The 507,034-nt window shown below is 39.0% G+C and overlaps 4 protein-coding genes, 1 non-coding gene and 1 pseudogene across 12 annotated transcripts; 4 read left to right on the plus strand and 2 right to left on the minus strand.

The window, feature by feature from the left end:
* Positions 1-10,273: 10,273 nt before the first annotated feature.
* Positions 10,274-93,056, plus strand: ASZ1 (ankyrin repeat, SAM and basic leucine zipper domain containing 1). The gene is made up of 13 exons (XM_007195127.2): positions 10,274-10,378; positions 10,741-10,840; positions 14,464-14,586; positions 16,608-16,719; positions 74,917-75,028; positions 75,571-75,705; positions 77,025-77,149; positions 78,580-78,655; positions 79,623-79,679; positions 81,830-81,939; positions 87,991-88,096; positions 88,927-89,040; positions 92,718-93,056. The coding sequence occupies exons 1-13, from the start codon at positions 10,274-10,276 to the stop codon at positions 92,868-92,870; spliced, it is 1,428 nt and encodes a 475-aa protein (XP_007195189.2). The 3' UTR covers positions 92,871-93,056.
* A 26,074-nt stretch (positions 93,057-119,130) lies between these two features.
* LOC114235629 (ASNSD1 upstream open reading frame protein-like) lies at positions 119,131-119,365 on the plus strand. Its single transcript, XM_028162060.2, has 2 exons — positions 119,131-119,270; positions 119,314-119,365. The coding sequence occupies exons 1-2, from the start codon at positions 119,131-119,133 to the stop codon at positions 119,363-119,365; spliced, it is 192 nt and encodes a 63-aa protein (XP_028017861.2).
* Positions 119,366-119,438: 73 nt separating this feature from the next.
* On the plus strand, positions 119,439-121,357 carry LOC103004021 (asparagine synthetase domain-containing protein 1-like; annotated as a pseudogene).
* Positions 121,358-133,112: 11,755 nt separating this feature from the next.
* WNT2 (Wnt family member 2) lies at positions 133,113-180,410 on the plus strand. The gene is made up of 5 exons (XM_007195126.2): positions 133,113-134,440; positions 136,538-136,764; positions 142,058-142,335; positions 159,271-159,535; positions 175,769-180,410. Exons 1-5 carry the CDS (start codon positions 134,358-134,360, stop codon positions 175,996-175,998), a joined length of 1,083 nt encoding a protein of 360 aa, XP_007195188.1. The 5' UTR covers positions 133,113-134,357; the 3' UTR covers positions 175,999-180,410.
* Positions 180,411-221,999: 41,589 nt separating this feature from the next.
* Positions 222,000-483,268, minus strand: ST7 (suppression of tumorigenicity 7). Of its 8 annotated transcripts, none has more exons than XM_057550032.1 (16): positions 483,118-483,268; positions 350,898-350,980; positions 340,639-340,798; positions 324,682-324,736; positions 323,937-324,052; positions 322,541-322,616; positions 320,350-320,418; positions 318,295-318,449; positions 315,986-316,083; positions 283,953-284,067; positions 260,193-260,265; positions 258,620-258,722; positions 242,454-242,604; positions 232,614-232,706; positions 229,981-230,120; positions 222,000-222,348 (listed from the first exon to the last, which is right to left on the minus strand). In XM_057550032.1, exons 1-16 carry the CDS (start codon positions 483,266-483,268, stop codon positions 222,253-222,255), a joined length of 1,734 nt encoding a protein of 577 aa, XP_057406015.1. In that variant the 3' UTR covers positions 222,000-222,252. The 8 variants fall into 8 exon arrangements, with proteins under 8 accessions (XP_057406015.1, XP_057406018.1, XP_057406019.1 ...); XM_057550036.1 differs by lacking the exons at positions 222,000-222,348; positions 483,118-483,268 and adding exons at positions 226,425-229,139; positions 430,305-430,644; XM_057550030.1 differs by lacking the exon at positions 222,000-222,348 and adding an exon at positions 226,542-229,139.
* On the minus strand, positions 245,314-245,420 carry LOC114235634 (U6 spliceosomal RNA). Its single transcript, XR_003621759.1, has one exon. It is a non-coding gene; the product is annotated as a U6 spliceosomal RNA (small nuclear RNA).
* Positions 483,269-507,034: the final 23,766 nt, after the last annotated feature.

Below are 507,034 nucleotides of genomic sequence, written 5' to 3' on the forward strand. Positions count from 1 at the left end.
GGAGATTGGGATTGACATATATACACTAATATGTATAAAATGGATAACTAATAAGAACCTGCTGTATAAAAAAATAAATAAAATAAAATTCAAAAATTCAAAAAAAATTATACATGTAATCCACATTTCCTATTTAGTAGTCTATGGATTTTCAAATTTGAAAAAGAATAAAGCACCTAACACTTTGTAGTTGTATAAAGTTTTCTTTGTAAACATAAAATGTCACTGTATCCTACTCAGAGGGAAAGAAACAAGGACCAGAAAGAAAGAAACTTTTAAGTCAAAAAAAAAAAAAAAAAGTCTACAAATAACAAATGGTGGGGAGGATGTGGGAAAAAAGGGAACCCTAGTACACTGCTGGTGGGAATGTAAATTGTTGTTGCCACTATGGAAAACAGTAGGGAAGGGCCTCAAAACACTAAACACAGAACTACCACATGATCCAGCAATTCCACTTCTAGGTATATATCTGAAGAAAATAAAAACCAAATTCAAAAAGAATTCAAAAAGATACATGCACCCCAATGTTCATAGCAGCTTTATTTATAATAGCCAAGATAAGGAAGCAACCTAAATGCCCATCAACAGATGAATGGATAAAGAATTAATGATATATATATATATACACACACACACACACACACACACATATATAATGTGATATATATATATATTATATATATAATGGAGTATTACTCAGACATAAAAAGAATGAAATTCTGCCATTTGCAATATTATGGATGGACCTAGAGAATATTATACTTAGCAAAATAAGTCAGACAGAGAAAGACGAATACTCTCTGCTCTATATTATCACTTATGTGTGAAATTTAAAAAAATAAAACAAATGAATGTATATAACAAAACAGAAACAGACTCACAGATATAGAGAACAAACTAGTGGTTACCAGTGGGGAGAGGGGAGGCGGGAAGGGAGAGGTAGGAGTATGGGATTAAGAGGTACAAACTACTATGTATAAAATAAATAAGCAACAAGGATACATTGCACAGCACAGGGAAATAGAGCCAACATTTTGTAATAACTTTAAATGGAATATAATCTATTAAAATATTGAATCACTGTTATACACCTGAAACGAATAAAGTATTGTAAATCAACCATACTTCAATTAAAAAATTGTGGAAATTTAAAAATCCGTGTTGCCTATTAGAACATGAAAAAAATTAGTAAGGAAGAAAACGATTTAATTTGATTAAAAGAAACAAAATAAAAGATTAGTTCCAATAGAAAAAATACTTGATATAAATGACAGTGAGATTTTAGTTTCTTCCAAATAATAGCAAAGTGTACAATTTATTTCCTGCATAGAGTATACAATTACTCAGGGTAATACAGTTTATAAAATAGAGCCAAAAAACGTGTCAAAATTTCAAGTAACCAATGGAAATAACTTTCATAAAATATGGTACCTCCAAGTCCATTGTTAAGAAAATAAATTAAGATATATTAAAATGCTCGGTTTTAAAGTTTTAAACCTTTGCCTAGGTGGGAAAATTTGTAATGTAATACTGGTTTTGATTCTTCTGTAAATTTAATTAAAATTTATCCTTAAGTAAAAACATCTATATTTGCTGGTGCCTAAAGAAGTAAGAATGACTTTGCTGTATACCTGAAACTAACACAACATTATAAATCAACTATACTGTAATAAAAATTAAAAAAAAAAAAAAAGGAGTAAGAATAGACAGACCATGTAAATCTGAGTTTAGGTCTCAGATCTCTTTGACACAACCTGGATCTAGTACTCCGAACTGTCATGCAAATGATCATATTTACCTTTGCCTATTTTGCACAGGATTTATGAACAAATCACAGGTATGAAAACACTTAGAATTCTTTGAAATGACTTGACAAATTCAAATTAACTATTTATTATTAGTAGTTAAATAAGAAAATATAATATCAATAGCAAACATTTATTTGATTTTTAGGTAATACTTTGCCTATTATGATAAACAATGTGTCATCATGAGAATGTTAGGAAGTTATATGAAAGATCACTCTTACAAGAAGGCAGAATGTGAAACCTGTCTAAGGTTTAGTTTCCATATTGTAGTGGAGTGGCTGAGAAGAGGGTGAACTCTGAGGACTGACCACCTGAGTTTACTCCTGATTCTGTTATCTTTTAGTTGTTTGACCTTGGTCAAGTTTTGTAACTTCTCTGTCTGAGTTCCTTATTTGCAAAATGCGGATAAACAACAGTACGAATTTGGTAGGGTTTTCATAAGGATGACACGGATTTGCAGCAGTCATTCTTGACTGTCTAACGCAACACCCATTCTCAACCTTCTTTTCTCTTCTCCTGCTCCACTATAAAGTCTGAAAAAGTGTAAAACTTGATTTCCCAATCTCCCTTGCAAATTGGGGTGCTAGGTGACAGTGCAAGCAAAGGAGACAAAAGCAGAATACTGTTGGAGCTTCTAGGAAAGCTTTGCCTTCCCTGATAAAAGGAGACAGATTTAGCTGGGATAAAAGGGGAGAGATGTAGCTGAGACCATCCTTTCCTTCTTTCTTTTTTCCTTCAACACAAACATGCTGCTTGGTGTTGGGAGAGACATCTTACAAATAGGAGAACAAGGTCAAGGGAATGGGATGCTGTCAGAAACCACTATGTCACTGAACCAATGCCAGTTGCCAGAAGCCTTTTAATATGAAAAAGTGAACTGTAATTTTTTAACTGACTGATACTGAATATTTTTACTTGCAGCTATAACTATTCCTAACTGATTCAGAGTTAATACATGTGGAATGCTTGGAATAGTTCTTAGCCATGATTAATGCTTAATAAATTTTAGCTATAAGTATTATTTTCTAGTTGATCATGTGTTGTATGTCATCAATTTTATATTCATTAATGTGTGATATGTATTTTTGTGGTTTATGTATCTTGTCTGATAGTTTCAACATAGAGTTGTAATATTATTTAAATATTATTTAAAATTCACAGTAGTTTAAATACATGATAAATGTGGTCATTTCTTGGAGCAATTAATCTGTCTAAATGCCCATTTTTTTGCTATCTTCTTTAATTCAAGAGCCCATTATATCTGTTGAGCTTTTCTTGTTATTCATTAATATGTCACTAATTTTAAAGTTTTGGAAAAGATGCTCTGGAATTTCATCATTTGCTACCTTTTATCCATTGTTTTAGAACTTCTATTTTTTTGCAACATTTTCAACATAAAAATGTTGAGGCACTATGAGCTTCTACTATTTCCTAGCAGTATACAACTATAATGTTCTGTTGGAAGTAAGGGCTAACTACTCTTAAGGCACTTTCTTCCACCATGCCTATCTGAAATGCAGTAGATTTATGGATATACATTAAAAATCTAGAAAGAAAAAATTAAATTAAATTAAGAGGGCAATAAAAAAACTACAAGTTCTAAAATTTACTTTACAAGTTAAGTAAATGATTGAGTAAATTTCCTAGCTAATGCAAACAAAAAACAGATATCAAGTCAAAGAAACTAATCATTTCCAGGAAACTAATCATTCAATTGTGAACCTGTATCCAACTCTATGTAACAGCCCATTTTAGAGTTTATTAGCACTCCTTATATTATGAAGAATAAACCAACACTCTTGATTTCAATACCCAGCCCCCAAACACACATCCACATCCACACATACATCCCTGCTTTTCCACACATTTTCTTTCACTGGAGTGAATTCAACCACCATTTACCCAATTTTTCAGGCTTAAAACTTGAATGTCATCCCTGACCCCCTCTTTCCTTCTCATCTCACTTCCCACCTATTAGCAGTTTTTATCTGCTATCTCTAAAAAACATATATACCCTGACTCTGGCATCTAGCCACCTCCAAAGATAACTGCTCTTGACCTATCCTTCTATGATCATTTTCAAACCTGGGCTACGTGTTAGAATATTTGAAGAAATAAACATGACACAAACAAACATTTTCATTAACCATTACTTCCTTGTATTATATTGGTTAATGCTTCTTTTAACACCCATTTTCATCATTTCCTGATGATTGTTTTCCTCTTTGTTTAATTGGTTGGATTGGTTTAGTTCTCTGATCTAACCATGCTCCTTAAGGAAGAAAACAAATCCACATAAGAATCCACTCCTGTTTTAATAATTTAAGCTCATCATTTTGGATTTTTACATTCTCCCACTGGATGTAGAGAACTGCCCTAGATCCAGCCCCACGTCTTTCTTCTACAACCTTATCCAACCCTGGCTACACATTAAAATCACCATAGGAGCCTTGAGAAATATCAACTCCAGGGCCCTACTCCCAGAGATTTTGATATAATTGCTTTAGACTGGGGCTGGCTAGAATCAACTCCAGAGGATACTAATATGCAGGTGGGGTTGAGAAACTAGACTATTGTAGTAGATTCTTAATTGGCATTCCTGCTTCTACTCTTGCTCCCCCTGCATACAGTGTTTTCCCCCTTTAGCCAGAATGACCTTTTAAAATGGGAAATCAAACCCTAGGAACTCCCTATAACACTAAGAACAACACTTCAGAGAGGCCTTCTCTGAAATCCCTATTTCAAATTCCCATTTGCCTCCACTAATCTCTATTCCCTTTACCTAGTTAATTTTTCTTTATAGAACTTATTATTACCTTATATTTGATTATATATTTGTTTCTTTTTCTTACTAGACTATAAACACTCTGAGGTCAAGAATCTTGCCTTTCTTACAACTCCATCCTCCATGCCTATGTATAGTAGGAGCACAGAACATATTGTGGAATCAATTAATGTTATTTTTTTTAATGCTTATCTCTCCCCTTGACTGTCTTGAGCATATAAATTTTAATAATTGAAAAAAACCATTTTCAATTACCATTTTTATGCTTCCAAAATTATCTCTAAAAGAAGCAGTTACCCCAACTGGATCCCAGACAGGATTAAGTATTAAGGATCTCAATGGAATTTTTTTAAATGAATGAAAATGAGACCACATATATTACTCTAGAAAATAAGCAAGAATTATAACTGCATGATAACATTAACTTTAAAACAAGTTCCCCACAAATACAGCATCATCAGAGGTACTGGTAAAATAAACTGTATTAGCTAATCATTACTAATCTCTGAGTCAAAGCTTAAAAGTTAAAACAAAGCAAAACAAAACAAAAAAAAAAAACACCCAGGAACTAAGGAAAGTCTAAATTTGAGTAATATTTATTTCCCAGATACTGCTGTTTTCTTGCCCTCTTTGTTTTACCAGTCTCCTATCATCAGTTAACTAAGCAGAACACTGCAGTCATTAACAAAGACGATAGGTGGCTTTCTGACCCACTCCAGGAAGTCACCCTGGGGGAATTTCCAAATCTTTTCCGACAAAACCAAATTACCCATTTCTTATCTGTCCAGGAATGAAGCTTGTGATTAACCTGTAAATGAATCAACGTTTATTCTGAGTCTGGTTTACTGGTCAGAAGATGAAATCTGCTTTGGAAAAGAGTGCTTTAGAGACAGGGCTACAGTGTGACGTGAAACACTTGTTAGAAACAAGGATCCCTCTTGTGCTTTTGTGTGCTTTTGTGTGCTTTTGAGTGCTTTTGTGGGCATCACACTTCCCTGAGTTAAACCGGAGCCCCATCCTGGAGCCAGAGAGTCTGCTGTGTATTCTGACCATCCCACCTAGCAGCTGTATAATCTTGGGCTATTTACCTAACCTTTCTGTACTTCAGTTTCTTCACCTGTAAAATAGAGATAATAATAGCACTTACCTCAAAAAATTATAGTGAGGATTACATGAATTAATGGATGTAAGGTGCTTAGAAAAGTGTCAGGGCACAGGAAAGTTCTACATAAGTGTTAAAAAGTGATGACTAAAAGCATGGATTTCAGAGCCGACTGTTTTCTGCATTTGAATTCCATCCCTGCCAAGGTAGATGACCTTGGGCAGGTGACTTTACCTTTCTGTGTCTCCATTTCCCCTTCTGTAAAACTGAGATCATATTTACCTCAACAGGGTTGTGTAAGTATTGACTTAATATAGGTAAAGTCCTGAGAACTGTGACTGGAATATAGGAAATACTATAAAATGAATTTAGTATCATTATTATTGCTGTTGTTATTATCTGAGGTTATAATTCAGTGCAAGATTTTTGAGACATTGATCTCTTCCAAGTCTTCTGCTTCTTTGATCATTATTTCTAAAAGAACAGTCATTCCACAAGGATGTATTTCTGGCCCACTGATCTCTTCATCCTATCCATTCTCCCTCAGCAATATCGTTGCTTTAATGTATTCATTATCACCTCTTAGGAAGATGGTTTCTAAAGCTGAATTGATAGCCCAGCCCTCTCTGGGAGCTCTACACCTTATCTGAACATGGATGTTCCTCAGACATTTCAGACTGTCTCTGTGCAAAACAAAATTAATCTCCATTTTCATTTTCCTCTTCTAATGTCCTTGTCATATTAGCTTTGACTTCTCTGTCCCCTTGTCCTTCATATAATCACCATTGTGATTCTAATTCACAATAAATTTTGAATGCATCCTCTTCTCTTCATGTTTCCTGCCACTTCTCCAGCTCACAATTATAGCAGTCTTTTAATGGGTCCTGCCACCTCCTGAAATCACCTTTTGAAATCAGTACCACACCTTATTCAGCATAAAAGGGAATGAAGTACAGATATATGTTACAATGTGGATCTTGAAAACATTATGCTAAGTGATATATATGGTATATTGGGTTGAACTGTGACCCCCTAAAATTCATGTCCACCCAAAACCTATGAATGTGACCACGTTTGGAAACAAGGTCTTTGCACATATAATCAAGTTAAGATGAGGTCACAGTGAATTAGGGTGAGTCCTAAATCCAATATGACTGATATCCTTACAAGGAGAGGGGAATTTAGATACACAGGCCCTCAGAGACACAGACACACAGAAAAGAATACCTTGTAAATAAAGAGGCAGAGATTAAAGTGATGCATCTACAAGCCAAGGAATGTCAAGGATTGCTAGCAACCACCAGAAGCTATGAGAAGGCAAGGAAGGAGCCCCCTCTAGAGCCTTCTGAGGGAACATGGTGCTGCTGACACTTTGATTTCAGACTAACCTCCAGATTGGTCAGAGAATAAATTTCTGTTGTTATAAGCCACTCAATTTGTAGTAATTTTTTATGGTAGTCCTAGGAAACTAATATATATAGTATGGATATACCACATTTTGTTTATCCATTCATCAGTTGAAGGACATTTGGGTTGTTTCCAATTTTTGGCTAATAGGAATAATGCTGCTATGAACATTTGTGTACATCTGTGATCCATTTTGAGTTAATTTTTAAAAAGAAGTGAGGTTTTCAAAATTAAGTCCACTTTTTTTACCTATGGATATTCAGTTGATCCAGCATCATCTGTTGAAGACCATCCTTCCTCCACTGAACTGGTCTTTCACCTTTGTCAAAAACCATTTGGTCTTACTTACATGGGTCTATTTCCAGGTTCTCTGTTCTGTTCTGTTCCTTCTCCAATACAGCATAGTCCTGATTACTGTAGCTAGCTACATGATAAGTCTTAAAATCAAGTAGGATAATTCCTCCTACTTTATTCATCTTTCTCAGAATGTTTAAGCTGTCTAGTTCCTTTGCCTTTCCACATAAGTTTTAGATTAATCTTATCTATTGTTATAGTCTGTTCAGGCTGCTATAACAGAATACCATAGATTGGGTGGTTTAAAACAACAGAAATTTATTTCTCACAGTTCTGGAAGCTGAGAAGTCCAAGACCAAGGCACTGGCAGATTCAGTGCCTGGTGAGAGCTTACTACCTCTTTCATAGGGCACCTTCTTCTTGTGTCCTCACATGGTAGGACAAGAGAGTTCTCTGGGGTCTCTTTCATGGCACTAATCCCATTCGTGAGGGCTCCACCCTCATGACCTAATTACCTCCCAAAGGTCCCACCTCCAAATACTATCATTTGGGGGATCAGGTTTCAACGTATGAATTTTGTGGGGCCGGCGGGGGGGGGGGGGGGAGGCGGGGCTGGGGGACACAAACGTTTAGTCTACAGCATCTATATTTACAAAAACTCTTGCTGGATAAATTCCCAAAGTTTGAAAAACCAATTATGTGTAGATAACTCCAAAATTTATATCTCCAAGATCAGCCTTTCTCCTGAGCTCCATAGTTGAACACCCAACTACCCACCTGACAGCTACATTTGAGTGTTTGATATTGAATATGTTAATTTGGGGATGCTCATTCCATCTTCACATTTATCCTATGATCTTCCCCCATCTTAGTAAATGGCACCACTGTTTAGCCAGATGCTCAAACCAAAAACCTTCTCTACAAAAGAATTTGAGTATCTTTAAATAGACACATATATACATACACACACACCAGAACATGACTTTTATCAGTTTAAAAATATTTCAGTGTCCAATTGCTCTTACAGTAAAATCTAAAAATCCTTGCTTAAGGCCAACAGGTCCTCTCATCACATACCCCTTCCTTCAGCGAAGCTCCAGCCTCAGGCCTTTCTGGTCCAAGCAGGGCAGGGACAAGGTAAAGTAAATGAGACACCTAGAGTGCAAAACAGAAGAACTTACAGGCTCTTAAGAGTGTCTCTTAAATTTTTCTCCCTAGGGTCTTCACTTGCCCCACCCTAGTCCCAGGCCTTGGTCCAAGGTTTTTTCCTGCCTTAGGGCCTTGGTACTAGCCATCTCCTCCACCAAGAAAGCTCTGCTCTCTCACTTTTTATGGCCGGCTCCTTCTTGTCATTCATGACTCTGCTCAGGTCAACTACCCTATTTAAAATAATAATAACAGTACTAGCTAAGATTTATTTACCTCTTACACTGAGACTGGCTCTATTCCAAGCCCACTACTTTATTTAATCTTCCAAACAACTCTATATGATGGGTACCATCATAATCTCCATTTTACAGATAAGGGAACTGATGAAGAAAGATGCTAAGTACATTGCCCAACAGCACACAGCTCCTGATAGTTAAGTGATTTGGCTGGGAAACACCTTAAGTGATGCGATTCCAGAAACTGAGCACTTGTTTATTTCCTTGGGTCACTTACAATCTGCAATAATTCTGTTTGTTTACTTGCTTACTGCCTTTATTCGTTAAAATGTTAGTTCCATGAGGCAGCTTGGTTTGTCTTTGATGTTTTCTCCCCTAACTTAGTTATGCCTGGCTGTGCTCAGTGATCCATAACATTTATGGAATGAATGCATTTAGAAAGACAGACCTTGCCCCCAAATAACCACACTACTTAAAAATACTTCTCCGTGAAAATCTCTGAAGTAAATAATTTCAAAATCTTACACCAAAGACCTCTTAAGGGGAAAAAAATATTGTAAAACTTTCTAAGAATGGTGCATGGCTACATTCTTTTAAAATTATCTTTAGGTACATACATGTGCCCTACTCGTTGATGGGTCTACTTTTCTCTGGTGGCAAAGATAATCACTGTGTTACCAATATTTCATCTAGAAGCTGGAATAGACGCAGAAAAGTGAGTTTGGGCCGCTTTCACCTGGAGTTGTTTGCGTTTACTTCCCGAAAGTTTAAATCATTTCTTCTTCCCAGCTGTTTTGATGCACTCTCTTCCCCACTCCTCCCCTTCCTCGATTATTTCCTTTAAGGCATCTACATTACCCATCTGGGAGAGTGTTTGATGTTCCGAAGTTTCTAAATCTACGATGAGATCTGAGATCACATGAAATTTAAAGAATTCTCCTGGTTCCTTTGTCGGCTCCCATTTATCTGCCGGCTCCTTGAACGTATGGGTGATGCTTCTCAGGGAGGTATATTCTGGCCAACAGCATTGGCCAGGGGATGCATGTTTGACAGTGGATTTGGCAGGGGGACAGGTAAAGGGAATGGAAGCGAAAGCCTAGTCTTACGCGTCATTTAAATCCCCATTCTGCTCCTGCCACAAGTGGGGCATTCCCTAAAGAGCAAGAATTTCATTAAGCAAATACCCTAAACAGAATGTAGGGTAAGACCCCCGAAAGGAATTGGAAGCGCTGGCCAGGAGGTCAGCTCCGCTCACCCCGCCACACGGGCCACTTTTCCTCTCCCAAGGGCTTACGACTGGCGGGAACGAACCCGGGGCACTGCGCGCGCTCACGCGCCTGCGCCCGAGGGCCCAAGGCCCCAACGCTAGCGCGTCGCGCTTGCCCGCACAGCCTTCCCGCGCAGCCTTACGCGCTCCCCGGTGCGCAGGCGCAGAGGGAGCGGGCGTGTGGGCGGGCGTGCGGCCGATTCTGTAGGGACCTGGCCGGCGGGCATGGCTGCAGGCCCCTTCCGCGGTCTGGCAGTGGCCGGTGGAGGCGAGAGTAGCGAGAGCGAGGATGACGGCTGGGAGATTGGGTATCTCGACCGGCCAGCTCAGGTAGCAAAGGAGGACTTGTCTTGGCCGCACCTGGATCGGCCTTCCCTGGCCATGAAACCTCTTACTTCCTCGCCTGTGTTTCCCTAACTTTTTTTCCAGTGTAAATACAGGCTTTTGGACTGCAAACCAATTCGCGTTTCCCTAAAATGCGCTTCTTTAGGTTGTCGATGTAGCTCTTTACTTAGGTTTGGACCCATCATAACCCAAAGATAATTTTAGTTATGAGTTAGTCACAAACTTTGGATGTTGCCTCCCCCCCCCTCAAAAAAAGATGTACCAAAACCCGATCATTATTGTTTCCGGATGCAGTGGAAATGAAAGTATGTGTAACAGGAAAATTTTTTAACTTTCTGCTTTTTTAGAAATTAAAAGGACCGTTACCCATTGAAGAAAAGCATGAAACATTTAAGAAAGCTTTGACCACAGGAGATGTTTCATTGGTCGAGGAGCTCCTGGATTCTGGTGAGAATTAAGGGACAGTTTCAACCTAACACAGTTGTCTCAGTTCACAAGGATTCCTTATTTTAAAAGGTTTGAGTTGTTTTTCTAATGGAAGCACAGTGAATGTTAGTATCTCAAGTGTCCTACATGTCTTACTTGACTCAGTTCTCTCTGCCTTATTTTCTTCCTCTAACGCAAATTTGGAATGCCACACTGACACCGTCCATCAGTTGTTCCACCTCCTTCAAAAGGTCTAGTCAGACTAATCCTACCCCACTTTGATAATCCTTACTTACTTTGCTCAGCATTTACTTGTCTATAATTATTATTATGTGTTTCTCAAGAATTGTTTCTAGTTATGTACATTTTAGTTAACGTTCTTTGCCTGTGTTGGTTGTGTCAGTGTGTGAATGAGAATGAAGTAGGAATCTATCTGGATACCTCTTCCAGCCTATCGCCTACTCAGTGTGCTTCCTTGGGAAAGTCATTTGAACTTCCAGAGCATCTATTTCTTTATAAAAACATTATAATTCTGTCTTGGGTCCCATGACATTTTTCTGTGTATTAAATTAAATATTATTTTTTTTAATTACCTTGACATGGAAATGTGAGTTGTTGATAATGACTGAAATTATCAAAGGAGTAACAAGCATCTACTGTCTACCTGTAAATACAAAACATTCACACACAAAATTGTATATAGCAAAATGTTTTCCTTCTATGCTAAAGATGCATGGTTTATTGGAAAGTAAATCATTTTGGAAACAGTACAGTTCTGGGTTTCATTATTAGCCCTGCCACTTGATGGCTCTGTAATCTTGACCAAGTTAGGAAACTTCCTAAACTTCAATTACCCCCTTTTAAAAACCAGGATGCACTGTATCAAAGGGTTTTTTTTTGGGGGGGGGGATTAAAATGAGAGACTATATACAGGTCTTAGAACATATAGGCATTTTATAAATAATAGCTGTTGTAACAAGTAAGAAGGATCCTGTGACTTTGTGGACAATGGAACTTGAATTTATAATTAAAAAATTAAATTGAATCAAATTGGAATAATTGAAAGAGGCCTAATACTAGGATATGAACACATGCAGGAGTGTGCATAGTGTTGGATGGGATGGAATAAGCAGAAATTTGTTTTAGAAAAGCGAGTTTGCCTTCGGAGTAGTGGTAGTAGGTGCAATGAAGTGTCGGAGGCTCTTGAAAGGACTTGAAAAGAGCCTACTGGTAAAGTATTTCGTCAGCCTTTTAAAATTTGTCTTTAATTACAAAAAAATTTTAACTTCCTTTTAAAAAAACAATAACAAATAGGTATAAGTAGAGAAACACCTTTGTCCCCACTTTCACCCGTATTACCCCTGAAGTCTCATTTTCACACGTAACTCTTGTTTTAGTATTTCCTGATTTCCTTCCACATGTCATTATTTAACACTTTAAAAAATATTTTTACTTGTTTGCCTTTTAAAGCCATACATATTCCTGCACCAGTTGGAAGTTTAATAAAAAAAATGAAACTTCCTTTTGAGTCAGCCATTTTTAGCAGTCTTTGGTTTTTGTTCTTCTGCTATGCACTAACATTTTCAGTTCTCTTTAAATTATTAAATATTTTAGACCTTCAAAAAATGTATGGCGACTTATCTTTTTCCCCCTGGAGATTACCACTCTCCTATAGTTGGTATTTATTATTCCTATGTACGTCTTTATACTTTTACTATATGTATATACCCCCAAACAATTTAGTGTTATTTTGAATGTTTTTGAGCTATAAAAATATATTGTGTCAATCCTTTTAAACTTATCTTTTTTGCATTATGCTTAGAACATAATATGTGCTTAATAATTTACTTTTTTGAGCTTAGAGGTGATGATTATTAAGAATTTTTATACTAAAATGCCACATTTGCTTAGCTTTATCATCACATCTTTTCCTTTTTACTTTTGCTGTCACAGTTTGAGCAGTAATGTCAATACGGAAAGAATAATGAGAAAACAAAATGATCTTTTCTCTGATCTCATTCATATGCTTTCAGTTGCAGCAATTTAAAGAGGAAAATTTGTTAGAGAAGACAAGTTGGGCCAGCAGTATATATATATATGTACTAAGATAGTTTTCTGTTGTTTTCTCCTAGGAATTATCATGCACCTTATATCAATTAAAGTTAGACAATTGGGAATTTGACAAATATAGTCTTTCAGTAACTTAGTGTTCCTACAGAAAAAAAGTGAGTTCTCCCTAACAAGTTTGCATTCCTTCAGTGATATGACCTTCATCTTTGCAGATGGAACACTTTAGAGCCAGAGACTACAACCTGTAAATTATAAGGTATTAAAGGAAGCCTATATTCAGTGGTTTTCACATACAAGTTTTCCTTCTTTGAAACAGAAAAACGTTCTGTTTTTTTTTCTTTTCTTAAGATTAGCAGATATTTCTTAGGTTGAAGAGAGTTTGCCACTTATATCTTGATCTCTTTATAGCAAAGGCTTTACATAAATTTAATGGGTTATGTTCGCTGCCTTTTTATAATCTTGTCCTTGTATCATATCTTCTATGCTCCTTCCCAGTCTTAGATCCAAATCTAGATTAGTTCAACCATTTTTTTTTTCTTTTTTATGTGAGTAAACCAATCAGTGCTATCGGTGGCGGGGCGGGGGGGGGGGCTGTGTGGAAATCAGATGACTTCAGGGATTTGTACCGTTAATGATTGATTTGAGGATTTTAAGGTCAGCTGGCTCTCATCGTTTCTTAACAGTTACTATCCAACCCTTCCTGTCTGATTCTGGATGGTGGCTATTTAAAACTTTATCCTGCTCCTCAGGCCTGATATCTCTTTTGTGCCTCTCATTCTAGCTCACTGTTTCATTCATTTGTCCAAAGCAGAACTTGAAAGTTATTTTCTATTTGTTCTTTTCCAACACTCCTCTTCCTCAAAGTAATTTTAAATTCCAATAACCCTGCCTTTGAAATGTCCTTTTGGATTTCTTCTTCTTTTTCTCTGCTGCCCTTGCTCTGACTTTTGCATGGACTTCCAGCCTCATAACCGGTTCTCCCTGCCTCCTATCCCAGTCTCAGCAGTGGTACCTACATTTTCTTTATAATACGAATATAATTATGTAAATCCCTGGATCACAAACTATAGTCTACATTTCTTAGCCCTAACCTACCTTTTTAACCTTATGTTTGGCCAGTAACCCATGGTTAAATTTTGCGTTGGGAAGGAAGGTAAAAGAGTTTTAATAAGGAATATATTTGGTATTTGCCACCATAGAGATGTATGATAATATTCTAACTAAAAAGACAGTTTATATCTGTGAAACTTTTTCCAACTTCCCTAGAGAGAAAAAGGCAGCATGTAAAAACCTGTTCTAATATAAATATATATTATATGAAAAAACATTTGACAGATTCAATCTCTTGGAAAATAGTGAACCTGAAGTGAACTGTAGTGAAACTGAAGTTAGCTTTTTTTTATCAAAGTTCATATAATTTTCTATTTTTCTGAAGCCCATTATTACCAAGAAATTCCCTTCCATTATAAAGTACACAGTGTATGTCACTATGTGAAGTACTTTAAACATATTAAGGTTACAGTGATTTTTTTTTTGGTGGGGGAGGTTTTAAAACCTTGTCTTTATATTGACAGGCATCAGTGTAGAGTTCAGCTTTCGCTATGGGTGGACTCCCCTTATGTATGCTGCCAGTGTTTCCAATGTAGCGCTGCTTCGGGTCCTTTTGGACAGAGGTGCTAATGCAAGCTTTGATAAGGGTAAGATGTTTTAAATATTTAAATATGTGAAAATGTCCTTTGTATATTTTTCTGTTTAGAAGCCTAATTATATTCTGTTTGGGGGTGGTGATATATACTTTCCAGGCTCTGTTTTCATATATTCACTTTAAAATAAACCTTTGCTCTTGAAAAAAATCGAAATAAGGTTAAGATATTTGAGGTAACTTAACTGATTATCTTTACTGTGATTTTCTTGATTCCCAAGCAGCTATTATACAAAGTGAAAAAAATTAGTTTTTTAAAAAAATCTTCTATAAACAACATAAAATACCAAATTAGAAACCATAGATATTTTGAAAAACCTTCTATCCAAAGAGATATATTCCATTTATATTATTGTTATAAATGGTTGTGTTCTTACTATATACCTTTAACTTCTATGCTAGAGAGTTTTGGTTATTTTTAAGGTAAAATGCATTGAAAGAAAACACTGAAAAGCTGATAATTTAGTGGAAAATTGCTTGAAAACCAGTCTTTGGAATTTACAACTCAACTCTGAATTATATCACTTAAAGTTGTTTCAAAGATAATTTATTAAATCCATTTGTTTCTGTCTTTGTCAGTAGTGCTTTGACTGCTTTTGAAGAATAAGAGTATATGTGCAAATGCTATTTAATTATTATATTGAATTACTGATTATTTTTTACATGTTTCCAATAGACAGTTCATTTCATAATTCAGGTATAGGTTTCATTTTAGAATTAATTTTCATATTAATTTTGTACTACATTAGATATTTGTAAAATCATTTCTATTTTTTTCTCATTTATATATTTTATATAAATTCTTGTCTTATTGACAATTTTATGTTTAATCTGCTGCTGTGGTAGGTTTTTCTTATTGTGTCATTTAAAAATATCACCCAGGGGAAAAAAAGAAAAATATCACCCAGGGACTTCCCTGGTGGTCCAGTGGTTAAGACTCCTCTCCCAATGCAGGGGGCACAGGGTCAATCCCCGGTTGGGGAACTAAGATCCCACATGCCACATGGCGTGGCCTAAAAAGAAAAAAAAAAAAAATCTCCCAATGAAAGCTATACTTAGAAATGAGATTTTTGAAAGTGTATAAAATGTTGTGCTCAAAAAACTGATTAATAGTTTTCTTTCTCTGCTTCTTGTAATAAGAGGAATACCTTTCAGTTATAAAACACTTTATATTTTGCCCAGCATGTTCACATAAATTATTTTATGTATCCCACAGGCCCCCTCAGGTAGAGGGCAGACTTTAGCTTCTTATATGTAAGTTAGGTCTACTAAGATATCACTGGAATCACAGTTTATCAGTGACAGAACTGGGACCAGAATCTATATTTCTATATTTGGTCAATATTGAACCACAAATGTAAACCGTGGCTGGCATGACCTATTTTTAATTCCCCAATTCTTACTTGAGAATTGTTTTTTGTTTTGTTTTGGTTTTTAATTTACCCTGATCTCCACTGATGCCATAGGAGCCAAGGGAAGAAGAGTTTTAGGAAATGGGATGGGCTAAGAGAGATCAAGTACAAAAGGACTAAAAAGAAACCAATACATGTAGCAGTTAGGACATCTTCAGTAGGATAGTTTGGGCATAAGCCAGATTTCAGTGAGTGGTCAAATCAGTGAGAGCTAAAGAAGTGAAATCAGAGAATATCAATCATTGTTTTTTAACCATGTGTTCAAGGCATACTTTAATCAATCAAAAACTATTCAACTCCAGGCAGTAAATCTGCACAGAGCCCATACTCTGAACCACTTTCCTATTCTCTTGAAGAAATGAGAATAGGGAAAGGAAATTAGTAAATGAATTGTAGATATACTTTGGAAATTGATAGTTCATCCCTGAGCTCATTTTTTGGTGAAGGAATACAAAGTTATCTGCTAAGAACAAGAGATTTGGAAATAGGTTATAGAATTTTAAGAATGCAATAAATATTTAGAATCTTTTCAATGGTAAAAGAAGTTAATTAGATACACTCTCTGATGTGTATGGGGTTTTCCTCACCTTTCCTTTCACTATAGATAAGCAAACTATTTTGATAACTGCATGTTCTGCTCGTGGCTCAGAGGAACAGATCTTGAAGTGTGTAGAGCTACTACTTTCAAGAAATGCTGATCCAAATGTTGCTTGTAGGTAAGAACCTTACTATTTGTTCAAAAATGATGAAGATACTTTTCTTTGATTATCAGCCTTTTGTTTGATTATGTTAAACACTTGACAGCATGATTTTTTAAACATCATGAGCAGTGTGTGTTTACTTGGCCATAAAGCTGATGAATGAAAATAAGTCATAAGGTCATGGTTCCAATTGTATAAGAGTATCAAAGGAAGAGCATGTCATCAAAGTAGTCTTTCTATTTTTAATATTTAGAGGAATGTCCTAAGAAGTTGAATGAGAGGGAAAGTATGACAATAAACTGTATCATTTTCCTTTGAATTACATACTCAAAAGAATATGATAATTGAGCTATAATAGTAAAGCCTCTTAGTATTCTCTCTATAAAACACAGACCCACTAAACAAGTTACACAGATACTATGAATTCCAAAATAATATATCAAAATGTTTCCATTTTCCTAAGACTTTTCCAGTTAACTATATTGTATATGTAATAGCGCCTAGATGCATAGAAGATATGCAGTGAATGTATCTTGCATCTGTTAAAATGTCAATAATAAAAAAAAATGAATCAGATTGTTTCAAATTCCTATCACTGACTTCCTTCTTGTCTGGCTCCAATTTCCTATTAAAGCTCTTTCTGTTTTATTTAATCTTCAAAATGAAGCAAGTGGGAAGTAGCCCATCCCATAGAAAATGTCTAGTGTGAAAAGAATTATAATGCCTGATATATAGAAGTAACTAGGCTTTACTCTAGAAGTTTTTTTCTAATTTAGCTTAGTTTCTGTGACCTGTATAGCAGCTTTGGAAAGTACTGTACAGCTGTAGATAATTCCCAGATCTTTTCTGAGAGGCAGAGATTTTGATTTAGTAGAGCGGTTCAAGCAAGGTCTATTTGGTCTTCCAGTGGATTTTTGGCAACGCCTACAGACTTTTTTTTTTTTTGGCTGCATTGGGTCTTCGTTGCTGCACGCAGGCTTTCTGTAGTTTTGGCAAATGGGGGCTACTCTTCGTGGAGGGGACGCAGGCTTCTCATTGCGGTGGCTTCTCTTGTTGCAGAGCATGGGCTCTACACACACGGGCTTCAGTAGTTGCAGCACGCAGGCTCAGTAGTTCCAGCACGCGGGCTCTAGAGCGCAGGTTCAGTAGCTGTGGCACACAGGCTTAGCTGCTCCTTGGCATGTGGGATCTTCCCTTACCAGGGCTCAAACCCGTGTCCCCTGCATTGGCAGGCAGATTCTTAACCACTGTGCCACGAGGGAAGTCCCTGGAGACATTTTTGATTGTCAAATCTGGGAGACGCTACTGGCATCTAATGGATAGAGGCCAGGGATGCTACTAAACATCCTACAATGTGTAGGACAGCCCCTTAAAACAAAGAATTGCCCATCCCAAAACGTCAAAAGTGCCAAGGTTGAAAAATCTAGTGTGAGAAAAGTCAAAGCTTATGGAGTGGATAATCAGTATTTAACAAATAAAGATTTAAAAAGAACTGGGAAAGAAACTACCTGCGAATTCTTAGCAAATCAACTCACAGGAACTTTTATTCTGTCATTTACAGTATAATCCCTAGTTAGGTATACCTTTTGAATCTGATTATACCTTGAAATTAGGAGCTCCAGGATACCTTACTGAAGTAAACTTCAACAGGTGCTGTAATTTTTTTTTGAATTTTATTTATTTTTTCATACAGCAGGATCTTATTAGTCATTGATTTTATACACATCAGTGTATACATGTCAATCCCAATGGCCCAATTCAGCACACCACCATCCCCACCCCCCCGTGGCTTTCCCCCCTTGGTGTCCATACATTTGTTCTCTACATCTGTGTCTCAACTTCTGCCCTGCAAACCGGTTCATCTGTACCATTTTTCTAGGTTCCAAATACATGCGTTAATATATGATATTTGTTTTTCTCTTTCTGACTTACTTCACTCTGTATGACAGTCTCTAGATCCATCCACGTCTTAACAAATGACTCAATTTCGTTCCTTTTTATGGCTGAGTAATATTCCATTGTATATATGTACCACATCTTCTTTATCCATTCGTCTGTCGATGGGCATTTAGGTTGCTTCCATGACCTGGCTATTGTAAATAGTGCTGCAGTGGACATTGGGGTGCATGTGTCTTTTGGAATTACGGTTTTCTCTGGGTATATGCCCAGGAGTGGGATTGCTGGGTCATGGTAATGGTAATTCTATTTTTCGTTTTTTAAGGAACCTCCATACTGTTCTCCATAGTGGCTGCATCAATTTACATTCCCACCAACAGTGCAAGAGGGTTCCCTTTTCTCCACACCCTCTCCAGCATTTGTTGTTTGTAGATTTTCTGATGATGGCCATTCTGACTGGTGTGAGGTGATACCTCATTGTGGTTTTGATTTGCATTTCTCTAATGATTAGTGATGTTGAGCAGCTTTTCATGTGCTTCTTGGCCATCTGTATGTCTTCTTTGGAGAAATGTCTATTTAGGTCTTCTGCCCATTTTTGGATTGGGTTGTTGGTTTTTTTAATATTGAGCTGCATGAGCTGTTTATATATTTTGGAGATTAATCCTTTGTCCGTTGATTCATTTGTAAATATTTTCTTCCATTCTGAGGGTTGTCTTTTCGTCTTGTTTATGGTTTCCTTTGCTGTGCAAAAGCTTTGAAGTTTCATTAGGTCTCATTTGTTTATTTTTGTTTTTATTTCCATTACTCTAGGAGGTGGATCAAAAAAGAGCTTGCTGTGATTTATGTCAAAGAGTGTTCTTCCTATGTTTTCCTCTCAGCGTTTTATAGTGTCCGGTCTTACATTTAGGTCTTGATTCCATTTTGAGTTTATTTTTGTGTATGGTGTTAGGGAGTGTTCTGATTTCATTCTTTTACATGTAACTGTCCAGTTTTCCCAGCACCACTTATTGAAGAGGCTGTCTTTTCTCCATTGTATATCCTTGCTTCCTTTGTCATAGATTAGTTGACCATAGGTGCGTGGGTTTATCTCTGGGCTTTCTATCTTGTTCCATTGATCTATATTTCTGTTTTGGGGCCACCATATTGTCTTGATTACTGTAGCTTTGTAGTATAGTCTAAAGTCAGGGAGTCTGATTCCTCCAGCTCCATTTCTTTCCCTCAAGACTGCTTTGGCTATTTGGGGTCTTTTATGTCTCCATACAAATTTTAAGATGTTTTGTTCTAGTTCTGTAAAAAATGCCGTTGGTAATTTGATAGGGATTGCATTGAATCTGTAGATTGCTTTGGGTAGTATAGTCATTTTCACAATGTTGATTCTTCCAATCCAAGAACATGGTATATCTCTCCATCTGTTGGTATCATCTTTAATTTCTTTCATCAGTGTCTTATAGTTTTCTGCATACAGGTCTTTTGTCTCCCTAGGTAGGTTTATTCCTAGGTATTTTATTCTTTTTGTTGCAGTGGTAAGTGGGAGTGTTTCCTTAATTTCTCTTTCAGGTTTCTCATCATTAGTGTATAGGAATGCAACAGATTTCTGTGCATTAATTTTGTATCCTGCAACTTTACCATATTGATTGATTAGCTCTAGTAGTTTTCTGGTGGCATCTTTAGGATTCTCTAGGTATAGTATCATGTCATCTGCAAACAGTGACAGTTTTACCTTTCTTTTCCAATATGTATTCCTTTTATCTCTTTTTCTTCTCTGATTGCTGTGGCTAGGACTTCCAAAACTATGTTGAATAATAGTGGTGAGAGTGGATATCCTTGTCTCATTCCTGATCTTAGAGGAAATGCTTTCAGTTTTTTACCATTGAGAATGATGTTTGCTGTGGGTTTGTCATATATGGCCTTTATTATGTTGAGGTAGGTTCCCTCTATGCCCACTTTCTGGAGAGTTTTTATCATAAATGGGTGTTGAATTTTGTCAAAAGCTTTTTCTGCATCTATTGAGATGATCATATGGTTTTTATTCTTCAATTTGTTAATATGGTGTATCACATTGATTGATTTGCATATATTGAAGAATCCTTGCATCCCTGGGATAAATCCCACTTGATTATGGTGTATGATCCTTTTAATATATTGTTGGATTCTGTTTGCTAGTATTTTGTTGAGGATTTTTGCATCTATATTCATCAGTGATATTAGTCTGTAATTTCCTTTTTTTGTAGTATCTTTGTCTGGTTTTGGTATCAGGGTGATGATGGCCTCATAGAAAGTGTTTGGGAGTGTTCCTTCCTCTGCAATTTTTTGGAAGAGTTTGAGAAGGATGGGTGTTAGCTCTTCTCTAAATGTTTGATAGAATTCACCTGTGAAGCCATCTGGTGCTGGACTTTTGTTTGTTGGAAGATTTTTAATCACAGTTTCAATTTCATTACTTGTGTCTGGTCTGTTCATATTTTCTGTTTCTCCCTGGTTCAGTCTTGGAAGGTTATACCTTTCTAAGAATTTGTCCATTTCTTCCAGGTTGTCCATTTTATTGGCACAGAGTTGCTTGTAGTAGTCTCTTAGGATGCTTTCTATATCTGCAGTGTCTGTTGTAACTTCTCCATTTTCATTTCTAATTTTATTGATTTGAGTCCTCTCCCTCTTTTTCTTGATGAGTCTGGCTAATGGTTTATCTTCTCAAAGAACCAGCTTTTAGTTTTATTGATCTTTGCTATGGTTTTCTTTGTTTCTTTTTCATTTATTTCTGCTCTGGTCTTTATGATTTCTCTCCTTCTGCTAACTTTGGGTTTTGTTTGTTCTTCTTTCTCTAGTTCCTTTAGGTGTAAGGTTAGATTGTTTATTTGAGATTTTTCTTGTTTCTTGAGTTAGGCTTGTATAGCTATAAACTTCCGTCTTAGAACTGCTTTTGCTGCATCCCATAGGTTTTGGATGGTTGTGTTTTTATTGTCATTTGTCTCTAGGTATTTTTTGAATTCCTCTTTGATTTCTTCAGTGATCTCTTGGTTATTTAGTAACGTATTGTTTAGCCTCCATGTGTTTGTGGTTTTTACGTTTTTTTTCCCTGTAATTCATTTCTAATCTCATACCATTGTGGTCAGAAAAGATGCTTGATATGATTTCAGTTTTCTTAGATTTACTGAGGCTTGATTTGTGACCCAAGATGTGATCTATCCTGGAGAATGTTCCGTGCGCACTTGAGAAGAAAGTAGAATCTGCTGTTTTGGATGGAATGTCCTATAAATTTCAATTACATCTATCTGGTCTATTGTGTCATTTAAAGCTTCTGTTTCCTTATTTATTTTCTGTTTGGATGATGTGTCCATTGGTGTAAGTGAGGTGTTAAAGTCCCCCACTATTATTGTGTTACTGTCGATTTCCTCTTTTATAGCTGTTAGCAGTTGCCTTAAGTATTGAGGTGCTCCTATGTTGGGTGCATATATATTTATAATTGTTGTATCTTCTTCTTGGATTGATCCCTTGATCATTATGTAGTGTCCTTCCTTGTCTCTTGTAACATTCTTTATTTTAAAGTCTATTTTATCTGATATGAGTACTGCTACTCCACCTTTCTTTTGATTTCCACTTGTGTGGAATATCTTTTCCATCCCCTCACTTTCAGTCTGTATGTGTCCCTAGGTCTGAAGTGGGTCTCTTGTAGACAGCATATATATGGGTCTTGTTTTTGTATCCATTCAGGAAGCCTGTGTCTTTTGGTTGGAGCATTTAATCCATTCACATTTAAGGTAATTATCAATATGTATGTTCCTGTGACCATTTTCTTAATTGTTTTGGGTTTGTTTTTGTAGGTCCTTTTCTTCTCTTGTGTTTCCCACTTAGAGAAGTTCCTTTAGCATTTGTTGTAGAGCTGGTTTGGTGGTGCTGAATTCTCTTAGCTTTTGCTTGTCTGTAAAGCTTTTGATTTCTCCATCGAATCTGAATGAGATCCTTGCCGGGTAGAGTAATCTTGGTTGTAGGTTCTTCTCTTTCATTACTTTAAGTATATCACGCCACTCCCTTCTGGCTTGTAGAGTTTCTGCTGAGAAATCAGCTGTTAACCTTATGGGAATTCCCTTGTATGTTATTTGTCGTTTTTCCCTTGCTGCTTTCAATAATTTTTCTTTGTCTTTAATTTTTGCCACTTTGATTACTATGTGTCTCGGTGTGTTTCTCCTTGGGTTTATCCTGTATGGGACTCTCTGCACTTCTTGGACTTGGGTGGCTATTTCCTTTCCCATGTTAGGGAAGTTTTCAACTACAATCTCTTCAAATATTTTCTCTGGTCCTTTCTCTCTCTCTTCTCCTTCTGGAACCCCTATAATGCGAATGTTGTTGCATTTAATGTTGTCCCAGAGGTCTCTTAGGCTGTCTTCATTTCTTTTCATTCTTTTTTCTTTAGAGTGTTCCGCAGCAGTGAATTCCAGCATTTTGTCTTCCAGGTCACTTATCCGTTCTTCTGCCTCAGTTATTCTGATATTGATTCCTTCTAGTGTAGTTTTCATTTCAGTTATTGTATTGTTCATCTCTGTTTGTTCCTTAATTCATCTAGGTCTTTGTTAAACATTTCTTGCATCTTCTCGATCTTTGCCTCCATTCTATTTCCGAAGTCCTGGATCATCTTCACTATCATTATTCTGAATTCTTTTTCTGGAAGGTTGCCTATCTCCACTTCATTTAGTTGTTTTTCTGGGGTTTTATCTTGTTCCTGGATCTGGTACATAGCTCTCTGCCTTTTCATCTTGTCTATCTTTCTGTGAATGTGGTTTTTGTTCCACAGGCTGCAGGATTGTAGTTCTTCTTGCTTTTGCTGTCTGCCCTCTGAGGTGCTGTAATTTTGATTTGTACTTTTAGCAATGGCTTATGATAAGACTTGTCTCTCTGGATTCATTGGAAAATTGTTTTTTGTTGGCGCTCTTCAATTTTTGTTCCTACTTCTGCAAGATACTATAGATATTGAAGTCTTTAACCCTCCCAGTCACTTACCATCTTGTAAACACATTGAAGGAGAAGTCAAGCAAATCAGTGTCAGACTGTTCTATTTCCTTAAGAACTAGAAGGTGTCTTCTAGATACATAGGGAATATTTGGAAAAAACATATTTTATTTGAATTAAAATAACACAAGGTTAGAATCTGAAGGTAAAACTATAAGGCAACCACACAATTTCAAAACTCAAACTCTGGAGAATTTGCTGAATTTGAAAGAGTATAAGATTTAGATTGGTATGTGCTCAACTAAAATAAATAGAGAATTCTACAGCATGGCTGAAGAAAAGAGCAGTCTGCATCTAATTAACAACTGTGAGAAATACCTGAAAAAACAAACTATTCAACTGCTTTTATTTTAATGCTCAAATAAAGCAATAAAATGATTAAATTGTGTTTTCTTGCAGAAAAAGGATCTTGATAGAGCTAAAAAGAGAATAAGTCATGGCAAATAGTGCTTTTAGGCTGCAGATTTTATATGGATAGCATTAGTGGACCTAAAGGGATAGCATGCTGGCAGTGTAAAAGAAAAAAATCTCAGGACACAGAAGAGTGCAGTGAGATTTGGGGGAATTTTATAGGTAATTTTATAGGTAATTCATAGCAGTGGCAAAAATTGAAACCTATTAGAAGATTGCAAGTTTTAGTCTCATGTACAAAATGCCAGAAAATATAAGGGATATGTGAGGGAACTCCTGTTCAGTTTAAACATGTTTAGGTGAATTTACTTTCAAGCTGTTGACATAGCCTGTTTTGTTGAACTGACAGAAATTACCTCTCAAGAAAAAGAGGGGGAAGAGTCAGCCATAAAACATAAATGGATCGTTTTTGTGAAAGCTTGATGGTCATATACTTACTTGCCAGTTGCAAAGGAAGTTGACCTGTAACTACTTTTTTTTTTTAACTAAAATGAGATCAGTAGTCTTGTTTCATGAAGTTAAAGTAACAGAAAAATCTTAGAGATCAGCCTCTAATCTATAAGACAGAAGTCTCATTTTCGATATATAAAGTAGCATGGAAGCCCTTCTGTATTCTATGGATATAACATAAAAGACAGTCTTAGTTTGCATAGAATATGGAAAAAAGAAAAGGAGGGTTTTACCAGTATTAGAAGCAGGAAAATAATTCTAGATCTTATAATGGAAGTGAATCACTTAAATCAAATATACCACTTGGTTCTGTTTGCACTAAAAGTGAATAGAAGAATAAAATTTAAGAAGAAACTGTTGAATTCCCTATACTTAATTAATTAGAGGTCTTGCTGAATGGTACTGAGGAAATTCTATAGTAAAGTTTTTTATTGTATGTAATTTACATACAGTGAAATATTCAGATTTTCAGTACACAGTTGGATCAGTTTTGACAAACACACATTTGTGTAACTCACACCCCAACATGGAACATTTCTATCATCCCAGAAAGTTCCTTCATGCCCCTTCACAGTGCTCTGGACCTTACTTCTTTTTTATATTTTGCTGCGTTGGGTCTTAGTTGCGGCAGGTGGGCTCTTCGTTGAGGCATGCGGGCTCTTTGTTGCAGAGCGAGCTTCTCTCTACTTGTGGCATGCGGGTTTTCTCTCTCTACTTGTGGTGCTCAGGCTCCAGGGCGCATGGGATCTGTAGTTTGCTGCATGTGGGCTCTCTTGCTGAGGTGCCTGAGCTCAGCAGTTGTGGCACGTGGGCTTAGTTGCCCGACCAGTGATTAAACCCACGTCCCCTGCATTGGAAGGCGGATTCTTTACCACTGGACCACCAGGGAAGTCCCTGGAACTTACGTCTATCACTATAAATTATTTTTTGCTATTCTAAAATGTTACATAAATATAATTATACAGAATATTTTCACTCAGGATAATGTTTTAAAGATTCATCCATGTTGTGTGTATCAGAAATTTGTTCCTTTTTGAACCCTCTTGCACTGTTGGTGGGAATGTAAACTGATACAGCCACTATGGAGAACAGTATGGATGTTCCTTTAAAAACTAAAAATAGAACTACCATACGACCCAGCAATCCCACTACTGGGCATATACCATGCAAAAACCATAATTCGAAAAGAAGCATGTACCACAATGTTCATTGTAGCACTATTTACAATAGCCAGGACATGGAAGCAACCTAAGTGACCATTGACAGATGAATGGATAAAGAAGATGTGGCACATATATACAATGGAATATTAGCCATAAAAAGAAACGAAATTGAGTTATTTGTAGTGAGGTGGATGGACCTAGAGTCTGTCATACAGAGTGAAGTAAGTCAGGAAGAGAAAAACAAATACCGTATGCTAACACATATATATGGAATCTAAAAAAAAAAAGGTTCTGATGAACCTAGGGGCAGGACAGGAATAAAGACACAGATGTAGAGAATGGACTTGAGGACACAGGGAGGGGGAAGGGTAGGCTGGGATGAAGTGAGAGAGTAGCATTAACATATATACACTACCAAATGTAAAATAGATAGCTAGTGGGAAGCAGCTGGGAGATCAGGAAGATCAGCTGGGTGCTTTGTGACCACCTAGAGGGGTGGGATAAGGAGGGTGGGAGGGAGATGTAAGAGGGAGGGGATATAGGGATATATGTATACATATAGTTGATTCACTTTGTTATTGTAACATTGTAACATTCCTTTTTATTGCTGAGTTTCCACTGTATGGAAATTCTGTACTAATTTAAAGAGATGTGATGAAGTCTTTATGGCCTGACAAAAATAGCTGACTCAATCAGGCAGAAAATTGATTGGCTTGGAATTGAAAGAAAAGACGGAATAGTATATTTAAAAGACTGTGAAATTGTTAAAATACTTCAGTAGGCAGTATTGAAAGCATATTATGGCTTGCTCTGTGCTAAGGCAGCATGAGTGCAGACAACATAGTGCATGATTCTGTATCCCTAGCAGCTCCTGGTATTAGGTCCAAGCACCTGTAGCCAGTCCCTTAGCTTGTCTTTCCACAGTGTTTTTTGATCTCACTCCTTTCTTCAACTATCCCCATATTCCTGTGTCTTTTCCTCTAAAGTTTAAAATATTGAGTCCTACCTATCGCCTTTTCTTTTTTTTTTTAATTTTTAAAATTGTGGTAAAATATTTATAACATGAAATTTGCCATTTTAACCATTTTTAAGTGTACAGTTTAGTGTATTTTTTGACTAAACGTTGCCCCAGTTATTTGAAGCTTTGCAGTCTTTTTGAGCGATGCCCGCTTTTCTAGATTGAGTTGTGAGTTAAACTAAATAGAGACGAGCATCTTGTCAGTTCTTCAGATAGCTGTGACTGTCTGCTTCTTTGTTTTACCTGCTGAATGCTTATTGGTGTTCATTGTTTGATTTGGTTCAGCAAGCCATTTGTGTATATGTGCTGAATGTCAATATCACTAATTGCTCTTATATCATTTTCAGCGTTTCTTTTATTTCCTTAGCCATTCTAGTTCATTGTTATGGTGAACATTTAATAATATTCAAATTTATTAGATAAAGGTTATTTAAAAGAGCAACTCTCATCTACTTTGAAGTTTTATGTTGTTCCCAAATTTTGTATGCAGAGTAGACTTTCAAATCTGCTAGTACATTTGATTCCTAGGTGTCCATGTATTTTGGCAAATTTTTCCTAGTTTCTTCTAACATTTCTCTGTTTCATCTTGAAAATGGCTAATGAACAAAACACCAATTTAATGTGGTAGGTATTATTAAGGTATCTCCATCTGCCACTTCAAGCATTATTATGACAAGCTTCTAAATGTGGGGTTGGTGCCTCAGTTCTGGAGAAGTCTCATCCATTATCTCTTTAAATATTACCTCTGCCCTGTTCTTTTCTCTCTTTCTGGGTCTCTGATTGTATATCTGTTAGACCTTCTCACTGTATCCTCAATGTCTGTCTTCTTTATTCTCCATCTTTTTTTTCACTGTGCCACATTCTGGGTGATAGCTTCTAATCTGCCTTGTAGGTCATTGAATCTCATTTCACTTGCTTCTAATTTATTGTTAAACTCATCAGTTGAGTTCATAATTTCAGTTACTTTTTTTATTTCTAGAAATTCTATTTGATTCTTTTTAAAATTGGCAGTGTTATAAAGAAGTTATAAAGTATTATTAAGTGTTATAAAGAAGTTTATAGCTTCTTGTTCCCTGATAATATTTTCAGGCTCTAAATAAAACTTCTTTAATATGGTAAACATATAGTCTAGGTGTAACAGTTACAGTATTTGGGATCTTTGTGGGTTTGTCTCTGTTAGCAGTAGTTTCTTATGCTTCTCACTCATGACTAGGTGCTAGTCATTAGATTTTAAAACTTACTTGTTGGAATAATATGAGGCCTCGGATGATCCATCAGAGAGGATTTTGTATATTTCTTACAGGTGCCTAGGGCACTATCAGTCCAGGACTCATGTAATCTAAGTTCAGGGGTTGAAGTTCCCTGGACCATTTTGGTGATGTAAATTAAACCTAAACAGCTGGTTTATTTCTGGTTCATCCTTACCCTAAAGGTACTTAGAGTCCCAGATTAATGTGTCTTGAGTATGGTTTAGTAAACTCTCTACTTTGTATAAGCCCAGTGCTTTGAATTTTGTTTATCTTGAAGTTTGAAGCCACCAAAGCCACAGCTCAATTTCTCATTGGGTTCTTATGCACTGCCAGATGCCCTCAAGGCAAAAGCAACTGTTTATTTACCTCTTTGGGTTTTTGCCACTTCAGTTAGTAGTTCTTTGATATCTTATTCAGTCTCTAAGAAATTTAAAAAAAAATTTTATCTAGCTATTTTAAAAGCCTTCACAATTTTGATCCAAATTTAGCTTGCCATTACTGGAAGTAGAAATCAGCACCTTCTAAATTTTTTAATTGTTTTATTTATATGTCTTCTGTTATCTCTTTAATTCTTTGTATTCCTTGCAGACTTTTAAAAATCTTGTTGAAAACAGCATTGATTTATTATTTAATGATCAGTTAAGTGTGAGTACATATAGATCTACCTTGTTCTTTTATTAGTTTTTCTTAATTTTAAAAATTCTTTTTATTTTCCTTCTTGTAGGACTAATGGGAAAAAACCTGACAACTTGAAAGCCATTTTTAAATTAACACAAATCATGTTTTATGTTTCTCTTGGATCTTACCACTGACAATACTTAGTGTACGGTGTCTAGCAAATACAACAATTTAATACTGATTTATTTATTTTAGCTTTAGAATTTCTGGGGTTTCTGGGGTTAGGTTTTTTATTTTGTTTTTTTTTTTGTTTTTTTTTTAAATTAATAGCTACTTTATTTATTTATTTATTTATTTATTTATTTATTTATTTTTGGCTGTGTTGGGTCTTCGTTTCTGTGCGAGGGCTCTCTCCAGTTGCGGCAAGCGGGGGCTACTCTTCATCGCGGTGCGCGGGCCTCTCACTATCGCGGCCCCTCCCGTTGCGGGGCACAGGCTCCAGACGTGCAGGCTCAGTAGTTGTGGCTCACAGGCCCATTTGCTCCGCGGCATGTGGGATCTTCCCAGACCAGGGCTCGAACCCGTGTCCCCTGCACCAGCAGGCAGACTCTCAACCACTGCGCCACCAGCGAAGCCCTATTTTGTTTTTTAATGAAACATTTATTCAATGTTTCCTGTGTACCAGGCACTGTGTTAATTGCTCTTAAATATGTTGTCTAATATAATCCTTACTGCTCAGTGGTAGATGGTATGTTATTTTTACAGAACAGAAAGTTGGCAATCAAGTGTTTAAGCCTTTGAATGTAGCAAAGGTTTGGTAAGGGAATTCACAAGTTTGATGTGAATAGGATCCACCATTGGGGATGTATTTATATTCCCCGTCTTGTCTAGGTTGAGGATTTTTCAAGACAACCAGTTTAAACAGCATGTCTTTTCTAATTGTTGCAAAACACGTCTTAAATTTGCCTTGTATCTTTGGGTTTTTCCTCTCTTTCCCTAAATTATTGTTGGTACTTGAATGTTCTTACTTGAGAAGTCCACAGATTGCAAAGGGAAGTATGTGAACAGAAAAATATTATCACCTTAATTCAGCATAATTGTATGTAGCTCTGAAAACAAGGTGGCCTGTGACTAAACTGATTGGAACTTGGCAGCTGTGCCATAGTATGGATTTTATCATTCTTTATTTTTTTATATTGATAATGCAGTAACAGATGATACTGTAAATTATTAAAGTCTAAAAGGTCTATATTAGACTATTGGATACATGATAAAATTTGAAACCCTCTTCAATCTAGCCTTAAATTTGCAGTTGGTATTTTTATTGTTTGAGTAATAATAAGCCTTTAAAAATTACATATAATTAACATTTCTGTTTTTAGGACTTGTGTGTTTTTCCCCCAGTTTGCTAAAACATTTTCTTATATTAAAAAATATATTTTTTCTTTACATTTAGTAGGCAATTTTTCTGGCAGGGGAGTTTGTTATATTCACATCGCTTAGTCATGAGATAAGGTTTTGTAAAATGATGTGACATTTTATTTTCAATAGATGTTTTATTACCATTGATAAGACAGCACACATTAACTAATGTCCAAGGTTTTGACGTAATCATTGTGTGATTGTTAACTTGTTCAGTGTTATTGCCTATACAGAAAATACTCTGGGAAAAATGTTGCTTTCTTTATCACAATATAAATTTAGTTGTAAATGTCACTGGAACAGTTTGGTAGATTGAGGTGTAATTTTCAATTAAAATATTAACTTGTGTTCTAGTTGTAAGTAATGATATGACATATCTTTGTTCTGAAAACATAGGCCGAAGTCACAAGAATATTTTCAGAAAAAAATTTTTTAAATAACTTATTTAGAAAATATTACTAGAAATTGTTATTTTGTGATTTTCTTTCTTTTTTTTTTATAAATTGCCTGTCCATATCCTATACTCATCTTTTCATTTACCTGTCTTTTCTTTATCTGCATATAGGAGCTGATCTTATCTTTGTCATCAGTTTCCCATGTATGCAAAAGGTGACAAATATCTTAGTGTTACCTTGCATATACAGGGCATAGGATTAATATTGCTATTCATATACGTGGAAATCTGCTTGGTCCTTTTGAAAGCACAGAATGGAGAGGATAGAGGTGAGAAAAGATAGCTAATGAAAGCACTTGACGCTCATCTCTCAAAACACATACACAGAAACCAAGACTGAAAAAAAACAGGAACAAAACCCTTTCAAATTCTGACTTGACTTTGTCTTACTTGTGTCTGGCACCAATGGTATATTGTGTGCTGGCTACTAAAGCTTCCACCTGGAAGAAACCCATGCCATTTCTTCTATTTAAGTATGGTCACATGGTCATATCTAACTTCAAGGGAGTAAGGAAGTGTTCACAGAAGGAGAATCAGCAATATTGGGTGGACGGCCCTCATGATTTACCATGTCACCCTAAATGTATTTTCTTCATGGCCATAATAATTGTATTTCCTTTTTACCGTATGCTTAAAGCAATAGTTAATTTTGAATTTTGGACATAAATTTATACCAAGAAAAACTGATATTTATCTCAGACTTTGCCATTCACTTTTATGTATAATTTATCTTTCTTTGTAATATCTCTTAGAGTTATTGCAGTTTTTATATTTATCATCCCACCTTAGGGGCAACTTTAGTAGCCTCCTAATTGATATTTCTAACTGCACTATTTCTGTACTTTAGTCAGTCCTATATGCTGTTACCTGTAGAACACACTTCCTGTTGTCTATTAGGTGAAATCCAAAACTCTCCATAGTTTGATCCCACCTATTTCTGCTACTCCCTAATATCTAACTTTATTTTATTTATACAATTTCAGCAATGTTCCTCAGATACGTAATCATTCCTGCCTCTGTGTTTTTGCTTTTGTTATTCTTCAGTTTGGAATGTCCTCTCCTCCCCTCATTGTGCATTCACATTATGCCTTCGAGGGCCAGATTAATAGTCTGTTAAATTTCCCTATGTTATTACAACCCACAAGAGTGCTTTTTGTTCATAAGCTATGATTTTGGGTGGGTGATTATCTTGTTTAGCACATTTTTATACATGTCATGTGCTGTTCTCTTTGTTTTCTCATTGTTTAATATATGAAAGTCTTGATTTTACTGTAAGCCACTTGATTACCATGGCACCATATGTATTTTTCGGCTCCTTCACAATTCTTTCATGTGGTATTTGTCAAGTTTTTTTGTTTTTGTTTTTTTTAGGATTAGTTTTTTTTTTTGAATTTTTGAACTTTATTTTATTTATTTTTTTATGCAGCAGGTTCTTATTAGTCATCAATTTTATACACATCAGTGTATACATGTCAATCCCAATCGCCCAATTCATCATGTCAAGTTTTTTATTGAATTTAATATATTTGATATAGAATGATCATTTATCTATTTATAAAACTTAACTGAAACAAAACTTAACTGAAACATAAAACTTAACTGAAACTGAAACAAATGATATGTTTCACATGATATGTTATGTGAAGTAATTAATATATTAATCCATTTATACCACAGAAAGTATGAAGCATGACTTAGAGCCTGAAAGTCTGGGTCCAAATACTATCTCGATGACTTATCCAAGCTAATATGACTATTAAGTCTTTTTGAAATCTTTGAGGCTCAGTTTCTTCTCTCATTGAGAGATATGATATCTGGCTAACTAGCAGGATGACTATGAGAATTAAAACAAGATAATGAATATGAAAGTACTTAACATGCTGCCATTTGATAGTTCTGGTGCTTACCAAATGTTACATTTACTTAAATTGGGAATGCTTCCTGTGCTGTGTTATGAGCGCCATAATTTCTAAAATGTTTCTGATTGCTTTATAAAACTAAATAAGTATAGGTACTATTTTTCTTTAAACATTTGTTATCATTTTAATAAAATGCACATAAATGCATGAGTATGTTAATTCTTATCTGTTATGACTGAACATTAAAATGATTATGTATTTCAATAGGAAAAAAATCTGGATTATTATTGTGGTGGGTCAGGAATAAATGAGAGTTGGGGATGTGGAAAGAATGTATATAAACTACCTTTCTTGTAGCTTAGCAAGAAAGAGAGAAGAGATATAGGATGCTGTCTAAATGGGAATGTCAAGTACATTACTGACTCTAACAGTTAGTCTTTTAACTGTGTTCTGTTAAAAGAATGATTTTTTTAAAGTTAATCTGGAGTTTGCCTAACACTTCTCAAAAAGATTACCCAGGTAGTGAATATAATTATTTCAAATGCTTTGTGATTAGAAATTATAATCCATCCTCTTCAGAAGTCTCTCTTTGAACTTTGGAATTGATTATGTTTAGATCACCAGATACATTTTCACAAAATAATTAATTTGAAATAAAACCCAACCATATTTCATGTTTTATGATACATATTTTTTCACATATTAGCATCTCTGAAATTAGTATGCTTCCTAAAATTGATATCTTAGATCCAATGAAATATAGTAATTTGTTACTTACATATTTTAGTAGTTTTATCTTAGTTTGTACTTTCTGTATTCAGGAATGTCCAGTGATATTAGAAGTCCTGGGAAAAGTGAATAGTGTAAAAATAACATTAAACATTTTCTCTCATGATTTCATAGCTTTCAAAAATTAAAATTTTTTTCTTACTTAAATATACTCTATTTCAGCATTTTCCCACCAGAATAAGTTACTTTCTATATATTAATGGTCTGTGCTAAAGAATTTTAGGAGAAGGATGATTGCTGATGCAAGTGAAGCATCAGATATAAAGAATTAATATATTTTTTCATTATACCACCTTGTATACAAATATAGATGATGTTTTCATTAATAGGAAGCATAGTGCTACAATTATATTTCCTTTTGGACAATTTTCCCACATTCCAGTTTTATAGCAGTAACTTCATGAATATATAGAAGTGAATCCATTCTTGCTGGGAAAGCTAAATATCTCCTCTTAATATGTCTCTGTGGAACTGTGCAATTATAAGGACCTTTATTTAGTCAAAAATTTACTGGATCTTGGAACCTTTTTCCTGAAGATCCCAGTAGGCTGAAGACTTGGAGAGGGAGAGCTTGAGGTGGATCGGGTGCAACGTTAGAGGGAAGCAATTAGCTCCTGTGTTGTTGCCTCTTAGGAGTCCAACCCCTCTGGGAAAACCTGCCCCAGGCCGCCTCCAGAGATCTTTAAGATGGCAGAGGAGTAAGATGTGGAGATCACCTTGCTTCCCACAAATACATCAGAAATGCATCTACATGTGGAACAACTCCTACAGAACACCTACTGAATGCTGGCAGAAGACCTCAGAATTCCCAAAAGTGTGGCTGACAGGGTCTTGGTGCACTGGCCGGGTGTCAGGCCTGTGCCTCTGAGGTGAGAGAGCCGAGTTCAGGATATTGGTCCACCAGAGACCTCCCGGCTCCACGTAATATCAAATGGCGAAAGCTCTCCCAGAGATCTCCATCTCAAAGCTAAGACCCAGCTCCACACAACGACCAGCAAGCTACAGTGCTGGAAACCCTATGTGAAACAACTAGCAAGACAGGAACACAACCCCACCCATTAGCAGAGAGGATGCCTAAAATCATAATAAGGTCACAGATACCCCAAAACACACCACCAGACGTGGTCCTGCCCACCACAAAGACAAGATCCAGCCTCATCCACCAGAACACAGGCACTAGTCCCCTCCACCAGGAAGCCTACACAACCCACTGAACCAACCTTACCCACTGGGGGCAGACACCAAAAACAACGGGAAATAAGAACCTGCAGCCTGTGAGCAGGAGACCCCAAACACAGTAAGTTAAGCAAAATGAGAAGACAGAGGAACACACAGCAGATGAAGGAGCAAGGTAAAAACCCACCAGACCAAACAAATCTAGGAAATAGGCAGTCTACCTGAAAAAGAATTCAGAGTAATGATAGTAAACATGATCCAAAATCTTGGAAATAGAATGGAGAAAATACAGGAAATGTTTAACAAGGACCTAGAAGAACTAAAGAGCAAACAAACATTGATGAACAACACAATAAATGAAATTAAAAATTCTCTCCTCTGTATTTAACTTATATGTTTAACCTGGCCTGCTCTATCGCACTTTTTCCTTTGGTGCAAAAACTGCATCACAGTGCATCTAACTCTAAAACTACATCTACCTTGAAGCATGTTTCTTTTCCTCTTGTTATATCAGCTAATGATGCCACAGTCTAGCACAAAACAGACACCTGAGTGCCATCCTTGACTCCTCTAATCCTTTACTTTCTACTCTAACCACCCACCCAAATCCTGTCTATTCTTACTAAACATTTCTCAAGTTCACTCTACATCATATTTTTATCCTTAGTGCTCTTGTCTTGATTCAGATCCTTATTGTTTCTTGTCAGGATCATTGCACTGAGCTACTCATTTTACTCCTGGCTTCCAGTTTTGCCTAGCATAAAGCAAGAGAACTCTTGCTTCCATATTGCTACAGAATGATCTATCCAAAATGCAGCCCAATCATGTTATTCCCCTGCTCAAAAAAATCCTTAAACATCCTTAAATAGCTTACCATCATCTCCAGAGTAAGTTTAAATTTTTTAACATGATGTACACGCCTTATCTCTCACTGCTCCCTCACACCCAGACATTAGCTCCAACCAATCTAATTTATTGCAGTTTCTTTCTTTTTTTAACATCTTTATTGGACTATAATTGCTTTACAATAATGTGTTAGTTTCTGCTTTATAACAAAGTGAATCAGCTATACATACACATATATCCCCATATCTCCTCCCTCTTGCGTCTCCATCCCACCCTCCCTATCACACCCCTCTAGGTGGTCACAAAGCACCGAGCTGATCTCCCTGTGCTATGTGGCTGCTTCCCACTAGCTATCTGTTTTACATTTGGTAGTGCATATATGTCAGTGCCACTCTCTCACTTTGTCCCAGCTTACCCTTCCCCCTCCCCATGTCCTCAAGTCCATTCTCTACATCTGCGTCTTTACTCCTGTCCTGCCCCAGGTTCTTCCAAACCTTTTTCTTTTTTTTTTTTTAGATTCCATATATATGCATTCCATTTATCCATTCATCTGTTGATGGACACTTAGGTTGCTTCCAATCCTGGCTATTGTAAATAGAGCTGCAATGAACACTGTGGTACATGACTCTTTGAAGTATGGTTTTCTCAGGGTATATGCCCAGTAGTGGGATTGCTGGGTCGTATGGTAGTTCTATTTTTAGGACACATATTAATCAAACTATCAAAATTTAAATTCAAAGAAAAATATTAAAAGCAGCAAGGGAAAAACAACAAATAATATACAAGGGAATCCCCATAAGGTTAACAGCTGAGCTTTCAGCAGAAACTCTGCAAGCCAGAAGGGAGTGGCAGGACATACTTAAAGTGATGAAAGGGAAAAACCTACAACCAAGATTATCCTATCCATCAAGGATCTCATTCATTTTCGACGGAGAAATTAAAACCTTTACAGACAAGCAAAAGCTAAGAGAATTCAGCACCATCAAACCAGCTTTACAACAAATGCTAAAGGCACTTCTCTAGGCAGGAAACACAAGAGAAGGAAAAGACCTACAATAACAAACCCAAAACAATTAAGAAAATGGTAATAGGAACATACATATCAATAATTACCTTAAATGTAAATGGATTAAATGCTCCCACCAAAAGACACAGACTGGCTGAATGGATATAAAAACATGACCCATATATATGCTGTCTACAAGATACCCACTTCAGACCTAGGGACACATACAGACTGAAAGTGAGGGGATGGAAAAAGATATTCCATGCAAATGGAAATCAAAAGAAAGCTGGAGTAGCAATTCTCATATCAGAAAAAATAGACTTTAAAATGAAGACTATTACAAGAGACAAAGAAAGACACTACATAATGATCAAGAGATCAATCCAAGAAGAAGATATAACAATTGTAAATATTTATGCACCCAACATAGGAGCACCTCAATACAGAACGCAAATGCTAACAGCCATAAATGGGGAAATCGACAGTAACACAGTCATAGTAGGGGACTTTAACACCCCACTTTCACCAATGGACAGATCATCCAAAATGAAAATAAGGAAACATAAGCTTTAAATGATACATTAAACAAGATGGACTTAATTGATATTTATAGGACATTCCATCCAAAAACAACAGAATACACTTTCTTCTCAAGTGCTCACGGAACATTCTCCAGGATAGATCATACCTTAGGTCACAAATCAAGCCTTGGTAATTTTAAGAAAACTGAAATCGTATCAAGTATCTTTTCCAACTACAACCCTATGAGACTAGATATCAATTACAGGAAAAAATCTGTAAAAAATACAAACATGTGGAGGCTAAACAATACACTACTTAATAACCAAGAGATCACTGAAGAAATCAAACAGGAACTCAAAAAATACTTAGAAACAAATGACAATGAAAACACGATGACCCCAGACCTATGGGATGCAGCAAAAGGAGTTCTAAGAGGGAAGTTTATAGCAATACAATCCTACCTCAAGAAACAAGAAACATCTCAAATAAACAACCTAACCTAACACCTAAAGCAATCAGAGAAAGAAAAACAAAAAACCCCCAAAGTTAGCAGAAGGAAAGAAATCATAAAGATCAGATCAGAAATAAAGGAAAAAGAAATGAGGGAAACAGTAGTAAATATCAATAAAACTAAGAGCTGGTTCTTTGAGAAGATAAACAAAATTGATAAACCTTTAACCAGACTCACCAAGAGAAAAAGGGAGAAGACTCAAATCAATAGAATTAGAAATGAAAAAGGAGAAGTAACAACTGACACTGCAGAAATACAAAGGATCATGAGAGATTACTATAAGCACCTATATGCCAATAAAATGGACAACCTGGAAGAAATGGACAAATTCTTAGAAAAGCACAAACTTCTGAGACTGAACCAGGAAGAAATAGAAAATATAAACAGACCAATCACAAGCACTGAAATTGAAACTGTGATTAAAAATCTTCCAAGAAACAAAAGCCCAGGACCAGATGGCTTCACAGGAGAATTCTATCAAACATTTAGAGAAGAGCTAACACCTATCCTTCTCAAACTCTTCCAAAATATAGCAGAGGGAGGAACACTCCCAAACTCATTCTATGAGGCCACCATCACCCTGACATCAAAACCAGACAAAGATGTCACAAAGAAAGAAGACTACAGGCCTATATCACTGGTGAACATAGATGCAAAACTCCTCAACAAAATACTATCAAACAGAATCCAACAGCACATGAAAAGGATCATACACCATGATCAAGTGGGGTTTATCCCAGGAATGCAAGGATTCTTCAATATACACAAATCAAACAATATGGTACACCATATTAACAAATTGAAAGAGAAAAACCATATGATCATCTCAATAGATGCAGAGAAAGCTTTTGACAAAATTCAACACCCATTTATGATAAAAACCCTCCAGAAAGTAGGCACAGGGGGAACTTACCTCAACATAATAAAGGCCATATATGACAAACCCACAGTCAACATGGTTCTCAATGGTGAAAAACTGAAAGCATTTCCACTAAGATCAGGAACAAGACAAGGTTGCCCACTCTCACCACTATTATTCAACATAGTTTTGGAAGTTTTAGTCACAGCAATCAGAGAAGAAAAAGAAAGAAAAGGAATCCAAATCGGAAAAGAAGTAAAACTGTCACTGTTTGCAGATGACATGATACTATACATAGAGAATCCTAAAGATGCTACCAGAAAACTACTAGAGCTAATCAATGAATTTGGTAAAGTAGCAGGATACAAAATTAATGCACAGAAATCTCTTACAGTCCTGTACACTAATGATGAAAAATCTGAAAGAGAAATTAAGGAAACACTCCCATTTATCACTTCAACAAATAGAATAAAATACCTAGGAATCAACCTACCTAAGGAGACAAAAGACCTGTATGCAGAAAACTATAAGACACTGATGAAAGAAATTAAAGATGATACCAACAGATGGAGAGATATACTATGTTCTTGGATTGGAAGAATCAACATTGTGAAAATGACTATACTACCCAAAGCAATCTACAGATTCAGTGCAATCCCTATCAAACTACCAATGCCATTTTTCACAGAAGTAGAACAAAAAATTTTATAATTTGTATGGAAACACAGAAGACCCCGAATAGCCAAAGCAATCTTGAGAAAGAAAAATGGAGCTGGAGGAATCAGGCTCCCTGACTTCAGGCTATACTACAAAGCTACAGTCATCAAGACAGTATGGTACTGGCACAAAAACAGAAATATAGATCAATGGAACAGGATAGAAAGCCCAGAGATATACCCACACACATGGTCACGTTATTTTTGTTAAAGGAGGCAAGAATATACAATGGAGAAAAGACAGCCTTTTCAATAAGTGGTGCTGGGAAAACTGGACAGCTACACATAGAAGAATGAAATTAGAACACTCCCTAACACCATACACATATGCTCTGTATGTCTAGTAATTCTTCTTTATTATAATATACTCTGTCTAATATTAATGTGGTTATATCAGCTTTCTTTTAGTTAGTGTTTATATATCTTTTTCCATCCTTTTGCTTTCAACCTTTCTATGTATTTTTATGTAAAGTAAGCAACATATAGTTCTTTTTTGATCCAGATTCATTAATAATAGTTTCCTTTTAACTGGAATATTTAATCCATTTGCATTTAGGGTATGTACTGATATATCTGTTCCATTTAATTAGTGCTCTTTTCCAATATTGTTTTTAGATTAATCTTTTTATTATTCAGTTTCCTATCTTGCTAGTTACTCATTTTTCTATTATTCTTTGAATGGCTACTCTAGAGATTATAACATGTAGTGTCTGCTTCCTAGAGTCTATTATAAATTAGTACTTTTTCCAATTCCTGGACAGCGGCAAGAATCTTAGAATATTTTAACTCCATTTGCCCATGCCACCCCTGCCTTTGTGCTATTGTTGTCATACATTCCTAACCTATATGTATCTTAAACCTGACAATACATTATTATCATCATTTTATTGTCATCAATTATGTTGTTATTATTATCTACTTTTATTTAGTTTTACTCCTATATTCATCCTTTCAGGTGCTCTTCATCTCATCCTATATTTTCATGTTTCAATCAGGAGTCATTTTTCTTCTGAAAACCTTTCTTTAGTGTATTTGCTGGTGACCAAGTCTTCTTGTTTGAAACCTTTTTATTTTACTTTAATTTTGAAAGTTATTTTCATTGAGCATAGATTTCTAGGTTAGGAGTTAACTTCCTTTTGGTATGTTAAATCTATTATGGTTATCTCCTGGCCTCCATTGTTTCTATTGAAAAGCCAGCTGTTAGTCTTAATTGATCTTTTGAAGGTGTTGATTTTATCCTGTGACAGTTTTTTGAGATTTTCTATTTGTCTCTTGTTTTGGGCAACTTTGCTATGATAACCCTAGGTTTGGTTTTCTTTAAATATGTTCAGCTTGGGGTTCATAGAACTTGAATCTGTTGTTTGATATATTTCATCGTATTTCTAGTATTTCTTCAGATACTGCTTTTGCCTCATCCTCCGTCTTCTCTTTTGCTGGGATTTAGGCCATTACACCCATATCACATATGTCAACATTCTTTTCTTTATTTTCCATCCTTTTTCCTTTCCCTTTATTACAGTAGTTCCCTGAGTATTTTCTCCTGGCCTAGCTTCCAGGTGACTAATCCTCTTCTGCTATAGCTAACCTGCTGTTAAACCCATCTATTACCTTCTTAATTTCAGTAATCCTAATTTTCCGTCCAGAATTTCTGCTTGCTTCTGTTTTTTCCTTAAAATTCAGGTCTCTAATTAAATTTTCACTTGCTTTCTATTTTCTGGAGCATATTAATCACACTTATTTTTAAAGTGTGTTTCTGATAATATCTATAGATCTGTTTTTATTATTTCTTTCTCTTTTCTTTTGGTCACTTGGTTCTGTCTCCTAAAATGCCTAGTAATTTTTGATTGAATAATGGATATTATATATGAACATTTGTATAGGTCTGTTTGCTTCCAGAAATATTTAATTTTCTTCTGACTGGCAGTTAGAACCTTGATCTAATCAGGGATTACAGTGGTTCAAGTCTGGGTGTTGGGTTTAGTCTATTTCCCTTATAGCCCTTCAGTGGTCGCAACTGAAACTTGGGTGTTTACTTGAGCCACTCTTCCTTTGAGGGTCATGAATGCCAAATTTTGTCTCCTCAGTTTTATAGGAATGCTAAAAGCCCCTCTTAGCTTTTCAGCCTTTTAGCAGCTAATTTGTAGACTTCCTTACTCCCTCCCCGTGCATATTTTGTGTATTTTAGGAATATGCAAATGCCTTGAAGGGAAAAGCCCAGCAGAAGATCCCTTCTCTGCAGGGCTGCTTTTCTGCTATTCCCTTTTTTCCAGACTATTAGTCCTTGAAGTTCTTGGTTGGTAGCCCCTAACTTCAATTTTTGTGTCTCTAGCAAAAAAAAAAAAAAAAAAAAAAGGCCTAGAGGTTCTGCTTTCTACTTGTGCCACCCAGGAATTGGCAAACGTCTCAAGGGAAAACGTGTCAGAGAATGTAGGACTCAATTCAACAGATGCTTCTTTTCTCCCCAGGATCTTGACTTCTCATGTTTTAGCTGCCTTGGTCTACTACAATGCCTTCAAACATATTTTGCATTTTATCAGCTTTTATAGCCTTTGTTAGTGGAAGGGTTGATCTAATAAAACTACTGTAATAACTAGAAATGGATATTCAATTCACAGCCTTTTATCATTTTCAAAATCTCCTTTATCATAGTTATTTCATTAATCTCCTAGCTAAAAGCTAATTGTTTAAAGCACACTAAAAACAGTAAATAATACTGACCTGTACAGTAAAAATGTGACAGGAAGGCAAACTAGCCATCTTCCCCTTGGTACAGAGAAGTAATAAATCACTAAGAAGGTACATTTATTTTTTTCCCCGGTCAGACTGAGTTTTGGTTCTATCAATACTTTTCCTTGTATGCCCTCTAGTGGAAGTTTTATTGAAATGAAGTATTTAGAAAGTGAGATGAATAAAAGGCTCTCTATCATCCAGAGAAAAAAACTTGTACATAAACTTTATTCTTGTTAACCAACTCTTGATCGTTAACAATTTTGAGAAGGTTTGGTAGATGAATTAAAAAGCCGACTTAATATCACTAGTAAATTCAACTGGGTGTTGTTAACAATATATGCTAAGTACTAGGAGACACAAGATAAAAGACCCAGTCCCTGCCTCTATTATATTTGATAGTATGGTAGAAGAGATTATAATACTATAGGCATTTTACAAGATTGTAAGATTATAGATAGTAGAGTGTGTCTCTAGGAATATAAATTAGAATTTAACTGAGATGAAGATGACAAGTGAAAGCTTCCCAGAGGTTTATCTTTTGAACTGAGGTTTGAAGAATGAATCAGATTTAGCCAACTGAAGATGGCAGTAAAGAATATTCAGTGTAGAGGATGGTACGTGTGTAGGCCGAGAAGGATAAGAAAGCACATTTCATTCAGCCAATTATAAGTTATGTAAGCAGATCATATGATATTAGAGTAGAAAATGAATCAGAATTCAGCAGTGGCTAGATAATAACCTATGTAATCCATGCTAAAATATATGAATTTCATCCTGAAAGCTATTGAACAACTTTAAGACTGAACATATTAGTATTTTATAAAGGTTATTCTGTCAGCAGTTGAGGATGAATTGGAGGCAAGATGTCCAGCTAAAAGGCTTGCTCTTGCCAAAGCCAGGGACTATGTATTCAAAATTAACATTAGCAAGTAATTTTGCCTGAATTTGAAGAACACTAGTTCCAGTATACCTAAAGATAGATTTCAAATTTTATTTTTATTTAAAATTTTGGTCATAAAAGGTTCCTATCAAATTTTTTAAACAATATTTGACTTAGGAAGTGAGAAGTCTTCTGTTTTCCCTATAATATAGTTGGTTATTATGTATTCTTACAGAACTTCTTACACGTGTTAGCATTTTTCTTTTGTTTTCCTTTGTTTTCTGTTTTTTAACATCTTTATTGGAATATAATTGCTTTACAATGGTGTGTTAGTTTCTGCTGTATAACAAAGTGAATCAACTATACATATACATATATCCCCATATCCCCTCCCTCTTGCATCTCCCTCCTTCCCTCCCTATCCCGCCCCTCTAGGTGGTCACAAAGCACCGAGCTGATCTCCCTGTGCTATGTGGCTGCTTCCCACTAGCTATCTGTTTTACATTTGGTAGTGTATATATGTCCATGCCACTCTCTTACTTCGTCCCAGCTTACCCTTCCCACTCCCCGTGTCCTCAAGTCCATTCTCTACGTCTGCATCTTTATCACTGTCCTACCCCTAGGTTGTTCAGAACCTTTTTTTTTTTTTTTAAAGATTCCATGTATATGCGTTAGCATACGGTACTTGTTTTTCTTCCTGACTTACTTCACTCTGTATGACGGTCTCTAGGTTCATCCACCTCACTAAAAATAACTCAATTTCGTTTCTTTTATGGCTGAGTAATATTCCATTTTATATACGTACCACATCTTCTTTATCCATGCATCTGTCAATGGACATTTAGGTTGCTTCCATGTCCTGGCTGTTCTAAATAGAGCTGCAATGAACATTGTGGTACATGACTCTTTTTGAATTATAGTTTTCTCAGGGTATATGTCCAGTAGTGGGATTGCTGGGTCGTATGGTAGTTCTATTTTTAGTTTTTTAAGGAACCTCCATACTGTTGTCCATAGTGGCTGTATCAATTTACATTCCCACCAACAGTGCAAGAGGGTTCCCTTTTCTCCACACCCTCTCCAGCATTTATTGTTTGTGCATTTTTTGATGATGGCTGTTCTGACTGGTGTGAGGTGATACCTCATTGTAGTTTTGATTTTCATTTCTCTAATGATTAGTGATGTTGAGCATCCTTTCATGTGTTTGTTGGCAATCTGTATATCTTCTTTGGAGAAATGTCTATTTAGGTCTTCTGCCTGTTTTTTTTAAAATTAATTAATGTATTTATTTATTTCATTTTTGGCTGCACTGGGTCTCCATTACTGTGCGTGGGCTTTTCTCTAGTTGCCGCGAGCGGGGGCTAGTCTTCGTTGCAGTGCACAGGCTTCTCATTGCAGTGGCTTCTCTTGTTGTGGAGCAAGGGCTCTAGGCACATGGGCTTCAGTAGTTGTGGCACGTGAGCTCAGTAGTTGTGGCACGTGAGCTCTAGAGTGCAGGCTCAGTAGTTGTGGCACACGGGCTTACTTGCTCTGCAGCATGTGGGATCTCCCTGGGCCAGGGCTCGAACCCGTGTCCCCTGCATTGGCAGGCAGATTCTTAACCACTGCGTCACCAGGGAAGCCCCTTCTGCCCATTTTTGGATTGGGTTGTTTGTTTTTTTGATACTGAGTTGCATGACCTGCTTGTATATTTTGGATATTAATCCTTTGTCAGTTGCTTTGTTTGCAAATATTTTCTCCCACTCTGAGGGTTGTCTTTTCGTCTTTTTTATGGTTTCCTTTTCTGTGCAAAAGCTTTTAAGTTTCATTAGGTCCCATTTGTTTCTTTTTGTTTTTATTTCCATTTCTCTAGGAGGTGGATCAAAAAGGATTATTTCATAGAGTGTTCTGCCTATGTTTTCCTCTAAGAGTTTGATAGTGTCTGCCCTTACACTTAGGTCTTTAATCCATTTTGAGTTTATTTTTGTGCATGGTGTCAGGGAGTGTTCTAATTTCATACTTTTACATGTTCCTGTCCAATTTTCCCAGCACCACTTATTGAAGAGGCTGTCTTTTCTCCACTGTATATGCTTGCCTCCTTTATCAAAGATAAGTTGACCATATGTGTGTGGGTTTATCTCTGGGCTTTCTATCCTGTTCCATTGATCTATATTTCTGTTTTTGTGCCAGTACCAAACTGTCTTGATTACTGAAGCTTTGTAATATAGTCTGAAGTCAGGGAGCCTGATTCCCCCAGCTCCATTTTTCGTTCTCAAGATTGCTTTGGCTATTCGGGGTCTTTTGTGTTTCCATACAAATTGTGAAATTTTTTGTTCTAGTTCTGTGAAAAATGCCAGTGGTAGTTTGATAGGGATTGCATTGAATCTGTAGATTGCTTTGGGAAGTAGAGTCATTTTCACAATGTTGATTCTTCCAATCCAGGAACATGGTATATCTCTCCATCTATTTGTATCATCTTTAATTTCTTTCATCAGTGTCTTATAATTTTCTGCATACAGGTCTTTTGTCTCCTTAGGTAGGTTTATTCCTAGATATTTTATTCTTTTTGTTGCAATGGTAAATGGGAGTGTTTTCTTAATTTCACTTTCAGATTTTTCGTCATTAGTGTATAGAAATGCAAGAGATTTCTGTGCATTAATTTTGTATCCTGCTACTTTACCAAATTCATTGATTAGCTCTAGGAGTTTTCTGGTAGCATCTTTAGGATTCTCTATGTATAGTATCATGTCATCTGCAAATAGTGACAGCTTTACTTCTTCTTTTCCGATTTGGATTCCTTTTATTTCTTTGTCTTCTCTGATTGCTGTGGCTAACACTTCCAAAACTATGTTGAATAATAGTGGTGAGAGTGGGCATCCTTGTCTTGTTCCTGATCTTAGTGGAAATGGTTTCAGTTTTTCACCATTGAGGACAATGTTGGCTGTGGGTTTGTCATATATGGCCTTTATTATGTTGAGGAAAGTTCCCTCTATGCCTACTTTCTGCAGGGCTTTTATCATAAATGGGTGTTGAATTTTGTCAAAAGCTTTCTCTGCATCTATTGAGATGATCATATGGTTTTTCTCCTTCAATTTATTAATATGGTGTATCACATTGATTGATTTGCGTATATTGAAGAATCCTTGCATTCCTGGGATAAACCCCACTTGATCATGGTGTATGATCCTTTTCATGTGCTGTTGGATTCTGTTTGCTAGTATTTTGTTGAGGATTTTTGCATCTATGTTCATCAGTGATATTGGCCTGTAGTTTTCATTTTTGTGACATCTTTGTCTGGTTTTGGTATCAGGGTGATGGTGGCCTCGTAGAATGAGTTTGGGAGTGTTCCTCCCTCTGCAATATTTTGGAAGAGTTTGAGAAGGATAGGTGTTAGCTCTTCTCTAAATGTTTGATAGAATTCGCCTGTGAAGCCATCTGGTCCTGGGCTTTTGTTTGTTGGAAGGTTTTTAATCACAGTTTCAATTTCAGTGCTTGTGATTGGTGTGTTCATATTTTCTATTTCTTCCTGGTTCAGTCTCGGCAGTTTGTGCATTTCTAAGAATCTGTCCATTTCTTCCAGGTTGTCCATTTTATTGGCATATAGTTGCTTGTAGTAATCTCTCATGATCTTTTGTATTTCTGCAGTGTCAGTGGTTACTTCTCCTTTTTCATTTCTAATTCTATTGATCTGAGTCTTCTCCCTTTTTCTCTTGATGAGTCTGGCTAATGGTTTATCAATTTTGTTTATCTTCTCAAAGAACCAGCTTTTAGTTTCATTGATTTTTGCTATTGTTTCCTTCATTTCTTTTTCATTTATTTCTGACCTGATCTTTATAATTTCTTTCCTTCTGCTGGCTTTGGGGTTTTTTTGTTCTTCTTTCTCTAATTGCTTTAGGTTCAAGGTTAGGTTGTTTATTCGAGATGTTTCCTGTTTCTTGAGGTAGGCTTGTATTGCTATAAACTTCCCTCTTAGCACTGCTTTTGCTGCGTCCCATAGGTTTTGGGTCGTCGTGTCTCCATTGTCATTTGTTTCTAGGTATTTTTTGATTTCCCCTTTGATTTCTTCCGTAATCACTTCGTTATTAAGTAATGTATTGTGTAGCCTCCATGTGTTTGTATTTTTTACAGATCTTTTCCTGTAATTGATATCTAGTCTCATAGCGTTGTGGTCAGAAAAGATACTTGATACAATTTCAATTTTCTTAAATTGACCTAGGCTTGATTTGTGACCCAAGATATGATCTATCCTGGAGAATGTTCCATGAGCACTTGAGAAAAATGTGTATTCTGTTGTTTTTGGGTGGAATGTCCTATAAATATCAATTAAGTCCATATTGTTTAATGTATCATTTAAAGCTTGTGTTTCCTTATTTATTTTCATTTTGGATGATCTGTCCATTGGTGAAAGTGGGGTGTTAAAGTCCCCTACTATGATTGTGTTGCTGTCAATTTCCCCTTTTATGGCTGTTAGTATTTGCCTTGTGTATTGAGGTGCTCCTATGTTGGGTGCATAAATATTTACAATTGTTATACCTTCCTCTTGGATCGATCCCTTGATCATTATATAGTGTCCTTCTTTGTCTCTTGTAATAGTGTTTATTTTAAAGTCTATTTTGTCTGATATGAGAATTGCTACTCCAGCTTTCTTTTGATTTCCATTTGCATGGAATATCTTTTTCCATCCCCTCACTTTCAGTCTGTATGTGTCTCTAGGTCTGAAGTGGGTCTCTTGTAGACAGCATATACACAGGTCTTGTTTTTGTATCCATTCAGCCAGCCTGTGTCTTTTGGTGGGAGCATTTAATCCATTTACATTCAAGGTAATTATCGATATGTATGTTCCTATTCCCATTTTCTTAAATGTATTGGGTTTGTTATTGTAGGTGTTTTCCTTCTCTTGTGTTTCTTGCCTAGAGAAGTTCCTTTAGCATTTGTTGTAAAGCTGGTTTGGTGGTGCTGAACTCTCTCAGCTTTTGCTTGTCTGTAAAGGTTTTAATTTCTCCATCGAATCTGAATGAGATCCTTGCTGGGTAGAGTAATCTTGGTTGTAGGTTTTTCTCCTTCATCACTTTAAGTATATCCTGCCACTCCCTTCTGGCTTGCAGAGTTTCTGCTGATAGATCAGATGTTAACCTTATGGGGATTCCCTTGTGTGTTATTTGTTGTTTTTCCCTTGCTGCCTTTAATATGTTTTCCTTATATTTAATTTTTGACAGTTTGATTAATATGTGTCTTGGCGTGTTCCTCCTTGGGTTTATCCTGTATGGGACTCTCTGTGCTTCCAGGACTTGATTAACTATTTCCTTTCCCATATTAGGGAAGTTTTCAACTATAATCTCTTCAAAAATTTTCTCAGTCCCTTTCTTTTTCTCTTCTTCTTCTGGTACCCCTATAATTCGAATGTTGGCACGTTTAATGTTGTCCCAGAGGTCCCTGAGACTGTCCTCAGTTCTTTTCATTCTTTTTTCTTTATCCTGCTCTGTAGTAGTTATTTCCACCATTTTATCTTCCAGGTCACTTATCCTTTCTTCTGCCTCAGTTATTCTACTATTGATCCCATCTAGAGTATTTTTAATTTCATTTATTGTGTTCTTCATCATTGCTTGGTTCCTCTTTAGTTCTTCTACATCCTTGTTAAATGTTTCTTGCATTTTGTCTATTCTATTTCCAAGATTTTGGATCATCCTTACTATCATTATTCTGAATTCTTTTTCAGGTAGACTATCTATTTCCTCTTCATTTGTTAAGTCCAGTGTGTTTTGAGCCTGCTCCTTCATCTGCTGTGTGTTTTTCTGTCGTCTCATTTTGCCTATCTTACTGTGTTTGGGGTCTCCTTTTCACAGGCTGCAGGTTCGTAGTTCCCGTTGTTTTTGGTATCTGTCCCCAGTGGCTAAGGTTGGTTCAGTGGTTTGTGTAGGCTTCCTGGTGGAGGGAACTAGTGCCTGAGTTCTGGTGGATGAGGCTAGATCTTGTCTTTCTGGTGGGCACGTCCACGTCTGGTGGTGTATTTTGGGGTGTCTGTGGCCTTATTATGATTTTAGGCAGCCTCTCTGCTAATGGATGGGGTTGTGTTCCTGTCTAGCTAGTTGTTTGGCATAGGGTGTCCAGCACTGTAGCTTGCTGGTTGTTGAGTGAAGCTGGGTCTTGATGTTGAGATGGAGATCTCTGGGAGATTTTTGCCGTTTGGTATTACGTGGAGCTGGGAGGTCTCTTGTGGACCAGTGTCCTGAAGTTGGCTCTCCCCCCTCAGAGGCACGGCCCTGATGCCTGGCTGGAGCACCAAGAGCCTTTCGTCCACACGGCTCAGCGTAAAAGGGAGAAAAAATAGAAAGAAAGAAAGGAAGAGGCTATAATATAGTGAAGTAAAATAAAGCTATTGTAAAGCAAAGCTATACAGACAAAATCTCACCCAGAAGCATATACATATACACTCACAAAAAAAAGGAAAAGGGGAAAAAATTAATATCTCCTGCTCCCAGAGTCCCCCTCCTGAATTTGGGCTGATTCGTTGTCTATTCAGGTATTCAGCAGATGCAGGCACATCAAGTTGTTTGTGGAGTTTTAATCCGCTGCTCCTGAGGCTGCTGGGAGAGATTTCCCCTTCTCTTCCCTGTTCGCACAGCTCCTGGGGTTCAGCTTTGGATTTGGACCTGCCTCTGCGTGTAGGTCGCCTGAGTGCATCTGTTCCCCGCCCAGACAGGACGGGGTTAAAGGAGCAGCTGCTTCGGGGGCTCTGGCTCACCCAGGCCGCGGGGAGGGAGGGGTACAGAGGAGGCGGGGCGAGCCTGCGGCGGCCGAGGCCGGCGTGACGTTGTACCAGCCCGAGGCGCGCAGTGCGTTCTCCCAGGGATGTTGTCCCCGGATCCCGGGACCCTGGCAGTGGCGGGCTGCACAGGCTACCGGGAGGGGCGGTGTGGAGAGTGACCTGTGCTCACACACAGGCTTTTTGGAGGCGGCAGCAGCAGCCCCAGCGTCTCACGCCCGTCTCTGGGGTCCGCGCTGATCGCCGCGGCTCGCGCCCTTCTCTGGAGTTCGTTTAGGTGGCGCTCTGAATCCCCTCTCCTTGCGCGCAGCGAAACAAAGAGGCAAGAAAAAGTCTCTTGCCTCTTCGGCAGCTGCAGACTTTTTCCCGGACTCCCTCCAGGCTAGCTGTGGTGCGCTAACCCTTCAGGCTGTGTTCACGCTGCCAACCCCAGTCCTCTCCCTGCGATCCGACTGAAGCCGAGCCTCAGCTCCCAGCCCCGCCCGCCCTGGCGGGTGAGCAGACAAGCCTCTCGGGCTGCTGAGTGCTACTCGGCGCCGAGCCTCTGTGCGGGAATCTCTGTTTTTCCCTCTGCGCCCCTGTTGCTGTGGGGTCCGCGCTGATAGCTGCGGCTCGCGCCAGTCTCTGGAGTTCGTTTAGGCGGCGCTCTGAATCCCCTCTCCTTGCGCACCAGGAAACACAGAGGGAAGAAAAAGTCTCTTGCCTCTTCGGCAGCTGCAGACTTTTTCCCCGGACTCCCTCCCGGCTAGCTGTGGTGCGCTAACCCCTTCAGGCTGTGTTCACGCCGCCAGCCCCAGTCCTCTCCCTGCGATCCGACCGAAGCCGAGCCTCAGCTCCCAGCCCCGCCCGCCCTGGCGGGGGAGCAGACAAGCCTCTCGGGCTGGTGAGTGCTGGTCGGCACTGCTCCTCCGTGCGGGAACCTCTCCGCTTTGCCCTCCGCACCTCTGTGGCTGCGCTCTCCTCCGTGGCTCCAAAGCTTCCCCCCTCCGCCACCCGCAGTCTCTGCCCGCGAAGGGGCTTCCTAGTGCGTGGAAACCTTTCCTCCTTCACAGCTCCCTCCCACTGGTGCAGGTGCCGTCCCTATTCTTTTGTCTCTGTTATTTCTTTTTTCTTTTGCCCTACCCAAGTACGGGGGGAGTTTCTTGCCTTTTTGGAGGTCGGACGTTTTCTGCCAGCATTCAGTGGGTGTTCTGTAGGAGCAGTTCCACGTGTAGATGTATTTCTACTGTATCTGTGGGAAGGAAGGTGATCTCCGCGTCTTACTCTTCCGCCATCTTCTCGCCACCTCCCTGTTGGAAGATTTTTAATCACAGTCTCAATTTCAGTGCTTGTGATTGGTCTGTTTATATTTTCTATTTCTTCCTGGTTCAGTCTCAGAAGGTTGTGCTTTTCTACGAGTTTGTCCATTTCTTCCAGGTTGTCCATTTTATTGGCATACAGTTGCTTGTAGTAATCTCTCATGATCCTTTGTATTTCTGCAGTGTCAGTTGTTACTTCTCCTTTTTCATTTCCAATGCTATTGATTTGAATCTTCTCCCTTTTTTTCTTGATGAGTCATGGCTAAAGGTTTATCAATTTTGTTTATCTTCTCAAAAAGAACCAGCTTTTAGTTTTATTGATATTTACTATTGTTTCCTTCATTTCTTTTTCATTTCTTTCTTTTTTTTTTTTTAATGGCTGTGTTGGGTCTTAGTTCTTGTGCTAGGGGCTTCTCCAGTTGCGGCAAGCGGGGGCCACTCTTCATCGCGGTGCGCGGGCCTCTCACTATCGCGGCCTCTCTTGTTGCGGAGCACAAGCTCCAGACGCGCAGGCTCAGTAATTGTGGCTCAACGGGCCTAGTTGCTCTGCGGCATGTGGGATCTTCCCAGACCAGGGCTCGAACCCGTGTCCCCTGCATTAGCAGGCAGATTCTCAACCACTGCACCACCAGGGAAGCCCTTCCATTTATTTCTTATCTGATTTTTATGATTTCTTTCCTCCTGCTGACTTTGGGGGGTTTTTTTGTTCTCTTTCTCTGATTGCTTTAGGTGTAAGGTTAGGTTGTTTATTTGAGATGTTTCTTGTTTCTTGAGGTAGGATGGTATTGCTATAAACTTCCCTATTAGAACTGCTTTTGCTGCATCCCATAGGTTTTGGGTCGTTGTGTTTTCATTGTCACTTGTTTCTAGGTATTTTTGATTTCCTCTTTGATTTCTTCAGTGATCTCTTGGTTATTTAGTAGTGTATTGTTTAGCCTCCATGTGTTTGTGTTTTTTACAGAGTTTTTCCTGTCATTGATAATCTAGTCTCGTAGCATTGTGGTTGGAAAAGATACTTGATATGATTTCAATTTTCTTAAATTTACCAAGGCTTGATTTGTGACCCAAGATATGATCTATCCTGGAGGATGTTCCATGAGCACTTGAGAAGAAAGTGTATTCTGTTGTTTTTGGATAGAATGTCCTATAAATATCAATTAAGTCCATCTTGTTTAATGTATCATTTAAAGCTTATGTTTCCTTATTTTCATTTTGGATGATCTGTCCATTGGTGAAAATGGGGTGTTAAAGTCCCTTACTATGATTGTGTTACTGTCGATTTCCCCTTTTATGGCTGTTAGTATTTGCCTTATGTATTGAGGTGCTCCTGTGTTGGGTGTATAAATATTTACAATTGTCATATCTTCTTGGATTGATCCCTTGATCATTATGTAGTGTCCTTCTTTGTCTCTTGTAATAGTCTTCATTTGAAAGTCTATTTTTTCTGATATGAGAATTGCTACTCCAGCTTTCTTTTGATTTCCATTTGCATGGAATATCCTTTTCCATCCCCTCACTTTCAGTCTGTATGTGTCCCTAGGTCTGAAGTGGGTCTCTTGTAGACAGCATATATATGGGTCTTGTTTTTGTATCCATTCAGCCAGTCTGTGTCTTTTGGTGGGAGCATTTAATCCATTTACATTTAAGGTAATTATTGATATGTATGTTCCTATTACCATTTTCTTAATTGTTTTGGGTTTGTTATTGTAGGTCTTTTCCTTCTCTTGTGTTTCCTGCCTAGAGAAGTTCCTTTAGCATTTGTTGTAAAGCTGGTTTGGTGGTGCTGAATTCTCTTAGCATTTGCTTGTCTGTAAAGGATTTAATTTCTCCGTCGAAAATGAATGAGATCCTTGCCGGGTAGAGTAATCTTGGTTGTAGGTTTTTCTTTTTCATCACTTTAAATATGTCCTGCCATTCCCTTCTGGCTTGCAGAGTTTCTGCTGAAAGATCTGCTGTTAACCTTATGGGGAACCCTTGTATGTTATTTGTTGTTTTTCCTTTGCTGGTTTTAATATTTTTTCTTTGTATATAATTTTTGATAGTTTGATTAATATGTGTCTTGGCGTGTTTGTCCTTGGATTTATCCTGTATGGGACTCTCTATGATTACTGGACTTGATTGACTATTTCCTTTCCCATATTAGGGAAGTTTTCATCTGTAATGTCTTCAAATATTTTCTCAGTCCATTTCTTTTCCTCTTCTTCTTCTGCGAACCCTATAATTTGAATGTTGGTGCATTTAGTGTTATCCCAGAGGTCTCTGAGACTGTCCTCAATTCTTTTCATTCTTTTTTCTTTATTCTGCTCTGTGGTAGTTATTTCCACTATTTTATCTTCCAGGTCACTTATCTGTTCTTCTGCCTGTTATTCTGTTACTGATTCCTTCTAGAGAATTTTAAATTTCATTTATTGTGTTGTTTATCATTGTTTGCTCTTTAATTCTTCTAAGTCCTGGGTAAATGTTTGTTTCTTGTATTTTCTCCATTATATTTCCAAGATTTTGGATCATCTTTACTGTCATTACTCTGAATTCTTTTTCAGATAGACTGTCTATTTCCTCTTCATTTGTTTCGTCTGGTGGGTTTTTACCTTGCTCCTTCCTCTACTGTGTATTTCTCTGTCTTCTCATTTTGCTTAACTTACTGTGTTTGGGGTCTCCTTTTTGCAGGCTGCAGATTCGTAGTTCCCATTGTTTTTGGTGTCTGCCTCCAGTGGGTAAGGTTGGTTCCGTGGGTTGTGTAGGCTTCCTGGTGGAGGGGACTGGTGCCTGTGTTCTGGTGGATGAGGCTGAATCTTGTCTTTCTGTTGGGCAGGGCCACGTCCAGTGGTGGGTTTTGGGTTGTCTGTGACCTTATTATGATTTTAGGCAGCCTCTCTGCTAATGGGTGGAGTTGTGTTCCTGTCTTGCTAGTTGTTTCACATAGGGTTTCCAGCACTGGAGCTTGCTGGTCGTTGAGTGGAGCTGGGTCTTAGCGTTGAGACGGAGATCTCTGGGAATGCTCTCACTGATTAATATTACATGGGATCAGGAGGTCTTTGGTGGTCCAGTATCCTGAACTCAGCTCTCTAACCTCAGAGGCACAGGCCTGACACCCGCCAGAACACCAAGATCCCCTCAGCCACACGGCTCAGAAGAAAAGGGAGAAAAAAAAGAAAGAAAAAGAAAAAGAAATAAAGTTATTAAAATTAAATAAATAAAAAAGTAATAATAAAAAGAAAAGAAGAGAGCAACCAAGCCAATAAACAAATCCACCAGTGATAGCAAGCGCTAAAAGCTATACTTAAAAAACAAAGAAACAAACAAAAAAAAACGGACAGACAGAACCCTAGAACAAATTGTAAAAGCAAACCTATAGAGACAGAAGTCACGCAAAGAAGCATGCATATACACATTCACAAAAAGGGAAAAAAGAAAAACAATATATATATATATATATATATATATATATATATATATATATATATATATATATATATATATATATATATAAAAAGGAAGAGAGCAACCAAATCAATAAACAAATCTACCAGTGATAATAGGATCTAAATACTAAACTGAGATAAACATAAAACCAGAAACAAATTAGATCAGAAAGGAAACCCCAAGTCTACAGTTGCTCCCAAAGTCCACCACCTCAATTTTGGGATGATTAGTTGTCTATTCAGGTATTCCGCACATGCAGGGTACATCAAGTTGATTGTGGAGATTTAATCCGCTGCTCCTGAGGCTGCCAGGAGAAATTTCCCTTTCTCTTCTTTGTTTGCACAGCTCCCAGGTTTCAGCTTTGGATTTGGCCCCGCCTCTGCATGTAGGTCACCCTCTGGCGTCTGTTCTTCGCCCAGACAGGATGGGGTTAAAGTAGCAGCTGATTAGGGAGCTCTGGCTCACTCAGGCTGCGGGGGAGGTAGGGGTACGGAATGCGGGGCGAGCCTGTGGCAGCAGAGGCCGGCGCGACGTTGCACTGGCTTGAGGCACGCCGTGTGTTCTCCCGGGGAAGTTGTCCCTGGATCACCGGACCCTGGCAGTGGCGGGCTGCACAGGCTCCTGGGAGGGGCGGTGTGGATAGTGACCTGTGCTTGCACACAGGCTTTTGGTGGCTGCTGCAGCAGCCTTAGCGTCTCATGCCCGTCTCTGGGGTCCGCGCTGATTGCCGTGACTCATGCCGGTCTCTGGAGCTCCTTTAAGCGGCGCTCTTAATCCCCTCTCCTCATGCACCAGGAAACAGAGAGGCAAGAAAAAGTCTCTTGCCTCTTCGGCAGCTCCAGACCTTTTCCCGGACTCCCTCCCAGCTAGCTCTGTTGCACTAGTCCCCTTCAGGCTGTGTTCACGCAGCCAACCCCAGTCCTCTCCCTGGGATCTGACCTCCGAAGCCCGAGCCTCAGCTCTCAACCCCCACCTGCCCCGGCAGGTGAGCAGATAAGCCTCTCAGGCTGGTGAGTGCTGGTCGGCACTGATCCTCTGTGCGGGAATCTCTCTGCTTTGCCCTCTGCACCCCTGTTGCTGCACTCTCCTCTGTGGCTCCGAAGTTTCCCCCCCGCCACCCCCAGTCTCCGCCAGTGAAGGGGCTTCCTAGTGTGTGGAAACTTTTCCTCCTTCACAGTTCCTTTCCAGAGGTGCAGGTCCCATCCCTATTCTTTTGTCTCTCTTTTTTCTTTTTTCTTTTGTCCTACCCAGGTACGTGGGGAGTTTCTTGCCTTTTGGGAAGTCTGAGGTCTTCTGCCAGCATTCAGTAGGTGTTCTGTAGGAGTCGTTCCACATGTAGATGTATTTTTGATGTATTTGTGGGGAGGAAGGTGATCTCCACATCTTGCTCCTCTGCCATCTTGAAGGTCCCCTCCCCCCTTTGTTTCTAAATGGGATTTTGTGCTATATGCTGTATTGCAATTGGCTTATTTAACTGGACAGTGTTTCATGGACACTATATCTGCCAGTATGTATAGATATAGTTCTCTGTTTATAATGGCTGCATAATATTCCACTCTATGGATATGGTATCATTAATTAACCTAATATTTTATTGAAGAACGTTTGGATTGTTTTCAGTTTTTTAATATTACAAAAAGTGCTACAGTGAACATCTCTGGCAACTTGGGTAGGTTTTCTATAGAATACATTTGTAAAGTGGAGTTTCTGACTCATATATGTATATTTAGAATTGTGATAGATGCTGCCAAATTGTTTTCTGAAAAAGTGGAATCACTCTAGATTACCTCCCACAGTATTTGAAAGAACCCACACAGTGATATCACCAGATATTTGGTGTTCTGAATTTTCTAATCTGATTTGTAAATAATACTTCATTTTAGTTTTCATGCTCTTCAATAATACTTAATTGATTAGTCTTCCACATTTTTGTTAGTGGCTTATATGTATTTCTGTTAATTGCGTTTGACCTTTTTTGACCAGTTTTCTATTTGGTGGTCTACATGTGTCTTACTGATTTATAAGACCTTTTTGTATATTGGATCTCTTAGATTTTTATTGTTACATGTGTTGAAGATGCTATTTCTAGTTTGTTTTTTTAAATTTATGCTGTTTTTGGTTGTTGTTTTTCTTAATTTTTATGTTGTGATTTTTATCTGTCTTTTGAGAAAAATTGTCATAAAGCCAACTTCCAAAAAAAGTCCTGGACTCAGAGAGTTTAAAGGTCATTTCTTTTAAACTTCCAAGGAATAGATTACACTAATACAATTTGAGGAGTTCCAGAGTATAAAAAAAGGGAGAGAGAGAAGCCTTTCAGTTCTTTTTTATAAAGCAAACATAATTCTAATTTTGAAAGTGAGTAAAAAAAATTATCCAGTCCAACAAACTTTATAAATCAATCTCAGTTATGACTATAAATACAAAAATCCCTTAGTGAAGTATCAGCGGGGTGAATGTTATCTGCAAAATAAATGAGTAATATACAATAATCAAATGGGATTCATGTCAGAATTTCTATTTCATAGGAAAATAGTTCAATGTTAGGGAAATAGATTTTATAAATATGTCAAGAGCTTTTTTAAAAGGAGGTTATCATTATAATAGATGCCAGAAGGGTGTTTTTATAGAAGTTAAACTCTTATTCTGATTTTTGTAACCTTAGTAAAATTTGATTAGGTGAATAGTTCTTAATTTCATACACATATATCTGAACCCAAAACAAGTCATATCCTTATCAGAGAAACACTAACAGCATTTGCATTAATGTCAAGAACAAAATAAGGATGCTTACTATAAGCTCTTTTTTGTCTTACATTGTTTTGGGAACTGTAAGGCAATTTAGTTATGTAAGAGAAGAAAACAAGAGACACAATAATAATAAAAACAGCTAATAATGACAGAGCATTTATTTTATGCCTAGTACTATTCTAGTTATTGAACATTATTATTTCTTTACCACATATTATGGTAATATCACAAATAGGTGCCACAAATGCAGAAACTATTATTATGCCCATATAAAGTTGTGGAAACTGAGGCAATGAGAGTTTAACAAACTTACCTAAGGTTACATGGCCAATAAATACTGAAGACTAGATTTTAACTTAGGCAGACTGACTGACTTACACTTATAAGTATACTTCTTATATTCTAAGCTAGGATTTTTGCAAACCTTTAAAGTGTGATTGGAACAGAGCCATGCTCATTCCTTTATGTATTGTCTATGGCTACTGTGTGCTACAGTAGCAGAGTTGAGTGGTTATGACACAGCCGTGTATGCCCCATTAAGCCTAAAATATTTATTTTCTTGCCCTTTACAGAAAAAAACCAGCCAATCACTGTTCTAAACCACTGAACTATGTTACCTTTGATCAAACTATTAGGCCTTTTTTATTAAGAAAGAGGGGACAAATTTATATTTCAGATTATATGAATATATGCTTGGTAAACCCAAGCATGAACTGAGAAACTGTTAGAAATAGTAATCATAAAGTGAGATAGCTTTCTTTTAACTAATATGCAAAATTCAGTTGGTTTCCAATTTACAAATAATAGCCAGCTTGAGAATACAATTAGGTAATAGAGCCCAGTCTCAAGAGCAAAAACCCATAAATATCCAAGGTAAATGTAAAAGAAATGTGAAGGATCCAAATGAAGAGAAGTTTAAAACTATACTGACTAAAACAAAAGATTGAATAAATAGACATGTCATGTTCTTGGCTGGGATGACTCAGCATTAAAAAAAGACATTTGTTTTTTATCTAAATTAGTTTGTAAAATTAAACATCTTATTTAGAGTGCCAAGGGAATTGTTTTAATTTGATGAGATGGTTCTAAAAATTCTGAAAGAAAAACATGACCCAGAAAAGACCAGGAATTTTCTGAAAAATAGGTTTATGACTTCAAGATGTTAAACTGAACATATGCTAAAGTTTTGCCCTTCCACAGCAAACTTTAGACATCCTTAAAGTTTTAATAAACTTCTATTTGAAACAGGAAAGGGAATTATTTCTGGAATGGAAAAGGAGTAAAGAAAGAAACAAATGGGAACGCTCTCTGGCAATCCCTAAGAACTGCATTACTGATAGTCCAGGCCAGGGTTGCTGGCTTGAGTTTTCCATGCTTGAGGGGTCTTTATAGGCCAGAAAATGGGTGCATAACCACAGATCACCAAAACCTAGAGAACGTAAGGATCACAAAACAAGGGCAACAAATCCAACAAAAGGTGTCTTAGATTAGATAAAGTAGAAAAAACAGAAGAATCTAAAAAGGAGTGTATTCCTCTAAGCAATAAAAGAAGGATTTGCTTCCACAGCATAACAAACAGGAATTATGAAACAAGTAGAGTGCATTATGAAAAAAGAAACTATTATTGAATATTAAACCTAAGTACATGTAAAGAATAGCAGATGGGTCTCAACTGAAGAGCTAATGAGTGGACTGGAAGATAGATGTGAGGAAATCTCCTGGAATGTACAACACAAAGAGTTACAAAGGAAAAGGTAAGAGACATGGAGAACCTCGCCAGAAGTTATAACATTTGTCTAATAAGAGTTCCAGAAGGAGAAAATGGAAGATAGACTGTATTTGAAGCAGTAATGTCCAAGAATGTTCCTAAACTGAACACACAAATCCTTAGGATTGAAAGATCTACCAAGTGCAAAATAAAATTTATACATACAAAGTGATAAAGATATATAACATATATTTTAATTTAAAATTAAAATATAGGGACACATCACAATAACCTTCAAAATATCAAGAATAAAGGCAAAATTCCTAAAAGTTACCTATAGAAAAGACAATTCATCAAGACAATTCCTATCAAGAAATGACCTTCTGACATTAGACTTCTTAATAACAACTGTATATGGAAGAAGACAAATGGTCTGAGGAATAAACTTTGAACTGTACTTCTTTGTTTAGCCATTCTGTCATTCAAGAGTGAAGGCAAAATAAAGACATTTTCATATATACAAGAACTTAAAGTTATCATCTTCAGCATAGGTACAACTGACGTTTTGAGTGAGATTGTACTGTGTATTGCAAGATATTTAGCAACCCTCGCCCTCACCCATTAAATGCCACAAGCTCTGTGCAGTCATTTTGATAAACTAAAATACCTCCCACATATTTCATAGAAAAGTGTTCCCAGTCAAGAACTGCTATTCAACTGACTTAAAAATAACATCTAAAAAGTTTGCTACAAAAAGAAAAATAAACCCAGAGGCAATGGGATGCAAGATATAATGTTGAACAAAGAAATTAGTAAGCATATTGGTAAATCTAAATAATTACTGGCTGTAAAAAAAAAAGCGTATGTGGTTATAAGACAATGTTATACTAAATTTCCATGATACCAAGTTTGGAATTTGGGTGGCTGAGGAGAGAATGAAGCAAAATAAAAGTAAACTTCTCTCTTCAGATGAGATCAAAGTTATTGATTAACTTTAGTTTTTGTTGAATGGTAAGGTGAAGGGTGTTAGGAAGGTGGTGAAAAGGATTTAAAAGTAAGCACAGTAGTTTCCCCTCCTTATCTGCTGTTTTGCTTTCTGTGGTTTCACTTACCCACAGTCAACTGCAGTCTGAAAATATTAAATGGAAAATTCCAGAAGTAAACAATTCATAAGTTTTAAATTGCATGCCATTCTGTGTAATGTTATTAAATCTCTTGCTGTCTCACCCAGGACATGAATCATCCCTTTGTCCTGCATATCCACACTGTTTATGCTACCTGTTTTTTCTGTAAGTATAGGAAAAAACATAGTATATATAGGGTTTGGTACTGTCTACGGTTCAGGCATCCACTGGGGGTTTTGGAACATATCCCCTGTGGATAAGGAGGGACTGTTGTCCTAGAAGAAAAGAAGGACGTTACAAGCTTTTAGATAAAGGAGCAGGGTTGGGGGAGGTAGAGGGTGGATAGAACAAATAGAACTTGATCAGTCTAACAAGACTAAAAAGGAGATGTAAATGCATATATTTACCATGGAAGCGTGATAAAAACTGCAAAAATATAATGTCAGAAATAAGTCTAACCATATTAATAAAAAAGAAAACTAATTGGGAAAGCTCACTGATTAAAATATAGTAACTCACATATGGCTAAAACCAAAATCCAATAAAATCACAACTAAAATACAATAATAATGGTTGAAAATAAAATGATAAGAAAATGTTGTTCATTTAGAAAGTACTTATACCTGGTAGATACCAAGACAAAACAAAACGAAACAAAAAACCCTCTGGGGTAATAAATTATTTAAGGAAACAAAGAGGAAGTGTTCATTTTGATAAAAGCAAAAATTTAAGAAGATAATTTTAATATAAATGGCTTTAAAATATATAAAATGAAAATTATAGAACTGAAATAGAAATGGAAAATCTATAATTATATTTGAAGACTTTAGTATAAATGTATTAGACAAAAATTAAAGGTATAGGAGATTCAAATAACACTTAAAAAGTGTATCTAATTGATATTTATTTAGAATTCTGACGCTAACATAATTTATATATATAAATTCTTTTCAACTGTACATGGATTGTTTTTAAAATACGGTTATGTTCTAGGCCATAAAGGAAGCTTTAATAAATTCCTTTTTAAAAAGTGATGTCTTGTAGAACACTTTCACTAACTACAATGTAATGAATTTAGAATTTAACAACCAAAAGCCTCCTCAATGCATAAAATTGGGTATTTAAATTATACATTTTAGTAACTTCTGGATTAAAGAGGAGCTGAAAAGAAAAGTGGTAAAACTTAGAATTGAACAACAATTAAAGCCTTGGTATCAAAACCTGTGTGATTCACACAAAGTAATATTCAAAGGGAACTTAAAGAGTTTTCAATTTATTTATTGGCAAGACATTACATAAATAGCATGATATTATTTATATTTTAAAATGTCTTCTTTTTCTGCACACATATGTTTATATATGTAAAATTTGCTCTTTTTGTTTGCTAAGATCTGGAACGATACCCAACTCTTATCAGCGATTATCAGTAGTATTCTAAGGGAAAAGTATTAATACATATGTGTGAATTAAGTAATTTTAAAAAATCAATACATCTTTTTTAAAAGAAGAGTAATGATATATATTTTGCCTTATGTCAAAATTAAATCACCCTAAGTGTCCATTGGCAGATGAATGGATAAAGAAGATGTGGCACATATATACAATGGAATATTACTCAGCCATAAAAAGAAACGAAATTGAGTTATTTGTAGTGAGGTGGATGGACCTAGAGTCTGTCATACAGTGAAGTAAGTCAGAGAGAGGAAAACAAATACCGTATGCTAACACATATATATGGAATCTAAAAAAATAAAAAAGGTTATGAAGAACCTAGGGGCAAGACAGGAATAAAGGTGCAGAACTACTAGAGAATGGACTTGAGGACATGGGGAGGGGGAGGGGGAAGGGTAAGCTGGGACAAAGTGAGAGAGTGGCATGGACATATGTACACTACCAAATGTAAAATAGCTAGTGGGAAGCAGCCGCATAGCACAGGGCGATCAGCTCAGTGCTTTGTGACCACCTAGAGGAGTGGGATAGGGAGGGTGGGAGGGAGACACAAGAGGGAGGAGATATGGGGATATATGTATACATATAGCTGATTCACTTTGTTATACAGCAGAAACTAACAACATTGTAAAGCAATTATACTTCAATAAAGATGTTAAAAAATAAATAAATCACAGTAATTAAACTGTGTGGTATTGGTGGAAAGCTCTCAATTGCTGATTGCTAAAAGTAAAAGAGAAAAGAAAATCTAGGATGAAATCCAAGAATAAATGAAATTATTATATATGATTAATGTGGCATTTCAAACTAGCAGGCAGAAAATGGATCATCATTTTAGTGCTGGGGATTTGGATAGCTATTTGAAGGAGTAAAAAATGCTGGGTTCCCCACAGCCAATATAACACTCAATGGTGAAAAGCTGAAAGCCTTCCCACTAAAATCTGGAACAAGATAAGGATGCCCACTCTCACTTCTTCTATTCAACATAGTATTGGAAGTCCTAGTCACAGCAATCAGACAAGAAAAAGAAATAAAAGATACCCACATTGGAAGGGAAGAGGTAAAATTGTCATTATATGCAGATGTTATGATACTCTATATCGGAAACCCTAAAGACCACACAAAAACTACTAGAACTGATAAACATATTCAGCAAGGTAGCAGGATGCAAGATTAACATACAGAAATCGCTTGCATTTCTTTATACCAACAATGAAATACCAGAAAGGGAATGTAAAAAAAAAAAAAACCTTTTAAAGTTGTACCCCCCAAAATAAAACACTTAGGAATAAACCTGATCAAGAAGGTGAAAGACTTATATGCTGAGAACTATAAAACAGTAAAGGAAACTGAAGATGATTCAAAGAAATGGAAAAATAGCCCATACTCTTGGATTGGAAGACTTAATACTGTTAAAATGACCATACTACCCAAAGCAATCTGCAGATTTAATGTGATCTCTATCAAATTACCTATGACATTTTTCACAGAACTAGAACAAATAATCCTAAAATTTATATGGAACCATAAAAGATCCAGAATTGCCAAAGCAATCCTGAGGAAAAAGAAGAAAGCAGGAGACATAACCATCCCAGACTTCAGACAGTACTACAAAGCTAAAGTAATCAAAACAGCGTGGTATTGGCACAAAAACAGACATATGGATCAGTAGAACAGAACAGAGAGCCCAGAAATAAACCCATACACCTATGGTCAATTAATCTCTGACAAAGAAGGCAAGAATACACAATGGGAAAAAGACAGTCTCTTCAGCAAGTTGTGTTGGGAAAGTTGGACACCTGCATGTAAATCAACGAAGTTAGGACACACCCTCACACCATACACAAAAACTCAAAATGGCTTAAAGACTTAAACATATGACATAACACCATAAAACTCCCAGAAGAGATCATAGGCATAACATTCTCTGACATAACTTGTACCAATGTTTTCTTAGGTCAGTTTCCCAAGGCAATAGAAATAAAAACAAAAATAAACAAATGGGACCTAATCAAACTTACAAGCTTTTGCACAGCAAAGGAAACCATAAACAAAACAAAAGGACAACCTACAGAAGGGGAGAAAATATTTGCAAACGATGCAACTGACAAGGGCTTAATTTCCAAAATATACAAACAGCTTATACAACTCAACAACAAAAAAAACCAAACAACCCAATTGAAAAACAGGCAGGAGACTTAGATACATTTCTCCAAATGGCACATGAAAAAATGCTCAACATTGCTAATTATTAGAGAAATTTGTCAAAACTACAGTGAGGTACCACCTCACGCTGGTCAGAATGGCCATCATTAAAAAGTCTACAAATAACAAATGCTGTAGAGGATGTGGAGAAAAGGGAACCCTCCTACACTGTTGGTGGGAATGTAAGTTGGTGCAGCCACTGTGAAAAACAGAAAGGAGGTTCCTCAGAAAACTAAAAATACAATTACCATAAGATCCAGCAATCCCACTCCTGGGCATATATCCAGACAAAACTCTAATCCAGAAAGATACATGTACCCCTATGTTCATAGCAGCACTATTCATAACAGCCAAGACATGGAAACAACCTAGATGTCCATCAACAGATGAATGGATAAAGAAGATGTGGAACATATATACAATGGAATACCACACAGCCATAAAAAAAGAATGAAATAATGCCATTTGCAGCAACATGGGTGGTCCTAGAGATTATCATACTAAGTGAAGTAAGTCAGAAAGAGAAAGACAAATACTGTATGATATCATTTGTATGTGGAATCTAAAATATGATACAAATGAACCTATCTGTGAAACAGAAACAGAATCACGAACATAGAGAATGGATTGGTGGTTGCCAAGGGGGAGGGGTTGGGAGAGGGATAAAAAAAATGCTGAGTTCCAACCTCACACAAAAGTTATTTCATATGCCTCAAAATATTTAAATATTAAAAAAGTCACACAGCTGCTTAATAAAAAATTACAAGATAAAAATGTGGATGAATATATGTTGGATTGGCAATGGCCCTTATAAACATGACACAGCATATCTGGGAACTTGGCTACCAGAACATCATTCTCATCCTGTGTGTTCTCAACTCCAAGCTATGCCTTTCCCAAGCCTTGGGCTGCTGAGACCTTAAGGGAGCTGGGTGTTGATAAGGATTCAGGCTTGTGTTCCTATCCCTGCAAAACAGACAAACTCCTTTCCCCAAGGGTAGGAAATTATCAGGTGTAAGCCTAGATGGAGAGCAGCTGATCCCGCAAAAGTTTGACATTAGGAGATCTGTGGACCTGGGGTAAAGCTGACCCGGCATGAATGCCTTAGGTTTCCAGACTCTTGAAGACTTGGAGCTAAACAAATGGGCTGAGTTGTCTCTGTCCATGAGGTTGGGCAAATTCAGGAAGATAGGAAAGCTGAGAGAATTCTCAAGGTACTTCTGGGGGGAGCTAACAGCCTGCCCTTAAACTATAGACCCACTGCATAAGCAACTTCTTTGATTTTCAAAATCTGTAAGGATTTCTGCCATTAAGAATATTACAAGTACGGGACCTGAGCCCTAAAGACGCAATAGGAAATAAAAACTTCCCAGCAGGTAGAGAAAAGATTGACAACTAAAATACTTGCCTAGTACAATAAAATTGCTGACAGAGAAAGGCAAAAACCTGGACTAAAAATTAAGAGCACATGAGATCTAAATGCAGCATGAAGAAAGATCTCTTGGAACTTAAAAAAATGTGGTGTTTGAATCCAGAATTCAGGGAAGAAAAAGGAACATGGAAGATTGGTAATAATAAACACATTCTAGAAAAAAGAAATGGTTCCTAAGCTGAAAAACTCTATCAAGACTGAATGTCAAAAAAAAAAAAAAAGACTGCATTTGGGAAAAGTTCCTGAACTTTAGTTTGGACTGATGAGGGGGAAAAAAAAAAAAAAGACACTCCTAGGCATAAATTCTGGTTAAAATGTGTAAACTCTAAAAACAAAGAGGAAATTTTTACAAGTTTCCAGGCAGAAAGAATTAAGTGTTTAACAAAGGAAAGTAAAAAGATTAGAGTGACATCAGTTTTCCCATGTGCACAGCTGAAACTAGAAAAGAATGAAATTATATTTTCATTTAGACAAAGGCCTGCAACCTAAAGATCTTATTCTCAACCAAGCTAAGCCTGTCAGGGTGAAAGAAAGATGGTCAAGGATATGCAGGAACTCAGAAAATACATTACCCAAGCACCCCAGCTGAGGAAAGACTAACCAAACCAAAAAGAATCAGAGATCTCATGAAGGAGGAGGGTGAAGAGAAAGCAGTGAAGAGGGATGAACTTAGATAAACGTGTATTTAATGGATTATATTAGACTGGGAATGTGAAATATGAGTGCTAAATAAGGATTCTGGAAACAGACAAGACAAAATGCAAGTAAAAGTCTAATAAATACTAAATTATGCCAACAAAATCTAAGAGCTATAGTTTGCAGAGAGTTGGGGGACACCTAAGAGAAGAAAGGGAACTAAAGAGTATTCAAAAGGTCTTATCCTATTTGAGTGTAAACAGGGAGAAGGTGGCATGGTGGAGGCGGAAACCATAGTCTCATTAGGAGAAATAGGTCTTACTTTGCTTACCTATAGGAGAGTCATATGTGTTTTACTAAGAGCAGAGAAACAGGGTAATGTTTAATGGCATTGTTTTTTAAAAAAAGGCAAATCAGAATCATCAGATTTTCAAGGGGAAAAATGTAGTGAACGGCAGTTTTGTTGCACCAACAAAAACAAAAGAGAAGAAATATTGTCAATTATATCAGTCATTATGCTAAATGAGAATGGACTGAATTTTTCAACTGAGATACTGACTTAAAAAACAAAAGACAGCTAAACGCTATTACAAGAAAATTTGGAGAAAAAGGAGTATGAAAAATCCCTTTACAGGGACTTCCCTGGTGGCACAGTGGTTAAGAATCCGCCTGCCAAGGCAGGGAACACAGATTCGAGCCCTGGTCTGGGAAGATCCCACATGCCGCAGAACAGCTAAGCCTGTGCACCACAACTACTGAGCCTGCACTCTAGAGCCCGTGAGCCACAACTGCTGAAGCCCGCGCACCCTAGAGCCCATGCTCCGCAACAAGAGAGGCCACCACAATGAGAAGCCCGCGCACTGAAAGGAAGAGTAGCCCCCACTCGCCGCAACTAGAGAAAGCCTGCGCATAGCAATGAAGACCCAATGCAGCCAAAAATAAATAAATAAAATTTTTTTAAAAATCCCTTTACAGGTAAAGGTAAACCCATAGAAATTAGGATTATCAATATCAGATATTACTACTATTAAATGCAATACACAGAATAAAGAACTTTATACTATGAAAAAAGGCAAAATCAATGAAAATATAACAAGCACAAACCTGTACACACTAAACTACATGGCTAATAAATCCATAAATCGAAACCTATTAAAATTCTGGGAGAAGTAGATCAAAATACAATTATAGCAGGAAATTTCAACATGTATCCCTCATTAGGCAAATCTAAGGATATAGAGTAAGGGTATAGATGCATTGACTAACACAATCAATAGACATGTGATGATGTAATAGATAAGGAGAAAACCCTGCCTGTGTTAAATGTACGCATGACACAAAACACAGAAGTAGAGCATTATACTAGTCACCGCATGGGTTGTTGGGGGTGGATATAGAGGCAGGTCAGGATCATTATCCTCAAAGAACTGATAATCTGGCTGAGAACCTAGATGAATTGAACAAATACGTTTTGGCCTGAAAGGTGAACTGATAAAAATAAGTACAGAGTGCTATGAGAACATAGAGGAGAGGGGGATTGCTACCTAAGATGAGATAGGGCATCAAAAAATTGGGGGACATGTTGGCTTCTAAGATAAAACCCCAGAGGTAGATTATGAATACATGTGTTGAAGAGAAAAGTGAAAAGACATTTCAACCAGAAAGTACTCTGAAAAGAGGACATCCAAAGGAGAGAGGCGAATTCATACCTGCAGATATGACTGAAGTTTCTTAATAGGATGGAGTAGGATTGCAGGTGCTAAAATGGTAGAGAGGTAGACAGAGGACTTATCATGAAGATTCTCATAGGTGTAACCTTGAAAACTTTAAACAGTGAATTGATTTGATGAGATTTACAGATGTGGAGGAAAGACTGGAGACAAGGAGGCTAGTTATGCTGTTGCATGCAGTAATCCATGTAAGAAGTGATTAGGACTTGAACACAAGGAAGAAGGAGGAGAGTGTAAAGTACAGATGCAAATGATGGGAAGGAGGTAACACTGGCAGGAGTGCTGGCTTAGACATGAAGGCACAAGGAGTCATGGATAAATTCCAGGTTTCTGGGTTGGGCCGTGCTTGGACTCTGATGCTGTTCACAGAGATAGGTAATAACAGAGAGTATTGTGTGTTGGCAGGAAGATGGTGACTTAAGATTTGGGTATGTGTTGATTTTGAGTTTTGTTGGGGTACCCAGGTAGAAGTGACAGTTATGATCCGGAGCTCAGGAGCAAGCCCTGGGCTAGAGATAGACTCAGCAGCCACCAGTGTGTTAACAATAGTCATGAGAGTAGGTGAGATCATACAGGTATGGTGTTTATGTAGTGAAAAGGGAAGAGTATTGAGGACAGAAGCCTCTGAAATACATACCTTTAAGTGCTAGAAAAATAAAAGGAGTCCAAGTAACTCCTGACCTTTGCCAAAGCAGTTGTGTGTTAGAAGGAGCAGGCAGAACAAAATTGCAGTGATTTAAAGAGAGAATGGGAAGTAATTCTTTATATTAAATCTCAGGAAATAAATAAGATGGAAATTAATATTGAAAGTAAAGTTATCAGTAGCACAGAGTTACCATGTCACTTGAGTAAACCAGTTATTTTAAAGTTTTATAACTTCCCTGAAAAGTTTATAAAATTGTTTATAAGAGTTTATAAGATTGAAGAGTTAGATTTCATTAATCTATAACAGGCAGGAAACAACAGATATTACAAGTTTCTGTAGATATAAAACCACTGGAAGAATTGTTCTCTCCGCTCTCAGAATTGTCATGCAACACTATTCATGGTATCAGTAACTTTAATAACTTTTAGAAGCTGAGTAATATACCGTCTAGGTAATCTAGACACTTTTATAGGAGTTTGCTGTTCCACTTTTCTTAGAAGTTAGGAGCCAATGCAACATTTTTAATAACACATTTTCCAGTAGTGATCTGAAGCTTCTTAGTCAGCAAACTATACTAGTCTAGTAGTTTTATTATCTAGGATGAAGTAAGCATCTCTAAGAAGACATTTTATGTCCATGTAAATTTACATACTGAAAATTATATCCCTGCTGGTTTCTGAGATTCTAAGAGAAACTGATACTTAGAAGAACCTCAATTTTCAGTACAACTTGAGAACAGATTTCAGTACAAATTCAGAAAATGTCACTTATGATTTTCAGTAATAAGTTTCTAGCAAATGGGACACTCACACTTTCATGTTACCTTTTCTGATTAAGATGAAGGAGTGCACAATATGAAGGTCTAGGGAAAGGTGGAGGGAATAGCACTTGCACAGTCTCGGCAAGGGGAAGAACTTGGCATTTCCAAAAAGAATAAACTGTAAGTGGCCAGAGTAGAAGCATGGAGAGCAGTTATGAGGCTATTGCAAAAATATAAATCAGAGAAATATAATGATGGTTTGAACTGCTTACAGTGGCTAACAAGGTTGTGAGAAGTGGTTAGATTCAAAATATGAGGGACTTCCCTGGAGGTCCAGTGGTTGAGATCTCACCTTCCAATGCAGGGGGTGTGGGTTCGATCCCTGGTCAGGGAGCTAGGATCCCACATGCCTCGTGGCCAAAAAACGAAGGCATAAAACAGAAGCAATATATAACAAATTCAATAAAGACTTTAAAAATGCCCCACATCAAAAAAAAATCTTTAAAAAAATACGATGAAAATAGAGCCAGGTTGTTTTGCCTGAGGCAACCCAACACTGGAGCCTACCTGGGCTCTTTGGTGTGGCTAATGACAGACTCTGGGAGGGCTCACGCCAAAGAGTACTTCCCAGAACTTCTGCTGCCAGTGTCCTTGTCCCCATAGTGAAACAGTGCCACCCCCTGCCTCTGCAGGAGACCTTCCAACACTAGCAGCCATGTGGATGAAAGGCTCTTGGTGCTCCAGCCAGGCATCAGGGCTGTGCCTCTGAGGTGGGAGAGCCAACTTCAGGACACTGGTCCACAAGAGACCTCCCAGCTCCACGTAATACCAAATGACGAAAATCTCCCAGAGATCTCCATCTCAACACCAAGACCCAGCTTCACTCAACGACCAGCAAGCTATAGTGCTGGACACCCTATGCCAAACAACTACCAAGACAGGAACACAGCCCCATCCATTAGCAAGGAGGCTACCTAAAATCATAATAAGGCCACAGACACCCCAAAACACACCACCAGACGTGGACCTGCCCACCAGAAAGACAAGATCCAGCCTCATCCACCAGAACACAGGCACTAGTCCCCTCCACCAGGAAGCCTACACAACCCACTGAACCAACCTTAGCCACTGGGGACAGATACCAAAAACAACAGGAACTACGAACCTGCAGCCTGCAAAAAGGAGACCCCAAACACAGTAAGATAAGCAAAATGAGAAGACAGAAAAACACACAGCAGATGAAGGAGCAAGGTAAAAACACACCAGACCTAACAAATGAAGAGGAAATAGGCAGTCTACCTGAAAAAGAATTCAGAATAATTATAGTAAAGATGTTCCAAAATCTTGGAAATAGAATAGATAAAATGCAAGAAACATTGAACAAGGACCTAGAAGAACTAAAGAGGAACCAAGCAACGATGAACAACACAATAAATGAAATTAAAAATACTCTAGAAGGGATCAATAGCAGAATAACTGAGGCAGAAGAACGGATAAGTGACCTGGAAGATAAAATAGTGGAAATAACTACTGCAGAGCAGAATAAAGAAAAAAGAATGAAAAGAACTGAGGACAATCTCAGAGACCTCTGGGACAACATTAAACGCACCAACATTCGAATTATAGGGGTCCCAGAAGAAGAAGAGAAAAAGAAAGGGACTGAGAAAATATTTGAAGAGATTATAGTTGAAAAATTCCCTAATATGGGAAAGGAAATACTCAGTCAGGTCCAGGAAGCGCAGAGAGTCCCATACAGGATAAATCCAAGGAGAAACACGCCAAGACACATATTAATCAAACTATCAAAAATTAAATATAAAGAAAACATATTAAAAGCAGCAAGGGAAAAACAACAAATAACACACAAGGGAATCCCCATAAGGTTAACAGCTGATCTTTCAGCAGAAACTCTGCAAGCCAGAAGGGAGTGGCAGGACATATTTAAAGTGATCAAGGAGAAAAACCTACAACCAAGATTACTCTATCCAGCAAGGATCTCATTCAGATTTGATGGAGAAATTAAAACATTTACAGACAAGCAAAGGCTGAGAGAGTTCAGCACCACCAAACCAGCTTTACAACAAATGCTAAAGGAACTTCTCTAGGCAAGAAACACAAGAGAAGGAATACACCTACAATAACAAACTCAAAACATTTAAGAAAATGGGAATAGGAACATACATATCGATAATTACCTTAAATGTAAATGGATTAAATGCTCCCACCAAAAGACACAGACTGACTGAATGGATACAAAAACAAGACCTGTGTATATGCTGTCTACAAGAGACCCACTTCAGACCTAGGAACACATACAGACTGAAAGTGAGGGGATGGAAAAAGATATTCCATGCAAATGGAAATCAAAAGAAAGCTGGAGTAGCAATTCTCATATCAGACAAAATAGACTTTAAAATAAACACTATTACAAGAGACAAAGAAGGACACTATATAATGATCAAGGGATCGATCCAAGAGGAAGGTATAACAATTGTAAATATTTATGCACCCAATATAGGAGCACCTCGATACATAAGGCAAATACTAACAGCCATAAAAGGGGAAATCGACAGTAACACAATCATAGTAGGGGAATTTAACACCCCACTTTCACCAATGGACAGATCATCCAAAATGAAAATAAATAAGGAAACACAAGCTTTAAATGATACATTAAACAAGATGGACTTAATTGATATTTATAGGACATTCCACCCAAAAACAACAGAATACACATTTTTCTCAAGTGCTCATGGAACATTCTCCAAGATAGAGCATATCTTGGGTCACAAATCAAGCCTTGGTAAATTTAATAAAATTGAAATCGTATGAAGTATCTATTCCGACCACAATGCTATGAGATTAGAAATGAATTACAGGGAAAAAAACGTAAGAAATGAAAACAGATGGAGGCTAAATAGTATGTTACTAAATAACCAAGAGATCACTGAAGAAATCAAAGAGGAAATCAAAAAATACATAGAGACAAATGACAATGAAAACACGATGATCCAAAACCTATGGGATGCAGCAAAAGCAGTTCTAAGAGGAAACTTTATAGCTATACAAGCCTACCTCAAGGAACAAGAAAAATCTCAAACAATCTAACCTTACACCTAAAGAAACTAGAGAAAGAAGAACAAACAAAACCCAAGTTAGCAGAAGGAAGGAAATCATAAAGATCAGAGCAGAAAAAAATGAAATAGAAACAAAGAAAACGATAGCAAAGATCAGTAAAACTAAAAGCTGGTTCTTTGAGAAGATAAACAAAATTGACAAACCATTAGCCAGACTCATCAAGAAAAAGAGGGAGAGGACTCAAATCAATAAAATTAGAAATGAAAAAGGAGAAGTTACAACAGACACTGAAGAAATACAAAGCATCCTAAGAGACTACTACAAGCAACTCTATGCCAGTAAAATGGACAACCTGGAAGAAATGGACAAATTCTTAGAAAGGTATAACCTTCCAAGACTGAACCAGGAAGAAATAGAAAATATGAACAGACCAGACACAAGTAATGAAATTGAAACTGTGATTAAAAATCTTCCAACAAACAAAAGTCCAGGACCAGATGGCTTCACAGGTGAATTCTATCAAACATTTAGAGAAGAGCTAACACCCATCCTTCTCAAACTCTTCCAAAAAATTGTGGAGGAAGGAACACTCCCAAACTCATTCTGTGAGGCCACCATCACCCTGATACCAAAACCAGACAAAGATACTACAAAAAAAGAAAATTACAGACCAATATCACTGATGAATATAGATGCAAAAATCCTCAACAAAATACTAGCAAACAGAATCCAACAACACATTAAAAGGATCATACACCATGATCAAGTGGGATTTATCCCAGGGATGCAAGGATGCTTCAAGATACGCAAATCAATCAATGTGATACACCATGTTAACAAACTGAAGAATAAAAACTGTATGATCATCTCAATAGATGCAGAAAAAGCTTTTGACAACATTCAACACCTATTTATGACAAAAACTCTCCAGAAAGTGGGCATAGAGGGAACCTACCTCAACGTAATAAAGGCCATATATGACAAAGCCACAGCAAACATCATTCTCAATGGTGAATAACTGAAAGCATTTCCTCTAAAATCAGGAACAAGACAAGGATGTCCACTCTTGCCACTATTATTCAACATAGTTTTGGAAGTCCTAGCCACAGCAATCAGAGAAGAAAAAAATAAAAGGAATACAAATTGGAAAAGAAAAGGTAAAACTGTCATTGTTTGCAGATGACATGATACTATACATAGAGAATCCTAAAGATGCCACCAGAAAACTACTAGAGCTAAACAATGAATTTGGTAAAGTTGCAGGATACAAAATTAATGCACAGAAATCCCTTGCATTCCTATACACTAATGATGAAATACCTGAAAGAGAAATTAAGGAAACACTCCCATTTACCATTGCAACAAAAAGAATAAAATACCTAGGAATAAACCTACCCAGGGAGACAAAAGACCTGTATGCAGAAAACTATAAGACACTGATGAAAGAAATTAAAGATGATACCAACAGATGGAGAGATATACCATGTTCTTGGATTGGAAGAATCAATATTGTGAAAATGACTATACTACCCAAAGCAATCTACAGATTCAATGCAATTCCTATCAAATTACCAATGGCATTTTTTACAGAACTAGAACAAAAAATCTTAAAATTTGTATGGAGACACAAAAGACCCCAAATAGCCAATGCAGTCTTGAGGGCAAAGAACGGAGCTGGAGGAATCAGACTCCCTAACTTCAGACTATACTACAAAGCTACAGTAATCAAGACAATATGGTACTGGCACAAAAACAGAAACATAGATCAATGGAACAAGATAGAAAGCCCAAAGATAAACCCACGCACCTATGGTCAACTAATCTATGACAAAGGAGGCAAGGATATACAATGGAGAAAAGACAGCCTCTTCAATAAGTGGTGCTGGGAAAACTGTACAGCTACATGTAAAAGAAAGAAATTAGAACATTCCCTAACACCATACACAAAAATAAACTCAAAATGGATTAGAGACCTAAATGCAAGACCAGACACTATAAAACTCTTAGAGGAAAACATAGGAACAACACTCCTTGACATAAATCACAGCAAGATCTTTTTTGATCCACCTCCTAGAGTAATGGAAATAAAAACAAAAATAAACAAATGGGACCTAATGAAAGTTCAAAGCTTTTGCACAGCAAAGGAAACCATAAACAAGACAAAAAGACAACCCTCAGAATGGGAGAAAATAGTTGCAAACGAATCAATGGACAAAGGATTAATCTCCAAAATATATAAACAGCTCATGCAGCTCAATATTAAAAAAACAAACAACCCAATCCAAAAATGGGCAAGACCTAAATAGACATTTCTCCAAAGAAGACATACAGATGGCCAAGAAGCACATGAAAAGCTGCTCAACATCACTAATTATTAGAGAAATGCAAATCAAAACTACAATGAGGTATCACCTCACACCAGTAAGAATGGGCAGCATCAGAAAATCTACAAACAACAAACGCTGGAGAGGGTGTGGAGAAAAGGGAACCCTCTTGCACTGTTGGTGGGAATGTAAATTGATGCAGCCACTATGGACAACAGTATGGAGGTTTCTTAAAAAACTAAAAATAGGGCTTCCCTGGTGGCGCAGTGGTTGAGAATCTGCCTACCAATGCAGGGAACACGGGTTTGAGCCCTGGTCTGGGAAGATCCCACATGCCGCGGAGCAACTGGGCCCATGAGCCACAATTACTGAGCCTGCGTGTCTGGAGTCTGTGCTCTGCAACAGGAGAGGCCGCGATGGTGAGAGGCCCACGCACCGCGATGAAGAGTGGCCCCCGCTTGCCACAACTGGAGAGAGCCCTCGCACAGAAACGAAGACCCAACACAGCCATAATTAATTAATTAATTAATTAATTAATTAATTAATTTTTTAAAAAAAACTAAAAATAGAACTACCATGTGACCCAGTAATCCCACTACTGGGCATATACCCAGAGAAAACCATAATTCCAAAAGACACATGCACCCCAATGTTCATTGCAGCACTATTTACAATAGCCAGGTCATGGAAGCAACCTAAATGCCCATCAACAGGCAAATCGATAAAGAAGTGTGGTACATATATACAATGGAATATTACTCAGCCATAAAAAGGAACGAAATTGGGTCATTTGTTGAGACGTGGATGGATCTAGAGACTGTCATACAGAGTGAAGTAAGTCAGAAAGAGAAAAAAATATCATATATTAACGCATATATGTGGAACCTAGAAAAATGGTACAGATGAACCAGTTTGCAGAGCAGAAATTGAGGCACAGATGTAGAGAACAAACATATGGACACCAAGTGGGGAAAGCGGCGGTGAGGTGGTGGTGGTGGTGGTATGAATTGAGAGATTGGGATTGACATGTATACACTGATGTGTATAAAATTGATGACTAATAAGAATCTGCTGTATAAAAATTGAAGAATTAAAAAAAACCCACATTTCTTCACTAGAGGGTGCTGTGTAAGCATTCAATACTTTTAAGAGTGTAATCTCCCTTATATTTATTTATTTGCTGGAAAATTGGATTTTCAGATCCCCTGATTTATGAAAAGCTTTCATGTTTCTTTACTTTCAAAACAACACTGATGGTATTGTGTATGGTAAAGTTCATGGCTTTGAAGAACTGTTAAGGGCAGCATTGACACAGTTTCTTTTCTTCCTCCTCTGTAGGAGACTTATGACTCCCATCATGTATGCTGCACGGAATGGTCACCCTCAGGTTGTTGCTCTCCTTGTTGCTCATGGAGCAGAAGTTAATACCCAGGATGAGAATGGCTATACTGTGAGAACTGATTGTACAGTGTTCCTTTTTATCTCTAGGACATTGATATCTTATTATCAGTAGTCCACAAGGAAGGTTTTTTAATAAGTAAAATTATAGAAGGGCTGGGATGTAATTGCTGTTCAGTGAAGAAAAGCAACAGCTTAAATGGGAAAAAAGAAATTATCTGCTTCTCTTGGTCCTCACCCTTGACACAAGAAATTGTAACACACAACAAAGCCTGGATTCTGGAATACAAATAGAATTCTTTTTTGTAGAAAACAGTTCTGTGATTGGCAGATAAATCGTTTTATTCTATAACATCACTTGTCTGTGTAAAACATTATTTGGTCTTACAAAATCAGTGAACACTGGCAGTCTGCTTTGCAATTACAACTTTGGAAATAGGTTTACATTATACTGTGAAATGATGAGATTGCATCATTCCATTAATTAACCATGTTCACTTTTTTATTGTGCCATAAATACTGTTGAAAAGTTTTCCCCTCTGTGTCATATACACTCCCTCTCTTTAAACAGTCTTCTTTTTCCCCCACTTACAGGCTTTAACATGGGCAGCATGTCAGGGTCATAAAAATGTAGTTTTGAAGTTGCTTGAACTTGGAGCTAATAAAATGATACAAACCAAAGATGGAAAGACACCAAGTGAGATTGCAAAAAGAAATAAACATCTAGAGGTATCCTGTTATTAAACTAATTTTTCTTAGTCTACATTATTGTTTGTAAAACTTTTGTTTTGTTAGAACTCACTACTAAAATAATAGTATATCTGGCTATTATTAAATGTTTCAATGTGTAATTTTCTTCCAGCCAGGTAATGAAAACTTTATTTTACTAGAGTATTTATCTTTCACTAAATAAGAGGCATTTATAATATGGTAATTTAAAAACTATATAAAGGGATAATAAAGTCTTATCTAGCCCTAGAAATGAAATTGTAATAGACTGTTTAAACATTTCCAACTGGTTCAGATTTTCAAAAATTAATTAATGTATTGACATAGCTAGTAAAATTTCAAAATTTGCACATGTAATTAAACTATTGTTTTTAAATTTTAATTAATACACATTAAACAATTTAAAAATTAAATCCTTTAAGCTACATTTACCTCTGTACATTTGACAAGGTATGTAATAAATTGATAACATGCTTGGGTATATGATTTACTATCATTCAGATGTTAAAGTCAATAATAAATATTTGCCATACATTAAATTATTTTATTGATATAAACTTTTGGTCTGAATATTAAAGCTTTCAGCCAAAGGTGTGTAATTTCTAAGCAAGGATCAAATATAGTACAACTGTAAATCTAAGTTATATAGTTCAAGATCTTCTAAAACTGAGTTTCTGAATTTGAAATCTTGTAACATTCCGAAGGTTCCATCATATAATACTCAGACCATGCCATTTCTGTTGCATGTAAAATAACTTCCTCTATTTTTAAGCAGCCTATAAACATGCCTATCATTTTATAACTCAGATCTACATTTCCAAAAGTATTCTAGTGTAAATGCTAATCCCTGAAGCCCTGTGAAACTTTAAAAAGAAATTAACAGTTTTTCTCCTAAGCTTTGGAAATTTGAAAACTTTTAATTAATATACTGCATCATTAAATTTAGGGTAGATGACAGTGAATTTGACATACTAAGAAATTTATGAACATCAAAGATTATTTTGAGTCATAAATTGTTTCTTGAAGTGAGATTTGATTTTGTATCTTGGCTGATTATATGACTTAAACTTGGCTTGCTAAAAAGTTAGAACTAAGAAGTTTGAAAACTAAGAAATTTCATATCTCTTTAAGGTGTACAGTTGAGATTTGTATACCTTAGTCATGCTTCTTACTCTTTCTCTATTTAAAAATGTATTTAAAATACTAACTTAGTTTTTCTGATTCACTTACCAAAATGGAATTTTTAGTTTTGTTTTATATCTTGTTGAAAATATTATTAATTACTATCTTGCTTTAATTTTTACTGTAACTTTTTTCAGATCTTCAACTTTCTTTCCTTGACTTTAAATCCTTGGGGAGGAAAGCTTCAACAGTTAACTAAAGAAGAGACTATTTGTAAACTACTGAGAACAGATTCTGATCAAGAAAAAGATCACATATTTAGGTAACATAGCATGTTTCTGTTCAACACAATACCTATAAATGAGTAAAAATTGTGCATGTTTTTTATTACTTATAGTAAATGTGATGACTTATTTAAAATATATATTTTAAACTTTTACGAGCATTTAAAAATATTACTTAGAAATGTCTGAATTTTAAGTGCTTTGTTCTCCAGAATTTTAGAAAAATTTGATATACATGTACTAACAGTAATGAGAATAATTTTTTACTTTAAATAAAATATCAACAATACAGTTTATTTCTAAAAGGTTCTAAGATTATATTTTTGTTAGTGTTCAAACTAGATTGCATCTTGCTCTCTAATTCTTTATAGCAGATTTCTGATTTTATAAGCTAAAAATAAAAATACATTTCTTCCCCTGAACACAGTTGTTCAGTACATGACCACAACATTATCCTCTACTTACCTACATTTAAAATAGTTAGTAAATTTTTACTTCCTGCAATTAAAGAGATGTTCACGTACAGACCTCTCACAAGGAATACAGTTGACCCTTGAACAATTCCGGGGGTTAGGGGCGCTGACCCTGCCCTTGGAAAATCTCTGTCCAAGGTTCCTCCATCTCTGCTGTTCCACATCTGTGGATTCAACTAACCACGACTGTGTAGTACTATAGTATTTACTATTGAAAAAAATCCATGTGTAAGTGGACCTGCACAGTTCAAACTGGGTTGTTCAGGGGTCAGTTGTATAAATATTGGCAAATATTTTCCTTCTTAGGAAAAATGAGCTTCATTTTACTATCACCATTTTCTCTGTTTATTTAAATCTTCACTCAGGAAACCTTTCTTATTCCTTTGTATAACATAGGTCTAGTGGGTAAATTTGCAAATATAGGCATACCTCAGAGATATTGGTGTTCAGTTCCAGACCACCACAATAAAGCAAATATCACAATAAAGTGAGTTATGCAAATTTAAAAGTTATGTTTACACCATACTGTAGTCTATTAAGTGTGCAATAGCATTCTGTCTACAAAAACAATGTACATATATTAACTAAAAAATACTTTATTGCTAAAAAATGGTAACCATCATCTGAGCCTTCAGCAAGTTGTAATAGCAACATCAAGAATCACCATAACAAATATAATAATGAGAAAGTTTGAAATATTTCAAGAATTACCAAAGTGTGACACAGAGACACAAAGTGAGCAGATACCGTTGGAGAAATGACACCAATAGACTTGGTTGACATAGGGTTGTCACAAACCTTCAATTTGTAAAAAACAATGTCTGCAGATAAAGCAATAAAGCAAAGCACAGTAAAATGATGTATGCCTGTATGTTCTACATAGACTCATTCTTACTCATTCTTATTCTCATTCTCTCTCTGCATCATAAATATATATTTATTATTTGTGCACTGATAGTCTGTTCTGAAATTGACATTGCTATAAATATGTATAGTTCATATACAGCATTTGGAGATCTGGAAATATTTTTACGTGGTCTTGGACTTGAACATATGACAGATTTACTGAAGGTAAGCTTTTGTTTAAGCTATGGTGAGTTATGTATGCATGTTTATTTGTTGGTTAACGTAACATTAAATATTAACTCATAAGCATGCTTATGAAGGGGTGACAGATGCACTTTTCTCCATAATTTGTAGTATTGATATATTCCATTTTAAAATTACAAGCATTTTGAAAATTTATTATTATAGAAATTTACATAAATTAGAATCTGGCTTTTACCCACTGCCCAAAACATCACAGAACTCCTTGTACATCTAAGCCCTTAGTGTGTTTTTGCAGTTGCTGATCTTCCTGTATAGAATATTAGGAGAAGCATGATTTTAAACCAAACAAACCAGGTATCAGATTCTTGCTCTAATGATTATTAACTGAAATATGTCACTTAAATCTCCTTTTTTTTCATGAGGATGGTAATACCTAGTGTAGGATTGTCATAAATATTAAATTAGATCATATGTGAAGCACTGTTGTAGGTATTTTAGGCATGCATTATGGGATTCGAGCAGATGACAGTTATCAGCCATTTAGCTGATACTGCAGCGGTAAAGCACTATTTAAGACAGGCTCTCCTTAGGAACATGCACATTCGTTTAGGCAGTTTGGAATTGGGTTTCATTGTACAATCGTGAAACTTCCTATTTGAGAAATATTCAGTAAAACCAAATGTTATTAATATTATACAATTATAAATTTTAAAAATTCATAAAACAATTTCTGTCAAATTTTATAGAGCTGTTTTCTTTTTATGTAAGCAAATATAAGTTGTAATACTTTTCTTTGAATCTGGGAAACTAGCTATGTGTATATTTTTTTAGGTAATTATACATATTATTATACTCATTACTATCTACCCAGTAGTTGAAAGTTTTTAGGAGGGTAGCATATAACTGACTAACTTATATGTACAGTTGCCTCCTTCCGCTTCTACTATTTCATTTATATTGAAAGGTGGCATTTTTTTCTTTTCTACAGGAAAGGGATATAACTTTAAGACATCTTTTGACCATGAGGAAAGATGAGTTTACAAAGGTTAGTATCAGTTTCAAAAACTCCAGACATTATCTTTCATATTTTTAATATTTTGAATCCTTTTATTTTCTATTTTAAAATTCCTACAGCTATAGACTGTGAGTGATCTTTTGCTAGGTTCCTCATTAGATATGATTATGGATAACCATATCTGAAATCTTCCATTACAATATTAAGTTGCCTTAAGAATATTTAAAGACTTACTTAAAAGCTTTTGCACAGCAAAGGAAACCATAAACAAGATGAAAAGACACCCCTCAGAATGGGAGAAAATATTTGCAAATGAAGCAACTGACCAAGGATTAATCTCCAAAATTTACAAGCAGCTCATGCAGCTCAATATCAAAAAAACAAACAACCCAATCCAAAAATGGGCAGAAGACCTAAATAGACATTTCTCCAAAGAAGATGTACAGATTGCCAACAAACACATGAAAGAATGCTCAACATCATTAATCATTAGAGAAATGCAAATCAAAACTACAATGACGTACCAGCTCACACCAGTCAGAATGGCCATCATCAAAAAATCTACAGACAATAAATGCTGGAGAGGGTGTGGAGAAAAGGGAACCCTCTTGCACTGGTGGTGGGAATGTAAATTGATACAGCCACTATGGACAACAGTATGGAGGTTCCTTAAAAAACTAAAAATAGAACTACCATATGACCCAGCAATCCCACTACTGGGCATAGACCCTGAGAAAACCATAATTCAAAAAGAGTCATGTACCACAATGTTCATTGCAGCTCTATTTACAATAGCCAGGACATGGAAGCAACCTAAGTGTCCATCGACAGATGAATGGATAAAAAAGATGTGGCACATATATACAATGGAATATTACTCAGCCATAAAAAGAAACGAAATTGAGTTATTTGTAGTGAGGTGGATGGACCTAGAGTCTGTCATTCAGAGTGAAGTAAGTCAGAAAGAGAAAAACAAATACCATATGCTAACACATATATATGGAATCTAAAAAAAAAAATTGGTTATGAAGAACCTAGGGGCAGGATGGGAATAAAGACACAGACCTACTAGAGAATGGACTTGAGGACACGGGGAGGGGGAAGGGTAAGCTGGGACGAAGCAAGAGAGTGGCATGGACATATATACACTACCAAATGTAAAATAGATAGCTAGTGGGAAGCAGCCACATAGCACAGGGAGATCAGCTCAGTGCTTTGTGACCACCTAGAGGGGTGGGATAAGGAGTGTGGGAGGGAGGGAGACCCAAGAGGGAGGAGATATGGGGATATGTGTATATGTATAGCTGATTCACTTTGTTATAAAGCAGAAACTAACACACCATTGTAAAGCAGTTATACTCCAGTAAAGATGTTAAAAAAAAAAAAAAGAATACTTAAAGACTTAGAGTTGGTTTTTTTTCCTTCAGATTAGTTATGACATCTCAACTAAAACTGGTGGTTCATTTCTAAATATGAAATAGATTTGTAAAACAGTATAAAACAGGTTACTTAGAAATAAGTGGTGGTTTTTTGTACATGTGGGTATAAACGTGTTCTTCAAATATTGCCTTTTGCTAGGTTCTCAAAATGACCAAGACTTATTACTTTGCTAATGAGTATTATTAAGTAACAATTTGAAAATAGCTGTGGGAAATATCAGAGATACTTTAATAAGTAGGATACATAAAAAGGAATGATCTTCCTGTATGAGCACATTGGAAACTTGAAATCTTTAGCATCACTGAAAATCAAACCATACTACTACTTAGCTAAATCCAGGATACAAAATTTAGTTAATACTAAAGGTAGAACATAGACAAAAAGAAGACTTAATTCTCACTTAATCAGTGATAACATTTTAAATAATATTTTGAAGGAAAAATTGTTTTACTCTGGTTTTCTGGAAAGATTATATATTAAAATCTAGTAATTTGTTTTTAGAATCCATCACAATTGTTATATAATGAAAACTGACTATAGTCACTATATATGTAAATATTTTAGTGATGTAACCTTGTCAGTCCAGTTACAAGCAAACTTGTATATTTTTCAGTATGGTTTTTTTCCAATACGTATCTATTTTTTTCAAGATGTGAATTAATCAAGTAGAAAACTTCAGTAATTTTGAATATTATTCAAGTATGACTACCTTATTGTACTTTAAAATCATTTCTACTTAGAATGGAATTACCAGTAGAGATCAGCAGAAAATTATGGCTGCTCTTAAAGAACTAGAGGTAGAAGAGATAAAATTTGGAGAATTACCTGAAGTGTCAAAGTTGGAAATCAGGTAAAATTAACTTACTGGTTTACATTAATACTGTTTAGAACCAACTTTCTTTTTTAGTTGAATTTTGATAATGTCCAAGTTATTTTACTTAATACCATCATTTTGCCAGGGATATAGATAGTTCATTTTGCGATATACTGTGTTCTGAAATAGAAAGTACTTTATAAAGTCAGTTTTTACCAAGAAGCAAAACAATGCATCTTCTTAACTCACATAGAAATATTTTTGTTTTATTTTTTCATTGCATTTTGTTAAATGAGTTAATTAAAAGATCCCATGCTTTTCATAGTGTAGCTCTTACTCTCTTTAAATCATATAAATGTCAGATTGAAGATTCAAAGGGTAATATTTTTGCTTAGGGCAATAAGAAAGCATTTCTCATGTAGCTCAGCTCTATTTTCAGCCTTATTCTTTACGAAATTATGTTATCAATATATAAAGTTCATTTTCAATATTATAAACTTGTCAAACACTGATTAGTAGCAATATTAGTAATCTAAAATTTATTTTGAAAATAATGGTATTGATTTTTTAAACATATTGTGGAACAGTAAATGATTTTTTTAACTTTTTATTTGAAATAATTTTAGATTCACAAGAAATTGCAGAGACGTACAGAAAGGTTCTATGTACCCTTCACCCAGTGTCACCCAGTGTACCCAGTTATCTTGCGTAACTATAGTACAATATCAAAACCAGAAAACTGACATTTTTCTGGTTTGTATTTGTATTTCATCAGTTATACACATGCTCATTTGTCTGTGTGTGTATAGCTCTATGCAATTTTGTCATGTGTGTAGCTTCTCATAACCACTGCCATAATCAATATACTTAACATACCATCACCACAATGCTACCACATACTACCCCTTCATAGCTCCCACCACCCCTCCCCCATCCCTAAAACTAGCAATCGATAATTTGTTATCCATCTTTATAATGTTATTTCATGAATGTTACATAAATGCAGTCGTACAGTATGTATCCATTTTTGATTGGCTTTTTTCAGTCAGCCTAATTTCCTTGAAGTTCATCCAAGTTATAGTCTATAAAATATAATACTTACAAGTGCAGTAGTATAGTGTAGCCTGCCTAACACTAACATTGCAACTATGAGAAACATTAATTAAACATAGGAATAATAAGTTTCCACACCATTTTAAAATTTAGATAAGTCTTCTAGGGGATAATTTAGATGATCCAGATTTCTTTAAAAATGTTATTGCAAAATTATTACCCTTTCTCTAACTATATCTCCTTTTAACAAGATGATCTATATTCAAAATAATGCCTCATCATTGTTTCAAAATAACATTGCATCTCTTAAATATTTAAGTACATTGTAAAGGATTTCAGTTGTGAGGACTTAAATCAGCAAACTTTGAGTCTATTTGTTCATTTTCTTTACTTTTCTAATTTATTGCTTCTATGAAGGAATATTCTGAGTTCTACATGACTGAATTGCAAATTAAATTTTTTAATATAACTTATTTGTATGATGTCAGAGTTGCCTCTATGAATTTTCATTGTTGAGATTTAATAGACTTAAAGAATGTACAGAATCCTCAATGGTTCACTTATTAAAACTGCTGAATTTTTTTAAAAATAAAACTGGCAGACATATATTTCAGGAATTTGACCTTGTTATTAAATCACAGACTTTGTTTACATGCTGTTATGGAAAAGGTTTTACTTCCCATTTGTTCAAAGTCATTCTTTAAAGAAGAAATTAGTCATTAAGTCATAAGAAAACTAACAGCAGGAAAAGTTGAACTGATTGATTATAATCTTCTGGTAATGTGACTTCAAAAATTTCGCTACTGATTTATTTTAAGATACTTTTCTTCTATGTGTTCAGTTTTATAAAGTAGTCTGTTACAGGAACACACATGCACAGTACATTTACTTTTTTCTACAGTTAGCCTTAGTATGTTTTCAGAATTAGAGAATGCAATCTAAAAATACTAATAACCATTTCATTACTACTTTGAGATATTTTGAACACAAATATTAAGTTTCACCCATGTCTTGACATTTTCAGCAGTTTCTGCCCAGACCTTTTCTCTGAGCCTCTCTGATATCTACTTAAATGTATCAAAAGCATCTCAAAATTATGTCTACTTAGGAAGTGATTTCTCCTCCAAAAAAAATCTGTATAGATGCAAATTTTCACATAAAAAATACATTGTTCACATCTACTATTTATAAATATTCTAAACTTGGAAACTCTGAATATTTAACTTAAGGTGAATGGTTGGATTATATTACATCAGTATAATTATTTTATTCTGTCGTTTAAATTATTTTGAGACTTAATGTCATGGAAAAATACTCATAATAATATAAAAGGCAAATATAAAACAGAGTGTGAGGTATAATGCCAGTTGTATATATGCATATGAAAAATACTAGAAGAAAATGTGTACTATAAGAAAATATTCTGTAAGAAAATAGTACCAGTCATTATCTTTGGGTGATAAAAGTATTGGTAATTTTAGTTTTTCCAGATAGTCTACAGTGAGCACATAGTACTTCTGTTTGGAGTACCTTTATTTAAAGTATAAATTTTATCCTAATACTTAACTTCACATTTTTAAAATATGGCCTGTTGTTTCAGTCAACTTACACTTTGTTGTGCTGCAGTAACAAATAACTTCTAAATCTACATGACTTACAGAAACAAAGTTTATTTCTTGATCGCCTATATCATGGATCAGCTGCAGTGAATCTCCTCCTTATTATTCTGAAAACAGGCTGGAGAAATAGCCCCACCTCGGACTGTTCAAAAGTTACATAGTCACTTCCAGTCATATTTTATTTGCCAAAGCAAGTCGTGTGGCCAAGCCTCTTGTCTTTGGGGCATGAAGTGTAATCCTCTGGCAGAGAGAGGCCTGGTAGTATTTGGCTCAGTAGAAAAGACATGACAATTTGATCAAATAATATAGTCTACCATACCTATGCCATATTTGCTTATTTTGAAATCCTTAAATAAGTACAAAATTATCAGGGCTGCCATGTAAAGGTATGTAGGTTGTACAGCTCTGAGGTGGGGGCTGGGCAGCCAGTCACACAGTGTATGATGAAAGGCACACTTCTGAGTTGTGTTTTTTATAACTTGCCTATCCATATTCAGTGGCCCTGAAAATTATACATCACAAGAAAGGTATATATTTTCCTTTCATCCATTAAGACTAGTTAATTTTGTTAATAATAGTATTTGCTTAATCGAACTGAGTTGTTAACTTAGTCTTCCTTGAGAATAAGAGCTTATAAGTTTATATTCCACATATATATGTGTGCTTTGACTATCTAGAATAATATACCTGCTGTCATTTTGAATGACAGTTCTCAATGGATCTTAATTTCCTTAAGAATCATTACATTAAAAATATATAGGGCATTAATGAATTACTCATTCAAGTACTTATTCTTTCATTGATAATAAATAAAATTTGAGTAAAGAGCACTAAAATATAAGTTTTAAGTATACCTTATATAAACACTACATGGAAACAGAAAAATTAATACAAGTAATGACTGCTGTTGTTTCGACAGAAAAATATGTTCAAGTTCTGTTCTTTCTTGAGCAAAGAGCAGAAAGAAAATGTAATAAAGAAGAATTATATTTATTTGGAAATGTTTTTATACATACCACTTTTGCTAGATAGAACAAGAGCTTATCTAAATTTTTTTATTTCAATTTGCTTTTATAAAGCAGTCATCAGATACTTTTCATAGTTGGTGACTTGATTATATATATTATATTTGTAAAGTTTCAAGTCTTTATTTTGTATAAACTTTATTTTTCAATTTAATAGCTAAGAAAAAAGATTTCTTTTAAATTAAAATACTATATAAAAGTCATGTCTTAGAGAAAAGTTTGCTATTAAGTTTCATTAGAGGTTGTTTTTGCTTGCTTTTTATAACCTTTCCTCCTAGAAACAGCATGAAAGAAACTTTGTACAGTGTATAGTCAAAACTTCTACCTATAAGAATTTCATTTGGACTCAGAAGTAGCTTTTGGTCCCATTGTATTAGTTTTTGTGTGAATTTTTATTATAATAGATACTGCTAAATAACTCTCCAGAAAGGTCATCTCACAAATTGGTCAATTCTTGATACTAATGATCTACCTAATTTTTGTCATTCTACTAGAATATAACGTCTTATTTTAATCCCATGTTTATTATCCATTTAAAATTTTCTTTTTTCTTTTCCTCTGAGTTATCTATTCTTATCCTTGGTCCCCTTTTCTATTTGGCTGTGTTAGTTTCTTTGTAGCTTTCACAGTAAATTGGCTTCTGTCTTTGAAACTAATCTAGTCATCAGTATCTCTTCATTGTCCGAATCACTGGACTAATCCTAATTATTTAACATGCTTGACTTTTTTCCTCCATCTTGAATCTATTCCCTTCATTACCTTTCATAACAGACCTTAACTCCTGATTTTCTTTTTCTCAGGCTACTTTTCCTTTGATAGCTTTTTTCTTCTACCCCTATCAACTCTCCCCTCTTCACAATATGTATCTTTTTTCTTTGTGGTCCTCTCCATGACCATTGTTTTGATTTCTACTGGTGACCAAAATTATAAACATTTCTAATACTTCTGTGGTTTGTGCCTATATTCACAATTGAAGGAAAGACTGAAATTCTGTTAGAGGTTAGTGAAAATAAAGATGTAATTTTTCCCCATGTAAGTTCACCAACTCCCCGAATTCTGTGTAGCCTCATGAGGCTGTGGACACCAGGATAAGTACCTACAAGACTGACATTTTCTACTACTTACTGGTCATTGCCACCTACATGTCTCATATCATTGCCATCATCATCATTATTAAGTTTGTTTAAATGCCATATATGTACTAGACAAAATGCTAGGTGCTTTTCATATGTTATCTCCTTCAGTCCTCCTGACACTCCTGTTACCTCAGTTCTAGAGATACGGAAATATTTGGCTGAAGATTAGGTTTGCCCAAGATCATAAAGCTGTGGAAGCTGAATTCAGACTCAGGTCTTCCTGACACTAGAGTCTGTGTTCTTAATTATTATGCTATATTGCTTTCCCTTCACCCCACTTCTTTCTCCACCACCCACCCCCAAATTCACTTCCCTGCCTGGTAGTGCCATCTTCCACTGAAACCAAAGAACTCAGAATAACCCTAGACCTTTCCTTTTCTTTTACGTACAATCCATCACCAACTTTTTCAGTTTATTCTCCTAAACATTTCTTAAACTAGTCTCCTAATTATTCTATTTCCACTTTTTGTTTTCCTTTAATCCACACCACTCCCCAAATAAACTTTCTCATACGAAAATCTGATTTCCTACTTTCCTGTTTAAAATTCTTTAGTAACTGTACATTATCCAAAAGATAATATTCCATTCCTTAGCATGTCACAAAAGTTCCTTAAACAAGTGATCCCATACAGCCTCTTTTCTTACGACTTTCCCATAATTGTGCTTTAGTTATACCTTGGAGACCTCCTACCCCTGTTCTTTCGCACCTGCTGTTCTCTCCGTCCAGAATCTCTTTTCTTCCTTACCTACTTGACAAACTTATTTTTAAGCTCCAGACTCAGTTCAAGTATGAACTCTATGAAGCATAACTAAATCCCTTTTCCCATTATACTAGGTTCATTATGTCTGAGTTTTAGATGTCTCAACTATAAACTACTGTTAATAACATCTACCTTACAGGAGTTGTTGGGAAGAATTTAAAAAATAATAAATGTAAAATAACTAGTGCAGTGCCTTCGCATAATAGACATTCAAATATTGGCACTTTTATGTTCCTTCTTCATATGTCTCTGTGAATAACAATGTTATAATTCTATGTCTGCTTCTCATCCTGAACTTGGAGATCCTCAAGATTGGACGCTTGGTTTTCTTTGTATGCTCAAAGTCTATTTCACTTGCTAATACAAATTAACTATTCTACAAATATTTTTTTAAAGAATCTAATAAATGTTATGACTAGACATTGAATAACTAGCCAAGTAAAATGGAGTAAATTGTTCATATTAGTGATTCCTTTTTATTTCCTCTCTTTAGTGGTGATGAGTTCCTCAGCTTTCTTCTGAAATTAAACAAACAGTGTGGCCATTTAATAACAGCTGTACAGAACATTATTACTGAGTTGCCTGTAAATTCTCAGAAGGTATTCTACAAAAGTTATTAAATGAAGAAAAGTATGAATGCTGGAGAACATTCCAGATAAGTTAATGATAACTCAATAAACTGTAATGATCCGGTAAAACTATATCTTCTGTAAAATCACCTAAGATCTAAATAAGTCAACGTATTTAATATTACTTTTTTATACTAATTAATTGAAAAACTTTGTGTTCTAGCCCTCAAGAAAAGGAAAATGAGTCAGACCAAAAGTTAAACTGATCTGTGTATTGAACTTACCATTTGTTCTTAAAGGGAATTTAATTGTTTAAAATATAAAGTGACAGGAGAACCAAGTGAAAGCTGAAACAAAACAGTGTGTTGAGTGTTATTAAAAACCATATCAATATAAGGATTTTTTTAATGAAGGAAATTTTAAATAGAGAAAGTGTAAGTGACCTGTAAAAGCAGACTTGTTTTGTAAAGTTTTTCATGTGATTTGGTTTTAGCTATTTGTATACAGTGAAAAATATTTAATGCACTTGTTTTCCTATGATTTTTATATAACACTAATATGGGAATCATGCCATTCTTAAAACCTTCATGACTTTATTCACCATAAATATTTTTATTACTAATATTAGTCTCCATAGTGATATATATGTATATTTAATAAATGCATTCAGGAAACTGATTTGACTATTTATATAAAAATACTGAGTTCTTTTGGTGTCAGGATTTATCCTGAATAAAAAAATGCTTTTCAGTTATATAATTTAATTTAATGTTTGATAATGTTGTATACTTTTTGTGGATATAAAGTTGTGAAAAGTTGCTTTCCATTCTTTAAAATGTAACTTTTGAAAATATTAACAGATAGTACTAGAATGGGCTTCTCCCCGGAATTTTACTTCAGTTTGTGAAGAACTGGTTAGTAATGTTGAAGACTTGAATGAAGAGGTCTGCAAACTAAAAGACTTAATTCAGAAGGTATTTAAATATTTAAAATTAAAAAGGGGGAAGATTATTTACAGCATAATATGTTAGACAATGAAGCAGTTCTGACAAGAGCAACTTAAGCTCCCACTAGACAGGTGGAGAAAGGACAGTTTCCAAAGGAAGAAATATACATAGGAAACAAACTTTGTTGGTCATTAATGAAATGCATACTGAAAGAACAGTGATGTATCATTTTCATCCTATAAATTAGCAGGGAGTGTATTAGCCTACCCATCACTGGTTATATTCACCAAACTAGTATTTTCATGTGAGAGTGATGTCTAAACCACTTTCAAAAACAGTTTGGCAAGGACCATAAAAATATCTGTATCTTTAATAGTACTAGTTTAATGATTCCAAAATTATATGTACATAAATGTCCTATACAAGAATGATTTAATAAATTATGGTATAACCATTTCGTATAATGATATGCAGCCAGTTGAAAAATATAATGAAAAGTATATATCAACTTGTTAAAGATAAGAAGTTCTATTTCTAATTTTTATTTACATATATAAATGTGAATATAAAAAAACTACCAAAAATGAAATGTGATTAGCTCTGTTAATGAGGTAGGGTTGTGGATAAAATATTCCTTCTATCTTCTAGACTTTTTTTTTTTTTTTTTTTTTGGCTGCATTGGGTCTTCGTTGGGGCACACGGGCTTTCTTTAATTGCGACGAGCAGGGGCTACTCTTCGTTGTGGTGCGCGGGCTTCTCATTGTGGTGGCTTCTCTTGTTGCAGAGCACGGGCTCTAGGTGCGTGGGCTTCAATAGTTGTGGCACACGGATTTAGTTGCTCTGCGTCATGTGGGATCTTCCCAGACCAGGGCTCGAACCTGTGTCCCCTGCATTGGCAGGTGGATTCTTAACCAATGCGCCACCAAGGAAGCCCCTTCTAGACTTTTTATAGTATCTTTTATAATTTAACTTTTTAAAAGAGTATGGGCTTTTTTGGTTCTTGTTCCTATACTCATATAGAAGTATGTATTTGGTTTAAGGACAGGTGATTTTTTCTCCCTTCAAGAAAACTGGCTATAACAAAATCTAAGCTGCTAAAATAGAGAACTCTGTTGAAGGTAGATAATAAAGGGCAACACTTTCACTTGACTAAAGAACTCATTTATGAGTCTCCACGTCTAATAAATATATTTGATATCGATAAAGTTTTTGTGAAATATCTGATGTGAACATTAGATTAGGCGTTAAATTTTTATAGCATCAACCCATATGTCATTTAATATTTTCATTAGTATTTTATCAAAAAAGTTATTTTCTTCAAAATAAACTTTATACATGTTCCAGGTAATTTGTCATTCTAGCTATTAACATATGTTCAGTCAAAAGGAGTCTTTTTTAAAAATGAGCAGAAAATTGTGAAGCAAATTCTACAAAATTATAGGGGGATAAAGACATTTAAAATAGGGCAAATGAGCAATATATTTAACATTTTTTGTAGACGATAACTCCTTTCCAGAGAAAGGCATCTTAGAAGTTGTATTATCTCTGACATTTATTCATTCAACAAACCTAAGAGTGCCTCCTGTATGTCAGGCAACTGTGCTACACATTAGTTTCCTAACTATTCTCTCTACTTCCACTTTGTGCTCCTTTAATACACACCACTCCCCAAATGAACTTTCTCATGCAAAAATATGATTTTATACTTTCTGAACTTGCTGACAACATGAAAATTATAGCACCATTCATCTTCACTATATCCATCATCTAGAAGAATTGAAGGGAAATGGTATTGATTTTACTTATTAGCATGGTGTTTTTCATGGGGATGCAAGAGAAATTTGGAAGGATTTGTGTAAAGATACTTCCTGCAAAGCATCAACCTTTAATGTTTAGTGTAAGAAATTCCCTAAGACATCTTTGTCCCAGGATTGGTAATTATTTGTTTTCTCCAAGATGAACTAAAAACATTTGGGGAGGTGGGGTGGAGGATTAAGATGAAATTAGAGAGAACACCCATATTTTTCTTAAAGGGATGAAATTAAGAAACACTGCTTTCAGAGTGTAACTTTGACTCGAAAACATGAACAATTCAATCAGGTACCATAATATTTATTTTAGTAAAGTATACCTATAGAGAAAAATTTCAGCTTTCTTTAGCTAAATGGAAGGTTGTTTTTCTTTGGTCTTTTCTACCTTGAATCTATATATTTCTATGTAAAGACTGGCCTTGAAAACATATTTATTGGTTCATAATAACAGCAGATATAGTTCTTTGGGCAGGAACGTCTTAATTTTGCAGCAAGCCTGTGCATTGGGTTTTCTTTGGATTAGTCTTAAACAAGTAATAATCACCAAATAAGATTTTATTTAGAGAACTATGAGGCTTCCAGATTTGGGAGTATGGTATCATGCCTCTTAAGCTTATGATATTTTAGAGTTTACCAATAATAACAGAAGGGATTTTTTAAAAGAAACATATGAGCTATCATAGATAAGTATATGGAGGTAACAAAGAGAGAGGGTGGGAGAGGTCAAGGCCAGACTCTAACACCACATCATTCTCTTTCAAACCAACACACTGACAGGCTCCTGTCAGAAAGGGTCATTCTAAGTAATTGGTTAATAAAAGGAATGACTGTCTCAGGATTCAGTAAATGGAGCATCAGTGTCAAAAAGGAATCTGTTGCTGAATGAAGCCATTTGGAAGTTAGACCAAGAATACAGTATTAATGAGATTGGCATTGAAGTCCATCTTCTACTATAAATTTGAAATTAATTTTGCAGGGTTTTTTAATTAAATATTTACACTGTAGATTTGAGAAGTAGTTATTTTTGCTAATGTTGAAAGTATGTCACCACTCCAGCACAGGATGTTTCTAGTAAATATCACTCTGTAAATGTGCCTGATTCTTTTTATCTTTCAAGGATCTTTTGGTTTCTGCTGGTTCTCCCTCTCTGCCTCTCCCCAGCAACTATCTCCTCCCTCTCCCTCCCTCCTCCCCCTCTCCCTCTCTCTCTCTCTCTCTCTCTCTCTCTCTCACACACACACACACACACACACACACACACACACACACACACGAGTTGAGAGGCCTTCTTTAGCAAGAAAGTTCTATGTATAGGAATTTAGAAACTGACTGGGTCATGTACTTTCATTGTTGAGAAGTGCAAAAAGAACCACTGAAATTTTTGTTAACATTTGTTCCTGCAAATATATTTAAATAAAGGATTATACTTCTAGTGTTAGCATCGAATCTTCTAGTTTTTGTTGAATTTCATGTACTGTAGGTATGCCATAACAATACTTTTTTTTATAAGGTTCACTTTTTTTGTAAGAAATCAGTTGATATTTAATACAAAGGAAACGACTCTCGTTCCTTATAGGTAGAAATAGAAACTTTAACATTAAAGGAACTTTATCTCCTGACATAAAAACATGTTTTTAAAATGTAATAATCTATAGAAGCATTTATTTTTAATGTAAAACTAATAATCTACTACAGTGGGATCCTGGTTGAAAGAAAGACTGTCTTTTAAGATTTTGAATCTTTACTTTAAATCTTCCATGGGAATCTTGCATTTAGGCTACATCTAAATCAAGTGATTAACATGGATATTTTGATATTTTTTAAAATCAAAGATATTTTTATTTTCACTGTACTGCACATTAACTTTTTCCTTTTTCCCATACTAAACATTAGTTGCAAAATGAACGAGAAAATGATCCAACTCGTATACCGTTAATGGAAGAAGTATCTACATGGAATAGTAGAATTTTGAAGAGGACGGCTATTACAGTATGCGGATTTGGGTTTCTTCTTTTCATTTGCAAGCTAACTTTTCAGAGGAAATAACCCTAATATTTGTTTTGAGTAATTATGTATATCTTACTCAAATTACCTAAAAATGTTGCTTTTAACTGTTTGTGGCACAGTATAACTACATTCTTTGCCAACACTCCATAGGAAAAATTATGATAGCTTACTGCAGAATGTTTTTCTTTAGAAAGTGTTTTGTCAGTTTGAGTTGACAATATAATTTGTTATATTTTTATGTTAACTTTGATCAAGCAGTAAATTATAAGTGATTCTTAAGTTTCATCCTATCCTATGACTCTAATAAATCACATTTAAAATAAATAAAAGTTTTATCTAATATTCTCTGACATTTATAAAAGTGTGTTCATTTGTCACAGTGAATCTTACACTATCTGTAAAGTGTTCATAAATCAGTAGCTTTCTTTTTTTTTTTTTTTTTTTTAAAGGATTTTCTTATTTATTTATTTATTTATTTTTGGCTGTGTTGGGTCCTCGGTTCATGCGAGGGCTTTCTCCAGTTGCGGCAAGCGGGGGCCACTCTTCATCGCGGTGCGGGGACCGCTCTTCATCGCGGTGCGCGGGCCTTTCTCTATCGCGGCCCCTCCCGTCGCAGGGCACAGGCTCCAGACGCGCAGGCTCAGCAATTGTGGCTCACGGGCCCAGCTGCTCCGTGGCATGTGGGATCTTCCCAGACCAGGGCTCGAACCCGTGTCCCCTGCATTAGCAGGCAGATTCTCAACCACTGCGCCACCAGGGAAGCCCAGTAGCTTTCTTTTAGTTCTTATTTTTCCCTTCCATTATTATGTAATAAGGAATTTGTTATTTAGTTTTTATAGTTATATATCATTATAAGGAAATTATTAACATGAGAGTAGTTTAGAGAATGCAAAGTATAAAGATAAAATGTAAAATTTTGGGGCTTCCCTGGTGGCGCAGTGGTTGAGAATCTACCTGCTAATGCAGGGGACACGGGTTCGAGCCCTGGTCTGGGAAGATCCCACATGCCGTGGAGCAACTGGGCCCGTGGGCCACAACTACTGAGCCTGCGCGTCTGGAGCCTGTGCTCTGCAACAAGAGAGGCCACGATAGTGAGAGGCCCGCGCACCGCAATGAAGAGTGGCCCTCGCTTGTCACAACTAGCAGAAGCCCTCGCACAGAAACGAAGACCCAACACAGCCAAATAAATAAATAAATAAATAAATAATAATTAAAGGTGCTAATAATTTTTTTTAAAAAGTAAAATTTTTGAATTATGGATTAAAACCTAGGAAAAATATTTTAAATGTAAATTTTTAAAAGCAGAAAATTCAGAGAGTAGTGTGGAAAGCCTAAAGCACATTAGAATTTTTTATGTAATATACTTTTGGGAACATATGACATGTAGTATGTGTAACATTCTTGAGGATGGTATGAAAGTGAATGGCATTTGGCGTATAATTTCTTACACCAATCTAAAGAAGTAATGCACGATTTCTTTGTGGGTTTTTTTTTTCAAAATCAAAATAATGATATTCAGATTTTAAAAGTGCGGGTAATAAAAAGGCAGGCCGAATTTAGCAGGCAATATAGTAGTTAAATCTTGCTTGACTTAGTACCATACTTAGAACAGATGCAGTTGATCTAAAACTGGGATAACAGTGGTTTTAGCAGTGCTCTTTTTTTTTTTTTTTTTTTTTTAATTTTATTTATTATTTATTTATTTATTTATTTTTGGCTGTGCTGGGTCTTCGGTTCGTGCGAGGGCTTTCTCTAGTTGCGGCAAGTGGGGGCCACTCTTCATCGCGGTGCGGGGACCGCTCTTCATCGCGGTGCGGGGACCGCTCTTCATCGCGGTGCGCGGGCCTTTCACTATCGCGGCCCCTCCCGTTGCGGGGCACAGGCTCCAGACGCGCAGGCTCAGCAGCTGTGGCTCACGGGCCCAGCTGCTCCGTGGCATGTGGGATCTTCCGAGACCAGGGCTCGAACCCGTGTCTCCTGCATTAGCAGGCAGATTCTCAACCACTGCGCCACCAGGGAAGCCCAGCAGTGCTCTTTTTGACTGTCTCTTTCTAATCTCTCCCATAGGCTGTCTGCCTCATTTGGTATTACACCCAACCCTTAGGCGCCACTAATTACTGGTTGATTGCTCTACTGTTTTGACCTGCCCTGGGGCATGAATTGCTCAGCAGTCTGATAGAATTAAATTTGGACAGGGGTAATTTTTGAGGCCAGCTTTTGAGGCTTATTCTGATCAGGGAAGGGTCCTTCTCAGCTGTCTCTTGCCCTGGTTCTCTCTGGTGAACTAGCTGGCCTACAGTTTAGCTTCTTGCTCCTAATTAAGAGGAGCTGTTGTCTTCAGGAGTGCCCTTAGGCTTGATTTTCTCCACATTTTCTTTCAAATGAAGTCAGTTCCTTTGGGGAGAACTTTGAAACTCTCTTTCTTATGGACTGCTTCTCCCCCCTGGACAAAATCTCTGAGCCACTCCTCTGAGTGCTGGGTGGGGCAGTAGCCTCTGGTCTTCTGCGTTTGCTTCTTACACTTCTGCCCTATAAGTGAGCTGGCAAAAGGAAGATGGCAGCCTTAGTGTTCTGGCCTGCCATTCCTGGGGTAGAGTTCTCATCCTGTGAGGCTCGACGGAAGGAGAGAGCCCTCTACCTCTCAGCTACACTCATCAGAATTTAGCTGCTCAAGCCTGGAGTTGGAGGGCATTAGAAAAGCTGGAGGATTGCCCTTCAGATGAGGTATGGTAACTCTTATTTGGGAGCTGAGGGGAGAGGGAGCCCCATCTTCTTGGCCACATCCACCCAGAGTGGAGCTTTTGCTAAGCTGAGATGACTTGGGGTTGCCGGGAGGCAGGTGGTAAGGGAGAGATTGGATCAGTGGCTCAGTGTTCTTACTGAGTTTTAGTAGGTTTTCTTGAATAAATGTTTTTTCACTTGTTCTGAGCCCTTAGGACTCTGCAAAGACTTTAAATAAAGGTTGTATGTTTATAGCTTTCTAGTCTAACTTTGCTTGTTTCTTTGGGGTGTATGTCCATGCTGCTCTTCATACTTCCATCCTGGCAGTGAAACTCCTAAACCGGTATTTCTAGGGTATCTGCCAAGTCCTTTAATATAGCAGATACCCTAGGAATATGGCCCAGAACAGTATGAAAGAATTTTTTTTTAAGCCAGAAACATTAGCTAAATACTTCTCATGTAAGCTTTACCTAGCCCTAGGGTAATATCATAGGATGCTGAAAATTCTAAGGGCACCTAAAGAGCACTTCTGTTGGAAGCAAAAGGGAAAGACCACCTTGGTTTGACCAGGATACATTAGGACTAGATAAATGATGGGCAGAGCAAGACTACACTCTCAATTTTGAAATTAAAAATTGAAATTAAAAATTAAAAACCCTGGGGCTTCCCTGGTGGCGTAGTGGTTGACAGTCTGCTTGCCAATGCACGGGACACGGGTTCGAGCCCTGGTCTGGGAAGATCCCACATGCCGCGGAGCAACTAGGCCCGTGAGCCACAATTACTGAGCCTGCACGTCTGGAGCCTGTGCTCCGCAACAAGAGAGGCCGCGATAGTGAGAGGCCCGCGCACCGCGATGAGGAGTGGCCCCCGCTTGCCGCAACTAGAGAAAGCCCTAGCACAGAAACGAAGACCCAACATAGCAATCACTCAATCAATCAATCTTTAAAAAAAAAAAAGACTTAAAAATCCTGCGGAAGGTATTTAAGCTAATACCTAATCTAAAGTAATTATATGTATTAAATATGGGAAACAGGATATGTAAAAGTATAAAGAAACCAGGGGTCTTCCCCGGTGGCACAGTGGTTGAGAATCTGCCTGCTAATGCAGGGGACACGGGTTCGAGCCCTGGTCTGGGAAGATCCCACATGCTGCAGAGCAACTAGGCCCGTGAGCCACAACTACTGAGCCTGCGCGTCTGGAGCCTGTGCTCCGCAACGAAAGGCCACGATAGTGGGGCCCGCACACCGCGATGAAGAGTGGCCCCCACTTGCCGCAGCTAGAGGAAGCCCTCGCACAGAAACGAAGACCCAACACAGCCAAAATTAAATAATAATTAAAAAAAGAAAAAAACTTAAAAAAAAAAAAAAGAAAGAAACCAGGTACAATTGCAAGCCCCAGAATTGAAACTGAGTTGATTTTTTAATGGGACTTTTTACACTGCCAGCCTTTTTTGATCTTAACATTATGCAGAAGTTAATCTTTAAGAACACAGGTTACCACAATGACTTCTGTTTTGTACTCCAGGTCACTCTGTCACTGCTTCATAAATAATCGTTTGTAGCTCTGGGGGGTGGACATAGGGTGGGGTTCTTTCTGGCACTTCAACTAGTGAGTAATACGTTTATTTCAAGTGCCAATAAAAACGTTATACTGGACGTACGTGACACATTTGTTCGTTATTAGAGGAACTAATTCAAAACTATTTGAGCGACGTTCTATTATATTCCTCTATCTGTAAATTCAGATTATCTTATCAATATTCTAAACAAAATGAGCAAATTTTTATACTGCGTAACAATCTTGGAGAGAGAGTAAATAAAATGACATTTTCAGAAGTGTCACCATCTCTGGACTTATCTCTGTAAGGCAGTATTATTCACGTTTCTCTTCCCAACTGATCTTTCATAACTGTTTCGATGAATTTTCTTCCTTCCTGGAATCTTTCTAACACTTTAATCTTCTGTATTTTCTTTCCTTTTGAAGTCCATGTCTACTGTGACGTGCTCCCTCTTCCCTCTCAACCCCTAACCTTCACTTTTCTGTTGACAGATAAAGCAGAAGGTAGCCCAGGTTCCTAGCCCTGTCACATTATCTAGTACATTCTCCGAGTCTTGGTTTCCTCATCTGTAAAATAGATTCTAAAGACTAAATGAATCAGAACAATGCCTCCTTGTTAATAGGTCCAATGTGGAGTTCTGAAATTAGAACTAAATCTTAGGGGCTTTATGTAAGAGAAACAATGCTTCCTAGACTAAGTGAACCCCTCATAAGTGGTTTTGCTTTTTGAGCTCACATCCAGGGATCTGATATGAGAATTGATCTTAGCATTTGGTTGTTGCCAATATTTTATAATATTTTGGGGAAAATTACTAGTAATTACATTTCAATTCATTATATAATTACTGAGTGCTTAGTATGTGTAAAACAATACACCCATACATTACATATTTATATGAGATCAGAAAACCTAAATATGTTTGCTATTATTAAGAGAGACATTGAGGTTACTGTTTGTTTTTTTGGTTTTTTTTTAAATGAATATTATGATTGTGCAACTCAGTTAAATGATCTGCTGACCAATGTTTTGGGGTTTTTTTGGTTTTTTTTAAATTAATTTATTTTATTTTTGGCTGTGTTGGGTCTTCGTTTCTGTGCAAGGGCTTTCTCTAGTTGTGGCAAGCGGGGGCCACTCTTCATCGCGGTGCGCGGGCCTCTCACTATCGCGGCCTCTCCTGTTGCGGAGCACAGGCTCCAGACGCACAGGCTCAGTAGTTGTGGCTCACGGGCCTAGTTGCTCCGCGGCATGTGGGATCTTCCCAGACCAGGGCTCGAACCCGTGTCCCCTGCATTAGCAGGCAGATTCTCAACAACTGCGCCACTAGGGAAGCCCCGTTACTGCTGTTTTATGGATGTTTTACAAACCCACTTTGTAAAACTGTTTCATAGGAAAGGGTGTGGTTGAGCGTTTTGTTTTGTTTTAAATTTCCACAGTTGAGAATGTGGTGTGATAGACTTATCTTTCCTTATGGGAGAAGGGCTCAACCTCAATCAATGCCTTCCTACAAAAAAAGAGCTACAGAGGGAAAATTGGTGAAGTCCCAGCGTGTGAAATCTTTTAGAAGAGATTTAGACGACATTTAAAGTAAGTTTCTATTCATTGTGGATTCAAGGTACCTTAGTGCTAAACCACTTTTTGGAGTTGCATATGTACAATTTCCCCTGCCCTCAGTGTAAGGTATTAAAATAAGACACCTAGAATCTTCAGTAGTAATACTACTAACTGTCCAGTTCGTGGTAATATAACAATTAACTGTAGTTAGTGGTAGAACTAAAATAGTGGCAATATTACATTAACACTGTGGTTACCTGTGGCGAATGAAAATTGAACTTAAAATGTAGAAACGAAAGATTAGAGTTATTATGCAAAGTTCTTCAGTTTCTAGATAAAATAGGAATAGCATCATAGAATGAAAGAAAAATTGTGGATTTTGTTCTTAATAAGGTTTGGTTTCCTGAAGTATATGCTGTTATGTGGCTCCCAGATCTCCCTTTAGGAATAAAGAACTTATTCCCACAGCTGCTGGGAATGTAGCTAGCAGAAAGGACTCTTTAGGAGTTTTCTCTGCTAAAGAAAGATGCATTCCCAAAAGCATGTCCTAGTCCCAGGAATGACTAATCAACATAGGGGTTTAAAGGCCCCAATTTCAAGGGCCCTCATCCCAAATCAAGATAACTCTGAAGGACCATCCCACTTTCAGAGCTCCTGGTGGGGCTGGCCAAGGCTTTCATTAAGAGCGTATCACAGCCCATCTTCTCCCTCTGTCCCGTGCTGCTTCTTTCCCTTCCCTTGCACAGGTGTTGCTCTTCAGAGCCCTTCCTAATAAATGTCCTGTATGCTAATCTTGACCTCAGTGTTCACTTTCCAGGGAACCCAATTTTGTCACTGACCAGCAGAGCCTTGCATAAGTCATGAAATATATGGTCATTATTAATAATTATCTTCTCCAGAACTTAGTTTCCTAATCTGAAAAATAAAGATCATCCTGAACTAGGGTTGTTGTTGGAGTGTTAAATGGAGTAACATACAAGTGGTTGTAGAGTTTTATAACTAATGCAGACTTGTGGCCAAACAGACATGAGTTCCAATTTCAGCTCTGCCTCTTACTAGCCATGCAACTTTTAGAACACTACCAAAGATCTCCAAGTCTCTGGCTATAACATGCATGTAACAGTAATAATCAGACTTAAAATATTGCATTAATTCAGCATTTATTCTCATCTATAACATGAGAATAACAGTAATAATCAGACTTAAAATCATTGCTTTAATTCGGCATTTACTATATGCCAGTCATTCAGCTAATTTTTAAAAACCTATATTTTAATAAATGTATTTAATTAAACCTATAAGGTTGTTGTAAGGATTAAGTGAACTAAGGCAATAGAGAGTTTTCTCCAATGCGTGCGTTTATAGCATACATAAATAAATGGTAGCCAGTATAATTTCTACTGTTATAATTCATCATAAAGCATTTATTACAGTGACTTGTACCAAAAATCAGATTTTTATAATTGCCAGGACCATATTTTTGTTTGAGAGAAATATTTTCTATCATGTAGTGACATAGAATTAAAAATACTTAAATCGTCTAAGCTAACACAGATATATTCACAATCCACAAGACAACAGTTAATAGGCCAAGCAGATAATAAATTATCTGAGAAGACTCCCTCTATTTCCCCTCTCCCTTTTTAACAGGTGGTACTGTATTCAAAAGCAGAGACCATCTGTCTATAAAACCAAGTTTATTAAACCCTCTTGTGATGATGGCGAGAGCTAGAATCTGCATTCTTATCGTTCCATAGCTGAGGACTGGTGGTGGTGTGAGAAGGTGTGTAATTCAATCCCGGTCAGACCGTCAGCTTGATAATGACACCCTAATACACTTTCACCTCCTCAAGCCACAGAGAGGACCTCTTCTCCCTGAAGTGTTTTGTACACCATGAGGGCACCAGTTTATCCACCTGAGAGGTACACATTTTCTCAGCTTTTTATTCACTTCGCTTGATTTTTAAAATATTTACCCACTTTATGTCTACTTGAAAACGAATACTAAAGACATGGTAAAATCTGGGCTAACTGCATTGATAAATAACATTAAATGATTCCATTTTAAGCACAGATGTGGGGCTATTACCAAATACCTGAAAGCCATAAGGTGGAGCCCCACACTAAGAACGGTGCAAGAACTCTCCCTGTATAGACCCTGGAGCAGGTGCACCAGCTCTGGATGTGAGAAAAAGAAACCCATCTTTTATTAAACCACTGTGTGGGTTTTCTGTTAATGGTGCCAAAGGCATTCCCAAATAATACAGGGTTATGCCTGTGTTGCCTCATTCTGCAATTTGCTTTTTCCATCAACATTTCATTTCAGATGCATCCATGTTAAAAAGTGAAGATGTAATTCATTCCTTTAAACTGCTCTATAGTATTCCATCATATGTCCATCCCACATTTTCTACTTGTTCCCCTACTGATAAAATTTTGAGTTATATCTAACTTATTCTTCTCAACAGTACTGTACTGTACGTACTTGTACATGTGTCCCTGTGTAAATACGACAAAGTTTCTTTAACTACATTTAGCAGTGGAATAGCTAGTTGTAGGGCACAAATATTTTCAATTTCTATTTCATTAACTATTGATGTTGCCAGGTATTTCTGTTTGCCCCTCACAATCCTCCCTCTACTCCACCCTACCCTGGGAAGCTGAGTCTATCAATACAAAATACATCAAAGGACCTTTCAACTCCTGATGGGGCTTTTCCAATGGCAGAATATCTGAGGGAGGGTAAATCTAGATATTCATCCACCTGGCTGTACTCCCTGTGAGATTGCTACCTTTGCCCCTCAACTGAAGGCTTCCTCTCAAGACAGCCTCTACAAGATTCACTCCTTCTGGGTTCCTGGAACCTTGACTCCCTCCCACATCCCTTCTGGTCTGGGGGCTGGTAACAGCTCCTCTGCCCACACCTTCAAAAATAGTCTCTTTGTAAAGCAAATCTCAAATCATTCTGCCATCTGTTTCCAGGTGAGAACATGACTGCATCCCTCCTGTACTGCTCTTCAAGGAGCCCGTGTTAATTTACAGACCTACCAGCAGTGCAGGAGAGTGTTCGTTACCCCACAGCCACACCGACACTTAATATTAACTGATTTACGTTTTCTCCTATCTTATGGATTCAATAAAGTTGATTGTTTTTGTTTTATTTTGTGCTTCTCTGATTACTAGTGAAATTGAGCATCTCTTTAGGTTTATAGGCCATTTTTCTCCCTATAAATTACTTTCTACTATCATTTGCCTATCTGTCTACTGGACTGTTTCTTGTTGGCTTTTAATCCTTTAAATATTTGAAATATTAATCCTTTATCTGTAACATGTGCTGGACTTTCTTCTATCTACTGTTTATCTCTTGCTTATGATGTTCTTTGTTGCCCAAACATTTTAAAAATCTGCCTGTATTTTCTTCTGTCTTAAAGTTTTACTTTTCATGTTTCGGACTTTAACATAGCTGAAAATTATTTTTGTGCACAGTGTGAAATAGAAATCTAATAACATTTCTTTCCTCATAGTGAGCCAGTTTTCACACCACCATTATTAAATAATCTGTCTTTTCCTCCTTGATTTGAAATGGTGCCTACTTCCATGCCTAATTTTTAATGACTTACGGGTCTGAATTTTATGTTTTATTCCATTCATCTATTTGCTGCCAATACCACACTGTTATAAGAATTGATACTAAGGCTTTTATAATATGTCTTAACATCTAGTAGCACAACAGTAATTTACTACTACATTTAAATTGTTTATTGCTAGCTGAGAAATGTAAGTTACTTCTGTATTTGATCTTGAATCCAGAACAAGAATCTGAACTGTCTTATTCATCCTAATAGTTTTGTCCATTGATTGTTTTAGGTTTTCTATGTAGATCTGCAAATAATGAAAGTTTTACCTCTTTCTTTCTATTTCTTGTACTTCTTATTTCTTTATCTTACCAGAACATTTTAGGACCTCAGTCCCATAGTTAATAATAGTGGTGATAATGGATGTTCTTGTTACTTTGGGGACTATTTCTAATATTTATTCCTTGCATCCATGCCCTTGCAATATGTGGAGTCTCTTTCCTAACCCCCAGTATCCATATTGGCCATTTGACTTTTTTCGGCCAATGGGACATTAGCAAAAGGGATGGAAGCAAAGGCTTGAATGGTGCTTGTGCATTAGGGTTTTCACTCTCACTGCTTTTCTGATCTTCCATTACATTAACAAGTTCAGGATAACTTAATATAATGAGATAATCACGGCCCAGTTATCCTTCACTCTAGCAAACTCATAGACATGTGAGTGAGGCCAACAAACACATGTGACCCCAGTTGAGACCAGCAGAAATATTGCCCAGCTGAACACTGTTTAAATTTCTGATCCACAAAATAGCTAATACATGGCTGTTATTTTAAGTGTCGAAATTTTGGTGGTGGTTTTAAGCTATGTGTTATGTGGCAAAAGCAAATTGATATAGTCAATTGAGAGAGATGGGTTAAAATCTCTTGCTAAGATTTTCAGTTTAACCTAGTATTTCTGTTAATTTTTGCTATGAAGATTTGAGACTGTAATGTTAGATGAATTTAACCTTAAAATTATTGTTGTTTTACAGGTGGATTGTATCTTTTATCATTATGCGATTAACCTTTTTTATCCCTAACTACTGTTTCTGCCTTAAAATATAATTTGTCTGATACTAATAGAGGTATACTTTTTAAAAAAAGATTATTTTCCTGGTATGCCCTTTACCATTCTTATGCTTTCATTCTTTCTGTGTCCTAAAAGGAAATAAATCTGCCAATCCTGTCCTTAAAAAGAGATGGAAAGTTTAGCTAATTTACATCTATTGTGATTATTGGTGTACTTGTATTTGTATTTATTTCCACTGTCCCTTCGGCTTTTATTAAGCTTTTCTCCTTCCTACTTCACACTGATTTATGAAGTTTTTTTAACCCCCCTCTTTTTCCAACCATACTGTAAATTATATATTCTTTTTTATTCCTTTTAGCAATTATCCTTAAATTTTTAACTTAACAACAGATGGAAAGTCTAAGGAGAACCAGTAACTCTCCCTTCCCCTTAAAATTATAAACCAGAAAACTTTAACTCTGATCATTCTCCTTTTGTTTTACTTGGCCTTATTCATATACTTGTTAGACGTCTGGATATCTTCTTTGTGAAATGACTATTCAAGTTTTTAGCCCATTTTATAATTGAATTGTCTACCTTTTTCTTTTTGACTGGTAGGAATTCTTTTAATATTCAGAAGAAAAGTCCTTTATTAGATATATGTATTGCAAATATCTTCTCTCAGTCTGGGGTTTGCTTTTCAATCTTTCTTAATGGCATATTTTGATGAACAGAAGTTCTTAATTTTAATTAAGTTCAACATCTTTCTCTTTTCCCTCACACTGCTTTTTATGTTCTGTTTAAGAAATCTGTGCTTATACAAAAGTCATTAAGGTGTCCTGTGTTTTATTCTTGAAGCTTGATTGTTTTTAGCTTTCAGATTGAGATTTATGATCCATATCAATATTTTTTGTATTATAGGAGGTAGGGCTAAAGATTAATTTTGTTCATTCAGCAATCCATTTCCTCTATTACCAAATATTTAAAGAAGCTTTCTTCCGCATTAAATTGCTTTGCACCTTTGCTGAAAAACAAGTTGGTTCTATATGTAGGGCCCTATTTTGGGGCTCTATTATTTTTAATTTGTCTACTTGACTATTCTTGCACTATATCACCTTGCCCTAATTATTATAGCTTTATATTAAGTAAGCTTGATAGCCCATAGTATAAATCTTTCAACTTGGCTCTTCTTCAAAATAATCATGACTGTTCTAAGCCTGCTGCATTTTCATATACATTTTAGAATCATTACCTGAGGAGACTTATCTATACTAGAACTAATTTAGATAACAAGGTCCTAGACTTCAAGCCAATACCATATTGGAATAAGACAAGTGTGGGAGAGAGTGAAGGTTTTGTGCATGCAGAAGGAATGTGAGTTGTTGTGTCCAGAGGGAAGACTGTGGAAGATTATATTTTCCAGAGATGGCCACAACTATATCTCCTATGTTACATGTTTTTCTGCATTACCTTGTTACCCTCAAGATGAGCCCCCAAAACATCTAGCTTTGAAAGCCAACAGGGCTTGCATCCATGAGATCTACAAGACTATAGTGAATGAAGAGACGGTTCTTAAAGGGCTCACTCAGACTCACTGTGGCTACCCCTCAGAGCACAGAGCAGAGGCAGTAGACTGAAACACCCATTCTTTCACTAAAAGAGGCTTATTTGCTTATTTTAAAACCTTCAGCCTGAGGGATAGGCTTCTAATTCATCCAGTTAGAGGAACATAAAGAAAAAAACAAAAAGAGTGGAGATAGCTCAAAGGACCTGTGGGACAACATCAAGAGGACCAATGTTCACATTATAGGAATCTGAGAAGGAGAAATGAAAGAGAAAGGGGCAGAACACTTTTTGAAGAAATATTTACTGAAAACTTGCCTAACCTGGGGAAGGAGACAGACATCCAGATCGAGGAAGACTAGAATGTTTCAAATAAGAGGAATCCCGAAAGACCCACACCAAGACATATTATAACTAAATTGTCAAAAGTTAAAGACAAGGAGAGATTCTAAAATGCAGCAAGAGAGGGACACTGCCAATACAACAGAGTAGAAAGACCCTGAGCTCACCTCCTCTCATGGGCACACCCAAATTACAAGTATTTACAGAACTGCTATCAATGAAAAAGACCAAAGCTTCCAGAAAAGACTTTGTACAACTAAAGATATAAAGAAGGAACTACAAAAAGAGATGGGTTGGAGGCTCAGAATCACAGTATAGTTAAGACCTACACCCCCAGGTGGGTGACACACAATTGAGAGATTAATTACAATTGCAGAGGTTCTCCCCAAGGAATGAGGGGTCTGAGCCCCACATTGGGATCCTCAGCTTGGAAGTCCCATGCCAGGAAGACAAGCCCCCAGAATGTTTGGCTTTGAGGGCCAGTGGGGTTTACTTCCAGGAGACCCAGAGGGCTGTGGGAAATAGAGACTCCACTCTTAAACAGTGCACACAAAATTTCACATGCTCTGGGACCCAGGGCAGAAGCACTAATTTGAAAGGAGCCTAGGTGAGACCTACCTGCCGATCTTAGAGAGTCTTCCAAAGAGGCAGGAGGAAACTGCAGCTCACGCTGGGGACATAGACACTGGCAGCAGCCATTTTGGGGAGTTCATTCTACTACGTGGACAGTGGTGCTGGCACGCACCATTTTTGAATCCTTCCTCTAGTTTATTAGCCTCAGGACCAAGTCCTGCCACAGACCACCAGCCTGTAGGCACCAGTGCTGGGATACCTCAGGCCACACAATTAACTGGGGGGGACACAGCCCCATCCATCAGCAGATAGGCTGCCTTAAGATCACCTGAGCCCACAGCTGCCCCTGGACATGGCCCTGGCCCCACTCACCAATGCACACACACTAGACCCAAGACCCCCAGGACCATGCAGCCAGACCCCAGGACCCAGCTATGCCTGCCAGTGAGGTGGCACTAGCCCCAGGACCTAGCTTCACCTACTGGTGGGCGGGAACCAGCCCCATGATATCCTGGACCCCGACTCCACCCACCAGTGAACCAGGCACCAGTGGTTCTGTAGCCAGCCACCTCGTGACCTGGCCCTGCCACCAGTGGCCAGTAGCCTCTACACAAGGCATGGCCTGACAACAACCAGACTGGGGGCCAGCCATGCCTACCACACTGCCCACAGTACTCAGCTCACCACAACAGAAGGACCCACAAAGCCCACAAAGGGGCACCCCTAGAGCATATAACTCTGGTCACACACACACACACACACCTCATGGTAACCACAAATTAAAAATCTCTAATAGATACACATATGAAAAAGAAAAAGGAATCCAAACATACCACTAAAGATACCAATCAAATCACCAAGGAAGAGAACAAAAGAAGAACAAAACAGAACTATAAAAACAACCCAACAAGCAATTAACAAAATACATATCAATAAATACCCTAAATGTAAATGAACTAAATGTTCCAATCAAAAGACAGAGAGTGGCTAAATGAATAAAAAAAAGAAAAAGAACTGTATATATGCTATATACAAGAGACTCATTTAAGATCTAAAGACATACAGACTAAAAATGAGAGGATAGAAAAAGGTATTCCATGCAAATAGAAATCAAAAGAAAGCTGAGGTAGCAATACTTATATCAGACAAAAATAGACTTTAAAACAAAGACTGTTACAAGAAACAAAGAAGGATATTACATAATGATCAAGGGATAAATCCAAGAAAAAGATATAACAATTATAAATATATATGCACCCAACATAGTACTACCTAAATACATAAAGCAAATATTAACATGCATAAAGAAAGAAATTGACAGCACAATAAAATCAGAAGTGAAAAAGAAGAATTACAACCAGCACCACAGAAACACAATGATTTCTATGAATAATTATATACCAATAAAATGGACAACCTAGAAGAAATGGACAAATTCTTAGAAAGGTACAATTTCTCAAGACTGAAGCAGGAAGAAATAAAAAATATGAACAGACCAAGTACCAGTGATGAAATTGAATCAGTAATAAAAAACTCCCAACAAACAAAAGTTCAGGACCAGATGGCTTCACAGGTGAATTCTATGAAGCATTTAGAGAAGAGTTAACACCTATCCTTCTCAAACTATTCCAAAAAATTGCAGAAGGAATACTTCCAAACTGATTCTATGAGGCCAGCATCACCCTTCTACCAAAACCAGACAAAGATATCACAGAAGAAGAAAATTACAGGCCAATATCACTAATGAACAAAGATGCAAAAATCCTCGACAAAATATTAGCAAACTAAATCCAACCATACATTAAAAGGATCATACACCGTAATCAAGTGGGATTTATCCCAGGGATACAAGGATGGTTCAATATCCACGAATCAATCAATGCCATACACCAAACTGAAGAATAAAAATCAAATGATCATTTCAATAGCTGCAAAAAAAAAAAAAAAAAAAAAAGCTTCAGACAAAATTTAACAACCATTTATGATAAAAACTCTCCAGAAAGTGGGTATAGAGGGAATATACCTCAACACAATAAAGGCCATACATGTTAAGTCCAGAGCTAACATCATACTCAATGGTGAAAAGCTGAAAGCATTTCCTCTAAGACCAGGAACAAGACAAGGATGCCTACTCTCACCACTTTTACTGAACATAGTATTGGAAGTCCTATCCATAGCAATCAGACAAGAAAAGAATTAAAAGTAATTCAAATTGGAAAGGAAAAAGTAAAACTGTTACTATTTGCAGATGACATGATTACTATACATAGAAAATCCTAAAGATGCCAATAAAAATATACTAGAGTTCATCAATGAATTCAGTAAAGTTGCAGGACACAAAATTAATAAACAGTCTGTTGCATTTCTATATTCTAAGGAAGAACTCTCAGAAAGAGAAATTAAGGAAACAATTCCATTCACAATTGCATCAAAAAGAATAAAATACCTAAAAATTAACCTGCCTAAGGAGGTAAAAGACCTGTACTACGACAACTATAGGATGCTGATGAAAGAAACTAAAGATGACATCAACAGATGGAAGGATACATTGTGTTCATGAATTGGAGGAATTCATATTGTTAAAATGACCAATGGCATTTTTCACAGAACTAGAACAAATAATTTTAAAATTTGTATGGAAACATAAAAGACCCTGAAAAACAAAAATAATCTTGAGAATGAAAAACATAGCTGGAGGTATCATGCTCCCCAACTTCAGATGATACTACAAAGCTACAGTTATCAAAACAGTATCATACTAGCACAAAAACAGACACATATATTAATGGAACAGAATAGAGAGCCCAGAAATAAACCCACACATTTATGGTCAATTAATCTATGACAAAGGAGGCAAGAATATACAATCGAGAAAAGACAGTCTCTTCAATAAGTGGTGCTGGGAAAACTGTACAGTTACATGTAAAAGAACGATATTAGAACATTTTCTTACATACAACAATAAACTCAAAATGGATTAAAGACCTAAATGTAAGACGAAACCATAAAACTCCTAGAAGAATACATAGGTGGAACACTCTTTGACATAAATTGTAGCAATATTTTTTTGGATCTGTCTCCTAAGGCAAAGGAAACAAAAGCAAAAATAAACAAATGGGACCTAACTAACCTTAAAGCTTTTGAACAGTACAGGAAACCATCAACAAAATGAAAAGGCAACCTGCTGAATGGGAGAAAATATTTGCAAATGATATGACCAAGGAGTTAATATCCAAAAAATATAAACAGTTCATACAACTCAATGTGAAAAAATCCAATTAAAAAATGGGCAGGATACATGAATAGATATTTTTCCAAAGAAGATATACAGATGGCCAACAGGCACATGAAAAGATGCTCCACATCACTACATCCGGGAAATACAAATAAAACCACAATGAGGTATCACCACACACCTGTCAGAATGGGTATCATCAGAAAGACAACAAATAATAAATGTTGGTGAGTATGTGGAGATAAGGGAAACCTAGGTCCCTATTGGTGGAAAGGTAAGTTGGTGTAGCCACTCTGGAAGACGGTATGGGTGTTCCTCAAAAAACTAAAAATAGAATTACTGTATGATCCAGCAATTCCAGTCCATACATCTGAAGAAAACGAAAACACTAAGTTGAAAAGATTCATGAACCCCAATGTTCATAGCAGCATTATTTACAATAGCCAAGATGTGGAAGCAACCTATGTGTCCATCAACAGTTGAATGGATAAATAAGATGTGGCATACACACCCACACACACACACACACACACACACACACACACACATATATATCCACACACAATGGAATACTACTCAGCCATAAAAATGAATGAAATTTTGCCATTTTGCAGCAACACGGATGGACCTGGAGGGTATTATGCTTAGTGAAATAAGTCAGACAGAAAAATACAAGAACTGTATATTATCACTTACATGTGGAATCTAAACAATAAAACAAACTAGTGAATACAACAAAAAGAAACAGACTTACAGATATAGAGCACAAACTAGTGGTTACCAATGGGGAGAGGGGAGGAGTGTGTAGAAAGATAGGAGAAGGGAATTAAGAGGTACAGACTACTACGTATAAAATAAATAAGCTACAGGGGTATATTGTATACCACAGGCAATATAGCCAGTATTTTATAATAACTATAAATGGTCTATAACCTATAAAACTTTTTTTTAATTTTTATTTTTTGTTTTTTATTTTTATTTTTTTTCCACATATTTATTGAAGTATAATTGCTTTACAATGGTGTGTTAGTTTCTGCTTTATAACAAAGTGAATCAGTTATACATATACATATGTTCCCACATCTCTTCCCTCTTGCATCTCCCTCCCTCCCACCCTCCCCGTCCCACTCCTCTAGGTGGTCACAAAGCACCGAGCTGATCTCCCTGTGCTATGCGGCTGCTTCCCACTAGCTATCTAGTTTACATTTGGTAGTGTATATATGTCCATGACACTCTCTCACCCTGTCACATCTCACCCCTCCCCCTCCCCATATCCTCAAGTCCATTCTCTAGTAGGTCTGTGTCTTTATTCCCATCTTGCCACTAGGTTCTTCATGGTCTTTTTTTTTTTTTCCTTAGATTCCATATATATGTGTTAGCATACTGTATTTGTTTTTCTCTTTCTGACTTACTTCATTCTGTATGACAGACTCTAACTCCATCCACCTCACTACAAATACCTCCATTTCATTTCTTTTTATGGCTGAGTAATACTCCATTGTATATATGTGCCACATCTTCTTTATCCATTCATCCGATGATGGACACTTAGGTTGCTTCCATGTCCTGGCTATTGTAAATAGAGCTGCAATGAACATTTTGGTACATGACTCTTTTTGAACTATGGTTTTCTCAGGTTAAATGCCCAGTAGTGGTATTGCTGGGGCGTATGGTAGTTCTATTTTTAGTTTTTTAAGGAACCTCCATACTGTTCTCCATAGTGGCTGTATCAATTTACATTCCCACCAACAGTGCAAGAGTATTCCCTTTCCTCCACACCCTCTCCAGCATTTATTGTTTCTAGATTTTTTGATGATGGCCATTCTGACCAGTGTGAGATGATATCTCATTGTAGTTCTGATTTGCATTTCTCTAATGATTAATGATGTTGAGCATTCTTTCATGTGTCTGTTGGCAATCTGTATATCTTCTTTGGAGAAATGTCTATTTAGGTCTTCTGCCCATTTTTGGATTGGGTTGTTTGTTTTTTTGTTATTGAGCTGCATGAGCTGCTTGTAAATCTTGGAGATTAATCCTTTGTCAGTTGCTTCATTTGCAAATATTTTCTCCCATTCTGAGGGTTGTCTTTTGGTCTTGTTTATGGTTTCCTTTGCTGTGCAAAAGCTTTTAAGTTTCATTAGGTCCCATTTGTTTATTTGTGTTTTTATTTCCATTTCTCTAGGAGCTGGGTCAAAAAGAATCTTGCTGCAATTTATGTCATAGAGTGTTCTGCCTGTGTTTTCCTCTAAGAGTTTGATAGTGTCTGGCCTTACACTTAGGTCTTTAATCCATTTTGAGTTTATTTTTGTGTATGGTGTCAAGGAGTGTTCTAATTTCATACTTTTACATGTATCTGTCCAATTTTCCCAGCACCACTTATTGAAGAGGCTGTCTTTCCTCCACTGTATATGCTTGCCTCCTTTATCAAAGATAAGGTGACCATATGTGTGTGGGTTTATCTCTGGGCTTTCTATCCTGTTCCATTGATCTATATTTCTGTTTTTGTGCCAGTACCAACCTGTCTTGATTACTTTAGCTTTGTAATATAGTCTGAAGTCAGGGAGCCTGATTCCCCCAGCTCCATTTTTCGTTCTCAAGATTGCTTTGGCTATTCGGGGTCTTTTGTGTTTCCAAACAAATTGTGAAATTTTTTGTTCTAGTTCTGTGAAAAATGCCAGTGGTAGTTTGATAGGGATTGAATTGAATCTGTAGATTGCTTTGGGTAGTAGAGTCATTTTCACAATGCTGATTCTTCCAATCCAAGAACATAGTATATCTCTCCATCTATTTGTATCATCTTTAATTTCTTTCATCAGGGTCTTATAATTTTCTGCATACAGGTCTTTTGTCTCCTTAGGTAGGTTTATTCCTAGATATTTTATTCTTTTTGTTGCAATGGTAAACGGGAGTGTTTTCTTAATTTCACTTTCAGATTTTTCATCATTAGTGTATAGAAATGCAAGAGATTTCTGTGCATTAATTTTGTATCCTGCTACTTTACCAAATTCATTGATTAGCTCTAGTAGTTTTCTGGTAGCATCTTTAGGATTCTCTATGTATAGTATCATGTCATCTGCAAACAGTGACAGCTTTACTTCTTCTTTCCGATTTGGATTCCTTTTATTTCTTTTTCTTCTCTGATTGCTGTGGCTAACACTTCCAAAACTATGTTGAATAATAGTGGTGAGAGTGGGCAACCTTGTCTTGTTCCTGATCTTAGTAGAAATGGTTTCAATTTTTCACCATTGAGGACAATGTTGGCTGTGGGTTTGTCATACATGGCCTTTATTATTGAGGAAAGTTCCCTCTATGCCTAGTTTCTTCAGGGCTTTTATCATAAATGGGTGTTGAATTTTGTCGAAAGCCTTCTCTGCATCTATTGAGATGATCATATGGTTTTTCTCCTTCAATTTGTTAATATGGTGTATCACGTTGATTGATTTGCGTATATTGAAGAATCCTTGCATTCCTGGGATAAACCCCACTTGATCATGGTGTATGATCCTTTTCATGTGCTGTTGGATTCTGTTTGCTAGTATTTTGTTGAGGATCTTTGCATCTATGTTCATCAGTGATATTGGCCTGTAGTTTTCTTTCTTTGTGACATCTTTGTCTGGTTTTGGTATCAGGATGATGGTGGCCTCGTAGAATGAGTTTGGGAGTGTTCCTCCCTCTGCAATATTGTGGAAGAGTTTGAAAAGGATAGGTATTAGCTCTTCTCTAAATGTTTGATAGAATTCGCCTGTGAAGCCATCTGGTCCTGGGCTTTTGTTTGTTGGAAGATTTTTAATCACAGTTTCAATTTCAGTGCTTGTGATTGGTGTGTTCATATTTTCTATTTCTTCCTGGTTCAGTCTCGGCAGTTTGTGCATTTCTAAGAATCTGTCCATTTCTTCCAGGTTGTCCATTTTATTGGCATAGAGTTGCTTGTAGTAATCTCTCATGATCGTTTGTATTTCTGCAGTGTCAGTGGTTACTTCTCCTTTTTCATTTCTAATTCTATTGACTTGAGTCTTCTCCCTTTTTCTCTTGATGAGTCTGGCTAATGGCTTATCAATTTTGTTTATCTTCTCAAAGAACCAGCTTTTAGTTTCATTGATCTTTGCTATTGTTTCCTTCATTTCTTTTTCATTTATTTCTGATCTGATCTTTATGATTTCTTTCCTTCTGCTAGCTTTGGGGTTTTTTTGTTCTTCTTTCTCTAATTGCTTCAGGTGCAAGTTAGGTTGTTTATTCGAGATGTTTCCTGTTTCTTGAGGTAGGCATGTATTGCTATAAACTTCCCTCTTAGCACTGCTTTTGCTGCGTCCCATAGGTTTTGGGTCATCGTGTCTCCATTGTCATTTGTTTCTAGGTATTTTTTGATTTCCCCTTTGATTTCTTCAGTGATCACTTCGTTATTAAGTAGTATATTGTGTAGCCTCCATGTGTTTGTATTTTTTACAAATCTTTTCCTGTAATTGATATCTAGTCTCATAGCGTTGTGGTCGGAAAAGATACTTGATACGATTTCAATTTTCTTAAATTTACCAAGGCTTGATTTGTGACCCAAGATATGATCTATCCTGGAGAATGTTCCATGAGCACTTGAGAAAAATGTGTATTCTGTTGTTTTGGGGTGGAATGTCCTATAAATATCAATTAAGTCCATCTTGTTTAATGTATCATTTAAAGCTTGTGTTTCCTTATTTATTTTCATTTTGGATGATCTGTCTATTGGTGAAAGTGGGGTGTTAAAGTCCCCTACTATGATTGTGTTGCTGTCGATTTCCCCTTTTATGGCTGTTAGTATTTGCCTTATTATAACCTATAAAACTTTTGAATCATTATGTTTTACACCTGAAACTAATATAATATTTTAAATCAACTATACATGAATAAAAAGTATATTTATCAAACTAATAATAAATAAGTATTTTTTATAACTAATAATAAATAAATAAATAGCAGCAAGAAAGAAATAATGCGTTACATACAAGGTAGCCCTTAGAGGACTATCAGCAGATTTTTCAGCAGACACTTTACAGGCCAGAAGGGAGTACAATATATTCAAAATGCTGAAAGATAAACATGGCCAACCAAAATTATCTCCCCAGCAAAGTTGTCCTTCACAATTGGAGGAGAGAATGTTTCCCAGACAAGCAAATCTGAACGAGTTCTGTACCACTAGACTGGCCTTACCAGAAATGTTAAAGGGACTTCTTGAAGCTGAAATGAAAGGGTGCTAATTAGTAACAGGAAAACATAAAAGTATAAATATCACAGGTAAAGGTTAGTATACAGTTAAATTTAGAATAATGTAATATTGGTGGGTTAATTAGGTATAAATCTAGTATGAAGGTTAAAGCAAAGTAGTAAAAAAAACTATACCTACAATAATTTTTTAATGAGTACAGAAGATAAAAAGATGTAAATCATGATATCAGAAACATAAAATGGAGAGGGGAGAGTAAAAATGTAGAGCTTTAGAATGCATTTCTACTTAAGTTGGTATCAACTAAAAATAGACTGTTAAAAATATAAGAGGTATTATGTACACTTCATGGTAACCACAAAGCAAAAACCTATAGTAGATACACAAAAAAAGAAAGAGAAAGGAATCTAAGCATGTAACTTCAGAAAATCATTAAGTCACAAAGGAAGAGAGCAAGAGAAGAAAAAACAAAAAAATTTAAAAACAGCCAGAAAACAATTAACAAAATGGCAATAAATATATATCTATCAATAATTACTTTTAATGTAAATGGGTTAAATTCTCCAATCAAAAGAAACAGAGTGGCTGAATGGATTTAAAGAAAAAGACCCAACTACACCCATTTATGATAAAAAAAACTCTCCAGAAAGTGGGTATAGAGGGAACCTACCTCAAGATAATAAAGACCATATACGACAAACCCACAGCAAACATCATTCTCAATGGTGAAAAACTGAAAGCATTTCTTCTAAGATTAAGAACAAGATAAAAGTGTCCACTCTCATCACTATTATTCAACATAGTTTTGGAAGTCCTAGCCATGGCAATCAGAGAAGAAAAAGAAATAAAAGGAATCCAAATCAGAAAATAAGAAGTAAAGCTGTCACTGTTTGCAGATGACATGATACTACACATAGAAAATCCTAAAGATGCCATCAGAAAACTACTAAAGCTAATCAATGAATTTAGTAAAGTTGCAGGATACAAAATTTATACACAGAAATTTCTTGCATTCCTATACACAAACAACAAAAGAACAGAAAGAGAAGTTAAGGAAAAAATCCCATTTACCATTGCAATAAAAAGATTAAAATACCTAGGAATAAATCTACCTAAGGAGGCAAAAGACCTGTATGCAGAAAACTGTAAGATACTGATGAAAGAAATAAAAGATGACACAAACAGATAGAGAGATGTTCCAATCCATGTTCTTGGATTGCAAGAATCAATATTGTGAAAATTACTATACTACCCAAAGCAATCTACAGATTCAATGCAATCCCTATCAAATTACCAATGGCATTTTTCAAAGAATTAGAATAAAAAATTTTACAATTTGTACAGAAACACAAAAGACCTCGAATAGCCAAAGCAATTTTGAGAAAGAAAAATGGAGCTGGAAGAATGAGGCTCCCTGGCATCACACTATACTACAAAGCTACAGTAATCAAGACAGTAAGGTACTGATACAAAAACAGAAATATAGATCAATAAACCAGGATAGAAAGCCCAGAGATAAACCCATATACCTATGGTCACCTAATCAATGACAAAGGAGGCAAGAATATACAATGGAGAAAAGACAGTCTCTTCAATAAGTGGTGCTGGGAGAACTGGACAGTTACATGTAAAAGAATTAAATTAGAACACTCCCTAACACCATACACAAAAATAAACTCAAAATGGCTTAAAGACCTAAATGTAAGGCCAGATACTATAAAACTCTTAGAGGAAAACACAGGCAGAACACTCTATGACATAAAGCACAGCAACATCTTTTTTGACCCACCTCCTAGAGTAATGAAAATTAAAACAAAAATAAACAAATGGGACCTAATGAAACTTCAAAGCTTTTGCACAGCAAAGGAAACCAGAAACAAGACAAAAAGACAACCCCCAAAGTGGGAGAAAATATTTGCAAACGAAGCACCTGACAAAGGATTAATCTCCAAAATATACAAACAGCTCATGCAGCTCAATATCAAAAAAAAACCCCCAAACAACCCAATCAAAAAATGGGCAGAAGACCTAAATAGACATTTCTCCAAAGAAGACATACAGATGGCCAACAAATACATGAAAAGATGCTCAACATCATTAATCATTAGAGAAATGCAAATCAAAACTACAATGAGGTATCAGCTCACACCAGTCAGAATGGCCATCATCAAAAAATCTACAAACAATAAATGCTGGAGAGGGTGTGGAGAAAAGGGAACCCTCTTTCACTGTTGGTGGGGATGTAAATTGATACAGCCACTATGGAGAACAGTATGGAGGTTCCTTAAAAAACTAAAAATAGAACTACCATACGACCAGCAATCCCTCTACTGGGCATATACCCTGAGAAAACCATAATTCAAATAGAGACATGTACCACAATGTTCACTGCAGCACTATTTACAATAGCCCGGACATAGAAGCAACCTAAGTGCTCATCGACAGATGAATGAATAAAGAAGATGTGGCACATATATACAATGGAATATTACTCAGCAATAAAAAGAAACGAAATTGAGTTATTTGTAGTGAGGTGGATGGACCTAGAGTCTGTCATACAGAGTGAAGTAAGTCAGAAAGAGAAAAACAAATATTGTATATTAACACATATATGTGGAACCTAGAAAAATGGTATAGATGATCTTACTTGCAAAGCAGAAATACAGACACAGACGTAGAGAACAAAAGTATGGATACCCAGGGGGAAAGGGGGAGTGGGATGAATTAGGAGATTGGGATTGATGTATATACACTACTGATGCTATGTATAAAATAGATACCTAATGAGAACATACTGTATAGCACAGGGAACTCTACTCAGTGCTTTGTGGTGACCTAATTGGGAAGAAAATCCCAAAAAGAGGGGATATATGTATATGTATAGCTGATTCACTCTGCTGTACAGCAGAAACTAACACAACATTGTAAAGCAACTATACACCAATAAAAATTAATTTAAAAAAGAAAAGAAAAAGAAAAAGACCCAACTATATGCTGCTTAGAAAAAATTCACTTCATGCTTAAGAACACACAAAGACTGCAAATGAAGGAATGGATGCAATGCAAACCAAAAAAAAAATGCTGGGGTACCTATAGTTACATCAGACAAAATAGACTTTAAGACAAGACTGCAATAAGAGACAAAGAAGGTCACTGTATAATGATAAAAGGGTCAATCCAACAGGGTATAACATCTGTAAATATTTATTCACCCCCAATATGAGCACTTAAATATATAAAGTAGATATTAACAAACTTAAAGGGAGAAATAGACAGCAAAACAATAATAGTAGGAGATTTCAATACCACACTTTCATCAGTAGATAGAGCATTCAGACAGAAAATTGATGAGAAAACACTGGATTTAAATAACATGTTAGACCGGATGGACTTAATAGACATTTCCAGAACATTCCATCCAAAAGCAGTATAATACACATTCTTCTCCAACACACATGGAACATTCTCCAGGATAGATCATATGTTAGCCACAAAACAAATCTTGATAAATATAAGAAGTTTGAAATATGAAATCATATCAAGCATCTTTTCCAGCCACAATGGTATAAAAGTAGAGATTAATTACAATAAGAAAACTTGAAAATACACAAATATATGGATATTAAACATCATCTTACTGAAAAACTGATGGGTCAAAGAAGAAATTAAAAGCAAAGTAAATATCTTGAGATAAATGAAAATGGAAATACAATATATCAAAACTTATGGGATGCAGCAAAAACAGTTCTGAGACAAGTTCATGGTGATAAATGCCTACATTAAGAAACAAGAAAAACCTCAAATAAACAACATAACTTTATACCTCAAGAAACCAGAAAAAGAACAAATAAAATCCAAAGTTAGTAGAAAGAAAGAAATAACAAAGATTACAATGGAAATAAATGATTGGAGACTAAAAAGACAATAGAAAAGATCAATGAAACTAAGAGTTGGTTCTTTGAAAAGATAAACAAAATTGACAAACCTGTAGCTGGACTCACCAAGAATAAAAGAGAGAGGACTCAAACAAAATCAGAAATGAAAGAGGAGACATGGTAACTTATACAGCAGAAATACAAAGGATCTGGGCTTCCCTTGTGGTCCAGTGGTAAAGAATCCGCCTTACAGTGCAGGGGACATGGGTTCCATCCCTGGTCAGGGAACTGAGATGCTGCGGGGCAACTAAGCCTCCATGCCACAACTACTGAGCTTGCGTGCCTCAACTAGAGCCCACATGCTGCAAACTACAGAGCCCACGTGCTCTGGATCTCACGCACCACAACTACAGAGCCTATGCGCCCTGGAGCCTGCACACCACAACTAGAGAAGAGAAAACCCACATGCCACAACTAGAGAGAAGCCTGCGCACCACAACAAAGAGCCCGCATGCCACAACGAAAGATCCCGCATGCCTCAACAAAGATCCCGTGTGCCGCAACTAAGATCTGACACAGCCAAAAATAAATTAATAAGTAAATCTTTAAAAAAAAAAAAAAGAAATACAAAGGATCATAAGAGACTACTATGAACAATTATACACCAAAAAATTGGACAACTTAGAAGAAATGTATAAATTTCTAGAAACATACAACCTACCAAGACTGAATCATGAAGAAATAGAAAATCTGAGTAGATCTATTACTAGGAAGGAGGTGGAATTAGTAATAAAAAAATCTCCCAACAAACAAAAGTCAGGAACAGATGGCTTCACTGGTGAATTCTACCAAACATTTAAAGAAGAATTAATAACAATCCATCTCAAATTCTTCCAAAAAATATAGAAGAGGAGGGAACACTTCCAAACTCATTTTACAAGGCCAGCATTACTCTGATATCAAACCTAGACAGGAACACAACAAGAAAAGAAATTACAGGCCAATATTCTTGATAAACATAGAGGCAAAAATCCTCAACACTGCATATTTGATGCTCTGTGGAGATGCCCAGCCAGGGTGTACAACCCAAGGACGGTGAGGGGCTGGTCCTTACCAACAACTCGGCTGTGCACAAGGAAGACCTCAGCAGCAAGATTACAGAACAAAAAATTGTTGTGGATGAAATTTCTAACCTGCAGAAAACAGGAAAGTATATAGGCAGCAACAGAACAGCAACATATTTTCTTGCATATTGAACAGAAATGCTTTCTGAAAGCAAAAATATATTGGATGAGCTGAGGAAAGAATACCAAGAAATAGTAAACTCAGAGAAGACCAAATCAAGAAATAGTAAACTTAATTTTGCATAGAAATGTGTGGCATTTGTTGTGCAGTAAGCTTTTCTGTTGAGCATTTCAGCAACGATTTGAAAGTGGATTTACTGTGTAATCTTAAACGGTGGGGACCCAATAGTAGTAAACAGTTGTTAAAGTCTAATGTTAATTACCAGTGTTTATTTTCTGGTCATGTCCTTCACTTAAGAGGTGTGTTGACCACCCAGCCTGTGAAAGATGAAAGAGGCAATGTATTCCTGTGGAATGGAGAAGTCTTTAGTGGAATAAAGGTTGAAGCTGAAGAGAATGATACTCAAATAATGTTTAATTATCTTTCCTCTTGTAAGAATGAATCTGATATTTTGTCACTCTTCTCAAAAGTCAAAGGTCCTTGGTCTTTTATATATTATCAAGCATCTAGTCATTCTTTATGGTTTGGTAGGGATTTTTTTTTGGTCGTTCTAGCTTCCTTTGGCATTTTAGTAATTTGGGCAAGAATTCCTGTCTCTCTTCAGTTGGCAGCCAAACATCTGGAGTGGCCAATCAGTGGCAAGAAGTTCCAGTATCTGGAATTTTCAGAATTGATCTCAAGAATACTTCCATTTCCAAATCTGTTGTTTTAAATTTGTATCCTTGGAAATAACTCTAGGGAGGATGCTATCAAAGAATGTGTTAATAGCCTGACTCAAATTTCAGCAGACTTGTCAACATTTGTATCAGTGGTAGCAAATGAAGCCAAACTGTATCTTAAAGAACCTGTTGTCCCTTTAAATATGACGTTGCCACAAGCTGCATTTGAGATCCATTGCGGTAGAATTTCCAGCGTCCCACTGACAAGAGAGACCCTTCAGGTCTTTCTTATTGACGGACACATGAAGGAAGTAGTTCAGCAGTTCATCGATGTCCTGAGTGTTGCAGTCAACAGACGTGTCTTGTGTTTACCTTGGGATGAAAACCTGACATCAAACAAAGTTTTGAAAACTAGTAATAGAAAAGCAAATGTTGCAATCCTATTTTCTGGGGGGATTGAGTCCATGGTTATTGCAGCCCTTGCTGACCATCACATTCCCTTAGATGAACCAACTGATCTTTTTAATGTGGCTTTCATGACTAAAGAAAAGACCATACCAGCTAGTTTTAACAAAAAAGGGAGAGAACAGAAAATCATTGTGAAATACCCTCTGAAGTATCCTCTAAAAATGTCATTGCTGCTGCTACTCCTGGTGAACAATTCAACATACCAGATCGAATCACAGGAAGAACAGGACTAAAGGAACTACAAGCTGCCAACCATTTTCGGATGTGGAATTTTGTTGAAATTAATGTTTCTCTAGAAGAACTGCAAAGATTAAGAAGAACTCGAATATCCCACTTCATTCAGCCTTTGGATACAGTGTTGGATGATAGCATTGGCTGTGCAGTCTGGTTTGCTTCTGGAGGATTTGGTTGGTTAGTGACCCAGGATGAAGCAAAACCATATTAGAGCAGTGCAAAGGTAGTTCTTACTGGAATCGGTGCAGATAAGCAGCTTGCAGGTTATTCTCGTCATCGTGCCTACTTCAAGACACACGGGCCAGAGGAATGAATAAGGAAATTGAGATGGAACTGGGTTGAATTTCTTCTAGAAATCTTGGTCGTGATGACAGTTATTGGTGACCATGGAAAAGAAGGAAGATTTCCTTTCCCGCATGAAAATGTCTCCTTTCTAAATTTCCTACCAGTTTGGGAAAGGGCAAATTTGACTTTATCCCATAGAATTGGTGAAAAACTAATTTTGCATCTTGCAGCAGTGGAACTCAGTCTTACAACCTCTGCTCTTCTGCCAAAATGGGGCATGCAATTTGGATCCAGAATTGCAAAAATGGAAAAGAATAATGAAAAGACATCTGATAAATGTGGAAGGCTCCAAGTCATTTCTTTAGAAAACCTTTCTATTGAAAAAGAGATTAAAATGTAATATTTCATAGTGTAACAACATTTACTGAATGATGATTTTAAAAAAATAAAATACTCTGCTGCTTTAAAAACAAACAAAAACTCCTCAACAAATATTAGCTAACCAAATTCAACAATACATGATTAAGTATACTGTTATCATAAACTTATACCATGATCAAGTATGATTTATTCCAGGCATGTAATGATGGTTCAATGCCTTCAAATCAATCAATGTGTGATACACCACATTAACAAAATGAAGGATAAAATCATATGATCGTCTCAATAGATGCAGAAAAAGCACTTGACAAAATTTAACATCTATCCCTGATAAAAATGCTCAACAAACTGAGTATAAAGGGAATGTACCTGAACACAATAAAGGCCATATATTACAAGCCCACAGCAAACACTGTACTCAATGGTTTAAAAAAAGAAAGAAAGAAAGAAAGAAAGCTTTGCTTCTAAGATCAGGAACAAGACAAAGATGCCAACTCTTGCCACTTTTACTCAACAGTGAAAGCGCTAGCCAGAGTAATAGTCAAGAAAAAAAGAAAAAGGCATCCAAATTGAAAAGGAACATGACATTTGCATCTATTTGCAGGTGACATGATATTATATATAGAAAACCCTAAAAACTCCACCCAAAAAAAAAAAAAACTGTTAGAACTAATAAATGAGTTCAGTAAACTTGAAGGATATAAAATCAATATACAAAAGTTAGTTGCATTTCTATACACTAATAATGAACTATCAGAAAGAGAAATTAAGAAAACAGTCACATTTACAATTGCAAAAGAATAAAATACCTAGAAATAAATTTAACCAAGGAGGTGAAATACATACACACTGAAAACTGTAAGACATTGATGAAAGAATTTGAAGACACAAATAAATGGAAAGATATCCCATGCTCATTAATTGGAAGAATTAACATTGTTAAAATGTCTCTACTACCCAAAGCAATTGATAGATTCAATGTAACCCCTATCATAATTTCAATGGCATTTTTCACAAAAATAGAACATACAATCCTAAAATTTGTATGGAACCACAAAGGCACTGAACAGCCAAGGCAATCTTGAGAAAGAAAGAAAAAGCTGGAGGCGTCACACTTCCTGATTTCAAACTATACTACAAAGCTATACTAATCAAAACAGTATAGTACTGTCATAAAAACAGACACACAGACCAATGGAACAGAATAGATAGCCCAGAAATAAGCCCATGCACATATGGTCAATTACTTTGCCACAAAGGAGCCAAGAATATAAAATGGGGAAAGGATAGTCTCTTCAATAATGGTGTTGGGAATACTAGACAGCCACATGCAAAAGAATGAAACTGAACCACTATCTTACTCCATTCACAAAATCAATTCAAAATGGATTAAAGACATGAATGTATGACCTGAAACCATAAAACCCCTAGAAGAAAACACAGGTGGTGAGTTCCTGGACATCAGTCATGGCAATCAGTTTTTGGATTTGACACCAAAAGGAAAAGCAACAAAAGCAAAAATAAAAAAGTGGGACTACATCAAACTAAAAAGATTGTCTATATCAAAAGAAACAATTAACAAAGTGAAAAGACAACTTATGGAATACGAGAAAATATTTACAAGTCATTTATCTGATAAAGGGTTAATATCCATAATACATAACGAACTACTACAACTCAATAGAAAAAACAAATTAATTAATATATGGGAAAAGTATCTGAATAGACATCCTCACAAAGACACACAAAGGGCCAACAGGTACAGGGAAAGGTGTTCAACATCACTAATCAGTGAAATGCAAATCAAAACCACAATAAGATGTCCCCTCACACCTGTTAGAATAGCTATTATCAAAAAGACAAGAAATAACAAGTATTGGTGAGGATGTGGAGAAAAGGGAACCCTTGTGCACTGTTGGTAGGAATGTTAACTGGTGCAGCCACTATGGAAAACAATATGGAGGTTCCTCAAAACTTAAAAACAGAACTACCATATGATCCAGCAATTCCACTTCTGGACATTTATCTGAAGGAAATGAAATCACTAACTCAAAAAGATATCTGCACCCCTGTGTTTATTAAAGCACTATTCACAATAGCCAAGACATGGAGACACCCTAAATGTTCATTAACACATGAATGGGTAAAAAAAAATGTGGTGTGTGTGTGTGTGTGTGTGTGTGTATATACATATATATATATGTATATATATATATATATACACATGCAATGAAATACTATTCAGCCATAAAAAAGGAAATTCTATTTTTTGTAGCATCATGTACGGACCTTGAGGGCATCATGCTAAGTGAAATAAGTCAGACAGAGAAAGACAAATACTGTATGATCACTTCTGTTTAGAATCTTAAAAACAAAAAACTAAAAACACCAAACTCATAGATGCAGAGAACAGATTGGTGGTTGCCAGGAGTGGGGAGTGGGGAGTGGTTGAAATGGGTAACGGTGTTTTAAAAGGTACAAACTTTCACTTATAAATAAGTCCTAGGGATGTAATATACAGCATAGTATCTTTAGCTAACCATACTGTATTATATATTTGAAAGTTGCTAATACAGTAAATCTTAAAAGTCCTCATCACAAGAAAGAAAAAAATTGTAACTATATGTGGTGATGAATGTTAACTAAACTTATTGTGGTAAACTAAACTTATTGTGGTAATCACTTCACAATACATACATATATCAAATCATTATATTATACACCTAGAACCATTTGTATGTCAATTATATCTCAATTTTTAAAAAGTAGTAATTTGAGGGTAGTTTTTTATGCAGCAATAGATAACTGGAAAATTATTTATTGTATTATTTCTTTAGTGGTTAACAGAGAGAGCACAATATGTATTCTTGACTTAGAGTACATATTAAATATGGTTTCATAATAATGCATTTTTATTTAGTTCAAAATACAGTTGACCCTTGAACAACACAAATTTGAACTGCATGGGTCCAGTTATGTGCAAATTTTTTCCAGTAAATATATACTGCAATACTACACAATCCGCGGTTGGTTGAATCCATGGATTCCTGGATCCAGAGGGTCAACGTAAAGTTATACATGGATTTTTTGACTGTGCAGGGATTGGTACCCCTAACTCCCGTGTTGTTCAAGCATCAACTGTATTTTCCTTGAAACTTTTTACTTGACCCAGAGATTATTTAGACACATGCTGTTTAACTTCCAAGAGTTTGGAGATTTTCTTGATTTCTTTCTCTTACTGATTTTCCACTTAATTCCATTATGATCAGGGAACACATTTTGTATGATTTCAATTTTTTAAAAATTTTAAGGTTTGTTTTATTACCCAGAATATGGTCTGTCTTAGCAAATGTTTCATGTTCATTTGAAAAGAATGTATATTCTGCTGTTGTAGAGTGACATTCTATAAATGTGGACTAAATCCAGTTGGTTGATGGTGTTGTTGAGTTCTATATCTTGCTGGTTTTCTTTATCTTTTTCTTTTTTTAGGTCTTGCTGATTTTCTATTTGTTCTATGAACTACTGAGAGTGGAGTGCAGACATCTCTAATTGTATATTTGTCTGTTTGGTTTTTTTTTCAGTTCTGTCAATTTTTGCTTTATATATTTTGAAAATCTATTGTTTGGTGCATACACATTTAGGACCGTATTTCCTCTTGGTGAATTGACCCTCTTGTCATTATGTTATATCCCTCATCCCAAGTAAATGTTTTTGCTCAGATACCTACTTTGATATTGATATATCTACTCCAGTTTTATTTTAATTAGTGTTTGCATGATTTATCTTTTTCTATCCTTCTCCTTTTGAACCTACCTGTATTATATTTGAAATGAGATACTTGTGTTTTTATTCATTCAGACAATCTTTGTTTTTAAATTTTTGTTTTGGGAACACATATATCTTATATAATAGTTGATTTTTAAAAATTTATGTCTACTATTTGTTTCTTGTTTATTCTGTTTTTCATTCCTCTGGTTACCCTTTCTTGCCTTTTTTTGAATTATTTAAATTTTTAATATGTTTTTTTTCTACATTTCTCTGTATAGTTTTTTTAGTGGTTGCTATCAAGATAATGTTAGTTATACATCACTTTTTGCAGTATACAGAATCAACATTTTACAACTTTCAAAGTTAGCACCATAGAGTCAATTTACCCTCCCTAGTTGATATTGTAGTTTTTTAATATAAGGTATTACCTCTACATACAGTGAAACCACTATCACACACTGTTGCTATTTTTGCCCTCAACCATCAAACATATTTTAAAGAACTGGAGAGAAGCAGAAGTTTATAATATATACCCAGCTATCTACCATGTTTCTTGAATTTTTTTCATTCCACATTTTCCAAGTTTCCTTCTTGGATCATTTCCCTTTTGTCTTAAAAACTACCTTTAGCATTTCTTTTAAAATAGGTCTGCTGACAATGAATTCTCTTTGTTTTCATTTGAGAGTGTCTTTATTTCACTTTCATTCATGAAGGTATTTTCACTGGATATAGAATTCTGGGCTGAGGGTTCTTTTCCTTCAGAGCTTTAAAAAATACTGTTTCATTCCCTTCTTCTTTCACAATTCCTCATGAAAAATCTACAGTCATTCAAATCATCATTTTCCTTTGTTCCCCATAAGTAATGCATCATCTGTCTTTGTCATCATATAAGATTTTGTCTTTGTCTTTAGGTTTCAGCAGTTTTATTATTAAGTGTCTTGGCATGGATTTCTTTTTTTTTTTAACTTTTAATTTTATACAGTTGATTAACAATGTTGTGTTAGTTTCACGTGTACAGCAAAGTGATTCAGTTATACATATACATGTATCTATTCTTTTTCAAATTATTTTCCCATCTAGGTTGTTACATAATATTGAGCAGAGTTCCCTGTGCTATAAGTAGGCCCTTGTTGGTTATCCATTTTAAATACAGCAGTGTGTACATGTCAATCCCAAACTCCCTAACTGTCCCTTCCCCCCACCCTTCCCCCCTGGTAACCATAAGTTTGTTCTCTAAGTCTGTGAGTCTGTTTCTGTTTTGTAAATAAGTTCATTTGTATAATTTTTTTTAGATTCTGCATATAAGCGATATTATACAATATTTCACTTTCTCTGTCTGACTTACTTCACTCAGTATGACAATCTATAGGTCCATCCATGTCGCTGCAAATGGCATTATTTCATTCTTTTTAATGGCTGAGTAATATTCCATTGTATATATGTACCACAACTTCTTTATCCATTCCTCTGTTGATGGACATTTAGGTTGCTTCTATGTCTTGACTACTGTAAACAGTGCTGCAATGAACATTGGGGTGCATGTATCCTTTCAGACCATGTTTTGCCCTGGATATATGCCCAGGAGTGGGATTGCTATAACATATGGTACCTCTATTTTTAGGTTTTTAAGGAACCTCCATACTGTTCTCCGTAGTGGCTGTACCAATTTACATTCTCATCCACAGTGTAGGAGAGTTCCCTTCTCTCCACACCCACTCCAACATTTATTGTTTGTGGATTTTTTGATGATAGCTATTCTGACTGGTGTAGGGTGATATCTCAATGTAATTTTGATTTGCATTCCTCTAATAATTAGCGATGTTGAATATCTTTTCATGTGCCTCTTGCCCATCTGTATGTCTTCTTTGGAGAAATGTCTATTTAGGTCTTCTGACCATTTTTTGATTGGGTTCGTTGTTTTGATGATATTAAGCTGCATGAGCTATTTGTAAATTTTGGAGACTAATCCCTTGTCAGTCACATCATTTGCAAATATTTTCTCCCATTCTGTGTGTTGTCTTTCCATTTTGTTTATGGTTTCCTTTGCTGTGCAAAAGCTTTTGAGTTGAGTTAGGTCCCATTTGTTTATTTTTATTTTTATTTTTATTTTTAATTTCCATTACCCTAGGAGACAGATTGAAAAAGATATTGCTGCAGTTTATGTCAGAGAGTGTTCTGCCTGTTTTCCTCTAAGAGTTTCATAGTGTCAGGTCTCACATTTAGGTCTTTAAACCATTTTGAGGTTATTTTTGTGTATGGTGTTAAAGAATGTTCTAATTTCATTTTTTTTTTTACATGTAGCTAGCTGTCCAATTTTCCCAGCATCTGGCACGGATTTCTTTGGGTTTATCCTGTTTGGGGTTTTCAAATCACTGAGCTTTTCAAATCTGTATGCCTTTGACAAAATTTAGGAAATTTTTAGCCATTAGTTTTGCAAATATTTTTTGTTGCAATAGACTGTTTATCATCTCCTTCTAGGAGTCATGACACATTACACCTTTTGGAATTGTTTCAGAGATTCCTGAAGCTTTGTTCATTTCTTTTCACTCTTTTTTGTTTTTTCCTTCTTTTGTTAGGACTAGATAACTTCTACTGATATATCTTCAAGTTCACTCACACATTTTTCTGCCATCTCAATATTGCCCTTATTCAGTGAAATATTTCACCCTCTCACTGTGGAAGATAGTACATATATTTTTCCGTTCTAAAACTTCTGTGTGGTTCCTTTTTCCATTTTGTTTCTTTGCTGATATTTTCTATTGTCCATTTGTTTCCAAAGTATTCATCCTTACTTCTTGGAGCATTTTCATCATAGCTGCTTTAGAAGTCTTTGTCTGATAATTTCAACATCTCCGTCATCTCGGAATTAGTGTCTGTAGATTGTCTTTTCTATTTGAATTGGAACGTTACAGGTTTTTGTATGCCAAGTAATTTTGATTGCATCCTGGCCATTTTGAATAGAATGTTAAGAGACTCTAGGTCTTGCTTAAATCCTATGAAAAATGTTGATATTCTTGTTTTAGCACACAATCAACCCAGTTGGGTTCAGGCCAAAAATTCTGACTGCCTTTCTATGTCTAATGTCTAATGGTCTGTTAGACATTCTTATGCTATATCTTATTTTATGTTCTATATTTTATACCCTTTTAATTCTCTCTGTGCATTAATCTGGATACTTTTTATTCACCTCTTCTGGTTTACTAGTCCACTGTTCTGCTGATTCTAGATAGTTCCTCAATCCATCTATCTAATTCTCAATTTCAGTCTTAACTTCCCTCCTCCCCTCAGGTCTAGGATTTTTATGGAAGTCTTCTGTGTGGGTTCCAGCTCTCTGTTAAAATTACTTGTTATTTTTTGAACTTTTATTTTATTTTTTTAAATTAATTTATTTTAATTAATTAATTAATTAATTAATTTTTTAAAGCCCCCTGCGCGGGGGCTTTTCTCTGGTTGTGGTGAGCGGGGGCTACTCTTCATTGCAGTGCATGGGCTTCTCACTGTGGTGGCTTCTCTTGTTGTGGAGCACGGGCTCTAGGCATGCAGGCTTCAGTAGTTGTGGCACACGGGCTCAGTGGTTGTGGCTCGCGGGCTCTAGAATGCAGGCTCAGTAGTTGTGGCACATGGGCTTAGTTGCTCAGTGACAAGTGGGATCTTCCCGGACCAGGGCTCGAACCCATGTCCCCTGCAATGGCAGGCGGATTGTTAACCACTGTGCCACCAGGGAAGCCCTGAACTTTTAAATTTCAGTTATTTTGCAGTCCTCAGATAAATCAAAACTCTAAATTACTTGTGGGTCTATTTCTATTTCCTGTTGATTTGCTTACTGGGTTTTTGTTTGTTTGTTTGTTTTGTAGCTTTTAGATTTGATGCTAGATATAATAGATGAAAATTTGTAGAGACCCTGAATGAAATTATGTTCCTCCAAGGAGGGTCGAGTTTTCTTTTGGCTTGCAAATAGAGTACCTATGACTCACTTTGATCCTGTCAAGAGTTGGTTTTAGACTACTGGGGCTGCCCTGTTTCAGTTTTGCCCTAGCTCATGGAGTGTAGTCCTTATTCCCAAGGTAAGGGGAAGAAGAACAAAAGAAGAGCTCCTCTTTCAATTGTGAAGGATATTTTCACTGATTGTAGAATTCAGTGTGAACCATTTTTTCTTTTCAGCATTTTAAAGATGCTGCTTCACTGTCTTCTGGCTTCCATTATTGCTAGTGAAAAGTCAGTTGTAATGCATATTCTTGTTCCTCTACATTTAATGTATCTTTTCCCTCTGGCTGCTTTAGAGATTTTTCTCCCCCTTTTTGATTTTAAACTGTTGAATCATGATGTATATAGGTGTGATATGCTTTGTATTTATTTTGCTTGGCGTTTTTTGATCATCTTGGGTCTGTAAGTTCATGTGTTCTATCATATTGGACAAATTTGGTGCAATATATCTTCAAATATTTTTGTCACATTTTTCTGTCCTTTCTTTCTGGAACTTCACTTGCACATGTATTTAAACTGCTTGGTCTTGTCCTGCAGATACCTAATGTTACATTTCTTTAATTGTCAATATCTTTTCTTTCTGTTTTTCAGATTATATAACTTCTATCTTTAAGTTTATTGTCCCTTTCTCCTGCCAATTCCATTCCATTGTTATGCCCATTCAGGGAATTTTTCATTTCAGATATTGTACTTTTGGTTCTAGATTTTCATTTGTTTCTAATGGCTTTCATTTCTCCACTGAGATTCTCCATTTAGTTGTTCATTGTGACCTTTAAATACTTGAACATAGTTATAAGAGTTACGCTAAAATTTATTTCCTGGTAGTTCTTCCAAATGAGCCATCTCAAAGTCATTTTCTTTTGACTGCTTTCTCTTAAGTATGGATCACATTTTTTCTGGTTTTTCACTTGCCTATTAATTTTTTATTGTATGCTTGACATTGTAAATGATACAACATTATCTTCCTTCAATGGGTGTTGGTTTTACCCTTGTAAATTCCCCTTGGCCTGTATGATTTGTTTTTATTCTTTGTTACTGCATGTGATATGAGGAAACAAAATTTTGAATTTTAAATTTTGTTCTAAGACACGCTTTTTATACTAAGGTATGACCCTTAAAGGATGCCTTTCTGGCATCTCAAGTGAATGCCTGAAGTGTTTAATGAGGTCTCTCTACCCCACTGAGCTGGAACTCCAATGTCTCTCAACACTGCATGACATGCAGAAAGCAATTTCTGCTAGGCGTTACAGAGTCTTCTCATGGCTATATTCAGCCCAGCTCTTGACCAAGGACACATGGTGAATCACCATGTAGACTTTTGGGACCCTCTCTTTCACAGCTACCTATTTTCAGATATTCTACCCTGCCAATTTCAGCTGCTTCAGCAGCCCAGCCTTCTGATCCCTCTATCCTTAACTAAGACTACTGCTCTGTTTCCACTTTCTTGCACCCCCAAAAAAGTGCCCTTCAGCAGAAAAATCAGGACAGTTATGGGATAGTTGTGGAGCACACCTCAGGTGTTTTCCATCTGTCAAAGATTATAGCTGTGTGCTGCCTATTACCCAATGCCTGAAAAGATTTGCCTTATCATTTTGTCCAGTCTTATATTTTTTTTTCAGTAGAACAAGTCACGTACCTATTACTTTCTCATGGCTGGAAGCAAGTCTTTGGTGCACATTAATTTAAATGCACACTGAGATTTAAATCATTGATATTAGAACTTTTTATAAAATCAATTTTTGACAAAGATTAGCTAAGAATGTGCTTAATAAAAATTGTAGGAGTGACTAAAGGGGAAAGGGGGCAATGCCTTTAAGGGCATTGAAAACACACTTCAAATTTCAAACAATCCATATTGTTATGTATATGATACTCTTAGTTGGATAGACTTAGCAAGTAAAAAAGTTTTAATGATATATATTGTTTTTATTTGATATATTACCTATGTTATATATATGATACTACTAGATTTAGAAAGTTATATATATATTTTTTTTCTTTCCCACTGTTGACCTTTTGTTAATACACAATGTTCTTTCTTAAGGTCATTGATTCTAAGTTGGAAATACTAGACCTTTGAATCACTGGTTAGTGAGTAGCTAAATTAGGAGTCACTGCGTTAGGAAGAAGCCAGCTCAGACTGAAACACAAATGACTATTTGGTTGAAGAAGTAACTGTCCATTTGTAAAGGGTGGAGATGGTTTGGTAGTAAATTAGTTCTCTCTCTGCCCTGGGAGATTAGACAAACAATGGATCTAACTAAGAAAATAGACTGACTCATTTGGCTACAATGCTATACTAAAGTTACAAGCAAACTAACATTAATATCCAGAAAGAGAATTGGGTTCCGTATGCTGTAAATGAATTTTACAGTCAATTCAATGAGAATTCTCATTGAAGAAACCAAAAATCAGATATTAAATTCGTAGATCTAAAGGCACTCTGAACCCTGTCTTTCCTAATTCATCATCTGCTATAGCAAGGCTATAGTCATGTGCAATTTACTTAAATATTTATCAACTCTTCCTTAGGATGGTAGTTTTTATTGGAAGAGAAGTGAGGTTTGTAATAACTTTCTTTCCACTTAATTTTCTTGAGCATTTCCCAACTTCTTCTAGTAGTGAACACTCTATCTTCAAAGTGCACAGGTACAGATGAGGAGGGAGGAAAGTCAGACCTGTTGGGCAGGAGGCGAAGCTGTACAGGGCTAATAGTGGGTCATAAGTGAATAGGGGTGGAGAATGTGAGAGAAATGGAATCACAGATCTGGACGGGACAAGTCACGTGTTCCAGACTGCCTCTAGACAGGTCGGGAAGGAGTGTTTGGGTGGACCTTTTTCACATCTGGATTTAGTTTCTCTTGAACTTTTTCAGCAGTTGCCATTCACCAAGGCTGATTTCTTGTCTGCAAGTCATGAGGTACTTCTCCTGCCCCAGGATAAAGTACTTTGGAGTGGATTTAATTAGTTTTGGGGATGGTCCTGTTCTTATTCCAGGAGGTCTGTTTCAGGTTTAGGTCATTCCATTGGCCTCATCAACAACTGAAGGGCAGATCTCCTGGCCACTCAATAATCCCCTGGGCGGAGAGGAAAGGCCTCTAAGCTGATAGTCATACTCCATGTATTTCTAACTCCCCTCAGCTGGGAGAACATGATGTGCTGAGGTGGGTGGAGCTTGGAGTTGAGGAGCTTTTTAGGTAGTTTCAGGTCTCATTGTCCATGAGAGAAGCATATAGCTGCCTACCTTTCCCAACATACACATCCACATCCCTACTTTATTCACTGGTAGAAGTGGAGAGACTGTGGACGAAGGGGGATGGAAATGAATTTTAACTTACTCTTCTGCTTCACCCAGGGAGGAGGTTTATGAGCGTAAGCACAGAGGTTAATGAGATATTTCTTGCTCTTTGATGCCCATCACATCACTCGCCCCGTCTCCTCCTAACCTCCTATCCCCCCCCCCCCCCACACACACACAAACACGAGCCTGTGCACGCACTGTGAGCAGAAACACAACCCCCACCTCCCCTGCCCCTCCCTCCCTCCCGGCACAGACTGATCAGAACTTCCCCTGGGTCGCGGCCCAGCGATATGGAGCGGCCCTGGCGCGGAGCCCTGCTCTTCCCGAGTCGTGGGTGGCGCGGTACTTGTTTCCCTCCCCTCCCTTTCCGGACCCAAACGGGGATGTATCTGGGTCAGCCTGGGAGGGGCCGGACCTGCCAGGGACCAGCGGCGGCGGGGGGGGGGGGGGGGAGGGAAGGGGGTGGCGATGACAGCATTTTTCAGGTTTTGGGCGTTTCTGAGATTCGCCCCGTCCAGCTTCTCACCGCGCTCGCGCCTAGCGAGGGCAGATGCTCCGGCCAGTCTCGGCTCTAGGAGGGGGTGGGGTGAGAGCCGGTCTTTCCTATCTGGACGGCCACCCCTTCACGCCCTGCGAACAATGCAGCGCCCACCCCACCCCCAACACGCACACACATTCCCCATTCCCCAAGGCACGCTCCGCGGGCGGGCGGCGGGTTCCTCCGCCCCAGGAAAAGAGCAATGGAACAGTTCACGGCCGCCGCGAGTTCCTGGTCTTCCTTCCTTTCCGGTGATAAACGGCGGGGCTACAAGCCAGTTGCTGCTCAAGATGCTCCACCCGCGGGCTCAAGCCTGTCTCTCTTGGCCCTGCGGGGGCCCAGATCAGGACCGATAGTCCCTTGACCTCCGCAAGGCGCAAAAGCTGAGCGCCAGGACGGCAAGAGGTGCGACCGGTGCTGGGGCGCAGACCCTCGGCGGGCTCCTGCTGCCTCAGTTCCTCCCTGCATGATCTTTTGCGCTCTACAGCGCCGTGGAGGAGCTGGGTGTGCGTAAACACCGCATCTTCCCCAGACGTTTTGGCCGAGGACGCCTGGGTGAGGTCCGGAGGGTCAGGGACCTTCCCGTTTCCCCTCCCTTGGAGCTCTGTATATAAGCCCAGCACCGAGGAATCAAGGCCACAGGTCTTCACTTCCCTGAGGCCTGAACCCTCCCTCCCCAACCTTGCCCTGCTTAGCTCCAGATTTACGAGGGCTTGCTCTTCCTTTCGGTATTAGGAATAGAAGCGGAGGGATGAGTTGAAAATCATCCTTGGATTCTTGCCTCCTGTACACAGCTGTATCCCTATCCTCTCCCTCCTTTCCCCACATTGCCCGCTCGGGGACTTATGTTTGCCGGAGGGTAGCCTCGCCTATCCGGAGCGCTCGGTCCTGTGGCGGGGCACCCACTGATGCTCTTTGGCCCGGAGCTTCCCGAAAGGTGCCTGCCTCCGCGGGTGCTCGAGGCCACGCAGAGGTGCTTCTCCCTCCCCGCATCACCTCACCCACAGACCTCTCTTGCCATCATTTCATCCACCCTTATATAAAACCGCGCGACCCCCCCCCCAACCCCCGCCATCCTACCCGGCGCAGCGCCCCCTCCCTTGGCTGCGCCTGGGCGGGCGGGCGGGGAGCTGAAGGGACCGGAGCGCGCGGGAGGCGCGCAGAGCTCTCCGGCAGCCCGCGCTCGCCGCGCCTGGGGAATTGGCTGTGGGCGAGGCGGCCCCGGCTGGCCTTTATCGCTCGCCCCGCTGGTCGCTTGAAACTTTATCAGCGAGTCTCGCCACTCGCCGCAGACGCGAGCGGGGGGCGGGGGCGCGGCAAGGCGCCGGCGGCCGTGACGAGGCGCTCCCGGCGCTGAGCGCTTCTGCTCCGGGCACGCATGGCGCCCGCACACGGAGTCTGACCTGATGCGGACGCAAGGGGGTTAATATGAACGCCTGTCTCGGTGGAATCTGGCTCTGGCTCCCTCTGCTCTTGACCTGGCTCAGCCCTGAGGTCAGCTCTTCATGGTGGTAAGTGCACGCGCACGGGCGCCGGGGTATTTTGGGGATGGGAGTGGAGACCGCAGTGGCCACATAGACCCTTCCCGGCGGCGCTTCCCCGCGGCCGCGGCAGTCACGGCTTCCGACCCGAACCCCAGCTGCTGCCCTCTCCTATCGCCCCTTCGATTTTCCTCGGAAGCCCATTCCAGCTTCGACAACTTCAACACCCCCCCCCCGCCCCCCCCTCCATTCCCCCTCAACTGCGAGCTCTGATGGTCGGTGTATTTGGATACAGCTGAGCGACAGCAAAATCGGGATCTTTGAGACAAGCGCTAGCCGGGTCTCTCGCTCTACTAGCACAGACGTGTGCGCGCGCGCGCGCGCGTGTATGGGGGAGGGTGAACTTACCTCCAAAACTACTATCGTCCCCCCATGCTCCCCCTCCCCCCCAAAAACCCTCAAGATAAAAACCGACGGGCCAATTCAGGCGGGCAGGAGCGGTAGAACCCAAAGCGTGTGATTTTGCCTTCTTTCCCGTCCTTCCACATTCCTAGTGGTTCACCCCAGTGGGGCTGAAGAACATTTTGCTGCCTCCAGGTAGAGACTACCGCCTTAATGCGAAGTTCCAGAGGCCGGGGGCTCTAAGATGTCAGTTCGAAACCACAGTCACCCCAAAGAGTAACTTTGCTGCTGTCCTTTATACGTGGATCTTCGATTTATTCTGCATAGTGAAGGAACGTTGAAACGTTAACAGGTCTTAGCATCCTTAAAAGTTCCAAAAGAAGAGGCTCTCCCCACCCAGAAACTCATCTCCATCTCCTTCATCTTGAGAAGAGATAGAGTTGAGAGCTCTTTAACGTTCTCGCACCTAAAAACTTCCGAACTGATACTTAAAACACTGATTCAGAAAGACCTGTTATCTGTTATGATGTGCTGTTTTTTAAAAGAATCTGGCAAAAGTAAGGCGTCTCAGCCAAATGAGACACTGGAGCAGGGAACTTTAGGAAGACACGAGCTCTTCAAAGGAGCAAGGCAAAGAAAGCATTGATGGGAAAAGAGGTTCAATTCCTTCCTAAGCCACTTTGAACAGAAAGGCGTTTAGCCTTGACATTGCTGACATAGATCAAAGATTGATTTATCAGAGTGACCGTTTTTCAATAAAATGACTATTTCTGTTTCCATGGGTGTATAAACATTATTTATTGCCCAGGCTTTTTGTCACATTGTCTCTCAGCTGTCACTTAAATATATTTTTGGGGAGTCACAGCTGTAATGATTTTATGATCATATAAAATAATGAAAATACAAGAAAAAGACATTCTCCTTGTTTGATTGCTTCAAAAGACACCTATGGCAGCTTGGGTTATATAAAAGGTACCTTTCTAAACATTTCACAACTAATAGAGAACATCTGGGTAGAGATGATGATGTAATTTTTTGTTAAAGTTTCTTCTCAAAAGTACTTTATGGAGCTATAACACTGTTTGATTCTTCCAAACATTTAGTGTCCTTAATAACAATAGAAAGATTTTTTTCCAAAGGTTCCCTATAAAAGCCAAAAAGAGCTGGAAAATGGAAATATTTAACGGATTCTTTAGTAGGAAAAGAATGGCATGCCTGTGCAGAGAGTATAACATCAGATAACGGCAGGTGTTGATTAGACAGATACAGACAGTTTAAGACACTTAAACATTAGATCAAATAAATGGGAGTGAGGAGCTTCTAAAGGTCAGCTTCCTCCAAAGCCAAGTCCAGACACGCTGTGTGTTGAAATCAGAGTCTTCTTGGAAGACGTCTTCCAAAAACATGTTGCCCCTTCCCCCCTCATCCCATTCCCCAACTGCAGACCTTGCCTCTCCCACCCTGCCCAGAGCATCATCTGGTGGCCTCGGCTTCACGTCCAAGAAACAGTCAGCACTCCGTTTTGGGGTGGCTTCTACCGGATCACTCACCATGCCTGCTGTGCCGCTTCTCCAGTGAACTAAAGTTAAATAACCTTTGCCTTCTAATATCCCCCAAAGGATAGGAATTCGTATTTGAAACGCTGCTTTGAGCTCTTCCCTCTCCCGGGAAACACCGTGTGAGGCCTCGCTGTTCTGTGCTCTCCCCCGTGTTGGTCCTTCCCAGGTACATGAGAGCTACAGGTGGCTCCTCCAGGGTGATGTGTGACAATGTGCCAGGCCTGGTGAGCCGCCAGCGGCAGCTGTGCCACCGACACCCGGACGTGATGCGTGCCATCGGCCTGGGCGTGGCCGAGTGGACAGCAGAGTGCCAGCACCAGTTCCGCCAGCACCGCTGGAACTGCAACACCCTGGACAGGGATCACGGCCTCTTCGGCAGGGTCCTGCTTCGAAGTAAGTCTCCCGCCTTCACGCAGCTCATGGGCTCTACCCTCACATACACACACCCTTATTTGGTCTTCAAAGTCCCTGCTCATCTTGTCTTGCATGCTATTCAGTCAGGAGCTTGTTCTGTTGGGTGGCATTTGTCCCGTTTTACAGACAAGGACTCGAGAAATCAAGAAACTTGTCTAAAGTTTTGGAGGAGGATGTAGTGCCCCAGGCTGGTGTCTTTTTATTCTTGGCTCTGTCCATCCATGTCATGTCACAACGCTGCCTGTCCCTCCAGGTTCAGATTTTGTCTCTAGAAGAAAGGACGCAGCAGCCACAGAGCGCTTTTGACTTTTTAACTCTTCTTTCTGGGACTTGAAACTTCCAGAAGGAAAAGAGCAGAAGATTGGGATAGAATGCCCAAATCTTTTATTGGCCATAGATGGTCATTATTACAATAACAAGTCAGTGTTATTAAGAAGCAGAGACAAATCTCTGCTCACCACCTTTGACCTCCCATTCGGCTACTCAGCTTCGGGTCACTCTGTTTCTAAATTAAACATTTTTTTCAGTAAACTGTAAATTCTGTAAGGCAGGAACTCATCTGCTTTCCCTGCACCTTACTTGGTACCTTGTGTGTTGTAGGCATCACTCATTCATTGAATGGTTGAATGAATGGATGGATGAACTTGTAGTGAGTGCCTGTTCTCCAGGTACATTTTAAGCAGAAGGATATTTATGGAGGGTAGGGGTGGGAACCATGAATACACAGAGGTAGACCTTGGAGATATTGCAGGTTTGGTTCCAGATCACCACAATAAAGCAAGTCACACGAATTTTTTTGGTTTCCCAATGCATATAAAAGTTATGTTTATACTATGCTGTAGTCTATTAACTGTTGAAAAAACAATGTACATACCTTAATTTAAAAATACTTTATTGCTAAAAAATGGTAACCATCATTTGACAATGCAGGTTGCTACAAAGCTTCAGTTTGTAAAAAACAATATCTGTGAAGCACAATAAAGTGCAATAAAATGGGGTATGCCTGTGGTTTCTTCCTTTTCTTTTTTTTTAGAAAGCACATTGAACATTATCTAATTACATAATAAACTTCTTAAAAGTTCTGAATGTGGAAAGTAGCTTACTAACTTGTACACAATCAGAGAAAATTAACTGAAAATCAGATCTTATTTTCAAAACATCCCCATCCCTTAACCTGGTCCTAGCAGCATTCTCCAAGAAGTAGCACATCCCATTTGCTACTGGGAAATCTTACTGAAAACACAACAGTTTATGTGCGAACCCCAGAAACAGGAAACTTTCCACTTGTTTTTGCCCCCCTCCCCCTCCCAATCCTAAGAAAATCATTCGGGCTGTGCACTTGGTAATGCTTAACAGAGGGTGTTTCTATCAGGTAATCATCACAGCCCTAGGGTTTTATGAGTCCAAATGCATAGCTGAATGTCTTCCTCAAGGGCGTAGTACTCTCACTCTTAGTGTATCCCTAAAATTAATTTACTGCTATATTCTGCAATTTTATTCTCTGGTTTAAGAACTATATTCTTCCGCATTCCTTTTGGAGTTTTGATATGACAGCACAAAATTTTTGAAAGGATAATAATAAATTTCAGCTACATGGAATTTTAAGACTTCACCTAGATTAACTCACCAGTGAATCAATTAAAGTGCTGGACCTTATCAAAGAGAGTTTGCAAATATCTGGCACAATAAATCTTTGCATATATTAGGTACAGGCTCTTGGTGTTAAAGATGTATCAGGATTTTTCCTTTTCAAAGGTCTCACAACCATTTTCCAATGATTACAAATTAAGTGTACTTCTCATTTATAAAATGATCACCTATAGAGTCTGTCTATGAAAATCCATTAAGATGTCTCCATATTGAAAAAAAAAACCCTTTTGATAACAAATCAAAGGAGGCAAGTTTGACCACTGATTCTAGAGAGTGTATCTGCCAAAGCTGGAGATTCATTCAACTTAATCTTGGCAATGTTTGTTTCTTCAGAGCTGTAGAATGGCTGAGAGGGAAAAGGTTATAAATAGAGAAAGCAGAACAAGTTTGACTTAGTCTAAGGCTTCAGGTAAATTAGAGATTATAACTGTACTCCCTTCAGATTTCTTTCAGATGAAGCTGAATGCTTTGCCAAAGTACTCAAAACTTAAAACACTCATGCTACACAGTTTCTTTCCAATCTTCACAGAAGGCCAGATTTCTTCCTGGACATTTACGTAAACTCCTGTGACTGTCAGTGATGATTTTGTGTTGGTTATGGGGAGGCTGAATTTGGCCTAAGGTAGCTTATCCTGGAAATAATCATGAAATTCCAATGAAGCTATCCAAAGAGTTTTACAATTAATTGCTTGGAGGGAAATTCACATCTTAGAGTTGTAAAGAACTCCTCCTTCGGAAACCTTAATGTCCTCATAGATAAATAGGAAAGCCAAAGGGCAGTACCACATATAAGGAGAACATAAAAGTTACTAACATATCCTGTGGTCATAGAGAAATGGAGAACATCTGCCTCTTTTGCTTCAGAGAGCAAGAGTAAGGCAGAACGATTTTTAGGAACTTTCGTAATTTGCTCATTCAACCGACTATCACCAGACACGGGCAGAGAAATGTAAAGACAGAACTAGTAAACTCAAAAATAATCCTGCAAGAATTTGCATATACTTCCAGAATTCTAGAATAAGCCTTAAACAAAAAGGTGATTAGGTTTCATCCTTGTTAAGAAAAAAAAAAAAAAAGGCAAGCATTTTAAGAAAAAGAGTTGAACAACCCATAACCTTCCAGAAAGCCTAGCTTCTACTGTTTTGCCTTCCCAGCTGCCTGTCCCAGCCTATACACTTAGTAAACATTGCTTGACTTATCTCAAGCCAAAAATTAGAGAAACTTCAATAGTAACACATCAGGAAGTCTAAATATCACCATTTAGATTTGGATTTTGTTTCATATTGCAATGGCTTTAAAAAGAATCAGTTTTTTTAAGAAGAGGCCCGAGATCAAAATTTGTTTTGTTACAAAGCCAACTCTTGAAATGTGCTACTATTTTGCACATAGCATTTTAGTGATTCATCTAAGACACTTAACTGAAAACATCTTAAGGCCGTATCTACATGATATACCAAAACATCTGGAGGTAAAATGAAAAGATATTCCATGTGCTAATTTTTTATTTAAATAAACAAATATCTAGCTATTTAGTAATGCATTTGAATAATAAATGACAAATATTTAGAAAGGTGATGGTTTTGCTTTGGAAATTATTTCTGAAATGTAGCAGATTTTTTAAGTGATTTTTTTTTTTTCTTTCAGCCAACAAGTCAATGTAGTTGTTTGCAAGTTAGGCCAGGATGCATTCTGTGCCTAGACAATTTATTCCTCTACTAACCTTCAAAATACTGTCTGGTCACTGACATTCTATCATCTGCATCTTCCATAGCTTTCCCCTAAAAGACCACCTCATAAAGTTTCTCTCCTTTCTCCTTAAGAAATAAGACTAATGCAAAATATATTATGCATTCAGGAATTTTCCCCCATATGATATCTCTAAATGTGGGCACTGAACTCCAAATCCAAAACCAGGCTTTAGCAGATCAATGGGATGACTATGGACAAGGTATTTTCCTACATGGTAAAATGGGTAAAATAAAAATTTTATTTATCTGAAAGCCACTAGCAGAGATTAAGCCACATTTGCATCTATTAGTCACCATCTTTTACAAAACATGTCAATTCCTCTTAGAAAATCATCTGTGATCCTTATAACATAATCTGGAATTCTAAAACAGCTCCCACAACCGTCACATTTCTCTCTGGAGAGCACTACCTGCTACCTATGGCAAATATTCATATAACTGATTTTACCTAACTTCAAGGCATGAGTGATTCCTTTTTTCTGGATGGTTACAGGTTTCGGGGGAGATATTTTTTGAAGGCTGAGGCAAATGCCATTTAATATGGTGTAGATACGTTTTCCTGATTTTTAATAATGAGACTAGCAGAGCAAATATTGCAAGGGATGTATAATAAATTTTAGCACTGAATGACAAACGGAAACAAGCAGGGCTTCGATGCGAAAAGGTGGTTTGTTCTCCCAGCTGTGTGGTTCAAAAAGTCACACTCGTCTTGACATGGTGAATCACCAAATGGCTCTCCATTTGCTGCCTTGCATTGGTATTAGCTTGTTCGGCTTCTATTGTGATGGTGAATATATTTGCTGCAGCAGCCATTAGTAAAAAGGCATGCTAATAACAGTGAAATACAGCTCCACTTGAAAAATGAGGTGCACACAGACCCTAAAGAGCCTTATATCTCTCACTATGCCACAACACCGTGTTATGAGTTACTACAGATTATTAAAATAATTTAATGTAGTTATCGCACTGAAATATGTACCCTTCAGCCTGGAAGTGAATGTAGCCTGTGCTCTAATAAAGAACAATTCTAAGAAAGCACTCCAAAGAGTTCTTGCCCAGGTCTAATTATAGGCGGTAAATTTGCTTCCTTCCAGAAAAAAACAAAGAAAAGCTTTTCACTGTCTTTTACCCAATACCAGTGATTAGTGCAGGTGTCCCAGAAGAAAGTAAATTCACCTTAATAGTTAGACGTAGTATGTAACTCAAGGATATTGCATATTGCCTTCAATAATCTCTCCGTTACTTGTGAAAGCTGATGCCAAGCCAAAGCTCTCCAGGGTTAACCAGAGGTGCTGGTTACTGCTGTGAACTGTCTTCCCACCTCAGCCCCTAGATTACTTTGAATTCAGTATTTCAGTAGCAATCATTTACACACATACAAGTGTCCGCAATAATGCCTGGAGGTCTGGAAGGTTTTTTCAGGGAGAGCTGTAGTAGCACGAATACCAAAATCTGTTATGGAATGATAGAATTGCAGAATTCAGACTGTATGCTGCAGAGGAGGAAACTAAGGTCTAGAGATGCCCTGCTCCTCTCTTCTGGGACATGTGGGATTCTAGGTTAAAGCAAGAACATGTATGAGACTAATATGAAGCCAGGAACTGGGCAGGGCAGGCTTTTGCTGCATTTTCTTTTATACTTTCTTTACTTTAAGGATAGTTGTCCTACAGTTATCCAGATTGATAAAAGCTTGTATTAAGCGCGATGATTCATATTCAAGAGCGAGCCTTGGCTCTAGGAAAGAATTCTTCAAGGATACTTTGTCTAGTGGCAAAGTATGTCAGAGGCAGAACAAGTATTAAACAGCCATCGTGTGAAAGTTATTCAGAACGAGCAATGCCAGACTGCTTTTAAGAAAAGCATTTTTGTTACAGGTAGCCGGGAATCTGCCTTTGTTTACGCCATCTCTTCAGCTGGAGTTGTATTTGCCATCACCAGGGCCTGTAGCCAAGGAGAATTAAAATCCTGTTCCTGTGACCCAAAGAAGAAGGGAACCGCCAAGGACAGCAAGGGCACTTTCGACTGGGGTGGCTGCAGTGATAACATTGACTATGGGATCAAGTTTGCCCGAGCCTTTGTGGACGCCAAGGAAAGGAAAGGAAAGGATGCCAGAGCCCTGATGAATCTTCACAACAACAGAGCCGGCAGGAAGGTATGGACTGCAGCGGTGCTCGTTTTGTAGACTGCATGGCCTTATAAATCACTTAAGGCAAGCTTATCTTAAGCCTTCCTAGAGTGCTAAAATGCTATCATCACAACTTCCCACTGTCCCCCAGCCCAGAGCTGTTTGTTCTAAAGAGTACCACCAACTGGGTTGAAATATCCCCATCTGCACTCTACCTTCCCTCCCACAGCTAAGCTGAAGGAGTCCAACCACTGCTTTTGGCATTGGGTACAGTCAAGTGCCTATGGTCTCTCTGGATACTGTATCATCTAGTCAGAGGATAGCATCTGTGGTTGAGGGTAGGGCTGCATCCCACATACCAGTGGGACGCTGAATGCTTGTATCTAAGGGGTATCAAGTCCCAGAACATCTTCTCTCAAACTTATCATGAAAGCAACTCACCAGGCATGGCTTGTTGGCTTCTTCTAGATTCAGGGAAGCTCTTTTCAGAACCAGAAGCTGCTTTCACTCTTAAAAGCCCCACCTTGGGCTTTTAAGGGGTTTCTGGTACTGGATGAGTAAGTGGACTAGGGGAAGACATGCCCCAAAGAGGCACACTGGCCCCTTAACCTCTAGACCTGACTAACCTCTTGGGCTGTGGGTACCTGGTCAATATTCATTCCCTAACTCCCATTTGTTAGATGAGGAAATAGACCCTCCAGTGCTCCAGGTCACATGGAGAATCAGAAGAAAAGCCAGGACTAGAATTCAGGTTTCAACTCCCAGCCCCGAGGTGGTTTGGCCTAGGATTAAACCATTTCAATGCCAGTGTTCAGATCCACCGATGAGCCATGTCTTTGGGCATGGTGGCTTGACCAGAAGAACTAGAGAATCAGAATGCTGCACATTAGGCCTTTGTGTAAGAAGCATAAACTGGTTGGCTAATCAAACATTCAGTCAGAACCATTCTAAAATAATCTAACTGCCAATGAGAAGAGATAACTATAATTTGTCCTTTATCAACACAAAATAAATATGTGCTTGACATTAATATATAAAGAAAGATCAGCATAAAATTGAAAAGTCCCCAGGGGGGCTTTAATAGGAAAAAAGAATAGAAAAGAATGTAGATCTGTTTGGATGAAAACCCTTTTATTAGGCTCACAGAGGGAACAGATCTCATCTAAAGGAATTTGGAAGGAAAGGAGTCTTGCTTAGCACACGGAATAAGATGAGTGTGACCTGAGCAGTTTACAAATAGTACCTTTCTTGAACTTGGAAAATCAACATTCCTAATTTTCACAAATTTATGAACTTATAGTGACTACTGCCAAGAATATAGACTACGGTTGTGCAATCCTACAACTGTGGTAATTACTGTTTGTGCAATGGTTTAGATAAGGAAAAATTTACATTGACCTTTGTTTTGACATTGATACCATATGTATAGGTTATAAAGTGTGGTGTCTTTGATAGGAGAATGCTGCTTAATTATTCAAGCACAGTATATAGTTGGATCTCTCAGACTATTTGTACAGATAAGAGCATATGGTCATACACTGCATCCAAAATAACGTTGACTCATCAAAACAAATGTTAATTTTGCTGAATAGGTCATTAGATATTGAATGTTTCTACTCTTCAAGACAATAGATCTTAGCTATTATATTGTAGGCTCTGAATAAACATGACTTTTCATGTAAATTACATGATTCCTCACTGTGTAGAGGTGAACAGCTGTCAAGCCTCAGATATTCTCCTGCCTACTCTGCAAAACTTAGGAGGCTACTTTTGATTGGAATAAAAGTGCACACACTGACTTTTTTAAATGTGGCTTTAATTAATGGTGGGTGGGCAGACTGTTTCAAGGAGATGCATGATGTCAGTGAATATGAACTTTAATGAGAGTAAATGTATTGAGATAAACATGCGTCTCTAATTCTCTTCTTGCGGTCATTAGACCCCCAGTCTCTACTCCCCCTTCGTACCAGCAGAAGGTCTGTGGAATCAAAATGAGAACAGGCTGGGCTTGAGTTTGAAGGCAGGCCTCCTGAGCTAAGCCTCCGACTGGCCTAGCTCTAGAAAACCCCAGCCTCCAAGGCTGATAGCCACATCAGTTCATTTTTTTTTTCTTCTTTGTGCTTTTCAGTGTTTCCCAAATTGTCCACTATGAACATCTACTTTTTAAAATGGGGGGATGGGGTGGGGTGGGGAGCAAGGGGCAGGGCCAATACATTTTAAAAGAAAAGCCATCTATTCCAAGATTGTTCTGCTTAGCCAACGCTACAAATCAGAATTCAACACTGCCATTCACAACAGGCCTTAACTTTCCCCTAACATTTGAGCAGTTTAATTCCTTTATTATAGCAGCTGGTTAGAGCACCCTCATGTGTCTCTGTACTGTAATATCATTTTAGATCTTCTATGCTGTTATATCACTTTATTTTAATGACAGCTTCAACAGAATTTGTAATGATGCTTCTTTCCTTCATGTTTTCTTGAAACTCATCTTGAGCCTCGTTTTCTGCCTCCAAATAGGACTATTAATAAGTCTTGAAAAGATAAATCTACCTTGTTCAAAACAAACACTTTATCGAAAAAGACAGTCCATAACTTCTCTTAGCAGTTCTTTTTAGATCTAAAGAAGCCATGCTATGAAAACTTCTAAATTATATTTTAAGGTAGGTTAAGGTAAATTTCAGGTGAAAGTTACTTGGTCGATAGCCACCATTTGTTTCCTTTCAGGATCTTGAAAACAGCTTTAAATTAGTCCACTCTTTCTACATGAAATGATCACAACTTCTTTTACCTTTCCTAAGAGAATCCGTCTCAAAATATTCCATGTACCCAATCAAATACTGCCCTTCAATCACTGGACATTTCCATAATAAGAATAAGGGGAATTCCATAAAAATACTTTTCCCCAAAAGTATTTCTTACCATACTGAAGATGGAACAAGGGATGTGAAGCGAGACCTACCTTCGTTTTAACCCTGCAATACCGGTGGCTTAGATCACTGAATTCAGGCTCTTTCAGGTGTAAAGGGGATTACGTAGTGCTATGGAAAGACAAGGGTAAAGTGAATAGCACAGAACCTGGCAAGTAGTAGGTGCTCAGTAAAAGCTAGTCCCCCCCTCCCCCCTTTAGTGACGTGAAGGTTATCTGTAACTCAGGGTAGAGTCAGGCACAAATCCAGTTTGAACTAGTACTTAGGATTCAATCTGATCTCTCCACGTACCCATAGACTCATCTTCGGTACAGTCTAACATACTAATGAAAAATAGGCATACGGCATTAGCTAATGTACAAAAGACCTTCAAAATCCTTTGTAATTTGATCTTCTAAAAAACCTCTATTGGAATAAAGAGCAGTATTAGTATTTATTTTTCAGATGACAAAACTGGGCCTCAGAGGGATCAAGTGACTAACACATAGGGTCATACAATCGTGAAGTGCTGGGCTTGGGGGCTCAAACCCATTGCTTTCATCTTTTTGTCCTTATCTACCTTTCCATGTTGTCTCTGTTGAGAATTTCTGAGAAAGATAAACACACAGCATTTCTGTACTGAAAAAAACAAAACAAAACAAAAAACAGCAGCAGCAGCAGTCCTTGGAAGGTAGTTTACTGGTGATATTTTTTTCCCCTTTGTGTGTGTCTTTAATTTTACAAGTTTTCTAAACTGAATATGTATTATTTCTTAATAAAAGGGAAAACCTTGTTTAAATACCAAAAACATAACTTCTAGTCACCATGAGAATGCCCAAAGCTTATTTGGTGGATTTCCAAAATTTCAACTCAAGGCACTGCAAGTTCTAGAGCACTGTTCCTATGTGCTGTTGGACTAAATTTGGGAAAAGCACTGTTTCTGGTATGTAGAAAAGAATAAGACAAAATCCTGACCACAAGAAACTAAATTTTAATCAGGAAGACAAGTGAAATACAGTCGCGAGGCAAGCTCTATGCTAGATGGTATAATAGAAAAATCACCCAAAGGGCCAGTTAGTTGAGGAAAGAAAGGTTGTGTCATAAAAGAGCTGGGTGTTGAAGCTGGAGATAAAGGTTTCCTATGGCTGAGATAGGGAAAACGCTTTCCAGGATGAAGGGACTCCAGACAAAGAAAGATATGAGAGTAGAAAGAACATCAAAGTTGAAGAATGACAAGGGTACTAGGGTAGAGCTCATGACTGAGAATTAATAGGAGCTGAGGCTGCAAATTTGAGTCTCGGCCAGATCTGGAGAACCTCAAATGCCATGCTGAGATATTTGGGTGCTGCTGTGAAGCAATGGGAAGGTATTGAACAATGCAGGAGATGTTAAATACTTAAGTTCCAGTTTTATGTACTGTTAATTTCTCTAGAGTCCACTTTAAAAGAATGATAGATTTCAAACTTCAAATCTTCTGCAATAGGTTTGAATGAATGACTAAAAAATAGACTCACTAGGAAACTTATGAGAAATTTCTACCTCCCTGAATTTTATTTTCAGCTTTACCTATACATATAAGGACTGATACAGACAGTAAGCTTCCTGATGGATAGTAATAAAAAATTAGCATATGGCAACTGTGCTGCTATTTATATTTTTAACATAGTGTTTACATTGTTATTGGCTCATTAGAGGTTCTTAGCTATTGACATCATGTTGACTGAGGCAACATGGAGGCTGGGGCTCTGGACACTGGTTCTAATACTTGAGCATGACCTTGGACAAGTTATCTAACAAGGATTGCTACGGAAAATAAAATATATACACATATGCACCAGGTTTTAAGCAAGCCTAGGAGGTAGGTACCATTACTATCCATATTTTCCATATGAAGAGACTAAAGTCTATATAATAGGGTGGCCGGAGTTAGGAAACAAGTTGAATTTATTTCCTAGCTGAAATTCAAACTTAGCCTCCTGTATTTTACATTTATATATATTTAGATATCCTGTATTTTATATGTGAGAAGTTTGGAGGGCAAAGGATCCAGAGTTTCTAGTTCTGTGCTCTGCCCAATCCAGCACCCCTCAAGGTCAGTGCTGTGGAGCGCCGGGCCTGCCCCTGAGCTCGGCCCACTGGGGCACCAGCACAAAGCAGATACTTCCAAGTTCTGACTACAGGAAATACCTCCAAAGTCAACACAAATGGATATTGTACAAGATGTAAGCATAGCCTTACAGGCAAGTAAATCTTGGGCCTAATAAAGACTTCCAAGAATAGATCCTATAATGCCACTTAAGATAAATAATACATAATGGGTCTGAACCAAGAGAACTGGGTGTGATGAAAAAGAAATCACTCTCGAAAAGTAAGAAATATCAACAGAAAAGAAAGTGATAAAACTGAACTGAATTACAGAGCCAGACTGCTTTAACCTCCTGTATATCCTCATCAACGTTGAGCATCTTTTTGAAGCACAACTTTCACTTAGTACAGATTTATGTTCTGACTGGCCATCTCTGTTCATAAAATGAAATGCATTCTGAAAAATTAGATCAGTTCTGCCAGCCTCACCTCTCTCTTGTTGGACCCAAAGATAGAATGTTTTTGATACTGTCAATCTTTTACCATGCATGAATCAAAAACTAACCATAATTAAAGTCCCAAAGCAGAGAAAACTGTTAACAAAATTGTTACAGTTCCAGGTAAAGTTCTATTATTCATAGAAAATGTTTTTTAGACTGGCCTCATTAGTCAATAAGAATTATTATATATATGGTTAGTCAACGGTAATGTTCTTGAATTCCACAAATAAGTTCCACACCTTATATTTCCTAGCTAAGCCCACCCAGTCACTGTTTTTAAACAATAACAGTGCTCAAGAAATCACAATGTCTTATTTAAGTTAATAAATGATTGCATAAGCAAATCAACTGCACAGTTTGCTAATAAATATTCCTTGTTTTCCTAGTTCCAGAGCATGTATGTTTGAAAGATTTGTTGGTCTGGTTTTCAGTAACTCTTAGAGATGTGGACCTGTCAAAGGGATTTAATTGTTAATAAATATACTTGGCTTTAAGCCAGCATCTGAAAATTAAATAATATGTTTTTAATGTGTGTTTCCCTCAGGAAAACTGATATCGGACCAGAAATATGGTAGTTGCTTTGTGGCATACACCCAACTAAAAAGTGAAGTACTAACACTTCTTCAAATGCTCAAGTTAAACTAAATACTTTAGTTGAAACATAGCATATAAAGACCTAAAATAAATTCTAAGCAGGATTTCTAAGGCAAGGTCAGTAGTTAAGTTTGCATAGATTTCACATGGTATAAGGTGGATTGCTCTTTTTCTTTTTTTTTAAATTTTATTTATTTATTTATTTATGGCTGTGTTGGGTCTTCGTTTCTGTGCGAGGGCTTTCTCCAACTGCGGCAAGCGGGGGCCACTCTTCATCGTGGAGCACGGGCCTCTCACTATCGCGGCCTCTCTTGTTGCAGAGCACAGGCTCCAGACACGCAGGCTCAGTAATCGTGGCTCACGGGCCTAGTTGCTCCGCGGCATGTGGGATCTTCCCAGACCAGGGCTTGAACCCGTGTTCCCTGCATTGGCAGGCAGATTCTCAACCACTGTGCCACCAGGGAAGCCCTGCCCTTTTTCTGATAGGGAGAGAATCAGTATAGCAGGACACAGGGGTCATAAACTTAGCAAAATGCAGGTACTTACAAAAAAAATTCTCATGATCTGCAAAGAAGTCTTATAAAGACACCCTGGCGTTGCTTGGGCTCAGTCTCCAAAAAGCCTGAGTTAAGAGACTAAAATTTCACTCTCCTTGGGAGAAGTTCATCTTATTAAAACTGTCAAAATAATTCTTTGTGGACTAATTTGATGTGCAAACACTAAATGTAAAAACTTTTGTAGAACCCATCCACTGAAACCAGAGACCATGAACCCCCCAGAAGTTCATGAGAAAGGCTGGCAGAGTGATTTAAGGTGTCAACCTGGTGTCAGACAGGTTTGGGGTACATCCTGCCTCAGCTACATTGCCTGTGAGACCTAGGGCAAGGTCCTCAGGGTCTAGGTATCTCAATATCCTCATCTGTAAAATGGGGATGAAAATAGTATATGCCTTATATGCTTGTGTGGATTAAATAAAAGTGCTTAAATCAAGTGCTCAGCATGGCTTAACATATGGTAAGATCCTAATGAATGCTATGCCTTGTTATTATGCTCTGACCTTTAGTTGGGATAAATATAAAATAGAATTGTTCTAGCTTGCACAATGCATGTATTTCCTTCTTCCATGCCCCCCCCTTTTATTTTTTAAAACAGTCAGACTTTTGTTTCTGTGGTATAGAATATTAATATTTATAAGTTTCTTAAATTCTAAGAGTAGAAAATAGCCTCTGCAGATCTGAAGGCTTAAAGTGCTCAAAATCAAAGATTTAAGGGCCATCAAAAATCTACTAAGATTTTAGCACTGACAGAACAATGAGCTTACTGAAGATTTTTTATTGAGAAAAGTTTTATATTAAGCTAAAAATGGTTTCTCTGAGGCTAAATGCCAAAAGAATACTCCTGTCCTTAGCAGTCACATTCATTCATCTTTTTAAAAGTAGTGAACTTCCCTGGTGGCACAGTGGTTAAGAATCCATCTGCCAATGCAGGGAACCTGGGTTCAACCCCTGGTCCAGAAAGATCCCACATGCCGTGGAGCAACTAAGCCCGTGCACCACAACTACTGAGCCTGTGCTCTAGAGCCCGTGCTCCACAACAAGAGAAGCCACTGCAATGAGAAGCCTGCATATACTGCAACAAAGAGTAGCTCTCGCTCGCCGCAACTAGAGAAAGCCCGTGCGCAGCAACGAAGACCCAACACCGCCAAAAATAAATTAAATAAATAATTTAAAAAATAAAAAAATAAAAGTAGTCATGTCAAGTGAGCAAAGGTTTAGTGATGAGATGCCACAGAGTAAACACTGGTGGGATTAAGCAAATAGTGAGGGGAGGTGGTTGATGAGGAATTGCGCTGGGTGCCTGGGGGATATAAAAAGCCATGAGGGCTGTGAGAATTTACAAAGAGGGGCCTAAGAAGTAGGTTGAAAATGGAACCTTGACAGCAGTCCGCATCAAGAATCAAAGAAGGAAGTGGTACCAGAGAGCCTTTAGAAAAGATTTGAGACCAAGTGGGAAACGGGACCTAAATGTGTCATGGGCTGAGGCCTGTTTCTGGAAGAAGCTTTCAGCATCACACATTGGAGAGAGACAGCAAGTCACTGTAATCGATTCTTTTTTGAGTTCTTTCTGTTATAAAAACAATACTCACACAAACAAAAGTAACAAACTGAGCAGTGCAGAAGTGTGTCTCATAAAATGAGAACATTTCCTCCCCTCACAATCCTTGTCTCCTTCCAGAACATTTCAAAGTGCAATCGGACTCAAGGCTGTGGACAGAACATATACTATTTCACCTCTTCCTTCCTCCCTCAGACCTCATTAAAATTATAGTAATGGAATATAAATGGCTTAAATCAACAATAAAGAGAATAGTCAAAGAAATGAGAGAACTCAACACATTTCTGGAAAGTGGAAAGGGAATGAAGAAATCGTAACATAAAGCAGGATGGAGAAGCCTCAGCCTAGAAGAATAAAAGCAGATGGGGGGGGGGAACAAAAGCAGATGAGGAATGTGGAAACCAAGATACCCTGAGAAAATTTCAGATACAAATGAGCACTGGAGAGAAGCACAGGGCTGAAAATTGAGATTAACTGAAAAACCCATTGGTGGCATAAAGAACCCCATCCCCTCCCCTTCACCCCGAAGCAGAACTCCTGGAAGTCTAGTGTCAAACCTTCTAGGCTTTCTGCAGTTAGAGTCTCCAGAACAGCCAGTGTCCTACCTACTCATTAGAAAGCAAACCTCTGGTCCACAAGCCCCATCATATAACCAGAGTTCCTAAATACTTTTTTATGACTTCACTCTTAAATATGAAGAGACTGTCCAAGAATTAACATATATTTGATTAAATTCAGAAGCGTAAAAGAAAGCAAACAAACAAAAAAGCAGTAAGTCAGGCAGGGATGAGAAGAAAATTTTTTAAAAGCCAAGAAGATCCAAGAAGATATTTATATCCATGAACAACAAGAATGGATGCTTTGAAAAAGTGACAATTAGAGAACAAGAGAGAACTTGGAAGAGAAAGCCAAAGAGAAGGAACCCAGGCACATAAGCCCTGCTCCTTCTTCTAAACTCACCAGTTGGATAAGTCAGTTGTCCTACCCTGGGGAGAAATGAGTAAGGGGATGGAGAGAGCCAGGAGTGTTAGTCTAATGGAATTTATTCCTCAAGAAGCCAGGAAGAAAGTATTAAAACTATAAAAGAGAAAATATGAGACATGGAGGATTGAGTCAGGAGGTTCAGCAACTTGACTAATTAGAATGCCATAAAGAGACTGAAAAAGTGTGTGTGTGTGGGGGGGAGGGTGGAATATTAAGAGAAAACTCTCAGTGCTGAAGTTTCTAGATCAAAAGGGCCCACTGAGGGCTGAGCAGGACTAATTTTTTAAAAATCCTAAATATATCATTGTGGTATTTCAGAACACCAAGGATAAGGGAAGGTTTCTAGAACCTTTCATGTAGGGGGTGGGGGTGGGAAAGTGAAATGAAAACAATAATCAGTTGCCAGAGAATCAGCCAGACATCAGATTTCCCATCTGTAACACTAGAGGCCAAAGCCTGTGAAGCAATAACTTCAGTTTTGAGGGAAAATTATTTTCAACCCAGAATTTTATAACCAGCCAAACTATTAGCCAAGTGTGAAGGCTCAGTAAAGACATCTTAACACACAAGATTCAGAAAATGCATCCCCCATGCGCCTTGAAGGAGTTACTCAAGAAGGGGCTGCAGCAAAGAGAAGGAATGAACCAAAAAAAGAGAAAACATGGCATCTGGCAGAGCAGAGTGTCCACCTAGGAGGGCATGATCCCAGCTGCGTCCAGATGGGACTAAGAAGATGCAGGACCATGGAACCCCCAGGAAACGAGGGGAAGTAATGGAACAGGTGGAATGAGCCTGAGAGTGGAAGACGTTAGGTCACAGTAAACGCACTTGGTAGCAAGTAAAGTGAGAAAAAGCCAAACTTCACTCCAGCAACATTCTTCTTCAGCACAGAGGCTATGCTATTGGATCAGAGATTATAAAATGCAGTCCTTGGTTATGCAGTTAACTGTTTGACATCCATATTTACTGTTTTGAGTTTTTAGATTCAACATCTAGACATACCATGAAAGACTTAACTATTGTTACAGAATTTTAATGCTCTCGTGTTTGTCACCACAAAAGGACAGGCCCTGTACTTAATAAATGAATGAATGAATGAATAAAATCAATGTCATGAAAGACAAAGAAAGGCTGAGGAGCTGTTCCAGACTATGAGAGACATGACAACTAAGTGCAACACGTGATCCTGGGCTGGATCCTGGACCAGAGAAAACAATAGCTCTTAGAAGAAGGAGGAGGAGGAGGAGAGGAAGGATGAGAAAGAAGGGGAGGAGAAGGAGCGAGCTTGCCGGGGGGTGGGGGGGTGGGGGGGCGCGGGAGCAGACATTATTGGGACAACTGGCAAAATTTGAAGAAGGTATGTAGATTATAGTATTGTACCAAAGATGTTAAATTTCCTGATTTTGATAATAGTATTGTGGTTAAGAGATGCCATGTCTACAATTTACTCTCACACATAAGATAAGAAATTTATGTATCTAGACTATTTTCTCTCTGTGCATGTGTGTGTGTGTGCGTGTGTGGAAAATGACAAACCAAATAGGGCAAAATACTTAGTAATTGGCAAATCTGAGTGAAGAGTTCATTGTACTATTCTTGCAACATTTCTGTAAGTTTGAAATCATTTCAAAACGAAAAGTAAAAACAGCAAAATCTATTAGTAATCCTAAAAAAGAAAGAAAGAAAGAAAAGGACAGGCCCTGCTGACGGAGACTGGGGAGAAGAAGGGGGGGAGGAAGGAGGGGCTGCAAATATCCTCGTCTCATAAGAAAGAGCACCAGTAACTTTTGGAAGTAGAAGAGGTATAAGGGTGCTCCTCGAAGTTGGAGAGATCGTCAGAACCAACCGTTACAGAACCATGCTGGGAGCTGAGGTGAGGGAAATGAGGTGTGAATTACGTTCTCACCCCCCATAAGAAGAAGTCTATCAGGAACTATCTAATGTTGACCGATACGTAAACAGAGCGACTGGCAGAGGTGCCGGACTCAGCTGTGCCGACCGTGCGTGGCGCCCCTCTCCAGAGGGCTCCGTTCACTGCGCTGTCACTGCAGATTTGTTTAGTTATGAAGAGAATTTTCTGGTGGATGTCCGTACAGTATCTGGAGGATGGCATGTCTTCCTCTGTTTCTCACAAAGCTGGCGGTCAGCTAGCACAGAACTGCTCGTATAGACATTTGGGGAACCACCACAAGGGCAGAAGGCATTAAAAGTCACCGCTCTGGGGCCGTGCCGTGCAGACCGGGAGGGGAGATAAGAGGAGAGGGTACAGCACAGGGCTATTGCTTTTCACTCTCTTTTCTGGACTATTTGATTTTTTCAAATCATGCGCACACAGTTCTTTAATTTTAAAATTTGAAAGTAATAATTAAAAACAAACACAAAAAAGCCCCAGACTGGCAGCGCCTGGGATGTATGTCTTCAGGTCCCCCCCCCACCCCCACGACCGCTTCGTTCGCTCATTTCCTTTAAGGTGCAAATAAAAGGTCTGCGGCCTGCGGCGGAAGCCCACCAGCCCCTCAGCCAGCGCCTCCCGAGACCCCGGGGGAGCGGCCCTCCGGGCAGGACCCTCCACTACAACCTGTCTGAGAGCGCTTGGCTTTTACTCCACTGGTCGCCATCTTTCGTGCCCTCCAAAGCAGCACTAGCGCAAACTGCTGCTTGTGGGAAATTTTCCCTGGAGGTCAGAACATTTTGGAGACATAGGGTAGGACACAACTTCTAATTCAGTCATCAGATATCCCAGCTCCTAGGACCTAAGTCCTAAGACCGACCCCTCCACGGGAATTTCTCACCTGCTCCGGCCCTCCGTGGGCCCCGGACTCTGGCCGTGGTGCGCAGGCTCTTTCCTTCCTCCGCTGCTTTCCCGGGTGTGGACTTGATTCTCAGCCTGGCTGCGTATTAGAAGCACCTGAGACCGGAAGTACCATCAAGGCTGGGCCCCACCCCCAGGGCAGGTTCTGGTATATTCAGCTCCGGGAGAGGCCAGGGTCTCTGTGACGGAAAGGGTCCCCAGGTGATTTTAATGTGTATCCAGAAGGAGAACCCCTGCTCTTCTCTCTCTAGGTGCCAGAGAACAATCCCCAAATTCCTGGGGGTTTTTTTGTTTTTTTTAACTCTTTCCAGATCAAGCAGCCCCTCAAACGGCAGCCAGATTGTAAATGAACATTCTTTCCCTTCCTTCTTCTCTGTGTATGCACACATACGCAGGCCTTTAAAAAGTGGATCATACCACATATACTGTTCTGCATTTTGCTTTTCATCTGACATCCTTTTATATTGTAAGAATGATCTACATCATTAATCAAAGACCACGTCATATTCCTTTATTAAGCACATACCATAATTTGCTTAACCCTTGTCCTGTTGATGTCATTTGGTTTTTTCCTAATATTTTGCTATTGCTAATTATGCTGCAGCGAACATCCATGTGGGTATGCATCCTTCAAAACTTGTGCAGATATTTCCAGAGTGTAATCACAAGGTCAGAGGCTACCGTACATTCTCACCAACAGTTTGTTATAGCACCTCCTTTCCATACTCTTACCAACACCAAATATTATCAAATTATCAAGCTTTTTACTATTTGCTAACCTGCTAGGCAAAGGAAAAAAAGGTGTTACATTGCTTCAGTTTGCGTTTCTCTGACTACTAGTGAAGTTGAACATCTTTTTGTCTCTTTGTTAGTACTTTGTATTTCTCCTGTGAATGGCCTGTTTCATAGATTTTTGATGACAATTAGTTTGGAAGATGCAATGTAATTCCTCCCCATATCTCTCTCTACTTCTTTTCTGTCCCATTATAATAGGTCTCTAATATTATTCATTTAATTCTTGATTTATTCAAAAGGATAGAGGGAAGCAGAGTATGCACAATTCAAAAGCTGAGAAAAACACAGTGCAATTTATATAAAGATTTTAAATGTGTTTTTAGAAAGAGCATGGATCTGGGAGTGAGACATATCTGATTCACATCCTAGTCTGCCTCTGTCTAGCTGGGTGACTCTGGGGAATTTTACTTTCCTCACTGATCCCGGGTTTCGTGGGAAAAATAACCCGCTGTGCCTAATCATGGTAATTAGGTAAGATAATGGGCGGAGCCTGGCACATAGTGCAGTACTCAATATGTGGTACGTATTATGATAATGTTATTACAACATTTGAATATTGGAATTCTTCCAGACTAGGCAACCTTATTGTGAGCTTCTCCATCCCACTTCTTACTCTTACCTCAACTACTGTCTAAGTCAGGCCGCCTAGGCTTAGGTCCCTTCCCTCTGCTTCGCTGATGCAGTGGGGTATTGCCCTCTTCAAGGTTAAGGGTTTGAATTTCAAGTCTGTAAACCTGCGACATAGAAGAGGTGGAGGTAGCACCCAGGTGTGATTGAGCACTTCCCAGACTGTGTGTTAGGAATGGGGCCTGGAGATGCAAGCAAACCCAGTACCAGAGAAGGTGTCTCACTTTCCCCCTTGGTTAATTGTCAAGCCCGTGATTAATCCACAATCAAGAACTGACCTAGAGTCTGTCGTACAGAGTGAAGTAAGTCAGAAAGAGAAAAACAAATACTGTATGCTAACACATATATATGGAATCTAAAACAAGCAAACAAAATGGTTCTGAAGAACCTAGGGGCAGGACAGGAATAAAGATGCAGACGTAGAGAATGGACTTGAGGACACGGGGAGGGGGAAGGGTAAGCTGGGACAAAGTGAGAGAGTGGCATGGACTAATATATACACTACCAAATGTAAAATAGATAGCTAGTGGGAAGCAGCCGCACAGCACAGGGAGATCAGCTCAGTACTTTGCGACCACCAAGAGGGGTGGGATAGGGAGGGTGGGAGGGAGATGCAAGAGGGAGGGTATATGGGGATATATGTATACATATAGCTGATTCACTTTGTTATAAAGCAGAAACTAACACACCATTGTAAAGCAATTATACTCCAATAAAGATGTTTAAAAAAAAACAAAAAAAAGAACTGACCATGGTTCCAGTGGAAATACTTTCGGTTATAAGTAACAGACCCCGGGGACACTAAATAATGAGGAAAACTTAATATCTTGGATGACGAGAAGTCTGGAGGCAGGGCAGGGCCACAGTGGGTTCATTCAAGCAGTTCAGCAACACCCTCCAGAACCCAGTTCTTCTGTCCTTCCAGACTGCCGTCTGCAGCTTGTTGCTTGTCCTGCATTGGCTGCCTCGTGTCCCAAGGGGGCTGCTGCAGAAAGCTGCATCCAGAGACAGGGAAAAGGACTGTCTCCCCTTTTAAAGAGTGAAGAAACCTTTCTTACAAGCCTCCCAACAGATTATTCCTAACATCATATTGGCCCAAATTGAATCACCACATGCCCTCTGCCAAAAAAAATCAGTGGCAATTAGTATTATTGATTTGAGCTGCTCCGGGTCAGAGAGAAGATGGGCCACTCCTGAAGCACGTGGCTGCCCAACACCTGAACAGAAGTTAGCGAGGAAGAGGGAAGCGGCTGCTGCCACTCGACAGTCAATGATGATGATGATCAACAGGGTGTACCACGGCCACTGCCGTGTGTATTTATAAGGACTCACAAGGTGTATTTTAAATTAATATGCAAACCCTTCAGTTAATCAAATAATTAATATGCAAACCCTTCCATTTGCATATTTTAAATTAATATGCAAACCCTTCAGTTACCAAGTTCGAACTTTGCAACCTGGAAACTTAGTATTACAAAGAAAGGGAAGTAATATTTCCTGTTATTTTTAAATCTAGGGGTATTACTTATGAGCAAATAACCCAGCTTTTAAAGGAATAAGCTTTGAAGAATGAGCATTCATAGTCAATTCCCAAGTGCTTGGCATGGAGTGAGTTCTGCGTAGCTCCATCGAGATCTTAGGACAGAGGGCTCCCGGACAGGTGACCCAAATGGGGCAGACTGGGGGAGCCAAGACGGCCCTCCTAGGGGTGTTTCTCTGGCAGAGGCCTGCTGTCCAAGTCACCCGGTGAGCCTCATACCAAACACCTGGAATATAAAGATAGGGAGGCAGGGTGGGGGCCGTATGGGGAGTGTAGTTCCAGAAAAGGAGTTCATTCTAAGAAATCCTTTGAAGATGCCCAGATCCCTGGGACCTGGGAGACCAAACTAATGCCGTTTCTCCCTCTTCCTTCTCTGTCCTTCCCTCCAAAGCTGGCTCATCCTGAAGAGGACAGATTTCAAATGTAACAGGGCACAGTCCTCCATGAGGGGCAAAGCGGGAAACGTGTGGTGCCAAGGCCCGAGCTGGGACGGGGATGAGTGAAGGCACAACTGCGGAGCTGCCATGCTGTCTTGGCTCCTTTTAGAATGCTTTTGTGGGTCTGACCTTCTGGAGTGATGAACATTTCTGCACCCGTAGTCCTATTGATACTACAGCCTTGTTCAGAGACTGAGTCTGTGGAAGAGGACAAACCAGGGCAGAGTTACCTGGGGTGAGGCCCCACGGAGGGAGAGGCAGCCTGGAACACTGGTTTCTGTGGAGTGGGGTGGGGGGTGAGCTAGGGCGCTGCAGGGAGCGCCACCTGGGCTGCGTTCTGGAGCCATCCGCCCGTACCCCATACCTAGACCAATTATACCAGGACCTTAGGGAGTGGGCTGAGCAGGGTTCAAACGACCACCTCCAAGTTCTTAGAAATAGGTCTCTCAATGCGTTACCCTAAGAATTTTGTTCCTAGTACCACCTTGAATAATGTCATCAAGGGGTTTCATTCCCCTTCTGCCTGTGCCCCCGCACCCTAGATACCCTCTGTCTTGGACATGCAAATGGAGAAGATGGGGACCCTCAAAAGGCAGGTTTCTCCTCCTCTGCTCCATGACTGAGCTGAGGACCAAAGGCTCAGACTTGAGATCTCCAAGGCCCGTCTCTCCCACTGCCTTTCTGAGTGTCACTGTGCTTTTGGTATCTGATGAGGGAGCCCCTAATCATCCCACTTGCCTCTGCTTCCTCTCTACGAAAGAACAGAGCGAGCCCAGCCCTGTCTGCTAAGCTGAATAACTTGGCCAAAGTTGAGTGATAATCTCCCAAATTTAATGTCACCCTGAGGGTCACCAACTGACTTGCCAGTGTACCCTGACTCTGTCCTATACCAGCTGTGTAACCTTGGACGAGTGCTTTAACCTCTGTAAGTCTTGTTCCTCAATCACTGCAAAATAAATACTGTAGCACAGGATTGTTGTGAAGATCAGGGTCATCAAGATAGAGTCCAGAAAGCATTATCACAATGCCCAGAACATGGAAAGCACCTCAGAAATAGGAACAATCACTATTATTGTTTTATTGAAAGAAAACGGGCTTAGCGATTACTTTGTTAATTTGAGTAACAGTATACATTTCCAATATATTGATAGTAAAGCTATATTTTTTTTTAGAAAATACTCTAATTCATTCCCTCATTCTTCAAGCTGGCCTCATACCCCAGTAAATTCAAATTAGTGGGGCTTTTGTTATCCCCCTAGGGAAGCTCGTTCGCAGTCAGGCGCTGCCCCCAGCCACCTGCTGCAGTGTGGTATGGCTGAAGAGACCAGCAAATGACCCCAACATCTCCCAGTCCTGAGCCCCAGGCTCCTGGGTCTTTGGTCACTTCTTTTTTTTCCCTTTTAAAAAAAATTTATTTGATTGAAGTATAGTTGATTTGCAATGTTGTGTTAATTTCTACTGTGCAGCAAAGTGATTCAGTTATACATATATATACATTCTTTTTCACATCCTTCACGTGTACGTGCTGGAGTCTGCCTCCACTGAACTTGCCCGTCTTCTCCCACAGGCTGTAAAGCGGTTCTTGAAACAGGAGTGCAAGTGTCATGGCGTGAGCGGCTCATGTACCTTGAGGACCTGCTGGCTGGCCATGGCTGACTTCAGAAAAACGGGCGACTATCTCTGGAGGAAGTACAACGGAGCCATCCAAGTTGTAATGAACCAGGATGGCACTGGTTTCACTGTGGCTAACAAGAGGTTTAAAAAGCCGACGAAAAATGACCTCGTGTATTTTGAGAATTCTCCAGACTACTGTATCCGGGACCGAGATGCAGGTAAGTTCAAAACACTTTATTCACAGCACCTAATTCTTCCAACAATCAGCACTCTGCAATTTAAGTGCAGAGTTAAAATTTAAATGCAAAGTTCTGTATTTTCCGCCTGCCAATCCTATAAGCGCAGTCTGCTGCCTTCAGGTTCAATGCTCAGGTTCTTTATAATTCATATTTAAAGTGCACAGAGAGCTCTCCTAAGCACCTGGAGAAACCAGTTGATAATGTGCAGATTCTGGAGAAATGGGAACCCAACAAGAATGCACATGGCAAAAAGTCAACGTATGCAGATTAGCAAAATTCTTCAGCCTGGACAGAACTCTAATTCGTGGGTTAATGTCCATATGTAGAGAAACACAGCATCTTTCCTGTGATCCTGAGGCTGAGAGGAGGACAGCTTTGCGGTCTATCTGCTGCCCCTTTAAATCCCACCTCTGTGACTGTGGAGAGGGTCCCAGGGATTTACAGTTAGCCTGTTCTGAAATCCTCCATACTTCACACTCCCTTGCTCCTTCCACAATGCTCAGAAGTTGCCAAATACTTGAAAGCAAGAATTCATCCCCACTGGCTCAGCTGTCGGTGAGCAGTGGAAGAGGGCTGCGTAAGAGGCAGTTCATTTATTAAAGCCACACCCTTCCCTTGACGACGGCACCTTCTCTGTCCTGAACTCACTCAACGAGCAGCTCCGTCAGCCTTAGCACAGCTGTTGCCACCTGTGGGTTTTATACACGTGCTTTCCTCCACCTCTTGCCCCTCCCGGTCAGCACTGAACTCCTTGCTTAGTACCGTCTATGCAAAGACTCTGGTACAAAATAAGAATGAGTACAAGTCTCAGTGGAGAGGAGGTGATGGAGAGCCCACAGCCAACTTGGCTGAAGCCAACTTTTCAGACTTAGTAGAAAGCAAGGGAATTTATTACCAGGAAAAACATCCTCGAATTCAAGTTCTGAGTTTGTTTTTCATTCCAAAGTAATTGCAAAGGAAACAGTAAAACAGTGCAGACGTCAGCAGCTCCTATCACAGGTCTGACCAAGAGGCATGATTACCAGGGAATGTCACAAGAAGTCCAAAGCCTCTTCTTTGTCCCCGAGTGGTTGAATTTCCTTCATGGTTTGATGAGCTGATTCTTTGCAGCACTGGAGCAAGTTTGTACATGCAGCCTCTGGATTAATAACTGCTGAGCGAAAGGGCCAGATGCTGTGCCCTGCTGCATTCCTCACATGCTTTGCGACCTCTAACAAGTCATCCTACCTGTCAGGCCAAAGTTTCGCCGAGTCCCCAAGAAACCTGTGCGTTGGTACAGGAGGGTCCCGGAGGTCTGGGTCCCTCTCTGCCATTAACTAGCTGCTTAACCTCAGGCTACTCAGACGGGCATGGGGCTGATGACATCAGGATCATTTTAGGAACTATGCACTGACTCCTGTGTGCCAGGTACTGGGTTGAGACCATTGCACACATGGTCTTATTTAATCCTTAGCGCCTCCCTATGACATCAGTGCATTGGAACTGATTACTGAAAAAAAAAAAAAAAAGACTAAGAAGAGGGTGGCTCCTGGTTGATCAACACCAACCAAGAACCAAATTCACATCTTATTTTTTGAGATCAGATAAGCACCCTGGATATCATCATCCCTATTGTACAGATGAGAAAAGTGAATGACCAGCTCAAGATCTCATTGGTCTTGGAGGGGACGGGTGTCCAGCTGTCTGACCCCACAGTCTGTGCTCCTAACCTTAACACTGCAAATTGTCCTTACCTTTCTCCCAGGGCATGTATTATGTGAAAGGCCTGGTGAAGCAGAAACCTCATTTTAAACATAAGAGGACCTGCTTCCTCGGGACACCTTGTCTGGTTTTTTGGATTGAAGCAGTTTGCACAGTGAAGCAAATGGTTATGCTTGATGAACATTTAACTGCTTCATAGATGGTCATTGAAATAAAGACCTTACTTTCTCTTCCCCACAAAGGAGATTTGGAATCAAACCCCTGCTGCCTCTTCAGGATACTAAGTTATTCCTGCACACTTTGCTTTTTCTACTGCCTGTATTAGAACACAATTCTGTTTCTCGATCCTAAAATAGCAGACATATCTGCAGCACCTGCCACGTGTTAGGGCTTGATCTACATTCTCTCACTGAGTAAGGTGGGTATGTTATTATCCCACTTCCTGGGAGGGGCAACTGAGGCTCTGACAGGCAGGCTATGGATTTTGCCCAAGGGCTCTTGATGGGCACGAGGCAGAGCAGGGACTTGAGCCCGAGTCTCCGCACGCTTGTAACCATTTTACTCTGCCTCCCAATGCACCAGCCACTGGGCACACTGCTGCAGGTGCAGGCTTTCTGAGGGAGGCTATATAATTTACCCCCTCTCCTAATTTATTTCTGCTCTATTTTAGGCTTATTTTAGCTTCTCTGATTTAAAAAGATGTGAATTGGGCTCTGGGTTGGTGTTGATTAACCAGGAGCCACCTTATTATTTTTTAAGTAGCCAGTTCCATTGTTTTAGATCAGATTTCCAATAAGATGCCTAGGTTAGTCATAAATTGTCTGAACTACACTTAATGCCTTTTTTTTTCTGCCTAGAAAAATGCCAGAGTCATCCATGAAAACTTGCAATATTTCTTTTGAATTCTCTTGACCATTGGATGATTATTTTAGTGAAAATATGATTCAGGGCATTTGATATCATGTAGAGAAAAGTTTGGATTGCTGACAGTATTTTTTTCATTGTTCATATTTGGACAAATAACACATACAAATAGCACACGTATGAGATGCAGATTTTCCCTGAGACAGCCTCCTTCAGCTCGCATAGCTGCCAAGGGCCTTGTGCTGGTCTGTGTAAAGACGAGGCTTTCTCCTGGCCACTTTCTACTGGAAATTTCTGTAGTATGCAGTCTAGCAAGTCAGTCAGAGTGTGTGGTTCGGAATCTTCCTGGAGTAGCTCATAACTTCTGATTGTAGAGGCAGGGAGATGTGACAGAGTCTGGGACCTGTGAGAAGGGGAGATTCCTGAGCCCAACTCAGTGGCATTCCTTCTCCGGGCTCTGCACCCTTGTTTGGGTCAGTGCTAACATCCTCTGGTGTATGTTAAAGAAGCACTCACAGTTAATGAGTCAGGACATCACTGAGGGTCTCTCCCCTCACTAGGATGACACAACATCAGGAAGGACCTGTTTTCTGGTAAATGGAATACGTTCAAGATGGTTTACCATCAGAGGTATCCCAGGCTCTAAGATAAGTCAGAAGTTTGCAGTAAAATTTAAATCAAATAACATATATATATATTCACTTGCTCTATTAAAATCGATATTAACTTTTCCCTAGATTACACCTCAAACTACCCACTCTGCTGTGTTGTGGTTATTTTGTTTTAATCTTGCTTTTTTTAATAAAAAAATATCATGACATTTAATATTCAACTGATTGGGCACCTTCTCCTTGTCAGCACTTGGAAAAGCAGTGGTGGTAAGCAGGTTGAATATTGTCAAGTAATAGATATTTGGAATTGGCAGACTTTAGTCTTGCTGGTCAGCACCTGCTGCCTGTTCAAATTCGCTCATAATCTGACTGAAGTAAGACGGCTTGTTTGTCATTTCCATTTGTGGAGTGGATAAAGTCTGCAGGTCTAGTCCACTATTTTCCAAAGTGGGGGCCTCTTCAGAGACCTATTGAATCAGAATCTCAGGAAAACCCCTGAGATTCTGTATGCTTTTCAAACTCAAGCACATCAAAATTTGAAAAATCCATCATTTAGGTAGGCCATGGTTCCTGATCTTCCCATAAGTATTAGGTAAGAAGAAATCCAGAGAGATTTTTTTTTAAATACCTGATCTCTTACAAAGGAAAGAAAGCTTTTTTATTTGAGGAGCTCTAAATAAATGTCATTCAAAAATATCCCTGCCCTGACTTACCCAGTATAAGAGGGTGTCCTTTCACATTAAGGCCCTGCATTTTCTGGAACCCTCTTTTACTGGGAATAGCACACTGAAATGATCTCGGCCATCAAAGCTTCCATTGGAATTAGCTTGACAGAGATCAGCAAGTCAGCCCTTTAGTGAAGTCCTGAAATAGTGATACCAGGACTAGTGAATTTTGGTGAGAATTACAGAAGGGTGAGTCAAGACCCTAGGGTATTCCTGGGTGACGACAGACCCAGACCTCAGGTGAGGAAAGGTGATGGGAATTTTGGGTGAATTCCTACTGAGAATCAGGCCGTGGGCTACAAGCTTTATGTGTATTTTCTCTGAATCTTCACAGCTGTTACCTCCATTTACAGAGAAGGAAACTGAGCCTCTGAAAAGTTAACTTGCCCAAGATTTCATGGCCTGTAAGTGGTAAACAAAACAAAATAAATAAAGTCAAAACCAAAATCTATACTTTTCTCACCTTACTTCCTGAAATTTGATCGTAGTGACTGGGGGGCTGTGTAATAAAGAGGCAGCACGAGGACACAGAACATAATGGGATGAGGTGCCCACAAAGCAGGGAGGTGGGAGGTGGGGAGACTTCACCAATGTCCAGCTCAGGTTGCCTGGAAGCCCCTTTCAATGACAAGCCCTTCCAGAGTGTTAATGTCTTCAGTTGCTCCTAAGAAATGATAAGCTCAAAACCTGATTAAGGAAGATTTTCTTATGGCAACAATAATAACAAAAGACATTTTCCCCCAGTCTTCAACTGAAGAAGGTGAGCGCTCTGATGTTCAACTATAAATACTCCCCAGAGATTCGGAGAGTAGGTACAGCCATGTGATGCTGTGCATGTGACATTTTGCAGGCCAAACGAGAGGGCAGATCTAGGAACTGGGCTTTCTGGGAAGGGTGGTTCTGTGGTTATCTCCTCTGGTTATTGCCCCAGGCATCTGTAAATCAAAGAAACCCTTAAGTTAGAGATAGGTGCATCGCTAACTAAGGAATGCTGCTGTCCTCTCCGGGGAAGCGTCTGCACCTAATCACAGGTCACTTTCACTGGTTATTTTGTAAAAACCCTGACCTGGGCCAGGGGTCACCCTGAGGTCTCTTCTCCCACTGTAGAAAACAAGCAACCCTCCGCCTCTTGTCCAGTCAAGTACAAAAAGCAAATGGAGTTCAACAGTTGTTTAACTTGTTGCTGAAAACCCGATACAGGTTTCCCTCACTGTCTGGAAGTAGAGCCTTCCCATGGAACCTTTCGTAAGCTGAAATGGCAGAAAGCGAATAAGCAATTACCTTAGGACACATCTTGCTAATAGACGCACAAGATAAATTGAGATAAAGCACAAATCCTCACAGACTCCTTTCAAAGTGATGGCACCTTGATGCTGAGACGCTGTGTGGGTCCTGGGGAGCTTGATGGGGGTGGGGGGTCACCCCTGCTGCTCAGGTGTGTGCTGCCTCTCTAACAGCTTGCTGCAAAAACAAATGCTGAGCGCTCTTTTCACTTTTCGACTTTTTTTGTAAAAGCGAAAATTCTCTTGGGATTTCTTCCAGTGAACAACAACAACAACAAAACAGGTACCAGTGTAGGTCTTTCGTAAAAGTGAAATGCTCGAAGTGAACTTTCTCACCATCGGGGGTTACCTGTACCTGGCTGAGAGCTGCAGGCTGTGAATGATGTAAGACCTCCCTCGGGTATCATCACAGTTTTTTCCACATTAATCATCTTTAGCAAACAGCTCAGTACCCATGGGAACACACAACTCCAAGCACGGCTTACAGAGTTTGGTGTTCTAGACCTGCCCTGTGGTGTGGTCTGGTTTGCAGAACCTCTGACTGCTGTGCTTGTGACCTGATGAAAAACAAGGGAACACCATGTCAGCCAATAGCAGTGGGTGGACCTTGTTTTGATACTAAATGTACAATTCGCACCAGGACACCTGAGCTCCCTCATCTCGTCATGGAACAAATATTCATTAAGCCTCTTCTATATGCCAGAAACTACGATAAGCCCCAGGAATGCAAAAATGAGGTAGACAGACTTGGTCCTTGCCCTCGTGGTTTCATAGGCTTCCTCGTCCTTGTGGACGAGCCAGCTGGGTGGCAGGCAAGGAGACTCAGGCTAGGTGCTGGGGAACCCTGCCTGGACAGGAATGTGATTTTCTTAGGTTTCAGTCCTCACTCCATTGCACTATTACAAGGTCTTACCTTACATTTGTCACTTTGAAAAGTAAAGAATCAGTTATTCATTCCTTTCTGTGTTGAGCTTTATTGTAGAAATTTCATGAACGATACCTCAAAAGTGCTAGAACAGGAGAGAATGATATGAAAAATGTATTGGTGAAGCTTCTAAGTCACCATTTTTCCTGTCTGTCCCACTGGATTCTGATTCCATGATGGCAGGAACTATATGTCTGTTCACCACTGAATCCCTGGCATCTAGTACATAAACATGTGTTGAATTGAATTAAATGGCAAGCTATAAACAACATAAAATATGTTCATCATATTAGGTGGATTCTTATATTGGTGCAGTGTCATAGCTTAAAGATAACTTTACTTTCCTTTGACAGGTAATTACTAAGCACGTCTTCACTCATCACTGATTACTTTATAATACACAGCCTGTGAAAATTCCCATTTAAGCTTATGTGTTAAATGGAATTTTTCCTCATATTCAGCTGCATTAGTGGGGCATTTACAGAGCTTAAGATGCTGCTGGCTGCCCATTTCCTTGGATGAGATAAAAGGTCTCAAATAAATGCAGCAGCAGACTGTTGCTTTTAGCTGCCACCACATACTCAGTTCTTTTACTCATTGGGGGGGCCTTTTTCATTTACTGTTATCAGTGGGGTTACTGGGTAGTTCATCTGATTTCCTCGTTAACATAGCAAAATACTTTTTACCTCCAGTGCTATTTTATGTTATAGGCATGATCTATAAATCTGCATTACCTTTTGGAATATAGATTTGCTAGAATTACTATACTTTTAGGATACACTAAAAAGTGCCCTAATTTGAATTAGTTGAAAGTAACAATCAGATTGAATTTGTGAAAATTTTTTTAAAAAGGGAATTTTTTTCTTTCAAAAGAAAGAAAATTGCAGAAAAAAAAAATTTTATTTTCTTATTTTGAAATCTTTGACATAATTTAACTACTAACAACAAAGGATTTACCAAATAGACATCCTTTACTTGTTTTGGAAATAGAAAAAAATTCTCTCTAATTACCATATTAATGTGTTGCAAGCAAAAGAATGTTTAAGTACTTTAAAATAATGTATTTGCTTACTTCCTTTAAGCTTTCCCCCTGAAACCTATTTTGTGCTAGTGTGGTAAATCTCCTTTTTAAAATATGCAAATTTCATATTCCTAGGGAAAGAGCCCTGTATTATAGACTAGGAGACTTTGGTGCTACCTATTATTATTTCTACTGATTACTAATTGGGTAGTCTTGGGCAAATTAACTTCTCTGGGTCTCTTAAGATATGTATTTCACCTAGAAATTCCTAAGGTTCCCATGATTCAATTATGAATGAATGAATTGTTCATTAATCTTACTCTAAGTTTGCAATAACACAACCTGAACTTGATGCCACAGACTCTCTTAAGTTGTCATTTTGAATTTCTGTCATTTAAAAATGTGCCACATTTCTTGTATATATTCTCTGTGTATCAAGTGAGATAATTTGAGTAAAAACCTGGCTTTTAGCTAGTCTATTCTCCCATAGTGCCTGGGGACTGGGTAACCCCTCCCTGGAGAAGTGTGCCTTCCTTTGGCAAGGGAAGGCTGATCTTAATTTTTAAGGAATTGATTTTAATATTGAATAAATCAGGAAGTATATGTTGACCACCTGAGCACTATGCAGTATATAGAAGAAATATAAGGCCTAATGCTGTCCTTGGGAAGCAAGATGCATGAGAAATCATCAAACACTTCAAAATAGTGATGAGCTCTACTGGCTGACGTGCTAACGTTACAGGACTCAGGAAGGTGGTCCAGGTGGGCTTGGAGCAGCCAGGGAGCGCTCTATGAAAGGTGCTGAAGAAGGCCTGAATCTTGAAGGATGGGAAGACTTTCAATCTAAAGGAGTTCGAGGAAAGTCCAGTGCAGCAGATGAGAGTAACTCTTAAGAGCAAACAGTCTACATGGCTGTGACATCAGAAAGTCTCTTCAGGAGACGGCCTGATTAGAGGACACGGGTGGAGGGCAGTGGGAAATGAACTTGGGTAGGCTAGCTAGTGCCAGATATGGAAAACCTTGACACGTCTAACCTCAACAACTTTAATTCCACGATAGGATTTGCTAATTTAATGGGACATGCTTTCCTGTGCCAGTCAAACCTGTCCTAGTTATTATAAAAATGTTGAGTAAAACCCTCTGAGATAAGTGGAGAGACATTGTCCTTCCCCGCTTTAGCTTTGCAATCACTGATGCGAGGAAGGGGGAAGCCTTCCAAGTAGATGAATGTGCGGTCTCTAACATTTGCTCTTTAACATTCTTTTCTTCCCTCAATAAATCTGTGCTGTGAATGACAACGTGTAAGTCAGCCAGAGGAGAAACAGCCTATTGGATGACGGGCTTAAGTGAATCTTGCCTTATGCCCTAACGGTCAACATATGGGCTTCTGTCAGCCTGGAGTGGCAGGAATTTCCAAAGATACAGGCCCATCCAGAGAGAGAGAGAGAGAGCGAGCAAGAGAGAGAGAGAGAGAGAGAGAGAGAGAGAGAGAGAGAGAGCGCAAGAGGGAGTGCCCTTTCTCCAGGTCCCTGAGGTGTGGGTCTGGGAACTATTAGCAAAAGCCCTCCATCCTCCTCTGCTGTCAAGAAGATGCATGTCAGGGGAGACAGAAGTGTTTTTGCGCTGGGAACCCCGACTCCACCATTAATTTTATAGCTCTGGGGATGGGATGCTTGATTCTGTAAAGTTCCCTCAGCACTGCTTCACCAAAGGGGCATTATGTGGTCCCAAACTTACGTGATTTAGAAACTCTGATTCTTCATCTTTTTCCCATGCATATGTGAGCTCTTGTGTGAATCAGGGTGAGGAAAACACCTGTGGGAGGAGAGAGGTTCATCTGGATGGAACCCGTACCTTCCCATGGTTACAGACTGCCCGGATTTTACGGGCACTGACTCTAGGCCGATGATCTGATGACAGCGCGGTATGAAGATGATAGATGAAGGTTTGGGTCCACTGAGCCTGAGTCTGCACCACTGTGTCTGGGGATTGGGATCTGTACCCAGGCAGGTCACACATCTGGGCACACTTCACAAACCTAAAGCAAAGGGAAGTCAGGGAGAAGAGCTTCCAACTTGTCACTTCTCTTAAGTGAACTGAGTAAATCAAAGTGTAGTAAGAAATAACATTATAAAGGAATATAAATGATCTTTTAAATAAACATGTTAAATCTGAAGCATCTAAATATCTGTTTATCCATTTAACCTATCAATTGGGGAGACTAATATTAGGGCCATTACTCAAAAATATTTTTAAAATTTCTCCTTTGAAGTATTTTTAAAGCCAGCCACACAGGCTTTGTAGATATTGTATGATGCAAATATTTGACCCATAAAGATCAATTAGGCATTTGGAAATGGCGCAGAGAATCTTAGAATGAAGTCTGAGAAGAGTTAGGTAAGTGATCGAGCTATGCCATTTCATTTTTGGTGAGATGCACGTTGGTGCTATAGGCTTTCCTGAACCAGAGAGTTCTGTTTAGGGACGGTTCCTCCCAGAGTCTTCAGTCGCGGCCACATCAGCGACATATATTAGAACCAACTTGGAAGCACGTGTATTTTGGAGATGTGCATTCTGGTATTGCAAAGTATTTAGTCTGTCTCATTCCTCAAAAAGGTGACAGGAATCCAACAGGAATATCGGTACAGGAAAAATGCAGTGTAAGCTACAAATACCATGTTAACAAGACTTGTTCACTTTCTCACAAAACTTCGGGTGTCCTAATTGTCTATGGCATATCATGCATTGGAGGAAAAGGTCCCCTCCAAAAGAGTTATATGTCAGGACCTTTGTGAGTTCTTCAGTTAATAAAATAATGAAGGGAGAGAACAGGAAATCTGCTAAAGCACTGATCACATACTGTTACACATGAGCCTGCTTTCTGGGGCCTGGCGGGACACGAGGCCAAATCACAAGGTCAAGAGCTCCATCTCTGGAGTCAGACAAGGCTTCTCCAAATCCTGACCCTGCCACCTGCTTGCTGTGTGATCTCGGGCAAGTCACTTAACCCCTCTGACCTTCTGTTTCCTCATTTCCAAAACAGTGATGATAATAGTACCTACTTTATAAGCACTTAAGAGAATTAAATGAGATGATGCAGGCAAAGGCTTATCACAGGGCCTGGCCTGTGTAAGTGCTCCACAAATATTGGCCCCAGTTATGAACAAAAAGGAGAGAAAGAGGATAAAAAAGAAGGTAGAGGGAGAAAAAGAAAGAAGAGGGGAAAAAAGAGAAGAAAAGAAAGGATAGAAGAACTTCAGCTCTATCTGGCTTTGAAAATGTGAAAACTGGCTCTTCTGGTAGGTGTAGCTGGCTTTATTTCCCCAGGGCTCTTGTTATGGCCTAGGTGGGATCATCAGATCATCTAATGAGTGACTCATTACTTAATTAGCTGGTATATTATTTAGAAAAAGAGATCTAAAAGTATATGTTGCAAATATTCAGAACTAAACAAGGAGCCAGGTCATAAAACTCAGTGGCTCCTTTTCATAAAGCACATGTGAGTGCTCTCTCTCTCTTTCTGTCTCTCACATACACATATATGTGTATAATCTTGTATATATATATATATATATATATATATATATATATATATATATATATATATATATATATAGTCTTGATTCTTTTTATTTCAAGAATAATGGTGATGGTGATGTTTTCTGTCTTGCAAAGGCTAATGGGAAGTCCCTAAGACAGTAGAGCCCTATTGCTATCAATAATAATGAGTCCTTATTATAATTTCAATACAGGAAGCAAAACCAACAAGTTTTGTGTAGCTTCTGCACTCTGGCAAACTCTCTTTTCAGGGTTTTGATGAAATGGCTCTATATTCTGCTCAAATGGCAGCAAGTGTCAAAACTGCCCTTCCTCCCTGCAGTCTGTCATCAGATCTAATGAGATCCAAACCCCAAAGCAGGGCCAGTTTGTAGTCCTTCACTAGGCAGCCTCGTCCTCCCCTCGGCTGGCCCATCCTGGTGCCGCTGACCCCTCAGAGGGGCCATTGCTGCTCCAGGCTGCCACCCCACAGCCTTCTCACATCAGTGGCTCTCAACCTTCAAAAACCCGTCTCACATTTTCTTCTGGGCCTTCATTATGCCCTGTCTGGGCAGCCAGTGGAGAGTGGTAGGTTCAGATTCATCGTGAATTCCAGCATTGTGTAGCTGAACACTGAACTGCGGAGAGAGCTCAGTGCCAGAGTCTTTGTCTCCTTTTCTGAAACCACTTCCTAGTTAAGCTCTTGCCAGCGGCCATCGCTTTGCTCCCCTCAGAGTTTGGATGGGGTTGAGGCCACTTCACTGGACAACCTTCTGTTCAGTTGGAGTCTAGTTCAGTTTGCTGCATTTGGGGGACAAAACCCACCAGGACCATTAGTCCAGGCTGAGTTAGACCACAAGATTCGACCTCCTTAGGTTTGCAAGCCGCCGGGGAAAGACCACGGAGTTCGATGTCAGTAAAAGGCCCCCAGCCTGATTCAGGAATGAGACATTTGGCCTCCCTGTCCTGGCCCCTGGGCCCCATAGCCCCAAATGGGATAAAGAATTCTAATTGCATGGTTATGTATTTATATTCTGATAAATGCATATCAGTGGAAGTGAGGAATGCTTATTGATGTGCAGGGCTTATGAACAAAACACATAAAAGGTCAAAACTCAGTTACCTCTGAGATGGCAGGTGAGAGCACTTTTCACACCCCCTAGGGGTCTCATTCACACCCAAGGCTTCAGTTGCCACCTCTGCCAAAGATTTCCCAATCGGCGTCTCCATCCTGACCTCTCTCCTGAGTCCCAGAGAGGATTTCAGTGACCATTCCTACCTGTGCGGCACACAGTCACAGCCAACTCAACATGCTGAAAACTAAGCTCGTTATCTTCCCCCAGAGCCTGCCTCGCCCAGGTGTCCCCCGCCTCAGGGAATGTCCCCCTCGTAAACCCCGGCACTCCCGCCAAAGCCTGGGGGCGCTTCTCCACTCCCCTCATCCTCTCAGCCACTTGTCCAGTCAATCACCACGTCCTGAGGTGCAGCCGCCTCAGCTTCCCTCGAGCCCGTTAACCTCTCCCATTCCCACTACCACTATCTCCATCCAGGCCACATCGTGTCCTGCCCAGAGTGCTTTATTGGTTTCTAACTTGTCTCCTGGCCTTCACACTGGCCCCCTTCAATCCAGTCACCCATAGTGATTCTTCTGAAATACAAGTCAAATCACGTCTCCCTTTTGTGTAATAACTCTCAATAGCATTCCTCTGCCCTTGGTTAAAACGTAAACCCCTTGACCTGTGACACACGGCCTTTCACAGGCAGCTTCTGCCCACGTCACTGGCTCATCTCCTGCCACTGTCCCCTTTGAGCACTGCCCTCCAGCTGTAGCCAACACTCTTCCAAGTCTTTGTGGCCTTAGCTGCTGCTTCCTGCTCTTCTCCCTCCTTCCCCTCCCCCTTCTCTTCTTGTTATTGAAATATAAAATGCATCCAGCAAAGTGCGTGTACCACATGTGTACAGCTAAGTGAAGTGTCTCAAATGAGCACCCCCAGGTAACATGTGCCCAGATCAGGAACCTGAAGAGAACAGTATTCCAGAAGCCTCCTTCAGGCCCCTTTTCACCACCTCCCCAAGAGATATCACTACCCTGACTTCTAATAGCACAGACTAGTTTTCCCCACTTTTGTACTTTATATAAATGAAAACCTACACAATGTATCAGGTAACTCCTGCTGCATAGCAAACCACCAATCAACGTAATGGCCTGAAATCACCTTAAAGTTCCACCTTCAGCTTCATCACTCCTTGCAGCTCTGCTCTTCTGTCCACTTCATCACCAAGCTTCTTGCAAACTGCCCACACTCTATCATCACCTGGCCTCTCCTCCTGTTCACTCTTCAATCCACTGCACCCATCCGTATTGCTCCACTGAAGCTGCTCTCGTCAAAAGGCACGAGTTACCTCCTTATTGTTGAACCAGATGAACAGTTTTCAGTCTTTTCCTACTTGACACTCCCCACCATCCAACTCACCCTTTAATTCAGTGAGTCACCAAGACCTAGTGATTCTTCCTCTTCAACCCATCCTGTATTTGTCCTACTTCTGTCTCCACTCATTATCTCTTGCCTGGACTAATCCAACAGCCTCAGGATACCTCCCTGCCCCAAGCCACTCTTCCAGATTTATCATTTCAACATATTTTTCCCTGAATAGAAATCTGGACTGGCTCACCACCCACCATGGAATAAAATCCAAATTGCAGCAAGGCAGGAAGACTCTTTGACCTGTTGCTCCAACCTCTCTTTCCGTGCTTTTTGCCTAACACACACCCTCTGCCTCGGCCACGTTGAATCTGCACAGTCTCTTGTGTCCTTGACCTCTGAATTTCTGCTGGGAGGTTCTCTTGCCAGAAATGCCTGTCACCCCATTCTCCCCTTCAAATCTTCTATCCATCCTTCACGTCATATCTGTAATGCCACCTCCTCTACAAAACCACTAAGAGCTCCTTTTCTGATCCTGTTTTCTACTATTATTACTAATAACTATCATTATTCTAATATACTTGGCTTACCCCCCCTAGAACATAAACTCCTCGAGGCAGGCAGGATCTTTGCTTTGTTCACTGATACAGCAGCCCAAGCTCCCAGAACTGTGCCTAGCACATAGTAGGCACTCTTCTTAAACACTTAAGTGAATGAATTGTTAACATTTATTGAGCACTTATTATGCCAGGTGCTTCCAGGCAGAATCTCATTCAATCCCCACCACAGCCCTATGAGGAAGGAACTATTTTTATCCCAGTTTTGCATAGGAGGAAACTGAATCTTAATGAGATTAAGTAACGGGCCCAAGGTCACACAGTTGATACATGGTAAAGCTGAGATTTGAACCCTGATTTGTCCAAGCCCTAAATAACCTCTCTCTACTGTCTTGAGCTTTGCAGTGGTGTTTTCACAAAACTCTACCATTGGCTACAGTAGGTCTTCAGCAAATGGAGCAGTTATCTTGAAGTAGTGGATATAACTCTTTACATTTTTATCTCTTCATTATATCATGAGTTCCCTGAGAATAGGAAGTGAATCCTAATTCTTTTATTTCCTCATGGCCACCGCCAGGAACCCCAGGTAGCCGCACAGTGTCTCACCCATGTTTGCGTTCGCTAAACGTTTGCTGAATTGAGTAAAGGGGTCTGCTGTTAAGAAAGGCAGCGTGTAGCAGCCAGTCCTTTTTGCACAGTCAGGAATTCTGAGTACTGTCCCGATGGTTGCCCCGAATCCAGGCCCAGCTGCTGTCTCTTCCAACGCTTTGCTTCTTCAGCACGATGGAGGCTCAGGGCCATCCCTGGCTGACCCACCCGCCACCCTGACTCCGGCCCTTCGCCGTCCTTCCTGCCCTTATGAAATTGCCCTGCCTGTCTTCCTGATGTCAGTGGTCTGATCACGCAGAGCAAGTCCTGCCCCTCCTACTCCTCTTCTTGACCCCATGCCCTGCTTGAACCTGGCTGCTTCCTTGGTCATTCTTGACAGGCAGGGCAACATGACATTTATATAGATAATTGGAACACAGGGCGGAATGTGATAAGCACAGAGTCACGAGGCACTGCAGGAGTTATGAAGGGGGAAAAATTCCTAGTTAACTGATGGAGGAATGGAAAATGAAGCCACTGTCTTTTTCATCCCGATAAAAGGTGGTTTTTTTTTTGTTTTGTTTTGTTTTTAATAAAGAGTTTAGCTTCTTTAGGTTTGCTGGTTATTTAGGATTGTCAATTGCAAGTAATAGAAACTTGAGTGCTTTAAGCTGAAAGGTAAAATTCATTATAAGGAAACAGTCTCTCGAGGTATCCAAAGGTTGGAATGCAGCCAGACCTCAGAGAGAAATGTCCAGAAAATAGTCCAGGGTCTGGCAGCATTCTCTTTCCATGTCTTATCCTTACTGTCTCTGTACATCTGCCTCGTTCTCGTCTCTCTGTGATGTCTTCTCGTCCACAGACCTCATCGTGGTACATGGCTGCCAATGGCTGCTGTGTTTATACTTGGAATTTGTACTGTCCCCATCAGAACCACAAATCCTCAGGGAAATCTACCTCATTGGCCCAGCTCGAGTCCGGTGCTCACCCCTGGCCCAGTCACCTGCTGCCAACAGAGCAGGGTCACGTTGTTCACCATGGCTGCCAGGCGCCCTGCTCTGTGCAGAAAGGATCATTGTAAGCTGAGCAGACTCTCTAAAAGTGTCCATTACACTTGGTTCTGTTACCAGATAAGGCTCTTGTAAAAGGACTCTGGGTGCCTCCCCAAGAAAAGAACAATTAAGAGGCTTCCTAGCTTTGAGATTCTTTGAGAAACAAATACATAAATATGAATTGCCAAACAGCAAGCATCATCCTAATTAACTAAGACAATGTCCACTAGTCATTTCTAACAGGCTTTTAATACCAGTTTTGTTTATCAAAGACCTAGAATCCTGGCTTCAACCAGGTGTCTCACATACATCTAGATGACCCACTAGACCAAAGCACGGAAGATAAACCCGGCTGGGCATTGCTCCCTCCTCAAGGCCTTACACAAATGATGCCCACACCTGCCCTTCAGCAACCAGAGTTCTCTTGTCTTTCTAATAAGCCAGTGTAATCAGATCCAGGGAGACAAAATCCCCACCATTGGAGGGTTCCATACCCCAACAAATTCCAGCAGAGCTAACTTTGGCCACTGCTTCCTTAATGTGATTTAAGGCTGGGAGAGAGAGGACTAGTACGGCTCCTTCTTTCATCCTGATCTGACCTTGCCCATTCAGTGACCCATCAATCTAAGGCTGGGTAAGGATAATCTGAAAAACTTATCCAACTTAGAAGTGGGAATGCTGGAGTCAGGATGTCCAAGGCAGCTCCAAAGCTTCACGTCCATTCTTCCTGGACGTGGCGCTCACTGCTGTTGCCCCCAGGGTTGACACATGCTCCGTGGGTCCACAGACTTGGTGGCACAGCCCCAGGATGTGGTGAGGTGGCATCAGGGCCCCGTCCTGGAGGATGACGCCGTACCTCTTCCTCTCGAAGCATACTGTGTTCCACCCACACCATTTCAGTGACACCCCCTGGCTTGTCTTCCAGGCTCCCCGGGTACAGCAGGCCGTGTGTGCAACCTGACTTCCCGAGGCATGGACAGCTGCGAAGTCATGTGCTGTGGGAGAGGCTATGACACCTCCCACGTCACCCGGATGACCAAGTGCGAGTGTAAGTTCCACTGGTGCTGTGCTGTGCGCTGCCAGGACTGCCTGGAAGCCCTGGATGTGCACACGTGCAAGGCCCCGAAGAGCCCCGACTGGGCGGCTCCCACATGACCCCAGCGGAGGTCACCATCTACCTTCCCTCCCACAAGGACTCCATTGGATCTGCAAGGATGCTGGGCTCTTGGGTTCCTTCTGGGAGATGTTTCCTTAGGCACGTGGCCTTTGTCTCTACGGAAGCCTCTTCCTGCTCCCTGGGGGCCCAGGACGGGGCCCACACGCTGCACATTAAGCATGCCCTATTTTCTCCGACTTCCGGCACCCTGAGGCACGTCTCTTCCTGGTCGTGACAGGCTGTTGGCGGGGGGAGGGGTGGTGGGCCCAGACCACTGTCTCTACCCACCTAGACATTTCCTCTTCTAGAACAGTTGGCCAGAGGGAAAAAGAGTGTCTCAAAGGAGCTTCCTCTGTGTTTTCCAACAAATGTTCACAGTTAAGAAATTCCATACTTCTGTCCAGAGGGTAAAGTGTAGAAAGCAGGATAAACCCCTACTGAATTAACTTTAATTCTTGAAAAGACCAAGCAAGGCTATTGCCTGATCAAGTGATTTTCACAGCCACCACCTCTGGGGTGATTGGTAATTGGCTGGAGAAAAATGGCTTTCAATAAAGTTTAGGTTTCAAATGCTCGCATTTCAAGGCATTTGTTGTCATGTTAAAATCTGACGTGACAAGGTGGGTCTGTTGTCCTTTGGTACAGTTTGGAGTCTGTGCAATAGCAAAAGCCTCAGAAAGTGATTGCTTTGTATTACTGTCCACTCAATATAAAGAACTTTTTAGGGAATGAGATCACTTAGAATCTGAAGGGAATTTAAAAGAAAACTGATGATCTGGCAGTATTCTGTAACTGTTGAGTGAAGATGGAGGAAAGTAACCTAGTGAGTGGAATGTCAGAAAACACGTCTGTACAGATAAGGGGGAAGGGGGGGAATGAAATTCCTACCTGGTGTGATGCTTGTGGCCCATGGAATTCTGTAACTGAAATGGATTTAAGAATGAAAACTTTGGGGATGACAAGACCAGGGAACCAAAATGCTGACAGAGAGGTTTCCAGAGCGAGGTCACGCCTGGACAGCCCCTACCATAAGTGGACGACTAAAAGAACTCGGCCGTGTGCGCAAAGGGGCATCAACTAGTTCCTGTCACCCTTCAAGCACATTGTAAAGACCTGTCATATTTAATTGTGTTCATCTGACGCTTACAAGATGACAAGATACCATAGCCTCAAGCAAATAACACATAGCCTTGCTTATAAAGTTGGTAACCCTAGTGTATTATATTGCAAACAAATCGTAACTTGGAGACTATATTTAAGGGACTCAGCTGTAATTATGGGAACATCAATATGCAAATTGTGGCCAGCTTCTGCCCTAAACCGGAAGATGACATCCAAGGAAAATGGAGAGGCTGTCTGCCCCATTTTATCAGATGAAAGATGTATCCGATGAAAGAAGGGTGAAATACACGAAGAAGGTACTCCTCATCACCCCCCTCCAGTCAGGTTCTAGTTCTAACTGTGATGTCTTCACAGAGCTACATTAACTAACAGGATGATTCATTACAGGCATCTGGTGTCAAATTACTGATGCTTGCTTACCCTTTGATACTTTGGCCTTCAGGTTCTCTATCCTTGATTTAGAACAGGACATTTACACCAAGCCTCTTGGAAATCAACCCTCTGGAGTGCTTTGTCATAATGATATTTGCCTCCTAGCCTTCTTAAAAATGACAGAATTCATCTCTTTTCACTCACTCCCAAACCCTAAAATTAATTGTCTAATTTTTCCAAAGTGGCTCTTCCTTCTTTTTATTCTATGGATTCAGAGGGTGGGAGGAATGGAGCATGGTGGTAGCTGCTCTGAGCCCAGTGTGGGTCTGGGGGCGGGGAGGGGGGCGGTGAGTGGGACGCCGAACAGGTGAGCTCAGTCTTAGTTACACTGAAGCTTGCTGTGGGAGGATGGAGGGACTTTCTTGGGGGTCCCAAAGCCATCAGCCCCCCTTCCTGCTGGATGAACTGTGAAGTCATAAATCCATGGATATATTTAGACATGGAAAGGATCTTAGAGGACATCTTAGCTCCCCTCAGCCTGTATCTGGGGAAACTGAGACCAAGAGAAGTGAAGGGATCTGTACAAATACCAGCCATTACCCCGACACTCCCATAAACAGGACCACACTCTAAGAGTCTTCAAGAAAGTTAAGCACTTTATCTATTAAATGAAACTAGTTTGTCTCAGAATTAACTTGGTGGATTCTAAGCAATTTTAGCATCTTGAGGGGATGTTCATTGTTTGTTTGTTTATCCCTGGCATGCTTAGATCTGACTTTCTTCTTATGTTGAAATGCATCCTTCCTGATAAGGAGCAAGGGGACAAGGCACGTCCGTGTCCCCTTGTTCATAAACTGCCTCTTGCTGCATAAATTGTCCTATTTTGTAAGAGAGACTATGGCGGCCATCTCCAGCGGCAGTAGATGAAGCCACTGTGGAGAGTAAAATAAGAGAGTGAAATATTTTTATCTGCTTTTACTTCTGAAAGAGAAAATCTCCAAATTTTTAAAAAGGTGAAGATAATTTCAAACTTATTTTCTTTAGGGCTTGGTACAGGATCAATATTTCATGACTCTAAAAGATACTAAACTCTTGATTATCCAGGCTTTTAAGGGAATGTATGGCATGAATTACCCAAAATAAAATAATGAGGGAATCCATTCAGGTCAAATCCCCTTACAAATTCCCTCCCAGTAAATATCTTATTATAAGTGGAAGTTTTCTAAGCTCAAGATGATGCCTATTGATTTTTCTGCCATTTCTGAAAACGTTCCACACAGTAGGAGATCTTCACTAGTTCACTGGAGTTTTCTTAAATAAAGATATACTTGCACATGATTCTCAGACTTAGCAAATGGGTTTTTTTCTTCAATAGATTTGCCTCTCTCAATTGGTCTGTGGTGCCGACTGATCTTGGTATTCGGCGAACACGCTTTTCAATGTGTATTCTAGTTACAGCGTCCTGGACAGTCCCTCATGCTCTGAAAGCATTAACACCCTGCCTTAAGAGACCAGTTTATCCCCTCAAATGGTTTAAACGCAAGCACAAATGCCCCCAGTGCCATGACCACACTTGGCTCTGGCTCTGTGCCCCTCAAGGATGGGGGTCCTGGCCTGTTAATGGACCACAGTTACTTCAGGATGGGAGTGGGAGAGGCATAGGGCAACCCCAGGCATAGAACACCGCCTATCCGCTCTGCCTTTTATGGGTGTCACTAGATTGAAATGAGCATCCCAGAAGGATCCACCAAATGGCAATTTAATCTGCACGTGGCCTGATCATGGGAGGGGGAGTGAGAGGGAACGAGCCAGGTAGCTGTTGCCAAGAGACCAGCTGAGTCTGGTGATGGTGGAGAGTGGCTTTTTCAGCTCTAGTGGGTAACCTCCACCCTTCCTTCTGTTGTTGCTTCCTTGTCCCCTCCCAGCACCTACTTCCAAGGCATCTGGAGGCCCCTGAGCCTTAGGGCCTCGGGCCATTGCTCAGCTGTCCATACCTGTTGTCTAGCTGTGCTCCAGGCTGCCAAGGTTAATTTCAAGAGATGTTTTCAATTGTCACAACGATTTGCCTTTTTATCGGAGTTATTACGAAGTTTGAGAACATCAGGTATCACGTTTCTTTTTCAAAGAAAGGTAGCTTTAAAGTCAGAAAATGCAACTTCACATTGGCACTTCTCGGCCTTATTAACTTATTAAAGAATCTTACATTGACTCTCTGAGACCTACAGCAGGCCTCTCTCACAGAGGCAGCCAACATGACTGTGCATGCGCTTGGGCTTGACAGTATTTTCAGGCCAGGATATTGTTATTACTTCTCATTTATTAAAGGCTGGCCTGGGGCCGGTGTTGTCTCGCTCAGCTGAAGAACATTTATCTCCCCTCTTGCCCACTCTCAAAATAAAGGCTCAGAGAGGTGTCCAATGGACCAGAACCATTCTTTTGTCTATTTACTGTACTTCAACCTGAGTTCCTTATCTTAAGAGCAAGAGTTGTACTCTCAACAAATAGACCTCCCAGTTCCAAAGCTGGTAAATTGCTTTTGTCAGGTCTGTGCTGACCTGCAAAGCAGTCCGCTGGTGTAAGCTGACAGCTAAGGCGTGCTGATTTTGACCTTCTCCTTACCTAGGCAGAGAAAATTTTCACTCATCCATGAGAATGTTCTTTACATTTTTCTGGGGATCAGCAAGGTGACAGGTGGTTTGCAAAGCCCAACATGATCGTTATTTTTCTAAATTATAGTTGTTCCAGCTCTAGTTTTTTTTTTTTTCCTGATATTCACATGGATTTCTTGTTTAACCAAACCTCCCACTTCCACAAGCTAATAAAAGTGTCACACAGATTGTTACAAAGAACTATTGTTATTTACAAGTCTACATTTTCTGTGAAATCAAAATATAATAAAGCGAATTTTCGGTGTTGACTTTGTTATTCTAAACTCGCAATAGTCTTGCCAAACCCTCTGGTGAAAAGAAATCCCTGCAGGTTATGGAAACCGTCTTTTCTCAGGACCACACTTAACACAACTTGATTAAGAGGTGTCTTTCAAGTTTGTAAAGATTTTCAGGGAAGGCAATTGACTTACCTCACTGATAACTACAATTCACAGGTAAGACATATTCTAGATTGAACAATTATTCCAGGTTTTCACCTGTGTTCTCCTGTGGTTGCCACCTAAGTGCTTGCCCCCTCTTGGCACCAGCATGCTTTGGCAGCGTTTATAAATTCAGTGTCTCTCCACAGCAGCTAGACCCATCCCCATCAACTTCTCCATATTATTGTTTTCCATATAAGTGCTTGCTCTCAGCTGAATGTTTCTTTTCTCAGCTTGATTAAAAACATACAAGATCCCTCACCCTTTTATTGAGATCTGTGCATCCTGTGTGTGCCACTTACATACAAGCAGCAAAAGCTCAGAAAATGGAAATAAACTCTCCCCCAGCAAGGGAAATCCACTCCTCCCCCCCCATTTTCTCTTCCTTGATGAGCTATATTTTGGGGTGACCTGACTAAACAAGGTGCTGACTGTACGTCAAGCACCCCAAGGTGACCAGCCCCCTAGTCAGGCTGCTCCTGGTCCCTCTAGGATTCATTCCTAGAAACTCCCACACTTGCACGATTTGAAGAAGAGGTGGTGACACAACACATGTGTCTGTGTATGTTTTTCAAAGGGCATTTCCCCGAAATATTTTTTACCCAGACACTGTCAATGAAATTCCCTTTTTATCTAAGCCTTTGTGTGAGAGGGCTGTCCTGCACATTGTAGGATCTTTAGAAGCAACCCTCGTCTCTAATCACTGGATGCCAGGACCCCTGCTCCCCAGTGTGACAACCAGAAGTGTCTCCAGACATTGCCAGATGTCCCAGGTGGGGTGGGGGGAGCGACGGGTGATAGTGAAACCGTTCCCGGTTGAGAACCGAAGATCTAATACTTCAAGTCCTCTTAGTAAAATGCAGTGTGTTTTCAGAAGTTGGAGGCTGAATTCTTCTTAGGAACTCCTCAGTTTCACAACACTCAGGGACAAAAAGCCCAAGATGTGGCCGGAAGCGGGAGGAGTGAGAACGTTCTAGCTCTGCCTAAAATAGTTGAGTGATTTTGAGTTTTTCAGGACAGAAGAGGGGTAATAGTCAAGAGGGGTCATTGCAAAATGGAGAAAGTCTGAGTTTCAAGCAGATATAGTGAGACTTTCCAGTGGAGAGCCTGGGTGGGTTATCAGCTACAGGTTGTTCACTGCACACACACACACACACACACACACACACACACTGCCTAGACTCGTGTGGGTGGCATTTTAGTGGAGTGAAGGAATTCAGAGAGTTGTCCAACATGTGCCAGCGAAGGTGGGGAAGGGCCAGCATGTGCTGGATGCAAGGTGGGGTAGAGTGGAGGAAGAAAGATGCTGGGTGATAGACAAAATGAAGGGTCACCTCAGCGGGCTGGAGAACTTGGGGCAGATGACAACTGGCTAAAGGAAGGAAACAGAAAGCCTGTCTTCTTTTACTTGACAATTTTTCATGGGCCAAACTGGATTTCTATTTAGGCTACCCAAAGAAGTAAAGAGCAGATGAGAACCACTTGGATGAACAAAAGAACTCTTCATCTGTTCCTTCATGCTAGGATCCAGTTCTAGATAATACAGCATGAGTAAAATCTGACCAACAAGATCAATTTACCATTTAGACTATTTTTGGACTCAAGTTGATTTTGTAATTTCCGAGTACTGACTAACCCTGTGAAAGCCCCTGTAATTGAATCACAGGCTCTGGATTTCCCCAGGTAGTGCACACAATCCTATCTTAATAGCATCGCTGGCTTTCCTAAGTTCCACACATGAGAGGAATCACATTACTGCCTGTAAACCCAACTCAAATACTTCAGTGATGAAGATGCATCCAGTATCCACTCAGCCGGCTTGCTCACACTGGTTACTTGGGCAGAGGCTAGGGAGTTTGGCAAACCCATCTGTAAATGTTTAGGGGCTTCATGTTACAGGTGGAGGTTGCACACCAGCCGAACAAATAGCAGGAAATACAGAAAATGAAATCTGAACTGGAGTCTCCAAATGTCTACCCGCCCACATAAATTGGCATCTGCCCCTTGATCATTATTCTCCAATAGTAATGAAGACTTCATGAAAGGCCTTGAACTCTGAGTTGTCATTGTGGAATTGTGCTTAATCAAGACAAATATTCCCAGCCTAAGAGTATGACTAGAAGAAGAAAGGAGTAAGGGTTTAATTTTCTTATATATTGTTATAACTATAAACAATGCCTTATCTTCTCAACAACTCTCGTGAAATAATAAGCACTTGTGTTTTTTAAAGTATTTACACCAGTCCTTGGAGATTTTATTAGAATCATGATTCACAGATGAGAAACTGTCCTCCTCTACAGTGTTTAGTAACACTGTATGTCTCTGGCTATTAACCATTCATTCATTGGTGATTTTCCTTTGTTTTTTCTGAACTGGCTGATTGGCTCAAGAGGATCCCTCTGGTTTGGATATTATAGACATATAATTAAACAGTTTCTGAAAATTATGTTGTTCTGTCATATGGATATGGGACTTCAAGAGAGCAGTGAGAATCCCTCCAGGATTCATGGAATCACAGAATGTCACATTTGGAAGGAACAACGCACATAATTTATTCCCACCTCTGCATTTTATTCATGGGAAAACAAAAGAAATGTCATGGCTTGGACTGTGATGTAAGCAAGACACTCTGAATCATCCTCAGGCAAGAACAGTTATTTTTCATTCCATCAATGTGTACTGAGCATCTCCTGTGAGTCAACTGCTGTGCTACATACTGGAAATGCAGCAGTAACTAAGACAGACATGCCCTTTCCCAGACCCTTCTGGGGGGCTACACGGGATGTGTGTATTTTACTTTTTACTTTACAAGCACTTTCACATGCAGGGTTGGATCTAGTCCTTAGGACCACCCTTAGATATAGATTATGATTATCCTCTTTTTTTAGATGAGGTAAGTTTCAGAGAGATTTAGTAATTTGCCCAAGATCATAAAAAGGCTTAAAGGAGGGAGAGCCTGGACTCAAATATTTGTTTTCTAAGTCTCACTCCAGTGATCTCTCCAGTACACCAGAGCTCTCTCTGATTAAAACTCAAGGAGAAGTATTCTGTCCAATGGACTAGTGAAAACTGCTTAGTTGGTTCCATGACCATATTTTCTAGCAGACGTGTGGACTGCCAAAGGACTTCTGACTTCATTTATGTGCAATCCAGACAGCAAATCATATGTAGAGTCACATGTAAAAAAGCTCTACCAGAAAGTGACTTGTACTTATACATTTAACAGGGCACTTATATTTAAAATAAAGTAGTTTTGAGATTCTTCTAGAAAATCTAAGATTTCTGGTCATAAGAAGTCTATTTACTCTGTCATGTGGAGATTGACTCCACAACTGAAGAGGGTTCAAGAATATTATGTATCAATTCAAACATGGTATGAATTATGATTTATTCAAGAGTACTTTCCGGGCTTCCCTGGTGGTGCAGTGGTTAAGAATCCGCCTGCCAATGTAGGGGACATGGGTTCAAGCCCTCGTCCAAGAAGATCCCACATGCCGTGAGCAACTAAGCCTGTGTGCCACAGCTACTGAGCCTGCACTCTAGAGCCCACGAGCCACAACTACTGAGCCTGCATGCCACAACTACTGAAGCCTGCGTGCCTAAAGCCCGCACTCTGCAACAAAAGAAGCCACCACCATAAGAAGCCACGCACCGCAACAAAGAGTAGCCTCCACTCTCCACAACTAGAGAAAGCCCGCGTGCAGCAACGAAGACCCAATGCAGCCAAAAATACATAAACAAATAAATAAGTAAATAAATTTATATATAAAAAAAGAGTATTTGCCAAATTCCTATCTAATAACTGATTACTCAGGTTGAGTAACATGTCAATAATTTTTTAAAATATTTTTCATAATAGTCTTGCCCTTTTACCCTAAAGAAGGGAGACAGGTAAAAGTTTCTTAGCAACAATGCTCAAGAAAAAAAATTTCAGAATTGTATTCAAATGTAAGAATGTATTTCAAAATATTTTGAAGGCACAAAGTGCTTATAAACATGATATTAGCATCTATTAGCAATAATAATATTTTACCTTGTTTAACATGAAGTATGGATGGTCTTTCTCTCCATAAAGCAAACTGGGAAGATTTGTATAATCCTAGATTATTAGATAATGTTTCTAGGAACAACAGGTGATCTCTGCTCTACCTTCCAGTCTAGAAACAGTCCAGCAGGGCTGGAGTAGTACATATTGTTGGCACTGACCTCCAATTGATTTCTAATCTACAACTCATTTAGTCCAGCCTTGTGGTTGGGATTGCTTCTGATGGTGGTCAAATCAGCAAAAGGAAATTCTCTTTAGAATGTAAAGGAATAAGGATAAGTCCTTACATGAATATCTGAGGAGTGCAGGAGAGCAAGAGAGAATCTTGGTCTAGATAGAATGTTAAACAATGGGCTAGGGGAGAGGGTGGAGAATTTTTATTACAATTATTCTAAAAGTGTATGGAATAGATTTACACTCATGTTTATTCATGATGAAAAAAAAACCTGCCCCCAGATATGCATTTTAATTTGTGAGAAAACTGCTAAGCAACGTGAGATCATGGAGAAGGTGGTCCTTAAAATAAATAAGTAAATAAAATCTAGGGAATGTAATCCTGCCTAGAATGTGATTCATTCTTTTGGAGCAATAAGTGAAATGATGTCCAAAAGCAATTTTCATATTTCTTGGACATGTAAGCATTTTTCCTTGTACAACTATAGCAGAATCAGATCCCTAGGTAGATTATATAGACAACCATGAGGGGAACAACTCACCCCGAAATGTCATTTTTCTTTCATTGTTCCAGAATGGGGCTTAAAAGTCTCACCCTTACCAATGCTGCCTGGGGATGAAGAAACTATGTTAGGAACTTTTCTTTTAAAATGCATGAACTGGGGGGACCTTCAAGATGGCGGAGGAGTAAGACATGGAGATCACCTTCCTCCCCACAAATACATCAAAAATACATCTACATGTGGAACAACTCCTACAGAACACCTAATGAATGCTGCCAGAAAACCTCAGACTTCCCAAAAGGCAAGAAAATCCCCACGTACCTGGGTAGGGCAAAAGAAAAAAGAAAAAACAGAGACAAAACAACAGGGACAGGACCTGCATCTGTGGGAGGAGCTGTGAAGGAGGAAAAGTTTCCACACACTAGGAAGCCCCTGCACTGGTGGAGACAGGGGGTGAGCGGGGGGAAAGCTTCAGAGCCAAGGAGGAGAGCGCAGCCACAGGGGTGTGGAGGGCAAAGCGGAGACATTCCCACACAGAGGATCAGTGCCGACCAGCACTCACCAGCCCGAGAGGCTTGTCTGCTCACCCGCCAGGGCGGGCGGGGGCTGAGAGCTGAGGCTCAGGCTTTGGAGGTCAGATCCCAGGGAGAGGACTGGGGTTGGCTGTGTGAACACAGCCTGAAGGGGGCAAGTGTGCCACAGCTAGCCAGGAGGGAGTCCGGGAAAAATTCTGGAACTGCCTAAGAGGCAAGAGACCATTGTTTCGGGGTGCGTGAGGAGAGGGGATTCCTTCCCCGTGTGCCCACAGAAGGCAGAGCACCACCTAATTGAGCTCCAGAGAGAGGCGTGAGCCATAGCTATCAGCTTGGACCCCAGAGACGAGCATGAAATGCTAAGGCTGCTGCCGCTGCCACCAAGAAGCCTGTGTGCAAGCACTGGTCACTACCCACACCTCACCTCCCGGGAGCCTGTACAGCACGTCACTGCCAGGGTCGTGAGATCCAGGGACAACTTCCCTGGGAGAATACACAGCACGCCTCAGGCTGTTGCAACGTCATGCTGGCTTCTGCCGCCACAGGCTCACCCCGCATTCCAGTTATGACTACCGTACCCCTCCCTCTTCCTGGCCTGAGAGAGCAAAATAGCCCTAATCAGCCTCTGCTTTAACCCCCTCCTGTCTGGGCAGGGAAAAGATGCTTGAGGGCAACCTACATGCAGAGGTGGGGCCAAAAGAACCCCAGGAGTTGTGCAAGCAAAGAAGAGAAAGGGAAATTTATCCATGCAGCCTCAGGAGCAGCAGATTAAATCCCCACAATCAACTTGAGGTACCCTGCATCTGTGGAATACCTGAATAGACAACAAATGCTCCCAAAATTGAGGCAGTGGACTTTGGGAGCAACTACAGACTTGGGCTTTGCTGTCTGTGATTGATTGGTTTCTGATTTTTATGTTTATCTTAGTTTAGTTTTAGTGCTTGTTATAATTGGTGGATTTGTTTATTGGTTTGGTTGCTCTTTTCCTTTTTTTTATTTTTAAATTTTATTATTTTTAATTTTATTATTTTATTATTATTTATTATTATTTTATTTTATTTTTTAGTTTATTTTATCTTTTCTTTTTTTCTCTTCCTTTTCTTCTGAGCCATGTGGCTGACAGAGTCTTGGTGCTCCGGCCGGGTGTCAGGCCTTAGCCTCCAAGGTGGGAGAGCCGTGTCCAGGACATTGGACCACCAGAGACTTCCTGGCCCTTCGTAATAACCATCAGCGAGAGCTCTCCCAGAGATCTCCATCTCAAGGCTGAGATGCAGCTCCACCAAATGGCCAGCAAGCTCCAATGCTGGATGCCCCATGCCAAACAACTAGCAAGACAGGAATACAACCCCACCCATTAGCAGAGAAGCTGCCTGAAATCATACTAAGACAAAGAAACCCCAAAACACACCACCGGACACAGGCCTGCCCACCAGAACACAGGCACCAGTTCCTTCCACCAAGACCCTACACAAGCCACTGAACTAACCTCACCCACTGGGGGCAGACACCAAAAACAACGGGAACTATGAACCAGCAGCCCATGAAAAGGAGACCCCAAACACAGCAAGTTAAACAAAATGAAAAGACAGAGAAATATGCAGCAGATGAAGGAGCAAGGTAAAAACCCACAAGACCAAACAAATGAAGAGGAAATAGGCACTCTACCTGAAAAACAATTCAGAATAATGATAGTAAATATGATCCAAAATCTTGGAAACAGAATGGAGAAAATACAAGAAACGTTTAACAAGGACCTAGAAAAACTAAAGAGCAAACAAACACAATAAATGAACAACACAATAAATGAAATTAAAAATTCTCTAGAAGGAATCAATAGCAGAATAACTGAGGCAGAAGAATGGATAAGTGACCTGGAAGGTAAAATAGTGGAAATAACTACCACAGAGCAGAGTAAAGAAAAAAGAATGAAAAGAATTGAGGACAGTCTCAGACACCTCTGGGACAACATTAAACACACCAACATTCGAATAATAGGGGGTCCCATAAGAAGAAGAGAAAAAGAAAGGGTCTGAGAAAATATTTGAAGAGATTATAGTTGAAAACTTCCCTAACATGGGAAAGGAAATAGTCAATCAAGTCCAGGAAGCGCAGAGAGTCCCATACAGGATAAATCCAAGGAGAAACATGCCAAGACACATATTAATCAAACTATCAAAAATTAAATACAAAGAAAAAATATTAAAAGCAGCAAGGGAAAAGGAACAAATAACATACAAGGGAATCCCCATAAGGTTAACAGCACATCTTTCAGCAGAAACTCTGCAAGCCAGAAAGGAGTGGCAGGACATATTTAAGGTGATGAAAGGGAAAGACGTACAACCAATGTTACTCTACCTAGCAAGGATCTCACTCATCAACAGAGAAACTAAAACCTCTACAGACAAGCAAGAGCTAAGAGAATTCAGCACCACCAAATCAGCTCTACAACAAATGCTAAAGAAACTTCTCTAGGCAGGAAACACAAGAGAAGGAAAAGACCTACAATAACAAACCAAAAACAATTAAGAAAATGGTAATAGGAACATACATATCAATAATCACCTTAAATATAAATGGATTAAATGCTCCAACCAAAAGATATAGACTGGCTGAATGGATACAAAAACAAGACCCATATATATGCTGTCTACAAGAGACCCACTTCAGACCTAGGGACACATACAGACTGAAAGTGAGGGGATGGAAAAAGATATTCCATGCAAATGGAAATCAAACGGAAGCTGGAGTAGCAATTCTCATAGCAGACAAAATAGACTTTAAAATAAAGACTATTATAAGAGACAAAGAAGGACACTACATAATGATAAGGGATCAATCCAAGAAGATATAACAATTATAAATATTTATGCACCCAACATAGGAGCACCACAATACATAAGGCAAATGCTAACAGCCATAAAAGGGGAAATTGACAGTAACACAATCATAGTAGGGGGCTTTAACACCCCACTTTCACCAATGGACAGATCATCCAAAATGAAAATAAATAAGGAAACACAAGTTTAAAATGACACGTTAGACAAGATGGACTTAACTGATATATATATAGGACATTCCATCCAAAAACAACAGAATACACTTTCTTCTCAAATGCTCATGGAGCATTCTCCAAGATAGATCATATCTTGGGTCACAAATCAAGCCTCAGTAAATTTAAGAAAATTGAAATCGTATCGAGTATCCTTTCCAACCACAACACTATGAGACTAGAAATGAACTACAGGAAAAAAATCTGTAAAAAATACAAACACATAGAGGCTAAACAATACGCTACAAAATAACCAAGAGATCACTGAAGAAATCAAAGAGGAAATCAAAAAACACCTAGAAACAAATGACAATGAAAACACAGTGACCCAAAACCTATCAAAAGCAGTTCTAAGAGGGAAGTTTGCAGCAATACAATCCTACCTCAAGAAACAAGAAAAATCTCAAATAAACAACCTAACCTTACACCTAAAGCAATTAGAGAAAGAACAAAAAAACACCCAAAGTCAGCAGAAGGAAAGAAATCATAAAGCTCAGATAGAAATAAATGAAAAAGAAATGAAGGAAACAATAGCAAAGTTCAATAAAACTAAAAGCTGGTTCTTTGAGAAGATAAACAAAATTGATAAACCATTGGCCAGACTCACCAAGAAAGAAAGGGAGAAGACTCAAATCAACAGATTTAGAAATGAAAAAGGAGAAGTAACAACTGACACTGCAGAAATACAAAGGTTCATGAGAGATTACTACTAGCAACTATATGCCAATAAAATGGACAACCTGGAAGAAATGGACAAATTCTTAGAAAAGCATAATCTTCCAGGACTGAACCAGGAAGAAATAGAAAATATGAACAGATGAATCACAAGCACTGAAATTGAAACTGTGATTTAAAATCTTCCAACAAACAAAAGCCCAGGAGCAGATGACTTCACAGGTGAATTCTATCAAACATTTAGAGAAGAGCTAACACCTACCCTTCTCAAACTCTTCCAAAATATAGCAGAGGGAGGAACACTCCCAAACTCATTCTATGAGGCCATCATCACCAAAACCAGACAAAGATGTCACAAAAAAGAAAGCTACAGGCCAATATCATTGGTGAACATAGATGCAAATATCCTCAACAAAATACTAGGAAACAGAATCCAACAGCACATTAAAAGGATCATACACCATGATCAAGTGGGGTTTATCTCAGGAATGCAAGGATTCTTCAATATACGAAAATCAATCAATGTGATATGCCATATTAACAAATTGAAGGATAAAAACCATATGATAATCTCAATAGGTGCAGAAAAAGTTCTCAACAAAATTCAACACCCATTTATGATAAAAAATCTCCAGAAAGTAGGCAGAGAAAGAACCTACCTCAACATAATAAAGGCCATATATGACAAACCCACAGCCAACATCATTCTCAATGGTGAAAAACTGAAACCATTTCCTCTATGATCAGGAACAAGACAAGGTTGCCCACTCTCACAGCTATTATTCAACATTGTTTTGGAAGTTTTAGCCACAGCAATCAGAGAAGAAAATGAAATAAAAGGAATCTAAATCAGAAAAGAGGAAGTAAAACTGTCACTGTTTGCAGATGACATGATACTATACGTAGAGAATCCTAAAGATGTTACCAGGAAACTACTAATCAGTGAATCTGTTAAAGTTTCAGGATACAAAATTAATGCATAGAAATCTCTTGCATTCCTATACACTAACGAAGAAAAATCTGAAAGACAAATTAAGGAAACACTCCCATTTACCACTGCAACAAAAAGAATAAAATACCTAGGAATTAACCTACATAAGGAGACAAAAGATCTGTATGCAGAAAACTATAAGACACTGATGAGTGCATTTAAAGACAATACAAACAGATGGAGAGATATACTATGTTCTTGGATTGGAAGAATCAACATTGTGAAAATGACTATACTACCCAAAGCAATTTACAGATTCAACGCAAGCCCTATCAAACTACTAATGGCATTTTTCAGAGAACTAGAACAAAAAATTTCACAGTTTGTATGGAAACACAAAAGATTCCGAATAGTCAATGCAATCTTGAGAAAGAAAAACGGAGCTGGAGGAATCAGGCTCCCTGACTTCACACTATACTACAAAGCTACAGTAATCAAGACAGTATGGTACTGGCAAAAAAACAGAAATACAGATCAATGGAACAGGATAGAAAGCCCAGAGATAAACCCATGCACATATGGTCACCTTATCTGCACTAAAGGTGGCAAGAATATACAATGGAGAAGAGAAAGCCTCTTCAATAAGTGTTGCTGGGACAACTGGACAGCTACATGTAAAAGAATGAAATTAGAACACTCCCTAACACCATACACAAAAATAAACTCAAAATGGATTAAAGACCTAAATGTAAGGCCGGACACTATAAAACTCTTAGAAGAAAACATAGGCAGAACACTCTATGCCATAGATCACAGCAAGATCCTTTTGGACCCACCTCCTAGAGAAATGGAAATAAAAACAAAAATAAACAAATGGGACCTAATGAAACTTAAAAGCTTTTGCACAGCAAAGGAAGCCATAAACAAGACAAAAAGACAACCCTCAGAATGGGAGAAAATATTTGCAAATGAAGCAACTGACAAAGAATTAATCTCCAAAATAATACAAGCAGCTCATGCAGCTCAATATCAAAAAACCAAACAACCCAATCCAAAAATGGACAGAAGACCTAAATAGACATTTCTCCAAAGAAGATATACAGATTGCCAACAAACACATGAAAGAATGCTCAACATCACTAATCATTAGAGAAATACAAATCAAAACTACAATTGGTATCACCTCACACTGGTCAAAATGGCCATCATCAAAAAATCTACAAACAATAAATGCCGGAGAGGGTGTGGAGAAAAGGGAACCCTCTTGCACTGTTGGTGGGGATGTAAATTGATACAGTCACTATGGAGAACAGTATGGAGGTTCCTTAAAAAACTAAAAATAGAACTACCATACGACCCAGCAATCCCACCTCTGGGCATATACCCTGAGAAAACCATAATTCAAAAAGAGACATGTACCACAATGTTCACTGTAGCTCTATTTACAATAGCCAGGACATGGAAGCAACCTAAGTGTCCATCAACAGATGAATGGATAAAGAAGATGTGGCACATATATACAATGGAATATTACTCAGCCATAAAAAGAAACGAAATTGAGTTATTTGTAGTGAGGTGGATGAACATAGAGTCTGTCATACAGAGTGAAGTAAGTCAGAAAGAGAAAAACAATACCATATGCTAATATATATATGGAATCTAAAAAAAGAAAAAAAAAATGGTTCTGATGAACCTAGAAGCAGGACAGGTATAAAGACGCAGAGGTAGAGAATGGACTTGAGGACACAGGGAAGGGGAAGTGTAAGCTCGGGCGAAGTGAAAGAGTAGCATTGACGTATATACACTACCAAATGTAAAATAGATAGCTAGTGGAAAGCAGCTGCAGGGCACAGGGAGATCAGCTCAGTGCTTTGTGACCACCTAGAGGGGTGGGATAGGGAGGGTGGGAGGGAGGCGCAAGAGGGAGGGGGTATGGGGATATATGTAGACATATAAGTGATTCACTTTGTTATACAGCAGAAACTAACACAACATTGTAAAGCAATTATAGTCCAAAAAAGATGTTAAAAAATAAGTAAATAACAAATAAAATGCGTGAATGTTATTGAGCTTTATTCCTTAAGTCAACAATTACTTATTCAACAAAATCTGGCACAATTTACCATCTACCAAATGGTATTTTCCCCAGTGTTTGGGAAACAGCATTGAAAAGGTAGATGATATAAATCAGAATTCTCTTTCTGGTAATATAGCAGTCGAAATATCCCCCAAAGAAGCCTTTTGCTGCAAAATGTCTAGATATTCAACAGAAGGTAAAATAAGCATCCTTTGAAATGTGTAAGTGAATTCTTCCCACCCGGACACTCAAATACAGGAAAGCTCCAAAGGCCAAAAATAAAGAGCAAACTGAAAACTCAAGTTTTGGTGCCCAAGTGGAAGTTTACTAATCTCCATCTCTAGAAGATTGGCCATGTCAGTGCAGGAAACAAGGTTTGGGGCCTTCCTGAAGTGAGGAATTGGAATTAGGACACAACATCCAATCCTTTCCCGTGTAAAGTCAGAACCTTCAAAGGGCTCAATCAGTAAAGGAAAAATCTGACCACTAGGCACAGGGAATCAACTGGGAACTTTGTTTGCTATGAAATGAGATTAGGGTAGGGAAATATAAATTAGTTAATGAATTAATTAAATTTATAGCTCTGACCATTTACAACTACCAGTCTCTCCTCATCTTGGTTTGAAGTTAGAACTTATATAACTTGTTCCAGGAATTGCCTACCCAAGAAATTAACCTAAAAAAAATTCTAGATTGAGGTGCCCAGCAGATTCAAGAACAAAACCTTTCAGCGGGTCACACTTTCAACCAGGCTTGTAGAGGATTCTCCTAGGTAAAACTTCACCAAACCTGAATTTATAATCTAAAATTACAAAACATGCCACAGAATAAGACTACAAGATTGAGAGTAACAGAAAAAACAAACCACAGACTTACTCAAGAATAATAGATAATAAAATTATTATATACAGACTATAAAACAAATCTGTTTAAGAATGATAAAAGAAAATTCAAAATGAATAATAATAAAATAATAATAATACTTAAAGAAAAAGATTAAGTTAAAAGATAATTGAAAAGAATTAAAAAGAACATCTAGAAATTAAAAATATAATCACTGATAGTACAAACTAAGTGATTTTCTACCTGTGGCCACAGCTGAGGGAGTACTGTTAAAGGCTTCCTCCTGCTGCCATCATGTCTAATTCAGTCTCCCAAAGAGCCCAAAGAGCCCCATAAGCCCTCTGTTAAAGGTTTGAACTTAAAAAAAAAAAAAACAGTGAGAGACTGAGGAGCCATGGGGAACACCCACAGATTGTGTGGTAATGGAAGATCCAAACACTAAGCACTTCACAAGCTTTGGGTTTTGACATGTGCCACTGTGGTGCAAGCAGATGCATCATGAATGCAAGGCCACACAGGTGGATGGAAGAGCTGTGAACCAAAGAAGTCTGTCTCAAGAGAAGATTTTCAAAGACTAGGTGCCCAGTTACCTATGAAAAAGACCTTTGTCAGTAGCAATGAAGACAACATCGAAGAACACCATGCAGGAGATTAATCTGAGCAGTATACGAAGAATGAAATGACTGAAATCATTACAGACTAGGGAAGTGACAAGAAGAGAGCCTTTGCTTTTAAAACTTTAGATGACCATAACTCCATGGATAAGACTGTCATTCAGAAATGCCATCTTGTGAATAGCCATTACGGTGAAGTAAGGAGAGAGCCCTGGATAAGCAAGAGATGGATAGTGCCTCATCCAATTCAAAATGGTTCTAAAAATTTTGGCAGGAGGTTGTTTTAGAGGGAATGGCAACTTTGGTCATGGAGGAAACTTCAGTGTTGTGATAGCTTTGCTGGCAGCCATGTTGGTGATGAATTTGATGGCAATAGTGGATTTGGTAATAATGCAAGTAGTTTTGGAAATGATGGAAGCTACAATGACTTTGACAGTTACAACAATTAACCTTCAAATTCTGGACCCATAAAGGAAGGAAACTTTGGAGGCAGAAGTTCTGGTCCTTATGGTGGTGAAGGCCAATACTTTGCCAAACCACAAAACTAAGATGGTTATGGGTCTTCCAGCAACACAGGTAGTTATGGAAGTGTAGAAGATTTTAATTACAGTCAAGAAAAAAAAAAAAAAAACCTTAGCAGAAAAGGAAAGCCAGAGAAGGGACAAAAAGCTATAGGTTACAACAGGTGTGTAAACTCAGCCAATTATAGTGGCAGACCCTAACTGTTACAAGAAAAAAAAAAAAAAAAAAGGACCGTATTTGTGACTAACTGTATAACAAGTATTTTAGTTGTTTTTTAAAATTTTTAAAAACATCTTTATTGGAGTATAATTGCTTTACAATGTTGTGTTAATTTCTACTGTATAACAAAGTGAATCAGTTATATGTATACAAATATCCCCATATCCCCTCCCTCTTGCACTTCCCTCCCACCCTCCCTATCCCACCCCTCTAGGTGGTCACAAAGCACCGAGCTGATCTCCCTGTGCTATGCAGCTGCTTCCCACTAGCTATCTATTTTACATTTGGTAGTGTATATATGTCCATGCCACTCTCTCACTTCGTCCCAGCTTACCCTTCCCCCTCCCCGTGTCCTCAAGTCCATTCTCAACCTCTGCATCTTTATTCCTGTCCTACCCCTAGGTTCATCAGAACCATTTTTTGTTTGTTTGTTTTAGGTTCCATATATATGTGTTAGTATACGGTATTTGTTTTTCTCTTTCTGACTTACTTCATTCTGTATGACAGTCTCTAGGTGCACCCACCTCACTACAAATAACTCAATTTCATTTCTTTTTTGGATATATATTTTAAAAAATGAGTAATTACTAATTTCTGGTAACAAAACAAAGTGAAATAAAATATTGGTAACAATATCAAGATGGAAGGGGAGTGATTAAATATAAGCATTTTAAGTTTTTTTAATATTGATAAGTTAGAAATATTAATAAACTTTAGACACTGTTAAGTAAGCATGTTAAAATTTTAAAGATAACCATTAAAACAAAAAGTGCATAATTTCCTATCTAGTAAAGAGATAAAAATAATTTTTAAAACTGTTTAGTCAATCTAAAAGAAGAATAGATTTGTAGGTGTTGATGTGGAGAGGACTTAGACTGAAAGCAGGGAAGCTGGTTAGGATTCTATTGCTCATAATAAGCAATAAAAATACCTAGGTATAAAAATAATGACTGTAGAGAACTATAAGGAAAAAATCTACAAATCTTTAGTAATGGAAATAAGAGACACTTTGAATGCATGGAGAGATTACCATAGAAAGACGTAATATTGTAAAATGTCAACTGTTTACTAAAATTCATCTACAAAGGTACAACTCTAACACAAGGCCAGCCAAGGATGATTATGATTGTTTCCTTTAGGCAGGCTTTCTCCCTCCTTTGCTTTCCTTGTACCAGTTTCCGTTCTCACTTCTCACTCATGATTCCACTATAGAACACCAGGCATTCAGCAGATATGCAACAAATAAGTATTCTTTTAAAATAAAGGAATGAACAAATGAATGATTTAACTGTTCTGCAAGCAATTTCTGATTTATATTCTCAAAAATTTCCATCAAGCATGGTACACAATACATATCAAGATAATACCCAGGCTTCCCTGGTGGCGCAGTGGTTAAGAACCTGCCTGTCAATGCAGGGGACACGGGTTCGAGCTCTGGTCTGGGAAGATCCCACATGGCCTTGGAGCAACTAAGCCCGTACACCACAACTACTGAGCCTGCGCTCTAGAGCCCACGAGCCACAACTACTGAGCCCACGTGCCACAACTACTGAAGCCCGCATGCCCTAGAGCCCGTGCTCCGCAACAAGAGAAGCCACCGCAATGAGAAGCCTGCGCACCACAAGGAAGAGTAGCCCCCGCCCCCCACAACTAGAGAAAGCCTGCGCTCAGCAACAAAGACCCAATGCAGCCATAAATAAATAAATAAATTTATTTATTTATTTTTTAAAAAAAGATAATACCCAACTTTGAATCTCTGCATAGGTATGCACAGCAACCTCTTGAGCAGGACATTTTGTGGGTTGATTACAATTGGAAAATTACTGAAGACGTCTTCCTGCGAGACACGGATAGATGACAATATTGACTTCTTAGTATTAATCTGATGAAAAATAACCCACACTAATTATAACAGAAAATCATTAAATACTTTCTAAATGCTTCTTAAAGTCAACAAAGCTCTGATTTCATATAGTAATCTCTATAGCTTCCTATTTATTTTGTAGCTCAGGAGGTGTCTTCAAGTAAATCTTTAGGTGTATAAATATAGTGACCTACTCATGAAAGCATCAGAAATTCACACTCTGATTAATTTCCTGAAGATGATCAAAAAGACCCCAAATGCATAATAGTCCCTGAGAGCTCGCTGTCTTGAAACACAAAAATATTAACATATTACTAAGAATTGTATTCCCCTATACTCTTTATCCCTACTCGCATTACGAATGAATAACTGGAGCTTGAAAGCTAGTATTACTCATATAACCCTCTTTACCAGCTTTACACACTGTTCCCTAATTTACTGCTTATTCATCTATGTATCCTAATTAGCAGAAATTCAGGCTCTCTCTCGGGGTTCCAACTTCAAATTGTCCAAGAATCCCAGGGACTCACTAAGCCCATATTGGTCAGTACTTCTAAAACGGCATAACTGGAAGTCTCTCCAGTCTAGGCATCATTGTTTCTGTGACTTTTTTAGGTAAGGTGCCATCGCTGAACACTAATCCTGTGGAGCTGCAAGGACTCTAACTCAAGGATCAGGAGACACCCTTGCTGGGCCAGATCCCTGTACAACCGAAAGCTCACACTTGGCTATCAAGGGTATAGCTCTTTTCATTTTCATTCACATATTCATCCACTGTCCTCAAAGAGTGACAACACATCGTGGTGTCTAGGTCCAGAGGTTCTTCAGCCTCACCTACATGTTTTGCTGGAACCCTGCTTTGAGCCTGCATCACCTCATAAGGAATTCCCCTTGGGGCTCTTGGAGTCTTCTCATGCCAGCAGATGCCACACTCTTAAAAACAGATTTCTCTAATTTCAACTCTCAGAACGAAGAGCATGGGGTCTGGCATTCCTTCCCTACCACAAGCCTCTAGGGCTCTTTTTGCAAACTGATAAGCCACAGGAATTTTTAAAAGATTGTTACATCCTCCCTCTAGGGCGAGAAGAGTCTAGTGCCTTCACGTTAGCTTAACTAAGACTGGGTACACAAATGATTCTTCCCATAATGAAATTCTTCTCCAAACTGATTTGTGTCTTCATTTCTATACCTAGTAGTTACAGTACCCAGATACATGAGCTTAAAAAGCTAATCTGGTAATCCCGAACTACTATATATAAAAGAGATAATCAACAGGGCCTACTGTATAGCACAGGGAACTCTACTCAATACTCTGTAATAACCTATATGGGAAAAAAACCTGAAAAAGAATAGATATATGTATATGTATAACTAAATCACTTTGCTGTACGCCTGAAACACAATGTTGTAAATCCACTATACTTCAATATAAAGTAAAAATTAAAAAAAAATAACACAATGAAACAACAACAAAAAGTTAATCCGTGCCCTCTGCTTTCAGGTAAGGTACAGAGGGCTGGAGCAGGCCACACCTCCTACTGTGACAACTCTGAAAACTTCCTTCACTAGCCTCCTTGCCTCCAGGCCACAGCCTCTCTCAACTTGAACTCCTCAGCCCTCTAAGTGGGAATCTTTTATTAAAGTTACAGTTTTTAGGTACAAATGGCAACCATCCCTTCAAGGGCTCAGGGAAGAGGCAGCAATCTGTTTCAACACTAGAGGAGAAGCTGTGTTGAACTGTGTGAGCAGAGCTCCACCATCTTCATACATTTATAAGTGTATTTCAAGGGTAGTTTTGATTATACGGCGGTACCTACCCTCTGGGTGAACTGGGGCTCTACTGGGCTTGGACCACTTAAATGGAATATGCTGCCCTTCTAAGAATAGCCGTCATACATAGAACCTATCCCTCTCAGAGAGCCCCATGGTACCCACATAAAACTAGCAAGATAGAGTGGCAAGTTCTTGCTCTTCTAATCTAAGCCCAATGGAAATTTTAAATATGTTTTCATTGGTTGAGGCTATGAAAATCCAAAATGCCTACTGAGCTGTGTCTCTACTGTCAAGCAGAGATCTTTTCCTTTCTGACTCTTTATCTTGCAAGGTACACACCACCTTCCTTAATGGGGCAAACCAGTTCCAGGTGAGTTTTCTTGTGCTGACAACACTTGAGCCTGAGGTTTGAATTAGTGAAACACTCTGGGGTCAATAGAGAATGCACGTGAGAGAGCATTCAAATAGGAGATAACCACAGATGCTGACTTTTAAAAAAGTACCAGGTCCTGGCCACACCCTCCACTTCACCCCACCTCACCACCCGGACCTCCACCTCTTACGGGCCCCACCCCATACAGTTCCCACCCTCGGCAAAAAAAAATAATATCAGGTCCTTTCTCAGATTAATTAAATCAGACAGCTTAAAATGGGTCCAGGTGCTGGTATTTTTAAAAGCTCCCCAAGTGATTATAATGTGAATACTGAAGTCAGAGAACCACTGCTATCCATTATCCCAATAAATCCTCCCAGCCACAGTGAGATAACTCCGCTAAAGTAAAATGCATAGCAAATAGCGGCAGATTGAGAGTTAATCCAGTTCCTCATCTCTAGTCTGTTCCCTGACTACACAGTGTGTAGTTACCGCTAATCTAAATTATCACCTTCACTGATGATAAACAGGGTGAGACAGCAGAGCACTGGGAATCCCCTGCTCTCCGTCCTATCATGGTGTGTTGGAGGAGTGGGAGGAGTGCCGGGGGGTGGGCAGAGGCCATATTCTAGAAAGAAAAACATTCCAGAACTCACAGCATTTCTATTTCTGAAAGCAGTGTTACTCTTCTGCTAGTTTTCTAGACCCCAAAACTTAAGGATTTTGAGTCCTACTTTTCAAACAATATCTATGTACAGCCATTCCTGTTCATTCTTCCAAAAAATCTCTCCTCTCCCTTTTCTTTCTCGCTGCTGCCACCCAAACCAAAATTATCGTAATTAATTCATAATGAGGCTCCCTGGCACCAGACTCTTCTCTCTTCCACCAATCTTACTCACTCTTTCCAAAGAAATCTCTCTAAAGCATGTTTCCACCATTTCACTGACATTTTCCAAAATTTTCATCAGTTCCATTGCCTAAAAGGCCCAAATCCCTTACCCCTCCACAAATGAGGTAAAACTCACCTTTCCAAATGTATCCACCATGCAGTTTTTCACCAAACTTTGCATCCTGTGAAGGGAAGAGCCTTGCAATCAGACAGTCCTGTGTCCAGGTCCCCATTCTGCGCCTCAGGCACAGGGTAAGCGTGGGGAGGTTATTTAACCTGACTGCAGCTCTTCCTTTGCCATAGGTGAATAACAATACTGACGTCATAAGGTTGTTGAGAGGATTAATTACTGAATGGGTAAAATGATACAGAGTGGATGCTTGGACATGGTAGATATTATTACTATTTTGCATCAACTATATCCCTTACTTGAGCTGTCCCTCCAGGGCTGGTTATTAGACTGCTATTTCTCCGCTCCAAACCCACCCTCCTGGCTGGGGTGCATGGCTGAGGCTGCAAAGTACATTTCTGCTTTCCAGCTGCTCTTTGGTAAGCTCTTTCAGAAGGAGGTGCTACAGGGAGACTGCTCCTGTCTGTTGCATGGTCCCTGTGGGTGTGATTCCAGCCAAAGTTCTTCCTGTAGCAGCAGCTACTTCCAGTTTGCAGGTTTTCCCACACTCTGGAACCAGCCTTGTTGTGGCTCTAAGAGACACCAGCCCCATCTGGGCAGGACCCCTGCTTCAGCTCCAGGACCTCTTCTCCAAGTTTCTAATAATCCCACCTTTTCCCTTCGTTCCTCTACCCCTATGGCTGGTAGCTGCTTCCTGCACTTCCTGTCTCTGTAATACCTCAGAATTTCCCTTATGTTCTCCAGAACCCACTTAGGAACTCTCTATATTAAATTGCCTGTTAATACAACTGGTGTGGTGTGTGTTTCCTGACTGGTGTGGCTGATATCCTTCCCATTTCCCCTCTTCCAAGTTGAATATACACCTCACTGCCAGAAGCCTCCATGGCCAGCCCATCCTATGAACTCTTACAGACCCTGAGACTCACCATAGATGAAGAGCTGGGATGACCTTGGAGATAAATTTCTGATATGACTTTCTTGTCTTGCAATCGAAGACACTCAGGTTCAAAAGTTAAAGGTAGGACCTCTACCTGATTCTCTCTCGCGTGCCTTCCACAACAAGCTGCCCCCCTGGACGGCTCACTTCACACTCAGTCACAGGAGGTCCTGCAGCATCTCCTTCATTACCGCCTTAGTACGTCATTTAACTGAGACCGTTTAACTTAGCTTTAGGCGTCCTTATAAAAGAACACTCCTGTGTGAGTCACCGGGCACCAAATAGTACTTGGCCCTGTATTACAGACACCGTGCATGTGTGGACACCTAGGGAGAACTCCAAATAAAGTTTGGTGAATGAATCATGTAATTAATCCAGAACTTTGAGCACATAGAAAGGACGGCCATACCTCTCATATGTTCTAGATTATAGCTAGCAATGACCAACATCTGAACCCAATAACATCTGAGAAGCGTAGTTTTATGGCCTTCACAGATGCTGAAATGTCTTCTGAGTTGTCTGCTCCTTAGATGTGGCAAAACAGAAGCTTTAATAGAATTTTATAAGAATGCATATCCTACTCATTAGAAAGTTCATGCAAATTCACAGCACAGTTGGTGGTGTTTCCTCACTGATGGAATTTAATACTAAAAGTTATACATAAAGTCTTAAATGGGACAAATAATTTAAACAGGTAGTCTAGTTTTCAAATTTCCTTCCATAAATTTGGCTGTAATAAAATAACCTCAAATCATCAAAAGGGGAAAGTAAATGCAGCATGAGGAGTGAGTGACCCAGTGAGATTTTTTTCTGGCAACTTCTGGTACAGTGCATGGCCATAACAGCCTGCCATGGGAACACCGTCAAGGACTCAGGGAGTGTGACCTGATTGTTGCCATAGTCCGCACCTACTATGCATGCTTCCCCTGCAGAGCCTCAACTTTTCTTCCTACAAAGGTAGGCTCTGCCTTGGGATCAGTCTGTAGAAACAAGTCATGTCAACATGCGGCTAGCTGTTGGAGTGATGAAAAAGAGGAGGGGCTGGAGGATGCCAAGGAGGCAGGCATCTCTCATCAGAAAAGGCAACTGAGGATCAATTTGTGAAAACTTAACTTTGGCCTGTGCTTCCTAACCTCTTTATATTGATTTGGGAAATTTCATTGGAAATGAATTTGGGGCTCACATTGACCAGATAATTAATTTCTTTCTCTGCTTGTTTTTGCTTTTGAATATTTGCCAACCTTAGAATTTAGAGATAAAGTGTCCAGTGGACCAGAAAAGCATTTGGAGACAAGATTCAGTGCAAACATGTATTAAACACACTATGTGCTAGATGCTGGGGGGAGCACTGAATAGCCAGTCGTTCCCAAACGATGCTGTACATTAGAATCACCTGGGCAGGGAATTCCCTGGCAGTCCAGTGGCTAAGACTCTGAGCTCCCAATGCAGGGGGCCCAAGTTCGATCCCTGGTCAGGGAACTAGATCCCACATGCCGCAACTAAAGATCCTGCACGCCACAACAAAGATCCCACAAGCCGCAACTAAGACCCAACACAGCTAAATAAATAGATAAATATTAAAAAAAAAAAAAAAAAAAGAATCCCCTGGGTAACTTAACAGATAAATCAACACAACCCAAGGCCTGGGTTACACACCACATCAGCTCAATCAGAATGTCCGGGTGGACATCAATAACTTTTAAAGATTCCCCAAGGTGATTTCCATGTGCAGTGAAGACTGGGAACAACTGGTCTGGGGGAAAGAGACTGAGCTTTGGAGTAAACCAGACCCACATTCACGTTCTGGTTCTTCCCCTCGCCAGCTGTGTGACCTTAAGAAGAAATGTAACCTCTTTGAGCCTCAGTTTTCCTCCTTGGCAAAGGGAGATTCCCATACCACTTTGATGAGCTGAGGTAAATATCAAATGAGGTGATAAGAACAAAGAGCACATGTTACTCAGTAAAGAACTGTTAGGAAAGTACTTGTAGCAGAAATAAAAATAACCAGTCATAATTCAAGACAGAGTCAACTAAGTGCTAAAAGTAATGCACGAAGGGAGACAACAGGAGCAAATGCCAGTCTGTGCAGAGGCTTCACAGAAAAGATGGCCATTGATCTGAGTTTTGACCTATGGGACCATTTGGGTTGGCAGAATGAAGGTAAATATCTTCTTAAACAAAGGAATAGCAAGTGGAGGCATGAGGTAAAGAACAGCAGGTTCAGGGATCATCAAGGAGATACATGGCAGGAGCGAGGGGCACAGAGAGTGTGGTAGGAGGCATGCCAGGGATGCCCAGCCAGGGAGTCTGAGCCTTTCTCTGCACACAAGGAGGAATCAGTGCTCTCTCTGAGGTGGAAATGGTCTGATTAAACCTGTGTTGAGAAGAGAGAACTTTGGAGGCAAACAAACCAGGCAGAAGGTAATTGCAATTGATTGAGGGTGGAGGCTTAGGCCCGGAATTGCAGAACGGACACAAAACCGTACGGCCACCTGGCAGTATGAGCTACTGATTAACTGTGGGAATTCATCCGCCAGGGTTTCCATGTGCGTGGCTCGTTGGTGGTGTCATTTATACAAGATGGGGGATTTTAAGGGTAAAGACGCTGAGTTCAGTTTGAGATATGCCAAGTTTGAAGTGAGATGTCCCACTGGCAGTTAGAAGTGTAGGTCAGGAGCTCAGAAGAGATGGGGTGGAGTCGTGGTGGGTGGGGAGAGTGGCCAGCACATGGGTGAAACTGTGCGAGAGAATGAGATGGCCCTAGGAGAGAAGCAAAGCAAGAAGGCCCTCCAGGACAAGATGAGAACTTTGGGAGAGGCCTGCATTTACACAGTGGAAAGGGAAAACAGATCAGAGAGCTTCACGAAGAATCTGGAGAAAAAAGCGTCTTGAAGGCCCGAGGAGGAGAGTTCCCAGGCTCTGTGGTCATATCGGAATTAGGAATTGGGCCGTCATTGTTCCCCTTTGAAAGAGCAGATTCTGTAAGAACAGGATTTGGAGGGTTGAAGAAGAAATGTGTGAAGGGAAACCAGGGACAGAGTGCTGAGTATAAACTCTAAAGAAGGGATGGGAAGATACTGAATGGCAGCTTCAGGGAGAAGCAAGATTGAAGAGGCATTGGTTTCTATAAAAATATTTGACCATTCATTTAGGTCAATGAAAAGGAGACCTGAAACAGAGACAGTAGAGAAAGAGAGGAAAATTGACATGGCAATATTCTGGGGGTGAGTCAGAGAGCAGGTGAGAAGGAGAACTTAGACTGGGGAGAAGAAAACAGAGGTCAGGAGTTAATGAAGAATTAATAAAATATTATTAAATGGTATTGAGGGCCCACCTGGGATGAGAGAGAGAGAAAATGAAAGAGACAGAGGGAGAGAGAGACAGAGAGAGAGAGAGAGAGAATGATACGCCTGCATGATGAGAGCTTGAGCCACAAGAGCAGGTGTTGTGATAAGCAGGATGGACAAGGTGAGCGCAGTGGAGATGGAGGGATGAGGGACGCTGTGGTGCTGCCCGTGCAGGTTTCCGTGGCCAAGCATGGGGTGGGATGCCGGCTGAATTGGGGAGGAAACCTGAAGGGAGCTGGGAGCCTATGAGATTAGTAAGGGTAAAGACAAAGGGTCTTGATGCATCCTAAGGGCAGGCTTACTGGGAGAAACCAAGGGGAAAAACAAATAACAGCCTAAGAAACTTTCTTCATGGAAGGAAAATTAAGACACCCAGGTTTTGGAAATGAGCCAGTTATAAGAGGATGAGTTTATGATTTGGCTTTGCGAGTGGAGTTCAAAAATCAAAACAAAGTGAGATTATGACTGGGAAAATATTTCCTAAGCTATAAAATACGAATCACTTTTTATCTATTGTTTTCATTATTCTTGGAGTGGATAGGGCGAGGAACTGCAGAGCTGACCTGGTGCATGAATTGTCCGTGTGGATACTCAGGTTGCCCAGGCTGATGTCAAGGAAAAGGAAGGAGAGGGGAACTTCCTATCTACATTTATTAGGGAACATGGAAAAGTGTCCAGATATCAATGAATGATAGGAAAGAGGATGGTACATCCTTGTCTGGACATGGACCTAAAAGGAAGAATGGTTTGTTTAACAAGGTGTCGCAGAAACATCTGTGAAATGGCACTGTGGGGTAAGAGGAATAGAACCCTTCTCACAGGGTTGATATTACAGATATTAATAGATCTTGACTTGATAGATCTAGCTCCACTGGATAGATCTTGAAGGCAATGCCGTCATCAAGAATGTTCAAGAAAGGCTCTTTTGGTGGCAAGAAATAAAAATCCACTCAAAATAGCACACACATAAAGGGGCAGCTTATTGTAAGATTATAAAGATCTGACAGAATCCTTGAATGGGAAGCAAAGTGCAGTTGGGCTTTGAATGAACTGACATTTGTTTCTAGAGAGATGTTGGAGACCAATGTAACTACTCTGCACTTTTCATTCAAGCTAACGGCCCCTCTGCTTCTCTCTGTGGCTCAGCTTCCTCTTCCTCTTTCTTAGTCTCTTCCTTCACTTGTTTAAATTTCACACCATCCAGCATGACAGCTGGCTCCAGCTCTTCATTCCACCTCATGCTTCCCACACCCTGTCTCTCCTTCTCTCTTCCCTAGTTCAGTGAAAGAAAGAAACTAAGCCCTCTCAGCAGGCATGTCAAGGGCCTCTTGTTGGCCTTGGATTGGTTGCCCAGACGTCAGTGTCTCCCCACCTGGGCAGCTTCACAGGGTTCAAATCCACTCAGGAGATGCTGGAGTGGAGGATGGAAATGTTGGGCACGTGCAGCTACAGGGGAAAGTCAAGACTTCATTAACTCCAGGGATGGAGGGGGTATGGGAAGACATGCTGGAGAGGGCTTCAGTGCAGAAGACCTAAGGGAAGGTTGGCAGAGGACAGAGAGGCCAAGGAGGAGAATAAAAGTATCTGGATGTTGGGGGCTACATCTTGGGTTGTTGTGGCTGAGCCAGGAGGTGGGAGTTGGGATACAGGCTGGAAGGACTAGGCAAACCGTGCGTGAGCACCGTGTGGGCACCGCTAGCCCATGGGAGCCCCGGGGCTCCCTTCACAGTCCTGAGGAAACCAGCTGGCCCTACCGCATGCCATAGTCTGGGTGAAAGTTCTCGAGCTGAGCAGAAGCAAGGATGGCTGGGTTAGTTAGACATTTCAATTTTTCCTTCTTAAAGGGGAAAGGATGCCAGGTAGGGAAGACCAGGCAACAACACTCAAAATTCAAAGAGTCTGGAGAATCAATCCCAGGAAAAGCTGAACTAAGATAAGAAATCAGTTGTTCTCACAGCGTGAAATGGCAAATCAGCCACTGGTCCGATCCTCGCTTGTGCTTGGGAACGCCTCACCCATACTCAGATGCTGAAGCTCGTGGAGCTACCTGCCTAGAAGTCCTCCAGTCGAGTTTCGCTAAGCGGGGCCAGTCAGTTGCCCAGCACGCCTGCCGGCAATAGGCCAGCCTTTCCCAGGCACGGGGTTGCTATCGTACGGCTGCTGGCTTCACAGAGTTAGGGCTTCCAAGTATCAACATAGAGACAGAATGGCCTATGTGGGGGCAGAGCTGGGGAGGAAGGGAGGGGACGGCATGCTGGTGGTAAAAACACAGCATGTGGAAGGAATGAAGAGAGAAGCAGCAGAGAGAAACTGTCACAACAACAGTCTGGAAAACGCACAAGAGCAAACATGTTTCTCGAAACACTGTTCATTTTCCGCTGAAAGGAACCAGAGCTCCTTTTAGGGGCAAAGAAATTACAAAATAAGCTTAGAATATCTGATCTTGTGCCAGAAAGCAAGGAAGTGATCACAGAATGATGGGGACATGTCAAAAATACACAGAGCCAGACTAAGTGGCTCCTTCTAGCCAAACGTGGCACAATCTGAGCATCAAAATAAACAATAATCATAACAGATTAAAACCTGTTGAATAAAATAGGAATTACAAGTCCTTTCAGATACAAATTAATACACTAATAAATTGAAAGTTGGGAATAGGTTATTTACTTAGTGCCAAAGTCTTCCCCACAAAATACTTTTAATTATAAGGGGAGATGGGAAGAGTTGCCAGGCAGATACACCTTAATCAAACGATCAAAATCTTCATTGCCGGTAATCGTACGAATTGAAAACATTTGTTATTCAGTAGGATGCAATGAGAACACAGCATTAATTTTGGAGTAGTCCTGAGAAAGATATGTATCCTGAATCTAATCATGAGGACATGTCAGTCCAAACTGATGGACATTTTACAAAATAACTGACCTTCAATCTTCAAAAGTGTTAAGGATTTGAAACTCAAAAAAAAAAAAAAAGACTAAGGATCTGTTTCAGAGTGAAGAAAACTGAAGGGACAGGATAACTAAATGCTATGTGTGATTCTGAAGCAGATCCTTTGGCTACAAAATCAGTATTAGGACAATTGGAGGAACTTGGATGGGATCGTTGACAGGGAGGAGTGAAGTTGTTCTGTGTCAGCGTCAGTTTCCTGGTTTTGACAGTCGCACTGTGGTTACACGGAGGAACGTCCTTGTTTATAGGAAATGCACACTGAAGTATTTGGGGGCGATGGGGCATCATGTCAGCAACTAAATCTCAAAAGAAGGTTTATGTACTACACTTCCAACTTCTCTGTAAATTTTTGTTTGTTTCAAATGTCTAAAAAAATAAAGTACAAAAAAGTCAGTCTCTGTGTTTAAAACAATTTAGCTTTGTTTTAGAGTATGTAATGGGTTGATAGGGGGCCCCCAACAAAGGATACCCACATCCCAGAACCTGTTAATGTGACCTTATTTAGAAAAAGGGTCTTTGCAGATGTGATTTAGCTAAGGGTCTTGAGATGGGAGTGTCCTGAATTATCCTGGTGGGTCCTAAATCCAACGACAAGTGTCCTTACAAGAGACACACAGGGGAGAGACACACGGAGGGGAAGGCCACGAGAAGATGGAGGCACAGGTTGGAGTGATGCAGCTACAAGCCAAGGAATGCCCGGAGCCACCAGAAACAGGAAAAGACAAGAAAGGATTCTCCCCTGGAACCTCTGGAGAGAGCACGGCCCTGCCAACACTGTGATTTAGAACTTCTGGCCTCCAGAATTGAGAGAGAATAAATTTTTGTTGTTTTAAGCCACCCAGTTTGTGGTCATTTGTTACGGCAGCCCTAGGAAACTAATACAGAGTACTTTTCTTCTTTCATTTGGTTGGAGACAGAAAACTAGGTAAAGACTGAAAGCAAGATGTGCTTTGGATGTCTTCACCAATTTAGGCTGCATAAGCCAGTAGGGGGACACTCACCCTCTCAGTGGGGCACACTGCAGTCCTGAGAAAAATGACTTTTCTAGGACACGACCCCACCAAATACTGCATCCGACCTTCACCATTGACACCTTGGGTGCAAAGCTCTAGGCTTGCTGGGATTCTTCCTAAAGCGGTGGTTCTCATCCAGGAGTGATTTTGGCCCCCAGGGGACATTTAACAATTTCTGGACACATTTTTGGTCGTCATAACTGTGAGATGAAGGTTGCTACTGGCATCTAGTGGGTAGAGGCTGGGGATGCTGCTAAATGTTTTATAATGTACAGGACAATCCCTCACCACAAAGAATCATCTGGCCTAAAATTTCGGTAGCAATGAGGTTGAGAAGCCCTTCCTTTTTTGTTCTACAAGCAATACCCACACTTCTCTGTCAGGGTAGGAACAGGAGAAGGAAGGAGGAGGCATTCTACACACGCTTCTGGACTGATTTTTTTCATTGTGGTAAGAACAGATAACATGAAATCTCCCCTCTTGACAAAGCTTTTGGCGTACAGTACAGTATGGTTAACTGCAAGCACAGCGTTGTACAGCAGCTCTCTAGACTATATCTATCTTGCATGACTAAACTCTATACCCATGGAACAGCAACTCCCCATTCTACCTCCCCCATCCCCTGACAACCACCATTCTACTTCCTGCTTCTATGAGTTTGAGTACTTTAGATTCTTCATATAATAGAATCATGCTATGACCAGCTTATTTCACTTAGCATAAGGGCCTCAAGGTTCATTCACATTGTCACATAGGACAGGATTTCTTTCTTGTTTATGGTTGAATATTATGCCATTGTATATCTATACCACATTTTCTTTATCCATTTATTCACTGATGGACAACTTAGGTTATTTCTACCTCTTGGTTATAATGCTACAATGAACATGAGAGTGCAGATATCTCTTCAAAATCCTGCTTTCAATTCTTTGGGATAAATATTCAGAGTTGGGATTGCTGGATCATATGGTAGTACTATTTTTGATTTTTTGAGGAACTTCTGTACTGTTTTCTATAGCAGCTGTACCATTTTACATTTCCACCGAGAGTGTACAAGGGTTTCAATTTCTCTGTATCCTCTCCTACAATTGTTACCTTTTGTTTGTTTGTTTGTTTGTTTGTTTTTGATAATGGCCATCCTAACAGGTGTGAGATGATATCTTGTTGTGGGGTTTTTATTTTGTTTTTTATTCCATTGGTTTTGAAGTGCATTTACCTGATGCTGAACATCTTTCCATACACTTGTTGGCCATTTGTATGTCTTCTTTAAAGAAATGTCTATTCAAGTCCTTTGCCTATTTTTAAGTCAAGTTATTAGTTTTTTTGCTATTGAGTTGTATGAGTTCCTTATATATTTTGGATATTAACCCCATTATTGGTTATATAGTTTGCAAATATTTTCTCCCATTTCATAGGGTTGCCTTTCACTTTGTTGATTGTTTCCTTTGCAGAGCAGAAACTTTTCAGTTTGTATAGTCGCACTTGTCTATTTTTGCTTTTGTTGCTTATGGTTTTGGTGTCATATCCAAGAAATCATTGCCAAGACCAACGTCATGAAGTTTTACCCTGTGTTTTCTGCTAGGAGTTTTGCTGTTTGAAGTTTTACTTTTAAGTCTTTAATCCATCTTGAGTTGATTATTGTGTATGGTGTGAGACAAGTGTCCAATTTAATTCTTTTGCATTGGATATCCAGTTTTCGCAACACCATTTGTTGAAGAGACTATCTTTTCCCCATTGTGTATTCTTGGCAAACCTGTAGATAATCAGTGGACTGTATATGCATGGGTTGATTTCTGGGCTTTTTATTCAGTTCATTTGGTCTATATGTCTTTCTTTATGCCAGTATGATACTATTCTAATTACTATAGCTTTGTGGTATATTTTGATATCAGGATGTGTGATGCCTCCAGCTTTGTTCTTCTTCCTCAAGAATGTTTTTGCTATTTAGGGTCCTTCATAGTTACATATGAATTTTAGGATTGTTTTTTCTCTTTCTGTAAAAATGCCATTGGGATTTTGATAGGGATGCACTGAATCTGCAGATCACTTTGGGTAGTATGCACACTTTAACAATATTAAATCTTCCAATTCATGAATATGGGATGTCTTTCTATTTATTTGTGTCTCCTTTAAATTTTTTTGTAGTTTGCAGTCACGTCTTTAATCTCCCTGGTTAAGTTTATTCCTAAATATTTTATTATGGTAAATGGGATTGCTCTCTTAATTTCTTTTTTGGATAGTTCAGTTTAGCCTTCCAGACTCCTTATATGTCTTCCAGTTCCAGAAGTCTGTGGTTTACAGTAGGATATGGGCTATGGATGAGATGTGGGGAGCAAGCAGAGGATATGGGATTTCTTAGGAGTCCCAACCTCACACCTTTCTTTAGGCTGGTCTTGCACTTTACTACTCACACATGAAGAGAGTGACTACTCTACAGGTGACTACTGTAAATTGGTTCTGAACACACCTGACAAAATATCTCTATTCCAACTACCATTGTACAATGGGTGCCAGTGCCCAAGCCATGAATCCTGGGATCTTAAGTTCTCACATGGTACAGCTTGGGAAGAAAACACTTCTAGGATTCTAACCACCACCCCCTTTCCTGCCTCCTTCCTTCTGCTCAGCATTTATTGACCAGTACCAATGCAAACACTCTGATAAACACTGGGAATACAAAGATGAATAAGTTAATAATCTGACAGGAGGATAGAGAGAGACATTAAAATATGAAGTTCTGAATGTAGTCATAATGGTGTCAATAGAGGGAAATTTTTTGAAAAAGCTTCCTATACATGACAGGCAAATCAAGTCAGGATTCAGATATCTCATAGGAGAGATGAAGAAAGCATTCTGGAGAGACAAAATTGAAACTAATCTCTCAAAGCTTGGTTCAGGCCTTTCTGTGGCAGAAAACTGGCTATGGGATGTGAGCGCTCCTAATTTTTGAAAATCCAAATGTGCTTTTCAAGTGTCTGGTGAGACCTTTCTGAACTAAAACACATGTAGAGATATTTTTGAAGGCAAATATACACAAGTGCTGAAAATTCACACGTATGAAAACGTTTCTTACTGAGACCCAAAAGGAGCTTGTTCGTGCTGCCGTGGATGCCATGGGGCCCCTCGGGTGTGAGGCTGCGTCCGTGGATATAATCGCAGTGGAGCAAGACAGAGAAATGAGGGCCTGGGGCAGCTGTCATGACTCATATTCTCTGTTTTTATTTGGATCATGTTGGAAAAGCAGGTGGATTAACTGAATGACCCTTCAAGGCATGTCTGTGGCTGTGGTGGCCAGTGATCGTTGGGCAATCTCACTTGACATTTTGATTAAAGGAGGCGATTAAAACACCTACTTACCTACAGCTTGGCTATTTTTAGACTCTAACATTTTCTGGAGTCCAAGGCCCTGTGCAAATATGGGCAAAGATGCTCAAGGGAGTTGAGGAGAAAGGAAGGGGCCCTTCATAGTCCTTAGGTATGAAACTTCAGGAGCAATGCCACTGATCCCCCTCCTGGTGACAGCTGCAGGCACATCAGAGCCGAGCCAGGGACTGCTCAGCTAACTGAAGTGCCCTGTAGGTTCTCTTTGCCCTCAAGAACCTTTCTGATAAATAGCTCTTGACCAGCTCCTTATATGGCTACAGACAGCCCCAAGAGGTTGAGATGTATTTTGGACACAATTGGATTCTCATTTCTCAAGGGTCTCAGGCCTTCGCCTTTGCAGCTGAGGGAGACGGCAGTGGCCTCCAGAGGCTCTCGTGCCTTGGCCCCGGGGCAGTCACTTTTCCTCTGAAGGTTCCCCTTATCTTGAAGAAGAGAGCTGCCTGGCGCTCATCACACTGTGTTGGGCAGCGGCTAAGATAGTTTGAAAGAAGGCATGTGGGGAAATCAGAACTGGCAAAGTTTCACAGGAGAAAAGTGGCTCTTGACTTGTTCACCTTTTGAGAGCCTTTGGGGCCCACTGAGAATAGTCTCATAAGCCCCCTTGGGTACGACATGCTGGCTGTCCAATTGTGTTTGTTTACTCCTCAGAAGAGCCACACCCAAGAGGAGGGTTACTGATGTTGCCTGGCATCAGGTGCCACGTGAGAACCCCAACCCAGAGACTGCACGTGAGGACTTTTTCCCCAGAGGACTGTGGCCCTCGCCACAGTCACAAGCTCACAAGCATGAGCACAATGGATTTTTCTTGTTCATCGATGGAGCTCAAGGCATAATATAGGTTGAAGAAATGGATGAATGGAGCAAAGAAAGAAGCCGGCAGCTCATTAGAACTTTGTGCTTGGATAAAAATATGCTGTCATTGTGGATTTATTGAAGTGATTAAAGATTACATGCTGTGAAATCCCAAAAACACTATTAACGATGCTACAACACAATGCTTAAGAGCATGCTAGCCACAGAAGACAAAACCTTGGTGGCTGTAGAGAACAAAAACTCATTGACATTAATGCTGCAGAAGGAAAGATACTGTGGCTTTTTGCCAGTGGTCTTGATGGATTCTGGTACAGCCACCTCCTGCGTCTCTGATCAGTGCAGCAAACCATCCACAGAAGGCCACAAGCTCCCAAACAGCTGTCACTGTCTAACCTCCTCTCCGGAAAGCTCTAGAGAAAAATACTTTCCACCTTCTCCAGGTAGACTTTTCTTACTGGAAGGCACATCTTCCCTGAGGAGTATAAAAGTGGAGAAGAAAACTTCCAGGAAAAATAAGGAGCCAGGAATAAACAGACAACGCCCTCAGGCTCCACTCAGGACAGCCCATATTTAATGTAGACCTGTAACTGCGGAGTGAGAGCTACTCAGAAATTTATACCCAGGAGTGTAACGAGCTGTAATATATGAACTGATTTTGGATCACATGTAATATGCTTAACATAACACTGCAACCAGGGGAGCCATTTTTTAGGAATAAAACAACGAGGGAGAATAAATACCATTAATTCAGAATGAGTGACCTGGGAGTTCCCAGTGAATGGGGGATTTTCTTGCTCTGACATCAGATTCTAATTGCGGAGGGATGATCTTAGTTGTCACTAACCAACTTTTGAAACAAATAATGTAAAATATAATTTGTTAGATATAAGACCTTAGGCCTTGGGGTTGGTGAACACCCCACTTGCTGGGAACCCCAGGAGAGTGACAGTTACTGACTGGCCAACACGGCCAAAAAACCAGTTCTTAACAGGCTCTCTCAGGGTTTTTCTTGGATAACTGGAGAGAAAACAGAGCACATGAATTACGACAGCTGCCCCAATCCTTAATCTCTCCCCTCTGTTTAGCTGTGTCGATATCGATAGACAGTTAAAAGGCCCCAGGATCCTCCTGGGGGTCCATGGCCAACATTCATGGCCAGCACCAAGGGGACTCAGGAGGGGACACGGAGCACCTGATGCCAGTTAGGGAGCATGGCAGGGGTTCACAGCTGCACCAGCCTGCATTCCCCCCGAATTCTGTCCAGTGGGTCCCAACCTGGTCAGTATGGATGGAATTGCCCAGACGACCACATGCCTTGTTTGTGGGATCCTCCTTCTGATTCAGGACTGATCTTGTCCAGTGTTTTCCAAAATGAATATCGTGAGATGTGTAGAAGTATTCTTCATGAAAGAAGATGGTGACCTATGATCTCATGAGGAGAAGTGCTGGGTTAAACAGATTTCTTTTTCAGGGACTTCTCAAGGCTTATGACATAGTGAGTTTCCAAGAGAACGGTAACTGTCGTGATGTGTTCCAAAAAAGCATTTCACCAGACTTAAGGCTTCTCAAAACCCACTGTGGGAAACAGTGGTCTGTGCTTGCTACAGGGTTCCTCTTCCTGTTTCAAGTCCACACACAGTATTCTGCTTGTTTTTAGGCTCATATCATCCACTCTGGGAACATTTGTTCCCTGACTCCCATCACACCACACATGGCTGGAATGTGAAGAAAAACATGAAGCCCACCTTGTCTTTGGAGATCTGCTCAGCGTCTGCTTCTTTCCGGCGTGTTTGAGAGGCAGTGTTCCCCAGTGCACTTTTCCCTGGGCCTAAAGGTCAGCTGACGAGTACTCTGCCTCGAGCTGGAGAGACCAGGTGGCAGGCAGTCAGAGGCAGGTGAGCAAGCACCCTGTGGCCACACAGCACCAAGGCCAGCGGCCCAGTGTTCAGGCTCAAACCCAGCTCCTCGATTCAGCAGCTGCTCAGTGGGAGGACACTGGCACCCACCTCACACAGTGGCTTGGAGAACCCAAAGAGGCCCTGCACATCAAGGACCCGGCGTGGTATCTGACATACCATAAACACGAACAATGATCATTCAGGGAACATGGGGTGAGAAGAGAGAACACATCCCAAAGAAAATGATAAGTGGGCAAAGTTTTTGCAAAAGCTCCTCATTACGCTGCTGTTCTAAAAATGGAATAAATACATTTTATTTCATTTCATTTTTTCCTGGAGTTCTATAAAAGGAGGCTCACGTCTTATTTAGCGTCACTCTCTCCTCTACCCTGTCTGTCCTACCTTCCTGCCAACATTTATTGAGCTTTATATTCTAGAATATAGAATAGCCAGTTCCAGATCCTGAGGGTGTGAAGACAAACGCCATAATGTAGAACTTGAGTTCCCTGTGGTCCAGTGGGTGAGACAGGCAAGTAAATGTACAAATAATGCCGTGTGATAAATGCTGCAGTTCAAGGTGCAGTGGGGAGAGCGTGATTCTGTCCCCAGCAACAGTAGGTCCTCAATACATTTTAACTACTTAAAGGACTGAGACAACAAATGAATCTAATTTATACTGGATGTGAAGGTTGTCTTTGATTTGAGGGGCAGACTATCTTTCAGATGTTAATTCATATTTTCTCCCTGCATTCTCCCTTCTGTCATTTCAAGCAGGAGTCCAGGTTTTGTAGTTCTTTGCCCCAGAAAACTATCAGGAAACCAGCTGAAACTGCCCTGTGTTTGGCAGGACGTGCTGCCCCTGCAGAGACTGTTCTGGGTGACCTGAGGGACAGTGGAGAAGCTCAGAGGCACCAAGCGGTGGCCTGTGGGCCTGCACGCAGCACCCAGACCTCAGAAAGGGGGCAGTGAGGCTCGTGTGGGGAGCCTGAAGTGGGGAGGGGCGTCAGGTCCTACAGCCCGTGTGCATGGAAGCTGAGAGCCACCAGTCTTCAGGGACATACTTCCCTCTGAAATTGTAACCTACTGCCCCTTCCCTGGACAAACACAGACCCACTTTGAAGTTTGCTTGCCTTTTGATGATGGTCAATTGAGGTGTTCGACTCCAGAGTTTTTCTTCCTAAGTTTTTCTCCCAAGTGTTTCTTCCTCAGCTTCAAGGCTGAGGATCCAAGGGACTATGAAATGGGCTGGAGCTGGATGTAATAGGAGACAAGCTGGAGAAAGAGGGGAAGAGAACCTGCTTCCCTTCTGCTCTCTGCTCCTGCTGGAGAATCATAGCTATTACTCCGAAGGAGACACATTTATCAGCTGCAGGTCTTCCGTCCCCTGTGCTCTCCAGAGCACGCCTGATGGAGGGCCAGCCCACCTCTGCTTGGACATTCCCATTTCAGTCGATGCCTGTTTGGCCTCAGCCATTCTTTTTTTTTTTTTTTAAGAGGTAGTTAATCAATATACAGTAGAATTCAGAGCTCCTAACCCCATTCTATCATGCCCTTTCCCATATATCATGTTGTCATGCTGTTGTTGTTGTTTTTTTTTAATTAATTTATTTATTTTTGGCTGTGTTGGGTCTTCGTTTCTGTGCGAGGGCTTTCTCTAGTTGTGGCAAGCGGGGGCCACTCTTCATCGTGGTGCGTGGGCCTCTCACTATCATGGCCTCTCTTGTTGCGGAGCACAGGCTCCAGACGCACAGGCTCAGTAGTTGTGGCTCACGGGCCTAGTTGCTCCGTGGCATGTGGGATCTTCCCAGACCAGGGCTCGAACCCGTGTCCCCTGCATTGGCAGGCAGATTCTCAACCACTGCACCACCAGGGAGGCCCCCTCAGCCATTCTTTACCCTCAAAAGCCAGAACTTCAAGACTAGCTCCTTCAAGCCCCTGTCTAGCCCCTGTCACCTCCTTTTACATTTCAATTCCTGATACAGCCCGAGCTGTCACCATAGCAGAGCAGAAGCCAAATATGTGATGTGAACTTGTCTTTGCTTGGTGAAGAGCATGGCCATGGGGAGGGGAGAATAAGAACAATAGGTACAGTGGAAGCGACATAAACATGGTTTAGACATTTTAACGTCACCCTGAAGATTCACACTGAAGAAAGATGTAATTTTTTGAAAAAATGTTGGAAACAGGAATCAAAAGTTTACTTAGAAGTAGTACATGGGTGTGAGGTGTCAGGGTTTACTGTATTTGGGGGTAGGTGGTTGAACATCCTTGATGTTTTCATTAGATATTGCAGAGTAACATTAAAAATAAATCCCTTGAAGGCAGCAATGGAGAACCAATTATTAGAAAATGCCCCCAAAGTGATCCCTCCTGGATAAAAAGAAAATAAAACATAAATTTCTAGAAAAGAGTGGAGAACGCTTAATAGCAAAATCTATGGAAAAAGAAAGCTACTTGTAGAGGAAAATTTATAGCCTTAAATACCTCCTTCTTAAAATAATATAAAAATGTACCAAGTACTCATCTAAGGGAATTAGGAAAATTATAGTTCTTATAAACAAGAGAAACCAGGAAGAAATAATAAAATACAAAACAAAAAGAATGCATCAGTAAATCCAAAACTTTAAGGTAAACTTTGTGAAGCTGATTAAAGAGGGAAAAACCAGAGAAAGATAGCAAAAATATACAAAATTAGGAATGAGAAAAGGGAAATTACCACAAATACAGGAGACATTGAATATATAATATAAATGATATACCCAGGTAACTTTGTGGTAACACATTTGATGCCTAGAGAAAGCAGTGATTTCCTAGAAAACGTGCAATCAGCTAAACATAAGAAGTAGAGTATCTGCACAGACCAGTCACCATTGCAGATAGTAAAAAGGGGATCAGAGACCTACCATTAACAAAGCACTAAAATCAGATGTTTCATGTCTGAGTTTTATCTAATCCTTGAAAAGCAGGTAATGTCAGTGTTTAATTATTCTGGGCCATATAAAAATATGGAAAGCTCCCCAATTCTTTTATAAAGAGAATGACTTTGCTACTGAAGTACTGACAAAAGAAGTTTAAAAAAAAATCAACCTTCCCATTTGGTCACATTGTGTTTTCTTGTATACACTGCTAGATCCAATCTGCTAGCATTTAATTTAGAATGTTTACATTTGTATTCCAACAAACACATGCAAGGTGAGGCTATGTGACACTTATGGTCCGGCTGGGAAGAAGTGTCTTTATAGAGGAAAGCCCATCAGAATGGATTTCGATGTCCCCTTATATAGAAAGAAAAGCAGAAGGCAGAAATGCAACTTGGATTCCAGTTGCCATCTTATTAAGTCAGGAACTGTGGACCTTAGGCAAGAAATGTAAGAACTGTGTAAAATCGATCACCTTAAAAATTGCTCTTATGTACTAGTTGCTCTCGTTCTGCCTCTCCACAGATTTGCATAAAACCCTTAAAAAGACCTGAATGCTTGTCCTCAGGGGCAGCAAAGCAAGGCAGGTGCTGGGAAGACAGCACCCTCCCTGGCATCCCGGCCCAGGGAGGTCGGAATGGCAAGAGTGAGTCATGGTTGCTCTCAGAGTTGAGCATAGCAGCTGAAGGGAGAGGTGGAAGAAAGGGATTAGCTCACGATTAGCTCCTCTCCTGGACCGTGGACTCATTCCCTCCAACAGCCCCTTATCCCCCCTTGTGTCTTCATTCTGTCACCACCTTTTCTCCAACTTTGCGGCTCCCATTCACTCCCTGTACCCGTCAAAGCCTAACTTCTGCCTCCCCTCTCCACAGAAATGCTCTAGTCCTCACTGTTAAATTCACAAGGTGCTTTTAAATCCTTGTGTTACATTTCTTTGCTGCATTTCCTGCAACTGGGGTTTCCAACAACAACTCATGCTGGGCCAGTTCCACTTAGCATTGCCTATGGGCTCTCGAACCTTTCATTTAAGACTTATTGCAATCTAGTCCAAACTCAGGTCGAAATCTTTTTCGACTTTGGTTTCCCCATCTGTTAAATCAAATAATTGTATTAAATAATTACTACTTTTTCTTCCATCTCCAAATTACAATTCTAAGGCTTCCCTGGTCCTTTTCTGCTGGAACCAATCTCTCTACTCTGAACATGAATAAAAGTTTATTTGTACCTATCACATACTGCATCGATTTGCTCAACAGATCATTTGAGCATCCACTCCAGGTCAAGAGTTGTGTTGGGGGACGAAGAGGTAAAGAGGCAAACAAAGCAGACGCAGCCCCTGCTCCCAAGAGCAGCACCACTAGATGTGGATATAGGGGTTCAACCTCTTCTGAGATAGTTTACTAAGAGCAGCAGCCAACTGCATATGCCCCCATGGCTTTGCACGAAGGAGGTAGAGAGAAAAGTTTGCCCAAAGCACGAAAAGCCCTTGTGCACCTCAACCTTACCTGCCTGCTTGACTCCACTCTTGGATGAAGACCAGGAGGTGGCAGGAAGTCCAGCTGCGAAGGGGACGTGGTGTGGTGCTTTCCCGAATGCTGCCTATTGCAACGCTCATTGGGAAAGATTCAGGATTCTAAACAAAAGGGAAAATAAACCATGTAAAGGACAGTCCTTTTTTTTTAAAGCACTAGATTGAGATTTTGAATAGAGGTACTTTTCACTTCAGATAGAGGAGTCAACGTGATTTATCTTTTTCTTTTGCTTAAATAAAAAGAGATGCTTGATCATGCACCATGATCAAGTGGGGTTTATCCCAGGAATGCAAGGATTCTTCAATATATGCAAATCAATCAATGTGATAAACCATATTAACAAAAAGAAGGATAAAAACCATATGATCATCTCAACAGATGCAGAAAAAGCTTTCGACAAAATTCAACACCCATTTATGACAAAAACCCTCCAGAAAGTAGGCACAGATGGAACTTACCTCAACATAATAAAGGCCATATATGACAAACCCACAGCCAACATGGTTCTCAATGGTGAAAAACTGAAACCATTTCCATTAAGATCAGGAACAACACAAGGTTGTCCACTTTCACCACTATTATTCAACATAGTTTTGGAAGTTTTAGCCACAGCAATCAGAGAAGAAAAGAAATAAAAGGAATCCAAATCGGAAAAGAAGAAGCTGTCACTGTTTGCAGATGACATGATACTATAGAGAATCCTAAATATGCTACCAGAAAACTACTAGAGATAATCAATGAATTTGGTAAAGCAGCAGCATACAAAATTAATGCACAGAAATCTCTTGCATTCCTATACACTAATGGTGAAAAATCTGAAAGAGAAATTAAGGAAACACTCCCATTTACCATTGCAACATAAAGAATGAAATACCTAGGAATAAACCTACCTAAGGAGACAAAAGACCTGTATGCAGAAAACTATAAGACACTGATGAAAGAAATTAAAGATGATACAAACAGATGGAGAGATATACCATGTTCTTGGATTGGAAGAATAAACATTGTGAAAATGACTATACTACCCAAAGCAATCTACAGATTCAGTGCAATCCTTATCAAACTACCAATGGCATTTTTCACAGAATTAGAACAAAAAATTTCACAAGTTGTATGGAAACACAAAAGACCCCGAATAGCCAAAGCAATCTTGAGAAAGAAAAACAGAGCTGGAGGAATCAGGCTCCCAGACTTCAGACTATACTACAAAGCTACAGTAATCAAGACAGTATGGTACTGGCACAAAAACAGAAATATAGATCAATGAAACAGGATAGAAAGCCCAGAGATAAACCCATGCACATATGGTCACCTTATTTTTTATAAAGGAGGCAAGATTATACAATGGAGAAAAGACAGCCTCTTCAGTAAGTGGTGCTGGGAAAACTGGACAGCTACATGTAAAAGAAGGAAATTAGAACACTCCCTAACACCATACACAAAAATAAACTCAAAATGGATTAAAGACCTAAATGTAAGGCCAGACACTATCAAACTCTTAGAGGAAAACATAGGCAGAACACTCTATGACATAAATCACAGCAAGATCCTTTTGGACCCACCTCCTAAATGGAAATAAAAACAAAAATAAACAAATGGGACCTAATGAAATTTAAAAGCTTTTGCACAGTAAAAGAAACCATAACTAGACAAAAAGACAACCCTCAGAATGGGAGAAAATATTTGCAAATGAAGCAACTGACAAAGAATTAATCTCCAAAATTTACAAGCAGCTCATGCAGCTCAATATCAAAAGAACAAACAACCCAATCCAAAAATGGGCAGAAGACCTAAACAGACATTTCTCCAAAGAAGATATACAGATTGCCAACAAACACATGAAAGAATGCTCAACATCACTAATCATTAGAGAAATGCAAATCAAAACTACAATGAGGTATCACCTCACACCAGTCAGAATGGCCATCATCAAAAAATCTACACACAATAAATGCTGGAGAGGATGTGGAGAAAAGGGAACCTTCTTGCACTATTGGTGGGAATGTAAACTGATACAGCCACTATGGAGAACAGTATGGAGGTTCCTTAAAAAAGTAAAAATAGAACTACCATACGACCCAAGAATCCCATTACTGGGCACTGACCCTGAGAAAACCATAATTCAAAAAGAGTCATGTACCACAATGTTCACTGCAGCTCTATTTACAATAGCCAGGACATGGAAGCAACCTAAGTGTCCATCGACAGATGAATGGATAAAGAAGATGTGGCACACATATACAGTGGAATATTACTCAACCATAAAAAGAAACGAAATTGGGTTATTTGTAGTGAGATGGATGGACCTACAGTCTGTCATACAGAGTGAAGTACATCAGAAAGAGAAAAACAAATACTGTATGCTAACACATAATATATGGAATCTAAAAACAAAACAAAACAAAGCAAAATGGTTATGAAAGAACCTAGGGACAGGACAGGAATAAAGACGCAGATGTAGAGAATGGACTTGAGGACACGGAGTGGGAAGAAGGGTAAGCTGGGACGAAGTGAGAGAGTGGCATGGACATATATACACTACCAAATGTAAAATAGATAGCTAGTGGGAAGCAGCCGCATAACACAGGGAGATCAGCTTGGTGTTTTGTGACCACCTAGAGGGGTGGGATAGGGAGGGTGGGAGGGAGACGCAGGAGGGAGGAGATATGGGGCTATATGTATATGTATAGCTGATTCACTTTGTTATAAAGCAGAAACTAACACACCATTGTGAAGCAATTATACTCCAATAAAGATGTTAAAGAAAAAAAAAAAAGAGATGCTTGGCAGGTGTGACTCATGTAGAAGGCTTTCGAAGATGGTGAAGACAAACGACCACTTTGGTTCAGATCATGGAAACACTCAAAGAATGCTCACATGCAAGCATCAAGAATGCAAACATGATTAAAAAAAAATGACCCTTATGAGAAAACATTTAAAAAATGGTAATGTTGAAAGTGGTCAGGTCCTACGATAGACTATTGGCTCTGTAGCTCTCATCAGAACTTTTCTTCTCACAACAAGTTTTCAGAAAGGAGAAGTAAAATGATTCCTAGAACCACAGTGCTGAGTTCTATTCCATGAGTAGAGTCTCTGAATTGGAACCACCTGGGATGGCACATACATTTCATTTCATTCATGCTTCCTGTCATTCATGCTGGAAATTTCTTTTGTGCATTTAGCCTATGAGGACATACCGTTTGGGGCTGAAAAAGATGGTACTTTTTAGCCAAAGAGAGTCTGTTTCCTAAGCCACCAACCGTAGGGGTGCCAAGGGCCTGGTAAAAGGAGTTCTACTAGCATAGAAAACCATCGTGTGGCACTGAGCAGATCTGGGGCCTCAGTAAATTACATGTAACCTGTAGGTGTATTTGGACACCAACAATTTTAGGGTTGGAAGACACAACTGGTTGCTGCAATACACAAAAGTTTATTTTTGACTTTTTTCTTTTCTGAAAGCAAAATATAATAGAACCGAACATCAATGAATTTTGTACAACAAAAACAGCTTTTAAGATGGAACAGACAGTCCATGAAGGTTTTAACATCTCGGAACGGCTTCCCTTTTTCAAAGTCATGCTTTCTTGCAGTCCACGAGGAGTTGGCACGAAGAGATGGTGGCAGCCCGCTGGGTGAGGTGCGTGGAAGAACGGGTGGGCTTCCCTAGATCCGCGTCAGCTGGTGCCATAGACTGGATGGGAGGATGCTTTCCACTTTCTCCATGACAAAGTTTAAGGGGGCAAACAAAGTGCTGAGGAACTGCGAACAAACCAGAAAAGCACAGAAGTCAGGAGAAATCTTGTTCAAGACGACAAAATGAACCTCTCCAACTCATGCTTGCATCTCAAGTCTCTGCATTATAAAAAGTTTCCAAAGGCTACGATTTCATGTTTATGTTTGTAGGAAACATTGGTTGACGAACAAACCTACTTTCCAGCTTCTGCACCCGCCCCCCCTGGCTCTGATGGATGAGGGGGTGAAGTGTTGGCTGACAGGCCCTTCACTCCTCTGACAGCTGCCCACAGTTCTGAGGCCTTCCAACCAGCCTTCAGGATCTGAGGGCTGCCCATGGAGATGACCAGTGCCATCAAAAGGGACTGACAGATGGGTGGCGAGTGAGCAGAAGAGTTAAAAAAATGGTGACAACTTCTCCACCTGCTTGCCTAGTTATAGAACTTTAAGTGGAAAAGGCAACAACAACAACAACAAAAAAGTCCAGTTTGTTGTATGGTTGTGAATTGCTTTGGGATCCTATTGTCTCCCAAACACCTGCAGCCCATGTTCTTTTCTCAACTACCTGCTTAGTGGTGAGCATCATGGGAGCCTTGGGGAGGGCAGCAAGCTGGCCAGTCCATGGACGACACATCCTTGTGGAAAAGGTGCTGCTCTGAGGACAGCTTTGGGATCTCTTTCATTTGGTTACTGAATTCCTTTCTGTTTTTCATGTAGACAATAATGCTTATTATCTGTGCCTTTTATGAAAGTCAGGCGCCTTGCCTGAGACTCATTTAACGTAATCTCAAATCTGTTCTGATTATGTTCTCGTGAAGGATCAGCCTCCCTCCACAAGCCATCCAGCATCTGGCAGAAGAGTTGCCCTAACCCAACCAGGCACAAGAGGGGTGTTTGGATGGGTTTCCTTGCTCTCTGTTCAGAACCAAGGTATCGTCTCACTAGGGTTCAATGTCTGGTTCTTGTACTGTGGAGTCCTTTGTCCCAATCCCTTGCCCATAGCACAGCACAGTCTACACCACCAAGAATTTCCCACAGAAGCGTGCTGTTGGACGTGAGTACATACGCAGAGGGGGAACATGGTCTGAGGCCAGACAAGTTAGTAGACCTGCATGTAGTGAAGTTAAGACAGTCTCCTCTACTGTCATATGTTCTATGGATTGCAGGTCCTCAAGAAGGGGTGTGGTAGGCAAGTTTCCCAAATTTACTTGACCTGAGAATCTTTCCTTCTTCTTCTTCTTCTTCTTTTTTTTTAAAGAACCAGTAGAATGCAAACTGGGAAGGTCTGTACCACATTATGGCAGGACCATCAAGTGTGAGATTTGTGTAACAAAAACTCAAGAGAGTATAAGGTTCGGAACTCTTCTCTGTACTGCATCTTCTACATCAATTGAATATATTTACTCAGTAAGGCACTTAAGTACTGGGTGAGATATAAAAGCGTCTAGGACAAAAGTCCCACTGTCAGGAAGCTCAAAGCCTAGGGGGTGGGGGAAGGGAGCCACTAAGACCTGTACCCAGCAAAGTAACAATGCCAGGTAGACCACGATAGAGTAGAAGATAGACGCACAAACAAAGCACCAGGAAGGTTCGGGCAAGGGAGAGAATCCATTTTGTCGAAAGGAACAGGAAAAACTGAAAATGAGGTGACTGAAATAGTCCCCAGTGGATGGCTGGGGTATGAAAAGACAGAGATGGGGTAAGAATGGTAAGGAAAGAAATGTGAGCAGATGGGCCTTCCAGGCTCAATAAACAGCTGGAACAGAAAGGGGAAAGCAGCTGGTATGACTAGAAGGGATGGAGGTAGAGTTCAAAAGCAACTAGAATAACTCTGGGGAGGGCCTTGAGTGCCAGGCTGTTAAGGAACTTGCAGTTAAGAAAAAGGCAGCCACGTTAGTACTGGAGTGAAGGTAGGATGGCTCTTCCCGCAAGTGGGTGTTAGATGTAGGGCAACGCCTGGCAACCTTCTGAAATCATCCTTTGTTGGGTGCACAGTACCACATGGGATGCTCACCCTACTTAACGGACGGCCTGTCCTTTTCAGTCTAGAGCTGGATGCAGCTGGAAGGCATTGTGGGAGATACTAGGCCCAGGAATGAGTAATTACTGCCCGAGCTGCCTCTGCAAGAGTTTGTAAAATCCTAGTTCTAAGAGGATGACACGGAACAAGTCTACTGATTGTATCAGACCGACATGGTAACACTGTAGAATTAAAAATATTTATACATAACATTTATTCATTTGTTTGTAATCAGAGATTGTCAAGGCTCCCTAACACACAGCATTTGCCTATAATACTCAGCTCCATAAAAAGTAGTCTGGATGAACCGAGGATCCTGACATCCTGACAGTGGCTGGAAGATGAGGCCCAGTGAACAAGGTGATTTTGCTGGTGAAGTTATCATATCCTGCAAACCTAATCCAAAACAGATTTATAACCACCAAAGTTGTGACTGAGGTGGGGACAAGTGATGCATTAGCGTGAGCCAGTGTGGTTAGATGATAGGAATCGCTCGAAGTCTACGCTCTGGGCGACTTCATACACTAAACGGGGGGACACCAGGGAACCTCAGCTTGGGTAGCAGAATGAATGGAGATGTTGTTACAAACCTGGTTCAAAATAAAGGCCTGTCTGTTTGCTTAGTTTTGGTCACTGACCTGACTTGGATAAAAAGCATAAAAGGGAGTCCTCTGGAAAGTAAGTGGCAGGCCTCGCCCAGTTTGTGGTCTGTAAATGCCCCTCTTTCCACCCTGCGCAGCAAGATGCAGTGAGCCCTGCCCCCCTGGACACACCTGTGCTTCTCGACCAGGTTCCACAAGATAATTAAATCCTAATACCTCCCATGTATGTGATCATTTACTGCTCTCCCTCATATCTAGAATGTTCTATCCTTGGGACAATCGAGAAAAGAATGCCTTGAACCCTTTCCTAGAGAGCCTAATTCTCTCGCAGCACCCCAGTTGCGATGTGCACCCTTTGTTACTAGGTTACCTTCCTCCTTAGCAGCCCTCTCCGAGTCCCCCTCCCCATCGCTCACCCACAAGGAAGAAGCAGCAATGTAATGGGGTGCCTGAAACCGTTAAGCCTTTTCATTTAGTAACCAGACAAAGATCAGTGGCTTTCATCAGGAGGTATTAAACAAAAAAAGTTTGGTGGAACATGCTTTGCTTACTTAGGATGCTCACTGGTACTTCTTTGCACGTTTGAAAATCAGTCAACACTTTTTGGCCAAAGACTCAACCAATGCACATAGAGAAACAACAGTTTCACTTAGGGACCTGGGAAATTTTATTGCCTGAAAAGTTAAGTCTGAATGAGCAACACCAGGCAACCCTGGAAAAGCTCATCTATCTCAATGTCCAAAACTTCTGTCCTGGGGGCAGACATACACGGTCCAAAATGCACCATAATTCAATCAGTGTCTTATGGTGAGAAAAAGCAACTGAACTAATAAAAAAGAGAGAGCGACACTTCAATGGCCTGATCCTCCTTTTCCCGAAACACCATTATTTAGAAGAAGGTCATGGCTCGCAACATGCTTCGTTAACATTTGAAACGCCTCTGCTTATCTGAATAAGTTCCAGGTGCCCTACTGCAATCAGACAATTGACATTTCACTGTAATCAATATCGTACTTCAAAGAGGTCAGGGCCTGTAAGTTGAAGACAAGAGTCAGAAGTCAGGGGGCTGGATCTCAGGGAAGGAGAGAGACCAGAGGAGGAAAGACAGGGCCCTTCAAACAGAAGAGGTCAGAATGCTGACCTTCCCACATTCTGTGAGGGGCTGGGTTTGGAATGATCACTTATTTATATGAGCAACCTTATCTTGGTAACCAAACATTCTAGGAAGAGTTAGTCCTAAGTCATTGAGGTAGATTAGATTAGGCGGGGAGAGTTGAAGCCTCTCATTTTACTATTTTCCAGTGGCTCACACTTGGCTGCGGGCTTCCTTACTGGCCGCATATCAACATGTAAACACACTGGAGAGTTCCCAAGCTGCACGCAGCCTGGCGGGTGGCAGTGCAATCTCTCTCCATCTACTGAGTCATTATCCCAGGGACATTATCTCAGGCGAGGTCTGAGAAAATCATTTTCACAAGCTGCAAATGGTTGCAGGCAGCCTATAGGGCGGCTGTGATAACCTGTGGGGGGCTTCACAAGGGGCCTGATGAAGTGACAAGAGTGAAAATGTAGAGAAGACTCTGGAGCAGTGGGGGGGGGGGATGGAGGAGGGAGATGGGGCTTGTCTCCTTCAGGTCATCCATCTTCCTTCCCCATGAAATCTCTCCAGACGTTTTAGTACTGCTAAACCTTAATGAAGGGCAAGATGAATGTGATCCTCCAGACAGAGGTTTAAAAGCAAATTTATCTAAACTACTTTTGAAAACTATGAGTAGCTGACCAAACTACCACACCTTGGTAGAGTATAAAATATGAGGACCATAAAGGCAAATTTATATTTTATTTAATCATTTGGTCCTTGACTCAAAAGCAAAGCTTTGGAAACATTAAATGAGGAGAGTGGCCCTTGGTCTAATATCCATAACGAGCACATCTCTGTGATATTCTGGAGGCCACACAGCCTTACCCAGAGAACACCCAGTCGTATTCTATGTACTACCCTCCATTCCTCCCAGCCCTCTCCCCGGGTGACGCAGTTTCAGGCAGTTACTTTATTCAGTACAGAGGCTCTCAGCCCTGGCTGCACACCCAAATCACTAGGGGGGCATCTGAAAACTCAGATGCCCAGGCTGCATCCCAGACCAACTAAGTCAGAGTCCCCAGGATTGGGAGATCAGGCACCTGTCATTTTTAAGCTCCCTAGATGATTTCAAGGAGCAGCCGGGGTGAAACTGCTGGTTCCTAGAAACCTGTCACCTCAACAGCTCTGACGTCGCACCACGCACCTGCCAACGGCTGCTCAAAGGCTGGCTTTTTTGAGACCGGTGTTCTTTGAAGGAAATGGTCCTCAACCCCCATCCTTAGAATCGGTGGGGGGCGGGGCTTGTTTAAAAATGCAGATTCCTGGGTGCTAACACTCAAGGCTCTGAACTTCCGGTGGTAGGGCCAGGTGAATTTCGTGCACACTAGGGGCTGAGAATCACTGTCCTGATCCTAAATTCCCACCAAGAGCTGCTTGTTAGTTCAATGAAGAATGACATTGTCTAATGTTGTAAATGTATTCTTATTTTAAATTTTACTACATGACACTCTAATCTACTCGGACTTTTGGTAACTGCTTTAACTAAGAGGTTGGCTTGGGAATAGAAGCAAATAATGAATAGCATAGGCCCATAAACTAGGGAGGATCCAAGGAGGCAGCTTGGGTGATACTGGGTTCAGGAATCATATCATGTACAGAAGACTTAAGGAAATTGAAGACATTCTGCCTGAAGAAAAGAGAAGGTAGAAAGTTAGAGGTGAGAGGTGGCCATGAATATATTAGCTGCCTCAAGAAATTGCAAGAGGAAGTAGAGTTGTTCACTATAGTTTTGGAGAGTAGAATAGGAAATAAGTGGAAATTAAAGGAAGGCAGATTTTATCAGTATCAAGAAGAGTTCTGAGTGATCCAGTACTGAAATGGGTTTCCATGTTGAACAGGTGAACACTCCATCGTTAAAAGTATTCCAGATGAGTCTAAATGACCTTCATCAAGTTACTGTTGAAGGCAATTTAAGGTCCCTTTCAACTCTGTCTGTGATCATAATTATAAAAGAAGAGAAGAAACGCTAAGCTGTATCTAATTTTTTACACTGATTCTTTCTGCAGAAACCACTACCATTTATTTATTTAATAATCATTTATTGAAAACCTACTATGTGCAAGGCACTGTGCAAAGCTTTGGGGATACAGAGATGAGGAAGACACAGTCCTGCTCGCAAAGAGCTCACATTCTACAAGGGGGTCAGACAAGTTTTTAACAATTATAATACAGTACAATAAACGTAATATAGGTATTCATAGAATACTGTGGGAGCTGAGAGGAGAAACATCTAACTCAGCTTAGGAGAAACTTAGAAAGGAAGCTGAGTATAAGAGAATGAAGAGGCGTTAGTAGACTGGACAAATGCTGATGGTAATGGGGAAGGGCATTCCATGCAGAGCGAACAGTACGTGCAAAGGCACCGAGGCACACAAAAGCATCTGGGAATGGTGAGTAATTCACTGTGGCCCAAGAGCAGTGTCTGTGCAAGAGTTGGGAGAGAGATGAGGCTGAAGAGGCAAGCAAGGGCCAGATCATAAAGGACCTTGTATGCCATGCTAAAGATCTGGGACTTTATCCTGATGCTGGTGGGAAACTACTAGAGAAATTCAAGCAGGGAAGTGACATGCTCAGACTTGCAATTTAGAAAGATCATTCTTGTGTCAGTATGAAAGAAATACTGGCAGAGGATAAGACTGGAAGCAAGGAGACCAGTTAAGACTCTTGCAGGTGTCCAGGCAAGAAACCACAAAGATCCAAACTAAGAGACAGCCATGGGAGAAGAAGGAAGGGAAGAAGAGGTGAATTACATTTACTGAATGCCTAGTGGCTCAGGAGGTTAGAGCCGACAGACTGTGAAAGCCAAGACAGACAGGATATAAGAAGTGAGAGAGGGAAGAGTTTGGGAGGGCTGCTGAGTTTCTGGCTTGAGTAACTGGGTGGATGTCAGTGCCACTGGCGGAGATCAGGAATACAGGAGGAGGAGCAGTTTTGGTGGTGGGGGAAGAAGGGTGATGAGTTCAGTTTTGAAAATGATGAGATTGAGGTGCCGGTGGGATTTCCAGTTCATCTTCAACACGCATGAAAATACTCTTGCAATTCCAGTCCCTGAACTCTGTCGAGCAGAAAATGTCAATCATCTGGAAAGGGATTAAATCAACCCAGCCAAGTTAGAAATCATCCTTTCTGACTCCACTCGCCTTGAAATCAGAAAGGAGTTCCAGGGAAACAATTGATACTCTTTTCCTTATTCCTTCTGTGTGAAACTCTTTTGTGGCAAAATCAGTAAACTTATCCTCACTGCATGTGCAGGCTGAAATGGTCAGTTTTCATCAAGGAAACAATGGTTCTTGGTTGTCAATGCAGATGGCTTTTCTTATTAAAGCTCTTCTCCATAACCCTCTTTAAAGACCCTTAATGGATTTCCATACTTCTAAATATCATATCTGTATACTTCTTAATACTACACACCCTTCACACCCTCTCAGTTCATTCCCCAAACAAGCCATTTAATTTGTAGACATTAAAACTTTTTAAATTTAAATCATCTTTGAAAATGTAAATTCTATCCTTCTTGAAGGAAAGACCTACAATATCTAAAGATTAGAACTGATGTCATTCAATTTATACAAAACTGAATAATCTCCCAAGTATTTTTCATTTGCTAGGATTCCCTTAGTTCTTTAATTCTTTTAGACCTCATGCATTTTTTTAGGGGAACTGCTGAGAATTTTTGTTTCTGTGAAATAGGCAAGGCATGCAGTAACAAACAAGCTACACGTTCTCATTCTGACCCTCAACCCTTGATCTCACTGATGATAATGAAAATTAAACAGTATGCAAAGGATCAATACAAGCACATCCACTTCTACACAACACTCCGCTGTTTCTCTTATGCCGCTTCTCTTGACTTTCCCTGCCCCCTGCCTGCGGCCTCCCCCTTGGCAAATACTCACAGCTTTTGCAAAGACCCCCATAAGTTCCGGGAACTGATGTGTCAGGAGGGCCAGCATGGCTGTGAAGGAACACAATCCAGCAGTAAAGAGAATAAAGAAGGGAAGCTCCTTTTTTGGGTAAACTGAGACTTCATGGAAAGCTGTGGAGAAGATCAAAAGGGAAGTGTTAGGGCTGCAGTAAAATGCATTCTCAGGGAATTTCTATAGGTGGGACTGACTCTTCAGGGCTTTGGCTGAAGCCTGCTGGAAATGAAGAAGGTAGGGCCCTGGAACGAACAAGAGCCAACATTTCAGCCAGCCTTTGGTGGCCTATCTGCTTCTCCCAAGTCCATGTTCAACCTTCAGAACTCTATCTAGGTCATGATAGGGCTAATTTGGGGATGTCACACACTCATGGGCAGGGACAGTAACACTATCTATGCCTAATATACAGTATTTCTTTCGCAAAAGCAAACACAAATAAAACAAAACTTTATTCAAATTATAAAACACATGTTCATTGAACAAAACCTGGAAAATCCAAAGTCAAGTATAGTGAAAAAAAAATCCTCTCTCTAGGTTTTCACTTTCCTGTAATTTTTAAATCATTGTGATAGGGTGATATTAGTGTATCTTGTATTTTTTCCTGGTACAATCTAACTATGTCAGTGGAGGGTGCCACCCTGATAGAGAGACATTCAGCGAGGACCATCCATCCATCAATAATGGGAGATTTTAGAGCCTTTCATAACTTTTAAATTTCGAGTGGCCTGCACAGGGAGAAAAGCAACTAAGGCTGGCCCAGTGGCAGGGAGCCGTGAGGCTGTGTGTGAGCAATACTGCCACTCAAACCAAAAGGTTCGAGGGGCTCCATCTTCCTCAGGAAATCCAAGGTCTCAAGCCTTTCCTCGACCTTCCAGCTCTAAGCAGTAATCCACTCTGCTGAAACTGAGGGTGTAGAGGGCCAAAGAGGGACAAAGCACAAATGAGCACATGCACCTGAATCCAGGGATGTCAACCTGCTAGGATCCTTCCCGGGTGGACGTGTGCTCAGGACCACCGTGGACACTACACCACTAACGTGCAGCACGCAGGTAACATGTAAAACCACCCACCCGCATCCCATCCTCACCCTCAGCACCCAACGATTTTGAGGGGAGAGCAGACTTGAACCACTGCATTCAATTAAATAAACGTGAGCCATAATTTTCTATTCCAGGACTGTAAAGTTTATTCCTAGACAGTTTCTTTTAGGAACTGTAATCTTGTTCTAATAGTGGATCTAACCCCATGGAAACATGATTGGACTCAATTAAAACATTTTAAAACAGTGTACTTTTCAGAAAACTGCCTTTCTTACCAGAAACCGTAAAGGTTAACAAGGATCTCCCTGAAGGGGGAGTCAAAAGGTAAAGTATGGGCCCACCACAGGGACTTCTGAAATCAAATCTAATGCAGAGTGAGGCACCCGACCCTTTTCCACAATAAACTCAGATGGTGAGGAACCGCACCCCGCTGAGGTCTCCCAGCTCCCGAGGTAACGCGTCTCCCAGTGGGTCTGTCCTGCAAAGCAATGAGAGAGCTGCCTCCTGCTCTTTCAACCTGAGACGGCAGCCTTGTTTTGCACCCACTATGTTGGAGATTTACGACCAGCTCAAAAACGTGGGCATTAGACAATCTGCCAGCACCCAGGGCTCCACAGTTATCCTGGCCCTCCTGGCAAAGCATTTAAATATGTTCCAGCTATGAGATGTGACGGAGCTGGGGCTGGTGCAGGGTGGGTGTGGCAGAAGAGAGGACGGGGAAGAGAGAGCAGCCAAGATTTGGAGCGTATTATCTGAGGGAGGGAAGTACGTCCTAAGTCAGGGCCACATGAACAGCCTGGACACGCTGTTCATACACAGTATAATTTGATAATCACTATTTAGCCGGAATTGTCAAAACAATGTTGCATTACAGTAAACCAAATCATACTTTCCACGTGCGGTATGGGCCCTCCGACTGCTAGCTTGTAAGGCCCTCGAGGGCAGGGTTTGCCCGCCGCCTGCTGTAGACAGTGTTGAGGCCGCACGTGTGCCCTGCACACGTTACACCAGCTCACTGCATGCCATCCGTGAGACGCTCACGGGAAATCCCGCCGGCCAAGAGCACCGCATCACCGCAGAGGGCAGGCCCACCCTGCCCACGACTCCGCCTCTGGCCACAATGCCAGCGTCCCGGTGCCACCCTCCCACCCGTGGCTCATCTGCAGCTCCCTCTGAAGCCAGTGCTTCCCCTCTAGACCCCGGTCTGTGCAGACTGCCTCTGACCAGAGGGAGAGCCCAGGCCGAGCCCAGCAAGGGGCATCTGCCCCAAACTAGGGGTCTCTGGGCTCAGACCAAACCAGTACATGATGGCTCTTCATCGACATTTCAGTCCTGGGGGGGGGGGTCTTTCCCTTTGATGAATCTGGAGAGATGTGGAGGAGCAGGAAGCCAAACCTACACACATAACTCACTTTAATGCTTATGCTATCACATGAGGACGGGGTTTGGGAGAAGAGTAATAAAAGACAAGGAACATCATAAACATTTATCATTTCCACCTCTTCCCATCCCAGTCTTTAGCACACCACCCTCACCAGCCAAAGAGAGGAATATGGAGGGGAGACTCACACGGAAGCAGCTCACGATCTGCTGTTTCTGTACAGATGGGGTAAGGATAAAATAGATGCCCCTTTTCCAAGGGATAAGGGATCATCCGAAAAGCTGCAAAGGAGAGACAATACGTTAGAGGTACAATATTTGTCTCATAACTTCTCAACCTCAAAAAGAGACTTTTGAGCATTTTCATAATGGTGAACACTTCTACAAATAGCTCCCAGAAAGGAGGCAAGACTTACCCAAACTCTGAGTCATGTGCCAGATAAGCTGTCAGAGATGCATTATGATGTATGCCTCACACATTAACCTCACACTATATATTCTGCGCGAACCTCACAAAACTGGGTGGGGAATGGGGGTGCAGAGGAGTAGGGAAAGCCATCAATTCCAATGCCCGGGGTTTCCTCATCTACAAAATATTATGAAAACGTCGTAAGCACTAATTCAATATAGCTCACCTGATGGTAATAACGCAAACCTGCACTGAAATGCTTCCCCAAGAAGCAAACGTGGACTGACTTGTTGGATCGTGTCACAGATGCACAAATATGAAAGGCATTCTAGCATGTCTATTTTAAAAATATGTCTAGGTGGATTAGAATTCCAACCAAGATGGATGAAAACAAGAACCTAAAAATGCATGACTTGGGAGGTATTTCTAAACTTTATGAAACTTTTAAATCTTCAACATCATGTGGGGGAAAAATGGATCTGGAGAGATTGATTATCTGTATTTTGATGATATCAGGCCGCGTAAGTTCTGGTCTTGTGGCATCAGATAACATGAGGTCTCACGCTGAATTATGACTTTCCAATCAATCCATCTCTTCCCGTTATCACGTGTGTTACTCTCCCTGTTACGAGGTCATCGGCACGTTAGTCTCACTGTTTCTGTGAACAGTACTCGAGGTAATTTTTCTTCAACAGATGTCCGGTAACTGCAGCATGCTGTAGCTATAAAGTATAAAAACTAAACCCTACATTGGGAATGTCAGATTACAGTCCTTGCCTTCATGTGTGTCAGAAAGGGGTGGTGGCAACACAGCAGGCTTTTCAGTCTTAAATGCTACATTTCAAGGACTCCTAGCTACATCCTCAGCTGTGTAATTACCTGAGCCTTCTCAAAATGCTGTCAAGGTACATATTTATCTTTTGCATACTTATTTCAAACAGAAATCAGAAACAAAGAATGTTCTCCCTCACAAGAAATGACAAGGTTCCATTGTAAGCAGCATCAGTGCACATATGGTATTTATTCTGGTGTCTGAATATTATTTAAAAGTAAAAACATTATGTATGTGATTCCAGCATTTGGAATGCAGTCAATCTACACCACAGTGGTATCACTCTGAGGTTACAGCACATTGCCACGGAGAATATAAATCACTATAAACGTGGGATTAGAGCAGAGCCAGTTTGCTGGCAGTTGGCTGAGGTAAAAATGTTATCAATTTTCCTCTCATAACAGAAACCTCTTAAACAGAGATTAAAACATTAAAAACACCCCAGACTTTAACTCTTCTTAAAATGAAAGGCTCACCCTAGTTCAATCAGACCTTTTCTTTCATGCAAACCAAGATGACTTTTGCCCATTACGTCGAGCAAGAGAGGAGTTCCCTGTACAGGTTGTTAACACACAAAGATTACTCAAAGGCACCAGCAGCTCTCTCAGTAGAATTAGGCTTGCAAGAGAAGGGAAAAAATTACAAAACCAAAAAAATCCATTTAGTGTCTTTACAGGATACACTAAACTCTCTACTGGGAAGCAGTGCATTTAAATTTAAACTGCAATATGGCAGGATTTTAATACTATTTCCCATGAATGATGGCTGCTATGAAAGCATCCCAAAAATGTAGAAAAACCTATGTGGAAGTTTTTTTTTTTTTTGAAATCCAGATTCTCCATGTGCACTAGGGCTGCTGTAATTAAGAATCTGTTCAGGTTCATATGATATAAATAAACCCTCCGTTTTCAAAGTGGCTATAAATTTGAATGCTAAATTTTGTTCAAAACTGAAGTCAGTTTGCACTTCGGGGAGCAATTTTTTAAATGAAATATAGGAGTGCAAGATCTTGAGAGTGTTCAACCATAGACATCAAATGGTTGCTTGGTGTCTCTTCAGTCAGATGCCAAATATTTTTTACTCCAGTATTTGGCATGCATACAAATTTTGTGCATCAAGTTAGTCTTTTCCTTCTTCTAATCAGTTCTGGTGTTTTTGGAGAGGGTGAAGGCACTGATTATATACGACTCAAAAAAGAATACACACACAAACACACACACACACTTTTTGTACTGTCCTCTGCCCCCAACCCCTGGGATTGTAAAGATGCTTATGTGCTCTTAAAATTTCTCATTCTCATGTCAGTTGTCATTTACATCAAGTTCATAAAATAATATTAAGACTTTTGGCTTCACTAAACAAAAGCAAGCACAATTTCTGTTTGCAATTCTATCCTTGGTCCACCCTGCTGTGCGGGGCCCAGCAAAGTGTGCGATAAGCAGCGGAGGTCTGCAAAGAACGGGAGGAGGCACTGCATGAGCCGGGCCAGCTGCACCTCCCACCTCCTGGTCCCTTTCACTGCAAAGACACGTAACTGCTCCACAAGAACCTCGTGGCTTTAGCCGAATGTCCAGAACTTTTGCAAGTGCAAGTAGTAACACACTGATTTAGCAGGGCAAGTAAGAATGGAAAAAAGGTCATTTGAACTATTTTATGAATTTGATCTACTTCATGAGTGACTAAAAACCTCCTGAAAAATCTCCATCTGAAAAAACATACACTTCAGAGGAATTAAAAATGTACATGTATTTGGTTAAAAATGAAACAAAACAAAAAACCTGGACCACTCAGAGTAATACATGGGACACAAGTGGCATTGTTGCATTTTCCTTTTGTGCCATCCCCTCCCCTACCTTGGTTTCTATTGTGCCTTTGTGGGAGAGGCAAAATGAAACTGGGAACTACTTGATGAACACAGCAGGCTCTCCACAATGACATGTGAGGCATTACACAGCTGCCTTCCACCCCTGCCCAGACACGTTTTCTAGGCACCAAGCCTATCAGTGCTGTGCCGATCAGAGACTCGACCAATACTGGAGAAAGAATCAACAGAACCAAAGAATGAACAGAAGGATGGATACATGAACAAATTAATTCCTGATTTTCCCAGTGACTTCTAATGAGCTCTCATCCTGTCCACAACGTAGACAAGGATAGAAGGTGATGTCTGATACTTTGTCTATGTTGCCTTTTCAAAGAGGATCTCAGAGAACAGACCCCTTGCAATAGCAAGAACTGAGTTCGAATCCCAGCTCTACATGGTCAAAATGTTGAGTGCCTTCCTCGTGCAGCAGTGATAGAAAGGTAGCCAAGTACGCACTGTCCCTGCACTGATGGAGCTGACCACTCAGGGTGGTAAACAGATGAGCCAATAATCATGAAAACAAGCGTGAAAGTACCCCTGTGATACCTAATGGGGGAGTGGTGGAGGTTACAGCTCAGGATGAGTCAAACTTGACCAGGCTGACAACTGCATGACTTTGAGTGGGTCATTAATCTGCGTCCAGTCTCTTCGGCCGTAAAAATGAGAACACCAAGGACCTCGAGAGGCTGTTAAAGGGACTAAGTGTGACAGCGGAGGTCAACACATAGTGCCTGACTGCTCAATGAAAGTTAGTTTTCTCTTTACCGTGCCTTTCCACTAACCCCAAGTCCTTACTTTCTCTAACAGGTCATACTCTAGCTTATAAGTAAAAATGCTGGGCTTCCCTGGTGGCGCAGTGGTTGAGAATCTGCCTGCCAATGCAGGGGACACGGGTTCGAGCCCTGGTCTGGGAGGATCCCACATGCCGTGGAGCAACTGGGCCCGTGAGCCACAACTACTGAGCCTGCGCGTCTGGAGCCGTGCTCCGCAACAAGAGAGGCCGCGATAGTGAGAGGCCCGCGCACCGCGATGAAGAGAGGCTCCCGCTTGCCACAACTAGAGAAAGCCCTCACACAGAAATGAAGACCCAACACAGCCATAAATAAATAAATAAAATTTTTTTTAAAATGCTGCTTGTTTGTGAACAATTAGAAGTGCAAATGATAGAACAGAAAACGTTCATCAAAATACACATTTTATGTTCTCACTTTTGACCGTAATGCAGGCAACTGGCCATAAAGGCTCTTTGTCTTTTGTGAGGCTTTGGGCACAGTAAGGAAAATTCAAAAGTCAAAAGCCTGGGTTCTGATCCACGTTTTTTCACTATCTACTTATATGGCCTTGGGAAGACCACTTTCCTTTGGTTAGATTACATGATGTTCCATTCCAATTCTGAAGAAAACTTCTAGAGGTTTATAGCAGATTCACTAATTTGTTAGTGACCTGCAACACTCTATAACACTCTGTTCCTGCTTCCACGATAGCACTGCTTGTATCCACACTATATATTATATATGTGTGTGTATGTACATGTGAGAATATGTGTATACACACACACACAGACACACACACACACATTAATGTTTCTCTCAAAGCGTTTCAGAGTCTGACTCATCTTGGTATCCCCAAAAGAATGCCTGGCACAAAGGAGGGACTCAATAAATGTTAACTGAATAAAGGAATGAATAAGTTAATGCACAGTAGGGCAGAGACAGAATTTTTCCCTTTAAAAACCCCAGTGGATCCAAATTACGGTCAGCTGCTCAAAACTGAATAACTGAAAGGAGCAAGCTGGTTCTACAGGGCAGTAGGTGGGGAAGCGTTGAATAATATTTGGAGTCCGGCTACTAGTGTTAAGTTGGCTATGGCCAGGGACTTTAGCTGGCCATTGTTTTCTCCTAAATTATAAAATTTAGCCTTAGATCTATGGGGTGAGGGGTGGAAGAATTTCTCTTCAGCAGTCCCAAAGGTGCCAGGCTTTTGGAGGAAAGGTTTGGTTAGAGGAAATGCCCTAAGGACCACATCTTACAGCAAGTAGCATTTACCATCAGGTTCAAAGAGAATAAATTAGAATCAGAATCTCATCCTTTGCTTCAACAATGGACCATTTTCTCCCCTCAAAGGAAATACTTTGCCTAGTCCCCCTAAAAAGCACCACCTTCAAATCTTATACATTATTTAGTGAATTCTTTGGAAAAAAAATCTCCAAAAAGAAAATAAAGAGTCTTACTTGATCAAGTGGAAAAAATGGAAACAAAGAAAAGCTAAGTGATTTACCCCATGGCATTCTAGCCTTCTGATATATAGGACCTGAAAATTAAATCTTAAAGTTCATAGTTGCGGTCAGCAGACTATTCTGCTTTATAAAATAAATACAGCCAAAACAGAGCCCTGAAAAGATCAAGGTAGAAGGGAGATAAGGCCACATCAGTATTTAATACAGGTAAAATAGAAGACTTTAAAATAGGGCCCCATAAGGCACAATACCACTGTAAATAAGACACAATTCAAACGAGATCCCTCATTCATGTATGTTTTTTACATTCAACACATACTTGCAGTCGTGTGCGTGCACGTGTGTGAGCGTAACCAGAACCTACAGTGCTTAAAATAAATATAATTCAGATAATGTGGCAGCTGTGTAATGAACTAAGAAACATGTTTTTAAATCTTATAAATTAAAACTTTCCCCATTTCTTCATTATCTTGACTTTGAGGAACATATTGTGTAATTTCAGGGGCTGGGACAGTGATGAATCAAATATTTTACAAACCTTTGAAATGCTGATGTATTTGTGGTTGAGGACTCCGTTTTTTTTGTGTGTGTGTGTTTTTTTTTAAACCACCATATGTTTCAAACCCAAACAATCTCTGCCATGCATCAGCTGGACTTTGGGGTTTTAACAAAAATGTGAGTTATTTCAGCCTGATTGGTAGGAAACTCACTTAATTCCACAAGATGACTAATGCTCCAACATAATAAACTCATTAAAAAGCAAAGAAAAATATACCTCATCCCTACCCCTAACTAACACTTTTGACATAAGTCAGGCTTTTAAAATTTTTTCTAAAAGATAAACTGACTTTTTAAAAGAATACTCACTTTTAACATGGAACCTGGTGAAATGAGGCACTGTTACCTTCCTCCCTGAATCATCTTTCTAATGAAAGGGGGAAACTGGAAGGGAGTTGGGGAATGGCCTTAAATTTCAGAATGAAGAAAAAAATGATTTAAAGGCGAAAACCTAGACCCTGAGGCTGGAGATGTCAAAATGCGGCACCCAGTGGTGAACTGGAGGAAGTGCAGCCTCCTGCGCTCAGGCACAGGCCGTCTAGGGGAGCCCCACTGACCTCAGAGAGGGAGAGGGAGCGGTTCTGGTACTGTAGCCGCCCTGAGGGCAACTGCCCTGAAGCCCAATAATCTGGGATGGGGTGATGGCATTCAGTATCTTCAGCGCTTCACAGTTTTCAAAAAATGGGTAAGTTAATTACCAGTTAATAGGTAGCTAAGTCAGAATTCTAATCCAAGTCCTTTTGATTTAAAATCCAGAGCCCTGATGCCTCCATTTAACTTAGAATGGACACAGATCTAGAAGGTTTGTCAACCAATTACACACAATTATCTAAAGTTGGAGTGGTAATTCTTTCTTCTAAATTGCAAGACAGATTTATAGCTTTGTTTTTGAAAAAAGACCAAAACTGTTTGTAATGAAAGATTATTTTTCTAAATACATGCATATACATATATACACACACACACATATATACACATGCATATTTATGCTTGTAGAAAATATATATGCTTGTTGTAGAAAGTTTGAAAAATACAAATAGGAAAAAAAAAATCACTTAAAATCTACTTAAAGATGTATTTATTTCCAGTCTCTTACACCTTTGTTTATATATAGAATGTATTTTTTTATAGAATTGGGCTCATTCTATAGTTAAAATGTTTATGTCAATATTTAACAACAAAAATATCATTTTATATAGAATGATTAACTTTCATAACACTAGAAAGGGCATAGGTATACCCCAGTCTGTAAGCAGTGGTGTAAATTGAGGGCTTCTAAACAAATGTTTCAGAGATGGCTGATCCTCTTAACCTTAATCTATTCAGGAAAGGCCTAAATAGCTGGTATTATAGAAAAGAGCAGTGAAGAAAAAGTGAACCTGGCTCTACCAACAGTGCTGGCAGGACGTTCAACAAGTTACTCACCTCAATGAACCTGTGCCTCTCTTGATCAACTAAGATGGCCACCTCTGTCCTGCCTAACTCAGAAATTTATCAGGAGTCCATAAAATGATGGAAATACAAACCCTCTGTGAATTACACTGTTACACAAACACTCTTCAAGGTTCTTGGGATCCTCCAAGGTAATTAGCACCTGGTAAGCACTCTCATGGTTCTCTTTTCTTTCTAAAACTGAATGGTATGGCTCTCTTTATGAAAACTGAACAGCAGCGTAACTTCCTGGTTCTTAATTATCTATAAGGATCAGATGCTGAATTTGTCTTTCCTATAGGCCCCTGACTACCTTGCCACACTGTTTTATGTCTAAAAACTCACCCCTACCTACTAGAGAACGGACTTGAGGATACGGGGAGGGGGAAGGGTAAGCTGGGACAAAGTGAGAGAGTGGCATGGACATATATACGCTACCAAATGTAAAATAGATAGCTAGTGGGAAGCAGCCACATAGCACAGGGAGATCAGCTCGGTGCTTTGTGACCACCTAGAGGGGTGGGACAGGGAGGGTGGGAGGGAGGGAGATGCAAGAGGGAAGAGATGGGACATATGTATACGTATAGCTGATTCACTTTGTTATAAAGCAGAAACGACATACCACTGTAAAGCAATTATACTCTAATAAAGATGTTAAACAAACAAAGAAACAAAAAAACCAAAACAAAAAACTCACCCCTTCTTTTTATTCTAATAAAGTGTTCCACCCGTCTAATTTGAGGTAATTACATCCCCCCAGAGGTACTACACTGCTTGATGTGGGGTTCACTATGTGACTTCACATTTCTCACGATCTCACTGTCCTTCCCAGTTGTTCCAGAGCATCTCCCTATTGTTATATGATTATATGGGTAACTAATTTCCAAACAGAATTTCCACATGGTTTTTTTTTAATAGTTATGCCATTCCTAACACTGTGTCTTCATCACTTCTGCCCACCCGCTTTTGACCTTTTCTATAGGAGTGGTAACTTTTTTATCAATTAGATCCAATCAATAAGCTTCTATTACTATGTTTCCAAGGTACCACGATCTATAAATACGTTATTTGGTTAAGTCGGTGTGTCCATTTAATTTTACCATGACTAACACTAGGTGAGGCCTCTTATGTTCAATCTTGCTGGGCTTTTTCTGTCCCTTTCTCACGTTTAAATAAAAATTCCTTTTGTCTCATCTGGATAGAACACTTTAAATGCAACAAGAAGCCCAAGCCAGAGGGGACTGCATACATGTCCACACACACCCTGAGCAGAGTGTGCTGCCTTAACATATCCAAATAGCAGGGCCAGGACACCGGGAGTATGTTACCACACTTACAGAGCAGGGGTAGAAACATCGGTCAAGTCGATGGCCCTCAAGTTATAAATAGTAAATGATTTAACTTCACCCGCTATCAATTCTCTAAAGAAATATTTTCAAAACAACTACACAAAAAACTTTCAATCAACCTGAGTCTCTGTCAAGTTACTTTTACTCCATCTCATTTGGCTGCTCCCCTCCCTTCCTGCACCAGTTTAGATTCCTGCTGGGTTAGGGAAGGGCAGGAAAAGGGAAGAGCAGAAGATTAGCAAAATGAAAATGGAAGGAGCAAAGATAAACAGTGAAAGGGATTAAAAAGACATTCATTCGTGAGGCTGATCAGAGTAGGAGTGAACTAAGGAAAAATTATCAGAAGACTCTAATATTTCTTTTCCCCATGAGAGGGGGGAAAAAAAACCCCATGCTACATGTTGTGTTTGTTTTGCTTAAATTAATGATAACAGAGTGTTAATATCTATGTGGTCCAATAATCCACAATCTTGAGCCTTTTTCCTTAATTTTCATTCTCCCCAACAGCCCCACCGCTTAGCATTTGTTCACAGTGTCCTTGCTTATAATACTGTCCCAGTTCTTCAAGGCTTGGTTCAAATCTCATATGACCCATAAGGTTAACCATGACTGCTCCCCCCCACAGGCCTCTCCTTTCTGAAAAGTCACTGGGCAGCTGCTCCATGCTGCTGATTACCCCTCCCAACTGGAGGAAATGCTTCTCCAGGGCAGGGAGCACGTCTCACCCACCATTAGAGCCACTTCTCCTTACACGGAATGACGGTGCCCAGCTCGTGCTCAGATCAGTTTATCCCCACATCCATCTAACAGGCATTTATCCCTTAACGCACAATGCTACACCTGCCACCGTACTGGAGGCCAGAGGCCACTGCTCTTGTTCTGAAGCATAACCGCTGCTCGTTTGTGTTTGGCTAACCCAGCTCTCCTGGAGGATGACTGTGGCTCTTCAGCCAACCCTCCCAGAAAGGCCATCCAGAAGCGGTCATCAGAGCCCAGCACGAGGCCTGACCCCACGCCAAAGGTTCCCATGGTGCCGAGGGGCTGTCCAGGTCTCCAAAGAGGGTTTTCCAGCTGTAAAATGCTCCTCTGCCAGGACAGCCCAGACTCACCCCATCCACTGTATAAACTTGCCTTTTTGAGCTGCAGAGATGGGATCACCACAGTAACACCTGCCACCACTGGGAAACTAGAGAGCCTGAGTAATTAACCATCTCTGGGTGATGGAATATCACAGAGAAGGAGAGCTATAGATATGCAAATCTTCATCATTCATCGTGAACACTCAGGGTAAAAACAGTTTTAGCATCTTTTCATGCTTTAAAAACATTTGAAAGAAAGAAAATTACTTACTGCCTTCCCACGTACAATGCAGAAGATTCAAAGCCCCTTCTACCCTCTTCCAGTGTGCCAGATGAAAGAACGCATATGCTATTGCTTCACTGTCCCCTCTCTTCAGGATATGTTCTGGGGGCAGGATTAAGCTTTTCATTTCTAGTAGGTACTGAAATAAAAAAAGGCAGGAGACAGATGTGTTAATACACAGTAATTTGGAATTCAATATTGAAAATGGAGAGGTTGATTTCTCTAAAGCCGCCGCTCGTAAGCATTTCATCAAACCTGCAACCTCATTACTACATTTGAAGGCAATTACTGAAACATCCAGCAATCCAAAGTTTGCTGACAGATAATTAGCCTTGTACTAGTTTCCTACAGTGAAGATCAGAGGCTTTCAGGCTAAGATATTCTAATCAAAGAAATATATATATATATATACACATATACAGACTCAAACAGCAAAAAGGAAAATTTAGAAGACACAGTAATTTGGTATAATTTTGTAACCAGAATGAAAATACATAAAACAAACACATGAAGGTTAAGAAGTCATATGACTAAACCAACCACACTGGAGAGACTTGAGGATGACCAGCACTGCCCATTAGTTTCTCCTCACAGATCTATCAAGGAGAAGGCTCTAGTCCTGCGGAAAGGGTCACCCATAGCTGCTCAGGTGCTGGAGGAGGAAGGGTGGCAGCCTGGGCGCAGGAAGACCCAAGGGAGGGGAGCAGTACAGACCCCAAACCACATTGCTCTTTCGGCTCCTTTCCGAAACACTTCAGGGGTCTCAGGAGCGCAGGGCAAGAATGGATATTCTTCCTGGGGGCTCACAGAAGACTAAGTCTCCGTTTGTATTCTTTTGTGTTTACTATAGAATAGAAAGGGAAGCAGATTCAGGCCGGTATTTTATATTTGCAGATGCTCACTTGTCTTTGCCAGCTGGCGTTCCCCGTGCTCCACTCCTCACCAACTCCCCTCCGGATTCGTCCCCAACACACACACACACACACACACACACACACACACACACACACACACACACACCCCACCAACCACCGTCACAACAACCCAGTCATCTCCTATAAAATGGAGATTAGCAGACCACAGAGGTATGTGTTTCATGAAAACAGCACAAATACAGCGAAAGGAGGTGCTATGAGAAGAGATGTCCAACAAATTTAATGTCAGAAACAACTGTGGATTCATCTGTCGGAGGAAATTTATGAAAGAGGGTGAAGAGTGGAAGAATCCGGATCCACAGAATGGAGGTTACAAGACACCCATCAATGTTTCGCTCTCATCTTGCTGTGGGTTCACACACTGGGCACGTGGGGCGCAGCGGCCTTTAAGCTTCCTCTCCTGTTGGCATGCTTGGCGTCGAGGCGCACCGCCCAGCAGGAGCCGGGTGGACACATCCTGGCCTCTTGGTTCAGCAAATGAAACTTTCCTTGCGCTGGGTCTGGTATCTGAAGAAAGCTCCAAGCCTTAGGCCTCAAAGCAGGAAGAGCGGGAAGCAAGAGCCCACCCCGAGAGCAGCGGAGAGCAGCCCTCACACTTGCGGAGCAAGTGGGCTTGAAGGCCCTCCCTGACAGGAAGATGTCTTCCCAGGCTGGTCCATGAAAGGTGTTCATTATTTTGATGCGAGGTCCTCAAGCATGAGTTCATGCGCTTTTTTGAATTCTACATGTTACTGCCTTCTTCCTTCATCTTGTTTTAAAACAGTGAACGACAAAAATCTTTTGGGAAAAATAACGATTTTGAATTACCTAGTAATCCAACTAGCACTGTATCTATTGATATAATAAATATATAAATATAAAGGAGAATTTTATGTTCAGAGATATATCGTCTCGTGATTTTACCTTAATAGAAGCCATTATGTCATAGGCTGCTACTGCCCATGATGATTTTACAAGGCCCCAAGAGTCATAACTTGTAAAATGCTATGAACTCTATTAATTTTTTTTAATAATCATCAGGAGAACAAAGGAAAGGGAAAATTTCTTGCTTAATGAGTGCCCTAGAATAAGATTTTGACTTCTGAGTTTCTAATAATTATTTATAGCCTACCAAATAGTCAACTTTTTTTTTATACATCTTTATTGGAGTATAATTGCTTTACAATGTTGTGTTAGTTTCTGCTATACAACAAAGTGAATCAGCTATATGTATACATATATCCCCATATCCCCGCCCTCTTGCGGCTCCCTCCCACCTTCTCTATCCCACCCTTCTAGGCCATCACAAAGCACCGAGCTGATCTCCCTGTGCTATGGGGCTGCTTCCCACTAGCCATCCATTTTACATTTGGTAGTGTATATATGTCAATGCCACTCTCTCACTTCGTCCTAGCTTCCCCTTCCTCTCGCTGTGTCCTCAAGTCCGTTCTCTTCACCTGTGTCTTCATTCCTGCCCTGCCACTAGGTTCATCAGTACCGTTTTTCTTAGATTCCATATATGTGCATTAGCATACAGTATTTGTTTTTCTCTTTCTGACTTACTTCACTCTGTATGACAGACTCTAGGTCCATCTACCTCATTACAAATAACTCAGTTTCGCTACTTTTTATGGCTGAGTACTATTCCATTGTATACATGTGCCACATCTTCTTTATCCATTCATCTGTTGATGGACACTTAGGTTGCTTCCATGTCCTGGCTATTGTAAATAGAGCTGCAGTGAACACTGTGGTACATGACTCTTTTTGAATTATGGTTTTCTCAGGGTTTATGCCCCATAGTGCGATTGCTGGGTCTTATGGTAGTTCTATTTTTAGCTTTTTAAGGAACTTGCATACTGTTCTCCATAGTGGCTGTATCAATTTACATTCCCACCAACGGCGCAGGAGGGTTCCCTTTTCTTCACGCCCTCAAAAATATGGAACGGTCCACGAATTTGCATTTCATCCTTGTGCAGGGCCCATGATAATCTTCTCTGTATCATTCCAATTTTAGTATATGTGCTGCCGAAGCGAGCACACCATTCCTTTTCATTTCTATGATTAGGAAAGGCTTTCAAAGTCACATCTGTGAGAGAACTCTTCTCTTGGGCTAAGGAACCTTCAGGAATAGGAGCACCTGAGAAGAAGTAGGCCTGGCAGCCACCCACATGTGGGTAGAAGTCTAAACAAACTAGGAAGGGGTGTGGCAGAGGAAACTTGGGGAAAGAGGGAGGATTTTTAGAAAATTATCTACAAAGGGATATGTTAGATCTGTGTTGTCCAATATGGTAGCCTCTATTTAATAGCTACTTTATTTATTTATTTATTTATTTATGGCTGTGTTGGGTCTTCGGTTCGTGCGAGGGCTTTCTCTGGTTACGGCAAGCGGGGGCCACTCTTCATCGCGGTGCGGGGACCGCTCTTCATCGCGGTGCGCGGGCCTTTCACTATCGCGGCCCCTCCCGTTGCGGGGCACAGGCTCCAGATGCGCAGGCTCAGTAGTTGTGGCTCACGGGCCCAGCTGCTCCGTGGCATGTGGGATCTTCCCAGACCAGGGCTCGAACCCGTGTCCCCTGCATTAGCAGGCAGATTCTCAACCACTGCGCCACCAGGGAAGCCCGGTAGCCTCTATTTAATGTGTGTCTATTTAAATTTAAATCAATTAAAATCAAATAAAATTAAAAATTCAGTTCCTCAGTCCCACTAGTCATATTTCAAGTCCTCGAGTGCTATATGGAGTTAATGACTACCCTACTGGACAATGTAGAGACATTTCCGTGATCACAGAAAGTCCTAGTGGACAGCACTGCTTCAGACAATGGAAGTTTCTAATCCTGAAGTAACGGAAACAATTTTTAACATGAAAAAATTTCACAGATGCCCATGATAGAAACTGTAAGTGTGGAATCTATTGATCAAAAATACACAGTATGGCAAATAGTTACAATAAATAGTAATGATACAAGAATTCATTTAAAACTACTGTTGGCCACCAGGGCATCTACATAACATTTGGAAAGCAATAGTGCACGTGTGTGTGAGACAGATGGTTTACTCAGCCTGCAGACTGAACGTGGTGCATATGGCTTCAAGGACGTCGCCCATAGCCACCCAATGTGAGCCGTGAGGTAATGCTCTCTTTCTCCCCTAAGCTCCCTCTGATCTTTGTATATGTGCACTTTTCACAAACCACCTTAGATTAGTTATCCGTGTGTCCTTCTCCTCAGCTCAATTATAAGTCCTCAAGAACATGAATCTCATTTCCCAAGAAGTCTCTCAAAATGAGCATCCCTGGCCTCAACAGCCTCGTGAGACTAACTAGAGCAACTCACCAAGGAAACTCAGCTGCCTTCTCATCGCATCTACTTTATGGCAGAAATAGGTTATGTCTATAAAGGAGATTTATACTGCAGCATAGTTCCAAACAAAATGTTGGCTCTAACCAAATAATGAAGGTTAATAACAACAATGTGTTATGTTTCTGGCCAGGCTTAAAATGGCTGGCAAGATCGGTTCTCAACATGTGCAACATTTAAATTAGAAAGGCATGGAGCAACATTTCACATCTTACTTGTTGAGAGAAAAATAAATGGAAGAGGGCAGATCCCTATCCACAAGTATGCAGAAATCAATTAGAATAACTGTAGCTTGCAAATCAGAGAACACTCCCTGCCTGGCTGCAATAGTTACTTGGCTTCTATTAGCTAAGCCAGCATCCTGCACTATCTTGCTTGCCATCCTGCCTCTAACTTCCTTCCCAGATTCTCAAATCACATTGATCTTGAAGCAAGGCTTCTAAAGGTTTCGGAAGGAACTTTTCAAAATCTATTTGTGTCAGAATCTAGTTCCTATGCCCAAGATAGGAACATACAACGTTAGAACAGGCAAAGAGGAGCTGAGTAGTGCCTACTTATGGAGGTCTGTGAGCAGAGGCCGTCTCTCCTGTCAGGAGAGATGTGTCCTGTCACAGGCTACCACACGTGACTGCTCAGGTCTCTTTTGTTAAGCTCTTAAAAGTCTATAATAATTAGAGTGAACATGATCCCATGATTACCCTTCACACAGACATTAATGCCAAAAAATCCATACCCCCTTTTAGGATTTCAATACCGACAACAGCAGATGTCATATGAAAATCACTGGCAAAAATACAGGAATAAACAAAACGAGAAAGAACAGATTAATTAAACAACAGTACATTTAGATGATGGCTATCAAATTGCTCCCCAAAGTCAGGTAGTAGAAGAATATTTACTAGCAGGAGGAAATGTTCATGACATATCATGAAGGAAAAGACCAAGTGTACCATACAGATTATGATTTTGGTAATACAAATGTACCTGTAGGCATTAAAAGCATTGGAAGGTCACAGATTGAATGTTAATGGTGGCAAAATATTTGATTTTATGGAAGATTAATTTCTTTTGTGCTTTTTCTATGCTTTCCAAGTTTTCTATAATAAGCATTTTAATATTTTTTCTGTCTCTATATATATGTGCATGTGTGTGTGTGTATATATATATATATATAATACAAAACTATTTTCTAGACTTGCATCAAGAACATAAACAGCAAACCACACAAACAAACAAGATAACCAGAGAGAGCAATTTTTCATATGTGTACAGTGCTTTGGTGCAACTGGCTCTGAAAGAGGCTGTGATCCCAGAAAAAAATGTTTTTAAAAAATCAGTAAAGGGTTCAGAGAACACTGCTAGTGCTACTTGGAAGACATGCTACATATTCTGAGTTTCAATACTGTCCACACCCTGGACTCAGTAAGATGCACGCTGGAATAGGACAAAAATGACGCAGGAACCTCGGCTCGCTCAGGCCACGCTGCGATGAAGTCTGAGGTGCGCAGTTCCCCGGCCCCAGCCCCCTCCCCTCATCTGCCCTCTGTCCCTTTGCATCACTGTTTGAATCCTGTCTCTACTATTCCGCTAAGAGACCGTGGACAAGTTCTTTAATTTCTTTCAATCTCAGGTTGTCCATCTGTTAAAACAGAATAATAAAAATATCCATCTTGCTGTTTTAACTTTTGAATATTACATAGGATAATATTTGTAAAGCATTCACACAGTTCCTGGCACATAAGTATTCACTAAATAGTAGCTATTTTTGTTAACAAACAAACAAGAAAATGAAGTATTTAAATTACCGTGGAGGTTATATTTCTTCTGTATGTGGGTCCCACAGATGATTGAGTCTGTTTCTAGGTAAAATACTTCAGCAATTTTATAGTAGTAGCAGTTCGGCTGAAGAGAACTGGCTGCCAGGGGTCACCAACTGACCAGTATGGAGACAAACACAAAGCAAAGCTGAAATGCCAAATTCAACCTGGTGATCTGTAGTACCACTCAGGGGTCCTCTTCTCAAGGTAACTGCTTCTTGCTGGTTCACTTATCTATTCATCAGTTACTTTGCTTCATTCAAAAAATATGGGTGTGTTCACAGTATATCCCAAAGAAAGACATGGGAGTGCCGTAGTGTCCCCCAAGGGCACAGATACAGCAGTGGTCACAGTGCCCCCTAACGATCATCTGTGGGAGCACGCACAGTCTACCCCAAGGGCACAGATACGGCGCATCCACAATTCACCTCAAGGGCATGGACATGATCAGGTCAGGTCACTACCTTGCTAATCCCTAATCTTTGTAGGAGTGTGTGTGTGTGCACGCGCACGTGTACAAAGAAACGATAAAATTCAACATGATGACTGCCTTAGTAAGAGGTCTATACTTAGTACTCAGGAAGCAAATGGGGAGCATTGTCTCTGGGACAGCTTCACAGAAAAAGGAAAATATGAGTCAGTCTCACTAAATAAACAAAGGTTTACCTGTAAAGATGAGGGGAGGCAGAAGCCACTGCAAGGCTGGGCACCAAAGCATCAGAGGACACACTGGGCTTGCAACCTTGAGGTGCTTGAGTACTAACATGACAGGAATTGCCAACACTGATGAAGCACTAACGTGCGTCAAGCTTCTTATCTCAGGAACTCCTTACAACTCTGTGAGGGAGCTGATAGTATTATCCCTATTTTACGGGTGGAAAAATGGATGCTTTGGGAAGTTAAATAGCTCATCCTGGGTTGCATAAGTTGTATGTGATGGAACCTGCGCCGGAACTCAGGTGTTATGCTACTCTCTGAGGGAGTGAAGCAGGAAAAGTGGTTGTAAAAGGCCTTGCATGATATGCTCCAGGGTGTGACCTTCACCCTGAGTTATTCCGTGGTTTTCAAACTTTGAGACACCGAAAAATTTGTTCAAAGGAAAAAAAGAAATATCAAACAGAATGTGCAAGTGACGTAAAACAAAACTGTGGGGATCCTGGGGGAGGGACCCACAAGAAGACTGAAGACCCTTATGGCTCCTAGGGAGACAGTTTGAAAATCTCTGCAGTAGGCAACTGAGAAGTCAGTTGGTACAGTTTGTGGTTCTGAAAGAAATGGGCAAGTCACGTGTAGGAGCACCCGACAGGGAAGAGATTAAAGTTAGCGAAGTCAAAAAGTTCCTGTCATGGTCTGAGTGAGGGGTGATGAAACCGAGGAGGGGGGCTTCCCCTGGACGTGGTGACTGGCTGAATCTGAGGGCAAGAGAAGGAATCAAAGGTCACTGTGACATTTCTAGTTTAGGAAACTAGAATAATGTGAGATCATTAGCTAAGATGAAGACACCAGAGGAGGAAAAGGCTTAGCAGTGGGAAGGTAACAGAAACAGCTGTCGTGCCTGCCAAACTTCTCTGCCTGCAGTGAGGAGTGAAGGTGTGCAGGTCTGGAGCCTGGGAGAGCAGCTGGAGACAGGGGTCTGGGTGTGCAGGGAGAGGCTGAGGCAGCGGGAGCACATGAGGTCTCCCGGGAGGGCTGCAAGCAGGAAAGGAGAACCAACCTGAGGGTGAGCAGGGAGCAAGCGCTGCAGGCAAAGAGTGCTCAGAGAGGCGGGAGTGGCACAGGAGAAGGTGGCGAGGAGCCTAGATGACCTCAGACAGAAAAAGTGGTCAGTGGGACCAAATGCCCAGGAGACATGAGAGAGGATGAGCTGGGGAGGCCGTGGCGGGAGTGACCTTGGTGGGAGCAGCTACAGTGGTTTTCGTTAAAGAGGGAGACCTCTTAGAAACTTTCTATTCCTGACATACATTGCTAAAAACTGGTTCTGCTCATTTTTCTCTGGGTCATATTTCCACAATACATTCTCCTTACTCTAATGCAAAAAAGCTTTGGAACAAAACATGACTCAATTCAAAAAAACTTATATTGAAATAATATTTCTGAAATATACCATTGATATACAATATCACAGACAATCTGCCAGGGTATTCTGAGTTTCTGCTTCCACGCTTCAAGCATTTTTAAATGTTAAAACCCACTACACATTTTGTTTCCTAAATTGGATTAAAAAGCAATTTTATACTCTGTCAATCAGCTTTACCAAGATATAAAGGGAGGCCTGCATTAGCGTTTGCAAGAAATAGAATTTCCATCATTATAACAAGGTCCTGTGGATACTCCACTGGCATATACATTTACCAGGATGTTTTCCCCCACGAGCCTTTCGAAATCCCCGTGAAATTTTAGATTAACATGATATGAGCTTTTTTTTAAAAAAATGCAAATTTTTAATGGGAATGCATTTCTGTCATAACATTCTTCATTCTTTGCTCTCCATTTTTCTCACGAATTTCTTTCTATACTCCGATATAACTTAAAAACTAGATCTTCACCTCAATATTCTGTCAAGCCTAGGCTGCTGTGTTGGTAAATAAGCTTTAGGAGCATGGTGAGCTCCCTTCCGCCAGCACCCTCAGGGTGCCAACTGCACCCCCTGCCAGTCCCTAGGTGGGCCCAGTAAGACGAGCCCGAGGTTTAATAGTGCCGGGATTTTAGGCAAGATGAAGAAGCAAGCTTTCCCCCATCAGTGCTGGTGATTTTTCTCCCTCGATAGCTCCACCCACAACACCCAAGCATCCCAAGCAGCTGGGGCCCAGCATGGGTGTAGGGCCTCCTGTTCTATGCGTGGGACCTCACAAGCTGGGGGTTTTCCTGTGGTGGTGATGAGGGCTCACAGGCTTCTGCTATTTTTTAAACTGTATGCAGAGGTGCCTTGGGGTTGCAGGGCTACCAGCCTTCTCATTCCAGTTTCATCACAGTGGTTCTACTTTTAATTACTTTGTTCATTGAGGTTTCACATAAGATTGCGTTAGGAGGGAAAAACTGTTTATTGCTTTAAAAATAATAAATCGTTATTAATTAGTTTGTCGTTCCTGTTTTGTTTGGGGTTTTTTTTTGGTGGCGGAAGCAGGAATGGCTATGCTAGAACAAGAATACAAGGCAGAGGTCAGAAGTGGGTACCTCTTAATCAGCAGAGGACTTAGCCAGCAGTTACAAACTGGAAATCCCTGAAGACAACAGCTGCAGCCAGAACGTGCTAGCGCCTCCTCTCAAATCTGGAGGCCTGAGGAGAACCTGTGGGTACTCCAGGTCGGGGCACTGTAGCGCCACTGTTACACTCTCTGGTTATCCTTCTTCAGACTAGGGTGGTCCAAGAAGTACCATTAATGCATGTTTCTAGGCAGCCTCTACTTCCACCCAGCATGCAAGTGCAGAAATAGAGCTGAAGGTACAAGGGAAGCGGCGATGAAAGGGCCAGCACATATCGCGCACCTACTATGCACTGAACGAGTTACACAGTGTGATTCCACTTACTTTTCAACAGCCTTATGAAGACTTCACTCTTATCCCCATTTTATCAAAATGGAAACAGGCAGGGAGCTCATTAACTCCTCCTTCCCATACTTCCCTCTGGTCCCATGGACAGGAAGTGGGTATCCTTGTTTTGAACACTTTTGAACTCTTTCAATAATACTTGATAGGTCTGCCTACCTTTATGTTGGTACCCTTTGCACCATCATTGTAATTAATGTTTTCTCAGTAATAATAGGAACTCTACATACTTGGCCTGACAATTCAGACACGCACATGGCTGAAAATGTTCCACGTTACTAGTAGTGGCAAAGGAATGCAAACTAAAAGAACAGAATTCCATCTGTACTTAATAAAATCATCACTTTTTTTTTTCCTTCTCTCACTCTCTCTGTTTTGTTTTTGTTTTTAGACAAACTGCTAAATGCTGGCGAAGGTGTGATGAAATGGAAAAGTAGGCGTCACCAGCTGATGGGAATGTAAACTGCTACAATTTTTTTGGTAAGCAACTTGGCAGTAAATATCAAGAACCCTGGAGTGCTTCTACATGTTACTCAGTCACTCTCATTCTGTAAATTTACCCTAAGAAAATAATCTTAAAGACCAAAAAATCTTTATGCCCAAAGAGGTTCACTATTGGAGTTGACCACAACTTGATGTCTACAATTAGAGGATGCAAGAACCAAATCATTCTCTTCAACAAATGTTGCTGGAAAAACTGGGTATCCACATGCAAAAGAATAAAACTGGACCCATATCTTACCCCACAGGCAAAAATCAACTCAAAATGCATTAAGAGTTAAACATAGTGGAAAAAAATTCCTAACACTGGTCTTGGCAATGATTGCTTGGATATGATACCAAAAGCACTGGCAATAAAAGCAAAAGTAGACAAGTGGGACTACATCGAAATAAAAAGCTTCTGCACAGTGAAGGAAACAATCAACAGAGTGACAAGGCAACCTATGAAATGGGAGAAAATATCTGTAAACCGTAGCTGAAAAGGAGTTAATATCCAAATAAATAAGGAACTCTTACAACTCAATGTTTAAAAATAACCTGATTTAAGAGTGAGCAAAGGACTTGAAATGTCATTTCTCCAAAGAAGACATACAATGATCAACAGGTACATGAAAAGGTAACATCACAGATCATCAGGGAAATGTAAATCAAAACCACAATAAGATATCACCTCACACATGTTAGGATGGCCACTATCAAAAAAACAGAATATGACAAGTGTTAGCAAGGAAGTGGAGAAACTAGAACTCCTGTGCACAGTTGGGGGAATGTAAAATGGTGCAGCTGATATGAAGACCCCTCAAAAAATTAAAAACATGATCCAGCAATCACACTTTTGGGGATTCATCTAAAAGAACTGAAAACAGAATCCTGAAGAGATATTTACACTTCCATGTTCACCGCAGCATTATTCACAATAGCCAAGAAGTGGAAACAACCTAAATTTTCATCAACGAATGCACGAATAAAGAAAATGTGATATATATATATACACACACACACACACACACACACACACACACACACACACACAATGGAATATTATTTAGTCTTAAAAAAGAAAGAAATCCTGCCTTATGCTACAATGTGGATGAATTTGGAGGACATCATGCTAAGTGAAATAAGCCAGTAACAGAAGGACAAATACTGCATGATTCCACCTATATGAGGGAGCGAAGGTAGTAAAATGCATAGAAGCAGAAAGTAGAATGGTGGCTACCAGGGCCTGGGAGGAGGGAGAAATGCAGAGTTGCTGTTCGACTGGTATAAAGTGTCCGTCACGAAGATGAAAAGGTTCTAGAGATCTGCTGTACAATGATGGGCTTACAGTTAACAATGCTGTGCTGTATACTTAAAAATTTGTTAAGAGGGTAGATTTTATGTTATGTGCTTTTTATAACAAAAAAAGGAAGTAAATCATCCAGAGAATATTTTAAAATGTTTGAAGGCACATGGCTAAAAGACTTGCACTTTACTGTTAAGTTAGAGGATAACCATTTTAAGGTCAAAGAACTCTGAAAATCTGATGATCCTCCCCCAGAAGGAATAAATTCACCCCCAATTCCCAACCATAAAGTTCAACTGAAGTGTCCCATGTTACTTTTTAAAAATATGAATATGCTATGTGATTATGATTCCTAAGTGTTAAAAATGCATAGAAAAAAGGCTAGAAAAAATAGTCTTAAATATGACTAGATACGACGGGATTATGAATTCTTTTCTCAAATATAAAAAAAATTATTATTATAATACCACTACAGAGGGAAAAACCATATCTAATACTGCTTGTAACAAACCAATAATTTAGTCTTTTTTTGGAAATTTGTCAAAATGAAATTTATCTTTAGCACCCTGAAGGAGTGAATGTAACATCCTGCAAACCAAAAATGTGTCTCTTCACAGGGAGAGCCTTGCGATGGAGGTGGAGCATACTAAGAGCACATAAGCACTAATTAACTTAGATCTGTGTAAAGTAACGGATCACTGATAGAAATGTGCCCCCTCCCACGTAAACCTTGTCCAGCTGAGCAAGAGCAGGGCAGGTGAGGAAGCACATTTTCCGGGAAAGTGGAAGAAAAAAACTGAAGCTAAAAATCCATTAAACAGTATATAGCAATACAACATAACAATACGTAGATAAAGATATAGAACAGAGCTGAACTTACCCTTCATTTGTCCAGCATTACATGAGTGAAATTTTCTTTAAAAAAAATGGAGAAACTCTCTTTAAACTCAAAACTCCTATTTTAATCACATTAAATGGGAAAGTCCTCTAATGGTTTAAAGATTTGTCTTCTTCAACTGTGTACCCAGTTCTTGAAAATCACCAGCATGATTAAGATCCTAATACCCCTAGTCATTCTCAAAAAGAGGTGAACAGCAAGCACATAATCAATGCACTGTAGTGAGAGACCAGAGGGGGAAGACTGATTCTGGGACAAGGAGAGTACAGGCTTCCTGGTGGTGATTTGTAATGGTGGGGGTGAAGGATGAGGAGGACTGCCTCCGAAGAAGCAAAGAGGGAAGAGGAGAAGAATGTTTCTGGAACAGTAAGTGGACTGTTGGAAGGATCTAGAAAAAAATGAAAAACAAGTTGGGTTAGATCATGAGGGGTCCTGAAGAACTATCCAAGGAGTTGGTACCTTCCATAGGGTTGGGGACACTGCTGCACTTCCTTGGGAGGGGAGTAACACAATTCGATTTGTAGTATGAGCCTATGGGCTGCTTCCTCCTTATAATCTGCTGCAATCTAAAGCTTCAGAAGTCCTCATGTTTAGAATCTAACGGCTTCAGAGGCTCTCCTTCAGAACACAGATCCATGGCTTTTTACTACTGTTATTTATTTCCCAGTCCTGTGATGTGGTTAGGAGCAATACTCCCTACTCCTCATGTTTGCAGGGAAAGAGAGTTCCTAAGAATAACCCTCCTGGGGTAAATAACTAATATTTATCATTGGATGTTGAAATATTAACTATGCTTACTGGGATACCAGTTGGAACTAAGATGAAAATTTATGGAAGGCAGTTCACAGTTATCATATTTGGTATTTTTTTCTCCTTCCAAGCAGACTATAATTGGGTAAAACAGCGTGTATATACTGAAAATTCCTGTGGTGGGCCACTGACAACTTCCTGTGAAAGAGGAAAAGAAGCTATGGCAGTGTTTAAGACATGATAATATCCTGAAGAAATCTGAATTGTCTACAGGGAATTGAGTGCCTTGGGAAGGGATGTGGCCGCCATAATTTGAAGGTTCAAGCCTAGGCTGGTCTGCCACCTGGTGGGATGTGGGGGTCAGTGGAGGGAGATGTTTAAGAGCTGGATAACCCAGAACCAGTTCAGGCTCTGTCATTTACTTACTGTGTGACCAAGAGCAGATTACTTAACTTCTCCAAACCTGCAGTGCCCTCATCTATGTAGCAGGGATAATAATATGATACACCTCACAATGTTGTTATGAAAAATAAATGAGATGGCATATGTAGTTCAGTTAGCACTGTGTTTGCCACATAGTAAACATTAATAGAAACCAAAAATAAACATAATTATCATAGTATCATTATGAGGAGAGATTTAAGCTTAAAATGGGAAGGTGTCCTACATGGCATTTAAGATCCCTTCTTACAACAAGAATCTATGTGTTTATATCCTTCACTGATGTTTCATTAGAATTAAGGCTATCCTCTGCCTGAAAAGTCATATACGTATATATACACACACACATACACGCGCGTGCACGTGTATGTGCATTCATGGTTGCGCGGATGTGTGCATGTATGCACATGTGTGTGCATGTCTACTAAAGTATTAGCAAGCAGTCCAACAAACAGAACACATATAAAAGATGTTTATAGCAGCCTGCATATGGTAAACGAGTACCAGAGGTTTGTGATTAATTCTGAACATATGAGGTCAGTGGCTCACAGGACCTTTTCCCCACAGAAATGTCAATAATGAGGAGGATCTGGAAACAAGTTTCCCCCTCAGCACAGTCACCAACAAAGCAAAGTGTTGGAGAATCAGTTTACTTACATGCCCTACCTTCTCTCAGCTTAATGATTAGAAGGTAAAGTGAAATCAAATTATTTCAACTTTTTCAAACTATTTCCGCTTTTATAAGACTCCTATTTTGCAAGTAGAATGCAGTTGACTGGGGTTAAATTCTTCCATGGCAGCTTTAAACTATTTCTTAGGGCTTTTACTACTCTTCTGGAGGCTCAACCATTTAAGACCATTATCTAGAATTAAACGACAGCCTCAATTAAAATATCTAACCAACAAGTATTGTTCCAGTTTTCTATCTTGTGTCCCAGGATTACAAGGCTCAGGTTGGTATAACTGGAAAAATTAAGATTCAGGTCCCATACTTGAGGAGCTGCCAACAAGCCAAATATTAATAATTTTAATAATTTCCAAACATATAGTTTTTTCAAAGAACTTCGAACATATTATCTCACTTGATCTTTATCACAGAAGATAGGTGAGGCTTATATTTTTATCTTCATTTGGAAGATGAGGGAAAACTTTGAGTTCAGAGATGCTAAACCCAAGATCCCATGGCTAATAAATGACAGAGCCAGATTTGGAACCCAAGTTTTTGCCTCAGAATCTAGGACTCTATTGCCCAATACTACTTTTAAAAGAGCCTTATTTATTTTAAGGCTATTTTATGAGCTACAGAGCTCATAAAATAGCTCTGTAGTTAGAGAATGGTATTCAATAAATATTAATTGATGACCTAAGTTTACTGTAATTCAGGACAATATTTTCATGATTAGTTTTACATTTTAATCAAATTTGAATAAACATTTTTTAACTTAGCTGAAAAATATTAAATAGATATATTTTATACCACCCTATATACAATACCTAAGTCTACAAATACTCTGTTGGTCATTATCCACTGAAACCAGAGTGAATAAATACATCCTTCTGCAAATATGGCACTGTGCACCACTCTTCAATTTCCTGTTTTGTGAAAAGATGACCGTGACCTGAGTAAAACCTCAGGAATGATATTAGATCACTTATCTTTGTCACTCTGGATATCAACAAATTAAAGTAGGCAACTCCATAAATCATCACACAGGCACACAGACACGCACCCAACCCCACCCTTTTGCTACAGTACTGCAACAGAACAAGAAAACAGCCTTCCTTTGTCATTTTTCACCAGTGAAAGTCTTCATCAGACATTTTGCCAAGGAAACTGTCTTGTAGTACCTGATGTGAACTGCAGGAGGTTTCCTAGAGGTCAAAATGTGCTTTATAATATCAAGAAACTGAAAATGGCCCTCAGCAATGTGCCTATCACGTAGCAGGCACTCAAATACAGGTAAGTCATGAACACACACCCCTCTTCTGAATAAAAGATTACAGAAATATCCTCTGCCATGATTTGACTCCCTTAAAATCAAATTCTTAAAAAAATATATGGGAAATATTGCATATTTATAAATAGGTCAGTCATGTGCTTAACAAGACAAATATTTCCTACTATATATATACCTATTAAAATGGCACTCACAAGTCAAAAGAAAACTACTTCTTCATACTTTGAGGTTTTCCTCATTATTTGCTGGCCAATACTGATTAACTATCATTTACTTATGGAGATACAGAATGGCAGATTAGTATTTTTTACCACTTTTATTCACAACAAGGTTCATTTCTCGAGTTGGTTCTAAGTAAGACTATAACTGGCGTGCAATTCCTATCAAATGCATCAATACCCTTGGGATCTTCATATTTTGCCACTTTCAGGCTTCCTGACCTGGCCTGCCTAAGCTAGGTCTATCAATTCACCCTTACTGTATGAAGCCCGAAAATGGGCCCCAAAGCCTCTTGAATGCAGCTTTTACTTAAAAACAAGGCTAATAAGCATAGGCTCTACAGGGCCTCAACATTCATTGGTTGCAATTCATTTTTTTATAACTGGTGCATTCGAGACATGACATTGTGGTCACTGAACACTCTCTGCTATCATAACGAGTTCCTATGGGGATTCCACAGACTCACTTTTGGCACATGAGGATTGAATTCCACGGCTCTATGAATGGCCTCTACTGCATTCATCTCTGCTGTGCTCAGCCCCCGCCGAGATGCAGCCTCGGGAGAGAATCTGAAAAGCAGAAAGACAAACACCATCCAGTTGGGACCACTGCTTGGGCATTAACCTGGAAAGGCATCTACACATCAAGGGCCCAGAAAACCACAGCGAGCCAAAGGCATGAGCTCTCCAAACCTCCACTACACGGAACCTCTGAGTGACCCCTCAGACAGAGGCCAACAAAAACCCCAGCAGAAGCAGAAAGCGTGCTTGCATCTAATCGCGGCAGGAATTAAATTCAGCTGTCAAGTCTCTCTGTCTAAATAGCTAATCTAAGTTTTCTAGGAGGTACCTGCTTAGGTCAGGGCAGGGGGTAGGACTGACAAGGGCAGACAGTGTAGGAAAAAGAGAAAACTAGGTTACAGAAGAGCGCACTTGGTTAAAAACAGAACTGGGGAGAATTTTAAAGGAGGCTCCCAACCCAATGTCAGTGCTGCGATGGAGGGTTAAGTCTTGCAGCTTCAGCAGCAGGCAAGCCTGCTTGGGGCTGTTCCGGCAGGGGGAGTGTGCATGCCCAAACTGCGGGCGAGACACCTGCCCAAGTGAATGAAAAAAACCAGACCATGCAATCTCTTTCTCACCTCACACCCAGGGCTAACTCCAGAGCTGTGCTTGGCAGGCAGACACCACAGGGGAAGCTGTGACAACCCTGGCCCTGCCCTCCCAAGCTGGAGTCGCTGTGTAGGGAGAAAAGATGTTGCAGTAGGTACTGGCGATCTACAGGATAAAAAAGAATGAAAGAAAATTACTTCGGTCTTGAAGTGCACACACACTTAACAGCAAACCTGTCTGACACAGCAGAGGCTGTTTTCTTTTCCTGTTATCTGCTTTTCAGTGCTACCGAGGGAGTGTATCGGGAAGTGTAAGCGTTTATGAACTCAAAACCAGTTAAGCCATCTATTCTCTTTCACCTGCCAGTCATCTTGGGTGTTTATGGAAATTCTCTATACCATAGTCACCTGCCTGAACAAAACGGGCAAATGTCCCACTGTGATGGTGACTCAAGGTAAACGGATCCTGGGTGGGGAGTTACTTTGGAATTGATGAGGTAAGGAAAGGGAGATGACCATCCCCTTTTGCCATATTAATATGTTTGTTATGACTACTACCCCGTCCTGGACTGCTGGAGGAAGAGGAATATGCAAAAAAATGAATCAAAGAAGGCATTTTGTGTAAGTCCCAAGCAGGCCTTTTGGTATCTACTGTCCGGCAAAAAAAAAAAAAAAAAAAAAAAAGTCACCTCAGAGGCATGGAGTTTCATACAAATCCCTCTTTAGGAACCCACACACCATTACAAGACCTGGCGATATACATTCCCTCCTTCTAGTAGTGAAAGAAAAGAAAATGCAGGTTTTGGAAAATGCATGCTCATAAGCAGGGGTCTCATGGACTAAGAAAACCTTGCAGAGAAAGCCCTCAGAGACAATACATCTCCTTTGGTCCAGACCGGCATCTGTACTGCACAGGCTACTATCCACTTACTTGTCAGAGACAGCCCTTGCTTTGAGCAAGGCCGCTGTGTAGCATATTGTTGCCGACTTTGGTAAGCTTATATCTGTTAGAGAGAAAAAAAGTAGGAACTGTTATAAGTCTGTACAAACAATGAGCAATGATTTTTTTAATACACTAGCATTTTAATCATGTAAGCCTAAGGAGCATAAATTAAGAATATTTTAACTGTTCCTTATGTATCCAAGTGGTACGTGAAACTAAGGGTAATTCGTATTTTTGTGAATAATTCAAATTTCAAATCCACCACACTGTTCAGCAATCATCTTTTATTTAAAATATGGATTTTTCATATGTTGAGTTTATTTAAGCAGAGAATAGCTATAAATACATAAATTTAAATATTACATGAATAGCCTTGATATCAAGAAAGGCAAATAGGACTTCTCTGTTAACTTATAAAATTTCTCAAGAGGCATATGAAATATTAAAGTGAAAAAAATATTACCTGGATTTTTTTAAAAATATTAAGGTTTTTTAGTGATAAATAAATTTATTGAAAAATTATTCTTTAGTGGTCAGATTTAAACCAGATTTCATGAAATTTATATTCAGTTTTTTTGTTAAAATTGGAAAGAGAAATCTTTATGAGGCTATATATGAAATCTTTATAAAACTATACAATTTTTGTTCATTCAAACCCATGATAAAGCCCCTTTCATATGAAGCCTAATTTGTTGCCCAGAAAAACAGTTCCTTTCAGTTTGTATAGAAAATTTCAGATGGAGGGGTGGCAACGGGTACCAGATTCAGATAGAGTTTACAGGCAAATAAAAGCACAGAGTACAACTAAGAGGAGATAAATGCAAAGAGGGTAGTCCCTCTGGGCGCAGGGGGTGGGACTTATTTTTAAATTATGATCCTATTTCGCACCAGAACTGTCTTTCTTTAACACTCAAGACTAGGTAAAAATATGCCATTCCCAGGTGCTACAAAATTCACCCTAGGTTAGAAGAACTCTTAACACCTGGAACGCCCTCCAAGTTTCTTTCGGGCTGTTTTCAACTTTAGAAGAATTACATTACGGTAGGGATGAAAAGGAAAGTCCATAACTAGACAAAAGACAACAGCAGAAGAAAATAATTTCATAAAAGAAAAACAATCTTTCATTCAATAATGAGTATTTACCACCAATTCCAGCATGAGGAATTTCTCTGAGGGAAATTTCAATGACATTGATAAAATACAAATGATCAGAGAAAATACCAACACAGAATTGAAAGGGAGAGAGGTCTTTGTGACCCTGATCTCATAAATTATATTCAAACAAAATTTCAGCACCATATGCATACTGTAAAATGGTGTGCTTATGACTAAGAAGGAAAAAAAAATGTCAGACACTCATGGATTTGTCTTGTTGCTTCTCCAACATCTAAGCATTTAACCACTTCCCAGTATGTGAAATCAATCCAGGAATCAATTATTTTGTTTGCTAGGGTCCACTTATTGATTGTTACTGGAAGATAATAAAAAAAATTGCAGATAATACACATTCTACTTAAAAGTTCAGACCTTTTTTTTTTTTTTTTAAACTTCAGACCTTTCATTTAAAAATTATCCAAGCCCTGCTTCCACCCTTCCTGGTGTGATCTGTGTTCCTTCTGCGACAATCTAGCACCTTTCTATGAAGTGGGAACAAAGGATTAGTCCTAGAAAGGAGTTGAAACTGAAAATAATGGTCAAAATTATTCGAAGGTGGCAGCACAGATGGAACCTCACTTGATAAACTAAAGAAAACCTGTTGTTAAGGATTTAGCTTCTCAATGAGAACGATCATGTTGTTTTGAAGGTTACCTAATAAAGCAAATGAACACATTGACCCAGTTGGAAATGCAGAAAGAGATACGATTGATGTGTTCCAGCAGAATATTAGAGATGCCTAATCAAAGGTGATCTTTAACCCCCTCACACCCATAGACAGGACATTCACAACTCTGCAACGTTACAACTACTATGGTACATTTTCCCCATTTAAAAAAATTTTACCCTTACTCCTTCATTGTATGTAAAGATACTGGTATATGTGCACAGTCATAATGCTTAAAAAAATAAAGAAAAAAATATTTTAATCAATATCAAATGGGGAAAGGAAGAAATATAAATACCCCATTCCCCACTAGTGGCAAGTTCATTCCATTTGTTATCTCTTTAGTATATTATTTTGCTTTCACTATTAAACAAAAATTAAAAACAGCAAACAATTCTTGCATAACTTATTTATATATTTTCAATATTTTTCTTTTAATTCTGTCAAAGCAATACATCTATTTGGTAATGGCAATTTGTCTCTAAGGAGGGATGAATCATTAAAAAGAAACTGATCCTTAATCTCCCTTCAGGTAAAGCATCTTGTTCAAATAAGGTTTTTGTGTACAACACTTTTTTTTTAAATGTGGCAATATAAATCAAATGCTTTAACATTTTGCCTACCCAGCAATTCTACTTCTGAGACTTTATCCTAAGGGAAATCATCACAACTGTGCATGAAGATTTAGCTTTAAGGATGTTGATCAAGACATTGTTTCTAATGGTAGAAAACTGGAAACAGCCCAAATGTCAATCATAGGAGAATGGCTAAGGTGCTGCACATCCACAGGGTGTAATTCGATGCCGTCGTTAAATCACGTGGTGGAAAGTATTTAACGACCTGGGGAAATGTTGCATTGTTGTGTACACATCAATAAGTAAAACAAGTTTACAAAAATTATGATTTCACATATTTTTAAAAAAGCATTTTTATGCACAGAGATAAAAAGGCTGGCACTATATATACCAAATATCAACAGTTTTTATTTCTGGGTGCTGGGATTATAGACAATTTTTTTCTATGTTTACCTGCGTTTCCAAAGCTTCCTGCGACGTACACGTAATAAGTGAATTTTTAAAAGATAACAATGATGCTAAGTGGAAGAATTCTTTCTACAAATTGTCTGAAGCAAGTTCATGGGCAAATATGATACACTGGTGGAGCCAGACACAGACAGCATAAACAGACAAAGGCAGAACTTACACGAAGTGCTGTTAGCCCGCAGATGTAGAAAATTATTTATATACCTTCATGAAAGTTAGTGTATTCCTTTTGTGGTGTGTAATTGTTAACCGCATTTTAATCTAATAAATGCCTAATATCTAAATCAGAGGCAGGACCTGCATGTTTTGGCTCACTTTTAAGAAAAAACCATATACACTACCTTCAGGAGAAAGCTAATTATTATGGGCTGCTTGCCCCATGAGCCTTTTTCATTTCTTTTTTTTTTTCATTTCTTTTTCTAGGGGAAAAAAAAATAGGCTGAGACTCGGTTGTTGTTGCCTATTATAATTATGAAACTTATTATTTTGAAATAATTATGGGGTCATAGGAAGTTGTGAATATAGTACACAGAGTTCTGTGAAGCTTCCTTCAGTTTCCCTCAAATGGTGACAACTCACATAACTGCATTATAACATAAAAAAAACCAAGAAATTGACACTGGTACAGTACTATTAAGTCAATTACAGACCTTATTCAGTTTTCACCATTTTTTACATGCATTCCTGTGTGTGTGGTTCTATGCAATTTTATCCCAAGGCTAGATTCATGTAACCACCACTACCATCAAAATACACAACTTTTCCAAAGGAACTCTCTCACGCTACCCCTTTATTTGTACCCTCCCCACCCATACCTGTCCCCCAGTGACCACTAATCTGTTCTCTATCTCCATAGACTTGTCTGCCTACTGTGATTTTATGCTTTTGCCACCAGGGAAATGGATAAAATGGTAAGGAGAACAGGGTGACTAACCGTACTGATGAAAATGGTAGTATCAGAAGTTTTAAGCAGGAAATAACAACAAATAAGCTGCTTTCCAATATTGCTTGTAATTTATTCAGAAATTTTATTTTGAGGAAGAAACTCAAAATCATTCTAAGTCCAATTTTGTATGAGCAGACTCTGTGCAGTGCTTTTCTGTCTTTTGTAAGTGGTATGTAGCTACCATTATTGCCAGAAGTCCCCTTAAGAATTAGAATCCAAGGAGGAAATGAAAGTAAATGAGACATCACATACTCATTGTAGAAACAAGGAATGCTGAATAAATGTTTCTCACTTCGGCAAAGCTGAACTGTTGGTGTTAGTTTAATTTTCCTTCCATTTCTTTGCCATCTTGTGTTTCATACAGATCCTTTTATGAAAGAAGAACTTTCTCCAAGCATCTTAGGCGTACAAAATCAAATTGTCGTGAAAGTCTTTCCTTAAAATCTACAATCTTGAATTTCATACAACTGGAATCATAGCACGTGTACTTTTGTGTCTGGCTTCTCTCTCTCCAAGTAATGCTTCTGAGGTTCATCCATGTTGTAGCATGTATCAGTACTTCGTTCCTTTTTATTGCCAAGTAGTATTTCATTGTGTCGATATACAATATGTTTATTCTCTTGCTAATGGCTATTTGGATTGTTCTCCAGTTTTGGACTACTATGAAGAAAGCTGTTGTGACTATTCTTGTGTACTTTTTGGTTAAAAAAAAACCCTCATTTTTTCTTGGATATGTAACTGGAAATGGAATTGAGTCAGAAGGTAGATGAATGTTTAAACTGGTAGGTAGACAGTGCTCCAAAGTGGTTGTATGAAGTTTGCAAAGCTAATATATGGTGAGAGAGGTCAGAAAAAGGGTTACTTCTGGGTTAGAGGGGCAATTTTCTGAGATGATGGAAAGTTCTATGATTCTGGGTGGTGATCACAGAGGTATATACATAGGTGAAAAGTCATCCAGCTCTACATTTAAGATTTGTGCATGTTACAATATGTAATTTATACCACAATAAAAAAGATGAAAAAAAAAAAGCCAAACCTACAATCCTGTGTCACCTGAAGCTGCCTTCTCTTACTTGCCTTTCGTCATTCTGGCCCCTCCATTCTCTCTATGCATCCTTATCTAAAAATTACTTCCTAGTTTAATAAACAGAATCCGATTATTTTTCAGGTTGGCCTTTCAAATACTAAGATGGTTAAGTTATCTCCTCTAAACCTAATCTTTTCCAGAATAAATACTTCTAGCCCCTCAACTGACACAGTCTTCAGAACTTCTCACTTATTTTTGTTACGGAGCCATGGGTGATTTCAAAGTATGAGAATTAGAAGTGGAAACAATCATCTGAATCCCTGAAACCTGACGGTACAGAGCTCAGGGGAAGCGTGCAGCCTGAGAAGCCATGGCCACTACCATTCTCTGAGTTCCCAGCTGGGATGGCCCTGACGCTGAGCAGCTGGAGCAGTTTGTTCCCATGGTCGTGTGGTCAACAAAACCCTGCTGATTCCATTCAAACCAATTTCAGCCAAAGCCAGGTCTTTTCTCTTTTACTTCAGCCATGAGAATTTTTGAACCTATGAGCAGGATTTCACATTTGACTCCATTAAATTTTAAATCTTAAAATAAAATCTAGGACTTCCCTGGTGGCACAGTGGTTAAGAATCCACCTGCCAATGCAGGGGACACGATCCCTGGTCCGGGAAGATCCCACATGCCTCAGAGCAACTAAGCCCGTGCACTGCAACTACTGAGCCTGTGCTCTAGAGCCTGCAAGCCACAACTACTGAGCCCACGTGCCACAACTACTGAAGCCCATGCGCCTAGAGCCCGTGCTCCGCAACAAGAGAAGCCACCGCACGCTGCAACTACAGAAAGCCCGCGCCGCATGCAGCAACAAAGACCCAATGCAGCCAAAAATAAAATAAATAAATTTATAAAAAAATAAAATCTAAACCATTAAATATTAATGGTTTCAGCATGTTAGTCCAGGCTATCAGTCATTGTTGTAACTCAACCTACCACTCACAGCTTTGTTCCATATACCTTGTAAGTACACCTTCCTCCCCATATGATTATTATCATCATCAAAATTATTGCTAACATTTATCAAGGGCTTATTAAGTACCAGGCACTGGTGTTAATCACTTACACACATTAATCCTCAGAGCAACCCTATGAGATAGGACCTACTGCTAGCCCTGTTTTATAGATGGGGAAAGTGAGGCATAGAACAGTTAAGAAATATGCCAACATCACACACTTAGAACAAATATGAGCTTCCCCCAGAACACACGCTTTTTAACTGTGCTATGCTGTTGACAAGGTCTGATTTAAAAACATACTGACCATGGCAATACCAAGGAGAGAATCCAAAAATGGTATTCTAGAGATCACCCTAAATTTGCAACGGTCTGCAATGATCTACGTGCAACCATTTATTAATAGTTATGATAGGTATTATATTATACCATTAAATTATACCATTTATTAATGGTGTAATAGGTATCATGACCACATTGCTCCATGTTACCTAAAAAGACAGCATTAAAAACATTATCAAAATTCACTTTGTTATAGAGCAGAAACTAACACATAATTGTAAAGCAATTATACTCCAATAAAGATGTTAAAAAAAATTATCAAATATTTTATTTAAATAAAGATACAAATATTTCCATGGCATTTCTCTAATTCAGAAATATAAAGAAAAATGGCCTTAATAAGAAACATTTAAATATTATTGTATAGACTACAAATATTTTCACATGTACTATCTCATCTGTTTTTATGTCACACAACTTCCTCAGTAAATCCATGCTAGATCTTCAATCACCTCTTTCCTAAGTGTTCATAAACCACATATTTCTCTCCTCTAGAATTTTGCTGGGATTGATTTATTTGTTGAAATTCTTAAAAAAAAAAAAAAGGAATCAAAAGTATTGAGGGGAAATAGAAAATAGGAGTGAATAGTTGTATATTTTTATTAACTTATTAACACATTACTTTCTTATCCAGATAGTAGTACTACAAGATAAATCAAAGAATTGGACAACAGCACACGACTGTGAAGGTCAGCCCTCAAAAATCTTTCATTTTACAGATAAAAAATACAGGCCCAGGGAAGCTAAATGATAACTTAAGAGCTGCCTAACTAATTAGTGACAGAGATGGTCTTGCAATAGCATGTCTTTGTCACCATCCCATACTGCCAATGTGGTACTTGCTTTTATTTTCCTTAACATCATTCTCTTACGCTTTATCATTTTCCTTGGAAAATGGCTTCACAATTAAAGTCTTGAGACTTTTGCCTCCTCTGAACTTTAGCCACCCAGAACACCTGCTGACAGGTTTCTACCTCACTTGTATATACTTATTTAGCTATTTGTCATTCTGATATTTTCATAAACTTTAATCATTTGTGTTTAATTTTACATTTTTTTCCCAGTGGGAATAACTATAATCTCATCTTTTAGAATCTCTCATCCTTCTTGAACCAATTTCCACTTTAAAAATCTCTGTATCTCCTATGCCACATAGTGTCTGCACAAAGTATTTATTGAATCTCCATTTATGGGTTTATATTTATCTTTCCTTTGAATTAAAAAAGGGTGTGACTTCTCATTGTTGTTATTAGAAGCTATACGATAACATGCTCTCCTTTAAGGTGCTTCCTTTTTGGTAAGAATTAAATCCAAGGTATTAACTACTCTCAGGCTTTGTCTACTTTGGTTGTAATTAAAGTGTCAGTAAGACAAGACCTTGTCAGATGTTTTGCTTTTAGCAAATGAGACTTGTAGATTGACAGGTGCAGGCCTTCACATCGCCTGCTCCAAATTCACAACCTCTAAAGACTAGGGGGACATGCCACCTGTTCCCCACATTCCACTTTTTTTTCCCGCCTCATGTCGTTGTTATGACTCAGCAGAAGTAGGCAGGTGTTGGTGGGCTACATGAATCCTGGCAGGCTCTTGATAACATCTTAGTTACATGCCCCCGAAAGACAGATTATCTAAGGGTTATACTGGGTCTACATAGTTAAGAAAGAGATCCCCAGAGAGCAAATGAAATGAAGTAGTTATAGTTTAAAACAGAAAGTTTTGATCACCCAGGAAATAAAAAAAGTTTCTGCACTGGGATTCCCATTTGTTGTATAAAGAAGAAAAACCAAACTCTAAAAACTCTTTTATACTTATTGGTTGAAAAACCCTGCATATGTCTCCCCGAAGGATAGAATTCTGCTTCTTCGCAGAGTCTGAAATCACCTCCCCAGTCCTCTCCAGTGGCATTCTACTCCTTCACATCTTAGGGCTTTCCCAGTGTTCATCTCTCAACCACCTCAAGTCAAAAAAGGGCAGAGTGTGAACCCACTGTGCCACTCCCTTCACTCTGGGGGCAGGCTGAAGCCCTTCCTCTGCTGACATTGCCTCCAAGTCTCTCCATGGTCTCCAGAACAAAATCCAAACTAGACCCAAAGCTCTTTGAGGCCTGGCCCCTGCTTAACTCACCCAGTGCAAGTTCAGCCCTTTACTACAGCCTCTGCCTTCCCTCTGCTCTGTGGGAAACAGTTCTCCTCACAAGCTGTGTCAATCCTGCCCTGAACCTCTGGACATATTCTCTTTGCCTCCAGCACCTGTGCTGTCTGGCTCAGCACAGATCCCACCTCCACTGGGGTGGCTTCCCTCATTACCCTGGATGAGGTGTCCCTTCCATCTTGGGTTAAACTCTATCAGTCTTTACACTTTACAGCGATTGTCCATTCTCTTATTTCCCTCTCCTACTTACGTGGTGTGCTTTAGGGGTAAAAGCGGTGTTTCTTCATCACTTTGTACCCACAACACAAAGCAATGTTTGAAACATAGTTGGTGGTCAGTGTTTGCTGAATAAAATCCTAAGTTAATGTACTAACATATCAAATCACTTGATATGACCTTCCTTCAACATGCAAACATTTACTTCTAATTTAGCTTCTGGGAGCCAAAAGTGATCAGTGTTGATGGGTGCTTTAAGAGGGAGTCATAAACTTGTTATTTCTCAACACGTATACTTCCTGTATCTTTGCTTACAGCATTCCGGCAGAAGGCATGACATTGGACTGTGCTCTAAATCTAGATGTCTATTTGAAAAAGCAGTGGAATGAAAAAGTGGGGCAGGAAGAAAGAAAGAGTAAAAGCTGAAACAAGGTTGAAGAAAAGTAGAATTTTTGTCCAGAAACAAGGAAGGCAAACCACACATCTTCTGGCTCCCAAGGACCCTTTACGAGAATGATGCTGCTGAAAAAAACAAAAAAAGTCATCTCAGGGAGGATGACTCTTAAGTTTACAAAAGTCATAAATGGCTCATAAGATCAAACCTGAGATTCAATGAAATAACCTTAGGACAAATTTATGTAATTATGAGTAAAACTGTCAATTTGATGTGTCTCAGAAAACCCAAGGGGCAAAACTTTAGATAGGACAGAATTTTTCCAGTGATAATCTTTTCACCTAATTTCCTTTTGTTCATCTGCAATAATAATAACAATCAAGATGTAATTTTAAAAGGATCATTACTTTCCCTGTGCATGAGATTAGTCAATTGAGGGTCAATTTTACATCTATACTTCTAAAAGAATGTTTTCAATAGCAACATTCAGCAGATAAGTGAGTAGCAAACCAGCAGATAAGTAAGTCCCAAAGCACCTCACGAGTAAGGACACTATGTCATAGTGCATCTCCATGTAACAAGTTGTTCGTTCACCATAGATGCTCTGAACATCTACTGTAGTACATAAGTGTCCAAGAAGAAGAGGACACAGGGCTTGCTCTCAAAGAGTTTCTTTCTCTGTACTTCCCACAGCATGTTTCAAACTGATTCACTGAGCACAGATTCATCCCACCTCGACTCACCATGGGTTGTTTTTTGTTTTTAACATCTTTCTTCAATAGACGGAAAGCTTCTTGGCGACACAGAGTAAATCATATTCATCTCTGAATGTGGAAGCACCTAAAAGTTAGTATCTTCAACATAAAGGTTTGATAGATCCTTGCTGAATTAATTTGAAAAAATTAACCTAATTACTCTCTGTAATCATTTAAGATTACATAGTATCAAGCATCACTTTTCTTGGTTGCCCAGCAAATTGATATACTTGAAGTTTGTGTAGCCTTGACAGATGCTTTTGGAGCCACGAACTGACTAACCAAACAAACAAAATTGAAAAACAAACTAATGAAAATGCAGCCCAGGAGATTAACCAAGATGGCGGAGTAGAAGGACGTGCTCTCACTCCCTCTTGCGAGAGCACCAGAATCACAACTGGCTGCTGGACAATCATTGACAGGAAGACCCTGGACTTCACCAAGGAGGACACCCCACGTCCAAGGACAGAGGAGAAGCCACAGTGAGACGGTAGGAGGGGCGCAATCAGAGTAAAATCAAATCCCATAACTGCTGGGTGGGTGACTCACAGACTGGCGAACACTTATACCACAGAAGTCCACCCACTGGAGTGAAGGTTCTGAGCCCCACGTCAGGCTTCCCAACCTGGGGGTCCGGCAAAGGGAGGAGGAATTCCTAGAGAATCAGACTTTGAAGTCTAGTGGGAATTGATTGCAGGACTGTGACAGGACTGGGGGAAACAGAGACCCCACTCTTGGAGGGCACACACAAAGTAATGTGTGCATCGGGACCCAGGGGAAGGAGCAGTGACCCTGGGGGAGACTGAACCAGACGTACCTGCTGGTGTTGGGGGGTCTCCTGCAGAGGCGAGTGGTGGCTCTGTTTCACCGTGGGGATAAGGACACTGGCAGCAGAGGTCCTGGGAAGTTCTCCTTGGCGTGAGCCCTCCCAGAGTCTGCCATTAACCCCACCAAAGAGCACGGGTAGGCTCCAGTGTTGGGTTGCCTCAGGCAAAACAACCAACAGGGAGGGAACCCAGCCCCACCCATCAACAGTCAAGTGGATTAAGGTTTTACTGAGCTCTGACCGCCACAGCAACAGTCAGCTCTACCCACCACCAGAGCCTCCCATCAAGCCTCTTAGATAGCCTCAACCACCAGAGGGCAGACAACAGAAGCAAGAAAAACTACAATCCTGCAGCCTGTGGACCAAAAACCACAGTTACAGAAAGACAGAGAAGATGAAAAGGCAGAGGGCTATGTACCAGATGAAGGAACAAGAAAAAACCCCAGAAAAACAACTAAATGAAGTGGAGATAGGCAACCTTCCAGAAAAAGAATTCAGAATAATGATAGTGAAGATGATCCAGGACCTCGGAATAAGAATGGAGGCAAAGATTGAGAAGATGCAAGAAATGATTAACAAAGACCTAGAAGAATTAAAGAACAAACAAACAGAGATGACCAATACAATAACTGAAATGAAAACTACACTAGAAGGAATCAATAGCAGAATAACTGAGGCAGAAGAACGGATAAGTGACCTGGAAGACAGAATGGTGGAATTCACTGCTGCGGAACAGACTAAAGAAAAAAGAATGAAAAGAAATGAAGACAGCCTAAGAGACCTCTGGGACAACATTAAACGCAACAACATTCGCATTATAGGGGTCCCAGAAGGAGAAGAGAGAGAGAAAGGACCAGAGAAAATATTTGAAGAGATTATAATCGAAAACTTCCCTAACATGGGAAAGGAAATAGCCACCCAAGTCCAGGAAGCGCAGAGAGTCCCATACAGAATAAACCCAAGGAGAAACACGCCGAGACACATAGTAATCAAAGTGGCAAAAATTAAAGACAAAGAAAAATTATTGAAAGCAGCAAGGGAAAAACGACAAATAACATACAAGGGAACCCCCATAAGGTTAACAGCTGATTTCTCAGCAGAAACTCTGCAAGCCAGAAGGGAGTGGCATGAAATACTTAAAGTGATGAAAGGGAAGAACCTACAACCAAGATTACTCTACCCAGCAAGGATCTCATTTAGATTTGATGGAGAAATCAAAAGCTTTACAGACAAGCAAAAGCTAAGAGAATTCAGCACCACCAAACCAGCTCTACAACAAATGCTAAAGGAACTTCTCTAAGTGGGAAACACAAGAGAAGAAAAGGACCTACAAAAACAAACCCAAAACAATTAAGAAAATGGTCATAGGAACATACATATCGATAATTACCTTAAACGTGAATGGATTAAATGCCCCAACCAAAAGACATAGACTGGCTGAATGGATACAAAAACAAGACCCATATATATGCTGTCTACAAGAGACCCACTTCAGACCTAGGGACACATACAGACTGAAAGTGAGGGGATGGAAAAAGATATTCCATGCAAATGGAAATCAAAAGAAAGCTGGAGTAGCTATACTCATATCAGATAAAATAGACTTTAAAATAAAGAATGTTACAAGAGACAAGGAAGGACACTACATAATGATCCAGGGATCAATCCAAGAAGAAGATATAACAATTATAAATATATATGCACCCAACATAGGAGCACCTCAATACATAAGGCAACTGCTAACAGCTATAAAAGAGGAAATCGACAGTAACACAATAATAGTGGGGGACTTTAACACCTCACTTACACCAATGGACAGATCATCCAAAATGAAAATAAATAAGGAAACAGAAGCTTTAAATGACACAATAGACCAGATAGATTTAATTGATATATATAGGACATTCCATCCAAAAACGGCAGATTACACGTTCTTCTCAAGTGCACACGGAACATTCTCCAGGATAGATCACATCTTGGGTCACAAATCAAGCCTCAGTAAATTTAAGAAAATTGAAATCATATCAAGCATCTTTTCTGACCACAACGCTATGAGATTAGAAATGAATTACAGGGAAAAAAACGTAAAAAAGACAAACACATGGAGGCTAAACAATACGTTACTAAATAACCAAGAGATCACTGAAGAAATCAAACAGGAAATAAAAAAATACCTAGAGACAAATGACAATGAAAACACGACGACCCAAAACCTATGGGATGCAGCAAAAGCGGTTCTAAGAGGGAAGTTTATAGCTATACAAGCCTACCTAAAGAAACAAGAAAAATCTCAAGTAAACAATCTAACTTTACACCTAAAGAAACTAGAGAAAGAAGAACAAACAAAACCCAAAGTTAGCAGAAGGAAAGAAATCATAAAGATCAGAGCAGAAATAAATGAAATAGAAACAAAGAAAACAATAGCAAAGATCAATAAAACTAAAAGTTGGTTCTTTGAGAAGATAAACAAAATTGATAAGCCATTAGCCAGACTCATCAAGAAAAAGAGGGAGAGGACTCAAATCAATAAAATCAGAAATGAAAAAGGAGAAGTTACAACAGACACCGCAGAAATACAAAACATCCTAAGAGACTACTACAAGCAACTTTATGCCAATAAAATGGACAACCTGGAAGAAATGGACAAATTCTTAGAAAGGTATAACCTTCCAAGACTGAACCAGGAAGAAACAGAAAATATCAACAGACCAATCACAAGTAATGAAATTGAAACTGTGATTAAAAATCTTCCAACAAACAAAAGTCCAGGACCAGATGGCTTCACAGGTGAATTCTATCAAACATTTAGAGAAGAGCTAACACCCATCCTTCTCAAACTCTTCCAAAAAATTGCAGAGGAAGGAACTCTCCCAAACTCATTCTATGAGGCCACCATCACCCTGATACCAAAACCAGACAAAGACACTACAAAAAAAGAAAATTACAGACCAATATCACTGATGAATATAGATGCAAAAATCCTCAACAAAATACTAGCAAACAGAATCCAACAACACATTAAAAGGATCATACACCACGATCAAGTGGGATTTATCCCAGGGATGCAAGGATTCTTCAATATACGCAAATCAATCAATGTGATACACCATATTAACAAATTGAAGAAGAAAAACCATATGATCATCTCAATAGATGCAGAAAAAGCTTTTGACAAAATTCAACACCCATTTATGATAAAAACTCTCCAGAAAGTGGGCATAGAGGGAACCTACCTCAACATAATAAAGGCCATATATGACAAACCCACAGCAAACATCATTCTCAATGGTGAAAAACTGAAAGCATTTCCTCTAAGATCAGGAACGAGACAAGGATGTCCACTCTCACCACTATTATTCAACATAGTTCTGGAAGTCCTAGCCACGGCAATCAGAGAAGAAAAAGAAATAAAAGGAATACAAATTGGAAAAGAAGAAGTAAAACTGTCACTGTTTGCGGATGACATGATACTATACATAGAGAATCCTAAAACTGCCACCAGAAAACTGCTAGAGCTAATTAATGAATATGGTAAAGTTGCAGGTTACAAAATTAATGCACAGAAATCTCTTGCATTCCTATACACTAATGATGAAAAATCTGAAAGAGAAATTATGGAAACACTCCCATTTACCATTGCAACAAAAAGAATAAAATACCTAGGAATAAACCTACCTAGGGAGACAAAAGACCTGTATGCAGAAAACTATAAGACACTGATGAAAGAAATTAAAGATGATACCAACAGATGGAGAGATATACCATGTTCTTGGATTGGAAGAATCAACATTGTGAAAATGAGTATACTCCCCAAAGCAATCTACAGATTCAATGCAATCCCTATCAAATTACCAATGGCATTTTTTACGGAGCTAGAACAAATCATCTTAAAATTTGTATGGAGACACAAAAGACCCCGAATAGCCAAAGCAGTCTTGAGGCAAAAAAATGGAGCTGGAGGAATCAGACTCCCTGACTTCAGACTATACTACAAAGCTACAGTAATCAAGACAATATGGTACTGGCACAAAAACAGAAACATAGATCAATGGAACAAGATAGAAAGCCCAGAGATTAACCCACGCACCTATGGTCAACTAATCTATGACAAAGGAGGCAAAGATATACAATGGAGAAAAGACAGTCTCTTCAATAAGTGGTGCTGGGAAAACTGGACAGCCACATGTAAAAGAATGAAATTAGAATACTCCCTAACACCATACACAAAAATAAACTCAAAATGGATTAGAGACCTAAATATAAGACTGGACACTATAAAACTCTTAGAGGAAAACATAGGAAGAACACTCTTTGACATAAATCACAGCAAGATCTTTTTCGATCCACCTCCTAGAGTAATGGAAATAAAAACAAAAATAAACAAGTGGGACCTAATGAAACTTCAAAGCTTTTGCACAGCAAAGGAAACCATAAACAAGACGAAAAGACAACCCTCAGAATGGGAGAAAATATTTGCAAATGAATCAACGGACAAAGGATTAATCTCCAAAATATATAAACAGCTCATTCAGCTCAATATCAAAGAAACAAACACCCCAATCCAAAAATGGGCAGAAGACCTAAATAGACATTTCTCCAAAGAAGACATACAGACGGCCACGAAGCACATGAAAAGATGCTCAACATCACTAATTATTAGAGAAATGCAAATCAAAACTACAATGAGGTATCACCTCACTCCTGTTAGAATGGGCATCATCAGAAAATCTACAAACAACAAATGCTGGAGAGGGTGTGGAGAAAAGGGAACCCTCTTGCACTGTTGGTGGGAATGTAAATTGATACAGCCACTATGGAGAACAATATGGAGGTTCCTTAAAAAACTAAAAATAGAATTACCATATGACCCAGCAATCCCACTACTGGGCATATACCCAGAGAAAACCGTAATTCAAAAAGACACGTGCACCCGAATGTTCATTGCAGCACTATTTACAATAGCCAGGTCATGGAAGCAACCTAAATGCCCATCAACAGACGAATGGATAAAGAAGTTGTGGTACATATATACGATGGAATATTATTCAGCCATAAAAAGGAACGAAATTGAGTCATTTGTTGAGAAGTGGATGGATCTAGAGACTGTCATACAGAGTGAAGTAAGTCAGAAAGAGAAAAACAAATATCGTATGTTAATGCATGTATGTGGAACGTAGAAAAATGGTACAGATGAGCCAGTTTGCAGGGCAGAAGTTGAGACACAGATGTAGAGAATGGACATATGGACACCAAGGGGGGAAAACTGCGATGAGGTGGGGATGGTGATGTGCTGAATTGGGCGATTGGGATTGACATGTATACACTGATGTGTATAAAACTGATGCCTAATAAGAACCTGCAGTATAAAAAAACAAACAAAACAACTAATACTAAACTTTCATTGGGTTATTTGTATGGAAATATGTTAATATAAATGTTTCAGACATTACATGAAATTTCTAAAAATCTTATATTTGTATTTGTATGGAAATATGTATGGAAATATGTTAATATAAATGTTTCAGACAGTACATGAAATTTCTAAAAATCTTATATTTGTATTTGTATGGAAATATGTATGGAAATATGTTAATATAAATGTTTCAGACATTACATGAAATTTCTAAAAATCTTATATTTGTATTTGTATGGAAATATGTATGGAAATATGTTAATATAAATGTTTCAGACAAAAAAAAAAAAAAAAAAAAAAAAGAAAATGCAGCCCACTTCTCCTTCCTGTTTGAGGACTGTAATGTCTTATTACTGTACCATTATGTGATGCTGTCCTCCGTGTGACTGTCTTCAATAAAATTTCTCAGTTTACTCCTGTTCATGATATGATGCAATGAAAACAATACATATGTAAAATTCTGTCCTTAGATTTTTTTTTTTTTTGGTTCCAGACAGTATGAAGTCTTTTTGTCCCACCTTCAAAAAGCCAATCTAAGGTCCCCTTTCAACCAAAGGTGAAAACTTCACTGAAGAAATAAAAAGGACTGATATACTAGAACCTCAAAATGAGGTGCCACCTGGGATGGGGAAATTCTACATGATCTTGGTAATCTGGAGCAGGGGGAGAGGCAAGCAACACGGATTCAACTATCATGCTACAAAGCCAAACAACAGATCTTATCTGCAACTTTTGAATTGGATTACCCCAAAAGGTCTGTGTCAGGAGGCCCTTCTGTGGCTGGTGCCCTGGAGCCAAATATGGCAGTTTATGTGATGGCGATGGCCAGCTAAGGAGGGATGTTACCTTGGTAAATTATGATAACTGGGCAGTAAGGATTACTAAAGCCAGCATAAATTTAGACGGTTTGTTCATGTGCCAACTCTGTGAATTACAGATGTATGCATTCATAAAATGTCTTCCATCATCAGAGATTGTAGAAGTTTTTCACGCATACAGTCTTCACTGAAATAGCATCTGTTACCAGAACTCCCGCTCATTGCATGTATAGTATGACAGCCAATCACTTTGTAACCTCAAAGGCCTAGTCCTCTTGACAGATATACCTCTTAGGTTCCAAGTCAGCAGGGCACCCACTGCAAAGCTATCACAGGGCCATCACTTCTCAGTCACTCGTGCTTACCAGCCTGAGGCCATAGCCCATGGTGTCAGTGCTGATAATTATTTTCTTCTTTGAAGCAGCAATGGGATTATTTGCCTATCTTTTACACAAAGATTCTCTTCAGCATTTGCCGGGTATCCTTGATCTTTTCCATAAGAGCCAGGCCAGGGAAGGGAGCTGGACGAGGCTTCGAGTCTGTCACTAGGGACTGATGGCACTTCAAACCCTCTTTCTTGAATGCAGCCTCCTTTTGTAGTGGATATGTCTCAGAAGCTGCCTGTGCCTATGGCATCAGAACTCACATCTATACATACACTTGACCGAAAAGCACCATTTTGGAGGTCTGGACAGCCTGACGCTGACTGCTTCAATACAGATTTTTATTTTTTTAATATTTATTTATTTTATTTGGTTGTGCCAGGTCTTAGTTGCGGCTCGAGGGCTCCTTAGTTGTGGCATGTGAACTCTTAGTTGTGGCATGCATGTGGGATCCAGTTCCCTGACCAGGGATCGAACCCGGGCCCCCTGCACTGGGAGTGTGGAGTCTTAACCACTGCGCCACCAGGGAAGTCCCGTCAATAGAGATTTTATTCACTGGTCCTTCTGGCATCTCAAATCCCTCTTATTCCACAAACATAAATGGAAAACAGCCTAACCAAAAGACAGGGTATCCAGTGACCATTTCAGAGGAATGGAGATGATAGTTGAGTAAACTTGTACTAGTTATAAGGCCCTGGGCAATGAACAAAGTGTACAAAATTTTTACTTATAACTACATGCTGACTCTGCAAACCAATGATTAGCAAAAAGCTTATTCTCTGAATAGTCTCAACATAGGGTGATGCCCTCATGCTTTCTTTAGAATTTCTGTTTTCAATCTACTGAGATGAAAGTATTTCCCCCAATGTTACAAACATGTCTTGTTCTTGAAAGTATACCCTTTGCACATTGCCAGATGGTAGATAATAATGCTAATTTAGGACGGGCTTGATGGCACCAGTAAAAATGGTCTTGATATAGTTGTTGCATTTATATAGTATTCGTGATTATAAAAAAGACCAGGGCTTCCCTGGTGGTGCAGTGGTTGAGAATCTGCCTGCCAATGCAGGGCACACGGGTTCGAGCCCTGGTCTGGGAAGATCCCACATGCCACGGAGCAACTAGGCCCGTGAGCCACGATTACTGAGCCTGCGCGTCTGGAGCCTGTGCTCCGCAACGAGAGGCCGCGATAATGAGAGGCCCGCGCACCGCGATGAAGAGTGGCCTCCGCTTGCCGCAACTAGAGAAAGCCCTCGCACAGAAACGAAGACCCAACACAGCCATAAATAAATAAATAAATAAATAAATAAATAAACCCAAAGTTAAAAAAAAAAAGTTGGTGTGTTAAGGTGCTCAGTTACGAATAATTATTAAAAAAAAAAAAAAAAAAAGACCAGCTGTCCCTCACGGGGAAGTTCCTGCCCCCAAATTTAGGGCAATCACTAAATGACCTAATGGAGTAAATATCGAAAAGAGCTTGGATTTGTATTTCTATTGGGACAAATTGCCCCAAGGCTGAAACAATTTGTCTTTTGATCAAGAGTGAAAATGTTGGGCATTTTTTATTTTTCAGCTTTCCAAATGTTAGAGTTGTTTATAGATAAAACTAAGCATTTCCATTCTTATCAAATATCTACACATATGTCCTATGAGATCTAAAATTAATTTTAATAACAGGCCATAACACTTTTGCGGGGGGGGCAAAAGACTGGGCTTTTATGCTCTCATTTTAACTGACATTTTATATATGGTTTTCCATTTGAACAAAATGGATTAAGAACAGAGGTGAAGTTCAGGAGTGGTCACCTTAGCTCTTTATAATGGTTAATAGTTACTGAATTCTTACTGTGTGGCCCACACTGTTCTAAACATTTACCATCGATTAACTGCTTTAATCCTCACAACAAATTCCCAGCTGTGTGATCCTGGGCAAGTTACTTAGGCTTTCTAAGCCTAGATTCCATTTCCAGAGAAAGAAATGGAAGCTTCGAAGGTTGAGTGATTTGCTGAAGTTCACTCAGCCAGTGGAAGGCAGAGCTGGGACTTGACCTCAGCAGGCTGGCACCAGGGCTAGTCCTCTTCCCCACCAACAGGACTGCCTTTGGCATCCTCAGGGATCACTAACTAGAGACAGAACTAGACACTCCCAAAGGAAATGCTCACAAAATTAGCACTCACGTTCCTATTCACTTGCTCTGTGAGGTTCTTCTAAAATTGAAATGGGCAAATGATAATGAATAAGAAACACATGAATTCTTTTCCCCATTCCCACCCTGATCTTTGAGACTTAAGCTTTCAACCTAGGTGGCCTATAAACTTCTTCGAAAGGCAATCCAAAGCTTGTAACAACTTTCTCAATGGCTTTGAAAAGAAGGTTCTGATGACTTAATGATCTTAAAAAACATTTCTGTCTTTATAGGTAATGTATGACTGAAAAAAAAAAAGAAGATAAATCTCAAATTAAATGACCACCATACATCAAATCCCCTTTGTGACTAAAGAAATCAGGTACACGTTGAAGATGGAAAGCTATATTTTGAAGATGGTTTCAGAAAGATAAGCAAATATAGATATGCCCAGTTCTTAAGGAATAATTTTAAAAGAATCTTAAAAGACAATTTGGCATAACTGAAATTCTGCACCACGGCTCCAGCCCGCCTAATTCATGCCTTTGTTAGAGGAGTGAGAGAGGGAGAGAAAGTCACTTCAGCAAGGCTTAGGTTTATGAAAAACACATGGGCTTTTAAAGCTAGCTAAACCTGAATTTGCATCTCAGTTCTACAGTTTTCAAGGAATGTGGTCTTGAAAGTTACTTAAATTCACAAGCCTCAGTTTCTGCATCTGCTAAAATGGAATAACTACCTCCTTGCAAAGACACTGTAAGGGTTATAGGTAATGTGTGCAATGTGCTTGGCACATGGTAGGTTCTCAGCAAACTGTAGCTGATAATAACAACGAGAACAGTGTTAATAAAAACAATAAAAAATACTGCCAACAGCAGAGACCATTGGAAGTATGATGATGGTTAAGCGCATGGGCCAGGGGTCAGACCACCTCAGCTTTTATCCTGGCTTTCCTTTCCTTATAGAATTCACATCTTATTGAACAAAGACTGTTCTCAGTTTATCTCTTTGCTCTCATACCATAACATCTCCATAGCTTTACTTGATATCTTAGACTCTTCACTTCAGCAAATTACTTAACTCTTCTCTGTACCAGTTACAACAGCTGTAAAATGGGGCTAATAATACTATCTACCTCATATGCTTGTGGTGAGAATAAATGAGTCCATCCACATAGAGCTTAGAATCACGTCTGACCCTGACACATTATAAGAACTCAATGCTAGCTGTTGCTGCTGCTGTTTTTTTAGTTATTGTGTGAAGGACACTCCAAAACCAACACCAACCACCTGGATAAAAACTGCCCACCCATAATGTTGGTTAACAAATTGAAACTAGAAGCGCATGAAAACTCCTGAGGCTGGCAAGACAGCATTTCAGACTAATGGCTGGAATAATATAAGATCAGGGAAAAAATCAAAATTAGACTGCAGTTTACAAGGAGGTGTGGTCAGTTAACTGGTAATCCTGCTAAGAATCCAGGGTTGCCAAAGGGCTTCACTGTAAAAGGACTTTGTAAATGTCACTTTTAAAAGTCAAAGCAAATAAAAAAGTGGAGGAGAATAAGAATGAGGCAAAGGGAATACAGGATGCCTTCCTCCTTTCCTCAGAACATGTTGTGTTTTTTCCCCCATGCTTTACCATATTTCTAAATCCTTTTTGCAAAGGTCAGAAAAGCAGCACTAATCCCATTGTGTCACTTTCCAACATACTACTTAAAAAAATTCAGCTACCTAGCAAATGTAATAAAGAAGGATTGCTGTACCCATAAAACATCCAAGAAACAGCTACCAAACCAGAGCATTCCGATTTGCAAAGATAACATATAATCCTGCTGCTTTGGGTGTGGCTTGATGGCGAGGGATGGTGAGGCTGGGATTCAAAGTGCTGTCTCCAGCATCTCATGGATTAGGATGATGACATCTGAATCAGGGTGAAGAACAGGGCACCCCCATTGCTGTCTGTACTCCAAGCCCTCTGAAGCACCCACTTCCTAACACAGGGGCAGAAAATGGGACAAGAACTGGGTCAAGGTCCTTTGGGTCTCCAGAAAAAGCAGCAGGGATGAACTGGAAAGAGCCCATTTTATGGTACGGGGTGAGGAAGAAGAGGCATGTTTTTAATAGTCTTGTGTGGTTACAGCTCACTCCTCAAGCAACAGTAACCAGCAGCCACTTCATTCTATTTCTACTGTAAATGACACTGGCCTAAGCCAAGTCTGTACCAAAACACCCTCCAGAATTCAGCTGGGGTTAGGTCATCTGCAGTCTATTGACAACTGCTGAACTCAAAACCCCTAACGAGGCATCTCAGCAACAGTATGTGTCCTGCCACTAATGAGGCTCTTTTTCCATGAATAATGAATAAGAACATCATCTCTGTTGCCAGGTACAAACATAAACAAAGCTCAACACAAGGGCCTTGGTATGGTGAGTTTGTCCATTTGCAACAAAGGAATTTTGCAAAGTGAGAGCCAAGTTTTAGTGGAGGGTGGGACAAGCTCTTGTAACGAACAATGTGAACATATGTTATCAGAATCTAATAAATCAGCTTTTGGTTGTTGTGGAACTGAGGCTGTGCAATGGAATAGAGAGAGACAACAGAAAGCTCCAAATGAGTTCATTTCTTTATTTTACACTCAGTCTTGTAACACAAAGCTGATGATTTCTGTAATGAGCCAAAATCTTCATGAAAGGAGCCTTAGGAGATTTGAGATCCCAAAGGCTCTATTGGTTAAATCTTTTCTTAAGCCTGATGTATCAGGCTGAGGGCAGGTCGGCGCTGGGGATGAGAAAACTGGAACCTTGCTATGACACTGATGGCTACGGGGTGGCATGTGGAAAAGTGCATGGCCAGTTGAACCCATGTGCTGGTTTCTGCTGGTACTAAAAGGCCTGTAGTGTATGAGCATTTTGCCTCTAAGGTAGTTTCCTGGCTTAGACTCCCAAGGTCATCCCAACAGAGATTCCACATATAAACAGAGAACAAAAGTGAGCTGACATGAAGGCCAAACAGTCTTTATTTTGTTTACTATAAAGTGCGCCACAAATACTTTTTTCTCTTGCTAAAATCAGTTCCATACTAGGTAGCATATATCTTGTTACACAGGGTGCTCATGTTTGCACAGGCCAAATGATGCCATCACTGGCTGACGGTTTTTAGTTTCCATCAGTTTGAGCAAGAATTAACAATAAAACAAAACCAAAACGGTCTCACGATGCCTCAGTTCCTCCAACTGCAGGGGGTAACAACTCTAACTTATTTCAGAGATTCCTTATGAGGAACTGTATGTCAAAAATAAGACTCAAATAGTATAGTTTGCCCTATATGTTTGATGAATATTTTGACCTGAATAATTCTTTTTTTATTTTTATAAATTAATTTTATTTATTTATTTTTGGCTGCGTTGGGTCTTCGTTGCTGCGCGCGTGCTTTCTCTACTTGAGGCGAGCAGGGGCTACTCTTTGTTGCGGTGCGCGGACTTCTCATTGCCGTGGCTTCTCTTGTTGCGGAGCACGGGCTCTAGGCATGCGGGCTTCAGTAGTTGTGGCTCGCGGTCTCTAGAGCACAGGCTCAGTAGTTGTGGCACACGGGCTTAGTGACTCCGCGGCATGTGGGATCTTCCCGGACCAGGGCTCAAACCCGTGTCCCCTGCATTGGCAGGCGGATTCTTAACCACTGCGCCACCACGGAAGTCCCCCTGAATAATTCTTTAAATGCACTAAAGATGCTTACTTAAGAAAGAATATTTTATAGAGTAAACAATGATCATAAGTAATATCACTCCCTAATATCCATTTTATAAGCAAATATATTTATTTTCGGGAGACAGTTAATGAAATATGGCAGAATAGTATGAAATTCTGCAGAGATTCCAGAAGCTAAGTCATGGCAGGTAATTATGCAGAAATTTTTTGTACAATTAATCAAATAGTAAATTCACAGACAATGGCAATATGAGCAGAAGATTTTTCAAATATCTAGGAGATGTCAGCTTATTTTTCTGGTTTACTAAGGAGAGGTAAAATGTTATTCTGTGCTCATGGGTGAGTAACCAGAATGGCAAAGGGACCGCAACGCCTCTCATATGAAGAAATGGGGGTTATTCTGCTAATGAGGAGAAGACCTGGGATGAAAGGGCCACGACCTTATCTTCAAATATTAATGAACTGTCACAAGGTTTGTAGCAAGAGCTACCAGCTGTTCTATTGCTTCGAAGGATCAACAAAACCAACAGGTAGTGGTCACAGTCAGCCGATGAGGGGTCACAGCAGGAGCTCAAACAGTCAGTGCTGTTCCAACAAGGTACATGCCGCCTGCAGAGGTTCTGAGTGATTCCTGACCACGGAAATCAGGTGGAAATTCTCTAAGAGGATAGTTATCAAAGTGCTGTGCTATAAAAATGATCCTTCTGATCTAATCATTAAAATACATCAAGAATAGAGGAAATACTCAAGTAGATAAAAGTACCCAAGGACTTACCATCATACTTTGCTAAGACTGCCTGAACATCAGCATATGCTTGTAGTTCCAGAAGGGCTTCTAAAAGGTTTTCATGGATGTTGAACATGCTCAGGAGAGGGAACTCCTTCATTAACTAGGAAAGAAGAAACCAAGGAATAATTAATATATGTTTCTTATCTTTTTAAAGTATAACTAATACTGTTATATTTATACATTATATACAAAAGTATAATGTAATTTTTAGAAGTATAATTAATACTGAATGATAAGCATTCATATCAATTATTATGTTGTAAAGCATTAAATGCTTAAGTTTTTCCCTGCTATTTTGGAAAAATGGCAACTTTGAATTTGTGAGAAAGTAAGGTGGGAGAAATTCCAAAAGTGAGGAGTTTTTATGAACACTGAGAAACATGCTGAGAGGTAGTACTGAATAATGTTAAAATGCCTTAAAGGCCAAATAAAGTGAAGGCTGAAAACTATCTCATAGGTGTTAACAGCTAGCAGTTTTGGATGGAAGCCAGAGGGCAGAAGGAGAAACAAAAGGCGCTACTCTGTTGAGCAGCCTGGTGACCAAGTTAAGGAGAAAAAGTAGGAAAATAACTAGAAGGTGATATGTGTTGAGAAAATTTGTAGGTAGTGACAGGGAATGGTGGTAAAAGAAGAGGATGTTCAGGAGTTCCTGCCTGGCGGTCTCAATAAAACAGAAGTCAAGATTATTTTCTGAGACTGAGGGAACAGGTGGCAGGGAGGAAATAGGAAGACAGTGGTGAAAGTGTAGAACAATCAAGGATTGCAGAGGCCGTCTTGGGGCCCTAACAGACTGGAGACCATGAATTTACAGAGGCTATAATTGGCACTGTTGTCAGGTTTCAGCTAACAGTGCTCAGCAGCCCAGGTATGGTGGCAAAGATGTCAAATGATGAGGTTGAGCCTGGGAAGACTGAATTAGATTCAATGAAAAGTCAAGAAGAGAACTGGCTAGAATGGTGAAAGAATGATTAAAGGAATGGCCTCAGGTTCTGGACAGCATGGGGAGAAAGAGAGGTCCAAAGAGAGTTAAAAGATATAATAATGAATTTCACTGGAAAACAAAGAGAAAGAAGACAGGACCAAGAATTTCAGAGTAAAATCTTATCTTCAAGAAAAATAAATCTCACCTTAAGAAAAAGAAAACCAGGTTCTTTATAAAGCAAAGACGCACACACACACACGCCTATTTATATATATGTGTGTGTGTATGTATTGATGTATACGTATATATCCTCTATTTAATCTCCTAAATGGATAACTGTTTTCTATTATAACACAATGACCTCTAAAATAGTGATACCTCTTTTTTTGATGTCAACATATTTAAAGCAATTGTGCTGAGAGAAATAATACTCAAAAATAGGCTAATTTACTGTTAAGCAAGAAACCAGTGGATACATTGCATTGACTATCCACTTCTTCCAAGTTATAAAATCTTTGCCATATTGTTTTGCTTTTTTAAAGCCAAGAACATTTAGCATATCTCTAAAAATAAGTAACTTTCTGCAGCTACAAAGCATCATATTACCAACGAATAACACCTATCAAAATGATTATGTCTTCAATAAGCCTGTCTGAACCCCCTAGAGACAGCCTGCAGTATTTTCATTGCTAGTAAAGTAAGTGAATAAGGCTGTATCACACATTGTTGATGTTCTGTAACCAATAAAAGTATTTCTTGTTCTGGTTCACTTTGATTCTGGCTGACATCACCTTTTGATTTTTTTTCCCTTTATAATTAGTGCTTGTTAGAATTAAATCTCTCTGTCATTCAGCATTTGGCAACACAATAAAGACATTCTCTAACCTGCAACATTTAAACATTTACCATTTTCAACCAATTCTTCAGGTAAAGGTCAGACTTCAAGGACACAAGTCATATTCTGTAATTTAAAAACTGCAACTCCAAATATTAGTATGCTGAAGCTTAAAAACTGAGAGGGGAGTCTAATTAAAATCCAATGAGACTATGAGCAAACATGGAGGTCTTGGCTTGTTTAAACAGAACTTGAAGTAAGATGCTAGGAGTTTGGGCAGCAATGCTTTTGCTGGAAGCTTGGACAGAGTATACCATGTCCAAAAAAATAATCACCAATAAAAGGATTTTAAACATGGCAAATAGCAAATGTTGGAGAGGTAATCAAAGTCATACGACAATTTGGAAATCTAGCTTTGCTTCTTGAATATAAACAAGAAGAAAAAGTGAACCTTCTGCTGCCCCATCTCACTCCAGCTCTCACCTGGCCCTCTCCAGCCCTTCACAACAAGCTCTCTTAGAAAAAAGCCATGAATGTTCTACCCCCGCAGCTCCCTTCAGTCCTCACTGCAAGCTACAATCTGGCTTCCAGCCCCACAATTCCTCTGAATCTGTTCATTCCACATTTCCAGGTGACTTAAATTGCTCCTGTGGACGCCCTCCAGTCCTTTTCTTGCTTGACCTCTGCAACATTTGACAGTTTGATGACTTTTTCCTTGAAACTCTTGTCTCTCTTGGCTTCCTCAACACCATTCTCTTCTGGTTTTCTTCGTACTTATCTTCTAGCTCCTTCTCTAGTTTCCCCCTTGTCTGCTACTTAGGAGTAGGTTGTCTCCCTGGTTATGCCCCAGGTACCCTTCACATAAACACCCTCATCTCTAGGGTACTTTCATGTCCAGGGTCTCAATACCACCACCTTTGTGGGGATGGCTCCCACATCCTCACATCCTCACATCCTGCTCTGACCTCTCTCCTAAGCCATTACATCAACTTATAAACTATCCCCCTGACAGTTTTACCCAATTCATCTAATACTGGGCTCATAAATTTCTCCTCCCCACACCAACCCTTCAAACCTGTTTTTCCCCCATAGTACTTCCTATTTCGGAAAAGAACCATTAAGCCCCACTAACCTCTTCGCCCTACCCACAATAGCCACCTTAGAGGTCCCTAAACCCCTGAATTCATATGTAAAAAATGCTGGTAGTTTTCATCAGGTTCGAAGAAAGCTCTGTCATGCAAACAAATACATAAACATAAAACAAGCAGACACTTTAAGAATCACTATCATTTCCTCTTTTCTCTGACCTTGCTGCCAATAACTTAGTTTATGCCCTTACACTTGGCCTAAATTGCTCAAATAGCATCTTTCCTCTGCTTGCTTCTAGATCACCTTTTCCAATCCACCCTTCACATTACTGTCATAACGGCTTTTCAAATAAACACACTTGAGTCCATCTCAAGCCTGCTTAAAAGGCAACCACTGACGTGGCTGGACGTATCCTAAGGAAATAGGCAGATGTGACTATAAATTTAAAAACAAGATTGTCTTTCACGACATTATTTATAGTAGTGAAAAATGCAAGCAACTTAAAACTTTATCTATTATGAGACATTTATGTAAAATAAGATATAGTCATCTATTGGGCTATGATATACAGTCATTACTAGCTAAATTCTCAAATAATTATTAATGGCATGGCCTTGGAAATGCAGACACATGACATTACATTAGAAAAAGTAAGATACAAACCAAATAACACAATAAGATCAAGCTTTTCTTTTGTATCTATGCATAGAAACATACTTGGTTAGAAACAACAAAATGTTTACTAGTAGTTATTTCAGGTTAGTGAGATTAAAGGTGATTTTTATTTCTTCCTTCATATTTACCATACGTTGTAATATTTTTAAAAGGAGTATGTGTACATTCTATAAATGGGGGTGTTTTTGAGAATATTGACTTCTCTGAGAACTATGAAACATTGATAAAGGAAATTGAAGATGATTCAAAGAAATGGAAAGCTATCCCATGCTCTTGGATTGAAAGAATTCATACTGTTAAAATGGGCATACTACCCAAAGCAATCACAGTTTTAACGTGATCCTTATCAAATAACCCATGACATTCTTCACAGAACTAGAACAAATAATCCTAAAATTTATATGGAACCACAAAAGACCCGGAATTGCCAAAGCAATCCTGAGGAAAAAGAACAAAGCTGGAGGCATAACCTTCCCAGACTTCAGACAATACTACAGAGCTACAGTAATCAAAATAGCATGGTACTGGCACAAAAACAGACATATTGATCAATGGAACAGAACAGAGAGTCCAGAAATAAACCCACACACCTATGATCAATTAATCTTTGACAAAGGAGGCAAGAATACACAATGGGGAAAAGACAGTCTCTTCAGCAAGTGGTGTTGGGAAAGCTGGACAGCCACATGTAAATCAATGAAGTTAGAACACACCCTCACACCATACACAAAAATGAACTCAAAATGGCTTAAAGACTTGAATATAAGACATGATACCATAAAACTCCTAAAAGAGAACATAGGCAAAATCTTCTCTGACATAAATTGTAGTAATGTTTTCTTAGGTCAGTCTCCCAAGGGAATAGAAATAAAAGCAAAAATTTAAAAATGGGACCTAATTAAACTTAAAAGCTTTTGCACAGCAAAGGAAACCATCAAGAAAACAAAAAGACAACCTATGGAATGGGAGAAAATATTTGCAAATGGTGCAACTGACAAGGGCTTAATTTCCAAAATATACAAACAGCTCATATAGCTCAATATCAAAAAAACCCAAACAACCCAATCAAAAAATGGGCCGAAGGCCTAAACAGACATTTCTCCAAAGAAGACATACAGATGGCCAACAGGCACATGAAAAAATGCTCAACACTGCTAATTATGAGAGAAATGCAAATCAAAACTACAATAAGGTATCACCTCACACCACTCAGAATGGCCATCATCAAAAAGTCTACAAATAATAAATGCTGGAGAGGGTGTGGAGAAAAGGGAACCCTCCTACAGTGTTGGTGAGAATGTAAATTGGTGCAGCCACTATGGAGAACAGTATGGAGCTTCCTTCAAAAACTAAAAATAGGGTTACTGATATGATCCAGCAATCCCACTCCTGGGCATATATCTGGAAAAGATGAAAACTCGAATTCAAAAAAACACATGCACCCCAATGTTCACAGCAGCACTATTTACAATGGCCAAGACATGCAAGCAACTTAAGTGTCCATTGGCAAATGAGTGGATAAAGAAGATGTGGTATATATGCAATGGAATATTACTCAGCCATAAAAAAGAATGAAATAATATCATTTGCAGCAACATGGACAGACCTAGAGATTATCATACTAAGTGAAGTAAGTCAAACAGAGAAAGACAAATATCACATGATATCACTTATATGTGGAACCTAAAAAAAATGATAGAAATGAAGTTATTTATCAAACAGACTCATAGAAAACAAACTTATGGTTATCAAACGGGAAAAGGGGGAGTAGGGATAAATTAGGAGTTTGGGACTAACAGATACACACTACTATATATGAAACAGATAAACAAGGACCTACTGTATAGCACAGGGTACTATATTCAATATCTTGTAATAACCTATAATGGAAAAGAATCTGAAAAAGAATATATATATGTGTGTGTGTATATATATATATATATATATATATATATATATATATATGTATCTGTATTAACTAAATCACTTTGCTGTACACCTGAAACTAACACAATATTATAAATCAACTATACTTCAATAAAAAGGGAGAAAAAAGAACAAAAAAGAATACTGGCTTCTCATCAAATTTAGGATATAAAGTCCTTAGCATGGCAAACACAGCCCCTTGTGACCAGTCCCTGTCTACCAGCCAGCCTCACTTCTAGCCATTTACTAGACACACACCACGTCTCGCCATAGAATGGCTTTCAGTTCTTTAAACAAGCCACATTCACTCATATTTCTACCTGTGTGCTCCCTCTCCCTGGGTGCTCTTCCTGCGGCCTCCTGGGTCAATCTGGCCAGGTCCTCAACTTCCAGGAACCCTTACCTGCCCACCCCTGACTCCTGACCTCTTATCCTCCATCTGCCAGGTTAGGTACTCCTGCCCCAAGCTCCCAGAGTCCTTGTCACAACGGTCTGCTGGTCCATCTTCCCCATGAGCCTGGGAAGAGTGTGAGAGCAGGAACTCTGTCTTATCACTAGGTTCTTGGTCACTGACTGACCCATTATCGGTGCTCAACACATATTTGATGAATGGAAGGCTTTTTAAAGGCTTTTAACAGTACTCTTCCTTTGGGGTACATGTCATATGTGTGCTCTCACTGGCCTGCTTCAGGCCCTGGGGTCACATATCCCTGAACATGTTCCTCTACCATTTAAAATCTTCCAATGACTTTCAGTATCTGTACCTTAGAAAAGGTATAGCTAGAACCCATAAGCTTTGACTCAATGTAAGGAAGAATTTTCTTATACTTAGAGCTGTCTGAAAATGAATAGATGGTCTACAAAGTCTCCATCAATGGAACTTCATAGAGAGAGAGGACGGTCACTGGACAGGGACGCTCAAGAAAAGACAGAGGACCTTTTATAAGATTTTTTTTTTTAATTTTTATTTTATTTATTTATTTATGGCTGTGCTGGGTCCTCGTTTCTGTGCGAGGGCCTTCTCTAGTTGCGGCAAGTGGGGGCCACTCTTCATCGCGGTGCGCGGGCCTCTCACTATTGCGGCCTCTCTTGTTGTGGAGCACAGGCTCCAGACGCGCAGGCTCAGCAATTGTGGCTCACGGGCCCAGTCGCTCCGCGGCATGTGGGATCTTCCCAGACCAGGGCTCGAACCCGTGTCCCCTGCATTGGCAGGCAGACTCTCAACCACTGCGCCACCAGGGAAGCCCACAGAGGACCTTTTAAATCCTCTAATTCCAAGGAAAAGCATCCCAGCTCCTAAGCATAACTTTCAGGCCCTCAGCTCAGTGCCAGATGCCTCTTGCCTCCTCCCCATCTTCTACAGATTAAACTCTAGCCTAGTCGGATCAGACTATTATACACCATCCCCGGAATTCTTTCTACAGTTCCTAGACACTGTGTTTTTGCTCAAACTGTTCTTACCACCTGGAATACCTTTTCGCTTCATTTACAAGGCAGACTGTCAAAATCACCCCACCCTCCAAAGCCCAGATCAAATGCCACCTCCTAAAGTCACAGCATCATAGAAAGTGAGAGCCAGAAGAGCTCGTGGAGATCATCCAAACAACCTCCTCAGTTTACAGACAGCTCCCTCCCACCCCCGCCCCACCAAACAACAATGAAGGCTGCAAATTTAAGTCATTCAGCCAAGTTAGTGCCGGGATTATGATTCAAATCAGTACTGATTCCAAATTTCAACACATCAGAACACTGTCTCTGGCCTGCCAAGTCTAGGAGAACTAAACCATTTTGCTTATGCTTCTCTGCTATAACACTTACCTATCTGCTTGGTATTGTGTTTGCATGAATACATGAAGACAGCTATATTACAGAGCAAAGGGCCCTCTATATCTGGAGTTATTCATGAGTTTAAATCTCACTTCTACCACTTACTACCTGTGTGACTTTGTACACATTACATAACCTCTCTGAGCCTTGGTTTTTGTATCTCCTGGGTCTCAGCCCATATGGCATCTTCCCAGACTCTCTCTACCACCTATCTGATGTCATCACTGCACTCACATCACCATTTTCCATTGCTTCTATCACATTCTGAAATCGTCTTATTTATTTACTTATGTAGCTGAATATTAGATAATTTAAAAAGCAAAACAGTAAACGGAGTGACAGTAGGTAATACTATAATTTCACAGGTCAGCAAATTTTTTCTGTATAGAGCCAGAGAGCAAATACTTTGGGCTTTGCGAGCCATATGGTCTCTGTTGTGACTACTCAGTTTTGACATTACAGCATGAAAGCAGCCATGGACAGTACATAAATGAATGAGTGAGGCTAGGTTCCAACAAAACTTAACTTACAAAAACAGGCAGGAGACCAGATTCGGCTGCAGGCCTTAAATTGCCAATCCCTGGTTAACTGGAATAAGTTTCAAAAAACAAAAGGTCTTCATAAAATGAGTTTTATAGTGGTATTACATTTGAAAAACATAGCATCTCACACACACAGCTGGTTCGGCAGACTGTAGTAAAATGGAAAAAGGCCTACTCTACAACCCAATACTTCCTCTTCCAGCTCTGTTTCCTAGAGCCCGTTCATACATATTTCTGAGGATTCGCATACTGGGATATTCACACAGGATGAGGAGCACTGTCATAAATAGTAGAATGGATAGATCAAATGAGGTTTACTCATGACAAAATGCTATTCAGCAGGCAAAAGGAATGAATTAAGCTTAATATATCTTAATGTAGACAAACATCAAGCAGTTTTGAGTTCTCTAGAAATACTCTAGAGAAACAGACTGGAGAACATAACATTTAATTAAATTTTTTAAGGCGCACAAAACAATTCTACATATTGTTTATGGGTATATTTTATGGAAATATATGAAAGCAAACTGAAAAAACAAAGTTGCTGGTACCTAAGGGGAGGTGAATGGTGTGAGTGGTAGTCACATGGGGTCTATAGCTTTATATTGTTTTATGATAAAAACCGTTAATTATTAATTTACTACTATTTATTATTATTTATAATTAATTCTGGGTAGTGAGGCTGCTTTTTCATATATTAAATTTTTATACATTTTTAAAGTTGCTTCCTCAAACATAGGAAGCTCATTAGATGTACTTTTCATTTGTAATTCCTCAAGTCATGAAGACTTCGATTTTTATCATTTAGACTTTAATTTGTTTTCCTATTTTCTAATTGCCCTTTGAAGCAAAATTACTTCTTCCTGTTGGGGGTTTGACTCTGTAGCTCCTTAAAATATTGCTAGCAATGTCTGATTAGACAACATTTAGAGAATTTCCTCCAAAATTAATGTGAGTTCATAGATTTTAATACACTGCACTTGAATTTGATAATGATGACAAGATAATAATAGCTAATCCCAGATGAACCACATCTTAAGAGTCCCAATTTTCCTCCATTTGAGTTCCAGAGAGTAGGGCCGCTGACAGACGTGGTGTGAAGAGCTATAAGAATTATTATCTTACCTTGAAGGATGCTTCAGAGTTAAATTGCCTCTAAGTCCCTCCCTCTCTAATCCTTATAGCTGGGATTGGGGTTGACGTTGGAGCTAGGGTTAAGGGTTAGGCTTAGCTGAGACCACCTAACAGGAAAACTCTTCTGTCATAAAATTCCTTCTTGCTTCCTCTCCAGAACCACAGAGATTCCCATGACATATTGTTTTCAAAATAAAAGAGAAGGCACCGCACCTATCAGTGGGGCTGCTGGAAAGGGTTCAACATGGGGGAGGTGGTATACAAAAGTCAAGAGCACCACTGCCTTTGGAATCAGATAGATCGGGTTCCCATTCAGGGACAGTGGAGTTTCTTGGCACCAGGTGAGCTGATTTTTCTCATCTGCAAGATGAGGATAATACCTATAGCTCACAGTGCACCCAGACACAATCCGGGGCTTGATAAATGTCAGTCATTATCCTTGCATGTTAACACCAGATACACTGCATTTTCAAAGCGCTATTTGTTGGTTTCGCTGTGTGCGACTAAGTTTCCTTCAGGGGTTTAACTGCGCCGTATAACATATCCCAATTCATTTATTTATTTCGAAATAATGTACAAAAAATAGCTTGGTGACATAATTAGCCTTTCTACTAAGAAACTCGAATGAAGGCATATGATAAACATAAAGGCCTGTTTTCTATAAGCTAAGTCATTCTAAATAAATCTTTAAGGTCCTATCTAGCATAGTTCTGTTTATTTATTGCCAGCTATCTTCTCTGCGCTGGTAATTGCTTTCTCCTGGCAGTAAGAAATTTATATGCCCTGTTTTGCCCAAATATTACAGTTCACATACAATGAAAACACTAACTCTCCTATGATTCCTCTAATACCTAGGGGGAAGAACATGGGATGGGCCAAGGATAGAATTTCAGTTTCAATTTTACATCATCTGGCTATTGTCAGTTCAACTTTATTTCAATGGAAGAATTTGAGGCACTTCTGAGGTTAACATTTATGAGCTCAAATAGGAAAAAAAAGGAGAGTTAATTTACTGGATTTGAAATACTCTATGGACATAATTTAGAACTACAATCTGTATGCTTTTTCTCAGCTGACTTACAGGATGAAAACAACAGTTTAAACTTTTCAAGTTTGATTTGTATCTATTTAAACATTTTATTAGTTTAGCTATCCATGCATTGTTCTTTGAGTGAGAAAAGCAATGTGAAAATTCTTACATATTTTAAGGCAGAGGTAATTAAAAGAGATCCTCAGCCAGATTCCTACTGAGCTCAATGCAAGCTTGGCCTAATTAAAGTTTATAGAATTTGGCCTGTATTATATTCAAACAGCAGATACTATTTTCTTATAGTTGCAAGTTTGACATCATTTAATTACAGTTTCAAATAAAGGCATAAACAGAAAATAGAAAAGACACTCTGTATTGCATGCTTATTATTTTGTCATTGATTTTTACTGACACTAAGAGCCATGAAAGGGAAAAATGAATTGTTTACCAGTGTCCTCAGAGGCCCATGAGAGTTCCAGCTACACAGACCACTCTAAAATGCAGTCCTGAGAAGCTTAAACATACATTAATAAGAAAACATCATTTTCAGATCTAATCTAAAGGAAAATATTAAGCTGCATCTATTGCAAAGTAACATGACCAATACATGATATGCATGAACAGTTAGTTAAATCACCAGTTAACTAGTTCTTCACTGAACTGAGCACATGATGTAAATACATTCATCACTGAGAACTGGAGAGGAAAGTAACAGTTGTCAGCATGACAGTGAATCATCCAATGACAGCTCGGTATGACCCCAAAACTCAAAGGGCTGGAAGGTTACCTAAATAATTATCTACTTTTCTTGTCAAAAGTATGCTCAGTTCATTACAGAGAAGGAAATTTTCCTTAAAAATTTCTAGACGAGCTTTGCATTTATACAGATCCTAACAAAAATATTTTCAGTATAAAACTTCCTCTTGCATTTGTTACTCAATCCGTTAAAGATAAAACAAGGACAGCCCTGGTCATACCTTAGGAATCTTCAAAGATTCTCTTCTTCAACCTCTACCTTTCTCAGTGACATTTTTTTTTTTTACCTCGCTTTAAGACATCTAAGAACATTTCTTTCCAAAAGCAAGGATCTGATAGCACCACTGTCTGATCTATGTTATTGTACATTTGTAAAACTTCCTTACTCTAAACTCTATGGTAAACTGCAGTTTCAAGAACCCTGAGGGTGAAGCTGGAGAAGAGGGCAGGGAAGAAGTCAGCCTCATCCTGTCTTGGGGAAAAGAATGATTTATAACGTTCCTCAAAACTGACAGGTAACACGTTGAGTAAAACATTTTCTTTATCATCTTCAACTGCTTCAAACAGGGCTGTGCCCTAGCCCTGAAATCATGAACAAATCTGAACAATTTGATGCATATTTGAAATGGCTTGGAAGAAGGCCCGGTAACGGAAAACAGGACGATAAGCATCCTTCCCTCTGTGATGACATGGCATTGCTCTCCTGTTCCAGGAGTGGCCTCAAGGAGCAGCTAAATATACTGGCCAACAATTACTGTCAGAAAGGACTTTTTATGCCAAAACCACAATAACTGTGTTTGGCAGACACCCTTCCACATTCACATGGGTAATGGTAAATAACTCTAGTCAGAAGATTAACTCATTTGGTTATCTAGGGCACAGTTATTAACAAATACTCTCCCTGGCAGGCATCTCACAACAGGGTCATGCTGAAAGTTTACAATTATGAAAGATTCTTTTATAGCAACAGGCAGAAGGTCAGTACTTCAACCTCTGACATTCATCCCCACACTGCTCTGTAATCACTTTGCCTTCCAGGGTTCTCTTTCCTCCCCAAGTCTTTCCACTCTATCCTCTTGAAACCTGAGTCCATGATATACAAATTCCCCAACACATCCATAAGCTATTTACAGAACATGAGCCTGAGTTCACTGCTTCTGTTAATTCCCCCCACAAAACTTATGTGTACCAGCAGGATGTAGGGCTGGCTTCTCCTAGTTCCCCAAAGCACATCTAGACCATTACTGCTCAGCCCTGGGGCAGCAGTTTCTGGTCCTCTGAAGCTCACGCCATAATGCTCCAGCACCGGCCACCATCCTTCGATCGTGTGTTCTACCAGATAACAGATCCTCATACACTAAAGATTTTGGCACCTGTCTCCATATTCTCACTCTGAACCTCAAGTCCTACCCTCAGTGTAGATGATAACAGTCCATGTAAACATCCCACCTAGTATCCAAGATTCTCAACTGTTTTACTGTCTCTAAGGAAAAGACTGTCCCTCTACTGCAATTAAGTAACCCAAGGTCATAGCCAAACTCCAGACCTTGACATCTAGTGTGTCCCATCTATGCAACTCTCTGACCAGAATGTACCAATCTCTAGTTATCTTACACAATTACTCACACTAAACTTCCTCTCTAATTTCACTAAGACCACCAGTCCCTTATCCTGTCCACTTTTTTTGGTCCTTATCTCTCTCAGGCCATTCCCATTACTCTTAGTTTTTTTCTTCTCCTAGCTTCCATGGTATCACACTTTCCTGGTTTTCCTCCTATATTTCCAGGTGCTCCTTCTCAGAAGCCACTGGATGCTTCTCCCCTACCCAGCCTGTCAATGTTGGAGACCACAGGGCTCACCTCTTAACCTTCTTTCATCTCTATCTACATCTGTACACACATGATCTCACTCAGTACCATGGCTTTCACTCCCACATATGTTGATAACTCCCAAATTCCTCACCCCTGAATTCCAGACACATACCCAATTGTCTTCCTGATATCTCTACCTGGAGGTAAAATAGGCCATTTCAAATTTAACATGGCCAAAGCAGAATCCCTGCTTTACCCTGAAAATCTGTTCCTCTCCTATTTCTCCTCCTCTCCACAAATGCTATGACCATCACGAAGCTGCTCAGACAAAAAACCTGTGGACTCCTAGGTTTTCCTTGACAATATAATTTCTTTCTTTCTACATTCAATCCATTCAGTGGTTAATTTTTTCAACTGGTTATTGAGAGGCTACTAAGTGCCAGGCACTGCTCTACTGGGAAACAGTAGTAAACAGATTAAAAAAAAAAAAAATCCCTGCCTTCCTGAAAGTGACATTTTAGTGAAGGGAGATAGAAAATATGCAGATAAGTATAAAGAGAGACTCTCAAGTGGTGACACATTCTAAAGAGAATGAATAAAGCCAGGAATGAATAAAGTTAGGGAATGCTGGCATGGCAGGCAGATGCCGTTTTAAATAGAGCAGTCGGTGAAGGCAGCACAGGGAAGGTGGGATTGCGAAGGTGGGAAGGTGGGATTGAGAAGGTAGCATTTAAGCAGAAACTAAAGCGGGTGAAGGAGCTAGTCATGAGACTGGAAGAGGAGAATTCCAGGGAAGGGTTCCACAAGTAAAGATCCTGAGGTGGCAGTGAGTCTGGCGTGTTCAACAAACAGGAAGAAGGCCAGTGTGGCTAGACCACAGTGAACACAGAGCAGAAATGAGGGTTGGACTGTGTAGAGTCTTCTAGGCTACTTGTAGGGTTTAAATTCAGAATGAAGGTTTTAAGCCAAAGAATGACATGGTCTAACATGTTTCAAATGGTTCATCCTAGCTGCTGTGTGGAGAGTAGATGCAAGGGTACAAGAGTGCAGGCAGAAAGACCAGTTGGAAGGCTCTTATAATCCAATGTAGGATAATGATGGTTGAGATCAAGGGGGTGGCTGTAGATATAGTAAGGTGTCGGGTTCTAAATCTATTTTAAAGGTAGAGCCAATAGAATTTGCCAATAGTCAAATCATATTGATTCTATGTCCAAATATATCTCAAATCCATCCACTCCTCCATTGCCACCCCCAATTCCAAACCTTCATCAGCTCTTGTCTGCACTACTACTGTAACTGCTCACCTGGACTCCCTGCCTCCATTCTCAACAATGTACCCAGCAATCTTATAAAATCATCAGTAAGATCACATCCCTCCTTTGTTTTACACACGTTTAAGTTTTACATACTGTATATTTACAGTGAAAACTAAACGCCTTACTATTTCCTGCACAGCCCTGGATGACACAGCTCCTGCCTGCCTTTTCACATTCACCTGGTTCCAACCTTTCTTTCACTCACCTGGCCTCCTTTTCATTCTTGCCAAACTCTTTCCAGCCTCAAGGTCTCTGCTTTAGCTCTTCCTCTGTAACGTCTTTCCCCAGATCTTTACATGGCTGGCTCTCTCTCACCTTTCAGGCCTCAGAAATAAAGTTACCTCCTGTGGACACCTTCCTTGAGCAATTATCTGAATTAGCCCCTCTCCAGGTACCCTTTATCACAGCAGCGTTTCTACTTCCTTCATAGCATTCACCACAATCTGTAACTGCCTTTATCATCATGCCTCCTCTCCTCATCATAACTGCTCCATTAGAGCTGTAACTGTTATCTGTCTTGTTGTCCACTCTGTACTTCGTGCCTAGAACTGGGGCTGGCACCTTGTAGGCACTCAAAAGACACCTGTCTCTAGAAAAGACTGAGTCCATCATCCCTTCTTCCTTCCCTCCCTCCCTCCCCTCCCCGACCTAGAGCCCATAGTTCATCTCCTTACCACTTCCTTGACAATCCCTGAAGTTCCCGACTTGTCTTTCTATCGCACTCACCCAACAACACCTGACCTCTGATCCACCCAGATGTCTATCAATTCTGCCCCAACATTCAGGCTAAAGGCCACAAGTGTAAGGTTTGGAGGAACAACTAAAATATAATGATCTCCAACCTCTGCTGGGCCGATGCTGCCCAGTAACCCTCAGTATTTCCCTGGTGACTTCCCTCCCCCACTCCACCACTCTCTTCATACTTTTAACCCAGCTCCTCCCAGTGAACTCTTAGCAGAAGATCTTGTCAACTATTAGTCAAGAAAACAAGTCAACAGGCAGGACCCCCTTCAATTCTTCAGCCCTACCCCTCCACTACAAATCCCATCTGCATCCAGATACACCTGCGTATTTTTATCAGCCACACATGGGGTCCCTCCTTTAGTCAATCCTTCCCTTCTGCGCTCTGGAATTCATCACTATGCACTCCTCAGGACCTTATTCTAGCAACGATCCCTCTCTTTCAAATATATGTTCAACTTTTGCCTTTCTTCTCAGTCTTTTTCCACCATCATTTGAACATGCTCAAGTCTTCTACTGCTTATGTGTTCCCTTCTAGGTATCATCACCTCTCTTCCCCTTTTATATACAAGCTTATTGAAAGTGTTGTCGTCAGAAGACACATTACCTCACATTCAGCGGACTATGCAATGCAATCTATTTTATACCCTCTACATCCCACTGATCTTGCTTTTGCCAAATTACCAACCACCTCTTCGGAGTAAAATGTGACAAATATTGTCTCCATAATAAATATTTACCAGATACTTAATGTGTGACAAGTACTGCACTAAGAACTGTCTAGATCTCATATTCATGTTCCTTTCTTGCTATGGTTTTCACAGCACAACATGCTCCTAGATTTTCTTCCTATTTCACCGGTCACTTCTTCTCAAGTCTTCTTTGATCAAACTATTCTGCACTCTCCTCCAAACCTCTTTTAAAATATTCACTCTTCCATATATGATCCCATCATTGCTCATGGTTTTAATCATCTTCCATGCTGATCATTGCCAGAACTTCCGCCAACCCAGGTCTCTCTCCTGAGCTCAAGGTCTGTATGTCCTAAAGTCTACTAGACATTTCCATTTGGATGACCCACAGGTACTGCAAAACAGCATATCTATAATTGAAATAATTCCATCTATCCTCCCCACCCACTCCCAAAACCAGCTACTAATACTACAATCTCAATCTCCATGATGGCACCGTTGTCTCCCCAGCTTCCCAAAAAAGAAATCAAGAAATCATCCATGACCTCTTCTTGTTCTCTCCCTCATACACCACTCAATGTCCTGAAAGTTAAAAAAAAAAAAAAAAAAAAAAAAAAAAGACCAAAAAAACCCTTATCTAACCAGTCTTCAACTTCTCTCAACTCTACCTCTGAAATCTCTCAAACTGGGCCAAGGAGTTGGGGTTGTTCTACCAGGACCTGTTAAATTAAAGCCAGAGCATTCAGATGTGTCTCCCCATCCCTGTAGGATAGAAGGCAAAGTTTAAAAAAGAAACTATATAAGACAGGAGTGACATTTCTCTCTTTCTGAAAGGAACATATGCTCAGATGCAGCAGTGTAAAATGAACTCTTACTTTTTAGAGAAAGGTCTAAATAAATTTCCCTGTCTGAAATCAGGGATGTATGAGAGCACTAGGCAGACTTATTTATTAATAAATAAACTCCAAGTCTACTCCAGAAACTGTTACGTATCTCACATCACTACAGTAAAAAAACTCAGGCAAAGGACTTACAGATTGAGACGGAAGACTGAACAAGCATGTCTACCTACTCTCCTTCCCACAAACCTACTGAAATGATGGGAAAGTGGTACAAAAGGAGACAAACCAATACCTGTGATGAAAACAGAGAAGGGGGTGGGAGGAATGGCTGGCAGTCACTGAACAAGAGGCTTTAACAAACTTCTCCAAGACAAATTACAAATGGGCATTGATTAAACTACAGCAGAGGAAGCAGAGGAAGCCTCAGCTGTTCTTCTGAGAAAAGACACAGAGAAGCTCCAAATTTGGAGCTGGCAGAGACAGAGAGCAGGAGTGGGTTGTCGAGCAGTAACCATACATGACTAAACACCTGACCACAGAACAGCTGGGCTAAACAGCCCTTCTCATCTCCCTGAGTTTAATGGAAATGAAATGACTGCCTAATCTCTCATCAGATGTGTGCTCACTAAAGAAACTGAAGATCTGTTCAGGGTGGAAAAGAGCTTGCAATGTGGTCCTAAGATCTCAGTCAAGTCCTCTTGTTTGTGCATTTGGTGGGATGTGGTTAGGAAGTGATCCTGTCTACTCCCCACCCAGGCATCCATTCACCTATCCATCCATTCAACAAAAATTAACTGAGTAGCCATCATGTGCCAGGGAACAAGATGAAGTTCCTGCCCTTGTAGAGTGACCTTCTAGTGGAGATGCGGGACACAGACAATGAATAAGTAAGTAAGTAAGTTAGTAAATAAATAAATAAATAAATAAATGAGATAATTTCAAAAGTGAAAGGGCAATAAAAAATAAGACAGTAATATGACAGAATGATAGGGTGTGTGAGTGTGTATGTGTGTGTTCGTGAGTATGCGTGTATACTGCTCCTTCAGCTGGGTATCATGGAAAGCCTTTTAAATGTAACATTTCGGTTGGACTTAAATGACCAGCCAAGTGAGGATCTGGAACAGAGTATTCCATGCAAAAAGAAATATGTGCACAAAGCCCCTAAGGAAGGAACAAGCAAGCTTGGCATACTCAAAAAGAAGCCCAATGTGGCTTTAGTCTAGCAAGTGAGGAAAACAGTAGCATAAGCTGAGTTTGGAAGAGTAAGCAGGGAGCAGATCATGTAGGGCCTTGCAGGCCATGGAAAGCATTTGTATTTTATTCTAAATGTAATGGCAAATCATTGAAGGCTGTTAAGCAGGAAAGTAACAAGTTCTGATCTGAGTTTTTAAAAGTTACTTGGGGGACTTCCCTGGTGGCTCAGTGGTTAAGAATGCACCTGCCAATGCAGGGGACACAGGTTTGAGCCCTGGTCTGGAAAGATCTCACACGCCTCAGAGCAACTAAGCCTGTGCACCACACTACTGAGCCTGTGCTCTAGAGCCCACAAGCACAACTACTAAGCCTGCGTGCTACAACTACTGAAGCCTGCGTGCCTAGAACCCATGCTCTGCAACAAGAGAAGCCAATGCAATGAGAAGCCCGCACACCTCAACAAAGAGTAGCCCCCGTTCGCCGCAACTAGAGAAGCCCACACGCAGCAACAAAGACCCAACGCAGCCCCCCAAAATAAATAAAATAAATAAATAAAAATAAAAGTTACTTGATTACGTTCTGTGGAAGGGACTCTAGAAGGAGAGCAGCATTAGCCTGGAGACCACCTGCACAGTACGGATGAAAGATAATGGTGACCTGAATGAGGATCACAGCAGTGCAGTTGAAAAGAGGCGAATATGGCAGTAGAGCTAACAAGACTTATGCACATTAACTGAAAGTGGAAGGTGAAGCAAAGAGAGGAGTCCAAGGTGTTTGGGAGTAGAAAAAGAAGTGGTAACTACCTTTACTCTACCTAAGCAATAAAAATTTTCCTAATGGGAGAGTATAGCAAGATGCTCTACTAGAGACTATGCTTGCATTCAGAGGGCTCAATGAGACTCAGGTCTCAGAAAGTAGCCTTGTGCACCAGTGGACTCTTGAGTCACAAAGGCAATATGTCTAAGCCCATGGAGAGGGAGAAGGCAATGGGGGTATCTGCTCTTAACAAGTAGGACAGACAACTATCCAGGAAAGAAATATATTCAATGTTTTTGTATTGATTATTTAAAAAGGAAACCCAAGAGACCCAACTCATTGGCCTCCCTTGTTATCACATGCACTGCTGGCTTTGCCTGCTTTACGGTTTCTGTTCCTTCTGGCCCAGGTCAGCCAAAACGTCTGTTTTGAATAATCACGTCTCTGTTCACCCTAGAAGTCAACAGCTTCACTGGCTCCTGGTCACAGAAGCAGCCCAGCCAACCAGTAGAGACTCAGACATCAGTGCTCCCTGCACATCTCACAGAAGGAAAAGCTGCTTACAAATTTCCCTGGTTGCTGCATGAGCTAGAGAGGGTACAGGCACAGGCTAAGTTAACTGTACCATTTGGGAAAAAGATATAGACATTGACAAGATTAATAGCTGATCAAGAAACATAATGGACATATATACACTACCAAATGTAAAACAGATAGCTAGTGGGAACCAGCCACATAGCACAGGGAGATTCGCTCGATGCTTTGTGACCACCTAGAGGGGTGGGATAGGCAGGCTGGGAGGGAGATGCAAGAGGGAGGAGATATGGGGATATATGTATATGTATAGCTGATTCACTTTGTTATGAAGCAGAAACTAACACACTATTGTAAAGCAATTATACTCCAATAAAAATGTTAAAAAAAAAAAGAAACATAAATATAAGTATGGATCCTAGTTAGTAGGGACCACAAGAATAATAAAACAGAATTTTAAAATATTGAACTGGCAGATCTATTCAATGGAAGAGAAGAAAGGAAGAGGGAAAGTATGATGGATACAAAACATGAAAGAAAAAATGACTCTAAACAGAATAATAATGACGATAAACACAAATGGGAAAACATACCAACCAAAATACAAAACTGTCAGATTTTGAATAAAGACAAAAATAAAGACAATATTCAGCAAAAATTTTACAGATACATATGGTCCATCAAAAAGTTACAGAAAACTTGATTATAAAATATGGAAATAAATATACCAGGCAAATCCAAATCCAAATAAGCTAGAGCAGCCCATCTTAATACAAGTTAAAAAGAAAATCAAGGCAGAAAAGACTAAGGGACAAAGGAGGGGCATTATATACTCAATAATCAGTAAGACAAAATAATTATCAACTTAAATGCATTTAACAATATAGCCTCAATATATATAAAGCAACAACTAACTGAACATGGAAAACAGCAGGTAAGTAAACAATTAGAAATGAATACTCTTATCATATCCCTCTCAGAAACTGATACAGCAAACAGACGTTTTTGCTAAGACAGAAGATTTGAATAACGTGGTTATTAATAAGCTCAAACTAGTAAATACATATAGACTTTTGTAACCAACAGAAGCATACTCCTTTCAAACAGATATAAAATTTATGAAAACTGACCATGTAACTAGGCCTCAGAGGAGGCCTCCATTAAATTTTCCCCAAATCAATATCATATGATCTATGTTCAACAAATATAGTGTAAAAAAAAATTATAAATCAGTGATAAGGGGCTAAAAACACACTATGTGGAACAAGACGAAATTATAAGGAAATAAAGAGATACTCAGAATCAAATGGAGCTACGTGTTTAACTTAAGAAACTGATAAAAAGGCAACAAACAGAGAATGGGGGAGGGGAGAAAGAAGAGAAGGAGAAAGGAATAGTACCAATATGGACAGTAAAACTGGAATAAAGACAAAAAAGTTGAGTAAATAAATAGAACCAAATCCTAGTTCTTTTGAAAAGTTTAATAAAAAAGACATGAAGCAACTGACAAAGGATTAATCTCCAAAATATACAAACAGCTCATGCAGCTCAATATCAAAAAAACATAGAACCCAATCCAAAAATGGGCAGAAGACCTAAATAGACATTTCTCCGAAGAAGATATACAGATTGCCAACAAACACATGAAAGGATGCTCAACATCACTAATCATTAGAGAAATGCAAATCACAACCACAATGAGGTATCACCTCACACCGGTCAGAATGGCCACCATCAAAAAATCTAGAAACAGTAAATGCTGGAAAGGGTGTGGAGAAAAGGGAACTGTCTTGCACTGTTGGTGGGAATGTACATTGATACAGCCACTATGGAGAACAGTATGGAGGTTCCTTAAAAAACTAAAAATAGAACTACCATATGACCCAGCAATCCAACTACTGGGCATATACCCTAAGAAAACCATAATTCAAATAGAGACATGTACCACAATGTTCATTGCAGCTCTATTTACAATAGCCAGGACATGGAAGCAACCTAAGTGTCCATCAACAGATGAATGGATAAAGAAGATGTGGCACACATATACAATGCAGTATTGCTCAGCCATAAAAAGAAACGAAATTGAGTTATTTGTAGTGAGGTGGATGGACCTAGAGTCTGTCATACAGAGTGAAGTAAGTCAGAAAGAGAAAAACAAATACCGTATGCTAACACGTATGTATGGAATCTAAAAAAAAAAATGGTTCTGATGAAACTAGGGGCAGGACAGGAATAAAGACGCAGACGTAGAGAATGGACTTGAGGACACGGGGAGGGGGAAGGGTAAGCTGGGATGAAGTGAGAGAGTGGCATGGACATATATACACTACCAAATGTAAAATAGATAACTAGTGGGAAGCAGCCGCATAGCACGGAGAGATCAGCTCGGTGCTTTGTGTCCCCCTAGAGGGGTGGGATAGGGAGGGTGGGAGGGAGATGCAAGAGGGAGGGGATATGAGGATATATGTATACATATAGCTGATTCACTTTGTTATACAGCAGAAACTAACACAACAATGTAAAGCAATTATAGTTCAATAAAGATGTTAAAAAAAAAAAGACACACCCCTGTCAAGACTAATCAGCAAAAATAAAAGTAAAAAGAGGCAAATAAAGAGAATACAAAATGAAAAGGGGGGAAAAACTACAGACATAATTTTTTTAAAATTAGTTTCTGCTTTATAACAAAGTGAATCAGTTATACATATACATATGTTCCTATATCTCTTCCCTCTTGCATCTCCCTCCCTCCCACCCTCCCTATCCCACCCTTCTAGGTGATCACAAAGCCCCGAGCTGATCTCCCTGTGCTATGCGGCTGCTTCCCAGTAGCTATCTATTTTACGTTTGGTAGTGTATATATGTCCATTATGTTTCTTGATCAGCTATGAAGCTTATCAGTGTCTGTCATACAGAGTGAAGTAAGTCAGAAAGAGAAAAACAAATACAGTATGCTAACACATATACATGGAATCTAAGGGGAAAAAAAAAAAAAGGTCATGAAGAACCTAGTGGTAAGACGGGAATAAAGACACAGACCTACTAGAGAATGGACTTGAGGATATGGGGAGGGGGAAGGGTAAGCTGGGACAAAGTGAGAGAGTGGCATGGACATATATACACTACCAGACATAATATTTTTTAAATTATGAAATAACATGATAAAAAGCAATATGCAATGAATTTGAAATATATATAACATATATATAGTGTTTAAAACAGGCCTAGTACTGAGATAAATGGGCGTAGTCATGTACTGCTGATGAGAATTTAAACAATCACAGGCAGCCATTCTGGGAAGTGTACTGGCAGGACATGCTGAAATCCACATTCATATGCCTAATATCCAGCAATCCACTCCTGGGCATACACCCCAGGGAAGGCTTCTCGCATGTCTATCAGGGTGTTGATAATGGGAAGCTGGAGGCAATATGGGGGCCCTCACTAGAGGAAAGGTTAAGTAAAACAGAGTAAGAGTATAATACGGAATAGGACACAGAAGTTAGAAATTGCAAACATATACCAGAGGTACAAGAAGTAAACATGGACAGACCTGAAAAATAAGTGTTGAGTGAAAACGGTAAGAAAAAGAAAATCTATAGATATTAAGTTAAACACATACTGCATTACATATTTTGCAAGATTGTGACAGTCCTGGTCTCTCTAAAATCAATTAGGTTTTGCCTTCCTGGGATTTCTTAAATGAATGGTACTATAATGGGAGTTCCTCATCATCTATATTTTAGAAGAGATTCCATCAAACCCAGAGGTCCCATTATCTTTCCTCTATTTAATGGTTTCCTCACCTCAACAAAGCGAAAATTTGTTTTGATTCACAAAAAGATTAAGAAGCCATTATTTATGATAAAAATGAGTAATGTGCTCTCTCAAATATAGCATGTTCAAAACTGAACTCAACCTTTCCCAAAAAACCTGCAGATTTCCACATCTTAGCTGATAGGAACTCCTCTCCTTCCATTGCAAAGTCCTTAGAAATATCCTTGACTTCTTTCTTTTATTCACACGGCACATTGATAGATTAGCAAATCCTGCTGGTTCTATTTTTGAAATATATGTAGAATCTGATCACTTCTCACCACCTCCTCTGCTACCACTCAGGCCTGAGCCACCACTGTCTTTCACCAAGATTAATATAAGAGCCTTCCGATTGACCTCTTTGCTTCCCCCTTGCCACACAGCAGGCTGTAAAAATTAAGAGTGGTCATGTCACTCTTCTGCTCAAAACCTTTCATGGCCCCCATTTCACCCAGGGCAAAAGCTGAAGCCCTTACTATGGTCCAAAAACCCTACATCATCTGTAATCTCCACCCCTCCCCTGGGATTACTCTGTTCCACCCAGAACTCTTTTGCTATTACTTGAGTGCACAAGTATACTCCTGCTTCAGGGCCTTTGGTAAAATGTCACCTTCTACATCACACATAGCCGATCATTTTATTAAAACTGTGATTTCCACGGCCTCCACTCTCTGCCCACTGCCTTTCCTTATTTTCCTTATCCTTCTCTATTTCATTGTTTTTCCACAGCATTTATCAATTTCTAATATGCAATGAAAATACATGCTTATTATGTTTATTTTTGTCTCTTTTCTCTGCTAGAATGTAAAGCGTGTAAGGTCAGTGGTCTTTGTTTTGTTTATTGATTATACCTATCACCTAGAACAGGGACTGGCATGAAATGGAGGTTCAATCCTTTTTCGCTGAATAAATGAATAGATGAATAACTGGATAGTTTAGTGCAACATGGGTAGAGGAAGACCAGAATCAGGGCTGCAGTGTAGAAAGGGAGAGAGATGATGTGGAACTAGATAAACAGTGGGCATGACTGGAACCACTGAATGAAACCAGGATTGAGTCCTGGGAAGGTGAACTACAGAACAGCAGGAATCCAAGAGAAGAACTGGTTGTAGACATAGTGGAGAAGCAGAAGCCAAAGATGAACACATGGAAAGGGAGGTCAAAAACAGTTGATTGGAGGAGGGAAGCTAAATCAAACTCCCAGATGACAGGCATCTATCTAGAATTGCTCATAGGCCAGCCATATACATTGAAAGCTCTACTCAGTAGTGGATACTACTCACCACATGGAAAAATGGGGGCCCAGAATATGAAAAACCCTGATAGTGACAGCTAGCTTATCAGCCATGAATTTATTATGCCACAAATAAGACTTTCATGTAAATGACAACACCTAAGGTAAATAAAATAATACTCTCATCTGTCTCAGGGATTATTTGCCACCAGCCCTTCGCTCTGAATAGTGAATACAGAGTACAATGTTGATGAAACTGCTTCATCATTACTGATGCAACAAGGTAAGTCAATAATCAATAAATCTATTATTTGCTCTTATTAGTTAAATAATTTTCCTTTCCTTTCTATATAAATTACTAATTGCCAATAATTTATTGAATAAGTCAACTTAATCTATCAGGCAAATCCAGAAAAGCAAATCATGATAAAAAAAAAAGCAAAGGTCTATAAAGTTTTCAAAGTCATAGCCTTTGAAGATCAGTGAGTTACTACTGATAGCATTTGCTTTCAAGATTCACTTTTTCTTTATTTGTGAGTATAGCAAAGATAGAATCTAGAAAACATGCCAACAAACACTTCAGGAACACTTACTAGGAATTAACATATTTCGCTGCACACTTTGTCTTTAGTTTAATGATATATCTGGTTGTCTTAAAAGCTTGAAAGTAACTATGTTCAAGTGATACTTGGTCGCCTGAACATATTAAAATGCTACTCTTCCCGTGCCTCACGCCTACATAATGGTACTTGACTTCTTTCAACAATCTACTTAACATCTTCTAAAACAATCCATCAACCAAGTTATTCATCATAATCCAAGACAGTTTTAAGGAAAAAAAGGAAATATTGAGAAAAGGGAAATGTGACCTGTGGAATGGAAAGGTGGAGGGAAGAAAGGAATGAAACTAGAGGATTTAAGAATAAGGAAAAAGAGATAAAAGGGAATAGAAATTAACTTCCAATATATCCAGCTAGAATTTTCCTCCTAAAAAGATCTTCCTACCTATGCAATAAAAACAGAATTTCCGTTACAGAATATTCTCTAAAATTTTTTTAACAATTTGGGAAGGGCACACTAGTTCTTTTTATAAATCATTAATTTTATGAAGATTTTTCTTCATGAACATAAGCAGACAAAAACGCAAATTAATAGTCCTTAATGTTCCAAAGAGTTTGATTAGTCCCAGAGGTTTATATTTTCTAAAGTGTGCTTTCATTAGAAGTGCTCCACTTCGCAAATCATTTAAAGCGCATCCTCTCGCTATTAATACCAATACTATTAAATTAATTCCCAAAGGTCAATTGCTTACACCCTAGGATACTTCTAATGACCTAAAAGGGATGATATAAAATGAACATCTACAATACTATTCTAAACAGAACTTGCTTTAATTTACATTAGTTTAAAAATAAATGTTACCACTTCTAAGGAAGGTAGAAAATCAGTAGAATTAAACCAGTAACAAAGAGGTGTCTTAACAAAGGCTGGGAAACAAAAGTCACAGGTGCAAAGTGCTAACTGGGAATTTGTATGCCACAGCTCTGATTCACCAACTCAAATATTTTCTTTTTTTTTTTTCTTTTTTTTTTTCAAACATCTTTATTGAAGTATAATTGCCTTACAATAGTGTGTTAGCATCTGCTTTATAACAAAGTGAATCTGTTATACATATACAATATGTTCCCATTTCTCTTCCCTCCTGCATCTCCCTCCCTCCCACCCTCCCCATCCCACCCCTCTAGGTGGTCACAAAGCACCGAGCTGATCTCCCTGTGCTATGCGGCTGCTTCCCACTAGCTATCTATTTTACATTTGGTAGTGTATATATGTCCATGACACTCTCTTACCCTGTCACATCTCACCCCACCCCCTCCCCATATCCTCAAGTCCATTCTCTAGTAGGTCTGTGTCTTTATTCCCGTCTTGCCACTAGGTTCTTCATGGCCTTTTTTTTTTTTTTTTCCCTTAGATTCCATATATATGTGTTAGCATACTGTATTTGTTTTTCTCTTTCTGACTTACTTCACTCTGTATGACAGACTCTAACTCCATCCACCTCATTACAAATACCTCCATTTCATTTCTTTTTATGGCTGAGTAATATTCCATTGTATATATGTGCCCAAATATTTTCTTGACTGTCTATCTACAAGATACTGTGCAGTGTGCTGAGAGGGACACACAAGAAAACTAAATACCACACCAGCACTCAAGACGCTCAAAATCTAATGAGCTTCACTTATCCTTTCGTATGCTTTTAAAATTTGGCTCAAAAACCCTGTCTCTCTCTGTTCATTGGTCCTAATCTCTCCTGAATGAAGGGATCACCTGAATAAGTGATTTGAGATAAAAATTGAAAACAGTGAAAAACAGGGATAATATAATTGTGAAAAAGAGATCAGGAGAAATGGCACTATATTATCTCAAAGCCTGTATGTCTTCTTTAAGAGGGAGTCCCCATGGAAGAAGCTCGGAAAGTGAGCATCCCCATGAAGGGTTAATTCTCATGTAGAAACTTGGTTAAGATACAAATCAACTCTGCTCAAAACCCTTACATGATCAGATACGTATTTATAGGAGCAAAGAAAAGGGGGTGGAAAGATGTACACTGAATCACGAGTGTTGGTGACCTCAGTGAGATGGCACTGCAGGAGTGGAGGAGAGATCATAACTTCCTTATTCTTTGACTTGTTACAGTGAGTACAAATTATTCTTCCAACTTAATAGGACACCTATGGTGTGTGAGTTAAATGAGATGGTATATGTAAACTTCTTAGCAAAATGTCTGGTACATAGTAATACTCAATATGTAACTTACATGACAAAAACTGAAAACGCTCCAGTTCTCAACTGGGAATCATGGAAATGATGCTGAAAATGCAGGAAGGATACAAGCCCAGAGCTGAGGTAACTGCAGTTTTCCTCTCACTATTTTTTATAAAGAGCCCCGACTAAGAAGAAAAGAAGGGTGTTTAGCAGTTATAACCTTTACCGGCTAGACTGAGAAAGGGTTTAACATGGTCTAAAGAATATAAAACATGCCTTCAGCTAATCTGATATAGGTAGTGAAATTTAGAAAGAATAAAAGTATTGACAAAGAGTCTGTATTTTGCTTTTATATATAACCTGGTGTTGTGGGTTGAATTGTGTCCTCCAAAAAATATATTGAAATCCTAACCCTTGGTACCTATGAAAGTGACCTTATTTGGAGACAGGGTCTTTGTGGATGTAATTTAGTTTTAGTTTTAGTTTCAAAAATGGTAAATATCAATAGATAAACCCACACAAACAAACGTTTTGGGGTCCTTAGTAATTTTAAAGGGGTTCTGAGACCAAAAAGTTTGAGAACCACTGGTTGATATTAGCATCTATTTTTAATTGAAAAAAAATGGAATCAAACTATACCTAATATTTACACCTTTCCTTATCACTTAACAATATATCTTAGACAGTAATGATAAGAATAGCCACTAACTGAGTACTTATTCGTGAAGTCCTGTGCCGAGTGCCTTGTATGGATTATTCCATTTAATTCCTACACTAATCCTGTGAAGCAGGTACTCAACTAGCACCCTGGATATTTCTGGTGCAGGTGATTGGATTGGAAGATCACATTCTCAGAAATACTCATTAGCTATGTAACCTTGAACAAGCACCTATGTCAAGGGCTGTTATGAGAATTAAGTAATTTATATTTGTAAAGCACTTAAAATAACGCCTAGAACATAATAAACACTACAGAAATGTTCATCAGCATTTAGATGGTATTTAAAACTCTGAGTCTAAATGTCGTCATCCAGAGTTGTAGATGGAAATAGAAAGGAAGGCTTAGGACAGGCCAGGGGACACTTCAAATTTGGGAAGTTATGAAGATGAGGAGAATCTAGCCAGGAAGACTGCGATTTCAGGAGAACTTAGAGAGCATGGTTTCCTAAAATAAACTGTTTTAAGAAGGTTGTGATGACCTGTGTCAAATGAGAGGCCAGGATAGTGAAAGAGGTAGTGTTGCAGAGAGAGCGGGTGAAACAGGAATCAGGGAGAATGACTCAGAGGTCTGCAGAAAACTACCAAAAGGAGGCAAAACAGGTGGTAAAGTCTGAGAGCTTATGGTCAACTTTCAAAGGAGCTTTAGATGTTAGGGAAGAGAGGCAGACGATGATCTGGAAGCATGGACAAGGACCAAGGAAGACTGCTACCCCATATCAGGCCTTTATATTTGCCTCTATTTCTTTCTTATCCCTCCAACTAGGACACCGCCAAAATCTTTAAGTTCATTTACTCTTCATACCCCAGGATACCTATTCAGGGAATCCCATATGAGACAAAATAGCTCCTCAAACCAGCCTGGTCCCAGGTCAAGGGTTCTAGTAGGAGCTAATCAATTCTAGGGATGCTTTAGAGGTTTGTACCCACCATAGGGGAAACTCAGACTACCAACAAGCAGAGTGAATAAAAATCTGACGTCTGCCCTAAAACATATCTACTCGCTGTAGGATTCTCCAGATCAGTGGTTCTTAATGGGTAATGATTTTGCACAGCCCCTCCCCTAGGGGACAAATGTCTAAAGACTAGCAGTGTCTAGAGACATTTTTGGTTGTCACACTGGGGAACAACAAGGGGGTGGGCTGCTACTGCACCTAGTGGGTAGAGGCCAGCAATACTGCTGAACAGCCTACAATACAGGACACCCACAACAAAGACATGTGGCCCAAAATGTCAATAGTGCCAAGACTAGGAAATCATACCCTAGACCAAATGACCTGGGGCAAGAGGAGCTTTAAGAGGGTCCTCTTATCTGGGCACACAATCCCACCCATACCAGTTTACACCAATTCTGACTGAGTATGGCTAAGGGGCCAGACCAGTCAGCCTTATGAATTCTATTTCCAATCTACTCAAATAGGGCCAGGGAAAGACAGAGGGAAAATTTGAGGTTAGCTAAATGGTAAAAGTTAAAAAGAGAAAAATTGTGTCATATATCAAATGTTAATAAAAGAGGCGGGGAAGAACAAAAACAACAACAAAAATAAAATTAAATTAAATTTTAAAAATTAAAAAAATAAAAGAGGCGAAATTCCCCCAAATGAGAACAAGCAAATAGACTTTCTTTAAATTTGAAAAAGAAAGACTTTCTTTAAATGTAACTCTTTTCATTTTGAATAATAAGTTAACACCTTACAGTGAAGTTCAAAAGCCACCATGCTCTCTTATTAGCTCTATTCACTGCCAAACACTCCTTCAGTAAGGAAGGTGCTTTTGTATTCTTGACTGCAAAAGGAAGCTAATTAAAGTGAGTTTTTGAGAAAACATCCTGGGAATTCAAAATAATTAATGTGTTGCTTTCAAAACGAGAAACCATGAACCTTGACATTAAGGAGCCTATGTTTTCTTACCTCATCAATATTTCACTTACAGGATCAATATTTTGATCCATAACCATCGACAGCTGGCCTTCCCAGAATTCCCATTCATTCTCTTTCAGGATAAATCACCAATGAACAGTTTTTAACAGTCTTCCCTTTCTTAAGGGATTGCCAGAGAAATGTTTTAAAGAGTCTACTTTCTACAGGGAAGGCATTCTGACTCTGCCATTTCTATGTCCACTTTAAAATCTGCACTAGGAAAGTTCCGACTGATGCATATGGGGTAGGATAGCTGTGTCTTAATGAAAACTTAAGATCCTCCTGCCCTAATGCTTTATCAGCAGGCTGCCTGGAACCCAGCGTGCTGTTTTATCAGAGGAAGCTTCCCAGCAAGATGGTTCGTGGGCACGCTGTTGAAGGAGTGGCCCCTCAGGGAAGTCCCTGTCTACGCATGACCCGTGACCTGAGAGGAGCCAGGCTGGCCCAACTGCCTGCTGCAGGGCGGGGACCAGCTTCGGCTTTAACAGAGGGAGGGGCCTCAACCTCCCCTCCTCCGTTTAGGGTTCCAGCAGTTTCGGAAGGAAAGAGCACTTTGGATATTTCTCTTCAAAACAAATCTCCACCATGTCTGACAGTGTCCTTCACTGGACGGTTACAACACTAGGGCCCATATCCACTGGATGCTCCGTAAACCCAGTCAAAAGGCAACATGTATTGGTAGTCTAATAATATGACAGATTTTTTTTTAGGAAAGTAACCCAAGAAATATATACATAGGATTATAGATATATACATGTATAAGGATGTGTGTGTATACACATATGAAAAGAGAAGGAGAGAGACTAATTGATTCATTCAAGAAAAAGAAATCATAAATATCCCAAAATGCCCATCAGGGTAGAATAGTTCAGCAAATTAAGACATAATTATGTAATGGGTAAAAAGTAGGGAAAAAAGGTAAGCACGTCTACTATATGCCAGGTGTTTTCACATTATCTCATTTCATTGTCCCCATGACTCCCTCAGTTACGCTTTTAGGTAAGAATCATTATCCCCAATTTACAGAAGACAAATGAAAAGCCCATGAAAGGGAAGGAAGTTTCCCTGAGTCACAAAGCCAGTGAAGAGCAAAGCTGAGAGTTACTTGCAGGTTTTCTTACTCCCTGCCCAGCATTTATTACACTGGATCCCAAATTTTCCCCCAAGATCTATTTGTAGACTAAGTCAATAAATGGGATTGTAAATATAAAATAAGGTTAAACAAAAATCAAACCATAGTATAGACATATTGGTTTTAATCATGTGAAATTTTATATGTACATACTAAAAATGATGACAATCAGCATGAGACTGATTGAAAAAACCTGGAATTAAAATCATCTGAGTTTGTTTTTCCTATGAAATTGCTTAAGCATATAATAAAGAAAATCACCAAAATCTGTTCCTCCATGCATGCCTGTCCCAGGCTAATTAAGGTTAAGAAAAGGCAATAAATATAAAATACCTTGTTAAAGGTTGAATGTGGCTGGGCCACTTTAAGATAGAGAAATACCCCATCCTTCATAAAATTCTCAGCTCTTTCAGGGACTGGTAGAGTTTCTGCACTATATCAAAAGCTGGAATTTCTGCAAGTTAAAAAGCTTTGCGAGCAAGTCTTGTTTCTACAGAAATCTCCTTTTCTAGAAGTTAGCACTTATACTATATAACATTCTTTAAATTCTTCCTTCGACCAAAAGAATTTAATCCTGGGAGATCCCCCTTGCAGTGGCTTTGCCTAAGAAGCATCTATCACCTTCAGTCAAGTTAGAATTATCTTGGAGTCTCCCTCCTCTGTTCCTCTCCTCACGTCTGGTGGCTGTTTAATGGAGTAGCCAGAACCCGAGCCAGAAGTATGGGCCTCACTTGGGCCTTCACATTATACGGTAACTTGCAGAAATAACCAGGGGTGAGCCTGGAGTGCAGGTCCCCACCACCAAAGAGTAACTGGGAATTTACATCAATTACTGCCCTTCCAGAGACAAACTGAGGAAAGGCTCACTGGGTTTACACAGTCCTGTTCTCAAACCCAAAAGCTGAGAATTGGGCAGGATGCCACTTTTATCTTACCCCTCGTTTCTTTTATTTTTATAATGGGCAGTTACCTGTCTCCTAATTCAGGAAGACAGTAGAACAAAACGTTGACAAAGGCTTTCTGAGATTGTTTTTAAAAAGAAAATGGTTTATAAATACAATTCCCACTGGTGTCCATTTCTTTATGAAAAGTATTTCTTACTATAAAAAAAACATGTAGAAGTAAAAGTTCCTCAACTGGTTTCCCTTAAAACCACTGTTTTTATTTAAAGTTACATAATAATAACCTCCTTCGGTTCTCTTTTGTTTTAAAACTCTCACCTACTTTCTCTCTTATTATGTTGACTACCACTAATAAAATATCCTGATTCAAGAACCTAGGAAAATGCTTGAAGTGACTATAATAAGATTAGATCATAGTGTTATTAAATTTGAGAGTAGCAATTTGAGCCATAGTTTATTCAAATCTTCCTAACAACTAAACACAAAAATGTCAGTTAGCTAAAATGGCTGATCTCATTCTTGGCTTCTGGCTACAGTCCCAAAGGTCTAAGAATAAGGATATCTACTGAGATTTCTTTAATAGGCCAGTCACTCTATTAAAAGCTTTGCATGTATTATCTCATTTAATCTTCACAACACTCCTAAGTAGTAATCATTATTATTAGTGTATTGTTATTGCTAAAGTTACTGTTATCCCCATTTTACAGATGAGGAAACAGGGCACAAACAAGTTGAGTAACTTGTCCAAGATTACTCATCTACTAAGTTTGGAGCTAGAACAGAACCCCAGCCCTTATGGGACCACCACACCACCAGTGGTACTATCTGCTGTGACCCCATTCAGTGGGTTCCTCCTTCTGTAAGTCAGATGCATTGTCACTGTTCCCAAACATGAACTCAAACTCACATCTCTCATCATTTTCACTGCTTCTCTGGTCCTCCCGAGTCTTCTGGCACACATTGCTAGCCTTCTTTTGATGTAGACCAAGACATTGGTGTCTCGTCCTGAAGAGGGAGACATAAAACACCAAAACTTAAAAAAAAAAAAAAACAAGAGCTTTCAGCTCAGCAGCAAGAAAAAATACAGAGGCATATGTTTCATGCCCTTAAAGGAAAACCTCAGAGAGAAGAGTCTGCTCCTTTGACTTTTCCTTACTGCTAGGAGCACTGACAACTTTGCTAATAGCAGAACGCAAACAGAGTAAAGTCAAAGTACTTAGACTTCCAAAGGTCAAATCATGTGACTATTAAGTCATGCTTTTGAGTTAGGATGTTGAATATTCGATAAATAAAATCATCTGCCACAAAGTGCTGGGAAAATGAACATACCCACATTGCATGAGGTTTACAAGCAAGAATTCCACATTCTTCTAGCGTGCATGCTTTTGGTGAAGATGCAAAGAGGTGAATCTCAGGTTGCATTCTGATGAACTATTTTTTTTTCCTTCTTGACATTAAGTCTGGAGAAGCCTCATCTTGAAGTTCTGTTTTACATTATTCTTTCCCTAACACTAGTGACATCATAATCATCTCCAGGTCCCCAAAGCAGTCAATTTTAAATGGCAACATAACACATTCCAGATATGACAATAGACCATGCAACAAAATGAAAAACTACCCTAGTGTTAGAGAAAGTATTGACAAGCTAAATAGTTGTAATAATAGTCACTAAAATGACTCTTAAAAAGTACATTAACAACTTCTCATCTTAATCTCTTATTTAATTATGTGTATTTCTGGATATGTTTCCAGACCAGTGAGAACATGTATGTACTTAATCCTCAATAAAATTACCATGTTTTAGAAAAATATGACACACCTGTTATAGATTAAGTATATGTATAATATGCAGCTATTAAAAGATGTTAAGACCAAAGTCCTAACATTTCAAGTTTTAAACAATGAGAACAAGATGTGTGCTGAAAATCTGCCAAGTGCCTACAAATTACTTTAAAGATGTGATTATATTTTTTTGGATAGATTTAGGCAACAGGTTGAAGGGATTAATTTACAGAAGAAAAGAAATAAAGAAAATTTCTCAAGTTATAATACAGATTATGTAATTTTATGTATTAATCCTCATTTAATTCACAAAACAGACATTTACTATATATGTCTTCAAAATTCACTGTGTTATACATAATTTTTTTAAAAAAGCAAGATATAGGTGGTGATTAGAGACTTGATTAACATATATACTACTAAGAATAATAATTAAAACCTGTGTATTGAGGGGTTATGTGGACAGACTTATATACACAGGCCACAATGCAAAGATCTCACTGTACCTTAGTCATAGGGACTAATACATTCAGTTTCTGCACCAAATCCAGGCTTAACACTAAAACTTAATTTTATAATCTCAAATATGAAGGAGATACACTCCTACTCTCCAAGACGCAGGAGAGAGAAATGAGAGAAATTCCATTTTAAAGAAACAACCCAAAGTTTGGTTAGACAATGAAAACACTCCCTCTCACAAGGATCACTAAATTTCTGCTTAAACAACCAACAAATTGACAAGTCGAGGAGCTCAAGAAATTCCAGAAATGATTTTGTTGTCTTGTTTTTATACCATTCCCCCAAAATAACACTGACTCTCAGTTTAGTGTACTACAATGAAAGGTCTCATTTTAAAGTTATGTTAAATAAAAGAAACCATTATTTTAAATAATTTAAATATAAAAAAGATACATAATTAGGAATTCATGGCTCTTTCTCTCTAGGAGCCAACAGCAGTGCTTCCTAAATAAGAGCTAAATACTGAGACAATCACCAGTAGCTGTTATATTCTTAGCTGTCCTATTGCAACCCATGCTGTAGAAGACCCATAAGACAAAACCTCTGATAGCATTAACGCTAATTTAAGTCCTGTTTCCCAATTAGGATTTAAAATTATGGGGCAGAGAAGCAACTGATAAACAGAAATATGTAAGAATTCTGAGGAGAAAAAGGGTCACGATTAAAGGTTATTACCTTTATTTCTAGAGTTAAAAATCTATGGGCCGGCATGAAAACATGAACAGTAATGAAGCTATAAGTTAATTATGTGCTGTGCTCTTGTGGGGAAGAAAAATTAATAAAAACAAAGAAAGGCAGAAAACAATATTTATTCTAATCTGGGAGAGATGTCTTTTGAACTGGACTGAAAATTTGCTCTGATTAATCATGTTACAATTCTGATCCCCCAACACGTCAACCTGGAGGAAACCTTACTATGTTGGGCTTCATACTGGGATCCATGATGCTGTAGCTGCTGAGAACGCCGGTAACAGCCGTCTCCAGCTTTCAGGGCCTGCTTAAACAGCTTTTCTGCTTCAGCAATGGTTGTTGCTTCTTCTTCAGCCAAGAGAATATAAGCAGTTGCACACCTGTCCATTCAGATAACAGCCGCCATCAATTACAAATCCAAGGACATTGTAATAGCTGTAGGAGTGCATGCAGAAGGGCAGGAGTTATGCCAAAACATGCAGAGTGGCCAACTGGTTCATGCACCCCTGTTTGTAGTTGTTGACACAAAATAATGGTACAAAAGAAATGTCTGTGTTTCAGCTTGAGAGGTAGGATGAGTAGTGTTAGGAGCATATGGACGCTGCCCCTTATTAGTGTGTCACTTTGGGCAAGTTATTACTCTGCCTCCCTGATGGAGAACAACATGGAATCCACGTGTTCACAGCGTTGTTGTGAAGGTTAAGTAAGGTGATGCATGAGAAGTGCTCAGTACAGTAGTAGCCGGCATGTGGTACATGCTCAACAATGTCAACTAACGATGGCAATGATAATAGCTGTTATTAAACATCTCCTTCTGACACTCAAAGTTAGAGATACCATAAAGTTTACTTTTATTTACTAAAAACAGATTCTCTTTAGTCTAAGGATTTATTCAGAATGAGAAATTCATTAAATCAAGTAAGTTATTCATTTAACAAGCAGTGCTGCAACATTTCATTACAGTTAGCACTGGTTTTCTATGTCAGAGAAGAGTACTGGAAGAACCTACAGGTAGAGTTATTTCAGAAGAGCTCAAAATTAGATTCAGCCTCAGTAGCAAACAAGGGTTAAATCTCACACCTTTAACAATAATAGCTACCACCTGTTGCTTAATTTATACTAAGCACTGTACCAGGCACTTAACATATATCGTCTCATTTAATCCTTTCAACAACCTCTAACATAGGAAGTCAGAAAGGATAAACACTCAACTAACAAACAAGGGGAACTCTTGAAAATTTAAACCTTCCAAATCATAGAACAACAACCCAAATGCCAAAGAAAGGGAATGTAATAAGGAAATGGTGAGGCCAGAGCAGACCACACAGGTCCTGATCTGCACATATCCCTTGGCTTTCTCCACTGCCTCTCTTGTGGTCATTTCCCTACTTATCAGAACCTCCATCAGACCACAAGAGAGAAAATAAACAGAAAGTGAAACCAAATGTTACTTCTACTATTCATAAACTACAACAGCCAGGTAGGAAAAGGAGGCTGAATTTATGGCTTATGTGAGATTTGGGGTTACTAGTTAATCTTAGCCTTGAGGAGGGGTCTTGTAAGTTCTTTAGCCAGTCCCTCTAATTTCAGGCAGGACTGATCAATAGGGCTTTAAACTGAATGTGGGGCGGTAGGGAGAAAAAAATGCCCAGAAAAAAAGCTGTAAAACCAATTACTGTGGAGGGCAGCAGATATGACTTGGAGAGAACAATTACGATGCTAAAACTGCCCAGTGATTCATTGGAGAAATAAATGGGTTGGGCATTGGGAAGCAACACTTCAGGCTTCAGATGCCGACACATAAATATAGGTCCAGGGTAATGAAGTGAAAATTGAGATTATAATACTGAGTGGTGGACACAGTATCAGAGGAATTAGCTATAAGATTATAGTTGGTGGGCTGGGAACTCAAGACAGGTTGGGGCTAGCTTGCTTGCTTTGTTTGTTTATATTGCAAATAGCACTCTTAGGAGGAGAGGCAGAGTAGCACTACTGGCCAAGAAAACATACATCTATGTAGAAACTCATGAGTCTGGGGTAGAAACATGCTAAGAGCTTATGAGTGAAGGAGAAAGGAAAGAGCAGTAGAAGTGCTAATGGTTGGGGAGTACAGAACAGACTGCCCAGCTCAATGGAAGATAGAGATGATGCATCCTGTCACAACACAATACACATACAGAAGCAAGAAAGTATGGTGATGGGGGTGTCAACCATCCAGATATCTGCTAGAAGAAGTCTCATTTGGTTAGAAGTAGGGCACTCAACAGGTTCTTGACTTACTTTGGTAATAATTTTATCTCCCAGATGGTAGAGGAAGCAATTAGGGGAACTTCAACTCTGGACCTAATTCTGACCAAGAAGAAAAAAATAGTTGGTGAAATGAAAATTGATAGGAACATTCAGAGAGAGTTACTATGTCATTTCGGACTTAGGATAATCAGAGAAGGTAAGGTGGACTTCAAAAAATTCAAAGAAAAGAGTCGTGATTCAATGGCATGAGACGCAGAAGGAAAAATGGTTTAAGAGGATTAAGCAGCTTCCAAATGTCTAATCGAAACTGCAATCACAAATGATCCTCTCAGGAAGAAAAGAGGGGTGACAAGTAACCACTATGGCTGCACAGAGATCTCTCACAAGGTCATATTTCTAAAGGACATGTAAAAAAAGATGGAAAGAGGGCATGTAATGAAGGGCTACAAGAGAAATGAGCTTTTCAGAATAATGTCAGGAGAGCTACAACTCCACGTTAGCTGAAGCTTGCAAAACAAAATAAAGGCAAAACAAAAAATGCTAAAGACAACCATCTATTCCCTGTTTTTAAATTATGTTTAAGGCCCTATCACCACCCCCACTTCTCCAAAACCATGACAAATATAAATAAGCAAAAAAGACAAACAACACAACAACAACATCAAAACAAGGTAAGTTTATAGTTAGTAGCAGCAGATAATAAAGAGAAAACAAAACTCTCTAACTCCTATTTTGTTCCTGGTTTCTCCATCAGGGAGAATGATTGTCAGACTGACAAAGGGAGAAGAAATTAAACCCTAAAATGAATAAAAAGATGTAAGATAGCAAGTAACTGATCTATTGTAAATGAATTATTGTACTGGGATAGGCAAATCCCAGGAAGCCAACAGATCTTGTAGGCAGCCCACGGAATTGCTCTCTGTGTATTGTTAAGGAATCACAAAGAATGGAGAGGTTCTAGAAGATGAGATGACTAATGTAGTAAAAATGTTCAAAAAGGGGAAGAAGGCAGACTTCCCAGACTACAGAACAGTGATTTGGAAAGATATTCTAATGGATTATTAAAGGGATAGTTTCTAAGCATTTTTAAAAGAAAGTAGTGAATGCTGGAAGCTAGCTTAAATTCACTAAGAATAAATAAATCAGGTTGTGCTAGCTTAATGTACTCTAAGGGATTTACTGTACATTAAAGATCCATAGCTACAACTGGCATTTTTAAGATCAAAATGCAGAAATATGGGTTGAATCACAGTGTAACTGGGTTGCTTAGTAATTGGTTGTACAATAAATACCAAAGGGTGATGATCCATGAAGACATGAACCTGGAGGGTGGTTTCTATTATGTCATGTCACAGGGTTCTATCCCTGGTCCTGATACTTTTATTAGAAACACGGATGACACATAGAAGGCAGGCATATCAAATTTGTAGATGACAAGAAACTGGAAAATAAATATGTTGCATGACAGAATCCGAAACCAAATAGATCAACAGGTTACACTGGCAGGATTTCCAACTCTCAAGTGAATCTTTTCACTAAGACCTCTGAAGATTCTGTAACCTTCTTCAGAAAACTCATAAAATAGTTTAACAATGACCACTTGGCAGGGAGAGTGTCGAGGTGATTCAAGCACCAGATGGGTGTTTGAGCTACAAGACCTTCAAGGTCTCTGCCAACCCTGAGCTTTTATGACTCCAACTTTAAGAATCTTTCTCATTTCCTGACATCTACAGACGAGACTTCCCAGCCTTCCTTGGTGACCCACAGAATGTTTAACAGCACTAAAGATAGCATTTCCTCTTATCTTTGTCTTCATCTTGAAATACTTTTAAAGTATAATTTCTTCACTTTATGTTTTTACTATGTTTTCCCTACTAGCAGAAGTTCTACCTAGAAAATGTGATGGCAGAGATGAGCATTCTACATCTGGAAAAATGTCCCTGTCACAATGTTTTAGATATGTAAAGCACAGTATTTATTTTATGTCCACACATTATTCCATGGCTAGCCCCTGAAGGATTTAATTTAGGGTCATAGCAAAGCCACTAAATTGTTCTCTAAAATGACTAAAACTACCTTCACATGGATGTCCTTTATAAAAAAAATATTTTTAATAAATTAATACCACCCCCAGAATAATCCTCAAGTTCAAATGCATAGTTTAAGTATCCCATGAATGGCAACTGAATACATTCAGCAAGCAAGATTTCCCCCCACTTACTCATTTATCTCTAAGGCTTCATGGGCTGCAGAAATCCTGGCTTGGGGGTTTCTCTCTCTCCAGGCTTTCTGCATTACTATTTTAGAAAAAGAGAGAAAAGCATGTCAATAAATACTTTAAAAGACTCAGTACAGGGCAATAGCTAAATTAATAGCTTTCAGCTTGAATTACAAGAGAACAGTTCACTTACCAAGTGGGTTAGCCCAAAACTCCAAAGTCACACAAATACATTCTAATTTGCTATTCCATTGTCCTTCAATTGCTGATATCAAATCTTTCTTATGCTCACAAAACTAGAGATCTAAAATCTTATAGACTAACCCATAGTCTATAATCATAGAGACTTAATCTTGATTAAGATTTCTTAATCAAGAAAAGGCATTCTAACAGATATTTAATATTTCTTTTGCTCATTAATATCATTTGTTGTTAGAGAACATATATTATTTTACACATTTTGGGATGAGATTGCTACTAATCTCTTACTTCTGTTTAGACACAACACAATTTTTATTGGTCATTTTCCCAAACACTTGCTACAGGATCTGGATATTAGAACATTCTAAAACCACTGGAAGAATTATGAGTTGGATCAGAAAAAAGTGCTTTAGGATTTTGCTTAACATGCGTACCTGTTCCCAAAGTTTGCTGCAAACCCAGTTTTTATATAGCAGAGCAGTTTGTGAATATATTGTGGGAAGCTTAATGCTTGGAATTTTCATTGTACTATGTATCCACCATGGCAAGGGTACCTTTTGAAAAAGGGTAACAATCTCCTTACCTAATTTGTTTTATAAATTTGTATCTTCTAAGTTAGTTTCTTAGGTGCATGTACATATTCCTTTTTTTTAAAGGTTTTTTTTTTCACCTATTTACTTTAAGTTTGGTAATATAAAAAATATCAGTAGGATTATATGGAACTCAAGCTGTATGAAATGCATGCTAAACAAAGTCTTTTCTAGGGTGGAAAACAAATCTGGATTCCAATAACCAAGTCCATGCCCCCATTCAATGCTAGTGAACCTGCAAATAGGCATATAAATCACTACAATATATTCATTAATTATTTGGGTTCACTGAATTTCTAACTAGAATATCATCAAGGAGACATGACCTTTCACTCTAGCTCAACCAACGATTTAGTTAGCTTCATGGTATATTTTTTTAAAATAACATTTTAAATTATAAAGAGGGGACCCATTTCTATATTAATACTTCATTGCGATAAAGCCTTTATTTAAGTATCAACAATCTGGGTTTTACTGGTCAATCTCCAATTTAATATTTTATTCATCAGGGCTTTTGTAGAGCAGATATTCCACAAGTAGTAACCTTGATCTTTAAAACAAACCAAAAAGCCCTCCCACTCAGTAACTATCTAAAGGATTTTCCATACTTGCATCTGCAGGACGCAGATGGTCCGAGTCACAAGTAAAGAATGTCTGGTGGTCCTGGGCAGAGAGATTCATGTCATAGTAAGTCAGAGGCTCTCGTCCAGTCACCCAAGTGTACCTGTAAAGGAGAAATAAGATGGTCAGACACTTTTGAGGGAGGAAAGCAAGACCTACAAAATATTAAGCTGCATAGGTGTTGAACCATAACACACTAACTGAGTACTATTGCCAATAAATAAAAAAATAATCATCCTAGTCTCCCTTTAGGAAGTATATCAGCAGAAAAAAAGTTAAAAAAAATTCTGCTATATTTTTGTCTTAAAATTTTAGTAGCACTAGCTAATGAAAACCTTCCCTAATTAGTATTATGAATAGAGATTTCCCCAAAGCTATGAAAATTCTTATCTGCCTAATTACTCTGCAAAATAAAATTCTAACATTACTTCTGTGGCATCTTTATAACCATGTTCCAGGTAAGCTTCAAAATATTTTGACTACGTAATATATAGTGAAAAGAATAACTGTAATAGAAAGTCTCTAAAAGCCACACATTTTTGTATGTTATCCTAATTCCAATGCTAAAATATTTATAAAACGGAAAAATCAAAACATTTGAGGATAGCATCAAAAAATGGAAGCACTATACAGACTGTTAAATGACCCCTAAATGAACCTGCAAAAACATTTAGTGCTGTCTTTGCTCTCTGAACTAGACCCATTTGTTTCCCAAGCTGTCAAAATGCTTACCGATTATATTCAGCACCCCTAAATAAATTTAGTGGATTTCGCCATACTTTGCATTCTGCAACAAAGAGAAATGCGAAAATGTTACACATAAGTTCAGAGACACTACAAGCTAATTAATTCAGCAAAACACCCTTCCTGGCCATTTGATAAGATAATTTTATTCTCTATCCTCTACATGGGAAGCAATGTGGAAAAACTCTGGGTAGTTAATCAGGAAATGTAGCTCAGGCACCAGGACTTTGGAAAGTTTCGTCTAATCTCTCCAGACCCAAGTTTCCTCATTTGCTAAATCAAGGCACATGCCAAGAGCAGCTAGTTCATAACCCCTATAGTCACTTCAAGAGGTCCAAATAGGTTGTATAAATTTATTTCTAAATTATAGGTAGAAGGTATAGGTAGAGGTAAAACTACTTTCTGTTACTCTAAAATATATCTTAACAACGACTACCTATATAACAAGCTAAATTTAACCTCCAGAGTACAATATGCAAAGAACCTTAGACTCTTAATTAGGGCCTATGCTAATATTGATTTTGTGATAATTCACCAGGTTGCTTTTACATTGCTGTAAAGGAGTGGTAAGAAAATAATTACTAAAGTTACCATTATGGTAGAGAGAAATGCTATGAAAATAAATTGTTTTCAAGTACTTTAACATTGTTTACTTATGCAGACACAGGTAATTAATCATCATACTAATATCATAATGTTAGCATGTACTAATAGATTATACATCTTATTATACAAGGACCACAGACAGAACCATAGGACTTTAATTTAGAAAAATCAACCATTAGCTTTTAAGACTGTGTTATAGTAAATGTGTGACTAATAATCTACAGTTCTTTTAAAACAGTCTATGATTAAGAGCTTCTAATGATTCAGAATGCTACATTTCTTTGGATGAAAAACTCTTTATTAGAAAATAAGATCAGTTAACAGTATTTAAAAATCTATGTGTGCTGTCAGCCAAAAAACACACCCAAAGACATAGATACACAAAAGTGAGCAATTATTACAGAAATTGAAAGAACATTAAAGGCCATGGATGATTCAGTAAGATTCTACCCTCAATCCTGTTACATTCAACATCCATCCGTCCACCCACCCATCCATCCATCCATCCATCCATCCGTCCAGTATGCATTAACTGAGCACCCAGTGGGTGAAACAAACAAGTAAACCATCAATTACAATACAGCGTGAAAATGGAGGAAAACATAAAGCACTATGGGAACACTGTGTAATCTCAATAAATTTTTGTTAAAATAGTGAAGGAAAAGTGTACACATAACAGGAAATCATGTTTTTATTTAAAGAAAATAAATTTATCTTTAAATTAGGGCAGGATCCCACCTGTAATTTACTTGATGTTTGGAAACAATGTTCCTAAATTTTTTGTCACTTAGCTTAACTTGCCATTTAGGAAATGATGTTTGCTCAGTTAGTTCAGCATTTTTGAATTTTGCTCTTGAGAAACTGAGATTCGAACGCTGTCATTTCATATGACACTAATTAGAAAATTATGCTTCCCTTTTTTCCAGACATAAAGCTCCTTAGTGGGATCACTAAAGTACTCCAGATCATGGCTTGAAACAACTGGTGAGCCAAACAACCATGATCTCAGTCCTCACGGCTTTTATAGCTCTTAGGTCCTCACCACTCCCAACCCCTCCTAAGAGGATGTCTTTCAAGATTCCAAGTGCTCTTCTTAAAGCTTCATGAATATTGCTAGGTTTGTATTTAACACGTAATAAACAGGCACACAAATTTGTGTGCAATCATGGTCATTTTGGCATTATTTACAATAAAATAGGACATTTGGGGAGAAGCCTCTTCCCCACCAAATTTCATCTGAAATATCAGTAAAAAGGTTATGGCAAATACTTTGTCTCCAACAAATATATTGCCCGGAAGGATAAGTGCCATTCAAATATCAATTGACAAATTATAAAGAAAATTGTCTTCAATTAAAATTTTAACTCTATTATACATTAGATGCAAATGAAGTTATTTCTAAATAAAAATAACTCCAAATAGAAATGGTGTGTATACCTAAAGTATTACTGAGCAGTATCTAAAAATGCCATCTTTATTTAGGAACTGCCATGATATAGCCAGCAGGGGGTGCTGCAAACATTTTGAAATATTGTTTTTATGACTTCTACTAGAGAACTGAACTTTTAAAAAAAAACATTGCTAATATCAGTGTCATACATGTGGTCTGTATTCAGTTTCTTCAGCTATTCCTGAAACTTAGAAATGAGTACCTAAGTAAATGTAACAGATGTAAAATGTTCTGAATGAGAAAAAACATGTGATGAAGAAATATTTAAGAAATGTCTTCATGAGCTATATCCTTCAAGTTGAGGGTGCAGAGCAGGTACAATTTTCTTTTAAGAAATAAGCAACCTAGAGGTCGAATAAGAACACATGTAAAAAATTTCACTTCAAATTAGGTCATAGCTACATTAATTTCCTCTTTGCTGCTTTGTTTCATAATTTTATCTTTACAACAAAAACTCTCTTGGTCTGGAATCACTCTAGGGAACATATCCCATAAATATCAGACTACCAGATGGTTTCATGATATGGACAAAGGTTGTAAATGCCAAAAGTATCATAATATGAAGATTTAAGTCAATAAATTAAACTCAGGTCTCCAGAGGGTAAAAGTTTTTCTGCATGAGGTCCAGTTTCTTATCTTACTTGTATCTTTGAGAAATAAATTTCTTATTCAAGTCTGAATTAAAATTTTACCTCCAAAAGGTATTTTCCATTATCCATCAATATCAACAATTTTAGTGCTCTTCAGAAGCACTAAAGGTTGACTGGGACTCATCAAGGGCTTGCTAACATCATTAATAGTTCAGTTAAAAATATGCCCTTGATACAATTAACATGTTCTCTCTGATTCCATCTGTAGTAGCCCACAGAGGAGTCTCTACCCATAACTGCTGATAGGAATGTTCAGACCTCACCATGCACACAAGAATGCAATTCAAGAGAAAGAGAAGCAGTAAACATTGGAACAGCGCTTGTTTAGTTCCCAAAGGAACTAAATGGAGAACAGATTCCATTCACCCATAGGATGACAATAAATTTCTGTGTGGGAGATAAAGAACATAAAAAATAATACTTACCGCCATCAAGGACTTATAAAATTATGCTCCAATCTTTTTTTCAGTCTTCCCTCTCACCATTCCCTACCAAAACTTTCCATCTCAGTGATACTTATTTCTTGCCTTTTCATACTCAGTTAATTCCTCCAGAATGCCCACCTCATAGGACTGAGTGGTTTAAACATGTATAGAATGGCTATTATGCATTAGTCCTTGTACGAGGTCCTGGGTTACAAAAAAAAGATACAGTTTATGACCTAGGGGAGCTTATACTGGGTTGGCCAAAAAGTTCATTCAGGTTTTTCCATAACATCTTACGAAAAACCCGAACGAACTTTTTGGCCAAGCCAGCACATTGGTAGAAAAAGGAAAAGGGCCCTGAACCACTGTATGGCATCCAGATGAAGAAGCTCCTTAGAAGGAATAAATGTACTGAGAGAACAAAAGACTTTCCCCTTGTCACAGTCCTCAAGGAAAAAGAGAACTTAATTCTCAGAAAAACCAAAAGGCTCTAAAGTCACAGGGCTTTTAATCACATGGAAGAAAATATTTTTCTACATCCAACTTATTTAACTCTGAAAACCTTTTTTCCCTAAAATTAAAAATATATACATAGAGAGAATCTCCACTCCTAGGACCTTCAAATATATAAATAACTAATTTATAGCCTAGGAAGATGTATTATACCAAAAAGTTACCACCTCCAGGATCTGAAATGTAATAATGACAATAATACTATTACAAATAGCAGCAACAGCAACTTGTGTCATAGCTATGAGCTTGATTTTCATTGAGCCTTTCTATAAAAAGGCCTAAAGCTCTAGTCATCTAAATTCCTAACATAAGTTAGTGAGGGTCACAGAGTAGGCCCTTTTTATAGAAGTAAAGAGTAAAAGCATAGAAAAGCTACATAATTTCCCCAAGGTAAAAGTAAATGAGATTAAAGTCTGGTATCCAGATTGCCTAACAATTACCCACAATATACAACAGACCTGTTACCCTGCAACAGCATATTTTAAAAATCCTGTGACCTCATCAATTAAATCTTCTACTAGAGGAATAGTTTTGAAAACTCCTCTGGGGAAATGTTAGGCACTTTGAAATAATACTTTTAAACATTTTAGTTCCAAAGTACAACAGAGAAGGGCCCTAACTAATGTTTTCTCGGATATATTATGACAATCAAGATTAACCCCAAGCCAGTCAACTTCTGACATGTGATTCTGCATATATTTATTAGCTTTGCTATCTCAGAAATGAATACCCAATTCTCTACATCATACAGGTCGATCTTAAGCAATCATTAAGAGTAAAAAAATATCCATTTTCTTTTTTAAAGTCTTTATTGAATTTGTTACAGTATTACTTCTGTTTTGTTTTGGTTTTTTGGCCACGAGGCATGTGGGTTCTTAGCTCCCCGACCAGGGATCGAACCTGCACCCCCTGTATTAGAAGGCTAAGTCTTAACTGCTGGACAGCCAGGGAAGTCCCCCATTTTCTTAAATAACTAAGCTTTAACTGTTTTCATAACTTTTTGAAATAATTATTTTGAAAAGATTACTAGAAGTAAAGGCATAAAGTAATATGTAGGTAGCTTTCAATTCAACAAATATATTACTCTCTCAAATTCCTTTCTGGAATGAGAAAAGGTATAAATAATTATGAGTTTTAAGACCATTTTTATTGATCTGCTTTATTCAAGATAGTGTACAAATCTCTTCAAGAATATTGCTAAAATGGCTAAATCTCTGTGTCTCTCATACATTTCTCATTGGTCATTTCTGACCTAAGTCAATCAACTCTACCAAATAACGTGAAAACTGTGAAATAACTTTATTAAATAAATGTTCACCAGGGGCCAAAAGTGTTTTTGAGGCATTTTCACCATTCAACTGGAGAGCTAATCTATCCTAGAACACAAATTTTAGTGGCAAAAGATTTTAAAAGACGTAATAAGCATTGGCTAAGAGAATCATTTTCAACACATAAATAGATTATGGCAAGTATAAACTGAGTTTCTCCTGACTGAGACTATTAGAGAGCAACTCTAAAGGTCCTGGACATAAAGCAACTTGCAATTTGCTGACAGATATATTTGAAATGCAAGCTCTGAAAGGCCTGGTCTTAGGATATATCTTTACAACCTACCTGAGTTTCTTCAATCTCCACTGCTTTTCTTTAATTTATTACCTGTATTTAATTAGTGCTTGAACTGCCTCTAGTAATGTAATGAACCATAATTTAGAATCCCAGGAGAAATTCTTATTAAAAGTTTTACATAATAATGTATATGAGCTCAGGAGACACGCTGAGGAGGCGAAGCAAGAGTGTCAGAGGACGCCGGCCCACCGAGGCTCTGATACTGGGGTTGGGAGACTGGGGTTTGGACCGGACGCAGCACCCCTGCCTTCCAACACCACCGACAGGCAGGGAGGAGAGGCGAGAGACCCCGGGCAGAACGAGAAGGGTGGCCCAGTTTGCCATGAATGTCCATCCGTTGTCTGGCATGGCTTGGGCCCGGCCCCAGCGAGCCAGACGTCACCACATCCATCGATCGACATCAAAGATAGAGAGATTTTTGTCATCTACGGTGGAAATGAAGATAAGAAAGACGATCAAAGAAAGAAGAGGACTTCAGGAAAAGCCAGTAAAGAGCGCTGAGAGAAGAAGACTGAGGCACAGCGGTGGAATCCTTCACCTGCAATCACACAGCTGCTGTGTGGCTGACAGGGTCTTGGCACTCTGGCTGGTGTCAGGCCTGAGCCTCTGAGGTGGGAGAGACGAGTTCAGGACATTGGTCCACCAGAGACCTCCCAGCCCCATGTAATATCAAATGGCAAACGCTCTCCAAGAGATCTCCATCTCAACGCTAAGACCCAGCTCCACTCAATGACCAGCAAGCTACAGTGCTAGACACACTATGCCAAACAACTAGCAAGACAGGAACAAAACCCCACCCATTAGCTGAGAGCTGCCTAAAACCGTAAGTACAGAGACACCCCAAAACACACCACCAGACGTGGTTCTGCCCACCAGAAAGACAAGATCCAGCCTCATCCACCAGAATACAGGCACCAGTCCCCTCCACCAGGAAGCCTACACAACCCACTGAAACAACCTTACCCACTGGGGGCAGACACCAAAAACAACGGGAACTACGAACCTGCAGCCTGCAAAAAGGAGACCCCAAACACAGTAAGTTAGGAAAAATGAGAAGACAGAGAAATACACAGCGGATGAAGGAGCAAGATAAAAAACCCACCAGACCAAACAAATGAAAGAGGAAATACGCAGTCTACCTGAAAAAGAATTCAGAGTAATGATAATAAAGATGATCCAAAATCTTGGAAACAGAATGGAGAAAATTCAAGAAACGTTTAACAAGGACCTAGAAGAACTAAAGAGCAAACAAACAATGATGAACAACACAATAAATGAAATTAAAAATTCTCTAGAAGTAATCAGTAGCAGAATAACTGAGGCAGAAGAATGGATAAGTGACCTGGAAGATAAAATAGTGGAAATAACTACCGTAGAGCAGATTAAAGGAAAAAGAATGAAAAGAATTGAGGACAGTCTCAGAGACCTCTGGGACAATACTAAATGCACCAACATTCGAATAATAGGGGTCCCAGTAGAAGAAGAGAAAAAGAAAGGGACTGAGAAAATATTTGAAGAGATTATAGTTGAAAACTTCCCTAACATGGGAAAGTAAACAGTCAATCAAGTCCAGGAGGTGCAGCATCCCAAACAGGATAAATCCAAGGAGAAACATGCCAAGACACATATTAATCAAACTATCAAAAATTAAATACAAAGAAAATATATTAAAATCAGCAAGGGAAAAGCAACAAATAAAATACAAGGAAATAGCCATAAGGTTGACAGCTGATCTTTCAGCAGAAACTCTGCAAGCCAGAAGGGAGTGGCAGGACACATTTAAAGTGTTGAAAGGGAAAAACCTACAACCAAGATTACTCTACCCAGCAAGGATCTCATTCAGATTCGATGGAGAAATTAAAACCTTTACAAACAAGCAAAAGCTAAGAAAATTCAGCACGACCAAACCAGCTTTACAACAAATGCTAAAGGAACTTCTCTAGGCAGGAAACACAGAGGAGGAAAAGACCTACAATGACAAACCCAAAACAATTAAGAAAATGGTAATAGGAACATACATAACAATAACTACCTTAATGTAAATGGATTAAATGTTCCAACCAAAAGACAGAGACTGGCTGAATGGATAAAAAACAAGACACTTATATATGCTGTCTACAGGAGACCCACTTCAGACCTAGGGACACATACAGACTGAAAGTGAGAGGATGGAAAAAGATATTCCATGCAAATGGGAATCAAACGAAAGCTGGAGTAGCAATTCTCATATCAGACAAAATAGACTTTAAAATAAAGACTATTACAAGAGACAAAGAAGGACACTACATAATGATAAAGGGATCAATCCAAGAAGAAGATATAGCAATTGTAAATGTTTATGCAGCCAACAAGTGCACCTCAATACATAAGACAAATGCTAACAGCCATAAAAGGGGAAATCGACAGTAACACAATCATAGTAGGGGACTTTAACACTCCACTTTCACCAATGGACAGATCATCCAAAATGAAAACAATAAGGAAACACAAGCTTTAAATGATACATTAAACAAGAGAGACTTAATTGATATTTCTAGGACATTCCATCCAAAAACAACAGAATACACATTCTTCTCAAGTGCTCATGGAACATTCTCCAGTATAGACCATATCTTGGGTCACAAATCAAGCCTTGATAAATTTAAGAAAACTGAAAACGTATCAAGTATCTTTTCTGACCACAACGCTATGAGACTAGATATCAATTACAGGAAAAAAATCTGTAAAAAATCCAAACACATGGAAGCTAAACAATACACTACTAAGTAACCAAGAGATCACTGAAGAAATCAAAGAGGAAATCAAAAAACAGCTAGAGACAGATGACAATGAAAACACGACAACCCAAAACCTATGGAATGCAGCAAAAGCAGTTCTAAGAGGGAAGTTTCTATCAATACAATCCTATCTCAAGAAACAAGAAACATCTCATATAAACAACCTAACCTTACACTTAAAGCAATTAGAGAAAGAAGAACAAAAAACCCCCAAAGTTAGCAGAAGGAAAGAAATCATAAAGATCAGATCAGAAATAAATGAAAAAGAAATGAAGGAAACAATAGCAAAGATCAATAAAACTAAAAGCTGGTTCTTTGAGAAGATAAACAAAATTGATAAACCATTTGCCAGACTCATCAAGAAAAAAAGGGAGAAGACTCAAATCGATAGAATTAGAAATGAAAAAGGAGAAGTAACCACTGACACTGCAGAAATTCAAAGGATCATGAGAGATTACTACAAGCAACTCTATGCCAATAAAATGGACAACCTGGAAGAAATGGACAAATTCTTAGAAAAGCACAACCTTCCGAGACTGAACCAGGAAGAAATAGAAAATATGAACACACCAATCACAAGCACTGAAATTGAAACTGTGATTAAAAACCTTCCAACAAACAAAAGCCCAGGACCAGGTGGCTTCACAGGTAATTCTGTCAAACATTTAGAGAAGAGCCAACACCTATCCTTCTGAAACTCTTCCAAAATATAGCAGAGGGAGGAACACTCCCAAACTCATTCTATGAGGCCACCATCACCCTGATACCAAAACCAGACAAAGATGTCACAAAAAAAAGAAAACTACAGGCCAATATCACTGATGAACATAGATGCAAAAATCCTCAACAAAATACTAGGAAACAGAATCCAACAGCACATTAAAAGGATCATACACCATGATCAAGTGGGGTTTATGTCAGGAATGCAGGGATTCTTCAATATATGCAAATCAATCAATGTAATACACCATATCAACAAATAGAAGGAGAAAAACCATATGATCATCTCAATAGATGCAGAAAAAGCTTTTGACAAAATTCAACACCCATTTATGATAAAAACTCTCCAGAAAGTGGGCATAGAGGGAACATACCTAAACATAATAAAGGCCATATATGACAAACCCACAGCCAACATCATTCTCAATGGAGAAAAACTGAAACCATTTCCACTAAGATCAGGAACAAGACAAGGTTGCCCACTCTCACCACTATTATTCAACATAGTTTTGGAAGTTTTAGCCACAGCAATCAGAAAAGAAAAAGAAATAAAAGGAATCCAAATCAGAAAAGAAGAAGTAAAACTGTCACTGTTTGCAGATGACATGATACTATACATAGAGAATCCTAAAGATGCTACCAGAAGACTACTAGAGCTAATCAATAAATCTGGTAAAGTTGCAGGATACAAAATTAATGCACTTCTGAAATCTCTTGCATTCCTATACACTAATGATAAAAAATCTGAAAGAGAAATTAAGGAAACACTCCCATTTACCATTGCAACAAAAAGAGTAAAATACCTAGGAATAAACCTACCTAAAGAGACAAAAGACCTGTATGCAGAAAACTATAAGACACTGATGGAAAAAATTAAAGATGATACAAACAGATGGAGAGATATACCATGATCTTGGATTGGAAGAATCAACATTGTGAAAATGACTCTACTACCCAAAGCAATCTACAGATTCAGCGCAATCCCTATCAAACTACCAATGGCATTTTTCACAGAATTAGAACAAAAGATTTCACAATTTGTATGGAAACACAAAAGACCCCGAATAGCCAAAGCAATCTTGAGAAAGAAAAATGGAGCTGGAGGAATCAGGCTCCATGACTTCGGACTATACTACAAAGCTACCTTAGTCAAGACAGTATGGTACTGGCACAGAAACAGAAATATAGATCAATGGAATAGGATGGAAAGCCCAGAGATAAACCCACGCACATATGGTCACCTTATTTATTTATTTTTTTAAAAGATGATTCCAGCCTGATCTTTTCAATAAATAGTGGTAAATTTTCTTTTTTTTTTTTTTAATTAATTAATTAATTTATTTTTGGTTGTGTTGGGTCTTCGTTTCTGTGCGAGGGCTTCCTCTAGTTGCAGCAAGCGGGGGCCATTCTTCATCGCGGTGCGCAGGCCTCTCACTATCATGGCCTCTCTTGTTGCGGAGCACAGGCTCCAGACGCGCAGGCTCAGTAGTTGTGGCTCACGGGCCCAGTTGCTCCGCAGCATGTGGGATCTTCCCAGACCAGGACTCGAACCCGTGTCCCCTGCATTGGCAGGCAGACTCTCAACCACTGCACCACCAGGGAAGTCCGGTCACCTTATTTTTGATAAAGGAGGCAAGCATATACAATGGAGAAAAGACGGCCCTTCAATTAAGTGGCGCTGGGAAAACTGGACAGCTACATGTAAGAGAATGAAATTAGAACACTCCCTAACACCATACACAAAAATAAACTCAAAATGGATTAAAGACCTAAATGTAAGGCCAGACACTATTAAAACTCTTAGAGGAAAACATAGGCAGAACACTCTATGACATAAATCACAGCAAGATCCTTTTGGACCCACCTCCTAGAGAAATGGAAATAAAAACAAAAATAGGGCTTCCCTGGTGGCGCAGTGGTTGAGAATCTGCCTGCCAATGCAGGGGACACGGGTTCGAGCCCTGGTCTGGGAAGATCCCACATGCCGCGGAGCAACTAGGCCCGTGAGCTGCAATTACTGAGCCTGCGCGTCTGGAGCCTGTGCTCCACAACAAGAGAGGACACGATAGTGAGAGGCCCGCGCACCGCGATGAAGAGTGGCCCCCGCTTGCCACAACTAGAGAAAGCCCTCACACAGAAACAAAGACCCAACACAGCCATAAATAAAATAAATAAATAAATAATTAAAAAAAAATAAATAAATAAACAAATGGGACCTAATGAAACTTAAAAGCTTTTGCACAGTAAAGGAAGCCATAAACAAGGCAAAAAGACAACCCTCAGAATGGGAGAAAATATTTGCAAATGAAGCAACTGACAAAGGTTTAATCTGCAAAATATACAAGCAGCTCATGCAGCTCAATATCAAAAAAACAAGCAACCCAATCCAAAAATGGGCAGAAGACCTAAATAGACATTTCTCCAAAGAAGATATACAGATTGCCAACAAACACATGAAAGGATGCTCAACATCACTAATCATTAGAGAAATGCAAATCAAAACTACAATGAGGTATCGCCTCACACCAGTCAGAATGCCCATCATCAAAAAATTTACAAACAACAAATGCTGGAGAGGGTGTGGAGAAAAGGGAACCCTCTTGCACTGTTGGTGGGAATGTAAATTGATACAGCCACTATGGAGAACAGTATGGAGGGTCCTTAAAAAACTAAAAATAGAACTACCATATGACCCAGCAATCCCACTACTGGGCATATACCCTGAGAAAACCATAATTCAAAAAGAGTCATGTACCACAATGTTCATTGAAGCTCTATTTACAAGAGCCAGGACATGGAAGCAACCTAAGTGTCCATCGACAGATGAATGGATAAAGAAGATGTGGCACACATATACAATGGAATATTACTCAGCCATAAAGAGAAACGAAATTGAGTTATTTGTAGTGAGGTGGATGGACGCAGAGTCTCTCATACAGAGTGAAGTAAGTCAGAAAGAGAAAAACAAATACTGTATGCTAACACATATATATGGTATCTAAAAAAAAAAAAAAAAGGGTTCTGAAGAACCTAGGGGCAGGACAGGAATAAAGACGCAGACATAGAGAATGGACTTGAGGACACGGGGAGTGGGAAGGGTAAGCTGGGACGAAGTGAGAGAGTAGCATGGACATATATACACTACCAAATGTAAAAGAGATAGCTAGTGGGAAGCAGCCGCACAGCACAGGGGGATCAGCTCAGTGCTCTGTGACCACCTAGAGGGGTGGGATAGGGAGGGTGGGAGGGAGACGCAAGAGGGAGGAGATATGGTGATATATGTATACATATAGCTGATTCACTTTGCTATACAGCAGCAACTAACACAACATTGTAAAGCAATTATATTCCTATAAAGATGTTAAAAAATGTATATGATATATATTTATCTTATATAGAGATTAAAATGAGATGATTTGCAACAGGAAGCCAAGTGACTATAACCAGAGTTTGTCTAAAGATCCAGTTCTATGCAAGAGGCTATTAAAGTGTCTCAGAGAATTTAAACTTGACTTTGACAAGGATACTTCTAATGTGATGGAGCACCCTGCACTTTTCTAAATATCTTGAAGAAGGTGAACACTGCAAACCTTTGTCTTTATGACATCTTATTTGAGAACAGGGCAAATTATCAAACAGATGTTCCCATGAACCCAAATTCAGAATGTTACTGGACCCTGAGAATCCCTTCCCTTAAGATAGGGAGAAGTTGGACACATTTTAAATCCCTGTCATCAGTTCATAAGTTAAGTTGAATTAAGAAATGGCAGCATGAAACATGGTGACATGGAAAATATATCAGCAGGGTTTATCAGAAACTGTATATTTGTGAGAAAAATAGCAGTTTAGCTGCCAAATAAATCGAGATAAGTGAAATGTTCATAAATGTTAACCTTAACCAGACAATCTGACATTTGGCTAGATTAAGAAGCTGTGGGACTTCCCTGGTGTTCCAGTGGTTGAGAATCCGTCTTGCAATGCAGGGGATGCTGGTTCCATCCCTGGTCAGGGAACTAAGATCCCACATGCTGCGGGACAACTAAGCCGGCGTGCCACAACTAGAGAGCCCGTGCACCACAACTACAGAGCCTGCAAGCTGCAGCTACAGAGGCCAAGAGCTCTGGAGCCCACGTGACACAACTAGAGAGGAGCCCGTGCACCGCAACAAAAAATCCCACGTGCCGCAACTAAGACCTGACACAGCCAGTAAATAAATAAATATTAAAAAAAAGAAAGGAAGCTGCATAATTAACTACATTTCTCCTCTGGCCCACAGATAAAGATCAATGCAAGTTTTGAGAGGCCAATTTGCACTCAGGCCAATTTGCACAAATCCAAAATGTTAAACAATATATGAATAGTCTCCTGTAACAATTACAACTTTCTCCCTTCCCATTTCTCCACCCCAAATTATTCTTAGGTAGGCCAGGTCTTTCAGCTTTTAATCAAAACAAATGATTCTTTAAAGAAAGAGCTACACTAAGAGTTTTCATATAGTCCAATGTTTATAACTAGTACTTTGTTTGTTTTTAACTTTTTCAATGATTTTTTTCAAATAAGCAATGCCATTTAACTGCCTTTGCAAATGTCCATGGGACTTGGTTAGCCATGTTTTATTTCACGTAAGATTCAGCAAAGAGCTGTCTTATGATGCTTCTTTTATTAAGGTAATAGTCATTTTATCATTATTAAGGCAATATAAATTTTAAAACAAATTCCTCTATGTTAAGGAAATGTATTGATTACCCTCAGCTTTGGACCTTCTTTTTCCTTTATACTTAGCTGAAACTAGACTATGAAATAGAAAATGATTAAGGGTAGAGATAAACAGAGACAATGTACTTTTATAGTATTTTTCTTATTCAAAAATAAAAATCACCACAGGAAAAGAGAAGCGGGAAATAGTATTAGTCCCATGGTACCTGGCACTTCCATACCAACATACATGTTTGTTGAGCTGAGTTAGCCAAATATTAGAAACCCAGATGTCAAGGAGAAGTAGGCAGATTGAGCCCTAAATATACTTGGACAAGATAATTTCCATTTTCCTAAATCTAATTATTTGAACACTGTTATGAGATCAGGTCATAAATGCTGTATCTGTTATAGGAAATGAATAGAAATATTGCATGCATAGTAGTAGACATTCAGCAAATACTAGTGAAATTGAATTAATAATAATATTCAAAAGCTTAGTCTTAGCAAGGTAAAAACTCAGTACAAATAAAATTGGGAAGTTCCATGATCGTCATTGTTGAATGTATTTTTATAAAGGACTGAGATTCTCCCTTTAAAAACTGCTGTACAGGCACTAAGAATAGCATCAAGATGTATATAATGCATAAGGCTCATTCAAGGCATCCACAAAGAGAGTCAGCAAAGTAACAGCAACAATAAGGAGAATATGAACTCTTCGTCGCATTAAGGAATGATGTTAAATTGGGCAGAGAGAGAATTTTAATGAAAATAAAAACGTACTCACAATAAAAAATGTCCTTAAATGAGGTTGCTTTCTGTTTTCAATCTGTTAATTTTCTACAATGTTCTGTGACATACAAAGACTATATAGTAAGTCAGATCAGACAAGAGCATCATTTAATCTCTAGGGTCTTCCAACAGATGCAAAGTGAGGCAATTATCCACAGTGACAATGACCGAACGATCAAGATTCCTCACTAGAATAATATGTCACGTGTGTCAGAGTACCTGGTTGAGGTAATATTTCACTTTGCTCAGATCTCTTTCTGTTTCTTTCACAAAGCGGATGAGTCTATGAAGTCCCAGACAATTTTGTTCCCTGAGTGGTACCATCTCTCACACACGTAACCCTTTAGAATGAAATAAATGTGTACTCAGAGGTGCCCATTACCACACATGGCTGGCTGGCAAAGGTTCTATTATATTAAAAGAGCGCTGAATCAACATCAGGAATAAAATATATATACAACGCTCCTTGATGCCTATCACCTGGCTAGACAGTTATGAAATACGAACTGAGTTGTTCTAGGGAGGAAAGAAAAAAGATCTGACTTAGTTCTTTAATCTCTCCCTCTTCATCTTTCAAGTCTCAGACGTGGTACCCTCTCCTTCAAGAAGCAAACTTCTTCCCCCAGTTTGGATCAGGAAGCCCTCCATTGCACTCCAAAGTATTGCATGTTTCCCTCATATAATCAGAGCACTTAACACTTTGTCTCCCTTCAGTAGACACAAGAGTTCGATGGGGACAAGGACTTTGACATTTTCTAAAATCATAATATTCATAAGAACCTGTATAAGGCCAGGTTCATATTAGAGAGTTAAGAAATGTTTACTGAGATGATGAAGAGACCAAGCTAGGAAATTATACTCATCCCTCTTCTTTCATGAGTAGAGAAATTACAGGCCATGTATGTCCTCATTCATTCATTCACTGAGTCTCAGTGATATAGTAGACACTACGCAAAATGCTAGAGATATTACAGTAAAACAGTAAGCTTAAAAATTTCAGTACAATTTAATAAATGTTGCTAAAGGTAAAAATATATGAGTCAACAAAGGTGGAGAAATATTGTACAGTCTATCAGAGAGGGTTTCCCAGGAGGTCACATTTGAGTTGGGTTCTGAAAGATGAGCAAGCACGGAGGAGGGAAGACAGACTTCTGGGCAGAGGGTCATGAGAAAACATGGCACGTTCAAGAAATGCAAAGGAGGGGAACGAGATTGTGACAGAAACCAAGGTTGGCAAGATAGAAGCAGCTTATGCTGTGCTAAGTAATCTGGAATCTGAGCTTTATCTTTAGTGGAATGGTAACCAACGAAGACTTTTAAGCAGAGGAGTGATGTGATCAGATCTAGTTAGACATCAGGTTCTACAATTAGCATGGAAGAGAATGGATACATTTAATGAGGTTTGAGACACTAAGGACAAGGAGGTGGAGACTCAGGTGGGAACCATTGACCTAAATGATCATTAGCTAAATCAAATGGAAGAAAAAGTAAAATTAAACAAGATAAACATTTCCTTTCCCTGGGATGCTTATACTCTACCTCTCTTGTAGAAGTTGTCAAATTCTTGGGAAAATAAATCGTACTTTTCTTTGAAGTCTAATCTTTAAATAACAACATTCTTATTGTCTTATAGTCATAATAATTTAGTAAGAGTAAGTAAATAATGTTGCAGACTGAAGGACTTTCCATACCTGAGACGCTTTGCCTGTTGGAATCTGAGTCCCCATTACTGGAGTTAGCATTGTTGGAGGAGTTGTTGTCAACCCCTCCCAGAAGGGGGCGCAAGTGGCTTACTGAGACTTGTTCAATGAATGATGTTCCATACTTGCGAAAATACCACCATTCAAATATCTAGAACAGAAAGATAATAAGCGTGATTAGGGTCCTTGTTACCAGCTATGATTTTGTACATGCCCATAATTGTGTTGCATTTACTAATTATACCCACCTTAAACACTGGTTTAAACATTTTAATTCCAAAAAAATTGTTTAATTCTAAAAATTAAGAAGTTTGATAAAAGTAAATACCAATTACATTTTAACTTCTCAATGTTGTCTTGTCCACTTAATACTGGTTTTTAAGGAAAATTTATAGCTACAATCCTGGTGAAAGAACATTGTTAAGAGCTGCTCATTATTTTCCTCCAAATTTACGTTAATATTCTGATAATAAAATCACCATAGCTAAAAATCAATTACAGAAATGAATACCAACAAGCCAGTCTTAGGAGTATGGCTTATGAAATATTCCAATTCTTGGCATTTTATATTCTGATAAAGTCATAACTGCATACATTTTTAAGATAGCAAAATTCCGTTTTAAAAAAAGCACCTCCCTAGAGAAATCCGGCTTTACAGAAAGAATAAAAGTCATCCTATTTCATGTATCGATGGCACCCAACTGCTGAGAGATTCAGTAACGTCCCACCTGCTGAGTGTGCTTTGTAAATGCTAGCATCTGTTGTACACCATTAATGTTTCCTAGCTCACAAGCTTACCAGTTGTTGTTATGTGCTGTTTGCAAGGGAGAAAAGAAATAACTTTCTTTAATAAAAGGAAAGAAGCATCGATGCTCACATGACTAGACTGAAATCAGGGCTCCTGAGCATGGGGAAAGCAAGCCACCTCCCCCAATCTTTTAACCTGCCCCTACCCCCAAACCCCCTCTGAACACTTTCCCACCACTGTTTGAAGCTGCTCTCCCCACATACTTTCCTTGGCTTCCCTGATTTGCGATTCGTTCCTTAAGCAGTCACAAATCACTACACAGAAGAAATTTAAGAATCAACTATATCCCAGAGTCTCCTAGGATAACTATACTATATTTTTGTAATATAATATAGAATGTGGAAATAACATAGACTTAATTACCTTTATCCTTACTTATTTCATAAAAACAAGATTTTGTTATCTTCTGTGGAATGGACTTTGGGCTATCATTTAAAAATTGGTATCTTGCTCTACCAAAAATTTCTTTAACAGGACAGAAAGAACATCTACAAATGACCAGAAGGAACTCTTAATCAAACCAAATGTTTGCAATCCTATAACAGGAAAACTTGATTTAATTCCAAGGGGTTATTCCTTTTGACTATATGAATTTTCACATGTTAAAACATTTAAGTAATTTGACTGAGAAGACAGGGAGAATACAATATGAAAGCTAAGAAGGGATAGGACCAGTCTGTAACGTCTGGAATGCTAGGAATAAAAGATCTTGCTTGAAGAAAGTAGAAAGTTCAAGAATGGCAAATTTACTAACCATGGATCTAGAAGGGAATTTGTAACCTCAAGTGAGTTATTTAATCTATTTTAACATCAGTTTTTTCAACTGTAAAGCGGAAATCATATTTGTTATTTACCCTTAAGGGTCCTCAATTTCACACTCATGTAAAACATCTAGATTCAAACCCCATGTAAAAGACCTAGTTCAGTGCCTTCTGCATAGCTGGTTCCCAAAAGCAATAGCAAAGCTATCATTTATTACATCGAAGCTGTACATAGTCAGCACATACTGCTGTGGTGCACCTCTCTTCTTGCCGGTCTACAATTCAGGCTAGTACAGCATCTTGTTACTAAACGGCTGGCTGAGAGCCGTGGTAATCATTGTGAAAGAGGAGACTGCTCACCATTTGGTCCTGACCACCCAAAAAAGATTCATGGCTTTGCCTTTATTAGAAGAGATGGAAGGCTCCAAAGGACCCAGAACAATGGTCACAGAACTGGCAATGGCTCTCAACCACTTGTGGGGTAGAGTTTTCTTTGTCCCAAGTCTTTACTCTGCTTTCTATTTTATGCTGTTAAGGCATCTGCCAGGCGTTCATTCATTCATTTACACAGCACTAAATGCTCCATTCCAGGCATGGGCTGTGCTCCAGGGCCACAGAACACAGATGTAGCCCCTGCTACTACCTACCAGTGCATGCCACGGACCCACAATGCCGCTCACAAGCTGCTCCCGTTCACCACCCCCCCCAAAAAAAAAACCACTTTGGGACTCTTTCAGATTTCTCAGTTTCTCTAGCAGAACCGGAGAACGTCCACACTAAAAGGGACCCTAAAGGACCATGAACAGTTTCATTTAGAGATGAGGAATGAGGGCCACATGTCAAGGTGTGGCGACCTGACCAGAGTCACATAGCTAATAAAGTAGCTATTTAGCCTGAAGCCCCAGCTCTTGAGCCACTAATCTTACTAGGGCCCTAAAACAAGACATCTTTTTATAACTCTCTTGCTCATTTAAACAGACAGATGTAGCCTATCGCTTCCCTTTTAAAATCTTCACTTTCAGATGCCCTCCAACTCCGCTGTCTCTTTTTGCTTTCTTAGCTATCAAAACTAATCCAGAAGTAGTCTATCAAATGGGACTGGATAATACATCCTAAGGTATAAATGATTCATATTAATGGGGTATTTGCATTATAACAGGAGACAGACCTTCCACCCAGTATTTGTAATGCAAAAATAACAGACCTCAGTAAAGACTGGGTTATTCATGCAGCTGCTTGGGAGGCAAAGGAGGGTCTTCTCAAGCCTGTCCTATCAGAGCGGTAAATGGCTTCTTTCCTAACACAGTCCTTTATACTAGTGTCCACAATGCCCTGGGGCTGATACTCTAATATGAATTAAATGAACAACTACTAAAAATAAGTAGGAAAGGACTTGAAGCCTTCTTAAACTTCAAACCAAATCTTCTAATCTGGGGTCTTAGCATAATAATCTGTCCCATATCCTGAAACATGACAGGATTTGGGCCAGAACCTCACAGTATTTTTAAAGAGCTGCACAGATCCAAATGGGCAGATGGTGTTATTTAACACGCACATATTTGGTGTCACTTTGAATTATTTTCCCTGGTGCATAACCTACAGTGTAAACAGCAAAGCTCTCATAAACAAATTTAGATTTTAAAACTAGCCCTTAGACATGTTAGTAGCTTAATGGAGTTGCCACAGTGGAACAAAACAGTTTTTAATCTAACAAATAACCATAAAATTAAAACATAAATTTACACATTTCATAGTCTTTAAAAGTGTAATCTCTCTACCCCAAGAATTATACAGATCAAGTAAGATGAGAACTAAAAAGTATCAATTAGGTTTGTCATTCAGGAAGTCAATAATGACCCTACCATTTAGCTGAAAGGTAAAGGCCCTAAAATATTTCATAATAGCTGAGTTGTATGTCTTCGTTGGTACTCTTGATTCTCTGGGGCTCAGTTACCTAATGTGTAAAATAAGGTCACTCAGTTAATGTTGGATGGATGGATGGATGGATGGAAGGATCGATGGTTTGAAGACTGAATGGATAGATGGCTAAAAGGTTGAACGGATGGATAATAAGGGTTGGCCCGGTGATTTAATGGGATATTGTTTAAATAAACAGCAGGACCAATGAAAGGTTTTGTGTACATTTTGCTTGTTATAAAAAAAGAGAGACCTAAACATATTTGTGGAAGAGGAAAGAATCTAGTAGAAAGAGAGAAACCGAAGTGCAAAAGCGTACAAATGACCAAGAGGCATGACACCAAGAGCCCAGGAAGAACATTTACCCCACCTTAAAAAGGTACCTCACCATTTCTTGCTCTAAGGATGAAAGGGAAGCAGGAATGAACAGAAGAATACATTCTATTTTGGAAAATAGGGTGTGAGATGAGCTGTTTCACAGGTAAGAAGGCAACAAATGGGTAAAATGTAGGTGACACTGATCTCAGTGGAGATGCAGGTAAGGGTTATTGTCTGAGAATAAGGGAAGCAGGGATGGAATTGGGAATGTGAGGGTCAAAGAAATGGTTTGGATCTATACCTTGCAGGACAGAAGGGCCATACGCTATACTCAGGACCCAGATCATATTTAAAACAAAGACTCATTTGTCAAGAATCCAGTTACCTAGGCCTCGTAACCCTCTCCATTACTATATGACAGAAGCAGAGGGGATGATCAAGGAGCAATGGGGCTGTGGGCTGGGAGTGGAGATCCAGGTTTGCAGCTGGCCTAAGGGTATAAATTTATCTCATCTTCACCTGCAGGGAAGGAACAAAAATCTGACAAAGGGTTAACAAACAAGGCGCTTCCATCTGTCTTGCAGACCTAAAAGCTGAATCTTTCCTAAACATGCCTAGATTCTTCCTATCCAACAAGACCCCCCTTCTTGAATTGCATGTTCTATATATAAAACACTTCTCTCCCCTGTATCCTATAACATACTCAAAAATGCTTCAAGATTTCCACATAGCAGCACCATTGTAATTTCCACATAGCAGCACCATTGTAATTCCACAATGTAATTCCATTAAACCCATGGGAAACACAAAGATGTCACAGCCTGAAACTGGCTATGTGTTTCCCAAGGATTAAAGTAGATGATGATATCACAGGATAGATACAGCAATGGTGGAGACTGAAGAGGAAATATGAAACTCTGGCAGTCTACTCCCAAATAGACTGCCAAATTGACACCTGCTCTAAGCCTTGAAATATATCTAGTGGTAAACAGTTTTTTGACAAGAGGGGATCTTCTAGGCTTGAAGATAAACCAAGGCAATTGGCATGGGTTATAGTAATATCCATAACATTTTTAGTTTCCTGTTAGAATTTGCAAGTATACCCTTTCCTCCATACCACTGACCCTTTCAAAGTCCCTCCCAATTCCTCATGACAGAACTAACTTCCTCCCTCCCTCCCTCCCTCCCTCTCCCTTCCTTCCTTCCTTTTTTTTCCTCTCTTTCTTCTTTCTTTCTTTCTTTCTCTCTCTTTCTTTCTTTCCTTCCTTCCTTCTTTCCTTTCTTTTCCTTTCCTTCTCTCCCCCACCCCTCTCTCTCTCCCCCTCCCGCCCCTTTCTTTCTTCCTGGCTCCTGCCTGTTTTGTTTAGGAATACCGAAGAGCTACAGAGTGGGTCTTGGCCTCCTGCCGCCTTGGGCCCAGCCAATCCCCCCTCAGTCATCTGTTCCCCTAACCAGTTCAGGGGGGCTGTGTAAAGAACTGCTCTTCATGTCCTTCCACCCCCTTTCCTGGCCACCTACTGCCAAGGCTTTAAGAAAAGAGAGGAGACAGAGAAGTGAGGTTCTCTTCAAGGTCAACAGCCAGTGATCCATCCCCACCTCAGTGTCTGCATGTTCACAGGATGAGATTTTCCACTGTAGCGTTAATGACTATGGCCTGGACGGGAGGCTTACTCTCCTGGGGTGAAGTCATGGGGACCACTGACAAGTGGGAAATGCCAGCCTGTGCCATGGCGCCCCAAGCTCTGTCAGCTCCTCCTGGGTGGCAGCTTTCCTCTAGGCCCTTGCCCTAGAAATTCTGATTCAGTTGGTTTGGAGTGGTGCTCAGAATCCATCACTTTAAACAAGCTCCCCAGATAATTCTGATACAGTCAGTTAATTCATTCACTCACTGGATCTGTGTGCATTCAACAAATATTTCTTAAGAGTCTACCCAAACATTATACAGTTGAACACAAAAACACAGATATGTTCCCAGCCTTTGTGAAGCTTCCATCATAGAGAGGATAAGACCATAAATGTCACAAATGAAATTATAAATTGTGTTAAGTGATGGTCCATGTTCTAGACTGACCAAATCTGACCTAATCCATGGCTGATTGGAAAAAGAAAAAATGTTCCCTCCAGAGACATTTGTAGTCTCCCTCCCTCCCCCTTTCCTTTCTCTATTTTTCGTTTTCCTTTCCTTCTCTCCTCTCTGCATTCTTCTCTACCTGACCCACTTCTATGGGTCTGTTCAAAGGAATACATCAACCACTAGACAATGCTGCTACCCATCTTCCTAGTCAACATGTTTATGAGAGGCAGAATGATGCTGGGACAAAGCAGTGGAAATTTAAATTCGAGCCTTCCCTATACCTTACCTAGCAAGGTGACCTAGGCAAGTCATAAGCTTTCTGGGTGCCTGTTCCTTAGGTCTTTGCTGGCTTAAACTGGATGGCTTCTGAGGGTTCCTTCCTCCAGCCCTGCAACTGCATGATTTTCAGGTCAAGTGGAGGTCAAGTTCTTTAGATGAATGAAAAAGAGTTGAAAGGAGCCATAACAATCTTCTAGTCCCACTCCCTTACTTTTGAACAGGAGGGGATAGAGGGCATGGTCAGACAGACCCGAATTCAAATCTCACCATCTGTCTGCTATATATCCTTGGGCAATTTATTTAAATTTTGTGTCTGTTTATACTCAGAGCACAAAGGCATTGGTTATATCAACCACTTAGAATTTCAATGAAATCAGAATTAGAATTCACTTAGAAATAAGAAATAATACATTCAAAGTGCTCAAAACAGTACCTGGCATAGAATGGAAAACACAATAAAAGGGCCTTCCATTACAACTGATTCCTATCTAATTGTCATCTCTTCTACTGCTTTTCTGAAAACAATTCTTTTACGCCTAATCCCTGAATTAATTCTTTTATTTACTATTTTAATTTTCTTTTTTCTTTTTTTAAAAAATTTATTTATTTTATTTTTGGCTGCATTGGGTCTTTGTTGCTGCATTCAGGCTTCCTCTAGTTGTGGCGAGACGGGGGCTACTCTTCCTTGTGGTGCACGGGCTTCTCACTGTGGTGGCTCCTCTTGTTGTGGAGCACGGGCTCTAGGCGCGTGGGCTTCAGTAGTTGTGGCTCGTGGCTTCTAGAGTGCAGGCTCAGTAGTTGTGGTGTATGGGCTTAGTTGCTCCGCGGTATGTGGGATCTTCCCGGACCAGGGCTCGAACCCATGTTCCCTGCATTGGCAGGCGGATTCTTAACCACTGCGCCACCAGGGAAGCCCTAATTTTCTATTTTTATTCTTGATTCTCATTTTCAAAAATATTGCTTTGGCTGCCTTTTCCCGTATCTCTGTATTTAACATGCGTGTGTAACACGTAGGTGTAGGAGCATGTCTATACACATGTTAATGGGGACACAGGGATCTATGTATAAATGTCAATACAGCAGCATTTTCTCCATTCTGCCAACATTTTGAGAAAATTAAGGGGAGCATTTTCTCCACATATCCACCTTATCATTCTCAAGAGCAAAAACAAAACTCAGAAATTTTTTCCACAGAAATAAACATTGCCTACAGAGGTTACATCAAGCAGACCGGGCATGTCCTTCCTACAGCAGATAAAAGACTAAATTGGTGGGTTTGGACTGTGACAACAGGTGCAGTTCCTGTGGCTGGAACTGGGCTGAGATGAGAAAGCTTGTGCCAAGTGGCCAGAGGGGGCAGCTTGAAGTTAAGCAAGGGAAGGAGGTGCCTGGAGGGGATATGGGCCCAGGAACCGTAAGGGAAGAATGACAAGTAGGTGGCATAACAAACTCATTGCTGGCTTTCAACTTGTGAAATTAAGAACTAGCAGTGATTGATATCTAGTACAATACACACTGCTGAGTCCTCACTTATTTTTAAACACGTTAGTGTAAAAGCAGCATTTGCCAAACACATTTTATTTCTATGTATGTTTGTTCAGTTAACTGATTTTTCCTTCATAGGGGAAATAGCAGGGGGGTTTTTTGTTTGTTTGTGGTTACCTCTCTTCGCCTAAGACATCACATTGCATGATCATTTCAGTCTCCAGCATAGGAATCCTGAGGTCCCCAAACAAATTCCTCAGGGCCAGCCCTGCACTTCCAGTATTCACCACCTGGCCCCCTTGACATTGCTCAGGGGAGAGTAGTTAGGTAACTATCTCTCTGGTGCCAGGAAACAAACCACTAAGCAGTTCTGTGCACACAGCTGTTCCGCAAAGCACCTGACCCTTGACCTCAGTGCCGCCTCTCCATGAAATGCACTTGGCAGAAAAGAACAGTGGCTGAAGAGAAAGCTCAGCCCTGGGTGCATTTCAAGGGCTAGCAAAGCTGAGTCCCCAAGGGCTGGATACCACCAGTGTCAACGATCTCTGAAGCAGGAGCCTAAAGCTATCAAGAGCTATTCCCACATGGTAGTGACTTTGTCTTCAGTACAGACCAAGAAATTTTTTTTAATATATTATTATTTTTTTAATTTTTATTGGAGTATAGTTGATTTAAAGTGTTGTGTTTAAGTGAGAGAGTGGCATGGACATATATACACTACCAAACGTAAAATAGATAGCTAGTGGGAAGCAGCCGCATAGCACAGGGAGATCAGCTCTGTGCTTTGTGACCACCTAGAGGGGTGGGATAGGGAAGGTGGGAGGGAGGGAGATGCAAGAGGGAAGAGATATGATAACATATTTATATGTATAACTGATTCACGTTGTTATAAAGCAGAAACTAACACACCATTGTAAAGCGACTATACTCCAATAAAGATGTTAAAAAAATAATAATAAATTTAAAAAAATTTTTTTAATGAAATAAAATAAAATAAATTGTTGTGTTAGTTTCTGCTGTACAGCAAAGTGAATCAGTTATATGTATACATATATCCCCATATTCCCTCCCTCTTGAGCCTCCCTCCCACCCTCCTTATCCCACCCCACTAGGTGGTCACAAAGCATCGAGCTGATCTCCCTGTGCTATGCAGCAGCTTCCCACTAGCCATCCATTTTATATTTAGTAGTGTATATATGACAGACCAAGCATTTTTGAGAAGGCCTTTCAAAATCTTCACACATCAGAGGTTTTCCTTTGCTCAAACTTTTACATTAGTCAGGAGTATCCTCTGCTTGCTAGGAATGCAGCAAGGCAAATATATCATAAAACAACACGGCAGTGATCATCAGGCTTCAGCAGCTGCACTCCACACACAGGGAGAAAGCCTCACAAGCCTGGATCTGCAAAGGTGGTCATGGTCTAAGGAAACCCCTTTATTTGGAGGAGAAGAGAAGCAAGGAGATGGGACATCACCATCTCTAAGTGAGAAGGGAAAACGACTGTTAGGCTTAGCTCACCCTGAATTCTGGTAATTAATTTATAGCCTAGTGAACCCACACCAAGATACTACTAGAATAAAATCCAGACTTGCCATTTGTTCAGCAAGCTGGAAAAACAGCTGAGAACTTAACCAGAGAGGCAGTGAAGTGAGTGCACAGTGCAGTGAAGTGAGTGTGCAAAAGCACAGGCTCTGGTGCAAGCCAGCCTGGGTTGAAATCCTGCTCTGCCACTTGCCAGCTCTGTGACCTAAGACAGGTTACTTCCTATCCAGCTTATGTATTAGTAAAATGGAAACAGCGCTAGCAGTTACCTCATTGCACTGTTTCTTGTCCATGTCTCTATAATAATTAGTAATCACAGCATTATGTATAGAGGGAAAAAAAGCTTTCTAAGACCTCTTTCTCCTTAAAGGTCCTTAATATAAATTTAATTATATTAGAGTGATTCCACTAGTTTAGATGGCCCCCTCTAAGGTCACTTAAACTAAAGAAAACTACTGCAGGTGTTATAACTTATTACATCTATAACTATTTTAGCACATAAGGCAATGGAGCCTTAGGGGTGATTATCATATTGCTTTTTGCCTACTGGGGATTTTTTTTCAAGGAAGCAATAGGGAAATATATGTAAATTTTAAAAGAAAAGGAGATGAAGGGGGAAAAAGCTTAGAACTGCCACATCCATGTCTATATATTTAAAGAAACTGAGCTATATTTCTACTGATCTTGATTATGTCCAATAATCCATTTTGAAAAGGGTAATGAAAGACATTTTAGTTTAACTGAGTCACACTTACTTTATAGTATCTTAGACATTAGAATTTGACACAGAATTATGTCTTCCTTTATTTTCCACTTAGTTTCCATTTTGTTTTTTCCTTCAACAAAAGCAGTATATAATTGTTTAAAAAAATCTTTTTTCCAATATTTTAAAAACATATAACCTGGAGAGTGAAAGGCCTCTATCAGTCCCCTATCCAACATATACACACACGCAGTCACTGTAAGCTGCTGGTGTATACTCTTACAGAATTTTTTCCTGTACATATGTAACATATATATTAGTAATCAGCATGTTTTTAAATGGGAGGGATTCCACCACTTACCAAAATAAGCCCTGATATTAGTGAGGAAGTGCCTGTCAGAGCCACGTAGAACTTCGGCGTTAATGTGTTCAAAAACATGCTCACTGAAAAACAAGAGAGAGGGAGAAGAACAGAGAACTCATGAGTATGTCATCCGTAAAACCAGCTCTCATCTTCCTTTCTGGTGAAATCATTTGTTTCTGATGACAAGAATTATTAGAATCATAGCCAAGTGCCACTAAAATGGTTCAGCATTACACAGGCTCGGAATACTATATTCAAGTTATATATCCTAAAAGAAAACAACTACATACAAGAAGAGAGAGCAGCTTTTTGTTTCTGCCTCCCAAAACTATTGTTGTGAATGATTTTCATGGATTTACAGCCACTGAGGAGTCAAATCAAAGCTGGTTATTAAACTGTTAGAGAGGAACGGAAGGTACCCTAATATGTTTTGTGGAACCCTCACATCAGAGTCTTTGATGAGCCAACAAGCATATTTCAACCTTAGAGCAAATGAAAAATAACTATATTAAACAGTTATTAAAGATTCTAGGGGCTTCCCTGGTGGCGCAGTGGTTGAGAATCTGCCTGCTAATGCAGAGGACACGGGTTCGAGCCCTGGTCTGGGAAGATCCCACATGCCGCAGAGCAACTATGCCCGTGAGCCACAACTACTGAGCCTGCGCGTCTGGAGCCTGTGCTCCGCAACAAGAGAGGCCGCGATAGTGAGAGGCCCGCGCACCGCTATGAAGAATGGTCCCTGCTTGCCACAACTAGAGAAAGCCCTCGCACAGAAACGAAGACCCAACACAGCCAAAAATAAATTAATTAATTAATAAAAAAAAAAAAAGATTCTAACACTATGTTTACCCCTGAAAAAGAAAGGACGAGTTAGCATATAAGTTAGCATATATCAGTACAATTCTTTCAGCTAACTTACAAGGTTGTCAGACTGCTCATCAAAATAATTGTATTCAATGCAGAAAAGATGAAAAATAAGCCACTAAAAATGAATGTGTATTGTCAGACACCTTCCTGACCTGCTCCTGACACTCTGTTCATATCAACTACACAGTTGATCTGGTTGCCCATTAAGTAAGGTCACTTATACATTTTATAAGTATATTTTAAGTCATTATTTATATCTAGAAATTGCACAAAACTTTGACTACTACCAAAACAACAACTGACCTAAAGGGTTTTTTGCATGCGTATTCACATTTCTTTACTGAATATGTTTGTGGAAGGGGATCATATCCAGTCCCGTTTCAAAATGAAGAACATTAGAAGTAGCACTTTTATGTCATTAGGGGAAAAGGCTTTGGTATTTGTCAAAGCAAAGCCACCAGCATGAACAGAGATCAGCCCAGAAAGCAAAGTCACCAACATGAACAAAGATCCTATGCTCACTCATTCAACAAATGCTTCTCTCTGTTTATGAATGAGACTGTGGACAAAGAATGGAAGCATGATTCAGACACAGCTCCCACCCTCTAGAAGGCCAAAGTCTAGCTGGGAAACAGACAAGTAAACAAGCAATCACCAGACAGTTTTGATAAGTGCGTAGAAGGGTCCTGTGCACAGAATTTTATGAAAACACATAAAAGGTATGCATCTCAGGCTGGGAGTCAGGAAGATGTCTGGGAGAGTAAGCAGGAGTTAACCAGACCAAAGTGGGCAGGAGGAGGAAAGGAGGGCAATGTGAGCGAAGGACGGGGCCTGCTTTGAGGCCCTGAGGAAACAGCACACAGCCTTTCCAGCTGGTTGCACGGGTTGAAGAGGGAAGGAGCTTGGGCTGTGGACCCTTCGCAAAGGCACAAATGTGGAAGGATGCACTAACTCCATCCTTCCTGGTTACTGGGCATGCTCTCAGTAAACCTTCTCCCCCCAACACCCACTTTAAATGGATTGGTTTGCCGTGACTCATGGTCTGTCATTTGCAATCACGAATCTGGACTAACACAAAGTGCTCAGTCAATAGTCACGACTTGACTAAGTGGACTCTTTAGGGAGGTAGAGAAAAGCACAGAAGAAGCAGTCAGCCTAGGGCTGTGAGGCAAGAAGAGGTACAGTTGAGCTGAGGTGGTTACACTTGGCCATTAAAAAAACAAACCTAAAGCTTGTAATTGACAGTCTGATTCTGAGGTGCCTAAAATTCTCAAAATTCCCCTCCTCATGCTATGAATGATCCCACATTTTCCATTATTTTAAAAAAGTCACCAAACTAGAGTATTCACTTTGTTATTCTGTATTTATGAACATTCATATCTGTACCATATACTTTTCAGTAAGTTTCTGGGGACAAACTGAACATAGAATTCAACAAAATCCATTTCTAAAAGAAAGAGGAAAAGACTTGCCTGAATTTGAAGTGCTTTGGTAGCCCTGCTAACTCCCCAGCAACAAAAGCATAAAGCAATAGAGGAAAAAAGATTTTCTACTGAAAATTGCTGATCCACTGGGGACAAAAGATTATAGAATGAATTGACAAGTGAAAAAAGAGAAACTAAGTGAGTTTTTTAAAGAGATAAAAATAAACATTCTACACCTTTAGTTTTACTTAAGATTATATAGCTACCATAGGTAATACAAAAATTAAAACATGCTTCTCTACTATATCCAGTTATAGAAAGTGACCAGAGTTCGGAAAGAGAATGGTGGGCATTAAAAGAAATAGAGACACAAATAGAGAATGAGAAAAGTAGAAATAGAAAAACATTTAGAGAGTGGGAGTTGTTCATTTAATAACCTATTAATTTTACAGTCTTACTGGGCATTCTGGCTAACATCATTAAGACATGGCATTTAGCAATTCTGAGCACAAATATCAACAATCAGTACTTGCCATTTGAATCTATCTATCTATGTGTTTAAAGTTTATAACAAAGCAATTTTACAAATTAGAGCACTTAATGCTCACTTCAACTCTGTGAGGTCAATATTATTATTCATCTTATTTCACAGGTGGAGGCTGGGCAAAGAGCTGAACACCAGTCATCCAGCCTCCAGAGCTCAGGCTCACGGCATCAAGGGTGCAACATGAGAACGCTGCTGAAAAGCATTAAGGAACAAAATAGCAAAAGGAAAACAGCAGTCTTTCATTAGAAAAGGAGAGGAAGCTCTAAATAAGTGATACTGAAAGATGGATTTTTTATCACTGTACTTATTTTTATCACTGACTGTTAAAGATAAGTCCACTGGGATCTTATCATCAGTGTGTGTAGCCCCAGGGTGGAAGGGCAAGAAGCCACCCCGAAGGGGAGCATCTAGTTAAAGATTCCCCCCTTAAATTAGGAGGGCTGCACATTGCAAACTGGACTGCCTTAAACCTAGGAATACCTGGCCTAGTTTCATCAGGGTCACTAGCAATTATTTTTGAAAATATATGAGAGCCTGATGGAGTACCTAAAAATTAGATCAGAAAACTGTGGGGTGTGTGGTTTGAAACATAAAGTGGATATTCCTGACATCTATAGACATATCGATACTATCTCCACAGGTGCTGGGGCTAAGGAAAAACAAATTCAAAAACAAACAGTAAAGACTAATCTAGCTTTGGTAAAAATAAATTATACAGTGTCCTATATCAACCTGGAAACAAAAATTAATAAGTCAGAAGGCTTTTCATCCGATCCAGATGGGCATTCTAACAGTCACTGCTCAAAGAATACTGCATCAGTTATTCAAGGGCAGCCTTAGGGACTGTGTCATCAGGCGTTCTGAAGATGCTGAACTTTAACTTGGTACAGTCTTCTCATTTAATTAATGAGTAAACAGGAAGAAATTAAGTACAGGTCTGAGAAGAAACTAGGTAGGAGGGGTGGGTTAATAGATTGAAAACTCAATGACCCCTCTGGATCACAGAAGAGAGGAGGGAAGAATATAGTACAACAGGTCAACTGTGGAAAGTGAAGAATCACTCCTGTGAGCAGGGAACTAGAATACCAGAGGGCTTAATGAGGAGTCACTCGGAATGGCCCTGTGAGGCCCTGTCTGTGAGGAGCCAGCCCTGTTTCTGGCCCTCGTGACAGTAAGAGCCTTCTCCCGTATCCTTCAGAGCACAAACAATTCCCAAATTAGACTCTTGGAAAAGATGTGCTGTAAAACAGAGTGAGCACATAACGCTTAAGAAGGGTTTGACTCCTTAAGATATATTCTGCCTTATTCAAGCCCTTGAAAGAAGAGGTTGGGCTTCCCTGGTGGTGCAGTGGTTAAGAATTCACCTGCCAGTGCAGGGGACACAGGTTCGTGCCCTGGTCCGGGAAGATCCCACATGCCGCAGAACAACTAAGCCTGTGCACCACAACTACTGAGCCTGTTCTCTAGAGCCCACGAGCCACAACTACTGATCCCATGCACCACAACTATTGAAACCCGTGCACCTAGATCCGGTGCTCCGCAACAAGAGAAGCCACCGCAATGAGAAGCCCGTGCACCGCAACAAAGAGTAATCCCCGCTCGCTGCAACTAGAAAAAGCCTGTGCGCAGCAACAAAGACCCAACACAGACAAAAATAAATAAATAAATACTATAAAAAATAGAAAAAAAATTTTTTTTAAAAATGAAAGAGGTTAAGGCAGCATCAAAGACTTGGAGGTACTGACTAGATAGAGCTGAATATGCAGTGTGATAAAGTCTACAACACCCAAAAATATGGGTCTGCTTTGTCCTGTGTTCCATTTAACACCTTGCTAAAATAGGGCACGTGAAGTAGAAAAAATTAGAAAGTTATAACAATCAGCAATCACTGAAAAGATTAGGACTAAAGTCCCTAGGAAGAAAGGTTAAAGAAACTATGTCTATTTAAGCTGGATGAAAAACAATAATAATAATAAAGAGATTTTGTGTAAAAGCATTATGCCTGGGAAAGACAGCAGGGTTAGGAGACCGTCTCTAAATGTGAAACCAACTGCAGCATGGTGGCCCTGGGAAAGTCCCACACCTCCCCAGAGCGGTTCTGAGGCTCACATGAAACAGGCATTCCCTCAACCCTCACAGTGAGGTGCAATTTATTTTCCCAAGGAGTTGACAACTTCTACCAGAGAAGTAGATAATAAGCATCCCAGGGAAAGGAAATGTTTATCTTGTTTAATTTTACTTTTTCTTCATTTCATTTAGCTGATGATTATTTAGGTCAATGGTCCCAACCTGAGTCTCCAGCCTAAGTGAACTTGGAAGTAGACTCCCCCTCAGTTGAGCCTGAAGATAAGATCACAGCCTGATAGACACCTTGATTACAACCTAGTGAGACCCAGCTAAACTGTGCCTGTACTCCTGACCCACAGAAGCTGTGAGCTAATAAATGTGTGCTGTTTTAAGCTGCTATATCCATGATCATTTGTTATGCAGCAATATGAAACTGATAGAATCATGTATAATTCATGAAAGTGAAAATCCATGTGGACATCCAGTAACCCCAGCTAACTGCAGTGAGCCCAGAAAGGGTGTTAAGATAAGCCAACTCTATCTGCTCCAAGAGCGTCTTTCTAAACTGTTCATAAATAAAATGCAACTTCAAACTCTGCTGCCATGACAGCACGTTATTCCACATGCTGATCTGTGATTGCCTTTGCAAATCCACTAATATTAAAGTAGAAGCTCAGAGGAAATTTTTTTTAAATACGGAAACTAAGTATCTTCATTTTACCCCAGTAAATGGTCTTTAAAAAAAAAATAGGCACATTTTAAATATACAACATTTGCATGTTTCCAAAAAGAGTCAGTTTTACATCTGCAAAACTGCATCAGTTCAACAGAAGATTAAAAGCACACCAGGAGCACATTTCCTCTTTTGTTGCTTCTGTTTCCCTTCTCCTTGCCCTTTACCCCTGGTCTCCTTGAGCTCTGATAAGGTCTCAAGCTTTATGCATCACAATTCCCTGGATAAATCCTGTGGCATTTATCCTTGAGAGGAAAAAGTCATGGAAGTATATTTTTAGACCCGTTCTTATGGCAAGAAACCTTCATAAATCATTCTGTCTACTCTTCCCTCTACCCTTGACGTTGCCTTGGCAACTTTACAGGTATACTGTTTCTGCTTTACTGGGCATCTGGCTCTACTGAGGAGTGGAGCTGAGCTCATTCTTTCTTTTCTCAGCTGTGATCTGGGAAACTATAACGAACCAGTATTCAATCTTCATGGTTCCCTGTCCTTTGCTGGAGGGAGGCCGTCTGTCAAGCCATGAAGGACTGTCCAAAGCCCAGTCACATGCAAACCTCGGTAATCCAAAAGGACAAGTGAAGCAAGATCTCAGATTATCTGTTCCCTTTTATTTACAAGCAAGCTGATGATGGGGAACTCTAGTCAAGAATAGGAGAGAGGCTTGTATAAGTCTTACATTTTTAGCTATTTAAAACATGCTTTAATTTAGGGTTGAAGATTTATGAATCTTTTTGTTTCTCATAAACTGTTTAACATTAGGAAGAAAAAAGACATATTTGCCTCTAATGGGAGAAAATCTTCCCCATACTTATTCTGCAAAGAGACAGAAGCCTTGTGGAGACATGGTCCTCCAGGGTCTGGCCTCCTCTAGCCTACAAGCACTCACTGTGCCTCCAGCATCCAGCATCCAGCACCCAGCATAGAGCCTGGTCCACAGGGGTACTCAATGTTTGATGAACACTGCATGCTTGCATAAGGGTAGAGGACTAGGTGATGAAGTTGTAATAACATTATCCCAGGACTTCTGATTAAAAAAACTTCCTGTATCTGGAAAAATTGAGTCTTTGATGGCTCTAACCTTGTCTTCTGATCGTGTGTGTGTGTGTGTGTGTGTGTGTGTGTGTGTGTGTCTATCCCCAGAGTACCTGTACAGTGTGAGATGCTTATTAGGTAGATTGAATGACCACTACTCACCAATAAATCAAGAAGGTCCAGACATACTTATACTATCCTCACACAGCAAGACCTTGGCTATGTAGAACCCTCAGAACTGAATTATTTGAGATAGCTAAGGACCTATCCTATTAAAAATGAGACGTTTTCTTTTTAAAACAACTTAACAAGGAAATCTTTACAAAATGCATTACATACCTGACTGCATCTTTAAACAAAATATTCAGAAAATATTTCAATCTTTATTTGATGGCCCTAAGTCAACAAAAGTAATATAAACTATAGTACTGTGCTAGCATTCAGCAATGTTTTTAGAAACTGTTCAAGTACTCTATGTTTTTTCCCTCCAAAATAAAGTTATCCCAGACTGTTTTCAGTCTTTCTCATACCATTTTTGTCACCTGGCATACTATTATTTGTTGTTGTTGTGTGCCTGTTTCAAACCGCTTTCTCTCCTTTTTAATATGCTACTTAAAAATCTACTGTTCCTTCAAAGGCAAAAAACAACTTTGGTCATTCAATAAATATTGATGCTTAACGTATGTCAAACACTGTAAAATGCTGGGGATACAAAGATATATAATACATAGTTCTTGTCCTCAAGGAGCTCTGGACTTTGTGGAAGAGGCAGACATGAAACCGAACTAACAGGCAATTATTCTGAGCGTTACTCTGGAAATAGAAAGTTCGTACTTCTAACTCAGCCTTGGGCTAGGGTGGGGGACAGAATGTTCATCAAGGAATGTTCCTTTGAGAAGACGGCTAAGCAGAGCCAAAGGATGTTCACTGGATCCATGTAAAATAAGACCTGTCATCTCACATTGGTAACTCTTTGATGCTCATCTGTATGTGCTATATACACTGGCCTTTTGTTCTTAGAGCTCGGTGGTTTGATGAGTTAAGATGACTGGATGGCTGAGTTCCAGAAAGGTCCAGTATCACCGTAGTGAGGTATAATACACACTTCGGTACGGTGGCTGTAACCAGTGTTGTATAAGAACACTCTTGGTGGTTCTTGTGTTCACACTGGAGGGCTCCTTACAGAATCTGCCATGCAAAATGTGCTTGGACTTTTCTACCATCTTGAAAAGAACATGGTCATCAGCTTCTCATTTACCCCTCCTTTACTGGAAGTTATTTTTTTAAAAAGAAGCCTTAATGGTTTGATTTACGAAGATTACACGCGGCAAAGTTCATTACTTAAAGGGTTAGAATAGATGTAACTACCTAAAAGCGTTCAAAATACTTGTGGCAATCAGGTGTCTGAACAGATCATTGTTAAATCTAAGATGCATGGAAATAACTAAGAAAGGTAAGAAGAATATAAACAAGAGTAATGAATCTATAGTCTAAAACATCTTTCAGGAAATGTTCTACATTTATTAATATTAGCTAGTTCATTCATTTATCCAAAATGTACGTGGCTTATAAAAGGTACAAGACACTGAACTACACACTGGGACTGTGAAATTAAAAAAGAACGAGACTTAGACTTGGTTTTATTGTTAGGATTGCTCTATTTTAGGTTTTGTTCTTAGTGCTAGGGCATGACTCTTCTTTAGGGAGTGGTGCTTTTCCAAGGTGTAGCCATTCTGTGGTCCTAACTGAAGGCTAAGGTGTGCAGTGAGGCCTAATTTTAACAAATGGGACATCGAGATTGGTTCAAGATGGTGGAGTAGAAGGACGTGCTCTCACTCCCTGTTGCAAGAGCACCGGAATCACAACTAACTGCTGAACAATCATTGACAGGAAGACACTGGAACTCACCAAAAAAGATACCTCACATCCAAAGACAAAGGAGAAGACACAATGAGATGGTAGGAGGGGCGCAATCACAATAAAATCAAATCCCATAACTGCTGGGTGGGTGACTCACAAACTGGAGAACACTTATACCACAGAAGCCCACGCACTGGAGTGAAGGTTCTAAGCCCCATGTCAGGCTTCCGAACCGGAGGGTCCAACAACGGGAGGAAGAATTCCTAGAGAATTAGACTTTGAAGGCTAGTGACATTTGATTGTACGACTTCAACAGGACTGGGGGAAACAGACTCCACTCTTGGAAGGCATACACAAAGTAGTGTGCACATCAAGACCCAGGGGAAGGAGCAGTGACCCCATAAGAGACTGAACCAGACCTACCTGCTAGTGTTGGAGGGTCTCCTGCAGAGGTGGGGGGTGGCTGTGGCTCACCGTGGGGACAAGGACACTGGCAGCAGAAGTTCTGGGAAGTACTCCTTGGCGTGAGCCTTCCCAGAGTCCACCATTAGCCCCACGAAAGAGCCTGGGTAGGCTCCAGTGTTGGGTTGCCTCAGGCCAAATAACCAACAGGGAGGGAAACCAGCCCCACCCATCAGCAGACAAGCAGATTAAAGTTTTACTGAGCTCTGTTCACCATAGCAACAGCCAGCTCCACCCATCACCAGTCCCTCCCATCAGGAAACTTGCAAAAGCCTCTTATATAGCCTAATGCACCAGAGGGGAGACAGCAGAAGCAAGAAGAACTACAATCCTGCAGCCTGTGGAACAAAAACCACATTCACAGAAAGATAGACAAGATGAAAAGGCAGAGAGCTATGTACCAGATGCAGGAACAAGATAAAACCCCAGAAAAACAACTAAATGCAGTGGAGATAGGCAACCTTCCAGAAAAAGAATTCAGAATAATGATAGTGAAGATGATCCAGGACCTCGGAAAAAGAATGGAGGCAAAGATGGAGAAGATGCAAGAAATGTTTAACAAACACCCAGAAGAATTAAAGAACAAACAAACAGAGATGAACAATACAATAACTGAAATGAAAACTACACTAGAAGGAATCAATAGCAGAATAACTGAGGCAGAAGAATGGATAAGTGACCTGGAAGACAGAATGGTGGAATTCACTGCTGCGGAACACTCTAAAGAAAAAAGAATGAAAAGAAATGAAGACAGCCTATGAGACCTCTGGGACAACATTAAATGCAACAACATTCGCATTATAGGGGTCCCAGAAGGAGAAGAGAGAGACAAAGGACCAGAGAAAATATTTGAAGAGATTATAGTCGAAAACGTCCTTAACATGGGAAAAGAAATAGCTACCGAAGTCCAGGAAGTGCAGAGAGTCCATACTGGATAAACCCAAGGAGAAACATGCTGAGACACATAGTAATCAAAGTGGCAAAAATTAAAGACAAAGAAAAATTATTGAAAGCAGCAAGGGAAAAACAACAAATAACATACAAGGGAACTCCCATAAGGTTAACAGCTGATTTCTCAGCAGAAACTCTACAAGCCAGAAGGGAGTGGCATGACATATTTAAAGTGATGAAAGGGAAGAACCTACAACCGAGATTACTCTACCCAGCAAGGATCTCATTCAGATTTGATGGAGAAATCAAAAGCTTTACAGACAAGCAAAAGCTAAGAGAAATGAGCACCACCAAACCAGCTCTACAACAAATGCTAAAGGAACTTCTCTAGGTGGGAAACACAAGAGAAGAAAAGGACCTACAAAAACAAACCCAAAGCAATTAAGAAAATGGTCATAGGAACATACATATCGATAATTACCTTAAACGTGAATGGATTAAATGCTCCAACCAAAAGACACAGGCTCACTGAATGAATACAAAAACATGACCCATATATATGCTGTCTACAAGAGACCCACTTCAGACCTAGGGACACAGACAGACTGAAAGTGAGGGGATAGAAAAAGATATTCCATGCAAATGGAAATCAAAAGAAAAGCTGGAGTAGCAATACTCATATCAGATAAAATAGACTTTAAAAGAAAGAATGTTACAAGACGCAAGGAAGGACACTACATGATGATCAAGGGATCAATCCAAGAAGAAGATATAACAATTATAAATATATATGCACCCAACATAGGAGCACCTCTATACATAAGGCAACTGCTAACAGCTATAAAAGAGGAAATCGACAGTAACACAATAATAGTGGGGGACTTTAACACCTCACTTAAACCAAGGGACAGATCATCGAAACAGAAAATCAATAAGGAAACACAAGCTTTAAATGACACAATAGACCAGACAGATTTAATTGATATTTATAGGACATTCCATCCAAAAACAACAGAAAACACTTTTTTCTCAAGTGCACATGGAAGATTCTCCAGGATAGATCACATCTTGGGTCACAAATCCAGCCTCAGTAAATTTAAGAAAATTGAAATCATATCAAGCATCTTTTCTGACCACAACGCTATGAGATTAGAAATCCATTACAGGGAAAAAACGGAAAAAAAAAAACACATGAAGGCTAAACAATACGTTACTAAATAACCAAGAGATCACTGAAGAAATCAAAGAGGAAACCAAAAAATACCTAGAGACAAATTACAACAAAAACACAACGATCGAAAACCTCCTGGATGCAGCAAAAGCAGTTCTAAGAGGGAAGTTTATAGCTATACAAGCCTACCTAAAGAAACAAGAAAAATCTCAAATAAACAATCTAACCTTACACCTAAAGGAATAGAGAAAGAAGAAAAAACAAAACCCAAAGTTAGCAAAGGAAAGAAATCATAAAGATCAGAGCAGAAATAAATGAAATAGAAACAAAGAAAACAATAGCAAAGATCAATAAAACTAAAAGCTGGTTCTTTGAGAAGATAAACAAAATTGGTAAACCATTAGCCAAACTCATCAAGAAAAAGAGGGATAGGACTCAAATCAAGAAAATTAGAAATGAAAAAGGAGAAGTTACAACAGACACCGCAGAAATACAAAGCATCCTAAGAGACTACTACAAGCAACTCTATGCCAATAAAATGGACAACCTGGAAGAAATGGACAAATTCTTAGAAAGGTATAACCTTCCAAGACTGAACCAGGAAGATATAGAAAATATGAACAGACCAATCACAAGTAAGGAAATTGAAACTGTGATTAAAAATCTTCCAACACAAAAAAGTTCAGGACCACATGGCTTCACAGGCGAATTCTATCAAACATTTTGAGAAGAGCTAACATCCATCCTTCTCAAACTCTTCCAAAAAATCGCAGAGGAAGGAACACTCCCAAACTCATTCTATGAGGCCACCATCACCCTGATACCAAAACCAGACAAAGACACTACAAAAAAAGAAAACTACAGACCAATATCACTGATGAATATAGATGCAAAAATCCTCAACAAAATACTACCAAACAGAATCCAACAACACATTAAAAGGATCACACACCATGATCAAATGGGATTTATCCCAGGGATGCAAGCATTCTTCAATATACACAAATCAATCAATGTGATAAACCATATTAACAAATTGAAGAATAAAAACCATATGATCATCTCAATAGATGCAGAAAAAGCTTTTGACAAAATTCAACACCCATTTATGATAAGTCTCTCCAGAAAGTGGGCATAGAGGGAACCTACTTCAACATAATAAAGGCCATATATGACAAACCCACAGCAAACATCATTCTCAATGGGGAAAAATTGAAAGCATTTCCTCTAAGATCAGGAACAAGACAAGGATGTCCACTCTCGCCACTATTATTCAACATAGTTTTGGAAGTCCTAGCCGTGGCAATCAGAGAAGAAAAAGAAATAAAAGGAATACAAATTGGAAAAGAAGAAGTAAAACTGTCACTGTTTGCAGATGACATGATACTATATATAGAGAATCCTAAAGATGCCACCAGAAAACTGCTAGAGCTAATCAATGAATTTGGTAAAGCAGCAGAATACAAAATTAATGCACAGAAATCTCTTGCATTCCTATACACTAATGATGAAAAATCTGAAAGAGAAATTAAGGAAACACTCCCATTTACCTTTGCAACAAAAAGAATAAAATACCTAGGAATAAACTTACCTAGGGAGACAAAAGACCTGTATGCAGAAAACTATTAGACACTGATGAAAGAAATTAAAGATGATACCAACAGATGGAGAGATATACCATGTTCTTGGATTGTAAGAATCAATATTGTGAAAATGACTGTACTACCCAAAGCAATCTACAGATTCAATGCAATCCTTATCAAATTACCAATGGCATTCTTTTACAGAACTAGAACAAAAAATTTTACAATTTGTATGAAGACACAAAAGACCCCAAAAAGCCAAAGCAGTCTTGAGGGAAAAAAAAGGAGCTGGAGGAATCAGACTCCCTGACTTCAGACTATACTACAAAGCTACAGTAATCAAGACAATATGGTACTGGCCCAAAAACAGAAATATAGATCAATGGAACAGGATAGAAAGCCCAGAGATAAACCCACGCACACATGGTCAACTAATCTATGACAAAGGAGGCAAGGATATACAATGGAGAAAAGACAGTCTCTTCAGTAAGTGGTGCTGGGAAAACTGGACAGCTACATGTAAAAGAATGAAATTAGAACACTCCCGAACACCATACACAGGAATAAACTCAAAATGGATTAGAGACCTAAATGTAAGACCGGACACTGTAATACTCTTAGAGGAAAACATAGGAAAAACACTCTTTGACATAAATCACAGCAAGATCTTTTTTGATCCACCTCCTAGAGTAATGGAAATAAAAACAAAAATAAACAAATGGGACCTAATGAAACTTAAAAGCTTTTGCAAAGCAGAGGAAACTACAAACAAGACGAAAAGACAACCCTCAGAATGGGAGAAAATATTTGCAAACGAATCAATGGACAAAGGATTAATCTCCAAAATATATAAACAGCTCATGCTGCTCAATATTAAAAAAACAAACAACCCAATCTAAAAATGGGCAGAAGACGTAAATAGACATTTCTCCAAAGAAGACATACAGATGGCCAAGAAGAACATGAAAAGCTGCTCAACATCACTAATTATTAGAGAAATGTAAATTAAAACTACAATGAGGTATCACTTCACACCAGTTAGAATGGGCATCATCAGAAAATCTACAAACAACAAATGCTGGAGAGGGTGTGGAGAAAAGGGAACCCTCCTACACTGTGCATGGGAATGTAAATTGATACAGCCACTATGGAGAACAGTATGGAGGTTCCTTAAAAAACTAAAAATAGAATTAGCATATGACCCAGCAATCCCACTACTGGGCATATACCCAGAGAAAAGCATAATTCAAAAAGACACATGCACCCCAATGTTCATTGCAGCACTATTTACAATAGCCAGGTCATGGAAGCAACCTAAATGCCCATCGACAGATGAATGGATAAAGATGTGGTACATATATACAATGGAATATTACTCAGCCATAAAAAAGGAACGAAATTGGGACATTTGTAGAGACGTGGATGAATCTAGAGACTGTCATACAGAGTGAAGTAAGTCAGAAAGAGAAAAACATATATCGTATATTAACACATATATGTGGAACCTAGAAAAATGGTACAGATGAACCTGTCTGCAGGGCAGAAATTGAGACACAGATGTAGAGAACAAACATATGGACACCAAGGGGGGCAAGTGGTGGGGGGTGGGGTGGGGGGGATGGGATGAATTGGGAGATTGGGATTGACATATATACACTACTATGTATAAAATGGATAACTAATAAGAACCTGCTGTATAAAAAAATAAATAAAATAAAATTCGAAAATTCAAAAAAAAAGAAATAACGAGACTGACCTTGAGAAAGGAAAATAGGATGCCCACACAAATAACACAGGACAGAATATGAAACATATCAGAAGAGAGGTACAGATAAAATCTAAAGGAATAAAATATTGCTTCCATCTAGAGGGATCACAGCAGCTTAATGAATGAGATGTCCTTCCGTCTGGGCTTTGAAAGAAGGATAAGCTTTGAGCATGAGGTTGGAGAGGAGAAAAGAGAGTGTATGGACTCCAGACAGATATTACAACACACACAAAGGAATTGGGTTGCAGTACAAGGCAGATGAGAAGCAGTGGGAGAGAATGTTGGCTCAAATGCCAGGCCGAGAAAATCAGACTTTACACCGCAGACAGTGAGAACATAGTCACCATTCATGAACAGAGATGTGAGCAAGACAGATGTGTCTGGTAGTAATGAAACAATATGTAAAATATATAGCTTTAGGAGTTACGCTAGAGGGGAGCTCCCGTAATACCACTAGGGTGGACAGTTGCGCGTATCAGATGCTGCAGACATAAATTCAACGGGATTTGGCTCTCAACAATGTGACATAAAGAGTAAGATTTTAGAGAATGTTGGCAAAGTGGGGCCAAAGTCAAATGGCAAGTGATTAAAGACAGTGAGTGGTAAGGGAATTACAGCAGCAAGCACAGGCTACCTCTAAAGGAAGTCTGGCAGGAAAGAAAAGAAGAGAGTTTATCATTAAGTGTGACTTAAGTTAAAAGAAAATATAAATAGCACCTTATGAGTTAGTAAGTGAACTAGGAATAAAACTCAAACCTTTATTCTACTGCAATAAGATTAGCTCGCCCAGGAAATCCAATACTGGTTCATTCTTATACCAAACTTCTAAAGATATATGGTTAATCGTTAGAAATGTGTCTACTTTTTCTCAGATTTTTCTTTTTATATGTCTTAAAGAATAATTAAAACAGAGTGAAGCACTTTAATTGAAATGATTCTGAACCTAACAATTACACTTATGTACATTCCTGTTTTATCACTTGGGATTAAACAACAAAACAAAAATAAATTATCTTCTATTTATTCTGATTTTTGCACTTTCTAATAATTTCCTTGCTCTGTTTTGAAACCCTCTGCTAACTTATAGTTGACGAGTTTGCTCAAACGAAGACCATAGTTTGGGCCAGAGAAGAAACTATAGGCCACGGGGTAGTAAAATTCAAATCTGACTTTTAAGTTACATGTTTCTTTCTATTATATTCCATTATATTAGTTCAATGATTAATCTGCTTCTCTTTTGAGTGAAAAGGTGCCCCACAACAGAAGGTCTGCTGGAAGCTATGTTAGGCTATTTCCTTTTGGGTGAGGATGCATAACCCACAGAGTTAAGAAGCCACAGGGGAAACCACTAGACAGACCAATGTTTAGTATTCAGCTGCTCCAACTGCCTAGTTATCCAAAATAAGCCCTTGGGTTCATTATTTTCAATTCCAGTAACTAGATTTGGCTTTGCATTTGCATCAAATGACTGGTTATTATTCCAGAGGGCACTTAAAATTATCTCCCCAGGTTCAGGGCTGGCAGCAAATTATAAGTAGTAAATCACAAATGAACCCAGCTTTAAGTAATGTCTACAGGTGGCAGTCAATGGAAACTGGAACACTGGTATTTTCAAATACTGGTAAGCCAGTTTTTAAAAAAAAATCTATTAAAAGATGCATCTAAGTTCCAGATGCCCTATGTTGTCCCTAATACAAATGCTCCCAATGCCTGTGGATGGCCTTTTTTTCCCTTCCAAATCTATTCTTACTGTCTCAAATAGTTTTCAGACATTGTCAGCCCTCACTGTGAATGACCCATTCATCTATAATGTAAAAAGGCAGAAAGAAAGAAATCTGCATGTTTGAATTAGCAATTGTTTAATGCCTAGTTCCTTAGGACCCAGCAGTTTACCTACAGGTGGATCGGTAGTGGTTAAAACCCAGGGTTAATGAGGCCACAGTCCTGGGTCTGAATGAGTCTGTGAACCTCATACCAAGAAATACTGTGCCACAAACTCAGAGGGCACCTTGGCCAGCTGTATTATAAATGGGTACTACCAGTGGGAGGCCAACCATCACATTACTATAAAATAGCCACATTTTAAAAGGGAAAAAATGGATTAATTTTCAAGGTTATTTTTCTAAAACTTTTTTAAAAACAAAAAACTTTTAAAAAATCTCCCTCCATACCTTGCCAAAGAAAGAAAAAAGAAAGAAAAGAAAAACCTGGGCTTCCCTGGTGGCGCAGTGGTTGAGAATCTGCCTGCTAATGCAGGGGGCACGGGTTCGAGCCCTGGTCTGGGAAGATCCCACATGCCACGGAGCAGCTGGGCCCGTGAGCCACAGCTGCTGAGCCTGCGCGTCTGGAGCCTGTGCCCCGCAACGGGAGGGGCCGCGATAGTGAAAGGCCCGCGCACCGCGATGAAGAGCGGTCCCCGCACCGCGATGAAGAGTGGCCCCCACTTGCCGCAACTAGAGAAAGCCCTCGCACGAACCGAAGACCCAGCACAGCCAAAAATAAATAAATAAATAAATAATAAATAAAATTAAAAAAAAAAAAAAAAGAAAAGAAAAACCAGCACACACAGCACTGCTAATGACAACCTGCACAGGCTAAGTTTTTCTTAGGAATAATTGCTAAGATAAAATCATGCAAACTGACATGCACAAAGAAATATTTAATATAACTACTCAGTAAGCGAGTACATAAGTGATTTGCAAAAGTGTCATTTTCAATATAAATCAGATTGTTATCAGCAAGATATCTAACATCATCATTATGGGGACAAAAAAAGTGTCTTATCAGGCCATACTTTTATTTATTTATTTTTTTATTTTTTTTTTAAGTTTGCTGTTCTTTTTAATTAATTTATTTATTTATTTACTTATATTTATGGCTGTGTTGGGTCTTCGTTTCTGTGCGAGGGCTTTCTCTAATTGTGGCAAGTGGGGGCCACTCTTCATCGCGGTGCGCGGGCCTCTCACTATCGCGGACTCTCTTGTTGCAGAGCACAGGCTCCAGACCCACAGGCTCAGTAGTTGTGGCTCACGGGCCCAGTTGCTTCACGGCATGTGGGATCTTCCCAGACCAGGGCTCGAACCCGTGTCCCCTGCATTGGCAGGCAGATTCTCAACCACTGCGCCACCAGGGAAGCCCAGGCCATACTTTTAAATGCTTATTTCAGTTAAACAAAGTATAGGGAGAAGGGCTGACTAATATTTACTCAGAAGATGTACTGAAAGCTATTATGTGTCAGGCACTGTTTTAGGTGTTTAACATATATCTTTAATCATTTGATCCCCACCACAGCCCTGCAAAGTACATTATTACCCCCATTCTCACCCAAGGACATGCAGCTATGAGCTGAAGGTTGACTCCAACATGACTCTACCAGACCCCAAAGCCTGTGCTCTTTCCCCTTGGGGACATACCTTTCTTTGGGGTAAATGATACCGTATTTGCGGAGATAAAACAGAAATGCCCAAGTTTCAAATCTGCTGTTTGAGGTTTCCAATGTTACTGCCTCTTTTGAAATGACAATGTGGCACTTGCTCCAGACCCTGTGGCTGGGCTCAGGGAGCCCTCTGGGACCTGAGAGCAAAGGACTGCCCCAAACCACAGCCTCAGTCAGGGGTACGTAGGCCCTGAGATGACTTCCTCCTGAGTTGAGGGTGAGGGGGAAGGTGGCTGATTACTGAGCCATTCATTACCACACAAACCTCATGTTAAATGACTCTGACTCTTTCTCAAGACTATCATTAGCAATGAAGGATGACGTCTGCACATTCTGATGCATTCTATTCTATATTCTATTTTATTTTGTATCTTGTCCATTTAAACTACTATGAGTCAAGATAAAATTCCAGAACCAGATTTTTCACAAAGAAAAAGGCAGCACCATCTAATGCTCAGGGCATAAACATGGACATTAGTAGATCTGGCTCCTTTCTCTGATTCTTTGTTAGGCACCATTCATTCTTCTTCATTTAAAATTGCAGTGTGCTGTCACTGCAGATGACACGATACTATACATAGGAAATCCTACAGATGCCACCAGAAAACTATTAGAGCTAATCAATGAATTTGGTAAAGCTGCAGAATACAAAATTAATGCACAGAAATCTCTTGCATTCCTATACACTAACAACAAAAGGGCAGAAGGAGAAATCAAGGAAACAATCCCATTCACCATTGCAACAAAAAGAATAAAAAAAAAGAATAAAAAGAGACTACTACAAGGAACTCTATGCCAATAAAATGGACAACCTGGAAGAAATGGACAGATTCTTAGATAGGTATAACCTTCCAAGACTGAATCAGGAAGAAATAGAAAATATGAACAGACCAATCACAAGCACTGAAATTGAAACTGTGATAAAAAAATCTTCCAACAAAGAAAAGTCCAGGACCACATGGCTCGACAGGTGAATTCTACCAGACCTTTAGAGAACAGCTACCACCCATCCTTCTCAAACTCTTCCAAAAAATTGCAGAGGAAGGAACACTCCCAAACTCATTCTATGAGACCACCATCACCCAGATACCAAAACCAGAGAAAGATACTACAAAAAAAGAATATTACAGACCAATATCACTGATAAATATAGATGCAAAAATCCTCAACAAAATACTAGCAAACAGAATCCAACAACACATTAAAAGGATCATACACCATGATCAAGTGGGATTTATCCCAAGGATGCAAGCATTCTTCAATATATGCAAATCAATCAATGTGATACACCATATTAACAAATTGAAGAATAAAAACCATATGATCATCTCAATAGATGCAGAAAAAGCTTCTGACAACATTCAACACCTATTTATGATAAAAACTCTCCGGAAAGTGGGCATAGAGGGAACCTGCCTCAACATATTAAAGGCCATATATGACAAACAAAGAAATTAAAGATGATACAAGCCCATGGAGAGATATACCATGTTCTTGGATTGGAAGAATCAATATTGTGAAAATGACTATATTACCCAAAGCAATCTACAGATTCAATGCCATCCTTATCAAATTACGAATGGCATGTTTTACAGAACAAAACAAAAAATTGCACACTTTGTATGGAGACACAAAAGACCCCAAATAGCCAAAGCAGTCTTGCGGGAAAAAAACAGAGCTGGAGGAATCAGACTCCCTGACTTCAGGCTATACTACAAGCTACAGTAATCAAGACAATATGGTACTGGCCCAAAAACAGAAATATAGATCAATGGAACAGGATAGAAAGCCCAGAGATAAACCCACGCACATATGGTCAACTAATCTATGACAAAGGAGGCAAGGATATACAATGGAGAAAAGACAGTCTCTTCAATAAGTGGTGCTGGGAAAACTGGACAGCTACATGTAAAAGAATGAAATTAGAACACTCCCGAACACCATACACAGGAATAAACTCAAAATGGATTAGAGACCTAAATGTAGGACTGGACACTATAAAACTCTTAGAGGAAAACGAAGGAAGAACACTCTTTGACATAAATCACAGCAAGATATTTTTTGATCTGGCTGATTCATTTTGTTGCACAGTGGAGGCTAACACAACACTGTAAAGCAACCATACTCCAATACAAATTAATAAAATACATAAATAAAAATACAGTGTGAATATTTTCCAATCTCATTAAACATTCTTTGAAAACATGATTTTAATGGCTGTATAATAATATTTCTTCCTGAAGTTTTTTTTTATAATTTATGTAACCACTTTTGTCATTGGACATTTAGGTTGTTTCTAAAGTTTTGATGTTTCTGATGTTATTACAAATGAAAGTGACTATCCTTGTGTACAATGCTCTGATAGGCGTCTCTAATGATTTCCTTAGAATGGATTCCTAGAAGTAATATTAATGACCTAAAGGTGACAGGCATTTTAAAGTCTCAGTTCATACTGTCAAATTACTTTCCAAAATGGTTGTGCCACTTTCCACTCCAGCAGTGTTTGAGAGTACCCACCTCATCAAATTAAGTATTATGTGTTCCCAAATTAGTAGGGAGGTAAGAAGGAGGGAGGAATCGAGGGAGGGGAGACAGAGAGAAAGAAAAAAGATAAAGAGAGAAAGAAAGGGAGAGAGAGAGAGGAAGGAAGGAAGGAAGGGAGGGAGTTATTTTTTTGATTACTAGCTAAGCTCAATTTTTTTCATGTTTATTTTCTCTAGTTTTTATTCTTCGGGGAACTATTGATTCATGCTGTTTGCTTATTTTTCTATTGGAAGGTCACAGATTTACAGGAGCTCCTTCTTTAGTTGAGTATGTTAAACTTTTGTGATAGTTGATGAAATTTTTCCCTAGGTTGTTTTTTAATATTGTTTATGAGTTTTATTTTATTTCCAGAATTTTAACAGAACATTTCTATTAAAAAATTTGAGGACTTGGGATAAAAACGTTACTGGGGGGAAAACAACTACATATAGCTTATTAGAAAGTAAAACTAACTGGAGTACTCCTTTCTATCTTCCAGTTGTCTTTGATGCAGAATGTAGAAAGGACACTCCAGCAGTATTTGATGACATGCGGAAAAACAAAACAAAAAGAAACCACTCCAGTGACTGCACTGAACTTCTCAGTGCTCTAGGCAAGTGCATAGTAAACAGATATAGCAGACCTTCACATACACAAACCATAAATACTGCTCACAAACAGAAGGAAGGCTTGAGGAGAGGCATGTAATCACATGGGAAGGCATGACTATTCTCTTAAGTGACTGCTGAAGAATGAAAAACAAATATACACAAAACATAGAAACCATTAAAATGAACTACTTCTCAGACTTCATCACAGACAAAACCAGATTTAGAAATGATGGGAGTATAACATGAGACAAACAGCTGCAGAGAAAATCAAATAATTTCTCAAAACAGGGAGGCGAGGGATCTAGCTGCTGAAAGGAAATACTCAGGAAAAAAAAATCCCACTTGCAGAGTACTAGGGTTGAAAATACTCTAAACTGTCTACCTCAGTTTAGTATGAAACAGAAGCTCTTTCTCTTCTTGCCACGGAGCACTAGTGACTTGATGGACACCTTTGTTTTTCCTTTTGGCGTTTTTCCCCTTCTTTTCTTCTTTTTCTTGTACAGAATTGCTACGTACTTGTCTCTTATTTCCTCTTTCTTAGGAATAACCACCATTACCGACTTAAACATTATAAAAATGGACACACCCAAGTGATAGAGAACAGGTATTTATGTTCTAAAACGAGGAAACAGAAAAAAATGACAATCTAAAATTAATTTACTCCTAATACTTTTGGTCAAAGTAAAAACATAAAATTTATCTTTATTCCCACCAAATTAAAAAAAAAATAGAGCAGGTCCTAGTTCTGGAAAATTATGAAGACTTTTATAATCATAATGTTTAAATGGCTGAAATTTTGCACTGGTGCTGCAACTTGACATCTGACTACTACTACTAATAATAATAGCAGAAAATAGTTATGAGATCTTCATAAGACTCCCAGCAATGGGTTAAATGCTTTACATTCCTTCTCTGTTGATTTTCACAACTTCATGGGGTGTTATTATTCTGCCCATTTTTACAGATAAGAATCGTGAAGATTAAATTACTTGTCGCTTATCCAAAGTCACACAGCTAGAAGGTGACATACCCAAGACATAAATTCAGGCGCAACTGGCTCTGAAGGCTGAGTTCCTAACCACTGTTCTAAGGGCATCTTCCACTGGAGGGACCCCACAGCAGCTCTCATCCAAAGTCTCTGGTCAGATCATTTCTTTCCATCTGTGCTCATTAGTTTACTTATGGCCTCTGGCTGCTTTCATGCTACAACAGCGGAGTTGAACAGCTGTGACAGAGACTCTATGACCTGCAAAGCTGAAAATATGCACTATTTGTCCCTGTGCAGAACAGTTTGCTCACCCCTGGTCTACATTAAATAAAAAGTGTTTCTCTGGGGCTTCCCTGGTGGCACAGTGGTTGAAAATCTGCCTGCCAATGCAGGGGACAAGGGTTCGAGCCCTGGTCTGGGAAGATCCTGCATGCCGCGGAGCAACTGGGCCCGTGAGCCACAAATACTGAGCCTGCGCATCTGGAGCCTTTGCTCCACAACAAGAGAGGCCACGACAGCGAGAGGCCCGCGCACTGCGATGAAGAGTGGCCCCCACTCGCCGCAACTAGAGAGAGCCCGCGCGCAGAAACGAAGACCCAATACACCCAAAAATAAATAAATGAATAAATAAAGTGTTAAAAAAAAAAAAAAGTTGTCCACCTTAACAGAATTAAGGGGGGGGGGGAATCACATGATCATCTCAAACAAAAAAAAAAAGAAGTGTTTCTCTGGTATTTTCTACTGATGTATCCCTTAATGGCAGAAGAAAATTAAGTGGAGTCATGAACCCCAGCTTGAGAAGCATAGATTTAAATGATCATTTGCCCCTTCAAATCCTGCTGGGGAGCCATCAGTGTTCCAATGATGTTGCCACTCCTCAAAAAAATTTTTTAAATTGTAATTGTAGCCTGATGTACTTTCTTTTCAACAATCTCAACTCTGGTAAATATTAGTACTTTGAAGGTAGATTTTATCTTTGGTAACATACAAAATTTTGTATGGCTCAAACTAGTACCTGAATTAGGTAGTCAAATCGGGTATTTCTGGTTTTCATCACAGATAAACTATGATTATATATTAATGAAGCTGGTTCTTTTATATAACCTGTGCACTGATTCAGATAGCAAATATCATTTCGTGTGTGTCAACTTGTCTAGGCTACAGTCTCCAGTTAGTTAATCAAACACCAATCTAAGTATTGCTATAAAGGTATTTTGTAGACGTGATTGAAGTACACAGTTAACTTTAAGAAGATTATCCTAGATAATCTAGATGGACTTGATTCAATCAGTTGACGGAACTGAGGTCTCCCTGACAGAGAAGAAATTCTGCCTGTGGATAGCACCTTCAGCTTGTGCCTAAGAGTTCCAGCCTGCCCTAGGGATTTCAGACTTGCCTAGCCAGCCTGCAATCCTGTAAGCCAGCTCCTTACTTCTCCCCTTCTCTCTCTCTCTCCCCAACCTGACCCCTGCATGTATATGTATATATACATAAAAACTCCCACTGGTTCTGTTTTACTAGTAGAACCCTGATATATCAAGTCTGAAAACATTTCAAAAATAATTTATCTCTTTATAGTTACCATTTTAGACAACACCAATCCCTTGGATAAATATAGCCACCTAGAAATGAAACTCATTACTTTATAGTCACATTATTGTATCATCACTCCTATTACATCTAAATTCCTCACTTCCCTCTGGCAAACCACAAATTCTAAAAGAGTAAAATTAAGCTAAACAAAAACTACTTGAGAGCATAAAGTACTGAATTTTCATGTAAAGTGTAAAAGTCTTAGATAAACTACGGCAGTAAGAAGTAAGAAGATGGATAAAATGATTAAAACTTCTGCTACAGGTTACGCCCAATCACACTTGAAACAGTTTCTGTGAAAATGCCATGGTCTAAAAGAAACTTTAATTCACTGAAAAAGTCTAACAAACTGTAGAGAGATGCCCAAACATTTCCTGGATCCAAAACATCAAAAAGATGAATAATTTGAGGAGCATTTCAAACCAAAGCACTCAAGCCTGCCATGCACACATTATTATCCTGGCCTTAGTGAAGATTAATAAGAGTGGCAAGAAGCTCCTAGGGCTGAGTTGGGCGCCTAATACGAGCTCTCTACACAGTAGCTATTACAGTTACTACATGCACAAAATTGTAGTTTTATTCTAATCATATAGTTATTGATTTAGTCAACACTTGAGGAAGTACTCTTTTACATTTTTCAAGTTATGATAATTATTTTTATTTTGAAACAAAGAAACAAACAAAACAACTAACATAATTTATTTTCTGCTCCTAGAGTAAAAGCTGCTAATACAAGAAAAGAAGTTTAGAGCATCCTGGAAAATCACATATCCTTTCTCTCCAGGAAATCTTGTTATACTTGTTACTGAGCCATAAAACATGTGTTTGTTTTTCACTTTGGATTTGGATTTGATGTGATATGCACAATTCCAAACATTGAATAAATGTGAAACTCAGTGACAAAAACAAGAGTATAAATACTAAAACAAATACAATAGGCTTCCCTTGAGCAAATGGGGTGGTTATATATTCAAACACAGGATTTGAATACCTAAACCCAGGATGTTTGAACCTAGAAGATTATCTATATAAATTAAAAGCCTGAAATTTGGAATTTGCAGATTTACTTGCTAAAATCATTCTAAAAATATGAAGAGTTCTTGCTCAACCACTTGTCAATCCTGAAGTTCATACATGTGAATTGAGCACATTTTTATTGTTTTTTAAATCACTATACACCTAGGAATTTACCCTAAGGAAATAATCATGGATTTCTGCATATATTTATCTTCAAGGATATTCAGGAAAATATATTTATAAATATATTATTTATAAAAGCAAAATAAAAAAACACTAAATATCCAACAGAAGAAATGGTTAAATATTATATATCATTATGATACAATAGTATGAAGCCATTAAAAATCATGTTATAAAATTACTTAGGAAAAAATGATCACCACATTTTAGTTTAAAAAGCGTATTATATAACTTTTTATAGTTTGACATCTTTCGTAAAAAGTTCATAGATGATACATTTACTATCTGTGTAGGTACATAGGCATAAGTATAGTTTCTGGGCACACAAAGAAAAGTTGAAAGAGAAAAACAAATACTGTATGCTAATGCCTGTATATGGAATCTAAAATAAAAAAATGGTACTCATGAACCTAGTGGCAGGGCAGGAATAAAAACGTAGACGTAGAGAATGGACTTGAGGACACGGGGGTGAGGGGGGGCCGGGGAGGGGGAAGCTGGGGCAAAGTGAGAGTAGCATCGACATATATACACTACCAAATGTAAAATAGATAGCTAGTGGGAAGCAGCCGCATAGCACAGGGAGATCAGCTCAGTGCTTTGCGATGACCTAGAGGGGTGGGATAGGGAGGGTGGGAGGGAGGCTCAAGAGGGAGGGGATATGGGGACATATATATGCATATGGCTGACTCACTTTGTGGTACAACAGAAACTAACATAGTATTGTGAAGCAATTATACTCCAATAAATATGTATTAAAAAAAAAAAGAAAAGTTGAAGGATACAAAGCAGCTTTCTAGTACTCCTCAACTCTGAGTGGTAGAATTATGTGTGAATTTTTTTTCCTTCACTATAGACTTGAAATTTTCTACTATATGTGTTGTTTCTTTTAATCAGGGGAAAAAGAGATTTTCAAAGCATGACATAAAACTAAAAACTATACAGTGCAATAGTTATCTTTGGAGGGTGAGATTATGTGAAACCTTAATTTTATACTTTTTACACTATCCATAGTCTTAAATTTGTTACATATGCATGTATTATTCTGGTAATCAATAAAAGTATATATAGTTTTTAACATAAGCAATATATGCTATTCTTTAATTTCAACAAATAAGATATTTCGTTATTCAATGGAATTTTTAAAAGAACATATCTATTTTAGTTTAAAATAAGATATTTAAGGATAAGTTGACAGATTAATAGCAACAACAATAAAACACTCCTACTTTTATTAAGAAGTTTTCAAGGAGAACTACATAGGAAAAGTTATATATGTTTACATGTATCTGAATTCCAGTTTTATAAAGATGAACACTGAGCAATTTTTTTTTTTTTTTAAAACCAGCAGATTTAGTTTATCTTCCCCTCGAAAGGACACGCCATATAGAATTACACCTTCAAACATATTCACACCTGGATCAACAACTCTAGAGACCATTACCTGCTGGGAGTCTGGCTATTGACACAAATAGATACAGCACATCTTCTTCTCAGCTGAAGACACAGTTCCCACAGGTAGCCCCACTAGTAGCTGGATAATCTCCTAACAACAGACAAAAAACCAATTTCCATTTGCTCTTGTGATGTGCATTGCATCAACAACACTGAGCAATTTTTAATGATTACAATGCTACAGTCACAAAATCTTGTATGAAATTATTTATTTCAGTACATTTATAATTGCATATGGATAGCACACAGATTTATTCAAGAACATGAAAGACTGTTCCTAAGCCAGAGAAGGAGAGCCATTTAGGAAGCCAGCAAGTCATTTAACATGCACAGTCTGCACCAAGCAGTGCCACCCACCCAAGCACTGTCGCCATCCTTCAGTGTCACAGTGGGCTGGTGACATGACTTAATTGCTGAGCTAAAGCTAATTATAAGGCAAATGAAACAATAAGAGAGAATTCACCCCCAAGCAATTAACTAAAAGAGTAGACATTAATTGTCTTAGAATGTCCTGCATATGCTAATTTAAACTTTATCACCCATAAAGGCATCCATACAACCACGACTTTTTTTTGTTCTATTCTTTTTCAGGCTTTATAATAGTAGGAAAGACCCTGATGCAGAGCATCTATCTTGCTACCATGTAGCGGGCATTCAGCTTTCTCCAGCTGGGCATGAATTTCTATGCTTCACCCTAGGCTTTAAGCAGTGTTGTTTAAATAATGTAAGTTACTGCATGGTAATAAGCTGATAATTGCATAATAACTCCATTAGAAAGAATGAAAGCAGCAAGACAACTTGGATTCACAATGCTTATATTATAACCCAATAAGTACAATTAATTTGTGTCCCAAGATGGCTGGATTAATTAATACATCTAATTGGGGAAAATGGGCAGAAGAACTGAATAGACATTTTTCCAAAGAGAAAACGCAGATGGCCAGTAGACACATGAAAAGGTGCTAATCATCAGGGAAATGCAAATTAAAACCACAATGAGATATCACCTCATACCAGTCAGAATGGCCATCATCAAAAAATCTACAAACAATAAATGCTGGAGAGGGTGTGGAGAAAAGGGAACCCTCTTACACTGTTGGTGGGAATGTAAATTGGTGCAGCCACTGTGGAGAACAGTATGGAGGGTCCTCAGAAAAACTAAAAATAGAACTACCATATGACCCAGTAATCCCACTCCTGGGCATAGATTCAGAAAAGATGAAAACTCTAACTTGAAAAGACACATGCACCCCAATGTTCATAGCAGCACTATTTACAATACCCAAGACATGGAAGTAACCTAAGTGTCCATCGACAGATGAATGGATAAAGAAGATGTGAGATACACACACACACACACAAACACACACACACACACACACACACAATGGAACATTACTCAGCCATAAAAAAGAAATATTGCCATTTGCAGCAACATGAATGGACCTAGAGATTATCATACTAAGTGAAGTCAGAGAAACACAAATATTACATGATATCACTTATATGTGGCATCTAAAAAATAATACAAATGAATTTATTTACAAAACAGAAATAGACTCACAGACATAGAGGCATAGAAAATAAACTTATGGTTACCAGAGGGGAAGAGGGGAGGAGGGATAAATTAGGAGATACACACTACTATATATAAAATAGATAAGCCACAAGGATTAGTGTATAGCACAGGGAACTATATTCAATATCTTGTAATAACCTATAATGGAAAAGAATCTATATACATATATATGTATAACTGAATCACTTTGTTGTACACCTGAAATTAACACAATATAGTAAATAAACTATACTTCAATTAAAAATAAATAAGTAAAATTAAATTAAATTAAATGTTGCAAGAGCACTAGATTGTGTGGAGGCCCAGGGATGTGGTTAAATAGCCTGTTGATTTCTCTGAGTTTTTTTTACTGAGTTTCTTTTGCTTTTTTTTCCGGGTCTCATTCCAGTAACCTGCTTAAAACCCCACCCCATTTCAGTTCTGTTCTTCAAAGACTGAAGCTTAGCCTCAATGCTCCCTGGTGGGTTCCAGCATAGTCTGCTTGGACTTCTGAGAACTGTAAGCCTGAAATTTTGAGTCACTATGCTCCCCTTTGCTTTGTCTCAAATTCCCTTTCGCAATGGCCTACCATGTGCCCTTACTGCCTGAGCACCTCTTCGGTCTCTGGTCTTGATCTGACACACTTCACTTCCTTCATCCACACCTGAAGCTGGACCAGCTGCAGTGGCTGCATCTTTTTCCCAATTCTGGCTCCTGCCCACCTACTTTGCTCAGCTAGAAGGAATTAGCTCTGCCTGGCCAGATGCCAAGAAGTGACAAATCAAGCTCAATCAATAGGTGGTAATTAAATTTCTGCCTCAAAAGCCCAGCAGAGGTTGTCAATGGGATTTCTCAGTGGGTCCCTGCTGCTAAGCAAGGATGCAATTTTATATTTAGTTTTAAAACTTGAACTTTCTCCAACAGGATTCTTAGAGAAAACAATAAAGAGTGAATAAAGGCAATAGTAAGAGTTGTTTTATGGGAAAAAGGGCAATAAGGGAGGACTTGGCATTTCCAAAATCAGAATGTCTATTGCTGAGTAGATCATGACTAATCTTTGTTTCTAGGTAAGCTGAATAGAAACACTAACTGAAAAGTGATGTAGATCACCTTCAAATATAATCTATTCTCTTGTTTTTTCCTTCAGTCTAGAACCTTTAAGCAAGCCACTTAGAAGATATAATATTACAGGATGACACCAACTGAGGGGAATAGGGTGAAGCGTAAGGGCCGAGGACAACTTCAGTGGCCTTAAGTGGGAAAAGTGTTGCTTTCACTCACTGATCTATACCATATTTCTTCTAAGAATGCATTAATATGAATATGCTTTTCTCCCCCACATCCAATCCGTATCACTGCCCCAAACAATTATTCCTCTAGGAAATGTGAGGTTGAAAAAAAATGTCTCCCATTAAATGAGAACTACTCTGTTAATGACATTAGTACATATGCTCTCACTTTAAAAATAAGAGGCTGTTGAATTAATCACTTAAGCGTATTGAACAAACTGTGGAAGAGTATTATCCTGCTGGAAACTCGCACTCCTCACTCTCACACAACCACTGGAGATTTCCAGTTAGGTCTAATGACCAGTAATAACCACAGCCATACAAACGGTCAGGAGAGTTTCTGATTTACCTAAAGTGGAAAACTGTTGCCAACAAAAAGAAAATGGAACACATAGTATAGTATGTTCTGCCTCTAATGCCTCTTTCGCAGGCTGAACATGACATCTGAAGAGCATGACATTTCATGCAGCTTGCTCAATGATAGCTTTTTAAAGATCTTACTACCAGCTCTGAACTCAACTGGTGTGCTAATTGGATTACTGAGCTCCTAGCCCAGAGCCACCTTGTCTGTTTACCCACATGTACCATTCAAATATATTATTACTTTCTATGCCTGCCATGATATGGAAAAGGTTGGGAAGCCCTGAATTAATCTTTGTCGTCTAGGGCTTATTTTGGCACAGTCCATATTATCATATGATGTCTTTGAATAATGATAACATGTTCGAGCTGGAAAAGACCTCAAATTACCTCTTCCCACATGGGGAGTCTCCAAATGTAAATTCCATAGGATATTAAGAGATGTTAGTTTAATTGGAGGAGGGGCAATTTGAGAAACACTGGGTTAAAGTTAAGCAGATTTTTTTTAGTGCAGGATGTCTCAGAAGCTCCCATATGCTGAATACACTGTGACTCTCCAGAAGGGGAGTGTAACACACAATTTATGTTTACTTAAGAGCGGAGCCCTAAGAATATCTTTTTTTTTCAATTGTGGTAAAATACACGTAACAAAAATTTATCGTCTTAATCATTTTTAAGTGTACGTTCAACAGTGCTAAGTATATACACATTGTTGTGCAACCAATCTCCAGAACTCGTCATCTTGCAAAACTGAAACTCTGCACCCATTAAACCACAACTCCCCATTTCCCTCTCCTCCCAGTCCCTGGCAACCACTCTTAGAATATCTTTAGCAGGTAATAATTCACAAAACATACTTTGGAAAATGCTACTTTCTCTCTTTTAGCTCACCCCCTCTTTCTATAGATGAGAAAACGGGCCTGAAGATGTTAAGGAATTTATACAACATCACAAGTTAATAGTGAGCCAGGCCTAGAACGTAGGCTGCTGGACTTTCAGTCTGACCTCTTTTCACCACAGAAAGAGTAGACTGCTGAAATAAGCTAATGATTATCCAAATTCTACCAACATCTGCTCTGAAAATACCTAGTATCCACCAGATCCATTCCAAATAAAGAATTCTCCCAAAAGTCACACTAAATCCACAGTATTCCAAACTGGGGTACACATGACATCAGGAAGTCTCAATTTAAACATGCCATATCTTCCTGGAGCATTGATTGTACTTGATGATTAAATGATAAATAAATATTTTGATATTAAAATAATCATGGATCTATTGCAAGGCAGGATATAAAACTGACCTATTTTAAAAGGACTTCAAGGGACTCCTGTTTCAGCAGTGAGCTACACATTGGCCTGTGGCCTCAGCTGCCTATCCTTTCCCACTTGAATCTAGGGCTTCTGACAGGGAAGCAGGAGAAGAACTGTGTGGAGGCGAAAAGCCTAAAACCTGTAGTAAGACCTGGGATACAGCTCAGGAGGACACCCTGGGATACAGCTCAGGAGGACACCCTGGGATACAGCTCAGGAGGAACAGCCTGGGATACAGCTCAGGAGGACACCCTGGGATACAGCTCAGGAGGACACCCTGGGATACAGCTCAGGAGGAACAGCCTGGGATACAGCTCAGGAGGAACACCCTGGGATACAGCTCAGGAAGAACAGCCTGGGATACAGCTCAGGAGGAACAGCCTGGGATACAGCTCAGGAGGAACACCCTGGGATACAGCTCAGGAGGAACAGCCTGGGATACAGCTCAGGAGGACACCCTGGGATACAGCTCAGGAGGACACCCTGGGATACAGCTCAGGAGAACACCCTGGGATACAGCTCAGGAGGACACCCTGAGATACAGCTCAGGAGGACACCCTGGGATACAGCTCAGGAGGAACACCCTGGGATACAGCTCAGGAGGACACCCTGGGATACAGCTCAGGAGGAACAGCCTGGGATACAGCTCAGGAGGACACCCTGGGATACAGCTCAGGAGGAACACCCTGGGATACAGCTCAGGAGGACACCCTGGGATACAGCTCAGGAAGACATCCTGGGATACAGCTAAGGAGGACACCCTGGTAACCCATGAACCAAACCGTACTTCCACAGGCACCTGGACAGTTCATACCAATTCTGATGCTCTTTAGTACCTGTGTCTCTCAACAAGCATCCTAAGGCTCCAGAGAAGGGACAAGTTAGGAGGGTCTTCCAGTAATAATAATCAAAAGAGCACAAAAAGGAGTGATATTGTCTGTTGCTAGACATCAAGTTTAGGATGAAATGGGGGAGCTGGTAGCAGAAGAGAAGGGTTGAATTACATATCAAGCTCTTAGTCAGAAGGTCTATTGTGGGATGGCATTTAAATTCCAGCAGCTACTCCCTCTCTCTGCAGATTCTAAATCCATAAAACTTAAAATAGTTATACTGTATGCCCATTCATTTTCACAATATACTTATTAAAATTCAATTATATCAAATCACACTCTAAGAGTGAAAATGAAAAATGTTTTATGCCTTTCTTCTGAAAATTATCCAAAGAGAGAAGGTACAACCTTTTAAAAATAATTCTGCAGAGACGGGAAGGATAAGCTCTTTTCCTTTCAGATCTCTAAGTTTTTAGCTTTCATCCATATGCTACTGCCAACTTTCTAAGCTTTAGAAATTACTGGCAGGTTTTCAAATATAAAATACATAGTGATAATTTTCTTGCCTTTATTTTAGCTGTGCCTAAGCAGCTGGCTTGAAGCAGCTGGCAACCCAAGAGGGAAATAAAACAGAACGAAGCCAAGCTCCTCCTTGACTAGCATCACGTGCCAGGGCAAGGTCGGCTTCGGTTCCACTTGGCGTTTCCTTTTAACCTGTCTCAAAAGATCCCTTCTCAGAATATCTGCATCAGTATGTTAATCCTGGCACTGGGTGCTGGGTATTCATTCTTCCCCCAGCTGCTCTCTGCTTCACATCCTCTAAAAATCATGGTTCCCCACGCCAAAATGAAATGCAAACTGGTACATTAGTCAAAGACACAGAGAATGAGTGCCAAGTAAGGTGAGTGGCATGTGCCATGAATATTAATGTAACCCAAGCACTTGTAATCATTACAATGGGAGGTGGCACACGTTAGTTACTAACTGCACAGAAGAGGCTGCAGTTAACCTTGGTGAAGGTTAGGAAGCTCTGCTTTAGTCACTCAGAGGAAGCCTTCATTTTTCCAATTGAGTGAGTAACAATTCTGGATTCTCAGCTCCCCAAGACAGCCAATTATTTTCAGGAGCATTGCTAAGTTCTCAAAATAAATTTGAATTTGCATTAATTGAAGATACATGACATACTACAGATGGGTGGTGGTAAAGTAGAAAAAACACAGGATGAAACAGTTTGTGAGAAAGTTAAAATCATTCTTGGCAGTGGCTGGCTAATTTATAAAACAACCTACTCTAACAATGTTTCAGTAAGTGGGATAAAATAATAGTACTAATAAAAACAATTTAGTACTAGATTGGAGCCACCAACCACCCTGAGGCAGAGAAAGAAAATGCTTTTTATAAAAGGAAAGAATTAATAAAAAGGAAAAAGAAGAAAAAAAGATATTCACACTTAAAATGAGTATTTATGGTAGGAATAGTAATTTACTTAAATGGGGCCGATGTCTTATAAACTGTGAAACCCACAGTAATATATGATGTTGCCTTTCCTCTTTATAGCATAAATGAGATTTCCAAAGAGGCCTAAGCTATCAGACCTGCTAAATGTTTCTAAAAACAAAACAAAAATACTAATTTGTAAGAACGAAGTAGAAAATAAAGCAGCTTTACCAGCTTTAAGAAAATACTACACTGAATCCCAGCTCAGCTAACTCCATGTCAATAAATATCTGTTGGATGCTAAATGAAATGTCACCATGTAGAATTTAAGGGAATTTAAGAGAATTCATTAGAAGCCTCCTTGCTAATACAGTTGAAGAAAAGCAACTGGAAAGGTAATACCTGAATCATCTGTTATGGGTCTGACAAAGAGTCTCCCTTTGACCAACCTTTAATCAGGCTCCTCTGAATCTTCCTCCCAACTAGGCCTCGACTTCTGGACTGGCATGTCTGCCTTTGCGTCACCAACTTTAGCAAGGATCCTATTAAGTAGGTTTAGCCAGAATCTCCACCCTTGATATCTGATCACCCTAAATATCTAACCAAATTCCTCATCCTCCACATCCCCCAGTTGATAGCTGATCACTCTGGCCAGTCTTCAGCAAGAATCCTTTTAGATCAGTTAAGCAAAGAATTGTCCTACCCTCTTAGTGATTTTCTAGCCACCTCCCCCACTACCCCCAGCCTGTTCCTTGACTATAAACCCCAATCTTCCCTGTTGTGATCAGAACTGAGCTCAGTTCTATACTGAGGTCTCTTTCTCACTACTGCAATAGTCCCTGTTTTTACTGCTTTAACTATTGTCCAGCTCTGATTTTCTTTGAGAGGTCTTAGTCACCTCTCTGGAAAACAGGTTGGCAATTCTTCAAAATGTTAAACATAGAGTTACCATAAAACTCAGCAGTTCCACTCCTAGGCATATACCCATGAGAAATGAAAAGATATGTCCTTGCAAAAATTTGTACGTAAATGTCCACAGCAGTGTTATTCATACAGCCAGAAACTAGAAACCCAAATCCCCATCAAATGATGAATGGATAAATATCAATAAAACATGGTATATCCATACACAAGAATAATATTCAGCAATAGAAAGGAATGGAGCACTGAAACATGCCACCACATGGAGGGACCTTGAAAACACTGCACAAAATGAAAGAAGCCAGTCACGAAAGACCATATGTTGTATGATTCCACTTATATGAAATTTCCAGAATAAGAAAATCCATGGAGACATAAAGTAGATTAGTGGTTTCCAGGGGATGAGGGGAGAGGGAAATGAGAAGTGACAGCTAATGGGTACACAGTATTTTTCTGGGGTGATGCAAACATTCTAAAATCAGACAGTGATGATGGTTACACAACTCTAGATATACTAAAAACCACTGAATTGCATACATTAAAAGGGTAGATATTACTGTATATGAATTATACTTCAGTAAAGCATTATAAAAAACAAGTCATTGGGCTTCCCTGGTGGTGCAGTGGTTGAGAATCTGCCTGCCAATGCAGAGGACACAGGTTCGAGCCCTGGTCTGGGAAGATCCCACATGCTGTGGAGCAACTAGGCCCGTGAGCCACAACTACTGAGCCTGTGCGTCTGGAGCCTGTGCTCCGCAACAAGAGAGGCCGCGACAGTGAGAGGCCTGCGCACCGCGATGAAGAGTGGCCCCCACTTGCCGCAACTAGAGAAAGCCCTCGCACAGAAACGAAGACCCAACACAGCCAAAAATAAATAAATTAATTAATTAATTTAAAAAAAGAAACAACAAGTCACTTTCACAGGTTTATTTGTTCAATAGGTATTTGTTGAGGGCCTACTATATTCCAGGCACTGGGAAAATAATAATACACAGACATGGTTCCTGCCCTCCCAGAGCTTATAGTCTTGTGGAGGAAGGCTGGGTTTAAACCCTGGCTCACAATTTGCTGTAATCTGGGAAAGTATCTTACTTCCTCATCTATAAACAGGATGAAAGGCAGTACTCAGCGGCTGGCACATTGGGAGGGCTCCCTAAATGTCAGTTATTATTAAGTGACTATAAAAGCAAATTATAAACACCAGAGAGAGAAGGAATACTAATAAAACAAGAGGAATAAGGTTGGGAAGTTGGAGAAGGTATCTCTTCAGGAAATGATATTTGGGCTAAAACTTGAAGGATCAGCTAAAGGTAGAAAGACTTAAAGAATTACAGACAAAGGAAAATACAAGTACAAAGGTCTTGAGGCAAGGAAGAGCTTGAGGCATTCCAGGAGCTATATGTGCTCAGCAGACACTAAGTGAGGGAGAGGTAAGCAGGGCCCAGACTGTGCTGGGTCTTGTAGACCAAAATAAGTATTTTGTTTTTTATTCTAAGTACAATGGAAAAATCACTGAAGGCTTTTAAGGGAGAAGTATGACATGATCCAAATTACATTTCCAAAAGATCCCTGGCTGCTATGAGGGGAAGAGCATGCAATCAGAAGGCTACTGCTGTGCTCCAGGGGAGAGATAACAGTGACTGTTGTAGAGATCCTAATGACCTTGTCCAGGCTGAGACACATAGAAATGAAAACAAGGATTTGCAGCAGAATCCCTTCCACTCTGTTCTACATATGCAGCTTGCACTGGATAGAACACCAAAGGAAGAGCGAACATGATGTAGAAGAAAGTGTACCATACCAGACTTGCACCCAGAAGCCCTCAAATTCCTAGTTCTACTGCCAACCAGCTATGCAATCTCGGCAAAGACTTCCTCCTTGAACCTCAGTTCCTTACCAGTATAACTAGAATAACAGCTCTACCTCACCGGGTTACTCTAAGACTTAACTGACTTATATGTGAAAGTGCCTGCAGAGTATCAGGCAATATGCCCTCTAAGTGGTAGTCAACTTAAGAGATACGCCCAAAACAAAAACAAAGTACAGACTGTGATTAGTTGTTTGTTTCTCTTTAAGGTAAAGTTGTTTTTTGTTTGGTTTGGTTTGGGTTTTGCTTTGTTTTGTTTCAGTGAGTATGTGCTAAGCTTCTTCAATATACTTGGGCCTGTAGAGAAAACAGCAGGGATCCATCTACCTGGTCCATGGCATTTACTTGCTGGGAAACCCATACAGTTGTTGCAGATAAAAGTCTTTTCCCAAAGACACATCTCTGGGGAGCAAATATTATGTAAAGAAAACTCTTCCCTAAAGAAGCCCAGGCCAGGGAATGTATGAACCTAGAGAAAAGCAGTGAACATTTTGCTATAAAACTGGTTTATGAAGCAACCAATATAAGGATTGATTTTAAGAGAAATGTAGCAAAGTTCATGACAAAATTATCCTGTTTACATGTTTAAACTTCTGCTGAAATTAATAAATTATACCCAAATTCTACCCGAAAAACACACCACTTTGGTCTTGCTGCTGGTGAAGACACCCCTGTACACATGAGAGTCCCCATTTTTTCTGAAGTATATCTGTAGTAAAGGATTTATCTCAAGTTAATTAAATGGTTATAAAAAAGGCAAATTCTTCTGAGACTTTTCTGGAAGCCCCTGATAGAAGCATATAAGGGAAGTAGTTTTTTAATTACCTTGATAGTTCATTAATGTTTTTGCTGACTTATAATTATATCACATTTCTTCCTACAATTCTTCCAAGAAAGCATTAACTAAAGGAAAAGCAAAGGGTTATGTGTTTATTTACCAGTATGTTGAATCAGATAATGAAAAAGAGAAACAAACAAACAAAAACCTTTCTCATGTATATTGTCCCGTAAATTTTTATCTTAAACAGAAAAAAACAGATTTTTATTTTATGATTTAATAAAATACCATATTAAAAAGCCAAAGGTAGCAAAACAAAAAGCATCTTTACATAAGTGCCATATTATGTTGTCATAGCTGTATTAATTATTGAATAAATAGGAGGAAATCTAATGATTTCTCTGAATAGAGATTTAATGTTCTGAAAATTATTGTACTTCAAATCCTCTACACAGACACTGATACAGATTAATACAAATAATGCCTGTGGAAATTGCTATAAATGGCACATGTTGGCATAAAGTTATGTCCGCTGGGTGAAGGGGACACTGGAGGATAACAGTACCACAGGTATCTTCTGAGTTTGTGTGTGTTTGTTTTTTAAAATCCAGCTTCCTTCCAAGAAGCAAATAAACTATGCTTCTATAGAAAAAGAGAAGAAACCAAGAAAGCAGTAGATGGAATTATTTTATACAAATGGAAACATAAAAATCTTTCTCTACTACCTCTCAACTGAAGGAAACACAATGAATGGAAACAAAAGCTTTATCATTTTGAAAACCTTTCATCTTTCTCCTGGCTTAAGGCAAAAAAAAAAAAAAGAACTAGAACTGTATTTTATCATTTACATAAAATCAACAGTCATATTATAAAAAGAACCTTACCACTCAGATTTTCCTTCTAATTTAATTCTGCCTAGAGCCTCAAAAGAGAACCGAGTGAAATAAAAAACAAAAACAAAAGCAAACAAACAAAAAAAGCAAACACTTAATATTCTATTTCCAGTTATTTTTAATCCTGATTGAGATATTTTTCCATGTACAGGACAATGTCTCTATCACAGTATGCTAAAAAAAGTCAGTGTTTTAAAATATCATTAGATATAGATTAATGAGAGAGTCTCAGCAAAAGTCAAAAACAAGAGACTTCTTAACTTTCTTCCTCTCAAAAGATGAAAAAACTAAAAATTCAGCATTTTTGCTCCACTCTATCTGATCATTTAAGTGGTGGATTAAGGCACCAATAATTCTAACTGAAGTGACAGAACTAACCCATTATTTTGGCACAGAATAGGTACACTAGGTTGGTCACACGGTGTGCTGGCCAAGCTCAGGATGTACCATTTCTCCCTTCATCTCTCGTCCTGAAGTCTATCCCATGTTTGATGTATAGAGTACATAAGCATTCACTTTTTTCCTACAAAGTATGTAAATTTGATTTCATTTACCTATGATAAACTAGTGGAATTACATCTTTTGAGGAGATCTCACAGATTTATTGTATCCTAGAAAATTTAGCATATTTAAAACATGCTAGAAAAGAAAAAGAAAATAAACACGTGAACTGAACTGCTATTGTTGCTTAGCATTCTAACCGGAGGCTAACTCTTTAAATAAATTCCATAGATTACTATGAAAGTGTGATTGAATTTCATATCACAATGAGCAAAAGATTAACAAGCTATCAACTTTCCTTAAGCAATACTGATTCTGATCTCCATGGCAGCACATGTGCAATGAGCTCTCTGCTTAGAGGTTAAAAAAGTATAAAATGGGGTCCCTGTTGGAAAGATTACTTACCATTTGCTATAGACTGAACTGTGTCCCCCTAAAATTTATATGTTGAAGCCCTAACCCTCAATGTGATAGTATTTGGAGGTGGGGCCTTAGGGATGTAATTAGGTTTAGATGAAGTCATGAGAGTGGAGCCTTAATGATGACATCAGTGTCCTAAAAAGAAGAGACATCAGACAGCTTTCTCTCTGTGTGTGCGTGCACGCGCCATGCAAGGGTACAGCAAGAAAGTGGTTGTCTGCAAGCCAGGAAGAGAGTGCTCTCACCAGAGATGTGAGTCATTAGCACTTTGATCTTGGAATTCTCAGCCTCCAGACTCTGAGAAGTAAATTTCTGTTGTTTAAGCCACTCTGTCTATTGTATTTTGTTATGGCAGCTCAAGATGACTAAAGGGTTTTAGCAATTTTTCTACTTTTCCTGTGGTTTACCTTTTCTTTTCCCCCCAAGAGGAACTGTGCCAATGTCTTCGCCAGCAATGAATAAGTTCTTGGTTTCTTTTTAAAATAAAAACGTACAAATTTTGCTGCAAATTTGCCAATATGAGATGTTCACTTTTGTGATGGCCGGGGGGGATTACCTCAATATAATTATAAAATGATACCTATGTGCTATAAATTTGAACAAGACCTTTGATAGTGAATTATGATAAACATTTTTTCATGTTCACTTTACTAACTATATTTCCCTTTGTGTGAATTATCTGTTTTGTCCATTCATCTATTAAAGTCTCAATGTTTGAGGGATAAAAACAAACAAGCACTTTATACAAACAGCCCTCCATATTCTCGGGCTCCCCATCTGTGGATTCAACCAGCCACAATTAAACATATTTAATAGAAACACTCCAGAAAGTTCCAAAAAGCAAAACTTGAATTTGCTGAGTGCTGGCAACTATTTACATAGTATTTACGTTGTATTTATAACATTGTATTAGGTATTATAAGTAATCTACAGATTATTTCAAGTATATGGGAAGATTGCGCAGGTTAAATGCAAATACTACGCCATTTTATATACGGCACTTGAGCATTCACAGATTTAGGTATCTGCAGGGGTCTGAGAACCAATACCCTATAGATACCAAGGGATGACTGTACTTAATATTCTTTAGCAGTCATATTGGTACAGATCTATTTTCCCACTCTGCTACTGTTCTTCTAAAAACTGTTACTGAACATACATCTTAAATATTTTTCAAATCTATCTTTTTCTTTGTTTTTCTATTTCTTTAAACCCCCAAAAGATATCCTTTCACATTTCTATTATATATTCTATTTTTTTTAGTCTTTCTAGAACATGATTTTTTCATTAATTTCATTAATTCATTAAGTTCACTAATTTATTTCAATTTTATATTAGTATATAGTAAAAGATGTTGATGTAAATACTTTTTTTTTTTTTTTTGGCTGCATTGGGTCTTCGTTTCTGCACGCGGGCTTTCTCTAGTTGCGGTGAGCGAGGGCTACTCTTTGTTGCGGTGCGCAGGGTTCTCATTGCAGTGGCTTCTCTTGTTGCGAAGCTCGGGCTCTAGGCGCACTAGTTGTGGCACATGCACTTAGTTGCTCCGTGGCATGTGGGATCTTCCCAGACCAGGGATCAAACCTGTGTCCCCTGCATTGGCAGGCGGATCCTTAACCACTGCACCACCAGGGAAGCCCTGCAAATACTTGTTTAAAAACTGCTACTCAGCTCCCCAACAACACTGTAATCCTTTCTTTGGAGAAAACTTATTATATTGTTTACATATTGCTGAATCTATTTCTAGACTTAAGTATTGTTCCATAGACCTGTGTTTATACTTTTTCATCATTATTACTCATTGCTCTTCCATTTGGAAAGTTCCTTGGAAAGCTCCCTTGTTTATTTTTCCATTAGATCATTCTTTCCAGTTCTCCCCAAAATCCCAGAATGATTTTGACTGAAATTGTAGTATATGCATAAGTTAACTTTGAAAGGTCAGGGACTAGATTTATAAATTAAAATGCTGCATACACATAGAAGGAATGCTTTGGCTTTCTAACACTTGTTTTCTGCTTCTCTCAGAGCGAAGAAGCTTCATGCCTATTTCTTGAGATTGTTGTTGTATATAACAAGATCTCTGGGATTCTATTTCTATGTCTCAGCCTTTACTTAGTTCAAAACATACTTGAAGGCCCACCACCTGTTCTAGCTACAAAACACCTGGAAAGAGACAAGGTTTTCCACTCAGCTGGAATTGTGAAAGAGGCAGAGGAAAATTAGTTCAGCACTTTAATTAGAAACCTTTCCCTTATACATGGTGTTGCAGTCATGAATTACCCGATATTCTGCTTGCCTTGTCTGCATTTCCTGCTTCAACTGATTCCATAGCTTTCAGACCCATTTTGACCTCTGTTATGCACAGGCTCTTCTTCGTTGAGCAGCCAGTGTCTAGCCCCACCCACAGTCTGTCTCTAGTGGACCCTTCCTCTCTATGCAGGCTGCTTGGCTACCCCCAGACCTTCACACCAAAAGATGCCACCACATATGCCTCAACTAGTTATACTGATCAAATGGATGTGAAATTTCAAAACTAAATGTTAATATTTAAGTAAACAAATCCTGTAAACTGGTGGAAGCCTAAGGCCCAAGGTCAGAAATAAATTAAAATATAACTAATAACTATTTGGTATATAAGAATTTGATCTAATATCAAGAGTTCTTCTGTACTTCACAGGTCTTTTAACCAGAGGCACTACTTTCATGAAATGAAGTATCTGAGGGATGACATTATTCTCAATTTTAGAATAAATATAGATCTATATGTCTCAAATTAGCAGGAATTTCATATATATACATATATGTGCTAGAAATACCACACACACACACACAGAAACACATTTGCCATTATTTGTGTTCATTCTAGCATGTGTTAGACAGGTAAAGAAACAATTCTTAACTAGAAACATTCCTTCTCTTTTCCCTTTAAATAATAATTTCTATTCAAGAACAAAAATCGTATTTGCTATTTCTTTGATACCGTCATATAGCGTTTGTATAAATATAGCCAACAATTGTAAATGCCGAGGTAAAATTTTTCCGGATTGTAATTTCTCATAAGACACAGGATAGCTATGAAAATAGGATTTATAATTCTACAGCATTTCTCTTTTTTTGATACTTGGTTTCCTCCTCAGAATTATGATACTCAATTTCGCCACACTGAACCAAAAAATCAAAGCAAATTTAGCCTTCAAGTAAAGAAGCACAATGTTCCTTCGTGAAAAAGAGGTCTGCATTAACAACCAAAAGAAAAGATAACAAAGGGTATTAAATAGAACACATTTTAAGTTTTCCACATTAACTTTTTTATGCAAATTTATCATTAACTTCTGAACAGATAAAGCTAAAGGAAGTTTATGTTTTACTGGGAAATAAAAACAAAAAAATTCCATCATGCAAACTATATGGGAAAAAACTGCTCTACTGCAAAAAGAAAATGTGTGATTGATTTCCCTGTCTTATTTAGATAGATAACCTGACTAGCTAAAGAATAATCTATTCTCAAAAAGCAAAAGCAGATGTGTTTCCAATCACTCACTCATACCAGTTAGGCAATATTCCTGATACTTTTGACACTCACAAATACGATTTATAAAGAATTTAAAAATAAAAACTCATGAAAAATGAGCATGCTTTACAATGACAGCTCACATAAATCCTGGAATCTGTGGCCCACACACAAGAAACAGCTGTTATTCTAAGTCAGAGGAGTCAGAGGCACTGCCTCAAACCAACTGGGGTTCTGCAAAACATCCCACTTTGATAGGATTACTGTAGCTGCCAGACGCCACAGATGGTAACAGGACTTGAAAAAAATCGGAAGGGATCTTGATTTTTAACCCTCTTACTTTACAGCACAAATAACTTGATCCCAACAAGTGACAGGCCACGTTCACATATTACATAGTGACGAAGTTCAGGTCTCTTGACTCTTTCTACTTCCCCACTTTTTTTCAAAGGCATTCTGTTAAAAGGAAAAATAAGTCCCAATAAAGGAGTACCTTATACTATATTCAAATGATGATTTAGTATGGGTCTGAAATAACATAATAATTAGTTGATGTCAGAGGTCTTCAACTGGGCTATTATTTGCTATGTTTAGGCATTTGATGCCAAATAATCAAGCACAGACATATTAGTACAGAACTCAGTCAAACAATCTCCTATTAGGAGGAGCCCTAATTCAAAGCATGTAAACAATATCTTACAACTCCCTAAGGCTTAGTTCTTTTTTAAAATTTCACATCAAATCAACACCATAGAAAGAATATCAATTATATCCAAAATATAATGTCGAGAACTGTATGAAAAGCAAAGAAGTAGAAGAAACAGTCCCTGACCTAATGAATTTAAAACTCTAGTTTTAGTTTTGTCCTGGGCCAGTTTTCATTCACACATATGGCAAAAGAAAGGCAGTTTCAGACATACTAAGAACGAATGAATTTGGACACATACCAAATCATTATGTTGTACATCTAAAACAAATATACAATGTTACATGTCACTTATACCTCAATTAAAAAAATAATGAATACATAAGTATAACAAGATAAATTAAATAGTGAAATACAGCTCTAAGCATAAAAGCTTTAAATTGGCCACGATTTAAAATCACTACATTTTGGGCTTCCCTGGTGGCGCAGTGGTTAAGAATCCGCCTGCCAATGCAGGGGACACGGGTTTGAGCCCTGGTCCGGGAAGATCCCACATGCCGCGGAGCAACTAAGCCCGTGCGCCACAACTACTAAGCCTGTGCTCTAGAGCCCACAAGCCACAACTACTGAGCCCACGTGCCACAACAACTGAAGCCCACACGCCTAGAGCCCATGCTCTGCAACAAGAGAAGCCACCGCAATGAGAAGCCCATGCACTGCAACAAAGAGTAGCCCCCGCTCACTGCAACTAGAGAAAGCCCATGCACAGCAACGAAGACACAACACAGTCAAAAATTAATAAATTAAATAAATAAATTTTTTTTAAAAAAGCAAAAAAAAAAACTACTCCTACACCTATATTTAAAAAAATAAATAAATAAAATCACTACATTTTAAAAGGTTTACCTTTCAAATCATTAGAAAAAATAAAACATAAGGAATCAATGAAAACTAAACCTACAGCTGTAGATCATCCACAAGTTGATGATAAGCAGCATCTCTCTATTCTCTTCATCCCAGATACTGATACAGAGTTAAAATGGGCAGGTTCAAAGTTAGAACCCTGCAGTACACCACCAGAATCCTCCCCTAGAGTGACTCTGATGTAGAAGACTCCCTTATGTGTGCAAAGCTATTTCCAATTTACACTTTCTTCTATTTTATCTCATTTAATCTCACATAACTCTCACAACTCTGAGCAAGAAATACACTCTTCAGTAATGCACTAAAATTCTTTTTTCACCTGGCACAAATCAATATTCCCATCTCACCTGGATCATTAAGCTGGAACAAAAAGTCTTACTGACAATTTGAACAGAAAGAAGGAAGAGTACCAGGAAGGTACTTGGAATTTACTAAAATATGAACATCAATTATCAGATACATAAATATTTTATCAAATAAATAAATCCCCACTACCTCACTGAGCAAACTGGGAGTTAGGTAGATTAGGTACAGTGTAGTGGTTGGTGCATGTCATAATGATCTGATTGTAAATATCAGATCCACACAACTAATAAGAGGTGTTAACTCAGGACCAATGAATGCATGTCTAGGGTTCCTTATACCACATTATCACTAAATATAAGACTTTCCTAATTCATCTGCTTTTCCTTTTAACTAGCCCATATTTCTTCAACTCTGCAAAGGAATATGAATTGGATGTACTGCTAAAATCCAAATTTATTTCTCTGCTGCCCTTTCCTGATATGTCCAGCAGAGAATCCCATAGCAATTGCATCCATCAGGAATACTAGTTGTTTTTTAAAAAATAATCAATGTTGGGAAAATGCTCACACAGAGCTTAGCAAATGAAACCGTCTTGTTCTTCACCCATGAAGATTTATTTGCCAAATTACCAAATAAACCAAACAAAAAGAAAGCACAACACGTTACCCTGCCCTCAAGCACAGCACATTTATAGTACAGACCAAGTGTGATAAAGGAAATGACCACACAAAGGCAGAACTCACTTATATTCTAGTTCATGGTGTCCTTTTAAGAAGAAGAGGAGGGAAATGCAAAAATAGTAATTGTCACCTTCTAGGCAGACTTCAGGTCCAGCTCTACCCACTACCACCTTTAACATAGGGCATGTGCACATGTTACACGTGACACGTGTCACAGGCACAGTGGGGAAGAGCAGTTCTTGATCCCTGGAGGAGTGACAGACTTGCACTATGGCACCTGAGGATCTAGCCTGACAACTCCAATAATGGAAAAGGCCAGCAGAGAGACACAGCATTACCAAGCAATGCCTCTGTTTCACTGACTGGGTTCTTCTGTCTCATTTTATAGTTTTAACAGATGTAGCTCATACCTGAATGGGTATGTGCACAGGTCTTAAAATGTAATATATAGTAATCTATACTAGCTATAGTAATCTTTACTACCTGTACTAGCTAAGGTCAGAACTATGAACTAGAACACTGTTTAGGACATCACTCTCCCAAGCCGTACCTAACAATCTATCCTCCCTCAGTGTAGTTGTTTCCCACCAAGCGTAAACTATGAGGGCAGCTGCATTTGTCTTACCATTGCTCCCCAATATTTAGCCCAGGTCCTGGAACTTGGTAGGTGCTCGATAAACAGTCGTTGGGTAGCTGGATGACTAGAAGGAGGTGCCCTGCTAAGACTTGAGGGGCTGCCACAGAGAAGGGCTGGGCTGAGGATGAAGCCTCGCAAGTCTGGCAGCCCAACACTGTGGTAAGAGGGCTGTGCCTCTGTCTCCCTAGTTCCAGCCGGTGCTGCAAGGCATGATTCAAAGGTGCCAGCTACAAATGGAAATACAGAGAGACTCCAAAGGACCAGGGAGAAGATCCCGGTGAGCAGTGGTGCTTAGGAGCTTGGCAAAGGGAGTCCACGTTTATCTTTGGTACCTCCAGGACACAGAAAGAGCAGGACACACAGCAGAGAGCCCAGGAGACTAGGGCTTTTACTGCTATTGTTCAGATGCTCCAATCATTCTTCTAAAACTGCCTGGAGAAGACAGTGGTTTTTACAAATTATTTTGATTTGAGTAGAAGATTGTTTCTTTCGTTAAAACTCTGTGTTCTGTAAAAGTTGTCTGACTTTTTCCCTTCATTTAAAAGTTCTCTACAAAGAACAGCAAATAACCTAAATGCTCAACAACAGGTAAATGATTAAATGCTCCATGCCGTGGAATGGCACATAGCCATTTAAAATGTGGTCTTTCAATAATAGTTTATAAGATACTAAAAACAGTCATAACAGAATGTTAGGTGAAGAAAAAAAGTAGATGATACAAAACTGCACAGAGTATGAAGCATTACACTGATTAGATTTTTTTTTTTAAAGACTGGAAAAAATATTACTTCTTGGTAATTGAAACTACAAATGATTGTATAACTTTCTGTACTTTCCAAATTATCTTCACTGAAAATATTTTATTTATAACAAGAAAAGTTATTTATTATTAAAAGAATAAGAACGGGCATGAATAATTACTTTCCTGGAAAAGTAACTACAATGTCAGGTGGAAGGTTACAAAGTTATACCTCCAAAAGTCTTTCTGGTGGTTTACATGGGAAAAAAATCAACTGAAAGCAAAACATACCAATCAAACTGTTTAGTTTCCTATAAATAGGGTATAGGTGTTAGTACAACAGGTCCTGGAAGAACAGTAAATTTTATATACACCTATGAAAAGGAGAGTGACCCTAGGTAAAATTTAATTAGGGCCCTTTAAATCGTGCCACACTAATCAATGACGGCATGTTTTGTTTTTAAATCTTCCCTTTCATATCTGCCCTGTGAAATATTCTGGGAAACCAGATCTGAATGACAAGGCCTTGGACACTAGCGCTTTTACTTGAGAACACTGCATAAATTATTGATGACACAGAGGCTGCAGTGTGTTCAAAGAGTCTGCAGCAGATGAAAAGCTTTTATTTTGGTAAAGAGCAAGAGAATGGGAATAGAAACATGTGGGTGGCTAGACTCTACTAAGGGTTGCCAACCTCCATATTCCCTTTGGCCTTCGTTGCATGTCCTTCTCTATTTCCTTCAGATAATTTCCTATGTCAGTTAATGACACTCCCATCCATTCAATTCCTCCAACCAGGAACTTGAGAGTCATCCTTGATTTCTCCATCTAATGTCACTCCCCACACCCAATCCAACAAGCCCCACTAGTTCTACCCTTCAGATACATTCTGAACACATCATCTTCTCTCTCTCCACCATGACCACCCCAATCCAGGACACCATCACTTCTCATCTTACACAACAGCCTCCTAATTGGTCTTCCACTGGCCTCTTTCCTACACCAACAAGACTCGAGCTCTTTCCCCTGTCAGAACCTTTGTACGTGCTGAGAGCCCCTCTGCCTGAAAGGCAATTCTTCATAAGGCTGACTTCCTGGAATCCTGCACCTTAACTCTCAAGTCCACAGAAAAGCTTTCTCTGACCACCTTATCTATAGCAAGAGCCCGATTATCTCTGCACCCTCTTTGGTAAATATGGATGTGCTATGTATTTATTTGATGTCTGCTTTACTCATCAAACTATAAGCTTCAGGAGGGAAGGACTATTTCCATCTTGTTCACAGTTGTATCTCTAGCAGCTAAACACAATATGGTTTAATGAACTGAAGAATACTTTGTTTCATCTGTAATTGGTAGTATTTCTACAAGTATATTAGAGTGGGACAGGGAAAATAAATCCCTGACTTCCAAGCTGATTTCTTAAATCATTGTTTATGTCTTCATTTATTTTCTCAGCATATCCTCTCACACCAATTTCTGGAATAAAAATTTGGCATGGAGACTTATAACCATGAAAAACATCCCCAGCCTCCAAACAGCTGGTATTAAACTGGCTAACCTACCCTCAGATGTCACAGACTTCACATCACATCTATTTAATCCAAATACTTTAATTATTGCCAGCCTAGGAAGTTTTCTGACAATGCACACAGAGTATAAAGCGCCAGACACTAAGTCAATGTAAAATCATATTGCAGCTGGACATGCACATTTGCATGGTTTTAAATTTTTAATATAAGACTCTCTAAAAAAAAAAAAAAAGACTCTCTAAACAAAATTCTATCATATGGACACCATATCACAGGGCCTACCACACAGATTCTGGGTGAGCTTCAGTTCTTGCAATCAAATGCTCCACTTGGTAAAACGTCTCCCTAACCCATCTCATAAACAACACTAAGATTGTTACATGCCTGTAATTAAAGTTCTGATGAAACATACAACTCTCAGATTACAATGTTTCCCCTGCAACAATAACCATTTCTAAACCCTCTTCATTTAAATGTTTAAAATGTTCAATTTATCACTTCAAATGAGGGCTCTATAGAAAAAAAGATGAGTGTCAGAAATAATTCTGAAGGATGAACACACAGGGTGACAAAAAAGTGGCTTTTTTTAATGACCGATGTCCTTAATTTAGCATTTTGCTCAATCTATTCAATGCAATTTAAATCTAAGATAATGCCATAAAATATTAACTCCCTCAGAAAGCTTTGTTGCAATTTTATGTATTTATGTATTTAGTGCTTAATAAATGGCAGTCCCTTTATATGCACTGTCGTTAAATCCTCCCAGCAACACTATTAGGTAGGCACCAATATTGTTCCCCATTTCATAGATCAGGTGGAGGTTTAGAGATAAGTAATTTGGCGAGGTTAAGCCTGACATAAGTGGCAGGGCTGGTGTTGAACCTATTAAGTCCATGCACTTAATAACTATTCTATGGCAATGAATATATGAATGAATGCTTTATCCACAGAGCATTTATGAGGTGTCTTCTAGACTTTTCTCAGATTACAACTGCCATTCCTCTGTTTTTAAATTCAAAAGCCCTAGATGTTTCCATTACCCATTATGGCTCATACCATCAAGTGAGTAAAGAAACATTTTCTTAGTATATTGTATATTCTAGGCCCTGTACTATGTATTGGTAAAGCAAAGAAGAACAGAAGAAAGCCCCATTCCTGGGGGACTAAATAGAATATAGTGGAAAGTATAAATAATTACCACATGATAGGTGGCATTCTGGGAAGCAATGTGCAGTGACCAACTACCTCCCCAAGTGAAGCTAAAAAAGGCTTCACAGAGGTAACACATGAGCTGGGATTCCAAACAAGCAGAGGTTCTCCAGGCAGAAAAGGGAAGAAAAAAGCATTTGAATTAGTGAAAAACACTTTGCAGAGGTGTGAAACTACAAGCATACGGCCTGTTAGGTAAAGAGCAAGATTTTAAACAGAAGCTGGAGTTGACAGTGCCCTAGAAGAGAAAGAAAAACTAAGGCTCACCACACAGGCTGAATGCAGCCTGAAAGGGTCTTATATGCCATGCTTGGGAAATGGGGCTCACCCCAGAGGTGATGGGAAGCTGTCTGAGAGGCAGTGGGCAAAGTAGGAAAAGCAGAGACAGACAGCCATGGGTTTGACTCTTCCTTGTGATACTTATGGCAGAGCTGGATTTTGTAGAGTACATAATATCCCTGAGACACAGTTTCCTGCAAAACACACACAACATATTTCTCGTGGGTTGTTGTAAGGTATAAAAGAACGCATTCTGGGGCTTCCCTGGTGGCGCAGTGGTTAAGAATCCGCCTGCCAATGCAGGGGACACGGGTTCGAGCCCTGGTCTGGGAAGATCCCACATGCTGCAGAGCAACTAAGCCCGTGAGCCACAACTACTGAGCCTGCGCATCTGGAGCCTGTGCTCCGCAACAAGAGAGGCCACCGCAATGAGAAGCCCGCGCATTGCAATGAGGAGTGGCCCCCGCTCGCCGCAACTAGGGAAAGTCCATGCACAGCAATGAAGACTCAACACAGCCAAAAATAAATAAATAAAATAAATTTATAAAAAAAAAAAAAGAACGCATTCTGTCTATCTATATGAAGCATCTCCTACAAAGCAACTGCTAAACACATGCTGGCTCCTTTCACCACTGGGAGTTATAACCTCTCTAGAAATTGATTTCCCTTTAACCGAAAGGTAGAAATCCTAAAAGAATGGAATCATTAAAAGTTGGAGAGCCAGGGAAGGTCTCTGTATTTCTCACTCTTAGCACTGAGCTGGACACATTTGTGAATAAATTTATTCGCTCCACACATTTTATTGATCACCAACAACGTGCCAGGCCTTGAGATAATTGCTAGGCATACAAAATGAACCAAGCAGACCAAAAAAAAAAAAAAAAAATCCTTGTTGTTTATGGAACTTTCAATTGGGGGTGGGAGAGCACAAGGCAGGGGAGATAGACAATACACATTAATAAATAAATTATATGATCTATTAGAAGGTGATAAGTGCATACTTCACTTTTTTCCCCCTTTCTTCTGATGCTACAGTGTAACTTCTTAAAAGAATAGCTTTCTTTCCCAACTCTGTAGGGGGTCATGGTGACTTGCTGCTTGCTTTGTACGTGTTTACCTGTACTATGTATCCTTGGTGAACTTTATGTAAAATATCAGTGTGTCATTTTGATATACAATCTTTTATCTCGAACATGTATATGAGTGTGCCTTTGACTTCTAACAGGCAGAACAATTCTCAGAACTCTCAGAGATGTTTACAGTTAAGTAGGCATTCCCATCTTTGAGGAGCTCTGGTTAATGTGTAATACAGATGCACACCGCACCTAAGGAGGCCCAAACACAGAGAGAGAATTTTATGTTCAGTTTTTCTTGTCCTGCCTTACAATATAAAATTTTTCTTTTTAATTTATTTTATTTATTTATTTATTTTTGGCTGTGCTGGGTCTTCGTTTCTGTGTGAGGGCTTTCTCTAGTTGCGGCGAGCAGGGGCCACTCTTCATTGCGGTGCACGGGCCTCTCACTGTCGCGGCCTCTCTTGTTGCGGAGCACAGGCTCCAGACGTGCAGGCTCAGTAGTTGTGGCTCATGGGCCCAGCTGCTCCGCGGCATGTGGGATCTTCCCAGACCAGGGCTCGAACCGTGTCCCCTGCATTGGCAGGCAGATTCTCAACCACTGCGCCACCAGGGAAGCCCCAATATAAATTTTATTTCATCAGTCTCATTGAGAAGGAACCATCTGCTCAAAGACTGGATGAAATGAGGGAGTGAGCCCTGCAGATGTCTGGGGGAGGTCACTACAGGAAAAAGGAACGTGAGGTGCAGAAACCCAACGGCAGCTGTGTGCCTGGGGGTTCAAGGGATAGGGAAAAGGCCTGTGTGGCTAGAGCAGGTCAGGAGGGAACGTAAGAGGAGATAAGATCAGGGAGTTAATGGGGCCAGATCCTGTAGGGCAGCAGTCCCCCTCTTTTTGGCACCAGGGACCGGTTTCGTGGAAGACAATTCTTCCACGGATGGGGTTGGGGGCAGGGGACGGTTCAGGCAGTGATGCCAGGGATGGGGAGCGGCAGATGAAGCTTTGCTCACTGGCCCGCCGCTCACCTCCTGCCATGCGGCCCTGTTCCTAACGGGCCCTGGACCGGTAGTGGTCCCCGGCTCAGGGGTTGGGGACCCCTGCATAGGGCTTTAACTCTGAGGGTGAAGGAAAGCTTCTGGAGGGTTTGAGCAGAAGAGAAGTCTGATTGGAAAGGTTCTCTCTACTAATGTGTTTAGAATAGACTTGGGAATCAAGGGTGAAAGAATGGTCACCAGTCAGGAGACCTCTGCAGTAATCCAGGCAGAAACGGTGTCTGAAATTTTGAAGATAAAGTCAACCAGACTTCTTGACAGAGTACATGTGGAGCATAAGAAATAAAGGGGTCATGGATGACTTCCAGGAATTTTTGCCCTGAGGAACTAAAAGGATGGAGCAGTCAAGATCTGAGAAGGAAATAAATGCATGAGTAGTAGGTGGAAGAGGCGCTTGAAATCAGGATGAGTTTGATGTATTTATGGGTCACTCAAGTGGAGATGCTGAGCAGGCCACTGGATGAATAGGTCTGGAGTTCAGAGGAGAGGTCGAGGCTAAAGGTCTAGACTAGAGCAGTCCAGACTAGGTCTAGAGGTCTACAGATAAAAATTTGAGAGATGTCTGAATATGAATGGTATTTAGAATGTAAGAAATAGATGAATAAAAAAACACTAACTTTAATTTTTTTTTTAATTAATAAACTTTATTCTTTTGAGTGGTTTTAGATTTAAAGAAGAAATTGAGCAAAAAGTACAGAATTATCACATATCCTGCACTGTACTCCCCAATTTCCCCTATTTTTAGCATCTTGCATTAATTAGTGAAGTAATTTGTTATAATTGATGAACTAACATCAATTCATTAGTATTAACTAAAGTGTGTAGTTTACATTGGGGTTAACTCTCTATGTTGTTCATTCCATTGGTTTGTTTTTTTTTTAAACATCTTTATTGAAGTATAATTGCTTTACAATGGTGTGCTAGTTTCTGCTTTATAACAAAGTGGATCCGTTATACATATACATATGTTCCCATATCTCTTCCCTCTTGCATCTCCCTCCCTCCCACCCTCCCTATCCCACCCCTCTAGGTGGTCACAAAGCACCGAGCTGATCTCCCTGTGCTATGCGGCTGCTTCCCACTAGCTATCTATTTTACATTTGGTAGTGTATATATGTCCATGACACTCTCTCACCCTGTCACATTTCACCCCTCCCCCTCCCCATATCCTCAAGTCCATTCTCTAGTAGGTCTGTGTCTTTATTCCCATCTTGCCACTAGGTTCTTCATGACCTTTTTTTTTTTTTCCTTAGATTCCATATATATGTGTTAGCATACGGTATTTGTTTTTCTCTTTCTGACTTACTTCACTCTGTATGACAGACTCTAGATCCATCCACCTCATTACAAATACCTCCATTTCATTTCTTTTTATGGCTGAGTAATATTCCATTGTATATATGTGCCACATCTTCTTTATCCATTCATCCGATGATGGACACTTAGGTTGCTTCCGTGTCCTGGCTATTGTAAATAGAGCTGCAATGAACATTTTGGTACATGACTCTTTCTGAATTATGGTTTTCTCAGGGTATATGCCCAGTAGTGGGATTGCTGGGTCGTATGGTAGTTCTATTTTTAGTTTTTTAAGGAACCTCCATACTGTTCTCCATAGTGGCTGTATCAATTTACATTCCCACCAACAGTGCAAGAGTGTTCCCTTTTCTCCACACCCTCTCCAGCATTTATTGTTTCTAGATTTTTTGATGATGGCCATTCTGACCGGTGTGAGATGATATCTCATTGTAGTTTTGATTTGCATTTCTCTAATGATTAATGATGTTGAGCATTCTTTCATGTGTCTGTTGGCCATCTGTATATCTTCTTTGGAGAAATGTCTATTTAGGTCTTCTGCCCATTTTTGGATTGGGTTGTTTGTTTTTTTTTGTTATTGAGCTGCATGAGCTGCTTGTAAATCTTGGAGATTAATCCTTTGTCAGTTGCTTCATTTGCAAATATTTTCTCCCATTCTGAGGGTTGTCTTTTGGTCTTGTTTATGGTTTCCTTTGCTGTGCAAAAGCTTTTAAGTTTCATTAGGTCCCATTTGTTTATTTGTGTTTTTATTTCCATTTCTCTAGGAGCTGGGTCAAAAAGGATCTTGCTGTGATTTATGTCATAGAGAAAAACACTAACTTTAGAGTCACAGAGTTCTGGATTTGATTCTTGGCTCTCATACTGTGTGACCATAGACAAGTTTCTTTAAAACTTCTCTGAATTCACTTCATCTTGTGTGAAATGGTATAACAAAACCTACCCTAGGGATTAAATGAATTAAGAACACAAAGTTCCTGAATGGTGCCTGGTATATATCAAGCCCTCAAATGGTACTGGGTTATCAGATTTTTAACCAGAGTGGTGTTATCCAATTTGTTTTGTTAGAAAGATAAGATTCTTCTTTCCCTCTTTCTCCTTCTTCCACCTCCCACATGCCTTATCCTTTCCCCTAAAATGAAACATTCTATCAGATATGTAAATCAAAACTGTAACAATCCCCTTTTCTTTCTTTATGAAGCCAAGGTGAAAAGATGTTGGAGAGAGAAGGAAAGGGAAAAGGGAGGCATTTAAGCACCCATGCAAGGGTTGTGCACTATGAAAGAACAATGCACTAAGAAAGAATAAATAATGACAACAGGCAGGGTGGTCCAGAGGCAGAGTATTATAAAGTGCTTTCCTCAGAGTTGCTAAGAATGTAGTTTTCTATTATTCTCTCAAATTTTCTTTGACCCTGAGAAATGCAGACCATGAGAAATGTAAATGAAATTAAGGAAAACTGGCTAGAAAGTTAAGAAACAGAGACTGGCATCTTCATGCTCAGGCACAGCAGGCACTAATATTCAACTGGAATCTCTACAGCTGTGAACGGGAATAATATTTGCTGTCTCACAGGGATGTGTTGGTGTTGTTTTACAAGTTTGGACTTAATAGCACTGATATTAAAATCTGAAAACCGAAATAACATTTATGCTATATTCTGAGGGACTTCAATAAATAACAATGTTTATATATTATGATGGTGTAGACAATCACTTCCTCATCTTGGGAGGTGAGGTCAGGCTCCCTTTAGACCCCACTCATGACAAGCCTTCGTTGGCTAAAGGCAATTAAACACAGGAAACTCTCTGGCCTCCTCTGAGTCCTGTTGACCTGGGAATACGAGGCAGTTATTCACAGAAGTAATACATATTTAATCAAGAAAATATTTCTGGACCTAAAAAGTTAATTTGTCTCAAACTCATGACTTCTTTAAGGAGAATAGAATTTTGTAAGGCCACAATGGAAAAACTGAAAAAGAATAGTCTCAAACACCCCAGCAATGCATACCAATGCTTGCTTCATTAGTCACTGTGTTTATCAACACCAATTTCAAACAACAACTCTAAGACTATAAGGCATAAGTAATTCATCTTTATTCCCCCATTGAGAAGCTTAAGTCAAAACAAAAAATTACTAAGACTGAATACAATTTCCTCCCCCAAACTGCTATTATCAGACATCAGAGAGTAGACTTAGATAATAGCAAGGTATTCCAAAGATTGATTATTAGTAGCATGTTTTGTGATGCTTCAATGATAACTCATTCCTGAATGCCTAATTCTTTATCGATTACTATGATAATTTAAAAACAAAAAGGTGATTTGTTTTGCATTGCCATTATGGTCCAAAACACTACTTATCCCACCCCTAAATAGTTATACCGAAACTTCAAAAGTAAAAAAACAATTATTTATTATCATCGTTAATGAAAGAATATATACTGAGCAGTACCACTCTGTTAAAATATATTATATATTTAACATAAAGACCCTAAAGATTATGCCAAATCTCATTCTACTATTTAATTGCATAAATTTTTCCTTGAAAAGAGAAAACAATCTATTGGTGGATCAAAGATTGAAAAGTAAAAAAAAAAAGAAAAGTGTAAAAGTTCTAGAAGGAAATACGGGAGGTTTTAATAATTTTTAAAAAATCTTGTAGAAGGGAAGGCCTTTGTAGGCAAGACACAAAGAAAAAGCTATAAACAAAACAACACAAAAAAATCTGACTACATAAATATTTGAAATGTCTGCATGAGAGAAGAATGCCATGAATAAAGACAAAAAATAAATGACAAACTGGAAAAGTTTATTTGAAAAATAGATGGCAGAAAAACAATTAACCTTCTTAATATAAAATAAGCAATTATACATCAATAAAATTTTTTATACATATTTAACAATGTTCAACCTCATTAATAATTAAAGAAACAGTTAAATGAGATATTATTTTCACTCATCAGGTTGACAAAGAGTAATAGTAACTGTAAAAAATGATCATGCTTCCTATGTACTATTATCCTTATTTTATAGGTAAGAAAACTATGTAATCATCCTAACATCACAGAGCTAGGAAGTGGTACAATTGTCATTTTTTAAAGTTTGTTCAGACTAACTTGATGAAAGTGAAGTGAGCAGGTATTTTCATACATTATTGCTGATGATGTCTTATGGAAGACTCTTGGAAGAAAATGTCCTGTACCCCACGTTCAGGACCCCTTCAAATGCTACATGATTTTTCCAGCTCATGAGGCAAACATCTTACCTGTCATTGAAAAATTAATATGCCAAAGTCTTGTGCCCCTTCTAAAAACAGGCTGCGTATTTCCAAAACAGAACTATACTCAGGAATCATGCACACTAGCTAAATACTGTGTTTCTGAGTGCATCAGTATCCCAAGTAAGGGAAAAGACAAGGTTGGACATCAGATCACCTTCCTTCCCCTGCTAGAGTTACACAGTCATCCCACAGGAACTAGGCTGCAGGACATGGGCACCCCAACTGCTGTTTATTCTCATCACTGCCAAAGGAACCCCACTGGCTCTAAGACCCAGATCATCTGCATAACTGAAGCCTGGAAATCAGGAAACAGTGTTTGACATTGTGTTTAATTGGGAATAAAGAGAGTGACAGTCTGTCTGATCTCTGTCTTTTAGTGTTTTGCTCTTTCCATTTCACTGTGACTAAAAATCAAGATACACTCTAGCCCAGACAGAGGCTATAAAACAGAGTAGACCTTGGATAGCCTCTTTGTTAAGTAAATTGGCAATAACCATCAAAATTTTAAAATCATAAACTTCTCCATACATTCCATTTTTAGGAATTTGTGTTGAAAATATACTTATGCATGTTCACAAAGACTTGTGCTGTAGCTGAATGTCTATGTACCCCCAAAATTCACATGTTGAATCCTAACCCCAAGGAGACCCCAAAGAGCTCCCCTGTCCCTCTGCCATGTGAGGACACAGCAAGAACCAGGAAGCAGGCCCTGACCAGAATCCAACCATGCTAGTGCCTTGATCTTGGACTTCCCAGCCTTCAAAACTGTGAGAAATAAATTTCTGCTGTCCATAAGCCACCCACACTATGATATTTTGTTACAGCAGCCTCAAAGGTTTAAGACAACGTGTAACAGCCAAAACTGAAAACAACCTAATAGTCCATCAATAGAGGACTATTTAAATAAACTGTTGTAAAACCATATAAAGGAATACTAGGAAACTGTTTTTTTAAAAATATATAATCGGGGCTTCCCTGGTGGCACAGTGGTTGAGAATCTGCCTGCCAATGCAGGGGACACGGGTTCGAGCCCTGGTCTGGGAAGATCCCACATGCCGCGGAGCAGCTGGGCCCGTGCACCACAACTACTGAGCCTGAGCATCTGGAGCCTGTGCTCCGCAACAAGAGAGGCCGCGATAGTGAGAGGCCCACGCACCGCGATGAAGAGTGGCCCCCGCTTGCCACAACTGGAGAGAGCCCTCGCACGGAAGCGAAGACCCAACACAGCCAAAAATAAATAAATAAATAAATAAAAATTAAAGGGCTCTATTGATGAAAAACAAAAAAATCTACTATATTAAAAATATAAAATCGATCTAAATGATAGTCTCTACAATATCTTTTCAACACCTGATCTAAAAAGCAATAACTCAAGGAATATAAAAGTACAGATTAAATAAATAAAAGGATGAGAAATATATGCAGGCATTTACTACACAAAAATATTTCTGGAAGGTTACATATGGCCACCCACATTCCTTGGCTCATGGCCCTCTTCCTCCAACTTCAAAGCCAGCAACAGCAGGTTGAGTTCTTCTCACATCGCATTACTCTGGCCTCTTCTTCTACCTCCCCCTTCCACATTAAAGGACCTTTTGTGAGTACACTGGGACCACCTAGATAATTCAGGATAATCTCTGTATTTTATAGTCAGCTCATTAAAAACCTTAGTTCCAACTGATACCTTAATTTTCCATTGCCATTTAATATTATATATATGCAGGTTCCAGGGATTAGGACGTGGACATCTTTGGAGGTCATTATTCTGCTTACCACAAGTATGTGCATGCAGTTTAGGGAAAAGGACTTTCTTATTTTTCTTTAAAGCAAAATACGCTGTGCTGAAATAACCTATACAGCTATTTTAGGAAAAGAGGGACATAGGTATGCAGACAGAAGGGGAATTTATATGTGAGAAAACTGATCTTATTAAAAGACAATATATATGGATACACAGTAATAATGCAAGAGAAATAACATAGGAGAAAATGTATGGAAAAGAGGGAAACATTCCAGTTAGCACCAAGCATTAATCAAGCATTAATTCTTGATTAATGAATTAAAATTGCAATTAAAGTAGCAACTGCTTTTCAGACCTTCATCCTTTGCTAATATCAATTCTCTAAAAGTATCCATACCACTGTCTCATAGCTCTTGCTAATTTAGTTACTGTAACATGATTCCTTGGCACATAAACGTCTCTAGGCTTCACTGGAGGAGAAAAGCAGGACACTCCAGCAAGAGCAGAATTTGCAACGAATAACCAATCTGCTTGCTTACCTACCAAAATTACATTTATCCTCAGTGAAGAAAAAATGAATATGCAGTAAAAATCCAATCCTGTATTTCAGAATGACACATTTCTAAGCCCTTTAAATAGAAATTAGCTAATACATTTGCACACACATCACCCAGGCTTTCCTGCTCATGTTCAGAGGCTTCACACCACAAAGCAGATACAGTCCTTAAAGACTTCCCTAGAGAAATCCTTGAATTTTCAGGAAGTATCTTCTACTGAAGGTAACTCTAACTCAATCCAAAGAAAAGGGGTGGAGTACATAGTGGAGAGAGGAGGGAAGAAGTGAAGGAAGAAAAATAAAACCCAAACCAGTGAATAGTAAGGTTTGATGGTGTGTGTGTGTGTGTGTGTGTGTGTGTGTGTGTGTGTAATTCCATGAACTAGGTTTTATAGAATAAAACGAGAAAAATATTGTTCAAGACACTAGATTAATTCAGAGTTAATTATAGACATTTTGGCAATGATATTATTGCATAGGCTATATTAAATGCAAATATGGAAGTCTAAATATATCAGGAACTCTCCCTACCAGTGATGGTTTCCAAAAAAACACTGGCACCTGTCAATACTCCATAGTGACAAACAGGTACATCTGGATCCATTGGCAAAGAAATGAACTGAATCGGCAGATTAACACTCCAATCTTTAAAATAAAGTTTACCAATGACCACTCCCTAGAGACTTATTATGATGCAACTTGCTCAATTTAAGTGTGTCATTTATTGTTCATAGTATAAATACATTCTTACCAATTGATAGTATCTGAATTTCTTTAAAAGAACTCTTTTCATGAGCAAGCATGTTACTAATGAAGCTTCTTGGGCTCCTCTAGCTCCCACAGCAGATTCTTTCCCTTGGGACTGCTGTCCAAGTTTTGCAGGATGACTGGCTAGGATAGACAGTATGGTCTATGACTATAAAGAGGTGGGCCAACTGTAGCAAACTGAGCTCAAACCAGACACACCAAGATCACAGCCTAACCGAGGGCCCCAGCCACCCTGCTGGGACCTGCACAGGTGCAGAATAGGGAGAAGGGGTTCACTGCAGCCACCTTTCTTTTACACAAAAATTATAAATTAAAAAAAATAAAATTAAAAGCTTTTTCTTATACAAAAGGGAGAAAGTAAATGAAATTATTGCATTCTTCCATCACCTTATAACTTCTGAGTTTACACAAATACATTTGTAAAATATATACCAAAGGAGTACAAACCCCCGGGGTAATCTAGTAATAGGAACCAAGTATTTTAAATTCTTGCATGCTTTTTGTCCTTTAATTCTACCTTCTAGGAATTTATCCTAAGGAAAAAAGCATCACTATGTGCAAAGATTTAACCACAAGAATGTTTACTACACATGTTTATAGGAGATAAAATGAAAACAAAAACAAACAAAAAACTTAACATTAGTAAAGGATTAGTTTAAAAATGTTTCAACCTACAGCAAAATAATCTATGGCTAGAATCTAACAAAGAGTAGATATATGTATATGTATAACATTCACTTTGCTATACACCTGAAACTAATACAACATTACATACTCCAATAAAAAAATTTTAAATAAATAAATGTAAAAAAATCGATGGCTGTTAAATTTGGCATTGTGCAAAATATTTATAAAATAGTGTTAAATAAAAAAAAGTAGATTGCGGGCTTCCCTGGTGGCGCAGTGGTTGAGAATCTGTCTGCCAGTGCAGGGGACACAGGTTCGAGCCCTGGTCTGGGAAGATCCCACAAGCCACGGAGCAACTAGGCCCGTGAGCCACAATTACTGAGCCTGCGTGTCTGGAGCCTGTGCTCCGCAACAAGAGACGCTGCGATAGCGAGAGGCCCGCGCACTGCGATGAAGAGTGGCCCCCACTTGCCGCAACTAGAGAAAGCCCTCGCGCAGAAACGAAGACCCAACACAGCCAAAAATAAATAAATAAATAAATAAAAATTAAAAAAAAAAAAGTAGATTGCAAAGTAGTATATAGAAAGTGATATCCTTTTATACATATATCACTCAAAGACTATTTTATGTTAAAACAAATAAAGAGAAGTTATCACCAAGGGAGAGGACTTGGGATGTTATGAATAATCATAAAACCTCCCACTTATTGAGCAGGGCACTCTGTTTTAAAGACACAGCTGAAGACGTTCACTAGAATTTACACACATACACACCTTTATATAGATCTATCTATGTTGTAAATCCCTCAGTACACCAACCTACAAGTATTCAATACATGTTTATTCGTATTTATACTTGTATAAGTACATATTCAACACTTACTACATGCGGAGCACTGTTTTAAGGTATTTATAGATACTGTCTCATTAACCCTTTCAGCATGGGCTGGGTGTTGTTCTCTATTGAAAGATTATAAGATGACCAAAGATCACTTGCCCAGTAAAGGGCAGAACCAGGATTCAATCCCAAGTCCATCTGGCTCCAAAGCTCAGGGCCTTCTTTTTCTTCTCTCTCCCTTTTCTCATGATTTGTATTATTTAAGATGTCTACAATGAAAATGAACTTTGGTGTGCTAAAGAAACAATATGTTATTTTAGATGTCCACTAAAAAGATTAAAGTGGTTTCATGTTTTAAAAGTAGCTCTCACCCTAGCCTTGAGGAATAAAAATGTCATTAGGTATCAATCAATACTCACTGGAGGAAACTCTTAATTATAAAGAGGACTAAAACTGACCAGCACTGGTTACTGCAGGAACCGAAGTGAACAAAAGCTTCTTAGAAGTAGGAACTGCCCAATTCTGGCCATTCACTGTGGTCTCCTTAGTAAACTGGGACTCTTTTCCAACTGGCTTAGGAATGATCATTAGCAATGAAGAGGACTCCAGGCAAATTACAGAACAGTTATCACATTATATCTACCTACAACTATCCCTTTAAAAAGCTGTCATATTAGACTACCTTTTTAGCATCCAACATCTTATAAGGTATTTTTCACTTAAGGCTGTAGTGATAAAAAGTCTAGCTTCCTCCTTCCCCCATCATCCCCCTTAAAGAACAAAAGGCACTAAGAGTTTTTACTTTAAAAACTACCCTCAACATCTGCACATGCTGAGCACAAGTATCTGAAACAACTATTTCAATGCAGTCTGGGGTCAGTCTTGTTCCTATACAGACTAACACTAACATTCCCCAGAAGCCTACTACAGAAAATTATTTCTCAAAGCATCCATTTACCACTGGCTAGACAGTTTAAATGTTGGGAAGTGATTAGCTAAACTATAATGTCAGATATTAGATTCAACTCTATCTAGAAATAATTTCATGAAATTCACAATTATGCTATTTGCTATATAATTAATTAAAAGAAGTCTCATTTGATCTCTCCCTTACACATTTCAGAAGCATAGGCTAGTCGTAAAAGCCCTCAGAGAACATAAGAACAATAAAAAAAAAAAAATTTTTTTTAAACTTTAAGTGCAGCACAGTGTGCTGAACATGTAACAGATAATTTTAATAGTTTCATGACAACTGAATAAAATATTCCCTCCATCTCCAACAGGAGAATTTGAAAAGATCAAAGCACTTCAATTATCTTGACCAAAAGAAACTCTCTGTTGGTAACTTGGGTCCAGTCAATGCAAGAGGTGATGGTCAGAGGCTAGGATCAACCTTTTTGGACCCGTCTTACCACAGGCTTGTCTGTTTTCCACCTCATTCTAATCCACTACATTTGAGAGCCTTGCTCAGTTTAAACAGCATCATAAAATCTTTTCCTCTTCAGCCTGAAACCGGCGCTCCTCAGGAAGCTTTTGTAGTTAGGACTGTATATTAAGGGCATAACGTAAAACTTCAATGCTGTGCATTTTCATAAAAGATACAAGGTCACAGGACCTTGCTCCCAAATGCCAAATTCTTCTAATCACCAGCATAAAATACCAATGTTTAAGGGAAAGGCTGCCTCACCGAACATGGCACAGGCAATTGCTCTGGCTGCCCGTGTGGCTTCCACGGCAGCTGTTCAGGGCAGAGCTGCTCTCTCTACTTATATTGCCAGCGATCCTAGAGACAGAATGCTGGCTCCAACCAACAGCTTTTAAATTTGGTTATTATGAAGTGACCTCCTGAATTTTGTAAGAGTATAATGGACCTTTAGGCTGAACTGCTGAAAAATGGCACGGAAAAAAAAAAAGTCTGACATTGTTACCACACCTACTTCCACCCCTAGGACAGGATTTTAAACTGAAGATTGGATTGGGAGATTCGAGCAGTTGTGGTTTTTCCACCACATGTGGGGCATTTTATTATTATTATTATTATTATTATTATTATGCAACGACTTTTTCAAAATACAAAATGGGTTCTCTGAAAAGGCAGCTTAAATGATCATGCCTCATTTTCATAGTGACTGGGAAGGAAACTAAGAGTATAAAGCCTAGCACAGCTGTTACTTAGCCTTATTTCTACTTATTTCTACTACTAATTTTCAAAAGCAAAAAATTAAATAGAAGTCCAGTCAGCTCAATGAGTAAAATACTGAGGAATTTCCTATCCAGTTCTACTGATTCACTCTACATGTCATATTGTCCCTTATTCCAGACATGATGTTTTCGGGGGTCCTATACAACAGAAATGATAAAATAAAACATGCTGCATCATTTGGCCTGACATCCAATCATTGATAACGTGAGTTGATTGCCAAAGAGGATGGGTCACTAATAGGGACGTGGCTCAGCTGCACGGAAGGCAAGGTAGAAATTTTAGTATTTCAGGAGCGAGGAGTTCTAAGAAAACACAGGAAAGTCAAGTCTTAATGCATGGAATGAGCTTCCCAAACCATAATAAACAACTCCCAGAAAGATTTATTAAACAGCAAGGAACTATTTTACTTGTCAGCCTGGGTCCTTCACAAATGCAGTCCAGGTCAGAAAAAGAAAAATCAGTACCTCAGGCTTTTAATGCCAATATCCTAAGAAATCTCCAGAATGATTTATAAAGTACACATAAAGCTATATATTTCTTTGTATGCTTCTCAAGAATTCCCAATCATCTGGTTGTCCATAATAGTTAGCAGAAAATATTTATTGATTCATATTAGATCCTGAACTAACAAATTCTACAAAGAATGTACTCAGGGGAAGAAGAAAAAACTAGACTAACCCTAATTTTTGGAAGCTACAAATTATAGTACATTCAATGCCAAAGGAAAGGAAATATTAACTCTATAAACATAATCCACTTTAATCCACTTTAAAATGTCAGATAGAAAAATTCCTGAAAATATTCATGAAAAAAAACTGTTCTCGTGCTGGCAGAAGTAGTTAGAATGGAGAAAGTTCCTTTATTAAAAATGAAAAAGCCTAAAAAATAACTTTAAATAATCAAGGCTGTGAAGAGAAAGGGTCTGACAACCATGACATTGAAGACAGTTAAAATTTCTCCTATATATGTGTGTTTTACTTTAAGCAAATTAGATGTACTGAATAAAATTTGAATTTTCAGACAAATTATTTGCTTTTTAAAGCAAATACCCCTCCCCCAATAACTAAAAATAGAAAATGTTGCTTTCATTCATTTGAAATATTCTACTGACAAAAGGAATCAATGCACAATTTCAGGAAACAAAGGCGAGGCATACTCTGTATCCCTGAATTATTGTTCCATTCTGACACCACACACAGCTGGTGTTATGCAGACTCCAACTTCCTCAACAAGAGAGCCTGGAAAAGGTCAATTGAATACTAAAAACAAATGGATGATAGTCAGGTGCGCAGCTGATGAATACCCAGCCGATGAAGACCCAAAGACTCAGGGACCTGGGTATTTTATATCTAAAAAACCCAACTCTCCAATCCTCTGCATGAAATCAAATGTACGCACAGATTGTATTTGCTTAGTGAAAGCCTGAAGGGAAGCAAGGCATGTTGCAACACCACAGTAAAAGTCTTTCATGATATGCACAAATACTGCAGAGAGTAGTAATGCTGCTATCTGTTCCCCCTTACACAAACAAAAACATCTCTGATATATGCTAGTATAAAACCTAAAAGAAATAAACCCAAAAGTAAACTCATAGGTCTTTTATTTCCCTACTATTCTTCCTTAAATAGTGATAATTCTGTGCATTCCAATTAAGCATCAAGAAGTTTACCAAGGGACTTCCTTGGTGGCGCAGTGGTTAAGAATCCGCCTGCCAATGTAGGGGACACGGGTTCGAGCCTTGGTCCAGGAAGATCCTACATGCCGCGGAGCAACTAAGCCCGTGCGCCACAACTACTGAGCCTGCACTCTAGAGCCTGCGAGCCACAACTACTGAGCCTACATGCCACAACTACTGAAGCCCGTGCGCCTATAGCCCGTGTTCTGCAACAAGAGAAGCCACCGCAATGAGAAGCCCACACACCGCAACAAAGAGTAGTCCCCGCTCGCTGCAACTAGAGAAAGCCTGCGTGCAGCAACGAAGACGCAATGCAGACCAAAAAAAAAAAAAGAAAAGAGAAAAGTTTATCAAATGTCACTAATCCATTTAAATGGAGGTTAATCAATGCAAAGCATGCTGCAGCATCTATATCAAAGTATCATGAAGCTTTAAAAAAAAAAAGAACTATAGATATGCATGACTTTAAGAAAATCTAACAAACAAAACTACAAACATACAAATCAGAAAAATTAGGGAATGATTATTTGTATTTAAAAGATTCTCCTTAAATATCAAGCTTGAGATAAGATAAAATATGGTACCACTACGAAGGTATGAATTCCATTCACATTTTCCTTAATAAAGAGAAGGATACTGACATTATTGTGTTTACTTTAATAAGCAAGACACTCTGAAACATGAGATTAAATAAATACAGGTGTTAGGTGAATTAAGCACAAAACCCAGAACCACTAATATTCTGTCTTTAAATAAATCTCCCAACACATCATAGCTTTCATACAGAAAACTATTAAATGGACAAATTACTATTATTGTTTAGTTTGATAGCCACTAAGATGAATACACCCAAGTCACAGGGAAAATGCAATGCAATTGGAAGTATAAAGCAATAACATAAAAGATTCCAATATGATAATACCTAATAATAATAGGTAACATTTATTGAGTCTTTACTAAGTAATAAGCATTTAATTGCATTTAAAAACTCACAACAGCCCATGATATAGTATGCGATACATATCCCCATTTTACAGAGGAAGAAACTGAGGTGCAGAGTAGTTAATCTACCCAAGGTCATACAGTGGGCAGAATGAGAATTTCAGCCTCAAAAGTCAGATTCCAGAGCATGTAAACCAGGAACCATGCACCCTTCGTTAAAAAGTGCAACAGGGTATTCAAAAATGTGGGATGAGTTTTGGTAGGGAGCAGTGATTAGAGGGACAGGGGACAGGAGAAGGATGATGTTGGAAAAGTTGAGAATAATTGTTCTGTGTGCAAAAGAAGTTTCTATGATGATGACCATGTGATGATGATTCAAAAAAAAAAAAAAAGTGCTTGAGAACCATCACATTAGGAGAACCAGGAAAATTCACAGAGTAACTGGTACCTGAGATGAACTTCAAAGAGTTAGAGAATGGTTAAGATTTGAATAGCTGGAAATAGAGGTAAGATCCAAATAGAAGGCTTTGCATGAGAAAAGGCACTCAGGAAAAAGCAAATAATAAATACAGAGTAGTAGTGGGAGTTAAGCCAGGAGAGGAAAGTGGCAACCGTATGGTGGCTAGCTTTGAACACCTGGGCAAAAAGTTTATATTTAGTTCAAAAAGCAGAGTCATCGAGTTTTTGAACAGGTGTTGGCCATTGGAAAACATGATCAGCAAGCTAGCTGACATAAAAGAATACAAATTGCGTAATTCCACATACATTAACTCCAAGGCAAAACTAATCTTAAATCATAAAAATCAGAAAATGACTGCCTAGTGATGAGGGAAACCATTTGGAAAAGGCACAAGAGAACTTTCTGAAGTGATGAGAAATGCTCTATATCTTACTTGGGTGGTGCTTATAGGTGCATGTAAAATTGTCAAAACTAATAGAATAGAAGACAATATCTGTGCATTTTATAGTATGTTAATTATATCTCAATTTTTTTAAAGAGTCAAAAAAATCACCTAGGCATGGTGGAAGGGGAGCTAAGAAGACAAGTTAAGGTGACTATTACAGAAACCCATGAGAATGATACCAGAAGCGAGGAGACTGTGGATATAAACAGAAGCAAGAACACTTATCTTAGGTAACTATATATGTGTGAAAACGTTTCTACAAATCAATATTAAAATAAAGTATACATGCATGAATTTTATATATATTTCACTCATCCTGCCCCCTGAGAATGTAGGCTGCCAGATGGCAAGGACCAAATAATAACTTTTTCATTTAAAATTATTTTTTCTCATTCTTTTCAACTTGTATACATCTGATGCTGCCATTTCTACCCTCAATTATACTCCATCTCATAACCAATATACACATACTATGTAGTATTTCTGGTATGGAAAACTTTAAAAATAATTAAACTATTGATTGCTTATGTGCCATTAAGGGCTTGTCCCCCTACCTACCTATTTAACTTAAGAATTATAAGACTCTCATGAGGTTACCTATTATACCCATTTTACAGATGAACAAACTAAGGCTGAGATAAGATGCTCACAGCTACAGAGTAAAAGTAGGCCCCCTTGTCTGTCTGTCTCAACTCCCAGGTTCTGAAGCATTGTGCTATATACTTACACCAAAAATAACTAATATAGTAGGACTACCTGGAACCAACTCAGAAAAAGGGTGAGAAAGTCAGTACAGATGAACTCATAATCCATTAAGTATATTCAGCCCCATAGTTTTCAAAAGACTACATTAGTTAACTGGGGGTTATTACAGAACTGCTGTTTTATAAGCTGCTTAAAACAAGGGTGGGGGGATTTGATGTTAGTTGCTTTAGGCATTAGATAAATGTTTACTGATTCATATTTATAATGCATATACATAATATGCTATGTCAGGTCAATTCAATCTCTATCAAATCTGGCTTCATGAAGTTTGAAGACTTTGGAAATTATCACAACTAGTGTCAAATAATTAGAAAACATTCTTAAAAAAATAAAGTCAATTCAAATTCAATTTAATTTTTAAAGGTGACAAACGCCATCCTGAATGTATTTTTAGAGAGAGGTTGGCTTCAAATCTCTTGAAATCATAAGGATCAATAGATTTAATAGACTCTTAAAAAGGCTGGTAACCCAGTAGGACTATAGGACGAGTTTCATAAGAAGAGGGATCCTGTTTCTAAATATAAAAATTTGTAAGTTCAGATCCTTCTAATTAAAGAAATGTGAATATTTAGGCAAAAACTGGAGTAAATTTACTTCTAAAATATAAGAAAGTGATCTCCTAAGATAACAAACAAGAGGAAGAAAGAAGTAGTTAATCATGTTGAGAGAGCAAATGTTTTAAAATAGCTGTAAAAATAGCATTTTACATAAACACACAAACTCTGCTTATCTATTTGCTAAAATATCTCCCCCCAAAGACTTCTACATGACAACATTTGTTTAGTAAAGTCTCATTTTTCAGGCTATTTAAGACTTTTCACAAGTTCAAGGAAGTCCTCCAAATTTGAATTAATGAGATTTTACTAATACCACCAACTTTTACATTTTACTATACTTTCCCTAGAAACAAATATTCAGTGGGTGAGGTAAGTTACTCTACTCCAGATAAGTATTTTTTTAGCAGTGATAAAAAGAAACCCCAACTATTCTTTTAATTTCATAACTCATTTTACCATTGCTGGGAGAAACTAAAGAAGACTTAAATGAAAGGACGGATATACCATGTTCATGAACTGGAAGACTCAAAATTGTTAAACCATCAACTCCCCCCAAACTGCTTTATAGATTAAACACTCTCAATCAAAATATCAGTAGGACTTTTTGTAGAAATTGACAAGCAAATTTTAAAATTTCTATGGGTATGAAAGAATCAAGTATAGCCAAAACAATTTTGAAAAAGAACAGAACTGGAGTGCTTACACTACTTGATTTCAAAAGGAATCATAAATCTGTAGCAATCAAGACTATAATACCATGGCCTAAGGATAAACACAGAGATCTCTGGAATAAAATAGAGAGACAATTGATTTTTGATAAAGTTGCCAATTCAATGGGGAAAGGATTGTCTTTTCAAGAAATGGTGCTGGAACAACTGAATTTTGGTGGAAAAAAAATAAATGTCCATCATTACATCACACTATACACAAAAATTTACTGAAAATGGATCATAGTACACATAGAAGCAAAACATATAAAACGTTTGGGAGAAAAACCTTTACGACCTTAGGTTAGGAAAAAAATTTATATAAGACACAAGACACTGAAAAACTGTATTTTATGAAAATTAAAAACTTAACATCATTAAGAAAACAAAAAGCTACAGTCTATAAGAAAATATTATCAAGACATATGTCTTTAAAAAGATCGTATCAAAATATATGAAGAACTCTTAAAATTCAATTATAAGTCAAAGTATTTGAACAGACACTTCATCAGTGAAGATATACCAATGGTCAATAAGCACGTGAAAAGATGTTCAACGTCTTTACTGATGAGGGAAGTGTAAGTTAAAATCACAATATACCACTACACACTCATTAGACTAGCTAAAATTAAAGAGACTGACAATATCAAGTGTTGACAAGATATAAAGCAACTGAACTCCCACACATTGCTGATGGGAATGCAAAAAAGTATAACCATTTCAGAAATCAGCTTGGCAATTTCTCAATAATTGCATTTCTAGGTCCTTACCCAAGAAGAATGAAAACATATGTCCACACAGAGAATTAAACATGAGTAATTACATCAGCTTTGTTCATAAGAACCAAAAACAGGAAACAACTCAGTATCAACAGGCAAATGGCTGAGCCAACTATGTATTTTTTCTACTACTCAGTAATAAAAAGAAATGAACTACCACTAGCCACAACAACATGACTGAAAACATTATGCTGAATGAAACAAGTATACATTGTATGATCCCATTTATATGAAATTCTAGAAACATGGAGATACACTGCAAAGTGGCACAAGGTAATTTTGTGGGGTGACGGATATGTTCTATATCTTGATTGTACTGATAGTGATGGTTACACATAGGTACACATTTGCCAAAATTCATCAAACTGTACATTTTTTTTAAATTTATTTTTTTATATTTATTTTTGGCTGTGTTGGGTGTTTTTTTTTTTCTGTGCGAGGGCTTTCTCTAGTTGTGGCAAGCGGGGGCCACTCTTCATCGCGGTGCGCAGGCCTCTCACTATCGCAGCCTCTCTTGTTGCAGAGCACAGGCTCCAGACGCGCAGGCTCAGTATTTGTGGCTCATGGGCCCAGTTGCTCCGTGGCATGTGGGATCTTCCCAGACCAGGGCTCGAACCCGTGTTCCCTGCATTGGCAGGCAGATTCTCAACCACTGCGCCATCAGGGAAGCCCCCAAACTGTACATTTTAAATGGATATACTTTTAAAAATGGATAATTTTATCATATGTATATTGCTCTCCAATAAAATTTAAAGAAAAAGTTGGTTTCCCTTGTCATATTCTGCCCATTATATAATGCCAATTCCAATGACATCCAATTTTTTCTTTGATTCATGGGTACCTGTGTCAAAAATAATCTCATTTACACTGCCTTAACTGAAAGAGAAACATATCGTTTTAATATCATAACCCTCTCTGTTCTCCCCTCACTGCCTCACCCCCCATATCCAGTTGAACTTTAAATTTTTTGAAAGCTTTTTGCCCTCTTATCTCTTATCACATGCTATTCCTCTGCATCCCATAAATATTTGTGAAATTGAATCAAACAGAAGTTCTCCTTAGTCTGTCTTACCTAGTGTTATTCTGAGAACAGACTAGAAATTAAGCCTTCAAATGTCCTGTGATTTTGTTTCTTTGTTCTATTTTTTTCAGTCATTTTTAACACAACCTTTTTTCAAACAGAATATTATGCCAGAGCCCAATATGTAAAACTGACATACATTTATAAGTTCAAATTTATAATATTTAATAATAAAGTCAACCAATGAGAACCTAAGTTCATCTATCAGTAGTTCCCCACATATCAAAATTAGTTATTTTTAATATGTGAATGTATCTGTTGTTCTTTTAGGTTTTTTAGCAATTAAAAATGAAATTCAAATCAAATATTAAGAGCAGGGGTCAGCAAACTAAGGTGCATGGGCTAAAGCCTGCCTACCACCTGGTTTTGTATGGCCCTTGATCTAAGAATGTTTTTTTACATTTTAAAAGAGTTGAAAAAAAAAACAACAATGAAAGAAGAAGAATATTTTTTGACATGTGAAAATTATATAAAATTCAAATTTCCACATCCATAAATAAAGGTTTATTGGAACACAGCCACACTCATTTGTCTATGGCTTCTTTTGTGCTACAATGGCAGAGTTGAGTAGCTGCAAAAGAGACTGAATGGGCCACAAGTTTAAAATATTCACTATCTGGCTCTTTACAGAAAAAGTTTGCAGACCCCTGATTTACACATCCCTGAAGCACCAACTTCATGGAGTAGAGTTTGGAAACTACTTGTGACAAAGTGTATTTTCCAAAGATGGCCACTAAGATATTTTCCATTCTACTTGCTCTTCTACAATACACTCTTGCCACTCCCTCACCAAGAGGAGTCCAATTCCCTTCCCTTCGAATCTGGGCTCATCTTAGTGACTTGTTTGGCCAATATAATATGGTGGAAGTGACTTCTAAGACTTCCAAGGCCAGGTCATAAGAAACCTTGCAGCTTCCTCCTAGGTCTCTTGGATGCTATGTCACAGGATGCTTCCTCTGAGAACCTAGCACCATGATGTGAGAAGCTTGAATCTCATAGAGAAACCAAGAATAGGCATTCCTGCCTACAACCTCAGCTGAGTCTCAAGTCAACAGCCAGCCTCAACTGATATCCATGTGGGAGAGCTATCCTGGCCCTCCAGCTCAGATGAGCCTTTAGATGACTGCAGCCCAGGAGACATCTGACTGCAACCACATTAGAGACTCTACATAAGAACCACCAGTGGCTCCAGTCAATCAGTCAATCTGCAGAACTCTGAAATATAATAATAAATGCTTATTTTGAGTTACTATATTTTGGGGTAGTTTGTTATATAGCAATAGACAACTGAAACGCCATTATACTAAAACAAATCTAGGAAAGTTTCAGGTAAGAAATTCCAGACTTCTGAGTCAAGCCCATGCGTGGACTATCCATGCGTATCACCAGGCCAAACCCTACCAAAGCCTCCCGCTAAGCCTAGGTGTTCTAGAAGTAGCCGTGGATAAAGGAAGTAGTAAACAATACTCTAATGGAGTCACTGCAGTTTCCTAATCTGTACGCATCCCAAGCAGCCTCACTGTTCCCCAAAGCATGCCAATAAGCCTGCGTCTTAGTCTGAAATTCTCACAAAGAAATGGAACATAATTTTTCTCATTCCTAAAATTACATCAGGATGGGCAAAGAAACAATTCTCGGTTTTCATGCTGTAAATGAACTGATGATTATAATTCCTCGTTATTTTTACTTAAATATCTTTAAAAAGTGATAAGTGAACTTAGATGAGATGTAGTCAAGTTAACAGTACGTAGCAAAGTATCAGTAAATGGCAGTTTACCTCTAACAAATTTGGGCTTAATAATAAAAGTTCATATTGTTACCTACTCCTGCCTGAAGGGTGACAGGTAAGAGTTGTCCACTGACATATTTCTGATATGTGCCAGTTATGTGTGATAAACTCCTTAGCCCGGAAAATTTAATTAAACTGAGTATCAATCCCCTATAAAGCCCATACATCATATTTTCAATATTACCTTAAGCCACAGCAGATTCAAATTTCAAAGAATGAGTGCTTAGTGTATATGTTAGGTATGCTGCTACACTCTGGGGATATGTCTTCAATTGGTGTAAATTTCATTCAAAAGAGAGTAGCGGGGACTTCCCTGGTGGTCCAATGGTAAAGAATCTGTCTTTCAATGCAGGGGACGCCGGTTCAATCCCTGGTCGGGGAACTAAGATCCCACATGCCACGGAGCAACTAAGCCTGCCTGACACAACTAGGGAGAGAAAACCCGCACGCCACAACTAGAGAGAGTAGCCCGAGCACCACAACTAGAGAGAAGCCTGCGCGATGCAATGAAAGATCCCGCATGCCACAACTAAGACCCGACGCGGCCAAAAAAATAAAGAAAAAAAAAATTCAAAAAAAAAAAAAACGAGAGTAGCAGCTCTGAATTATTTTGATATTACTGAGAATCACAATGTAACAGAGAATGGTATGTTTATTTTATATAAAAAGGGATATTACTGGAACACTTAAGATTCCTAATTTTTTTTCTTAATTCAATAATTGTTTTCAAGTTTATTTAAATATTTATTCATGTGACTATTGTTCACACTAATGTGGAAAACACTTGCACAGATAAGTGTTTTAAGAGGAAAACATTTCAACCCTTTATGGCTTAAGGCAATTCTACAAAAGTGCTGTGACCAGTTAGTGATGTCTGCCACAGGGATGACCAGTAGTGAGAAATATGCTGGGCATTTGCCAACCCTGACCTATTTCATCAGTTTCATGCAGTCTCCTCCCTTCAGATCTCCTACTGGGTCCCTTCAAACATCCCCGTGATGGAACTTCCCCCCAGTCTTAGGAAGTGAGATTTCCCTTTCTTCAGCCAGTCTTTCCCACTGCCAGAGTCTAATCTCCACAGTGACCCTTGATAAGCCTTACCCTGGTGCAGATGTCCTGGCCCAAAAAGGCAGATTTCCCTAACATCAAGAGGTCATCAGATAAGCCACATTTTGGGCCCCAAGAGCTTAGATGGTAGACGGCCAAACCCTGGTAGAACGTGGTAAAGCCGTGATTTGCATCCAGGCAATCAAGCACCAGAGTCTCTGCACTTAGTCACTGTATCTGGCACGTGGTTGCTGCCATTTCTACAACACGTATCAAACTATATCTTGGTCCTTCAGTTCACAGTTAACTGAATCCATTATTAATAAAAGCAAAATCTCTATAGAGAAAATATTACAATTTACTACTCCAGCACAGCAAATGTGCTGTTAATGAATGTTTTACACTTATTAGGAAAAAAATGGCGGGATATAAATACGCTTCGAAAAACAATTTAAAAATGACCATACAATTCATATTCTTGTGTCCCATATGGTCTTGTACTGAAAATTTAACAGTATTTGAACATAATTTAATGTGATGATTACGATTAATGTTCAAAATACACATTATCAGTGACTTTTGCAACTCAGAATCCATAACAATTCTATTCACATCCTGTGTAACTAACTCCATGGGGATTCTATAAGGAAAGTTTCCATATATGGTAATTTTTCCCCATAGACTCCACACGGTTTATACAGGATATAAATCTGGTCCATTGTGACAATGAAAACAACAGATCACTGAAAACTCATATGTAATTTCTGCTGAACAAACCAAACTAACAATTAGGGAAACCAATACTCAAGTGAAAATAAATAATCTGAGAATTTTAAAATAACCACTGGGTATTTTTATCCCATTTCTGCACTAGTAGAATTAGTATATAAATACCCAGAAGGAAAAAAAAGTCCTATCTTTATTTAGTTTAAAATATTCCCTTGATACTAAAAATTATGATGTCAACTGTTAACAGGCAAGAAACCCAAAAGGAAATTTCACATCAGAACTCACATTGTCAGAAGGAAAGAAAAGACAATAATATAGTAAGATAAGTCAAAAGTGTTATATGAGCTTTAACTTCCCAGCCTCCTGTATGACCATGTCCCAGTGTAAATCCCAGTGATCTATAATTATTTTTCCTTATTTGTGACTTTAGCAGTCTGTGGTTTCTATTTATCTAAAGTCATGCAATAATATTTTTTCTTTCATTAAATGTTCTGAGTGCAGAATTAGAGGTAAGTTTTTGGGTGTATATTTAAGTATTTGTATTTTAAGTAAGATGAAAGCATCTAAAATTCAATACAGCTAAATACTAACAGCCAGATTAAAGACGTAGGAAAGGAAAATGGCTGTTTCTAAATTACCTAGTTTCATATGACAAAAACTAATAAAGCGGGGGAGATATAGTACTAAAATGTCAAACATACATTTGACAGCAAAAACAGCAGTCTCATACAATTATTTAACAAGAACTAGGATTTATATTGCAAAATACTCCAGTTGTGAATAGCCATTTTTGAATGACCACAGTTGCTGTTAACATCTCAACCAACTCACAAAAATTACACCAAAACAATAGACCTAAGTTTAATCTCACGTATGACTGGTTGTCAAGAATGGCCCTGAAATGCACATACAAAGGGAGTGTGACTCATTTATTTCTCTATCAAAGAGATGCCCATTTAATTATACAGTTTCTTGGTGACCTAATATTGCTAGGGTATATTCATTTTACTATCTCCCACATAATGGCTCAAAATTTGAGATAATTACATTGTTCTTAGAAACATGGTACCATACTCACTATTAAAACTGAGAAGCTGTCAGTTCCAAATTAATGCATTCATCAGTAATGAAAATAAAAAGCAACAGCTGTTGGGACGTCCCTGGTAGCACAGTGGTTAAGAATCTGCCTGCCGGAGCGTCCCTGGTGGCACAGTAAAAATCCGCCTGCCAACACAGAGGACACGGGTTCGAGCCCTGGTCCGGGAAGATCCCACATGTCACGGAGCAACTAAGCCCGTGAGCCACAACTACTGAGCCTGTGCTCTAGAGCCTGTGAGCCACAACTACTGAGCCCGCGTGCTGCAACTAATGAAGCCCACGCGCCTAGAACCTGTGCTCCGCAACGAGAAGCCACTGCAATGAGAAGCCCGCGCACCGCAACGAAGAGTAGCCCCCGCTTGCCCGCAGCTAGAGAAAGCTCGCGCACAGCAACGAAGACCCAACGCAGCAAAAAAAAAAAAAAAAAAAGATAGCACAGACTCTTTAAAAAAAAAAAAAAAAGAATCTGCCTGCCAAAGCAGGGGACACAGGTTCCAGCCCTAGTCTGGGAAGATCCCACATGCCACAGAGCAACTAAGCCCGTGCACCACAACTACTGAGCCCGCGTGCCACAACTGCTGAAGCCCACGTGCCTAGAGCCCGTGCTCTGCAACAAGAGAAGCCACTGCAATAAGAAGCCCGGGCACCACAACGAAGAGTAGCCCCCGCTCACTGCAACTAAAGTCCGCATGCAGCAACGAAGACCCAACACAGCCAAATAAATAAATTTATTTAAAAAAAAAGAAAGCAACAGCTGCACTTCTGGTGCCCATCAAAGAAAACTGCATGGGGCATCACCCATGCCCCAAATCCTTTCCAGCATCTAGCTGCCTACTGAAGGTGATGTGGGCATGCAGAGAATGGCAGGGAAGACTTGTGGGCCAGCCACACCAGAGCTAAAGAGAACTGACGCTCTGACACACAGGTCCACCATTTCCCCATCACCACTAAGCTCACAAAATACTACTGCTCTGTTCGGACTTCGGTGATTTCTTTTTCCCTTTCGAGATAACACTAGATGTTCTTTCTAATATATCACGACTATAACAAAATGTTGAGAGGAGGGATTAAATGACACTATTTGCCCCAAGGGCACACTTTCTGAAAAGGTAAGATGTTGCTCTCTTCACTGGTAGGTGCTTTGGAAGACACATTAATTTGTTAGACCAGGGCACAATTCCCACCACAGCACATCTTAAATGGTACCCTTGAGGCCTGAAAAAGTTAAACATGGGAGGGGAAACAGGAGGAGGACCGAGCAAGATAAACGCTAATTGAATAAACGCCCAAGTACTTGAAGTATTTACTCTTTGGAGAATAACTGGCTTTATGAGGAAGGATGCAGTACAAAACCAGTGTTCCTTACTCCACAAAAAGAAAAGATGAAATTTTTCTCCATTTATAAAATTTTAAAAGGAAATGAAAATTTTTTAATTTTTATAGAATTCAATTTATCAATTTTAAAATATGAACTATCATTAAGTACCTAAAATATGCATTTTAAAGACCACTCCCCTCACAAAACTTTATTTTTAGTACTTTCTTCTTAAACCTAAATTATTTTGATCACAGACTAAAATTGCATTTCCTCAAAGCAGATAAACAGCAGACTTACTTCTCCCATTTTTAGACATGGGAAATTTCAGTAAAGGAAAAGCTTGGTGAAATATATCAAGATGGTAACAGAGTTACAGAAGCTATACTTCCAGCTTTGTACTAATGATTAATCTACACATAACATAGAACACTTCCATTTAAAAGTGGGCTGAAAATAGATTGTGCCCAATTTACACAACTATGGGAGATTCAGATACACTGAGAAAAAAATGTGACAGGCACTGTTGGAGTTATTCTAAAGTGAATTAAGCAGATATTCACTGGGCCTTCCCTGGTGGCGCAGTGGTTAAGAATCCACCTGCCAATGCAGGGGACACGGGTTCAAGCCCTGGTCCAGGAAGATCCCACATGCCGTGGAGCAACTAAGCCCGTGCGCCACAACTACTGAGCCTGCACTCTAGAGCTCACGAGCCACAACTACTGAGTCCAAGTGCCACAACTACTGCAGCCCGCACGCCTAGAGCCCATGCTCTGCAACAAGAGAAGCCACCACAGTGAGAAACCCGTGCACTGCAATGAAGAGTAGACCCCACTCGCTGCAACTAAAGAAAGCCCGCGTGCAGCAACAAAGACCCAACACAGCCTAAATAAATAAATAAATAAATAAAATTTTTTGAAAAAGAAGGTATTCACTGAAACGAGGTCAGACAAAGCAGTTATTAATTTTGTTGCCATAACTATGTAAGTTTTAACTTTGATAAACAAGGGTCTACTCTTCCAGGTAAATTTTTTGTCATTTTTAAGGCTCTTTTGTGTATGTGTGTGTGTGTGTGTGTGTGTGTGTGTGTGTGTGTGTGTGTGTGTGTATGGAAGAGGCGGGTGCTTTTTTGGCATTTAAATTAAGCAATACTATTTTCAGTGAGACAAAACATGTTATAATGTGATACCCAGGTTACCTCAAATTCCTGACCTCAAAGGTCTGAAACAAAAAGTCAACTTAATCAATCCAGTACTTGAAAATGAAGACATGGACATTTCTATTGACATTTCCTTCTCTTATAAGCCAAGAGCAAGGAGGAGAGAAAGAAAATTTTAAAGAGCCATGTACAAGTGACTATGTCAAAAGAATTCAGAATAGTGATTACCTTTTGGTGAGGAGGAGAAGTAAAATTGACTGGGAAGGGTCATCACAAGGAAACTTTCCGGAGTAATAGAAATGTTCTGTATCTCAAACTGGGTAGTGGTTTCATAGGTGTAAACACAGGCAAAAATTCAATGAGCTACACACTTTGACTTACGCATTTTATTGTATGTAAACCATACCTCAATTTAAAAAGTAAAAGCATCCAATACAAGTAAGGTACTGCAACCAGAAATCAAGGATAAGAATCATGAAATCAGAATATGTTAGAAAAAAAAAAACAGACCTTTCCAGGATCTAGCACAGCACTGTACATCGAGTAGATGGCTAAACAAGTATTTATTGTAAAAGTTTAGTAAGAATATCCTAGGTGGTTTGGAAGATCCCTTCTGAACTAATTAGAACTTTTAATGTGACTATTTTTCAGAATATTCCAAATACAGATAGTCTCAGCCTATAAAATAGCCTCCAAAAGATGGACATTATAGGTCTAGAAAAGCTATGCCTCAAAACACAAAGAAAATACAATTGTCTTAACTCTGAGTACAGATTTAAGGAATCTCCTTATCTAAAGAAAGCAGTCCATTCTCAACACTTTACAACCACTGACAGTACAAATCTATCTATGGTCTTCTAGGGATAAGCAGGAAACAAAATTTAATACTCAGTAAAGTCAAAAAATGCCCAAAACCTACATGATGATGTTCTGTCTTCTGAATGGTATTCTACCTGTACGGTAATTTGGTAGCTATGGAGACCAAAAGCAACCAGCAGTTTTCAAACAGAGCACATAGCACATGTGTGATATTATCAAAAGATCAGGTTTAATGATCAAGAAAGTCAACATGTCTGCTTGGTAAACCTGGCCACACAATGCTAGAGTCCCTATGCCAAGAACCCAAAGAGTCCCACACTGAGTTTCAACTTCCATTTTCAGCTAAACAAAGTAATAAGACTAATTTTCCTTTAGTAGATAAATATTTCTATCTATACCTAGGTTCCTACATAAACAAAATTCCATGACTGAAATGAAACTGGAAGGTCTTTGCCACTAAATAATCTGTTTCTATTTCTTGGGTGACAATAATTCCAAATGTATCATTAAGTGAATTCAAAAAACATTTTTAAATTATTAGAAAATAAAATTGCCACGTGCTGAATGGGACATTACATCTCATTGTTATTCTATCTTGACCTTGATAATGCAGTGTGGTAATTTCAGAAATGGGAAGCTTCTAGGTAAAACAACAAAAATAATCCACCCTTTAAAAAAGCCAATCAAGAAACAAAAGAACTGAGGATTATTAGCTCTCTTGAAATACTACTATTCTGGAATAATCATCAGCTATGCACAAATAGTCACACTGATCACCTGAGATCAGAAAGAAAAGGTTGGATTATATATTCATCAGAAATGTGTTTCCTAAATTCCTACCCTAACCCCCTCTCCCCACAAAGATAGTGTCTTGCCAATGTTTAATGTTCTAGGTCAGCAGGTTGAGTCTCTTTAGAAATTCTTAACTGTCACCTTTGCTTATGGATAATGACAAAATATTCTGCAGAGCCTGTATAACTGCATCGACAAGTTATACTATTCTACATCCAGCATTAAATAATCCTCATTACTTAGGCTGGGCATCATTTTTCAAATACCCGTTTTAGCTGTCTACAAGTGCCATCCAGCCCAGCCCCTTGTGCAGGGCCTGCTCTGCACCAAAGCAATTTCATTGTATAAGTTTTAAGACAGATACAATGCTGCTGGACTGTGGCACTAGCCAGCATATCAAAATTGAAGCCATTGTGTAAAAAAAAAAAAAAAAAAAAAAAATCCATCTTTAAAAATAAAGCTTATTTCTTATTCTTTAAATCTACATATAATATCTACTCCTATGTTTCTGTAAAAATATGGAAGAAGAGGATATAATGATACCCCCATTCTCCTTTTAGATAAAAAATGTAAGCCCTTTTTTCCTTTTTAATAAACACTATCATCTCAGATCCTCCAGTATCTATTTTAGGGTTCAGGACCATTATAGAACCCACAACAATAGATCAGTGACAGACTTGATCCCATCAATTAACACGTTCTGGGGAGGCTGCCCCAATTCTTGTCTTCCTCCCCTCCCTCTTGGAGGCCTGGTTTTGACCACACTGACATCCCTGGCCTTAAGGATGAATAACCCAGATAAGGGGGAGTCCCTTCCCTGAGACCAATTTCTTTGTAATTAGAGCCAAAAATACAAAAGCTGTTAATGACCTAAGGCAAAGTGATATGAACTCCAAGCCAGTGAAACCATGACAGCAAACAGATTTCTAAACAGCAAAGTGAGATCCATTTACTTACATGAAGATTCAGTGCCAAACATGGCTGGCTCCAGAGGCTGCTTTTAAAAGATTAGAAGAAAGGAAAAAAAGGAAGGAAGAAAAATCGAGGAGAGTGTACGTGTGAGAGTGGAGAGATGAGCTGCTACACAGCAGAGGTCGTGAAGACAGACAATGCAGTCCAAGCTGTGTCCAGCTGCCAGATTCTCCTCTTACAAGCTCCAGTGTTCTCCCATGTGATTGAAAAGCAAGGTCTCCTACAGCACCAAAAACCGAAGAGCTGTTTTGGAAAATCCAATACGGAAAGGCAGGCCGATGTGGCTCTTCTGGGATGCAGGGAGGCAGGACTAGGTAGCAGCAGGGGCAAGACTGCGAGCAGCAGCAACAGCGGATACTGCAATCCCCAGCCCTGTTATAGCAGTAAGACAATAGCAGGGCTTATGCATACACTGGTGACGTCAGAGACACTGCACAGACCGACTGCGCTGCTTGAGCCAGAGGCTCCAGGGGCTTCAGGGGAGCAGGCAATTCAAAGGGGAATTCCTTTGTCACAAAATGCACCAGACCAAGAGCCACATATATATTCACCCTCCTGACAGGATATTCATCCTGTGATACCAGGCACTAAAAGAGACCTCAGAGAAATTTAAATATTGGCTTTATAGCAACCAACCACAAAGATATGCAAATCAGGGTTCTTGGTTTTATGCATCAAGTAGAACTTCTCAAGGGAATTAAGAGTATCAGAAATGAGAAAAATAACCTACCTTTTAAAAGAACTCCAGAGCTCATTGTTTTTTCAGTAGGCTTGTGGTAGACTGACAGATCAGGGGTTGTACACTCAACCACAAATATGTGAAAATATGTACACTATTCCACACACTTTCTGGGCATATAAATTCACAAGCAAATGTAACAGTAAAATAATACTATAAGCACTTAGAACACTGCTTAACACCCAGTGAGCACTCAAATGTTAGTGAATACATTATTATTTATTTTGCAACTATTATTCACATGTGAAAACCACCACTCTAGGAATATATGTATGTACACATATTTCTCCTATTCCATCTCTTTTGCCTTATTTTTCTTCATTTTACCTTGTGAGAATTCCTGTCATTTCTCCCGAGTAACGCAGTCATGTTAACGCTGTGTGCACACACCAGTGTACCCCTGTGTACAAGTGCGCATAATTCTTTTTCATCCATCAACACAAAGAAGATATTATTATTTTGTCTCTTGACTCATTACCTGCATTACCTTTACTCTTAGAAATCTGTTTTTTTCTAAAAGCTATAAGTGCACAGACTTTAATTAGAATGTCTATCCAACACAAGCAAAGAAAGTTTTGTTCTAATATTTTAAAAATACTGAAATGCATAAAAAGTGTGTTTTTTTCAATAATCCCACTTTTAAAATCATATAAAATAGGAAGTTCAAAAGCTCAAGTTTCTTTTCCATCCATTTATCTAAGGTATATACTTTTTCCAATATTTTCTAAAGTTTACAAAGACATGTCTTTATATAACACAGTTTTTAAACATTAAATTATTATATGATTGTGGAACTGCAAATTATCATCTAAAAAATATCATTAATAACTCTCTGGTCAGAATATGTAGATCCATCTCATCTTTAAATGGTTACATAATATTCCATTGTATGGATGTGCATAATTTATTCAAGGTAATTTGACCTTTATCTTACTGAAAATGCTGAACCATTATGAAGAAATTGCAGTGATGCCACATAAGAACAAATATTTTGTTGTAGCTAAGATAATAATAACTAATATTTACTAAATGTTTACTATGTGCCAGGTATTATTTTGGGAACTTCACATGTATCAGCTTATGTAATCTTCATAACAACCCTACAAGGTAGGGTTATGCACATTTGATAGACAGTGGTCACACTGGTTACTAAGTGATAAGCTGGGACTCAAACCCAGGCAGTCTGGTTCCAACACACAGGCTCTTAACTACTCTTCTATAATGCCTCTTGAAAAATAAAAAAATAATTACCAAAATTATATTTTAAGAATTCAACTAAAATGAAAGGAAAATAGAAATCAACTGAAAATATGGAGAAGAAAATTCTTAAAAGAGAAGGGTCACCAAAAAAACTAAAAATGACAGAAACGACTATACTGAAAATTGCAAAAATTAAGAAAAATGCATCCCTGCCAAAATAAGTGGTCCAGGTCAACAACCAGTGGAGAACACAGGCATACCTCAGAGATACTGTGGGTTCGGATCCACACCATCACAATAAAGCAAGTCACACAACTTTTTTGGTTTCCCAGTGCATATACAAGTTACGTTTACACTGCACTGTAGTCTATTAAGTGCCGCAGCACTATGTCTAAAAAAAAAATGTTAATTTTAAAGTAGTTTATTGCTAAAAAATGCTAACCATCATCTGAGCCTTCAGCAAGTTGTAGTAGTAACACCAAAGATCACTGATCGCAGGTCACCATCATAACAAATGTAACAATATTGAAAAAGTTTGAAATATGTTGAGAATTACCAAAATGTGAGACAGAGACACAGAGTGAGCAAATCTGTTGGAAAAATGGTGCTGATAGATAGACTTGCTTGAAGCAGGGTTGCCACAAACTTTCAATTTGTAAAAAGATGCAATTTCTGCAAAGAGCAATAAAAGAATGCTCAATAAAACGAGGTATGCCTGTATCAATAATAGTGTTGAGACACAACTGCAGGAAGTGGGAAAGGGCAATACACTTCAAAAGGGTTGAAACCAGAATAGTATCTTAACATAAGATCTATTTCAAATTGCATCCCAGATGTTGCACATGAATAGTCACACAAATGGGGGTGGATGTGGCCATCAGAAAGGCAAAAGGAAAAGTAGAATGAGAAAATGATCCCTGGGTAGAGATACAGTTAGTCCTCCATATCCACTGGTTCCACATCCATGGATTCAACCAACTGCGGATCAAAATATTCGGTAAATAGAAATTCCAGAAAGTTCCAGAAGCAAAACTTGAATTTGATGCACACTATTGACATAGCACTTACACTGTATTTACAACAACTTACATAGCATTTATAACATATTAGGTATTATAAGTAATCTCGAGATGACTTAAAATATGCAGAGGGGATGCATGTAGGTTATATGTAAATACTACACGATTTTATATAAGGGATTTGAGCATCCGTGGATTTGGGGGTGAGGGCAGTCCTGAAACCAATCCGTCACAGATACCGAGTGACAATTGGTACTTCCCACCAGAGGCCATAGTCTATATGTGACAACTTCTTGCTGACTCACTGATGAAGCTCTTTCTTCAGCTTATATGTGAGGGTGTATATATGCATATATAAATACATTTTTCTGAGTCCCTATATTTATTTCTTGGCACAGATTTCTAAGAGTAAGTTAAAGGCTGCAATATTTTTCAAGACGTCTACTTTTTAGATAACTATAGCAGGATCAGTATGTTAAAAACGTTAGGTCTCTGGGCTTCCCTGGTGGCGCAGTGGATAAGAATCCACCTGCCGATGCAGGGGACACGGGTTCGAGCCCTGGTCCGGGAAGATCCCACATGCCGCGGAGCAACTAAGCCCGTGCACCACAACTACTGAGCCTACATGCCACAACTACTGAAGCCTGCATGCCTAGAGCCCATGCTCCGCAACAAGAGAAGCCACCGCAATGAGAGGCCCAGGCCCTGCAACGAAGAGCAGCCCCTGCTCGCCGCACTAGAGAAAGCCCGCACCCAGCAATGAAGACCCGATGCAGCAAAAATAAATAAATTAAATAAATAAATTTATGTATATAAAAAAAAAAATTAGGTCTCACTTGCCAGCAATCTGGACACATATGACAACCTCTGACTCCTATTAAGGTTTCTATAACCTCTGGATGCCTGAGGTATTTCTAAACACTTCAGAAGGTTGGAATCCATATGGCTAAAGACCCATCTTTGACAAAACAGATGCCAAAATTTTAGTTTGCTCCCATTCTCTCCTCTGGGCAGCTGGCATGAGCTCAGAGAATGAAGACAAATATTAATGGCCTGCCTAAGGAAAACATCATGAAAGAAAATGAAGGAAGAATAAAACTGACTGATGTCCTCCTCGCCCCTTCAAAAAAATCACATAATACATTCCAAAACTAAAATGATCTTTGGGTTATCAATTATGTCTAATTATGCATGCCTGCGACCCTGCCTGCCTGTGACCCTGCCCTTCCATTAGTAAAGCGAGTACTGTTAATTTCAGGATAAAATTAACAATGAAAGAAGAGATCAATATTCAAAATAATTTAGCGGTCAAAATAATTATTGTTAAATTAGAATGTTGCTGATAAAGAAAGATAATAGTGAAAATCTTAAAGTAAATCAATAGTAATTTTTAGAAGAAACCCCATTCATAAATTGACTCAACAACTATTTCCTGAAAGCCTACTGTTCTGCACTCTAGGGATACAGCCATTAACAAACTCTCTCCTCTTTGGAGCTTATATTCTAGAGGGTGAGACGGACAAACAAATATGTAATATATCAAGTGGTAGTACATGTTATAAAGAAAGATAAGAGGAATTAATGAGGAGTGATTGAACGTGAGGGTTATTTTAGGTAAAACCGTCAGATGATGTCACCCTAAAAAGATGACATTTCAACAAAGACCTGAAAAAACTGAGAGGAAACCACATGGGTAACATGGAAACCACATGGGGGAAAGAGCTTTCCAGAAAAACAAAATAAAATACATCTATTCTTGAATATTCAAGACTCAGTTTTCTACTGGAAGGTATCCCCTTTAGTGCTATGATGCTGTCATTAGTACAAAAGTGGTTGTGCTGAACTGAAATGAATAAATAAATTCTCTTTTCTAATGCAAAAGAATTCACTCTTCCATGAACTGAAAACATGTGTGTTCTTTTCTTCAAAGTTTAATAGACTAAATATACCTATATTTGCAAATATGTAAATGTTTATAAAAATCACCATAGAAGACAATACTCAAAATAGCTTCCTACCACATCAGACAACTAGCTTAATAAATGTTATCTCTATTAGTGTGGTAAGAACTTAAACCACATATTCTCTTCAGAGTACATACAAGACCTAATTTTAAAAGTGTCATATCTGGAATTTCTCTGGAGCTGTATCCTTTGTTCACATTAAAGCTTTATTTTCTTACTATTCCTCTTGATGTGTATTTAGCATGTTAAAGTTGTGTGTCTTTTAAAATACCACCTATGCATTTATAAAGTATTACTTAAAAACAACAAAGAAGTGTTTTAATGGCAATACATAAACTATAGAAAAATGAAAAAAAAATCAATGATTCTGTTCTTTGGAAAAAAGGTACAAATTTATAATTAAAAACAAACTCATAGTAAAGCTCCCTGGTGGGATTATAGAAATTTGATTTCTCTGTATATGTCTATAAAATGTAGTCCTTTCTGCTTCAACATAGTATCACACATACAGTGAGCCTTCTAACAGGTAATTATATTCTATTTCAGAGCCCTGGAATGAAATTCTGGTACACTAATGTTATAAGGAAAAGCAATTCAAAATCCAGAGAGAGCAAGAGAGAAGGAGAGAAAGAGATACTACTATAGTATTTGCTATAAAGGAACTCTAAAATAGGAAATATGGATTTATAGAAAAAACATATTTGGGTATTTGGGATAATTAATTACTTTTAAATGTTTTAGCTTCAAAATATATTTACCACAGAAGTCCTTTACATAGCAAGTGCCTAAAAATGGCATTTTATTAACAATTTCACAAAAAATTTGATTTTCTTACCATAATTAGCTATCTTGCCAAAGATCCATCCATAGATCAAAAGGGATCATTTATAAAGAACATGTAAATAATGTTTAATTTAAACACACATTGGGATTTTGTCATTATTCGGGGTATGGAAAGTAGGTCCCTGCCCTGGTGGAAAAATCTTCCAAAGTCTTAGTTGTTTAGTTTAAGAGGAATCTGTCAGAAAACAGTGTCACCGTTACCCAAAAGTTCGAATTTACGGTAATATAATTTTGAATTACCTGCACAAGTTTTGGGCAAAGATCCATGTCCATATCTCTTTACCATCACCTCACCTCCCAACCCCACCTTCACCCCATCCAATCTAAAGGAAGCCCCCACTTAATCATCAAGAAACACCACCCCTGGTTAACTTCACCTTAACTTTATTCTTGTACCAACTTACCACTCAGTGAAACTAGAAACTGAGAACAAGGCTAAGCAGTTTAAAAAAGGAAGAGGTCAGTTATACTCAAAATTTAGGATAAAAACTGAAATTCTCCAATTCACTTCACTACGTCAACCACATCTGAAAGATCAGGCCACATACATGCACAAGAAAACCAACACAATGGCAAAAACGTTTTACAATCTCTGTAGACTGTGTATATATTTTATTCTCTCTGTGGCATAATCTGAACTCAAATATTTGTATTCTAAACCTTCTGGTCCAGAGGGTAGAAATGTGGATTAAATATGGGTTGCAGTTTATTTTAAGTCTGTTTGAGTATGACCCAAACTGAAACAGAAGAAACAACAAGGGTATGTCTGAGAAATTCCCTTAAGTACTTATCCTAAATTAATCACAATTTGTATACAACAAATTCATACATACTCAGGAATAAATTCATGCATAATAATTTTTAAAACACATTTATTTACAAATATAACCAATGTAATTTTTAAAATACTAATTCAAAATAGTGTATTTTAAGTAATTCTACATGGCTGGAAAATATTTTAAATTTAATTTTACCTGTATAATCCATAATGAAGCAACAGGCAGGGAACCGGGTATTTTCCAAAGTAAAACTCTATCAGACACAAAATGAAACAGCTCCCTGGACAGGCAAACCACTCTGGGGAAAGCCTCCTGCCATGTGACATTGAGCACACACACTTCTGCTTATCTCGATTCAAGCTGCAACGGTCATGGCTCTGCTCTCCTTTGCCTGTTCTTTTAAAGCCATCCTTAGAAAAGTCTTTCTTAGAAAAGAACTATTATTTCTTCCCATTTCATTCCTGTAGTATTAGTTTAAAACTAGGGAAAAAATAAATTCTCTTCTTTCTCTAAGTGAAAAGAACACAAGATATCTATACTTCATCCTAGTACTCAATGTTACAAACCCACATAACCTGAAATGAATCAGCATCCAAATTTTTAGGAAAAATATTGTCATTATGTTCATTCCTTTGATAGTATGCACATGTGATCAATTTGAAACATTTGATTTGTAAACAAACCTAATACAGGTGATGAAAGAACTATCCTTTAAAGCATATCTAAAACCTTTAACTCATTTGTCTGAGTCCTGAAACAGACATCAGATGGAAAGGGCATATGGTCATTCCTGAGACAGACTGTATCTGATGTAATCTTTAATGTCACATTGCCACATGCATTGAGCCATCTTTTCCTTCATTGTCAATTGTTTTGATCTTGAGTGTGTCCTGGCTAAAGAAACCTTAAGAATGGTTACTTCATCTTGATACAACAATTCTTTAGACCTTGCCCAGAGACAAGATATAAATAAATTTTTAAATTTTTTATCGGCTTTCTTTTTTTTTCAGCAACCTGAACAGTTGGACAATTTCCAATTTAGAGACATATTAATGCTCCCTTAAACTGCAGCTACTTTGAGAAAGATAAGGTATTGGTGTTTTGAGTGGTTTTACTGGAGTAGTGGGATGTTTTGTTTTGCTTTTATTTTGCTACTTTCCTTTCCATTGAATAAGTTTCTCCATAAGATAATTACAAAGTTGACAGTACTATACAATATGATTCTAATTTTCAATACAATATCAAAAGTATAAATAGTACAGAAATCTAAACATTCTGGGCTCAATATCATCTATAATTTTATGAAATAAATGAGAATGCATCATTACATTCAGCCATCTAGTCAATGCTTCATTACCATAAGCAGATCCCATTACACTGCCATTCTGCTAACAGTCAAAAGCTGTTAATTCCCATCAACCTCACCTGTCATTGTTGCTAAGCAGCCTTGTCTCACTTCTCGGGCTTTAATTCTCTTTGTCTCAATCTAGGGTGCTAGCTGGGGAGCCTTCCATGAGCTATAAAAATTTGATATACTTTCCTCCTGGTAATTAAAATGTGCAAATGGTTAAAACATTAATGCCATGATTGTTTTAAAATGGTATGCTTAAAATGCCTAATAATAACTGTCTTAATTTCCACGCAACTTACATGTGTGTGGCAACACTGATAGCCATTATCAGATGTCACATGAAATGACGTTTTAAGCCTTTCATAATTTAGTACTGTTAGCATGGATTTTTAAAGTTCTTTAATTATTTGAGCAGCATTATTGTAAGAGCAATTGTTTTATTTTTATCTTTTATATTTTATTTATAACTCTTAAGTCACAGATATTTTAAGGAAATGTATTTTATTAACAAAATGAGAACATAATGAAAAATCCAAATTAGAAAGTAGAAGATAGATGGATAGATGGGTAGATAGCTATAAAACCTACAATACAGTTAAGTGATTTGCCACACCTCAGAAAGCCAGCAGAGTGGTTGAGAGCCAACCTTGTGTCAGACAGAGAAGGTTTAAGCCACAACTTAGCCACTTCTTATCTGGATGATCTTAAGCAAGTTTTTAAATCTCTCTTGACTTCAATTGCCTCATAAGTTAAGTGACAAAGGGCCTAGATCAATGCCTGGGTTGTGATAACAGCTAATATGTAAACAGCACTTAATGTGGACCAGGCACTGTCCTAACTCATATATTAATAACTTACTTAACCCTCACAACAACCCTGTGAGGTATTATCCTCATTTTATAAGTGAGGAAACTGAGGCATGGAGGGTATGTAACTTAACTGAGGTCACACACTATACATAACAGAGCCAGGATTTAACCCAAGTAGTGTCGTTCAGAGCCCTTGTGCTTAACGACTACACACACTGCCTCCATAGAGTAGGTGATCAATAAATGGAAGCAGAACAAGAAAAACTGTTTCCAAAAACTAGGTTCATTCTTTCCAACCCTGCAGTTTGCCAGATATTCTAATAAGCCATGTATTAATAAAAATTCAGAGTTTATAAAAATTCTCTTTTTATAGTCCATCTTCAATTCCAACATGCAGAAAAATTAAAGAGATAACCAGAATGAAAGGGATAAGGCTTACAGTCATTGTGATAGCTTAAAATGAGAGTTGCATTAGCCAGTTAGGCAGAAATAAGTACTCAAGTGCAGAAAGCTATAACCATAAAAGGACCTGTACTATGTACTACCCGCACACTCCTAGCAACCACTATGTCCCTCCCTCTCTACTTTTCAGTTTCCAAATGTCACAGTAGATACTACTTGTCTGGCCTCTAAAGAGTCTGAGCAGGTTCCTCTGACTGCAACTTCAAAGCTCACTCAGGAGGAGAGCGCCTTCAACTAGACGCCCCTGCCTTCCTCCCCAAGAATCTTCTCTTGCCTCATCTCACCCTTGGCAGAGGAGACTCGCTGGTATGCCTAGATGCACCCCTCGGACACGGAAACAATCACATCACAGCCCTCTCCAAAACGTGCTTACAAGTCATGGGAGTCAGAGGTCCTTTGCAGGTCACCTGTTCCGGCCTATAGCCCAGGGACCAGTGTCCTAAGTGTAACTTACTGACTCAGGAGCAGCCCATGCTGCACCCCCTAACCGCATCCCAGATTCATGCTACAATTTACCCCTTCACAGTCCAAGCTGGAAGAAGCATTGTTACTGAATCAACAGACCTGGGGTCTAGCCTCAACACTGCCACTCATTACCTCTCTGGTCTGGGATAAGTCCTGGAACCCTCACAGGTGTCTATTCCCAACAGGCAAAATGAGGAGGTTGAACTGGATGACCCCTAAAATCCAGTTCAAATCCAATGATACAGGATTCTACTTTAAACCAATTACAGCTGGATGAGAAAACTCAAGTAACTCCCGGCAGGGAGCTCTTCCTCCTCCTCCAGCCCACACCATCCCCTCCTCCATCCTGACAGGGCTTTGGGAACAGCCCCACCTCAAGGGTGGGAAGCCAGAGAGCCAGCAGGTATTGTCCAAATCCAGTGCATTCACGCTGAATGGCTGACTCCTCCAACTGTTCAGGCACTGTTCCTCCCTAGACAGGCCCCAGTAACTCAGCCTAGGGGTGACCAGACAAATACAAACATTCATGAAACGCAACAGAAATAACTGTTGGAGGCCGAGCCTACTGGAGAGTTCATGCCCTGGTGGGTCATACCTCTTAGGACAACAAGGCCTGGGTGCCAGCAATAAAGCTTCTGAAGGTGACCCCTCCTTCCAAAACATGATTGAGACAGCCTGGACAGGGAGTGCCAAGTTTTCTGTAGATGACAGCTCAGACTGAGACACACATCTCCTCTAGTTCTCCGCCATGGCTTTCCTATCTGGAGTAGTTCTTGGTGTGGGAGTCCATAGCCCTTTACCCTCCTCAGAAAAGGAGAATGTAACATAAAACCATTTACCATAATTTTACCATAGTATCTTACATTGTATTTCCAACCCACACAATAACTCACTTTATTGCACATTTTAAAACCCCAAGCCCAGGATTGGATTAAAAATGCTTACCCTGTTACTCCAGAAATGATAATATGGGGTTTTCCCTCCAGTCTCTATTCTCACCCTCCTCACCGACAAGTCAGTTAAGTCAAAATGCCTTAATGGTATGCTTCATCCCAACTTCCCTTTACTCTGAGTCAGAACAAAGGTTACCTAAGAAGTTGATGCTCACCCATGCTTCTTACCACCCACTCCAGCCTGCATCCACCTCAGTATTTCCTTTTCACGTTCTGTCATCCTTCACTGGTTTTGCTTACTGAGCTGCACGATTACCACACGGCCTATTCCATAATGTGAGAAGACTCCACTGCAAACAGGGTTCTCTGACTGAAGAAGATTCTAACAGCATGAGCCCATCTCCTCCCATGAGTGAGCTCTCCATACCTCAAAACGTTTAAGTAAGCTAAGACAGAGAAGCATCAAGCACCAACCAGATAACAAAACAGCCCTATGAAGTAAGACGGGGACTGTTCAACTCAATACCATGGCCCAGACCAGTGCTATACATTCTCCAAGACAAAATTAAGAACCATCCTCACCAAGCACAAAAGCACAACTATGACCAAAGGCAAGCTGAAACCTGAGAGAAGATCTGCTTTACCCAACTCCAAACCTTCAGATAAGGTTTATTTCTAGATAGACAACACCTGTTTGCTATGCTTGAAAAGAATGGTGGCAGGATCCAAAGCTCTCAGTAGCTGTAAAACTCAGACCTCTTATAAAGTAGCAGGGCCACTCCTTTCTTACGCGAGCCCCAAGAGAACTGACATCAAGTAAACACAGACGGAGAGAGAGGGGAAATAACTTTTATAAGAGGTGGAATACCATTGATGTTTTTATTCTATCAAAAGATTACTGTAGGGCTTCCCTGGTGGCACAGTGGTTAAGAATCTGCCTGCCAATGCAGGGCACACGTGTTCGAACCCTGGTCCAGGAAGATCCCACATACTGCGGAGCAACTAAGCCCGTGCACCACAACTACTGAGCCTGTGCTCTAGAGCCCGGGAGCCACAACTACTGAGCCCACATGCTGCAACTACTGAAGCCCGCGAGCCTAGATCCCGAGCTCCACAACAAGAGAAGCCACCGCAATGAGAAGCCCGCGCACTGCAACAAAGAGTAGCCCCTGCTCGCTGCAACTAGAGAAACCCGCGCACAGCAACGAAGACCCAACACAGCCAAAAATAAATAAATAAAATAAATAAATTTTTTTAAAAAAGATTACTGTAAAACGAGACATTGGCTTAAATGTTTAAGGCTAACCAATGAAAAAGAATAACCATCAACTAACCTTGATGTAAAATTAAGAGCCATGAAAAACATAACTAACATTATTAAAATGTCTGGTAAAAACATGAAAGATTAAGATTTTCTGCCCACAAATATGAATCTAACAATAAATGTTTGTTAATTTTACACTTTGAAAGTGCGGGTCATTTTATATATATTTGAATCAAAGTTCTAGTGGAAAGATCACAAGCAAAATCCAGGTTTCTACAACAAACAGAGAGGTACCCAAGCCAAACATATCCTTCTGTAAAAAGCTTCTTTAGAAAAACCACAGACCTTCCTGTGTGGTTTTGGTCTGTTCACCTGGCTGGCAAAAGGAACCGCAGGAAAATAAGCAAAGGAAGTCATGAAAAACAGTCATGAATGGACTACTGTGGTTGTCCCTGAGGCAAAAAAACAGTGGAGAATCCTTTAAGAAATGTAGTAGCATTCAGCTAGAGTTTTTGGTAAGCAAAGAAAGCCACAAATTTCCATGGTACTCCAAAACATAAAATAATACTGATGTTTTAACAGGGGTCAGCACTATTTCTACAAAGGACCAAACAGTAAATATTTTAGATTCTGTGGGACCATCCAGTCTCTCTCACAACTACTCAATTCTGCCATTATAGTGCAAAAGTAACCATAAACAACACATAAACAAATGAGTATATGTAGCTGTGTTCCAATAAAACTTTATTTTTAGACTGTGAAACTGGATTTATCATTTTCATGTATCATGAAATATTTTTCTTCTTTTGATTTTTTTAAACCACTTAAAATATTTTTTTAAAAAACACTGTTAGCTTGCAGAAACAGGTGGCTCTCAGACTATAGTCTGCCAGGCCTGTTCTATCATCTTTAGCTGATTTGACCTTTCTCTGAAAGAACTCTGATTTTCAATTAGGTCTCTGCCATTAAAAAAACTCACAAAGATAATGGATTCCATCAACAACTGCTTGACAGATCAGCGCTGGAAATTTAAGAAAACTTGTACCCCAATGCCCTTCTTTTTTAATGATATTATGAGCAACACCTAGTCTTGACAGCCCACACTACCTGTTCACTCCCTATCATGTTAGAGTTAGTAGTAAATGCTGAATCAACTTGTGAGAAATCAACTACTTTAACAGTGTAACAAAAACATTTCCAACCCACATACATCTATAGCCCTCAAAAATTCTATAAAAATGGAAATCATTAAGACCTCCAAATCTCCTCAATTATACTATAAGCCAGGAAACTTTATGCAAAGTACACTCAGAGTATAAAACACAAGTAACAGCTAGTTTAGTATGAGAAAATCTAACCCCATTCACCAACAGTAGCTGAAGGAGAACTCTTGAGAAAGAAGAAACTCAGATTTCAAGCCTAAATGCATAGTCAACTACTTCAGGTAGCCATTTCACAACAGTACCTCATTTTTATGAAATTAAGAAGTAGGTTTAGATTATTTCTGTGGTCTTTTCTAGCTCTAAAATGCTTGCAACGAGCTACACTAATTATGATATCTGATGTAGCTCACTGAGAGTTTCAGCAATTTTCACTTTTCATTATCCTTCAGATAAGAAGCAGATAATTTCTTCTCTGCTCTTTTATCTCTGGCTTTTTGAAAGGCCAATGAAAATATATTTCTGATTAGGACAATTGCTGCCTCCTTAGAAATACCCAGTCTTAACACAGATGTAAGTGATTCAAGAGAAAATGTAATGTAGTATGATACTTGGAAGATGCTTCTAGAGACAGATATTTCTGTCTGCTGCAACTATAAAATACAAATTGTGGAGCCTTCTCATAACAAAAGCACACCATCATCCTTTAGCTACCACAGAAATTTGTCTTTAAAATTGCTTCCTTTTTCTACAATAATCACATCCTTACTCTATACAAACCACACTGCAGTCTGCCTCCAGAATCAAGCAGACCTGCATTTTGTCCCTGCCATTGCAACTTGTAAACTGAAAGGTACTCACCTCCAATTCTCATTTTCCCCATCTGTGGAATAGGAATGCCGTTCTTGGTAGCAATGTAAATGATATAATTGTGTATAAATATTGATGTCTTCTGGAAGACATCTCCAATACACTGTTAGGTTTAAAAAATAACTTGCAAAGCAACAGGAATAATATGATAACACTTCAGAGGTTTTTTGTTTTTTGTTTTGAAAAGCATACAGTGGGAAAAAGGAAGGAAATTCTGACACATGCTACAATATGGATGAATCTTGAGGACATTACCTAAGTGAAATAAGCCAGTCATGGAAAGACAAATACTGTATCATTCCACTTATATGCAGTATCTACGGTAAGTCATAGAGAAAGAAAGTAGAAGGGTGGTTGCCCGAGGCTGGGAGGAAGGGAAAGGGGAATTATAATGGGCATAGCACTTCAGCAAGATGAAAAAAGTTCTGAAGAATGGTTGCACAACAATGTGAATGTACTTAACACTACTGAACTGTACACTTAAAAACTAGTTAAGATGGTAAATTTTACATTATGTACATTTTACCACAATTTAAAATTTTCAATAAATTTTTAAATAAAATAAAATTTAAGGGCTTCCCTGGTGGCGCAGTGGTTGAGAATCTGCCTGCTAATGCAGGGGACACGGGTTCGAGCCCTGGTCTGGGAAGATCCCACATGCCACGGAGCAACTAGGCCCGTGAGCCACAACTACTGAGCCTGCGCGTCTGGAGCCTGTGCTCCGCAACAAGAGAGGCCGCGATAGTGAGAGGCCCACGCACCGCGATGAAGAGTGGCCCCCACTTGCCGCAACTAGAGAAAGCCATCGCACAGAAACGAAGACCCAACACAGCCAAAAATAAATAAATAAATAAATAAATAAATAAATAAATAAATAAACTCCAATCTCTTTAAAAAAAAAAAAAATCCTACTTAAAAAAAAAAAAAATAAAAAAAAATAAAATTTAAGACACTTTAAAAAAGCATACAGTGGATACTTTGGCAGTAAAACTACTGATGATTTTCACTTTCTACTTTATATGATTTGTCACTGTTGCAAAAGTAGAATGAGTTCACTATGGAAAACATTCAACCCGAAAAAAAAAGAAAAAAGGTATTTTCACTTTATATGTAAATAAGCCTAAAAGCCTGAAAGCCATAAAAATCTACCAGCTAAGGGTCCAGTTAGCCTTTTTTTAAGAATGAAGTATAGTTGATTTACAATGCTGTGTTAGTTTCAGGTGTACAGCAAAGTGATTCAGTTTTATATATATACATATATATATATTCTTTTTCAGATTCTTTTCCATTATAGTTATTACAAGATAAAAGAAAATTACAGGCCAATATCACTGATGAACATAGATGCAAAAATCCTCAACAAAATACTAGCAAGCCGAATCCAACAATACATTAAAAGGATCATACACCATGATGAAGTGGGATTTATCCAAGGGATGCAAGGATTTTTCAATATCCACAAATTAATCAATGTGATACACCACATCAACAAACTGAAGAATAAAAACCATATGATCATCTCAATAGATGCAGAAAAAGCTTTTGATAAAATTCAACATTTATTTATGATGAAAAAAAAAAACTCTCCAGAAAGTAAGCACAGAGGAAACATACCTCAACATAATAAAGGCCATATATGACAAACCCACAGCTAATACACTCAATGGTGAAAAGCTGAAAGCATTTCCTCTAAGATCAAGAACAAGACAAGGATGACGATTCTCACCACTTTTATTCAACATAGTATTGGAAGTCCTAACTACCACAAACAGAAAAAGAAATAAAAGGAATCCAAATTGGAAAAGGAAGAAGTAAAACTGTCAGTGTTTGCAGATCACATGATACTATACATAGAAAACCTTAAAGATGCCATCAGAAAACTACTAGAGCTCATCAATGAATTTGGTAAAGTTGCAGGATACAAAATTAATACACAGAGATCTCTTGCATTCCTACACACAAACAACAAAAGGTCAGAAAGAGAAATTAAGGAAACAATTCCATTTACCATTGCAACAAAAAGAATAAAATACCTAGGAATAAATCTACTTAAGGAGGCAAAAGACCTAAATGTCCATCAACAGATGAATGGATAAAGAAGATGTGATACAGAGATATAGATATAGATAGATACATAGAGATATATAGATCTAGATCTAGATCTAGATAGATATATATAGATATTCCTAGATCTATAGATATATATAGATATAGAGATATAATGGAATATTACTCAGCCATAAAAAAGGATGAAATAATGCCACTTGCAGCAACATGGGTGGACCTAGGGATTATCAGACAAGTGAAGTAAGTCAGACAGAGAAAGACAAATATTATATGATATCACTTATATGTGGAATCTAAAAAAAATGATACAAATGAACTTATTTACAAAACAGAAAAAGACTCACAGACGTAGAAAACAAACTTATGGTTACCAAAGGGGAAAGGGGGGGAGGGATAAATTAGGAGTTTAGGATTAACAGATACACACGACTATACATAAAATAGATTAACAACAAGGACCTACTATATGGCACAGGGAACTATATTCAATTAGTCCTGAAATACATTAAAATTGCATACTGTCACCAGGAACTATAACTAGGGTCAGAATGGCTAAAAGAATGATAAAGGATTGGTAAAAAGGAAGTATATTTCTGTTCTTAAATTTGTAGGGAAATACTAACTTTAAATGGCATTTATGCAAGTCTGTTTAAATTTTTAATTTGAATAAAACAGCATATAAAGAATAAAAATTTCATTCTTAACTCTAGTCTCTAGCAATGTTTGTTGAATGAATAAGTGGACACACTTGAATAGAAACCAACTCCTTGAATCTCAGTAAACGTACAAACCATTCAGAATAGATAATTATATTACACTGCTACCAACTGGTGGCAGCATCCCTAAAACACAAGAATAACTAGGAAAGGAACGAGTTCATTCTGAAACTTTAAAAGATATAAGAGGGTGACAGACTTGTAACAACTTTTCTCCTTTGAAAACTTTACTATTTCTAATAAAATATGGACACTGTCCTTTAAAAAGGCAGTGTCCTTATTTTATTGGACTCTGCTATAAACAGCATAAATAGCATAGACTCTGCTATCAATCAACTATGAAAAAGATATGAGGTGGAAAAATTACTTGGAATTAGAGTAAGATTGAATTTTGAATTCTACTTTAGGCAACAATGTACCTCAAGTTTTCTCAGATATGAAATATGTGAACCTCTCAGAAACCTATTACCCATATTTCATGTGTGAGAGCATCTAAATGGCAAAATGTCAGGAGTTAATATTATTTATTATTATTAAATTATTATTAGTGACTTTTTCTTAAATAATAAAACATCTCTGAAACATTTATATTTATGATCCATGTTATTCGTTCATACATCAGCTTTCTAATACGTTAAATGCTTAAAGATAAAAAAATAACAAATAGCTGTCCTTTGACTGAGTCATTCTTTATATGGTACTCCATCTTCTCAATTCAATTCAGATTTTTTTCCCAGGACTTTTTTTTAGCAGAAACATGCCCTACATACTTTTCATGAGCATAATTTATTTTTAAATTTATGTCTGGGAATTCAGCATACTGTATCTTAAAACAGTGCTTCATGTTAGTCATTATTTCCACAGCCCACCAGCACTTAGGCAGGAAGTGTAATATGCAAAGAAGGAACTGAATCTCATGGAGTCTATCAGTAATGTCCTTTAGCGTTTCATAAAAATCTGACACATATATCGTGAAAACTGGAAATGTTTTTATGTTAATGGTAACAACCAATGTAAAGACAAAGAGGAAAAACAGGGACCATTTATGACTCATTACCACAGGACATAATTGAGGGTGAAGTAGATTGAAACTGGGGCTAGACTTAGGATCAACAGCTTTTAGATTTTCCACTCTGTACAATGTTAAAATAATATTACATTTTATATTTATATAATATGAATTACTAACATCAAAAATCTGCCCTCATAATGAATCATAAGTAAATAATGATCAAATAGGAGACTTTTTTAAAGTTATTTTGTCAATATTATAGTGTAGTAACAAATACCTTCTGCTTCAGTGAAATTAGATTCAACAGACCTATGTCTTGGCATTTCATTGAGAATGTACATTCTAGGAATGTGTGTATGTTTCTTTAAAAAATATGTATACACTGAGGATAGATGATGTAACAATGAACAAAACACAGAGGCCAGTGAATTCCAGACATTATACAGTAGCAAAACACTTAAACATAGCCATGTTTTAAAAATATCTAAAGAAATTTAAAATATATGAGGTTCCCACATACTATTTACCTAAAATACTCCTAATTATACTTGAATCAAGTCTTCATAGAAATGTATTATAAATGTTTTCTTCTATCCAAAAAAGCCCATGAAAAACGTCTTTTTAATTGTTTACTGTAACTTACACATTTTTTAAAATTAAGTACTCTCTTTAAGTTATTCTAAAGCATTACAAGATAAAAATAAAGGCTCATAGAGAGTTCTTAACACCAGACATAAAACATTAAGTACACTAAATGTAAAATATAAGTATAAAAAAGAAAAAATGTTTTATTTCTATAATCAAAAGTCTATTTTCAGATACTCATCAACTACAATCAATGCCTATTCAAAGACAGATTTCTTAAAGGTGAATAGATTATTTAGGTCATTTGGGGGATAGTGCAATGATAATGTCTACATTTTTCTCCCTGAGAACAAGAACTTGGTTACATAAGTCCTCTAGATGCACTCAAAGAATTAGGGGAGAAGTATGTGGGAGGCATGAAGCTTTTGAATTTGGAGTTAATGCCTGAGGACTGAGGCTTTTTTCCTTTTTTGGTAAAATGCAAATGCATTTGTATGAATTGTGACAAAAAATATAACTGTAGAAATTATGTAATATTATCCTAGGAATGCTTGTTTTACATTTTCAACAAAAGAAAAGGTTTTCAAAGAAAAAAAAGACAAGAACTAACATTTATTGAGTTCTTTAGTATGTGTTAGAGACACTGAAACATTATGATAGAAACTGTCATATATTACATTATCACAATCATTTTCTCCATCTTTGCTATAAAATCATAATGGACTCTAAGTTAAAAGGCATAAAAAAGAGTCCATCAAGAGCTCTAAATTATTAAAATGGCTATCTTACCAGAGTTTTAAAAAATTTCTATAGACTGTTCATTTCTTTTCAACATACACAACATATTTCTGAATTAAGAGATTCAACAAGCTGAATATTTCATCCTTTCTCTCCAGAGACCATGGGCAACATGACAAAATGGTAAAATTCTGAGCCAAATGGATATACAAAAACAAGGTCAAAGAACCCTTTAGCTATCTCCCTAGACCTCTGATTATCGCTGTCCAAGAAATTATTTTCAGAACACTGGGCTTTTTTCCTCCTTAATTTAACAATTTTATTGCTATATATCCAAAAGGCAATCATTTTCCATCTGGATCAAGTTATTCTGTCGGAAACATATTATCCATACTATTAAACATTCATCCACATGAATATAAAGAAACTTTGAAAAAAAGAAACAAACGAGGAACCTAAACAGAATTTAAAATAGGATACCATAAAAGTCAGGTTTTCTCAATTTAAAAAGTAGACAATAGATAATGGTGGTATCATTTTGAGAGATCCCCACCTTAAATTTGTAGAAACCACTGAAAATGGAAGTGAGGTCTCTAAAGATTGTAGTCACCCTGCAAAGACGCCCTCCATGTGACATGAATCAAAACAGTAGCAATTTATGACCTACAGACAACCCATTTAGAACCCCTTCCTAAGAAACATTAAAAAAAAAAAAAAGGGCTTCCCTGGTGACGCAGAGGTTGGGAGTCTGTCTGCCAGTGCAGGGGACACGGGTTCGAGCCCTGGTCTGGGAGGATCCCACATGCTGCGGAGCAACTAGACCCGTGAGCCACAACTACTGAGCCTGCACGTCTGGAGCCTGTGCTCCGCAACAAGAGAGGCCGCGACAGTGAGAGGCCTGCGCACCGCGATGAAGAGTGGCCCCCGCTTGCCGCAACTGGAGAAAGCCCTTGCACAGAAACGAAGACCCAACACAGCCAAAAGTAAATTAATTAATTAATTAATTAAAAAAAAAAAAAAAGCACATTCTAAAATCTAATTCAGTAAATTCATCTGGCACTGTAGAAAAAGAATAAGATTTTGTTATTATTGATTTGCACAATTTTTTCACTGAAGGGATTCTACCTTTAACACACACACACACACACACACACACACACACACACACACTGCAGCCCTTAGGGAACTAGCAGAAATTCTATGTACATAATCAATTTGAAATAGGCTGCATTAAAAATAAATTATGCTATCAACTGAAGGTAATTAACAAGCTTGTAAGCATAACCAAATACTGTATAAAAACAACAATATTACGTTAGACACTTGAAATCTCCTCCCAAAAACAGATATTCTTTCTTGCTTGATCTCCAGCAAAAATTACTTAGGGAAACGTCAATGAGTAAGAAAGTATATTTATAAAACATGATGTCTTTTCAGGTTTCCATATGTTTTTATTATATTTTGCCTTTAAGCAAAATAGAGACATCAGATTATATTTTGCTACAACAAGATAAAGGTCCTGCCATTACTATTGCATTGAGGGGAAAAATAAGGAAAAGTGGTCAATATACCCCCTATATTGACATTAATGCAATTATCAGTCTACCACCCACAGTTACAAAAAAAGAAAAAAGAAACATTGTAACACTAGACTGTATCAGAAACGGTCTGTGGTTACTATGACAGTTACATAAGACGTACCTTTTCCCAAGCTTGGCCCAGAAACATGTAGGCTGTTAACAGAGCCATGTAGGCTCTGTTAACAGCCTACATGGATGGCTTCTGAAAGCATCATTACCTGATCCCTGCAATTGTATCACCTTTACTAACCACTAGTCCTTTCTGTAACACACATTGATATAAAAGCCTCTCTTTCCAGCTCATTTATCAAGTGAAAGGTTCCTTTCCAGGAAAACAGACACCTGAGCTCCAGGGACCATAACAGAAAACAGCAGTAAAACCATTCAACTGACTTAGCATTGGTAGCTTTCTTTTCTACTTTGTTCTTTCAAGAAGAAGGTGGCCTTTAAATTTGGAAATACTTTCTATAAACACATGCATTTTCCCACATAAAACTACAAATAGTTTGACTGATTTGTCTTTTAAAGCAGAGTGAGGTGCGTATTGTTTGGGTGAGGACTCAGCTGACAATGATTAGACCTCCTGTTGCTTCCATTCATTTGCAGCAGAACAGTTTTTCAATCATCCCTGTGGATTTTTATGCACACTAGATAAGGTTCCAGTTTCACTGCTTCTGCACTAAGCAAATGACAAATAGCCTCTTCAGTGTTTTCCAACATCAGCATTTAAATGTTCTATTAATCGGTTGCTGCTGAAAAGGACTCTAGATTCACAACACCATAGGCTGCAGAATAGAAAAAAACCTCATAGCCAGAAGCTTTAGAGAATGTCTTTAAAATATCTGAGTTTTTCAGAGAAGAGATAACCCTTTGGATACTAGGATTTCTCAATTGTAATATAAATCTTACCATCAAAAAGATCCAACAGTACTTCTCAGTGAGGGCGCTATGGGTATTTTAAGCAGGATAACACTACAGTTAACATCCCTGGGCCCCCAGGTATTAAAGGCCAGTGGCACTGACCAGTCACTGTGACAACACAAAGCCACATTTCCACATGGCCCCTAGTAGGACAGCACTGCCCTCCCAACCTGAATACTGTATTTCCCTGCCATCTTAAATTTTAAGTCACACAAAGCTCAGAATAACCTTTTCCTAATAACTTTACTATTTTGATAGACTACAAAAGTAACTGGAGATACAAATGGAGATGATATAGAATATAGGACTAAGCCCTAAAGCAGTGTTTAACATGCAGCTTGAAAAAGTCCCAAAGGTCACTTTGCTTTTTTGGTCACTTGTAAAAATATTAAAGTTACCTCTAAGCTTTGCTGCCCAACATGGTAGCCACTAGCTAAGTAGGGCTATTTAAATTTAAATTAAAAATTCAGTTCCTCGGTAGCACCAGTACATACACTCAACAGATGCTTTATTATAGAACATCTCCATTATCACAGAAAGTTCTATTGGACAGCACCACTCTAAGGCTTCCTAAGAATATGACAAAGCACCTCACTGCCATTCTGCGGGATGTTTACAGCAAAGACATAGAATTCTTCAGTGGTAGTAACCAAAAGCACTTATGCAATCACAGTTCAACTCCAAACTCTTTTTAACATTTGGCTTTGGAACAAAATTCTAGACATGAGCAACATTAAAAACAGAAACTTCAATATTAGACCAAGTTTGATTAGTAGCTACAGAATGTTTCAGCTCTCTTACAATATCCATAAACAAATTGTTCTACGAGATAACATTGATAAGTGAAATAACACTAAGAAGGCACCTAACCTTTCTTTCTTTTCCAGAATATCATCTACTAAGGGCCAAACTCTGTTTTATTAACAAAACAACTATCTGGTGGCTAGTATGCCCTTCACGAGGCTCTATGTAGCCCTTTGGAACCACAGAGGTATAGATTTGCTCCTATTTGCCCCTCCCAAATTCAGAGCTGGTCCATCTTCTCTTTTATCTGTCACTGGGTTCTCTTCCTCACAGGGTTTGTAGTTCACATACTTACCACACTTGGAATTGTGCCCACGGAGGGGCCTGGAAGGCTACACTCCAACTATCTAAAATGTTTAGTATGTAAATTCCTGAAAAAGCATGTGATAAGACTGTAAAAGTATTTTTCTACCTCTCTACTATTTGAAACTCTAAGATTAGAGCAGTAATTCTGTCGTTATTCCTTTTAAACCAGAGTTTTCCAAAACTTCTGGTGCACTGAAGTTTTATTAATAGGTCTCCTATTAAAAGGCAGAAGGGGGGACATTTCAATCTCAAGTAATTTGGAAAGCAGTACGGCACAGGCATGCCTGATTTCCATCCCTGTTCCACCACAAACTGACAGGCTCTAAGACTTTAGACAGCAGATTGCTTGGTAAACCAAGGTTCTTATCTTGTAAAATGGATGATAAGGCATTTGAGTTGCAACCCTTGGATGTACTCAAAGTTATGATCCATATCAGGGGCTGAATACCAAGAATGAGAAAGAAGCAAAGCACAGTCAAACTAAGGAAGACTAGGAGATTACAGTCTGCAGTGCGGTCCATCTCAACTTGTAAAATAGCTTCCTTCTTACTTGGGGCTGCTTTCCATGGGCTCCCAATCAAGTGCCAACCCTTGTCATTTAAGGCTTAAAGGTCAGTCACTTCCTGTCCACTCATATCACCTCAACCGAGAAGGTTTTACTCCCCTCACTTGGCATTCCAAACTGGTCATGAGCACAATGATAATAACTCCTTTTGTTTGTGGTAACTTGTTTTTCAAAAAGCATTCAGGGCAACTTAAATATGTATATATGTACATAACCACAAAACCACCTCAAAGTGGGGAGGGTTAATATTACTATTCCTCATTTGTCAAAAGGTAAAGAGATTACAGTCTCTCACAAGTAAGGGCAGAGCCAAGGCCAGATCTCCTGCGCTGGTGGTTCTTTCCTCTCTTCCAACTACCCACTAGATTCTGTTATGTATACTAGTCAGGGTCCTAGCAGGAAGCAGATACCACACCCAAATCAGAATACTTGGAGTAGAGTTTAATAAAAGAACTATTTACAATGGTGTGGAAAGGGCATAGAGTAATCATAACAAATAGTGCAGTTCCCTAGGACCATTACCATCCACAAGATGGAAAGAGCCAAGAAGAAATTACCAGAACCAGGAAAGTGAAAACCATAGAGAGAGTGAAATTCATATAGAGATACTGTGGCTTTCACGGAGGGGTACAGCCAGGTAACTCACTCTCCCTAGGTCCTACAATCCCCTACCAGGCTTCTTCCCACTGGCTAAACCCAACCAGAAAACAGAAGACAAGACAACTGCCTGGAAAAGTCTGTATTAGTCATCTCCTAGGGTAGAATGTAAGGGTATAAAAGGCTAAAAGTGAATCTGAAGGAGAAAACAGAAGATGACTGGGTCATTATGCTATCTCCAATCATTTATCTAGAAGGAGAAAAGAAGATATCACATATATTCAGAGCATCAATTTCTCTACAGAAGAACCACTATTAGCACTTCATGTTCAAGAACTATATATTTATTTCTGTTCTTTATTGTGGTCTCTAAGACAGATCTCCTTCATGTCAAAGTACTTCTTCTAGTGCCTTAATGAATTCCTCTTTAATAGTCTTTGGTATAAAAATATCACCAAAGGTTTTCTCTTAATCTAAAATCATTGTGTCCATTGGTTTCTCCTTGTTTGGAGGTAAATATACCTTCTCATTTAGGAAATTCTACTATAAAAATCAGGTTATCTTTCCCCAAAGACTTATAGTTGCTTCCTTTAGTCAATGATTCTATTATTTATTACGTACAAAAATCACTGGTCAATTAGACATATTTTTTGGCAAATAATTATGTCTTTAAGTTTCTTTGATACTTTAGGAAAGATGTTTTTAAATCCCAGAATGTTAAGTATATTTACTAATCAAGTCCAAAACATTCTCCTTTTTTTTTTCAATTGAAGTATAGTTGATTTACAATATTGTGTTAGTTTCAGGTGTACAGCAAAATGATTCAGATATATATTATTTTTCACATTCTTTTCCATTATACTTTATTATAAGATTGAATACAGTTCCCTGTGCCTTACAGTAAATCCTTATTGTTTATTTATTTTATATATAGTAGTGTATATCTGTTAATCCCATACTCCTAATTTATCCCTCCCCCTCTTCCCCTCTGGTAACCATAAGTTTGTTTTCTATGTCTGTGAGTCTGTTTCTGTTTTGTAAATAAGTTCATTTGTATTATTTTTTTAGATTACATATATAAGTGATATCATATAATATTTGTCTTTCTCTGTGTGACTAAATTCACTTAGTATGATAGTCTCTAGGTCCATCCATGTTGCTGCAAATGGTAATATTTCATTCTTTTTTATGGCTGAGTAACAGTCCATTGTATGTATAAACCACATCTTCTTTATCTACTCATCTGTTGATAGACACTTGAGTTGCTTCCATGTCTTGGCTATTGTAAATTGTGCTGCTATGAAATTGGGGTGCATGTATCTTTTCAAGTTAGAGTTTTCATCCTTTTTGGATATATATGCCCAGGAGTGGGACTGCTGAACATCCTTATATCTACTTGCTTCAAAAGAAAATTTGGAACCTTGAAGACATTATGCTAAGTGAAATAAACCAGTCACAAAGGGACAAATATTGAATGATTCCTCTTATATTAGGTTCCTCAAGTAGTCAAATTCATAGAGGCAAAAAGCAGAATGGGTATGTAGACAGGTAAGGTAAGAGATTTACTATTTTCAAGGGTCAAGGAAGGCTGAACTGAGAAGGTGATATTTGACTAGGAACCTCAAAAAGTGAGGGCGTGAGCCATGCAGCTTTCTAGGGGACAGTGCATAGAACAGACAGTTCAACCTATGCTTATAAACTGCAATTTATATAACATAGAGAAAACTATCCACTTATTTTCTACCTTCCTTTCTTATTTTAGTGCAATTATAACAACCTAGATCACTGTACAATAATTTTTTAAAAGCTTGTTTCCCATTGTGTGCATACAACAGAACAAAACGAAGCAAGACTAAATCCTTAGAAAAATGGGATTCTTAAGCACAAACACAGCTAGCATGCTGAACAAAAGTCAAAGGGATGGCTTCACCCAGACTAGAAAGAAACTTGCCCAAACTGGACAAAAAAAGAAAGTAGAAGGAGAAATTACTCTTTTTCACTTACTCACTCTACAGTGAAGTCAAAGGTTAAACAATCACCAATCTCCCCACCCCTGAAAACACCATACACACACACACACACACACACACAAACACAAACACACAGTTTTCTATCAGTCAAGGATCACCAGATATATGAAGAAAATTTCTAACAGAATGGACAGTGACAAAAACACACTCCTTTTAAAAAGGCATATGGAAGAAACAGAGATAAGAAAAATAGATTTCTTCATTTCTTGGTTTTGGAAATCTCTGTGATCATAGCTATTGAAATAATTGAGACTAGTAATTAAAATGATCGTTGGGGGCTTCCCTGGTGGCGCAGTGGTTGGGAGTCTGCCTGCCAATGCAGGGGACACGGGTTCGAGCCCTGGTCCGGGAAGATCCCACATGCCACGGAGCAACTGGGCCCGTGCGCCACAACTACTGAGCCTGCGCGTCTGGAGCCCATGCTCCGCGACAAGAGAAGCCACCACAGTGAGAAGTCTGCGCACTGCAACGAAGAGTAGCCCCCGCTCACCGCAACTAGAGAAAGCCCGCACACAGTAACGAAGACCCAATGCAGCCAAAAATAAAATAAATAAAATAAATTTATTAAAAAAAAAAAAAAAGAGGGCTTCCCTGGTGGCGCAGTGGTTGAGAATCTGCCTGCTAATGCAGGGGACACGGGTTCGAGCCCTGGCCTGGGAAGATCCCACATGCCGCAGAGCGGCTGGGCCCGTGAGCCACAACTGCTGAGCCTGCGCGTCTGGAGCCTGTGCTCCGCAACGAGAGAGGCCCGCGCATTGCGATGAAGAGTGGCCCCCGCTTGCCACAACTGGAGAAAGCCCTCGCACAGAAACGATGACCCAACACAGCCAAAATCAATCAATCAATCAATCAATCAAAAAACATACGCATCTGATTCAAGATCCTCATTAAAAAAAAAAAAAAAAAAAAAAAAGATCGTTGGATTCTAATAGTGTATGGGGGCTTCCCTGGTGGCGCAGTGGTGGAGAGTCTGCCTGCCAATGCAGGGGACATGGGTTCGAGCCCTGGTCTGGGAAGATCCCACATGCCGCGGAGCGGCTGGGCCCATGAGCCACAATTACTGAGCCTGCGCATCTGGAGCCTGTGCTCCGCAACAAGAGAGGCCGCGATAGTGAGAGGCCCGCGCACCGCGATGAAGAGTGGCCCCCGCTTGCCACAATTGGAGGAAGCCCTCGCACAGAAACGAAGACCCAACACAGCCATAAATAAATAAATAAAAATAAAATTAAAAAAAAAAAAAAAAGCCTAAAAAAAAAAAAAACAGTGTATGGGAGGAATAAATCGTAATCTATAAAGTATACTAAAATTACTTTAAAATAATCAACAAAAGACAAGAATAGACAATTCTCATCTTTTAAAGCCTGCCCTCTAGCACTCATAATATTATTAGAATAAATACATTTATCCAGAAGGATCAACTTGCTTTACAATAAAATTTTAAAAAATTTAACCATGAAATCTGTACATAGAAATATGTTAAAAGACTGAGAAAAACATAGGAAAAAATTAATTGTTGTGAATAGCTAAAATATTGGCCTCAAATGAACCAGTTTAATGAAAGTTGAAGACAAAAATATCCTTCAGTATCATTTTTTAAAATATCAATAAATATTCGATTTTATTAAAGTGGGTGAACTTGCAACCTAATCTCCCACCAATATCACCCCAAATATACCCAAATAAACACTCTATTAGATTTATCAAAGCAACTAATCAAGTTGGGATATGAACTGATGCAGGAAAATACTTATGAGTCCTTCTACAGAATTATAAAAATGTCTCAAGCACTTTGAACTTTTAAGGTCAGAACAGGGGCTAAATAGCCAGTACCCCTAAACCAGCAAAGGAGAAAACAAATGTTTGGTATCAGGACTAGCTATGGAATTTTTGGAAAATAAGAAAAGAGGAGTGTGGTCATGGTGGGTGATTCCCAGTACCAGATAGAAACCGACTCCGGATGTGGGAACAACAGCAGCTCCTAGGTGATAGGCTTCCTGTGAGGTCTGAGCAAGTAGTAAGGTCAGTAATGAATGTGCAGAACTGAGTTCCAAGAGCAATCTTTTTTTTTTTTTTCTTGAAACGACTAGTGGTCAGATTTGCGCAGCATTGTGCAGGATACACAAAGCACGGGGTGCCACAGGGGCTTTTTTTTTTTTTTTTTTTTTGGCTGTGTTGGGTCTTCGCTTCCGTGCGAGGGCTTTCTCTAGTTGCGGCAAGTGGGGGCCACTCTTCATCGCGGTGCGTGGGCCTCTCACTATCGCGGCCTCTCTTGTTGCGGAGCACAGGCTCCAGACGCGCAGGCTCAGTAGTTGTGGCTCACGGGCCTAGTTGCTCTGCAGCATGTGGGATCTTCCCAGACCAGGGCTCAAACCCGTGTCCCCTGCATTAGCAGGCAGATTCTCAACCACTGCGCCACCAGGGAAGCCCCAAGAGCAATCTTATAGGAAAAATAAGTATGAAGTTCAAGGGGTGGTGCAGAGTCAAGAACCAAAGCAAGGGCCAGTTTTCAGTAACAAGACTATGGGACTAGGCATAGAAAATCCAAGTCGGAGCAGTTTTCTTGCTGCAGACTTGAGCAGCCAGGCCAGTGGCACTACAGGAAGCCCAAAGGCCTGAGGGGGATGCACATTCCCAGTGAGGCACTCCTGCCCATGGCCTCCTATCCCTCAGCCACATCCTGGCTTCATGGGGACTTCCTCAGAACCCAGTAAGAGGCCTATGGATGAAAAACACCAAGCCCATTTAGATGGCTCTATATGACACACTCACACTCAGTCACAGTTTCTAACCCTTCTTTGGAGTGCCTCTGAGGATAAGGAAGAAAAGAGATTCTTCAGGTGGACAGAATGTCAAATAATACATCTATTCACTCTGTAAGAGGGAAGGCCAAGGCTCAGAATCTATATAAATTTTTGGACACAGTGGCTAATGTCCTGCTGAATAAGCAAGGACTTGAAAGGAGTAATAATAAAGGATTGGGGGCTAGGAGGTTGGATCTTAGGGAATGTGGACTATTTGAAAGGGCTCGAAGGATGAAGATATGCACACGAATTCTCAGTAAAGGGCCCATCTGCAAGAGAAGATCTTAAACATCCTTCTCCATCACCTTTGCCGGTTCGTCCTCTTTTTCCCAACCTCTTAAAATTGGAAAGCCTCGGAACTCAGTCTAGAACTTTTCTCTTCTCTATACTCACTCTCTCAGTAATCTTATCTAATCTCATGGCTTTAAATACTACCTATAAATTATGTCCGAAATCTCTCTCTCCCCATCTCCAGACTCAAATATCCACCTACCTACCTGACATCTCCATTTGAATGTCTGAATATCTCCAACTTAACACATCCAAAACTAGTCTTTCCCCAAACCTCCTCCTCCTTCCCCTCAAACTAGCCTTCCCCATTTCATTTGATGCCTACTGGGATGGGTACAAGGATGCCCTCTCCAAGAAATCTGATATTTAGCAATGTTTTTTTAAAAAACTGATGTAGTTGACATTCATTCATTCTGACAGTGGCATATGAGATAACTATCCATTAGTTCCTGCTACCTAGATGCCTGGAGATGTGCTGTGTTTTGTCCTTTCTGAAATCTAGTTCTTCAGCTTTTCATTAGATTCTGAACATTTTCACTTTCCCTTACATTGGTCAGGCTCAGTTTCTGCTGCAACTAAAACCCCATACTGGGTATAACCACCAGCTCTCAGCTCACTGACTCTGCTTTACTACCGACAACTCCCCATTTGCCACCAAACTCTGTCCTCACTACTCCTTTCTACTTATAGTGAAGATGAAAAAGTAAAGTTATCCCACTTTCAATTATAACAGACTCTAATCACACATGCCCAGAACCGTTCTCTATGTTATCTGAGAAATTCTAAAAATTAAAATTATCTTTCACCAAAGTATTTGTTCCCAAACTGGTTATGTCCAGCTATTCATGGAAAACACAATGAGTAGGAAATCCCTAACAGGATTCCCCCTACAGCTCATCTAAAGAAGTCCTGTACCACAAATTCTGATAATCCCTTCCTCTGATCCCACACAATCTCTATTATAGCAGCTAACCTCAGCCAAACACAATTAATTATTCATGACTTCATGAAAGGAAAGGACCATGGGTCTCCTCATTTCTGTATCCCCGTGTAAGGCAGGCTTGATAAGTATTGGTTGAATTTTATCAGAAAGCAATATAGAAAATGCTTCACAGTTTTAAAGCAATCACCGTACTTCAAATGATATGCACTCTGAGCTGAATATGATGTTAAATTATCTGCTACTAACATATCTGAGGATGAACTGTCTGCTAAGTCTTTCTGATCATATTGAAAAATCAAGAGACAATTATACACGGGCTAACAAAGTGCTTATTATTTTGATATTTCTAACTAATTCATGAATTAGCCTAGGTCAAATTTTATGTACATCTCAAAAATAGGAATACCATATTTACTCACCTAATTCCTCCCATCTCATTATTTTTTTAATAAATGTCTTATGTTTAAATTTGGGAATTATATGGATAAACAGAATGATCTAAAAGAACTTTTAAGTCCCAAAAATTTCTGCCCCTAACGTCTAGTTTAACCTAAAAATATCTAATCAACAGGATGAACATGAGTATCAATACCACATATACAACTCTCCAAGGTATCGAGATGTGTTTTCCCCCGAATAATGTAACTTTATATAGGAAAGCCTCACAAATGCATGGACAAACACCATCTAGTGGCAAAAAGAATTACTCCAGATAAAGAGATCATGGACAGCAGATCTAAATGAAATTACTACCAAAATCTAAATCATGGACATTTGTCGTTCAGGACCCAATTCTGTTAAAATGTTTAATAACCATGTGGCTAATAAATCAAGGGTAATACCAGTTTTAAGGTAATGATTAAGACTAAATGCTCAGGGCTTCCCTGGTGGCGCAGTGGTTAAGAATCCGCCCGCCAATGCAGGGGACACGGGTTCGATGCTTGGTCCAGGAAAGATCCCACATGCCGCGGAGCAACTAAGCCCATGCGCCACAACTACTGAAGCTTGCATGCCTTGAGCCTGTGCTCCACAACAAGAGAAGCCACCGCAATGAGAAGCCCGTGCACCGCGACGAAGAGTAGCCCCCGCTCACCGCAACTAGAGAAAGCCCACGCGCAGCAACGCAGCCAAAAATAAATTAATTAATTTTAAAAAAAAAGACTAAATGGTCATTAGGACAGTCCAGGTTCAGCTGTTTTAACACTCAAACGTGAAGTGGAAGGAAATTAACTGACAGCTGCATCGGGCACCCACACTGCAACTGCATCGCGCACCCACACTGCAATGTGTTGGGCACATTTACATATGCTACATCTTATTTAATCCCCACAGCAGCCCAGTAAGGAAGTTATTAAAGTCTCTCCTGTGCAAATGAGGAAGCCAAATCTCAGATATTAAGGAACTTGAGTCATACAAACAGAAGCGATGAAGTCACCTCCCCATCCACTGCTCATCTAACTATAACTGGGTTCTTGGGGAAAAAGAAAAAGTAATACAACAGATGAAGTGTATACAAACCCACTCAACACTTAGTTTAGGCCACATAAAACTGACTCCAACATAGAAAAGAGAGATGTGCTGTTGGATGACAGATAATCTCTCAGACTTTGAGACTAATCAGACGGCAAAGGGACAAAGCCCATCTTAGTCCTGAACACAGTGAAGTGTAGTAGAAAGTTCATGGGCTTTGGTGTCGGGCCTAAGTACAAACCAGTGTTACAAACTAATATTAACGGAGGGTCTCCCATGCAGCAGAGCCCAGAGCTGGGGCTGGAGACACAAAGGTGTCCCAGCAGACATGACCTGCTCTCACAGAGCCTACAGTCCTGCCCTTGAAAAACTTCTAGTCTAGAAGAGAAGATGACAGACAAGTGGGTCCTTCTCGCACATTGGGAGAGGCTACTTAATCCATAACCTAGTTTGGAAGAAAACGGAGGGGCTTCTTAGAATTTTTTTTTTAATTGCACAAAGATTGGCCCCTTCACAAGAGAGGCCTTTACACATGATGGATCACAACTTTCAAATTTTTCTTCTCTCTGTCTCTCTTTCCTCCCTTCTCCTCTCCTCTCCTCTTTCTCTCTCACATACATGAATATGTGCAAACTGGGGCTTGAATTCAAACTTCTGCTTTTCAGGAGACATTCCCTTTGGAACAAGGTTCAATTCTCCAGGGCCTTGCATCTTCGCAGATTTAGATAAATTCCATTTTAAGAATTGAAGGATATAACAAATAGATGATGGCATAGCTTAATGGAAGAGGACAGGCCAGGTCTATTGAAATTCTCGGTCTGTTGTAACTGATTAACAGATTATTTGGATCTTTTTTTTTAAAAGGTAAGAAGAAGGGGGGTAAACAATCATAGAGTTTGGTCCACTTCTTCTCTTTCTCCTCCTAAATAATTCCATGTTAAACTCATAGGGAGGGCCAAGCAAAGTGGGCCTCTATGCTGGGGTGGCAAACACAGTGTGTGTGTGTGGCGGGGGGGGGGGGGGGGGGTTGGCAGCAGCACAGAGGCCCAGAGCAGGGTAAGGAGCTCATCCGTGCATGGGAACACTTCTGCTTGGGGTGTCAGAGCCCAAGCAGAGTCAGGAGGGCATAAGAATAGGGAGTGGTCCCAAATGTGATGTCAGAGCTGAATGGTGAGAGGAAGCCATCCCCCTGGGGGGAGTGGGGAGGAACGCAGAGGTATTGGGTGTTAGAATCCAAACAGGATGAGCAGGGCCTTTGAGGACTGCTCAGCATGTGGTTTCATAACCCAAGTATGTCAGAGTCAGAGTAAGGTGAGAAGGAATGTTAAGAGATACTGGTACATACAGATATATTGAGCAAACAGAAAGTATATTAAGGATAGTGGGACCCAGGTTTCTCACTGTCAGTGAAGAAACAGATATGGAAAGAAAACTGGAATGAACCCTGGAGGGATTAGAATGGAATCTGAGGTATCAATATGAATTCATGATTTCAAGAGAGCTAGATAGGGCATAAATAGATATAAAGAAATACACATGTAAATGTGCCTATGTCTATCTGTATCTATCTATCTATCTATCTATCTATCTATCTAGCCATCCATATATTCCCTTGCTCTGTCGTCTGAGATGACTGGGAGCAGCAAAATGCCAATAAGCAATAAGCACACCTTGCACCCAGATCTTGGCTTCTAAATATTTGTCTCCACTAAAAGGAAAAAGGGAGTCTTAGAGAAACTGCTGATTCTAAGGCTGGAGGAGGTAAAGCACAAGCTGAGACCGGAACATCTTAGAAAGTAATCAAGTTCTCCAAGAATGACAGGGACATGTCAAAAGGATACAGAAGCCAGCTTGAAGGGGTTCACAAAGGCCAAATCTGGGACAGTTTGAGTATCAAAATAATAATCGTGATAGTAACAAATTATAGCTCACTGAATAAAACAGGAAACCAGGAGTCCACACTGATATACAGAAATAAATGAATACACTTAAAGTCTGATCAAGAATTTATGTAATTTCAAAGCTCTTCTCCACGAAATACATACTAACTACAAAAGGAGTAAAAATAACTTTACAGCAGCAAATCCTCACAGACGCAAGGATTCAAAGGATCAGAATGAGCATCACCACTAACGGGACAAATAAAAATCATGAGCTACCTGACAGGATGCAATGAGAAAAACACGGCATTGCTACTGTGATATTCTGGCCAAGGTACACACATAACCTGCACTTAATCATGAAGAACCATTGGGCAAACCCAAATTGAAGGGCATTCTACCAAACAACTGTCATGTATTCATCAACAATATCCAGGTCATGAAAGTCAAGGAAAAACTGAGGAACTCTTCCAGACTAAAAAGGACTAAAGAGACACAGCAACTAAATGTACTGCATGATTGCAAATGATCCTTTTGCTATAAAGCACATTATTGGAACCACTGGTGAGACTTGAGTAGTGCCTGAGAACTAGATGGTAGTACTGTACGAATTTCTGATTAATTAAACTGATTAATTAGCAGAATCAATTTATTTTGATGATTTTACTGAGGTTATGTAGGAGAACACCCTTGTTTGTAGGAAATACTAAGGAAAGTGTAGGAAATCACATCAGCAATGTCCTCCCTAGTGGTTCTGGAAGAAAAAAAAACTGTACTGACTTTCGACTTCTCTGTAAATTTAAGATTATTTTAAAATAAAAATTTTAGTCAACAAAAAGTGAATCAGAAGTGCTAGAGGGGCCTCCATATTGACTGTCAGTTGTTCCTTGTGACCAGCATCAAATAAAAGGGCTCGGCTTCCAGAGGAACATACACTGTTGGGGAGAAGACTGAGGGCCCCCAGAGTTCAGGGGCTGACAGGCCTGGATGTACCATAAGTAGGAGTAAGACTCTGGAAGGAAAGGTCAAGGTCCTCAGGAAACACACGACAAGGAGGTTAAGGAGCCAATGGGATATATAGGTTATGTGGGGCACTTAGAATTGGGGGTTTGGGGAACCATTTGGAATCAGTAAACTATAGGTGTCATATGGTCTCCATGATAAAAAAAAAAAGTGAGGAATTTTTTAAGTGATTAAGAAATGAGCATAATGGAAATGATGGCAATACATGAAGTAAAGTATATTTTGAGTGGCGCGCATAATATGAAGGTTAATACTGAGTATCAAGCTAGAAAGGTTCACCGGGGCTAATGGAAGAAGGCCTAGAATATTAGATTTAGATGTCTCCATTTTATTTACTAGGCAACAGGAAGACATTAAAGGATTTGAAAGCAAAATCCCAGTACGGAGGACAGATTAGGAGAGATTAGAGGCAGGAAGATCAGTTGGGAGATTATTGTAATAAGATTATAAAGGCTGAAATAAAGATAGAAGTAGGAATTGAAGAGCGATTCATGAGGCACTAAAATTTGACAGGATTTGTCAACTAAATACACGTAAAGGAAAGAATAGATGAAGATTATTACAAGCCTTGCAAGTGGTGCGATCCTTCAGAGAAATCGAGCTCTGCTGGGAGGAAGAGAAGGAAGAGAGCTAGCGATCTGTATCTCAATGAAAATATCCAATAGGCCACTGAAAATGCAAACCTGGAAGCTGAGATGGGGGCAGAAAAGAAATAGAGACTTGCGCTTCATCTACATGAGATTACGGAAGGGTACAGCATGAGGAAAGAAGATTATTGAAAAACAGAACCTTGAGAAATGCCTCTTGTTAGGAAAAAGAAACTCTTTTAAAAAAATGGTTCAAGGAGGCAGAGAAAAGTGCCTTATGCTAGGCATTTTCCATTTGCCCCTCCAGCTTACTTCCCACCTTCCTCACTCTACCCTCTGGCTCTGGTTGGTTCATCCAATGGGAGACCCCAACAAGGGATTCAGAGCGTGGGCGGGGAATAGGGGAAGGACATTCTTCCCCGGCTCCCAATGTACAGCTTCACCTCAGAGTCACAAATTGGGCCTGGCTCTCTACGGAAGGCCACAGCCTTCTGCAGAGCTCTCTCTCCAGGTTCCAGTAACTGCTGCTTCCCCTTGTCTCTTCAGGCCTGCAGATGGTAATGGCTCCCTGCTGCTGCTAGCTCCAAAGTAGTACACTACCCTTTATCAATAAAATATCCTTTTTTATTTTCCTGCCCACATCTTTGTTTATTAAATTCTTCTCAGTTAACAATCTGAGTATATGATATGTTTCCTGCTGGGACCTTCATTAACATAGTGCCCTTATCTCTGCCAGCAATAATTATATTCATAATATACATCAAAGCATTTAATTTCCCCCACTCAAAATCCTTACACAATGTTCTAGTCTAGAATCTAGTCTAGTCTTTTCTGGGAGGTAAATAGGTCCATTCTATTTTTGGTCTCCTCTGTTGCCTTCCAAGATGCTGGATTCTAAGACATCAGAACTGGGATTCATCCTCACTAACCCTTGTGATAGCTGGGCCTCCAAGAAAAAGCAGATCTGAAGGCATCAGAAAACCTCACACCTACAGATCAGGAAGCAGCCCTTCCCTTCCCTGGCAAGAGACATGCTGTTCCATGTACACTGACCCAGCCTTCCTGACCTACTGTTTCTCTCTTTGAAGACTGCCAACAGCCAGTAAGTGTACCTGTCTTAGCAAAAGATGTGAGGATGGCCAGAAGGGGTGAAGGAATGACTCAGCTAAGCTCTTGGCACCAAAAATTAACCTTTCCCTGCTTACCTAACAGAATAAAATTTGTTGATGCTGAAGAATATAGCAAGTCACCAACCACTAGCCTGTCAAAGAGAATCCTGGCATTGCCAGCCCATCTACTGAAATCGCAGCCTCAAGATTAAAACCTCATTACCATTCAGGATTTGGTGCCCCAGTCAGCTACACTCCAGATTAAAATCACCACTCTAGGACCAAGCCAAGCAGGCATGTTGGCCCTGATGTAGCTGCAGTGAAGACAACTGTGCAAAGGTATTTAAGGGGTGGGGGATGCGAGGGAGGGATTCACCAAAACTAAGCCGCGGGAGTTCTAAAAATCACACTTAAAAGTGAAAGAATCACACAGAAAAGACCTGAACATCTGAGTATCAGGTCATGTAAGAATGTGCTATTCTGGGGAGCTCCCTGGCAGTCCAGTGGTTAGGACTCCATGCTTCCACTGCAGGGGGCGCGGGTTCAGTCCCTGGTTGGGGAACTAAGATCCTGCATGCTGTGCAGTGCTGCAAAAAAAAAAGTGCTATTCCAGCAGGAAAGGATATACCAATCCCTGATGAGGAGGCGGCTTTTCTCCCACCTGTAAAAGAATCATATTCCACATACTATTGTAGAACAGACCTGCCTTGGCAATACCAAGCCTTATCAGTCCCACAGAAACCAGGAGTGCCTCAACGGCTGTCTCTTTGAAGGCCCTGCCTCCTTTCCATATTTTTTCTAAAGGATGGCTCCTGGCCATGGGGCTGCTGGGGCAACAGGAAGAACTGGGCACACCCCTAGAGCCCCAAACCAGCCTTCCCTTCCTTGTGTGACAGCACAAAAGGCATTAATGGTGGCCTGTGCATAGATGTCCTCACTCTGTCCACAGCCCGCCAAAGAAAATCCAAATCAATACTCTCCCCAGACCTTCACTCCACCAGCCTCACAATCCAAGAGAGAGACTCTCCTAGTCCACTGTCCCCAGGCTTTTTGTGATGCAGAATAAAAAATGGGCAGAGAAGCACTAGACCTAAGAGACAAGAGGGGACCTGAGACAGTAGAAAGAGAGAAAAGGGCCACTGAAGAGTCAATCTCTGCAATAATACACTGAGGCTGAAGAGAGTAAGGAGAGTAAAAGTCCTGGCTGACTGGGAACAGGAGAGAGAACAAAGGGCAGGGTGATATCTGAGGAACAACAGACAAAGCGGACACTAGAAATGCACTGGGGTTATGAATTCTATCTCCATTAAGAAATAACAGTATAGAATGAAATTCTTTTCCACTCATTTTTGTTATTGTTGTCAGTAATGGCCTGTGCTTCTCTAAAAACACCACCATTCTAGCACTAACCTGTCTGATCCGGTATAAATGGGATTATATGTATTGGGTTGGCCAAAAGTTTCATTTGTATTTTTCCGTAAGATGGCTCTAGAAGCGCTTAGTTGTCTTTAACTTCATTCAAAACAATTTCGTTAGATTGTAAGTGACAGCTGTCATATCAGTGTGCATTTTTAAAAAAGACATCAAAATTGGTGAATTTTTGTGTAGCCATTTTAATATTGAAGATGGAAGAAAAAAAAGCAACATTTTCAGCATATTATGCTTTTTTATTTCAAGAAAGGTAAAAACTCAACTGAAACACAAAAATAGTTTTGTGCAGTGTTTGGAGAAGGTGCTGTGACTGATCAAACATGTCAAAAGTGGTTTGTGAAGTTTCGTGTTGGAGATTTCTCACTGGACAATGCTCCACAGTCGGGTAGACCAGTTGAAGTTGACAGCGATCAAATCGAGACATTAATTGAGAACAATCAATGTTATACCATGCAGGAGATAGCCGACATACTCAAAATATCCAAATCAAGCGCTGAAAATCATTTGCACCAGCTTGGTTATGTTAATCGCTTTGATGCTTGGGTTCCACATAAGTTAAGTGAAAAAAACCTTCTTGACCGTATTTCCACATGCAATTCTCTACTTAAACATAATGAAAATGTTCCATTTTTAAAACAAATTGTGATGGGCGATGAAAAGTGGATACTGTACAATAATGTGGAATGGAAGAGATCGTGGGGCAAGCGAAATGAACCACCACCAACCACACCAAAGGCCAGTCTTCATCCAAAGGAGGTGATGTTGTGTATATGGTGGGACTGGAAGGGAGTCCTCTATTATACAGAGCTCCTTCCGGAAAACCAAATGATTAATTCCAACAAGTACTGCTCTCAGTTAGACCAAGTGAAAACAGCACTTGACGAAAAGCGTCCAGAATTAGTCAACAGAAAACGCATACTCTTCCATCAGGATAATGCAAGACTGCATGTTTCTTTGATGACCAGGCAAAAACTGTTACAGCTTAGCTGGGAAGTTCTGATTCATCCACCATATTCATCAGACATTGCACCTTCAGATATCCATTTATTTCGGTCTTTGCAATATTCTCTTAATGGAGAAAATTTCAATTCCCTGAAAGACTGTAAAAGGCACCTGGACCAGTTCTTTGCTCAAAAAGATAAATAGTTTTGGGAAGATGGAATTACGAAGTTGCCTGAAAAATGGCAGAAAGTAGTGGAACAAAACGGTGAATACATTGTCCAATAAACTTCTTGGTGAAAATGAAAAAATGTGTCTTTTTTTTTTTACTGAAAAGCCAAAGGAACTTTTTGGCCCACCCAATACAAGGCAGAAACTCTGTGGGTGCCTTTCTTCCTCCCCACGCCTCTCTCACCTGGATGGAGTCCACCGGTAAGCGCTGCCTCCAGATGGAGCAGTGCCAGTAAAGAGGAAGCACTCTTCCCAGAGAAACACCCCAGAAATCCGTTTACTGAAACTCACAACATCAGCATATTCTGTAATAACCAGTCACATTTTCAAAAGAGTAGTTTGGAATACATAACGTATACCTGACTTACTAAATGGATTCAACAGAATTAGATTACTAAGTAGAAAGAAAATTGTAAATGCACCAGGTCCACAGAATCATAATGTCAGAACTAAAAGGGTCTTTCAAAAACAGAGTATAGGGCTTCCCTGGTGGTGCAGTGGTTAAGAATCCGCCTGCCAGTGCAGGGGACACGGGTTCAAGCCCTGGTCCGGGAAGATCACACATGCTGAGGGGCAACTAAGTCCGTGTGCCACAACTACTGAGCCTGCGCTCTAGAGCCCACGAGCCACAACTACTGAAGCCCGCGCGCCTAGAGCCTGTGCTCCACAACAAGAGAAGCCACTGCAATGAGAAGCCCACGCACGGCAATGAAGAGTAGCCCCGCTCACCGCAACTAGAGAAAACCCGCGTGCAGCAACAAAGACCCAACACAGCCAAAAATAAATAAATAAATAAATAAATTTATTTTAAAAAAAGAGTATAGACATTTTTAATATTCTTCAGAATATTTGACATCATGTAAGCAAAAGAATAGAAATTGGTTGCTAGAGTTTGTAACTAATTACAACCATCATCTCATATTCCAAACTTATGTTTTCATCACAAAAAGATTTTATTATTCTTATCAACTGACTTTATAGTGGAAGAAAAACTAATCTTTAAAAACAAGTATATAGTAAATATTTTGAATAGACATATACAATTGGAAATGCAAATTAAAATAACAATATGTCATTTGGCACGCATCAAACTAGCAAAAATGTTGAAGTCTGGTAACATCAAGATCTTGAAGATGCTGAGAAATAGAAGCTTGCTTACATGACTGGTAGAGTATATAATGGTACAACCATTGTAGTAAACTGAATCATTGGTCATAACTCTTCATACCCTCCTTGTATTGGAATTATGATCCAGACTTTTCCAGATGGCTCTGCAGAATAAGCAGAGTATACTTCCCTACCCCACAGATGTTGGGCTTATGACTTGCTCTCACCAATGGAAAGTAGGCAGAAGTGATAGAGAAGTAGACAGTAGGCCAGTTCTAGATATGACCCACATGAGGTTTTACATATTTCTACTTGCCTTCTTTTTGCTCTTGCCATGTTGCATGAGAAGATTGGGTAGCTATTTGTCCAAGAGAATGAGAGACATGGAGCAGACCTGAATCCGACCTTAACCTAATCTGCAGCCTGGAGCCTGGAGCCCGGTGTCTGGAGTCAGGAATCTAGCCAAGCACATTTGAGTTGCAACAGGGAAAAATAAACACTTATTGTGTTAAGCCACTAAGTTTTAAAGTGTTTTCTTTTGTTTTGTTTTGTTTTATGTAGCATTACTGCAGCAATCTCTGACTAATACAATCACATGTAAATTAATCTGGCAATATCCAGTAAAATTGAAGATGCTGATATGGCTAAGGAAGGGACACTTCCAAATATGTGCCCTGCAGCAGTGGTTCTCGGTCCAATCAGATCTAACACATTTTATAAAAACTAATTTTAAACACCCTCTTTCTATCCTGTAACAAACTTAATAATCTACCTACTCTCACACATAAATTTCAAAAATAACCAATATAATATCCTAACTCTAATATAAAGAAGAAGTAAACAGAACACAATTTGTAATCAAGGGCAGGACTGGGATAAGGTGAGCAAGGCACCTAGGGTATAAAATTTAAGGCAAAGTCATGCAAATGCTGAAACTGCACCTGCAGGACTGAGAGAGAGCAGCTCCTTAAATTCTGCACCCAGGCACCTCACATGCCCACCCTTGTCCTGGCCCCGTTTAAAATAATACAATTGTATTCAGAATGCACATGTTTTCATGACTTTGGTAAAACATTTAATGAAGTAGACAGACACTTGTACCCTTACATAGCATCACCATGAATGCAACAACTATCAAGGCAGGCCGATACAAGTATGTCATATTAGTGACTCAGATACTACAAATGGTATTGCTATTGGAGTCCTGAGTTTCCAAAATGGTGAGCAATTCTTGGTGAAGTTCTTCCTTGCTATAGCAAGCTCTGAATAAATAGCCTTTACTTATTCCTTTTGGGTGGTCTCTGTTTATTTTTACAAAGGGAAGCAAAACTTCACTCCAGAAGCATGGGCTGTGCAAAGTGACTTCCATTTTAAGAGTACAGTATTTGAAGGGGAGAGGGGAGTAGCTTTACAGTGTAGAACTTGACAAACACTAAACCACCTCAGTCAGGTGATCAAGGTCAACATCAACAGTGACAAATCAAATTGATGGTATGTACCCATGATATGTAATGAAAATGGCATTTTACCTCTGTGGTCCTCCCTCCCCAAATCCATAATCCCAGAAAAATCATGAGAAAAACTCCTGACATATCCCAGTTCAGGGAGAGTCTACAAAACACCTAACCAATACTCCCCAAAACTATCAAGGTCATCAAAAACAAGAAAAATATGAAACACTGTCACAGCCAAAAGAAGTCTAAGGAGACATGACAACAATGTAGTGTGGTATACTGGATGGAATCCTGGAACATAGTAAAAGGACATTTGGTAAAAACTAAGGAAATCTGAATGAAGTATAGACTTCAATTAAAAATGATGTGTCACAAATGAATTTATCTATGAAACAGAAACAGACTCACAGCCATAGAGAACAGACTTGTGGTTGCCATGGGGAAGGGGAGGTGCGGGAGGGATGGACTGGAGTTTGGGATTAGCAAATGCAAACTATTACATATATATATTCAGATATATATATCTGAATCATTTGCTGTAAACCAGAAACTAACACAACATTGTAAATCAACTATACTTCAATAAAATAATTTTTAAAAAATGATGTGTCAATATTGGTTCCTTACTTGAAACAAATGTACCATAATAATGTAAGATATTAGTAATAGGGGAAACTGGATGTTAGGTATATGGGAACTCTGTACTATTTTAGTAATATTCTGTAAATCTAAAGGTATTCTACAAAATATAGTTTATATATTTATGTTAAAAATAGAGAAATAAAAAACAATATTAATACTTACGGTAAAATGTTAACATAAATAATGTTTAAATACAGGTAGGGGGTCACCCCAATATATTATTTCTTGTCCTTTTCTTTATGGGTAAAATATGCCATAATTAGAAGTTTTTTCAAATTTTTAAAATCCTTCACAATGAACTCCAGTTTAACCCCAACATATTCTCACTTTGCTCCCTTTTTAACTCTCTCTTCAGCCACACATGCAGTTTTCTGAAAGCACCAAGCAATATGACACTCCTTTGTTAATACAGTTCCATTAGCCTAGGGGTTCTGAGAGCAACTGAAAACTCAAAAACTACCACCATGAATTTAAAGCTTTCTTTCATCCCCTTGTTTTGTATTCATTTGCTCCTTTGTATTCCACACATTTCACTTTGGATTAGAGCTGGTAATGTGCCTGTTTCTCTTTCCCTCTCTGCACTAAGTACCTTGAGGATAGGGACCACATCTTTGTCATCTTTCTTTTCCTCCACACCCACACCATGTAGTGGAACTTGCTAACAGTATGACTCAGTGGATTTATTATTTGATGGTAAGAGACTAGAGGTTCAACATAAAAAGTCCTTTTCTACAACAAATCAATAAGAACAAGATCTGGAAAGAGATTAGTGAATTTGGCTTTGAAATTACCCATGAGGTTTAAGCAGTTCCAGGAAAATTATGAAAATGGTCAACAGAGTACAAAGAGTTAAGGAAAAAAAGTAAGAAATCATCATAACCGGTTTGCAGGGCAGAAATAGAGACACAGATGTAGAGAACAAACGTATGGACATCAAGGCGCGAAAGTGGGGGTGGTGGTGGGATGAACTGGGAGATTGGGATTGACATGTATACACTGATATGTATAAAATAGGTAACTAATAAGAACCTGCTGTATAAAAAAAAATTTTTTTAATCATCATAAAAAGCTTGTTCATCCTGACCAGGAATGGAGTTCCTATAACTACTGTCATAAATTTCTCCTAAAATTTGAAGGGAAACAGAAAATATATAGAAAACAAATGTGTAAATAACAATGAAGAAGGAGAACAGAAGAAGGAAGGAAGGGAAGAGAGACAGAGAGAGAAAGAAAGAAAGAAAGAAAGAAAGAGAGAGAGAGGGAGGGAGGAAGAGAGAGAGGAAGGAAGGAAGGGAGAGAGGAAGGAAGGAAGGGAGGGAGGGAGGGAGGAAGGAAAGAAGGGAGGGAGGGAGGGGAGGGAAAATAAACTACCAGTCTAAAAACTGACTCAAGAGAAAAAGCTGATTGAGTCAGGCACTGAGAATTATAGAACAAGGCCAATATTACAGTGGTAGCAGCAAAAACAGCTACAACTAAACATCTAAAATATATTAAGCATTAGATTGTGCGAGGCACTATGCTAAGGTTTTACTCATTATTTCATTATATCCACATAACAATCCTATTATCTTCAGCTTTAAATAAGGTAAATAGTGTTATGATCACAGAACTGGTACATGCCTTGAACCCATATTGACCTTGTGCTAAAATGTGGTAAGGGCATGATTATACATTAGGGCGGTCAGTAATTCAGGAGTGGCAAGGCTGGATACAATTTACACAATTAGCTGAGACTGACGGGCCTCCTATAACACTGACTGGACCAGCTGGAACCTGCCCCCAGGATGACGATATGCACAGTCTGCCTGACCAAAGCCACTCTTTAATGTCCTCAACAATGGGTACCAGTGAGAGGGGAAGAAGGGACAGCGGTCCTGAGCACCAGGAGCCAGAAGTAACAATAGCGCCCCCTGGAGCACTCATGGACAAGAGTGGGCATTAACAGCTGTCATTAGGGGCACAGTAGCCCCGCTGCACCCTGTGGGCTCAGAATTGTTACTGTTTATTCATTCTAATATATCCTCTGTCTTACACTTCCAGGCCAGTATAGCCTGAGACATCCAGGTTTATTTGAGTTACTTTGTAACAGTGGCAAAAAAAAGGCAATAGGAATGATGCAAACTCATAAGCAGCAAAGTGAATCCCTTGATAATTTGCAACACTTTATCACATCATGGGTGGTTTGATTTACTAACACTCATCTTATCTCTAACAGTAACACATGATACATTAATTTTTCATTGATTTGAGAATTTTACCACCCCATTTGGGATAATTTGCTGCACCCTGAGGTAAGAAAATTAGGGCAGGTTAAACATGGGCACACAACCTTGTGCTGCAAGCAACAGTTACTTGTTCTCTGGTGCCTCTAAGAAAAGAGGTGAAAGCAATGTGCCAAGATTGGGAGAGAGCAGTTTCCATCTAAATACAAAGTGGAAATAACGTAATGTCATTTCACAAATACAGTTGGGCTTCCTGCCTAGGAGTACATGTGAACTTTGCCTTGCCTAAACTATTTAAAGAAAAGCAATTTGAAAGGATTGACACTGTCTAGCTGCCACTAGTCAATGCTAAAAGGAGATTTCTGTAAAGCCAAGTATCAATAGCATTCATGTATCAATAGCATATTTTTAATGAAATATAACACATTTTATCAAAATAATAAATGACTAACAATGGCATATAATGCATTAATAAAATACTGTCTTAATATCTAAATATTTTCATATCTTCTTTTGTTTTTGCAGCTGTTACAAACAGAATAATATACATTAAAAAGGATTTTATATTTCACTATTAGCTCATGTTTGTTCCTAGAAAGTGAGCTAGACATGAGACAACAGATGGTTATAATGTTCAAGACGTGGTAGAGAAAAGCCCTTGCCTGTGACAACTGTTACACAACTCCATTTCCCCGGCTATTCCCAGCCTGCAATCACTGTACTTACTAATATCATTTAAGTTTTCCCTTTGGACTGAGCAATAATAAATCTTTGTTTTCTCTTAGCAGCTGGTCAGTTTTCATGCAAGCTTTGAATTTAGTTCCTCACCACCCTGAAGAGTAACACGTTATTTGTCTTATATTTTTTAAATATTTAAATTACTCTTCTCCATCACATACACTGTCATGGTTAAAACTAAAAATGATCATTTTTAGGAATTAAAATTCTTTTAACTGTTTTTAAAATCTACCAGAAATTAACTGTTACATTATTTTCTGAGGCAACGCAATAAAAAAAAACAACCCTGTTTGTGTAAAAACCAAACATTTTTAGGAATACTTTTACAGCTAAAACTAATTTATGTCTGCATATCTTTGCTCAGACTTAATTTATGTTATGTTGTCATCATTTCTGTACTTTCCCTTGAAGAAACTGATTATTCAAATAATGTAAAAGAAAAAAACTTATTCTTAAGTTAATAACCTTCTCCAATTGATTAGATTTGCTATATTCAGGCTTTTACTGAATGATAATGCATATACAACTTCCAGTTTGGAGAAAAAACAATTGAAAAGCAAGTTTCTAATATTTAAAAACTGTAATTTAGCCTCTCAGACTTATCTCTCAAATTTAAGGGTGCAATTAAAAACACTGTCCTTGCTAAAAGAGCCAAATAAGCTAAGAAAAAGGTTTCTCTCTAAACCATAATGTCAAGTACTCTGAGCCTGAACTGAGATAAGCAAAATTTGTTTTATTTTAAATAAAAGATGTCAATGATAGAGGATAGCAATTCCCCTCCCCTTCCAGCAATGCCCAGGCGAAAAGTACAAACCAGATCACACCAGTTCTTACTACGTGACACTAACCAGAATCTACATATATGTCACGGAAAGGGCACCAATTGAGTCAAGTGGGTGTAATAAATTGCAAAACACCCCAAGAGCATTATTTTGTTAGTTCTATTAGTAATGCCCAATAAACAGCACCTATCAAATAAATGAAAAAGATCAATTCTGTGGGGAAGTAAATTTCATTCTCTCATTTCCAAGAGAAGGAGACTAGAAACTGGAAAAGCTTAACAGAGGGAAGAAATGTAAGCATTCTACTATTACCTACTGCTAATAAAATAACATTTTAGAATGGTATTACAACTGACTTCAAAATAAAACAAAGCAAAACCCCCTCTAATTCTAGATTACACGTAGATTCAGATTCAAACTGCTTATTTTTAAAAGCCACTTCCTTTTTTCAAGACTTTTATGCCTCAGAGCATGTCAACTGTTCATGCTATTTTATTTTTTACAATTTTTTATTTTTTAAATAAATTTATTTATTTTTATTTATTTATTGGTTTTGGCTGCATTGGGTCTTCATGGCTGCGTGCACGCTTTTCTCTGGTTGTGGCGAGCAGGGCCTACTCTTCGTTGTGGTGCGCGGGCTTCTCATTGCAGTGGCTTCTCTTGTTGAGGAGCTCGGGCTCTAGGCGCGTGGGCCTCAGTAGTTGTGGCACGTGGGCTCAGTAGTTGTGGTTCGCAGGCTTAGTTGCTCCACGGCATGTGGGATCTTCCCGGGCTGGGGCTTGAACCCGTGTCCCCTGCATTGGCAGGCGGATTCCCAACCACTGTGCCACCAGGGAAGCCCACATGCTATTTTAAATTGTTAAGCTTTCTTACTAAAAAAAAAAAAAAAAAAAAAAAAAAAAAAAAAAAGAGTCCTTGCTCACTGACCTAAGAGATTCCTTTAAAGTTCTCTACAGGCTTGCTCAAAATTTCAGAAAGAGTGACACTTAACCAAGATCCTTTATTAGATTTGGAAGTCAACTTATGGAACAAAGTTAGGGTTCTCCACAGAGTATCCTTGTTACTAGTACACCTTCAATTTCTTAAAATTCAGAGGGAAAACAAATATTCCCACAGATAAATGTTGCCTTATTTTGCTGAGAGATTTAGTAACTACAATTAAAACAGTGACTCTTTTGGCCTCAGCCACAGCTAGTATGACATACTGCTAGAGCTGAATGGCCCTGTCAGTTTCTTATTTTAGCACAGCAGGTAGTGCAGGAAAGCCTGCCATATTTGAATGACTGCTAACTATAACACATGAGAAACTGCCCTGATCCACTGTAACATAAAAAACGAATTTCATTACATATGCCCTCTCTACCAGGAAACTCAAAATGCTTTATAGATATCTTTACTATGACATCTCAAATACAATAAGGATGTTGGCAGATATTATTTCATGATTACAACAAACAGACATTCAGTAGTGTGGCTACAAACAATCCAATAGTTCATTATCCTGCTTAGTGCAATTCTTAGATATTCTTTCTTTTAATTTATATTTTTAATTAATTTATTTATTTTTAATACAATTTTTAAAGGTAATTTCCATTTACAGTTATTACAACATATTGGCTATATCCCCCCTGTTGTACAATACATCCTTGAGCCTTACACTCAATAGTTTGTGCCTCCCACTCTCCCACCCTTATATTGCCCCTTCCCCTTCCTCCTTCCCTCTCCCCACTGATAACCACTAGTTTGTTCTCTATATCTATGAGTCTGCTTCTTTTTTGTTATATTCACTAGTTTGCTGTATTTTTTAGATTCCACATATAAGTGATATCATACAGTATTTGTCTTTCTCTGACTTATTTTACTTAGCATCATGCCCTCCAAGTCCACCCATGCTGCTACAAATGGCAAAATTTCATTTTTTTATGGCTGAATAGTATTTCATTGTATATATATATATATATACCACTGCTTTATCCATTCATCTGATGATGGACATTTGGGTTGCTTCCATATCTTGGCAATTGTAAATAATGCTGCTATGAACATTGGGGTGCATGTATCTTTCTGAGTTAGTGTTTTTGTTCTTTTCTGATATATACCCAGGAGTGGAATTGCTGGGTCATATGTTAGTTCTATTTTTAGTTTTTGAGAAACATCCATACTGTTTCCCACAGTGGCTGCGCCAATTTACATTCCTTCTATCTCTCTGAGTTTCATTTGTGAGCCAAATAACAAGCCCAGCCTTGAGTGCTGAGCATTAGCAATACACCTCTGAACTGAGGTAAAGAAAACCTTAGGTGGTAAAGTGAACTAAGAAAAGGACCACCAGTGCCATCGATCTTGGAAAGCCTTAAAAACACCCAAGGTTATTCATGCATTCATCTTTTCATGTATCATCACGACCAATGACCATATGATGGAAATACAAAGATGAAAAAGTCATAATTCCTGCTCTCAAGCTCTTCCAAGTATACTCAAGAAACAGTCCCTTCCAAGAGTTCCCACCAAGTTCTCATCCTCATTCATAAAGTTGCTTTCCCATCAAAATACATGTTTTAATGAGTTCATTTGTGTTGCTTTCTTTAACAGGACAACTAGTATTATAACAATACTTGTTCTGCTTTGAACAATTTTCATTCCACATGTACAAAGAGAATATCAGTTATATAGCTGTTTATATGGGATATAACCAGACTCGTAGACAAGCCCAGGGAGCCTAACAACCAATGATAAAGCAGGCAGCACAGAGCCTGGCTCATTTAAGAACTCAGTAAACGTTAGTTCCTCATCCCTTCTAGTTCCAACCAACAGATTTTCACTCGATCTTATTTTTAAGATGTGACTTCTACCATGCATGATCCTTAATCATAGGGAACAAAATATACCTAGAAGCACTAGTGAACAAGGCAGTAAATTAGAGGATGTTCATTGTTCAGCACAGAAAGCAAGTGCAGAAACTGGGAGAAAAATAACTGACGTGAGACTGTGTGTCCAAATAATAATTAACAGGAATAATGTAACTTCAATTTTACTGGCATCTGCCACTCCAAATGAATGAATAAACAAACCAGTGGATGAATGAATTCACCAATGAATGAACACAGTTCAGAGTCAGTGAAATGGACTAGAACAACCAGGTACATGATATACGATTGCTAATATTTTTGTGCTGTGCTCAAGGCTCAGTGCTAAAGGTTATCTCATTTACAGTTCAAAATAAAACTATGAAATAGAGATTACTCTCCTCATAATATAAATGAGGAAAGAGTCTTACAAAGTAATTTGTCCAAGTTATCCAACAATTGGCAACCTGGAATTTGAACTCAAATCTTCTAAATCCAATGCTCCTTTCATCTCATCACAGCTGGTATTTTTTTCTTTCAATATATATACAGTACTTTATGGAGAAAGAAGTACTTCAGTAAAATTGGCCATAAAGCTTGTTTCTATAACACTAACACTATGTTCACTCTGGCTTCTCATATAAACTTAGAAATGGTTTCTATAGTTATAGAAGGGAATATACAAATACATGAACTAAATTAATTGTGCTTAAGTATTTCTAATCACTTGAAATTATGTTTCTGTTAAGTTTCATAATGCCTGACAATATTGTTCTTAAAAATGTCCCAGCAAAGTATTTCTTCTATTACTCTATCCTTCCAGACAGACAAGAACTTTTTCCGTGTTGGTAGAACCCCAAGTGCCATCCTTACAGATAATATGAGGCACTTAACTCTGCAAATTCCCTTGTTTGAAGTTTCAGGTTATGTTACACAAATTGGCTCCCAATGCAATCAATTTTTGACTTTTAACATCCTTTGTATTAAATTTGCTGCACAGTACGGACCAGAAGGATAGCCTTCTTTAAAATTCTACCCCTAAAAATGGATCAAAATGTATATGGACACCAAGGGGGGAAAGCGGTGGGGTGTGGGGGTGGTGGTGTGATGAATTTGGAGATTGGGATTGACATGTATACACTGATGTGTATAAAATGGATGACTAATAAGAACCTGCTGTATAAAAAAATAAATAGAATAATGTTCAAAAATTTAAAAAAAAACCATACAAAGATATCACAAAAAAAGGAAATTACAGGCCAATATCACTGATGAACATAGACGCAAAAATCCTCAACAAAATGCTAGCAAACTAAATCCAACAATACATTAAAAGGATCATACACCATGATCAGGTGGAATTTATCCCAGGGATGCAAGGATTTTTCAATATCAGCAAATCAGTCAATGGTGTCAGCTTCCCTAAGGAAGGAGGCCTGAGCCACCCACGGCTTCCTAAAAGCAGCTCTAGATTCAGCAGCCTCTCCAGGGACATGTGCTTTCATCATCACAGGAAGAGGCAAGAACCATAGCGCTTAGGAACAGCAAAATTAGTCCCATTAGAACCCATTTAGATCTCCCTGAAAGGACAAGTTCCACCATAGGAGGGTCCAATGTCCCCTTCTCCCCTTACCTTCTCATAGAAGTGGCAAAGAGAGATGTACTCTCTGTGTGCTTCTCCTTTACCTTCTTTTATGACTAAAATGTACGTAAAACCACACTGAAAACAGAAGTCCAGCATCACTGGGATAAATAGTCTCCGGTTCCCTCTATCATGTGTCTGATGAGATTCAGCCCAGACGGCCTGAATCTCATTTCTCATCTTCATATTTTCTCTATCTCTTAGAAGCCCAAATGAGAAATGATCCTAATGCTAATTAACAAAGGTTTGTGAGAAATACTAGATTTAAAGTTGCTGGGAGAGGACTTAACAATTTTCTTCCTTAAAAATTACACATATTGGGACTTCCCTGGTGGTGCAGTGGTCAAGACTTCGCACTCCCAATGCAGGGGGACCGGGTTCGATCCCTGGTCAGGGACCAAATCCCAAAAGCTGCAACTAAAAGATTCCCTCATGCCGCAACTAAAGATTCCGCATGCCACAACTAAAGATCCCGCATGTGGCAAAGAAGATCCCAAGACCTGCAATTAAGACCCGGGGAGGCCAAATAAATAAATAAATATATATTTTTAAAAATTACACATATTCCCAATAGGTATTTTGCTTCTTGCCTGTTCTGTAAAAAGCATTGGTATGTGGCACTTATGGGCACATGCACACATATATACACGTAGATGATTATTTAACCTACTTTAAGAAAATGTAGTATTACAAATGTGTGTTCTGAAATAAAAATTTTAAATGTGTATTAAATGAGAAACGTTCACATTTTTTAAACCTTACAATGAATTTTTTGGGAGAAAAAAATCAAACCCACTTACCAATAAATATAAGACTCCATGGCCTCATATATTCAAGCAACTTCTTAAAATAACAAAACTTTGGGGACTTCCCCAGTGGTCCAGTGGTTAAGACCCTGCCTTCCAATGCAGGGCGCCCGGTTTCCATCCCTGGTTGGGGAACTAAGATCCCACATGGAACTAAGACCCCACATGCCGCGAGGTGAAGGTATCTTAGAGATATATTTGCCAAAGGCAAGGAAATCAAAAGCAAGGAAGAATACTCTGATAAGCAACCACTCTAACAGATGGAAAAGCCAGAAAGCCATCATCACTAGGATGACTGAATCCAAGGGCTGAGCAGCTCCTATAAAAATGGCAAGATGATTCTAGGGTGCAGAATCCTATCTGTACCCCAGGAGTACCATCTCAAGGGATACTATGAAACAAATGTGAATATGAACATGAGTTCAAGTTAAAGAAATCAAGGTATATGAGGTTTAGTATTTAAAAGCACAAGTAGGGACTCCCCTGGTGGCACAGTGGTTAAGAATCCACCTGCCAATGCAGGGGACATGGGTTCGAGCCCTGCTCTGGGAAGATCCCACATGCCGCGGAGCAACTAAGCCCACGCGCCACAACTACTGAGCCTGCACGCCACAACTACTGAGCCCGCGTGCCACAACTACTGATGCCCGCGCACCTAGAGCCCGTGCTCTGCAACAAGAGAAGCCACCGCAATGAGAAGCCCGCACACCACAAAGAAGAGTAGCCCCCGCTCGCAGCAACTAGAGAAAGCCCATGCGCAGCAACAAAGACCCAATGCAGCCAAAAATAAATAAATTTAAAAATTAAAAATAAATAAATAAATAAAAGCACAAGTACCTAACAAAATGACTACATTATCTCAAACATTCTAAAAATTGTTTTAGTGCAGTTAACAACACAGAGGAAAATGCATTTCCAGACCCCTGACTCCCGGAGTATGTAAATCACACATTAGGTAGAATACATATGTATTCATTTAAGACTGTAAGGATTTCTCAAATTACTGTGAAATTTTAAAAAAGAAAAGACCTTTCTAACGAGTCCCACAACTATTTCCAGACTTCAAGAACTGTAACCTTCCTGCAAAATATACTTTGCGTTTTTGATTTGTCTCCGGAGTGTCACTGTTGGTGTGAGTTTTCTCTGTGGTTGTTTTTTAATGATTCAGTTGGCTGGCTGCAAGTTTAAGATCCTGTTTAATTACCTTCTGCACTTACGACCGTGGAGAGGAGACATGGCGGGGCTCACTTCTTAGCATGTGGAGCTTTATCTAAGATCCTGAACATGACTAGTTACCAACGCCTTATGCAGACGGGGAGAAGGGAGAGAGAAGGGCTAAGACCATTTAAAACCATCATAAATTCCAGATTTCCTGTCTCTCCTTTTGTCCCTTTGACATTCCGTCTGGTAATCTGACACGTCATCCATAGCCCTGATAGTACCTTCGAGAAACCCTCTCCCCGTCTAAAAGACAGAGACGCCTCTTCGCCCGCAACTCAGGGGGCTCACAGGCAGGCAGTCCTGGCCCCAGGTGCGGGGTCGACTCCTTCTGGGGGCTTCGCCGCTGGGCACCCCTGAGCAGCACCCTCACGGGGGCGCCCGCGACCGGCCGAGTCGCGCCGGGAGCGGGAGGCACGCCTCGTCCGACTACACTTCGGACGCTCTGCACCCGCAGCCGACAGCGTGTGAGGAACGACACGGTACAAATCTGAGGAGCCCTCGGGGTTCACGCGCAGACAGCCAAGGGGGCGTCCGCGGGGACTCCCTCCCTCCCGACCTCCGTCTCCTCGGTCGCCGCCCGACGAGCACCTCGGGCGCAGGAGCGGCAGCCGCTGGCCGGGCCCGCCTGCCGGCGCAGCTCCTCCTCCGCGGGGTCGGCGGGCCGCGGAGCCGCGAAGGCCGCCAGCCGCCCTCGCACGCCCCGTCTACCCCGCCAGCCGAGGCGCCGCGTCCTTGGCGGGTGGCCGCGGGTGGCCGCGGGCATCCGGTGCGCGGGACCCGGCACGTCCTCGAGCGCGCGCCCGGCCGCCCCCGCTGGTCGCGGCCCCGGGCGAGTTGCACTAACTTTCCGGGGCGGGGGAGGGGCGAGCGCCGCGGGCCCGGCTGCCCGGGCCTTACCTGTGCTCAAATTGTCGTTGATTTTCAAGGGCACCCGCAGGATGTAGACCAGGAAGAGGACGATGAAGAACCATACGGTCCAGAGATAAGTCCAAGACCAAACTATGCAGGACTTGAGCTGCTCCAGAAAGCCCGTGCCCGCTTCAGCCATTTTTCCGGCGCTGCTCTCTGCTGCCGCGGCTCTCGGTGTCTGCAGGGATGATTCACCGGCCCGGAGGCGCCGCTCGCGCCGCCGCTGCCGCCGCCGCGGCCCCGGCGCCCCTGGAGCTCGCCCGTCGCCCGGGACGCGGGCGCGGCGGGAAATCGCGCGCGAGCCGCGGGCGCGCTTGCCTTTTTTTCCCAGCCTTAATGCTAACTCTCTGAAGGCCCCCACAAGTGGCTTTCGTGGAAGGATCACGTGGCCCTTGCCCCTCACGTTCTGATGCCATTTATATTATGCTAATATTTAGAAAGAAAAGCCAAGTGGCGCGCTGAGGGAAACTCTTGACATATGTTGAGGGTTTCCTGTATGTCAGGCACTGTTCCAAGGTCTGTATAATCTCACCTAATTCCTTCAACAGTCTCCATTATATAGATAAGGGAAACTGAGGCACAAAGTGACTGTGCAGTTTACCTTCAGCTCGAGCCAAAATTCATTTGCAGTGCGATGGATGCCAGCGTACGAGGTCTTAAACGCAACGCTCTACTCCTTTCTCTCAGAATTTAGGTTCAGAGGGATGAATAAACCCGGAGCAACTAGAAAAAAATTAGATGTGCTCCTGTCACTGGTTAGTAGGCCTGAAGATAAATCATTCTGTTAAGCAAGATTTGGGTTGCACACTATTTACCTTTGTTTTGTCTTCCTTGAAGCCGCACAGGGGGTTTCCGAAGACATCTTGACAAGAAGAATGTTTATCTTCCAATCTGGGGGGTGATGACAGTTCAAACAACTCTCAGCCTGTTTTTAATATAAACAATTCTCCGGGATAATTTTGGCTTACTCTGAACTGGCTACTTTAAACAAGAAGTAAATTATAAACGTTTTTTGTCTGTACTGAATGAAACGTTGTTGCCTTTACCAAATGAAAATTTAAAGTCTGTTTCTGTCCATAAATAATTTCACTTTCTATGTATTGGATAGTAATAAAGCAATGGCAGGTAACCCAATCTACAGCCAAGACATTTTTAGAATTCTGAGCATTAAAGAGAATATTTTATTATAAATTTTGTTTTGCTTACTTGTCGTTTCCGCATAATAAAACAAGCTCCTTTAACTTTTTACATGTATTTATGTATTATGGCATACATAATAGAACTACTCTTACATTTTCACTAATTCCGATCTCACTCTCAGCTACTGGTTTCTCCATATATTTGATCTACAAGAGCGGTGAGACAGGCAAGGATAAGAGAAATTGACACACACATACTTTTTTATAGATATTTATTGCAGCATACTACCAAACAATTTTTTATGTAACAATGATGCCTGGATTCTCAGTAGAATAAAACAACATGAGTACATGAAACATATATTTTATGTGATGATTAAGTAACCCACCAGATTCTCTACAATAGGTTTGCCTACTTAATTTAAATGAATAGCCTGAGGCCTGACTTTTTGCTGTCAGTGAACCTCAAAGAAGGGACATAAATCTGACTCAGTTGAGCCACAGTTTTTTGATTACCTACTAGGAGATCCTGTAGGGTCAGCCCTGTCTTATTCATCATTGCCTCTCCCTGATGTGCAGCCAGAGATGGGGGTTGGGGTTGGAGACATGTCTTTGTGCTCGGATACAGAATTGAGTGAGAACAAGATCTTGTGAGAGCCTCAGCTGCTTCAATATGGCTGGAGTGCAGGCTCTACATGGAGTAGTGTTGAGAGGGATAAAGCTGAAGAGTGTCTGATCTTGAAGGGCCTTGTAGAAATGCTAAGGTGTTCACAGTTATTTGGCATTGCACACACTAATCCAAATGACCAAGATTTATGTAGGTGGAAATTACATATTAAGGAAGTAGAACTGACAGGCCTTCGTGACTGGTAGTATAGGCAGGGTAAAGATAAAGAGTGAAGGGTGGCTGTTGAGTGGGACCATTCATGAAATAGTGACATCCCAGATATGTCCCACCACCACTTGACCACCATCTCTCAGTGGGCTGGTGCACAGTCACCCCAAGGTCATCATATCCAAAAGTGAACTCATTACTTCCTCACCCCCAACTGCTCTTCCTTCTAGAGTTCCATCAGGGAATGGGCATCACCCTTCCAGCTCCCTAATTCAGGAATCTGAGGATCATGCCACCCAGATTCCTCCCTCTCCCTCACCTCCTTTCCTCCTCACATTCAACTGGGCATCAATACTTCAAGGTGGGACTTCCCTGGTGGCGCAGTGGTTAACAATCCACCTGCCAATGCAGGGGACACAGTTCGAGCCCTGGTCCTGGTCGAAGATCCCACATGCCTCAGAGGAACTAAGCGCATGCGCCGCAACTACTGAGCCCATGTGCCACAACTACTGAGCCTGCGCTCTAGAGCCTGCGAGCCACACTGCTGAGCCTGCCATGCCACAACTACTGAAGCCCGTGCACCTAGAGCCCGTGCTCCACAACAAGAGAAACCACCTCAATGAGAAGCCCATGTACTGTAACGAAGAGTAGCCCCTGCTCACCGCAACTAGAGAAAGCCCGCACACAGCAACAAAGACCCAACACAGCCAAAAATAAATAAAAATAAAATAAATCAATTTAAAAAAAACTTATTACTCTATTCTTCACTAAGCTACTCAGTATCTTTACTCTTGGGAAGATACTGTAAGATGGGCTGGTTTTTCAGTTGCACTTTAAATAGTGTAGAAATGATAATAGTATACTTTTCTTTTTATTCTTGATACTCAAACCCGAGGGTTTTTTTTTAATACAGCACTTTTAATCAAAATAAAAATTCATTGTCTGAAATTTTCTATATATGTAAAATAGCATCAGTTATCCCAACTTTATTATTTTATTTTAAAACTGCATGTTTTTGGTCCATGACTGGCTAGAATTTCAGGAACCAGAGTCACATCGAGACATTTCTTTGCTAACAATTACAGGATTTCAAAAATACCCAGAACCAGTAATAACCATCATATAAAATAATTCCAAGAGAAATACAAAAATAATATGCTATTTACTGGCTATGTCATGTCATGTTATTTTGTGGTTTTGGCTTCAAATTTCAAGTTCATGCACACAGACCTCCAAAGCACCTGACAAATTTAGACGCCTCAGTTAAACAATCTGTTGCATTGAAAAAAATCCAGAAATTGGGTTAAACTGATGTTATAGAATTATTGGTAGAATTAAGAAAAATCGGATAGTCATGATATAAGCTTAAATTTGTTTTTATTGACACAGACCATTTATTCTTTAATTTCTGATAATTAATTCCATTCTTTAACCAAGAGGTATTCCCTTACACTTTATCAGTTACATTTCATCTTCTTCTCATTTCTAATGTGGAACTATACTTAGGCATGCAAATTAAAGTGAAAATTTCACAATCATCTGGTGTATTTGGCCTGTGTGGAAACCTAATCTAAAAAAGAGGCAAAAAGAAAAATCAGATTTTTTTAATCTTAAAGCATATTTCAGGCTAGTCTGAAGTAATGCACTTGCCCACTCCATCTTCTAACCTCTCTTCTTTACTTTGTCTTGCAAAAATTATTCCAGGTTTTCCTTTTATTCTGAGTTGCAATGCTATTGCATGGCTGCTAAATTTAGCACCTTATGCACATTTAACTGTAATGGGATTTATCGCCTTGTTAATAATGACAGTTAGTGAATATGGATTACAATTGAAACTGTGGCGTCCCTTGAGTTTTTCCTCCCCCTCAAAATTATCTTTATAATACTCTTTTTACAGTATAATTTTTTCTCTTTGATCAGAGTTTGTCATTCAGCCTTTGAGCTGAAGATGTCCACATAATCAAACCAATTTGAATTAACTTGTCAAGTTTGACTGATTGGACACACTGTAGGAAATAACTTGCTATAGCCTAGATTTAATTATCTGCACTTCTATTTCTCATATGCATTTCATATTACACTTTTATTCCAACAGAGGCTCTTATCTTGGGCTACCATGTTTAGACACATTTATCAAGTATTCTTTATAGATTTGTTCATTGACCCCTGTTCTTTTATCAGATACCCTCTGGAGACTTACACAGGCCTTGAATGCTGAATTGATTTGAAATGACTATGTATATTGAGCTGAAGAGTGAGGGGCTAGGGTTATTTGAATTTTGACCTCTCAGACAAGTTGGTTTTCTAGACTTAAAAAATGTAAGCGCTTTGTGATTTTCATGTAAGAAGGAACCAAGGAATGTAAATGATGGGGAAATACTTCTATTTGAGGAGGAAGCCTCTAACAGACTCATTAGCTGGCTTCCCATCACTGAGATCACTGGGAGTATTCTAAAAGATGTTTGGCTGACACCAGCCTCATCTGTAAAATGGGAACAATAACAGCTTCTGTTTGTCATGTAAGAAGGGATCCTTGCACAATGTGGGAGGTTGCATGAGGTTTGCTGGGACTTTCCTAGTTTTAAAACTGAAAGTCCTGTGTCCTGGGAACCCCCTCAGTCACAGCTGGGCTAAATGACCTCTGAGTTTTCTTTCAAGTCATAAGATTCTAAGATGCAGGGCCTACCCCAGGCAAACTGAGAGGTAGAAGGACGTTTATTTTCCACACCTCCTAGCAGGCCTTCTCTCTTCCTTAGCTGCCTAGCGCCTTTATTTCCTTCCCTTGTCTACTCTCAACATATGCTCTCCAATCAAGTTATTTACACGTAAACAAAATTTATGTCAACTGAAAAAGTTACTCTTCCAAGTGCTATTAAAAGATACCAGATATCAAAGCCATAAAATAAAATAATGCTTCTCATTGTTTTCAGGCATCAGCATATCTTGGGAGTCTAGCGCCCTTAAGGAACCTTACAATATGCTGATAAGCTTAATTCCAGCATACAAAGTAAGAATAAATAAATATATGACTATATTATACATCTGCAATAAAAAAAGTCATAGCTAAGAGCACGTATCCATTAAACAAAGTTAGCAGACAAGCCGGAAAAAAATCTATACCTTAACTGTTTTTTTTTTGCTAATTTTTTATTCATCTGTTTTATTGTTTACTAGGACTGGAAAATAAACAACAGCAATAGGCAAAGATTTAATAAAAATGTACTGGAAAGACATTTACATTTGAGAAAACTGTCTATTCTCTTTTTTACAAAATACGGTTGTCATTTTAGTCCAGTGCACAAAACACCTGAATTCCAAGAAATTGTAGATGGAGAAAACTGAGGTTAGCAAATGAAACTCCTAATTCAGATATTAACCAGCTATAGTGGGATTTGAATCATGATATAGTAGAAGCAACATGAAATTTAGTAAATGAATATGTAGGTTTAGAGAAATGGCCAAACTTTGGCCAACAGTGAAAAATATATATATTTAACTCACTCTCAAACTATGTATATCTATTTACAAGTTAGTATGCTCCACATATCAATATACTATGTACATACACAATGAAAATAAATATATAAGCTTTTCAAAGATGAGTTGAACATAAATATGTTTTAGCATTCCCTCCCTAAAACTCAACAGACTATATATGTACTCCAGGACTGCCTACACCCCACTAAGGATCAGTGGTTTAGAGAACTTATATATTGACTGTTATTTCATTATTGCCAAGTTGCCTTAAATCACATAACAACATTGCTGCCTATTGCGGATAATACTAAAATAATTTGGGACAGAGATCTCATTCTGCTACCTCGTCTGAGCACCCTCAGCAGTTCCACTCTTATTCAAGCCTCATCCTATCGCCCATCGCAATTGCTTCAGTTCATCAGTATATACTGCTTATGTCTGAACCTCTATGGGGGCTATATGTTTCCAGAAGTCTCCTTAGTTTATGTATAAATCATTGGATGCAAACATAGACCAGGAGTGGGGGAGATTGTTACCTAACTCCACAGTTTTATCTTTTCTCTCTCAGCTCACATCCAGCAGGGATTTTTTTTTTTTTGATGTAATGCTGTTAGATAATGGTGATCACTTTGATTTTAGAATTTTTATTTTATTCTTTGTTTAGATTCCAATTCTTTAAATGAGTAAGAATTTCTTTTTATCCATATCTTTTTCTCTATTCTCTTGAATATATTAATCATAGTTATTCTAAAGTCCACATCTATTAACTTCAGTATCTAGATCACCTGTGGCTCTATTGTTATTGTGTATTTGGTTTTTTTTTTCTTCCTCTCTTGGCTTTATTTTGATATGTCTAAGAATTTTTTAATGATGCTTAACACTGTGTATAAAAATAATTATAGAGGCTGTTCCAGATGATGTTATCATCTACTAGGGAGGGTTTACCTTTTCCTCTGCTAGGCAGAGCAGGGGTGTTAAAAGTGAGTTTTTATTTATGAAATTAGTGGCAGTCAAGATATGAAATTGGTTAAAATATTTTAAAGATACACTGTCCAGGGTTCCAAAAAGAAACAATAGGGGGAGGGTGGTGCAAAGAGCATGATTCCTAAACACTTCTGGGATTAGTTGATAACTGGAAGGTTTCTGGTTACCTCATGCCAACTATATGGTTAACTGAATCCTGTTTCTTTCATGCAGTTTTTTCATGTAAGGGTGGCAGAGCACCTAAAATTTCAGAAAGTGGGGACTTTATCCAGCTTACAGAACAAGTTATATAAATTCTTTTAATATTTGTTTCTAATAAATGCTTGGGCGTATGTCAGAATTTGGTCTGAGACTAGCTGTCATCCTAAGATACTACCGGGTAGCTATGATGTTGAGGCTGTAAGGAAAGGAGAGGGGGAAGACCTATAGCTACATATGACTATTCATAGCAATTGACATCAACCAAAAAAAACCAACCCAGTGCACATGCCCAAATTGGCTACGGTCAGTTCACAACTTGAGCCAAAACAATCACAATAACATTTAGAAAATAAAGAAAATTAGACAAAAATAATGAGGAACCATGACCCTATACGCCTTCTGTTAGTTAACATTTTAGTATATTTCCCTCAATCAGTTTTTCCATGCATACTTTTTACATTGTTCTAATCATCCCCTAATTTTATTGTTGCAGACTACTCTTACATATTATTATTAAAAGATTTCTCCATATTATTATATAGTCTTCAAAAGCATCATATTTTATTTAATGATTGCATGATATTCCATACAACATAGAATTTTTAAACCATTCCATGACTAATCTTACTAATATTTTGCTATTTTAAGTCATTTCATAATGAATATCACTGCATTTATAACTTTCTATTTTTAAATTTAGGGTTATTTTATTGGGATAGATATGCAGAGGTGGATTCGGTGGTCAAAGTTAAGAACACTTTAAAGTTCCTTGACACATGCTGCCCACTTGCTCTTCAAAAGCAATTCTTAAAAACTCCACTCAGCCTGACTGTATAAAATCCTAAATAACCATAACTTTAAGTTATAGCATGGTTTAAAATGATTGTGCAACACACATAATGAGCTTTGCCCTGTCATTCAGGTAAATCATATCTGTGGCATAAAGAGTCCTACTGGTCAGATAGATAGTTGCCTAAATTTTGTCATAACTAAATTTTCTTTTCCATTTATTTACTCAAAGTTATGTAATAGACATTGTGGGGAAAAACTGGGGAAATCTGACTGTGGACTTGATAAGAGGAACAAGTTTCCATCCTAAATTTCTCATAAACTGTTATAGAAAATAATTAAATGCTCAGGGAACAAGAGTCACTTTCTATCAGTCGATTAGAAAAATTACAAAAGTTGCAAACCTAAGTCACTGTACACTGCAGGCAATACTTAACTCTGCATCATCAAAATGACACAGCATCCCTTAGAAATCACATTTTACTCTCAAGAGTTTTCATCTATTCATTGGCTAGGAAAGAGTCAATAAAAATTCCTTCTGAGGAGCAACCTTCCACAGAAACAAGTTTTTACTGGTTAAACTGTGCCCTATCTGCATTAATTTTCTAAGGCTGCTGTAACAAATGACCACAAACTTTGTGGGTTAAAACAACACAGATTTATCCTCTCACAGTTCTAGTGACCAGAAGCTTGAAATCAAGACGTCAGTAGGGCTGTGCTCCTTCCAAAGGCTCTAGGGGAGAATCCTTTCTTGCCTCTGCTGGCTTCTGGTGTCTCTCCTTGGTTTGTGTCAGCATAAGTCCATCTCTGTCTCCATTTTCACATGGCCTTCTTCTCCTTTGTCTGTGTTAAATCCACCTCTGCCTTTGTCTTATAAGGATATGTGTCATTGGATTTAGGACATACTCAGTTAATCCACGATGATCTCCTCATTTCAAGAGCCTTACCTTAATTACATCTGCAAAGACTATTTTTCCAAATAAATTAATACCCACAGGTTCTGAGGATTTAGTGTTTACATATCTTTTGGGGGGGCAGCTACCATTCAACCCACTATACCATCCAACCTCCATTTAATGAAAGAAATCACATTCACCCTGCAGACTTCTGTTCTCTCCTTTTGAATGGTGAACAACAGTCTGAAGATGTGGAATCTGTTTATAATAAAGAGTTATTTAAACAGCAAATAGCACAGGGAACTATATTCAATATCCTATGATAGGCCATAATGGAAAAGAATACTAAAAAAGAATATATATATATGTATAACTGAATCACTTCGCTGTACAGCAGAAATTAACACAACACTGTAAAACAACTATACTTCAATAAAAAAAAATATGAAAAAAAAGAAAAAAAGAGCTATTATCCTTGGTTTAACCTTATGGCTACTAAAGAAATTAGGTTATTCTAACCAAAAGCCAATTTAGATTTTTTCACTTTGGTCCTTTAAAAAGCTCTTCAACACTTTAGCAATCATAGATAGAGCATATCAAATTAACAGAGAAATATGATACAATGCTATTTACTGTTTAATTATTTTCATTCCGTTAATCCTGATGTTTCCTTTGAGTTTTCCTTTTAAGAGAACTTGTGACTTCAAAAAATGTTTTGCCAAATATCGTATATTAACGCATGTGTGTGGAACCTAGAAAAATGGTACAGATGAACCAGTTTGCAGGGCAGAAGTTGAGACACAGATGTAGAGAACAAACGTATGGACACCAAGGGGGGGAAACCGTGGTGGGGTGGGGATGGTGGTGTGCTGAATTGCACGATTGGGATTGACATGTATACACTGATGTGTATAAAATTGATGACTAATAAGAACCTGAAGTATAAAAAACAAACAAACAAAAAAAAAACAACTAATACTAAACTTTCTTTGGGTTATTTGTATGGAAATATGTTAATATAAATGTTTCAGACATTACATGAAATTTCTAAAGATCTTATATGTTCTGGTATAATGTTATAAGTCATAATTCTAGTTATTACTTTAAAATGTATATCTCATAACTAAATTTCCTTGTCAATTGCATTATTATGAACTTTCATCAAATCTTTAAGCGTGGTCATTTTTAAGTCTTTTGTCATTTACAGACTGTTCTGGGTGTACTCTGATGCTTTTGCAAATATGTTCCTATAAAAGGGGTTCATCTTCAAGGAATTCATAGAAAAGACTCTGACAAGTACAGGTTTCTGGTAACTGACTATACTGCTGAACTGAATGAATAAGCATTTTCAGAACTCTAATGGAAAACTGATGAATTCATAAAAGTGCTAAGAAAAGATCAAGATAAAAAAAAATTAATTACATGGGACTGAGTGAACTGATGAGGATGATTATAATTTTTGTGACTTTCTGTTTGAATAAAAAAAAAAAATCCCACAAGGACTCAGAGGCAAAAAGTATACAAATCAATTTTCACTGCAAAGTAAAGGAGCTGTTACAGTGGAGGATTACTGGACTGAATGTCAATACATAGTATGAGTGTGTTTCGTGTTTGGTAATTGCAATCATTGTTGCTTTTGTTGTGGTCATCCATTTACAATGCTTGGTGTCAGTTTATTTATCTCTTGTAAAAATAAAATACAGTGTGTGTGTGTGTGTGTGTGTGTGTGTGAAAAAAAAAATGAACGTGGAGAGTGGCTTCTATCTGGCTAAGCCACCCTCCTCCCACACACACACACAAAAAGATGTTTTGCTTTTCTTGAATATGATAACTCTCCTTGTGATATTATTTACTTAAGTTGCTTAAAAAATGAGTGTGTGTATATAAAATTTGAGAATTTCTAAACATCTTATAATTATTTTCATTTTTACTTTATAAATGAAAAAATAAACCATTTGAAGTAATTATGCATGATAGACTTAAATGAAATTTAGAAAATCCCACTTTATTTTATTTTTTAAAAATATTTGTTTATTTATTTGGCTGCGCTGGGTCTTAGTTTTGGCACACATGATCTTTTAGTTGCGGCATGTGAACTCTTAGTTGTGGCATGTGGGATCTAGTTCCCTGACCAGGGATCGAACCAGGGCCCTTGCATTGGGAGCATGGAGTCTTAGCCACTGGACCACCAGGGAAGTCCCTAGAAAACCCCACTTTAAAATATTGCCTTTGGTTTTTATCTTATCTAAAAAGTGTAAGGATTGTTTAAGGGGGTAGAACTCTAAGGTTATCCTCTATGTAATCTTGGACAAGGTACTTTACTTTTCTGAATCTCCACTATTTCATCTGTCAAATTGGAACAATGCATCACTCACAGGATGAAGTGAGTTCCTCTATGTGAAGCTTCTCAATGTGGATAAGTGTTAGTTTCTTTTTCCTTCTTGAGGAGCTGGCTGTATGGGTCCTTATGAGTTAGATAATTCTTTTCTTTAATGGCTTCTTTCTGCTGTTTATCCTATTTCCACAGTTTTAGATTTTGTGTTTGCCAGGCCCATTGGTAATGCAGTTTAGGCTAAGAGCAAGTAGCAGACCCAGACAAGCAAATAGGTGTGTTCACTGGCTCAGAGCAGATGCTTGTTGAAAACAGCTTTCTCAGCAACTCTCCTCAGACATGAAAAGCCACCATCTTTCATGTAGTCAGCTCTTCTCCCCCCCAATCACTCGCCTAGAAGACAAATAGGAATTAAGGAATCTTGTCTGCAAAGGTCAATTCATTGTATGTTAGGTTATTTTATACCACATAATCTTAGAAGACAAATAACTAGGATCCTAACATAAAGGGATCATACTCTAAGTCTAACAGGAAAGATACTACAGGTACAAAGATAGCTATAAAATACAGGAATCTTAAAATAGTATAGTTATATTTTTCTTCTCTCAGTATTCATTGTATTCATGCTACTGACGTCATATATTTTACTTTATATATGTTATAAATCTGTTATAAACCTCCCGCACTACATTGCTATTATTTTTGTTTAAATAGTCAATTATCTTTTAAAGAGATTTAAATAATAACACAAAACCCCAGAACCATTGTGTATTGATCCATGTAGCCTGTACTTCCAGTGCTCTTCATTCCTTTGTAAAGATCTATACTTTCAACTGGTATCATTTTCTTTCTGCCGGAAGAAAGCCCTTTAACATTTCTTGTAATGCAGGCTGAATTGTGATGAATTCCTTTGACTTTTATATCTGAAAAAATTCTTATTTCACCTTCATTTTCGAAAGATGTGTGCACTGGATATAGAATTATAGGTTGATAGATTTTTCTTTCTGTATTTTAAAGATGTTTCTCCACTGACTTCTCACTGCATTGTTTTTAATGAGAAATCTAATGTCATTCTTATCTTTGTTTTACCATACTTAACATTGTCTTTGGCTGCTTTTAAAATATTCTCTTTATCACTGGTTTTAAGTAATTTGGTTATGATGTGCTTTGGTGTCATTTTCTTCATGTTTCTTGGGTTTGTGGTTCATTGAGATTTTTGTATCTATAGGTTTATAGTTTTCATCAAATTTGGAATATGTTTGGCCATTATTTCCTCAAATATTATTTCTATTGTCCTCTCTCTTTTCTCTCCTTTGGTCACTTGAAGTTATCCCTTAGCTCACTGAGGCTCTGTTACTTTTTTTTCACTTGAGTCCCATTTTGTATATTTTCTTTTGCTATGCCTTCAAGTCCACTGAGCCCATATTCCAGTGTGTTTTTCATTCTAGACAATATTGTTTTCATCTCTAGAAATTTGATTTGGCTCTTTATCAAATCTTCCATGTCTTTAATTAATCTTTTCAGCATATGGAGTACAGTTAAAACAATTGTTTTGAAGTCCTTGTCTGCTCTTCTAACATATGAGTCAGTTTCAGGTCTGTTTTACTGATTGATCTTAATCCTCATTATAGGTCACAATTTCCTGCTTCTTTGCATGCCTGGTAAATTTTCAAACTGGATGCCAGACATTTTGAATTACTTTTATTGTGTTCTTAAGGTTTGTTCTGGGATATAGTTAAGCTACTGGAAAACAACTTACCCTTTTGGGTCTTGCTTTTAAGATTCATTACATGCAACCAGAGCTGTGCTTAATTGAGGGCTAATTGTATCCCAGTACTGAGGAAAGACTCTTGTGAGTAGTCTAGCCAATGCTCTGTGAATCATGAGGTCTTCCAGTTCGGCTGAGGGGAACAGGCAGTCTCCTAGCCCCATGTCAGCACTGGATACTAGCTTCTCTAATGCTTAGTTTAGGGTGCTTCTCTCCCCAGCACAGGGTAGTTTCGTCACACATGCACTGATCAGTACTCTGCTGAATATTTGCAGAGGCCCCTCTGCAGATCTCCAGAATTTTCTTTTTGTGTAGCTCTCTCCACTCCAGCCCTCTTTCCTGTGAGCTCTAGCTGTCCCGGTCTCCCCAGACTCTCAGCAATGTCACCTCAGTTCAGGGTATCTGTCAGGCTCTGCATCAGTCTCCCCTCCATGTGCTGCGGCCTGGAAACTCTCTGAAGTAGACTGGGATCATTGCAGGGTTCATTTCACTTGTTTTTCAACCCTTGGGTATCATTGTCCTTTACTGCCTTGTGTTCTTATATCTTGAAAACTGTTGTTTCCTATGTTTTGTCCCTTTTGTTGTTGTTGTTTCAGGTGTGATGGTAAATACACTCACAGTCCATTAACATGTTCCCAAAATAACTATAATAGGATTTATCATAGGATGACTCTTTTAAGAGAAGTACAAATCAAATATTATAAGGATTCAAAAAAAAGAGAGAGATGAGTTTGCAGGCTTTTTTGGAGGGAATAGCCCTTGGATCAGGCCTTAAGGTGTGGGTGGAATGTGGACTTGTAGAAAGGGCATACAGGTAGAAACACAGACGCAATTCAGTAAAGGGATAAGTATGGGTGAAAGTGAGCCCTACAGAATGGACAGTTTTGTGAAAATGTTTCCAGGAATAATTCTATATATTTCATAACTTATCATAGGAAGTATTCAGTTCTATGGATGAAACACTCTATTCTTACATTTCAAACAACAATCCTTTACAGACTGCTGTCTCAGCACTATGAAATTACACTGCCTTCTGTTCAGTTTGTTCGTTCATTCATCATGAAGGATTCATTGAGTGCTGGTCAGTCAGTGTTCTAGGTGCATGGGCTACACTAGTGAACAAAACAAAGATCTCTGCCCTTGTGGAGCTTACATCCTAGGGCAGGAGAGTGGGAGGAAAGAGAGACAGTAAACAATAATCTGATTATAGACTCTTTCCACACACCTTAATCACTTTCTTTCACTTAACTCCATAAGGTAAATGATTTAACTTGCTGAGTGACTTTGGTACAGCCTGTTTCTTACAAATATTCATAGGTGCCCTGAGGGGGTGGAAAGAATTGCTTTTAAAGAGTACCTAATAAAAATAAACTGCACACTCGTAGGCCTATATTTAGAACTCAAAAATGGCTTTATGTTTTACTGCAGATGAATAGGGCTTTATGAGTGAATAAATAGGCTGTGCTAATTGGCAGGTAGCTATGACTGAAAGAAGAGTGTAATTCTATCCTGTACACTAAACTGTGCTAGCAAAGGAAAACATAAACAAGATGAAAAGACATCCCTCAGAATGGGAGAAAATATTTGCAAATGATGCAACTGACAAAGGATTAATCTCCAAAATTTACAAGCAGCTCATGCAGCTCAATAACAAAAAAACAAACAACCCAATCCAAAAATGGGTAGAAGACCTAAATAGACACTTCTCCAGAGAAGATATACAGATTACCAACAAACACATGAAAGGATGCCCAACATCACTAATCATTAGAGAAATGCAAATCAAAACTACAATGAGGTATCAGCTCACACCAGTCAGAATGGCCATCATCAAAAAATCTACCAACAGTAAATGCTGGAGAGGGTGTGGAGAAAAGGGAACCCTCTTGCACTGTTGGTGGGAATGTAAATTGATACAGCCACTATGGAGAACAGTATGGAGGTTCCTTAAAAAACTAAAAATAAAACTACCATATGACCAAGCAATCCCACTACTGGGCATATACCCTGAGAAAACCATAATTCAAAAAGAGTCATGTACCCCAATATTCATTGCAGCTCTATTTACAATAGCCAGGACATGAAAGCAACCTAAATGTCCATCGACAGATGACATGGAAGCAACCTAAGTGTCCATGAACAGATGAATGGATAAAGATGTGGCACATATATACAATGGAATATTACTCAGCCATAAAAAGAAATGAAACTGAGTTATTTCTGGTGAGGTGGATGGACATAGAGTCTGTCATACAGAGTGAAGTAAGTCAGAAAGAGAAAAACAAATACCGTATGCTAACACATATATATGGAATCTAAAAAAAAGGTTCTTAAGAACCTAGGGGCAGGACAGGAATAAAGACACAGATGTAGAGAATGGACTTGACACGGGGAGTGGGAAGGGTAAGCTGGGACGAAGTAAGAGAGTGGCATGGACATATATACACTACCAAATGTAAAATAGATAGCTAGTGGGAAGCAGCCACATAGCACGGGGAGATCAGCTCAGTGCTTTGTGACCACCTAGAGGGGTGGGATAGGGAGGGTGGGAGGGAAATGCAAGAGGGAAGAGAGATGGGGATGTATGTATATGTATAGCTGATTCACTTTGTTATAAAGCAGAAACTAACACACCATTGTAAAGCAGTTATACTCCAATAAAGATGTTAAAAAAAAGAGAGAGAGAGAGTACATGGAACTCTACATGTAGAAATAAGACTAAGAGGCTAGGGGTCTATGCATGATCTAGTCCATGTTCCGTGTTCTGGTCAGTGTCCCTTGCTCCTTGCCTTTGTGTGTGTGTGTGTGTGTGTGTGTGTGTGTGTGTGTGTGTGTGTGTGTGTGTGTGAGAGAGAGAGAGAGAGAGAGAGAGAGAGAGTTTCTAAATACCACTATTGTTATTTTCTTTTGAGGTTTATTTTTGCAGGCTCTCTCTCTAGGTTGCCTCCATCAATGACTGTCACATTTGAGCATGCCCTCAGTCAGGTTGTGATTAGAAGTCAGACTTTATGGGCTTCTCTTTGTGGTCTTGTAATTGACTACATGAGAACAATCACTCAAATCAGCTAGAACAATCACCTTTATCATCTGGAAACCACTTTTTAATTTAAGTGAACACATCAGTTTAAACACATTTCTTTGAACAGTTATTTCTGTTGGAAAGAAATCATGTGTTATCCCAAGATGTCTTGAATAGAAGAATGGGATGCATGGTTTTAGGACCAGAATGTGTGGAGATAATTAGAAGACATGCCTTGTTCTCTTTATGTTGCCAAGTGAAATGATGTGAAAATCAATATTTGGTGATCCATTGGAGGAAAATCTTCAAGTCCCAGCCCGTCAAATATTGTTTAACATACTTGCAGCTTTTTATCTTTCATAATAAACTAAGAATGAAAAGCTAAAAAAAATAAAAAATAAAAAATAAATAAAATAAACTGTGCTGGCTTCTAACTTGAAAGTTGCTAAACATTTAGTAAGGGCAGGCACACAGGGGCATGCTTATTTTTCTGTCTCTTGAAGTTACACAACTAGAAGACAGCAAATCAGGGACTTCCCTGGTGGCCCAGCGGTTAAGACTCCACGCTCCCAGTGCAGGGGACCGGGGTTCCATCCCTGGTCAGGGAACTAGATCCCACATGCATGACGCAACTAAGAGTTTGCATGCCACAACTAAGGAGCTGGTGAGCCGCAACTAAGGAGCCCTCCTGCTGCAACTAAGACCCAGCGCAACCAAATAAATAAATAAAACAAATATTTTTTTTTAAATCCAGTTAAGGGCTTCCCTGGTGACACAGTGGTTAAGAATCCACCTGCCGTTTTTCACACTCGAGATTAACCAAGATGGCGGAGTAGAAGGACGTGCTCTCACTCCCTCTTGCAAGAGCACCAGAATCACAACTGGCTGCTGGACAATCATTGACAGGAAGACCCTGGACTTCACCAAGGAGGACACCCCACGTCCAAGGACAGAGGAGAAGCCACAGTGAGACGGTAGGAGGGGCGCAATCAGAGTAAAATCAAATCCCATAACTGCTGGGTGGGTGACTCACAGACTGGCGAACACTTATACCACAGAAGTCCACCCACTGGAGTGAAGGTTCTGAGCCCCACCTCAGGCTTCCCAACCTGGGGGTCCGGCAAAGGGAGGAGGAATTCCTAGAGAATCAGACTTTGAAGTCTAGTGGGAATTGATTGCAGGACTGTGACAGGACTGGGGGAAACAGAGACCCCACTCTTGGAGGGCACACACAAAGTAATGTGTGCATCGGGACCCAGGGGAAGGAGCAGTGACCCTGGGGGAGACTGAACCAGACGTACCTGCTGGTGTTGGGGGGTCTCCTGCAGAGGCGAGTGGTGGCTCTGTTTCACCGTGGGGATAAGGACACTGGCAGCAGAGGTCCTGGGAAGTTCTCCTTGGCGTGAGCCCTCCCAGAGTCTGCCATTAACCCCACCAAAGAGCACGGGTAGGCTCCAGTGTTGGGTTGCCTCAGGCAAAACAACCAACAGGGAGGGAACCCAGCCCCACCCATCAACAGTCAAGTGGATTAAGGTTTTACTGGGCTCTGATCGCCACAGCAACAGGGAGGGAACCCAGCCCCACCCATCAACAGTCAAGTGGATTAAGGTTTTACTGAGCTCTGACCGCCACAGCAACAGTCAGCTCTACCCACCACCAGAGCCTCCCATCAAGCCTCTTAGATAGCCTCAACCACCAGAGGGCAGACAACAGAAGCAAGAAAAACTACAATCCTGCAGCCTGTGGACCAAAAACCACAGTTACAGAAAGACAGAGAAGATGAAAAGGCAGAGGGCTATGTACCAGATGAAGGAACAAGAAAAAACCCCAGAAAAACAACTAAATGAAGTGGAGATAGGCAACCTTCCAGAAAAAGAATTCAGAATAATGATAGTGAAGATGATCCAGGACCTCGGAATAAGAATGGAGGCAAAGATTGAGAAGATGCAAGAAATGATTAACAAAGACCTAGAAGAATTAAAGAACAAACAAACAGAGATGACCAATACAATAACTGAAATGAAAACTACACTAGAAGGAATCAATAGCAGAATAACTGAGGCAGAAGAACGGATAAGTGACCTGGAAGACAGAATGGTGGAATTCACTGCTGCGGAACAGACTAAAGAAAAAAGAATAAAAAGAAATGAAGACAGCCTAAGAGACCTCTGGGACAACATTAAACGCAACAACATTCGCATTATAGGGGTCCCAGAAGGAGAAGAGAGAGAGAAAGGACCAGAGAAAATATTTGAAGAGATTATAATCGAAAACTTCCCTAACATGGGAAAGGAAATAGCCACCCAAGTCCAGGAAGCGCAGAGAGTCCCATACAGAATAAACCCAAGGAGAAACACGCCGAGACACATAGTAATCAAAGTGGCAAAAATTAAAGACAAAGAAAAATTATTGAAAGCAGCAAGGGAAAAACGACAAATAACATACAAGGGAACCCCCATAAGGTTAACAGCTGATTTCTCAGCAGAAACTCTGCAAGCCAGAAGGGAGTGGCATGAAATACTTAAAGTGATGAAAGGGAAGAACCTACAACCAAGATTACTCTACCCAGCAAGGATCTCATTTAGATTTGATGGAGAAATCAAAAGCTTTACAGACAAGCAAAAGCTAAGAGAATTCAGCACCACCAAACCAGCTCTACAACAAATGCTAAAGGAACTTCTCTAAGTGGGAAACACAAGAGAAGAAAAGGACCTACAAAAACAAACCCAAAACAATTAAGAAAATGGTCATAGGAACATACATATCGATAATTACCTTAAACGTGAATGGATTAAATGCCCCAACCAAAAGACATAGACTGGCTGAATGGATACAAAAACAAGACCCATATATATGCTGTCTACAAGAGACCCACTTCAGACCTAGGGACACATACAGACTGAAAGTGAGGGGATGGAAAAAGATATTCCATGCAAATGGAAATCAAAAGAAAGCTGGAGTAGCTATACTCATATCAGATAAAATGGACTTTAAAATAAAGAATGTTACAAGAGACAAGGAAGGACACTACATAATGATCCAGGGATCAATCCAAGAAGAAGATATAACAATTATAAATATATATGCACCCAACATAGGAGCACCTCAATACATAAGGCAACTGCTAACAGCTATAAAAGAGGAAATCGACAGTAACACAATAATAGTGGGGGACTTTAACACCTCACTTACACCAATGGACAGATCATCCAAAATGAAAATAAATAAGGAAACAGAAGCTTTAAATGACACAATAGACCAGATAGATTTAATTGATATATATAGGACATTCCATCCAAAAACGGCAGATTACACGTTCTTCTCAAGTGCACACGGAACATTCTCCAGGATAGATCACATCTTGGGTCACAAATCAAGCCTCAGTAAATTTAAGAAAATTGAAATCATATCAAGCATCTTTTCTGACCACAACGCTATGAGATTAGAAATGAATTACAGGGAAAAAAACGTAAAAAAGACAAACACATGGAGGCTAAACAATACGTTACTAAATAACCAAGAGATCACTGAAGAAATCAAACAGGAAATAAAAAAATACCTAGAGACAAATGACAATGAAAACACGACGACCCAAAACCTATGGGATGCAGCAAAAGCGGTTCTAAGAGGGAAGTTTATAGCTATACAAGCCTACCTAAAGAAACAAGAAAAATCTCAAGTAAACAATCTAACTTTACACCTAAAGAAACTAGAGAAAGAAGAACAAACAAAACCCAAAGTTAGCAGAAGGAAAGAAATCATAAAGATCAGAGCAGAAATAAATGAAATAGAAACAAAGAAAACAATAGCAAAGATCAATAAAACTAAAAGTTGGTTCTTTGAGAAGATAAACAAAATTGATAAGCCATTAGCCAGACTCATCAAGAAAAAGAGGGAGAGGACTCAAATCAATAAAATCAGAAATGAAAAAGGAGAAGTTACAACAGACACCGCAGAAATACAAAACATCCTAAGAGACTACTACAAGCAACTTTATGCCAATAAAATGGACAACCTGGAAGAAATGGACAAATTCTTAGAAAGGTATAACCTTCCAAGACTGAATCAGGAAGAAACAGAAAATATCAACAGACCAATCACAAGTAATGAAATTGAAACTGTGATTAAAAATCTTCCAACAAACAAAAGTCCAGGACCAGATGGCTTCACAGGTGAATTCTATCAAACATTTAGAGAAGAGCTAACACCCATCCTTCTCAAACTCTTCCAAAAAATTGCAGAGGAAGGAACTCTCCCAAACTCATTCTATGAGGCCACCATCACCCTGATACCAAAACCAGACAAAGACACTACAAAAAAAGAAAATTACAGACCAATATCACTGATGAATATAGATGCAAAAATCCTCAACAAAATACTAGCAAACAGAATCCAACAACACATTAAAAGGATCATACACCACGATCAAGTGGGATTTATCCCAGGGATGCAAGGATTCTTCAATATACGCAAATCAATCAATGTGATACACCATATTAACAAATTGAAGAATAAAAACCACATGATCATCTCAATAGATGCAGAAAAAGCTTTTGACAAAATTCAACACCCATTTATGATAAAAACTCTCCAGAAAGTGGGCATAGAGGGAACCTACCTCAACATAATAAAGGCCATATATGACAAACCCACAGCAAACATCATTCTCAATGGTGAAAAACTGAAAGCATTTCCTCTAAGATCAGGAATGAGACAAGGATGTCCACTCTCACCACTATTATTCAACATAGTTCTGGAAGTCCTAGCCACGGCAATCAGAGAAGAAAAAGAAATAAAAGGAATACAAATTGGAAAAGAAGAAGTAAAACTGTCACTGTTTGCGGATGACATGATACTATACATAGAGAATCCTAAAACTGCCACCAGAAAACTGCTAGAGCTAATTAATGAATATGGTAAAGTTGCAGGTTACAAAATTAATGCACAGAAATCTCTTGCATTCCTATACACTAATGATGAAAAATCTGAAAGAGAAATTATGGAAACACTCCCATTTACCATTGCAACAAAAAAAATAAAATACCTAGGAATAAACCTACCTAGGGAGACAAAAGACCTGTATGCAGAAAACTATAAGACACTGATGAAAGAAATTAAAGATGATACAAATAGATGGAGAGATATACCATGTTCTTGGATTGGAAGAATCAACATTGTGAAAATGAGTATACTACCCAAAGCAATCTACAGATTCAATGCAATCCCTATCAAATTACCAATGGCATTTTTTACGGAGCTAGAACAAATCATCTTAAAATTTGTATGGAGACACAAAAGACCCCGAATAGCCAAAGCAGTCTTGAGGCAAAAAAATGGAGCTGGAGGAATCAGACTCCCTGACTTCAGACTATACTACAAAGCTACAGTAATCAAGACAATATGGTACTGGCACAAAAACAGAAACATAGATCAATGGAACAAGATAGAAAGCCCAGAGATTAACCCACGCACCTATGGTCAACTAATCTATGACAAAGGAGGCAAAGATATACAATGGAGAAAAGACAGTCTCTTCAATAAGTGGTGCTGGGAAAACTGGACAGCTACATGTAAAAGAATGAAATTAGAATACTCCCTAACACCATACACAAAAATAAACTCAAAATGGATTAGAGACCTAAATATAAGACTGGACACTATAAAACTCTTAGAGGAAAACATAGGAAGAACACTCTTTGACATAAATCACAGCAAGATCTTTTTTGATCCACCTCCTAGAGTAATGGAAATAAAAACAAAAATAAACAAGTGGGACCTAATGAAACTACAAAGCTTTTGCACAGCAAAGGAAACCATAAACAAGACAAAAAGACAACCCTCAGAATGGGAGAAAATATTTGCAAATGAATCAACGGACAAAGGATTAATCTCCAAAATATATAAACAGCTCATTCAGCTCAATATCAAAGAAACAAACACCCCAATCCAAAAATGGGCAGAAGACCTAAATAGACATTTCTCCAAAGAAGACATACAGACGGCCACGAAGCACATGAAAAGATGCTCAACATCACTAATTATTAGAGAAATGCAAATCAAAACTACAATGAGGTATCACCTCACTCCTGTTAGAATGGGCATCATCAGAAAATCTACAAACAACAAATGCTGGAGAGGGTGTGGAGAAAAGGGAACCCTCTTGCACTGTTGGTGGGAATGTAAATTGATACAGCCACTATGGAGAACAATATGGAGGTTCCTTAAAAAACTAAAAATAGAATTACCATATGACCCAGCAATCCCACTACTGGGCATATACCCAGAGAAAACCGTAATTCAAAAAGACACGTGCACCCGAATGTTCATTGCAGCACTATTTACAATAGCCAGGTCATGGAAGCAACCTAAATGCCCATCAACAGACGAATGGATAAAGAAGTTGTGGTACATATATACGATGGAATATTATTCAGCCATAAAAAGGAACGAAATTGAGTCATTTGTTGAGACGTGGATGGATCTAGAGACTGTCATACAGAGTGAAGTAAGTCAGAAAGAGAAAAACAAATATCGTATGTTAATGCATGTATGTGGAACGTAGAAAAATGGTACAGATGAGCCAGTTTGCAGGGCAGAAGTTGAGACACAGATGTAGAGAATGGACATATGGACACCAAGGGGGGAAAACTGCGATGAGGTGGGGATGGTGATGTGCTGAATTGGGCGATTGGGATTGACATGTATACACTGATGTGTATAAAACTGATGCCTAATAAGAACCTGCAGTATAAAAAAACAAACAAAACAACTAATACTAAACTTTCATTGGGTTATTTGTATGGAAATATGTTAATATAAATGTTTCAGACATTACATGAAATTTCTAAAAATCTTATATTTGTATTTGTATGGAAATATGTATGGAAATATGTTAATATAAATGTTTCAGACATTACATGAAATTTCTAAAAATCTTATATTTGTATTTGTATGGAAATATGTATGGAAATATGTTAATATAAATGTTTCAGACATTACATGAAATTTCTAAAAATCTTATATTTGTATTTGTATGGAAATATGTATGGAAATATGTTAATATAAATGTTTCAGACATTACATGAAATTTCTAAAAATCTTATATTTGTATTTGTATGGAAATATGTATGGAAATATGTTAATATAAATGTTTCAGACATTACATGAAATTTCTAAAAATCTTATATTTGTATTTGTATGGAAATATGTTAATATAAATGTTTCAGACATTACAGGAAACGTCTAAAAATCTTATATGTTCTGGTATAATGTTATAAGTAATAATCCTAGTTATTACTTTAAAATGTATATCTCAGAAATAACTAATTTTCTTGTCAACTGCATTATTATGAACTTTCATCAAATCTTTAACCATGGTCATTTTTAAGTCTTTTGTCATTTACAGACAGTTCTGGGTGTACTCTGATGATTTTGCAAATATGTTCCTATAAAAGAGTTTCATCTTCAAGAAATTCATGGAAAAGACTCTGACAAGTACAGGTTTCTGGTAACTGACTGTACTGCTGAACTGAATGAATAAGCATTTTCAGAACTCTAATGAAAAACTGATGAACTCATAAAAGTGCTAACAAAAGATCAAGATGAAAAAAAAGAAATTAATTACATGGGACTGAGTGAACTGATGAGGATGAGTATAATTTTTGTGACTTTCTGTCTGAATTAAAAAAAAAAAAAATCCCACAAGGACTCAGAGGAAAAGAATATACAAATCAATTTTCACTGCAAAGTAAAGGAGCTGTTACAGTGGAGGATTACTGGACTGAATGTCAATATTATGACATAGTATAAGTGTGTTTCATGTTTGGTAATTGCAATCATTGTTGCTTTTGTTGTGGTCATCCATGTACAATGCTTGGTGTCAGTCTATCTATCTCTTGTAAAAATAAAATACAGTGTGTGTGTGTGGAAAAAAAAAAAAAAAAAAAAGAATCCACCTGCCAATGCAAGGGACACAGTTTCGAGCCCTGGTCTGGGAAGATCCCACATGCCGTGGAGCAACTAAGCCCGTGAGCCACAACTACTGAGCCTGTGCTCTAGAGCCCGCATGCCACAACTACTGAAGCCCGTGTGCCACAACTACTGAAGCCCACACGCCTAGAGCCCATGCTCCACACCAAGAGAAGCCATCACAATGAGAAGCCCGGGCACGGCAACCAAGAGTAGCCCCTGCTCGCCACAACTAGAGAAAGCCCGTGCGCAGCAATGAAGACCCAATGCAGCCAAAAATAAATAAATAATAAATTTATTAAAAAAAAATCCAGTTAAAAAAAAAGAAGACAGCAAATCATGCCCATGGCTACCAATAAAATATGCTAAAAGGAGGCACCCACCTTTCATGGGTTATGCGGCCTCCTCTTTGTGACTGAAAATCTCAGGGCCACAATGCCCTTCTGGACATTATCTCTCAGACTGGGATATTCTTGGAGATCTATGAGGGTTTTTTT

Source organism: Balaenoptera acutorostrata, chromosome 7 (genome assembly GCF_949987535.1).
Source record: "Balaenoptera acutorostrata chromosome 7, mBalAcu1.1, whole genome shotgun sequence".
Lineage (NCBI taxonomy): Eukaryota > Metazoa > Chordata > Mammalia > Artiodactyla > Balaenopteridae > Balaenoptera > Balaenoptera acutorostrata.

Coding starts and splice junctions, on each gene's coding strand:
- ASZ1 (XM_007195127.2), top strand. CDS start 10,274: ATGGCTGCAGGCCCCTTCCGCGGTCTGGCAGTGGCCGGTGGAGGCGAG. Junction 10,379..10,740: donor ATCTCGACCGGCCAGCTCAG/GTAGCAAAGGAG, acceptor CTGCTTTTTTAG/AAATTAAAAGGACCGTTACC. Junction 78,656..79,622: donor ATATGACAGATTTACTGAAG/GTAAGCTTTTGT, acceptor TCTTTTCTACAG/GAAAGGGATATAACTTTAAG.
- LOC114235629 (XM_028162060.2), top strand. CDS start 119,131: ATGCCCAGCCAGGGTGTACAACCCAAGGACGGTGAGGGGCTGGTCCTT. Junction 119,271..119,313: donor ATTTCTAACCTGCAGAAAAC/AGGAAAGTATAT, acceptor ACATATTTTCTT/GCATATTGAACAGAAATGCT.
- WNT2 (XM_007195126.2), top strand. CDS start 134,358: ATGAACGCCTGTCTCGGTGGAATCTGGCTCTGGCTCCCTCTGCTCTTG. Junction 136,765..142,057: donor CGGCAGGGTCCTGCTTCGAA/GTAAGTCTCCCG, acceptor TTTTTGTTACAG/GTAGCCGGGAATCTGCCTTT. Junction 159,536..175,768: donor TATCCGGGACCGAGATGCAG/GTAAGTTCAAAA, acceptor CTTGTCTTCCAG/GCTCCCCGGGTACAGCAGGC.
- ST7 (XM_057550030.1), bottom strand. CDS start 483,268: ATGGCTGAAGCGGGCACGGGCTTTCTGGAGCAGCTCAAGTCCTGCATA. Junction 258,723..260,192: donor GCAAGGGCTGTCTCTGACAA/GTAAGTGGATAG, acceptor TCTGCTTTTCAG/ATTCTCTCCCGAGGCTGCAT. Junction 229,140..229,980: donor TGGGGGTCTTTGCAAAAGCT/GTGAGTATTTGC, acceptor TCTGCTCGACAG/AGTTCAGGGACTGGAATTGC.